Source organism: Sus scrofa, chromosome 1, assembly GCF_000003025.6.
Source record: "Sus scrofa isolate TJ Tabasco breed Duroc chromosome 1, Sscrofa11.1, whole genome shotgun sequence".
Taxonomy (NCBI): domain Eukaryota; kingdom Metazoa; phylum Chordata; class Mammalia; order Artiodactyla; family Suidae; genus Sus; species Sus scrofa.
This window is the reverse complement of record NC_010443.5, coordinates 106,507,303-107,084,018: the sequence shown is the minus strand read 5'-3', so window position 1 is coordinate 107,084,018 and position 576,716 is coordinate 106,507,303. Positions and strand designations below refer to the sequence as shown.

Below are 576,716 nucleotides of genomic sequence, written 5' to 3'. Positions count from 1 at the left end.
AGTTGACTATAGGTCTGTAGGTTTAATTATGGGCTTTCTATCCTGTTCCACTGATCTATATTTCTGTTTTTGTGCCAGTACCATACTGGTTTTTTTTTGTTTTTTTGTTTTTTTTGTTTTTTTTTTTTTTGCTATTTCTTGGGCCACTCCTGCGGCATATGGAGGTTCCCAGGCTAGGGGTCTAATGGGAGCCATAGTAGCCACCAGCCTATGCCAGAGCCACAGCAATGCAGGATCCGAGCCGCGTCTGCAACCTACACCACAGCTCACGGCAACGCCAGATCGTTAACCCACTGAGCAAGGGCAGGGACCGAACCCGCAACCTCATGGTTCCTAGTTGGATTCGTTAACCACTGCGCCACGACGGGAACTCCCCATACTGTTTTGATGACTGTAGCTTTGTACTGTAGTCTAAAGTCAGGGAGGCTGATTCCTCCAGCTACATTTTTCTTACTCAGGATGGCTTTGGCTATTCTGGGTCTTTTATGCTTCCAAACAAACTTGAAAATATTTTGTTCACGTTCTGTGAAAAATGTCCTTGGTAATTTGGTAGGGATTGCATTGAATCTGTAGATTGCCTTGGGTGGTATAGTCATTTTGACAATATTGATTGTTCCAATCCATCTTTCCATCTTGATTTCTTTTCATCAGCATCTTAGAGTTTTCAGAATATAGGTCTTTTGTCTCTTTAAGTAAGTTTATTCTTAGGTATTTTATTCTTTTTGATATGATGGTAAATGGGATGGTTTCCCTAATTTCTATTTCTGATCCTTCATTGTTAAAATCTGGAAATGCAGTCAATTTTCGCACCTTATTTTTTAAGGCTGCACCCGCAGCATATGGAAGTTCCCAGGCTAGGGGTCAAATTGAAACTGTAGCTGCTGGCCTATGCCACAGCCACAGCAAAGTGGGATCTGAACCTATACCAGAGCTCACCACAAGACCAGATCCTAAGCCATGGAGTGAGGCCAGGAAGTGAACCCACATCCTCGTGGATACTAGTCAGGTTCATTACTGCTGAACCACAACAGGAATTCCTCTGTGTATTAATTTTGTATCCTGCAGTGTTGGAAATTCATTGGTGGGTTCTGACAGTTTTTGGGTATCATCTTGAGGATTTTCTAGGTATAGTGTCACTTCATCTGCAAACAGTGATAGTTTTACTTCTTCCTTTCTAATTTGGATTCCTTTTATTTCTTTTTCTTCTCTGATTGCCATGGCTAGGACTTCCAAAACTATGTTGAATAGAAGTGACAAGAGTGGACATCCTTGTCTTGTTCCTGATCTTTGGGACAATTCTTTCAGCTTTTCACCATTGAGAATGATGTTAACTGTAGTTTTGTCATATATGGGCTTTATTATGTTGAGGTAGATTACCTTTGTGCACTCTTTCTGGAGGGTTTTTATCATAAATGGGTGTTGGATTTTGTCAAAAGCTGTTTCTGCATCTGTTGAGAGGATCATGTGGTTTTTATTCTTCAGTTTGCTAATGTGATGTATCACACTGATTGATTTGTGGCTATTGAAAAATCTCTGCATCCCTGAAATAAATCCTACTTGATCATGGTGTACAGTCCTTTTAATGTATTTCTGGATTCTTTGCTAGTATTTTTTTTTTTGTCTTTTTGCCTTTTCCAGGGCCACTCCTGCAGCATATGGAGGTTCCCAGGGTAGGGGTCCAGTAGGAGCTGCAGCTGCCAGCCTATGCCAGAGCCACAGCAACATGGGATCTGAGGCGTATCTGTGACCTACATCACAGCTCACAGCAACGCCGGATCGTTAACCCACTGAGCAAGACCAGGGATCGAACCCGCAACCTCATGGTTCCTAGTTGGATTCGTTAACCACTGCGCCACAACAGGAACTCCTCTTTGCTAGTATTTTGTTGAGGACTTTTGCATCTATGTTCATCAGTGATATTAGAATATAATTTTCTTTTTTTGTGGTATCTTTTTCTGGTTTTGGTATCAGGGTGATGGTGGCCTCATAGAATGAATTTGTGAGTGTTCTGTCCATTGCTGTAAGTGGGATGTTAAAGTCCCCCACTATTATTGTGTTATTGTTGATTTCTCCTTTTAAGGCTGTTAGCAGTTGCCTTATATATTGAGGTGCTCCTAAGTTGGGTGCATATATATGTACAGTTGTCATATATTCTTCTTGAATTTATTCTTAGATCATTATGTAATGTCATTCTTTGTCTCTTATAATATTCTTTTTTGTTGTTTTAGGGCCACATTCATGGAATATGGAGGTTCCCAGGCTAGGGGTCAAATCAGAGCCACAGCACATCAATGTGGGATCTGAGCTGCATCTTCAATCTACACCACAGCTCATACCAGTGACGGATTCTTAACCCACCAAATGAGACCAGGGATCAAACCCGTGTCCTCATGGATGCTAGTCAGGTTCATGAACCACTAAGCCACTATGGGAACTTCTCTTATAACATTCCTTATTTTAAGGTCTATTTTGTCTGATATGAGTATTGCTACTCCAGCTTTCTTTTGATTTCTCTTTACAAGGAATATTTTCTTCCATCCTCTCACTTAGTTTGTATGTGTCCCCAGGACTGAAGTGGGTGTCTTGTAGATAGCATATATATGGGTCTTGTTTTTGTATCCATTCAGCCACTCTGTCTTTTGGTTGGGGTATTTAGTCCATTTACACTGAAGGCAATTATTGATATGTGTGTTCTTATTGCCATTTTCTTAATTGTTTTGACTTTTTTTGTTGGTCTTTTTTCTTCCCTTCTCTTGTGGTTTGAAGACTATCCTTAGTATTGTACTAGGATTGCTTTTTCTCATTTGTGTGTGTATCTATTGTAGATATTTGGTTTGCAGTTACCATGAGGTTTTGACATAGGCACATCTCTCTCTCTCTCTGTTTCTCTCTCTCTCTCTCTCTCTCTCTCTCTCTCTCTCTCTATATATATATATATATATATATATATATATATATACATACACACACACATACAGTCATACACACAGTTGTTTTAAGTTGCCATTCTGTTAATTAAAAATGCATCTCCAGTATCCTGCATTTGTACCCCCTCCTCATGATTTCTGGTTTTGGTAGCATGCTTGTGTGTGGATGATTTCCTATTTTTACTGTATGTTTGTCTTTACTGGTGAGCCCTGTCATTTGTAATTTTCTTGTTTCTAGTTGTGACCTTTTCTTTTCCACCTAGAGAAGTTCCTGTAGTGTTTGCCATAAAACTGGTTTAGTGGTGCTGAATTCTCTTAGCTTTTGCTTATCTGTAAAAGCAAATTTCTCTTCAAATCTGAATGAGAGGCTTGCTGGGTAATCTTGGTTGGAGGTTTTTTCCTTTCATCACTGTAAGTGTGTCATGGCACTCCCTTCTGGTCTGCAGTTTCTGCTGAAAAATCACCTGATAACTTTATTGGGCTTCCCTTGTATATTCTTTCTTTTCACTAGCTGCTTTCACTATTTTCTCTATGTCTTTTATTTTGGTCAGTTTGATTAATATGTGTCTCGGGGTGTTCTTCCTTGGATTTATTTTATATGGTACTCATTGTGCTTCCTGGATTTGAGTGAGTGATTCCTCTAATTCCATGTTAGAGAATTTTTTTTGCTATTATTTCTTCAAATATTTTCTTCAGCCCTTTCTCTCTCTCTTCTCCTTCTGGCACCCTGTAATGTAGATGTTGGTGTATTTTATGTTGTCCCAGAGTTCTCTTAAACTGTCTTCATTTCTTTCCAATATTTTATCTCTTCACTGTTCTGTGTCAGTGATTTCCACCAGTCTGTCTTCCACTTCACTCATTCATTCTTCTGCTTCCTGTATTCTTCTTTTGATTCCTTTTAGCAAATTTTTTATTTCGATTAATTGTATTTTGCATATCTTCTTGCCTAATCTTTAAATCTTCTATTTCTTTGGTCAGTGTTTCTTGTAATTTATCAATCTTTATCTTCAGTTTATTTCCTGGATCTTGAGTCATCTTTACTATCATTAGTCTAAAGTATTTTTCATGGAGGTTCCTAATCTCTAGATCACTTAGCTGTTTTTCTTGTTCCTTCATTTGGGTCATAATTATCTGCCTTTTCATTTTGTATAGATTTTTGTGTGGTCTCCTTTTTTTAGGATACTGGGTTGTAGCCTCTCTTGTTTCTGGTGTCTGCCCATTGCAGGTAAAATCAGTACAGTGGCTTGCTGCAGGCTTCCTGCTGGGAGGGACTGGTGCCTGTCCACTGGTGCCTGTCCTTTGGTGGGTAGAGCTTTGTCTCTGGGTGTCTAGGAGGACTTTAGACAGCCTGTTGATGGGTGGGGCTGTATTCTCACCCTGTTTATTGCTTGGCCTAGGGTTTCTCAGCTCTAATGGGTGGGGCCTTATTTTTCCAGAAGGGCTACCTCCAGGGGAGTTCACACCATGATTATTCCTGAGACCTCTGCCTCTAATGTCCTTCCCCTACAGTGAGCCGCAGCCATCCTGTTTTCCCAGGAGATCCTCCAAGATCTGTGGGTAGGTCTGACACAGATTCTTAGGGTGTCTCTGCTTTGTCCTTGGAAGTGGTGCACATGAAAGACTTGTGCGCCCTCCAAGAGTAAAGTGTCTGTTTCCCCCAGCCCTGTGGGTCTCCTATACACAAGCCCTGCTGGCCTTCAACACCAAATGCTCTGGGGGCACCTCCAGACCCCAGGCATGGGAACCTGATGTGGGGCCCAGGACTCTCACTCCTATGGGAGAACCTCTGCAATAGTTATTTTCCAGTCTGTGGGTTGCCCATCCAGTGGGTATGGGATTGCTTATATCATGTACCATCTCAGTGGGGCTTCTTATTTGTCTTTTGTTGTAGGATATCTTTTTTGGTAGTTTCCTGTCTATTTTGTCGATGGTTGTTCAGCAGTTGGTTGTAATTTTGGTGTTTTCATGAGAGAAACTGAGCTGCAGTCCTTGTACTCTGCCATCTTAATCCTATCTCCACATGTGTCTTTTTTTTTTTTTAAGGCCACACCCATGGCATATGGAAGTTCCCAGGATAGGGATTGAATATGAGCTACAGCTGCTGGCCTACACCACAGCCACAGCAATGCAGGATCTAAGCCACATCTGCTGTGGCCTACACCACAGCTCATGGTAACGCCAGATCCTTAACCCACTGAGCAAGGCCAGGGATTGAATCTGCATCCTGGATCCTAGTTGGGTTTGTTAACCACTGAGCCACAATGGGAACTCCCACATGTGTCTTTTTGCATTACAGTTTTTTCCTTTTTAGACACATACCCAGGAGTGGACTACTGTATTTTTTTTTTCTTTATAGGGTCACACCTGCAGCATATGGAAGGAAGTACCCTGGCTAGGGGTCAAATCAGGGCTGCAGCTGGTGGCCTGTGCCACAGAAACTCCAGATCCAAGCTCCATCTGCAACCTATGCTGTAGCTTGTGGCAACACCAGATTCTTAACCCAATGAGGGAGGCCAGGGATTGAACCTGCAACCACACAGAAAACTATGTCGGCTTCTTAACCCGCTGAACCACAACAGGAACTCCAGATTACTATATCTTAGAGTAGTTCTATTTTAAATTGTTTTAAGGAACTGCCATACTGTTTTTCATAGTAGCTGTCCCAATTTACATTCATACCAAAGGTGTACTTGGGTTCCCGTTTGTCCACATCCTCTCCAACATTTGCTATTTGTAGACCTTTTTTGTTTGCTTGTTTCTTTGTCTTTTTTTTAGGGCGCCACCACAGTGTATGGAGGTTTCCAGGCTAGAGGTCAAGTTGGAGCTACAGCCATCAGCCTACGCCACAGCCACAGCCACATGGGATCTGAGCTGCATCTGCGACCTACACCACAGCTCACAGCAATGCTGGATCCTTAACCCACTGAGCGAGGCCAGGGATCAAAACTTCATCCTCATGGATACTAGTCGGGTTCATTAACCACTGAGCCACAATAGGAACTCCTATTTGCAGACTTTTTGATGAAAGCTATTATAACAGGTGTGAGGTGATATATCAGGAGGATTTGATTTGGACTTCTCTAATAATTTTTTGACCATTTTTTTTTCATCTGCCTATTAGTCATCTGAATGTCTATGGAAAAAAATCTCTCTTTAGATCTTCTGCCCATTTTTTGATTGGGCTGTTTATTTTTTCAATATCGAGTCATAGGAGTTGTTCATATATTTTGGAGATTAATTGTCCAAAATTAATGGACAGTCACATCATTTGCAAATATTTTCTCCCATTCTGTAGGCTGTCTTTTCATTTTATTGATTGTTTCCTTTGATATGCAAAAGCTTTTAAGTTTAATTAGGTCCCATTTATTTATTTTTGCTGTTATTTCTTTTTGCCTTGGGAGACTGATCTAAGAAAACATAGCTGTGATTTATGTCAAAGAGTGTTTCTCCCATGTTCTCTTCTAGGAGTTCTATGGTGTTATGTCTTACATTTAGTTCTTTATACTATTTTAAGTTTGTTTTTGTATATAGTGTGAGGGAGTGTTCTAACTTCAGTTGATTTACATGTAGCTGTGCAGCTTTTCCAACAGCACTTGTTGAAGAGACTGTCTTTTCTCCATTGTATATTCTTGGCTCCTTTGAGTAAATTAATTGACCATAGGCATGTGGCTTTATTTCTAGGCTTTCTATTGTTTCCATTGATCTATATGTCTGTTTTTGTGACAGTACCCTGCTGTTTTGATAATTGTAGCTTTGTAGTGTTGTCTAAAATCTGGAAGCATTATATATCCAGCTTTTTCCTCTTTCTTTAAGATTGCTTTAACTGTTCTGGGTCCTTTGTGTTTCCATGTACATTTTAGGATTATTTGTTCTAGTTCTGTGAAAAACATCATGAGTAATTTGATAAGGGGTCACATTAAATATGTAGATTGCTTTGGGGAGTATGGCCATTTTAACAATATTAATTCTTCCAGTCTAAGAGCATGGTATATCTTTCCATTTCTTTGAATCACATTCCATTTCCTTTATCAGTATTCTTTTTTTTTTTGCTATTTCTTGGGCTGCTCCTGCGGCATATGGAGATTCCCAGGCTAGGGGTCGAATCGGAACTGCAGCCACCGGCCTACGCCAGAGCCACAGCAATGCGGTATCCGAGCCGCATCTGCAACCCACTGGATCATTAACCCACTGAGCAAGGGCAGGGACTGAACCCGCAATCTCATGGTTCCTAGTTAGATTCGTTAACCACTGCACCACAACGGGAACTCCTTTATCAGTATTCTATACCCTTCAGCATATAGGTCATTTACCTTAGTTAACTTAATTCCTAGGGTTTTTTTTTCCTACATGATTTTTTTTGGCCTTGTCTGCAGCATATTGAATTTCTTGGGCCATGGATCAAGCCTGAGCCCCATCAGTAACAATGCCAAATCCTCAACCACTAAGCCACCAGGGCACTCGTTTTTACATGATTTTAAATGGAATTTCTTTGTTAGTGTAAAGAAATGCAACACATTTCTGTATATTAATTTTGTATTCTACCACATTGGTGAATTCATTTACTCATTCTAGTATTTTTTGTGTGGGGACTTGAAGGTTTTCTATATAAATTCATGTCATCTGCAAGTAGTCAGTTGTACCTCTTCCCTTCCAATTTGGAAATCCTTTATTTCTTTTGTTTGTCTAATTGCTATGGCTAGAGCTTCCAATACTATGTTGAATAGAAATAGTGAGAGTGGGCATCCTTGTCTTATTCCTGAATTTAGCAAGATGGCTTTTAGCTTTTCACCATTGAGTATTATGTTGGCTGTGGGTGTGTCATAAGTGGCCTTTATTATGTTGAGATATGTTCTCTCTTTACTCACTTTGGTGAGGGTTTTTATCATGAGTGGATGCTGAATTTGTCAAATGCTTTTTCTGCATATATTGAGATGATCATGTGGTTTTTGTCTTTTTGTTTTTTTCCTCTCACAAGTGTATTTAAAATATCAAAGGTCAAGCAGACACACACACAAACAAAGTTTTCCTTCTCTGGCTAATACATCATGTCAGACTATGTACAATTTTCTGGCTCATCTACCACTGTTAGTGTTTCTTTGCTGATAAATTTAGGACTGCACAGCACTGGTGTACACACATGCTCAATTGGGATTTCAGGGATACTGCCAATGCCTTCTATAGCTTTTCTCCTCCTCTTCAACATCTGAAGCTAAGACTTGATTCTTAAGGAGTCAAGACCTTTCTCTATAGTCTCAATTATACATAAAAGTAGTTTATGTGTGTGTAGGGGGAGGGTTGTTAGATATACAGTTATGTACTAATGGGTGAGACTTTTTGTTGAGCAGGTTATGACAGTGCCTGAGACCCTTGAGAACATGTACAAGAATGAATGTGAAACATCAGTCATCAGAAAGTGATGTTAAAATGCCCCTTAAGAGGAAACTAGGGAGAGTCAGAATATTTTCTCCAGATGCACAATATTCCCACTTTCCAGCCTTGAGACTATCTAATAGGATTCCTACTCCATGGCCCCCTGGACATGTGGCCCCTGAGTTTATTTCCCTTGGCTGTTGACTATTGCAAACTGTGTTTCAGGAGGCAGCGTCTATAGTTGGATATTATGCTTGATCAGGTCAAGCAGCTGAGCATTGTTTGTGTTCTGCCAGCAGGTGTCAAACACCCCTCTTCACAGGTATCCTCCCTCCATAAAATCTTTTTATGATGTGACTTTTCTTTTGTGGATGTGGTGTATCACACTGATTGATTTGCTTATATTGAGTCATCCTTGTGACTGTGGAATAATCCAACTTGATCATGGTGTATGATCCTTTCTATATATTGTTGGATTTGGTTTGCTAATATTTTGTTGAGGCTTTTTGTGTCTGTATTCATTAGCCTGTAATTTTCTTTCTTTCTTTCTTTCTTTCTTTCTTTCTTTCTTTCTTTCTTTCTTTCTTTCTTTCTTTCTTTCTTTCTTTCTTTCTTGTAATGTCTTTGGATTTGGTATCAGGGTAATGATGGCCTCATAGAATGACTTTGGGATTGTTCCTTCTTCTTTAATTTTTTGGAATAGTTTGAGAAGGATAAGTATAATTTCTTCTTTATATGTTAGGTAGAATTCACCTTTGAAGCCATGCAGTCTTCAGTTTCTTTGCAGGGAGTTTTTAAATTACAGATTCTATTTCACTTCTCATGATCAGTCTGTACAAATTATCTGTTTCTTCTTGACTCACTGTGGGCTGGCTATGTGTTTCTAGAAACTTGTCTACTTCTAGGCTGTCCACTTTGTGGGCATATAACTGTCCATAGTATTCTATTATGATTTTTTTTGTATTTATGTAGTCTTGGTTGTTATTTATCCTCTTTCATTTTTTTTTCCTTTTTCGCCCTTCTTTATAGTTTTATTGAAGTATAATTGATTTACAATGTTGTGATAATTTCTGCTGTACAACAAAGAGAATCAGTTATACATGTACACACATCCATTCTTTTTTCAGATTCTTTTCCCACATAGATTATCACAGAATATTTGGTAGAGTTCTCTGTGTTATACAGCAGGTCCCCATCGGCCAGTCATTCCATATATGACAATGTACATACAACAACCCTAAACCCCCAGTTGATCCCCCCTCTACCTGTGCCTTTGATAACCATAAGTTTGTTTTCAAAGTTTTTGAGTCTTTTCTATTCTGAAAATAAGTTCATTTGTATTCTTTTTTAAAAGAAGAGTCCACATATAAGTGATACCATATGATGTTTGTCTTTCACTAACTTCACTTAGTATAATAATCTCTAGTTGCATCCTTGTTGCTGAAAATGGCATTATTTTGTTCTTTTTGATGATTGAGTATTCTATTGTATTTATGTACCACATCTATATCCATTCCTCTGTCGATGGACATTCAGGTTGCTTCCATATCTTGACTGTAGTGAATAGTGCTGCTATAAACATAGGGGTGTGTGTATATTTTCGAATTATGGTTTTCTCCAGATAGTTTCCTAGGAGTGGGATTGCTGAATCTTATGGTAGTTCTATATTTAGTTTTTTGAGGAACCTCTGTACTGTTTTCTATAGCAGTTGTACTAATTTACATTCAGACCAATAGTGTAGGAGGGTTTCCTTATCTCCACACCCTATCCAGCATTTATTGTTTGTAGACTTTTTGATGATGGCCATTTTGGCTGGTGTTAGGTTGTACCTCACAATGGTTCTTACTTGCATTTCTCTAATAATTAGTGATGTTAAGCATCATTTCATGTGTTTTTTGGCCATCTCTCTATCTTCTTTGGAGAAATGTCTATTTAGATCTTCTGCCCATTTTGTTTTTGATTGGATAGTTTTTTTTTTATATTGAGCTGAATGAGTTGTATATTTTGGAGATTAATTACTTCTTAGTTGCTTCATGTGCAAGTATTTTCTCCCATTCTGTGGGTTGTCTTTTCACGTAGTTTATGGTTTCCTTTGTTGTGCAAAAACGTTTAGGTTTAACTAGGTCTCACTTTTTATTCTTCTTGCTATTTTCATAACTCTAGGAAGTGGATCTGAAAAGATACTCCTGCAGTTTATGTCAGAGAGTGTTCTGTCTATGCTTTCCTCTCAGAGTTTTAGAGCATCGAGTCTTAGATTTAGGTCTTTAGTCCACTTTGAGTTTATTTTTGTGTATGGTATTAGAGAGTATTCTAACTTCATTCTTTTCCATGTGGCTGTCCAGTTTTCCAAGCACCACTTACTGAAGAGACTTTCTTTTCTCCATTGTATATTCTTGCCTCCTTTTTTGTTACAGATTAGTTGACCATAGGTGCATGGATTTATTTCTGGGCTTTCTATCCTGTTCCATTGACCTGTATTTCTGTTTTTGTGCTAGTACCATACTGTTTTGATGAATGTAACTTCATAGTATAGCCTGAAGTCAGGGAGCCTGATTCCTCCATCTCTGCTTTACTTTCTCAGGGTGCTTTGGCTATTCAGAGTCTTTTGTGTTTCCATACAAATTTAAAAATTTTTTGTTGTAGTTTTCTGAAAAATGCCATTGGTAGTTTTTTGTTTGTTTGCTTTTTGCTTTTTTTTTTCTTACTTTTTAGGGATGCATGTGTGGCATATAGAAGTTCCCAGGCTAGGGGTCAAATTGGAGCTGCAGCTGCTGACCTATGCCACAACCACAGCAACTCAAGATCCAAGCTACATATACACCATAGCTCACAGCAACACCTGATTCTTAACCCATTGAGTGGGGCCAGGGATTGAACCTGAATCCTCTTGCACTGAGTCTGTAGATTGCCTTGGATAGTTTAGTCATGTGGACAGTATGGATTTTTCCACTCCAAGAGCATGTGTATCTTCCCACCTCTGTGTGTCATCTTTGATTTCCTTCATCCACTTCTTATAGTTTTCAAAGTACAGGTCTTTTGTCTCTTTACGTAGGTTTTTCTCTAGGTATTTTATTGTTTTTGATGCAATGGTAAATGGGATTTTCCCCCCTAATTTCTCTTTCCGATCTTTCATTGTTAATATATAGAAATGCAATCAATTTCTGTATATTAATTTTGTATTCTGCAACTTTACCAAATTCATTGATGAGCTCTAGTACTTTTCTGGTATCGTCTTTAGGATTTTCTATGAATAGTATCATGTAATCTGCAACCAGTGGTAGTTTTACTTGTTCTTTTCCAATTTGGATTCCTTTTATTTACTTTTTTTTCTTCTCTGATTGCCATGGCTAGGACTTCCAAAACTATGTTAAATAAAAGTGGTGAGAGTGAACATTCTTATCTTGTCCTTGATCTTAGTCAGAATTGTTTCAGCTTCTTACCAGTGAAATGAAGTTAGCTGTGGGTTTGTAATACTTGGCTTTTATTATGTTGAGGTAGCGTTCCCTCTATGCCCACTTTATGGAGGGTTTGTTTCTTTTTTTTTTTTTTTAATCAGAAATGGGTGTTGGATTTTGTCAAAAGCTTTTCCTTTATCTATTGACATGACCATATAGTTTTCAGTTTGTTAATTTGACTGGTGGATATTGAAAAATCCTTGCATCCCTGGGATAAATCCCATTTGATCATGGTGTATGATCATTTTAATGTGTTGTTGGGTTCAGTTTGCTAGTATTTTGTTGAGAATTTTTGCATCTATGTTCATCACTGATATTGGCCTGTAATTTTCTTTTGTGCGTGTGTGGCATGTGTGGTATCTTTCTCTGGTTTTGGTATCAAAGTGATGGTGACCTCATAGAATGAGTTTGGGAGCAGTTCCCGTCGTGGCGCAGTGATTAACGAACCTGACTAGGAACCATGAGGTTGCAGGTTCGATCCCTGGCCTTGCTCAGTGGGTTAACGATCTGGCGTTGCCATGAGCTGTGGTGTGGGTTGCAGACGCGGCTCGGATCCCGCGTTGCTAAGGCTCTGGCATAGGCCAGCGGCTACAGCTCCCATTTGACCCCTAGCCTGGGAACCTCCATATGCCGCGAGAGCGGCCCAAGAAAATGGCAAAAAGACAAAAAAAAAAAAAAAAAAAAAAAAAAAGAATGAGTTTGGGAGTGTTCCTCCCTCTAAATTTTTTTGCAATAGTTTCAGAAGGATAAATGCTAACTGTTCTCTAAATATTTTATAGAATTTTCCTGTGAATCCATCTGGTCCCCTACTTTTGTTTGTTGGAAGTTTTGAAATTACTTTTTCAATTTTAATACTTGTGACTGATGCGTTCATCTTTTCTTATCTTCCTGTTTCAGTTTTGGAAGATTGTAGTTTTGTAAGAATTTGTCTATTTCTTCTAGGTTGTTCATTTTATTGGCATACAGTTGCTTGTACTAGTCTCTTATAATCCTTTATATTTCTGATGTTCATTTTTACATCTCATTTTTCATTTCTTTTTTTCTTTTTTTCTTTTTTTTTTTTTTTTGCCTTTTCTTGAGCTGCTCCTGCAGCATATGGGTGGGTCCCAGGCTAGGGGTCTAATCAGAGCTGTAGACACCTGCCTATGCCAGAGCCACAGCAACGTGGGATCCGAGCCGCGTCTGCAACCCACACCACAGCTCACGGCAACGCCAGATCCTTAACCCACTGAGCAAGGCCAGGGATCGGACCCGCAACCTCATGGTTCCTAGTCGGATTTGTTAATCACTGCGCCATGACGGGAACTCCCCTCATTTTTCATTTCTAATTTTATTGATTTGAGCCCTTTACCTTTTTTTCTCGATGAGTTTGGCTAAGGGTTTATTAATTTTAAAATTTTCAAAGAACCAGCTTTTAGTTTCATTGATGTTTTCTATTGTTTTCTTCATTTTAGTTCATTTCTTTCCATTCTGATTTTTATGATTTTTTTCCTTCTACTAACTTTAGATTTTGTGTGTTCTTCTTTCTCTAGTTGCTTTAGGTGTAAACTTAGGTTGTTTATTTGAGATTTTTCTTGTTTCCTGAGGTAAGCTTGTATTGCTATAAACTTGCCCCTTAGAACTGCTTGGCTGTGTTCCATAGGTTTGGGATTGTTGTATCTTCATTGTCATTTGTCTCTAGGTATTTCTTGATTTTCTTTTTGATTTCTTCAGTGATCTATTAGTTGTTTAGTAGCATATTGTTTAGTCTTTACATATTTGTGTTTTTTGTGGTTTGTCATTGATTTCTAGTCTTATGTTGTGGTCAGAAAAGATGCTCGATATTTCAATTTTATTAAATTTACCAAGCCTCGGAGTTCCTGTCATGGCTCAGCACATGACTAGTATCCATGAGGATGTGGGTTTGATCCCTGGCCTCACTCAGTGGGTTAAGGACCTGGCATTTCCACGAGCTGTGGTGTAGGTTGCAGACGTGCTTCAGATATAGTGTTGCTGTGGCTGTGGTATAGGCTGGTGGCTACAGCTCTTATTTGACCCCAAGCCTGGGAACCTCCATATGCCACAGGTGCAGCCCTAAAACAAACAAACAAACAAACTTACCAAGCCTTGATTTGTGTCCCAGAATGTGATCTATCCTAGAGAATGTTCTGTGTGCACTTGAGAAAAATGTGTATTCTGCTGTTTTGGATGGAATGTTCTATTAATATCTATTAAGTCTATCTGATCTAAAGTGTCATTTAAGGCTTGCATTTCTTTGTTCATTTTTCTGTGTGGATGATCCATTCATTGATGTAATTGGGGTGTCAAAATTCCTCATTATTATTGTGTGATTGTTGATTTCCCCTTTTATGGCTGTTAGTACTTGTTTTATATACTGAGGTGCTGTTTGTTGGGTCCAAATATATTTACAATTGTTATATATTCTTGGATTGATCCTTTGATTATTATGTGATGTCCTTATTTGTCTCTTGTAACCATCTTTATTTTAAAGTCTATTTTGTCTGATATGATACTGCTATTCCTTCTTTCTTTTGATTTCTGTTTGCATAGAATATCTTCTTCCTTCCTATCTTTTCAATTTGTTTGTGTCCTTAGGACTGAAGTGGGTCTCTCTCTCTCTCTCTTTTTTACCTTTTTAGAAATGCAACCATGGCATATGGAAGTTCTCAGCCTAGAGGTTGAATATGAGCTGCAGCTGCCAGCCTATACCAGTCACAGCAACACCAGATCCAAGTTGCATCTGTGACCTATACCACAGCTCACAGCAACACCAGACCCTTAACCCACCGAGTAGGCCAGGGATTGAATCCATATCCTCACTGATACTGGTCAGGTTCATTACTGCTGAGCCACAACAGAAACTCCTGAAGTGGGTCTCTTATAGACAGCATGTATATGGATCCTGTTTTTGTATCCATTCAGCCAGTCTGTTTTATAGTTGGAGCATTTAGTCCATTTACCTCAAAGATAATATATGTTCTTACATTGATATATGTGTTCTTATCACCATTTTGTTAATTGTTTTGGATTTGTTTTTGTTGATCATTTTTATTCCCTTCTTCTTTTACAAAAGTTCTCTGATCTTGTGTTTTGATGACTATCTTTAGTGTTTTGTTTGGAATGCCTTTTTTATTTGTCTGTATATCTATTGTAGATTTTTGGTTTGCAGTCACCATGAGGTTTCGCTGTAGTAGTCTGTGTGTATGTGTGTATATATACACACACAAGATTGTTTTAAATGGCTGGTCTCTTAATTGCAAATGAATCTCCAGTATCCTGAATTTATACCCCTCTCTTCTCATGATTGCTGTGGTTTTTTTGGTTTTGTTTTGTTTTGTTTTTCATATTAGGGCCACAGCTGTGGCATATGGAGGTTCCCAGGCTAGGGGTCAAATTGGAGCTACAGCTGTCGGCCTACACCACAGCTACAGCAATGCAGGATCTGAGCCATGTCTGTGACCTACACCACAGCTCGTGGTGATGCCGGATCCTTAACCCACTAAGCAAGGCCAGGGATCAAACCTGTGTCCTCATGGATACTAGTCAGATTCATTTCTGCTGAGCCACAACTGGAACTCCTGATTGCTAGTTTTGATATCATATTTGCTTATGAGTGATTTCCTACTTTTACTATTTGTTCACCTTTACCAGTGAGCTTTCTCATTTGTAATGTTCTTATTTCTAGTTGTAGACTTTTCTTTGCCACCTAAAGAAGCTCCTTTAGTATTTTTTGTAAAGCTGGTTTAGTGGTGCTGAATTCTTTTAGATTTGCTTGTCTGCAGAGCTTTTGTTTTCTCCTTCAAATCTGAAGGGTCTTGCTGGGTAGAGTATTCTTGGTTGTGGCTTTTCCTTTCATCATTTTAAGTATGTCGTCTCACTCCCTTCTGGGCTGCAGTTTCTGTTGAAAAATCACCTGATAACCTTATTTGGCTTCTCTGGTATGTTATTTGTTGTTTTTCCCTAGCTCCTTTCAATATATTATCTTTGTCTTTAATTTTGGTCACTTTGATTAATACGTGTTTTGGAGTGATCCTCCTGTGTTTATTCTATGTGATATTCATCATGCTTCCTGGATTTGAGTGAGTGATTCCTTTTCCATGTTGGGGAAGTTTTCAGCTATTATCTCTTCAAATATTTCCTCCAGACTTTTCTCTCTCTCTCTCTCCTCCTCCTGGCACCCCTGTAGTGTGAATGTTGATGCATTTAAAGTTGTCTCAGAGAGTTCCCATTGTGGCACAGTGGTTAACGAATCCGACTAGGAACCATGAGGTTGTGGGTTCAATCCCTGGCCTTGCTCAGTGGGCTACGGATCCAGCGTTGCTGTGAGCTATGGTGTAGGTTGCAGATGCGGCTCGGATCCCACGTTGCTGTGGCTGTGGCATAGGCTGGCAGCTGTAGCTCCGATTAGACCCCTAGCCTGGGAACCTCCATATGCCATGGGAGCGGCCCTAGAAAAGGCAAAAAAATAAAATAAAGTTGTCTCAGATTTCTCTTAGACCTTTCTCATTTCTTTCTTTCTTTTTCTTTCTAGGGCCACCCCTGTGGCATATGGAAATTCCTAGGCTAGGGGTTGATCAGAGCTGCAGCTGCCAGCCTATGCCACAGCCACAGCAACTCAGAATCCGAGCTGTGTCTCTGACCTATACTACATCTCATGGGAATGCTGGATCCTTAACCCACTGATCGAGGCCAGCGATTGAACACATATCCTCATGGATACTAGTCAGGTTCTTAATCTGCTGAGCCACAACAGAAACTCCATGTCCTCATTTCTTTTCATTCTTTTTATTCTGTTCCATATCAGTGATTTCCACTGGTCTGTCTTCCACTTTGCTTATTTGTTCTTCTGCCTCCTGTATTTTACAATTGGTTCCTTCCAGTGAATTTTTTTTTCATCTTTTTTCCTTTTCTAGGGCTGCTCCTGTGGCACATGGAGGTTCCCAGGATAGGGGTCTATTTGGAGCTGTAGCCACTGGCCTACACCACAGCCACAGCAACTCCAGATCTGAGCCATGTCTGCAACCTACACCACAGCTCACAGCAATGCCAGATCCTTAACCCACTGAGCAAGGCCAGGAATTGAACCCACAACCTCATGGTTCCTAGTCGGATTCATTAACCACTGAGCAACCATGGGAACTCCTCCAGTGAATTTTTTAATATGAGTTATTGCATTGTTCATCTCTGCTTGTATAATCTTTAAGTCTTCCGTTTCCTTGTTTAAATGTTTCTTGTAATTTATTGATCTTTGCCTCCAGTGTTTTTTTGCTAAGATCTTGGATCATCCTCACTATCATTAGTCTGAAGTCTTTTTCATGCAGGTTGTTTATCTCCATTTCACTTAGCTGTTCTTCTGGGGTTTTGGTCATGTCCCTTCATCTCTCTCCTTTTTCTTTGCCTTTTCATTTTGCATAGCTTTTTTGTGGTCTCCTTTTTGCAGGGTGTAGGCTTGTAGCCTGTCTTGCTTCTGGGTGTCTGCCGTCTTGTGGGTAAAGTTGATAAAGGGGCTTGTCACAGGCTTCTTGATGTGAGGGACTTGTGACTGCCCACTGGCAGGTGGAGCTGAGTCTTCTCCTTCTGGTGTGCAGACCTCCAGGGGAGCTCAAGCTGATGATTATTCCCTGGGACTTCCACCTCAATATCCTTCCCCCAAAGCAAGCCACAGCTGACCCCTGCTTTCCCAGGAGACACTGTAAGACTCTCAGGTAGGTCTGATCCAGATTATTAGGTGGTCCCTGCTTTGCCCTGGCACCCAGTGCACATGAAACACTGTGTGCGCCCTCCAAGAGTGGAGTCTCTGTTTTCCCCAGTTCTGTGGAACTCCTGTGCTCAAGTTCCACCAGGCACAGGAGCATCAAGCATTCAATGCTACATGCTCCAGGGGCTTCCCTTCCCATTGCCAGACTCCTAGGTTGGGGAAATTGACCTGGGGTTGGAAACTCTCACCTCTCTGGGTGAGCCTCTGTGATATTGTTATCTTCAAGGGTCGCCCACCTGGCAGGTATGGGATTACTTATATCACAAAAGTCCCCCTCCTACTGTCTCAATGTGCCTTCCTCTTTGTCTTTGCATGTGGGAAATCTTTTTTGGTTACTTCCAGTCTATTTCATTGATGGTTGTTGAGCAGTTAGTTGTAATTTTGGTGCTTTTAAGAGAGGAGATGAACTTGAGTCCTTCTCTTCCACCATCTTGTCTGAAAATCCTATAATATACTGTTTGTGTCCTTTCCTTCTATATTGGTGCACACATCAATGCTGACATTCACAAAACTTCCTGGCCTCCATTGTGTCACTTGTCATACAAGTTGATTATCCACTTGAATGAGCCACAAGCATCCTTGGAATGAAGACTGAAGGACAGAGTGATTTGAGTTATTCATCTGGTTCAGATAACCTCCAAAAAAGTACTTCTCATTGGTTTTTACTTGAAGAGGACCATTAGTTTGGACTGCTAATGCTTCATCTTCATCGATAGTGAGAATAGCAAAGTTTCCTTGGCTAGGAAACAGACTTCATGCCACTGACCAGCATTGAACTCAGAACCTGTTTTTCTTCTTTTCCTTTGTGCTTAGTCTTAGTTTCACTTGCTTACAGGGAGCCCCAGGCAGAGGCCTCATACCCAGCACCTCAGACCAGAGTCCCTGGTGCAAAATTGCTATGCAGGCACCTCAGTGTGACAGGCCACGTGTGTCTTTCATTTCTTATTTTGTTTGTTTGGGTCCTCTCTCTCCTTGGTGAGCCTGCCTAGTAGTTTGTCAGTTTTGCTTATCTTTTCAAAAAACAGGCTCTGTTTGTTTGTTTGTTTTTGATATCTATTTTATTTATTCACTTTCTAATCTTTATTATTTCCTTCCTTCTGCAGGTTTTGGTTCTTGCTTGTTCTCTTTTTCTAATTCTTTTAGGTGTTGGGCTATTTATTTGAGATATTTCTTACTTATGGTGGAAGGACTGTATTACACTGAATGCCCATATTAGAACTGCTTTTGCTGCATCCCATAGATTTTTTAAGGTTGTATATTCATTTTTGTTTGTCTCAGTGTATTTTTTTTATTTCTTCTTTGATTTCATTGTTAACCCATTGGGTTGTTTTTTTTTTTTTCTTCAGTAGTATGCATTTTAGTCTCCACTTGTTTCTTTTCCTGTTTTTCTTTTTCTGGTTGACATCTAGTTTCATACTGCTGTAGTCAGAAAAGATACTTGAAGAAATTTATACCCTCTTAGGTTCATTGATGCTTGTTTTTGTGATCTACTATGTGGTTGATCCTAGAGGATACTCTATGTGTGCTTGAAAAGAATGCATACTCTGATTTTTTGGGGGATGTAGTGTCCTATAGATATCAATTAAGTCCAACTGGTCTATTGTGTAATTTAGGACCTATGTTACTTTATTGATTTCCTGTCTCGATAATCTGTCCATCGATAGCAGTGAAGTGTTAAATTCTCCTACTATTATTATATTCTTGTCAGTTTCTCCCTTTATGTTTGTTAGTATTTGGTTTATATATTTGGATGCTCATATATTGGGTCTGTGTATATTAACAAGTGTAATATCCTCTTTTTGTATTGATCCTTTTATCACTATATAAAGCCCTTCTTTGTTTTCTTTATAGACTTTAAAAAACCTGTTTTGTCTGATATGGGTATTGCTGACACTGCTTTCTTGCCATTTCTATTTGCATGAAATGACTTTTTCCATCCTCTCATTTTAAGTCTTTTTGTGTCTTTTACCCTGAAGTGAGTCTCCTGTAGACAGCATACTGCAGATTCTTGTTTTGTTATCCAGTCCATCACTGTATGTTTTTTGATTGGAGCATTTAGTCCACTAACAACATGCTACTAAAAAACCAATGGGTTGGAGTTCTCGTCATGGTACAGTGGTTAATGAATCCGATTAGGAACCATGAGGTTGCAGGTTTGATCCCTGGCCTTGCTCAGTGGGTTAAGGATCTGGTGTTGCCATGAGCTGTGGTGTAGGTTGCAGACATGGCTCAGATCCCGCATTGCTGTGGCTCTGGTGTAGACCAGCGGCTACAGCTCCGATTCAACCCCTAGCCTTGGAAACTCTATATGCCATGGGAGCAGCCCTAGGAAATAGAGATTCAAAAAACAATAGAAAAAATCAATAAAACCAAGAGCTGGTTCTTTGAAAAGGTAAATAAAATTGACAAAACTCTGGCCAGACTCACCAAGAAGAGGACAGAAAAAAATAAAATAAGAAATGAAAAAGGAGAAATCACAACAGATACTACAGAAATACAAAAAACCATATGAGAATACTATGAACAATTGTATGTCAACCAGTTTGACAACCTAGAAGAAATGGACAACTTTCTAGAGACTTACAGCCTGCCAAAACTGAATCAAGAAGAAATAGATCAACTGAACAGACCAATCACTAGAAATTAAATTGAATAACTAATAAAAAATACTCCCTACAAATAAAAGTCCAGGACCAGATGGTTTCACAAGTGAATTCTACCAAGCATACAAAGAGGAACTTATACACATCCTCCCTAAACTTTCCAAAAGGTTGAAGAAGAAGGAACACTCCCAAAGACATTCTACGATGCCACTATCACCCTAATTCCAAAACCAGACAAAGATACCACCAAAAAAGAAAACTATAGGCCAATATCTCTGATGAATATGGATGCAAAAATTCTCAACAAAGTTTTAGCCAACTGAATCCAACAACACATAAAAAAGATCATACACCACAATCAAGTGGGATTCATCTCAGGTGCACAAGGATGGTTCAATGTATGCAAATCAATCAATGTCATACACCACATTAACAAAAGACAAGTCAAAAAACACATGATCATCTCAATAGATGCAGAAAAAGCATTTGACAAAGTCCAACATCCATTCATGATCAAAACTTTTACCAAAGTGTGTATAGAGGGAACATACCTTAATACAATAAAGACCATTTATGACAAACCTATAGCAAATATAATACTCAATGGAGAAAAGCTGAAAGCCTTCCCACTAAAATCTGGAATAAGACAAGGATGCCCATTCTCACCACTTTTATTCAACATAGTATTGGAGGAAGTTCTAACCACTGCAATCAGACAAACAAAAGAAATAAAAGTATCCAAATTGGAAGAGAAGAGGTGAAATTGTCACTGTATGCAGATGACATAATACTACATATAAAAAACCCTAAGGACTCAACCCAAAAATTACTTGAACTGATTAATAAATGTAGCGAAGTAGCAGGATATAAGATTCACATTCAGAAATCAGTCACATTTCTGTATACTAACAATGAAATCATAGAAAAGGAATACAAAAATACAATACCTTTTAAAATCACACCCCAAAAATCAAATACCTGGGAATAAACCTGACCAAGGAGGTAAAAGACTTATATACTGAGAACTATAAAACATTAATCAAGGATATTAAAGAGTATGCAAAAAAAATAGAAAGATACTCCATGCTCCTGGGTTGGGAAAATTAATATTATAAAAATGACCATACTAAAGCGTTCTAGAGAGTCAGTGCAATCCCTATCAAATTACCCATGACATTTTGCACAGAACAGAACTAGAACAAACAATCCAAAAATTTATATGGAACCACAAAAGACCCAGAATTTCCAAAGCAATCCTGAGGGAAAACAAGCAGGAGGCATAACGCTCCCAGACTTCAGGCAATATTACAGAGCCACAGTAATCAAGACATTTAAAGTAATTATTAATGGGTATGTACTTATTGCCATTCTAGTCTTTGTTTTCCAGTTGTTTTTATAGTTTGTTCATTTCGTTTCTTTTTTTCTTTTTTCTTTTTCTTTTTTTTTTTTTTTTTGTCGTTTTAGGGCCACTCTTGCAGCATATAGAGGTTCCCAGGCTAGGGGTCCACGTGGAGCTACAGCTGCTGGCCTATACCACAGCCATGCAGGATCCAAGCCGTGTCTATGACCTACACCACAGCTCTCGGCAACACTGGATCCTTAACCCACTGAGCGATGCCAGGAATAGAACCTGCATCCTCATGGATACCAGATTTGTTTCTGCTGAGCCACGATGGGAACTCATGTTCATTTCTTTAAAAAAAAAATATATATGGAATTCCTATCATGGCACAGTGGTTAAAGAATCTGACTAGGAACCATGAGGTTGCAGGTTCGATCCCTGTCCTTGCTCAGTGGGTTAAGGATCCGGCATTGCTGTGAGCTGTGGTGTAGGTTGCAGATGCGGCTCGGATCCTGTGTTGCTGTGGCTCTGGTGTAGGCTGGTGGCTACATCTCCGATTGGACCCCTAGCCTGGGAAACTCTATATGCTGCAGGAGTGGCCCTAGAAAAGGCAAAAAGACAAAAATAAATAAATAAATAAAATAAAAATTATATAATTTTTTTTTGCTTTTTATTTTTTTAATGTATTTTTTTTCCACTGTACATACAGCATGGGGACAAAGTTACATTTACATGTATACATTTTTTCCCCATTGTTTGTTTGTTCTGTTGCAATATAAGTATCTAGACATAGTTCTCAATGCTACTCAGCAGGATCTCCTTGTAAATCCATTCCAAGTTGTATCTGATAAGCCCAAGCTCCCTATCCCTCCCACTCCCTCCCTCTCCCCCTGGGCAACCACAGGTCTCTTCTCCAAGTCCATGATTTTCTTTTCTGTGGAAATGTTCATTTGTGCTGTATATTAGATTCCAGTTATAAGTGATATCATATGGTATTTGTCTTTGTCTTTCTGACTTACTTCACTTAGTATGAGAATCTCTAGTTCCATCCATGTTGCTGTAAATGGCATTATGTCGTTCTTTTTTATGGCTGAGTAGTATTCCATTGTGTATATATACCACATTTTCCTAATTCAATCATCTGTTGATGGACATTTGAGTTGTTTCCATGTCTTGGCTATTGCGAATAGTGCTGCAATGAACATGCGGGTGCATGTGTCTTTTTCAAGGAAACTTTTGTCTGGATATATGCCCAAAAGTGGGATTGCGGGGTCATATGGAAGAGGTGTCCAAATAGGAAGAGAAGAGATAAAACTGTCACTGTATGCAGACGACATGATACTATACATAGAAAACCCTAAGGACTCAACCCAAAAACTACTTGAACTGATTAATAAATTCAGCAAAGTAGCAGGATGTAAGATTAACATTCAGAAATCAATTGCATATCTGTATACCAACAATGAAATATTAGAAAAGGAATACAAAAATACCTTTTAAAATTGCACCTCAAAAAATCAAATACCTCGGAATACACCTGACCAAGGAGGTAAAGGACTTATATGCCGAGAACTATAAAACTTTAATCAAAGAAATTCAAGAAGGTGTAAAGAAATGGAAAGATATTCCATGTTCCTGGATTGGAAAAATCAGTATTGTAAAAATGGCCATACTACCCAAAGCAATCTACAGATTCAATGCAATCCCTATCAAATTACCCATGACATTTTTCACAGAACTAGAACAAACAATCCAAACATTTATATGGAACCACAAAAGACCCAGAATTGCCAAAGCAATCCTGAGAAACAAAGACCAAGCAGGGGGCATAACTATCCCAGACTTTTAGCAATATTACAAAGCCACAGTCATCAAAACAGTGTGGTACTGGTATCGATACAGACAGACAGACCAATGGAACAGAATAGAGAACCCAGAAATAAACCCTGACACCTATGGTCAATTAATCTTTGACAGGGGAGGCAAGAACATAAAATGGGAGAAAGAAAGTCTATTTGGCAAGCATTTCTGGGAAACCTGGACAGCTGCATGCAAAGCAATGAATTTAGAACACACCCTCACACCATGCACAAAAATAAACTCAAAATGGCTGAAAGACTTAAATATAAGACAAGACACCATCAAACTCCTAGAAGAGAACATAGGCAAAACATTCTGACATCAACATCATGAATATTTTCTCATGTCAGTCTCCCAAATCATCAGAAATAAGAGCAAAAATAAACCAATGGGACCTAATCAAACTGAAAAGCTTTTGCACAGCAAAGGAAACCAAAAAGAAAACAAAAAGACAACTTACAGAATGGGAGAAAATAGTTTCAAACAATGCAATGGACAAGGGCTTAATCTCTAGAATGTATAAGCAACTCAACACAATTCAACAGCAAAAAAGCCAATCACCCAATGGAAAAATGGGCAAAAGACCTGAATAAACTGTTATCCAAGGAAGATATACAGATGGCCAAAAAGCACATGAAAAAATGCTCAGCATCACTGATTATAAGATAAATGCAAAGCAAAAGAACCATGAGATACCACCTCGCACCAGTCAGAATGGCCATCATTAATAAGTCCACAAATAACAAGTGCTGGAGGTGCTGTGGAGAAAAGGGAACCCTCCTGCACTGCTAGTGGGAATGTAAACTGGTACAGCCACTATGAAGAACAGTTTGGAGATACCTTAAAAGTCTATACATAAAAATATATGATTTATTTTTTTGTGGCTGCCCCCACAGATGAGGATATTCCTGGGCCAGGGATTGAAATCAAGCTACAGCTGTGGCAATGCTGGATCTTTGACCCACTGCACTGTGCTGAATATCAAACCTGCATCTGCACACTGACCTGAGCCACTGCAGTTTGGATTCTTAACCCACCACCCATGGTGAGAACGCCTATTTTTTTAACTTTTTAATTTTTATTTCATGTTGGAATATAATTGATTTACAATGTCGTTAGTGTCAGGTGTACAGCAAAGTGATTCAATTATATATATATTCTTATTCACTTTCTGTTCCCATATAGGTTATTACAGAATATTGAGTAGAGTTCTCTGTGCTATACAGTAGGTGCTTTTGATTATCTGTTTTATGTATAGTAGTATGTATATGTTAATCCCAACTTCCTAATGTATCCCCCTGACCCCTGCCTTTTCCCTTTGGTAATAATAAGTTTCTTTTCAAAGTCTATGACTCTGTTTCCTTCTGAAAATGTGTTCTTTTGTATCTATTACTTATTTATTTATCATCTTTTTAGGGCTGCACCCGCAGCATAGGTATGTTCTAGGCTAGGGGTTGAATTGGAGCTGTAGCCATCAGCCTACACCACAGCCACAGCAACACCAGATGCAAGCCACGTCTGCAACCTACACCACAGCTCACAGCAACACCAGATGCTTAACTCACTGAGCGGGGCCAGGGATCAAACCCCTGTCCTCATGGATACTAGTCAGGTTTGTTTACTGAGCCATAATCGTAATTGCTGTATCATTTTTTTTTTAGATTCCACATATAAGTAATATCATTTGGTATTTGTCTTTGTCTGACTTCACTCAGTATAATAATCCCTAAATTCATCCATGTTGCTGCAAAGGGCATTATTTTGTTCTTTTTTATGTCTGAGTAGTATTACATTGTACATATATACCACGTCTTCTTTATCCATTCCTCTGTCTATGTACATTTAGGTTGTTTCCATGTCTTGATTATTATGAATAGTGCTACAGTGAACACTGGGGTGTGTTTATCTTTTCAAGTTATGGTTTTCTCTTGATAGATTCCCAGGAGTGGGATTGCTGGATCATATGATAGTTCTAATTTAGTTTTTTGAGGACTCTCCATACTGTTTTCCATAGTGGTTGTATCAATTTACATTCTGACCAGCAGTGTAGAAGGGTTCCCTTATTCCACACCCTCTCCAGCATTTATTGTTTGTAGACTTTTTGATGATCACCATTCTGACTAGTATGATGTGATACCTCATTGTAGTTTTTTTTCAAGATTTTTATATTTTTCTATCATAGCTGATTTAGTGTTCTGTCAATTTCTGCTGTACAGCAAAGTGACCCTATTACACATATATGTACATTCTTTATCTCATTATCTTCCATCACGTTCCATCACAAGTGATTGGATATAGTGCCGTGTTCTTTACAGCAGGACCTCATTGCTTATCCACTCCAAATGCAATAGTTTGCATCTACTAACCTCAAACTCCCAGTCCATCCCACTCCCTATCCCCTCCCCCTTGGCAACCACAAGTCTGTTCTGTATGTCTATGAGTTTGTTTCTTTTGTGTAGATAGGTTCATTTGCGCCATAATTTAGATTCCACGTATAAGCGACATCATATGGTATTTGTCTTTCTCTTTCTGATTTACTTCACTTAATATGAGAATCTCTAGTTCCATCCATGTTGCTGCAAATGACATTATTTCGTTCTTTTTTATGGTTTAGTAGTATTCCACTGTGTATATGTACCATGTCTTGATCCATTCGTCAATGGACATTTAGGTGGTTTCCATGTTTTGGCTATCATAAATAGTGCTGCATTCACTATTCACAATAGTGAATGAATGTACAGGTGCATGTACATATGGGCATATGTATCTTTTTTAATGAAATTTTTGTATGGATAAATGCCCAAGTGTGGGATTGCTAGGTCATATGGTAGCTCTATATTTAGTTTTCTGAGGTACCTCCATACTGTTTTCCATAGTGGTTGTACCAATTTACATTCCCACCAACAATGAAAGAGGGTCCCCTTTTCTCCAAACCCTCTCCAACATTTGTTATTTGTTGACTTGTTCATGGTGGCCATTCTGACTGGTGTGAGGTGGTACCTCATTGTAGTTTTGATTTGCATTTCTCTAATAGTTAATGATGTTGAGCATTTTTTCATGTGCCTGTTGACCATCTGTATGTCTTCTTTGGAGAAATGTCTGTTCATGTCTCTGCCCATTTTTCAGTTGGGTTGTTGGGGTTTTTTTTGTTGTTGAGCCACGTAAGTTGTTTGTATATTTTAGAGATTAAGCCCTTGTCGGTTGCATCATTTGAAATTGTTTTCCCCCATTCCGTAGGTTGTCTTTTTGTTTTTTTGTTTGTTTGTTTGTTTTTACGGTTTCCTTGCTGTGCAAAAGCTTGTAAGTTTTGTTAGGTCCCATTGGTTTATTTTTGTTTTTATTTCTCTTGCCTTTAGAAATTCATTTTAGTTTTGATTTACATTTCTCAAATGATTAGTGACATTGCATATCTTTTCATATGTTTTTTGCCCATCTGTATGTCTTCTTTGGAGAAATGTCTGTTTAGATCTTCTGCCCATTTTTTAAAAAGTTTATTTTTAAATCTTTTATTTTTAAGGATTTTATTTTTTTAGAGCAGTTTTAGGTTCACAGTAAAATTGAGGGGAAGGTACAGAATTCCCATGTAACTCTTGCCTCCCCAGCTATCAAAAACCCTGCCGGATGGTTCATTTGTTGTTATTGATGAACCTGCATTGACACATCATAATCACCCAGGGTCTAAAGTTCAGGGTTCACTTGCAGTGTTCCACATTCTGTGAGTTTGAGATGTAAATGACACATATCGACCTTTATAGTATCATGTAGGAGATTTTCACTGCCCTATGAATCCTCCAGGCTCCATCTCTTTGTCCCTCCCAACCCCTGGCAACCACTGATCTTTTTACTGTCTCTATAGTTTTGACCTTTCCAGAATGTCACACAGTTAACATCATAGAGCATGTAATCTATTCAGACTGACTTCGTTCACATAGTAATATGCATTTAAGCTTCCTCCAAGTCTTTTCTTGACTTAATAGCTCTTCTTTTTAGCACTGAATGATAGTCCATTTTCTGGATAGACCACAGTTTATTTCTCCATTCATCTCCTTAGGAACATCTTACCTGCTTCCAAATTGTGTCAGTTATGGAAAAAGTTGCTAAAAACATCCCTGTGCAGGTTTTTGTGTGGACATAAAACTTTAACTTCTTTGTGTAAATACCGATAAGCATGATTGCTGGATTGTACAGTAAGAGTATGTTTTGTTTTCTAAGAACCCACCAAACTATCTTCTGAAGTGGCTGCACCATTTTGCACTCCCACGAGCCATGAATGAGAGTCTTGTTGTTCCACATCCTCAGCATTTGTTTTGTCAGTGTCTGGATTTTGGCCATTCTGATAGATGTGTAGAGAATGTAATTACTATTTTAATTTGTATTTCCCTAATGCCAGCTAATGTGGATTCCTATGCTGATTGGACATGGGCATATCTTCTTTCATAAGGTGTTCAGGTCTTTTTCCATTTATAAATCTCATTGTTGATTTTCAAGTGTTCTTTATATATTTTGAGTAACAATCCTTTATCTGATATGTGTTTTACAATTTTTTTCTTCCAGTATGTGGCTTGTTTTCTCATTCTTTTTTATTTTTATTGAAGTATTGTTGATTTACAATATTGTGTTAATTTCTGCTGTTCAGCAAAGTGATTCAGTTATGTATATATATATACTCTTTTTAAAATTACTCTTTTCCAGGAGTTCCCATTGTGGCAAAGTGGTAGCAAGCCTGACTATTACCCATGAGGACGTGGGTTCGATCTCTGGCCCTGTGTAGTGGGTTAAGGATCCAGCACTGCCATGGGCTGTGGTGTAGTTCACAGATGCAGCTCAGATCTGGTGTTGCTGTGGCTGTGGCATAGGCCGGCTGCTTTAGCTCCAGTTTGACTCCTAGCTTGGGAACTTCCATATGCCATGGATATGGACCTAAAAAAGTTAAAAATAAGTAAAAATAAATATTCTTCTCCAGTATGGTTTATCATAGAATATTGAATATAGTTCTCTCTGTTATATAGTAGGGTCTTTTTGATTATCTACTCCATACATTATTGCTTATATCTGATAACCCAACCTCCCGTTCATCCCTCCCCCAAACCCCTCCCTCTTGACAACCACTAGTTTGTTCTCTATGACTGTGAGTCTGTTTCTGTTTCATAGATAGGTTCATTTGCATAATATTTTTATTTTATTTATTTTCTTTGGCCATGCCCACAGCATGTGAAAGTTCCCAGCCCAGGGATTGAACCTATGCTGGAATAGTGGTCAGAGCTGCTACAGTGACAATGCCAGATCCTTCATCCACTGCACTATAAGGGAACTCTGTCTTTTTTTTTTTTTTTCCTTTTTTGGCCACACCCACTACGTATGGATGTTCCTGGGCCTGGGATCAAATCCGAGCTGCGTCTTTGACCTATGCCATAACTGTGGCAAGGTTAGATCCTTAACCCACTGAGCTGGGCTGAAGATCAAACTGGCAGTGCTACAGAGATGAACCAGATCATTAACCTACTGCACCACAGCAGGACATTTGTTACCATGTCTTGGCTATTGTGAATAGTGTTGCTTTGAACATAGGGGTATATGTATCCTCTTGAATTATAGTTTTGTCTGGATATATGCCCAAGAGTGGGATTGCTAGATCATATGTTAACTTTATCCATAGTTTTCTTAGGAACCTCCATACTGTTTTCCATAGCAGCTTTACCAACTTATATTCCACTGACAGTGTAGGAGGGTTCCCTTTTCCCCACATCCTTTCCAGCATTTGTTATTTGTCAACTTATTAGTGATGGCCAGTGTGAGGTGGTACCACATTTTAGTTTTGATTTGCATTTCCCTAATAATTGATGATGCTGAGCATTTTTTTTTTCAGCCACACCCATGGCATATGGAAGTTTCTGGGTCAGGGACTGAATCCAAGCTGGAGCTGAAACCTATGCTGCACCTGCAGCAAGACCATATCCTTAGCTCACTGCACCAGGCCAGGAATTGAACTTGTGCCTCCACAGACACAAGCCAGATCATTAACCCACTGCACCACAGTGGGAACTCTGATGTTGAGCATTTTTTCGTATGCCATGTATTTCTTCTTAGGAGAAATGTCTATTTAGGTACTGTGACCATTTTTCAGTTGGATTTACTTTTTGTCTTTTTCTAGGGCCACACCTGTGGCGTATGGAGGTTCCCAGGCAAGGGGTCTAATCGGAGCTGCTGGCCTATGCCACAGCCATAGCAATGCTGGATCCTTAACCCACTGAACGAGGCCAGGGATCAAACCTGCAACCTCATGGTTCCTAGTTGGATTCGTTGACCACTGAGCCATGATAGGAACTCCTCAATTGGATATTTTTAAAGTTGTTTCGAGTTGTATGAGTTATTTGTATATTTTCAAAATTAAGCCCTTTGTTGGCTGCTTTGTTTGCAAATATATACTTCCATTCTCTGGGTTGCCTTTTCATTTTGTTTATGGTTTCCAGTGATGTGCAAAAGCTTATAAACTTCATTAGGGCCCATTTGGATTTTTGTTTTTTGGGTTTTTTTTCGGCTGCTCCCATGGCATGTGGAAGTTCCCAGGCCAGAGACTGAACCTGTGCCACAGCAGCAACCCACGCCACAGCAGAGACAATGCTGCATCCTTAACTCATTAGGCCACCAGGAAATTCCTATTTTTGTTTTCATTTTCATGACACTAGGAAGTTGATTCAAAAAGGTATCACCTATGTAAAGAAGTATTTGGCCTATGTTTTCCTCTAAGAGTTTTATAGTATATGACTTTATGTTTAGGTCTTTGATCTATTTTGAGTTTATTTTTGTATATGGTGTCAGAGAATGTACTGATTTCATTCTTTTACATGCAGCTGTCTAGTTTTCCCAGGACACCTATTGAAGAGCCTGTCTTTTCTTCACTGTATTTTCTAGCCTCCTTTATCACAGATTAATTGACCATAGGTGGTGGGTTTATTTCTGGGTTTTCTATCCTGTCCACTGATCTGTATTTCTGTTTTTGGTTCAGACTATAGTGTTTTAATGACTGTCACTTTGTAGTATAGTCTGAAGTCAGGGAGCCTGATTTCCCCAGCTGCGTTTTTTGTTCTCAAGATTGCTACAAGTGACATTGATTTCTTCTTTTTTTTATGTATTCCATTTTACATATGTACCACATCTTTATCCATTCTTCTGTCCATGGATAGTTAGGTTGTTTCCATGTCTTGGCTGTTGTAAATAGTGCTGCAATTAATATTGGGGAGCAGGTACCTTTTTGAATTAATAGTTTTCTCCAGATGTATGCCCAGGAGTGAGATTGCTGGATCATATGGTAGTTCTATATTTAGTTTTTCAGGAATCCCCATACTGTTCTCCATAGTGGTTGCCCCAGTTTATATTTCTACCAGGCAGTGTAGGAGGATTGCCTTTTCTCCACACCCTTTCTAACATTTATTGTTTGTATATTTTTTGATGATGGCTGTTCTGACTGGTATGAAGTGATACCTCACTGTAGTTTTGATTTGCATTTTTCTAGTAATTACTAATGTTGAGCATCTTTTCATATACCTGTTGGCCATCTGTCTGTCTTCTTTGAATAAATGTTTATTTAGAGCTTCTGACTTTTTAAATTGGGTTCTTTGTTCCTTTGGATGTAAAGCTGTCTGAGATGTTTGCATATTTTGGAGATTAATTGCTTGTTGGTAGCTTCATTTGCAAAGATTTTCTCCCATTCCGTGGGTTGCTTTTTCATTGTTGTTTATGGTTTCCTTTGTTGTTGAAAACCTTGAAGTTTAATGAGGTCCCACTTGTTTATTTTATTTTTGCTTTTGCTTTTTAGGGCCACACCTACGGTATATGGAAGTTCCCAGGCTAGGGGTTGAATGAAGCTGCAGCTGCCAGCCTATGCCACAGCCACAGCAATGCCGGATCTGAGCCACATCTGCAACCTACACCACAGCTCATGAAAATGCCAGATACTTAACCCACTGAGTGAGGCCAGGATTAGAACATTCACCTTCATGGACACTAGTCAGGTTGGTTACCACTGAGCCACAATGGGAACTCCAAGGTCCCATTTGTTTATTTTTGTCTTTATTTTCACTACTCTAGGAGATGGATGAAAAAGATATCACTGCAGAGTTCCTGTTGCAGCTCAGTGGTAATGAATCCTACCAGTTTCTATGAGAATGTGGGTTCAGTCCCTGGCCTTGCTCAGTGGGTTAAGGATCTGGTGTTTCCATGAGCTATGGTGTAGCTTGCAGATGCAGCTTGGATCTGGTGTGGCTGTGGCCAGCAGCTGCAGCTCCAATTCAACCCCTAGCCCAGGAACTTCCATATGGCACCCTAAAAAACAGCAAAAAAAAAAAAAAAAAAAAGATAGGCTGTGATTTATGTCAAAGAACATTTTGCTTATGTTTTCTTCTAGTTTTATAGTATCCAGCCCTACATTTAGGTCTTTAACCCATTTTGAGTTTGTTTTTATGTATGATGTAAGAGAATGTTCTTATTTCATTCTTTTACATGTAGGTTCCAGTTTTCCCAGCACCACTTTTTGAAGAGACTATGTCTTCTTCATTGTATATTCTTGCTTCCTTTGTTGTAGATTAATTGAACATAGGAGCATGGATTCATTTCTATCCTGTTCCATTGGTACATAGTTCTGGGTTTTTTTGTGTCAATACCATACTGTTTTATATGACTATAGTTTTGCAGTATAGTCTGAAGTTAGGGAGCCTGATTCTTCCAGCTCTGTTTTTCTTTCTCAAGATTGTTTTGGGAAGTTCACATTGTGACTCAGTGGTAACAAACCTGAGGATGCGGGTTCGATCCTGGCCTCAGTGGGTTAAGGATCCAGCGTTGCCATGAGCTGTGGTATGGATTGCAGTTGAGGCTCAGATCTGGCATTGCTGTGGCTGTGGCATAGCATGGCAGCTATAGCTCCAATTCGACCCCTAGCCTGGGAACTTCCATATGCCATGGGTGTGGCCCTGAGAGCAAAAAAAAAAAAAGATTGTTTTGCTTTGTCTGATCAGGATCTTTTGTGTATCCATGCAAATTTCATTTATTTATTTTTTAAATCGTTTAATTTTTTAAGGGCCACACCCTCAGCAAGTGGAAGTTCCCAGGCTATAAGGGTCAAATCAGAGCTTCAGTTGTCAGCCTGTGCCACAGCCACAGCAATGTCTGTGTCCAAGCCACATCTGTGACCTACACCACAGCTCAGGGCAACATCGGATCCTTAACCCACTGAGCGGGGCCAGGGATCAACCCCACATCCTCATGGATACCAGTCAGATTCATTATTGCTGAGCCACAAGAGGAACTCCCCGTATAAACTTTAAATTTTTACGTTCTAGTTCTGTGAAAAATGCCATTGATAATTTGGTAGGTATTGCATTGAATCTGTAGATTGCCATGGGAAGTGTAGTCATATTGACAGTACTGATTCAGTCCAAGAGCATGGTATATATTTCCATCTCTTATGTATCATCTTTGAATTCTTTCATCAGCATCTTATAGTTTTCAGAGTACTGGTCTTTTGTCTCTTTAGGTAGGTTTTCTCCCTAGGTATTTTATTCTTTTTGATGCGATGGTAAATGGGATTGTTTCCCTAATTTATCTTTCTGATCTTTCATTGTTAGTATATAGAAATGGAATTGATTTCTGTATATTAATTTTGTATCCCGCAAATTTACCAGATTCATTGATGAGTTCTGGTAGTTTTCTGCTATTGTCTTCAGGATTTTCTGTGTATAGTATCATGTCACCTGCAATCAGTGGCATTTTTACTTCTTCCTTTCCAATTTGGATTCCTCTTATTTCTTTTTTCTTCTCTGATTGCCATGGCTAGGACTTGCAAAACTGTAATGAATAAAAGTGGTGAGAATGAAATAGTTATCATGATCCTGATCTTAGTGGAGATGCTTTCAGTCTTTTACCATTCAAAATGATGTTAGCTTGTCATATATAGCTTTTGCTATGTTAAGGTAGAGTTCCTTCTATGCTTACTTTCCGGAGAGTTTTTTTTTTTTTTTTTTAATCATAAATGACTGTTGAATTTTGTAAAAAGCTTTTTGTTCATCTATTGAGATGACCATGTGGTTTTTGTTTTTCAATTTGTTAATGTGGTGTATCACACTGATTGATTTGTGAATATTGAAGAGTCTTTGTATCACTGGCATAAATTTCACTTGACCATGGTTTATGATCCTTTTAATGTAGTATTTTATTCAACTTGTTAATGTTGAGGATTTTTGCACCTATGTTTATCAATGATATTGGTCTATAATTTTCTTTTTTGTGGTATCTTTTGCTGGTTTTCATATCAGAGTAATTGTGGCTTCATAGAATGAGCTTGGGAATGTCCCTTCCTCTGCAATTTCCTGGAATAGTTTCAGAAGGATAGGTGTTAACTCTTGTCTAAATGTTTGATAGAATTTGCCTATGAGGCCATTTAGTCATGCACTTTTTTTTATTCGAAGTTTTTTAAAATCATAATTTCTTTTTAGTGCCTATGATTGATCTACTCATATTTTCTATTCCTGTTTAGTCTTGGAAGGTTGTACCTTTGTAAGAATTTGTCCATTTCTTCTAGGTTATCCATTTTATTAGCAATAGCTTCTTTTAGTAGTCTCTTATAATTGTTTGTATTTCTGTGATGTCTGTTTCCTTTTTCATTTCTAATTTTAATTGATGTGAGCCCTCTCCTTTTTTTCCTTGATGAGTTTAGCTAAGGATTTATCAATTTTGTTTATATTTTCAAAGAACCACCTTTTGGGAGTTCCTTTGTGGTGCAGCCAGTTAAGGATCCGGCATTGTCACTTTGGTGTGGTTTCAGTTCCTGGCCTGAGAACTTCCATGCAGGAACGGGGGGGGGGGCGGGGGGGGGAGAACCAGGTTTTAGTTTTGGTGACATTTTCTATCATGTTTTTGGTTGGTGGTGGTGGTGGTTTTTTTTTTTTTTTTTTTTTTTTTTTTTTTTTTTTTTTTTGGTCTTTATAATTTCTTTCCTTCTACTAACTTTGGGTTTGGGGGTTTGTTTGTTTATTTGCTTGCTCTTTAAGGACCACATCTGTGGCATATGGAAGTTCCCAGACTAGGGGTCAAATCAGAGCTGTAGCTGCTGACCTATGCCACAGCCACAGCAATGCATGATCTGAGCCATGTCTGTGACCTATGTACCATAGCTCCTGGCAACACCAGATCATTAACCCACCGAGAGAGGCCAGAGATGGAACCCCCGTCCTCATGGATATTTGTAGGGTTTATTACTGCTGAGCCACAATGGGAACTCCTAACCCGGGTTTTATTTCCTCTGCTTTCTCTATTTGCTTTAGGCATAAAGTTAAGTTGTTTATTTGAGATTTTTCTTGTTTGCTGAAGAAAGATTTATTGATATAAACCTCCCTTTTAGAACTGCTTTTGCTGTTTCCCAGAGGTTTTGGATCATTGTGTTTTCATTATAATTTGTCTCTAGGTATTGTTTGTTTTCCTCAGTGATCCATTGGTTTTTTAGTAACATATTGTTTATAACCTCCATGTGTTTGTTTATGTGGGGGGATTTTTTTAACTGCTTTTTTTTTCCTTGTTGATTTCTAATTTCATAATATTGTGGTTGGAAAAGATGATTTATATTATTTCAGTTTTCTTAGATTTACTGGGGATTGCTTTGAGGCCTAGCATGTGATCTATTCTGGAGAATATTCTATTTGTGCTTGAGAAGAATGTGTATTCTGCTGCTTTCAGATGGAATGTTCTATAAATATCAATTAAGCCTATGACATCCAATGTGTCATTTTAAGCCTGTTTTTCCTTATTGATTTTCTTTCTGGATGATCTGTCCATTGATGTAATTGGTGTGTTAAAGTCCCCCACTATTAATGTGTTACTGTTGATTTCTCCTTTTATGGATGTTAACATTTGTATTAAATGTTGAGGTGCCTACAGTATTGCATGTATATATATTTATAGTTGTTATATCTTCTTTTTGGATTGATTCTTTGGTCATTATGTAGTGTCCCACTTTGTCTCTTATAACTCTGCCATCTTGTCTCCTTTCAGTATCAGATTCTTATAACACACTGAGGGATTTGCTGTCCCACTGTAACATTGTATCCTCTAGTGGTCTGTACATCTGAAAGTGGACAGATAGGACCTTGATGGGGTCACCAGATCCAAGGGAGTCTGAGAGCCTGCTACACTCCAAGTCCCCAAAGATTCAATCCTATTCTCTAAATGGCTTCCTAAAGATAACATTCTCTGTGGAGTAGGATATGGAGCTTTGACCAGCATTTTGCAAGAGGTGAGTGAAATCTCTCTTCCTGAAGCTGATCCTTCAGAGAATTCCTTTGCAAAGCCAAGACCCCTTTCTGTAGTGAGTATTTTTCACTCATTTTTTCCTTTCATCGCCTTTCATGAAATCAGGGTCATTTTAATATAGATTAGCTCTGTAAGACTACAAATAAAGTATAGGACACCCATTTAAATTTGAATTTCAGGGAGTTCCCATTGTACATCAGTGGTAACGAACCCAACTAGTATCCATAAGGATGCAGGTTCAATCCCTGGCCTTGCTCAGTGGGTTAAGAATCCAGTGTTGCTGTGACCTGTGCTGTAGGCCAGAAGCTGCACCTCCGATTGGACCCCTAGCCTGGGAACTTCCATATGCCGCACGTGTGTGCCCCCGCCCCCCCCCCAAAAAAAAACAAAAAAAAAATTGAATTTCAGATAGATAACAGATTATTTACTATAAATATGTCGTATGTAATGTATAATATTTGGGTCATGCTCACACTAATTATCTGAAATACAAATATAACTGGGCAACTATTTTTATTTTCTAAATCTGGTAATCTTATTTATTGGAACCTCACAGCAATCCACTGAGATAATTATTTCCATTTTAGAGATGAAAAAACTAAATTTTGTTGAAGTTTAGTGTCTTTTCAAAGGTCATACAGGAGTTGGCAGTTTTACGATTCACACATGGGAACTTTTTACTGGTTTGTTTTGGGTTTTTCAGTTTCATTTTCTTAGAATTTTCAACCTCCTAGATCACTGGTTTTTTATAAAAGGTTATAATGCAGGGAGTCCCCTTTGTGGCTTTGTGGCTCAGCAGGTTAAGAGACCAACTAGTATCCGTGAGGAATTGGATTTGATCCCTGGCCTTACTCAGTGGGTTAATGACCCAGTGTTGCCATGAGCTGCAGTGTAGATTGCAGATGTGACTCAGATCTGGTGTTACTATAGCTATAGGATTTTCCTATAGGATTTTGCTTCTTTTCTGCAGCTCCAATTTGACCCGTAGCCTGGGAACCTCCAAATTCCACAGTTTCAGCCCTAAGGGAAAAAAAAGATAGAACGCAGCAACAGCCAGATGGAAGAGATGCATAAGGCAAGGTATGGGGAAAGGGTGTGGATCTTCCATGCCCTCTCCAAGAGCCACTCTGTTCATTTCTTCTTCTTTTTGTTTTTCCTTATGTAGTTTGACGGTTTCCTTTTGTGGTATGTTTGAGTTCCTTTCTTTTGGTTTTTGTGAAACTACTTTATATTTGTGATTTGTAGTTACCATGGCGTTCAAATACATTGATCCATAACCAAATCTACTTTCTTTAAACTTATTGTCATTCAAGTTCAGATACATTCTAAAAGATCTACAATTTTTTTACTCTCCCTACCCATATTTTGTGAATTTGATATCCTGTTTCACATCTTCATGTTTATCCTTTTACTTTTTTTTCGTAGATAAAGTAACTTTTACAAACTTTATTTTTTTTAATCTATATACTGGCTTATTTAAGTGATCTTCAATCTTTATATATATTTGCCTTTACTATTTTGATTTTTCCTTTCCTATAGGATTTTACTTATTTTCTATTTGGAGAACACCCTTCAATATTTATTTTAAAGTAGGTTTAGTGTCACTGAATTCTTTTAGTTTTTGCTTGTCTGGGAAGTCCTTCCTCTTCCCTTCTATTCTAAATGATAGTCTTGCTGGGTAGAATATCCTAAGTTGCATGTTTTTCCCCTTCAGCACTTTGACCGTTTCATGCAATTCCCTTCTGGCCTGCAGAGTTTCTTCTGAGTCATCAGCTGATAGCCTTTTTGGAGGTGGACCCTTGTAACTGATTTTCTCTTGCTGCCTTTAGAATCTCTCCTTAACTTGTGCCATTTGAATTAAGATATCTTGATGTGAGGGTTTATCTTGTTCTGGAGCCTCTGTGCTTCCTGTACCTGGATTTCTAGGGGTGTGTGTGTGTGTCTTTTTAGGGCCACACCTATGGCATATAGAAGTTCCCAGGCTAGGGGTTGAATCAGATCTGCAGCTGCTGGCCTACACCACAGCCACAGCAACGTAGGATCTGAACCATGTCTGCAACCTACACCACAGCTGTCAGCAACACCAGATTCTTAATCCACTGAGCAAGGCAAGAGATCAAACCCGTGTCCTTGTGGATACTAGACCAGTTTGTTGCCACTGAGCCACAATGGAAAATCCTATCTATTGCCTTCATGAGGTTTGGAAAATTTTCAGCAATGATTGCTTCAAATGCATTTTTTGATCCCCTTCTCTCTCTGTTCTCCTCTGGAACTCCTATTATACATAGGTTGGCATGTTTTATGCTATCCCATAGATCTTGTATGTTTATATTTTTTTCATTTGTCTTTTCTGTCTGCTATTCTAAGTGGGTTAGTTCCATTATTCTATCTTCCAATCACTTATTCATTCTTCCACATCATTTAGCTGACTATTGATTGCTTCTGGGTTGGTTTTCATCTAACCAATTGAATTGTCTATTTTGGATTGGTTTATCTTTATAGTTTCTAGTTTCTTGTTACAGTGATCTGCCTTGCTACTGAATAATCCTTCTTAATTCAGTTAGCACTTTTATTACTACCTTTTTGAACTCTGTTTAGTAGACTGGTGAACTCTGTTTCATTATTTGTTCTTTCAGGGGATTTCTCTTGCTCTTTTAATTGGGAATAATTCCACTGCCTATTCATTTAATACTCTCTGTCTCTATGAGTTTAGGAGAAACAGTTATCTACTATGGTCTTGAGGGGGTGGGGTTTTTTTTGTTTTTTGGGTTTTTTTAGGGCTGCAAGTACAGAATATGGAAGTTTATAGACTAGGGGTCACATTGGAGCTACAGCTGCTGGCCTATGCCACAGCCATAGCAACATGGGATCCAAGCTGCATTTGTTACCTGCACCACAGTTTATGGCAATGCTGGATCCTTAACCCACTAAGTGGGTCCAGGGATCAAACCCACCTCCTCATGGATACTAGTCAGGTCTGTTTACACTGAGCCACGATGGGAACTCTGACAGGGTGATTTCATGCGGGAGTGTCCAGGTGTAGACTGCATGTATTCAGTGTTTTTAGTGTGAGGGTTTATTTTCTTATGAATGACAGCTTCATCTCTCCTCAGGATGTGCTGGCCATTAATAAGAGGTGTGGTTGGTGTTAAAGAATCTAAAGCCTCTGGAGGGTGTGAGGTGGGACTTCTCTGTTCTGTGGCTGTCACAGCCCTGTCAGGGGTGGAGTCTGCACCTTAGCTATTGAAATAGAAGCCCTGACTGTCAAGTTCAATCAATTTCTGTTGCTTTGGGCACATGCCCTGCTGCAAATGATGTGATTGCCAGAGCATGTGAGGCCCATGCCGTCATAAAGGACCTATGTGTTGCCTGTGTAGGCCTCCACAGTTCTGCTCAGAAGCAGCCTGAGGTCATGTCCCTTTCTCTGTTGTGTCAGTCTCAGATCTAGTGCAAGGGTATGGTATGCAGTAGGCTGGGGGTTGAGGTGTATGGCTGTGGGAATTGAGGTTGCTGTGCTGTCACCAGAGATCTGGGCTGTCTCTGCAGATTTCTCCCAGGATTTGTCTCCCAGATCTAGCACTGTGGAGTGAGTGGAGGTGGGGCATTCACCCCTTTGAAGTGAAAAGTGTGGCAAGGTGTCAGCCACCAGTGCAAGGCTCTCTCTGCCCTGATTGTTAGTGAGCCAACCTGGGCACACTCCTTGTGAGTGGAGTGTAGGCTTCTCCAGCCTTTCTGTCTGTCCCAGTGAAATTCCCAGCAGGCAAGGGGACTTGCCTTTTCCATGCAGGACTTCAGGACTGTGATGCCCAGATGGTAGCCAAACCCGCCTGCTCTGCAAAGTGATGGGTGCAAGTCCCAATAGAATGGCTTTTGTTTTCCTGTCCTACTCGGACAGGAAATTTTTCTTGCAGCTTTGGTTATGTAGGAGTTATTTTGCCAGTTGCCAACTAGTTTTCCATGAGAATTGTTCCACATTTAGGTATATTTTTGAGGTTTGCTGGGGGAGGTGAGTGCTACTTTCTCCTACTCTGCCATCTTTATTTCCTCCTTCTGTCTCTGAGGGGGGAGGAGGAGGGAGTGGCAGCGTGCAGTTGAGATAATTTTTGTTGGTGTTGAGCTATAGTTTATGTAAAAAATTATCTTTTAAGTGTACAATATAGTAATTCACAGTTTTAAAAAGTGAATCCTTGGAGTTCCCATCGTGGCGCAGTGGTTAACAAATGCAACGAGGAACCATGAGGTTGCAGGTTTGATCCCTGGCCTTGCTCAGTGGGTTAAGGATCTGGTGTTGCTGTGAGCTGTGGTGTAGGTTGCAGATGCAGCTCGGATCCCGAGTTGCTGTGTCTGTGGTGTAGGCCAGTGGCTACAGCTCTGATTAGACCCCTGGCCTGGGAACCTCCCTATGCCGCAGGAAGTGGCCCTAGAAAAGGCAAAAAGGCAAAAAGACCAAAAAAAAAAAAAAAAAAGGTGAATCCTTATTTTTATTATTATTATTTTGTCTTTTGTCTTTTTAGGGCTGCACCCGCGGCATAGGGAGGTTCCCAGGCTAGGAGTCTAATCGGAGCTGTAGCCGCCGGCCTACGTCGGCCAGAGCCACATCTGCAACCTACACCACAGGTCACAGCAATGCTGGATCCTTAACCTACTAAGCGAGGCTAGGAATCGAACCTGCAACCTCATGGTTCCTGGTCAGATTTGTTTCCTCTGAGCCGTGATGGGAACTCCAAAAGTGAATCTTTAATCAGTGTCTTATCCTCCATTGGAGTTCCCTTGTGACTCTGTGGGTTAGGGATCCAGTGTTTTCACTGCAGTGGCTCTGGTTACAGCCCTGGCCTGGGTTTGATCCATGGCGTGGGAACTTCCATATACTATGGGTACAGCCAAAAAAAAAAAAAAAAAGGTAAACTCCATCTATAGTTGTTATAAAATATTGACTATATTCCCTGTATTGTACAATACATCCTTGGAGCTTATTTATTTTATACGTAGTAGTTTATACCTATTAATTCCCTACCTTGGCCCTTCCCCTTCCTTTCCCCACTGGTAACCACTAATTTGTTCTCTATATCTGAGTCTCTTTTTTGTTATATTACTAGTTTGTTTTATTTTTTAGATCCCATAAGTGATATCATACAGTATTGGTCTTTTCCTAACTTATTTCATTTAGCATAATACCCTGCAAGTCCATCCATGCTGCTACAAATGGCAAAATTTCATTCTTTATGTACAGTGGAAATAGTATTCAGTTGTATACATATCAATACCACATCTTCTTTATCTGTTACTCTGTTGACACTTAGGTTGCTTCCATATCTTGGCTATTATAAATAATGCTGCTATAAACATTGGAGTGCATGTATCTTTTTGAATTAATGTTCTTGTTTTCTCAGGTATATACCCAGTAGCGAAATTTCTGGATCATATGGTAGTTCTATTTTTTAGGTTTTTGAGAAACCTCCATAGTGTTTTCCATAGTGGCTGCACTAATTTACCTTCCCACCAACAGTGAACTAAGGTTCCCTTTTCTCTACATCCTCACTAACATTTGTTATTTGTGTTTGTTTTGATGATAGCCATTCTAACAGCAGTGAGGTGATACCTCATTTTGGATTAATTTGCATTTCACTGATGATTAATTATTTTGATCATCTTTTCATGTGCCTGTTGGCCATCTGTATGTGTTTTTGAAACTGTCTCTTCAGGTCTTCTGCCCATTTTTCAATCAGATTGTTTTTTGATGTTGAATTGTATTCTGTATGTATATTTTGGATTTTAACCCCTTATTGGTCACATTGTTTGCAAATATTTTCTTCCATTCAGTAGATTATCTTTTCATTTTGTTGATTTCTATCACTGTACAAAAGCTTTTAAGTTTCATTAGATCACATTTGTGTTTTTTTGCTTTTATTTCCTTTGCTTTAGGGGACAAATCCAAAAAAAATATTGCTACTATTGATGTCAAAGAGTGTTCAGCCTATGTTTTCCTCTAGGAGTTTTATGGTTTTCTGTTTTATTTTAGGTTTTTAATCCATTTTGAATTTATTTTTGTATGTGGTGTTAGAGAATGTTCTAATTTCATTCCTTTACATGTAGATTCAAGTTTTACCAGCACCACTTATTGAAGAAACTGTCTTTTCTCCATTGAATTATCTCCCTTTTCATAGATTAATTGACCATAGCTGTGTGGGTTTAGCTGTGTGGGTTTGTTTTTGGGCTTTCTTCTGTCCCATTTATCTGTGTGTCTAGTACCATACTATTTTTATTACTGTATGTTTGTCGTAGTTTGAAGCCAGGGAGCATGATTCCTCCAGCTCTGCTGTCGTTGTTCTTCTTTTGTCTTTTTAGGGCTGCACCCGCAGCATATGGAAATTCCCAGGCTAGAGGTCAAATCAGAGCTGCAGCTGCCCACCTATGGCACAGCCACAGCAACACATATCTGAGCTGTATCTGTGACCTACACCTCAGCTCATGGCAAAGCCAGATCCTTAACCCACTGAGTGAGGCCAGGGATCAAACCCATATCCTCATGGATACTAGTCAGGTTCTTACCCTGATGAGCCACAATGGGAACTCCATTTGCTCTTCTTTCTCAAAATTATTTTAGCTATTTGGGGGTCTTTTGTTTTTCCATACAAATTTTAAAATTATTTGTTCTAGTTCTGTGAAAAATGCTCTTGGTATTTTGATAGGGATTGCATTGAACCTGTAGATTGCCTTGGATATTATGGTCTTTTTAACAATATTCTTCCAATCCATGAATATGGTCTATCTTTCCATCTGTTTGTGTCATCTTCAGTTTCTTTAATCAGTGTCTTATAGTTCTGAGTACAGGTCTTTTGTCTCTTTAGGTGGGTTTATTCATAGGTATTTTATCCTTTTTAATGTGATAATAAATGGGATTACTTTCTTTCTCTTTCTGATAGTTTTTTCTTAGTATATAGAAATACAACAGATTTCTGCATTTAATTTTGTATCCTGCAACTTTAGTGAATTCATTGATGAACTTTAGTAGTTACCTGATGGTGTGTTCAGGATTTTCTACATAGAGTATCATGTCATCTGCAAACAGTGACAGTTTTACTTCCTTTCCTATTTGGATTTCTTTTATTTTCTTTTTTAATGGCTGTGCCTGTAGCATATGGAAGTTCCTGGACCAAGGATTGAATCTGAGCTGCAGCTGTGACCTATGCCCCAGCTGCAGTAATGCTAGATCCTTTAACCCACTGCACCAGGTTGGGGATCAAACCCATGCCTCCACAGTGACCAAAGGCACTGTAGTTGCATTCTTAGCCTGCTGTGCCACAGTGGGAACTCCAGGATTCCTTTTATTTTCTTGTCTGATTGCTGTGGCTAGAACTTCCAATACTACGTTAAATAAAAGTGGTGAGAGGAATAGGCATCTTTGTCTCGTTTCTGATCTTAGAGGAAATGCTTTTAGCTTTTCACCATTGAGAACGATATTAGCTGTGGTCTTGTCATTATATGACCTTTATTAAGTTGAAGCATGTTTCCCTCAATGCCTTCTTTCTGGAGAGTTTTTATCATAAATGGATGTTGAATTTTGTCAAAAGCTTTTTCTGCATCCATTGAGATGATCATATGATTTTTATTCTTCAATTTGTTAGTGTAGTGTATCACATGTTGATTTGTGGATATTGAAAAATCCTTGCATGCCTGGGATAAATCCCACTTGAACAAGGTGTATGATCTTTTCAATGTATTACTGGATTTGGTTTGCTAATATTTTGTTGAGGATTTTTGCATTTGTGTTCATCAGTAATAATGGCCTGCAATTTTCATTTTTTTTTGTGTGTATGTGGTATCTTTAGTTTTGGTATCAGGGTGATGGTGGCCTCATAGAATGAGTTTGGAAGTATTCCTTCCTCTGCAATATTTCAGAATAGTTTGAGAATGATAGTATTAACCCTTCTCTCAATATTTGGTAGAATTCACCTTTGAAGCCATATGATCCTGGACTTGTATTTGTTGAGAGTTTTAAATTTTTCTGATGCAATTTCATTATGGGTAATTGGTCTATTCATATTTTCTGTTTATTCCTGGTTCAGTCTTGGGAAAGTGTATATTTCTAGGAATTTGTCCATTTCTTCTAGATTGTTCATTTTATTGGCATATAGGTGTTTGTCTCTTATGATCCTTTGTATTTTTGTGGTGCCAGTTGCAACTTCTTTTTTTCATTTCTAATTTTATTGATTTGGGCCCTCTCCTTTTTTCCTTAATGAGTCTGACTGAAGATTTATCATTTTTTTTTGGTCTCTATGTCATTTATTTCTGCTCTGATCTTTACAATTTCTTTCCTTTTACTAACTTTGGATTTTGTTTGTTATTCTTTTTCTAATTCCTTTAGGTGTGAGGTTAGGTTGTTTGAGATTTTACTTGTTTCCTGAGGTAAGCTTGTATAGTGATAAACTTCCCTCTTAGAACTGCTTTTGCTTTATCTCATCGATTTTTTTTTTTTTTTTTTTTTTTTTTTTTTGCTTTTTAGGGCCTCACCCTCACATATGGAAATTGCCAGGCTAGGGGTCAAATCCGAGCTGCAGCTGCCAGCCTACACCACAGCCACAGCAAGGCCAGATCTGAGCCATGTCTGCAACCTATGCTGCAGCTTGTGGCAACTCCAGATCCTTAACCCACTGAGTGAGTCTAGGGATCACTTATGGATACCAGTCGGGTTCTTTTTTTTTTTTGTCTTTTGTCTTTTGTTATTGTTGTTGCTATTTCTTGGACCGCTCCTGTGGCATATGGAGATTCCCAGGCTAGGGGTTGAATCGGAGCTGTAGCCACCGGCCTATGCCAGAGCCACAGCAACGCGGGATCCGAGCTGCGTCTGCAACCTACACCACAGCTCACGGCAACGCCAGATCGTTAACCCACTGAGCAAGGGCAGGGACCAAACCCGCAACCTCATGGTTCCTAGTCGGATTCGTTAACCACTGCGCCACGACGGGAACTCCACTAGTCGGGTTCTTAACTTGCCAAGGCACAACAGAAACCCCTAGCCCATTTACTTTTAAAGTGATTACTGGTGTGTATGTTCTTACCACCATTTTGTTATTTTTTGTGTTGTCTATAGGTCTTGAAAGATTTTTCCTTTCTTCTTTTGTTTTCTTATGACTTGATGACTATATCTATTCTTATGTTTGGATTCCTTGTTCTTTGTGTTGATTATATCTTGTGTGTGGTTACTATGAAGTTTTCACATAGCAATCAATATATGTGTGATTGTTTTAAGTTGCTGATCTCTTAATTTCAAATGCATTTTAACACCCCTGCATCTGTACTCTCCTCCTCTCATGTTTACTGTTTTTGATGTTTTAAATCTAATTGTTTTGTATATCCTTTACTTATTGTGGATGTAGATGATTTTGTGTCTGAAAGATTGGTTATGCTTCCTGACCCTAGAGAAGTGGCCTTCCATAGGAGCTGTCCTGTGCATCCCAGAAACACATCCACTTCTCATCACCTGAGCCCCATGCTGTAGAAGCTCTCCTGTGAGGGCTGCATAGGTCCATCTATTGTGGCAGATTATGTGGATGGTCTGGTAGGCTTGATTGGTCCCCAGTCCAGTTGGTTGCCAGGCCCTGCCTTGTGTGGGGGCTGTTGACCAGTGTTGTGGGACAGGGTCACAAGGTGGCTGACTGTAGAACCCTGGGTACCCCTTGGCTAGTGCTAGCTCACTGGTGGTTGAATTCAGGGTCCAGGACACTCTGGGGCTGTTGCCTGCCCACTGGTGGGCGAAGCCAGGTCCTAGAGCTAGTACCAGGCTGTTGGTGTGCGAAGCCAGGTCTTAGAGCTAGTACCAGGCTGTTGGCAGGCAGAGCCAGGTCCTGGAATCTGGTCACAAAACCCAGAGATCCCTGAGCTGGTTTCAGATTGCTGGTAGGTGGGGCCCATTTCTAACACAGCTGAGTCCCAGGTCCGAGGCATCCCAAATATGTTGGCCTGCAAGTGGGTGGGCCAGAGCCGAGCACGCCCCCTTGCAAGATCTGGCTTATTGGGTGGGGGGGGGTCCCATAGGCTGTGGAGCTGTGAATTTCTTGCTGCTGATGTCTTACCTCCTGGTAGGTGAGGCTGGTCTGGAGGGCAGGGCCATGGCCCAGAGGCTGGTACCTTCCCATGGATGGGTGGAGCTGGGCTCTGGGCCCTTTGGGGCAGGGCCATGTCCAGAGGTATCTGTAGGCACAGGAGGTATTAAGGCAGCCTGTCTTCTGGTAGGTGGGACTATGTCCCCACCCATTTAGTTGCTTAGTCTAAGGTGTCCCAGCATTAGCACCTGTAAGCTGGTGGGCCAGGGCTTTGGAGGGTCCTGGGTCTAATAAGCTGGAGGGAGGATTCCACAATGGCATTTGCCAGCACAAGTGTCCATGTGGCAGAAGATGCTCCCCAAAATGGCTGCTACCAATGTCTATGTCCTCAGGGTGAGCTGTAGTTGCCTTCTCGCTCTCTAGAAGACTAAAAGCACCAAGTAGGTCTGAACAACCACCTATCAAATTATTGCTCCTGCCCTGGGTGAGATTTTGTGTGCACCTTTTATGAGCGAGGTCTCTATTTCCCTGAGCCCTCTGGGACTCCCGAAAGTAACTCCCACTCTGCCCCAGCCTCTCAAAGTCAAGTGCTCTGGGGACTCGTCTTGCCAGGGCAGGACCCTTAGGCTGGGGAGGCCAACTTTGGGCTTGGATCCTTCTTTTGGAGAACCTCTGCAACTGCCATTTTTCCATTTGTCCCCCAGCTGGGGGTATGGGACTTGGCTGTATTGAGACTCTGCCCCACCTACCTGTCTTGTTGTGGTTCCTTCTTTATATCTTGTAGAAAATCTTTTCTGGTAGGTTCTGGTCTTTTCCACTGATGGATGTTCTGCAACACAGTTGTGATTTTGGTGTGCCTGTGAAAGTTTGCTTGGCTTTTTTTTTTTTTTTTTTTTTAACTGGCAAACTGGTTAATAAATACAGAAGGAAGAGTTCTCTGGTGGCCTAGTGGTTAAGGATCTGGCACTGTCACTGCTGTGACTCAGGTTGCTGCTGTGATGCAGGTTTGATCCCTGGCCCAGGAACTTCTGCATGCCACAGGTGTGGCCTAAAAAATGCAGAAGGTTGGAGTTCCTGTCGTGGCTCAGTGGTTAACGAATCCAACTAGGAACCATGAGGTTGCAGGTTCCATCCCTGGCCTTGCTCAGTGGGTTAAAGATCTGGCATTGCCGTGAGCGGTGGTGTAGGTTGCAGATGCAGCTCAGATCTGGCATGGCTGTGGCTGTGGTGTAGGCAGGCAACTATAGCTCCAATTTGACTCCTAGCCTGGGAACTTCCATATGCCATGGGTACATCCCTAAGAAAGACAAAAAAATAAATAAGCTTTAAGAGAGATTTTAATCAAATACAAAGTGTGAACTTTGGAAGTTGATTAGAACAAGTCACCCATAAAAAGACATTTATGAAATAATGAAATAGGAATATTGGCAGGATGTTAGATAATACAAAGGAATTACTGGTGAAATTTTTTAAGTGTGATAATGGCATTATTTTATCTCTCTCTCTTTTTTGGGGTGGGGGGCTTAACCTGTGGCATGTGGAAATTCCAGATCCAGGGATCAAACCCATGCCACAGCAGTTACAATGCCAGATCCTTAACCTGCTGCACCATAGGAGAACTCTATTTCTATATACACCTTCAACAGATAAAATATTTACAGATGATATAAGGTATCAGAAATTGCCTTAAAATAATTCAGTGATGTATGTCTGGAAAAAGTGAGGATGGGATAAGAGATGATAATTTTTTAAGCCAGGTGACGAGCATTATTTTCTCTACATATGTTGAAAATTTTTCACTGAAGGGAAAAAAGAAGGCATGAGAAGTACCTGGCACACAGCGGAAGCTCAATAAATGACAGTTCCTATAACCTAACAATGAGCAAACTGCACTTTAGAAAAATTACCTAACTTACCTAAAGTCGCACAGACTTGGCAAACACCACTCTGCTCTCAGAAAGCCCAATGTGTAGGTAGTTTGGTTGGCAGCTACAATAATCACAAAGCCACTCACTAAAGTTGAATTTTTATTCCAAAGACTGCAGTGGGTAGAAAGACAACAGCCAAAACTGAAAACAATTCGCTGAACTGAAATTAGAAGTCATTGATTTGCAGGAGAGCAAACACTGGGTGACTACCTTGGCACTCAGATAACGGTTATAAACAAGAAAGCATCAAAATAACCAGTGTCATTTTGATACACAATGTGGATGTGCAACATTAACAGCAAATAACAGAAAGGAAAGAAGGAAGGGAAAGGAAAGGAGAAAACCCCACAAAATCCCAAACCTCAAAGAAACAGTGGTGAAGACTTTTGGTAGCAAAATTTTCACAATTCTTAAAATGGGAGTTTTCAAAAGTACTTCTTTAAGTTCAAAGGCTAAAAAAACTGAAGAAGGAATAGTTACACTGGCTTAGAAGAGCTGCCGCCTGTCACGAAGATGACAATCAGTCCTAGTTCCAAACACAGTGATAACCGGTGAACCTGACCAACCAACCAGAGGCCGACTCTCAGGCGCTGACGTCACTGATTGTATGCACACATGGACCACCCATCACTAACAGCCCCAGCTATTGCTCCTCCTGACTGATGCCGAGGTTGCCCTTCTGCACCTCAAGTTCCTCAGCACTGACCATTGACGGGTCAATGGCCGCGTATTTGGTTCCGTGGAATTGCAGCAAATGTATCTGCAAAAATGCAGAATCATTAGGTTAAACATCCTGTCCTGTATAAATGTTTTCTACTTCTGTAATTACAAAGTACTAGGGGTAGGGGCAAAATAGGCGTAGAGGGTTAAAATGTACAAAAATTACAATGGAAAAAATAAGCTACAATGATCTATTGTACAACACAGGGAACAGAGCCAGTATTTTATAACAACTTTAAGTGGAATATATAACCTATAAAAATGTTGAATCACTATTGTACACCTGAAACTACAATAATATTGTAAACCAACTATACTTTGATAAAAGTACATATGTAAACACTAAACAATTATAGAAAAATGGGAAACTCAAGATAATTTTCAAAAACCACAATTTGGGATGTTTTTTCCTCACTTAAAATGCAAGCAGTTTTTCCAGGTAACTATAAACTTTTTTTTTTTAGGGCCACACCCGAGGCATATAGAAGTTCCCAGATGAGGGGTGGAAGTGGAGCTGTGGCCACTGGTCTACGCCACAGCCACAGCAATGCCAGATCCGAGCCACGTCTGTGACCTACACCACAGCTCATGGCAACACCGGATCCTTGACCCACTAAGCAAGGCCAGGGATTGAACCTGTGTCCTCATGGATACTAGTCCAGTTCATTATCACTGAGCAACATACAATGGGAACTCCTTCCAGGTGACTATGCACTCTTTATAAACATCTTAAATTGTGGAATGCCGCTTCACAAGTAGGTGTCTACCCTTCCCATCCTCTGCTGTTGTAACACGGGAATGACTGTCTTTGACATGCAAGTTTTTCTGTATTATGATCCTCTACCTAGGAGCCGTTGCCATAGTGAATGACTGGATCAAAGAACATGACTGTTTTAAAAAAAACAGGCTCTTGATACCTTTTTGCCAAATTGCAAAGCTATCATTTCTCACCACTGTTCTAATATCCATTTAGGTAGATATTAGAAGAGATGGTATTTGTTAGTTTATATGTGTGTTTTCAGGCATTAAAATTAGGCCAAGAAGTCACATCATGGCATTCAGACTGAGCCCATTTAAGTCTGGTGTCCTGCTCTGACTGAAATCATTGTGTCTGGGAGCCAAGATCCCGTCGTGCCAAATGGCTACTTGAGTGTGTGACTTCAGGCCTGTGGTTCTAAGAAAACGGATGGTGGGCAGAGAGTCACCCGCTGTCTCTAATATGCTTGAATTCTCCAGTAAATTATGAACATAGACCATCTTTATCAGTTAGTGCCTCACTGCTACAGAGAATTCTGTGTTTCTCACTCTTACTCCATAACCGAAAAAAAAAATCTTTTTTTATATTTCAGACTCTGGGTTCAAAGTGCTCTGGGTTCTAACCTAGGACGTACCTGTACATAGAGGTTCACCTCCGCACTTCTGCACAGGTATGGGAAATTGCCTCCTGTTTTAAGGTGAGCCCTCCGGGCATTAGGGTACAGTTTGTACATTTCTTCCTTAGCTTCAGTTGAAAGTGCACTCTGGTCAAACACCTTTTAAAAACATGAGGCCGAAACTGTCATTTCAGTATATTCTTTTCACATTAAGCGTTACCCCAAGCACTCCTTTCAGGCAACATCACTGAACCTCTCTGTCGCCTGGGCCGCCCCCTCTTGCTCCTCCCTGGCAACTCTAACCCCAACATAAAACATTAGCTGCAGTTTTTACTGCCAAATGTCTTTTGCATTGTTTTGGAGGAAAAATTCTACCATGAATTTCCTTTTTGCCCAAATATAGTTAACTAAATTAGCAGAGTATTAATAGCAAACAATCACTGAAAAATGCCAATTTCAAAAAGATCATGAAATCTCCAAAGAACATTGTAGTTTTATTAATTCAAAAACACTTATATAAGTAGTATATGCTTGATGAAAAAAAATTCAAAAAAAATTTCTTTTATGGCTGCACCCATTGCAAATGGAAGTTCCCAGGCCAAGAACTAAATACAGGCACTGCTGCAGCAATGCTAGATCCTTTAATCTACCACACTAGGCTGAGGATCAAACTCATGCCTCTGCAGAGACTCAAGCCACTGCAGTCGGATTCTTAACCCACTGTGCCACAGCAGGAACTCCTCAAAAAAATTTTTTTAAGAATATAAGAAAGTCCAGACGCTTTCTTGGTGGAGCCACTGTTAGAAACTTGGGGTATATGACTTAAGAATCTTTCAGTACAAAAACCATACAAATTTATGTTTATACATAACACAGAAAATTTTTCAAAGAAATTTAAAAGAAACAAACCTATGAAAATAAAAATAGGTGCAACACCACCTTACCAAAACCTGTAGACAGTTTTTAAGTGACCGTGTACCCAAGTGGTAAATGAAACTTTGAAAGGGCAGGCAAAGAGTTCCTGTCAGGGTGCAGTGCAAACAAATCCGACTAGGAACCATGAGGTTGTGGGTTCGATCCCTGGCCTTTCTCAGTGGGTTAAGGATTCAGCGTTGCCATGAGCTGTCACAGACTCGGCTCCGATCAGCACAGCGTTGCTGTGGCTTTGGCGTAGGCCAGGGGCTACAGCTCCAATTGGATTCCTAGCCTGGGAACCTCCATATGCTGCAAGTGCAGCCCTAAAAAGACAAAAAATTAAAAAATAAATAAAATAAAAATACATTACTTGCATTTAGGAATAAATCCATTATGAGACAAAAGAAATTAAAATAAAAAGTCAAAGCCCCAGTGAGATGCTACTATCAAAATAACAAGGGTTGGTCAGGACATGGAGAAATTGGGAGGCTTATGCATTGTTAGTGGGTGTAAAATGGGACACCCCCTGCAGAAGATAAGGCAGTTCCTTAAAAAGTTAAACACAGAATTATCAAATGATTCAGCAATTCCACTTCTAGGTATGTACTGCCCAAAAGAATTGAAAACAGGAACTCAACTGGGCATTTGTACACCAATGTTCAGCTAGCCAAAAGTTAAAAACAACTCAAATATCTATCAACCAATGAAAAGATAAACAAAATGTGGTATATACATACAATGGAACATTATTAAAGCATAAACAGTAATGTATACTTTAACATGGATGAACCTTAAAAACATTATGCTAAGTAAGTAAAACAAACTAGAAATATAAGTATAATTATATGACTCCATTTATATGAAGAACCTAGAATAGGCAAATTCTTACAGACAAAAAGGATAAAGGGCCCTAGGGATGGGCGTGGGATGGGAGGAAATGGAGAGTTACTGTTTAATGGGCACAGATTCAGTATGGAATAATGAAAAATCCTGGTGCTAGATAACAATGGTAGTGGCAGCACACTGTAAAACTGTAGTTAATGCCACTGAACTATACACTTAAAAGTAGTTTAAATGGTGAGTTCTGTCATGTATATTACACTACATTTTTTTTAACAATATAAGAAACAAGCTTTCTTTTGGCCGTGCCTGTGGCATGCAGAAATCCCCAGGCCAGAGATCAAACCTCGACACCACCGTAACAATGCCAGATCCTTAACCTGCTAAGACACCAGGAAACTCCAGAAGAGAGCGTCTGTGGAGATTCCCAGGCTAGGAGTCTAATTGGAGCTATACGTGCCAGCCTACACCACAGCCACAGCACTGCAGGATCCGAGCTGCACCTGTGACCTACACCACAGCTCATGGCAATGCTGGATCCTTAACCCACTGAGTGAGGCCAGGGATTGAACCTGTGTCCTCAGGGATGCTAGTCAAATTCGTTGACTACTGAGCCACGATAGTAACTCCTAGACTATGGAATTCTTGATTCTCTACCTCATAATGAACCTTCACTTGCTGCCCAGATGTATAGTAAGTAAAAAGCATTATCTATTGATGAGAATAGCAAAAACAAACCAAAATGGGTAAGGACTACCATGCTTGCTTAAATTTATTTTGATTTCAGTGGTATTATTCTTGCCAGGAAAAATATAGGCTAAGCAATAGAAGACTATTTTGGAATTGAGAAACCTGAGGTTTAAAAAAAAAAACATATCCAAGGCAGCATTTGAAGAGGCACACTGCATCTTGAATTGCATTTTTAAAAGGTTTAGCATCTATTTTACTTAAAAGGAAGCTTACATCCATAATGGTTACGGGGATGTCCCGAATTTTATGAGGTTCCACATAAGAATTTTGACAGTTCAGGGTAAGTCTTGAAGCCAGTTCACTCTGACCCAAACTTTCCAGCTGCAGAAAGAAACACAGGTAAATTTTCTTTTAATTAATTTTTAAATGAATTTCTTCACATTTACATTAAAGCCACAGATAATCTCTGTCCTTATAAATGTGTGGTGAGGCCAATAAGGTCACCACTGAGGAAACACAACGTCTATGAGACCATGAACTGGACCTTGCAAGTGGTGACATTTTTCTACCCTGGGCACCCAGCCTTCCATAGCCCTCAACGTGAGCTGCCTCTTCAACCAGGTTGGCAGCAAGCCCATTCTAACAGCTCAAAGAGGACAGATAAACATGTAAGTGACCTCAGAGCTGGAAGAGGCTTCAAAAACTGTCTATCCCAGTAGTTCCTAAATGCAACTCCAGACCTGCTACATCACACTCACCCGGGGGAGGCAGAAGAGGAGGGAGAGGATAAAAACCCAGACACCCAGATTCTCAGACCCTTTGGCCAGGGATTCCAGATCGGCGGTCTGGTCTGAGACCTTAGAATCTGTAAATTTTGAGGGGGGCGGGCGGTGCCTGCGGCATGTGCAAGTCTCCAGGCCAAAGATCAAACCTGAGCCACAGCAGTGACCTGAGCCCCACTGCACTACAACACTTGATCCTTAATCTGCTGTGTCACAAGGCAACTCCTAGAATCTGTTATTTTTAAAAGTTCCTCCAAGTGATTCTGATGAAGTACTTAGAAGCCTTGGTATCTGGATGCATTAAAGTTAATATGGAAGGTTGCCTAAGAAACACCTCTCATACACACTCGGAAAGACAGATATTTCTTCAGGAACCAAGCAGACATGAGAATTCCCAGTACAAGGTATCCCTACGCCAATGCCATGAGCCTTACCCTGTCCACCATGAAGTCAATGGCATCAGCCATCATAGGGTCCACTGGGCCAGATGAAAAATTTCCAAGAACTATTTTTTTGAGCATAAATGATGGCATCAGCCAAAAGCTGTAAAACAAACAAAACTGATCATTTAAACTTCTAACACTACACATAAATGGCAAATATTCAATGCTGGAACCCTGCATTAGCTAGGTACTTGGGATCTAGAGATAAAAGGACCTAATCTCCTTCAAAGAGCTAGTTGAAGCGTCTAGTTTTTAAATACACTTCCTTAAGATCCCAAAGAGTTACGATTTAATATGATTCAACTTTTGAGAATGTGGAATAATTATAAGCAGTATTTCTAAATGCCTTTACTGAGGAAGACATTCTGATGATCCCAAGATTTTTTTTTTTTTTTTTCTTTTTTAGGATTGCGCCCATGGCATGTGGAAGTTCACAGGCTAAGGGTCAAATGGGAGCTACAGCTGCCAGCCGACACCACAGCCACAGCAATGCAGGATCCAAGCCACATCTGCAGCCTGCCCCACAGCCACAGCAACGCAAGATCCCAGCCACGTCTGCAAGCTACACCACATCTCTCCACAACACTGGATCCCCAACCCACTGAGCAAGGCCAGATACTGAACCTGCATCCTTATGGATACTAGTCAGATTCGTTTCTGCTGCGACACAACAGGGACTCCCCAAGATTTTATTTTCTAACTGGTCCTATATCCAATGGTTAACCTACTTTTGGAAAACTGAACACTTAACATATCAACCTTAAGGTCTGTGTCACCTTTTGATGGTTGATATTTAAGACAGATTTCAAAAATAGCAAAATGAAAAGTTATTGTACCTCCTATTACTATCAATAGATTCAACTGAGCTAATTCAAGGCAATTCAATCTTTATGTATTTCTATATGTGTTAATATTTATTCTATTAATTACATTGAGAGCCATATTAGGATAAACATGAATTTCCCTGAACCTATGCTGAAAATGACTTATAAAAGTGCAGACCACTTTCTGATGCATTTTTTCAGTGAGCTTCCCTCACAAGGACCAGCTGGCCCTGTGGCCCTCTTTCAATAAACTTCAGTGAAGTTTTTACATTCTCTACCCACCCCCCACCCCCAGTTCTTATCTTCTAAAGGTGATGATGCCTTTAAATAGAGGTGTGCTCTGTGAGGGGTGCATCCTATTGGCTTTGCTGGCTCCTGCAGCCTCGGTGTGGCACACAGTAAGCAGACATTTGATAAAAAGTAGTTGATACACAGGAGCACAAACATACCAGGGCAATTCAAACAACATGAAAACTAATCAATGAGCTTTAGCACATCATCTGGACGTGAAGTATCTGTGGCTAAGGTATAAAAGCAACTGCCACACGAATGCTCAGTAAATGACTGAGAAAAGATCAGGAAAAGTTTTTAAAAAATCAAGAGGGCAACATACTAAGCAGATGTGAAAACGATGTTTACCTAGACCATTACATGAAAACCCATCTGATCACACAGGTTGGTTCAGTCTCCAGGCTGCTTTGTAGGGCAGAGCCTAGCCTTGCTAACAATGAAAGAAATGCACATGAAGTCGGCTTTAAGGTACCATTACTAACCTATCAAACTAATTAAAATGATAAAAATCAAGAAGGGAGGACTCAGAGGAAGCAGGTGTCCCGCAGAGCGTTCCATCATTTCCATCTCTCTAAAAAGTGAAAGTGGGAGTTCCCATCCTGGCGCAGTGGTTAACAAATCCGACTAGGAACCATGAGGTTGCCGGTTCCATCCCTGGCCTTGCTCAGTGGGTTAAGGATCCAGCGTTGCCATGAGCTGTGGTGTAGGTCATAGACGCAGCTCGGATCCTGCGTTGCTGTGGCTGTGGCATAGGCCGTTGGCCACAACTCCAACTAGACCCGTAGCCTGGGACCCTCCGTATGCCAAGGGAGCGGCTCTAGAAAAGACCAAAAAAAAAAAAAAGGTGAAAGTGTCAGGGCATGCAGAACATCTGCTGACTAAATGCTCCAGTCTCTCCATTTGGGGAACACACCTCAAGGAAATTACCCAGAAAGGGAAGGAGCAAAAGTAATTTGTATAAAGGTTTACATTAGAATGTGATCAAAAATTGGGAGAAGCCATATGGCTTAAAAAAAAAAACATCAGTCAACACACAGAACTGTGTACACAAAACACTTGGCGGAGCAAGAGGATAGTTATCAGTTACATATTATGCTCTGAAGAGAAACTTGTAAGGGTAGATACACCTATAGTAGACAAAGCCAGATAATGATTTAGAGGAATAGAAACAGCTGAATTTAGAGTTCTTTGCCTTCTTTTCTTCTGCAAAGATGACTGTTTTTATTTATAAAAAGCAGGACAGTTTTAGAAGACCCAAGTAAAAATGGCCCCTCCCTCACTAATGCATCAAAAAAACAAATGCCAACATTTTAAAAATTGCACTGAACAAAAATAATAAAAATGTTGGCTGAGTGTTTACATTCTCACCTGTTGGCAGTCCACGTTTGATTAAAGATAGAAGTGTCACTGAAGGCATTACAGAGGATGAGGGACTGGACTCTGGGAGATTTGTGAGTGTATTCAGCAAACTTCTGGGCCAAAAAGCCTCCCAGAGAAGCCCCAAAGAGATGAACCTAATAGGAAACAAACACAAGAAGGATCCTAAAAACAACGATCAATCCTGAAGTATCAAAAAAGTGCTTTAATCTTCACCAACCACAGAATACTATTGTCATTACCAGTCATTAGAAATGTCTATAGCAGGTAAAAATTTAGGAATATTGCATTTAAGTGCAATGTCTACACCCTGTCAAGAAAAAAATACAACTGTGCATATAGGAGTTCCCGTTGTGGCACAGCAGGTTAAAAACCCGACCAGTATCCATGAAGATGTGGGTTTGATCCCTGGCCTCACTCAGTGGGTTAAGGATCTGGCATTGCTGTGAGCTGAGGCACAGGTCACAGCTGAGGCTCAGATCCGGCATTGCTGTGGCTGTGGTGTAGGCTGGCAGCTACAGTTTGGATTCAGCCCCTAGCCTGGGAACTTCCGTGTGTCACTGGTGCAGCCCTAAAAAGAAAAAAAAAATTGAAAAAAAAGACTGTGCATATAAATTGTGCAAGTTAAAAATATTCACAGATCACATTAGAAAATGAAACCATTCTGTAATTTCTCCTTGAGAAAACTATGATTCATTATTTCCACTCCCAGGTACATACCCAAGAGAACTGAAAACATGTCTACACAAAAACTTGAACAAGAATGTTCATACCCACATTATTCATAATAACTAAACAATGGAAACAAACCAAATGATAAATGGATAAATATAATGTGTGATATCCATACAGTGGGATATTATTTGATAATAAAAAGGAATCAAGTATTGATACAATCTGCAGCATTGAAGAACCCTGAAAACATTATGCTAAGTGAAAAAAGCCAGCAACGAAAGCACATATTACATAATTCTATTTACATAAAATATCCAGAATATGAAAATCCATAGAGACAAAGTAGATTAGGTTGCCAGGGCTCAGGGAGTGACTGCTGAGTAAGTATGGAGTTTCTTTTTGGGGTGGAAAATGTTCTAAAATTGACTGTGGTGGAGTTCCCATTGTAGCACAGCAGAAACGAATCCAACTATTAACCATGAGGTTACAGGTTTGATCCCTGGCCTCGCTCAGTGGGTTAAGAATCTGGTGTTGCCGTGAGCTGTGGTGTAGGTTGCAGGCGTGGCTCAGATCCTGTGTTGCTGTGGCTGTGGTGTAGGCGGGCAGCTGTAGCTCTGATTTGACCCCTAGCCTGGGAACCTCCATGTGCCACGGGAGCGGCCCTAAAAAGCAAAAAAAATAAAATAGGAGTTCCCATCGTGGCGCAGCAGAAATGAATCTGACTAGGAACCATGAGGTTGTGGGTTCAATCTCTGGCCTTGCTCAGTGGGTTAAGGATCCAGCGTTGCCATGAGCTGTGGTGTAGGTTGCAGATGCGGCTCGGATCACACGTTGCTGTGGCCGTGGCATAGGCTGGTGGCAACAGCTTCAATTAGACCCCTAGCCTGGGAACCTCTATTTGCCGCAGGTGACGCCCTAAAAAGACCCCCAAAAAATAAATAAATAAAATAATATTGACTGTGGTGATGGTTGCACACATTAAAATGTCAAAAGCCAGTGAATTATACATTTTAAAAGGGTAAACTGTATGGTATGTGAACTATATCTCAAAAGAGCTGTTATTAAGAAATAAAAGAGGAATTCCTGCTATGGTGCAGTGGGATAAGGATACCATAGCACAGGTTTGATCCCCAGACCAGCTCAGTGTGTTAAAGGATCCTTGGCAGTGTAGGTCACAGATGTGGCTTGGATTCAATGCCTGGCCCAGGAACTTCCATACGCTGTGCATATGGCCAAAAAAAAAAGGAAAGAAAAGAAAAAAACTGGAGTTCCTGCTATGGTGCAACAGGATTGGCGTTGTCTCTGGAGTGCTGGGATACAGGTTCAATCCCTGGCCTGGCACAGTGGGTTAAGAATCCAGCATTACTGCTGCTCAGATCTGATCCCTGGCCAGGGAACTCCGTATGCTGCAGGCAGCAAAAAAAAAAAAAAAGTAATTAATTAAATAATTAATTAAATAAGACAACATTATACTTTACAATGTAAATGTTGCATTAAAACCACCTGTGGAGTTCCCGTCGTGGCGCAGTGGTTAACGAATCCAACTAGGAACCATGAGGTTGCGGGTTCGGTCCCTGCCCTTGCTCAGTGGGTTAACGATCTGGCGTTGCCGTGAGCTGTGGTGTAGGTTGCAGACGCGGCTCGGATATCGCGTTGCTGTGGCTCTGGCGTAGGCCAGTGGCTACAGCTCCGATTCGACCCCTAGCCTGGGAACCTCCATATGCCGCGGGAGCGGCCCAAAGAAATAGCAAAAAGACAAAAAAAAAAAAAAAAAAAAAAAAAAAAAAGACAAAAAAAACCCAGCTGTAATTCATTTCAAGGTACTCACTTTATCCAATTGTAAATGGTCTAAAAGTTTTCTGAATCCATCACAGAATTCAAGATGGTCCCAATAAACTGGATACTGCAACTGGAATAATAATTTTAAAATTTGTTTTAGAAATGGTCAAAGTAAAATGCAATTCATATATATATGAAAAATTTCATTAATAGCATTTTTTATCTCCTCAAGCTTTGCTCTTTATTCAAAATATATGAAAATTAGGTCTCATCTTCTAAACTTCAAAATTCACATTTTATCTAACAGAATAATTTAAAAAATAAAAAAGCATGCTCTAGTAAGTAAACAACAATTTCAATTCACATTTACTTCCTTTCCAAATAGCTGAGAGACTCTGAAAAAGTCCAAGGGTGAATAAAGCAGAACCCATTCAAGTGAAGAAATACTGTTTTCCTTTTAATCCAATTTCATTCTTTTTTTTATTAAACTATCGTTGATTTACAATGTGCCAATTTCTGCTGTACAGCGAAACAACACATATATATACACACAGGCGCGGGCACACACAGGCACACTCTCTCCCATTCCCTTTCTTATACTATCTTTCATCATGGTCTATCCCAAGACACTGGGTATAGTTTCCAGTGCTACACAATAGGACCTCATTGCTTAACCATTCTAAATATAACAGTTCATTGGGGTTAGATGTACTAACCCCAAAATCCCAGTCCATTCTATTCCCTCCCCCCTCACCCTTGGCAACCACAAGTCTGTTCTCTATGTCTGTGAGTCTGTTTCTGTTTTGTAGACAGGCTCATTTATGCCATATTCTAGATTCCACATATAAGTGATAGCATATGGTATTTGTCTTTCTCTTTCTGACTTAGTATGATTAGCTCTAGTTGCATCCAATTCATTCTGAACTGTGGCTCAGGAGAACTAGAAATAAAATCTGTTCTAAAGAGAGTTTCCTCTCTTTGTGGTAGCATTTTTTTTTTTTTAAAAGAAAGTACTCAGTAAAACTGTTCCTCCATTTTTGACTTCCTCATTCTATCTGTTTTCTTATAGTACTTTTATCTGTGACCAAAACTTTCAAGTGCTTGATCTTAAGTAGCCTATTAATGTTGATAATAATGCAGAAAAAAAAAGTCACTAATTCCTTTCTAGGGGACTCAAGCTTGTCACCTGAGTTCCCCTCTCTTTAATATATGTAAAACCCATCTGATAGGCTTGTTGTTTTAAGCACTTAGATTCATTTTGTCATTGACAAATCATTGGGATAGAGACTGCCATGTAAGTCAGGGGATAATCTCAGATATGATATGTTACTTTTACTATTAAAATTCTGATTACTACTAAAATTCCGAGTCCACTACCCTGAGGCAGGATGGAAAACAGACTCTCCCTAGCAGAAAATTTGAAAAGTGATTCAGACAATAGCCTAAAAGAAGGGGATAACATTTTTATGTCTGGGCCCTAGACAGGTGGCAAAACTGTAAACCACACACACACACACACACACACACACACACACACCTGAGTATGAGTAAGACTGGGACATCTGAACAAGTTCAGTGGATTATAGCAACATCAATGTCTTGGTTATGAAAAAATAAGCAACCCAGTAGAAAAATAGGCAGAAGGGAGTTCCCTGGTGACTTAGCAGTTAAAGATCTGGTATTGTCACTGCTATGGCACAGATCTGATCCCTGGCCTGGGAACTTCTGCATGCTGCAGGCACAGCCAAAAAGAAAAAAAGAAAAAAAAAAAAAGAAAAGAAAAAAGAAAAACAGGCAGAAGACCTAAATAGACATTTCTCCAAAGAAGACATATACATGGCCAACTGGTACATGTTAGGCTCAACATCGCTAATTATTAGAGAAATGGAAATCAAAACTACCACTTCATGCCTGTCAAAATGGCCACCATTAAAGAAATCTATGCTGGAGATTTATAACAACAAATGCTGAAGAGGGTGTGAAAAAAAGGGAGCCCTCCTACACTGTTGGGAATGTAAATGGGTACAACACTATGGAAAACAGTATGGAGGTTCCTCAGAAAACTCAATATGGAACTACCATATGACGCAGTAATCCCACTCCTGGGCATATATCTGAACAAAACTAATTCCAAAAGATACATGCACCCCTATGATTATAGCAGCACTATTCACAATAGCCAAGACATGGAAACAACCTAAATGTCCATGGATAGAGGAATGGATTAAGAAGATGTAGTACATTTATACAATGGAATACTACTCAGCCATAAAAAAGAGTGAAATAATGCCATTTGCAGCAACATGGATGCAACTAGAGATTATCATATTAAGTGAAATAAGTCAGAGAAAGACAAGCATCATATGACATTACTTGTATATGGTATATAAAAAATTATACAAATGAACTTATTTACAAAACAAAAACAGACTTCAAAAACAAATTTATGGTTACCAAAGGGGACAGGTCAGGGGTGGACGTGGATTGGGGGTTTGGGATTGGCATATGCACACTACTGTATATGGAATGGATATGGGGACCTGCTATATAGCACAGGGAACTCTACCCAATATTCTGTGATAACCCATATAAGAAAAGAATCTGACAAAAATGTATATGTGTGTATGTATAACTGAATCACTCCGTTGTATAACAGAAATTATCACAACATTGTAAGCCAACTATAATCCAATACAACTTTTAAAAAAACAATGATGGGGTTCCAGGGGTGGCTCACTGGTAATGAACCTGACTAGTATCCATGAGGATATGAGTTCAATCCCTGGCCTCGCTCAGTGGGTTGAGGATCCAGCGTTGCCTTGAGCTGTGGTATACGTCGCAGACTCGGCTCAGATCTGGTGTTGCTGTGCCTGTGGTATAGGCTGGCGGCTATAGCTCCGATTTGACCCCTAGCCTGGGAACTTCCATATGCTGCGGGTGTGGCCCTAAAAAAAAGAAAGAGAAGAATGAAGTAATGCCATTTTCAGCAACATGGATGGACCTAGAGATTATCATACTAAATGAAGTAAATCTGAAAGAGACAAGTACCATATGATATCACTTAAATGAGGAATCTAAAATATGACACAAATGAACTTATCTATGAAACAGAAAGAGACTCACAGATATAGAGAACAGACTTATGGTTACCAAGGGGGAGTGGGAGTGGGGGAAGGATGGATTGGGAATTTGGGATTAGCAGATGCAGACTATTATATAGAGAATGGATAATAACAAGGTCCTACTGTATAGCACAGGGAACTGTATTCAGTGTCCTATGATAAACCATAATCGAAAAGAATATATAATGGAATAATGAATGCATCATGGAATAACTTTGCTGTACAGCAGAAATGAATACACTCTAAATCAACTATACTTCAATAAAATAAATTTTAAAAATATACCTTGGTTGTGATACCCTGCTACAATTTTATAAAATGTTACTATTGGGAGAAACTGGGCAAAGTATAAAAGGGATATTTTTCTATTATTTCCTGCAAGAATCTATAAATATCTCATTAAAATTTGTTTATTTTTTTACTTTTAGACTATACCTGCAGGATATGGAAGCTCCCGGGCTAGGGGTTGAATCTGAGCTGTGGCTATGCCATAGCCACAGCAACACTGGGATCCATAACCTATTAAGCAAGTCCAGGGATCGAACCCACATATTCACAGACACTATGTCAGGTTCTTAACCCGCTGAGCCACAATCAGACTCCTCAAGAAAAATTTAAATGAATGATGGATCCACACAACTTAACTGCTATATACTGAAAAAATACCTAGTAAGTTTCAGAACACCGTGAGGTTGGGCATTCTGATCAAATCTTAAGGCCAGGAGTTCCCGTCTTGGCTCAGTGGTTAACAAATCTGACTAGGAATCATGAGGTTGTGGGTTCGATCCCTGGCCTCGATCAGTGGGTTAAGGATCCGGCGTTGCCGTGAGGTGTGGTGAAGGTCACAGACACGGCTCGGATACCATGTTGCTGTGCCTGTGGTGTAGGCTGGCAGCTACCGCTCTGATTCTACCCCTAGCCTGGGAACCTCCATATGCCATGGTTGCGGCCCTAGAAAAAACAAAAAACAAAACAAAACAAAAAAATCTTAAGGCCAAAGTAATTTTAAAGACATTGCTGGCCTTTTCTTTCTTTTTTTTTTTGGGGGGGGGGTCTTTTTAGGGCCACACTTGCAGCATATGTAGGTTCCCAGACTATGGGTCAAATTAGAGCTGCAGCTGCCAGCCTACGCCACATCTGAGCCATGTCTGCAGCTTACACCACAGCTCACAGCGCTGCTGGATCCTCAACTGACTGAACGAGGTCAGGAATTGAACCCGCATCTTCATGGATACTAGTCAGATTCATTTCCCCTGAGTCGAAATGGGAACTCCTGGCTTTTTCTTGATTTATTAGGTAGCTAATGAAATAGGGAAATCCCATTTCAAAAAGCCTGAGGGCGAGAAGAACTATTCAGCCAGAAGGCAAAGCTATACGACCTGCCAGTTTGGAGCAATAAACACACCATCAACTTTGGAAAATGCTCTAAAGTGAGAGAGATGCCTGTTCAGTTTCCCCCTTCTCCCTGATTGATCAACAGTGACCATGTGGGGAGTTCCTGTCGTGGCTCAGTGGTTAATGAATCCAACTAGGAACCATGAGGTTGCAGGTTTGGTCCCTGGCCTTGCTTGTTAAGGATCCTTGGGATCCTTGTTAAGGATCCGGTGTTGCCGTGAGCTGTGGTGTAGGCTGCAGACGCAGCTCGGATCCCAAGTTGCTGTGGCTCTGGCGTAGGCCGGCGGCTACAGCTCTGATTAGACCCTAGCCTGAGAAACTCCATGTGCCGTGGGTATCGCCCTAGAAAAGACAAAAAAAACAAAAAACAAAAAAACAGTGATCACGTGGACAGGTACTATTGCGACTTAGGCTGCCGAGGGCTGGGATGAGGGCAGTTACTACCCTGCTCTCCTGCAATGCTGTACACTGAGAGGGATTACCAAAAACCCAGAACGAGGGAGGATTGTGCTATAGGGATTCAAACACCTTACGAGGAACAATTCGAACAATTTGAGAATCTGAAGGAGTTCCCACTGTGGTGCAGTCGGAACAGCGGTGTCTTGGAAGTACTGGGTCCCAGGTTCGATCCCCGGCCCAGCACAGTGGGTTAAAGATCTGGTGTTGCCACAGCTGTGGCTTAGGTCACAACTGCGGCTCAGATCTGATCCCTGGCATGGAACTCCATATGCCATGGGAGGGCCAAAAAAAAAATCTGGAGAAATTTAGCCAGAGAAGAAAAGACCTGGGGAGAAGGTGGTAGGCAGCCAACAATAACTAGTTTTCTCAAGAAAGAGAAGGTGGGAGTTCCTGTCGAGCTTCAGTGGAAACAAATCTGACTAGCATCCATAAGGAAGTAGGTTCGATCCCTGGCCTCACTCAGTGGGTTAAGGATCTGGCATTGCCATGAGCTATGGTGTAGGTCATAGAGGTGGCTCAGATCTGGCATGACTGCGGCTGTGGCATAGGCTGGCAGCTGTAGCTTTGATTGGACCCCTAGCCTAGGAACTTCCATATGCCATGGGTGTGCCCTAAAAAAGACAAAAAGAAAAAAGAAAAAAAGGTCTTAACCAAATGTAAAGGATATGAGCTAATTAATGAATCTCACCTCAGCTGTCAAAGACATTAAACAAGCTTTCAGTCCCCTGGACCTTAACAGATCCCTGTGCTGCCCCCGAAGCAGTAGTGGAATAGAAGCGGGGTGAGGAGTTCCCGTCGTGGCGCAGTGGTTAACGAATCCGACTAGGAACCATGAGGTTGCGGGTTCGGTCCCTGCCCTTGCTCAGTGGGTTAACGATCCGGCGTTGCCGTGAGCTGTGGTGTAGGTTGCAGACGCGGCTCGGATCCCGCGTTGCTGTGGCTCTGGCGTAGGCCAGTGGCTACAGCTCCGATTGGACCCCTAGCCTGGGAACCTCCATATGCCGTGGGCGCGGCCCAAGAAATAGCAAAAAAGACAAAAAAAAAAAAAAAAAGAAGCGGGGTGAAAGTAGGATTAGAAATGGGTTCCCCTCCACCACCTACTGGCTGGGTGACCCTTGGGGATTACTAAAATGGTTTGGATCTCAGTTTCCTCACCTATAAACAAAGATAATGCTTCCCACTTGCCAGACTTAATCAGAAAATGCACATATGAGCTGGAGGTAGAGAAGGTTTCCAGTAGAGGTTTGTCCCCTCTGTGCCTCTGTTTTAGTCCCTCGCCACCTTCTTTCAAAAAACCGCTTTTCACATTTTTTGTTTGTTTGTTTCTTTAGGGCCGAACACGCAGCATATGGAGGCTAGGGGTCCAATCAGAGCTGTAGCCGGTGGCTCTGGTTGCTGATACCACAGCCACAGCCACAGCAATGTGGTATCTGAGCCGCATCTTTGACCTAGACCATAGCTCATGGCAACACCAAATCCTTAACCCACTGAGCGAGGCCAGGGATCGAAACCTGCGTCCTCATGGATACTAGTCGGGTTCGTTAACCACTGAGCCACGACAGGAACTCTTCCCTTTCATATTTTAAAAAAGGAAAACAATATCTTACCTCAATAAAAAACATGCCCATTACTATAGTTAATCAGAAACAAAAGCTCATGCACATACAAACACACACACACACACACACACAAAATGTGGACCTGAGTTTTAATCCTGAATCAGTAATACTTACAGCAATAACCCGGTAACCCCAGCCAGTCAAAGCCAAAATCTGCCGGAAAAATACATCTGCAGTCCCGCTGACGGGAGGGAGAAATATGAGAGGACACCTAATATTTCTGGGGCCTGCATCGTAGAGCGACCAGATCTTACTATCGTCATCATCCACAATAATCTGGAGGAAAAGTTATAAGAAAAAAATGAAAAACCTTTGGATTTGGTTTTATATAGATATTTTTAACACTATAATTTTGCTAACAATTTTAATACCACTGCCTTAGTTGTTACAAGCTAACACAAGGTTCACACCAGACTAGCACATATAATAAACGGCTTTGTTCTCCTTTTCCTTCTTCAGTGCTAACATAGTCCATGGAATTGCTTGATACTCTTCTTCCCAAGAGCTGCTTTTTCTATCAGTTTTGAGTTTTCCTTCCCAGCCATGATTATATGAAATTTATTTTGTTTACCATTAAACAGTAAACTTGGTACATGACATCTTATTTCTTCCCCATATCTCTGGCTGCATGTGTGTGTGTGCGCGCGCATGCACAAGCATGTAGGAGGAAGGCAATTTGCAGAGTCATTCTCCAGCGCTGGCCCAGAGGATTCCCTGAGATCATCAGGGTCAGCCTGTGAACAGGGGAGGCGAAAGGAAGATGAGACTCCGGGCTCCTGGGAGAAACTGGGTAGAGATGGTTCCATTCAGGAGATGCTTCAGAAGCTGACCTAGACCTTGCCTCTGAGGGGGCTGCTGGAGAGGAGGGACCAGGCAGGTGCAGGTGTCTGTCCCCAGGGAATGTTTCAAACCAGTCAGGTGCGGGGAGTGGGCTCAGGGAAAAACTGGTGTTTTGGGGAGAAGGAGGAAGGTTATTAGAAAGCTCCCTGATTTAGTGGTTCTTGACCCAACATGAGAAAAAAGATGAGCATTAAATGAGCTGAGACAAATCAGGTGTTCAGCACAAAGTTGGGCGGATACGAGTGTTGAAGAGTGTCAACAGTGTCAGCTCTTCGTAGTCATTGTAAGATAGTTTAATTTTTGCTCTCTTTGGCTGACTTTTTGCTGGTATTTAGAAGAGTACATTAACTGCCTGAACTCTGACCAATGCCAATCAATACTTATCCTACCTTTATATTAAAAAGTTCAAGGTTCTATTTTTCTGAGAGCTATGAGCTGGCGGTGCTGCGGGTCCCACAGTGTCACTTTGGGTGGCACATACTAACCAGGATCACTGGCATCACGAGGAGCAGACGAACAGGGAAGGGCAAAGTCCAGAGGGCCCTAACAAATACCTTCTGGACTTCCCCAAGTGGCAGTACATCTCATGATTATATTTTTGCCTTTTGTATATGCCACTCACATTTTTGCTCTTCATGTCTCTTTTTGCTATGAATGTGGTAAAAAATCTCAATGACCTTTGACAGTGCATAGAGTAAACTCCAATTTTATAGTAAGAAAATGTATATGAGATAAAGATATTCAGATCGCTGAAATTTTCTGGGAAATTATTTTCATAATCCAGTCAGGAAGAAAAGTAACAAAAATAGCATGTTTTTTTGTTTTTGTTTTTGTTTTTGTCTTCTTAGGGCTGCACCTGAAGCATATGGAAGCTCCCAGGCTAGGGGTAAAATCAGAGCTGTAGCCCTGGCCTACACCACAGCCATAGCAATGCTAGATCCAAGCCGCATCCGCGACCTACACCACAGTTCACGGCAACACCAGATCCTTAACCCAAAGATGAACTATCTGTGTGATAATTTAAAATCTAGCACAATAAAATTTCAAGCAAACTTTTCATGACTTGTGGACCAAATTGATGAAAGGAGAAAATCACATCAATGAAACTATTTCCTGTAACTAATTCTGAGAATATTTAGATGTATTGGAGTTGTGTTGGGTCCAGTAACTGGCTTACTGAGTGAGTCCATCAAGGGAACTCACGCAAGTTATGTGAGGGGATGGGACAAGACAAAGAGCAGTTCTTGTAGCACGGGCAGTCACTTCTGGGGTAGCAAGAAGAAACAGGGGCTCCCTTTGGTAAGCAGCCAAGAAGTTGTGTCTTTGAAGCCAGGTTAATTTGATTTTAAACCAAACTCTACCAGGCTGTGTGACCTTTAACACGTTAACCTCCACACACCTCAGTTTTTCCATCTGTAAAATGGGCACACCACTACCCACTTTGTTAAACTGTTGAAAGAATTAAGTTAGAGATACGTGGACTTTCTACAACAATGCCAGGTATATAGCAGGTATTCAGTTTATACTTGGAGACTGTATCTCAAATTTCTATATGAAGAGTAATTCTGTTATTACCTCAAACTTGCATGCTACTGCCACACCTATCTATCCTGAAGAAATATAACAGAGACAGAGATGATCTTCAGGTCACAGGACTCATACTTCTGCAAGGGGATCAGCAAAGAATTGACTCTGATACGACCTTTGTCTAGTGCAATCCCAAACATGTGGGGTTAATTTTGGAGTGAGTCAACAAACTTCAATATAATTGTTTAAGGTTTTTAGACATCCAGGCAAATACAGTCTCCAGGAAGAGTACGTATCATTGAAAACAGAGAATCTGTAACATGCCCCATTGGAAAGCTTAAATCTGAGGAACAGGAAACCGCTTTCCAGTAGACTCTAATTGCACTGACTGCACAATTGCTATTAGCTTTCTACTAAACTATACAGAGAAGTACACATATTCCTGCTTGCTTAAATATATAAAAGCAATTATAAAATAATGAGTATACTCATTCCTGCTTTTACTCTGAATAAGTCTCAAAAGCTGATTGTGCTTGACAGGCAAGAGGTGAACTTTATGCTCTGCAACCCAGAGTCATGATACTTGGCAATAACCTTTACTCTCAAACATTACAGGACAGGATGTCTAAATCACACACAAAAACAATACAAGATTTTGCAAATAAAAGGTGTAGTAAAACCATACATACCTTTTTAAGGGGGACTGTACTTCTAAACCAGTTATAATCAGGAGAGACTTTAATCTCTCCCATGATTAGCTGAAATGGAGGTTAATCCTGAAATAAAAGCATGTGATGTTTCATGTCAAGAATTCATGTTTACATCAGAACTAAATGTAGAGTCTGGTCTAGCTCTACCAACAATACTTTAAAGGGTGAAACCAAGGAAATGGGCTATTTTACCTTGTCAGTATACACTTGAACTACGGAAAACAATTTGGTGAAATCCTATAATCATAGAGCAGAAAGGGCCCTGAGAGAGAATTATTTCAACCCCCTTAGTTCCTCCAGAAGAGGAATCTGGCCTAAAAACTTTAAATGACTTACTCAAGATCCCATGGCTATTGCAAAACCAGGACCACATGCAGAGCAGTCTTTCTGACACCTGACTGCCTGTCCTAGTTAAAAGATTCCAAACTATAGTAGCATCACTTTTTTTTTTTTTTTTTTTTTTTTTTGCCACACTGGCAGCAACATGGAAGTTCCTAGGCCAGGGATGGAACCTGAGCCACAGTTGCAGCCTGCACCACAGCTGCCACAACGCCAAATCCTTAACCTACTATGCCACAAGGGAACGTCCAGCATTACCTATCCTTTGACAATACCTTAAGAATCCATGTTAATAAAGATGTTCCTGTCTGAAAGAATTCTAGAGAAGAGTCTACACTAGAAAAAGGAGTTAATGTAAGCCTGCTTCCTGATAAATTCATAAAATGCCCAAAATCTAACTCTAGCAGAGTATAACTTCAGAAACTCACATGTAGTTTTTAATGCAAAATATAGTAAAACTTGCTGTTCGTATGGATATTAAAAGTGATATAATGTCCTCTGAAAAATCGATCACAAGATACCAGAATAGACCTGAAGGCACAATAACTAGCAACAAAACATGTGCCTTTGGAAGAAAATGTGTAGTTTTCTGTTATGAGATTAGTGATTTCCAGCTTTTGTAGCTCTGTAACCTTGAAAAAGCCACTTACACTCTTTGGGCTTGTTTTCTCATCTATGACTGTTTCACCACTGTGTCTCCAAAGCAAAGGCGTTATCTATTGACTAAATAAATAGCTATATCCTAAGCTGGCTGAACCAGACAATCCTGGAGTCCCTTTAAACCAGGGTACCTATGAGCACTGGATTGGCTGAGCATCTTCAACTTAAAGGCTGCCCGTCTTTGCTCAGGCATCTGCGTCATCCTAACAGAAACCTGAAAATTATATAGTTCCTTGTTGCACATTCTTATGGCCAAATGAGGAACTTCCACCCATCAGTCTGGAAGGATTCACATGCTTATTTGCATCATGTCCTCCACCCCAAAGCATGCATGGGTTTCCCTTGAGTTTGAGACCCTAGGACTTAACTTTTGGGCTGATTCTGAACTGCCATTTCAGAGGGGCTTCTCTGGACTGATCAGGAGCAGGAGAGTCTAAAGCCAATTAATCTTCTTCCTGGGCCCTCCACATTTGCTCCTTCAGGAACCCAAGGTATTCAGCAGGCACAACTGTGACCTGTAAACTTAAGGTTTACTAACTGAACTCCAAGGAGATGGTAAATGTGTTCATCCAACATTAAACTTGGTTTCACCTTTACATTCTAATAAGGGTCTCTTTTCTCAAGGCCAGGATGGTACTTTTAGAAAAGTTTATTAAAATCTTAAGTGCCTCTAAAGCATCAAGAAAGTCATCAGCTAGTTTTATGCTGAAAAATCAGTGTGCAAAGATGTACTTCTTACTCATACTGAACTGAAGAAATCATTCTCTCCACATCCATTTCCTCTTAACAAATACTAACATGTTAAAAATCAAAGCCATCTGAATTACAGCCTTTCTCTAAGCTGGTCACTGATTTTAACTGAAAGCAGCTAGCACAAATAGTTAATTATGGAATATTTTCTACCTAGACAGACTTGAAATACTCCTATATCACCTAAATATTTCCTAATGAAGACATTTTCTAGTATTACATTACTATAAACAATTACTGTTGTATAGGAGGAAATATCAAAAACATATTTAGATTTAAAAAAAAAACCTACTCAATAGAGTTATAAAACAACTTAGCTAATTAAAGCCAGAAAGTTTGCTTCTAGGTTCACCAAACTTGGGATAAAATATTCATAGTTTAGAATCCATTGCAATGTACAAACCAAACCATCATACAAATACACACACTCCCATCATAATCAGGCACACACATTCACCGTCACTCATCCACTTCTTCCCGCAACAGTTAAGAAGAAAGATGTTCCTTACCACAGTCTCAGTATTATTCACAATCATCCAACATTATAACAATTTATAACTAATCTTGCTGGACGGAGAGATTCCAGCCAACTGTGACTAAATTTTTGTAGAGGCAAGTGATTTTAACACTTGTGCTGGTTTGGCAGGACATGAAAGGTAAGATAGATACCAAATGCTGCATCTGACCAACTGACGTTTAAGTGAAAAAAAAAAAAACTGCTGCAAAAGGAAAGCAGCTGTGAGTGGTATGAAAAGGCAGTTTGTTCTCCCAGCTCTCTTTCATCCACTACAGGGGAAGGAATACTTCTCCAAGTCATAAGGGGAACATTCTGCATATGGCAAAAAAAAAAAAAAAAAGTTAACTGAGATTTTGACCAAACTGGTCAGAATTAAAGAAAGAATGTGGACCACAAGCTCAACACTGATCTGATCTCTCACAATTCGACTCTTCACAAAAAAAAAAGCACCTGTTCATGCTGGTGGGAAAGGGACTGCAGGAATTTTGCCTTAATCTTGCCTAAGGAAACCCCTCCTCACGAGTGCTCTGGACACCTGGGCCTCTCTGCCCCTTGTGCTTGCTCAACAATAAAACTGTGTGCACCAAGAATTATGTGCACTTATGTCTCAAGGTTTCAACAGAACCAGCCAATTTACAGTCCACTTATCCTCAGGGTTTCAACAGAACCTGCCAATTCACAGTCAATGAAATCGCCTTTACAAATGTCTAAGTCATATAACCAGTTTAACTAGTCAGAGGTTTTCTGATCCTTTATCTCAACAATATGATCGACTTATGGACAATCTGTGATTATTATTAACACCATCAATAGCCAAATATTAGAACCTGAGACTCTCTAGGTGATGCCATTGGCTTTTTAATGTAGGCCTCCATACCTCAGCATACCAGTCCAGAACTATTCTTTTTTTAGGTTTCCTCAGGGGAAGATTTATCTCTCTTTTCTTCAAAAACTTATTTCATTACCTTCTAAACCTCATGGGAGTAAACGCTGATTACCTGACATTTCGACTGTGACACCTCATCTTGTATAGATGGCTTATATAAAAGCTTTTGGAAATTTGGCACACAGCTATTCGATTACCCCTCAGTCTCTTGAATCTTTGTGCCAACAGGAGCTGGAACATTGTAGGTGGAGACAAAGCAGCAGCATATGCAGAATTTATGACTCCCCAGTTAAAGGAGAAGAGGAAAAGTGAGACAGCCTAGCCCTGCTACTTTCCCCATGCCTCATTCACCAGCCTCACACCTGGACCCCACTCAGCAGTGACAAAGGCATTTATCACTTTCAGCCTGAGGTGCAATCTCCAAAACAACTAGTCTGCTTAGAGTTCTTAAAAGTTTACAGAAAAATATGTTCCTGGGCCGCAGCAGTGTAGCCCCAAGATAGGATTACAAGAATGTACCCAGGTCAAGCGTCCTCCACCTCACCCTAGGCGACTCATACACAGACCTCCACCTTCTCCCACTCCCACTATTGATAGCCACACAAAGGCGGGGTCACAGGCACACGGATCTCCTCCACGAACTCAGAATCGACCTCAGTCAAACACACACAGGGACATCCAATCACGTGCATGGTCACATGAACTGATACAGTCGGATCCACACAAACTCACGCCGACAGAGGCAGCCGCTCACAATACAAACCACTCTCACCTGCAGCCACAAACACATCAAACACTCACACCCTCCGCTTCTCAGGGCCCAGCCAAACCCTCACCTTCCGTGGCCGCCTCCAGTTCCCTTTCCCGCCTCCCCAAGGCGGCTTTTCCCTCCAGCACGGGTCCAGTCCAGGGAGGCTGCTGGGCCCGGGTCGGGGCCGGTGGGTGGAGCGCTCTGTACCCGCAAGCTCTGCAGACCTTGGGGGCGCGTTGGAAAGCCGGCCTCCGAGGGGCGGGGCGCGCGGCCAAGCAGGCCTGGGCCACCGCCCTCTCTCGCGAATCTTTCGCGCAGCTGGCCTGAGCCCCGCGCTTCCGGGTTTGGAGGGGCGGGGCCACGTCGCGAGGAAGGGGCGGAGCTGCGTGTCTCCGGCGGTCACCATGGCCACGGGCGGGTTGGACCGCAGGGCTGCACTCCGAGAGCTCTCCGTACATCCTGTCTGATGCGGTCTCCGCACTCGCTCAGGCTGTGGCGGCGGGCGCGGGTAAGAGGTCCGAGGAAATTCTGGGTCAGTTCTAGGTCACCTATGTGATGTGATCACCGAAGGAGAGGTTGTGGGAGTGGAAGAAAGGGGCACTTGACCCTCGGGACCTGCCTTTGCCTGCAGTTCACGCCCTCTTGGAGGAAACGGATGCTGGACGTTTTCTCTCCGCCGTATAAAGCTTTGAGGGAACCCCTTTGGGTTTCAGTCCTTGATGAACAGGGCTTTATATACCCTCTTTTCTTGGCAAGGTTTTTTTTCCTTTGCACAGCCACCGACGGCCTTCATAATCCTCCACTGTAACGTTCCCGCCTCCCTTCCCAGGCTTGTGCTGACGTTCTGGGGATTTCCGGGAACAGCTCCCACTGAACCTCCAACTCCCTCATCGTTTTCCCTTAAAGAAAATAAGAGAATATTAATATATTTGTAAACATTATTCTCAAGTAAGATGTTGCAGAGGTCACGACTCTCTTTTTCAATAGCATATTTTCAGCTGTGATAAGGTAGAATAACATGTTAAATCTCGTTTTAGGAAGTTTTTTAGTGATCCTGCCACAAAGTCTGTTGAAAATGCTTCTTCCTAATCTGTATTAGGGAAAACTTGTACTCTAATAAAAGCCTTTCCCTTTACCCAGGCAATTGTTTTGGGAATTAAGGTCAAGAGAGGATCCGAGTAAACTATCTTAAACTATGACCTCTGCCCTCCTGCTCAGGAGCTTTGGATTCCAGTCTAGAACCTGGACGAATCTCAAACGCATTTCTCAAGAACACAATATATCCATCACCCCCCAGCCAAAATCACCTTTCAGTAATAGAGAGATCTTTTATTATAAGCACCACATAGGAACTATACAGGGAATGTGTTTTCACGGAAGAATTTTAACCTCGGACTTTTTCCCAAAAACTTAGGTAATGAATGGGATAACTGGCAAATCACTGGTTGTATATAAAACCCATTATGGGTACCCATTACATTGTTTATCTTCTCCCACAGTGGTCTGGGAGCTGTAATTTTTTTTTTAATTAAAATTTTTCTTTTTAGGGCCAAGCCAGCAGTATATGGAAGTTCCTAGGTTAAGGATCAAACTGCAGCTGCAGCTGCAGGCCTACTCCACAACCATGGCAACACTGGATCTGAGCCCCTCCTGTGACCTATGCTGCAGCTTAGGGTTAAGCTGTGGATCCTTAGCACATGTGACCTATGCTGCAGCTTAGGGTCAAGCTGTGGATCCTTAACACAGTGAGCAAGGCCAGGGATCGAACCCACATCCTCATGGATGCTAGTCAGATTCTTAACCAGCCTAGCCACAACAAGAACTTCTGGGAAATTTAATTTAGAGCAAAGGGAACAGAGTGCTTTAACTAATGCCTTAGCTATTATAATCTGGCTAATAATAAATACTAAATGTGTACTGAATGAATTGATGTGCAAATAAAGAAATCAATCCACATGTATTCCTAAATCTGTACTCCTTAGATCCCATACTCCCAGACCTCGCTTGACTATCAGCCCTAATGAGACTTGAACTATGGATATGTGTAAATGGATTAGAAGTCCTTATTCTGTTAATTTGGTAATATTTTTTAACTTGACTCTTGATAATGGAAAACCATGCAGACTATTGCCTTTGGAATGGATAAGCAGTGAGATCCTGCTGTATAGCACAGGGGACTATATCTAGTCACTTATGATGGAGCATGATAATGTGAGAAAAAAGAATGTATACATGTATGTGTGACTAGGTCACCTTGCTGTACAGTAGAAAACTGACAGAACACTGTAAACTTACAGCTATAATGGAAAAAATAAAAATCATTTAAAATTTAAAAAAAGAAAACTATTTCACTATGTGGATACACTTTGTTATATGTATACTTTTATTAAAAGAGCAAACCCAAAATAATGAATGTTTTGTTTCCCTTAGAAAAGGAACCCATGGTCATGTTTGGTTCTTCACTTGTTCCGTAACGTTTGGCAAGCACCTCGTGCATTCCCTAATCTGAACAAGGAACAATTTTTTTTTTTTTTTTTTTGGTCTTTTTAGGGCCGCACCCATGGCACATGGAGGTTCCCAGACTAGGGATCTAATCAGAGCTGTAGCCTCTGGCCTACACCATAGCCACAGCAATGCGGTATCTGAGCCGCTTCTGCAACCTACACCACAGCTCATGGCAATGCCAGATCCTTAACCCACTGAGCAAGACCAGGGGTCAAACCTGTGTCCTCATGGATGCTAGTCGGGTTCATTAACTGCTGAGCCACAACGGGAACTCCTGAACAAGGAATATTTAATATCTGTGAATTCTAGCTGTTCAATAACCACAACTGCAGGGAGCCAACTTTTGACCCAGAGCAAGCAACGGTGCAGGCAGACCCAGTGGATATGGCTGGGAGGGTTTGCAGCTGTCATGGTTGGGGTATGCCAGCTAGTTCCCACAGCACCAATCCTAGTGTGAGAATCTCACAAACTGGAATGTTCCCAAAATACTCTGAACACGAAGCCAGAAGTAAACAGGTGGCCAGCTGGTTCCTAGAATTTCCCAAACCCAAGCTCTTTCCCTCAAATTGATCTTTTGACAAGATAATATTTTTTTTAAAACACATGCGCAAAATAATTCTAGATATATCTCTCATGCATGTACACAGACCAAACAGAGTAGTGGTTACCTCTGAGGAGAAACTGGGGATGGCTTTAGATTTTAGTATTTCATTTTATATAAGCATCTATCCATATGTTATCATGTGATTTAAAAAATCGCTTAGGAGTTCCTGCTGTGGCACAGTGGGTTAATGATCTGGCTTGTCTCTGTGGCATTGCCGATTGGACTCCTGGCCCGGCACTGTGGGGTAAGGATCCAGGGTGGCCACAGCTGTGGTGTAGGTCACAAATGTGGTTCGAATTCGATGCCTGGCTTGGGAACTTCCATATGCTACAGATGCGGCTGAAAAAGGGGGGAAAAATTACTTAAAGGCAACTATATTCTTTGCTTTAAATGCTGCTCTGAACCCTGCTCTAAATCCTTCAATAGCTCCCCATTGCCTTTAAGCTAAAGTCCAGGATGCATAGGCTAGAGCAGGTCTGGCTCTCCCAAAGAGCCCAGTATACCCTATTAGGTCTCAAACCTCTAGGTGTTTGTATACAATCTTCCTTCCACTCAGAGTGCCTCCCTACACTTGACTCAGCAGAATGAATTACCCCTATTTTGCCCCAGGAAATACATGTGAAAAAGTAAAAGAGGAGCAAAACAGTTTTTCCACACTAATAGCAATTCTTGGAATGCCATACTTCTAAGGCTTTCTAGAGTACAGTTGACTGCAGTGTTCTATATCAAATATGCTGAGGACCGAGATTGAAAATGAATGCTGTTTGTTCAGTGCCAGACCCAGGCTGTGTCATATACACACTGTACTAGATTGTAGGGATCAGACACCAAGTGGGAATTCTAAAACTGCCCAAGAAAGATACTGACATGACTATTCTATAGCTTTTACCTAAAGGTCCTATCAAACAAGTTATATACTGTTTTTTATAATTAACAATTTATTATCATCCAGGAGTCAAGAAACCTGAGTTTATCCTCGAGCAAGACATTTCTTCTTGCTGGGTGTGGTTTCCTTCTCTGTAAAATGAGTCCAAAGTTAGACTAAATGATCTCTAAGTTCTTTCCAAGTCTAAGATTTTAGATTATGAGAGCTATATTACAGAATCTTTACAATAGCCTTTCCTCAAAGCTGCTCTTCTCTGATAAACACCCCCTCCACTGTCACACCCTTCCAATCAGAAATTTAAAAAGCAGCCTGCACACAATTTTTTTTTTTTTTTGCTTTTGGAGGCATGTGGAGGTTCCCAGGCTGGGGTCGAATCAGCGCTGCAGCTGCCAGCCTACACCACAGCCACAGCAATGCCAGATCTGAGTTCATCTGCAACCTACACCACAGCTCACGACAATGAGGCCAGGGATCGAACTCGCAACCTCATGGTTTCTAGTCAGATTCGTTTCCACTGTGCCATGATGGGAACTCCCAAAATTGCTTCTTTATGCTTTGTTGTTTTTGTTCTGGTTTGGTTTTTGGCCATGCCTGTGGCATGTGGAAGTTGGAACCTGCACCACAGCATAACAACCCCGGATCCTTAACCACAGGGCCACCAGGGAACTCCAAAATTGCCTCTTTATGGAAACAATATTTTGACTTCTTGGGTAAGTTCATGTTTGATCATTACTAACTTTGTAAATCAAAAGTTCCTAAGAAAAGTCACCACATCTTTTGAATCATCTGCTAACTTAGAAGCCCATTAATGTTTCTTCCATAAATAACAATTTGATAATCTACCTTCTAGAAGAGTTGCAATAAAAAAAAAGAATTCTGGGAAGCAAGAGCTATACTATTGTACTAAATAAAGTATATACAAAATAAAGCAGCTTCTATCTGTAGGGTTTTAGAAAAATTTCTGAATTCTTAGAGGTAATAAAGTGTTTAAATAGTAACTAAAGTGGGAAAATCTTTTTGAAATTGTCTAGCCTAATGCCTGCATATAATGGACGCTCAATTAACATGTGCTCCTATTTCTTCATTTCTGAGCAGCAGAGCCTAATGCATAAATCCCTTGATCAAGGATGGAAACATTTGCCATAGAGGCAGGGTAGAAAAATGGTTAGGCCCATAGACTTGTGTCAGAGTATGAAACCTAGCTCCACCTCTTATTAGCTATCTAAGAGTCTGGAAATATGAGGATCAGTAACATTATCTGTCTCATCGGGTTATTGTAAAGATAAAATGAAATAGTTAAAATCAAGTCCTTAGAAACATGGCTAGCATTTAATAAACATTTGCTAATAATAATGGTATTGAGAACCTGCTGTGCTCTGGGCACTATGTTAGGTGCATTACATATATTATTTGTATTCCTCATGAGAATCCTTGCAAAGTAGGTACAATTTTCATTTCATAGATAAGGAAATAGATTCAGAGAGGGTGAGTATTCAGCTTAGGCTTAGGGCCAGTGGCAGGGTTCACGTTTGTTCAATCTAAGACTCTGCCTCTCAAAAATCATGTATCTTTATCTTCAAATTGTTTGATAATGTTAAGAAAAATGGTGAAAATAGGTTGTCCCACCTTTAATACAAAGTTTTTTTAAAAGCAATAAATAGCCTTTCAATAGTTTTTCTCAAGAGCTCCATATTATGCTCAGAAATATTTCTTTTGTCCTTCAAATCAAACCAAGAATAAAATCTTTTTTTTTTTTTTTAAACAAAATCTACTATAGCCTTCAGGTTCTAGTACTGTCATCAGCTAGCTGGTGCTGGACCCCCATGTCATCATTTCCAAGTTGAAATTTTGAGAGCTAAATCACAGAGACTTTCACACTTTAAAATTCTTTTCCTCCTGTTAGTCTAAAGGCATATCTGCAAATTGATGCTGCCATCCAGAGGAGAAAATATTGTTGCAGGCCCAAAGAAGGCCTTATAGCATCATTAAACTGTGGTAACCAACACAGCTACCATTTATTGTCTACTATGAGCCACATACTTGCCTGGGCATATTCTATATGTTTTTCTCTATTCTTCAAGGCAGGTATTACCCATGTGTTTAAACTGAGAAATCACAAATAAAATTTTTTAAAGTTTATCCTGGGTCACCCAACTAGCAACGAGTAACTGAATTCTGTTTTGAGTCTGACATTTTTTCAGCAATGACAAGAATCAAAATAGAAGCATCTTGCAAGAGGCAATGTGTTTGCAAATCCATCCTTTCAGCCAGAGCAGAGAATAGGCTGTGTTCCACCCTTGCAGGGAGGGCCCAGAACCAGGGCCAGCATGTGGCTCCCTGGATACCTCTTAAGCTAGTTGAAGCTGATACTGCTCTAGCACACAAATTGCTCCCTGAGTGACAGAATGCAAAGAACCTCCCCGCCCAAAAAAAGAGTTGCCAAAGAATTCTGATGCAAGCTCTGGAGTAGGGCCCAGGAATCTACATTTTAAACAAGTCTTCCAGGTGATTCTGGTTCAGATGAGAAACGCTGCTCATTCTGGGTTGTAGTCTCCAAAGGGATCCTGAAAGAATAGGCCGGTTAGTTTCCTGAGGCCTAACTGGGATGTGTATCATTTTTCAAAGAAGGGACTTGCGGGGAGCCGAGAAAATGCAGGGACTCAAAACAAGGACCTTGCTTAATGGCAAAAAAACCCCTGAAGGCAGGTTCCTAACCAAGGAAGGGAGCTCACCTGAACAGTACAAGCTGAAGGTGGGCTTCTGGTCAGGATAAAAGCCTGCCTGCATGGTACAAGCCGAGGGCAGGCCTCAGGTTACACATCTCTCATTTTGATGTCGATGGGGAAGAATTGGGACTTTCCTGGGAAAACAATTTCCATGTTTGCGCTGGAGAACATGGATTGTTTCTCGGGTGACCTAGTCTTTCCTGTTGTTTTACTTGTTATTCAGTTTTCCTCAGTCTTTCCTGATTATTTACTTATTATTCTTATTTTCCATTCTTATTTTCCTGTGGTGATTTGTGATTTAACAATAATATAATAAGAATTTCATCCTGAAGGACTTTCCCCTATTTTAATCCAACTTAGTTAAAACATAGTGTTTATCTATTAACTAGTTATATAGTAAACTTTAGAATTAGGATTTTAATGAGGTCCATAGAAGTTAGCCATATATTGTCCAAAAAACCTAGCTGTGAGATTTGTCTTTGATTTTAAAAGCTTTTTAGTGATAGCTAGTTTAATTAAGTTGGTTTATATTTACTTACACTGTCTCCCTGCCATAACGCTTTGAAGATAAGCACTAGTCTACAAACAAAGTTTGTAAATGCCAAATTCTTGTGTTTATGGCCTCTTTAAAGTACTCACTAAGTTTAGCTAAGATAGAGATCTTAAAACAGGCAGTAGCTGCTATACCATGTAATAGTTAACCAATATACTTTTAACACTGTAATGTAATCTGCAGTGAAAAACTGTCTATATAATCAACCACTGTTGCCAATAAAGTTTGAGCAGTCCAGCACCCTGAAAGAAGGGACAAAGAGGCTGTCTCCGATGCAAAAGCCGATGTCTGTCCATCTTCTTCGGGAAAGTGCACACTCCCTGGCCGCCGGAGCTGGCCTCTGGCAGCAGGGGCTGCCAACATCAAGATGGCATTTCTTTTTTTTTTTCTTTTTGGCTGTCCCGTGGCATACAGAGTTCCTGGGGCCAGGAATTAGATCCCAGCCTAGTTGCAACCTCCACCTCAGCTGAGGCAACAACGGATCCTTAACCCACTGTGCCAGATAGCTTTTTTTTTTTTTTTTTAGGGCTGCAGGTGGGGTACATGGACGTTCCCAGGCTAGGGATCAAATCGGAGCTACAGCTGCCAGGCTATGTCACAGACACAGCAATACCAGATCTGAGCTGCATCTGTGACCTATGCCATAGCTCATAGCAGTGCTGGATCCTCAACCCACTGAGCAGAGCCAGGGATCAAACCTGCATCCTCATGGATACTAGTCAGGTTCATTTCTGCTGAGCCACAACGGAACTCCCAAAGATGGCATTTCTAAACCTGGTGTTTTTCCTCTAGTTCCATGATGAGCTTGAGACTCCCTGGATGGGAAACTGCCCTCTATGAGATGGGCTTGCCTTCTTGCCTCAAGATGTCATAGGTATAAAAGGTGCTTCATATTGTCCTAAGTGTACCAACCATGCCAATCATGATGGCCAGCTTCCCTTTCCAGTTCACACAGCCTCACCTGCAGCCCCTCAGGTGAAATCACTGGACTTGGATGGCCAAGGACTAGAGGTGGTCTGGCAAAAAAGACTCCACCCAGCAAGGGCAACAGTAATCAGCTAACAACCAGATAGGCTCCACCCAGATTGCAGGGTGGCAGACCTGAGACAAGTTACCACCATGTCATGAGAGATGGGAACTTATAATCAGCAATCTGTGCCTTCAGTAAGGTTCCCCACTCCCCATGGCAGGGTCTGAGTGGGTACCTCTCACTGCAGAAATCACCACCATTGGAGTTCCCGTCGTGGCGCAGTGGTTAACGAATCCGACTAGGAACCATGAGGTTGCGGGTTCGATCCCTGGCCTTGCTCAGCGGGTTAATGATCCGGCGTTGCCGTGAGCTGTGGTGTAGGTCGCAGACGCGGCTCGGATCCAGCGTTGCTGTGGCTCTGGCGTAGGCCGGTGGCTACAGCTCCGATTTGACCCCTAGCCTGGGAACCTCCATATGCCGAAGGAGCGGCCCAAAAAATAGCAACAACAACAACAACAACAACAACAAAAGACAAAAAGACAAAAGACAAAAAAAAAAAAAAAAAGGAATCACCACCAATGCCCACCCATAAGCTCCCAGAGGACACCAATGCTCCTTCTCTCTGAATTCCCTAACAGGAGCTTAGTGCTAGAGGGGGGAATACATGCTCAAAACACATAAACCAAAAAACAACAACCCAAAGGCATTTTCACACAGCCACTGATTCTCACAACTATTGTTTTTCATTTTCAGCCCCATTTCATACATGAGGAAACTGAAGTTCAATGATGTTTAGTAACTTGTTAGAAATAAAGAACCAGTGGTGAAGCCAAAACTCTCCATAAAAATATAATACAGAGCTGATAACCTGAATTCTCACATCCACTGCAAGAACCTTTGACATCATTTCCCCCACCCCCATCAACTGCTGCCACAGTTCAGATCTTCGCGTTTCTAACCCGCCAACAGATCTTCTGCCCCAGGCTGTACGTCCAATCTACCTTCCATCCCACTGCCAAAATTAACTCACCCAAATGCAAATCTAGTCGTATCACTTCCTTGATTGTCTATTGCATACAAGACAAAGGTCCAAATTGTCATGGTGTTCAAAGCCCTTGGTGATCTGATCTTCCAGTCTCATCTCCATCACTCTATTCCATTTCTGTCAATTCTTCCAGTTTCTTTAAAACACTGCTCTTTCTGTTCAACATGCCATTTGCTTCTCTTCCATGATTCACTATTCACTTTCTCCCAGCCAGCTATACACACACACACACACAAAATATGTAATATATATATATAAGTGTATAACTAGCTCATATGTTGAAGAGAGTGCATGTCAAATTTATGGGTAAGGCAGCTCAGATTCAATCCCTGGCCTGGGACCTTCCACATGCCCCAGGTACAGCCACAAAAAATAAAATTAAAAAAAAAAGAAAGTATGATAATAAAAGGCAATCATGCTCCCACCACTCAGCTGCTTAAGAGCCACATGCCCAACACCCCCATACAAGTGTTCTGGTATGCCTCCGTCCCTCTGCACATGCTGAATGCTCTTCCAGGCCTTAGACTGCATAATAAACTCACTTGGAAGCTCAGATTCAGCTTTGGCTCCTCCGGGAAGCCTCCACCGATTCCCTTGAAGAAGACCTAATGCTTCCACTGTACCTCCATTATGGCATTTATAGTAGTATTACATTTGCCTACATATACCTCTCTGAATCTCCAGAAGTCAACATAAAAGCTGATTACACAGCAAGTGTTCAATAAATAGGGTATTCATACAACCTGGTTTGCCTGGGAGAGTTCTGTTTATGCTTGTCCAGGAGTAATTAATATAAGTTTTTCCTTTTACTCACAAACATGTCCTATTTTTTTGGCTGGCCCTGCAGCATACGCAAATTCCCAGGCTAGGGATCGAATCCGAGCCAGAGCCGTGACCTATACCACAGATGCAGCAACACTGGATTGTTAACCACCACATCAAGCTGGGGATGGAACCAGCACCTCCACCGAGACAAGCCGGGCTGTTAGCCCACTGCACCACAGCGGGAACGCCAAACGTGTCCTAATTTAGATGACAAATGAGGTTTCGGGTTCAATCCCTGGCTGCTCTCAGTGGGTTAAGGATCCGGTGTTGCTGTGAGCTGTGGTGTAGGTCGCAGACAAGGCACAAATCTGGCATTGCTGTGGCTGTGGCGTAGGCTGGAAGCTATAGCTCCAATTAGAACCCTAGCCTGGGAATATTCATATGCTACCGGTGCAGCCCTAAAAGCCAAAAAAAAAAACCCAAAAAAACAAACAAAAAAAGAATGCTAGCACATTCCTACTTTAAGAAAATCTAGGTGTAAAATGTGAATTTATTGTACAGATCAATGTAACAGAGATTATTACACATTATAAATGTTAACTAGTTCTAGAGAACTAGACAGTAGATAAATTTAAAGAGTTGACTTTAGGAGTTACCACTGTGGCTCAGTGGAAACGCATCTGACTAGCATCCATGAGGACGCAGGTTTCAATCCCTGGCCTTGCTCTGTGGGTTAAGGATCCAGCGTTGCCGTGAGCTGTGGTGTAGGTCACAGACATGGCTCAGATCTGGCATTACTGTGGCTGTGGTGTAGGCCAGCAGCTGTAGCTCCAACTCAACCCCTAACCTGGGAATCTCAATATGCCTCGAGTGTGGCACTAAAAAGAAAAAAAAAAAAAAAAAGAGTTGACTTTACTCCTTGTTGAAAATCAAAAATGTAGATTAAATACTGCTGAAATGACAACATAGTCAATGGGGACATATTATGTCAAAAATTTAATAGATGTACTTTTTGAAAGAACTTATCTTCAGTAATATATACATATACCACTTGTACCCACCCTTAGGGAAAGATACAATCTGCATGTTTGATATTATAAATAAAAATTTAATTTAAAACATCTTTTGTTATTCAAATAGAAGCTATTTTTAACTACGGTTAAACAAAAAGTGAAAAGTGAGGTAATTCATCTTGACAATAATCCTCCCTTCCAACAGTGTCATCTTCTTTGAAAGTCAATGTAATTCCTTGTAAATAAGGCTTTTAACAAATTACAAGTATGTAGTTGGTTCTTGTCCATCTTCTTCCTAACTACTTAATGTACTATTGCACTGCAATAATTTTTTTCTTCTGCCTCTTCTTCGGTGGAAGTCTGAGAGTCTGAAATCTGCACTGGCTTGGTTGAACTGGGGAATTTTTCTGGTACCAGTGGTGCAAATATCCATTGTAGAAATCAGTAGCTGTCAGTGTTTTCTTGAGCATTACTGATCGAACACCAATCCAGCCATCCTAAAGGGCAAAAGATAGTGAACAGGCAGTGCTGGCAAAACTGGTGGTAAATTTCAGTTTATAAAACTTTTATCATAGGATAAAAAAAAGCAAACCAACAAATCTTTACTAAATGCCTGGCTGCAAAGAGCACTAAGTGACATATATGATTCTTTGACTCTGAAAGTTTATTACCAAGGAGTGATAACAAATGTATACACTTATTTAAACCAAAGAGGAGCACAATGAAAAGGCATGTTATATCTCTGTGGTACTTTACAGTTTTCAGAATGTGTCCATGTATCTTCTGGTCATCAAAATATAACCCTTTAACAATTAGGCAGATCCAATATTATCCTCAGAGGAAACATATTTCAGAGGAGAAAACTGATGCCCAGAAAGCGTGAGTGATTTGTTTGAGGGGAACATAACTGGTGGATTCAAATTCGCATATTGAAACAACCCATTTCTTCTATGAGAGCAAACTGCAGATTTGCAATGTAGATGTATACAGACCCAGACATATGCACCCAATGCTCTTCCAGGATAAGGTAAAGAGTGATGAAGAGAGGCTGCTGTAGAAGTTGTATATTTACAGCCTGTGTAGATCAGATCAATCTATCACACATTTAAAGTACTCTTTCTTGGAGTTCCCATCGTGGCGCAGTGGTTAACGAATCCGACTAGGAACCATGAGGTTGCGGGTTCGGTCCCTGGCCTTGCTCAGTGGGTTAACGATCTGGCGTTGCCGTGAGCTGTGGTGTAGGTTGCAGATGTGGCTCAGATCCTGCGTTGCTGTGGCTCTGGCGTAGGCCCGTGGCTACAGCTCCGATTGGACCCCTAGCCTGGGAACCTCCATATGCCGCGGGAGCGGCCCAAGAAATGCCAAAAAGACAAAAAAAAATATAAATAAATAAAGTACTCTTTCTTAAGCATGAAACATCACACATTAATACCACATGAAGGGAAACTTTCAGGGAGTGGGAGGAACAGTGGAACACTTCTCAGGATAATGCCACTGTCTTATAAAACAATAATGGTTCCAAAGTCATTTTAAACTGTTAAGAAATCTCTCTAACCACTGTTGAACAGTAAGAGCAAGTAGGATACATGCACTGTTGAAGTTCAGCTAGATACGCTGATAGGACTATCTTTGTGATGGCCATAGTAAGAAGATGACTTGTTAATTATATTGTATTACTGAGAATATACAGGTTTCTGGGAGTTCCTGTTGTGGCTCAGTGGTTAACGAATCCAACTAGGAACCATGAGGTTGCGGGTTCGGTCTCTGGCCTTGCTCAGTGGGTTAACGATCTGGCGTTGCCGTGAGCTGTGGTGTAGGTGGCAGACACGGTTCAGATCCCGCGTTGCTGTGGCTCTGACGTAGGCCGGTGGCTACAGCTCCGATTAGACCCCTAGCCTGGGAACCTCCATATGCCGCGGAGTGGCCCAAAGAAATAGCAAAAAGACCAAAAAAAAGAATATACAGGTTTCTTTTAAGAAAGAACTAAACCTCATGGTTCCTAGTCGGATTCATTCCGCTGTGCCACGTCAGGAACTCCAAGATTCTACAATTTCTTGAGAAAATTAAACTCTCCATTGGCTCAATTGGATGGATAGGCACTTGAGTAAGGTCCCAATTAAAAATGACAAATGAGGAGTTCAGTGGTTAACGAACCCAACTAGCATCCATGAGGACTTGGGTTCGATCCCTGGCCTTGTCAGTGGGTTAAGGATCTGGCATTGCCATGAGCTGTAGTGTAGGTCGTAGACGCAGCTCAGATCCCAAGTTGCTGTGGCTCTGGCGTAGGCTGGAGGCTACGGCTCTGATTGGACCCCTAGCCTGGGAACCTCCATATGCAGCCAGTGTGGCTCAAAAAGCCAAAAAGCCAAAAAAAAAAAAAAAAAAAAAAAAAAAGAAAGAAAAAGACAAATGATACAAACTATAAATTCACTAAAAAAAGTGTGATAATTTGAAACTAAAAGAAAATGTACCTTACAACAAACCAGCAGTATTTGTGACTTTTTGTGGTATATTACTGATCCTGGAATAACAGCCTGCTCTGTTAATTTTGAATCTAAAAAATGAAGGGAAAAGGGGGGATAAGAGAGAGAATAAATAATTATGCAACTTCATGGTGCTTCTTAAAAATCAAAAAACATTCTGGAAGATAGTACTAATACCGGAGAAGACACATTCACTGATGTCCTGACCTTGCAATCTGAAACTTAGGACAGAGCCATGATGCTGTGTATATCTTGAACCCAAAGGGATCAATGCACACAAGAAGCCATGAGCTATGAGTCTTTTACCCGTTGTTCCAGAAATCAACCTAAAATGTTGAATCTAGAAGTGTTGACCCTTTGGGGGAAATGACTACTGGTGGAGAGATATACAAGAGGCTTAGGATCTAAGCTGAATCTTCCATCTATGACCAAGCAAGTCTCAATTCCTCAGGAACTCTGACACCCTCTGAACTATACCAGCTCCCTCTGTGGCTCACACTTCTCAGTCCACCAGGATGGGAGGGCACTGATAGGCCTCTAAAGGACAAGTGTCCTGAAATGCTACATCCCGGCCCAGGATTCTTACTAAGCTGCCCAGAGATTTTCATTATGATATTCACCAAAACAAAATCAACCAAGTCATTCTGCACTCCCTGAAAACCTTAACATAGGAAACCACAGAACTCCGTATGGGACAGTAACAACTGCTCTGCCTGCTTCCCTTGTTCTTATGATGATTAAAAGAGAAAATACACGTGAATGGACACTGCAAAGATAAGACTATAAATGAATGTAAAATACTACCATTCTTGAACTGAAACAAACTAAAAGAATCCTTATTTTTAGTAAATGGTAAACAGACACATTTTCAAATGGACCACAGTGAAAACATTTTCCACAAGAGCTATTCAAAATAAGTACCAGTGAGAAGTAAACTATTAACTTCCACCAAATCCAGAAGTTTAATGGTATTATTCATCCAGAGGGTCTGCAAAGGGATCTGCAAAAAAAATTAAACAAGGTATGATAAAGAAATAACCCTCAAACACTCAACCCCAAACTCTTTTCACTACCATTTCACGTTAATCTGGTCTGACTTCTCTCCCAGTTACAGAGGAATTGGGAACTCAATCTCTAAACCTTGTGGAATAGAATATAACATGACCCTCAGCCTCCAGGATTTATAAGATCTTAAAATTAAACACTATTTTTAAATCAACATTAATATCTTTATTAATATTTTTGGGGGCGTTCCCGCCGTGGCGCAGCGGTTAACGAATCCGACTAGGAACCATGAGGTTGCGGGTTCGGTCCCTGCCCTTGCTCAGTGGGTTAACGATCTGGTGTTGCCGTGAGCTGTGGTGTAGGTGGCAGACGCGGCTCGGATCCTGCATTGCTGTGGCTCTGGCGTAGGCCCGTGGCTACAGCTCCGATTGGACCCCTAGCCTGGGAACCTCCATATGCCGCGGGAGCGGCCCAAGAAATAGCAAAAAGACAAAAAAAAAAAAAAATTTTTTTGGTTAAAAATGTATGTTCACTATTTTAAAAAGATGCAAGCATTACAACAACTATGCTTTAAAAAATTAGAAAGTGAAACTATTCTGTATTCCCATCCCCAGGGGTACCCACTGCTAATATTTTGATATGTATATCCTTGTATTTTTTATACAAATATAATTATTGCCAAAAATCTAGGACATACTGTTTGACAAAGAACTTTTTACTTAACCATAAACCATGGACAAATTTTCATCAGTACATACTTACTCATTTCACTCTTTTTATCTGCTGCACAGTATTCCCTTCTGTGAAATGTACCATAATTTATGCAATCAATTACTTTATGATGGGTATTTCATATTATAAAATTATAAAAATTTTTTAAATGTGATAATAAATAGCTTGGTAGATATATCTTTGAGGACTTTCATTTTTTTTTTTTTTTTATGGCCGTATCTGTGTCATATGGAAGTTCCAGGGCCAGGGGTTGAATTAGAGCTGCAGTAGAGGCCTATGCCACAGCCACAGCAATACCAGATCTGAGGTGCATCTGCGACCTACACTGCAGCTTGTGGCAACACTGGATACTTAACCCACTGAGCAAGGCAGGGACTGAACCCACATCCTCCAGAGACGTCAGGTCCTTAACCCGCTGAGTCACAATGAGAACTCCCAAGGACTTTTATATTTCTGGAGAATAGTTGTTATTTTAAGTGCACTACCCAGATTAAAGAGCATCAACATCTTGGAGTTCCTTGGTAGCCTAGTGGTTAAGGACTCAGCATTGTCACTTCTGTGATTCAGGTTACGGCTGTGGCTTCAGTTCAGTCCCTGTCTCAAGAAATTCTGAGAACCAAAAGTGTAGCCAAAAAATCCCCAAAACAAAACAAAGAACATCAAAGTTTAACATCATTTTACTGTTAAACTGCCTTGATGAGAGAAAAAAAATGGCAATCTATTGCTATGTATTATTAGTCAGCCCAAGGAGCAGTCCATATATTATTTGCACATCTAAGTTATTTCTCAGACCTATTTATGTCCTTTGTCCATTAAAAAACAATAAAAACAGGAGTTTCTGCCATGGCACAGTGGGTTAAAAATCCAACTGCAGCAGGTGGGGTAGCTGCGGAGGTGTGGGTTTGATCTCTGGCCCGGCACAGTGGGTTAAAGGATTCAGCTCAGGGTGCAGCTGCAACTTGGATTCAATTCCTGGCCTGCAGCTTCCATGTGCTATGGGATAGCCAACAAAGAGAAAAAAAAAACAAAAAACAAACAAAAAAAAACAACTGAAGAGTTCACCTCATTAATTGGCAAGTGTCTTTTACATTTTTAGGAAATTAGCACTTTAACTACTGGATATATTATGAATATTTTTCCAGTTTGTTGACTTTTAATCTTGGGTACAGTAATTTTTTCCATGAAGAAGCTTTGTACTTTCATGGACTAATATTTATCAGTTTTTTTCCCTTATAACTTCACTGGTTCATGTCATGCTTTAAAAGGCCTACCCATCCTCTAAGATTATCAAATATTATAAAATTATTCAACTGTGCTTTTTCCTAGCTCTTTGCGGTTTCATTTTTTTTACATTTAAATCCATGATCCATGTAGAATTTATTTTGATTTTAAAAGGTGGGAACTCCGAGGGCTTCCTCTTTTAATAGCTAACCAGTTATCCCAACACTACTTACTGGATAATCCATCTCGCCCTTCCCGCCAATGAGAAATGCCTCCATTATCACACTTTGATATAGTCTAACATAAATTCACAGACACAAAGAAATAAGTTCTCTCAAACATCTAAAGCAAACTGATTTTCAGACTGTAGTTCAGTCCTCTGGTTCATGGATGAGTAAAGCAAGGCCCAGCGAAATGCAGCTGTTTCCCCAAGTTTAGACATAGCTAGTTAGTGGCAGAGCCAAGGACCAGAATCTATGTTTTCTCAGTCTCAGCTCTGCACTCTTTTTCATATATCCTCTAAAGAGGGCATTTAATTTTTAGAACAGTTAGATTGTTTCAAAGTTTTGAACATTAAATCAGAGCATTAAATAAATTTGAAGAAAAGTTCACAGGTGTTTGTAACTTTATATATGTCATATTTTGGTACAATATCCTCTTCTATAATTTGCTATTTCTTTCACCTTCTTCCAATAAAATGACTGGAAATGATTTTCATTTATGTTAAGTTTTTTCTTTCAAAGAACCCAAAATATTTTTGGAACATGTTTATGGACTGAAAAACATTTATATTTACTAAGAGCTATAAACATGAAAAGTATACAATCAGAATATACAGTTTTTTTTCTTTTTAGCCCATACCCATGGCATATGGAAGTTCCTGAGCCAAGGACTGAGCTGAGCTATAACTCACAGCTGCAGCAATGCCAGATCTTAGCCCACTGCACCAGACCAGGGATCAAAGTGGCGCTTCCACAGAGACAGGCCGGGTCATTAACCCACTGCGCCACAGCAGGAACTCCCTAGAATATACAGTTCTTATTCTTGAAGAGGTAAAGCTCCTCATCTTATCATCAAACCATTGCAGAAATGCAAGGGATAGTAAGAATATAGTCATTTCTGTGTTCATCAACATTACTGTCAAAATCACATGTTGGCATGGATTTAAAGTCAGAGTCTATCTCCTTTGATCTTGACAGTTGTGGAACTGGTCATTAAACTCATTCTAAAGGTAAAAAAGCAAAAGATCAGAGAAGGTAAGGGTCTTGCTCTTGATTAATAAATGGCAGTTCTAGGAATCAAATCTCACCTTCTGGAGTTCCCTGGTGGCCTAACAGTTAAGGATCCAGCACTGTAACTGCTGTGGCTTAGGTTCGATCCCAGGCCCAGGAACATGCACATGCCGTGGGGGCAGCCAAAAAATAAATGAATGAATGAATGAATAAAGATATAGAATTAAAAAAAAAATCTCACCTTCTGACTCCAAGATAAGCATGCTTTCTGCTATAGTACAAGAATTTCTCAGTGGACAGGAAAGGTGAATTGCAGAAGATAAGAGTTATCGTGTAGCAATGTTTCTCTGTGTTTAATTTTCTGGAGAAATGTCAAACTGTTTTCCAAAATAGTTGCACCAGAAGTTCTGACTAGTATCCACAAGGATGTGGGTTCAATCCCTGGCCTCGTTCAGTGGGTTAAAGATCCAGCATTGCCACAAGATGTAGCACAGGTCACAGATGCAGCTTGGATCTTGGTGTAGCCATGGCTGTGGCGTAGGTTGGAGACTGAAGCTCTGATTTGACCCCAGCCTGGGAACTTCCATGTGCTGCATGTGCAGCACCGCCCCCCCCCCACGCCCCCGCAAAATGGAGCTACATCATTTCACATTTCCACCAACAGTGAATGAGGGTTTCAAATTCTCCATATCCCTGTCAACACTTGCTAGTGTCATGTTTTTTAAATTGTAGCGATCCTAGTAAGTGTGAAGTGGTATCTCAGTATAGCTTTGACTTGCATTGCTCTAATGACTAATGAAACTGATTACCTTTTCATGTGCTTAGTAGCCATTTATATATTTCCTTAGGATAAATGTCTACTTTAATCCTTTGATGATTTTCTAATCATGTTACTTATCTTTCTGCTACAGTTGTCAGAGTTGTTTATATATTCTGGATACTAGACCCTCATTTCCAAATATATATATATTTTTGTCTTTTTGTCTTTTTTTTTTAGGGCCGCATCTGCAGCATATGGAGGTTCCCAGGCTAGGGGTCTAATATGAGCTACAGCTGCCGACCTACACCACAGCCACAGCAAAGACAGATCCAGGCCTCATCTACAACCTACACCACAGCTCATGGCAACACCGGATGCTTAACCCACTGAGCAAGGCCAGGGATTGAACCTGCAGCCTCATGGTTTCTAGTCAGATTCGTTTCCACTGCACCACAACAAGAACTCTCAAACATTTTTTTATTCTGCAGTTTATCTTTTCATTTTCTTGATAGTGTTCTTTGAAACGCAACAGTTTTTGACTTAAAAGTCCAATTTCTCTATTTTTAGTTTGTTGCTTAGGCTTTAGGCATTATATGTAAGAACCAATGCCTACTTCAAGTTCATGAAGATTTATCCCTATTTAAAAAAATTTTTTTAATGGCTGCACCCACAGCATACGGAAGTTCCCAGGCCAGGGACTGAATCCAAGCCACAGTTTTGACCTGAGCTGAGCTGTGGCAATGCCAGATTCTTTAACCCACTGCACTGAGTGGGGACTCCAATATATCCTTATATTTTCTTCCAAGAGTTTTCATAGTTTTAGTTCTTACATTTAGGTCTCTGATTTTTTTCTGATTGTGGACATATGGTTGTCCAAGCACCATGTAGTAAAAGGACTATTTTTTCCCCCATCAAATTAAATTGGCACTCTTATCAAAAATCAAGTGACCATAAAGGTAAAGGTGTATTTCTGCACTCTGAATTCTATCCCACTGAGTTATACTTTTTGTCATTATCATATTGTCTTGATTACTATATCTTTGTAGTAAGTTTTGAAATCAAGAACTATGAGCCCTCCAACTTGTGCTTCTTTTTCAAGATTTTGACTATTTCTGGACCTCATGGGATTCCATATGAATTTTAAGATAAGCTTGTCAATTTCTGCAAAGACATAAACTAGGTTTCTTTTTCTTTTTTTTTTTGCTTTTTAAGGCCATACCCCAAGCATATGGAAGTTCCCAGGCTAGGGGTCGAATTAAACTATGGCTGCTGTCTTATGCCACAGCCACAGCATCTTGGGATCCAAGCCACATCTGCAATCTACACCACAGCTCAACGGCAACATTAGATCCCCAACCCACTGAGTGAGGCCAGGGATCAAACCCGCAACTTCATGGATACTAGCTGGATTCGTTTCTGCTGCACCACAATGGGAACTTCTCAACTAGGTTTTTTTTATAGGAATTGTGCAGATCAATTTTGGGAATAGTGCCATCTTAATACTAAGTCTTCTAATCCATGAACGCAGAGGTCTTTCCATTTACTTAGCTTTCCTTTACTGTTTAGTAGCTCTTATAGTTTTTGGGGGGGGGGAATTCTTTATAATTTTCTCTATATAAGATTGTGTCACCTGCAGAGACAGAGACAGTTTTACATTGTTCCTTTTTCTTGCGTAATTCCCCTGGCTATAACCTCCAGTGCAGTGTTAAATAGACGTGGTGAAAGTGGACATCTTTGTCTTGTTTCTGATCTTAGAGGGAAAGCTTTTGCCATTAAATATGTTAGTATTGATTTTTTTTTATAGATGTTCTTAGTAGGTTGAGGAAGTCCCCCTCTGTTCTTAGTTTGTTGAACATTTTTATCATGAAAAGGTATTGGATATTTCAAATGCTTTTTCTGCATTTACTGAGATAATTATGTGGCTTTTATCCTTTATTCTATTAGTGTGGTGTATTACATGGATTGATTTTTTTATGTTGAACCAATTTGCATTCCTGGGCTACATCACACTTGGTCATGGTGTATAATCCTTTTCTATATGTTGTTTGATTCAGCTTGCTAATTCTGTTACAGATTTTTGCCTCTATATTAATAGGGGTTATTGATCTGTAGTTTTCTTTTCTTATAGAGTCTTTATCCGACTTAGCCTACTTGAGTTTTATTTTATTTATTTATTTATTTATTTTTTTGTCTTTTTTGCTATTTCTTTGGGCTGCTCCCGCGGCATATGGAGGTTCCCAGGCTAGGGGTCCAATCGGAGCTGCAGCCACCGGCCTATGCCAGAGCCACAGCAACGCGGGATCCAAGCCGCGTCTGCAACCTACACCACAGCTCACGGCAACGCCAGATCGTTAACCCACTGAGCAAGGCCAGGGACCAAACCCGCAACCTCATGGTTCCTAGTTGGATTCGTTAACCACTGCGCCACGATGGGAACTCCCTACTTGAGTTTTATAGTAGCTACAAACATTCCCTCTGCTTGGAATGCTCTTTTCCTGATTTTGGCATGACTTGCTTCTTTTTTCTTTCAGAGTTAAGCTTAAATGTCAGTTCAGAGAGGCCTTCTCCATCCAGATATCCAGTCTAAAATAACCTCCTGTTAGCCTATCAAAAATTTTCTGATTTTAATTTGAATGAAAGAGCTTATCATACTACCTGATATTTTTCTTATTTGGTTGCTTATTTGTTTCCATCTTCCCACAGCACTTCTATCTCTAGTACCTAGAACAACACCTGACATATAATAGGCTTTCAAAAAATATTTTAATGAGTGAATGAATAATAACAGATATAATTTAATGAGTACCAGCTCTGTATCAGATACCAAACTAGAGGCTTTATATACTTTATATCATTTTTGAATGAACTAATTTTAATTTTCTAATTTTCAACTGAACTAACCAAAGCCCAGAGGTTAAATAACTTCTCTAAAAGCTAGGAAGTAGTAGAGAGAAGATGGAATCCAGGTCATCTGGAGCTAAAGTCTGTATTCCTTTCCCTATGCAATTCTGTTGCAGTGAGAAAATTACAGCATTTGAAGTCAGGCAGAAAAAACCCGATTCACACTAACTAGCAATGCGGCCTTGAACAACATTCAATAACCACTCACTGAGTATCTACTTTAACCCTAACTCTAATACCAACCCTAGAGTTCCCGTCGCGGCTCAGAGGTTAGTGAACCTGACTAGCATCCATGAAGACTCGAGTTCAATCCCTGGCCTCGGTCAGTGGGTTAAGGATCTGGCATTGCCATGAGCTGTGGTGTAGGTTGCAGATGCGGCTCGGATCCGGCATTGCTGTGGCTGTGGTGCAGGCTGGCAGCTACAGTTCCAACTGAATCTCTAGCCTGCGAACCTCCATATGCTGCAGGTGTGGTCCTAAAAGACAAAAAAAAAAAAAAAAGAATACCAATCCTAACTTAAAATGGCATAATACCCACAACCTAATGTGACCCTCACTGAAGAACCTTGCGTGCTATGGATATTCAACGGCAGTTCTCTATTTTGTCCAACAAAAGTGGTCCATTAAAAACCCCACAGAGGAGTTCCCGTCGTGGCGCAGTGGTTAACGAATCCGACTAGGAACCATGAGGTTGCGGGTTCGGTCCCTGCCCTTGCTCAGTGGGTTAAGGATCCGGCATTGCCGTGAGCTGTGGTGTAGGCTGCAGACGCGGCTCGGATCCCGCGTTGCTGTGGCTCTGGCGTAGGCCAGTGGCTACAGCTCCGATTCGACTCCTAGCCTGGGAACCTCCATATGCCGCGGGAATGGCCCAAAGAAATAGCAAAAAGACAAAAAGACAAAAAAAAAAACAAAACAAAAACCCCACAGAGTTCAAACAACACAAGACATTATCACAATGAAGGGGAAAAAATCCAATAAATTTGTCAAAGAACTGAGAATTTAATTTGGATATTTTAACAAGTAGTTACAACTCCAGTTTGTATGCCATATGTATAAATCAAGGATTTAAGAATTCAATTGTAATAAATTGGCCAAAGGCAAAAAGATATACAGGAAAAAGCATTGGATTTGGAGTTAGATTTAGGTGCATTACTTCATAACTGGGCATCTAAAGTTAGTTAGTTATTTTCTTTTCTTTTTTTTTTTTTTTTTTTTTTTTTGGTCTTTTGTCTTTTTTTTGTTGTTGTTGTTGTTGTTGCTATTTCTTGGGCCGCTCCCGCGGCATATGGAGGTTCCCAGGCTAGGGGTTGAATTGGAGCTGTAGCCACTGGCCTACGCCAGAGCCACAGCAACGCGGGATCCGAGCCGCGTCTGCAACCTACACCACAGCTCACGGCAACGCCGGATCGTTAACCCACTGAGCAAGGGCAGGGACCGAACCCGCAACTTCATGGTTCCTAGTCGGATTCGTTAACCACTGCGCCACGACGGGAACTCCAGTTAGTTATTTTCATTCCTCTCATCTATCAGCTGCGATAATAAAACTTGCTTATGGGAAATAGCAAAATATATATTTGAAAATACTTTGTGAATTCAAAGACCCCTATAAAAACTTAAAGTTGAAAGAATATATTTTAAATGAATGTCAGATATACAAAAGAATTGAAAGCAGGAACTCAAACAGACATTTGCACATCCATATTCATAGCAGCATTATTCACAACAGCCAAAAGGTGGAAACAACCCAAACATCCATCCACAGACAAATGGATAAACAAAATGTGGTATATACATACAATGGAAAATTATTCAGCCTAAAAAAATAATGACATTCTGATACAGGATAGTACATGAATGTAACTTGAAAACATATGCCAAGGGAGACAAGCCAGGCACAAAAGGATAAACATTAGGTGATTCCACTTATATTAGGTACCTAGAACAAGCAAATTCAGGAGCCAAAAAGTAGAAGAGTCGTTACCAGGGACTTTTTGGAAGGGGGAATGGGAAACAGTTATTTAATGGATAAGGATTTTCAATCTGAATTGATGAATGTTTGGAGATAGACACTGGCAATAGTTGAACAACATCAATGTACTTAATGGCACTGAACTGTAGACTTAATAATGGTTAAAATGGTAAATTTTATGTTATACATATTTTACCATAATAAAAGAGTAGATATTTAAAAAAAAATAAATTTCAAGATTCTTAGGTTTTGTTTATGGGATTTATTTCTAAATAAAAATATTTCAAAAGTAAATCATACAAACATATACAACTAGGTAAAACTGCAATTTGACTTCAAACTTACTATATTTCCAATGGCACGATAAAGTCTGAATATTTGCTCTGAAGTTTGTTCCTCCCATTTGACACAGCTGGTAGCAGCAGAAATCTTAGGGGCTACAAGATAAAGCCAATAGCAGGAATGAATATCAGGTTCAATGACCATAAAATAACTACTGATAATGAATGATAGATACAAGAGAATTCATTATATTAATTTCTCAACTCTTATATGTTTTTAATTTTCCATAATACAAAGTAAAAATACATACATTAATAATAAATAAAAGTACTAGAAGAAAACAGGTGAATTTCTTTATAACACAGGAGTATAAAAAGTCCTTCAAAATCCAGAAGCAATTAAAGAATGACAAATGTGACTACATAAAAATAAACTCTTGAGGAGTTCCCTTCATGGCTCAGTGGTTAACAAACCCAACTGGCATCCATGAGGATGTGGGTTTGATCTCTGGCCTTGGTCAGTGGGTTAAGGATCCAGCATTGCCATGAGCTGTGGTGTAACTCACAGACGTGGTTCAGATCCCGAGTTGCTATCACTGTGGTATAGACCGGCAGCTGTAGCTCGTTTTAGACCCCTAGCCTAGGAACTTCCATATGCCGTGGCTATGGCCCTAAAAAGACAAAAAAAAAAAAAAAAAAAAAACCTCTTATAAGACAAAAAGAAATTCCATAAATTAAACCAAAAAACAAATGATAAATGAGGTATTTGCAATTCATACCACAGTAATTTATATCCATTTATATATATTCCATATGAGATACATCTATATTATAAATATAAGTATTTATATACAATTAGTATACACATACATAAAATATATTTATGAGGCTGAATCACTGCCCATTGTGCTGAGAAGGCACTTGAATATATATTTATATTATATTTAGGGGTACTGTATATCTATTATATAGATTTATTTCTATCTATTACACAAAGTATGCCTAAAAAACAGAAGAAAAAGATCAAAAACCAGATAGGAAAATGGGCAAAAGATATAATAAACTCTTCTCAACCTCACTCAAGGAGTAATGTAAATTAAAATTATTCCAAGACACAATTTCTTATCTATTACAGTAGGAGGTAACATATGCATAAAGTTACCCATAGTGGCATTATTCGAAACAGCATAAGATTACAACCAATCCAAATAGCCACCATAAGAGATCTATTGAATAAGTTATGATTTACTCACATAACTAGAACTATGCCACCATAAAAAGAAATAGGAAAATCTCTTAAAATTGATAGGAAATGATCACTGGGATATACATTAAACAAAAAAAAAAAAAAGGAAGATGCAGAAACCAGCTATAATGGAAAAAATAAAAATCATTATAAAATAAAAAAAGAAAGATGCAGAAGAGTGTATATTTCATGCCACATTTTGTGGAAGAAAAAAGGAAAATCAGTTTTAATATATGTGTTTTTGCTTATCTTGATAAAAGGAAACAACTGAAAGGCTAAATCACAAACTAGTAACTCTAGAGGGAGGGATACAGAATTGAAGGAGAGAGGGATGGGATGGAAGCAAGACTTCTCTGTGTACCTTTTCAAATAGTTTTAACCTTTGCATCATGTAAATGTTTTGCATATTCAAAAATAAGATTTAATTTTAAAGGGGAAAAAAGCAACCCTGAAAATTAAAAAAAAAAAAAACTGAAGTAAATAAACTTAACTGTATATCAAACTAGGTAACAAAACCACATGGAAAAAATAATTATCTCCAATAAGTTTTGCTTTTTTTTTCTTTTTAGGGCTGTGCCTGCGGCATGTAGAAGTTCCCAGGCTAGGGGTCAAATCATAACTGCAGATGCCGTGTCACAGCCACAGCAATGCCAGATCCAAGCCATGGCTGCAATCTAGACCACAGCTCACGGTAGCGCCAGATCCTTTAACCCACTGAGGCCAGGGATCAAACCTGCATCCTCATGGATACGAGTCAGGTTTTAACCCACTGAGCCACAATGGGAACGCCTCTAGTAAGTTTTGAACACAGTACTCTGACTATATACCCTTAGTAAGATATATTTTAAGGGAAAAAAAACTGCAGAAAAATCTTAACTCTTACTTAATGGTTATACTTTTTGTAGAATATTGATGTTGTGATTCTGAAATCATCTTTGCACTGCAAATAGAAAACAATAGTATTGATTTTAAAAAGACTTTCCATGTAAGAGAAAAATACCAGAAAAATATGAACTCAAACATTTTTTAAAAACATAACACCCAGGCTTGTCCACTGACATTTCATCGCCAGACACTTTGTTGTATCAGGTGGTTTATAAATGCCACCTGCCCCCAACTCGAATGAACAAGGGAGAGATGGCTGATTCCAACATGGGACAGAGGATTTACCGGGTAAGCCTGGGACATGCTGTAACAGAAAATAAGGAAGCACTCACACACTAGTTGGGGGTGGAGGCATGTCAAAAGGATGCATGAGCCAACTTTAAGAGGCTCCCACTGGCTAAATTTGGGACCACGTGGGCAGCACAAAGCATTATGAATGAAATTAACTATAAAACAAGGTAAGTAAAAATCCACAGGTCAAATGATAATAAATAAAACCCTCATTTGCCACCATAATTGAAGGTGATTATGGCACCAACTCCTTATTTTAAAAATTTATAATTGGAGGAGCAGGATCATGATGGCAGAGGAGTAAGATGTGGTGTTTACTTTCTCCCAGAAACACATCAAAAAAAAAAAAAAAAAAACCATCTACATGTAGAACAAGTCATACAAAACATCTACTAAACGCTGCCAGAAGAACTTAAACCTCCAAAAAGGGCAAGAAACCCTCCACATAACCGGGTAGAACAAAGGGGATAAAAAGAGAGAGAGGGTGAGAAGAGAATAGGGGGGAAAAAAAAAAAAAAGGAATCAGGACAGGACCAGCACTCCTGAGAGGAAGCTGTGAAAGAGGAAAGGAATCTGCACCCTGGGAGGCCACCTAACTGACAGGGAAATCAGCCAAGACAGAGAGGGAACGTCAAAGCCCCAGAGAAAGGCACAGCAGCTGGACTGAGGAGGGCAAAGCAGAGAGAGAGAGAGCCGCACAGACCGTCTGTACCACCATCCCAGAAACCACAGCCTGAGATACTTGGGAGGGGACTGGGCACTGAGACCCAGGCTCCAGAGGTCAGTTCTGGGGACAGGACTAGTGTTGGCTGTGTGAAGACAGCCTGAGGGTCTAGGGAGTGGTGCACCACAGGCTGGGGAGCAGAGTATCACAGCTGTGAGGAAGGAGCCCCAAGCCCACAAGAGAGGCAAAGCGCCATTGTTGGGAAGGGGGAGACAAGGAGGAGTGGGACTACCATAGGAATATCTTTCTCTGCACATGTGTGGGGCTCTTAGGCAGAAGGGTGCATCTTGCACAGGCTACGGAGGCAAACCACTGCAGCCATCTCAGACTCCAGAGTTGGGCATGGCCTGACACTACCAGGAATCCTGATCAGGCACCACCTGTGGCCCCAGAAACCTCAGGGGACACCACAGAGGAGGGCAGTGCAACCCAGCACCACCCCCTGTTGCTCTCACTCCCCTGCACACATCCTGCTGTTGCCACTGCCAAAGACTCTGGGCACCACCTACACATGCCTGAGGGTCACTTCCCAGCACCCTGAAACCAGGAGCAACCTGTGTCAACTCCCCACAAGTTCTTGCCACTGTCAAGGCACCAGCAGCCAGGAACTGACTACAGGCCCTGCCCATTGCCTCCATCTTCCAGGAAGCACATGCAGGCTGTATACCAGCACAACTACTATCAAGCGGATAACAGCCTGTATATACACCAAGCATTAAAACCAGAAGCAGCTTTCATGTAAAAAGAAAAAAAAAGTAAGCCCTCACAAACTACCTAGGGGTGCTCTCACACATAAACAGCCCTCTAAGACTAAAGTAGTTGTTTTCCCTAAACTCACAGAACAAGAAAAATATAAGCAAAATGAAAAAGCTCAGGAATCATTCCCAGGAAAATAGCCCTGAAGCAACAAACGATGAAACAGATCTCTACATTCTAACAGACACGGAGTTCAAAAAGTGAGAGTGAGAATTCTGAAGGAATTAAGAGTGGATATGAAGGCACTAAGAGCGAATCTGAACAGTAATGCAGATTACTTTAGAAAGGAACTAGAAAATATAAGGAGTTAAGAAAAATTAGGAAATTCACGTGCAGACTCAAGCTGAGTTAAAGGCACTGAAGAGCAAAATGAATAATGCAGAGGACTCAACAGAGACTTGGAAGATAGAATAATGCAAATCACCCAATCAGGAGAGCAGACAGAAAACCAAATGAAAAAACATGAAAGCAATATAAGTTATATATAGGATAACATATAGCAGGCTAATCTATGCATAATAGGGATTCCAGAAGGAGAAGAAAAAGAATAGGGGATTGAAAATATATTTGAAGAAATTATGGCTGAAAACTTTCCAAATCTAAAGGAAACAGATATTCAGATACAGGAAGCACAGAGGATCCCAAACAAGACGAACCCAAACAGGCACACACCAAGACATATTATAATAAACATGGCACAAGTTAAAGTGAGGATTCTAAAGGCAGTGAGAGAAAAACTAAGAGTTAATTATAAGGGAACCCTCATAAGACTATCAGCTGGTTTCTTTACAGAAACATTACAGGCCAGAAGAGAGTGTCATGATATATCCAAAGTTCTAAAAGGGAAAAATTCTCAACCTAGAATACTCTACCCAGCAAGAATATCATTTAAAATAGAAGGAGAAATAAAGAATTTCTCCAACAAACAAAAACCAAAAGAATACAGCAATACTAAACCTATTCTAAAAGAAATACTGGAAGGTCTCCTAGGAAAGAAGTAAGAAGATATAGGATAGAGGACATCGCAATTGGAAAGCAATCACTTAAATAAGCCAGTAGTGTACAGACCTAAAAGATAAAAAAAATCTATCTGTAAAAGTGACAATAAACACAAGGAACAGCAAAGGGATACACATGAAGATGTAAAAAAAGGAAATCACAATCATAAAATGTGAGGAAGGAAAGAAAAAAATCCTGTTTTTTTTTCTTCCAGAATATATTAGAGCCTATATGACTATCAGGCTAAAGCCCAAGCAGATATAGGAAGGGGTTAACGTACTTGAAAAACAGGGCAACCACAAATCAAAGCCAAACAATACATTCACCAAAAATAAAAAGAGGACACAGCATAAAATAAAAGGAAATCATCCAACCAAAACAGAAAGGAACAAAGGAAAAACAATCAACTGGAAAACAAGGTTTAAAATGGCAATAAATATACATTTATCAAAATTACCTTAAATGTAAACAGATTGAATGCTCCAATCAAAAGACACAAGAGGCACAATGGAGTAAAAAAAAAAAAAAAAAAAAAAACCCAAGAGCCTACATATACTGACTACAAGACACTCACCTTAGGGCAAAGGACACATATAAATTGAAAGTGAGGGGATGGAAAAAGGTTATTTCATGTGAATTGAAAGACACGAAAGACGGAGTTGCAATAGTCATATCAGACAAAATAGACATTAAAGCAAAGGCCATAAGAAAGTGAAAGAAGAACACTATTTAATGTTAAAGATCAATTTAAGAGGATATTACATTCATCAATATATATGCCCCTAATATAGGAGCATCCAAATACATATAACAAATACTAACAGACATAAAAGGAGAAACTGATGGGAAAACAATAATAGTAGGTGATTTTAACACTCCACTCACATCAATGGACAGATCCTCTAGAGAGAAAATCTTAATAAGACCACAGAGATCCTAAATGACACAATAAAACAGTGAGACTTAATTGATATTTTCAGGACATTATATCCAAAAAAACTAGAATATACATTCTTTTCAAGTGCACATGGAACATCCTCTAGAACTGACCACATACTGGGGCACAAAACTAGCCCCAACAAATTTAAGAGTATAGAAATTATTTCAAGCATCTTGTCTTTGACCACAATGGCATGAAACTAGCAATCAATCACAGGAAAAGAAATGAGAAAAAATGACTACATGGAGACAAAACAACATGCTACTAAAAAACCAATAGGTCAATGAGGAAATCAAAAGGGAAATTTAAAAATACCTCAAGATAAATGATAATGAAAACACAACCATTCAAAATCTATGGGATGCCACAAAAGCAGTTCTTAGAGGGAAGTTCAAAGCAATATAGGCCTTTCTCAAAAAACAAGAAAAAATCTCAAATCAACAACTTAACCTACCCCCTAAAAGAATTTTAAAAAAGAACAAACAAAATCTAAATTCAACAGAAGGAAATCATAAAGATCAGAGAGGAAATCAATAAAATAGAGATTCAAAAAACGATAGGAAAAAAATCAATAAAATCGAGAGCTGGTTCTTTGAAAGGGTAAACAAAATAGACAAACTTCTGGCTAGACTCACCAAGAAGAGGGAAGAAAGAACCCAAATTAACAAAACAAGAAATGGAACAGGAGAAATCTCAATGGACACTGCAGAAATACAAAAAACCATAAGTGAATAGTATGAACAATTACATGTCATCAACAAATTTGACAACCTGGTAGAAATGGACAACTTCCTAAGGACATATAGCCCACCAAAACTGAAGCAAGAAGAAATAAATAATTTGAATACATTATTAGAAGTGAAGTCAAATATTTAATTTCAAAACTCCCTACAAACAAAAGTCTAAGACCAGATGGCTTCACAGGCAAATTCTACCAAACATACAAAGAACTTATAACCATCTTTCTTAAACTTTTCCAAAAGGTTGAAGAAGGGACAATCCCAAAGACATTCTGTAAAGCTACCATCACCCCAGTACCGAAACCAAAGATACTAGCAAAAAAAAAAAAAAAAAAAAAAAAAAAAATCATAGGCCAATATCTTTGATAAATATAGATGCAAAAAATCTCAACAAAATTTTAGCCAACCAAATCCAACAACATATAAAAAAGACCATACACCACAACCAAGTGGGAATCACCCCAACTTCACAAGGATGGTTCAATATATGCAAATCAACCAACATCATACACATTAACAAAGGAAAAGTCAAAAACCACATGATCATCTCAACAGATAAAAAGAAAGCATTTGACAAAATCCATCACTCACTCATGATAAAAACTCTTTCCAAAGTGGATATAGAGGGAACATATCTTAACATAATAAAAGCCATTTATGACAAACCCACAGCCAATATAATACTTAACACAGAAAAGCTGAAAGCCTTCCCACTAAAATCCGGAACAAGATAAGGATGCCCACTCTCACTACTTTTATTCAACATAATATTGGCAGTCCTAACCAAAGCAATCAGACAAACAAGATAACAGGTATTCAAATTGGAAGGGAAGAGGCAAAATTGTCACCTATACAGATGACATGATACTATATATAAAAAATCCTAAGGACTCCACATAAAAACTGCTTGAACTGATCAAGGAATTCAGCAAAGTAGCAGGATACAAGACTATCATTCAGAAATTGGTTGCATTTCTGTATACTAACAATGGAATATTAGAAAAGGAATATAAAAATATAATACCTTTTAAAATTGCACCCCAGGAATTCCCCTTGTGGCTCACTGGAAATGAATCTGACTAGGATCCATGAGGACGCTGGTTCCATCTCTGGCCTTGCTCAGTGGGTTAAGGATCCAGTGTTGCTGTGAGCTGTGGTATAGGTCACAGATGCAGCTTGGATCTGGCATTGCTGTAGCTGTGGTGTAGTCCAGCGTTCTGATTCAACCCCTAGCCTGGGAACCTCCATATGCCAAGGGTGAGGTCCTAAAAAGACCAAAAAAAAAAAAGTTGCACCCGAAAAAATTAAATACCTAGGAATAAACCTGATCAAGGAGGTGAAAAACTTATATGCTCACAACTATAAAACATTAATCAAGAAAATTAAAGAGAATTCCAAGCTCCTAGATTGGAAGAATAATATCATTAAAATGGTCATACTGGAGTTCCTGTAGTGGCTCAGCAGAAACAAATCTGACTAGCATCCATGAAGATGCAGGTTTGATCCTGGGCTTTAATCAGTGTTAAGGATCCAGTGTTGCCATGAGCTGTGGTGTAGGTATCAGACATGGCTCAGATCCTGAGATGCTGTGGCTGTGGCGTAGGCTGGCTGTTACAGCTCCAATTCAACCCCTAGCCCAGGAACTTCCATGTGCTTCAGGTGTGGCCCTAAAAATAAAAAAAGAAAAAAAAAATGGCCATACTACCCAAAGCAATCTACAGATTTAATGCAATCCCTATCAAAAATGTTACCCATGACATTTTTCACAGAACTAAAACAAACAATCCAAAAATGTATATGGAACCATAAAAGACCCAGAATTGCCAAAGCAATCCTGAGAAACAAAAACCAAGCAGGAGGGATAACTCTCCCAGACTTCAGACTATATTACAAACCTATAGTGATCAAGACAGTGTGGTACTAGCACAAAAACTGACATACAGACCCAGGGAACAGAATAGAGAACCCAAAAATAAACCTAGACAACTTCGGTCAATTAATATTTGACAAAGGAGGAAAGAATATAAAATAGGGAAAAGACATTCTCTTCAGCAAGTGGTGCTGGTAAAACTGGACAGCTGCATGTAAATCAATGAAACTAGAACATACCCTCACACCATGCACAAAAATAAACTCAAAATGGCTTAAAGACATAAAACAAGACACCATAAAACTCCCAGAAGAGAACATAGGCAAAACACTCTCTGACTTCAACTGTACAAATGTTTTCTTAGGTCAGTCTCCCAAAGCAGTAGAAATGAAAACAAAAATAAACTAATGGGACCTAATCGAACTTACAAGCTTTTGCACAGGAAAGGAAAACATAAAAAAGACAACCTACAGAATGGGAGAAAATAGATGCAAATAATGAAACTGACAAGGGCACAATCTCCAAAATACATAAAAAACTCCCTACTCAACAGCAAAAAAACAATCCAATTGAGAAATGGACAGAAGACCTAAATAGACATTCTTCCAAAGAAGACACATGGATAGCCAAGAGGCACTGGGCTCAATATCACCATTATTAGAGAAATGCAAATCAAAACTATGAGGTACCACCTCACACCAGTCAGAAAGGCCATCATGAATAAGCCCACAAATAACAAATGCTGGAGAGTTTGGAGAAAACAGTATGAAGGTACCTCAGAAAACTAAATATAGAACTACAATATGATCCAGCAATCCCCCTCCTGGGCATATATCCATACAAAACTACAATTCAAAAAGATACATACACCCCTATGTTCATTGCAGCACTATACACAATAGCCAAGACATGGAAACAACTTCTTAATCCATGGATTAAGAAGATGTGGTACATATACACAATGGAAAACTACTCAGCCATAAAAAAGAACAAAATAATGCCATTTGCAGCAACATAAATGAAACTAGAGATTCTCATAGTGAAGTATGTCAGAAAGAGAAAGACAAACACCATGTGATATCACTTACATAACACTAAAATATGGCACAAATGAACTTATCTACAGAACAGAAACAAACTCATGGACATAGAGAACAGACTTGTGGTTGCCAAGGAGGAGGGGGGAGGGGGTGGGATGGACTGGGAATTTGGGGTTACTAGATGCAAATTATTGCATTTGGAGTGGATAAGCAATGAGGTTCTGCTGTTTAGCATAGGGAACTACGTCCATTCACTTGTGATGGAACATGATGGAAGAAAAAGAATGTATATATTTATGTATAACAGGGTTACTTTGCTGTACACCAGAAATTGACAGAACATTGTTAATCAGCTACAATAAAAATTTTTTTAAATAAATAAAAATTTGGAGTTCCCGTGTGGCTCAGTGGAAACGAATATGACTAGTATCCATGAGGACAAAGGTTTGATCCCTGGCCTTGTTCAGTCAGTTAAGGATCTGGCATTGCTGTGGTGCAGGCCAGCAGCTGCAGCTTTGATTCAATGCCTAGCCTGGGAACCAACATATGCTGTGGGTGTGGCCCTAAACAGACAATAAATAAATAAATAGATAGATAAAAATTTATAATTAGAGAAAGAATTATGTATTTATCCTGCCATTTTTGGATGAAGTAAAATTAGGATGAATTAATGAGGAAAAGCTCTTTTTTACAGAACAATGCCAACTCTTAAATGTAAAAGGAATTGGAAAATTGCTATTTTGATTTTCATTGAAATAATTCATTCAGGGAAAGAGCATCAATCCATGCTAAAACTGTCATGTGAAAAGCTGTTAGGGAACTGGATACATGCATGGTATGATCCCACAGATTACCTGCCATTTAGAAAGGGAGAAACACATCTTTACACTGGGAAGATCTGGTGGTCGACACCTCAACCAAGTGATCAAACTTAGCTTCACTAGCCTTGATGCAACCTAGTATGAAGGCTTACTGATGTGACACTCTGAGAGTGCAGGGGACAGAGGCGAGACTTCTCTGAGTACATTCTTTTAAATCGTTTTAACTTTTGAGTCATGTAAATAAATGTCCTACATATTCAAGATATAAAATTAGATCATAAATAAAAACAAACAGCAATCCTTTAGGTTAAAAACAGACTGAAACAAATAACACCGGAATACTCTATCACCTATGAAATACTCTTTCCACAAACTTTAAACCCAAATCAAATCAAGCCTTTAGAACTTTCAACTTACAGGAACTTTAAGGGCTAGAAAAATACATTAAACGACACTGAATGTAAATAGACAATTGGCCTGGTCTCTTCAAAAAGTTAATGACATGGAGGGAAAAAAAAATAGTAGAGGAATTACTCTAATGGGACTAAAGAGATATACAACTAATTATAACTGGATCCTAGTTTGAAAAAAAATATATACAGCTAAAAAAATGTTTTTTAGGAAAATTTAAATATGGACTGGCTATTCAATGCTATTAGGGAACTGTTCATTTTCCTGGGAGATGCATTCATCTTAGGGGCGAAAGGTCTGCTTCCAAATGGTTAAGCATAGATTAAAATATTTATACTAAATAAAGGCACACACATAGAGAGAGAGAAAATATGGCCAAACATTAATAATTGTTAACTCTGAGTTAAACAGGTATCCAGTGCTTTTTAACTTGCCTGTGTTTGGTACTTTTCAATATAAAGAGTAGAAAAAATGTTTTTAATCTTTCATGAGGCTACAGGTGAAGAGGAGAACACACCTTACCAACCATTCTTTGGAAAATGACAGGCAAGTGGACACCCACTCTTTAGTCAAAATTAAGGGAAACGTGCAAGTGAGGAAGTCAGAGTGTCCAGCTGCCATCAGGACAAACAAGACCCTAGGAAAGATGTCAGAGTCTCTGCTGTCCTCACTTACCATGTGTCACCCCTTCTGCTGGCTGCTGTCTTCCACTGTTCAAACTTTCAGGTAAATTCTTCAAAACTGAAATAAGCTTAAAAAAAAAAAAAAAAAAAAGAACAATGTCATCATCTATAATACAACTGATAGCAATAGCTACCTCCAAGGCTTGTTGGGAAGGTGAAAAAGAAGTCTATAAAAGTATCTAAACCAGTCCCAGCACACAAGCCAGTGCTCAATAAATGTCAGCCATTATTATAATAGCATTTCCAAGGTGCCTAGAATGGGAAGCATGATCTATGTATCTAGGGGGAAAAGTTTTCCTCTACAGAAAATTTAGTTCATACGAAAATCATTAATTTGGTCATTGCATTACTCAAATGCTACTGTATGCAGATTCAATGAAAAAGCCACAGGGCTCATTTATGACTAGCGGGTCAGCAGAATTCCAGTGCAGATGGATGCAAATGACTGGAACACAGGCACAAAAGTGAGAGGAAAGCTGAGATTCACTTAGGAAATGCTGTTGGTTCACTTCACAGGAGCCAAAGGTAAGTCTATGAGACTAAGGAGAGTGACAGTGGGAAGAACAGTCTAAAATCCTCACTGTGAAATGTAGTAGACCATATACAATCACGCATTTCATTTGAAAGCCTTTATTAAGTACCTATGTAAATTCTCAAAGACTAACATGAGATCACAAAAGCCAACCTAATTTTTAGGAAACTGGGGATAGAAATCACTTGTTAAAAAGCAGTTTAAAATTACACATAAAATTGTCCTTTTCATTATAACCATGTGGGAAAATGAGGAACAAGCAGGGGGATATTGGAGAACTGTACCATGTCGGCACCCAGTCTTGACAGCACTGCTTCCAATTCCTTCGAGGTGGTTTTTGGCGGCACAGGAATCACTTCCTGTTTGAGAATTGGGCCTACATCAAATCTACCAAAAAAAAAAAAAAATCAAAAGCAAAAAAATAACATGACTATTTCTTAATATCAATATGTTTGTCTACATGAGTATTTCATACCACAGGGATAGTAGCCATGAATGTGACCATTAGCCACGGGCCAGGAAGAAATATCTGTTTAAAGAAGGGAGAGCAAAATCTGCCTAGATTGAGATTTAAAGGTTTTTTTTTTTCCTAAAGGAAAAAGGTATAAAGTTACATCTCAGGGATTTAATTGCAGTTATAAATAATTCTACCATTAGCAATAAATAGTACCAAAAAAAAAAAATCTGTATTTATATAATGAAATCATAGAGCAAAGAATTTCTTTTCCAAGCAAGTACAATTACAGAATTTATAATCATTCCTTTCTGTATTTCCTTTTTCAAAAAAGACAAGAGTTTTGCCTGCCTCATTATCATTGGTGATTATGAGTAGGTGCAAGTGTATCTGCATTTCCACAGTCTTACATTTTACATCAAGCTCTGCCAAAACTAGCCATCAGCTTTTATTAGAAATACATTTTGTTTAAAATATTTAACCTTGTGGTCTGATAACTGTATTCTTAATCAATGAATAAAATGTTTATTATGAAAGGTTACACATAGTCTAGAAACAGAGTGATAGTCTACGGAATTTTCATATACATATTCAGATTTGAGAATTACCTAAGTTCTGTGACTCTTGTTTCATCTGTCCCTCCTCCTCCTTTTTTTTTTGAAGTAAATTAAAGCAAATCGCAGATATCAACTTGTTCTACTGAACCTGTGAACTTTTGTTTTCTATGGGGACGTTAGGTGATAACAGGCAGAGGCTTCATATAATCCTAGAACAATTTAAAATTATTGTTTCTTAGATTGTAGGTATGATTTGAAAACCTAAACATTTAGATTTCTCACTGAGGTGCCATGGGGTCAGTGGCATCTCTGCAGCACCAACACACTGGTTTGATCCCCGGTCTGGCACAGTGGGTTAAAGGATCCGGTGTAGGCTGCAACTGTGGCTCAGATCCGATCTCTCCCCCAGGCATTGCCATATGCCACAGGATAGCCAAAAAGGAAAAAGCCAACAGCCTTAAACATTTAAGACCATTACATAACACGATGTTATACAACATATTCTTACTTCAGGTTCCCAAAATTGTTTGACCATAGAAACCAAGGCCAGCAGAACTGAGATTCCTAACAACCAATATACAACAATCTAGCTCTCATTCATTCAATGTCATTTATAGAAACCCAGTTGTTAATAACATAATTTATTTCAATGAACAAGTGTAAAGAGACACTGTGTAAATACCAAAATCACATGTGGTTTATGTTAGAAACCAGAAGAAACAGAAAGAGAAAGTGCCCCAGAGTTAGAGAAATTAGTGAGCAGCACCCCTTCTGCTTCCCCCTAGGCAGATTGACAGCAAAATTCAAAATCACAAAAAGCCTCAAGAAAATATACTCTACCTTTTAGGTCTAATTTGCATAATCGTGACTCCAGTAATTGTGTCTCCGTGAAGCACAGTATGGATTATAGGGGCTGGACCACGCCATCTTGGGAGGCAACTGGGATGGACATTCAAAATGCCGCTGAGTTAGAAAAGGCAGAAATTAGTATGCAAGTGGGTTTTTATCATTCAGGTTATGCTATCTAAACTAATATGCTACTTTTCATTATTTAACTTTCCCAGAAATTTTGAAAATCAGTTAAATCTAGTCTTGTGCCATCTGAAGCAGAAGCCAGGGTTAAGTTCACTCTCTTAGTATAAGAGACCAATGAAACTCAATCAAAAACAGAGCAAGAACAACTATTCAGAATGGATTAACAATGAGATCCTGCTGTCTAGCACTGAGAACTATGTCTAGATACTTACAACGCAGCACAATAATGGGAGAAAAAATTATGTATACATATAAGTGTAACTGGGTCCCCATGCTGTACAGTGGGAAAAAAAATGTGTTGGGGGAAATAACAATATAAAATTTTTAAAAATTAGAAAAAAAAAACAACTATTCACTGTTCCAAAGATGTTCCACAAGAGCTCACGATGGGAGTTCCCGTCGTGGTTCAGTGGTTAACAAACCCAACTAGGAACCATGAGGTTGCGGGTTCGATCCCTGGCCTTGCTCAGTGGGTTAAGGATCTGGCGTTGCCGTGAGCTGTGGTGTAGGTTGCAGACACGGCTTGGATCCTGAGTTGCTGTGGCTCTGGCGTAGGCCGTCAGCTACAGCTCCGATTCAACCCCTAGCCTGGGAACCTCCATATGCCGCCAAAGTGGCCCTAGAAAAGGCAAAAAGACAAAAAAAAAAAAAAAAAGCTCACGATGTCTAGGAGTTTTTAAATAAAAAACTTATTTTTCACTATATGAAAAGAACCATTCAAATCCAATCGTGCATCTCATGGATGATGTGAATTATATTTACAGTTAATTACTTTCACTTCACTTAGTTTGCATACAGAATTGCTAAAAAAAGCATCTCAAAGCCCCATCAAATGGTTTATCCACTTCTGCTATTCAACCCAATATACCTTCCACCCATTAATGAGCCACTTAGGTAATTCACTAATCTGTCATTAGTTTAATGATGAGTATGCATCTGAGTGTGTCTTATATTCTAAATTCCACTGTTCAGCTCAGTCTCATTCATCTAACAAATATTTACTGGGCATAATCCATGTTCTGGTGCTAAGTGCTGGTGATACAAGCAATAGTGAACCAGACAGAAAAAAAAAAAAAAAAAAAGTGCCCTCATAGGCCAATATAAGGACTTGACTTTTTTTTTTTTAGGGCCGCACCCGAGGCATATGGAGGTTCCTAGGCTAGGGGTCTAACTGCAGCTACAGCTGCCAGCCTACACCACAGCCACAGCAATGCCAGATCCAAGCTGCATCTGTAACCTACACCAGAGCTTACAGCAATGCCGGATTCTTAACCCACTGAGAGAGGCCAGGGATTGAACCCGAAACCTCATGGTTCCTAGTTGGATTCATTTCCTCTGTGCCACAATGGGAACTCCAAGGACTTGACTTTTATTCCGAGTAAGATGGAAAACCACCAGAGAATTTTGAGCAGTGATATGGTCTGACTTATGCTTTAAAAGGATCACTTGGGTATTGGGTGGGAAAAGACTGGTAGGACCAAAGACAGAAGTGGAGACCATTTAGGTGACTACTGAAGTACAAGAGCCAAGAGTGGTGGCAGTGGAAGTGAGGAGAGACAGTCATCCTAGTCAGATTTCAAAGGCAGAGCCAGTAGGATTTTCTAATGCATTGGATGCGTGGTGTGAGACAAGGAATAGAGAAAAACACCAAGGCTTTGAGTCTGAGCAACTAGAAGGCCAGAGTTTCCATGTACTGAGATGAAGACTTTGGGAAGGAGCAGGTTTGGGATGAAAGTTCAGGAATGTAGTTTAGGACATCTTAAATGTAAGGTACCTATCAGACATCCAAGCAGAGCTGTGGAGGAGGCATGGATACCAAGGGCCTGGAGTTCAGGATTTAGCTGAACCAGAGGGACAAATTTGGGAGTTGTCAGCAGATTTAAATGAGGAATTTAAATGAGGGTGGGTGAGAGCCCAGAGACAGCAATAAAGAGCATCATATATTTTAACGACTCATAACGTTAATAACATTTTTTATTTTAAGAGAAAATACTAAAGAAAGAATTAGAGCTCAATTTATTGCACTTTAGATACCAGGTGCATTATAAAGACTGAGCTCTCTTCACTGTTATTTCCCCACAAATAAAACTTACTAGGGAAATTTAAGAATAAGAGCCTCACTCAAAAGTCGGCCAAATGAAGCCACCACTCCAACATCATATTCTCCAGATCCCACATCTGGCCACTCATACACTGGAAGCTGAGACTGGACAGCAAATTGCTTCACTGGCAGTCCTTTCGGTGATGGGGAGGGCACTGTGACCACCTCCAACTTTTCAATTAACTCCTCCTCCTTGTTTTCCCTAAATTGGAAAGAGCAAAAAAAAAAGTGACAGTGTTAAGACCAAAATGTAAAGCTAAACTACTCCACACATTTCTAAGGCATTTTTAAGATTAAATTCACAAAGCACTTAAGGGAAAATGATTAATACTAGTGCAACTGAGAGATGAGGTTTTACTTTTTATTTAATTTTAATTGTTTTAAAGAGCCACAAGTGGCTACTGGCTACTGTTACAGTTCTAGAAATTTCCTATTCATACTAAAACTTATACAGTACAGACATTTTACACAATTGGGATATAATATATACTGCTCCACATTTAACTTTTCTCAACACCATGTATACTATTATGTGAGTCTTTTTTTAAAAAATGGGTTAAATATACATTTGCTTGTATATCCATCAAACACTTCTAGAATAAGAAGCTGAAAACAGTGGGTATCTTTGAAGAGAGGAACTGGGAGACAGAGATGGAAGGGACTGACTTTTCATCGTATCCTTTGAATTTTTTACTATAATTACATGTTATTTGAATAGATACTTAAAATCTGTGTCTATATAGATACACACATGTCATGGACATCATCCTATGACACTACATGTAGCACCACCTCATTTTTTTACCTGCTGTATAGTATTCCAATGCCCAGAGCTGTTCAGTTATTTAGAAGGTATTGCATCATGTTGAGGAGTTATGAGAAAAGGAGTAGACAGGAGGGCCCAAAAGAGAAAGTGCAGGAGTACTGGCACTACCAAGTAAAGCATCAGGATACGTGCAGGGAGAGATGGAGGAAGCAATAAGGGGAATGCAGCACGTGGAGAGTGCGCTATGGAGGGTGTGCGGAGGAAACATGTGTGAAGACAGTGTTATAGAAGGTGTTACATGTGTGGAGGGAGAATACCAGCGGAATCATGAAAGAGTCATTATGAGGGTCTGCTGTGAAGTATCTGCAGGGAAGACTTGAATGGAGTTGTCAGAAATGAGTGTGAGGGTGCATCAGGAAAAAACAAGAGTGAGGAAATAAAAAATGTAGGATAGTTTCCTTAAGCGCAAAACGGCCTGGAAGGTGGTGGGACTGGACAGAGGGTGCCTGTAAAGGGGCCAGCACCAGCCAGGCGCTGCGGAGAGAGTAGGGAGTGTAGACCCGACAGGGCCAGCCTGGCACTCACAGGCTGACCCCGCGCACCTTCCGGGGACGCCAAGATCTGGGCCCACACTCCTCTCGCGCTGCGAGAGGGCCAGGATTTAATCTCTGGCCCTGACCAGGAGTCGAAACCCTCGAGGCCAGCCGGAGGGGCTCCAGAGCCATGTCCTCAGCAACCCGGACCTCCCAACCCCCGGCCCCGGTACCTGGCGGCGTGCAGCGCCCGCAGCGTTTCCCGGGCGAACTCGTCAGTGCCAAAGAAAAGCACCCGCCAGGGCGGCTTCTCGCGGACCCGGACGCCCCATCCGTCCTCCCCGCCAGGGGACCCACTTAGCCCGGCCAGCGCTGGCCACTGCGGGATCTTCCTTCGGCCTGCGCAGCCACCGACAGGCAGGGTCCCCCAGCAGCGCCGCATAAACACTCTCATCGCCTCTGCCTGCGGCCTACACTACGCAGGCGCATAGGAGTGCGAGGAGGGCACCCGGCGGGTGGGGCGGAGCCTGGGAGGAAACCCGATGGGCGAGGTCTTTCAGCTACTTGGGGCGGGGCCTGCCTGATCAGCGGCTTGGCTCATCTGTGTTTAACAGTTGATGTTTACCTGTTCAAGCGTCCCCGTGACTTCCGCTGCATTGGTTTGCACGATTTCACTAATCTCCCCCAAATAATTTTTATTCTTATGGCCGCTCCCCACGGCGCATGTAAGTTTCAGGGCCAGAGATTAAATCCTGGCCACACCTGCGACCTTTGCCGCAGCTGTAGCAATGCCCTTTAAACCCACTGCACCAGGCCGGAGATCAAACCCGCACCTCTGCAGCAACCCTAGCAGCTGCAGTCGGATTGATTCCTAACCCAAATTCACCTGTGTGTTGAATAAAAAAGAGGAAGGAGTCCCTGGTGGCTCACTGGGTTAAGGATGCTATGCATTGTCACTGCTGTGGTTCTGAGGGTTTGATCCCTGGCTCAGGAACTTCGGCATGCTGCAGGTGTGACAAACAAACAACCACCACAAACAAAACCAAAGAGGAGTGGGGGTGGGACTGCATTTCCGGTGATTTTATTTTGCTAATCTGATCATATATGAGAAGGGGAGCAGGATGGGATCCCAACCTTCTACCAAGTAAATTCTCTTCCAGTACTCTCTTTTAGGGTAAGTGGAATATGATTCTAATATTTTTTATTCTAATATCTTTAAAATTGTCTTTCTCCATATAATATGTCTTACAAATACAAGCCAAATAGTCATTTGGGTTATTATCTTAGAATCTGGCTGCTGTCTAAAGTGTGACTCTTGGAGTTCCCGTCTTGGCTCAGCAGAAATGAATCCGACTAGCATCCATGAGGACCCAGGTTCAATCCCTGGCCTCGCTCAGTGGTTTAAGGATCCAACATTGCCGGGAGCTGTGGTGTAGGTTGCAGATAAGGCTAGGATCTGGCGTTGCTGTGGCTGTGGCGTAGGCCGGCGGCTACATCTCTGATTTGACCCCTAGCCTGGGAACCTTTGTATGCCACAGGTGTGGTCCTAAAAAGACACACCCAAAAAGGGTGACTCTTCATGTTTGTGTTTATGTAATTCCTCTGCTTATGTTAGAAAGCCTGCATTATGCGCAATTTTCAGCAGCCCAAATTCTCTACAGGTAGCCCCGCCCAACAGAGCTGCCTTGAGCTGTTCATAGCGCCCTCTGCCAAACACAGCGCTGGCTCAGTGTGAGGGGCCAATACCAACCCCTTCCTCCAGGGAGCTGCCTTCTACCATTGACATATAATTTTCTAGCGGGTGGACTCTTTTTAGAAAACTACTTTTTAAAAAACTGAACATAGGGAGTTCCCATTGTGGCTCAGTGGTTAACGAATCCGACTAGGAACCATGAGGTTGCAGGTTCGATCCCTGCCCTTGCTCAGTGGGTTAAGGATCCGGTGTTGCCGTGAACTGTGGTGTAGGTTGCAGATATGGCTCGGATCCCACGTTGCTGTGGCTGTGGCAGAGGCGGGCGGCTATAGCTCTGATTAGACCCCTAGCCTGGGAACCTCCATATGCCGCGGGAGCAGCCCAAAGAAATGGCAAAAAGACAAAAGTAAATAACTGAACGTGGAAAAAAATCTGTTTAATAAATTAACTGAACATGGTATTATTGTACAGCTGACTTTTTCCCAGGATGCTAAAAAGGAGATTTTTCTGAATTTCTTGGTGGTAAATTTGGAATGGGGGGGGTAAGTCCATTTCCTAGCCCAAACAAATCCATGGCTGGAGCTACTATAAAGCACACAGAGAAGATGAGGCCATCAGCTCCTAATGGCAAGAAGTTTTAGGTAATAAGACATCCGTGAGTTCTCTGGTGGCCTAGTGGTTAAGGATTTGGTGCTGTCACTGCTGTGGATTGGGTTAGATCCCTGGCCCTAGATGCAGATCTAGGTTAAATACAGATGATCTGCATGCCCTCAGCAAGGCCAAAAAAAAAAAAAAAAAAAATTCAGAAAGCACATTCAAGGGAAGGGAACTGGGCTATAAAAGAATCCTGATAGTGCTAATTTGGCTGGTGCTCCAGTTTCCAGAAATTTCTCTCCCCTGATGAATGGAGTATGTGTGCATTTGAATCAATGAAATTACTCCAGGTTCTGAACACTTGGTGGTAACCATGATGACATTTCAGCTTTGAATGTTTTAAAACTGAAGTGATGAGACAAGCAAGTGGAGCCATTTGGTAGAAATCTAGAATGTGGGAGTGGCTTCCACGACTGAGTTAGGGGTGTGAGAGAGCTGATCCAGAAATGGGAGGAAGCAGGAAACATCTCTTCCTGTACCCCATGATCTCACTCTAAACCTGAGTAAGGAGACACCCCACAGATTAAGTCTGTGTGTGAGAGAGTAAGAGAGACAGATTAGCCTGTGGGCACTAAGAGTCAGAAGGAGCAGCCAGAGCCCTGCCTGGGAAGGATGGAGCTGGGGCACTAGAGGAAAATAGTCAGAGATCTGGTTAGTAAGGTGGCCAATGCCTGAGTCCACAAGAATTCCCGCGTGTGGCCTGGAAGACAATGCCACATGTGGCCAGGGGGAGGTTTGCTATACACAGGCATTGGGTCAGTGGCAGTGGCAGGAACTGAACCGAGGGACGCAGCCAGTGGTACCTTAGGGATGCGTTCCATATACTGCCATCTACTGCCTGTGGTTGCATCGGTTGCACCAGAAGTCCGCAAGAGGGCGCTGTGCGATGAGTCTTGCGGACAATTACACAAGCCCCAGAGTTTCTGACTCCTCCCACCCGGCTGTCCTTAGTGCCCTTTGTGGTCGCATTAGATAGAGATCACTTCCTAATTTGTCCAGCTGCTCAGTAAAGCAAGGTTGGGTCTTTAAGGCCACCCCTTGGGGAAAGACCGGGACATGCTGGCCATCCTATACCTGCCCTCAGCTCTTACAGATGACACACAAATGCTAAAGAAGCTGTTCAGTACTACAGACTCCCCCACCAGGAACCTGGGATGCTTTTCCGTCCCAAGGGAGAGCTTAAGAGGCAGCGTGAAGCCACAGGACGGGGTGTCCTTGAGGAGAGAGTCTGAGAGCTCACATGACAGTTGAAGGATGCCAGAGTCCCAGGAAGGGAAGCCAGATGTGCTACTATAGGAATGAGAAACAGCCTAGGGTTAAGAGAAAGGGATAAGAAACTTTCTCTTTAATGCAGATAGTCAATCTAGTAAACCAAGGGAAATAACAAAATAGGCTTAGAGATCAAATCATAAAATCCTTGGTTTCCCAACCTCTTCCCTCCAGGCAAGAGAGCTGTGGGATACTAACAAAGGGAAGAGTACAAGCATTTTATAAAGTAACTTGCCTAGCTCCACAGGGAAACTGGCAAGATTGTAAAGCCTCACATATTGAATTGAGCTCACAATTTGACTGGTCTAGAGTGGTCATCGTTAAGGTAAATTTAGAATAAGGGTCTCAAGAACTCTTGTTGGGAAAATAAGAAGAGAAATAAAGAAACAAGTGCTCAAAAAAGAACGATGGTATTGAGTTAATAGAAGGGGCCTGGTTGCTAAGACAATATAGGGAATGAAAGATATCCAAATAGATATTAGGATAGCACTAGAATCGTTCTGCATAAGCCTGTTCTTTTGTTTTTGTTTTGCTTTTTAGGGCCGCACCTATGACACATGAAGGTTTCCAGGCTAGGGCTCTAATCGGAACTACAGCTGCCAGCCTACACCACAGCCACAGCAAAGTCAGTTCTGAGCTGCATCGGCCACCTACACCACGGCTCACAGGAACGCCAGATCCTTAACCCACTGAGTGAGGCCCGGGATCGAACCCCAACCTCATGGTTACTAGTCAGATTCGTTTCCGTTGTGCCACAACAAGAACTCCTCTGTATAAGGCTTTTTAATCAATATATTAAAAGTTGGAGTTCCCGTCGTGGCACAGTGGTTAACGAATCTGACTAGGAACCATGAGGTAGGTTGCAGGTTCGATCTCTATATATATATATATATATATATACACACACACTATTTCACTTAATATTCTTAATTATAGTAAATACTTGGATAAGTATGTTTGTGTTAGATATGATTTAAAGCTATTGTGTATATCCCCAAAAGGCTCACACCCAGAGTAGATCAAGAATTCTCACAGATTAAAAAAGGCAAATAACCCAAAGGAAAAAAAGAGTTGGACACCTTGTAAAAAAGGATATTCAAAGAATCCATAAGCATATCAGTCATTAAGGAAATGCAAATTAAAACCACAGTGAGATATAAACAGGTGACTATCAGAATGGCTAAAACCACAAAGACAGATAATACCAAATGTTAGCATTGATGCAAAATAACTGGAATTCTCATCCTATTGGTGGGGGAGCCATTCTGGAAAATTGTTTGGCAGTATCTACTAAGGCTGAACATAAGCCTATCCTGTGACTTAGCAATTCCACTCCTTGTGGACACACATTCACCAAAAGACAAACTCACAAATGTTCACGGCAGTACTCTTCCTAACAGTCCCAAACTGGAAACAGCTTCAAAGCTGTCAGCAACAGAATGGGCAAATAATTTATGGACTAGTCACAAATGGAAAACCATGTAGCAGCTATTCCTGCATGCAACATGGAGAGCTATCACAACGCCTTGAGTGAAAGAAGCCAGATACAAAAGAGTATATTCCATATGCTTCCACTTACGTAAGTTCAAAACACACAAAACAAATTCATGGTTTTAGAACCAAGATAGTTGCTACCCTTGGAGGTGGTTTGGTGCTGATGACTGGAAGGAGCATGAGAGGGGTTTCTAGGGGTCTGCTCAGTTCCATTTCTCTATCTGGAGGCTGATTATGCAGGTGTGCTCAGTTTGTGAAAACATCAAGTACTACATTTATGATTTATAGATTCTGTGTGATATGAGGATCTAATTTGATCAAAATGTGGGTAAAATGCCAGTATACCATTTTAGCTCACATAGGCTTGGATTTATATTCTGATAAGCCTAATTAATTGGTTTTCTAAATTTCTCATGCTTGTCTATCCAGACTACGTAAGTAATCATTCTTTACACCAAAAATATAAAGCTATATAGACATAAACATGGGGTCTCAACTAAATTTAACTGTAATAACTAGTGTAATACATAAAATTCAGGCAATGTTGCAAACCACATGGAACCACAGAATTACTCTGCTTGCAATACCTGAGTAAAAGTTAGGGTGTGTATTTGATATCAGTAGTGAATAATTTATTATTTAGTGTCAGTTTAAACAGTAATTCTAAGATCACTAACTTTAAGAACTTAGGCACATTAATTAAGAAATGATTTTTGGCTAATGGACGCATTTTAAGAAATTAAAAGGAATAGACGGCAGCCAAGGGCAAGCCTCCCAGGGTTACAACCTCCATGTTCTCACCCAGGCATTAGCTCCCTAGAGGTAGGGCTGTTGGCCCCATTTAACAGAGCAGACACTAAACTCAGGAAAAATAATTTGCTCAAAGTCATATACTTGGTAAGTAAAGGAGCTGGGACATGACCCAGGCCTCTGTGTATTTAATCCAGTCATCTTCCTCCATGAAATGAACATATCCTTAACCTGCCTCACAAGGTTGCTGTAAAGATGAAACAGCATCTTTACTTTATATCCATATGGCCTTTAACTTTATATCCATATGGCCTTCCAGTGTGCTCTACACTATTCTCATGCTTTATATATATTATATAATATATATATTAAACTCATTCTAGTTCACTAAAACAGCATCCTGGGCCTTCCTCCACTGCTGTGGGGAATTGCTCTGGGCAGTGGTTGGCGGGTATGTGTACAATTTAGCCTTTAGCGCCTTTAAAATATGTCAACTTTTTTTTTTAATGGCCACACCCTCAGCATGTGGAAGTTCCCCAGGCCAGGGATGGAATCTGAGCCGAGCTGCAGCTACAGCAGTGCCGGATCCTTTAACCCACTGCACTGGGCCAGGGATTGAACCTACACCTCCAGTGACCTGAGCTGCTGCAGTTGGATTCTTAACCCACTATGCCACAGTGGAAACTCCTGTGTGAACTTTTGGACCAAGTCAAGTCTCGTAAGTCACGCAAAGGAAATAATTAAGGGTGTCTTTGAAAAAATTTAACCATAGGGTGATCACTGCAGTTTTTATAATGACAAAAAAAAATGGAAACACTAATGTTCAAATATAATGGGTTCATTAAATAAATGATAGCATATCAAGACAAACTGAACTGACATGGCTCAGTTTTAAATGGTGTGTGGCATACCCTTCTATGTTATCTGGCTCTGATTCTAAGGGAGTTATTTTACAACTCTGTAAAAGTACAACTGATAGCAACATGAAATATCTCTTGCTTAGGGACACGTAAGTCCTGCCCTGTCCTGTCCTGTTCAAGTGTCTTCCCTCCCCCACTGCAGAAGAGGCTGGGTTTGCCTCTGTTTGCAACATTCACGTCAATATTCTTGATCTACAAATGTCCGTTCTTTGGATTTTCTTTTGAACTGGTTATATCATCTTCCTGATTCTCTCACTGATTAATGAGTTAAATAAAATCTTTACCAAAGACAAAAAAAAAAAAGGAATAGAGACAGAAAAAAATACAAGTTCTTGAACACTGCACAAGTCACTAAAAGATCACAAAAGGCCAAATAAATGTATGATTCCATTTATATGAATGTCCAGAACAGGCAAGTCTACAGAGAAAGAAATTAAGGCAGGGGTAGTTGTTGGTAGATTTGAGGGGTGCCTCTAAAGGGTAACAGGGTTTCTTTTGGGGATTATAGAAATGCTCTGAAATTGGGAGGAGTTCCTGTCATGGCCCAGTGATAACAAATCCAGCTAGGAACCATGAGATTGTGGGTTTGACCCCTGGCCTCGCTCGGTGGGTTAAGGCTCCAGCATTGCCAATGAGCTGTGGTATAGGTCACAGACACGGTTTGGATCTAATGTTGCTGTGGCTCTGGCGTAGGCTGGCGGCTACAGCTCCAATTAGACCCCTAGCCTGGGAACCTCCATATGCTGTGGATGCGACCCTGAAAAAAAAAAAGAAATGCTCTGAAATTGGTTGCACTGATGGTCGCACAAATCTATGAACTTATTAAAAGCCAATTAAATGCACACTTTAAATGACTGAATTGTTTAGTGTATCAAATATATTTAATAAAGTTGTTAAATCATTTTTTTATGTACTCTTGTCTGTATGGAATTACTTTTTTTGTCATATTCAAATTACAAGAGTAAAATCAATGTAGTTTAGAGTTCCATCCACCACTCTGGATCTGCTTCTGTCTCTTCTTCCACAAGGTTGCTCATCAGACCCCAGCAGCCAAAATGGTGACGCAGCTAGAGACCAAGTATGCTTTTCAGGAAGGCTTGAACAGTGCAGGAGTCAAACTGCACTGTTTTGCTCCTGTGGTAGTCGATTTTCTCCTGTAGTAGTTTCTCTCCTGTAGTAGTTGATTTCTCAGCCATGTAGTATGGGCCTTGCAAAATGATCAAGCCTTTCTTCCATTCTCTTTCTGGAAAGAGAAAATCATAGGATTATTTCAATAGATGCAGAAAAAGCACCTGATAAAATTCAACACCATTTATGATAAAAAAAAACCTCTCAATAAAATAGGTATAGAGGGAACAAATTTCAACATAAGAAGAGCCATATATGACAAGCCCACAGCTAACATCATACTCAATGATAAAAAAGCTCAAAGCTTTTCCTCTAAGATCAGGAAGAAGACTAGGATGCTACTCTTGGCACTTTTATTAAACATAGATTTGGAAGTCCTAGTCAGAGCAAGAAGGTAAGAAAAAGAAACAAAAGGCATCCAAACCAGAAAGGAAGGAGTAAAACTGTCAATATTCTTAAGCCACTGCAACACAGTAAGAACTCCAGTCATATGATTTTCATTCTTCATTTTGTTACCGTGTCACAGTGATTTGTAGATGTTGAACCATCCTGGCATACCTGGGATATATCCCACTTCATCATGGTCTATGACTCTTTTATGGCTCTTTTAATAAATTGTTAAGTGATACAGAAAACTCTAAAGACTCCACCCCACCACTGTTAAAAAAAACAGTTAAGTTGCAGGATACAATATCAATACAATTGACCCCTGAACAACACAGGTGTGAACTTCATGAATCCACTTATATGTGACACTTTTTCAGTAAATATGGAGTTCCTATTGAAGTTCAGCAGTAATGAACCTGACTTGTATCCGTGAGGACAGGAGTTCGATCCCTGGCCTCAATCAGTGGGTTAAGGATCTGGTGTTGCCATGAGCTGTGGTACAGGTCACAGAGGCGGCTCGGATCTGGCATTGTGGCTGTGGTGTAAGCTGGCAGCTGTAGCTCTGATTCGACCCCTAGCCTGAGAACTCCCATATGCCCTAGGTGTGGACCAAAAATAAACAAAAATAAACACATACTACAGTACCACACAGTCTTGGCTGACTGAATCTGCAAGTGGGGAGGGCCAGCTATAAAGCCATACACAGATTTTTGACTATATGTGTGGAGTCAGTGCCTGAACCTCTACAGTGTTCAAGGATCGACTGTATTTTATATATATAGTTTTATATATATAGTTTATATATATAGTTTTGTTTCTATACACTAGTAACAAAATAGCAAAAAGAGAAATTAAGAACACAATCCCATTTACAAATGCATCACAAAGAATAAAATACCTAAGAATAAATTTAACCGAGGAGGTGAAAGACCTGTGTACTGAAAACTGTAAGATCTCAATATAAGAAACTTAAGACACAAATACATGCATAGCTATTCCATGCTCACATAATGGAAAAATTAATATTTTTAAAATGTCAATACTAGCAAAAGCAATGAACCGATCAATGCAATCCCTATCAAACTTCCAATAGCATTTTTTTTTTACAGAAACAGAATAAACAATCCCAAAATTTGTACAAACACAGAGAATATCTTGAATAGCCAAAGAATCTTGAGAAAGAACAAAGCTGGAAGCATCACATTCGCTAATTTCAAATAATATTACAAGCTATAATAATCAAAACAGTAAGGTAACTCATAAGACAGACACTAATCAATGGAACAGAAGATAGAGGCCAGAAATACACCCATGCACCTATGGTCAATTAATTTGCAACAAATGAGCCAAGTATACACAATGGGAAAAGACAGTTTCTTTGATAAATGATGTCACATGCAAAAGAATAAAATAAGACCACTATATTTTCTATATTTTTTTGTCTTTTGTCTTTTTAGGGCCACAACCATGCCATATGGAGGTTTCCAGGCTAGGGGTTTAATTGGAGCCATGGCCATCAGCCTATGCCAGAGCCATAGCAACACGGGATCCAAGCCACATCTGCGACCTACACTACAGCTCACAGCAGGCACCTACGTCCTCATGGATGCTAATCAGATTCGTTTCTGCTGAGCCACAACAGGAACTCCAAGACCACTATTTTACACCATACACAAACATTAACTCAAAATGAACCAAGTATTTGAACACAAGACCTGAAATAAAACTCCTAAAAGAAAACACACGTGGTAAGTTCCTTGGTATCAGTCTTGGCAATAATTTCTTGACACCAAAAGCAATGGCAATAAAAGCAGAAACAAACAAGTGGGGCTAAGACAAATTAAAAAGCTCCCATACAGCAAAGGACATCACTGAATGGAAGAAAATATCTGCAAATCATTTTTGATACAAATACCTAAAATGTATTAAGGAAGCATAAAGCTGAATAGCAAAAAAACAATTTAAAAAATATACATTTTTTTCAAAGAAGACATACAGAGGGCCAACAGCTACATGAAATGGTCCTCAACATCACTAATTATCAGGAAAACGTAAATCAAAGCCACAATGAGTTCACGTTTGTTAGAATGGCTATTATCAAAAAGACAACAGGAGTTCCCGTTGTGGCGCAGTGGTTAACGAATCCGACTAAGAACCATGAGGTTGTGGGTTCGGTCCCTGACCTTGCTCAGTGGGTTAGGGATCTGGCGTTGCCATGAGCTGTGGTGTAGGTTGCAGATGCAGCTTGGATCCCGTGTTGCTGTGGCTAGGGCATAGGCCGGTGGCTATAGCTCCAATTAGACCCCTAGCCTGGGAACCTCCACATGCCACGGGAGTGGCCCTAGGAAAGGCACAAAGACAAAAACAAAAACAAAACAAAAAACCAATTAAACAAATAAATTGGACATACATGTATGTCTAATTTCTTTCTTATATATAATATATACATATAATATTATTTCTCACATATATATATTTAGGGCTGCACCTGAGGCATATGGAAGTTCCCAGGCTAGGGACAGAATTTGGAGCTGCAGCTGCCAGCCTATGCCACAGCCACAGCCACAGCAATGCAGGTTCCAAGCCTTGTTTGTGACCTACACCACAGCTCAGGGCAACACTGGATCCTTAACCCACTGAGCAAGGCCAGGGATTGAACCCACATCCTCATGGATACTAGTCAAGTTCATTACCACTGAGCCACGATGGGAACTCCATAAATTTATTATTTTTGAAGGTGGTATTCTTGGAAAATACAGGAGAGTCAACTAAAAAACTATAATAGTAGGAATTTAACAAAATAGTGAGAACAAAATAAATGTAAAGAAAACTTTCATTTATACCAACAACAAACAAGATAAATTGAGGAGAAGGCAGTATAGCGGATCCTCGAACAAGGTAGGGGTTGGGGGTATGATCAACCCCACACAAACAGAGCTGAAAATCCAACATAACTTTATAGTTAGGTCTCTGTATCAGCAGTTCCACAGCCACAGATTCTACCAATCACTATATAGTACTGTAGTGTTTATTGAAAAAAAATCTATATATAAGTGGGCCCATGCTGTGCAAAACTGTGTTGGTCAAGGGTTAACCGTGTTTACAACTGCAACGAAAAAGAAAATACTTAGGAATGAACTTCACAATTAAGACCTACATAAACAAAACTTTAAAACTCTACTGAATTTGAAAGGAATAGTTAAGTAAAAGAAAGCATGTCATGTTCTTAGATAAGACCTAACACCATGAAGAGATGATCCCCCTATGATAATATATAAATGACATACGATCCCTATAAAAATTCCAACAGTTTTCTTCAATGGCCAGACTGACCCTAAAGTTCATGTGAAACTGGGGCACAAAATTAACATAAACACATTTAAAAATATACGAATTACTTCAAACATCTTTTCTGACAACCAATGACATGAAACTAGAAATCAACTGGAGGAAAAGAACTAAGAAAAAACTACTACATGAAGACTAAACAACAAGCTACTAAAAAAACCAACTGGTCAATGAGGAAATCAAAAAGGAAGTTTAAAAATAACTTGAGGCATTCCTGTTGTGGCGCAGTGGTTAACGAATCCGACTAAGAACCATGAGGTTGTGGGTTCGGTCCCTGACCTTGCTCAGTGGGTTAAGGATCCGGTGTTGCCATGAGCTGTGGTGTAGGTTGCAGACTCTGCAACCGCATTGCTGTGGCTCTGGCGTAGGCTGATGGCTACGGCTCCAATTAGACCCCTAGCCTGGGAACCTCCATATGCCACGGGAGCGGCCCAAGAAATGGCAAAAAGACAAAAAAAAAAAAAAAAGGAAATAGGACAAACAACAATGAAAGCACAACCATACAAACTATGGGATGCCACAAAAGCAGTTCTTAGAGGGAAGTTCATAGCAATACTGGCTTTCCTCAAAAAACAAGAAAAATCTCAAATCAAAAACCTAAGCTACCACATAAAACAACTATAAAAAGAACAAACAAAACCTAAAGTCAGCAAAAGGAAGGAAATCATAAAGGTCAGAGAGGAAATCAATAAAATAGAGATTTAAAAAAAAATAGAAAAAATTAAAACCAAGAGCTGGTTCTTTGAAAGAGTAAATAAAATTGACAAACCTTTCGCCAGACATTTCAAGAAGAGAGAACCCAAATAAACAAAGTAAGAAATGAAAAAGGAGAAATCTCAACAGATGCTGCAGAACTACAGAAAACCAGAGTTCCCGTAGTGGCTCAGTGGTTAATGAACCCGACTAGTACCCATGAAGACACAGGTTCGATCCCTGGCCTTGCTCAGTAGATTAAGGATCTGGTGCTGCCATGAGCTGTGGTGTAGGTTGCAGACATGGCTTGGATCTGGTGCTGCTGTGGCTGTGGCGTAGGCCGGCGGCTACAGCTCCAATTCGATGCCTAGCCTGGGAACCTCCATATACCACAGGTGCAGCCCTAAAAAGACAAAAGACAAAAAAAGAAAAAAGACATACAAAAAACTGTATTTAAGAGAATACTAGGAACAATTATATGTCAACAAATTTGAGAACCTCGAAGAAATGGACCACTTTCTAGGGACATGCAGCCCACCAAAACTGAACCAAGAAGAAATAAATAAATAGATCGATTACTAGAAATTAAATTGAATATGTAATTTTTTTTTTTGGTCTTTTTTTTTTGCTTTTCTAGGGCCTCTCCTGTGGCATATGGAGGCTCCCAGGCTAGGGGTCTAATCGGAGCTGTAGCCACTGGCCTATGCCACAGCCACAGCAACGCAGGATCCGAGCCGCGTCTGCAACCTACACCACAGCTCACGGCAACGCTGGATCTTTAACCCACTGAGCAAGGCCAGGGGTCCAACCCGCAACCTCATGGTTCCTAGTTGGATTTGTTAACCACTGCGCCACGATGCGAACTCCTTGAATATGTAATTTAAAAACTCCCTACACACAAAAGTCCAGGACCAGATGGCTTCACAAATTCTACCAAACATACAAAGAACTTATACTGATCCTTCTTAAACTTTTCCAAAAGACTGAAGCAGAAGAAACACTCCCAAAGATATTCTATGAAGCCGTCATCACCCTAATACGAAAACCAGACAAAGATAACTACCAAGAAAGAAAACAGTGGGGTCAATACCTTTGATGAATAGAGATGCAGAAATTCTCACAAAGCTTTAAGCCAACAGAATCCAACAACACATAAAAAAGATCATACAGCACGATCAAGTGGGATTCATCCCAAATTCACAAGGATGGTTCAACATGTACAAATCAATCAATATCATACACATTACAGAAAAGAAGTCAAAAACCACATGATCACCTCAATAGATGCAGAAAAAAACATTTGACAAAAGTCAACATCCATTCACAATAAAAACTCTCACCAAAGTAGGTAAAAAGGGAACACATCTCAACATCATAAAAGCCATTTATGATAAATCCAGAGCCAATATAACACTCAACGGAGAAAAGCTAAAAGCCTTTGCACTAAAATCTGAAACAAGACAAGGATGCCCACTCTCACCACTGTTATTCAACATAGTATTGAGGTTCTAGTTAAGAAGAAGGAAGAAGAATAAAGAGGAAGAAGAAGGAAGAAGAAGAAGAAGAAGAAGAAGGAAGAAGAAGAAAGAAGGAAGAAGAAGAAAGAAGGAAGAAGAAGAAAGAGGAAGAAGAAAGAGGAAGAAGAAGGAAGAAAGAAGAAGAAAGAAGGAAGAAAGAAGGAGGAAAGAAGAAGAAAGAAGGAAGAAGAAGGGTATCCAAATCAGAAGTTAAAATTGTCACTATATGCGGATGACCATGAAACTATATATAAAAAACCCTAAAGACTCCACACAAACTTGACCTGATAAATGAATTCAGCAAAGTAGCAGGATCCAAAATTAACATTCAGAAATTAGTTGCATTTCTGTATACTAACAATTAAAATATTGGAAAAGGAATATAAAAAGCAGTACCTTTTAAATTCACACACACACAAAATTAAATACCTAGAAATAAACCTGACCAAGGAGGTGAAAGACTTACACACTGGGAACTATAAAACATTAATAAAGGAAATTAAAGAGAATTCCAATAAATGGAAAACTATCCCATGCTCCTGGATTGGAAGAATATTACAATGGCCATACTACCCAAAACCATGTACAGATTTAATGCAATCCCTATCAAATTACCCATGACATTTTTCATAGAACTAGAACAAATCATGCCCAAATTTATATGGAACCATAAGAGACCCAGAATCGCCAAAGCAATTCTGAGGGGGGAAAAAACAGGAGGCATGTCTCTCCCAGACTTCAGACTATATTTAAAAGCTACAGTGTGGTACTGGTACAAAAACAGATATACGGGTCAATGGAACAGAATAGAGAGCCCGGAAATAAACCCATACACCTACAGTCAATTAATCTTTGACAAAGAAGGCAAGAATATAAAATGGGAAACAGTCTCTTTGGCAAGTGGTGCTAGGACAGCTGCACGTAAATCAATGAAACTAGAACACACCTTCACACCATGCACAAAAATAAACACAAAGTGGCTTAAAAGACTTAAACAAGACATGGCACCATAAAGCTGAAAAGAGCACAGGCATTTTATGACATAAAGCATATAAATGTTTTCTTAGGTCAGTCTCCCAAGGCAAAGGAAATAAAAACAAAAATAAAGAAATGGGACCTAATCAAACAAGCTTTTGAAAGGAAACCATAAAAAAACCCAAAAAGACAACCTATGGGATGGGGAAAAATAGTTGCAAATGATGCAACAGATCAGTCACAAGTACTGAAATTGAAACTATCATTAAAAATTTCCAACAAACAAAATTCCAGGACTGGATGGCTTCATAGGCAAATTCAATCAAACAGTGAGAGAAGAGCTAACACCTATCCTGCAACTCTTCCAAAAAACTGGAGAGAAAGGATCTAAAACTCATTCTGTGATACCACCACCCTGATACCAAAACCAGACCTCAAAAAAAGAAAATTACAGGCAAATACCACTGACAAACATAGATGCAAAATCTTCAACAAAATACTACCAAACCAAATTCAGCAATACAAGGCATAATCAAGTGGAATTTATCACAGGAATGCAAGGATTTTTAAAAATTCGCAAATCCATGTGATACGCCATATTAACAAATAGAAGAATAAAAACTTTATGATCAATCATATCAATAGGTGAAGAAAAAGCTTTTGACAAACTCCAACACCCATTTCTGATAAAAACCCACCAGAGGAGTTCCTGTTGTGGCTCAGTGGTTAACAAAGCCAACTAGGAACCATGAGGTTGCGGTTCGATACCTGGCCTTGCTCAGTGGGTTAAGGATCTGGCGTTGCCATTTGCTGTGGTGTAGGTCGCAGACACGGCTCGGATCCCATGTTGCTGTGGCTGGTGTAGGCCAGAAGCTACAGCTCCAATTATACCCCTAGCCTGGGAACCTACATATGCTGCAGGAGCGACTCAAGAAATGGCAAAAAGACAAACAAAAAAACACCAGAAAATGGGCATGAAGGGAAGCTTTATGAAGGCTACATATGACAAACCAACAGCTAACATCACTGTCAATGGTGAAAAGCTGAAAAAATTTGTGGTAAGATCAGGAACAAGACAATGATGTCCACTGTCAATTTTATTCAACATAGTTTTGGAAGTCCTAGCCATGGCAATCAGAGAAGAAAAAGAAATAAAAGGAATCCAAATTGGAAAGGAAGAGGTAAAGCTATCACTGTTTGCAGATGACATAATACTATACACATAAAGTCCAAAAGATGCTACCAAAAAACTGTTAGAGCTCATCAATTATTCCAGTAAAGATGCAGGATGCAAAATTAATACACAGAAATCTTTCGCATTCCTATACACAAACAGAGAAATATCAAAAAGAGAAATTAAGGAAACAATTCCATTTACTGTCACATCAAAAAGAAAAAAATACCTAGGAATAAACCTACCTAAGGAGGAAAGACTTGTACTCTGAAAACTTCAAGATACTGATGAGGGAAATAGAAGATGACACAAATGGAAAGATATACCATAATCTTGGATTGGAAGAATCAACATCATTAAAATGGCTATACTACCCAAGGCAATATACAGATTCAACACAATCTCTATCAAATTACCAATGGCATTTTTCAGAGAACTAGAACAAAAATTGTTTAAATTGCATAGAAACACAAAAGACCTTGAATGGCCAAAGCAATCCTTAGAAAGAAAAATGGAGCTGGAGGAATCAGGCTCCCTGACGTCAGACTATACTACAAAGCTACAGTCATCAAAACAGTATGGGGGTGCAGGGAGAGAACCAGAAATATACATCAATGGAACAGGAAAGAAAGCCCAGAAATAAACCCAGGCACCTATGGTCAACTAATCTATAACAAAGGAGACAAGAATATACAATGGAGAAAAGACAGTCTCTTCAGTAAGTGGTGCTGGGAAAACTGGACAGCTACATGTAAAAGAATGAAATTAAAACACTCTCTAACACCATACACAAAAATAAACTCATATGGATTAAAGACCTAAATGTAAGCCAATACTATAAAACTCTTAGAGGAAAACACAGATCTCCTAAAGCAATGAAAATAAAAACAAAAATAAACAAATGGGGCCTAATTAAACTTAAAAGTTTTCTTATACAGCAGAGAAAACCATAAACAAAATGAAAAGACAACCCAAGGAATGGGAGAAAATATTTGTAAATGAAATGACTGACAAGGGATTAATCTCCAACATATTTAAAAAAACTCATTTAGTTCAATAGCAAAAAAAACCCCAAACAACCCAATAAAAAAATAGGCAGATCTAACAGACATTTCCCCAAAGAAGACATATGAATGGCCAAAACCCACATGAAAAGATACTCAACATTGCTAATTATTAGAAAAATGCAATTCAAAACTACAGTGAGGTACTACCTTATACCAGCCAGAATGGCCATCATCAAAGAGTCTACAAACAATAAATGCTGGAGAGGGTGCAAAGAAAATGGAAACTTCTTGCACTGCTGGAATAATGTAAATTGGTACAACCACTATGGAGGTTCCTCAGAAAACTAAAAATAGAACGTATGATCCAGCAATGCCATTCCTGGGCATCTATCTGGAGAAAAACCATAATTTGATACATACCCCCCAATGTTCACTATAGCACTATTTACAATAGCCAAGACCTGGAAGCAACCTAAATGTCCATCAACGGAAGAATGGATAAAGAAGATGTAGTACATATATATAATAGAATACTATTCAGCCATAAAAAAAGAATGAAATAATGCCATTTGCAGCAACATGGATGCAACCAGAGATTATCATAATAAGTGAAGTAAGACAAAGTGAAAGACAAATACTGTATGATATCACTTACATGTGGAATCTAAAATATGATACAGGAGTTTCCGTCGTGGTGCAGTGGTTAACGAATCTGACTAGAAACCATGAGGTTGTGGGTTCAATCTCTGGCCTTGCTCAGTGGGTTAAGGATCAGTGTTGCCATAAGCCGAGGTGTAGGTTGCAGACGCGGCTCAGATCCTGTGTTGCTATGGCGTCGGCCAGCAGCTACAGCTTGGATTAGACCCCTAGCCTGGGAATTTCCATATGCCATGGGTGCGGCCCTAAAAAATAAAAAAAAACTAAGTATGGCACAAATGAACCTATCTACAAAGCAATAATGGACTCACAGACAGAGACAACAGACATACAATGGACTTATGCTTCCAAGGAGGGGAGAGGGTATGGGATAGACTGGTAGCTTGAGATTAGCAGGTGCAAACTATTACATTTAGAGTGGATACAATGTCCTATTATATAGCACATGGAACTATATCCATTTTCATGGGGTAGATCATGATGGAATGGAATATTAAAAAGGAATGTCTATTTATGTATTACTGAAACTTTGTTGTAGAGTAGAAACCAGCACAACGTTGTATATCAACCATAATTTTAAAAATAAAAATAAAAAAATTTTTTTAGTAGATCAACTTACAATCCATGAACAAGACTCCACTGAGAGGATCCTAGATGCTGGGAGAGACTGAGGCACCTGCTGCAACACAGAGACCAAGACTACCTCATTAGAAGGGTGAGAGGAACAGTAACCTGCTGACTGCTTTGCTTTTCACCAAAGCACTACCCTGAGGGGTCTCTATGACCCTACAGTCCCTTCTGTGGGAAAAAGAGAGCCCAGGGTGGACATTTAGTTCCTTGAGGACTGTGGGTTGTTTCTTGAGTTTCCACTTTAATCTTGCCCAACAGGTATTTGGGGGAATCTATGGGGCTTGTACTAATGGAAAGTGACTGTGATGGAGAAGGAGGAGGATTGCAATCAGCATTCAGATCCTAACTGATGAGTTCCTCCTGTAGCACCAAAACGACAGTCACAACCAGTGGCTTTGCTCATCTGCAGGGCCAGGACAGTGGTGTAGCCTGACCAGGGAATTCAGATCTGTATGGCTTGGGTCCTCAAAGAGCTTTATAGCCCCATGCAAGCTAACCTTCCCCACAGGGGCAGGGGTGCCGAGTCATAGCTAGCATGCTGACTGTAGCTCCCAGTCCATCCATACAAGAAAGACTGATCTGGTTCAACTGTGAGGCTGCTTGGAACTAGCCTGGACAGTGCTAAATCACAGCCCCACCCAGTGCTGCATACAGCCTTCAGCCCACTTGATCAGGGAACCTAACCACAGCACATAGGAAATAGGGTAGAGCATCCTATAGCTCTCCCTACAGGTATACTGGAACAGAGAACACAGCCTGTCTTTGCCCCATCTGCAGGGCAAAATGGTAGCCTCATCTGGCCAAGAATTCAGTGCAGTCTACTGGATTTGGGTTCCCAAACAAGTTGTGAAATCTCTGGAGCCTGTCCTGCTGCCAAAAAGGGGTTAATTCACAGTGCCATCTACTGCTGAGTACCCACGCCGATCATCTAGTAAGCCTGGCCAGAGAACCCAGGCAAATGTAGAGCCTATCCCATAGCCTTGCTTGGGTAGGGAACAAAACCATCACTCCTATCCAAGTATTCTCATCCAAGGGCATCTCCCCTTCCTCAACCCCGAAGCTCAGGCAGCAGCCTCACACAAAAATAAACCCTGATGGTAAACCCCATCTGTCTATTACCAACAAACACACCTAGAAACCCAAACGGAGCTGACTAGTGAAGAACTGTCTCAAGTGAAGTGAAAACTGTAAAATCAGGAAGAGGGAACAGTTAATTCAAGTGAGCAGATAATAACATGAGGAGTCAAGGACCACAAAAAATAAGGTAAACATGACATCAACAAAGAAAACTAATAAAATTATAATAACTGATCCTAAAGAAATGGAGATTTATGAGCTGTCAGAGAAAGATTTGAAAATAGTCCTCTTAAAGAAGCTTAGCGAACTACAAGAACACACAGACAACTAAATGAAATTAGGAAAACATTGCATGAACAAGAAGTTCAACAAGGAAACAGAAACCCTCAACAAACACAAACAAACCCTAGAGATGAAAAATACAGTGACTGAACTGAAGAATTCAATAGAGAGCTTCCAAAGTATGCAGAAGAGCATGCAGAAGAAAGAATCAATGTTCTAGAAAACAGGACATTTGAAAGTGTCCAGTCAGAGGACCAAAAGAAAAAAGAATTTTACAAACTGAAGAAAGCCTATGGAACAAATGAGAAACAATCAAAACAATAACTGTATGATGGGAATTCCAGAAGGAGAAGAGAAACAGAAAGCGTAAAAAAGTAAATTTAATGCAATAATGGCTGAAAAACTTACCAAAACTGAGGAGAGAAATGGACATCTAGATCCATGAAACCCAAAGGAACCAAAATATTCTGAACTGAACAAGGCTACACTGACGTATATTATAATTAAATCATCAAAGATCAAAGACAAAAAAGAAGCAAAGGAAAAGTTACATAAAAGGAAACCCTCATAAGACTGTAGGTGAATCGCTATACCTACAGTAAATAGAGATTTTTCAGGCCAGAAGAGAATGGAGTGATATATTCAAAATATCATAAGAAAAAAACAATCAACCAAGAATTATATATCTGACAAAGCTGTCCATTAGAAATGAAGGGGAATCAGGGAGTTCTGGTTGTGGCGCAGCAGAAACGAATCCAACTAGGAACCATGAGGTTTGGGTTTGATCTCTGGCCTCACTCAGTGGGTTAAGGATCTGGTGTAGTTGCAAGCTGCGGCACAGGTTGCAGATGTGGTTTGGATCTGGTGTTGCGATGGCTGTGGGCACAGGCCTGCAGCTGCAGCTCCAATTCAACCCCTAGCTTGGGAACTATCATATACCACAAGTATGGTGGGTGGGGAGGGAGAGAAAGAACAACAGGTATCATATGATATCATTTATATGTAGAACCTAAAATAGGATACAAATGAAATTATTTACAAAATAGAAAGAGACTTACAGACCAAGAAAACTTCAGTAATAAAGAGGAAAAGGAGGAGGGGAGGGATAAAGAATCTGATATTAACAGAAACTGCTATGTATAAATAAAAAAGTCCAATTGTATAGCACAGGGAACTCTACTCAATATTTTGCGGGTTTTTAAAAATTCATCTTATATATAATAGTTTGCCTCTGCTAATCCCAAACTCCCAAACTTCCTCTCCCCTACCACCCTACTTCTTCCCCTTGGCAACCACAAGTCTGTTCTCTGTATCTGTTAAGTCTGTTTTTGTTTCATAGATATGTAGAGTTGTGTCATACTTTAGGTTCCACATAAAATATCATATATTATTTGCCTTTCTCTTTCTTACTTCAAATATTATAACCCCTAGATCCACCCATGTTGCTGCAAACAGCAATATTTTCTTTTTAATGACTAAGTAGTATTCTACTGTATATAATACATCTATTTTATCCATTCATCCGTCCATGGACATTTAGGTTGTTCCCATGTCTTGGATTTCATAAACAGTGCTGCTATGAACACAGGGGAGCATGCATCTTTTCCAATGATAGTTTTTTCCAGGTAGATATACATGAATGGGATTGCTGGATCATATCATAACTCTCTTTCTACTTTTTTAAGGAACCTCTATACTGTTTCCCACCAACAATGTAAGACAACCTATTGTCCATCTTTTGGTCATCTTTGGAGAAACGTCTTTTTAGACCTGCCTATTTTTCAATTAGGTTGTTTTGTTATTGAATTGCATGAGCTGTTTGCATATTTTGGAAATTTAGGCCTTGTTGGTTGCATCATTTGCAAATATTTTCTCCCAGTCCATAGGTTGTCTTTTTGTTTTGTTTATGGTCTCCTTTGCTGTGCAAAAGTTTATAAGTTTGATTATAGCCCATTTGCTTACTTTTGCTTTTACTTAAATTGCTTTGGGAGACTGGCTTAAGAAAATACTAATATGATTTATGTCACAGAATATTTTGCCTATGTTCTCCTCTGAGTTTTATGGTATCTTATCTTACATTTAAGCCTTCAAGCCATTTTGAATATATTTTTATATGTGGTGTGATGTTTATGTAAACGTCACTGATGTACATGTGGCTATCCCACTTTTCCAACACCACTTACTGAAGAGACTATCTCTTTGCCACTGTTCATTTTTGCCTTCTTTGTCAAAGATTAAGTGTGAGAACACAACCACACAAAATCTGTGGGATGCAGCAAAAGCAGTTCTTAGAAGGAAGTTCATGACAATGCAGGCCTTCTTTAAGAAACAAAAAAAGTCTCAAGTAAGTAGCCTAACCCACCACCTACAAGAATTAGAAAAAGTACTAAAAGCAAAACCTAAAGTCAGCAGTAGGAAGGAGATAATAAAGATCAGAGAGGGGGTGGAGTGCCCGTCGTAGCTCAGTGGTTAACGAATCCAACTAGGAACCATGAGGTTGCGGGTTCGATCCCTGGCCTTGCTCAGTGGGTTAAGGATCCGGTGTTGCCATGAGCTGTGGTGTAGGCTGCAGACGCAGCTCAGAACCCACGTTGCTATGGCTCTGGTGTAGGCCGGTGGCTACAGCTCCCATTCAACCCCTAGCCTGGGAACCTCCATATGCCGTGGGAGCAGCCCAAGAAATGGCAAAAAGACCAAAAACAAAAAACAAAAAAAAAAAAAAAAAAATCACATCACCTTCGCAATAGATGCAGAAAATGCATTTGATAATTTCAATATCCATTCATGATAAAGCCCTTACAAAAGAGAGAATATATCACAATATAAAAGCTATTTATGACAACCCATGGCCAATATAATACCCAGTAGTAAAAAACCAAAAGTCTTCTTGCTAAAATCCAGAACATGACAAGGATGCCCACTCTGACCACTTCTCTTCAAAATAGTACTGGAAGTCCTTGCCACAGTAATTGGACAAGAAAAAGAAATAAAAATATATTCACATTGGTAGGAAAGAGGTAAAACTGCCTCTATATGCAGATGACATGCTACTATATCTAAACCCTGAAGACCCCACACAAAAACTATTAGAACTGATAAATGAATTCAGCAAGATAGCAGAATACAAGATTAACATACAGAAATCATTTGCATTTCTTTATACTAACAGCAAAATATCAGGAAGGGGATGTAAACAAACAGTCCCTTTTAAAATCAAACCAAAAAATTAAAAATAGGAGTCCTCTGGTGGTGCAGCAGATTAAGGATCTGACTACAGGGAGTTCCTGCTGTGATGCAACAGAAACAAATCTACTAGTATCCGTGAGGATGCCAGTTCCATCCCTGGCCTTGCTCAGTGGGTTGGGGATCCAACATTGTGTGAGCTGTGGTGCAGGTTGCAGATGTGGCTCAGATCCTATGTTGCTATGTCTGTGGTGCAGGGTGGCAGCTGCAGCTCCCATTCAACCCCTAGCCTGTGAACTTCCACATGCTGTGCATGCAGACCTAAAAAGCAAAAAAAACAAAAACAAAACAAAACAAAAGAATCAGACTATAGCAGCTCAGGTCACTGCAGAGATGCGGTTTCAATACCAGGCCCAGTGCAGTCAGTTAAAGGATCTAGGATTGCTACAGCTGTGGTATAGGGCACAGCTGCAGCTCAGAATCAATCCCTGGCCAAAAACTTCCATATGCTATAAGTGTGGCCATTATAAAAAACAAACAAAAAACATAAAAAGGTAGCATAAAACTCACTGGTAATGGTATAACTATACACACACAAACACACACATAGACATGCAAAACCAAAGTCAGATCCTATAATATAGTAATGGTGGTGCATACTTTACTTACAATTTTAGTTTCATAGTTAAAAAGCAAACATGGTAAAAATAACCATGAGTACAATAATCTGCTGTTGGTCACACAATATAAAAAATATGTCAACTGTAACATCAACAGCCTAAATTGTGAGGGAGAAGAAAAGTAAAACTTTAAAGTTTAGGAGTGCTATTGATGCTAAATTGTCATCAATAAGGGTGTTATGGTTTTAAGAGATTTTATGTAAAGGGTGTTATGGTTTTAAGAGATTTTATGTAAAGAGAGGACCCAATAACAAAATTATAAATGAAAAAGGAGACACTACAACTGATAACCCAGAAATAAAAAGAATCATTAAGAGTCTACTATGAAAATTTTATTTCGAAAAACTGTACAACCTAGAAATGGAAAAATTCTTAGAAATATACAACCTGCCAAGCCTGGATTTTCAAAAAGAGAGAGAAAGAAAGAAAAATCTGAACAGACCAATTACTAGAGATTGAATCAGTAATCAAAAATCTCCTGATGAAGAAAAGCTCAAGACCAGATAGTTTCACTGCTGAATTTTACCTAACATTTAAAGAAGGATTAATGCCAATCCTTCTCAGCCCTTTCCAAAAACTGTAAGAGGAGGAAGCAATCACAAACTCATTTTATGAGGCCAGCATTACCCTGATAACAAAATTTAAAAAGGACTATAAGAACGGAAAACTATAGGCCAATATTCCTGGCATATAGAGGTGTAAAATTTTTCAATTAACAAAACCTAAATTCAGCAGCACATTAAAAAGATCATTCACCATAATCAAGTGCGATTTACCACTGGTATCAAGAATAGTTCAACACATGCAAACCAATCACTAACATACATTAATTGAAAGAAAAAACTTGTATGACCATCTTGATAGATGCAGGAAAGGCATCTAACAATATTCAACATTGTTCATAATAAAAACTCTTAAAAGAAACAGATACTCCTCAACATAATAAAAACTATATATGACAAGCCTACAGATAACATCATACTCAATGGTGAAAGGTTAAAGGTTATCCTCTAAGATCAGGAATAAGACAAGGATGTCCACTCTCTCCACTCCTATTCAACTTATTGTTAAAAGTTCTAGCCAGAGCAATCAGGGAAGAAAAAAAAAATAAAAGGCATCAGAAATGGAAAGGAAGAAGTAAAATTTTCTCTATAGAAAATCCTAAAGACTCCACAGAAAAAGTTGTATCTAATTAATGAATTCAGTAAAGTTGTAGGATTCAAAATTAAACATTAAAAAATCAGTAGTAGCATTTCTATCTCTAAAAATAAGGAAAATTATTAAATATACAATAGCATCAAAAACAATAGAATATTTAGGATTAAATTTAACCAAGGAGGTGAACAAATCTCTACTTTGAAAACTATGAAACGCTGATGAAAGAAATCAAAGAAGACACTTTGTGTTTATGGATTGGAAGAATTAATATTGTAATTTTTTTTGTCTTTTTATGGGCACACCCACAGCATACTGAAGCTCCCAAGCTAGGGGTCTGTCAGGAGACAGGTTCTACAATCTTTTCTTAGCCTCTCTGTTTCTATTTTCTACACTAAAAACTCCACCTTGTCCTGCTTTACCTTTACCCTATATTCCTGCTTGAAAAACAGTCCAAGTGCTGGCAAATGACTTAAGCTTAAGAACAAAGGCCTGAAGGCATAAGTTATTCAGATGGTCAGCTGAATGGGGACATAATGTGTTGGTCTAGGCATGCCGGACCTGTGCAGACTGGCACACCATTTGCACAGCATGATATGTCCTGTTAAAATGAGAGAAAGAAGAACCTTATGGCCCCCAATGGTTTATAAGCAGTCGTTAGCAGACTGTGCATCAGCAAGGAGAATGAGGTGCAAACCTAGGCAAGGTCAGAATAAAAGCTAAACCATCTACCAGCTATGTGACTTTTAAAATAATAAAAGAACTTTTAAAAATAATAAAAAGAACCATATCCTGCACCTGTAACCCCCTCCTCACTTGATGAAATCCTAAAGAGCACAGTAAAAGCAGTGTGGTTTCTTGAGGTGCCACTCTTGGTCCCTGAGACCTTGAGTCCCCCCCAGTTCCCACTTTTAATCAAGATAAATGTCTCTGTGTCTTATTTCATGTTAACTTTTTCTTAAGTTCCATAGCACCTCTTCTTTAACCCTCACCTGCTGAACTGGTCTTGGCAGGAGTCAAATTGGAGCTGTAGCTACTGGCCTACGCCACAGCAATGCAGGATCTGAGCTGCATCTGTGACCTACACCACAGCTCACAGCAACGCTGGATCCTTGACCCACTGAGCAAGGCCAGGGATTGAACCTGCATCCTCATGGATCCTAGTCAGGTTTGTTACTGCTGAGACATGACGGGAGCTCCCTAATATTGTTAAAATGTCAATACTATCAAAAAACCATCTGTAGATTTGAGGAAATCCCTATCAAGATTCCAACAATATCTCTTATGGAAGTGAAAAAAAAAATCCTAAAATGTATATGCAAGCACAAAAGACTCTGAATAGCCAAGGTATTCCCAAGAAAAAAGGGCGAAGTGGGAAGTATCACACTTTCTGATGTTAAGCTATCCTTATAAAGCTATAGTAATCCAAACAGTATGGTGCTAGCAAAAAAACAGATAACATGCACCAATGGTACAAAATCAAAAGCCCTAGAAATAAGCCCAAGCATATGTAGTCAGATAATATCTGACAAGAAAGCCAGTAATACTCAATGGGAGAAAACACCACTTCCTCAATAAATGGTGCTGTAAAAATTGAGGTCCACATGGAAAAAGAATTAAATTATACTGCTATCTTACACCACTCGCAAAAATTAATTCAAAAAGGAAAGGGATCAAGATGGCAGAGAAGTAAGATGCGGTGCTCACCTTCTCCCATAAACACATAAAAAAAAAACCAAAAAACACACAACCATCTACATGTACAATGATTCACACTTAACATCTACTGAAGGATGGCAGAAGACCTCAGACCTCCAAAAAAGGGCAAGAAATCCTCCTCATAATTGGGTAGAACAAAAAGAATTTAAAAAAGAAAAAAGAGAAAAAAGGAATCAGGGTGGGACCAGCACTCCCAAAAGGGAGCTGTGAAAGAGGAAAGGAATCCTCACCCTAAAAGACCACCTAACTGTCAGGGAGATCAACCAGGACAGAGCAGGATCCTCAATACCTCGGAGAAAAGTGTAACAGACAATGAGAGGAAGGCAAAGCAGAGAGTGACCCTGGTACGACTGTCTGGGACATCACAGCCTAAGACACTTGGGTGGGGACTGGGCACTGAGACTTGATCTATAGAGGTCACTTCCAGGAAGAGGACTACGGTTGGCTGTGTGGAAACAGCCTGAAGGGAATAGGGAGCAGTGTGCCATGGGCTGGGGAGCAGTGCCCCATAGCTGAGAGAGGTAGGAGGAGGCCTGGGGCCACAGGAGAAGCAAGGTGCCACTGGTGGGGATGGAGTGAGGAGGAGGGGCAGGACCGACATAGGAACATCTTTCTCTGCACATGCACAGGGTCTTGGACAGCAGGGTGCCTTTTACATGGGCTATGGGGGTGGGGGCGGGTGCAAATGGCCACAGGAATCTCAGACTCCTTAAGTGGGTGCAGCCTGCCACCACTAAAGGTCTCATGAACAGGCACCAGCTATGGCCCCAGTCACCTGAGGGGTCACCACTGTAGAGGGTATTGCAACTGAGTGCCACCCACTGCCCTCACCCCCACCCCCCAGGAACGCATACCCCAGCTGCTGCCACTGCCAAAGGCTCTAGGAACAAGCTCCATCTCCCTGAGGGTCACTGCCACAATCCGGGGCCCTGAAACCAGGAGCAGCCTGCCACCCCCACCTCCCCATGGGTACTCGCCATTGCCAAGGGCCCAGCAACCAGGCACCTACAGATGCTGCCTATTGCCCCCACTTCCCTGGAAGCACATGCAGGCCATACAACTGCACACCCCTTATCAAGGAGATAAGAGCCTGCACAGACTAAGGAAAAAGACAGCAAGCATCCATGCCAAAAGTAGCCCTCATACCAAAAAAAAAGAAAGAAAAAGAAGAAAAAGAAAAAAAAAGCCCTTCAAGACTATAGTAAGTATTTTTTTCCCTAAACTCACAGAATAAGAAAAACATAAGCAAAAAAAAAAAAAAAAAAAAAAAAAAATGTAGGAGTTCCCGTCGTGGTGCAGTGGTTAACGAATCCGACTAGGAACCATGAGGTTGCGGGTTCAGTCCCTGCCCTTGCTCAGTGGGTTAACGATCCGGCGTTACCGTGAGCTGTGGTGTAGGTTGCAGACGCGGCTCGGATCCCGCGTTGCTGTGGCTCTGGTGTAGGCCGGTGGCTACAGCTCCGATTCGACCCATGGCCTGGGAACTTCCATATGCCGTGGGAGCAGCCCAAGAAATAGCAACAACAACAACAAAAAGACAAAAAGACAAAAAGACAAAAAGACAAAAAAAAAAAAAAAAAAAATAAGCAATCTGAAGAAATACAGGAACAATTCCTAGTTAAAAGAAGACAACTATCCTGAAGGAGCAAAAAGCAAAACAGACATTTGCAGTCTAGCAGCACAGAGCTCAAAAAAGAGGTAATGAAAATAGTGAAGGAATTAAAAATGTCTATCCACTTAGATGAGAAATCTAAAATAATCTATCTACAAATAAACCTATCTACAAAACAGAAACAGACTCATGAACATAGAGTACGGACTTGTGGCTGCCAAGGGGAAGGGGGGAAGAAGTAGGATGGATGGGGCGTTTGGGGTTGGTAGATGCAAAGTATTACATATGGATAAGCAATGAGGTCATACTGTACAGCACAGGGAACCATATCCAGTCTCTTGGGATAGACCATAAGATATGATAATATGAGAAAAAGAAAAAAATATATATACATATATATATATGACTAAGTTACTATGCTATTGGACAGAAATTGACTCAAGACTGTAAATCAACTATATCCTAATTAAAAAAGAAATTTAATTTAAAAAAGATATCAACAGTAATGCAGATTACTTTTTTTTTTTTTTTTTTTTTGCTATTTCTTGGGCCGCTCCTGCGGCATATGGAGGTTCCCAGGCTAGGGGTCGAATCGGAGCTGCAGCCACCGGCCTACGCCAGAGCCACAGCAACGCGGGATCCGAGCTGCGTCTGCAACCTACACCACAGCTCACGGCAACTCCAGATCGTTAACCCACTGAGCAAGGGCAGGGACTGAACCTGCAACCTTATGGTTCCTAGTCAGATTCATTAACCACTGCGCCACGACGGGAACTCCCAGATTACTTTAAAAAGGAACTAGCCACTATAAGGAAGAGGCAAGAAAAATTAGAAAGTTCATTTGAAGAGATGAAAGCTGAGTTAAAGGCACTGAATAGCAGAATGAATAATGCAGAGGAATGAAAAAGTGACTTGGAAGATGGAATAACGGAAATCACACTATCAGGACAGCAGACAGAAACCCAAATTAAAAAAAAATGAAAGTAATATAAAAAACCTACTTGTTAATATAAAGTGTGCCAATCTATGCATAATAGGGATTTCAGAAGGAGAAGAAAAAGAAAATGGGATTGAAAATATATTTGAAGAAATTATGGCTGAAAACTTTCCAAATCTAAAGAAGAAAACAGATACTCAGATACTGGAAGCACAGAGGGTTCCAAACAAGTTGAACCAAATAGACCTAACACAGACATACTATAATAAAAATGATAAAAGTTAAAGATAAGGAGAGGATTCTAAAGGCAGCAAGAGAAAAACAAAGAACTGATTATAAAGGAACCCCCACAAGGCTATCAGTTGATCTCTCTACAGTAACACTACAGACCAGAAGAGAGTGGCAAAGTAAGTTCAAAGCTCTAAAATGGAAAAATTTGCATACTAGAATACTCTATCCAGCAAGATTATCATCTAAAATTGGAGAAATAAAGAATTTCTCAGACAAATCTAAAGGAATAAAGCAATACTAAATCCATTCTAAAATAAATATTGAAAGGTCTCCTCTAAATAGGAAAGAAGCAAAAAGATATAGGATGGAGAAAATCATAATTGAAAAGTAATCACTTAAATAAGCCAGTATACAGATCAAAAAGAAAAAAAAAAACTATTTGTGAACGCAATGATAAACAGAAGGAATAGCAAAAGGATAAACAAGCAGATATGAAAAAGGACATCGAAATCATAAAATGTGGGAAAGGAGATTAAGAAAATCTAGACTTTTTTAAGAATGTGTTTGAGCCTAGATGACTATCAGTCTGAAGCAAGCAGCCACTTGAAAACAAAGCCTATAAAGAAAGATACAGAAGAACATTATTTAATGATAAAAGGATCAATTCAAGAGGAATTACACTCATTAATATATACAGAAGCACCCAAATACGTACAACAAATACTGACAGACATAAAAGGAGAAATTGATAGGAATACAATAATAGTAGGAGAATTTAATACCCCATTCACATCAATGAATAGATGCTCTAGAAAGAAAATCAAAAAGGCAACAGAGATCCTAAATGACACAATAAAACAGTGAGACTTAATTGATATTTTCAGGACATTACACCCAAAAAAACCCCAGAATATACATTCTTTTCAAGTGCACATGGAATATCCTCTGGGACTGACCACATACTGGGGCATAAAACTAACCTCAACCAATTTAAGAGTATAGAAATTATTTCAAGCATCTTCCCTGACCACAATGGCATGAAACTAGAAATCAACTACAGGGGAAGAAATGAGAAAAAACTGACTATAAGAAGACTAAGCAACATGCTACTAAAAAACCAACAGGTCAATGAGGAAATCAAAAAGGAAGTTAAAAAAATACCTTGAGACAAACAACAATGAAAACACAACCATACAAAATCTATGGGATGCCACAAAAGTAGTTCTTAGAGGGAAGTTCATAGCAATGAAAGCCTTTCTTAAAAAACAAGAAAAAAATCTCAAATCGAAAACCTAGCCTACCACCAAAAAGAATTAGAAAAAGAATGAACAAAACCCAAAGTCAGCAGAAGGAAGGAAATAATAAAGATCAGAGAGGAAATCAGTATAATAGATTAAAAAATAGAAAAAAATCAATAAACCAAGAGCTGGTTCTTTGAAAGGGTAAACGAATTAACAAATTTCTAACCAGACTCACCAAGGAGAGAGAGGAAAACTAAATGAACAAATTAAGAAATGAAAAAAGAAATCTCAACAGATACTGCAGAAATACAGAAAACCATATGACAATAGTAGGAACAATTATATGCCAACAAATTTGACAACCTGGAAGAACTGGACAACTTTCTACAGAAATACAACCCACCAAAACTGAACCAAGAAGAAACAGATAATCTGAACAGACTGATCACTAGAAATGAAATTCAATCAGCAATTTAAAAACTCCCTACAAACAGAAGTCCAGGACCAGATGGCTTCACAGGCAAATTCTACTAAATATACAAAGAACTTAACACCCATCCTTCTTAAACTTTTCCAAAAGACTGAAGAGGAAGGAACACTCCCAAAGACATTCTATGAAGCCATCATCACCCTAATGCCAAAACCAGACAAAGATACTACCAAAAAAGAAAACTATACGCCAATACCTTTTAATTTTTCTTCCTTTTTTAGGGCCTCACATGTGGCATACCAAAGGTCTCCGGCTAGGGTTCGAATCCAAGTTGCAGCTGCCAGCCTGCACCACAGCCACGGAAATGCAGGATCTGAGCCAAGTCTGTGACCTACACCATAGCTCACAGCAATGCTGGACACTTAACCCACTGAGCGGGGCCAGGGATCGAACCCACATTCTCACAGCTACTAGTTGGGTTCATCACCACTGAGCCACAATGGGAATTCCCTAGGCCAGTATCTTTGATGAATACAGATGCAAAAATTCTCAAGAAGGGAGCTCATGTTGTGGCTTGGCAGGTTACAAATCTGACTAGTATCCATGAGGATGTGGGTTTGATCCCTGGCACACAATGGAATACTACTCAGCCACAAAAAAAGAATGAAATAATGTCATCTGCAGCAACATGGATGCAACTAGAGTCTCTCATACTAAGTGAAGTAATTCATAAAAAGAACAAAATCATGCCATTTGCAGCAAAACATGAGTGGAACTAGAAATTTTCATACTAAGTCAGAAAGAGAAAGATAGATACCATATAATATCACTTATATGTGGAATCTAAAATATGGCACAGATGAACCTACCTACAGAACAGAAAAAGAACCACAACATGGACAGCAATGAGTCTAGCAGCAAGGGGGAGGGGAAAAGAGTGGGATGGACTGGGAATTCAGGCTAGTAAATGCAAACTGTTATAGTCAGAATGGATAGACAATGAGGTCCTGCTGCACAGTGAACTATGTTCAATCACTTGTGATAGAACATGATGAAAGATAATATGAAAGAGAATGTATATAGATGAGTGACTGGGTCACTTTGCCAGGCTAGGGGTCGAATCGGAGCTGTAGCCAGAGCCACAGCAACGAGGGATTCGAGCCTTGTCTGCAACCTACACCACAGCTCATGGCAACGCCAGATCGTTAACCCACTGAGCAAGGCCAGGGATCAAGCCAGCATCCTCATGGATCCTAGTCAGGTTTGTTAACCACTGAGCCACAACAGGAACTCCCTATACTTTAATTTTTAAAAAATTAACTCAGGGAGTTCCCGTCGTGGCGCAGTGGTTAACGAATCCGACTAGGAACCATGAGGTTGCGGGTTCGGTCCCTGCCCTTGCTCAGTGGGTTAATGATCCGGCGTTGCCGTGAGCTGTGGTGTAGGTTGCAGACGCGGCTCGGATCCCGCGTTGCTGTGGCTCTGGCGTAGGCCGGTGGCTACAGCTCCGATTCGACCCCTAGCCTGGGAACCTCCATATGCCGCAGGAGCGGCCCAAGAAATAGCAACAACAACAACAACAAAAAGACAAAAGACAAAAAAAAAAAAAAAAAAAAAAAAAAAAAAAAAAATTAACTCAGAATGGATCAAAGACTCAACTGCATGATCTGAAATCATAAAACTCCTACCAGAAAACACAGGAAAAAGCTCCTTGACATAAGTCTTGACAGTGATTTTTTTGAAATGACACCAAAACATCAAGCAACAAAATAAAAGATAAACAAGTGGGACTGCATCAAAGCAGAAAGCTTCTTCACAGAAAAAGAAAAAAGAAAATCCACAAAATGAAAACATAGCTTTTGGATTGGAAAAGAAGTATTTGCAATCTATCTGATAAGGCATTAATATTCAGAATACACAGGAAACTTGCATAACTCAATAGCACACACACACACAAAAACCCAATTAAAAACAGGCAAAAAACCAGAATAGGATTTGTCCAAAATATAGGAATGACCCGTAGGTACACGATGATGCTCAGCATCCTAAGCATTAGGGGAATCCAAACCAAAACCACAATGAGGTATCACCTCATGCCTATTAGGACAACCAGCATCAACAAGTCAAAAGATAATAGATGTTGCCAAGATATGAAGAAAAGGGAATCCTTGAGCACACTTGGTTAGATTACAAATTGTTTCAGCTACTGTGGAAAATAGTATGGAAGATTCCTCAAAACATTAAAAGGAGTTCCCATTGTGGCACAGTGGAAATGAATCCGACTAGTATCCACGAGGATGCTAGTATCTGACTAGTTCAATCCCTGACCTCTCTCAGTGGGTGGGGAATCCGGTGTTGCTGTGAGCTGTGGTGTAGTTCACAGACATGGCTCGGATTCAGCATTGCTATGGCTGTGGTGTAGGCTGGCAGCTGCAGCTCCAATTTGACCCCTAGCCTTGGAACCTCCATATGCCACAGGTGAGGCCCTAAAAAGCAAAAAAATAAAATAAAATAAAAAATGAAGTGAAATAAAAATAGAATTATCAGGAAGTTGCCTTGTGGTGCAGCGGGTTAAGGATCCGGTGTTGTCACAGCTGTGGCACAAGCTGCAAGTGCAGTTCAGTTTGATCTCTGGCCCAGGAACTTCCACATGCCTCAGATGGGGCAAAATAAATAAATAAATAAATAACTACCAATCCCACTTCAGGAAATAGATCCAAAGAAAACAAAAATGTGTGGAAGCGATATTTTCATCTCCATGTTCACAAGTGGGTTATTTACAGTAGGTAGCCAAGACAGGAAAACTACCTAGGTGTCCACCAAATGGACCAATGAAAAACGAAGTTGTGCTACATATACACAGTGCAGTATTATTCAGCCCCAAGAAAGGAGGAAATGCTGCCATCTGTGACAACATGAATGGCCTTTGAGGGTATTATGCTAAAGTGAAATAAGGCAGGCAGAGAAAGACACTGTCAGATGCTTTCACTCATATGTGGAACTTCAAAAAAAAAAAAAATCATGGAAAAAGAGATACTGTGGTTATCAGAGGTGGGCAGGGGAGAGGAATTGGATCAAGGAGGTCAAAAGGCACGAGCTTCCAGTTACAGGATAAAGAAGAACTAGGGATGCATGGTGACTATGGTTAACACTGCTGTGTAAGTTGAGAGCATAAATCCTAAGAATTCTCATCACAAGGGGAAAAATTATTTTTCACTTATGTTATATCCATATGACACTATGGACGTTATCTAAACTTACTGCAGTAATCAGTAAGTCAAATATATGTCATTATACTGTACACTTTAAACCTGCTGTACATCTGGAGTTCCCGCTGTGGCGAAGAGGGCTAAAATCCAACTGCAGCAGCTTGGGTTGCTGCTGAGGCATGGAGTGTGATCCCCAGCCCAGAGCAGTGGGATAAAGGATTAGGTGTTAGCCACAGCTGTGGCTCAAACTGGACCCCTGACTTGGTCAGGAACTTCCATGTGCCTTGGATTCGGGCATTTAAAAAAAAAAAAAAAAAAAAAAAACAGAAACAAAAATTTGCTGTACACAGTACTCTATGTCAATTACATCTCAAAATATTGGGGGAAGGAGATACACATACAGCAAAAGACCACATGAAAAGATGCTCAAATCATTAGTCACCAGAGAAATGCTTGAGGAAGCATTAAAAATGGGCATGAAAAAACTTTTTTGGGTGATGATTATGTTTAATATCTTGATTGTGGTGATGGTTTAATAGAGATATAACATATGTTAAAACATAGTGAATTGCACATTTTAAATACGTGCAATTTGTATATCTTTTATACCTCAAAAGAAGCTGTTTTAAAGCAAAAAGCAAGAAAGTGGGAAGACTTAAAAATGAATTATTTCTTCACTCTTTGAACATTTTTTAAAAGTTCTGAGCCATATGAATATATATTATCTACTTCAAGAATTAAGTAACAAAAATAGAAATAATATTTAAGCCAGAAAAAGGGTAGTATGTGTTGATATTCTTCCTGCTTGTAAGTTACAAATCCTCTCAAAGGACTTCCCTAGCCCACAAATTCATTAGATCAGCAATCCTTAGCTCTTTACTTTGCCCTCTTGGGTGACTGGGAATCCAATGACATGGTGGCTTTTTGTTCATGGTTATAGACTGAGAGCAGTGTTTTGTTAGGCCACTCACATACACACATGTTTTCTTTGACCTCAGAATCTAACATCTTAAGGTCATGATAAATAAGTGGGAACGCCAATGAAGTGTGAGAGAATGTTCCAGATTCAGAGACCAGTACAGATTTGCTTCTATGCTATCCTATCAATTTCAGCTAAGTAATTATTACCTCCGGAGTAAGATGCATAGGAAAAAAATAACTCATAGTTTTTAAATTATCAAAAATTTGGCCTCAGAACTGAATCAAATTATAATATAGCTGTTTACAATAAATATAAAAGGAAGAGAAATTCTAACATGAAGAGAAATCCAAACCTCCCGACCAAATACGGTGGTTAAAAAACCAGGGTGCTCCTGCCAAATTCAGGATATAGGTCACTCACTCCAGATAACCTATTTAGGATCTCCAGTTGGAAAGACTGTCAATGTTCCTTTGGCCCCTGATGCTGTTAAAAAAACAGTAGTCCTTCTCAAGGTATTGTCACAAGCCCAAGAATGTTTCTGTTTCTTCCCGCCAGGGGATTCAAGATATTAGATCTGGATTGTGAAGCCAAAGTGAGAGGGTTCCAGAGCCTACCATTTCTCATCATGAATCAATTCTCTCAAGTGTTAACAATCAACCTTTAGATTAGAGGTCAATTTGCCAAATGAGAATCATCTTGCAGGGTCATTACAAAATGGGTGCTGAGCCAAGCTTCATAATGAGTAAGCCAGCCTATGGAGTCCTATACAGGGTTTCTCGTTACCACCCACTTGGGAACTCTCACCTACCTTCAGATTCCTCATTTAAATTTTGTGTGACCAACATAAACGTGCATCATTAGTGAAGAGTTTAACAGAGGTGACACTAAGGACTCTTTCTAAAGGTATATTTATGGTTCAACTTTTTGGGAAACTTGCCTCAGGATTCCATCACTGCCAACATCTTGAGTAAATGTGAACCTAGAAGAGCTCTTTTCAATTTATTGGGTTTGTCCAAGACCAGACTGTTTCTTAGGATTTTGTGGCTTGGGGTGAAAATACTTTCATGATCTGCTCCAACAACAACAAAAACAAACAAAAACAAAATACACACACAACCATAAACCAAGAAATCCACTGGGCCTCTGAGATCCCCAGAGACCCCACAGGAGCCTCAACTCCTGCTAAACTAATACCATGATTGCTCTTCAAAATAACCTGGGGGAGTTCTCCCTCATTGCTTTCAGAGAACACAATCCCTTGTGTTCTGAAAGCTTCCCACTCCCCCCTCCATTTGACTCTACCTTCAACTTTCAAGACCATTTGACTCTACCTTCAACTTTCAAGACTATCTCAAATCCCACATTGTACCCAGGTCAATTCAAAGAAAGGAGTCCAGGCTGATACGAATTGTGCATTTAGAAAGCTTGAGAGCATACAGCCTGGTGAGCCTACGGGGGGGGGTTGGGGTGGATCCTAAGAGCAAAAGAAGTCAGGGAGGGTTGCCAGCTGGAGAATGAGAGTTTATGTTTCCAACTGTTCGCCCTGGCTGGAGTATAGAGATTAGACTGGAGAAATAAGGAGGACTGAGAAGACAGGAGGAAGGATACAACAGCTGAGCCCTGAACAACTCAGGGGTTAGGGCACAAATCCTCACGCAGCCGAAAATCAGATTATAACTTTATAACTGACCATCGGTGGAATCAACCAACTGCAGATCCTGTACTACTGCACTAGGTATTTACTGGGGAAAAACCCACCCATCAATTCAAATTTGTGTTGTTCAAGGGTCAGCTGTGGTTACATTGTACCAGAAGGTAAGGACAGGTGCTGAGCCTGGAAAGTTTGAGAGTTTTGAAGGAGGGCCATCAGAGCTCCTATTCAACAGCGTGAAGCAAGAGATGGGTCATTTCTTGAGAGAGTTGGGGCAGTGGAAAAGATCTGCAGAGTCTGAGATACTTTGAAAACTGGCCAGAATTCATTAGGAGTGGGGTATGGGTCCGTCCCACCAGCATCCCTCAGCAGTTTGAAGGCCTGAGATTTGATTTAAGCAGGATCATGGAACAAAAGAACAATGATTAACTAGCAATACTATTTACATCCTAATTCAGAAAGTTCACTAGATGCCAAGCACACACTAGGCATTTCTGTATCTCACATTAACCTCCAAAGGCAGCCTTTCCAGAATATTATCATCACTTTACAGTTGAAAAACCTGTGGCTCAGAGAGATTAAGGAACCCGAGCAGAGTCACTGAGGCAGAAAGAGCCCTGTGTCCTAGGATATCTGGCTTCAGTGCCCCATTAGTCACCCGCCTTCAAGAAAAATGAAGGACACTTTATAGTGTCCTTCATTTTAACTTTTCAGGAAGAGATTAAAGACAAAGCTAGCAGTTTACAAACACGAAAGAGCCTGGGGGCCGCCAAAATAAATTAACGAGCAAACCTAAATGCTTAAATTTAACTCTACAAGCAAAAAGTTACATTTCCAGTTTTCTAAGTTAATAGTGTCACTGTAATGATAATTCCCACTTTTTGTTTGCAGTGTCAAATCGATTTTAAACATTACTGAGATTTTCTCAAACATTACTGAGATTTTCTTCGATTGCTTGACCGCTTCGCTATCTAGGCAAACACTAAGCTTCCCCTCCCCACACCCCAGCCCCCGTTCCCGGCCCTGGGTTGGGGAAAAGTGTCCTAGAAACGCTTACAGTGATTTTTGCCTCTTCTCTCTTCGAAACGTCTTGAGGAGCAAATAACTTTAGTGCATAAAAAAGCGCTAAAGAAGCCTGCGCGCTTGCTCCAAGATAACGCACGGAAAGCTGTGCTCAAACAAGCCTGAGATCCAGCCTCCCTTACTCACAGGGGAGGTGCCGCGCAGAACCGGAAATGTTAAGACCACGTGTGGAAAGGCAAAAGTGCCTGGAGACAACATGGCAACACGGAAGTTGCGGGCCTTGGGCCCCAGCCAGCGGCCCGCTACGGTGGCCCGCGGGGGCCATAACAGGGTTAGGACCGTGATTCGCTTCTGGCTCCCGGTGGAGCGGAGGAGGCTTCTACCCAGAGACTAGAACAACCCTGATGGGCGGGGGCGAAATATCGAGGACCGCAAGAAGAGGGCGCCCCAGCTGGGCGGTCTGAGGAGGAGAGAAAAACAATACCATTCACTGCATGCATTCATTCACTATAAGCACCGACAAATTTCAATTTGTTCTTGGAAGTGACTGTTTCCACGATGCTGTAAGTAAAGTTCTGCTTCCGGAAGGAGGTTGGACTAAACTGTCTGCCCAACAGATAATTAGCAAACGCTTACTGAGTGCAAGCTGTGCTGAGTGCCCTGGAAGGATGCCAGCATGGCATCTTACCTACATTCTGGTAGTGACATGTACGGGCCAGGGACCAGACACAGGGGGCAGGGGCAAGTTCAGTACGGGCTGTGGGTAGATGAGGAGCAAACCACTCTAGGAAAGAGGTTGACTGCTTTGTTTTTATTACTGGGGGTAGAAACTGCAGGAGGCAGGCAGAGGGTCTTGTCTGCAGTTGCCCTGGAGCTGTCGTCCCTTCTCTCACTTCCATTTCATGTGGTCTTCACTGGTGTTAGGAGAGTTTGTCCTTCCTTTGGGCAAAGAACGGTAAAGATTGGAGTTCCCGTAGTGGCGCAGTGGTTAACGAATCCGACTAGGAATTCGTTGCGGGTTGCGGGTTCTGTCCCTGCCCTTGCTCAGTGGGTTAACGATCCGGTGTTGCCTTGAGCTGTGGTGTAGGTTGCAGACGCGGCTCGGATCCCGCGTTGCTGTGGCTCTGGCGTAGGGTGGCGGCTACAGCTCCGATTCAACCCCTAGCCTGGGAACCTCCATAAGCTGTGGGAGCGGCCCAGAGAAATAGCAAAAAGACAAAAAACAAAACAAAACAAAACCAAAAAAAAAAAAACAGTAAAGATTTCTGCCTTCTGGCTTCAGTGTGGGTCATAGACATTTCAAGTGCTTCACAGAAATGAAAATACCTGGAGAACTGTTTGAAACCAAAAAACACACAAAATAATCATAATAATATACATTCCACTGTGTGAGAGATTGCATCAAACATTGTCTGACACCTTGCAGTGTGTTTTAACTGCCTCCCAATAGGCTATTCAGCTCCTCTTTTAAGCCAGCTGCTTCTGAGTAACGGGGCTTTTATCGGTCACTACTGTCCTGATAAAGCTGTGTAACAAAATGTTCCAAAACTCAGAGGCAACACAACAATCATTTATTCTCACTGGTCTATCTAGGAGTCAGCTGATCTGGACCAAGTTCAGGTGGGTTTAGTTCCAAGATGTAGACTGGATCCAGGTCACACTTCTATCACCTTCCTTGGACCAGTAAACTCTTCTCCTGATAATGGCAGGGGCAAGAAAACACACTCAACTGTACAAGCACATTTTTAAAAAATTTTTTTCCTTTAAATTTTTAAAAAATTTTTAATTATTATTTTTATTTTTATATAAATGCAATAAATTCATTGAGTAATAAAATTAAAAAATAAAAAATAAATTTAAAAAATACAAGCACACTTTAAACCTTCGCTTTTGTCAGCTTAAAAACTATGGATGACTTACAAGTTGAAAGTTGTTTTACTGGGGACAAAATGAAGACTACAGCCCAGGAGGCAGCATTTCAGATAACTTTGAAATTCTGCTCCAAAGAAGTAGGAGGGAGTGTCAGTACACATGTGATTTTGGAGGGGAAGTACATGCAGCCACACACACACATTTTATATAAGTTAGCTGCTAGCCTTGTGGAGGTTACTGCTAGTTACCAGGAGCAGATGTCACCATGAAGTCTTTTCTAGATATGAGATGTAAGAATTGGGCTCATAAAATCCTCTCCTGAAAATATTTAACTGTCGAAGACCTGTTCTGCCAGTTCTCCCAGAGCACAGAATGCCTCACTCCTGATCTCCACCCTGGAGACTTTCAGGGGGTGTTGAGGGTTGGCAGCCTGCAGTGACTCATGATTCAGTCTGTGTCGAGGCAGGTGGCAAGTACCAATCTCCACTTCACACTTTCATCACATCTGCCCATCTCCCACAGTCAGAAAAAATCCACACAGCCAAGCCCAACATGATTTAAGCAGGGAAGTACATTTTTCCCACACAGGAAAAGGACACACATGTGATTATTTTAAGCAGTAATCTAACTTGACGCAAAGCCCATGGTTACACAGTGAACACCACAGACATTTCTTTCATTGAAAATGTGTTCCCTGATTATAGCAGATGTTATGTACTGTGGAGATGGGCACGGCATTCTGTAAGTCCACAGATGCTGGTGCTACAGGCAAAAGGGGCACATCCTTAGGTGGACAATGCCTCTACAATTGAGAGGCATATTGCTGCCTCCTCCAGGGAGCAAATGTAATCTGCCAGCTACCAGCTGGCCACCTGGTCCCCCCCAAAGATTAGTATCTTAATCTTTGGTCCTCAAAGTTGGCTTCTGCTGCTGTCAGCCTGGGTCTTCAGCGGTGGTAGTCAGCCAGCCAGATCAGCCTCAATGAAGGGCAGTCCATGCAGCTGAACCCACGCATAGCCACCATCCCATTGCTAAATGGTCTCTTGGACCAAGAAGCTCTGGGAGGTCTGGGGGGGCAAGGCCAACCTTCACGGTTTACAAACACCTCCTCCGTACCTAATGCCTTCTAATGGGCATTTACAGGAGCAAGACGTCTTCACATTCTGTGCCTGTCCAGAGGAGTCCACCCACATACTTCCCCTGCCCAGACTGCACCTAATCTCCAGTCTTATTCTCCTCCAAGTCCCTGACCAATGGGTCAACCTTTTAGCCAGTGTCCATCAGCCCCTCAGGTCATCTCTATTCATGGAGGAAGCAGAAAATCATCCATCCATCAATGTTGTAGCAACTGAGATTTCCCTTTGCCACTATCTTTTCAGAGCCACACCCAAGTGAGGCTGTAATAAAAGAGCTGCCCACATCTGGCTTATCCCAGGATATCATGCAGATGTCAGGAGCTGGACAAGGAGAATCCAAGTCTGTAAGTGTGGAGAGAGGAAGTGGCAGCAAAGCAGTGGAGGCAGGTGCTATGGGAATTCTTGTGTACCTTTCTCTAGTCGTCCAGACCTGCTCAGGCCCCATCCTATATACACATCTTCCTTTTCACCACAGAATGTTTCTCTGTACATGCAATTTTATGAATCAGGTAAAACTAAATTCACGAAGGGCAGTTCAGATGACAGTCTGTTCGTGCCCCCTGACAGGTCCTGTGAACTTCAGTTGAGGGTGCAGCCAGCCTGCCATGAGGGAGCTGGAGGAATAAGTACCCTGACCTCACTCCATCCCTCCAGGTGCCCCTCCTGGGCTGTATCTGACCAGAAGCCAGACAGCCCATCCATGTGTCCACGTATGTCAGCTTCTGGGAGCTCTGAACAGGATGAAGAGGCAATTTTTGTCTGGACAGGCTGTGGTATGCAGCTCCCAATAAGGCCGCCTCAAGCCCCACCTCCTGTATTCACCCTTGTATAGCCCTCTCCCATACTGCACCAGGGCTGGTCTGGGCCACCAGAAAAATATAGCAGAAATGATGAAATGTCATTCATTACTTAGGTTATTAAAAGGCATTACAGCTTAGGTTTTAGTTGCTATGGCAGGCAGCTTCCCAAGATGGCCCTGGAATCCTCGCCTCCTGGTTTATGCCCTGGTGTAAAACCCTTTCTGTGAGTAGAAGCTGAAGCAAGTGACTTGAATATAATGAACAGAATGTGGGGAAAGTGGTGGGATATGAAGGACCATGGCTTCCCTGTGGTTGGCAGCCCGATAGGGGGCCCAGCTGGCAGGAACCACAACCTTCTGCCAAGAGTCAAGAGTGAGCCTGATCCTCTCCCAGTCACGCCATCAGCTGACTGCAGCCCCTGCCTACAACCTGGTTCAGGAGAGACCCTGTGTCAGAAGAACCCCCAGCTTAGCCGCTCCCAAATTCCTGGCCCTTAGAAACCATGTGAGGCAATGCATTTGCTTTGCAGCAGTAGATAACTAATACGTGGGCAGACAGAAGCCATTCAGCAAAGAGGAAAAGAGGAAAATCTATGAAACAGGGTGAAATTCTCTTAAAGTATCGGGTTCATATTTTTGATAGACTCTGAAGTTATGTACAGAGTTTAGAGTTTCTTTAATTACAAAAATATGTTTCTTTGACAAACTGGTATTCCACTAAGTTGAGAATGATGATGTTAGCCGCCCTTGTTTAGTGGCTATGACTGCTGGACAGTGAATTTAATCATCTCTCACAAATAGGGAAATTTAAGCTCAGACAGGTTAACTTAATTATCCCAAGACCCACAATAAAAGGCAGAACCAGAATGGTTTGAAGCCCTAGTTCTTTCCACATTGTTATCATGGCCTCCCTAATAGTGATGTCTTGTAACTTTAAATAAAAATAAACTCTATAGTACAAGTGACAAATACAGAAGTAGATTCATTCATTGAAGTTAGAAAGTTAAAGCATCTTCATATTTCAAAGCAGGCAATGAATGGGAAATAGGACTTAGCTGTGACTCTTAGCCCTACCTCCATCTCAGCTCATTGCTGGCGCTCAATATATTTGATGATGACATTAATTCCACCAGCATTCTACTATCTGGGATCTGGAACGAAATCCTGAGTCTGGTTTCCAGGAGGGCTCTGCTGAGTCCACAGGGACAGAAGGTGGAGGGCGGACCTAGAAGATTCAGCAGGAAAGATGGAGAGAGGAAGGCCCGAGGGAGCACGACTGCACCGCCCATTCCCGGCCGTCAGGATCCAGTTAATCCGCTGCAGGGGGGGTTGTCCCTGGGAGCTTCTCGAGGTCGCGGACGCGGTGGGGAGCCGGGTGGGGGATGCGAAAAGGGGCGGGGCGCAGGATCCGGAAATAGCCTCTGCCCGGCCCAAAGATGGAGGCCGCGGCGTCGATCGCCCACATCCTGAAACCTCCTGTAACCAATGGAGCAGCGACCCTTCGGTGACTTACTGCGACGACTTCTGCACTACGTTACATGATGCAACATCCGAGTTGAGGAAGTCGCGGCGGCACGTTGCGGGTGGTAAGGCGGCTGCTTGTTGGAGGTGATGTCCTTGGACGTGACCAGGGCAACCGCGGGGATGGTGCTTGGTGAGTGAGCTCGGGGACCCCGGGGTGTGTAAGTGGCGCGGAGCTCCCTGCCTGTGGCAGGAACCTTGTTCTGGCTGAGTACAACTCATACTCTTAAAGTCTGGCGCAGAGTGGGCGCCCCGCCACCGTTTACGTGAATGACGGGAGAGGGAAGGGGCCTGGACCTGCTCTGAGTCCACTCTCGCGGGGCAGGCGGGTCCCTTCCCCCCATCTAGAGATCTGGGTTCCTCGTGCTGGGGTGGCGGCCGCTCCGGGCCCTGCGCCATTGGGAGAAATCCCTTAATTCAGCTGAGATTTAGGCACGGCGGGGCATGGCCAGACCACAGGGCAGCCCCCAAATATGTGACTCTTCCAAGAGATCATCAGGAAATGATTTTGGAATGCGAATTATCTTTCATATACACTTGTTTATATTGAGATTTTCTGGGAGACCATATGGTGCAGTAGAAGAAAGTAGAGATTGAGAGGACCTGAATTTGTTATGGCTCATTTAATTAGTTGGGAGGCCTTCTGCGATTTGTTTAACCTCAGAGCTTTGGTTTCCTTTAAAGACCAGAGAAAACTGGTATTTATTTAATATCTGTCTTCTAGCACTAGGATATCTGATTTATGTTTCATTCTCAGTACTTCAAGATGGGTATTGTTTTCCTCATCTTATAAGCCCAGAAAGGTTAATTGAATTCTCCAGGGTCACTGGCTTTTGAGGTACGACATCCAAGTTTCTGGTCTGGTCTGGCCAATTTTACAGCCCTTGCTTTGTTATTGAGGACTCCAATAGCAGTATCACAAATTAAAATGATCAAAGTTCATTTTGAAAAGCCGAATTAATAATCTCTTTTTACAAGATGGATGCCATTGAATAGGGGAATGGGAAAGTAATTATAATTTATTTTGGACCTTGATAATTTTTACCAATCAGATGCTTGTTTTCTTTATAAAGAATGAATAAAGTAGCTGCAGTGTGAGGGCACTGATAATTATTGGCCAAACGAGTGACTTATTCTCATTTTGTAAAACAGCAGAGCTTTATGTCTCGGACCGAGAGGGAAGTGATGCTACTGGTGATGGAACCAAGGAGAAACCTTTTAAAACAGGTCTTAAGGTAGAGTCTCTTTCTCATTAGGAAAAAGACTTTGCATTTATTAATGACTCATGTCAATTGTTATGTGACTTATCAGGAGTGTTATTTCATGCACTAGGTTTGGAAGAGAATTTTCAGAAAATGGCAAGTAAAGACTGGATACAGAAAATGAAGTTTTAGGGTATTAGATGAGCTAAGTCTAAGCTTGTGTCTTCTTCCTTACCATGAGGCACTGCATCTTGGAATTTTTCTCTACAATTAGTCAGATAGCTGTTTTTTAAATTCTTGTAGAACTAGAAGTCAGCTTCCCTCAGTCATACTGAGTTCGTGTCCACATTTCTTCCAAACTGACTCTAAGGATTCTCTCAGTGAATTTACCACTCAATTCCAGGTGTGATCCTGAGCCTTGAGACGACTCAAGACCAGATTTACATCTGTCTACCAAGAAAGGACCCATTTCTCAGAGCAGACACTCAGGAACTCATGAGTTATGAGCCTGAAACCAGGGTGCTAATTTATTAATGAACTATTATTTCTCAGGGCATAGAAGCCTCCAGTGAGTTTAGTATATTCTTCCTAAGGAGACTTACATGGAAAGCCAAAGATGTTTCAGATGGGTTCTTGGAGAGAGCGACTTGGGACATGAGTGGGTAACTGATTGCAACATTGTGGGCCCAGACGTTCCTCTGAAAGTAGTCATGGCCTTGCCTGTTGACTGGAATGGCTGCAGCTGCCACATGAGGAAGATGGTTAAAGCCTTCTCCCAGGACAGCACTAGGAAGACCACTGCCCTGACACCCTTTTTTTATTTTTTGGCTGTGCCCACAGCATGCAGAAGTTCCTAGGCCAGGGATCAAACCCATGCCATAGCAGGAAGCCACCAGGGAGCTCCCTGACACTCTTTTTACTGTGTGACCATGTCTGGCCAGTCCACCTCCTTGTGAACTGTTACACTGTTTGTTTAGGTTATTGTCGAGTGTTCCTGTCCTGGGACCATTCTCCCCTTGTTTAGCTCCTACTCTGTGGTTATGTTTTGGTGTGTCAAACCTGGGTCTTATTTTTAATTCTTAGAAATCTCTTTTTGGATTGTTGGGGTGATTCCTCTGGCTCCTCAGAACTGTTTAGATGGATGCTTGCCAAATGTCGCTGCTTGCAAAAGTGTGTCCTTCTGATTTGGAGAATTACAGTTAGGCACTTTGAATTTCAGTAATAACAAAGAAAGGGTCAGTACAGACTGGCAGGTGATAAATGAATTCTCAATGGTTTACAAACATCCTTACAAAGTCTAATTGTTAAAAAGAGAAGCAGAGGAGTTCCTCTCATGGCTAAACGGATCCCACTAGGAACCATGAGGTTGTGGGTTCAATCCCTGTCCTCACTCAGTGGATTAAGGATCTGGCGTTGCCATGAGCTGTAGTGTAGTTCGCAGATGCGGCTCAGATCTGGCGTTGCTGTGGCTGTGGTGTAGGCCTGCAGCTGTAGCTCCGTAACCTGGGAACCTCCATATGCTGTGGGTGTGGCCTAAAAAGACCAAAAAAAGAAGGAAAGAAAGAAAGAAATGACTTCCCTGGTTTCTCAGTGAGGATTAACCATCTGGATGTGCCGTTAACTCTCTCTTCTGTTGTTGTTAGTGTACCTCCCATTGGTCCCCACAGCCACCTAAAATCTTTTGCTCCTGGGAGTTTCCACTGTGGCTCAGTGGATTAAGGATCTAGCATTGTTGCAGCTGTGGCTTGGATTCAGTCCTTGGCCTAGGAACTTCCATATGCCTTGGGTGTGGCCAAAAAAAAAAAAAAAGTCTGTTGCTCCTAGTCTTCTAGTATGGGAAACTATATACTATGTAACCAAACTTACTAGAATTATTTGGGAAAGGACTGTTCTACTTTAAGCAAAATATTCCTAGTATGTTCAGCCATTCCTTCTACCAACATTGACCCTGGGCTGGTGGGGTCTTTATGCTTTCTTCTTGGCTCTTGATTATGTTCTAAATGATCGAAGTTATGTCATAATTCAAGTGATATTTTGATTTTGAACACTGCAATGTTAAAGAAATGTCCTTTTCCTCCCTCCCTCCCCAAGGCTTTGATGACAGCTGGAAAAGAACCTTTTCCTACCATTTACGTAGATTCACAAAAAGAAAATGAGGTAGGATGAACCCAAAACTCTATAGAATTATATTTTGTGATGAAATTTTCATAAGAAGACAGAGGTGTTGAAAACAATATTTATTTATCCCTCTAGAGGTGGGATGTTATTTCTAAATCACAGATGAAGAACATTAGAAAAATGTGGCACAGGGAACAGATGAAGAGTGAATCCCGGGAAAAGAAAGAGGTGAGTAGTGGGTTTGCTCTGTGAGCATTTTTCAGATTTGGACACCAGAAGCTGTGTTAACCATTTTAATAATTGCCTGATTATTAAAACTAGGCGGAAGACAATCTGCGAAGAGAGAAGAACCTGGAAGAAGCAAAGAAGATTACCATAAAAAATGATCCAAGTCTCCCAGAGCCAAAATGTGTAAGTGTGACATCTGTCATTTCAAATATTGTAGACTTGCCACTTGGGACTGTTCTTTCTGTGTCTGAAGGGTATGCTGCGTGCTGTGGGGAGGTGTTTTTTTTTTGCACTGTTTGTCTCTTCTTTCAGAAGGGAGAGAGGGAAATAATGTTTGAGGGTTATGAGGCTGGTTATTATGGGTCTTATTTTTAAATAAAACTTAGTAATTGTGTGTTGAACGAGTTCTATCCCAACTAAAAGCTAGCAGCCCTGGGATCCAGGCCTGGCCAGGCTGTGTGGTATCGGTCAAGTGATTTTACCTTGCCTTGGTATCAGTTTCTTCACCAGAAAAGGAAGAAATGGATAGCCATGATTTTCATGATTTCTCAAACAGAGAAAGTTTTTTTGTGAAAAATTTTTTTTTTTGAAAGTGGATTATATCTATATTCTTTCTAGAACAGAGCACTGGGCTGTGAATGGACACGGTTAGATTTCGATCAGTTCTTACTGCTGCTGGATTGTCCTATTTTTCTTGCTTCCTTAGTGGTGAAGCTGTTTTCTTGGCCACATCCACCAACCCCTCCCTCTCCTCACCTCTCTCTGTCACCCACCAGACAAAAGGCCAGCCTTGGAGTTTCCACCACTCAGAGGAGCTGGAGGGTCACTGAGGTCAGGGAAAGGGTTCTGCAAGTCCTCGCTAGTGTGAATTCTGTTATTCATTGATTCGATACAGAAAATCTGAAATTCTGGGTGGTTCTCATCGCCAGTTTTGTACCAAGAGAAAGAAGACTTGGATTTTTTTTTTTCAGCTCCTCTAGTCCAAGGAAATTTTTTGGCTCTGACCTGCCATGGAGCAACTGTCTGCAGTTTCACACCATTTGTGAATTTTTAACACTTTCCCGCCATCCATCTAACATTTGTGAAAAAGTTGACCTGTGATAAATGACATGCTGGATCAATTGTTATGTCTTTTAACTTGACAGGTGAAGATTTGTGCATTAGAAGGGTATCGAGGTCAAAGAGTGAAAGTATTTGGCTGGGTCCACAGGCTGCGTAGGCAAGGTAACTGAAGTAGCTGTCTTGTGTCTCTTTAATTTTCAATATCTCTGGTCTTATGTGAAGAACTTAAAAAAAAAATTTAGTTGGTTTTTTGTTTGGGAATGCTAGCTTTTCTTTGTTTTTTAAGTTGAAGTATAATTGATTTACAATGTTGTGTTAATTTCTGCTATATAGCAGAGTGATTCAATTATACGTATATACATTCTTTTTCATATTCTTCCCCATGTTGATTTATCACAGGATATTGAATATTGTTCCCTGTGTTGTACAGTAGGACCTTACTGTTTATCCAGTCTATATATAGTAGTTTGGGAATGCTAGCTGTTTAAAGGAAATAGTGATTTATATCCTAAATTTGTTCTTTTTAAAAAAAAATTTTTTTTAATTGATTTTTGGTTTTTTGGCTATACCCACAGGATGTGGAAGTTCCCAGGCCAGGGATCAAACCTGTGCCACAGCCACAACCTTAGCCACTGCGGTGACAACACCAGATCCTTAACCCACTGCGCCCCATAGGAACCCCCAGATTTGTTCTTATTTATTATGACTGTTAAAACTTTTTAAATTATTTATTTATTTATTTACTTGTCTTTTTGTCTTTTTAGGGCCGCACCAGCGGCATATGGAGGTTCCCAGGCTAGGGGTCAAATCAGCCATAGCTGCCTGCCTACGCCACAGCCACAGCAGTGCAGGATCCTTAACCCACTGAGCAAGGTCAGGGATCGAACCCACAGCCTCATGATTCCTAGTCAGGATTCATTTTTGGGTTAGGGTTAGGGTTTTTATTATTTTATTTTTATTATTTTATTATTTTATTTCATGTCTTTTATTATAAGTGGTTATCAAATCCTTTGTAAAAAGAAATGGGGCTTAAAAAACCAAAAGAGTGATTCTCTGCAGCAGTGTATATGCACTTCCTGCTGAATGTACTGTACTAGGCATTGCAGAGATCAGTGGTGAATAAGACTGAATCCCTCAGCTCACGTGCTTACTGTCTGGCTCTCCCATGATCATGTGGGTCAGGAGGCTCACACAGGGTTTGAAAATACAATGAAGTTAAAATGCTTTACAAATACTGAGTAGTGGAGTTCCCATTGTGGCTCAGTGGTAAGGAACCCAACTAGTATCCATAAGGACACAGGTTCAATCCCTAGCCTCGATCAGTGGGTTAAGGATCCAGCGTTGCCGTAAGCTGTGGTGTAGGTCACAGATGCAGCTCAGATCTTGCTGTGGCTTTCCGGCAGCTACAGCTCTGATTTGACCCCTGGCCTGGGAACTTCCATGTGCCATGGGTGTGGCCCTGAAAAGCAATTAAAAAAAAAAAAAAAAAGCCAAGTAGTGATATTATTCATGGATGCTTTAGAGGAACAAGGACATGTGGGAGGTTTGAACTTTCAACATTTAACCTTGGTGGTTTCTTTATCTAAATTATGAGAAGGTACTTTCAAGTGCCTTGTGAACAGTCTAGCTAAGTATCTCTTTCTCATTTTAGGAAAGAATTTAATGTTTCTTGTGTTGCGAGATGGTACAGGTTATCTTCAGTGCGTCTTGTCAGATGATCTGGTAAACATTTTCTCATATTTATGATAGATGAAAATTAGATTTTTTCAATAGGTTCTTTCATTGTTGGTTTGGGGAATTTTAGGATCTGTATACTTATTTTTACGTTATTGTGGAAAATTTCCAACATCTAAAAAATGGAACAGTAGGAAGAAACCTCGCATGCTCATCACTCAGCTTCAGTAACGTGTTAGTTGAGCAGCTGTAACTAAGTACCATAAACTGAACAACGGAAATTTCTTTTATTTATTTATTTATTTTTTATTTTCCCACTGTACAGCAAGGGGGTCAGGTTATCCTTACATGTATACATTACAATTATATTTTTTCCCCCACCCTTTCTTCTGTTGCAACATGAGTATCTAGACAAAGTTCTCAATGCTATTCAGCAGGATCTCCTTGTAAATCTATTCTAAGTTGTGTCTGATAAGCCCAAGCTCCCGATCCCTCCCACTCCCTCCCCCTCCCATCAGGCAGCCACAAGTCTCTTCTCCAAGTCCATGATTTTCTTTTCTGAGATGTTCATTTGTGCTGGATATTAGATTCCACTTATAAGTGATATCATATGGTATTTGTCTTTGTCTTTCTGGCTTATTTCACTCAGTATGAGATTCTCTAGTTCCATCCATGTTGCTGCAAATGGCATTATGTCATTCTTTTTGATGGCTGAGTAGTATTCCATTGTGTATATATACCACCTCTTCCGAATCCAATCATCTGTCGATGGACATTTGGGTTGTTTCCATGTCCTGGCTACTGTGAATAGTGCTGCAATGAACATGCAGGTGCACGTGTCTCTTTTAAGTAGAGTTTTGTCCGGATAGATGCCCAAGAGTGGGATTGCGGGGTCATATGGAAGTTCTATGTATAGATTTCTAAGGTATCTCCAAACTGTTCTCCATAGTGGCTGTACCAGTTTACATTCCCACCAACAGTGCAGGAGGGTTCCCTTGAACAACGGAAATTTCTTTCTCACCGTTCTAGTGGTTGGAAGTCCAGATCAGGTTGCTGGCACTGCTGAGTTCTGGTGAGGGCCCAGTTCCTTTGCGTCCTCATCCTCACATAGCAGAGCAGAGAGGCAAGGCAGGCTCTCTCCTGACTGTCTGTCCTGAGAGCATAATCCCATTCACGAGGGCTCCACCCTCTTGCCCTCGACTACCCACCTCCTAATACCATCACGTTGCAGGGAAGCATTTCAACATGTGAATTTGGAGGGCACTTGCACATACATTAAGTTCCTAACAAGGAACAACTAAGATAATTTCTGGTTTACTGCTCCCCCCTTTTACCTCCCAGACATCATATATCATACAATCATACTTACATATGCATATCCAAGAAGAAATATTTTTAATGTAACCACACCACCATTATCTCTCTCTCTCTCCCACACACACACACACACACACACACTCCAGAGTTAACACAACTTAAATACCCTGTCACATTTTCCCAATTGATTCATGCCTATTTACAGTTGGTTCCTTTGAATGAGGATCCAGACAAGATCTACATCTTGTGTGTCTAAAATCTTTCTTAGTTTATAGCAGTTTTCCCTTTTCATTTTCTTCCTCCCACCCACCTTGCCATTTATTGGAAAAAACATGGTCATTTTTCCTGTGAAACTTCTCACATTCTGGATTTGGCTGATTGTATCCTAAGGGTCAATTAATATGTTCCTCTAACTTCTCTGTTATAAACTGGAGGTTAGTTCTGGTTGGATTCATCGTCTTCTTTTTTTTTTTTTTTTTTTTTTTTGATACAACTACTTCATGAACAAAGCCATATTCTTCCAACTACATCGCATCACAAAGCACTCATAATTTCAGTTGTCTTTATGATTAGCGGTTCAGGTATTGACGGCCTGGTCACTCCTTTATAAAGTTCCCCAAAACATTTCTCCTAATGGTTTTTGTAAGCACTGATGATCATAGCCTATATGGACTCTGTGTGCTCTTTTAACAGTCTACATTTTAAAGAAAGAGAGAAACGAACTTTCCAGACACTTGTAAGAGATGTGGGCTAGTATTGTTTATGCATATGTATGTGTGTAAAGTATGTATTTACAATATATGTGTGTATCTATATATCGATAAATCTTTCTCCCACAAAAATAGCTGTTCTTTATTAATATTAAAAAATGGCCATCTTCTTGTTTTACTAGTTTTGGATAACTTGTTTTTAAATAATTCCCTTTGTGCTTTTCTGTATTTTAATGTAAATGGGAATAACTAAATTTGAACTTGATCTTTTTATAGTGTCAGTGTTACAATGGAGTAGTCTTGTCCACTGAGAGTAGTGTTGCAGTGTATGGCATGCTAAAACTCACCCCAAAGGGCAAGCAGGTGAGTGCCTTCAGTTCCTCCCTGGGTGAATAGGTTGTGTGCTTGTTTGTCTTCTACTGTCTTCATTGGTACTTTTGGCATTTGCTATGTAACTATAGAGATGTGATGCACATGCTAAATTTGGTAGGCTTATTCCTTTTCTGGCTAAATGTGTTTGCTGTACAGCTCATATGATGTAACAATCTCAGGGATTTTCAACACAAAGAGCTTCTGAATAATCTTCATGGCCTAGAATGATTTGCTTGTGTGCTAGGCAGAAATAAAAACTCTGCCCAAGTTTTTCAGGAAAGAACAGTAATCTAACTCTGAAACTTTTGAATAGAATTTGAAAGCCTCTTTAAAAAAATATGTATATATTTTTGTTGTTTGTTCCCCAGCCAACAGACATGTAACCTATCCCAGTTATAGTTACTTGATGGTAATTATAGTCCAAATTACAACTGTGGTTATATTTGTTTACTGAAGAAAGCAAACGTGACATATTAACCACCAGAGGGAGTCCATAGGGTCCTCCTAATACACTAGAAATATTGATAAAAGAGAATCTCCCAGAGATCATGTAAAGAACCTATATTAAGAGTGATTATCTGGAGTTCCCATCGTGGCTCAGTGGTTAACAAACCTGACTAGGATTCATGAGGATGCGGGCTCAATCCCTGGCCTCACTCAGTGGGTTAAGGATCAGGTGTTGCCATGAGCTGCAGCTTGAATCTGGCATTGCTGTGGCTGTAGTGAAGGCCGGCAGCTGTAGCTCTGATTGGACCCCTAGCCTGGGAACCTCCATATGCTGCAAGTGCAGCCCTAAAAAGAAAAAAAAAAAAAAATATGAATATCTGATTCAAGTTCACTGAATTTTCCTTGGAAGTAATTTGATTGCAAAATGGAATGGTTTTCATGATTGTTAACTTGCTGTCCAGTTTTTGGCACCAAGGTAACTATATATTCCAAACATGGCTTCTAAAATGCTTTCAATGGAATTACTAGGGAGAACTTGAATTTTTACTATATGTGTGTTCCAAAGAGAAAGAGCTTTTAGTATAAAAGGTTTGCATTTAAGGAGTTTTTCTATGTGGGTATTACTTTTAAATTATTGGGCAAAGGCTAGACACCTACCAGAGTTTAACAATAGTTAGTCATGGGATTATACTTTATTTTCTAGTTTGTGCTTTTCTATTTTTAAAAAATTGTGTTAACTTACTCTGAAGGAAATATTAAATATGTCAATATAAATTCAATCCTTAGATCTGTTTTTCGAAGAATAAGCTAATAATCATCAGGTTCTTAGAAAATTAGCTTACTAAAAACTTTGATATAAATAAAAGTCTTTAAAACTGCAAATTTTGTGTTTCCTCCCCCCCCCCCCTTTTAAAAATGTAGGCTCCAGGGGGCCATGAGCTGAGTTGTGACTTCTGGGAACTGATTGGATTGGCCCCTGCTGGAGGTGCTGATAACTTGATCAATGAGGAGTCTGATGTTGACGTCCAGCTCAACAACAGACACATGATGATCCGGGGAGAAAACATGTCCAAAATCCTAAAAGCACGTTCCGTGATCACCAGGTGCTTTAGAGAGCACTTCTTCGATAGGGGGTACTACGAAGTAAGTGTGCCTTCCTCATCTTTTGCAAATGATGCCTTGTGCAGGTTTTGAACAGTGGTGCTTTACTCACTCCTCCTCTCTATTTGAACAGGTCACTCCTCCAACATTAGTGCAAACACAGGTGGAAGGCGGGGCCACACTCTTCAAGCTGGATTATTTTGGAGAAGAGGCATACCTGACACAGTCCTCTCAGCTGTACCTGGAGACCTGCATTCCAGCTCTGGGAGATGTTTTTTGTATCGCACAGTCATACAGGGCAGAACAGTCCAGAACACGAAGGCATCTGGCTGAGTATGAAATAGTATTTTTGTTTTTGTTTTTAATTTTTTTGAAGAAAATATGTTTAGGGAGTTCCCCTTGTGCCTCAGCAGTAACGAATCTGACTAGTATCCACCAGGACACAGGTTTGATCCCTGGCCTCACTCAGTGGGTTAAGGATCTGGCATTGCCGTGGCTGTGGTGTAGGCTGGCCTGTGGCTCCGATGCGATCCCTAGCCTGGGAACTCTGAGCTAGTGCCTTGTTCCTCAGATACACTCACGTGGAAGCAGAGTGCCCTTTCCTGACCTTTGAGGAGCTCCTGAACCGATTGGAGGACTTGGTTTGTGATGTGGTAGAAAGAGTCATGAAATCGTCAGCAGCAGGCATAGTGCGAGAGCTCAACCCGGTAGGTCTGCTGTTTTATGAAAACGCAAAACTATGATACTGATTTGGAAGGCAGCAAAGTCTGTACTCTCATACCTTTGTTTTTTAGAGATATAATAGCTTGGTGAGCTTTTAAATAAGTGACTAATGTATATATATTTGTATATGTATTTCTTGAGGAGTTCCCATCATGGATCAGTGATTAATGAATCCATCTAGGAACCCTGAGGTTGCAGGTTCAATCCCTGGCCTCACTCAGTGGGTTAAGGATATGGCGTTGCCCTGAACTGTGGTGTAGGTTGCAGACGTGCCTCGGATCTGGCATTGCTGTGGCTGTGGTGTAGGCCAGCAGCTACAGCTCTGGTTAGGCCCCTAGCCTGGGAACCTCCATATGCTGCAGGTGCAGCCAGAAAATGACAAAAGATAAAAAATAAAATAAAAAATATGTATGTTTTTTGAGATATAATTGATATATAACATTGGTTTCAGGTGTGCAACATAATGATTTGATATATGTATATACTGGAAAATGTTCACCACACCAGAGTTGCAACTTTTTTTTCTTGTGACGCAACCTTTTCAGATCTACTCTTGGCAACTTCAGATTTACAATGCAGTATTATTAACTGTAGTCACCGTGCTGTGTACATTTCATCCCCAGGACGTGCCTGTTTTATAATTGGAAGTTGGTACCTTTTGACCCCCTTCACTCATTTCCGGGCTACTATTTTGAAGACTGCGACTGGATAGTAGTCATTGCCAATAATTTCATAATTTAATTTACATAGGAGAAACTTTGTATGTATTTTCCATTTTTAGGAATGTCCATATTGTTTTTTAGCCTGCAGTAATATTTTACAATAATGGCAAATAGTGTTTCTTAAAATGTTAATGGTTTCTTTATATTCACTGTATTTTTCCTTTCTCCTGTAGAACTTCAAGCCCCCCAAACGGCCTTTCAGACGGATGAACTATTCAGATGCTATTGTGTGGCTAAAAGAACACAATATAAAGAAAGAAGATGGAACTTTCTACGAATTTGGAGAGGTATTTCTTTCCAGTCATTGTTTCCATGCTGGTCTTGTGCTCAAGTGGATTGCTACTTCTAGTTAATTAACCAGTATTGCAGAAGGCATCGGCTTGTCATCAAATAAATGATAACCATGGAACCGTCTTGGGTTTGTCTTAGGATCCATGGCTTAATAGATGTAGAATATGCCTTAGAGCAGTGCCTTTTATTTACAATCTTCAGTAAATTTTAGCATCTCATCCTTCAGTAAATTTCACATCTCATCCTTTGTCTCTCCTCTTCCATGACCAATCCCTGGTCTTGACTTACAAGGTCTAATTGCAATTCTCTAGACTGGCTGGATGCTTCAGACAATTGTGAACTTTTTTTTTTTTTTTCTTTTTGTCTTTTTAGGGCCTCACCCACGGCATATGGCGGTTCCCCAGGCTAGGGGTCTGATCGAAGCTGTAGCCACCAGCCTACGCCAGAGCCACAGCAACGCCATATCCGAGCTGCATCTGTGACCTACACTACAGCTCATGGCAGCGCTGGATCCTTAACTCACTGATCGAGGCCAGGGATTGAACCTGTGTCCTCATGGATACTAGTCGGGGTTCGTTAACCACTGAGCCACAACGGGAACTCCATTTTTTGTTTGTTTGTTTGTTTTAGTTGTGAACTTTGAAATCACATGCCAAGCATTGGCATGTATATATATTTTGTTTTGTTTTTCTGGAGAAAAAGAAAATCCTTTTCTTTCAAAAAGTATTCCTTCCCCCAAAACAGTGAATTAAAACTCCTTCCTATGGAGATGACACAAAGAGGAAAATAGCCTTCCGTTAAAATGCAAAGCCAGGAAAGGCTTGGTGGGGAAGGTGGCAGGTGCCCCAGAGACATTGAGCTTGTCTGTCTTGCCAGCCACCACCCTTCCAGCATGTTTTGAGGTAAAGATTGCTAACATTACTTTCAGCCCCCTTCTCTGTGCATTTAATTTCTCCTTACATAGTATTTGCAAATCTGTTTTAGAGAAAAACTAGAATTTTGTTTTGTTTTTAGAAAGAATTTACAGAGAGGACAGACAGTGTACTAGGCCTATATAAATTTTGTTGTTTCATGAGTTCAGTTGAGGACATATAATTACCAAATTCGGTGCTGAAAACTTGAGAACTGTTGTTACTGAGTACTCAGCCAAGTAATGTGACTGAGTGGGAAAAACTCAAGCTTTGGAGTAAGAGGCCCTCCCAAGTGGAGGGAGTAGCTGAAGGCCAGTGACCACCCCACCCCCCACCCCTTCCCTATCTCTGCCCTGGAGGCACCTTGCAAAGCTGCAAGGACTTAATGAGCTCAGTGCCCAGCAGAGGCTGAGGCACAGAAAGCCCTCTGGGCTAGTCATTTACTGTATTGATGTCATCTCATACAGGAAGGCTGCTAGAGTAGTAAGAGGTCCTCAGATCTTTTGGAACATACAGTAAGGCCCCTTTCTCCCTGTTAAATCGTGTACAGGACTCTAGTATGTGAAGCAGTGACAAGCTGAGAGACAGAGCTCTCACTCACCTCCCGTTTCCTCTCTGAATCTCAGGAGGGCACAGGGCTCCAGGGACTAGAGCTTGAAACCACCTGTGCCAAGTGATTGCTAAATAAGCTCCCTCTTGTTTTCATATTAAACAAATCAGTGAGTCTTGTCCAGTTCTCTCAGTCAGTTTTTACTAGGACAGGAGTTTTCGGCTTTAACTTGAATTTCTGTGTGGTTTACTGAAGGATGTTTGAGAGGGAAGCAGAACTTGATTCATCGTCATCTAATTTCCATTGGCTAACTCCTCCAGGTGTGGTGACACTTAAAATTTGACATTGCTTATTTGTCTTAGGACTGTGACTTAACTACCATTGAAGGCATGCAGATTTATTATAATAGGAAAGAAGCAGAGATAACAGGAGAGTTTAAAGGCTGGTGTTATTAATAATATACTCTGTGTGTCGATCATTGATGCTGTGGAGCATTCACTGGTTATCTTATGCTTGTGGGACTGAGTGGACCACATTTGCTTCGACCTAGATAAAACTGGCCACTGAGGAGTTCCTTTGTGGCACAGCAGACTGGCACTGTCACTGCAACAGGTTCATTCCCTGGCGTGGGAACTTCCACATGCTACGGGTGCAGCAGGCCCCCCCCCCCAAAAAAAAGCTGGCCACTGCTGGGGGTGGGAGTGGGGGAAAAGGGACTGAGCAGAACCTAATCATGGCGGGGGAAACTTTGGTTTGCTTTGTGTGGGTCTTTATCCATTCCTCAGGCAGCATGGCACAGATACAGGAGGAGACGGTTCTGTTCACAGTTTACCTTAGAGAAACTGTCCCTTACATCATGTGGGTGTGTATTCTGGACTCCATGGCATGAGCAAGATGAAGGGCTGCCAGTGGGTCACAGAACTGCTTCAGTCGTTGCCTTTTGAGCTGCAAATGTTAATGAAGTCTCATTTAACCTCAGGATATCCCAGAAGCTCCTGAGAGACTCATGACGGATACCATTAATGAGCCGATCCTGCTGTGTCGGTTTCCCGTGGAGATCAAGTCTTTCTACATGCAGCGGTGTCCCGAGGATTCTCGCCTCACCGAATCTGTCCGTTTGTGACACAGTATTTGTGGTTTTGCTTTTGAATGGGGTGGGGACTGTCTTGGAATAAGATACAGCTCATGGCAAATATTGCATTATAGATCTGCAATATTTAAAGAAGTAGTTTTTGTCCTCTGAGTGGGTGTAACCTACCTTGTTAAATTATAGAATTGGAGTAATATTTGAATTTTGCATGATCACAGTACTCCGTTAGTTCTAAAATACGTGACTTTCATTTAAACTCTAGAGCAGTGCCATGACTGAGAGCCTGCTAGTAACTGCGTTTTATTTCCTCATTTTTAAAGGTTGACGTGTTGATGCCCAATGTTGGTGAGATTGTGGGAGGCTCAATGCGTATCTGGGATAATGAAGAATTACTGGCAGGTTATAAAAGAGAAGAAATTGACCCCACTCCCTATTACTGGTATACAGATCAGGTATATAAAAATTTTTTAAACACTACATTTTTTTCATTATAATAGTTCTGTATAAGTTGAAATTTTTAAAAAGGGTGGTACTTTGGCACTTGAATGAACTGTATTCAGTTTCTTGGTTATAATAATGTGTCATGAGTATTGCTGGTTTTGTCTGTGGCCATATGGTAACTTAATTTGGAAACCTAAGTAACTGCTGGCTTTGCTTGTTGCTACTGAGTTTTTAGAACTGTGTCATTAGATCCTACCAATAGCTGGCCTATATTTTATTTTCTTCTGATAAACGGAGACATTGGCTTAATTTATAAGTTTGAAATCTACTTTCCAGTGTGGCAAATCCCTGGTTTACCTTTCATACCAAATTATTTTTTCATATGTGGTCCTTGAAGGTATATAGCTTAAGGGTTGACTTTTTAACCATGTTAAGCTGACAGTAGGAAATTTTAAACTATTTTAGACAAGGTTTTTTGTTTGTTTGTTTGTTTTGCTTTTTAGGGCCACATCCATGGCATATGGAAGTTTGCAGGCTGGGGTTGAATCAGGAGCTGTAGCCGCCAGGCTGTGACACAGCCACAGCAATGCCAGATTAGAGCTGTGTCTGCAGCTTACACCACAGCTCACGGCAACGCCTGATCCTTAACCTACTAAGTGAGGTCAGGGTTGGAACCCACATCCTCATGGGTATCAGTCGGGTTTGTTTTTGCTGCGCCACAATGGGAACCCCTTTTTGGACAATGTTTTGAACTAAGCATTTATTCCTCTCTTTTTTTTTAACAGCGAAAATATGGCACCTGTCCACATGGAGGGTATGGCCTGGGCTTAGAACGATTCCTAACCTGGATTCTGGATAGGTATCACATCCGAGATGTATGCTTATACCCTCGATTTGTCCAGCGCTGCAAGCCGTAACCAGCTTCCCCTGAGACATTAAGAGAAGAACACAGTTGATGGAAGGAACAAACTGCCTCTTTAAACAAAAACAAAAAGCCAAAATCTTCCCCTTTTTATTCCACCGAGTTATATCCATTTCTGTTTTCCCTTTGTTTTTTATTCCTGCTACCACGAAAAGCAATCCAAATCATTGGAATATCAGGTGACGTTGATGTCCGTTTAAGAAAAAATACCCATAACAAAGTTTGGGGGAAATACGTGGCATGTAGCTCTGCCGTTATGAATACGTTTCAACATTTTATCCAGTTTTAGGTTATAATCTTTGTCATACATACCACATCTATAATTAAATAGTTTTCATTTACAGTCTGAGACATTCCAGTAACTTAATCTTTCTGCCCTTTTAAGTGTAACTGGAATTCTTTAACTCTATCGTTTTATTGTGTCAGTGAGTCAAAACAAACACTTTGGGGAAAAAATTGACTCTATGCTGTAAAAATCTGCTAGTATTAGGACAGACTATAAATCGTTAGTAAATCATGCTGGAATGAAATGAATACAGTCTTTCACATCAGTTGTTGTCTTTTCTAAATCTGATGGCCACTTATAATTCCAAGACACATGAATTGATTTGGAAGAATTTGTAAAAATATAATCGCCTTGAACAATTTGAGAGCAAATTTTTGGTTTTTGGTACTTCATCGAACAGCATTCTTCCTGGCATTAGTTTAGGCTAGAGAGGCAGAGTGATCCTCACTCTTCCCTGGTAGTTCCTAAGTAATTAAGAATAAATAAGTTCCAAAGTATTTGCAGCTGGAATCTTAATGTCAACTGTACATGGCTGTTTGAGTCACCCCATACAGTGTCTTTAGAGCTAATCTCTGCTACCTTTTTAACTCTCAGGCTTTTTGAATGGCTTCATTTCAGATTTGATTAATTTCTCCCCCAAAATGCATGTCATGTATTCTCAATAGGCTGATTCCCAACAATCAATAAATGAACACACATAAAAACTCTCTGCTGACTTAATTTTTTTAAAACGAACATCTCTGTCTCATGCCTTTTGCATTTTTTTATCTTTATTTTTCACAATTTGTATATGTGAAATTAGATATTACTGACTTTAATAGCTGTTACTAAAATACTTGGTAATGAAAAGAATGATTTTTTAAAATTAGATATGGGTCTTAGTTACATAATTTTTATAATCTTTTTGTGTTATTTTGGGAAAATTTGATTATGTCCTATTTTGCAGTTAGGTGGAATGGTCGATGGAAATGGGGCATGTGTAGTATATTCAGCCTATATCTAAGTTTAAAATACTTGTAAGAATAGGAATGAGCTCTAATTGGATTTACCTAGGCAATTCGTTTGATCAGAATTTAGGTGAAGAGGTTGAACTCAGCTTTAATTTTAATTTTATAGATGGATTGAGAGTTGTAAATACTGAGGGAGAGATGTGGGGTTAGGTGGGGAGAGTGGGACAGGGTTGTAGTGACATCACCCAAGAATCGGAGCAGCAACCCTCATGCATGTGGAGTTTCATTCCCCTCACTCTGATTGTCACTGTAGTCCTGGTGTCACAACCAGTCCCACGTCCCTGCCAGGGTCAAGCTCAGACACCCCAGTTCTGAGTTCCTGCTCTCATGGGACGCATCTCAGCTCTTTCCTGCCTGCAGCCTCTTCCTGATGTGTGGTTCTCACACCAGCAACCCCCTTTACCTTTGGTACTTGTGTGGCTGACCTCTCCACAGTTCTGGATAAGATGGGTACTAACGCTGCGATGGTTCAAATGACTTAACCTCCCCTCTAGAGTTGTCAGTGTCCTGCAGCCATTTCTGGCCACCCAGCTCCCCACCACCTGGCTGCCTCTAGCACTTTCTAAAAATTTCTTGTTTAGTATCTAGAGCAATACAACTCTATCAGAATCACCTTTCTGGAGTTCCCTGGTAGCCTAGAAGTTAAGGATTTGGGATTGTCTGTCTCATGCCTTTTGCTGTGGCTTGGGTCTGATCCCTGGCCTAGGAACTTCTGCATGCCATCGGTGCAGCCAAAAAGACAGAACAAAGCACACCCCCCCCCAAAAAAAAACCTTCCTGCACATCACTTGAGGACTATGAAAATACTGGTGCCTGGGCTTCATCCCAAACCAATAGAATTGGAGTTTCAGGGATGGGCCCAGGATGTATTCTAAAAGCCTGCTCAGGTGAGGCTGTGGCAGTTAGGTTGGCAGTCACTGAGTGGCTCCTTCCTACTTTTTTTTTTTTTTTTTTTTCTTTGCTTTTTAGGGCTCCACCCGCAGCACGTGGAGGTTCCAGGCTAGGGGTCGAATCAGAGCGACAGCTGCCGGCCTACCCCAGAGCCATAGCAATGCCAGATCTGAGTCATGTCTGTGACCTACGTCACAGCTCACGGCAACGCCAGATCCTTAACCCCCTGAGCAAGGCCAGGGATCAAACCCACAACCTCATGGTTCCTAGTCAGATTCATTAACCACTGTGCCACATCAGGAACTCCACAAAGATGCATTTCAAATGACAGAAAGAAGGATTAAACTCCAAAGCTTGAATTACTTTAAACTTAGAATCATTATTTCATTCAGTCCTTTTAAGGAAAAAAGAAAAGAAGTTATGTTGTACTGATCCGGTCATTCATAGTATTTGGTAATTGCTGGTCAATTAAATGATTCAGTTTCTTCTGCTGAAAAGTTTCCTTTTACCTCATGGATTGTCACTAATGTAATGATTACTTGAAGAACAGTATCTCTGAAAAGACATGGATATACTCTGAAGTTTAAGGATGCTGGTTTCTAGTATCAAAATTGTTTGTATTTAATACAGTTTAGCGCTCTGGCTCACAGAAATGTTGGTGTTCAGTGTAACTCTATGTCACTAAAAAAACCATGCTTATATCACTTTATTGATCCTTCTGTTTTAGACATTCTCTACTGCTCTTCTCTGGAAGATTTTGCTTCTTCCTTTCCCTGCCCCACCATTCATGTGTACCTTTCTCATCTCCCCATCTTTCCAGCTTAGTTAAAACATGATTTTGGCTCACCATGTTGTATATTACAATGGCTTTTCCTTTTTTTTTTTTTTTTAATTTTATTTTCCCACTGTACAGCAAGGGGATCAAGTTATCCTTACATGTATACATTACAATTATATTTTTTCCCCGACCCTTTCTTCTGTTGCAACATGAGTATCTAGACAAAGTTCTCAATGCTACTCAGCAGGATCTCCTTGTAAATCTATTCTAAGTTGTGTCTGATAAGCCCAAGCTCCCGATCCCTCCCACTCCCTCCCTCTCCCATCAGGCAGCCACAAGTCTCTTCTCCAAGTCCATGATTTTCTTTTCTGAGGAGATGTTCATTTGTGCTGGATATTAGATTCCACTTATAAGTGATATCATATGGTATTTGTCTTTGTCTTTCTGGCTCATTTCACTCAGGATGAGATTCTCTAGTTCCATCCATGTTGCTGCAAATGGCATTATGTCATTCTTTTTGATGGCTGAGTAGTATTCCATTGTGTATATATACCACATCGTCCGAATCCAATCATCTGTCGATGGACATTTGGGTTGTTTCCATGTCCTGGCTATTGTGAATAGTGCTGCAATGAACATGCGGGTGCACGTGCCTCTTTTAAGTAGAGCTTTGTCCGGATAGATGCCCAAGAGTGGGATTGCGGGGTCATATGGAAGTTCTATGTATAGATTTCTAAGGTATCTCCAAACTGTTCTCCATAGTGGCTGTACCAGTTTACATTCCCACCAGCAGTGCAGGAGGGTTCCCTTTTCTCCACAGCCCTTCCAGCACTTGTTATTTGTGGATTTATTAATGATGGCCATTCTGACTGGTGTGAGGTGGTATCTCATGGTAGTTTTGATTTGCATTTCTCTTATAATCAGCGATGTTGAGCATTTTTTCATGTGTTTGTTGGCCATCTGTATATCTTCCTTGGAGAAATGTCTATTCAGGTCTTTTGCCCATTTTTCCATTGATTGATTGGCTTTTTTGCTGTTGGGTTGTATAAGTTGCTTATATATTCTAGAGATTAAGCCCTTGTCGGTTGCATCATTTGAAACTATTTTCTCCCATTCTGAAAGTTGTCTTTTTGTTTTCTTTTTGGTTTCCTTTGCTGTGCAAAAGCTTTTCAGTTTGATTAGGTCCCATGGCTTTTCCTTTTTCTCACCAACTTTTCATTTTTCCCATAATTAATAGTCATCTTGGTTTTTTTTTTTGTTTTGTTTTGTTTTTTGTCTTTTTTCTATTTCTTGGGCTGCTCCCGAGGCATATGGAGGTTCCCAGGCTAGGGGTCAAATTGGAGCTGTAGCCACCGGCCTACGCCAGAGCCACAGCAACGAGGGATCCGAGCCACATCTGCAACCTACACCACAGCTCATTAACCCACTGAGCAAGGGCAGGGACCGAACCCGCAACCTCATGGTTCCTAGCTGGATTCCTTAACCACTGCGCCACGACGGGAATTCCATCTTGTTTTTTTCTTAATCATTAATTCAATCCCCAGTGATACTCGAGACACCTCGGGTGGTCCTTGGTTATATCTTACCTTAGAAGCTGCTCTCAGGCCCTGTGTACTTTAGTCTGAACCAGCCATACTCATCTTGAAATGGGTTGTCATCCTGGGATCTTACCCCATCAGTAGTTTCCTGAGAAAGGGTGCAAGGACCAGAAGGTAGTTCATTGAGAACTTGCCTATCCAAAAAATGTTCTTCATCTGTCATCACCCTTCAACATATAAAGTCTCCATATAAAATAATGGGTTAGAAAGCATTTTTTTCCCTCAGAATTTTGAAATCCTAGTTTCCAGTGTTATTCTTTTTAGCTTGCTGTTGAGAATTCCCAAGCATTCTCATACCTGGTCCTTTACATAAGACCTGTCTATTCTAGAAGTTGTACCTGTGTTCTGAAGTAACATGATGATATTTTTGGAGACGTTCATCCAGTGCGTTGGGCAATTGATAGGCTCTTTAAACTCAGAAAATCATGACCTTCACTTGTGAAAAAGGTTCTTGAATTGCTTGGTTTTTTGTTGTTGTTGTTGTTGTTGTTGTTGTTTTCTTTTTCTTTTTAGGGCCGCACCAGTGGCATATGGAGGTTCCTAGACAAGGGGCTGAATTGGAGCTATAGCCGCTGGCCTACACCACAGCCACAGCAACCTGGGATCCAAGCCACGACTGCAACCTACACCACAGCTCATGGCAACGCCGGATCCTTAACCCAATGAGGGAGGCCAGGGATCAAACCTGCATCTTCCTGGATACAAGTTGGGTTTGTTACCACTGAGCCATCATGGGAACTCCCTTAAATTGTTTTATTGAAAGTATTTCCTTTTTTGTTTGTCCCTTTCTTTTTACAACTGCTAGTAATCAGATAGTAGACCTCCTTTTATTTATTTACTTATTTATTTTTTGACAGTGCCCAATGGCATGTTGTAATTCCCAAGCCAGAGATCAAACCTGCACCATAGCAGTGACTCAAGCTGTTGCAATGACAACACCAGATCCTTAACCCACTGTGTCACAAGAGAACTCCTAGACCTCCTTTTAAATTTTATCTTTTTTGGGGGGGGGGGCTTGCTATTTTCTGAATAGTTTTCCTCAACTTTCGCCATCCCTGTTAGCATAGTAAATTTAAGGGAAAAAAATATTACTCTGAACTCAGAACGTTCCATCTTTTTTAGTCTTCTATCCAAGTTTTCTTCTTCCTGTATCATCCCAGTTTCTTCCGTGTTTTCTTCTGTTTGTTTGGGTCCGTCTTTTCTCTTAGAAGTTTTCCTCAGATGTCAGGTGATATTTGATTGCTGCCAAGAATTCCAAGTAGGAGATAAAATGCTTGAAGTGTGTGGGCAGGAAATGTGAGCCCTACTGTAAGGTGAGCCTCCTGAGCTGTTGAGTATGGGAGTCCCTGATGTCAGTCTCCTTAAGTCTTTCCTCTTGGGAAAGACTCCAGACTTTTCCCATCTCCTGTGGAGGGAAAGGGGTGAAGAGGGCTATGTGTCTACAACTTCAGTAACTCTAGTTCCCTGCGGAATCTGTCTCATTCTAGCATCTCTTTCATCCCACCCCCAGAGGTACCTGCTATTGCCAATCAGGAACCTACAAGGTATTCTCTCACATAAATCGGTTTTGTTTTGGTTTTGGCTGCACCTGTAGCACTTGGAAGTTCCTAGGCCAGGGAACAAACCCAGGCCAGAACAGCCACCTGAGCCTACAGTGAAAACACTGTATTCTTAATTTGCTGAACCACAAGGGAACTTGCTATCGTGTAAACCTCGGTGGTTCCTGTCCCTGGATGGCCATCTTTTTTTTTTTTATTGCCTGTCTTTTTAGGGCCCCACCTGTGGCATATGGAAGTTCGCAGGCTTAGGGTCAAATCAGAGCTATAGCTGTGGGCCTCTGCCACGACAACAGCAATGCCAGATCTGAGCTGCCTCTATAACCTGCCCCACAACTTATGGCAACACCTTAACCCAGGAAAACTGAATCTTAAGATGGCCGTCCAGGAGTTCCCTAGTTGGGTTTTTAACCCACTGAGACAAAGTGGGAACTCTTGAATGGTATACTTTAATCAAACTTTTAAGAAGACCCCCAAGTGCCTTTATCTGGGTTCAAGTCTCCAACTCCCATCCTTAACCTCACAGCTCTGGGTTTAAGACCCTCTCTCCTCCTTCCTCCCCAGTTCTGGTGCCCAGAGGTGTTCCTTTCATGCTGAGCTAAGAGATGGGAAACAATGCAAACTCCTGGATGGCCGTCTTAAGATTCAGTTTTCCTGGGAGTTCCTGTCATGGCTCAGTGGTAACGAACCTGACTAGTATCCATGAGGACACGGGTTTGATCCCTGGCCTTGCTCAGTGGATTAAGGATCCAGCGCTGCTGTGAACTGTGGTGTAGGTTGCAGTTGTGGCTGGGATCCTGCATTGGGGCTGTGGTCAGGCTGGCAGCTGTGGTTCTGATTTGACTCGTAGCCTGGCAACCTCCATATGCTGCAAGTGCGGCCCTAAAAAGAAGAAAAAAAAAAAAAAAGGAAAGAAAGAGAAAAGTCAGTTTTAAATTTCTATGTAGATGACCACTATAACTTCCTGCTGGATAGCTGTATTTGTTTGTCCTTCCTGCAACGTAAAGCATACTCAGGCAAAAACAAACAAGACTCTGAAAACAGCATCAGTGAAAAGGAACACTCATCTTTGTCTCAAACCGGCTGGCTGCCATGCTCACTAATGTTTCTTTTTTTGGCCTTACTGCTGCTGAAAATCTTTAGTTATCAAACTCTGATCTCCAGTGTTAGAGCAGGGTTAGATCAAGGTTACCTGCCTTTTACTGTCCGCTCTTTCTTCTTCAGTTTCCTTGGCCATATCCCTCAACACCTCTCCCATGAACTGCAGCCACTGTCTCCTATCAGCTCCTCTTACAAACTCTAGCCTGGCCCCTGCTTGCTCAATTATTCTCCTCAGATCACAGCCCCCCAAAGGCTACTCGCCTCTGTGACTGTCATGACCATCAGTGATCCTGTTTGCTGGCCAACAAAGGTCCAAGTCCTCAGCCTTCTCTCCCACCCTCAGGTATGAATGTTTCCCAGAGAACACCTGGCCTTGGTTATTGTGTGTTCTTCTGCTTCCAGTGTGTTCCCCTATCTTCACTACCTAACAAGCCTCCTTTGCTTGTAAAATACCACCTTGATGAAAAAGCATTTCTGTGTCTTCTCGGCCTGAAATCATCCTTCACTTTATCAGGGAAACTCCTGCTTACCTCTTCCTCCCTGACTATAAACAGGTAACTTTACTGGATAAATAGAATAATTCCCTACACACACCCATCCCTTAGCTCAGCATGAAAGGAACACCTCTGGGCACCAGAACTGGGGAGGAAGGAGGAGAGAGGGTCTTAAACCCAGAGCTGTGAGGTTAAGGATGGGAGTTGGAGACTTGAACCCAGATAAAGGCACTTGGGGGTCTTCTTAAAAGTTTGATTAAAGTATACCATTCAAGAGTTCCCACTGTGTCTCAGTGGGTTACAAACCCAACTAGTATCGCCGGCCTCACTCAGTGAGTTAAGGAACCAGTGTTGCCAAGAGATGTGGTGTAGGTCACAGATGTAGCTCAGATCCCACGTTGCTGTGGCTGTGGTGTAGGCCGGCGGCTGCAGCTCCAACTCAACCCCTAGCCTGGGAACGTCCATACACCTCGGATGTGGCCCTAAAAAGCAAAAAAAAAAAAAAAAAAGGTATACCACTCAAAAAGGGCCATATGTTATAAGTGTACAAGACCACACATTTTCATCTAATGAACACATCCTGTACCCAGCTTCTAGAATGCCCACCCCATGCCCAGAAAGGAAGGTGAACCAAGGGCTAGATCCCCTCCCTGCAGGAAGTGGGGCCTTGGGGGGCTGGCCTTTGTGAGAAATCTCCAGCCATGGGGCCCAGAGAAAGACAAGGAAGTCTGCCATCTGGACAGGGAATGAGAACTTGCTGGAAAAAGGCAACTGCCTTGGTTTGTTTGTACCTGCAAGGAGCAGGACTACTAAGCTGAGAAAGGAATACAAACCCCATGTAAGACAATCAGGACCCTGGAATCCTGGCACAAGCAGACCGGAAAGGCTCTGCAGAGACCCTCCCACCACCCTGGGGGCAGGACCCCTCTGGGAAAAAACACTTTCCCAGTATGACCTCACATAGAAAAAAATTAGAACCCTTAGGAGAAAGTGAACACATTTAGTCATGTGATATGTGTTCTAATACTGGCGCAAGAGCTCCACTTTTCTCTCCACCTCAGGCAAAGTGAACCTTTTGAACCCTAAGTATGGATCACTCCTTTAGAGGCTGATCGCTTGATAAGATGAAGTCTTTCATCGCCTACAAAGTCTTACATCAATCTGCCGAAACTCCTTCCCACTCCACCCTGCACACTCTGATCAAGAAAAACAGTTTTTTATTTTCACTGCTCATCCAGGCCTGTTCTAGGGTGAACTGTTCCCTCCACCCCCCAAAACTCTATATTGACATCCTTACTGCTGGGACTTGAAAATGGGACCTTAGTGAACAATAGATTCTTTGCACATGTAACCATGTTTAGATGAGGTCAAGAGGGGGGACTTCATCATCCAATGTAACTGGGGTCCTTCTCGAAGGGAAGATACTGTTATATGAAAGGGGGGCCAAGTAGACGGTCATGTGATCACAGAGGCAGCGATTAGAGAGATGCAGCTGCCAGGCAAGGAAGGCCAAAGCTAGGAAGAGATGGGGAAGGATTCTCCCCCACAGATTTCAGAGGGAGCACCACCCTGTTTTCACCTTGACTTGGCTCTCTAGCTTCCGAACTGGAGGACAATACATTTCTGTTCTTTTTTTTTTTTTTTTGGTCTTTTTGCCTTTTCTAGGGCCGATCCCGCAGCATATGGAGGTTCTCAGGCTAGGGGTCTAATTGGAGTTGTAGCCACCGGCCTAAGCCAGAGCCACAGCAACATGGGATCCGAGCCGCGTCTGCGACCTATACCACAGCTCATGGCAACGCCGGATCCTTAACCCACTGAGCAAGGGCAGGGATCGAACCCAAAACCTCATGGTTCCCAGTTGGATTCGTTAACCACTGAGCCATGACTGGAACTCCTACATTTCTGTTCTTTTAAGCCACCTGCTCTGTGGTCTTTCAACACAGCAGCCCTGGGAAATGAATAACAAGCCTCCAAGGTGTGGCAGCACTTGCTTCTCCCTCTGCATGCAAAGCTCTTCCACAGAGAGCCTCTCTCACAGCCCACCACCTGCTCACCCGCCACCTTGGCAGAGAGGCCGTGTCCCACTCACCACAGACACTCACAGTTCCTGCTTCTCTCCGTTCCTTTGCCTCTTTTATTTTTCTGCATGGCTCCGAGTCATACCTGACATGTTATGTATGTGATCTCTCTTTTGTTTATTGTCTGCCTTGCCTTCTAGAATGTAAGTTCCATGAAAGCTTAGATAGTCTCCAATTCACTGCTGTAATGCCCAGCACCCACCACGTGCTCACCATAGGTAGGCTCTTCATACACATTTTTCTTTGGTCTTATATCATTATTATTTTAATTTTGTGGATCTTTTAAGTACGTATAAAAAGGATTAACATTTTCTCTGGACACTTTTTGAAATCAAACACATTAATATATCCACCACTGCCCAGTTTTTACAATCATAAGTCCATGTATAACATTGTTGTGATGTCAACCATGTATCAATATAATTGCAATAAAAAGGACAGCCCTTCCCAAACCCCTATTTCTTTCTTCCTTTCTTCCTTCCTCCCATTCCCCCCTTCCCCTTCTCTCCTTCACTTTTCTTTTCTAGGGCCGAATACACAGCACATGCAAGTTCCCAGGCTGGGGGTCAAATTGGAGCTGCAGCTGCTGGCCTACACCACAGCCACAGCAGCGCCAGATCCGAGCTGCACCTGTGACTTATGCCACAGAGTATGGCAACGTTGGATCCTTAACCCACTGAGCGAGGCCAGGGATCAAACCCGCATCCTCGCAGATACTATGTCCAGTTCTTAACCTGCTGAGCCACGATGGGAACTCTGCAAAGCCCTATTTCTTTTCAACAATTATCTCCAGGCATAGTTGTTTCATAAATGAATGAAGTACTGGAGAGCATGCCTTGCGTTTTACTTTTTTATCCTTCACATTGCCTGATACAATGCTTTACTCATGCTAGACTCAGCAAATATGTTCAGATGAATAAGTGCATGATTGAAGCTGGACTTGAGGTTCTGCGTGGTTAAGAGGGGCAGTCAACATGCACATTGCATTGTCTGGATTTGGTGCCCTCTTGGCTGTAAAACAATTACAGTGAACATTGATCAGATTTCCCTGAGTAATCAGAGCTCACTGTTGTCTGCCACAGGCAGCCACTGCTGCTCTTTCACTGAACACTCCCATCCCCCTTGCCCTGTTGTTTTTCTGATTAAGGAGACAGAATTGAGGAATTTAAATTTAGTTTGCGTAGCTCAGAGGTGCCAATCATGGCAAATAATGAATTAGAGGATCTTTCCCTCTCCCTCTTTCCTGAAGCATTGAGCTGAAACCAACAAATTCATTTTCTTGAGAACCAAAGGCCGAACTCCGAGTGCTGTGTGTGACAAGAGTGCTTTCTTCACTAATTAAGCCACCCGGGGTCAGACAAACCCTCGCCTGTGTGGTGCGGGTACCACTTATCTGAACTGGCCTAGAGACTGTGCCTTCAGATTAAGGGAAGTGGTGATAGTTTTGATACAAATATTTAAGCCAGAAAAAAACACATTTATATACACACTTATGTGTATGTGTATATATATATATATATACACCATCATATATGTATATATATATAAATAAATTAAAATGTTAAATTTAAATTAAATTTCATAATTTAAATTTTTATAAATTTCTTTAGCCTTGAAGGGCTTTCTGGATTTCTTATTAAACCCATATTTAGAACTCACAATTTCTGGTTTAAGGACTATGTTTTCTGATCAGTTCTTCTTTTTTCTTTTTTTTTGCTTTTTAGGGACACACATGTGACATATGGAAGTTTCCAGGCTAGGCATCTCCAAAGGGTTTTGAAAAGGGCTCCTATAAATCACATTATAGCTGCTTCCACTTCAAAAGAACATAAAATGTACTCATTGAAAAGCTGTTATATATGATGTTTGTAAGAAATAAGTCTTAGATTAGAAATAACAAATGTCATGAAACTCTCTTTGGGGAAAAAGCATAAAGTTCTGTTTACATTTGTAACCTGAGTCTTCATATGTACATCAAGAGTGTAGTTTTGAATGAGTTTTTAAAAAGTCAGTAAAAATAAAAATACAGGTGTGAGGAAAATGTATGGCATGGTGCTAATTCATTTTTTAATTTTATTATATTGATATACTTAATAAAGCATGTTTTGCTAGTTCCCTTCTTTCTTTCTGGCCAGCTACAAATTTAACCTGTTTCAGTGCTGATTATGTGGGCTTTGCACCTTTCTGCCTTGTCACTAATCATCAGCATTTCCCTGGGAGGGGCCAGAAGACTCCTGTTATCTCCACTTAGCAGGAGGGGCATAGCACCCGGGATGGAGAGATAACATTTCCAGAGGCTCCCAGAGGTAGCTGAGGAGAGCCCACATAGCTCAACCATTACAAACTCTTGGCCTTTTCTAGTTCTCTTGCCTTGTCCACTTTTTCCAGCAGAACATTTCAAAATGTAGAGTCTGTTTGTGTAGTTTATTTAAAAGCAGTGGGTTTCAGGAGTTCTCATTGTGGCTCAGTGGGTAAAAATCCAACTAGTACCCATGAGGTTGCGGGTTCAGGTTCGATCCCTGGCCTCACTCAATGGGTTAAGGATTACGTTGCCACAAACTACTGTGTAGGTCACAGATGCAGCTTGGATCTGGCATTGTTGTGGCTATGGCATGGGCCAGCAGCTGCAGCTCTGATTCAACCCCTAGCCTGGGAACTTCCATATGCCACAGGTGTGGCCCTAAAAAGAAAAAAAAAGCAATGGGTTTAGGCTTTAGGTAGAGGAATATATTATCTATGAAGATCACCTCTCTTTTTTATTTATTTTTTGGCCATGCCCATGGCATGAGGAAATTCCCTGAACCAGGACTCGAACCCATGCCACAGCTCTAGGCTACCAGAGAACTCCTGAAGATCACCTCCTTAAAGGGCAAATTAAACTAATATAATTTTCATTCTGAGTTGATTTGAAGATCATGTAGATAATATGAAAGGTAATTCATTTAATTTGACATATTTACACTGAGCTTATAACCAAGGAGGACTAACTTTAATAATAAATAAACTAATTTAATCAAGAGAATACAGAAAACTTTTCCAACCCAATCTAGACTCCATCTTCCTGGAATGTTCCACATGGCATGCCCCCTACTTCCTCAGGTCTTTCACAAATGGCAGTGAGGACTTCTCTGACCTCTTTATTTCAAATTGCATTAGCCTCCTCTCTCTCATCTCTGTTACATCGCTTCTTTCTTTCTAACGCTCATCATCACCCTAAATAGTACATATTGTGATTATTTTCTGACTCTCCCCTAATCCCCATGTAAGCCCCTCCTCTGTTCTATTCATTGCTGTTTTCCAAGTGCACATGATAGATGCTCAATGCTTGTTCAGTGAATGAAAGAATGATGCCTGACACCTTTCTGTTCCAAAGGTTGGTCTTGTACTCTGAGACGCACTGAATTTATGGGTCAGGTGGGCGGGATGTAGGGGTGCAGGTGTAGGGATGTAGGAAAGGCTAAAAATGAAGGGGGTGGGGGCTGTCCCGTGGGCGGTTTGGGGTCAGGTGACTACCTTGTCAAGGTGCGCAGACATCATACTGATAAACTTCACCACACTAGCCTTCCAAGAAGTTGATTTGCTGGGCTGGCCTTCACTTTTCTTAACACGATCACGTTAGCTGTATAATGTTGGCTTTCTGGTCACAGCTGTCAAAATCTGCTGCAGAAAAATTGGATAATTATTCGTGAGTGTCTTATATGAAAGAATTCCTTTTCTCATTCTGAAAACAAAGCAAAAGAGTCAGCACAGTTGTTCTGTACCTAGGCAACGAAAGTGGAGAATTGAGGCAAAAGCATTCTCATTCTATGCGATAGTAACGGTAATGTCAAGAAAGTTCTTTGCTGAGTTGTGGTTGCAGTTCCTGCCTTGGTCAGGTGGCTATGTGCAACCAGGGAGACACAGAGTGAAGCTGGGCGCCAACGCAAGTATTTTTGGTGGAAGAGATGGAAAGGGCGGATAGTACAGTCCTGAGCCGTTTCTTACCCTGAAGACTGCCTTACGGCAGGGCAGGCCCCGGTGAGGGGCGTGCCTCCTCCTGGCCCCGCCCTCGATCCCCGCCCCGGTTCGGCAGCGAATGAGCGGGCGCGCAGCCTGGGCGCAGGGAGTGGCGGCGCATGATAAGGCAGCGTGGGTGGCTGGTGCTGCGCTCTGCGACTGGTCGTTGTCGGAGCCCGTGCCTGGCTGTGCTGCTGCGGGAGGAACCCAGGCCCCGGGCCGAGGCTGCCCCGGGAATGCTTTCAGTCGGCACAAACATGGCTGCGGCCCTGCGATCTGGGGGCGTCCTGCTCCGCGATCTGCGTAAGTGGGGTTGTCGCGGCCGCCGCCTAGGCTGGGGACCCGGTGACGGCGGGGACAGCAGGCAGCTAGCTGCAGGCCCCCGGGCCTGGGAACTTCCAGGAACGACGGCGGCTGCACAGGAAGCTGGGTTGTGGGGCAAGGGGCGGAGAAGGGATCCGGAAAGGGACCCTCCCGTGGGGCTTACTTGACGGCCCTCGGAGGCCGTGGGGAGGGGTCCTGGAGTCCTATTGGTCAGCTGGGTGGCCATGAGGAGTGGCTGAATTTCTCAGAGCCTTAGTTCTTTTCTGTAAAATAAGAATAATGATAGTCACAGAGTTGTGAGGATTACGGGAGGCAGAGTGCGTTAAGGGCCAGGCACAGAAATGGTAACGATGGCAACGTCACCATCATCATCACCGTAGACATCTACCCTGAGGTTCCCTCCCTGGTGGTGGAAGTCACACTGGGTCCACTGCTCCTCTCCCTAGCCCCTGGCGTCACGCAGTGCTCACTTTTGCAGCAGGACCCACTGCGGGGCAGCTGGGCTTAGTGTTTTATACAGGTATTTGGAGAAAAAGCCCCAGTGACAATCCTGCACATATCTGATACAGACGTGAACGTACTTTGCTGACAGAACTCTAGTTCAGACACTCCTGGCTGGGATACTAGCCCTGCAGCACTTCAGCAAGGGATTCAGTGTAGCTTGAACTTTGTTAAACGTAAAAGGAGAAGGTAATACCTCATAAGCTTGCCATGGAGATTAGCTGAATACAGATAACGCCTATAGCACCGTGACAGGCACACAGTAGATATATAGATACCCTCAAAGTGTTCAGTTATTGTTATGTAAAAGGCTGCCACCTGCTAAGATGCTAAATTAGTACCTTTGAATGGTTACTGGACACAGATCTGACTTATTTTTATAAACTCCCTAAATCATCCATTTGGCACCTTCTGAGAAGGCATCCATTCTAAACCTCCATATCTTATTACAGGTGCCTTTGTTAGGAAAATAATAAGGTCCTAGTGTACAATGAGGATCCAGTTGCTAAGGGTAGTGGGAGACAAAAGACATTGTCTTTTAAGAAGAGGAAGCACAGTGCCAGTAATGGAGCTGAAAGAGGTATCCAATTAGTCTTTTCTTTCATCCATCCTTCCTGTAGCAAAGTCTGGACAGGCTTTAGAGTTGAGGTTGTAGAACAATACGAGAAACTTTAAAGGATTTGTTGTCCGGGTTATAAGTAACTAAGCGAAAGGATTAGTTAACCATAGTGGAAGTAGATTTAGAGTTCAACTGAATTATGGACTCTGATTTTAAGATGTAGTTATAGTACTGAAATTATCTTGTTTTATATGAAGGAATTAACTTCTAATTAATTTCTAGACTGTGGAGTTCCTGTCGTGGCGCAGTGGTTAACGAATCCGACTAGGAACCATGAGGTTGTGGGTTCGGTCCCTGCCCTTGCTCAGTGGGTTAACAGTCCGGCGTTGCCGTGAGCTGTGGTGTAGGTTGAAGACGCGGCTCGGATCCCGCGTTGCTGTGGCTCTGGCGTAGGCCGTGGCTACAGCTCTGATTCGACCCCTAGCCTGGGAACCTCCATATGCCGTGAGAGCGGCCCAAGAAATGGCAAAAAGACAAATAAATAAATAAATAAATAAATAAATAAATAAATAATTTCTAGAAAAAATTGAGTAGTATTTCTTGAATTCTTGCAGTAGAAAAGCAAAATTTTGCACTCACTTTGTATTTTTGCATATTAGAAAATTATAAGAAGCTCCCCAGTATAAATGTATATAGTCCTTATTTTTGAGTATTCTTACTTCTTGCTTAACCACATACATTGTGCCATTGTACTTTTAGAAAGTTGGTAGAGTAATCAATTTTTGTTTCTTTGTGCCTTTTTCTTTCCAAATTTTCTACATTAGGCACATATGTCTTTTGTAATTAGAAAAAATAAATCTAGAATAATAAAAAAGAAAATCAGTGTTTAAATTAATGACAGAATATTTTGGCTCCATAACAGCAAAATAACAATTCTTTTCTTAAAGCCTCCTCTCCCCAAGTGTTTATTAATAGTTATAATATAGGATCTTATTTCTGTTCATTTTCTTATTTCATTTTTTTGCTTTTTAGAGCCGCATTCACAGCACATGGAAGTTCCCAGGCTAGGGTCGAATCAGAGCTATAGCTGCCAGCCTACGCCACAGCCATAGCAACGAGGGATCTGAGCTGTGTCTGCGACCTACACCACAGGTCATGGCAACGCCAGATCCTTAACCCACTGAGTGAGGCCAGGAATCGAACCTGAAACCTCATGGATCCTAGTCAGATTTGGTAACCACTGAGCCACAAAAGGAACTCCTATTTCTGTTAATTTTTAAAATGGCGCACATTTTTGTTAGGATCTTTTGAAATAGTCGTCTCCTACATAATAGAAAAAGGCTCTATTAGGTACTTGTATACCTTGTTTTCTACTCTCTGTTGTACCACCCCCAAGCATCCAAAATATTAAATAATTTGGTTTTGGAGAACCAGTTATTCCCATGAACTTCTTAAGTCACGGGTATATTTTTGACTGATTCACCTATTGGGTTTCTCCAGGAATTAATGAAGTTTTGTTTTCTTAGGTTATCTTCTATTCATCTGCGTATCTCTCAGTTTTATAGCTTTTATTGTTTGTAGGCCTTCCAAAGGTAGACCAGTTGTCTGTGTCAAAAGTAGGGTTAGAATGACCTGGTCTTAGATCGTAAGTGGGCAAGTCCTTATTTTTGAGTATTCTTACTTCTTGCTTAACCATATACATTGTGCCAGGCAGTGTTCTTTGGGCTGGACATAGATTTTTTTTTTTTTTTTTTTTGTCTTTTTGCTATTTCTTGGGCCGCTCCCATGGCATATGTAGGTTCCCAGGCTAGGGGTCTAATCAGAGCTGTAGCTGCCTGCTTACGCCACAGCCACAGCAACTCAGGATCCGAGCCGCGTCTGCTACCTATGCCAGAGCTCATGGCAATGCTGGATCCTTAACCCACTGAGCAAGGGCAGGGATCGAACCCGAAACCTCATGGTTCCTAGTCGGATTCGTTAACCACTGTGCCATGACGGGAACTCCTTTTTTTTTTTTTTTTTAAATTTCCTAATCTTTACAACAGCTCTGCACCTTTGGCCTTATCACTGTTTAACACACGAGAAAAGTGAGGCTTGGAATAACTCGGTGAGTGGCCTAAGAACTGTCACATGCTTATTTGGTCCTATCTGGAATTTCTGCTCAGTTCTCCTTGGCTCTAGAACACATACTGTCTATACCAGACATTGCTGCCTATGTGTTTGAATTTCTCTTTAGCTGTGATCTGGGTATATTCAGAAGTCTCAGTTGTTTCTTTGAATTGTTTTTTAACTCCTTTAGCTAGATTAATACTGATCATTTGGTAGGAGATACTCTTTCTCTAGAGTCTTCAGATCAGGGAGAGGAGTGGTCTAGAAAAGCCTTTGAGAGGTGGTTGTGTTAACCCTATGTCCTGAGCATAAAGGACCCATTATTAACAGCATTACCCTCCTTTGAGAATTTTTTTAACCTCAGAGAAGAGAACCTTGTAAGTAGAGGGTATAGCAATAGTTCAGAAGCTTGAAAAGCTACAAGCTCCCAAGTTATACTAGGAAATACTAATGTACTAGTTGGAGACTCTAGTCTCATTCTTTTTTTTTTTTTTTTTTTTTTTTTAATTTTTTTTTTTTTTTTTTGTTGTTGTTGTTGTTATTTCTTGGGCCGCTCCGAGGCATATGGAGGTTCCCAGGCTAGGGGTTGAATCGGAGCTGTAGCCACCGGCCTACACCAGAGCCACAGCAACGCGGGATCCGAGCCGCGTCTGCAACCTACACCACAGCTCACGGCAACGCCGGATCGTTAACCCACTGAGCAAGGGCAGGGACCGAACCCGCAACCTCATGGTTCCTAGTCGGATTCGTTAACCACTGCGCCATGACGGGAACTCCCTTTTTTTTTTTTTTTTTGTCTTGTTAGGGCTATACCCGCAGCATATGGAAGTTCCTGGGCTAGGGGTCCAATCGGAGCTATAGCTGCCAGCCTATACCACAGCCACAGCAACTAGGGATATGAGTGGCATCTGTGACCTACACCACAGCTCATGGCAACTGGGTCTTCTCAGGTGGATCCTTAACCCGCTGAGCAAAGCCAGGGAGCAAACCCGAGTCCTCATGGGTACTAGTCAGGTTCATTACCACTGAGCCATGACGGGAACTCCTTTAGTCTCATTCTTATTGCCCCTCCTCCACCCCCTTTTAAGGTTTGCAAGACAAAGTCTTATTATATCACCAGCAGTCAAATTATTTAATGCCAAAGTTCTATTCTGATCCCCCATGGAATCTGATATAATCTCATCGATGTAAAGAATTGCAGACACTGCAGCATGATCTGATGGAGAACCTGGCTACATCACATCATGCAGTTCAGAATTGAACTCGTCTAAAACAAGGAGATGTGGGTTGGTTTGAAACTTCATTTGAGTGGAATTGAACTTCTTTATGTCAATCTTTGCTCTTCCGCTTTGAGTTAATAAGGATTATTTTTTGTTTTTGTTTTTGGTCTTTTTTTTTTTTTTTTTTTTTTTTTTTTTTTTGCTATTTCTTGGGCCGCTCCTGCGGCATATGGAGGTTCCCAGGCTAGGGGTCGAATTGGAGCTGTAGCCGACGGCCTACGCCAGAGCCACAGCAACGCAGGATCCGAGCCGCGTCTGCAACCTACACCACAGCTCACGGCAACGCCGGACTGTTAACCCACTGAGCAAGGGCAGGGACCGAACCCGCAACCTCATGGTTCCTAGTCGGATTCGTTAACCACTGCGCCACGACGGGAACTCCTAATAAGGATTATTTAGCTCAAGCTCACGTAATTGGCTCTGTTGGGAATGTGCACAATCTGGATAGTTGGAAATCTAAGTGGCCTGGAAATATCCGCCTATATTTATGCCACTTGATAAAAAAAAAAATAATCAAAGCAATAGTCCCTATGCTCTAGACGCTTAAAAAGGAAAATGATACCGGCACTAATTACATGTGGTAGGCCCTGTGTAGAGTGAGTGCTTATCTCCTGTAATCTTTACAAGGAGGCAGATAGCAGGTTTCACCATTTTACATCTGGGGAAACTAAGGCTCAGAAAAATTGTAACCCAGCCACAGTCTCATTACTAGTAAGTGGCAGAACTGGATTCAGAGTCAGATCAGCTTGTCCACAGCCCGAGTCCCTCACCAGAACACCTTTGACTCACAGATAGGAGGAGGGTAGATGGAGACTGTTCTTAAACTGGTTTCGGACCTGCTGGTTTGAGAATGGGAAACGGAGGTCATGTATATACTGTGAGTATTGTAGGAACTTCTGTCCCACACTGTTGTCTTCTCTGTGGCTTCAGTTCCCTTTTATTCTGTGTTAAGGATGAGTACTCTTCATGCTACGCCTGGGTGTGGCCCACAGACTCCTCAGCTCACATAGGCTCTAAGAACACAGCCAACTCTCGTGGGGCCCAGGACAAGAGGGCAAACGGAGATCTGCGTAGAGCAAGCTAACAGGCTGTGAGATATGTTCTCTTCTCCTATGCTGATAAATAGACCTTTCTAGTGGCCTGGAAGGGTGAACTCTTGAACTCTTCATAGTTCCTCCAGGAACACTGCGGCCCTGAGAAAGTCACCTCAGGCCAGCAAACTTCCCTGCTTCTCTTCCTACTCCTGGCCTGCTCTGCATCAAGAGTCTGGTACATACTCCAGTGTGTATGCCCAAGTTCTCTTCTTACCCCATGAATAGCCACCCAATGACAATCCTTCAGGTCAAAATTGCTTATACTATGGTACAATCTGCCCTCAGGAGGATGGATCCAGGAAAGAGGCCTACTCAGACCTTGGAAGTGGGTGTGAGGCTTCTGGGCCAGGGATTTCTGGGGTTTTGGGTACTGGGAGCCTGAAGAGTCATGGACTCTGGGGGTCCATGAATCTTTGGCTGTGCAGATGGCCTATCCTGAGGGGCAGGGTGCAGTAGGAAGAGGGCCAGAATTGGTCTTCTAAAGAAGAGTCTCTCCTTGTCAGGGTCCAAGGGCAGTGCTGGCGTTCTCAGCATTGGTGCCTTATTGGAGAAGGTTTGTAGGCAGACAGAAGATCTGTGCAACTGCTGCAAATTCACTGGCCTACTTTCCACTCCTGAAATCAGTGGCCTTAACCTTTTCTACAGCCTCTTCCCCTTTCATATGAATGCGATGCTGCCATCAGTAACTTTCATAATACACAATGATTCTCATGAGGAACTGTGTCAAAATCAGCGGCCAGAGCAGGGAGAGGAGGTGTCTGTGGCTTCTAAAAAGGGTCCAGGCAGGTGCTGATAAGCCATCCTAGGGGACACTACCCCATCCCCTCAGAGTGGTCTTAAGAGCCTTCACCCACCTGCAGAGAAATGCTGGGGAAATCACCTCTGCGATAGCATCTCTTTAAATTTTAAATCCAGGAATTATGCGCTGAGGACCTCTTCAAAAGAAATTACTTTCCAGCTAGATTTCATGCTCCCACTTTAATTTTGTCACAGTGGTGTATGGCGGCTCAAGGGCCTGTCAGCCATGGAGGTGCCAGTTGGGTATGGCCGCCGCCGCCGCAGAAGCAGTCCAGCATGCCAGAAGCCCCAAACCTCAAGTTCAAACAGGGAACAGGTATGAGTCTAATTTTAGGTACTAATAAGGTTTTCTCCTTCTTGACGCAAATACCAGTGGATACCAGCTACCTAGGAGGAGAGGTTCTGGGAAAACCCAGTATGTAAGGAATGGTATGTTATTTTCTTGGCTTCCTTTCAATAGCTGTTAAACCACAGATTTCACTCCCGATTAAAGCTGTAATTTTCTTTTTGGCTACGCCCAAAGCATGCGGAAGTTCCGGGCCAGGGATCAAACCTGCACCACAGAAGTGACCTGAGCCACAGCAGTGACAATATTGGATCCTTAACTGCTAGGCCACCAAGGAACTCCCTTTAATTTTTTTTTTTTTTTTTTTTTTGCTTTTTAGGGCCGCACCCGCAGCATATAGTGGTTCCCAGGCTAGGGGTCAAATCGGACCTATAGTTGCCAGTCTACACCACAGCCACAGCAACACAGGATCTGAGCCGTGTCTGCGACCCATACCACAGTTCACGGCAACGCCAGATCCTTAACCCACTGAGCGAGGCCAGGGATTGAACCTGCGTCCTCATGGTTCCTAGTTGCATTCATTTCCCCTGTGCCATGATGGGAACTCCTTTTATTTTTATTTTATTATTTTTTAAATTAAAAAAAATTTTTTTTAAGAAATTAATTTTTTGACACTTTTTTTTCCCCCTTTTGGCTGCACCCATGGCATTCAGAAATTCCCGAGCCAGGGATAAAACCTGAGCCACAGCAGTGACCCAAGCCACTGCAGTGACAACACTGGATCCTTAACCCATGGAGCCACAAGAGAGCTCCGAATTTTGACACATTAAAAAAATTTATTTTTTTTCTTTTTATACCACACCTGCAGTATATTGGAAGTTCCCAGGCCAAGGGTCGAGTCTGAGCTGCAGCTGCAGCCTACACAACAGTTAGAGCAACACTGGATCCAAGCCACATCTGTGACCTATGCCATAGCTTGTGGCAATGCTGGATGCTTAACACACTGAGTGAGACCAGGGATTAAACCTGTATCCTCACAGTAAGTTTTTAACCTACTGAGTCACAATGGGAGCTCCACATTTAAATTTTTTTTTTTTTTTTGTCTTTTTTTGCTATTTCTTGGGCCGCTCCCGCAGCATATGGATGTTCCCAGGCTAGGGGTCGAATCGGAGCTGTAGCCACTAGCCTACACCAGAGCCACAGCAACTCGGGATCCGAGCCACGTCTGCGACCTACACCGCAGCTCATGGCAACGCCAGATCCTTAATCCACTGAGCAAGGGCAGGGACCAAACCCGCAACCTCATGGTTCCTAGTTGGATTCGTGAACCATTGCGCCACGACGGGAACTCCCACATTTAAAAATTTTTGATGAAAATTTTTTTTCTGGCTTTCTTGAGGTCTGATAAATAAAAATCCCACAGGGCTATTATTAAAGGACACAGAATTGGGTACAAACAGTCTGTAAATTATGTGGGAATTTAGTTCTGGAATATGTCATATAATACAAATTATGTGTATGCTAGAAATGTGTTTATAAACCTAACATAATTATACTTATGAAATACATGTCCTATGCAGGAAAAAGGGTAACGAATCTACCAAGAATTTCTGTGGTAAACTGTTAACCCAGTGAACATAATTGTAAATGACATAATATGATTTATAGTTTATTGAAGAAAGAAAGAACATTCCCTGCCTCACCTCTGCTATTTGCAGGTGGACCTCAGTAGGTATGGCGTTGCTGCTAGGTGTCCTCTTTAATATCAGAAGCTATAGCTGTTCTCAAGTCTTCCTCTGGTACAGAGGCAACAGAAGACTCTAAAGGGCCTTTTTAGATGAGCACACAGACAGGAGTAGCCCACTGTAACACTGGGCAGAGTGAAAGAAAGAGAATGGCTGTGAACCATTAATGCCTTGACCTTTCTGGTAGACCCGATGTTCTCTGAGAATTACAGCGCCATGAAAATAGGCGTATTTTGTATTTGCTACTTTTCATTGTGTAATCCTGGGAGTGATGATTGAGGACTTAGCAAACAGGTTTGTTGAGTGTAGGGCCCTAGGGTGGGATCCCAAATCATCTCCTTTCGACTCTCGGGCCTCCTAAAAGATGACCCGTGGGAGGAAGACAGGAGGAACAGATGCTGTCTACGTTCTGGGGCGTGCCCAGCAGGATGCCATTTCTCTGTGCTCCCCACAGCCCCTCTCTTCTCACCTCAGCCACAGTACAGAGTGCTTTAAGTACTTAGGGTTTAGAGTATTTGGTGTAACCTGAAGAACTGCTTGGATGTGGAACCCTGGAGAAAAATGATTTCATTACTATGTTATCCTAGTGGCTAAAGTCAATAATATAAATAGCCTTAAGATTAAATTACTAGCATAAGCAATGAGATCCTGTTATATAACACAGGGAACTCTATCTAGACACTTGTGATGGAACATGATGGAGGATAATGTGAGAAAAAGACTGTATATATATATGTGTGTGTGTGTGTGTGTGTGTGTGTGTGTATATGACTGGGACACTTTGCTGTGCAGCAGAAATTGACAGAACATTGTAAATCAACTATAATAAACACTTAAAAAATTAAATTATTAAGATTGAATTAAAATGTAAAAAGCTCCCCAAATTCTAGTAACTTTATATCATATTTATACAAAAGAAATTGGTTCATTTTAGAAAATATAAACAAGAAAAAAAATGAAAATCTCACCACCGAGTATTTAATATTTACTCAGTATTTGTTTACCATAATGTGACAATACTGTGTATATTATTTTCATAACTTCTTTTTATTTAATACTATGTCTACTGCATAAACATAGAAGGTCTATGTTTTTACTAGCCTGAGTATTTCATTAAATCATAATTTCTTTATCCAGTCTCATGCTATGGGATAAGTCAGTTATTTCTAGTTTTTAAATATTAGAGGTGATGAAGTGGTGAGTGTGTCTGTGAGTCATTCTGATGCCAGACTTGATGAAGGCATTGTGCTGCTCAGTGCTCAGACTAGATTAGACCAGACAATGCTTACAACAAATTTGTCTACCAAGGGCTGGACAGTACAGTTTCAGGCTTTGTGGGCCATTCGGTCTCTTTTGCTGCTATTCACCTTTTCCATCTTAGTGTGAGAGCAGCCGTAGGTGATATGTAAACAGACAAGTGGAACTCAGTTCCAATAAAACTTTATTTACAAAAACAGCCCAAAGTGTGTGTGTGCGCATGCAAATTTGGCCCATGGGCTGGAGTTTGCCAAACCCCGTTCTACAGGCAGCATCGATCCTCTGGCCAATTACCTCTTGGAGGTTTAATGAAGAGCTGGAATTTGTTTCTTATCTTGATGCTGATATATATAGTAGAATAGAATCATTTTATTAATTTATGAGCTCAAGTTTCAGTTATGGACAATTCATAGTTCAAAGGAAGAACCTCATATTTTGAGAGTCTAAGACTATAAATGACAAAATGTTGTAACCTTTTCGAATGAGTTTTCAGTATGTTTGCTTTTATGCTCAGACAAAGGGAACTTGACCGTTCAGACCTTGGTCTCAGATGTGCTCTGTCTGGAGGGGAGATGAGACAGCGACCCTTGACTAAAGCTTTGCACTTCACAGTAGAGAATAGAGGGGTGTTGGCCTAGGGCTTACTAATGCACCATTCATCATGCACCACACAGTTTTGAATTAAGTGCACATGTATTTAGGTATTTTCAAATTGTGTGTGTCTCTCTCTCATGTGTGAGATCAACATGGTTTGCAAAATGTGGGTTTGCAGGGTAGAGTCATGTCCCATTTAAAGGGACTCTTGTTATGAGCTCAGGTGTTATAGATGAAAAGCAGCTCTAAATCCCGTTTGCACATTGATACCCTCTATGGCTTAGGTAAGTCTCTTAGCGTGGGGTTTCTTAATCAGTAATCTGTTAACTGGCAGCAATCCATGGAAAAATGCACTTAATTTATTGTGAGTCACAGCTTTTGAGGATGAAAGGCTAAATCCTGGGAGAACACTGGTGGCCTCGTAGAAAGATTAAGGAATATTACAATTTCACAACATAATGAACCTGGAATTCTCAGGTATCAAAACAAGAAAACTAAATACCAGTTTATTAATTCATTACTGGACTTCAGGCCAGAGGGGTTGGAAAGGTTATGGAAAAATAATTTCAAAGTAGTTACTTGGTTTAGTGAAAGGATGATTAAATTTCTTCCTTTAACAGTGGTTCTGATGGGGGAGGGGGAGGGGGGGTTCCATTCTTGTCCCCTGAGACATATTTGGCAATTCCCAGTGATATTTTGGTTGTCACAGCTGGGGTTGGGTGTGTGCCATTGCCATCTAGTAAGTGGAGGCCAGGGTTGCTGATAAACCTCCTACAATGCACAAGACAGGCCCATAACAAAGGATCGTCCGCCCCAGTGTCAGCAGTGCAGAGCTTGAGAAACACTGGTCTAAGACAGTGATGTGAAAAGTGAACTCTGTTAATCTTTTTTTTTTCTTCTTTTTTTTTTTTTTTGAGAGATTGTGCAAAACTACTGTATTTACAAGAATGGCATACAAGTGAATTCAACAGTTGATGCACAGGCACACTTCATTCACATCTTCAACAACAAAAGGTCTTCTAACGCTACAGAACTGAGTCAGAATGCTCACTTCGACAGCAGCTGTTAAGTATGAAAATCACCCAAGTTACACCAAAATGGGCAAATATGGCCCAAGTAAAACTCTATTGTTAAAGCTGAAACAGATTTAAGGCCATTCAAGTTCAAGCACAGGGTACAAATCTTTTGGAGCCCCATCTATTTGTGTTTGAAATAGGTCACCTTCTTCTAACTTGTGGTCTTAAACGTGTTTTACAAAATTCAAAAGGAAACCACAGAAGAAATCAATACAATAGAGGTTACATTAAATAAGAGTAACATATAAAGCTATATACTTCAGATGAATTAAAGGAAGCCAAAACATTAAAACTATAAAACTTGCTTGTTACTTGTTGGAACAGCCTTACACTAGAAGTTACATAATATATGCAATTATTTTCAAGTAGATTACTTTATGTTGCTCTTAACCTGTTCTTCTCATCAGTGTACCATTAAACTAATCAAAACTCTACACGTGTATATTCCTTTCAGTAGTTGCACACACTACTGCTACCTGCAAAGCCATCACTCTTAAATGATTTAGTGAATGAGGGGAAATAAAAAGCTGAGAAGTAACATATTAAGGGAAAATCATGGGATTAGAAGATTCATGCAGTTCAGCTCTTTTAATCAGCCAGCTAGCTTGCTAGCAACAAGAGATGGATGGTTTCCCTTGAGGAAGGGCCTCTGGAGTGGGAATGTGGTCACCAGTGACCTCTGTCTTATCCGGGGCTGTGGGAGGAAGTTGCTTGTTCTTCATTTTTGCTTTAGCCGTGCTATAATCCCAAAAATCAAAATATTTTTGCCTGTTCCTGTCATGGCGCAGGGGAAGTGAATACAGCTAGTATCTATGAGAATGCGAGTTTGTTCCCTGGCCTTGAGGATCCAGCATTGCCATGAGCTGTGGTGTAGGTCACAGACACGGCTCGGATCCCAGGCTAGGGGTCAAATTGGAGCTGTAGCCACCGGCCTACACCACAGCTCACAGCAACGCCAGATCCTTAACCCAAGGAGCAAGGCCAGGGGTCGTACCTGCATCCTCATGGATGCTAGTCAGATTCCTTAACTGCTGAGTGATGACAGGAACTCCCCTGTAATGGTGTTTTAAATAAACCTCTGCCTGCTTATTTCTCAGCTGCTTTATCAAGAGTGAATGGAAAGCATATCCATACAAGGGAATATTATTCAGCCATATAAAGGAAAAAAGTACTGATTCAAAGTACAACCTGGGTGAACTTAGCATAAATGAAAATTTTATGCTAAGTAAAAGAAACCAGACACAAAAGGCCACACATTCTGATTCTTTTTTCTATGAATAGGCAGATCCAGAAGGTAGATTCGTGGTTGCCAGGGGTGAGGGGGAGGGAGAAGAGAGATTGGCTCTAATGAGCATAAGGGTTTTTGGGGTGATGAAAATGTTTAGGAATTAGATAGTTGTAATGGTTGCCTAACTTGTGTGTATTAAAAACCACTGAGTCGTACAGTTTAAAATGGCAAATTTTATGATATGTAAATTATATCTAAATGTTTACAAATGCAAAAAAAATAAAATAAATGGAAGAAACACTCCTTGTCCTTAACTTGCCCCAGCTGCAGTCTCTTTCACTGCTGTCACATGGCCAGCTCTTCAGGAATACATAAGCCCCTAGTTCGCCCTGGTTTTGTCTCAGGTTTTGACCTCATGGTTCTCTCTAGAGTCCTTGTCTTCTGGTGGCTCCCAGAAGCACAAGGGTAATACCCAGTCCTGCCCTGGCTCCATCTTGCCCCCTGGCCGGTTCAGGAACAGAGGCTCTGGGTGTTAGAGGTTTACATTTTTGATTAGGCCTTTTGTTTTTAAATTTTCCCAGAAGCTGCTTGACTTTCTTTTTTTTTTGTCTTTTCTAGAGCCGCACCTGCAGCATATGGAGGTTCCCAAGCTAGGGGTCTAATCGGAGCTGTAGCTGCCAGCCTACACCACAGCCCCACGGCAACACAGGATCCTTAACTCACTGAGCAAGGCCAGGATCGAACCTGCAACCTCATGGTTCCTAGTTGGATTTCTTAACAATTGAGCCACGATGGGAACTCCTCTTTTTGTTTCTTTATTGTTCATTCAATGCTTGATTCTTTAGCCTGGGACTAATTTGAATAATTTAGAACAATGTTTTTCAGGAATTACCTAAACCCTGGATTTTAGCCGAAGGGTGGAGAGGTGAGTGTAAAGTGAGAACTGTCCTTTATCACAGCAGTAGACCCTGAGAAGGAGTGAAGGCAGGCTCTGGAGGAGGAAGCAGAATAGCAAAAAATAATTCAAGTCAGTAATAATTTAATAATTAGCTAAAGACAAGGGAGTAAATAAGACAGTGAGAGCTGGGCTGCGTTTTCCTGTGGAGGTTTAGGAGAATTATAGGGAAACCCACGGCTTCTCTATGTGGACTAGAACTTACTGTTTGTGCCAGCTCAGGCTAATGACTAAGTACATTTATCCACTTGGGTCCCAAAATAACCTTTTGAAGTAGTTGGTGGACTCTTTATTTTACAGATGAGGAAACCAAAACTTGGAGAGATTCAGGTAACCTATGTATTCATGAGGCAGTCACATGAACAGGTGCTTTCAGCTTCAGGACAATTTTAGATTTATACCTTGATTCTCAGTCCCCAAAGAATGGGGGTCTTTGTTCAGGGCTGACAGTTTAATAAGAATTACATTTGGAGTTCAGGGAAGTCTAGTGCCAGAGATGGAGCTTGGAGGTAAAGGTCTGATTCTTCGACTGTGCGGAGCTAGAGACCTTGTGTGTTTTCAAATCGATGGCCATGTGATGGCAGTGAAAAGATGTGTAAGTTTTTAAACTTTGCACCAGACAGATTAGATAAGAGTTTGCTAGTTGAACCAAGATCTACCCCAGAGGAAAATGAAAAGTGTTAATGAATCAACCGTTACCTCTTGTTTTATGTAGGAAGCCGAAAACTGGAATATTAATGCTCAACATGGGAGGCCCCGAAACCGTCGGAGAAGTTCAAGACTTCCTTCGGAGGCTCTTCTTGGACCAAGATCTCATGTCACTTCCTATTCAAAAGTAAGATGCATGTAAATGCTGGTACTGCCTTGTAACCTGTGCAGTGCATTTTGCCTTACATGTATCTCAGTTCTATAGTTTCAAAAAAATGAAGGTTTTAGTTCATATCTGGTAGGGCATTATTCTTTTCTATTAGATATGAGAAGGCCATGATATCAGAGGAATTGTGGGGAAGAGAAAAAGAAGTCAGTGGGGATTCCCATTGGGCCCCTTCCTCCCCACAGCTCTGGAAGCTGCAGCGGATTTGTACTTGGCCCTCGGGGAAGCAATGAGTATTATTCATTCGTGCTGTGATATGGACTCTTGCTGTCCTTCTCTTCCTTTCATTCTTCCCTCCCTCCCTCCTCCTTTCTATTTACTTATTTATGTATCTATGTATTTATTTATTTTTGTCTTTTTTTTGGTCTTTTTTTAGGGCTGCACCTGCAGGATATGGAGGTTCTCAGGTTAGGGGTCCAATCGGAGCTGTTGCTGCTGGCCTACACCACAGCCACAGCAATGCCAGATCCGAGCCTCGTCTGCAACCTACACCACAGCTCACAGCAACACCGGATCTTTAACCCACTGAGCGAGGCCAGGGATCAAACCTGAAACCTCATGGTTCCTAGTCGGATTTGTTTCCACTGCGCCACGACAGGAACTGCTATTTATTTATTTTTGTCTTTTTGGGGGCCACACCCACGGCATATGGAAGTGCCCAATCTAGGGGTCTAATCAGAGCTGTAGCCACCAGCCTACACCACAGCTCACTGCAACTCGAGATCCTTAACCCACTGAGTGAGCCAGGGATGGAACTGCATCCTCATGGATACTAGTTGGGTTCCTTAACCACTGAGCCACGATGGGAACTCCCTCCTTTCTGTTTAAAATAGGTTTTTTTAAATAAAATTTATACAGGTACATGATAAAAAAATGCAAATATTTAAAAAGTGTTTATAGTAAAAAAACAGGTTTCCCTTTCTCTTTGGACTCCTGCCTCCACTCCCTGGAAGTCAGCACTGTTACATCTGGAAATAGTGTATGTATGGGTGAACTTCCATACACTTATATACAGCTCCTCCTTTTTACTTTTCTTTTTCGTCTTTATTTATTTATTTATTTTGTGTCTGTGCCTGTGGCATGTGGGATTTCTCTGGCCAGAGATCAAACCCTAGCCACTGGATCCTTAACTGCTAGACCATCAGGGAACTCTCTAGCCAACCCATTTTTACACAGATGTGAATGTACTTACATTATTTGGGTCTTTGCTTTTTTTTTTTTTTTTTTTTTTTTTTTTAAGCTTAACAATATTTTGGAGATTATGCCATAAAAGGTAATACTCTGGCTCATTCTTTTTTTTTTCAGAATTGTACCAAATTGCATTGTATGGTCATGCCTTAATTTATTGAACTAGTGCCCACCGATGGACATGTAGATTGTTTACAGCATTGCAGTGAATGTTCTTGCACATATCTTTGCTCATGTGGGCAAGTGTATTACAAGATTAATACGCATTTACTTAAAAGGACTGCATGCGTCCTAATGTCTTATATGTCCTACTTCGTATTAGATACAGGATCAAGAGGTGTTAGATAGGAGTTAGCACACAGCCAGGGGCTCTGCATGGGTTTTGGGGGTCCTGAATCTTCAGGGCCTGCTGCTAGAACAACTTGTGGGGCAGAGGTTGCTGCTTCTTAGAGACTGTCTGGTTTTCTCTCTCTAATCTGGACCAAAAGAGCAGGCTGGTGTCAATGACTTTGACCTTCTGTTTTTAAAGCTTGATCTTATATAGGCTCTTCTTAAGATTTTGCTTATCTTCTTTTTTTACTGAGTAGAAAATGTTTCTGAGGTTGCTTAACTGGAATAAAATCTACTTACTGCAATTCCCATCATGGCTCAGCAGTAACGAACCCTACTAATATCCATAAGGACGTGGGTTTGATCCCTGGCCTCAATCAGTTGGTTAAAGGATCCGGTGTTGCTGTGAGCTGTGGTGTAGGCCGGCAGCCAAAGCTCTGACTTGACCCCTAGCCTAGGAACTTCCGTATGCCACGGGTGCAGCCCTAAAAAGCAACAAACAAACAAAAATCCACTTACCTACCTATGTGTTCAATGATTTAGTAAGCTGGGGCCATTCATCGCCAAACGCCGTACCCCCAAAATTCAGGAGCAGTACCGCAGAATTGGAGGCGGGTCCCCCATCAGGATGTGGACTCGAAAGCAAGCGGAGGGCATGGTGAAGCTGCTGGATGAGTTGTCCCCGCACACAGGTATGATGTTTCTCTGCTGACATCCCACTGGGTTTGTCCTTTTGAAGTGGTTATGAAATTCACAACACCACTGGATACCAAATACATTCCTGGGTACCAGCAGCTCTCCATCTGCGGGGGTTCCTCTGTGATGCCCAGCCACTGTGCTCAGTTCCTGTGGTGTTATCCTTTGTCCTAGGCTGCACAGCCTTTTCTGTGATTTCCTTACGTTACAAATTTTAAAAACTTAATTTTTGGCAGATTAGTCTCAAAAGGAAGTTGCCTGTGTGTGTTAAATTGAGCTGGATTATACGGAAAATGTGGCATACCATGGAAAAAGATGTGTATGTCATTGTCCTGGGAGGACGCCTTTGGGTAATGGGTGGAGCCTGGTCTGACTGCTGTTTCTTTCTGTGTGGATGCTGTTTGGCTCAGCACTTAGAGCAGGATTAGCTAGATGTCATCATAGCCATGAGGCTCTAAGCAACTTCCAGCAACTGCTTTCAGCCCTTGGCAATACCATCATCAAGAGGCATTTAAGGGCCTCATCAGGCATGGCACTAAACAGAGCATCGCACACATCTGGTGATGGTTCTCTGAGAACCTCTAACACAAATTATAATGTGCACAATGAAGTATTAACTACATGAAGGAACTCTAAGTGCCATATTTGATTGCATTGAAGACACCATTGATTGTAGGAAGTTCCATGGTTTTTATGTATCATGAAGACGCAAAAGCTCTGCCAGTTAATTTTAAGACAGAGTCTGTTGTGGACCGGCATAAGGTGGTAAAACAAACAAAAAAAATGTGCATCTTAGGACATATGAAACACATTAATTGAGGACAGGTTGGGGTTCAGGATCAGGACAGGAGTGTGACACAGTGGGGACCCTCAAGGAGAGCAGCCCCACAAGGCAGGACCAAAGCGTTTCATTGAGCATCAGCTCTAGTGACTCTGAGGGCCTCCTGTTTGCGTGGCACACGGAACTAAGGGCTCCAGCCCTTGGCAGATCCTCTCACTTGGAAAATTGTTCCATTTGTGCTTTTGAATGTTAGGTTTGCTCCCTGCCTTCACTCATGGCTGCAGGGCATTTCTTATGGTTCAGCCACACAGGACACAATGTATCTTTAAAAATAGTGGGCAAGGGAAACTTGGCTGACCTCCGCTCATACCTGGTGTGTGGGACAGGATAAAAATTCAGGAAATGTGAGCTTTTATTATTCATTGCTGGAATAGGGTTCGTGATCTGATACAAATTAAAAAGCATTAATACACTTCACACCTTCGTCTCAAATGTACAGATCAGGCATTTGAACTATCACATGTGCTAAATGAATGGACTGGAGAATAATGAAATTTTACTGTTTAAAAATCTAATTTTCCCATTTGTACCTTTTTCTTCCCTCTCCATTCTCACAAAGTGTGTTCCACTGGGCAGTGGCTCTGGGAGGAGACGAGGCTGGGCCAGAGAGTCCTGTGTGTGGGGCTCACACTGTCCAGGGGTGGTGCCCACCAGATGTGCTGCTGGTTGATAGCCAGGGAACCCCTTCCTCTCCCCGTGCTGCTGCAGGGGTAGCCAGGAACCTTTGTGAACGCTTGTTAGCTCCTCAGGGTAGACTAAGTTGGAAATAGTGCATTGTTCACTTTTTCTAAAATATGCTTTTGCAGGCCATCTGAAGTTGGACAGTTCAGAAAGCATTATCTCTTCATTCCAGAGTATTTTACTCTCTCTCACTTCCAAGAGTGATCACCGCCCTGCCTTTATCTGTGAGGGCAGCATCTGCACCTCTCTGAGTCTGTAGCATTTGAGGAACTCCCAGATCCCAGGCATTTAGGCTGCAACTTTCAACTACTGGGCAGCTATGAAAACAAGAGAAGCTGGTTGACTGTTTCAATCTGACCATTGTCATGTCTCCAAATAGATGAGAAAGCAAATTCCACTTCAGCCTCAGCTCAGAGCACCAAGAGCTCCTTAAAGATGGACTTGATGATATCATGGTAGTTGGCAGGATTATCACGAACTGTGTGTGTGATCTTTGAACAGTTCAATCAGTCATTTGGAGTTTGTTTACAGGGCCAGGCCCTCTGGTGTGTTTTAACTGTAATTCACCATATTTTATGCAAGAGACTGGAAAATTGGTAGCTTGGAAGGGAAAGACAGCTGAAAATGATTTCATCTGTGTCCCTTCCTTCCTCTTTTTGTGGTCCCCAACTGAAGAGCATCGAACCAGACTGTCCTTGCCATGCGCAGACTTGCTTCTCTCCCTGCCAGCATTCTGCTTCTCTTCTTGGCAACGTGCTCCATTGATTCAGTCCCCAGGGTCAGGTTATCTACAGATATATAAAGCACTCACATGTATACATACAACATATAAACTAATGATACATAGACATATATAGAGATGCACACAATAATTGTATTATCTTTTCCTTCACTTTTTTTTTTTTTTTTTTTTTTTTTTTTTTTTTTTTTTTTTTTTTTTTTTGTCATTTTGCCATTTCTTGGGCCGCTCCCGCGGCATATGGAGGTTCCCAGGCTAGGGGTCCAATCGGAGCTGTAGCCACCGGCCTACGCCAGAGCCACAGCAACGCGGGATCCGAGCCGCGTCTGCAACCTACACCACAGCTCACGGCAACGCCGGATCGTCAACCCACTGAGCAAGGGCAGGGACCGAACCCGCAACCTCATGGTTCGTAGTCGGATTCGTTAACCACTGCGCCACGACGGGAACTCCTCTTTTCCTTCACTTTAACCTTAATGTTTCTTGTGGCAGTTTTATTTCATGTTCTTAATTGCAGCCCCTGCTAATGCCTGGACAAGTAGCATCATCTTGGGTTTATGATTACTAAGTGTTTATAACAGTGTATTTTCAACTTCGTCCCTGAGTATAAATTGGGTATAATTATATGGAAAGATAAGGAAACAAGACTGGGTAACTTTAGGAAACTTTCTGTTTTACGATTTTATTTTATTTGTCCTTTTAGGGCTGCACCTGTGGCTTATGGAGGTTCCAAGGCTAGGGCTCCAATCAGAGCTGTAGCCGCCAGCCTCCGCCACAGCCCCAGCGATGCCAGATTCAAGTCTTGTCTGTGCCCTACACCACAGCTCACAGCAACGCTGGATCCTTAACCCCCTTCGCGAGGCCAGGGATCAAGCCTGCTTCTTCTTGGATACTAGTTTCCAACCACTGAGCCATGACGGGAACTCCCTGTTTTATTATTTTATAAATGCCTAAGAAGTTGTGTGGTTGTGGATGCATTTAAAATAGAGGAGGATAAAGAGGAAGTAAGAGAAGGAACTGGTGAAATGATGGGAGAAGGAACACAAAGACGTGCCCTACCTTGGGCCATTTAGGTGTCAGAACAATGATTTTAAAATCCACTGAGTGCCATCAGTTTAAGTGTTTGTTGTTGTTTTTTCATCTAAGTGAAGAGAATCATTTCAGTCATTTGTTATCAGTGAATTCTTATTGAGTATCCCAGAGCTTTTATATAAACTAGGTGGCCTGGGGTCTGAGGGAACAAGAGGAGGGGTCTTGGGTGCTGGAAGAGGAGGGGGAAGCGTGGAAGGAGCACAGGCTTTAGGATGGGGAGACCCATGTTATAATCTCATCTGGAACATCTGCTAGGTGTGACTTTGGGCAGGTTCATTAACCTTTCAGAGTCTGTTTCCTTATCTGAAAAATGGAATTTAAATGAGAATAAAACCTCCCAATGTCTACTGTGGTACCTGGTACCTAAAATGAGGTTATACTTTATGAATAAATGCTAGTTCTTTCCTCCCTTCTCTGGAGTATCTCTCATCTCAGCCAAGAGCAGAGAGAAAGGCACAGAAGTTTGAGGGTTATTTTCAAAATTAACTAATTTCTTTTTGGCTGTGATGTACAGCAGCTTGATGTGGGATCTCAATTCCCAGAGCAGGGATTGAACCCTGGCTGCAGCAGTGAAAGCACCATGTCCTAACCACAAGACCACCAGGAAACTCGCAAAAGTTTAAGTTTTAAAAACCATGTGCTAAGTAAAGGTGTTTGTATGTGTGTGTGTTGGGGGCAGTGTGCCGGGGGAGGTTGGTCACAGAAAATAGTGATTAAAAATCCGTATACTGGCAGAAGACTGGTTAAGATCCAAGGCACATTCTAAACTTGCCCACATTATCAGCATCCTAGGAAATTAGGTTAACTGTTCTTTGTTCTGGGCACTGCATTATGTTTGGAGTCTATATAAAGATGAATACTCTCTCCTTCTACACATGCTTCCTAATAGCCCCTCACAAATACTATATTGGATTCCGGTATGTCCACCCTTTAACGGAAGAAGCGATTCAAGAGATGGAGAGGGATGGGCTTGAAAGGGCGATTGCTTTCACACAGTATCCACAGTACAGCTGTGTGACCACAGGTAAGGCTTCTCTCCGACGGCAGGGGGTGGTGGGGTGGGTGGGGGTGGATATGGGTCCGGCAAGAATAACCAAGGAACCTCGGTATGGAGGAAAGCATAAATCATTTTTGATTTGAATGGCACATCCAGCCTGTCTTTGAAACAGAAGAGTTCAGTTCAGTCCATTTGAAATCTCATGGTTTACCTGGCCCTTGAGTTATTGGCCAGTCAGCTGAGAATCACAAATGGTGGGTGAAAAGCGGTGCCTTCTAGCGTTAGTGCTTCAGTGCAGCTGTATAATGGATCAGTGATCAACCTTCAGCCACTTTCTACGTTTGTGTAATAAACCTTATTTTTATGGCTACCCTGTTATTCTTACTAACGTACCACAGGTGATTGCTATTTCCATTGGCCAGGCAGAGGTGCACATATGACACTGGAAGTGTTGGTATGAACTCTGGTTCTGCTTCAGTTATGGATTGGTTCCCAGTTAAACCAAAGCCCAGTTTGGGGTTTCCTTTGCACACCTCTCTCAGTAGTCTAGATTTTGGAAAATATTACTAGGTGTTGTTTCCTATATATTTAACTGAAGCTAGTGAATAATCTGTTTTGCCAATCTCTGTACCATTTGGTAAGTCTTCCACTGTCACCCACAAATACATTTGTTTGCAATCTTTTTCAAGGATTGCGGTCAGGACATTTTTATTCACCAATTGCTTTTGGACATTAGTACCTTTTTTTTTTTTTTTTTTTTTTTTTTTTTTTTTTTTTTTTTTAGTCTTTTTGCCATTTCTTGGCCCGTTCCCACGGCATATGGAGGTTCCCAGGCGAGGGGTTGAATCGGAGCTGTAGCCACCGGCCTATGCCAGAGCCACAGCAACGCAGAATCCAAGCCGCGTCTGCAACCTACACCACAGCTCATGGCAACTCTGGATCCTCAACCCACTGAGCAAGGCCAGGGACTGAACCCGCAACCTCATGATTCCTAGTTGGATTTGTTAACCACTGCTCCATGACGGGAACTCCTAGTACATATTATTTTTATGACTATAAGGAGAAAACCAAAGGCTACTGGAAGAAATCTTGTAAGCCTGGTGTGTGCCTTAAATATTTGTTCAGAGCACCTGTGAAAATGCCCGAGTTCTCAGACACCCTCAAGAGTTCAAATTGTGATTTCTTTTGGAAATGTGCCTCTCCCACTTTAAAATATCTGATAATGTGTTATTGAAGAATAAAAACAGATTTTATAAATTTCTAAGTTATAGCTTTGCCCAGCTTTAAAAAAATATACCTCAACATGTAAATGTCTGCTCTCAGGATCAAACTTCTTAATCAAAATTAAGAAGATGGTTATTTATATGACAAAGGATTGACTAGGGTATCCTTTCATAGCTGACTCTACTGATGTGTTTAAAACACCAATGTCTGTGCAGTTTTTCTCTAGTACATCTGGTTGGAGGGCAGGTACATTTTCACTTCAGAGACGTGAAAGCCTTTGGGAGGCAAGCTCATTCTTTGAGGCCTCTAGAGTGTCACTTATCTGTTGTTTACTTAGACACATTGTGGCAGAGACAGTATACTCTATGTATCAATCACTTTTTTTTTTTTTTTTTTTTTTTTTTTTTTTTGCTTTTTAGGGCTACACCTGCAGCATGTGGAAGTTCCCAGGCTAGGGGTTGAATCACAGCTGCAGTTGCCAGCCTACACCACAGCCACAGCAACACCACATCTGAGCCTTGTCTGCAACCTACGCTACAGCTTATGGCAACGCCAGATCCTTAAGCCATTGAGTGAAGCCAGAGATCCAACCCACATCCTCATGGATACCAGTTGGGTTACTGCTGAGTAGGATGGGAACTCCCACTTTTTTTTAAAAAATCAGGCAGTTTTTTAGTTATATTTTCCCCTTAATTGCCACTTACAGTAGTTTGTTGAATATTTCTGAGTGATCCAGGAGACCTGCTGTGGCTTCCTGAAGTTCATTTGTATATCTGAAAATGATATTTGCCTGTAAAATAAGGTTTGCAAAGTGACGGTGGTGGCAACTCCTTTGCAATTTCTGGAGAGATGAATTTTGAACCTGGAATGGACTCAATTTGGATTTATCTGATTCATTGTATTCTACTCAGCAAGACGGAACTCAATTTAGTTTTTTGAAAATTGAGTCTTAGCCTGAGAGTACATTTGATTTAAATATGGCTTTGTCTTGGTTAGCATTTTAAGTTGGAGACCTAGCTGATTAATGGTGCTCATATTAGAGAAAGCAGTGTTGTTGGGAAGCATGGCAGTGTTTTGGAGCATCTGCTCTCTGCGAAGACTGAAGAAAGGGCCCCGTGTTAGGGTTAGAGTCATAGGGTTAAGATTTGGCTCTGGTGCCAGCTCCTTTAGGCTGGCGAGGTGGGAGAGGGATGCACTAGGTTGACACCATCTGCTTTCCTTTAATCTTTAAATTTTCATGATTTCCATCGCTTGCTTAGAAATACAATACAGTTTTGTTAGATCACCTGCAAGGATTTGGTATCCATTTAACTTATTCCAGGGAATGATGATAATTTTATAAAGCAGGTAAAAATAGAGAATGCTCATAGAAACCTTGCTAAGTTGCTCTTCCTATCAACAAGCCATTAAAAATGATGGTTATAAAGCTTTTATTGTAATGTGGAAAATATTCATCTCACAACATTAATAAAAATGATGCCCTAAATACTCAGGATGCACAATTGCGCATATACCAAAATTACAACTGTGTAAAACAAAACAGTTGTAAAGAAAAATAATTGGAAAGCGCTACATTAGGATGAAACAATGACTGTATTAGTATCCTGGGGTCCTGGCTAATGTCTTTTTTCCTTTCTTTCCCACTCCCTTCATTTTCTGTAAATGGGGTTGATTACCTTCCTAATGGGAAGCAAAATTTAGCATGCTTTCAGTTGTAAGAATTGGTCCTTGCAAATAACCACTGCTTCTATTTCATAACTGCTGCCATTGTGCTTCTCTAGAGAAGTGGCCTTGATAATCCTTGAAGGCCGTTGGAATTGATTGCTTTTTTAGTGATCTTCATTTGCAAGGTAGTTAAATCTATATGCCTTTTCGGGTATTGAAATGATTGTAATTAAACTGATTCAGTATAGAAGCAGTTACCTACTTTGAACTTGTAATTACTGCCTTTACTAGTCAGTTTTTTATTTTCACCGTAATCCTCATGCATGTACTAAGTGGTCCTTGTATATTTCAGGCAGCAGCTTGAATGCCATTTACAGATACTATAATGAAGTGGGAAAGAAGCCCACAATGAAGTGGAGCACGATTGACAGGTGGCCCACACACCCCCTCCTCATTCAGGTAAGTCAGCTACTGCCTGCTGTCCCTGTCACCCCGGCTTCTGCAGTGGGTCAGGGTCTTAGCCCTGCCTGGTTAGCGGGCATGTTTCTGAGCTTTACTGTTCTCTTACTTACATTGTGTGCTGGGGATTAAAAAAAGATATTAGTCTTGATTTAATATGACAAGAGACAATAATTTAAAGATTAAAGGTTAAACTCTTTTCTTTGGATTAATAGCATTAGTTACAGACCATAGCAGAATTATGTTTTGAGCTTTGGGTTTCACAATGACCCAAAGAACTGTTAAAGATTATGCAAGGGAAAAAAAATTATGCAAGGTGTTTCATCTAATCTCTGTTCATAGATTGAATAACTGAAAAATAGATCCTCTGTTTTCTAAATCCTTTAAAATATCAAAAGGTAATAAAACTACATGTTCTCAGACATAGAATAAATTTAACATTTCAATTGAGAAAAATTTCATATATTAAAAGAAATTTCCAGAGTTCCCACTGTGGTGCAGTGGGCTAACAAGGTGACTGCAGTGGCTTGGGACTCTGCTTGGGTGCATGTTCCATCCCCCGGTACAGTGGGTTAAAGGATCACACCTTGCCCACAGCTGTGGCTTGGATTCGATCTCTAGCCTGGGAGCTTCCACATACTGTGGGTGTGGCCATTAAAAAAATCCAAATTTCCACTACATAGTTTATATTTACAATATTTATAGTAATAGATGCTTGATTTTATGAGAATCCATTAAAACTACAATTCTAAAGCTTTAAATTGGTGGTGTTATATATTTTTTTACCCTTTGAATATGGGAGTGCTATTTCTTATTGTCCTCAATCATACAACTATTATTTGATTCTGTTTGTGGAAGTTTCTCCCTTTGAGTTAGTTTAGGTAAGGGAAATAATCAGTGATTTAGATCGCATCCAGTTTATAATCCATTACTTGGGCATTCTCTGTCAAATTTTGAAGCCTGGAGCACTTAAAATAAATAACCACTAAGTGGCGCTAGACATCGTTAAAAGCTGGGCAGCTTGCCCCTGAGTAGACCGTGTTTTTCCTTAGGCACGTAGGTGTTGTCTAGGGTTAACGCTTCGGTTGAAATCCAGTTTTAAGTAAAAAGTGAGACGTGAAAGGAAGGAGCACCCCTCAGGGCTGGGTGTAGCTTTAGCGGGTTTCCCCCACTGGTCTGCTCCTTGCTGGGTCCAGGCCTAGCCTGGCCTGCCTGCTCTGCTCTGGGGGCCTGCGATTGGAAAGGAGGTCAGCACTGACATGTGGCAGCAGAGAACGGAGGGATCTGCACAGCATCTGCCTGCCCTGATCGAGTGAGTAATTAGATTTGCATTAAAATTCAGCCCTTTGAAAGGGGGGGAAGCAGAAAGATGGAAAGGTCTCTTAACTGAGGAAGTCTCCCTTCATAAAATGAAAGGGAATTTTAGAGGCATTTATCTGCCCTCCTGGATGTGTGATTGAAGGCTCTGAGAGCCGCCTGCCTCTTTCATTCTGCAGAGGGACTGCGCACAGAAAAGACCGCAGATGGATTTTAGATGGTTCAAGGAGCACTTCTGCTCACCCACGGCTCCTCGGTTTTGACGTTGGCTTAGAGTCTGTTGTAAGCCGTGACAAATTGTGTTTCTTCTTATAGTTTTGCAAGATGAGAAAAGGAAAAAATACTACTGAAATTTGGGGACAACAAAAATTTCTAGTTAGATTTTATTAATATTATGTAGATTACATGAAAAGAAGATTTGATGTCTAGCAGAAATGGAAAAAAACCCAAAGTAAATTCAAACTGTAGTTAAAAACTAAAACTAAAAGGCACGATTTTAATCTACATTTCTACTTATCATCGGTAGCAATTACTCAAAACAGTCCTTTTACTGCTGTTATCTAGCTGTTGGACTATTTGGAGTAAATGCATGTTCTAGGCTCCTATGTAAACTTTGTAGTGGCCTCCTTATCTAAGCTTTTGTCTCCAGATAATCTTTTCTGAGCATCCTTAGTCTCCAAACACTGCAGAGACCACCAGAAAATGTTTTTGTTTGTATTTAGTCCAGTCATATTGACTGTATAGGTAAATTATACATTTTTAAAAGGGAGCTAACTCTCTAGGCACTGTCTCATGCCTTAAAGTGTTAATTTATCAAATTTTGAAGGTTCTGGAAAGGTAAATAATATCTCAATATTCAATAGGGAATAATTTGCTCATCCTATAATATCAACCACTGAATATATCAAAATACCAACAAATACAAATTTACATGGTTCTGGTAAATTTGTCTCTTATAATGTTTTTAAAACCTTTTTACTTGGAAATAATTTTAAGCATGCAGAAAAGTTGTAAGACTAAGAATAGTATATAAAGAACTCTTGTCTCTTTATTTAGATCCACATATTATTAACATTTATCCCAGTTGCTTTATCATCTGCATGCTCTCTGTAAGGGTATGCATGTGTATGTGTGTCTATGTATACATAATTTTTTCCTGAACTTTTTGAGAGATATATATACTCACACACACACATACACACATAAAACCACCCTTTACACCTAAACAGTAGGGGTATTCTTTTCCATAATGATGATACAATATTCAACTTCAGCACATCTAACATTCATATTCCAGTTTTGTCCATTGACCCATTAATGTCCTCTGTAGCATTTGCTTTATAACTTAAATGACAGAATGATTAAAGAGTGAGATGAAAGAAAGCCTCTTCAGATCTGGTATTTCAGCACCTATTGATGCGACTTGGAAAGTGCCAACTAGACAAAGGGAATTAACTGAGGAGCCAGGACCTGCGTTCTAGCCCAGGTGCTACAGATGTGACTGAAGGGCCCCCCAGTTGGCCTCCTCCTCCTCCCCCTCCCCCCCACCCCCGGAATTGAATGAGAATTGTACAACCTCTCATCTGTTGTTATGAAGGTTGTTAGGAAGTCCAACTCACTGAAGAAAAGAAAAGGTTGTAAAAATAGAATGGTATTTTCTTATTCTCCTATTTCTGTCTAATGTATTTTAATGCGAGACGCCTGAAAGCCAAACTAAGGGAGATTTAGAAAGACCCTGTAAGCTGTTTTCCTGCTAACGGAGCAAGTGAGAGGCCTTAAAACAACTTCTCCTTCCCATCTGTGTTTCCTTTCCATCTGGAAGTGTGCCCTGTGCCTCCCGAGGGGCAGCAGATCCAGAGCGTTCATTTTCAGTGAGCCATTAGCGAGCTTTAGAAGTTTCCCATCAAATTCCCTAGGCCCCTGAAACTGTTATGAGCCATTTTGATGATGAACCAAAGCAAGAGAGACTGTATAGTTTGCAGTTTTTTTTTGTTTTTTTTTTGTTTTTTTTTTTTTTTTTACAGAGACAGTTCTGGTGTTTGAAAGCCTCTCTTGAGATTTTTGGTGTTGCTCTCATTTCTAAACTATTTTCTCTTCCTTCCCACTTCCTCTTTATCGCCCTTTCTTGGTGTTTCTGCAGTGCTTCACAGACCACATTCTCAAAGAACTGGAACATTTTCCACCGGAGAAGAGACGCGAGGTGGTCATCCTCTTTTCCGCACACTCACTGCCAATGTCTGTAAGTAAGAACATTTTGTTGGATGACCCAGTGGTAGAGGATTTTGAAATGTGCAACATGGACCCAGCTTCCATTCAGCCTAAGCCTAGTGCAAGGAGGAATTCTTAATTTCTCAAACTGAACTTGGTGCTAATTTAACTAGACTCATTTCTTGAAACCTAATAACAATTCAGACGATAATATTGTGTATAGACGTTGTCTTAATAAATCCCTTTAAAATGATAACCTGAAGATATGTTCCTATATGAGAATTTTAATAAGTGGGCCAGTTAAAAGAAGACTGCTTTTGCCTCTCCTGTTGGAGGAGCTTCGCCTCATGTTTCAGGGTGTTGGAATGTGCACCTCCATATTCAGACTCTCAGCCCCATTCCTTTGTCCTGAAGACTTGACAGGGGCTGTCTGAATATCAGCAAGTGATTAGTTTTTAATTTGCCAAGATTTGGGACCACATTTTGGCAGGCGAATATAGAGTGTATCCAGTTATGATCGGCTTGCTCCATAGTTTCTCACATTACACTGGGTAGTCATTAAAATATGGCCTCTGGGAGTTCCTGGTGGCTCAGCAGGTTAAGGATCTGGCATTGTCACGACTGTGGCTCTGGTTACAGCTGTGGTGTGGCTTTGGCCCAGAAACTTCCATGTCCTCTGGGTGTGGCCATTAAAACAAAAACAAAAATAAAAACTGCATCTGTGCCATAGCTGGTGCAATTTTGGAGACAAGGATGATGGAGCTGGTGCGCCATATGATACAAAGAAGTGCTTGGGATAAGCGGCCAGTTTCATCCGCTCAGAACTGTCATTGTATCCTAAAAACATTGCCTTCAAAGCTGGAGAGGTGGAGAATTACATTTTCTTAGGGGTTCTTAAGATTTTGATTCCAAGGTTGATAGAGTAAACCCAAATTTTGGGGCCCGCTCTTCTGCTTGGTCTGTGCTGCCACCTGGTGGTCGTCAGGGGCGAGCCCCTTGCAGCTTTTCCTTTCCATCTCACCTAAGCCACAGCTGATTCAGCGGCAGGTAGCTCTGGAGAGAAATTTCTCTCTTCTGAAAGCCTGCCTCTCTTGTATTTTAACAGGTCCATATTCTCTTTTCTGGGACCACGCCAGTCCTCTTCACAGGTCCATCCTCTTGCTCCGCCCTCATCCTTTTTCTAACCATCCTGTGTGTGATGAGGCTGAGGCTCAAGTGCCGGAAAGGAAGCTCTTGAGCGGGAAAGGAGGAAACATTTTTGTATGTGAACGATTCCGCATGCTGCTTTCTCTTCTCCTGTCCCCTCGGGGACCAAGCACGCTGCTCTTAGGGGTTTTCTGCTGCCCAGGGTCCTGGTGGTACTGAGGAACACCAGGAAGTCGGGAGGATAAGGACGGGGTAGGGAACATAGTGCGATTTTTGAGCAAGAAAACTTCTTGAGTGCTCTTTTCCCCTGCATTTGCTTCTAATGACTTTTCCCCTTTAATGACTTCTTTTAAAAAATGTTATTTTAGGAGTTCCTGTCGTGGCACAGTGGTTAACGAATCCGACTAGGAACTGTGAGGTTGTGGGTTTGATCCCTGGCCTTGCTAAGTGGGTTGAGGATCCGGCGTTGCCGTGAGCTGTGGTGTAGGTTGCAGACATGGCTCGGATCCCACGTTGCTGTGGCTCTGGCGTAGGCTGACAGCTACAGCTCCAATTCGACCCCTAGCCTGGGAACCTCCGTATGCCGCAGGAGCAGCCCAAAGAAATAGCAAAAAAAAAAAGACATAAAATCACTTTAGACTTACAGAAAATTTGCAAAAATAATACAGAGTTCCCTTAGCTTCTCCTAATGTTGATATCTCACATGACCAGAGTCCAGTGATTGAAACCCAGAGCCGGACAGTGGGGCAATGCTTTTGCCCAAAGATGTCGCCTGGAGTTCACCGCTTATCCTTCCGTGGCCCCTTTTATGCTCTGGATCCAATCCAGGATCTTCTGTGGCACTTGTCACATCTCCTCAGGTTCATCCACTCTGTGACAGTTCCTCATACCTTCTTTATCTTTTGTGACCTTGACATTTCTGAAGAGTGATTTTGTAGAATGTTAGTTATTTTGTAGCACATGCCTCCATTTGGAATTTTCTCATGATTAGACTGAGGTTGTGTATCATGGAGGAAGAATACCCCCCTGGGATGCTCAGTGTGTCATATCGGGGCCACGTGGTGGCAGCAGGTCCTACTACTCATGATGTGAGCCCTGATCTTTAGTCTAAGGTGGTGGCTGCCAGATTTATCCATTATAAAGCTACTGTTTTTCTCTTTGTAAGTAAAAATATCTTAGGTGAGCTACTTTGGGACTGTGCAACTATCTTGTTCCTCAAACTCTTGCCCATGAATTTTAGCCTCCATCTGCGGATATCTCTGTGTTGCTCTAATTGTGACTTTATAGTCCCCTCATCCCTTCCATATTTCTGTTCCTAATAGCTTAACTAACTTGTAGTAATTTCATAGCATAGCTCATCATTTCATTTCAACAATGCTTATTGGACACCTATATTCCAAGCACTGTTCTATCCTTTCTCACAAAATATGGGAGTGAACAAAATAGACAAAAATCTTTGCCTCCACAGAATGTAGGGCTGGAGGGACTGATAATTAACATAATCCATAAGAAAATGGCATCAGATATTAGGAGGTAGTAAGTATTATGGGAAGAAATAAAGCAGGATAAGGGGGTTAGGGAGTTAGTACACTACTAAATATTAAAGCAGTAAAAGTAGAATATCTGTTGAACACTTTCAAAGGGAGTAAGCTGTCCTGACTATGAATAGCATCTCTCATATACCAGCTGTGTAAAAAGCATGGTGTGCAGTCCACTGAGTCTGCAAAGAAAGAACTAGGAGGCACAGATCATACTCTCAAGGAGCCTGGACCCACGTGCTGCTCTCTCTTATCCCATGAGTATTTACCCTTCTGACTCAGTGGTCCCCATAGACTCAGGAGTTGTATACACAGCCTGTACAACACTCTTTCAAATCCATTTCTAAAGTCAGCCCCTCAGGGGACTACCAAGAGTGAAGTCTCATCCCGTGTTGCCTCTTCCTTCCCAGCTTTTCTGTGTCATTTGCCCTGTTTCAGGTGGGGGATCAAAGAAACCCATCCTCCATTGACAGGCGTTGTCAATCTCCCATGAACAGCATGGAAGTAGAATTTGACATATTCCTAAGTACCTTAGAGATGATTGAGTACAGTGTTGTCCTTTGGGCATGAACTTGATCCAGGGAAGTTCTGCATTGAACTCCAATGGCGTGGTCATTAGTGCAGAAGACAAGGGGTCAGCTCCAGTTCAGGGCTCATGCCATCTCACCACACAGCCCAAGGCCTTCAGTCTTGGTGACTGGACACCCATGTCTCTGCTACAGGTGGTCAACAGAGGGGACCCCTATCCTCAGGAGGTGGGTGCCACTGTCCAGAGAGTCATGGATAAGCTGGGTTACTCCAACCCTTACCGACTGGTTTGGCAGTCCAAGGTAGGTGGCTTTCTCATGCCTGTCAGCAGTCAGCAATGTTGAGGATGTCAATTTTAGGACTGAGTTATAAGACAATGAGATTTGGCCCTTTCATGTAGCCAGAATGTTTTGTGACCTGACTGCTCGCATGAGCACAAAGAACTCTGCAAGCAGATAAGATGGAAGGGAAATCAAGTGACTAGTTGAATTCCATTGATTCCGTTGAAACAATAGGTTATTTTTAGTTGTAGTCACAGAAATTGTTTTTAGGTTTTTCCACCTTGTAGGAGGATTCCAGCTTCATACTGGAAATATCAAAACCCATTAGAGCAAGTGTAAAACATTGCCCTTGCTCTTACAGGGAGGGGTGTGCGTGCCCGGGGCGGTGGGCTGTGCTGTGCCATAGGCACAGGGAGATGGGGTCTCTGTCTGCATGCATCCTGCTTTCTCATAGGTTGGTCCGATGCCCTGGCTGGGTCCTCAGACAAGAGAGGCCATCAAAGGGCTCTGTGAGAGGGGGAGGAAGAATATCCTCTTGGTTCCGATCGCGTTTACCAGTGACCACATTGAAACGCTGTATGAGCTGGACATCGAGTACTCTCAAGTTCTAGGCAGTGAGGTGAGTGTAGTCATTAATCCCATTGTGATTTGTCTGAAAAGGAAACTCGCTCCATAATGATCTGATTGTGTCATTCAAAAATATTGTGTGGAATATATGTTTGCATATACTGTGGCCTCACTATTCTGAATAATACTTCATCTGAGTAATGATCTGAACACATCAGCTTAATTCAGTGTTAGTGGGAAAGCACTTTGGTGCCTCTGTGAAACCAGGGGGCTCAGGGATCACTGCAGCCAGCATTGTTTTGTTTAGTTTGAGCTACTGTACTCCTTGAAAGTGTTAAAAACTGCAAGGAAAAATAATTGTCCTTCTCACCAGTTTGGAAGAAGAGAATTTTATTGTTCTAGAACTCTTTTTTTCACCAAATGGTGCCCATCACTCAGGCGGTTACATTGCTTCTGGTTGGGTTTTGAGGCACATAGGAGCCATTGCCATTTAAGAGGAGCGCATGAGATGAACACGGGAGCTGTGTGTTGGTCATTTTCTCCATCTCTTTCATGGCCTCTCTTAATTAGTGGTTTGCTACTGTGTTGTGATCAATCTGATTATTGAAATAGCAAATACCATCCCGAGAGTCTTATAATGTTAAGATGGATGTAATTGTCACTCAGAGTGGAGAAAAACTATTGTTGACCCATCTTATGGCTTCTGAGGGCTAGCCTGAAACCTGAGTCCACTTCATAGCTTGGTTTCCATGGGAACTGTGGAAGCCTTGGGTGCCAGGAGCCCTTCTCACTCATCTTTGACCAGAACTCCTGGTCCTGGTCATCTGATTTGTGATGGATGGGGGCCTGGCCTCGAAGACACCTCACCCTCTCCAGAACCTGGTGGAAGGGGCAGGGCAGGGGGGGAGCATGGGGAGGGGGAGAGCTTTAGCAGCACCAAACCCTACCTAGGTGTTTTGTATATAGTGCTAGTCATCAGTCACATTGATGAAGGTAGAAGGTACCTAAGTTACTTGTCAGTACTTCGGATAAGGAATTTATGGGCAAGTTGTAATGGCTAAAATGAGATTGTAGGGTTGTCTGTGGATTTCACTTAATAATACCTTCTGTATCCCAGCATGACCTTCTGTAATGGAGACCTTGCTAAAAAGACTGAAGTGCAAGTAGAGTTCATACCAGTGTATTTGGAAAACAAATTTTTATTTGTATTGCATGATAGTTGACATTCGTTCATATTACTAAACTGAGGTCATTCCATAGTAATCAAATGGATTATTAGTGACTAATACATTAGTCTCTATAGAGGTCAGAGAAAGCCTTCTAGCCACAATTAATTTCGTTATTTTGATGGGAGACTATACTGTGTTTAAAACTACTATCTCTAAAAGGTAGTTTGAGATTTTTTGCCCAAAATAGAAATTATCACTTTTTGATTATAAAATAATAATGAAATAATAAAGAGGAGTTCTGTTGTGGCTCAGTAGGTTAAGGATCTGGTGTTGTCACAGCTGTGGCTTGTGTTCAGTCCGTGACCCGGGAACTTCTGCATGCCACAGGTGCAGCCAAAAAATAATAATAAAGACCTCAATTCAGAAAAGTATGACATAGAAGAATTCACTCAGAATCTTACCCCTGTGAGATATGTTAGTATTCTGATAAAAATAAGACCCTCTTTCCCTCTGAGTGTGTGTATCTTAATGAAAATGGTATGCTTCTACCCATTTAGTAAAAACAGTATTTTATTCAAACTGTTTTATAATTTTTTCTAAAAATATATTATGGATCCAAATATAACTAGATCTATATAATTATTTGTGACAAACCTTTGATTGGTATACATTTAAGATGTTTCTAATTTTTTGCTTTCATAAACTGCTTTGTAATAAACGTCACTTACTTTTTTATTTTCCCAATTTTTGTCTTAGGAAAAATTCCTAGAAATGCAGTATAAATGTCGCTGCATGTTTTATTGGCTTGTCCTACAGGAATATATCCTTTAACTCTCCCATTGACAGTGTTGGAGAATACTGGCCAGCACTTGTGATTCTGCTGTTATTTCTACCTGAAGTTTTAGAATACCGTCTCCTTTTAGGTTGAGAACCATGTGTTTGCTGAATCTCACCATTTTCCCCTTTCCAGTCTTCTGACATTAGTGCTACTTAAAAGATAAAGCGACTGAAAAGCCTTCAGAGTTTCAGAGCGGGAAAGTGACCTGAGTAAATGATAATTTAGATATTTCTCACTTAGGGGCATAATTAGCTGGAATTAACTGGATATCTTTGGAGAGGGGGGCAGGGACGGTTGTGGAACAATTTTGTTTAATTTAGATTTTTCTATGTACGAATATATCTAGAAAACCAGCTCTGCATTGGATCCAATCTAGGTTCAGTATACATTAATTTACCTCTTTGGGCACTTGGAATCAAAACATGTATAAAAATTTGCGTAATTAAAGCAACATTCTGCTTAGGTAGATGCTGTAAAAGTATGCATCTGAAGGGTAGAATAAAAAAAGAATGGTAAGCAGATTTCAATTAGTTGAGTATTCTATCAGATACAACCTCAAAAATGGCTTGGAAACAAAGCACCATGGGAAGGTAATGGGATGGGGAAGAAATAGAAATTGAAGAGCAGTTTTATGATAAAGAGGTGAAAATCAACATCTATGCCCAGTCCCAGGGCCAGTTTTCATTTCTGAGAGCAGTCTGGGAATGCTTTGGTAGGAAGGCTTGAGTTGTGTGTGCATCTCTGTGCATGTCTATTTGTTTTTTGTAGCAGTCAGTTTCTTAAAAGAAAAAAAAAAAGGAAAAATAAGACGTGTGTTTTTCCTCCCTTTTCTCATTTGATTCAGTGTGGAGCTGAAAACATCAGAAGAGCAGAGTCTCTTAACGGAAACCCGCTGTTCTCCAAGGTATCTCTCGTGTTACAACCATTTTAGTAGAACATGTCGGAGAGCAGTCCTCTGAGAAACTCTTACAGAATATTGGTTTTCTCACATATTGGAACATTTCGAGTTCCAATTAATTACAAAAATAAAAGCGAAGTCCTTATCCTCTTGCTTTTTTTTTTTTTTTTTTCCTTGAGAGAGCCCCCGTTTTCTCATTTCTATACCTCTAACCGTGGCTGCTATAGAGTCTGCCTTTCAGAGACAAGGGTCAGTAGGTGGGGTAGGAAGGTTTCATTTCCTAAAACCTGATTTGAAACTTTTCTCTGAGCAGAGAATCCTTAGGGAAGGAAAAGATTGTAGAATTTGGTTCAGAGGGTTCCTAAGTCGAAGGAAAATACTCCCCATTGTAGTGCTTGTGTGGGCCGAGGGCGGGGCGGGTTTGGAACTGCGGGGTCCAGCTTCTAACCGGTCTCTGCTCCTCTGTCCGCCCCGCAGGCCTTGGCGGACCTGGTGCACTCTCACATCCAGTCCAATGAGCGGTGCTCCACGCAGCTGACTCTGAGCTGTCCCCTCTGCGTGAACCCCGTCTGCAGGGAGACCAAATCCTTCTTCACCAGCCAGCAGCTGTGACCCGCCAGAGCACCGCCGGGGTCAGATACGTCCCCGGTGGAGGAGGACGCGTTTAGCCATCAAGGGAGGAAGTTACATTAGTGTACGGCCTTTGCCGCAGTTGTCTGATTTCTTGAGGAGAGGACTCAGAAATCCTTATTGAGGGCTTTCTATTTTTATAGGCCAATACAATATGCATTTATACTCCCACGTTCTGGGTAAAGTTATTTGTTTGCGGTGTCCATGAGGCTATTTTTAAAAGGAGTTTGAAAAAATTTATTTTATGAGGCACGCATGTATTTTCATGTTTTGGTTTTATTACGCCCAAAACACCCTGCAGGGATATGGAGAGCCCCCACCTCTGTGGCTGTCAGTGTGAATGAGATCTATTTACAGTCTCACACGTATTTTTTTGAAGTGAACATAGTTGGGTAAATGAACTATAATTTGAAAAAAGAAAGGATACCTAATCTTTCCCTCAGCCTGTGGTTACAGATTGCTGGTCAGGTGATGTGGTTCCTAAGGTGGCTGCTTTGCCAGTGATGTCACTGTTCATTTTGGTCCTTTCGTGTGAACCTCAGTTTCCTTACCATCAGATGGAATCAAGTGTAGATTCCAAAAGCGCTCTGAGATTCCACAGACCCTCAGGGCGGATTACTCGGCAACCTGCGTTTGTCACCGGCTGGCCTCCCCGCTTAGTGGGACTGGGCGGTGCCACAGGAGGGGTCTTCCCCTCCCCATCTTCCCGCCTGCAAGGATGACGAAGCTGAAAACGCTGACAAAGGGCTTCGTGTTCAAAGCCCGTTTGTCCCAGGACTTTAAGGACCTTGAGCATCTTCTTTGTCTTGGTTGAATATCCCCTTCTGCGTATTCGTTTGAAGAATTATTTTTTAAAGTCAACTCTGTTTTGTAACGTCAAATTATTTCTTAATTTTAATTTTTATTATAAAATTTATATAACCATGCTATAGGAAATTTGGAAATAAAGGAAAATAACCACTCTAATGCAACAACTATTAATCATATTATTGTATTTCATATCCGTCTTTTCCTGTAGATGTGTTAAATGCCATTGTAACTTTGTGAGTGAAAAGTTGTTCTAAGAATGTAGAAATCATATAAGATCAGACTTGCATCTTCTACACCTGGATTAAATGGAGTTAAAAATCTCTGATGGATCCATAATGAATTTATAATGATTACTTTCTCTTTCCTTTAAGCCTTACAACTTTGTTCTTCAGAGTGTTTCTCTGATTTTTTTTTAAACCCAGTTCATATGAGTTCCTGTTGTGGCTAACTAGTATCTATGAGGATGTGGGTTCGATCCCTGGCCTTGCTCAGTGAGTTAAGGATCCGGCATCGCTGCCCAGGGCATATGTTGTTCTAAGAAGTGTTACCTCTGACTGTAATTAACCATAGATGGGTAAGTACCTGTGGTAGCATTCTGGAGGTTGAAATCAACAGTTGCTATTTTTAGAGCTAATGGTCTTTGAGAATTGTTATCTTACTTGTCAACTTTAAAATACAAACATTTGCCCTGGTAATAAGCAACGCACTGCTGGCAGTTTCTATAAGCTAGGGGTTACATACAGGCTTGGCTTTAAGTGATGAATCAACTTCTACAGCAGACTTGCAGGAGGTCTGACTGTGAGGCAGTTGAGCTTGCTAGGGTTGTTATAAAGCTCAGATCCCTGTATATTTAGCACAGAAGGAGGGAACTGCAGAATGTGCATTCTGGAACTACTTTTATTTTTATTTTTTGTCTTTGTGTCTTTTCCAGGGCTGCACCTGCGGCATATGGAGGTTCCCAGGCTAGGGGTCTGATCAGAGCTACAGCTGCCAGCCTACACCACAGCCACAGCAATGCAGGATCTGAGCCATGTCTGTGACCTACACCACAGCTCACGGCAACTCCAGATCCTTAACCAACTGAGCGAGGCCAGGGATTGAACCCGAAACATCATGGTTACTAGTCAGATTTGTTAACCACTGAGCCACGGCGGGAACTTGGAACTACCTTTTAAAATTAAAAGAAATTTATCCACTCAAAGAAAATTTGCTTTATATCAGGAGAAATGAAATTCATTGTTAAAATTTAAAAACCCATTATTTTATTTTGTATTTCTTTTTTTGACCAGGCCTGCAGCATGTAGAAGTTCTGGGGCCAGGGATCAAACCCATGCCCAGCAGTGACAATGCTGGATCCTGAACCCACTGAGCTACCAGGGAACTCCCTAAAAGCCCTTACGTGTACATCTGTGGCTTGTTGATGCTGATTGGTAAAAACCCATGACTTTTCTTGGCAGTACTGCAGAGTACACATCCTTGTGCAAGGAATCCCATAAATAGAATGTAACATTTCTCTAGGGTTCTGTCAAATTTTTCTTTATGGCTGAAATTATTGAGAAAATGATGGTTATGTAGGTATGACGAGAAAGTGAGTTTTCTGCATCAAGTGTCTCAAACTAAGTCTGTCAGAAGGTGCAATGTATTAACAGTTGTAAATTTACGTGATGTCATTTTACGCCTTCAGCTGATCTTAAAAATAGACTTTTCTTGGAGTTCCTATTGTGGCTCAGCAGGTTAAGAACCTGACATAGTGTCCATGAGGATGTGGGTTTGATCCCTGGCCTCACTCAGTGGGATAAGGGTCCGGTGTTGCCATGAGCTGTGGTGTAGGTCACAGACACGGCTCGGATTGGGCGTTGCTCTGGCTGTGGTGTAGACCAGCATCTGCAGCTCTGATTCGACCCCTAGCCTGGGATCTTCCATAAGCCGTTGGTGCTGCCTTAAAAGGAGAAGAAAAAAAAAATAGATTTTTCTTTCTTGATTTCTCTCAGGGGGCAAAATACAGTGATTGATTTGGTGGGTTGAGTCTGACTAGTCACTGCATTTTTTTTCCCCTCAGCTAATCTGATAAATTGGGTATTTAATTCGATAAGCCCCCCTCCCCCACTTAAGGTATGCAGGGGAGATCATTTGGTCCACCCAATACCATTGTATTTTTCCCACATAGGCTATTACACTATGAGGGTAAGTGTGCACCACTGATTTGGAGCAGCAATAAGACCTCTCTCCATCCCACAGTGGAGGAAACCCCATGGGTCTGTGGCCCTAGGAACTCTGCTGTGTTCACTCCTCCATTGTGGGGTTGAGGGCGGATGGGGTAAGGAGACAGCTTGTGTAGCTAGAGCTGGGGGGCAGAATTAAAAGCTGGTGGCCCTAAGAAAGAATTGACACCGGTGTGCACATGTGTTTGTCCTGGTGTAAGCCTGGAGCCCTTGACTGCATCCTTGGCTGCATCACTAAGCTCTTTACCCGAGCTGCAGAACCCTTTCTATCAGGATCCTGAAGATGGCCCAGGAACATGCTTCCCAACATTGGGTAGAAATGGGAAATTCATTGAGGTGTTACAAGCTGGAAAAAAAATTCTGAGTTGACCCTAAAACAAGTGTCCTTAGATAAGATCATTCAAGTTTCTTGGTCTTAATATGGGACTCCTCAGAGGAAGAAAACTATCATTTTTCATTATTTCTAAAATTTAAAAAATTAAAAACATTTCATCTAGATCATGTCCCAGACTTTGTGTATATCATTCCTAGCAGTTTTGTTCTAATTGCCTAATAATTAAGATTCCTTTGTAAGGAAGCCCCTTCAGTAACCTCTCCCAGTCCAGGCGGCTTTCTGTCACACTCAGATTCCTTTTTATAGAAGCTAGAACTAGCATCATAAGATTTCGGGGTACATACATTCAGTGGATTAAATCTGAATATCAGATTGCTCAAGAAACCTGAGTTCTGCTTAAATCATTGCTGGTTGAAATATTTAATCATATCATAATTATATTGAAGTTTTATGTGCTTACTTTCTAACATTCTTGATTAATTTAAACGGTGGCACCTGAAAACTTTCTTTTTTGTGTGTTGGATTTCTTCCACCTGGACAGCTGTTAGCTGACCTTTGCCTTAAAAGGCATGCTTCTTTTTGCAAGGCACTTATTTTGGAAAGTATAAAGTGGGCCGATCTGTACGGCACTGAGCTGAATAGTGGGTACTGGTGGGCACTCAAGAGAAATAAGCTGATTCTGTCCGTATTTGCTGAATGGCACTAATATGATGAGCAACAGCAGTGGGTGCCCTTTAGTGGAACCGCAGCTCCCAGTGTGAGAGGAGGCTGAGAAGGGCTGTGGGCCATGGGTGCCCTCCAGAGAACACATCTGTGATCAAGGCTCCCAGGAGAGGAAGAGAAGCTTTTGCTTTTGCTGCGGGAGTCTCATTAAGCCCTTCTACAGGGAAAAGGAAGTGGAAAACAAATGCAGCCGTGATAATCAGTTTCTTACAATATACTCCAATAGTACCGGCTTTGTTGTTTTTAGCTGAAATCATTAGCTTCCATTTTTAGCATAACAGCTACTGGCTAAATTAGTCTGCAGTAAGCCATTAGGAGGGATGTTGGAATTAAAAACATTTTTGGAAAAAAGCCCGGTTGGAACTTTTATCAAAAGCCCTTGGGCAGGAATCGCTGGGTCCTGTTCCAGGCTATTTGACAGCTGTCACTCTGATGTCCAGGTGCCCTCTCAGTACATGCTCCTGAAATGAAGATACACAGGCTGGCTTTTCTTCTTCCCCTCTCCCCAGTGGGATGAAGCTTTACTTTCCTCTCATGTTAAGAAACAAGAGGTTTTTACCCCAAGAATTCATGAGGTATTCTCTATAATTTTAAACATTTTATTGAAGTATAGTTGATTTACACAGTGTTGTGTTAATTTTTGCCAAGGTAGTCTATATTTTTGCTTTTTCCTTATAAAAAAAATTGTAGGAGTTCCTATTGGGGCTCAGCTGGTTAAGTTCACGATATTGCCTCTGTGAGGGATACAGATTCAATTCCTGGCCTCTCTCAGTGGGTTGAGGATCCCATGTTGCCGTGAGCTGCAGTGGAGGTCACAGATATGGCTTGGATCTGGTGTTGCTGTGGCTGTGGCATAGGCTGGCCGGCAGCTGCAGCTCCAATTTGACCCCTAGCCTGGGAACTTCCATATGCTGCAGGTGCAGCCATTAAAAAGAAATTTATATTTGGGAGGGGATTAATTGCACAGGCATACAAGCAGGGATTTCCTGGCCAATTGTTAAAATTTCAGGTTGTTACACATAACAATCATTAAAAATGTTATACCTTGTGATTAAAATAAAAACAAAAGTAGTGCATATTCAAAAATCATTTCGCAATTATTTTACTGCATTTTATCTTATTTATTCTAGAGGTTATTTATATCCATGATGCCTGTGTGGTGAAAATACTATATAATGATGAGCTATTATACCCTGTTTTCCAGCTTTGTTCAGTAACATTGTTTTGGTAGCTTGAAATTGGCTATAGTAGGGCCATTTATACTGGAAATCAGCAAACACTAGCCTGACTATATTGTTGATTACCTTGATTAAGGAAGTGATGGGGAAAATGGTTAAAGTTGTCATGTCTGCAGCCATTCTACTGTGACTAGTGCGAAAGCTCAAGGAAATATCTTCCCATTATGTGGAAACTGTTGTCTGGTTTATCCCAGTGAAGTTTTGACATACATTGAGGTTATTTCACATTTGTATTACCCATTACTGTAAATAAAAACATCAGCATCCATGTCAGAACTACATAGGTTGACTACAGATACAAGAACTTGGTAAAAAAATCAACGAAAGCTTTCTTTGAGAATCAGTTGACTATGAGGAATTTACAGTATTGTGTATTTTATTATGACTTACAAGTTGTATATCTCTATCTTTTATGCTGGTAAAATTTACAATAAGCACACACACCTATACAGAGACTGTCTTTTCAGAGAGCTGGTTGGTGGCCATTTACCAAAACACTGTTGCCTAAAAGGGAACAACTTTCTGGGAGGATGGAGATGGTCTCTGTGGACGGCACACTCGTGTTGTTCTTAGAGAAAGAGAGGCAGTTTGCTCTGTAGGTCACTGTCTCTACAGTGGAGGCTACCCCACAGGGACTAGGTATTTTAATCTTTTTGTCTCCAACAAAATCCCATGGGCTCTTTACTAACAGGGGCCCTGAAACAGGAAAGTGTCTCTCTCTGGATCAGTAGCCGCTGGTGGGCTGGGTGGAGGAGGCTTTCCAGAGGCAAAGGCCTGGAGACTGGGGCTTTGTTCCACTCTGAGTCTCACTCAGCCCCAGGGAATTGTCTGGAGCTCGGACCTCGGGCTGTAGTGGATTCAGGGTGGGCAGTGGCTCTGAGGGCTGCCCTTGTTTCACGGGGGCCTTTCTGTGCATCCCTTCCCCCACCCCACGAGGACCATGTCAGTGGAGAGGACCAGGCAAGTGCTGGTTCTCTGAGCCCAAGGCTGCCCTTTCCCCACAGTGCCAGCGTCACACCCATAGGGCCTCTTGTTTCATGCATCCCATTTTCCTGAAGCAAAGTGATCTTTTCTCGGGGCTGGGCTTTCATTTGTGTCTCTTTCTTTCTTTTCTTTCTTCCTTTTTTTCTTTTTCAGGGCCGCACCCTCGGCATATGGAGGTTCCTGGGCAAGGGGTCGAATCAGAGCTGTTGCTTCTGGCCTGTGCCACAGCCACAGCAGCACCAGATCTGAGCCTCATCTGCAACCTACACTACAGCTCACAGCAATGCTGGATCCTTAACCCACTGAATGAGGCCAGGGATAGAACCTGCATCCTCACGGATACTAGTCAGATTCATTTCTGCTGATCCAGGACGGGAACTCCTCATTTGTGTTTCTTATGTTGAGTCTGTGACACAAAAGAAAAAAAGACTATCAAATGGTGAATTCCAACCTCTTCTATGCCTCAGAACTAGATCAAGATAGAATCAGTTGCTCTGGCAGTCACTTCACCCTCCTGCCTGTCTGGGATGCTCTCTTTTGCCAACCCAGTCCTGTGTTATCCTTTGCTGCAATCCCTCCATCCCCAGGAGGTGGGGACGTCTTCAGGGTTTTATGCCTGATCTGTTCTACCTCCCTACCCAAGCAAGTATCCAGCTGAGCCGTGGCAATGCTCCCTGACAGAGAAGGTCAGCCCAGCCCTGCCTTCGTGGGGACCAACTGTCCCTTTGGGAGCATGCTCAGATGTGTGATGGCAGCTGTGCAACACGAGGTAGCATTTGGAGGGAATGTGGCAGCTCGGCATAGCCACTTTGCAAAGAAATTTAAATGGATTCCCCCAGACTAAGGATGCGCCTCACCGAATGCTTCTGCCTGTTATCTCTGTCTGCATCAGCACCATCTGGACCAAATTATTTCCTGATCAAGTTTCACTCCCAAGTGCAGAAAGAGCAGAGTCCGTTCATGAAGTGCCAGTGGAGGTGGCCCGTGGACTGGGAGCTAGAGCAGAGGCCAGCAAGCCGTCACACTTGCGGGCCCCTCAGGGAGTCTCAGGGCCAAGGCCATGGAGCTGTCCCAGACATGGCATCTAAGTGGTGAGGAGGACGCTCTCCTTGTTTCCGCCATCATTTGGGACCATCACATTTAGAAATTTAAAAAGGACACGACACTAGAGGGCCTTTCTTTATAGGAAACAAATTTAAGTGGCTGCAAAGAGGGTGGAGAGTCAGCAAACTGGCAAGTTTGTAAATATTGAAATAGTTTTCAAAATAATGTCACATCATTTCAAAACAACATTTACATCTTGCAGTAGTCTCTGTAGGCATAATCTTGTTTAAAGCAAGTCTGGATAGTTGACCTTCATTTCAATATATGGATTTCTATCTCTGAGACTATCCAGTGATGTGCTAGAAACTGTATTAATAGTTTATTAACTGGCTCTCTGGGGGTGGGGGAGGCCCTGTATATTGCCCATTTCCATGGTGTAAATACTCCCCACCTCAGTCAATTCCCAAGCTACCTTTGTAATATCACTGATGGTCGAGTTGGGCAGAGATGCCAATAATTGGCTTTTGAGCCAGCATGAGCCAGTTCCATCACACTCCTGATTCTGTTCCTCGTCTTAGACTTTGCTTACCATGTATTCTGGAATGTTCCCCCACCATATACACCCTACCTATTCTGAGCAGACCAGAATTCTGGAGAATCCAAGCACTCATGGAGGAAAAAGCCAAACCAGGAATGAGGCAGGTTACTTTGAGAGCCTTCGGATGCAGCCGTGGATGGGGAGGGCTTGGGGCAGCAGGTCTGTGGACCACAGCCTGGGCAGCCCTTCTCCAGGGAGATCTGTGTGCTGCCTGCCAAGGGGCTTAGGGAGGCTCTGGCTTCTTTGTATCATTCTCTCTCATTTCTTTGTATGTTTGAAAATCCCCAGAATTTCTTGAATACCCGCTCTGCCCACCCAAAAAGGCTTCTGTGAGAGTCAGCTGAGACAATATGTGTAAAACCACGTGGTCAACTCGGAAGGGGTCTGTGTGTGTAGTGGGCTATTATTTAACTAACTTCTATGAATATTTGAACATACTAATTGAGTCATCATTTTAAAAGTTATTTCCTATTATAAGAAATTCAAAAGTAAGATAAATAAAATGAAGGGAACTTAAGAATCACCCATAATCTTTGATGAATCTCATCTCATGTATTTTATGCACATATATCACACACATTAAATTTGTAAAAGTGTAATGTTCCTGCTCTTCTATACTCTGTGTTGCTTATTGAATACTACCTCGTGGACCTATTTTATCTGTCATTACATATTCTTTTCTGGTGTAGTTTTAAATGGGTAAACACAATTATGATGTATGGCTATATTCTAATTTGTTTACCACCTCTTTATAATTGGAAATGTTTGTTTTTTGCTTATATTTGATAAACATCTTTATAGACCAAAATCTTTGGATATCCTCAATCATTGCCTTTGGAAAAATTCCTAGAATTTTCTGGATCAAAGGGTATTTTTGCAGATTTTTTTAAAGATTAAATGAGATCACATGGATAACGTATTTAGTAAGGTGCAATGTGTGTGTTGAAGGCCCAGTAAATGGTAGCTGTTATTGACTTGAGTTATTCACTTGGTTAGCAGGCAATTGCTGTCTCGTTCTTAGTGTGACTTTATTCTGGGAGATGGAATTTTACTGCCTTTTTTTTTTTTTTTTTTTTTTTTTCCCACAGAGAGAGTGTGATGGCAAAACGGATGTTATCCTCCAGGTTCAGAGCCCTGACAGAGCCTCCGGGAATCAGGGATCAATTCTCTGGTCCAGGCTTTTATGTTCTTTGCAGCTTTTACTCTTGGTCACTTGCCCTGAGAAGGTCACAGGCAGAGGGAGAAGAAACAGGCTATAAAGCTGTCAATCCTTATTCATCTGTAACTTGGCAGAGAGTTTGAATGTTCAGAGAAAGTTTTCAGGTTAAAACAACTTGGGGGATTATATGTGGATTTCACTTGCCCTTTATGGGTCTGCAGGTACCCACGCGGCTGCCCCCCTCCCCCGCCCCCGTCCCTGCATGGCTCTGAGCGGGCTCACACAGGGCAGAACCGTCCATCAAAGCCAGGCAGGCCTCCAGCTCAGGTAACCACAGCACTTACACAATTGTCCCTTTAAGAAAGGTCAGCAGGGAATGTGTTCCTTCCTGTTTCTATGTGTCTAAAGGTTTTCATGTCCACACTGACCCACTGTGGACCTGGGCCAAGGCCAAGTTGCCCATCAATATTTGAAAGTAGTGGTGTTATAAAATTTATGGAAGACGCACGAAAGACAATTCCCTGAAGTGACTGGCCCGCTGAGAGGGGATATTGGCTGAAAGGAGATTTCCCACTTTGAAACAGCACGAGATCAAGTGCCCAGCTGGGGAGACCCTTTATACGCATGGGCTCTGAGACTGGGGGAGAAGGAAATCTGACCTGGTTTCAGATCCCACCTACAACTGTTAATTTATTTGGTTATCTATTAACAGTCTCCTGGCAGCTTACTTTTATGTTTAAAATTAAGTGCTTGATTGATTATTTTCTAGAACAGTGATGGGATGTTGTTCTATACTTAAGCCAACCCATTAGTGGGCTCTCTCATTACTGATCTCTTTCATTCCTTTCTTGGTTCATTGTGTGTGTGTGTGTGTGTGTGTGTGTGTGCGCGCACACGCTTGTGTGTGCACTTGAAGGTTGGGAAGAGTTGGAGGATGGAAGAAAGGAGTCTTTGTTCTGAAAGTGGAGGAAAGCTGGGCTTGTACATATTCCTCAAGCTACTCACCCACAAGGATTTTCCACAGTCCGAGGAGAGGCTGGTTAATCCTCAGCATAATTCACAGGTAGATGTGGAGTCCCAGAAATATTTTTATTAGGATGATTTCATTTTATCAAGAATCTTAGCCTAAGTTTTTATTTTTATTTCTTTTCTTTTTTCTTTTCTTTTTTCTGGCTGTGCCTGAGGCATGCAGAAGTTCCAGGGCCAGGGATCAAACCCGTGCCACAGCGGTGACAATGCCAGATCCTTAACCTGCTGTGCCACCAGGGAACTCCAAACTTTTATTTTTAAAAAACTGTACTCTCCTTTTATCTGCTTTGGAGGCATCTTCAACTATTTCTCTCTTTTTAAGATTTGCTTCTGATGACTGGGAGTCTATTATTTTTTAAATGGGGTTTATTAAATATTAAATAAGTACTAAAAATATTTGTAAGGCAGACCCTCCTGACTCTTGTGCCCAGGCAGTCTTCTTGGTATTTTGGCTTCTTCCTGCTCCCTCAGCCCTGGGGGTGGCCAGGTGGGGCCTACAGTGGCCAGGCCTCCCAGGATGTTCATCTGTGGCTGCCTGAACAGTGCTGTTCCTGTTCCTTGAAGCAGCACATGCAAAGCAGTATCTGGCCTGCACTCTACCTGAGAAAGTTAGGAAATGCTGGAAAATAAAGTGTTGATTCCAATACACATCTGTATCCACAGTACCTAGTGGGAGAAGTAAACTTTGCTGTTACTTTTCTAGGGTGCCCTCAATTGGGTAGATGTTCCTTCTGATTTATAGGTAAGAATAGGTCCAGGTAAGGATGATTCAAACCATCAGCCCTTCCTGCTGGTTTGTCTGTTGCAGACCCATCTTAAAAGGAAATCCAGAGCCCTTCAGCTCATAACCCGAGTGTTCATCCTGACTAAACAAGCAATCTGTGCCATGGACCATACTTTCTTTGTTTTTGGCTGTGCCCATGGCATGTGGAAGTTCCCAGGCTAGGGATTGAACCCACGCCAAAGCAGTGACAACACCAAGTCTTTAAAGTCTATGCCACAAGGGAACTTTTGGACCATACTTTTTAAAAAAAATTATTTACTATTATTATTATTATTTTTAATAGGCAAGAAATAGATTTATTAGGATAGGAGGCTTGTGAGAGATGCAAGTGGGCAGGCACAGAAGCTCCGCCCTGAGGATCCAGTGGGCTAGTTTTATCATCCAAGGGGCGTGGGGGTTGGAAAAACCCTCCTCTTCCTTTCTGGGAGTAGTAGCTCCTCCTTAGTATCCACTAAGGTGTGTATTCAAATCAGCAGAAGGGCAGTCCTCAAACCCTTGTCCCCTTGCTCTTGGTCTGAATCTGAATGCAGGCCTCATACCATCCCCCACCCAACGACCTGAGGCAATTCTCGAACCTCCACTAGTCAGGCCAGCCTGCCTCATGATGATGGCTTTCTTGCGCAATTTATTAATTTACAGTGATCTCCCAATGTCCCCTAAGTTTCCCTCTTTAAATATGGTCCTTATTGAGGCTTGGCTAGGGAAGGAGTAAAACACCTGGCTAACTGTCCCTTTGCTGTTGGGAGGGCTGTAAGCCCTGGTTAACATAATTTCCCAGCCACCTTAAGAGATGAAACAGCATGTGATGAGTCTCTAAAAGAAAGACAATAAACAGCAAAAGAGTCAATAAGAGAGGTTACAATCATGATCTTGGGGGCCGAAATCATTCTTAGCAGAATTTCCCCTTCCATATCAGTGCCCCATATGTAGTCTCCATATCGCATCTAAGGCTGTCTTTTGAACAAAACCTTAAGATCTTCAACAGGTTCACAACAACAGATGGGTTCGTTTTGTTTAATAGAATTATACGTTTAATCCTTGAGATGTGGATCCAAGAAGGATGCCCCTCTATGTTCACTGCAGTGGGAGTTGCTAATATCACTTTGTAAGGACCCTTCCACCTTGCTTCTAATTGATCATCTGGAGACCCTTCTTTCCAGCTTTGATTAAGACCCAATCTCCGGGATCGATGCTGACAGTATTTTGCTGGGTCTCTTTACTGTCTGGCAGTATTCTGTTCCCATAGTCTATTAGAGCCAGTTGTACTTGCCCTAAATTTATGGCATAATATCTAAGCACGTTTGTTTCTTCATCTAACACAAAGTCATTTGTTAAGAAGGGTCTTCTATACATTAGTTCATAGGGACTGAGTCTTAGTTTTTCTTTGGGGGCTGCCCTTATTCTCATTAGAACAATTGGTAGTATTTGGACCTAGTTTTCCCGAGTTTCTTGACACAATTTTGCTGTATTTTATTTTAAAGTATCATTCATTTTTTTCCATTTTCCTTGAGGATTGGGGTCCCCATGCTAAATGAAGGGAATACTTTATCACCAAGGTTTTAGCTACTTGTTGGGTAATCTTAAAGGTATAGATTGAGGTAATCCGAAATGTGGGATTATCTCCTTAAGCAAGTTCTTTGTTACCTCCAAGTCCTGTCCCGTCCATGTGGGAAAAGCCTCTACCCATCCAGTAAACGTTATCTACCATTACTAATAAATACTTGTATCCCCTGGACTTGGGCATCTGAGTAAAATCAATTTGCCAGTCCTCTCCTGGATAGTTTCCTTGATGTTGAATGGGTTTGACTAATGGGGGACAGGGTGGTGCTGTCCTAGGTTTATTTCGTAAACACGTGTCACATGATCTGGTAACCTGGGCCACTACTGTCTTCATTCCTTTACCCACAAATAATCTCCGTAATAAATTCCAAAGGGCTTCACGTCCTTAGTGGGTGGTTTCATGTAAAGCCTAATTACTTTCCATTGCCAGGTTTGTGGAATCATAATCCTTTCATCTGACATGCACCATCCCCTTTTGACTTATTAACCCCCTACTTCTAGACCAGTCTTCTTCCTCCTTAGTATAGTAAGGTTGTGGCATTTCTTCTATCAAGGCTGGGAGGACCATACTTTAAATAAGAGGCATGTTCCTAAAAACTTCTAAGGAAATGGTTTTGCAAGTCTAATTACATATAATGTGTATTTGGGAGGGAAAGGGGTCTAAAAGAAACCACTGATGAGGTCAAGAATCTTTCTTGCACACACTCACACCTTGGCTAATTTGTATCTGGGTTTAGGACTCAGGCTAGAACATACGTGGGGTCAGTTGCCAAGTCTTACTGAGAAAGAGACTAGGATCCATTAGTCAAAAAACAGATGGAACAATGGTCCATCATTGGAAGCTCTGTTAAGGCCAAAGAGCATGAGGTTGGCAGGTTGGGGTCTGGGCTGGGGGTGCCGTTCATTTACCAGGTGGGATTTCAGCTCTCACCCCTCCCACAAGAATGCAGGTTTCAGTTTAACAGAACCTGCTGCTTTGGCCTTAAGACTAAGTAACTGCTCTGGCTTCATGAGAAGGACTGTGTTGCAGCACGCAGATATGGTCAGCACCCTTTGGATCCACACCTAAAAAGGCACACAACTCTTCCGAGAGGAAATCCTTATTCCATCTTGTCTTAGTTTGCAAGGGCTGCTGTAACGTAGTATCTCAAACTGGGTGGCTTAAACACCCTGGAAATTTATTGTGCCCCATTTTGGAGAGCAAGTCCAAAATCAAGGTGTTGGCAGGGCTCTGTTCCCTCCACAGGCTCTAGGGGGAGCCCTTCCTTGCCTTGTCCAGCTTCTGATGGCGCCGGTGTTCCTTGGCTTGTGGCCACATCACCTCAGTCTCTGCCTTCATCTTCCCAGGGCTTCGCCTCTGTCTGCATCTATGACAAGGACATGTGTTGTTCAGCCCACCAGGATGATCCTGGGTGATCCCACCTTGAGATCCTTAACACATCTGCAGAGACTCTTTTTCTCAAATAGGTCCCATCCCAGGGGCTGGGGGTTAGACCATGCCCATATGTTTTAAGGAGGATCCTAATCAACTCCCTGCACCCCTCCCTTCTTGACTTTCCCAGAAACCAGTCCCACACATGCCTCAGGACCTGCCACACTCACATCTTCTCATGAGTAGGCATTGTATGGTCAGAGCATAGAAATGGGGTCTCACAATAAGGTCCTACTGAACAGCACAGGGAAACATATCCAATCTCCTGGGATAGACCATGATAGAAAGAATATAAAAAAAGTATATATGTGTGTGACTGAGTCATTTTGCTGTAGAGCAGAAATTGGCACAACATTATAAATCAACCACACTTCAATTTTTTTTTTTTTTGTCTTTTTGCTATTTCTTGGGCCGCTCCCGTGGCATATGGAGGTTCCCAGGCTAGGGGTCGAATTGGAGCTGTAGCTGCCAGTCTACGCTAGAGCCAGAGCAATGCAGGATCTGAGCCGTGTCTGCGACCTACACCACAGCTCATGGCAACGCCGGATCGTTAACCCACTGAGCAAGGGCAGGGATCGAACCCGCAACCTCATGGTTCCTAGTCGGATTTGTTAACCACTGCACCACGACAGGAACTCCCCACACTTCAATTTAAAAAAAAAAAAAGATGTGAAGGAAAAAAAAGAAGAAATGGGGTCTCAGGGCAGAGGTGCGTGGTTGCAAATACAGGCCTGGAATCCAACAGGACCTGGAACCAGCTCTGGCTCCCCATGTTCCAGACATGAGACCTGAGAAACCAAACCTCTCAGGATGCTGGTTCCGCATCTCCAGGATGAGAGTAAGAGCTACCAGCAGTTCTTGTAAAGATGAACCAAAAAAGCAAATGCTCTGGGCAAGAGTGATCCCTTACCATGGGAGCCACTATTACAGGCTGGGAATGGATAGACCTGGGCTTACATCCTGAGTCGTCCCAACCAGCCATGTGACCTCTGGTGGGTCCCGCCTTCTCTGAGTGTCTAAGCAACAGGTAAAGAGGTGGTGCTCTGACAAAGTGATGCCCAGCTTTTCCAGCCACAGTGACCTTGAAGCCTCAGCCCTACAGAAAGCACCCAGGAGCACTCCAAAGCTCTGGCAACTCTCAGTTTTGACAAGCTTGAGTAAAGTTCCTATATACTCTTAGACTGGACTTCCGAAAGAGCATGGAGAATTTTGCAGCCCATTTAAAAATAACGTTTGCTCCTCAGCTGTCCTTTGGAAAATGGTTTCAGTGGGTTGTATTTCACTTTTCCTGAGAAAGGAACAGGTTGTGGGACACCTGAGTTAAAGAATAGGGATAGAGAATCAACTATTTAGTCCATCCTCCTGTGTTGAGATAAGATTGTCCAGGAACCAAGGAATTAAGACAGGTTGGAGGTTATCCTGGCTCCTGGGCCAAGCCTATGCTGAGCAGACCTCTAGGAAGGCACAAGTGTGATTTGCATTTACAGATGAAGAAATCCAAGCTCAGGAGTTCCCATCGTGGCTCAGTGGTTAATGAATCTGACTAGGAACCATGAGGTTGCGGGTTTGATCCCTGGATTTGCTCAGTGGATTAAGGATCCAGGGTTGCTGTGGCTGTGGAATGGGCCAGCAGCTACACTTCCGATTAGACACCTAGCCTGGGAACCTCCACATGCCGCAGGTTCGGCCCCGGAAAAGACAAAACAAACAAACAAATAAACAAGAAAAAACCGAAAAAGAAATCCAAGCTCAGAGAGGTGAGGTGACCTTGCCAAGGTCACGCAGACCTGGTCTTCCAAACCCAAGAGCAGAATTCTTTCTTCGTAGGGCTCTTATTTCATCTGAAACTGCTTTGGGGTCCCACTGTTCAGGACACATGTTTATTCAACATAGTTGTGCTCCTGTTCAGATGTAGTTAAAAACATGGTTACGCCTCCCAGAGAAATGACAATGTGAGGCAAAGTTAAAAGGAAAGGAGGGAGCTGGATGAGCTAGAGCAGAGAGAAAAGTCTTCCAATTGGAGGGTCTGCGATGAGGATCTGGATGATTCTATATAATGTTTCACTTTCACTATAGAAAAGGAGGGACACACAGTTTATTTGCAAACCAAATCATCATTTAAAAGGTAAGTCATATTTTAGTTTCTTCTCTCCATGGTCTGGTCTCTGAACAGAACTTTGGCTCATACAAGGTTATTGGGCAAAGTTCTCAAGAGCTGTTTCCCAGAGCTAGCGTCTTGGCTGGCTAAGCTAGACACACACACACGTGGGTGTTTATTTTTTAAGGAAATCAAATCTCTATAGTAATGAACAATGGGAGCACCTCCTGTTGGCTCTGTAACTATTTGAATCATATGTCTCATCAATTCAGAAATTGAGAATTCCCGTCATGGTGCAGTGGAAATGAATCCAACTGGGAACCATAAGGTTGCAGGTTAGAGCCCTGGTCTCACTCAGTGGGTTAAGGATCCAGGGTTGCCATGAGCTATGTAGTTCGCAGATGCGGCTCAGATCTAGCGTTGCTGTGGCTCTGGTGTAGGCTGGCGGCTACAGCTCCAATTAGACCCCTAGCCTGGGACTTCCACATACCGTGTGTGTGGCTCTAAAAAGACAAAAAAAATTTCAGAAATTGGTCTGACCTTTGCCCACGGGCAGGTATGTCAGGTATTAAGGGCTGTTGAGGGACAATCTGTGTAGTGTGGGAGGTGACATCTGTTCTGCAGAATGTGACCTGCTTTGTGGGGCCAACATTTCACCTACCTGACAAGTCCTCATCTTTCTTATTGTTTGTCTGAGCCACTGCCTCTCAGCCTATCCTGAGGGTGGTTCTGGCAGCCAAGGAGAAGGCCCTTGGCCTGTAATGGGCCTCACACATCTGTCCATGGCAGGCTTTGCCACTGGGCAGATCTTGCAAAAAGAAATATTTGATTTTCAAATGGTGGAAGGGTATTGAGCAGCATGAGCTCGCGCTTGCTTCTGTGTGGGAGGAAACCAATTTATAAATCACATCTTGCAAATCCTTCCATTCAGAACCAGCTGTAAACTCGTTTCTTGGCTCTTCTCAAGCTTTGATTTATGTGGTGGGAGCATGGGTTTTGTGTCCCTTCTTTTGGCTCGAAGTTTGGATTTAGCCGGCTGCTCCATAAAAATGTTTGGTGATTTGCATGCTATGGGCTGATTGAGTTGCATTCCTCATATGACCATTTTTAGATGGATTGTCTCTGTGGACCTCTGTCCTTTTGTCTTCTGGGGTTCAGAGGTCATATCAAAAGCCTCCCTGCCTGCTGCCTGATGTGACCTTTGAACTCCAAAGGGCACAAGAGCACGAGGCCATAAAATCAGGCACAGATACTAAAGGTGTCATTCTGATTGTCCCCTGAGGACAGGAGTTCAGGGCTGAACCACATGATTCTGGGTGGAGGAAGTACTGAGAGAGCAAAAAAGCAGGGAACACCGCACATCTGAATCTGGATCCACAGCTAGGAAGGAAGTGAAAGAGCCTTGGGGGATGGACAATACCCAAACTGCTAAAAATGTCAGCCACATCTTTCTCAGCCTTTTCTGGAAGGACAGCCCAAGACAGCACAGCATGCCAAATTGGCAGCCTGCTGGGTGTAAGATGTTACTTTTAATTTTTTTTTTTTTTTTTTTTTTTTTTTTTTTGCTTTTTAGGGCCTTACTCACAGCATATGGCAGTTCCTAGGCTAGGGGTTGAATCAGAGCTGTAGCTGCCAGCCTACACCATTGCAATGCTAGATCTGAACTGCGTCTGCAACCTACACCACAGTTCGTGGCAATGCCAGATCCCAGACCCACTGAGCAGGGATCGAACTCATATCTTCATGGATACTATTCGGATTTGTTTCCTCTGCACCACAATGGGAACTCCACTTTTTAAATTTTAAATTTTTTTTTAGATGTGCCAGTGGCATGAGGAAGGTCCCAGGCCAGGGATCACAACAATGACAATGCTGAGTCCTTAGCCACTAGACCACCAGGGAACTCCAAGATTTATTTTTTAATTGCTTCACCTTAGTCAGGCTCACTTCACTGTGGTCGCCTGCCTTGACCAGCATGAAGGCAGCAGGAAGTTATTGGGAGAGGGTCTGCATTATGGCCTTGGTGAACTTTTAGGAAGGACCACAAAGAGAGGCTGAAATTTGAAGCAGCAGCCAGCATGGCTTGGATGAAAGAGTTCTATATTACCTGCTGTTTTGTATTTTGTATTTTTTTTAAAGGGGGAAGAAGCACTGGCTCAGCATCAAACCTCCCGAGTCTGTCATTAGAAAGGGGAAAAATCTATTTGGAATAATGATAAAGGTCTCCTTGTGGCTAGCTAGCATTTCAGGGCAAACCAAAACAAACAAGCAAGGGAAACGCAGTGGAGCCCTGCAGGGCCCAGGTTGAAAGTGAGAGCTCAGTCTCCTTGACACCAAATAAATTATCTAGAATATTCTAAAACCATAAATAGGCTTCTACTGCTTTATGCAGAGGTTTCCAAGATCTTTCAAAAATGCATGTGAGGAGCATTTACTGTCCACAGTGGCATGGGAAATGTTCCACAGCAGTAGAAAGGAGCAGGGCAGAACCAGGCTCAAAACCCACAGCGGCAAATAAGCTGTGCCCTGGTGGCAAAAAGCCCGGAAATGGGATCAGAAGTGGCAGGAGCAGGGTGGGGGACGTCCTTGGGAAGAGGTCTGGGTTGCACAGAGTGGGACATTGAGCCCCATGACAAAGGTGACCAGAGACATCCATCCCCAGGTGTGGTTCTTATGCCTGAACCAAGTGAAGAGAAGGGATGGATTGTTTTTGCTTTTGTTTTTCTGGGTGTGCCCACAGTGTGTGGTAGTTCCTGGGCCAGGGATGGAAACTGAGCCATTGCAGTGACAACACCAGATCCTTAACTCACTGCGCCACCAGGGAACTCTGGGAAGGGATGTTTTTGAAGGAGCAGAGATATGTGGAAAGCTGAGCTCTCCCTTCAAGGGCACAGAAAGGAATACTCCTGGCCTAAAATTCTGACGGGGACTATGCGTTTGAAGGCCTTAGAGGGCCAGGCTGATACTTGCGAATTTTATGCTAAGTTCTTGTGAGTCAGCTTCAGCTAAGAAATGAGGGGTCTGGGAAGACTTGGGAGGGGAGAATGGGGGGCCTGGGTGCAGCCAGAGGGCACAAGAAGAGCCTGAGGGAAGATGGCTCTTATTAGAATAGTGAGTTTTTTTCAAGCTTGGGAGGGATTTGCAAATGTGGAGACAGAGTGCAGGAAGTACATTTTCCCTGGAGGGACCGGGGTTTGTACTTACTTACTCAAGGCCCTGGTCACTTAGGAATTAGCTCCTGGGAAGAGCTGAGCTGCTGAGAAAAACTCTTATCTGTCTCTACCTCTTGGAGCAGCTATTTGAAAGGTGGGGCCCGGCTGGTTCTACTGTGAACTCACTGTTTAGTGTTTGACGCACCAGTGTCTTCAAAAGGTGGCGTCCACCCAGGGGTGAGACCTGGTCTCCTCTCTTCTCTGATCTGACATCTGCTCTCTGAGAGGTCATAGGGCTCCACCTGGGTCCTTGTGCTTTCTTTCATTTGGACCAGTGGCAGTTTAAGCCCCTAGACTTCCCTGGTTGTCTGATAGAGAAGGAAACCACCTGGTGGAGGAAGGTGCTAAGTCCCAAGGCTGTAGGAGAGAAATGGAGGGAGAATGATTCAGACTGAGGAGAGCTGCTGGAGCAGGTGGGGGGCTGGGCACGTTTTTCACTGTAGGGTGGGGAAGATGCATCTTCAAGCACCCACACAGCAGGTTACCTTGACCCGCGGGTCTGTGATGTGCCCCCTGCCTTCTCCATTCTTTAAAACCCACCTTTCCTCAAAAGACCTGGTTGGATCCCCTCACCTCCAGGAAGTCTTCCTGGACCAGTCAGCCCAGAGTGATCTTTCATTTTTGATCACGTGAAGTACTGTTCATTCAGCATGCATTATGCTTGGTTTCCTACTATCAATTAAATAGGACTGCCCATGGACATATGTATTTCTGTGTATATTTATCTGCATCTAAATCCTTTCTGCAGCTTAATTAAAGGCTCCTCCAGAGCAGGACATCCATCTTTCCTCTCATTCATCCCCCTCTCTAAAAATATTCCTTGGTTAATTGATTTATTGACCTCTTGGATGCAGACACATCTTCCTTTGGTGGACATTCGTTGTGTTAGAAGCTTATCAGGGGGAAGATGATTACAGATTCGCCCCCAATTGCCTGACTGCAAAGCTCCAGGAGTCAGAAGACATGTACAATGTCCACGCAAGTGACAGCACAGTCCCATGTCACTTCCACATAGTGGTGCTCTAGGAGAGCCTAGGGCATGAGAGAGTTCCGTTGTGGTAGGTGTATAGGGTGAATCAGGCTGGAAACAAGGGCTCTGATACCTGGACACCCCCTCAGAGATTCTGATGAAAGGGGTCTGAGTTGCAACCCTGGGGTAAGTGTTTCCTACCAGCTCCCTAGATGGCTCTAACATGCAGTCAGGCTTGGGATCGCTGGTTAGAATGGTGAAGTAAGACTGTCTTCTGGCACCTGTTTGTACCCACACAAGTCTGCAGTCTCTGAATCTCAATTCCAAGTAGTGGGAGCAGACATTTGATTGGCTGAGCTTGGGATCAGAGGTTCATTTTGGTCCCAGTAGCCATGACGGGGTGGTGGTGGTGAAATCATGACTCACCAACCTGGCCATTGCTGCTTCTTTAATTTTGGAGTTTATTTCCCAAGAGTGAAAGATTGTGAGCTGGGCAGACATCCCAGTAGATGATCTGTGCAAGTTCCTGTGCTAGTATGGTATCAAACTCTCCTGCAGTTGTTTTGAGGTCTGTAAGCTTTTCAAAGGCAGAGACTGTCATTTTGGGAAACCTCATGTGCTGATCTTTCTTTTTTTTTTTTAATTTTTTATATTGTATGATGCTTTGACATCTTGGGGACTTGCAGACCAGGAGAAACTGCCCCTCCCTGGGTTAGCTAATTCCTAGAGCTAGGGAACAACTGTCTGCAAGCATGCCTTTGATATGCAAACCAACCAATCCCAAGTCCATATACCCCATCTGCTTCCTTTCATCAGGCTCCAGCAGGCAGTCGAGGACATTATCTTCCTGCCCTAAATTACCCCAGGGCTGGGTACCTGGCAACTGGGGACCCACCGGGGACCACCTCGATAGCCCAGAGCTTGAGGAAGTTCTTTGGTCTAGCCTTCAGACTAATCGTAAGCCTGCTCAGCTGTCTACCTTGCCTCATCCATTCCTTCCCATGAAGACCAAAGACACTTGCCCTTGTTTTCCCCTCATTCCTTCTGCCCACTGACTGACCCTGTGTTCCCCTGTGTGGCCCTGCATAGCATGGCATGGTGTGGTGTGGTGGGTATCCCCATCTTGGGAATTTTAAGTAACAACCTATCTTTTCCTTTTACATTTGTATTCGCCCCATATAACAACCATGCAGAGCATCTTATGTCACACTTTTAGTATCCCAGAAAGTTCCTTTGTACCTCTTCAAAGTCAATACCTGCCTACCCAGAGGTAATCCCTATTCTGACTTCTGTAAGTTTTAGATGTCATTGAACCTCATATAGGTAGAACTCTTTTGCATCTGGCTTCCTATACATCATCATGATATCTCTAAGATTAATCCATGTTGTTGTGTGTATTCATAGCTTGTTCTTTTTTATTTCTGAGTAGTATTCCGTTGTATCAAGATGGAATCTATAGGACTGGCTGAGGGGTATCAGAAACTGTCTTTTCAGGGGAGCCATCTCCCGATCTTTTGGCCTCCCTGAACCTGAATTAAAACAAAAATCCTTAGTATATTAAAAACCAAAGCCAAAAACCAAAAAACCAGCACCTGGCACAAGACCTGTCAGAAGGGGAATGACTAATATTTACTGAATTGAATGAATTGGGTTGGATGGATATATAGATGAATGAACAGATCTTTGAGAATTCAGTGGGGGCATGGGTGTGATATCCTATGCCTGATGTGGCCTGGATGATGGATGCCTACACCTCTTCTCCTGGGCTCTTTACTCTGTTATAAGAAGAACTGTAGGTAATCACAGTGGAAAACAGAATTGCGGGACAGGTGACTCCTTGAAAAATAGCAATCAGATTGAAGACCCAGAAGAAAAGGTGAGTTCATTGTCCGTGATCTTGTAGGAGCCCTTCTCTGTGTTTGTAAATAGAAATGACGAATGAGCATATTCTGACATTTATGTCACTGTGCTAGCCTTTCTGTCCCCTTCTGCTCACATTCTCTCTCTCCAGGATAAAAGGCAGTTAGCACCAAAGAACTGTTTTCCTTCTGGTCAAATCTGGGGAACCTGACAGACTTGATCCTGGTTCATTAGAGCTCCCGATGAGTTATGGGAAGTGGAGGGCAATCGTGACTGGAGCACGGTTAATGAACCCAGGACTTCCAGTGATGGATGGATGGATGGAAATGAACATTAATCTACTCTCACTCTTTCCGATGATGTCATTTTTAACCAGCCCTGAACATCACCCAGTAACCAACCTGGAGCCAGAGCACTGATAATGGGGGGTGGAGTCACCAAGGAGAAATGGGAACCAGATTTTAGGATCCTGAGAGTCAGTCCTGCTACAAGTTCATTTAAATGCCCCATTTAGCTCATGAATTAAAATAAGACAGGGCTAAAACTTTAATCAATCCAGTTCAGCCACCACACTCAGGCATAGGCAGAGAATAAAATGAAGGTCACAGGAGAAGTCCAGGAGAGAGAATTTGACAGTCTGTGCAGATGAATGGGATTATGCCAAATGGCCTTTGAGATGAAAAGGAGGCCCAGGCCGGCAGTTCATTTAGAACAGGAGTGGCAATCTGTCAATAGCTGGTGCTGGATTCCTGATCCCTGTTTTTCTAGCACATGCAGGGTGTGTGTGTGTGTGTGTGTGTGTGTGTGTGTGTGTGTGTGTGTGTGTTTCTCCTGCCCAAGTGGAAAAATAGGTAAGAAACTGCTACAGAAATCCCAAACAAAAAAAATTCTTCTTCCATCATGTTCACCTAATTAGAGATTTGTTTACAATAGTTAGCAACTAATTTCCATGGAAAGTTAATTCATATTTTGATGTTTATGGTATTTCTTCATATAACCTGATTGTTTTAGTCTGAATTCCTGAGCTCAAGGAAGGGGTGGGGATTTTGAAAGCAGTGCCTGTGCCTTTTTTTTTGTTTTGTTTTGTTTTGTTTCTTTTTAGGGCTGCTCTTACAGCATATGGAAGTTCCTGGGCTAGGAGTCATATTGGAACTACAGCTGCCAGACTAACCGCAGCCACAGCAACACCAGATCTAAGCCACATCTATGACTTATGCTGCAGCTTGTGGCAATGCCAGAATCCTTAACCCACTGAATGAGGCCAGGAATTGAACCCGCATCCCCATGGATACTAGTTGAGTTCTTGACCTGCTGAACCACAATGGGAATTCAGCAGTGCCTGTGCTTGATGGGCGAGGACCATGGCATTGTGAATAGCAGGGGACAAGGGGACTCCAGGGCCCAAAGACCAGTTTCCCCTTTGGATTTGGCTTACATCTTGTAGGCACCCCTCCACAAGGTACAGTGGAAACTAACTCTCTCATGTGTCTATGAGAGGCCAGGGCTGGGGAGAGGACAGTGGGAGGCCAAAGTGTGCTATGGAGACCTTGGGGACCTTGGCCACATCTGATGTGATTACAGCCCAGTCATTCCCCCCCTTGTGATGTTCCATGCTCAACACCTTGGCCCTTGATGTCCTAGAACTCAGAACAACACTGGGAAAGGAGGAGGGAGGCCGTGTCTGAGTAGGGCTGCCTCCATCCTGTCTGCCCAGAGAGCCCAACCGCACCTCTCCTCCCCTCAACCTCTCTGATTTCCTCTTTTCACCATCTCCCCCGCAACCCCACCCCTGTCTCTCTCTGCTCTGGCCACACTGGCCTCCTTACAGATCTGTCCATGCCCAGACACGCTGCTGTCTCAGGGCCTTTGCACTTCCTGATCTCACATCCTAGAACGATCTGTGCCCAGATATACTCCTGGTTCTCTTCCCACATTGCCATTTAAATGTTACAGAGAGGGCTTCCCTGATACCTCGTTTAAAATAACACCACCATCCATCATGCTCAGTTCCTGTTTTCTATGGTTTGCAGAGCCCTCATCACCAACATATATATCTACATATATACCTACTATTGCTGTTTCTTTGTCTCCTTCCCCCGTTAGGATGTCAGCCCCATGAGAGCAAGGACACCGTCTGTTTGTATGCACAGTGCTTGGTGCCTTCCTGAATGAATGGGCAAATCTGCAAAACCCCCACCCTCGCCCTCACTCTGCTTGTACAGGTGTGGAGCGCAGGGGACTGGGCTTCAACCTGCCCCTCAGGCCTTCTGTCACCGACCTCTGCCTTGGGGACCCGCCTTCTAAGCCCTCTCTTATTGGGCTCCCTCAGCCCAGAGAAACTTTATCTAGCCTGGGGCAGAGCTGTCTGGCTCTGACTGATCACGTATTCTTCCAAATCTATTATTTATGCCTCAACCGTATGCCCTGAGTCCTTCAGGCCTGAGGCTTCTTAGGCTCAAAAGCCAGGCTTTGAAACACATAAAGCTTTCTTCCCCCCTAAAAACTCTCGTCTCTGCTGTGAGTTTCCAAAAGCCTATTTTGTAACGCAGAAGCAAAAGCTTGATTCCTTTAACTGCATTTTGCAATGTCATCACTTTCCTAATGCAGGACTGGTGAATGTCCCTGTGGCCACCTCTATCAGAGGGCAGGCCAAAGGGTAAGGAATAAGGCAGGTAGTTGAGCAAATATTATCTGCCACATACTCTATAGTGGAGGAACGCCTACTAAGTGTTGCAATGAGCTCAGTAAAATCTCTTTAAAGCACTTTCTAATGGGTGCCTAGGAATTAACAAACATAACTTAAAATAGTAAAACCCAGTGTTGCTGGGGACATAGGGAAACACAATGCATTGCTGACACTGCACTCCTTTGTGCCAGGATTTCTAGAGAGCAGTCTGGCGATAGTAACGAACAAGAGCTGTGAAATAGTTAAACTCTGGTAATGCATTGATATTGCCCCTGGTCATCCCATCTGGGGAATATACTCAGTGAGTAGAAGCCAAAAGATACAAATGAAAAAGCATAGTTTGTTCCAGGATGGCCATGGCATTATTTACCAACAATGAAAACAATCCAGGAAAGCAGATGATGCTCTGTTAAGATAATGGGATAGTAGCTATGTCTTCAGGGTAGGATAGTTGCTCTAACAAAGAGTACCAAGCCTTGATGGCTTATCACAGAAGTTTATTTCTTGCCCACATCACAATCCTACTTGGGTTGGTTGAGGGAAGGAGTTTCTCTACTCCATAAAATCACTCAGAGACTCAGGTTCTTACCATTTAGTGGCTCCACCATTTCCTCTCTGCATCTCATAGATGGATGAAGGGATGAGGGTAACAGAGGATAGAAGGGGAGATTTCATGGACCACATCTGGAGGTTTTACTTCTATGCACATTCTAGTGGCCATAATTCAGTTATCCGGCTACCCCCTAATTGCAAGGAAGGCTGGGAAATATATCACTACATGCCCAGAGTGGAAGAGCAACACGGTTTGGTGAACACAGCAATGACTGCCACTCATTAAAATGATGTGCATGTTGACTATGCTGACACATGGGAATTTAAATAATATTAAACAGGAAAAGCAGAACACAGAAGCACCATTTAGGACTAATTACTAATAAGTATATAATTGCAACTATGTATAGTCACCAACTCAGAAGTGATTTTAGAGCTTTTTAGCTGTTTGGGGTCTTTTTATCTCCTGCAACATGAAAAACATGATATGGTAGAAAGAACGGGGGCGGGGGAGGGGATGTAGAATCATGTGACCGGACGTTGAATTCCACTATGCTGTTTACCTTTTAGAGACTTTTTCATGAAAATCACAGATGCTTTTCTCATTTTTTTTTCTGTCTAGAAAATAAATGCCACTCATTGTAGAAAATTAGAGATACACTTTTAAAAGTTTGTAATCAGGAGTTCCCCTTGTGGCTCAGTGGTTAAGGAACCTGACTAGTATCCATGAGGATTCGGGTTCGATCCCCGCCCTTGCTCAATGAATTAAGGATCCAGCATTGCTGTGGTGTAGGCTGGCGGTTACAGCTCCAGTTCTACCCCCAGCCTGAGAACCTCCATATTCTGGTGGGTGTGGCCCTAAAAAGGCAAAAAAAAAAAAAAATAAGTTTGTATGATTTTTCAACTCACTGGTAACCACTGCAGACATGGCTTTCCAGTCTTTTTTTCTAGGCTTCTTTATATATTTGAGATCTTACACTATAGCCCATTTTCCAGCCAGCCTTTTTTCACTTAATGCTATCTCATAAATATTTTCCCTTGCCACTAAAATGATTTTAAAACGTTAATGTCTTTACAATATTCCATTCTATAGATGTGCTGTAATTTAGACAATTCTCCTATTGGGGGATATTATTTCCATATTTTACTGGTATAAATCACTTTTTAAGGATTTTTTTTTCTTTTTTTTGGGGGGTGGGGTTGCTGCACCCTGTGGCATATGGAAGTTCCTAGGCTAGGGGTTGAATTGGAGCTACAGCTGCCAGCTTACACCACAGCCGCAGCAATGCCAGATCCGAGCCGCATCTGTGACCTGCACCACAGCTCAGGGCAACACTGGATCCTTAAACCACTGAGCAAGGCCAGGGATCGAACCCACATCCTCATGGATCCTAGTCAGGTTCGTTAACTGCTGAGCCACAAAGGGAACTCCAGGTATTTATTTTATACACATCTCCACCCACATTTCTGATCACTTTTTAGGAGCGAGTCTTTCCTTAAAGAGGAATTACTAGGTCAGAGAACATAATTATTTTCAAGGTTCTTGATATACATTGTCAAACTGCCTTTCAGAAAGGTCATTTAATTTATATTCCTCTCACCTCATCTCTGTAGTGTCTGCTACTACCAATCTTTCCATATTTTACTAATTTGATAAGCAAAAAGCTGTATCTGGTGACTTCGTGTTTCAGTTATTTGATTGCTTTTTATGGCTGAACAGCTTTTCTTGTGTGTATTCGGCAGACATATGTATTTTCTCTTTTGTAGATTGTTCATAACCTTTACCCGTTTTTCTAGTTCTTTTTCTTATTGATTTGTATGGATGTCTCATATACTAAGAATATTAACCTTTTGCCTGTCATGTATATCACTCATATTTTTCCAGTTTATTGTTTGCTTTGCTCTTTTTAGACTAGACATTGAAAATCTTTGTGTGGTATATAATCTCTCAGTCTTGTTCTTTGTGATTCCCCACATTGTTTTATGATTCAAGAATTCTTCCAGTTCAGGGATCAGATAAGTATTTACCTACATCTTCTCTCTTTTTTTTTTTTTTAATAATGGAAGGTAATATAATTTTAACACATCTGCCATTCATTTTATGATGTGAAATGAGGATGTAGATGTTTCCACCAAGAAAACCAATTTTTCTAAAATCACATTTGAATAATTCATTCCTTTTTTTCACTGACTTATTAGCCATGAGGCGCTTATCAAAGTGCAGATCTTAGAATCTGTAAAGTGGAAATAATCATCTGTTACTCAGCACGCAGAGTTGTCATGATAATAGAATGGCATAAACCTATGCGGAATGGTTTCTCAAAGTCTGAAATAGTCTATAAATGCTTTGACAACAATAGGCAAGTTCAGAATACCAACGAAGATGATCTGAAATCAAGTTAAGGTCTGCTCCATTGGGGAGCGACCTGGAGTTCTTCCTCCAAAGGAATGTAGGGACCATCGGGGAGAAGCAGCAACCAGCCAGAGACTGATGAGGAGTGTGAGTGCTGGTCAGAGTTGCTTGTCTGATCCTAGAAAGCTAGTTCTCTCAAACAGAAACTTCAGCCAGAGACTGATGAGGAGTGTGAGCGCTGGTCAAAGTTGCTTGTCTGATCCTAGAAAGCTAGTTCCCTCAAACAGAAACTTAGGGGTGGGAATAGCTCTGAGAGGGGAAGGTTGGGGGTAGGAGGAATGGGGCATCAGAGAAACAGCTGGACATTTTTGTGGTGTTTTATTTCATTGTGCTAACTATTAGATGAAAGTGGTTTTCCAAAAATTACATGCTCCATGTGTTTAATCTGCTGTGGGCAGGTGCACTGCTGGTAAACTCGATCTGTGATTTTTCTGGAACTTTCGTCTCACTGGGTTTTGACAGCGCCCCATGAATGGAAAAAGGCTTTCACTCCTACTTTCCTATGGCTTTGGCTATGGCCATCCCATCCTGCAAATCCCAGGGTTCTAGTGTTCACAGCTGTCCCACATTCCCAGCTTTTCTTATTTGATTTCAAAATAAGACAAAATCATATTGTTCGGTATTCAGAAATCTGTGAGTCTAAACAGGGGAATATTAATCGTCCCCCCCCCCAGTGGAGGACAATAGTGAAAGATCTAACATCCACTGCACATGGCCTTGGGTAATTTTTTTTTCTGTCATCTTTAAGGATGATGCACAATGTGTGAATACGACCCACAACTGAGGCCTAATTATGATTCTCCAGTGAGTGCGCTGCATTTTGGAGGAAGTCTTAAACGAGCACTTAAGCAGTAATGTCTCTGAGTACACTGCTGTGGATCTGGAGGAGAGCTTTGACTCCTGCACCAGGAGCAGACGACTCCCACGCTGCTCCCACAAGCACTTTTATCACCAAGTTATTAGACCATTATGGCCTACGATTGTCTTTTACCGCCTCTGATTTTTTTTCTCTTGTCAGACATGAGGAAAGTGATGTGTAATGTGATCCAAAATGCTCTTGTTTGTTTTAATCTACTGTTTTAATACATTATGGCTTCCTGCCATTACCCTCCTCTGGCAGGGCCCTAGGGCCCCTTGGAGACAGTGGGAACCTGCCATGTGCCAGGCACTTTGGGGCTTTGGTGCAGTGTGAGCATACATGCTCCTGCTGGGTGGGACACGGAGGGCACCGGGAAGGGAGGTGGCCCACCCCGGGTGACTGGGTGAGTGGAAATGTCCCAAGAACTCTCAGGCAAGCTTTGAATTCCAGTAGGTGCCTGCACAGATTTGGGGTCCATAGCCTTCCTGGATTGAAGTCAAAGTTGCTGTCCCCAAACCCAGCTTGGCAGTGTTACGCAAAGACGCATGTCTCCAGGAAGAGCTTCACGGTGAGACGTTCATGGTTTAGGGGGTGTAGCAAGTGACAATGACACGTAAGCATGAGGACCTCTGGTCTTGGCTCTGTCACTAACTGGGCAAGTCCCTTTCTCTCTAAGGGCCACTGGGGCCCTCATTGCTAAAAGGGCTAATGACCAAGAGACTAAATGACCAAGGGCCCTGTCAGAATTCCCAGCCCTTTCCTGTAGACACCCCCTGCTCTTTCCCCAGGCTCTCCAGTGCTCAGTGAGTATCTTCCATACAGGCTGTGGTTCCTCTTCCATCTCATGAGAAGCCATTGGCTTGAGAAGCCCAGGGACCCAGGGAAGGCCCGGACCAGAGCTATCTGTGCTTCCTTTGCTTTTGCGGTGATTGTCAAGGTCATTCTGGAAAGTTCTCTAGGAGAGATGGCAGAGCCTGGTCCATTCTGCCTGCCAAGCTGGAGGCTGGCTGGGAGGTAGGTCAGCTCTGGTGGCCTTTAGCCACAGATCCATCAGGCCCTTAAAATGAGACAGGTGCCTTAAACCTGCTACTGAATCAACAAAATCTGAGTGCATGGGTCAACCAGTACATTGGCTCTTTTCCTCCTTCTTTGGCCCTGTGAGAAATGCAGAAAGAGTGTTAGGAACCATCGCCAGAACTGAGGGCAGCAACAAAGAGGCTAGAATCCATGTCTCTTCACTCTGAGGCCGGGGTTTTCCCCTACACTGCAGATGACAAAGCACAGACAACTCATATCCCTCGATTCCACCTAAGCACTCTGTAAGGGGACAGAGGGAGGGGAAAGGGTTGGCAGTGTCTCCAAGTACCCCTTAAAAATGTGTCCACTTACGGGAGAGGTCAGGGGATTCACTGGGAGTTTGGGGTTAGTAGCTGCAAACTATTACATTTAGGATAGATCAACAACAAGGTCTTACTCTAGCATAGGGAACTATATCCAATCTCCTGGGATAGACCATGATGGAAGACAATATAAGAAAGGAAATGTATATACATGTATGATTGGATCATGTTGTTGTACAGCAGAAATTAGCACAACATTGTAAATCAACCATACTTTAATAAAAAAGAAAAAGAAAAAAAAATAAAACAAAACAAAATGTGTCCACTTATCTTTGAAAAAGAATATTGGGTTCTACTGAAAATTTCATATGCTTTGGGCGTGGCCAAAGGCAAAGAAAGAAAGAAAACAAGCAGCACACAGGAGAAGATTAACATAAGGAAAACCCAACATAAAAAGGGTACCTCAGGAACAGAGAGAATTTTTAAAAATCTTACTAAAATCCTCAGAGAAATTCAAGCTTGTATACCCATAAAACAGGAATAGGCTGGTATAAAAAAATCGCCAGAAAACCAAAAAGAATCAATGGAAATTAAAATTATGACTGCTAACATAAAAATGTAATAAAATGGCTGAAGATGAATTTGATGAAATCTCAGAGCACAGAGTAAAATGATGAAAAGAGGAAAAATAGGAGAATTAAGAAACAAAAATCATCAGTCCAAAGGATATATCAGTCAAGTTATAAGGGGTCCAGAAAGAAGGAACATAAGGGGGAGAAAATGACAACATAAATTGTAGTACCATTTGTCTAACAAGAAAAACAAATTTTAAAATTCAAAAGGCCCATCAATTTTTGAGCAGGAAAGCAAAAAAAAAAAAAAAAAAAAAAAAAAACTCATATCTTTAGGTGAAGCAATACACCACAGAAATAAAGATTATAGGCCTAAACTGTCTAGTAGAGTAGCCAGCTGTCACATGTGGCTATTGAGCCATTGAAATGTAGCCAGTCCAAATTGAGATGTGCTGCAAGGGTAAAATATATACTGGATTTCAAAGATTTAGTATGAGAAAAATATGAATTATCTAAAAAAAAAAAAACAACTTGTAAAATACTACATGTTCAAATTCTAATTTGGATATACTGGATTAAATAAAAAATATTCTACAAAATTAATTTTACGTGTTTCTTTTTACTTTTTAAAGTGGCTGCTAGAGAAATTTTTTTGGCTTTGCCTGCTTCCATATGGAAGTTCCCGGGGCCAGGGATCAAACCAGCTGCAATGACAATGCTGGGTCCTTAATCTATTGGGCCTAAGACCTCTTCTATAAACACTGTGGGACAGAAATAATGGTCTTTAAATTTCTGAGACGATAAGAAGATATTAAATCTAGAATTTAATATCCAGTCAAATTTATCAATTAAGTATGAAGGTAAAATACTTTTCCAATCTTGCTGGATTCAGGATGAATTTAGAATCTACTAAGCAATCTTCCTTAAAAAAAAAAAATTTTGAGCATGTTCTCTATCAAGAGTAAGAAGAGAAGAAGTTCCCTGGTGGCCTAGCAGTTAGGGATCTGGTGTTGTCACTGCTGTGGTGCAAGCTGTGGCATGGGTTTAATCGCTGGTCCAGGAACTTCCGCATACTGTGGCTGTGGCCAAAAGAAAAAAAAAGTATAGGAGCGAGAAAAGCAGCTCATGGTCTAAGAGACAGTGGTGGAATTCAAGAACAGAAAGGAATCTTAGGAAGACACCTCTGCAATAGCTGGAAAAACACAGTTCAAATTTAAAACACCAAGTCAAAAACTCTAAGAGGAATTTCTCCAAGAATAGAAAGAGGCAAAACAATTAAGAAGCTGGAGGGAGTTCCTGTTGTGGTATAGCGGAAATGAATCCAACTAGTATCCATGGCCTTGCTAAATGGGTCGGGGATCTGGTGTTGCCCTGAGCTGTGGTGCAGGCTGTCAGCTGCAGCTCCAATTTGACCCCTAGCCCGTGAACTTAGATATGCTGTGGGTGTGGCTCTAAAAAGCAAAAAAAGAAAAAGAAGCCGGGAGCTCTTAGCCCAGTGGGGAAGAAGACAATTTTTTTCTCTCACTGGGAAAAAAGCAGCCCAGTTAGAAATGATGAGAAAACAATTAAAAAAATTAGAGAAGAAAGTTTTGGTTCAAATACAAAACCAGCAAAACTGTGGCCTGAGTACTTGATGGAACATATGTGTCCTTTTGACCTTAACCCTTAGGATATTCCCCTATGAAAGATTCAATGACAAATGGTATTTCATTTTCCATGGATCTAATCACTCTACTGCTGCAGTGGTAGTTGCATAATCACATTTACATAATTATAATTAGAGGGTTACTAGTTTCAATTTTTATAATCAAAAGAGAATACCTAGGAATTCCCTAATGGCCAAGTGGGTTAAGGATCCAGCGTTGTCACTGCTGTGGTACAGGTTTGACTCCTGGCCTGGGAATTTTTGCATGCCGCAGACACAGCCAACACCTCCCCCCTCCCCCCAAAAAAGAAGACCTAATTTTAATTTTCGAATAGAATGTGCATGTAATAAGTGTCTGTAAAGCTGATGGTTCAGCTGGCAGAATTCAAGTTGAGAGCAGGAGAAAGGAAGGGTGAGGGCAGGAGTGTGGATTCCCTCATTTTTCTTTGGGATGAGACGAGAGACATCTTGGAAAGAAGATAGAACAAAAATAGAGGATCGTGAACATCGTTTAAAAGTATAAAAGCAACTAATAGAAAAACTGCACATGCTAACATAACCAGCAAAACTCAGAAGAGAGATGAGTGACGATGTTTCGAGCTAAATTCCTTTTCTAGGAGTTCCTGTCATGGTTCAGTGGTTAACAAATCCGACAAGGAACCATGAGATTGTGAGTTTGATCCCTAGCCTCGCTCAGAGGTTTGAGGATCTGGCCTTGCTGTGAGCTGAGGTGTAGGCCGGTGGCTATACCTCCGGTTCGAGCCCTAGCCTGGGAACATCCATATGCTGTGGGTGCAGCCCTAAAAAGACAAAAAAAAAAAAAAAATTCCTTTTCCATCAGAGAAAGGGAATTACTTGATGTTTTCTACAGCTGATAAGAAATCGAGGTCTTAAGCATATTGTTTAGAATGATGGTGATAATTTATAAGAATTAAAAACAAAAGGTTAAAGAAGGTTTCCTCTGAAGTGTGTGACTGTTGGGGGAGGTGATACGGAGTTTGTGCTGTTTGAATTTTGAAACTGCATGTTTTTGAAAAGATACTTATAATTGGTGTTAATAGGTATAAAGAAAGCCCTAATTAAAGAGGAGTTCTTCCCTGCTGGTGACATTTGCTAGCTTGGGTCTTCAGCTAATGATGCATCATCTACTTGTCCTTTGGGGGTCCCTACTCTGCGGCTGAGTTTCTGTTCTTTGTGTTGACACTCCATCATTCTAAATCAACATGTGCACTTAACAGTGTGCTATTTAAGCCTTAATAAATATTGTATCAACATTTGCAGGAGACAGTATGAAGAGACAGGGGCTCGTGAGACAGGGATTTTTCTTATCGGGGCCATTGTGTGTATATTTGTCAAAGAGATGCACATGAAAAGGAAACAAGTTTTCACTCAGACTTTGGAAAACTGGATAGAGAAATTTACAGTGTCCTTATACATTTCCTCGGGAATGGGAGAAAAGCCAAGGGCTTTTGAGACTCAGGGCTCATCCTCCTGGTCCCAAGTAAATCTGCCTTAATTTGTCTCTTCCCTTTTATTTGCAGCCCCTGCATGTTCTTGGTTGCATGGCCACCCCGAAGCCAAGGCATCTGGGCGCTTCTCAGAGCCTTCCCAGGGGGAAGTGAAGTCTCTGCACTTTCACTCTCTGTGGCTCAGGGCCCCTCTCCCCCACAGAGCACTGCCCACCTCCTCACCCTTCGCCCTGCGTGTATCAGTTCTGTTCTCTGCTGAGGAAATGGCTGCTGACGCTTGACTAGTTCCTGACCTCATTTCTCTTGATTTTTTGGGTGGCTGCTAGCTCCACTTCCTCCCAACCCTGCCCAGGTCTGACCCTTCCTATTTTCTTTATTTCCTACTTGCCTCTAAGTCTCCACCCGCCCCCATGACAAGACAGGTAAGAGGACGAGAAGAGACTGATGTTGCAAAAATAAGATTCAGCCCTGCTTCCATGCAGCTCACAGGGCAGCGAGAAGGAGTTGTCAGGCTCGTAGGAACACAGGGTACAAGGAAGTATTCAGACCCCTAATCCAGACATAGGTCTTAAAGAAGTAAATAGGAGTTCATCATCCAACCCCACTCTCCCCCCCCCCAAACAAAAGCAAAAGGTATTTCAGAGAAAGGAAAGAGAGGGAATGGGCAAAAGAATAAATGGAGCCTTTCAGGTACCTGTGACAGGCACTCTAAGATCAGCCTCTAGGGTGGAGGCTGAATGGTAGGTAATGCCACCAAACCAGGTTCACTTTGCCCAACGGACAGCAAAGCCAAAATGCTGAGGCACCACCGAGGTTGGCAGCAAAGACAGGGTTTATATGCAAGGTAGCCAAGCAAAGAGACAGACGAAAGACAGAAGAACAAGCCCCCAGTCTGCATCCCCAAGACAAGGGGGAAGGGGGCTGGGGTTATTTATAGGATAATGGATAAAGACTCAGGGCGGGGTGGTGTGAGGCGTGGGGGCTGTGGGGGAAAGGTGATTTGGGAAGAGGTATGATAATCATCATCAGGTGCAGGTGTAGCTAAGCTACAGTCCTCTGCATGTTCGAAAGATCACCGAGCAGACCCTGGCGCAGGCCCAGCTGAAGGATTTCGGGGGTCCTATCCAATCTCAACCAGCTGAGCTCCAACTAGACACTGGAACACAAGTCTTATTGCTAAGGTTAGGTGCAGCTTGGAAGATATGTGTCTTCAGACGAGCTCGATTAGGGAAGGCAGGTGAAATGGATTTGACTAATTACCCATGGTTTCAGTAACAGGTGAGGCTGGAGGCGTGGGCAGATTTCCGATTGAGAAAAGCCTTGAAAAACACGCTAAGTATTTTGGACTTTACCCCTGGAAGATTGGAACCACTGAAATTGTGTAAGCAAGGAAGGGACAAAATCAGATTCATGATTTAGAAAAAGTGATCTGTTTGCAATGGGAACAGTGAATTGGAAGGAGGCTGTCCTGGAGGCAAGATTGGTCAAGACCAATCACTTAACTTTCCCCTCATTAACTCTTTTTTAAAAATTAAAATAAAATTTATAATGTGCTAATTTCTGCTGTACAGCAGAGAGCCAATCATACATATATACATATATACATTCTTTTTCTCATATCATCCCCCAAAATGTTCTATCAAGACACTTTTTTGTTTGTTTTTTTGTTTTTTGCTTTTTAGAGCCATACCAGCAGCATATGGAGGTTCCCAGGCTGGGGGTCAAATTGGAGCTGTTGCTGCCATCCTACTTCACAGCCACAGCAATGCCAGATCTGAGCTGCGACCTACACCACAGCTCATGGCAACATCAGATCCTTAACCCATTGAGTGAAGCCAGGGATCGAATCTGTGTCCTTGTGGATCCTAGTCAGATTCATTTCCACTGAACCACTATGGGAATTCCAATCAAGACGTTTTTAAAAGATCCAATAATGAAATGGTGTGAGGCCTTGAACCCAGGCAGTGAGACAGAGAAAGGGGGCATATCTGAGAGAGTTGGAACAAATGGAATTTTCACCAACTAGGGAAAGAAGAAAATGGGTCCTAAGTTGAGTCCCAGTTTCCAGATTGGGCCATGGAGTGGCATGGTGCCATTCTCTAGGATGGAAAACACAATTAGGGCTGATGTTGGAGGAACAACAAAGAGGTGAGTTTTAAGTAGGTTTTCTGAGTTTCAGATATCTATGGAATATCTAATACACCATTAGATAGGTTTATATGAGGCACAGGAGAAAGATTTGGGCTGTCAATAAAGTTTTGAGAGTCATCAGCCAGTGATATCAGCCAGGAAGACTTTATTTTTGTATTTTTTGTATTTTTAGGGCCGCACCCGCAGCATATGGAAGTTCCCAGGCTAGGGGTCAAATCAGAGCTGCAGCTGCTGGTCTACACCACAGCCACAGCAATGTGGTATCCACTGAGGAAGGCCAGGGATAGAACCCACATCCTCATGGATACTAGTCAGGTTTATTACTGCTGAGCAATGATGGGAACTCCCCCCCCCCCTTTTTAAGACTCTTTAAAGAACACTAGGGAATTTAAATGGTTGGTCTGAGGAAGGTGAGCCCAGGGAAGAGATCAAGCAGAAGTGGTCAGGGATGTAGGATGGCCTGGAGAAGGACCATGAATGTTTCAAAAAGGAGGGCTTGGTTAACAGTGCCAGATGCCACATAAAGGAGTAGGATGAGAATTGAAAGGGTCCATTGGGTTTACCAAGCAGGAAGTCTTTAAATTTCTTGGCTGGGCATTTTTTTTCAGAAGGGGAGTCCAGATGGACATCAGATTGCAATGGGTTAAGAAGTGAATGAGCCTTGAGGCAAGAGTGGTTGTAAACTCTTGTTTCCAATGTCTTGATAATGTAGAGATGGAGAGGAAGAGGGTGATAGAGGGAGATACAGAATGGATAGTTCGGTTTTAAAAGTTTTGTTTATTTCTTAGGAAAGGAGAGTGGAGGCAGACATGCAGAAGACAAGGCAGAAGACAGGGCCAAGGTGATAGAGGCAGGACTTAGAGAAGAAAGAAGGGGTATCCAGATCTCAAGGGGATGGTTTAGGCTTAGACAGATTAGGCAGTTCTTTCCTGAGATGAAATCGTGGAAGAATGGAGGCAAACACAGATAAGTTTAGAGGTTGCAAATTTGTTGAGAGAGTTCTTAGAGAGTATGGGTAAAACTGAGAGTAGGGGGTCAGTGGGGAAGTACAGGAGACTTGAGAAGAATGAAAACCACCTGTAAAGCCTGGGCCATGGTGCAGAAGGGGATTACTAATATTGAAAGCCCCACATCCGTGGTGGCACCAAATGCACTGCTCTGTGATTTTTTCTTGGGCCCAAGGACCCAAGTAGGAGTAGAGGCAGCAGAGAGTGGGGTGAGTTCCAGGATGGAGTGTTTCATGATATGTGGAATGGAAGCCAGCAGAGGCAGAGGGGTTTCAGAGCTTGGAGAGAGTATTGCTAGAGAGTAAGTTCAGTGTTCTAGACTGGATAGGAAAGGAAATTAAGACGGCAGGAGGCTGCTAGATGGAGAGAAGAGAACAGGTTGGGAAAACCTCCTTTGAGAATAGTGTTTGTGATTATTGTTTAAACTCATTCTCTAGTCAAATCTGCTGAAGAAGGTGGCTAATCAAAGAGGAAGCTGTCAGATTAAAAACAACAACAAAAAACAAGCTCTAATGTTGAAGTAGAGAAGCTGGTTTTCTTTTGTGATTATTAAAGTAGCACTGGAGTGAGTCCTTCAAAACGCCAAACACAGGAGTTCCTGCTGTGGCTCAGCAGTAATGAACCTGACTAGTGTCCATGAGGATGCAGGTTCGATCCCTGGCCTTGCTCAGTAGGTTAAGGCTCCAGCATTGCCATGAGCTGTGGTGTAGGTCATAGACACAGCTCAGATCCCAAGTTGCTGTGGCTGTGGTGTACACCGGCAGCTACATCTCCTATTCAACCCTAGCCTGGGAACCTCTTATGTCTCAGGTGTGGCCCTAAAAAGACACACACACACACACCAAAAACACCCTCCAAACATGTGTGAACCACGGCACCAGCATAGGTATGGGAGTCTTTTTTTTTTTTTTTTTTTTTTTTTTGCCTTTTGTTGTTGTTGTTGTTGTTGCTATTTCTTGGGCCGCTCCCGCGGCATATGGAGGTTCCCAGGCTAGGGGTTGAATAGGAGCTGTAGCCACCGGCCTACGCCAGAGCCACAGCAACGCAGGATCCGAGCCGCGTCTGCAACCTACACCACAGCTCACGGCAACGCCGGATCGTTAACCCACTGAGCAAGGGCAGGGACCGAACCCGCAACCTCATGGTTCCTAGTCGGATTCGTTAACCTCTGCGCCACGACGGGAACTCCCAGTATGGGAGTTTTGACCCTCACACTGATCACTTTGTGTGTGTATGTGTGCTATTATGATTTATAATAAAAAATATGTATGTGTCTCTGTCCCAATTCTGGCACAGAGCTCCTAAATCCTTTGGAATTTCCTAAGTGAAGACAGCTTAAAGTTGTCTCTTATGTTAATAAGGTGACTTTTGAAATGCTCCTGAGTGGGAGTTAGTTGCCAGGAGAGCCAACCAAGTGATTAGAGGGTTGGAACATTCATTCCTACCCCAAGACCTCCTGGGAAGGGAGAGGGCTGGAGATTGAGTTCAGTCACCAGTGGTCAGTGGTTTAAGCAATCATGCCTAAGTAATGAAGCCCCCATAAAATCACAAAAGGAGAGTGTTTTGGAGAGCCTTCTGGTTGGTGAACATGGGCGATTCTTAGAGCAAGGGAGCTCCGTTCCCTTTCCCCGTACCTTGCCATGTGCATCTTTTCTGTCTGGCTCTTCCTGAGTCCAGTAAGTACAATGTTTCTCTGAATTCTGTGAGCCCCTCTGGCACATTAATCAAACCCAAGGAGGAGGGGGGTCTTCAGAATGTGAAATTGACAACTAGTTGATCAGAATAGGTGGTAACTGACTCGGAAGGGGGGCATTTTTGTAGGACTGAACCCTTGCCTTGGGAGTCTGGTGCTATCACTAAGTAAATAGTGTCAGAACTGTGTTAATTGTAGGACATCCAGCTGGTCCTGAGAATTGCTTACTTCTTGGATGTGTGGGGAACCACCCTCCACAACACTGGAATTTGGGTGTAGAACCCCATTTGCATGTCTTAGAGTGCTTGTTTAAAAACATTCGCATTACTTTTTTCTTTTTCTTTTTTCTTTTTTTTGTCTTTTTGCCATTTTTTGGGCCACTCCCACAGCATATGGAGGTTCCCAGGCTAGGGGTCTAATCGGAGCTGTAGCTGCTGGCCTACACCAGAGCCACAGCAACGAGAGATCTGAGCCGTGTATGCAACCTACACCACAGCTCACAGCAATGCTGGATCGTTAACCCACTGAGCAAGGGCAGGGATGGAACCCGCAACCTCATGGTTCCTGGTTGGATTTGTTAACCACTGCGCCATGACGGGAACTCCCTCACATTACTTTCTAATGTTATTTAAGCATATTAAGTATGCACCTTAACCTCTAATTGGGTTATGAGCTCCTGAAGAAAAGTGGATAATTTAAAACTTTTTGTGTGGTTTTGTTGGCTAACGTAGATGCCGGGCCCTGAAGAGAGTGCTCATGATTATTTGTGAAAGGAATAAGAAGACATACCTGAGAATAAAAACGCAGTAAATGCTGGGCTGTCTGGACTTTTACCTGAACAGGGATGCGCTGAGAGTGGGTGTTTTTGATCCTCACTATTGCAGATTATTGAACATGATCATTGAAATTCAGCTGTGGTGCCAGCACATTCAAAAGAGGTCTGATCAATATGCAAAGTTTATACTGCCTCCAATGACTTCAACTAAGTAAAAATAAGCCTAGAGGGGGAAAATAAACTTTTTTTTCCTAAAACTTCACACAGGGAGAAAGCAGAGAGTTTCCCAAGTGTCTGAGAAATAACTGGTATTTCCAAAATGAAGTTTGATTAGGAATGTTGAGAAGCTGAAGGTGGTTGTGAAAAATAATGAGGCAAATGGGAAGCACGGGTTGCCTTCATCAGGCTCAGAGGGAGTGATAGAAATGCAAATCTAAAGCCCATGCCAGATCCCCTGGCTGGACAGAAACTCCTAGAGGCAGAATCAATTTTACTGTTAGATGACGACTGCATTATCTATAGGTTGAAAGCACAGAGGTAGCTCACCTGCAAAGGTCTCAGGAAATGACAGGTCCGTGGATTAAAAAATCATGGCTGTTGCCAACCCACCCTCCCTGGCTTTTTCTTTACATCTGCCTGGTTCTGGATACAGTTTTGCAAGCACAGGCACTAATGAGCTTATGATTATATCCTGACTTAGGAGTGGGCAAGGTGAAGAGATGTAGGGCTGGTGGAGAGCAGGCCAGGGTGGGGAGCTCAGCATGTGGGGAGGGCAGGGGCATGTCTGGAGAGGGCCTGAAACCACAAGAGAAAGGGCATCAAAGGTAAATGCCATCTGCTTCAGAATTTTGCTGAGGGCCTGCTCCACATACACACTGCGCGCATGTGTGTATTATTGATCTGATGATTGCTTTTTTTTTTTTTCTTCCTATCTGTGTTGAGGATTAAAGTGTATTTGGGGAAAGTTGTACCAAATTGCTGAGATTGGAACTTTTGGGGGAACTCTGGGACTGTCATATCGGGAGATGAATAGGCAGGTAACTTCTCACAAACATAGGGCTACTCCTTCAAGCTTGGCCGAGCTTAGAAGGGCCCAAAGGCGGGAGGAAAGCAGATCTGTGGCTCTGGGTCACTGCAGGCAAGCTCTCAGCCCTCTGTCTAGAATTGCACTGAGCTGGAGATTCGGAAAAGATGGGAAACTGGCGGGGGGGGGACCAGGAAAGGGACCCCACTCCCCTCAGCCCACATGTGGGCTGCACGCAGTGATTTCCTTCCAGAGGGTATGGCATGGAGAAGAGGACAAAAAATCACTTGACAGTGAACAAAACTGACAGACACTCTCCTCAGCCAGGTGACCAAGGTCAACATTCACAGTGGGAGTCACATTGACAGTATGAACCCTTGATTTGACGTGATGAGAACAGCACTTTACCTCTGCGGGCTTCCTCCCCCAAACCCGTAACCTTGGTCTAATCAGGAGAAAAACATCAGATGAATCTCAATAGAGGGATCATTTACAAAATACCTGACTAGTGCCCCTCAAAACTGTCAAGGTCAGATCCAGGAATTCCACCTCTGGGTATTTATCTGAAGAAAACAAAAACATTAATTTGAGAAGATATCCGCACCCCATGTTCATCATAGCATTATTTACAACAGCCAAGCTATGGAAACAACCTAAATGTCCCTTGATGAATGAATGAATAAAGAAAATGTGGAATTCTCTTGTGGTGCAGCAGGTTAAGGATCTGGTGTCATCACTGTGGCACAGTTCTTGGCGTGAGTTCCATCCCTGGCCTAGGAATTTCCACATACTGTAGGCATGACCAAAAATAAAATAAAATAAAATAATGGGCTTTTAACAATGAGTTTCATTTCTCCTGATATGAAACAAATTTTCTTTGAGTGCATAAATTTTTTGTGATTAAAAAAACTAATAAAGAAAACATGGTAGAATATTATAATATTGATAGTTATTAGGGAGGTCCCCAGTAGTTCAGTGATCAGGTCTTGGCACTTTCACCATTGTGGCCTGGATTCAATCCCTGGTCTGGGAACTGAGATGCCACATCAAGCCCACTATATACCTTGACCGAAAAAATTTATTAACATTATAACGGAGGAGTTCCCCTTGTGGCTCAGCGGAAATGAATCTGACTAGTATCCATGAGGATGTGGGTTTGATCCCTGGCCTTGCTCAGTGGGTTAATGATCTGGCATTGCTGTGAGCTGTGCTATAGGTTGCAGACTTGGCTTGGATCCTGCATTGCTATGGCTCTGGTGTAGGCCAGCAGCTACAGCTCTGATTGGACCCCAAGCCTGGGAACCTCTATATGCCGTCACTGCTGGTGTAGCCCTAAAAAGATTAAAAAGACAATATTGTAATGAAATATTATTCAACCATGAAGAAGGAAAACTTGCCATTTACCACAATATTGATGGCATTATGCTAAATGAAATAAGTCAGAGAAAGACAAATACGATATGATCTCACTTATATGTTGAATCTAAAATAAAAGTAAATAAACAAGATGAGCTCATAGATACAGAGAGCTAATTGGTGATTACGAGAGGCAGGGGTAGGTGGGGTGGGCCAAATGGTGAAAGGGGTTAAAAAGTACAAACTTTCCCTTATAAAATAAATGTCGTGGGGGTGTAATGCACAGCATGGTGACTACAGTTAATAAATCTGTATTGCATATTTGAAAGTTACTAAGAGTAAATCTTCAAAGTTCTTATCATAAGAAAAATAATTTTGTAACTATGGTGTTAGATGTTAAGTAGACTTACAGTGGTGATCATTCTGCAATATATGCAAATATCAAATCATACTGTATACCTGAAACAAATACAATGTTATATGTCAATTATACCTCAATTTCTTTTTCTTTTTTTTAGGACCACACCCGCGGCCAATGGAGCTTCCAAGGCTAGGGGTCCAATTGGAGCTATAGCTGCCAGCCTACGCCACAGCCACACCAATGTGGGATCTGAGCCATGTCTGCAGTCTACACCACAGCTCATGGCAATGCCAGATCCTTAACTCACTGAGCAATGCCAGGGATTGAACCTGCCTCCTCATGGATGCTGGTCAGATTTGTTAATCACTGAGCCATGGCAGGAACTCCAAATTATACCTCAATTTAAAAAAATGGGGAGTTCCTGTCATGGTGCAGTGGTTAACGAATCTGACTAGAAACCATGAGGTTGCAGGTTCAATCCCTGGCCTTGCTCAGTGGGTTAAGGATCCGGTGTTGCCATGAACTGTGGTGTAGGTTGCAGATGCAGCTCAGATCCTGCTTTGCTGTGGCTCTGGTGTAGGCTGGCAGCTACAGCTCCAATTAGACCCCTAGCCTGGGAACCTCCATATGCTGCAGGAGCAGCCCTAAAAAAGACTAAAATAAAATAAAATAGAATAAAAGGGAAAAAACCTGTCAAGTTCATCAAAAGTAAGGAAAGTCTAACTGCTTAGTCTAGAGGGTCTTCAGGAGACATGACCAAATGTAATGTGGAATCCTGAAGCACAAAAAGGATATTAGGTAAAAACTGAGGAAACCTGAATAAAATATGGACTTTAATAATGTGTGTTATTGATTCACTAAATGTAAAGAATGTACTACATTAATGTAAGATGTTAATAGTAGCAGAAACTGGTTACTGGGTATACAGGAATTCTCAGTATTCACAAATTTTCTGTAAATCTACAACTATGCTAAAAAATAAACTTAAAAAAATTAACGTCCCTGTGAAAAGAAGCAATATGACTGATGTCCTTGTAAAAAGGGGCATTTTGGACTCACTCCCATCCCCATATGCAGAACAAGCCAAGGAATGCAAAACGTTGCCAGCAAACCCCCAGAAGCTTGGGACCAAACATGCCCTGGTGCCTTCGGAGGGAGCCTGGCTCTGCCAACATCTTTGCATTTCTGGCCTCCAGAAGAGTGACATAATAAATGTTATTTTAAAATGTCAAGTTTGCCCTACTTTGTTATGCAACAATAGGATATTCATTTGCACCCCCCCACACACACCCTGAGTCCTTCTCTAGATGACCAGTCATAGTCCAACAGGAAATTGGGGGAAGGAGCAGAGCTGACGGGCCTGCACTGCTGATAACTGGGAGCATGAGTGTGTAAGAAAGTGGCCTACCTCCTTTGACGATTTTGTCTAGGGTATCATAATTCGCTCTCACACCGCTCCTTTTAGGTCTATTCATCGTAGTCTTTTTTTTTTTTTGTCTTTTTGCTATTTCTTTGGGCCGCTCCCACGGCATATGGAGGTTCCCAGGCTAGAGGTCGAATCGGAGCTGTAGCCACTGGCCTTCGCCAGAGCCACAGCAACGCAGGATCTGAGCCGCGTCTGCAACCTACACCACAGCTCACGGCAACGCCGGATCGTTAACCCACTGAGCAAGGGCAGGGACCGAACCCGCAACCTCATGGTTCCTAGTCGGATTTGTTAACCACTGCGCCACGACGGGAACTCCCTATTCATCGTAGTCTTAACCGTCATGATCATGTATTACCTTAAAAAAATTTTTGGAAAGGTACCATTTTGAAAGAAGTGCTCAGCAACTATTTCCCAGCTTTCTCTGGACCATCAGCCTGCACTCTGCACACAGTGTTCATACTCTGTCCCCATCCCCCGCACAGGCTAGTCTTCAGCACAGCTCTGCCTCCCAGATGCAGGCCAGTCACATCTTTGATATTTAAAGAGAATAGAGCCTCTTAGTGTTCTATTTCTGATCTTCAAGAGTCCTATCCAGCTGTTTTGGGGCACAGGGTAGAAACCGAGTCTTACCATGGAATACCTCAGTCTCTTGCTATTTAAATAATCTGTTTTGGGAAACAGCTGAGTCTTTTAGATTTCTTCTCCTTTTCTTCCTCCTCCCCCAAATGAGTGTCTGGCATTTTTATAGAAGGGGACAGGGGCATGGAGGAACCCCGTAAGTAGATGTCTTAGGGTAGGTTCCTCGGAAGGCAGACTTAGACCCCAAGATCCACATGCAGGTTTAGTGGAAAGTACCTTGGGAGCGACCCCTGTGACAGGGGAGGAAAGCAGGACTAAACCAAGGGACACACTGGCTGGCAGTTTGGGGGGTGAGTTCCACTTGGGGGGATTATATTAGGAAGCCCCTTTGATAGGGATGGAGGAGGATAGTTACACAGGTAGTTGTAGAAGTCCCAGGAGGGGACCATAGATAGAGAGGGAAACCTAGGGAACTTTGGGACACCCTGTAAGTTAATAATTACTCAAGAAAGCCATCAGAAAGTCATGGAATGAAGCAAGTCTTGCTTAACTAAAAAACCACAAATAAAAGCACGAGATATGGCTCAGGCATTATGTGAAAGAAAATGAGGCCTGCATTCAAGTTCAGCAAGATAATGATCCTTGGGACCCAAGACAGAAATTCAAGGGAAAGATGACATTCCAAAGTAGGAGAACCTCATTATATGGAAACCTGAGGTGATTCATCATATTTTTGCATAGGTTACCACCCTTCTGCTGATTTGAATAAGTACAGTGACAGTCCTAGTTTGATCTCATAGGGTCAAATGCCCTCTTACCCTATATGAAGGAGGAGCTAATAATGACGTAAGCCTGATGTCTACCTGAAGAATAAGGAAGGAGGCGGTCTTTTCCCCCTCCCCACTTTCCTTGGATTATAAAATCGTAGCCCACCTAATCCTCAGGGCGGAGCCCCTGCCTGCCCACTTGCATCCCTCATGGTGTCCTATCTTGAAAAATCTATTTCTTGCCTATCACTTTGCTTCTTGCTGAATTCCTACTGTGCTGAGACACAAAGAACCTGAGCCTCAGTAATTCCAGACACCAGGCAACTGATTCTAATTCTAAAAAAACCCTGTGGATTTAAGTTCCCATCTGGTTTGAGTCTCAGGTGTGTTGTTTTCACCTTTGGACACAAATCCAATCCATGTTCTCCAATTCAGCTCTACCAATAGACTTAAAAAATTTAATGTTTGATTTTTGTGTCTTATTTCTTAATTAGTTCTGAACTCGAGGAGAAAACAGGAGAGTTATTTATTGGTTTCCTGAAAATCCAGCCAGAGTGCTGAAGGTGAAGGTAAAAATGACAATAATGATGATGATGATTATATTGAGGACCACATAAAGGGCAAATTAGGTTACTAAAAATAATTCTGTTAGATGTATTTGTACCCACTGGTTTGTACCAATACCAACAACTTTTTCTTTGTGGTTTTAATTCTGCAGCTCTAAGTATCCTTTAAAAATTAATTTTTGAGGGCACTTTAAGTACCCACAGCCAGGAATGAAATCTTACCTTCTTCTGGGTCTGGGAAGTCCCAAATCATTGCTTGTCAGCTCTGTGGGGTTCCATGCATATGTCCTGGAACTCAGAGCTGTGAGGAAATTCTGAGCCATAACCTACAGCATCATGGCTGCGGTCACATCCTGTGGAGACACTGGAAGGACATTTGAACTTTACCCACTTCTGCTGCTTAGCGATCAGGACTTCCTGTTGAAAGGACCTAGGAGTAGGAGCTCCAAGCTGTGACTGTACCAGTCTACATCCTGCCATTAACCCAAGGAAATGCTACACAAATAAGAGATTAGCCTTAGGAGTCAGGCTGCCTCGGTGTGTGACCTGTAGCAAGCTACCTGAACTCTTAACACCTGTTCAATCATCTGCAACGTGGAGATAATTATAGTACTTGCCTCATAAGGTGGTTGGGAGAACAAGATGAGATAAACCATGTAAAGTGTTTAGGACAATGTCTAGCACATAGTAAATATCCATCCCTGTAAGCTGCTATTATTAGATGAGTATGATTAACACAACACTGTAAATCAACTATACTTAAAAAAAATTAGATGTGTATGAAACTCTGCACACTTAATTATTCCATGAAAATAATGATACCTGCACTATTATTGGTTGCAAGAAAAAAATGAGATGAATAAATAAAGGACTAGAAAAGTATTTTAATAATGCCAGTGTAGGAGTTCCCACCTGGCCCAGTGGATGCGGCATTAAAGGATGCGGCATTGCTGCAACTTTGGCACAGATTCAATCCCTGGCATGAGAACTTCCATATGCCATAGGCAGGGTCATAAAAAATGCCAGCATAAAGTATCATTATTTATATTGAAATTAACAGATGCTCTCCAATATTTTCTAACATAGGATGTGGATAAAACCTGACCTGTGGTTGTAACTACTGTAACTTAGTATAACAGGTCTAAGCATAGATAGTGTGGTGTAATGTATGTGTTGGTTTGTTCAAACTTCAATCTGGGGGCAGTAAGTTGTCCTTATCAAGGACATGCAGCTCTGGTGGTCCCAGAACATTGTTTCTGAAGGGTGTCCCTCCAGGGCAGCCACCACTCACGGCAGTGCTTCAACCGTCCACCTTTCCATCAAGGCTAAGCTCTGCTAATTAGCACATTGGATGCCAGCAGTGGCATTTTAAAGGTGAAAATAGTAGCCTATCATTTTGCATGAGCAATGTGACAATGGGACTTTGGTGACAGGTAAGATTAAAGGCATTAAGATAGGTGGGTTGGAGAACCTCTCCTGCCCTCCCATGCCTGCACAGAATGTAAGGATGCAGTGAAACATTTTGTCTGAACCCTTGGGGAATGCAAGGGAGGCCTGATCCCTGAAGGATCCTATGATCCATCTTTGGTTTAGGAGGTTGCCTGTTGTCTGATGGGCAAGGTCTTACAAAAGCCTGCCTCTGGAATATTGCTGGCTCTCTCTGGAGTGTGGTTGGAACTCCCAACAGAACAGAGCACTCAGGCTTTGTTGTGCTTATGCAGCAGGAATTCTGCATAGTGTTGTGCCTGATTTGCTAAATAGAATTTGTGAAACAAACATCTGTGACAGTTTTGGCCTTGGAATCAGTTTCTTTAAAAATCTGGCAGGGAGTTTTGGGGAAAATAGGTAACCCAAATCTCAAAAGCTGATCTCAAACCTTCAGATGGCTACCATTAGCTACCGGAAAGAACCTAAATGTTGTGCATGATCAAACTGGCTTAGTCAGTCCTTGACAATTTGTATAAATAGTGTTTTCAAGGCCGAACAGGTAAGTATATTCTTCTACTAGTTAAACTTCTATTGTCAAGGCTAATTGTTAAGTAAAGACATGCCTTGGTATTCACGGGTACACATTGCCACAAGGGCCATGATATGGTCTCTCCTTTCATTTGCGGAATCCATGTTTAATAGGGAATTTCATGTGTTTTCAGAAAGGCTTTGAAATTGATAGTTCTGGGCTCAAATCCTGGCTCTGATACTTTGTAATTTAGACCAAGTTACCCACCCTCTCTGAGCCTCAGACTTCTTTTCATAAAATGGTAGCTATCTTTAATAGCTTACATCCATATATAGCACATGACTGATACAATAATTTTGTGACCTAAGCAGAACAGTAACACATTGTTACATTCTTAATCTCTACTTAAGCAAACACACACATTCAGAGAATGTAAGTGACTTGCACATCTTAGCAGGATATTAGAATCTCTAGGAGAGCTTTAAAAAATAGATATGGTAGTAGATTGAAAACATGGCTATAGCCTTTCACTGCTCCTTTGGCAATACAATCAGGCTGTGCTTCCCATCTCTTTCCACTCCTTTCTCTATGGATCTGGGCTGGAGCCGTTGTTATGCTTTTCTTCGATCAGTAGGATACAGCAAAGTAATTATACCAGTTCCATGCTTAGGCCTCAAGGGTAGTCCAAACAAAGGCCATCCTAGATCAGCCTGTCCCCAGCCATGAGTGCTGTGAAGCATGAGTGATCCTAACTGAGACCAGAACAACCCAGCTGAGACCAGTCCAAACTGACAACCAACAGAACAGGGAGCTATAATATGGTTGTTTCTATGTTTTAGTCACTCTGTTTTAGAGTGGTTTGTTATATGGCAAAATCTGATACATAGATACTTGGGGTTTATCTCTGCTGAATCTGATTAGTCTGGGATGGACCTAAGTATCTGTATATTTTCGAAGCTTTCTGGGTAATTCTACTGTATATTCAGAATAGAAAACCACTAGCCTAGATAAAGGCACTTAGTGCTTTATGGACTCTGGGTCGTAAGTATGTTTTCACTTAGACCAAAACTTTACCTAATGGAACTCCTTTGAAGCTCAGGGATATTTAAGGTTTTTTTTTTTTTTTTGACACCTTCTATAGTGTTTAATTACATAGCTGAACAAAACTGAATAAAACTGTCACTAAAAATGAAATAGAAGTTTAGATAATTAAATAATAGATTCTTTTTCAAAGTAATCTTTAAGAAACAATCATTTAGTTTTCATTATAATGTTTTCTTAGTAATGTGAATTTCTATTTTTGAGCATTACTAGTGATTAAAAATTATTATTTGAGGGAGTTCCCATTGTGGCACAGTAAAAAAGTATCCGACTAGTATCCATGAGGACACAGGTTCAATACCTTGTCTCGCTCAGTAGGTTAAGAATCTGACATTGCCATGAGCTGCGGTGTAAGTCACAGGCCAGGCTAGGATCTCATGTTGCTGTGGCTGTGGCGTAGTCTGGCAGCTGTAACTCTGATTTGACCCCTAGCTTGAGAACTTCCGTGTACTGAAGGTGCAGCTCTAAAAAAAGAAAAAAGTTATTATTTGGAAAAAAATACTGACCTAGCACTAGTGACATTTTCTTTCCTTTTCTTTTCTTTCTTTTCTTTTTTTTTTTTTTTGTCTTTTTGCCTTTTCTAGGGCCGCTCCCAAGGCGTATGGATGTTCCCAGGCTAGGGGTCAAATTGGAGCTGTAGCCACTGGCCTACGCCAGAGCCACAGCAACGCGGGATCTGAGCCATGTCTGCGACCTACACCACTGCTCACAGAAATGCTGGATCCTCATTTTCTTATATAAATATAAATATAAATATAAATTCAATTTAAATGAGACTTTAGCATTACATAATACCCAAATTTTGCATATATTTAGTTCTTTTTACAAGTTGAGAGCATTTTTCAAACTGAGATATAATTGACATATAACTATATAATAATTTTTGTACAAAGTAATTATTTTGGTAAAATATCACAACAAGTCTAATTAACATCCATCATCCACATATTTACAATTTAAAAATTCCCTTTTCTTATGATAATAATGCTCAATATTTACTTTCTGAACAACTTTCAAATATAAGATACAATATTATTAACTATAGTCATCATTGTACACCAGGCAGAATTTATTTATTTATTTATTACTCAATGAATTTATCACACCTGTAGTTATACAATGAAAGGTTTTTTTTTAATATTTAAGTTTAAAATGACAAAAATAACTCTTTAACTCTCTAAGTTACAGAAACCTAATAAGCTAAGATATGACCTATACTATAAATATCTTCAAAATTTTTTGACAAAAGATAAGGGACTTTGTAATAAACCATCCTAATTCTAATGCAGAGTGTTTAAATGACTTGCTCAAAGCCATATCACTAATTTGTGGCAGAGTGTAGATTCCGTATGGGGGCTTTGGCTCCAGTTTGTTTTTCTAGATTCTTCTATGGTGACAATAATGTGATCCTCTTTTTAAAAGCACTTATGACTTCATATGGACTCTATATAAGGATAAGGTTAGGACAGTTTATCTCTAAAGTTTTAAGAGATTAGGGTTAAGAATAAGGCAGTCTTTTTTTTTTTTTTTTTTTTTTTTGCTTTTTAGAGGCGCATCAGCGATCTACACCACAGCTCACGGCAACACCAGATCCCTAACCCACTGAGCAAGGCCAGGGATCAAACCTGAGTCCTCATGGATACTAGTCTGGTTCGTTAACCCCTGAGCCACCGCAAGAACTCCTAGACTAAGGCAGTGTTTACAGGGGCATAACTAACCTTCTGTGACTAATAGCATGGACAACAGATTTGATGATTATAAAATGTGCCTTGCATCCTTTCAGAGGTAAGAAGTTGCGGTGTTAGTAAGCAGAGCAACTCTACTATTCTTTATGAAACCACAGTGGGATGCCATAAGGAGAAGGATGATGAATCCTTTCTATGAAAAGAGAAAGAAACCAACTGAGACATGGTTAATGAATGAAAGCAGTTTATTTGACATTAATTGCAGAATTTACAGCACTACCATTTAATGATAGGAATAAAAATAGAAAGAATCCAGTGTAAGCAATATTGCAGACAAAACATCAGGGTGGGAAATGAGCAAAATTGAAAAGGCAGTTAACATTCAAAGAAATCTTCCAAAGGACTGGGAGCTTATCAAGGGTGAGCAGTCCCCTGATAATTTTGTGTAATCCTCATCCTCACCAGGATTTCAGGGCAGACTGTGAACACATACCCTGTTGACCATCCCTGGGAAATCTTTCAGCACAGTCTGACTTAACATGTCTGAGATAGGGCAAAGTCTGGGTTAGAATATGCTTTGGAAATATAGCTAAGGGTGAAAAGAAAATAAGAATGTGGATTACTAGTGTGGGCATTTTCTTTCTCAAAATAGAAGGGAGTGCAAATTTAGGAGTGTGTTTTCCTTATTTTTAAGTATGAGAGGTGATGTCAAGGAGACTGACTAAAGATAAAAGTTTTAAAGTTTTCCCCTATGATTTTCTTGGAGATAATATCTGTAAAAGCAAGGAAACAGAACAAGAAGAATGTATGTAGCTCTTTGTGATCACCTGTCATCTTGGAATCTAGATAGAGACCTATGCAAGGTACCTGAATTTCTAATAAAGGGCTGAGTGTCTGGAAAAGTTGACCTAGAAGCCACTTGGTAGAGTATAGGCTCTGACAGGGAGGGTTAACCATGGTATAGCCATTTTCCCATGGCTTAATGGGTCTTTTCTTTCCATCTTAAAACTTTAAATAGAACTGGGGCAAATTCTTCTCTCTTTCCCTCTTCTTTCTTCCATCATTTTATAGTTGGCTTTAAAACCATAAAGCAACCAAGAGGTTGGACAAAAGGATTCAAGCCCACAGGCCAGCATGTGAAATTAAAAGGTGTTTTTTAATACCTGAAATGAACACCTGTGAAGTGAGGGCCAAAAGTGAGAAAACAGCCTAAACTATCTCAATCCTGAGAACAAAAAATAATGAAAGAGAAGATACGGGAATTTGTTCTCACTCACTTTGGTGGGAGGATATTCTTCTAGTAAAAATTCATTGACCAATAAAGAACATGCAGCACCTGTACCAATCAACATTAATTGGGGTAGAAATATAAGAATAGGAAGGATCAAAGAAACTGGCCAGGCTCTTTCTCTGCTGTCCAGTAAAACATTTTCTTGGAGAAAAGCAAAGGATGAAGAGGAGAACTAATTGAAATGTTGGTCAGTCCCTAATCATCTTTGTCCATGACATTCTTTGGCATCTGAGATCAGGGGAAAAGGGACTGAACTGGTCTAGGATTGAGGGGGGAAAAAAAGCAAGAGTTGGTGGTGACTGGAGATATGGATTAAAGAGAAACCAGCACCAAGAGTATACCTGTATCATCTAAGTCCCTGCCTGCCAAATTCAGTTGTTATCATTTTGTCAACATGAAGGTTGTCCTCTTATTTTCAGAATTCCAATTTGCCAGATGTCTTTCATGGTAAGAAGATTGCTGGCCCCATTTAGACTTGTGTAACACAAAAGGACATAGTAAAGAAAGGAAATAATATTTGGCTTCAAGGAAGTATCTGTTAATGTTATGACTAGATTGAACAGCTAGATGGTCTTCGAAGACTTAACCTTGCTTCCCAGGCAAGTTTACCATAATTAGAACCCCCCCCCCCAAAAAAAAAAACCAAAAACAAAACCAAAAAAATTTCCTAGATAGTAACCCAACTCTTAAGCTAGGTGCCACACTGGGTTAAAGCAAGGGAGATGGGAGGAAACCCACCAGTTGAACAGCTTTTTGAAGAGACTTTCAAGCAGAGGTAAAGTAGGCATTGCTGGGCCATTGTCTTGTTTGGCTTAATAGCTGTGGTTCAGCCTGTCCTGTAAGGAAGACACTGTGCATGGCCCTCTCAGAGAGGCACAAGGGTCTCCTTTTCTCTCTGTTTTCCAGATCAAAGAACTGGGAATAGCCAAAATATAAACCAGAAAAAAAACAAAAAACAAAAAAAACAGAAAAATCCATTCATACATTCGTTTTCCAAATAATTGTCTGCAAAAGTTACAGACTAGCTAAACTGGGATGCAGAGGAAGAGGAATAAGGGTGATTCTGGTTTGAAACAGCCCCACCAGATAGATCATGGGAACCTGGAGCCTCTGCAGCAGTCAAGGCAATGGCCCAGGTAAAGCAAGCAGATAGGCCACGACAACCTTGGCCAGTGGAGCCCAGCTTGAGGACAGGAGAGTGCCTGGTGGGCAGGCAACAGAAGATTGAGGATTGCTGTTTTCTCTTCCTCACCTTTCCTGTCAGAATGGCCTCTGCCTTCATGCTGACATGTGTTTAAGGCCCAAGGATGTCAGAGAAGTGTTGGGGGCAAGAGGAAGTGAGGTCAGAAAGTTTGGACCCAGCTCTCTTCAAAGCTGATAGTTATGGAGATCTCTTCCTAGAGCCCAAATTTTCTAGCCCATGAGCTTTCATTTCCCAGGCCAGGCCCACATTCTCACATGAGAAAAGAAGTGAAATCCAGGCCCAGCTGAGGTAATTCCATAGTTCTGTGTCTCCAAGGAAAAGGACATCCACTGGCACAAAGCATTGAGTAAAAACCCTTTAATAACAAAATAACATTCACGATGTAGCTACTTCAGTTGTCTGGAAAACTCAGCTTACACTTGATTCAACATATCACTTTCCACAAAATTAAAAAAAAAAGAAGGACATAAAATGGCATAACAAAATATACCTCGAGTTTCGTAAGACAAGTCTTCTTGGCAAATCCTACTGAGCCAGACCCATGCATCTCTCGTAATAAAAAGCTTTGGGCACACTCGTGTCTCAGACACTCCTCTGTTTACTTTGGATCGAAAATACATTTGAACTTTGTAGATTCTACAGTATCAGCATTAAGAGGAAGAGTGTACGGATTTGTGAGTGTGAGGAGAACTTGACTGAATCAAACATCGATTTGGTTTATTGCGGAAGAACATGTAAAGCTTTCTGGAAGATTAAACACTATTACAATCATTAACTGTCTTACAAAACTTAGAATTCTTATATCCATTCCCATCTTTGGCAGATTAGTAAAGGGAGAAATAAAAAAAAGACTATATATTACAAAGCTTTCATTATCACAATCTATAAGGCCAAATAAAAATGTTTCTTTGTATTATTAATGAAAGCCCATTCCCAATATATCCTCATTGACAGGTGATAGGAATGCTTTACTCATGGTGATATCCAATATTGTGCATAGCAGACTGCTGGTTTCCCATCGCTGTTTCCCAAGCTGCACTCCTATGCAAAATAAAGTATGTGTGGCAGTTGATTTGGCTTTATGTCAAGCAAATTGATTTGGGGAATAGGTATGAAACTTGAGAATGGGTCTCAGAACCCAAATATAGAAAGAACGAGTTTGCCCAATCTACTGCACGTGAGGCCTCAGATAATTAGGGCGTTTAAACAAAGATGGTTTTCCTAAACTGGGTTTCAAAACTTCTTATACCCCCTTTAGGACAGATGTAACATTGTTGGGCAGGAAAGAGGAAGTTAGAATCATCTCTCTAGGGAAGAAAAACCATGGTATAGTTACACAGGTGACGCTGTGGGAATGGCCATCTATTTTTGCCCAAATCACCGGAATGGTTTGTGGAGTTTTCCAGGAGAATGGACAGAAAAGTCAGAGAATAATTACTGATATTGATGCTGTTTGAGTGTCTACCTGACAACAAAATACTTTTGTATCCTTCCCAGAAACCAAGCACAATCAAGGTGGCCATTCCCAAGCAATGATCTAGGAGAGGCGAGAACCAGATGAATTTACATCTCCATACACATGGCCAGGTAGGTCTCAGGTCATGAACATAAAGCCAAACTGACTCTTTTTAGTGGAAATTAAAAATGCAGCATTGTTTTTCAATGCTTGTTTCCAAACCCCTCTCGAATGGAGTGATACAACTTGAGTTGGCAAATTCAAACTTGGAATGACCCTTCTCATAAAATTTGACTCATCTTGAAATCCCAACAGAGGTCAAAGTATTTTCGAGGTGAGACATCTCCCAGTAAAACCAATATTACCACTGTCTGAGGCTGAACTGTGCACATTTTCACAGTTTAATGTATACACAACTGTTCACAACCGCTAACGAACAATCGGCGCTCATGCATAAATAAAGTCCATTGAACCAAAGGGGAAGATCTAGTTCAAAATGAAAAATGTTGCTATTAAGACCACAATGCATCACACTGCTAAATTTTTAGCCTCATGCATAAAATTATAGCACTGATTGGCAGTTGCTAATTATAATACTACACTGTTAACACAGAACAATTGTTCAGACCAAGTAGCACAAATGTAGAAAATAATAATTTTTTCTCAACAGAGCAAATGAACACAGATTGTTTCTTCAGCAAAATATGAAACTGTAAACTTTGGGCTCATTCTGCAACTTTCCCCAATCCAGAATAAATAAAATCCAAAGGGGGAAAAAAAAGAACATACATTTTTTTAAGCGCACCTTTTCATCTATTACAAAAGCACAACCTAAAACGTATAAAGCTTTTTTTTTCTTTTTTCTTTTTTTAAATCACAGTTACCAAAAGAAACAGTGAATAATTTATTACATACGCTATAATAACATTACTCTAAACACTATTATCTATGAGGTATATCTGAGAAAATTCGGTAAGGAATTGCGCGGTCTGCATTGCCAACATGCCCAGGTTCATATTAAAGCTTTGGAACCATGAAGAACTAGAAAAGGGAGAACAGGGGAGGCAGAAGGAGACAGAGAGAAAGGACCTTTGGTATTAGTACAAACCTTGTTCTTTGCAGGGTTGCATTGCAAAGCACCACAGTACAATAAGCCCACCAATTTACTGTATGGAGGCCCAGTGGAAGCTGAGGTATTCACAGGAAGGATTAAAAAAAGCACAGAGAGGTCCAGACTGGCTAAATCGTTGCTTTGGTTCAAGCAAGGCACTCGTCCCGTGGTTACATCACACTTTGCAAGTGAAGCATGAGGCTGAGGGGGGGATTACTGAGGAGGGGTCTGCCAATCGGGGATGTTTTCTGTGTTCAGGCTGCCATTGGTCTCTCTAGGTTCCCTCTTCTAGGTGCGTGATGGTCGGAAGGCTGGGGAGGGTGGTGTTTGCTTACAAAGAAGCGCTCTGCTGCTCAGTGACCAGATCTTCTTTGTTGTGTCTCCCAGGTATGTGGAGAATTCTGCTTCCAATAGTAATTTGGGAAGAAAACCAAATCTGTTTGGAAGGTGGGCCTTACACATGTGCTTGGCATGAGGAGTCGGGGGAAGATGGAACTCTGAGCTTGTTTGGACGGAGAGAACTCTCACATGTGTCAGTATAGTGCTTGGAAACTAGAGAAAGGGGATACGTGAGTGTTTCTTAAGGCCTGTCAACCTATCTTCTGAATTCCTCTGCTAACTACACCCTGTGGATGCATGGACTGGATGAGCTGCCTGGTCTCTTCCCTTCTTAGCTTCTTTGTCTAAATGGTCCTTTAAAAGCTCAAAGAGAACTGCAGTGCATGAAACGCAAAATACTAGACTCAATAAAGAACTATACAGGCTAGAGGCTGATCTTTGCGTATGTCTGGAACCCATTTGGTCAAAAGCTGAGAATGACTCATTGGCTAACAGGCAAATCACTCTGATGAATGAATCTTAATAGTGATTTAATCATTTAACGGAATAAAAATAAATTTAAGACTAATTTTGTAAGTAAGAAGGGAAGAGAGAAGCAACTCAAAATATCCATTTCTTAAACTGGCTTATCCCTCTGAAATTTTGGAGTCATCTTTTGTTTACAATGAATAATTTCTCATTATCCAATGATAAAAGGCTTAAACTTCTCTCATACAGTGTTGTCCTAGAAATGATCTATCAATGTGTAAAAGTCAAGAGAAGGAAAAAGCTGAACAGCTTAAATGTCACGTGTGTAAAGGGTGATCAAATTCTCTCTCTCTGACAAATACTGACCTAAGATACTCAGAATAATTCAATCCAACAGACCAAGAATGAACTTTCTCTTCTCACTGAGTTAGAAGATTATATAGATACCACTTTGGAAAGGGGAGGTTCAACAGTGATCACACTGGATCAATGTGTACTTCCAGGGTGAAAACCCTTCCATGACCTCTAGTAAGTCAAGGCTGGCCACTTTTACATGCAACTCAACCTATGTGACTTTATGTTGAGATTCTAACTAGACAGACACCAAAATGCCTGTGAATATTTATATAGAGTGAAAATACATGACAAGCCCACGGTCCTCCTCACTGCTAAAGGATTGCCACCTTCCTCTTTGCCAACACACGGCCCACCACCTGCAGAGGCAGCATTGAGCAAAGGGCACAGCAATGGAGCAGGAGGCAGGAGGCATGTCTGGGCTTCGCCCCTGGATAGTTATTTACCTTCGATAACTACTTCACTCCTCCAGGGCTCAGGGCTGGATAAAAGAGTCCTAAGGCCCCTTCTGGCTGTACTCTTTAATGAGTAGAATTTCTATGGCCCAATCACTGGAAAACTTGACTGTGATAGCTCCAAAGTGGGGACAGAGGTCGTGGCTGGGACTGAAGGCCACTTTCAACGAGTTTCTTCACCAATTTGGAATTGGAATTTAAGGAATTACAGCAGCATCTGAACTCATGTCCTGAATATGTAGAGGGGACAGTGAACAAATGAGAGAAACACAGAAAATATCCCTTTCCAAATTAGCAGCCACCGTCGCATAGATAACTATTTCTTTGGGGTATCTGAGCTGTGGCTGTACATACCATATATCAGAGATAATAGTTAAAATTAAAAAAGAGCACAAGCAAAATGCAGACCGCACAGAGAAAGAAATCTTTGGTATCTTTGGTGTCATCAACACGATTAAAATTACAAATGGAAAAAGTCAGTGAGGTAGCCTTCTTTGGTTCTCACTAGAAATAGAAAGTTTTTCCTTTTTTTTTTTCTTTTTTCTGCTTTTTTTTTTTTCCTTTTTTGTTTTGTTGTTTTACACACACAGAGTTCATTCTTGGAAGCAGCTAGTGTAAGGGTTTCTCTTTTTGCTGTTCTGATTTTTTAAAATTTATTTTTCCAGTTTCTGTATAGAAGCCCCGAAATCCAAGCTGGTGGAGCAGGGTCTCTCGGCTTATGTTTTCTGAATGCACAGGTTCAGGTTGAATAGTCATTGCTTGTCCACAAACTTTGCTCTGTTGTCCTGACAGCAAACAAACTGCAATGCTGTTGTTTTAAATAAAAAATATAAACTATATAGTGCATCTTTTGCAGATGCTGAATAAGTTAAATAAATAAGTTACAATATGAAGGCTCTGAGGCCCAATAATTAAAAGATGAAGTTCGCCTGGTACCAAGTGGGGCTGCGAACTTAAATTAAATAATTTAATAACTGTTATTTAAACTATTTTCAAAGTTAATTCAAGAAGGAAAAATACCTTTTTTTTTTTTTTTTTTTTTTGTAACCTGTATTTCTTCCCTGTCTGTAACAGAATTTCACTGCTTTATAAAGCAAACTAACTTTCAAGGGAATTCTAAAAGGGATTTTGCATCTCTGATGCACCAATGGTTTAGATTTTGATAAATAACCACAAAGAACAAAATCAAAGTAAAGAAAGATGATTAAATAATTACCAAAATCCTATACATTTATGTGCTAAGAGCTAATTTAAATAAGTTAATTACATTAATTGTACTTAGCTTGTTGGGTCATAACCCAAAGAAATAAAAGAAAAAAAAGTTTCTTTTGACTGTCTTCATTTTTTGATGGACAAAATGTATAGCCTCTTTCGATAGCCTAAATAAAAATAAAGTAGGAAATTATAACCTCTAAACTGTCTCATGTTCATAAAGACCATTTTAATTGACAAGCATGAAAAAAAAAAATCACCATTTCCCCCCTCTAGCTGGTGTAACCACAAGACCACTTCACTATCGTCTCAACCCTGGAAACCAGAGCCCACTTTTTCCTTATTAGTTTGCACTTTATTTTGCTATTTTTTCCTTCTTTTTCCTCTCTCTCTCTCTCTCTTTTTTTTTTTTTTTTTTTTTTTTTTTTGGTGTGTGTCCTTTTTCAGGTCTTTGGATTTAGCTTTAGTTATGAGAGATCCAGAATAAAGCTATTCAACCGAAGTCATCAAGCACATGTGTCATTCTTGCAAAGATGATTAAATAATATCCAAGTTTTCTTGAAAGTTGAGTTTATCTTGGATGTGCCCAAAAGAAAGTAATTCCAAGTGCACAGAAGGAAGATGCTGGGATACTTTTTTTTCTTTCCTGCACTTTAGTTTTCCATGTTACAATAAATAATAAAAACAATGGACATTGCAGAAGTACCACATACATGTTAAATGATCATTTAAAATGTGTTTATTGTAACAGAGGACATTATGGGTGGATGGATGGATGCAGGTGCCTGTGCACGTGTCTGCAATTTACACACTCATAGGCAATGTGTGTTGCTGTAGGGACATACATGAGAAGATATGTTCGAAAGATGTATCTAAACCTGTATACATCCAAGCTGACAGACTCTATAAGGTTTAGGCAAACTTACCTACCAGAGTTTATGCTGTGGGAAATGCCTGCTGCTAATGGAACAGAGTGGAAGACTTCTAGGGAATGAACAGACAGACCTGTGGCAATATCTTTTTCCCCCTATACACCTGTGCCCCACTAAAAAAGAATTAGCTGGTTAATTCCAGGCAACCAAACTAAAAAACCTGTAAGGAAAGCTTAGGCTTTAGCCCTAATCTGCCTCAGTCTCAACAGAGCCTTTTTGGTAACAGAACAATGACCATTTCTGGTCCCCATGGGCTTTATGCACTAGCCTGGCAGTCTCAACTGTTAGATCTGTATCTACTTATGTAAGGCCCTATGTTATTTTAATAATTATTTTTATATTTTATAACCCATTCTGAGACTTTCTAAAACAAATACAGTCTGCCTTTCCCCTGCCTTTGGAAAGAAACAAATCATAGGTAGAAAATAGGCATTAGAACATCCATATTTAAAGTCAATGTCATTAACTTAGGAGATTTATACAGCAATCTGGGTGCACCTTCTTCCTTTAGAGAAGGTTTCTTGGCCTTATTCGAAAGCTAGAATTTCCTGCTGTTTTAGAGGTGACTTGCTCTTAGCTAAACATACAAAATTATTAATCTCTCCAGTTTTACAGGTAAACATCAGAATGTTGTAGGGATACCAGCTCTACCCCTTCTCTGTCTGCCATCTTCCACTCTCTCTTCCTAACAAGTCTGAATCCCAAGGCATCAGCCACAACAACAAAAAATCAACTCTGATCTGTTAGGAACCATGACAGTTATTGTCACAGTATGTGTGTCTGGGCTTTGGGGTCAACCTTGATCACACGTATCTGTCTCTTTTTCTCTGATTTTTGTTTTTTGTTTTTTCCATATACTCCATTATTCTTCAACAACATTGGAACCGAGCCTGTTATTTTTCTCTTTTTTAAAATCTCTACTATACAACCTCCTGATTTCAGAGTTCACCACAAAGGTATACTGTCATGACACTTTAGTAACGATAGTCAAATAGACACTTGTGTAATTCCACCAGCATTTTCAACAGTGGGAAACTGTCCCCTCTGCACCTGGGTGGTAGTGATAATTTTTTAAAAAATCTGTTCAACTTTAACTTATTGGCACGGATAGGTGGGCACCTAGCATAGATAAAGTAAAATGGTCAATCATCTAAAAGGTATTTGATTGGCTTTGAAATATGTTGTTTGACTGAGAAAAATTGTGTGTGTGTGTACCAAATTGATCTTCCTAATTTTGGTTTTACTTTAGCTAGAAATAAAAATCAGCTTGAACTTCCAAAGCCCACGATTGCCAAGAGCCTGCAGGAAAAGAGACTGCAGAGGCAATGCTTTGATTTCTCCAAAGTGTCACACTGGTTCCTTCATGCCTCATTCTCACCTGTACAACCTACATGCTATTTCACATTTTGGAAAAGCCTTTAAATATTGTGGATGAGTTTTTATTGTTGTTGCTGTTTTCTTTTAGAAAAGAAATATATTGGCTCTTTCTTTAATAAAAATTTCCTGGAATGAAAGATTATAACCACAGTACCAGAATCACTTTGAAAACAAAAGTAAAGCAAATCTATTTCCCTAAAGAAATAAAAGTACTTTCCACTCAATAACCTTTGGATTTCTGTTGCCTCGAGAATGTGAATTTTGGTTCAGAACTGTCCCTTCTCACTGCCCTTTTCATTACTGATGGCTGAGACACACTGGGAATTTTTCTTGGATTGAGGAAATGGATTGTAAACTATAACCAACTCCAAAGAGAAATTTTTTTCCTGAAATTATTAACTTAAAATAGGTTTTTAAATGCTTGAGGACACTTACTTGGTCAAATTCCATTACCTTCCAGTTTTTAGGGGTTTTTTCTTTCATTATTTTTTTTTCAGTCATGCCTGCAGCATGTGGAAGTTCCTGGACCAGGGATGGAACCTGCACCACAGCAGTGACCAGAGCCATAGCAGTGACAATGCTGGATCCTTAACCTGCTAAGCCACAAGGGAAATCCTTCTTTTAGATTTTTAACAAATTGAATTCTGTAGGGGTTAACTTTTTGCTACATAAATATATAGATACATGCAGGTATTTATATATGTATGTATATATATTTTTTAGAAGCAAGCACTTCTCTCTGTATGGCATTACCTGGTATGAGACATTCATCAAAAGTCCTTGGAAGGAAGTTCTTGCCGTTTTTACATTTGACACCTTCCTCTGGTCACCAGGAACACTGAGAGAGTATGTGTCTATACCTGATTTGACCAGGGTTGAAGTCTCAGGCCACAGAGGCAGCCTCTTTTGGCTCAGACATCTTCAGAGGATGCCAGAGACCCAAATGCTGAGATTAGCATGCCAAAGAATCACTAACCACACCAAGCAGGTTTGGTTCCTCAATCCAATCTCGAGAAGAACAACCATTTCCACTGGCCACGAGTCACAAGCATTCATTTAGAAATACCCAAGGTGAAATTCATTTTTACCAACCCATAGGAATGTTCCCATGCTGAAATATGCTCTTTTCTTGGTCATTTGACAAAGGAGACATGGAGTATGAACAAGAGACAAAAAGACACAGGGCAAAGTCAAAGGAACATCCCCAGGTAGGAAGAATTATAAAAGCCATGGAAAGTCTCTGTCATGGCTCCATGGCTGCTGCCCTTGCAAAGGGAGACAGACATGCATGGTGGGAGCAAGGAGGTGGCACAATGGACAATGGGGCTCCCAAGGGCAGAACTCCATGATTCTCCCCAAACCCTGCTTTGTGTTTTCTCTCCAGGACTGAGACCCCACTCCACCCCCCAACACCACTGCCTCACCCCAGTGCCAGCTGTGGTTGCACACAGGCTTGTCTAAACGAATTGGTAATTACCACCCTGAGGAAACCTGATCAACCCACTGCAGCAGGAGTTGGACTTCCCATATGAGAAGTCTCTTTGGTGGATCTACTCACTGAGGGGGATCTGGAACACCCTGATGGGACACGCAGGCAAGTTCCTGGAGAACAGATTTCTGGGCTGGTCTCATCTCTGTAACTGGTGGGAATGGACCACCAAGCTTTCCCAGCACTTACAGAAGACGAGCACCCCACTGGCCACGGCCCAGGTCTGTTTGATGGACCTCACTCACCACCTTGATCATGGTTGAGGCATAGAACAGAGATGACTCAAAACACAAATAAAACTCACTTCTACCATGGATTCCTTCATCAACAGGTTGAATAGTGAAACGCTTGAACTGGACTTTCAACCTTTCCCAGGAATTCTTGCAGAAATCCAAATACTCCAAATCATCCACAGCAGCAAATGTGCTCTGGGATGGTAGGAGAAATGAGCAAAATTCTGAATTGAATACTTAAGAAATGAAGCACTTGATAAAAACAAGACATGAATTTGGACAGCAATAATTTGGGGTTATTACCAATGTCAAGTTGAATCTATATATGTATTCATATATTATATATATATCTTTCTTTAGAAATGCAACTTTACAGCTGATTTTTAAAAAGCTAATAGAAAAGTAGAAACTGACAATTATTTTTACATGTTTCCCCCCACCCCCAAATGAAGCCCTGTTAGGATGTAGCAATAACATGAAGACGAGGCTCGTCATTTCCTCTATAAATTCTTTGGTTCTGTGGCTCGGGAGAGGATGTGTCACCAAGACCCCTACCCCTGACCCCTACTCCCCTCTCCTCCCCTGATGATGAGACTCTGAACATAGAAGGAACCAAGACTAAGGGTTAAGCAAAAGAACATTCAAGTGACAACGGTATTCCCCACCCTCTGCAGAGCAGAGAGAAGTGTTCAGTATCCCAACATCCTAAACTTAGAGTCCATGGAACCTCTTGAGAGATTCCATGTTGGGTAGAAAGCCGTAAAACAAAGTTAAAGGGAAACAATAAAATCAAATAAATGACCCTTTCCTTTTGTTGCTCAGAAACAAAATTGATTACCTTTACACAGATCAATGGCGCTATTAGTATTTAAGCCAGGCAAGAGGAGATAATGAACTGAAACAAAAGGTGTGAGAAATCCTCATCTTTGGTATTGTAGCTGTTGAGGTTTCTGTTGCTCTGTTCCGTGTTCTTTTGAAAAACTGCATAGGCACAAATTAAAGACAATCTTCAACTTTAAGATTACCGTGTGAGTTGTCAAGTGAAGCAGCAGCCACGGACGCTTTTCCTTATTTCTATTCCTGTCTCAACCCTTTCTTTAAAATCTGCTTCCAAAAAATGTCCCAAGAGGTCTGTTTGAACACAGTGTGTCTCGCTGTTTTTCTGTTTCTTTTTTTTTTTTTTCTGGCGTGCTTCCTTCTTGTTGGTGGTGATTTTCATTGATTTACGTCTTTATTTCTTTATTCATTTTAATGGGACAGTTTTGTTTGTTGCAGAAGTAGGTGCAGAAAAAGTTTCTTTGGTTTCGATTAAGTAATTCATAAAAAAAAGTCAGTCTCAAGTGTCTGTAAAGAATCACTGCAGCGTTTGTCTTGCTTTGAACACCCCCGTGGTGCCCACCTGGGGCCATTCACTGGTAAGTATGCACATGGTGACCTTTGCAATCTCCCAGGGTTCTGTGGGCGCTCTCCTGCTTGTTGTGGGAAGGTGACAGCCAGGAACCAGAAAGCCACTCACTGGGTGGCTTGGCTAATGTCCTTGGTGTAGCCGGTCCGCTCGGCCTGATGGTGAGCCAAATGCAAGAGCTGAATGCCATTTGGAGTTGCAGAGGTTTTCTGACTTCTAAAAGTAATCACAGTATTTTTTAGGCTAGAAAATGGCAAGTAATAAATGTCTTTGGTTTGCAGTATTCTGCTTCTTTGGTGTGCTGTGTTTTCCCCAGATTTATTCAGCTGTTATGTGAGGATGATTCAACAATGGAAGAGATTCCAGACTAGATGACGCTTATGAGGAACACGTGTGGTGGTTTGAATGATTTCTTTTTTCCTTGCTAGGAAACACTGAAAACGTCCCTAACCAATGGGATGGATGAGGGGACAACCCAAATCTGAAAGAGTGAGAATGTATTATGTGGTGATCATAATGGACAACAGGAAGAACCAGGTGATGGATGGATAACCAAGAAGGATACGTTAATGATCTAAAAAAATCTAGATCTTTTAAAATGCTGCATTTGCTCCACGTACCGTAACAGTTAAACTGGCCTCCTGAGTGTGCATCTGCATTATGTACAAACAGAATTTGTAGCAAACTGCAAAATGTGCTTGAAGCCATAATTCCCAATGATTCTCTAATGACTTCACAATTGGCGTCTTGAAAATCCAGATGCGGCGAATTTAGAACCTTCCTTAATTCTCTGTTTATCTTCGTTGTGCTTGATATTTTGAGCTCAAGTGAACTGATTTTTTTTTTTTCCTTTGATGGATCCAAGACCACATGAGGTTTCCAGGAGGTAAGGAAAAGGAAAACATAAACTGGATCAATGTAAAGTTTTCTAAACCATTCAATGAAAAAGATGCCTGAGTTGGAAAAACAGGTCCTCGGATTTTTTTTTTTTTTTTAACTTCCTTATTTAAAACTTGTGCTCAGTAATTGTCATTCTGATGGTTTTTATGTCATGGCTGTGAACGTTAGTGTACTATGGTAGGATGAGGCTAAGCACTTAGAAAGCAAACGAGGTCATTCTTGTTGCTAGATTCTTCTCTTACTATAGCATCTTGGGAGCTCAAACTCAGAGTCCCTACACAGGCCAAAGTCCCACTATTACTCAAGGAAACTCTGACTGCAAGAGGCTGAGAGGACCCAAAGTCGGACTGTTGACATTCTAAGCAATCCTGAGCTTGGCTGACACCACATTGAAACTGACTTGCTCCAGGAAGGCCCCAATGGGGTTTCCGGGGTGCTTAGCACGCTCGCTCAGAGGACAATGTCCGGTTCGAAGAGATTAATGTTCAGCTTGCACTTGGACTCCATAGCCATTAAAAACAAATAAACAAAAAGAACACCTGGCCTATGATTACAGCTAGAATAGAAGTTTCAAGAGAATTGTGCTTTCAAATCACCAGTGAAGGGCCCCAGCTAAGAATCCGGTGTCTTTTTCCTTTGCCTTTTCTTTTGGTATCTGTGGTCCTCATTTGGAGGCGACTTGTGCCCAACTGAGAGTCCTTCCATCACGCTTTGGTACAAGTGCTGGAGGTGGACGAGGAGCCCCCTGTGCTCAGATCGTCCTGCCACTTCTCCAGGCTGCGGCGCCGGGCGTTCATGAAGAAGTTGCTGACGGTTGTGAGCTCCAGGCCCAGCTGCTGGGAAATGGTGATCTGCATCTCTTTGGACGGGCGTTTGTTCTCCTTGAAAATGGCGAAGAGCGTTCGGCGTTGGAGGTCAGTGAACACCAGGCGGGATTTCTTCTGAGAATTGTTCCTGTCTTTGTTTGGTTCTTGTTCTTTGCGTTTGCACGCTTGAAGGGAAAGAGAAGAAGGACAGAGTCAGTGGGAGCATGAGAACTGGCACCAGAGAAGGTGATCCATTGAGAACATTGACCAAGTCGTAGAGGGGATGTAAACTGTTAAACGCTATCGTGCAAATTGCCCAGCTGTCAATAACCAGCCTCCCCACGTTCATCTCTCATGATGGAAGGCATCGCCTGGTGGGGGAAGGGAGAAAAGAGAAAGCAGCTCTGTCTCACACAGTCTAGTGCTGAACCAGTGCTGTTGCTTTCTTTCACCTGCTACCCACCCCCACCCCCACCCCCACCTGCCTCAAACACTTCATCTGGGAAATCAGGTGCTGTGAAAGAACGATGACTTCCCCAGGGGGGAAGCCTGGTTAGGCAGTTCCTCTTTCAGAGTCACCCGCTAGAATTGTTTACAGCTGAGCTGAAATTACTTTCTGGAGTCAAAACTTGAAAGCACATAATCTTTCGAAATCAAAGCTTCCACTCACAGAACTGAAAAAAATGGTTAAAAGAATGAAATTAGAAGTGACAGAGGGATGGTGTCATCCCAACTCAAATCCTCTTCTTTCAGACTTTTGAAAAACAAAAAAATTAAATCAAACAGGGAGGGAAAAGACTATGAAAACAATTGGCTTAACTAGTTCTAACTTGGTTGGTCTGAAATGAAGCCACTACAAGGAGATCAGGACTGAGGGTGGCAGAAGAACCCAGATTTACCAAGACAGAGTCCTCAGGCCCTGGACATGTCAAGTGGTAGATGCAGAGTCCCTGACGCAGTACTACACCTGGGGTCACACGCAGCCAGGACATTAACGTATGGGCCCCTACCTCTGCCGACCCTACAAGTCGCTAGAAGGCAGGGATCAGGTCTGTGTGATACTTCTGACTGGCTCTTTTGGAGCCACGGACATAAGTGAATGTTTGGGATGCTGACAACAAGTGGTATCTTGACTCCTTCAGGAATTTGTATACTTTGTAGACAGATTGGGTCTCAGCAAAGTGACTTGGAAGGGTTATACAACACAGTGCATACAAATTTAAACAGGAGAACAGGTGTTAAAAGTCACTGAACAGAAACCTCAGCTCATCCAGGGGTGTTGCACAGCCTCAACAAACTAACCCAGGAAAGGCGAGGCAGAAGCAGAGGCCCAGCTTTGGGCATCCTTTCCCGAGTCAAATTCTGTTGGACATTCGGACCCCAGGGTGAGAATCTCTTGTACTGACCTTCCTCTAAGGCTAGCAGTCTGGGAGCCTTCTCATCTTCCCAAAGCCCTGGTTTGTGAACTTTGCTTCTGAGCTTTGGGCCTGGCCATTTTCGACTTCGCACTCTGCAGGGAGCATCGGGTGTGGTGGGGCCACTACAGTTTGAGAATCAGGGGAACATCCTTCAAACTGACAGGTCTTAGGATTTAACCTGAGGACCAACACTCACAGAAAAGCTATTCTGGGAGCTGAACTTCCCCCTACCCAAATGGCCATCCTCCCTGAAGATTGCTATCTGCCATAAAGGAATCACACCTGAAATAACTGGGAAAGCACAATACTTTCAAAGGACTAGAGCAGGAGATCCCTCAAAAAGGAAAACTGTTGGACTAAATAGGCTTTGCTAAACTCTTCCTGATTTTTCCTTCTCTCATTTTATTTTTTTTTAATTTTTATTTGTCTTTTTGCCTTTTTCTAGGGCTTCTCCTGCGGCATATGGAGGTTCCCAGGCTAGGGGTCTAATCGGAGCTGTAGCTGCTGGCCTACACCAGAGCCACAGCAACATGGGATCCGAGCCGTGTCTGCAACCTACACCACAGCTCACAGCAACGCCGAATCCTTAACCCACTGAGAGAGAACAGGGATTGAACCCGTAACTTCATGGTTCCTAGTCAGATTGGTTAGCCACTGAGCCATGACGGGAACTCCTTCCTTCTCTCACTTTAAAAAATAAAAGTAATTTATTACCTTTGAAAATGAAACACACAAAACACACACACACACCTATAAAAACAATCCGTTTTCATCCTAAACCCCATTTCTCTTGGGAGATCTGGACTTTCTCAGTTAAGGGACACTTCCTGTGCAATGGGAACCCAGACAGAAAGGGCTGAGATGGCTTATAGTTACCCTCCGACAGGAATTTCCCAGGTAAGATTTCTTCCAAAGCTTGTCTGGAGACTTCCCCTCTGTAGTGCAACCTTCTACAACAGTCCTTCTAAGCTTCAAAGTGCACAGGAATCATCTGGAGAACTTGTTTCATTCAAATGCAGACTCTGAGGCAGTCAGCCTGGGCAGGGCCCTAGAATCTCCATTTATAATGAGCTCCCAGCTGCTGCTGCTACTGCTGGTCCTTATGGTTCAATTAGCAAGCAACCACCTGGTTTCTCAAATCTCAGAGGAGTACCTGGAGGGAATGGAATGCTCTGGAACCAGACATGCCTGGATTCTAATCTGGGCTCCTTCAACTTCAGGATTTGGGACCTCAGCAAATGACTTAACCTCTCAGTCCCCATCTTCCTCATCTGCATAATGAAATAAAGGTGCTCACCTGTGTACAGGCTTACGTGTGTGAATGCTCCCTTCCCACCTTCCCTCTGGCTGGATTACCTCAGAAATCCTGAGGTAGATAAACAGGCAGAAGCATTCTCATTTAAAAATGAAATAAGTAGAAACCTGAGGGTGTAAGTGATTGACTTGAGGTCACATTTCAAGTTGGCTGCAGACCTTGGGCAAGAATCCAGCCCTTGGCTCTCTCTATCCTTCTCCTCTGCAGAAACGGCACCCACGACCATTGGTGCCTTAGAGGGAATCTATCTGTTGGGCAGCCTCTGGGGCTCTACCCTTGGAAACTCTGACTTTCACTTTGTGGGTCAGGGTTCTGGAATCTGTGCTTTTACAAACCTCCAAGGGTGCTTCTGAGACACAAGAGCTTCTCCATGCAGCTACTTCAGATGCCTGGACTGTGGTTCCCTCTCCCCACCTCCCAGGACACCAGTGCCACGCCTTCATCTGGAGGCTTCTGAATAAACAGGGGTGTGTGGAAATCTCCTGATAACAAGATCTGGGCAAATATCTTCTACCAAGATTGGCTGAGATCCTCTGTCAATTCATACTCTTTGGATTAATATTCAGCCCTAAGTTTTCATACTGATATTGATTATTCTTCAGATGCTTTATTTCTGCTTTTAAAAGAGTGTTTAGACAATACTGATACAGGTCCACGTTGGCCTGTTGGAGTATTTTTATCACTATATATTACATATAGTAATATATAGTATGCTATATATATATATAATAGTATACATATCATACACACACACACACACACACATCTAATTTATGAGACAAATGTTAATGGTTTAATGTTCAGCCACCTGAAGAAAAAGAACAGATCTACAGACCCTGTGGATTCCCAACAGCTTTCCAAAGCCACCAGATTCCACTCCAACAAAATCAAAGCTGTGTACAGCCTGTGGTCTGTCAATGTACCTCAAGCCCAAAAGCCCAAAATAACAAAGCAGCACGTATATAACCTGCCAAGAGTCCTAACAACTGGCAGTGACAACGCCATGATCCTTACACACAAAAGCAGCTGGTCAGGAGCTGAAGGAACGAAAAAACAAGAGGGCAAAGGCCTGCTCTGAAAGTCTAAGAAAGGAGTTCCCATTGTGCCTCGGCGGTAACGAATCCAACTAGTATCCATCATGAGGACTCGGGTTCAATCTCTGGCCTCGCTCAGTGGGTTAAAGATCCGGCGTTGCCATGAGCTGTGGTGTAGGTCACAGACACAGCTCGGATCCTGCGTTGCTGTGGCTGTGGTGTAGGCTGGCAGCTGTAGCTCTGATTGGCCCCTAGCCTGGGAACTTTCATATGCCTCCAGTTTGGCCCTAAAAAAGAGAGAGAGAGGGAAAAAAAAAAAGGAAAGTCTTTAAAAAAAGTAAGACAGAGCAAGTGATCTGCGCTGCTATGAAAGTGGGAACCTCTGAATCTCTTAGACAAGGTGTGAAGCCCGGTATTCCCAGAGGCACAGTCAGAGTGGAAATGGTTTTGGTGTTAAAACATTACACGATAGCGGCAAACACTCATTTCAAAACAGCAAGGGAAATGCCCGTTAGCTCCCTACAGCCCAGGAACACATGTTAGAAACCTAGCAGGTAGTGTTCATAGCGGTGTGGGTGGAGTAAGCCTCGGCTGAGACCTTGCCACTCAAAGTAAATTCTGGCCCTGGAGGGTGCGAGGTTAGTCTAGGCTCCTTGGGCCCTGGGAGCTGCCTCTTCTGCTCCCTCTTCTAGGATGGGAGCAGGGAGGGGATGCCATGGGGGGTTGTGTGGCCTGATGGGAGGTGCGGATAAGAATGTGGAAAGCCCTAGCCATTCTTGACCTTTTTTCCTCTCATGGGAAAGTGGCCCCTGTGTGAGCTGTGCAGCTTTGAGAGCATTTCTATTTCAAAGACTGGGAGAAATCTTTGTCTACCTACAATGAGGCTACCTACTGAGGCTCTGGTGCCTCTCCCCCTTTTGGGGGGCAGAAACAATATCAACTCAGAGGGAGAACACTGGCTGTCTCCTGTGGACCAGGAGAGGTGTACACACCTGGAACTGGCAGGTGTACACAGAGGTGACAACCACTGCCCAAGACAAGCAGGGTCTTAGGTGGACACATTTTTCAAACCATTGGGTTCCCAGGATGAAATAATAATAAGGGCAGCTCAGGTTCAAAGCATCAGCCCACCCCAAGATCTTGAGATGCCAGCTCATCTTTTCCCTGGTGGCCTTTGTGATTTTTCTCTCTCAGAGGGTCAGAAATAGGACAAAGAAAGAGCATCTCCAAGGACGTGCCACTTCCCTGGGGCTGAACTTTCTAAACCTGAAAGGAGAGAAGCACTTCTCTCTACCACTGGTCTTCCCTCCCTGCTCCCCCCATGGTCAGGGTGCTCCTGGGTGTCCTCAGGAGCCCAGCTGTCCTCGGGTGCCTGGGAGGACACGCCACAGCTCTGTCCAGTGCCGGTGCACAGGCACTACAAAGCCATGCAGTCGGGCAGGTGGCAGGCTCAAGAGCCAGAAGTCCTTCCCATCAGGAGGGCAGTGAGACAGGGTGAGGAACCGTACCAGAGACTCGAGAAAAATATTAAGGAGGCCACGAAAAGCGATGCATCATGCTGGGCTTTCCTTTCACGAACGGCCCACAGCCTGGGTGGGCCCTGGTGCCGACCACAAAGATCAGTGATTGTGTGGTTTCTCTGACAGAAAAGGCCCATCTTTACCCATGACTAATTTTCCTCTTTGAGATAAAGGTCTTTGGTATTTGCAAGCTAGGGGGTAGGGAACTGTGGGAAGCATGGGGGAGGGGAAGGCAGGCAGGGGAAAGGCAGGGTGGTGGTGGGGGGCAGGCAGAGCGCCACCCCTGTCCCCTGTCTGCTACCTGCATTTCCCCTTGGTCTTCCCTGGGAGGGTCTGTGTCTGGACACGGGTAGAGTGGCCTCAGCTGTGTCTGCAGGGCATGGGGGGACAGTTACAAGTTGGGACTACACTTGAACCAATGCCCCTTTCCACAGGTACAGTGGCTTCAGCTCTTTAAGAAACCTTCTCATCTTCTTCCTCCCATAACTCGCTCCTCAACTCTGAGTCACAAAACGCCAAGGCTCCTGTCAGCATCTGGGGCTGCTGGTTTTCACACGTGGGTAGCAGGAGGCCACGTGGGTGAGCCTAAGCTGCACCCACATCTGGGCCCCCATCGGCACTTTCTTTCTACCACAACTTTGACAGGAATGCAGGGCAGAGGTGTGGAGTCCTTTTTTTTTTGGCTGTGCCCTGGGTATGTGGAAGTATTCAGGCCAGGGATGCAACCTGCATGACAGCAGCAACCCAAACCACAGCAGTGAAAACGCCAGATCATTAACGCACTGAGCCACCAGGGAACTCCGTGGATCCCCATTTTATCATCAGTGAAGGATCACGGACTTGTTTAGGGTGACATGACTAGTGCTGGGGCTGAGAAGCAGGCCTGGAAACCCCCTCCCAGCCTCCCTCATCCTGAGGAGTCGAGAAGTAAGAGGCACCCAACACTGGGTCCAACTTTGGCCTCCCTGCTCTAGAGCTGAAGCTCCCTCGCTGCTGGGATTCTGCCCCATGGACTCAGGCCCCTGCTGAGCAACCTTGACTGTATAGGCCTGAAGTGCTCTCACCTGCTTTGGGGGAATCCGACCCCATCTCATGATTTGCTGCAGAATTTATGAGCACTGGAGGGTTCTTCTGGTTCCTGCACAGCTGCCTCAATTAACAAGAAGGGAAAATATCTCCTGGAAACGAATTACAGGCCTAAGACTTGAAAGAAAAGACTCTGTAGTTTTATTTTTCTTGAGGCAACTAGAGGGGGAAGAGCAAAATAGGCAGGGCAGTTCCCATCCAAGCTAAGGTCAAACCCAGCTCTGGCTGTCACCAGCCGTGTGACCTGGGTGTGATCCCCGTGCTGCCTTCCTCTCCCTTGAGGAAACCAAACAGAAGCTGATGCCTGGGGCCCTTCCATCCTCTGACGATCTGCCTTCTACTGGACCATCCTCTCCCTCTGCCCCGAACCAGTTGACTTATTTTCCCAAATGAAAGGCAAATGCTGTTTTTCTCAGTGACATTTCCTCGATGGTCAGAAGAACTGTGGAGGTTGTCAGTGGCTAGCAGTTGAAGCTGCTATTGTGACTCCATCTGCCTCTCAGTCCCATATGGAGCTGGCGCCTCTCTGGGACATAACTTACCCATGAGCCTAATGGGAAATGGAACCGGGGCTTCTCTTCCCTTCCAGACGGGATGCTTCAGGGTTTGGGAGTAGGGTCTTTAACTGCCGGGACCACCTGGCAGGGGTCGTGAATTATCTGTTGGTGAAAATGGTCTGAGCAGGTGCTGAGTGCGAGTTGGCAGCAGGGCATGTGTGGTACGATCTGGTCTCCTGGGTCTGGAAGCATCCGCCTCCTTTGGTTTGTCTTCTCATCTCCGACCTTTCAGATTTGATTTTTAAACTTCCATCTCTCCCATTTCCTCTCCACTTGTTGCCTCTTTCTCATGACCTTTCTGACCTGTCCCAGTCCTCCAGGCATCTGGCAGTTCCACTTTGCCCCCTCCGCTCCCCATCCTCGTCCTTCCCCTCCAGCTCCCATGACACACCTCCCCTACAGCCCAGCACCATCTCCCAGGTCGACCAGTTAGCCCCAGAGTCCTGCGAAAATGGGCTTTTCCTTACGGCCCTCCTCCCCGGAAACCACAAGTATGTGGGCCAAAAAGAGGTCCTTGCAGAGACCTGTGGGAGGGTGAGGGGGATCCTGGCTCTACCAGTACAACCTGATGTCTGAAAATGCTTGAGGCGGGGCAATGGGGAGCCAAGCCTGAAGATGTATCCGGAAGGAGCACGAGTCTCTGGTGCAGGAAGAGAAGGGTTTTTCTTGGTATGGTTTCTGAGACTACTCTCTCCCCCAGGCTGGCTGCCCTGCCCCCAGGCTCCCCTCCTGTGCTGACTGATGCTGAAGGCCGCCTGCCTTGGCTTAATCAGGTCAGCTGAAGGCTTAACTCCTGCCAGACCGACCTGCCCCTCTTCCCCTTGGGAAGAGAGCCATTTAAATACTCCTCTGTGGCCACTCTGCTCCTCAATACAAATGAGAGCCAGAGAGCAAGCGTGTAGAGCAGGGAGCAGAGGGTACTGAGGCTTACAGGAAGCAGGTGTCCCCAGGAAGCAAGGCAGCTCCACAGAGGCGACCTGAGACAGACTGATTGCTGCAACACTGGCCCCAGTTCTTCCCCTCCCACCTTCCCAACCCCCAGCAATGCCACTCTGCAGCCTCTCCCAGCATGAAGTGGAGTCTGGGTGCCTTTCTGGATCTGGGCTGGTCTGGGGGTTTGCCTTGACCAACTGAATGTGGCAGAAGGGGTAGCTCAGGCCTCAAGAAGCTGTGTGCTTTGTTCATTCTCTCGGAGCTCTGCCTGGCCACCAGAGGCCAAGCCCAGGCCAGCCTGGGTAACCCACCCCGGCCATCTTGGTGCTGACTGCAGTGAAGTCAGTCTGCAGCTGAGACCCCTGCAGTGAAGCCTGGATCAGCAGAACTGCCCAGCGGACCCACAGACTCCTAGGCAAAAATGAACGATGATGGCTTTATGCCATGGGTTTTGCAGTTCTGTGTCAGGCGGCATTCCTGTGGCGATAGAGAGCTGATAAAGAAGCAAAGGACAACCACTGCCTTCCTGCCCAGGTGGTGAGTCAGATGGAGGGTAAGAGTCTCAGCTTGAAGTCAAGACCTGGTTTCAAATTCCAAGTTGGCCACTTATCATTCGTATGATCCTAAGCCTCAATTTCCTGATCTGTCAAATGAGAATATGAATGCAAACCCTTCTGGACATCAAGGAGCTAGCTGTAAGGCTCAGTGCATAGCAGGCTCTCAGTAAATGTAAGCATTTACATTTCTATATGAAGTATTTCATACATACATACATTTGTAATACTATGAAGTATTACATTACATAGATTTCTCTATGAAGTATTCTTCATAGAGAAAGAAGAAAGAAAGAAGAAGGAGGCGCAAGAAGGTGAGGTTAAGAATTCATAGCCTGAAATATCTGCCAAGGTTTACTCAGTAGTACATGAGCAGTCCAGAGGGCTTACGGCAAACAAAAGGTTAAAGATTTTTGTTTTCCTTGTGAAGTTGTCTCAGAGCCAACTGCCAGCCTCAGAGCAAAGGTAAGGCTGTGATGCGTTTTTACATGCGTGTCAGAGATCCTAATAGGTTTGGACCACTGGTGTTTCCTAACATCACTAATTTATGTCCAAATACATTCTACATATGATGGGTATTGTTAGCCCCTAATAAATAATGCAGATGTGCTCTATTCTCCCTGCATTCAGTAAATACTTTCCCTGAATAGTCCAATGTGATCTTGCCAGGGCACTGGGCGGGAGCAGGGAAGGAAATCATCGGGGTGTGCATTTGTCAGTGCCATCACCTAACCTCCAAGTAAATGGGCTTGAAAATGATGTCTAAGGAGAATTATCCCACTCTTTCAGCTGGAGAGCCTGAAGTGGCCCTCTTCCAAGGGCTTGTGCAAACGGGGAGAGTGACCCTCTCCAGCAAGAAGGGCACACACAGGGGCTGGAGTCGGATGGAAAGATCAACTGAGGCAATCAACTGGGCTGTGTGGGAAAAAATCAATCACAAAAGTAAGTTCTTATTTTACCTCCTGTCTTGATCCAAGAAACCTGGGGGTTTTGAGGTAAGAGGGGAAATCAACTCCCTTTATTTCCCTGGTTTGAAGAGATGGCCCTTTGTTACTGCCAAGATGACAAGCCCATGGGAGAAGCGAAGGTGTCTGGAGGGCCCCCTTCCTCCAGAACTAATTTGCATATCCAAGAGCTTTTAAAATAATAATTGCGTCCCTTGCATTTAAATAGGGGAGCAAGAATAGAAGAGTTACAAACTCTGATAATATGTATCTAATGTTCAGGAAGCCATCAACACTGATAAGTCTTACAATGCATGCTTTTTGGGCCAGCAAAGGGATAACTACTGGCATATTGCTGCAGGGACACTGAGAGGAAGGGTCCGACACACAAGACTTGGGCACAGGCTCTAAGCATTGGCCACTAAGGGCCAGAGGGTGGCAGGGGCACTGATCACCCATATGGGAGGCAGGAGAGCTTGATGAAGGAGGGGGAGCTGCAAGGGACAAGACCTTTTCATCATTTGATTATCTTTTGCTTTCTAAAATTTGGAAACTTTGCAGTTACATTTTCTTCTTTCTTTTTACGGCTGCATTTGTGACATATGGAGGTTCCCAGGCTAGGGGTCAAATCAGAGCTGTAGCTGCCGGCCTACACCACAGCCACAGCAATGCTGGATCCAAGACACATCTGCAGCCTACACCACAGCTCATGGCAATGTTGGATCCTTAACCCACTGAGAGAGGCCAGTGATCGAGCCTGCATCCTCATGGACATTATGTTGGGTTTGTAACCCATTGAGCTACAAGAGGAACTCCTGGAAACTTTGCAGTTAGATGCTTTGCAGTTTTTTTCTGCTTCTCTGTGATTCCAGACATTACTGAGTGCCAGCTTAGTCCAGATGACCCTGGATCCAGAAGGGTGAACTTAACCCCTGAGAGCTAAGCTTCCCTCTAGTTTCTCCAAATGTCTCTGGCCTGAGTCAGGAAACTTAATGGCTATGTCTCCAGTTTGGGAGCTGGCTTGCATCACAGATCAGATGCCAATCCACTCAGGCAGCAGAGCCAGTGACATCCAGACCCACATCCATTTAGGCCAAGAGCGGAGAGAGGGAGGTCACATTGAGCAAATGGACTTGGAGTCTGTCTCAGTTGCTGGGTTTTATCCCTCCTTTCACTTCCTTCTAACTGTGAGTGCAAAGATCTGGTGAGAAAAACCTCTAAACCACTTGGCAAATTATCCTGGACAGCCAAGGCACTCTGGGCTGAACAACCAAGATGCCAGGGAGATAGCTGCTACCCGGCTTAGTAGAGCAAATATTACGGATGGAACATGCTGGAGTAGGAGGGAAAGAGGAGAGAGAGGAAAGAGGGAGGAGAGATTAAAAAAGAGAGCAGGGGACCATGCATGCATGAGCTATACCCTTCGTCCTGGAGACTCTGGAAGAGTCACATTCAAAGTTCAGAGAAGCTGGCAGTCCCAGGGAGCTTGGTGTTGCTCAGGATGCTCAAGCCCCACCTCAGACGTCATCTTGACCTGGGACACATTCCTGTCCATCGGGGTATCCCTGTGGTACCCTCTTCCTCCCATTTGGAAAATGTGGGTTATAAGCGATAACTCTCAGCGCTTCCTCTGCACCCCATCCCTGCCTTCATTTGGGTGCTGGGAGGGTTATAAGCAGGTTGGTCATGACAAATGTGACAGCAACTCTCCCAGGTCTATTTAGTGTCACATGAAAGGCAGCCAGACAGCCACCATGCCCAGTTCCTGAGCCTCAAACACATTCTCTGAAGAAGACAAACTTTATTTCCTATCCCTACTTTCTCCTTCCATACAAAGTCACCAAAAGGGACTCTGGAAATGGGTCCTTGAATGTCTGACAACTTGTTTTTGAAGAGGCAGGGCCTGACAAAGGCCCAGTGTGGCCTGAGGGCTAATCCCCAGAGGAGGGCACTGCCCCACTCCTCCAGCAATCTCTCCTTCTCTGCTTCCCCTTCCTAGAAACTCTGAGAGTAGAAGTGGAGCCCAAGAAACAGGCTTCTAGCAGCAGATATTCCAGGCAAGCTGGTAAAACCACTGAGACCTAGAACGGCAGGACTTTAGAGCCCATTTGGTCTTATCCTTTATTTTAGCTATAAGAAGTCTGGGGTTCTTAGAGGTGTCATGACTTGCTCAGCACTGACCACAGAGAGTCAGTGACCGAGCCCTGAGGACCTAGATTCCAGTGGATGCAGAGGAACTCATATCAATTCTAGTCCGTGGGGCTTTTATCTCCCCCTTGGCTAGTAGAATAAATCTTTAGAGGGCACTCAGCCATTAGAATCCCAGTTTCTGGTCATCTATTCTGCCTGTGAAGAAGTCTGACAAAGAAAGCTCCTTAGTTCTGCTGCATAGCTGTATTCCTGCAAGCTATTCAGGAAGCTGTGAGTTGCTAAAACAAATATTTAATTCTGGATAGTACTATCTTGCTTAAAATGGTTCAGAGAACCCAGTATAGCCTCTCCTAATTTCCCACTAAAATCATCTCAAGGACCTAGAATAAAAGATAAAACTCACCAAACTGAACACTAGGACTGCAGTCAACCTGCATGGGGGCATTTCTGAGGAATTTTCACCTAGACACAAGGCTAACAGAACAGGGTTGAAAAATAACATCTGGATAGAAAAAAAAAAAAAAAACACCTGAGTCCTCCAACTGTTTAGAAATTCAAATTAAGCAGCCAGTCACTCAGCTTGACAGGTGATGCCTTTAGAAACAACTGGAGTTGGAGTTCCTGCTGTGGTGCAACTGGATCGGCAGCATCTTGGGGGGCACTACGACACAGGTTTGATCCCCAGTCCAGCACAGTGGGTTAAGGATCCAGCATCACTGCAGCTGCAGCTTAGGTAGCAAGTGTGGCTCAAATCTGATCCTTGGCCTGGGAACTCCATGTGCCGCAGGGTGGGGGAGGAAGGAAGGAAGGGAGGGAAGGGAAGGAAAGGAGGGAAGGGAAGGGAGGGAGGGAGGAAAGGAGGAAGGAAGAAACAGTCAGAGTGATGTCAGCTCTCTTCTACCTATGAATTGAGAACTGCAATTGTCAGAAAACAATTGGGCAAAAATTTGAGGGTGGGGTGGGTAGACGAAGGACACCAGTGGTAGTAGATCATATCCTGGGAGGGGTAGTTTCCAAAGAGTGCCCTAGGTGAGCGTAAAGACAAGAGAAGGCTTTAGTGTGTGTTATATTGGGGATTGATGCACTACACTATTTAACTAGCTTGTCAGCAACCTAGGAGTGGATGCAGGAGATGAATCCATGTCAGTCCAGCAGAGCCAGATTATAAGAAAGTTAATTAGATGGTAGGAACTGGGTTAGATACTTCAATTGGCAATTTAGCGTAGGTCTACAAGGGTAGGTGGACCAATATCCAGAAAGGAGGTCATGAGGAAAACACAAACCCTTCCTACTAACCACATCAGGCCTGACTGGGTCTTTTTCATTTGAGAATGAATAAGTAGGACAAAAGGAAAGAGGAAAAATACCGGAAAACAGAAAAACAGACCACTATCTGAAATCAGAGAAAATCTATCTGAAAATACATTGTAGAAACTTAAAGAACATTTTAGAGAATCACTTGCTATCTCAAGATGTTGCAAAAAAGAGATGGCTTCTATGAAACAGGAACAGAAACTGATTAAGAAGAAAACAAGACAGAACTCTACAAGTAGTAATATGGAATAAAATAACAGTAAGAAATCAGATGAGAAAGATTAAAAAAACTTGCAGAAAAATTAGAAAAACATAGCATGGAGCAAAATTAAGAACAAAATTGATACAACAGTTGTAATGTTAGAATGTATGCTGTTCAGGTGGTATTTCCTCCAGGGAAGCATTCTTAGTTATCTAGTGACTCAAAAAGTATACCTCTATACTCTTTATGAAAAGAAAACTGAAGATGTCATCCAGCTTCCTTGGAATATCATCAAAATAATAAGCTCAAGAATGTGATATTTTCCTAAAAAAAGACTGGCCAACAGCCCTGTGTGCCTGTGAATACTCCTAAAATCATCCCAAATATCCAAAGGAGTAGCATTACATTAACAAACAGCATCTCTTTGGAAAGGCTATACCTATGAACCTGCAGGAAGGTAGAAGGGTCAGTGAGTCCTTTTGCAACAGGATCTCAATGATGTTTAAAAAAGAAATAATTCCATTATTAATGGTTTTCATCATTATTTAAACAGCATCATCTGAAAAAAGGAAATTTCTCTGGAAGAGTATCTCCCTCTTGCAGAATTTAACACCAGATTCTTAAGTCCAGTTAAAGATGATTACATATATATCAACTGATGAAAAATAAAACAATTACGCCTAAAAAAAAACCTAGAAAGAATATTTCAAAGTGTTAAGTTTCAGGTGAGGTCTGAAAGCACTACTATCATTCAGTAGCCAATGCAATAAAATATAAAAAAAAATGAGAAGTAGAAATTTAGAAAAGAATGAAGCTAATTGATAAAATCACAAAAACCAACATAAGCTACGTACTCATAATTCGATAGGCACTTTTGAAGTTGTACTAACTCCTTTAATTTTTACAATCAACCCATGAGGTGGTTTACAGTTAATGATCCTGAGTCACAGAGGATTAAGGAAAGTACTTAAGGTTCCAGAGAAAGTAATGGAATTGGGATTCAAATCTGTGTCATCAGATTCCAGAATCCTTGTACCCAACAGATACCCTATACAGCTTCTCTAGGCAGAAATAGAACCCTTATAATAAGTTAAAATGATTTTTTTAACCTAGAGAACCCAAGAGACTCAATATTCAAATTATTAAAACTAATGAGAAAGTTCTGTAAGATGGTCAGTTATAAGATGAACGCACAAACATCAATATTGATCATATATCCATAGACAATCCAAGATAATACATAAACTATCAGAATTAATATAAGAATTTAGCAAGGTTCCTAGACTCAATATACATAGAAAAAAAATCAACTGTATTTCTACATAACACAAAATACCATTTATAATAGGATTAAATATCAAGTACAAAGAAATAAATCTAACAATAGGTATGCAAGTCTTTGACACAGAAAACTATAAACTTTTTTAGAGAAATTAAAGAGTACGAAATAAATGGATTGGAAGACTCAATACTGTAAAGAGTTTAATTCTCTCCATATTGATCTAGAGAACCAACCAAGTCTTTAATAAAAATCCTAGAAGATTTCTCTCCTTCCCTCCCTTTCTTCTTTCCTTTCAGTTTTTGGAATTTGACCAACTGATTCTAAAATCTATATGAGAATGAAAAAAAAAATCAAAGAATAGTCAAGCTGTTCTTGATGAAAAAGAACAGATGGGAGGACTTCCTGTATCAACTAAGATGCTAATGGTAAGGTACTGGGGCAAGGATATACAACAAGACCTGTGTAACAGAACAGAAAGCCTACAGACAGATCTATACACATTGGACATGGGATTTAATGAAAAGACTGGCACTGCAGAACATGAAAATATTCCTTCTAAAAATGGAGCTAGGGTAGCTAGGTAGGCATTGGGGCAGGGCTTAATTCTTGACCCCCTACTTCATGTCATACACACAAATTAGTTCTATATGGATCACAGACCTTAGTGTAAACAGAAAAACAGCGAAGCTTTTTGAAAATAATATAGGGTAATATCTTTATAATCTCAAGGAAGATTTTTAAAAGAAGACTCAAAAAACACTAACTCAAAGGAAAAGATTGATATCTTAGAGCACATTAAAATTAAGAACTTCTATATATTGGAGTTCCTGTTGTGGCTCAGTGAGTTATGAAACTGACTAGTATCCATGAGGATGTGGGTTTGATCCCTGGACTTGCTCAGTGGGTTAAGGACCCCACATTGCTGTGGCTGTGGTGTAGGCTGGTAGCTGCAGCTCCCATTGGACCCCTAGCCTGGGAACCTCCATATACCTTAGGTGTGGCCTTAAAAAAAAAAAAAAAGGAACTTCTGTATATCAAGGCACACAAATAAGGAAGGGGTGGGGGAGGGAGTGAAATATCAGGGATATTTGCAGCACATATGATTGATAAAAGGTCTGAATCCAGAATATATAAAATCTCTTGGGAATCAAGAAAAAGTCAGACATCCCAGCAGGAAAACAGGCAAAGAATTGAATGAGCACTTCACAGAAGGACAAATCCAAACTCTCAACAATTATATTAAAAGACACTCAAAGTTACTAGTAATCCAGGAATTATAAACTTAAAACAACATTTTACACGGCACACTCTCTTGGCCGTCACTATTGTAGTGTATACCAGCCTTACTTCCAACTGCCAGAAACTTCATCTCTTTGTCTAAGGGCCTTCTCTGGATGCCCCACCCTGCTATGTTTGTTATATCGGGCAGGCTAGAAGGGCTGGGGAATTAATGCCCCTATCCAGAAGCTTACCCCAATCAGTGATCGTCTCCCAACCAGTGAATGATGAGAAATGCCAGATAAATACTCCAACATTCTCATTTTCTAGGTGGAGAACTTTGAGGCACACTTTTCATGTACACTCTCAGAGATACTGGGAGGATTAAGCTCCAGTTGCCCACAGTGGGAAAGCAACTCTAATTATATTATAAACTTATTATAAAGCGACTCTTATTTGTGTTTCTTCCCTTCTGTCTTCTTCAATCCCACTAGTGCTTTCTGTGATCACCTTTCATGTAAACTACCTGCACTTGAATCTTTGTTTCAAAGTCTACTTCTGGGGGATCCCAACCTAAGAAAATACTACAGAAACAGATACATGTTCAAGAATTTTCAGAGCATCTGTGTTTGTAATAAAATTGGAAACAACCCAAGTGCCCCAACAGGAGAAATGGATAGGTTATGGCATATTACTTCAATGGAATACTACATAGCTATGAAAAAGAAAAAACTACTGCCTCTATGTGCAGCAACATGTAACAACATAAAGAAAATGTGGAAGAACGAAAGTGCAAGAAAGGCTAAAAAACTGTAGAAACAAAAAAAAATGAAGAGAGAAAATATGCCCTACCAGATCTCAAGACCTATCATGAAGAAAAAAAAAGTTTTAATGGTATAATGTTGAAATGGTAAGTAAAAGCTCAATAAAACAGAGTGAAGTTCAGAAACAGACCCAAGTATATAAGTGAATTTAATATATAATAAAGTGGGATTTCCCATCATGGCACAGTGGAAACGAATCCAACTAGGAACCATGAGGTTGCGGGTTCGATCTCTGGCCTCACTCAGTGGGTTAAGGATTCGGTGTTGCTGTGAGCTGTGGTGTAGGCCGGCGGCCACAGCTCCGATTGGACCCCTAGCCTGGGAACCTCCATATGCTGTGAGTGCAGCCCTAAAAAAAAGATAAAAGACCAAAAAAAAATATATATATATATATATATAAAATAAAGTACTGTATTTCTAACTTTAAAAAAGGGATGAATTTTTCAGAAACTAATGTTGGAATAAGTGACTATCCACTTAAGAAAAATAAACCTCATGTGACTTAAAAAAATAAATTCTTGACAAATGAAAAACTAGATTGAACGTAACATCACATTTAATGGTGAGAAACCTGAAGCTTTCCTACTAAGATCAGGTACAAGGCAAGCATGTCCCCTTTCACCACTACTTTTCAGCATCATATTGGAAGTCCTTGCTAACGCAATAAGGCAAGAAAAAGAAAAGGGATATAGATTGAGAAGGAAGACATAAAACTTTGTTCTCAGATGACATTATCACCTATATTGGAAATCCAAAAGATCTGACAAAAACACCCACAAAACCTCATGGAACTAAAAAGTGATTATAGCAAGGTTGCAGGATACTCATTAATATACAAAAGTATATGCTTTCCTAAATACCAACAACAAATAAGTATAACTGGAGATTAGGAATACAATACCACTTACATTAGCACCCAAAAAATGAAATACTTAGGTATAAATGTAACAAAATATATGCAAGATCTATATGAGGAAAGTTACAAAACTCTGATGAATAAAATCAAAGAAAAAATAAATAATTGGAGAGATATTCCACGCCCATGGATAAGAAGATTCAGTACTGTCAAGCTTTCAATTCATCTTGGAGTTCCTGTCATGGCACAGTGGAAACGAATCCAACTAGGAACCATGAGGTTGTGGATTCCATTCCTGGCCTTGCTCAGTGGGTTAAGGATTCGGCATTGCCGTGAGCTATGGCGTAGGTCACAGACGTGGCTTGGATCTGGCGTTGTTCTGGCTCTGGCATAGGCTGGCAGCTATAGCTCCAACTAGACCCCTAGCCTGGGAACCTCCATATGCTGTGGGTGCGGCCCTCAAAAGACAAAAAGACAAAAAAATTAAAAAGATTTCAATTCATCTCAACTTGATCTATAGATTCAATGCAATCCTAATCAATATGCCAACAAATTATTTTATGGATATTGACAATCTGATTCTAAAGTTTGTATGGAGAGACATAAGACCAAGAATAGTCAATACAATGTCAAAGGAGAAGAACAAAGTTGGAGGACTGACATTACACTTTCAAGACCGACCATAAAGCTAAAATAATCAAGACTGGTGAAAGAATAGACAAATAGATCAGTGGAACAGAATAGAGCCCATAAATAGATGTCCATAAATACAGTCAATCAATTTTTGACAAGGACGTAAAGGCAATAAAATGGAGCAAAGACATTCTCTTCAACAAATGTGCTGGAACAACTGGATTTCCATATGCAAAAAAAAAAAAAAAGGAAATCTAGACACAGACCTTCCACTCTCCTCAAAAATTAACTCAAAATGGAATCTAGACATAAATTTAAAATGCAAAACTATTTAACTACTAGAAGATAATATAGGAGAAAACCAAAATGACCTTGGGTACAGTGATACCTTTTTAGATACAACACCAAAGACATGATGTATGAAAGAAATAAATGATAAGCTGGACTTCATTAAAATTAAAAATTTCTCCTCTGTGAAAGACAATACCAAGAGACAAAGAAGAAAATCCATAGACTGGGAGACAATATCTGCAAAAGACCTATCTGATAAAGGACTGTTATCCAAAATGAGCAATGAACTCTTAAAACTCAACAATAGGAAAACAACCTGGAGGGAGTAGGACAGACTGGGAGTGTGTGGTTAGTAGATGCAAACTATTACCTTTAGAATAGGATGGCCAATGAGGTCTTACAGCACAGGGAACTATATCCAGTCTCTTGAGAGAGACCACAATGGAAGGTAATATAGAAAGGGACTCTCTCTACATATGACTGGGTCACTTTTACTGTACAGCAGAAGTTGACACAACATTGTGAATCAGCTATAATTTTTATTTTATTTAATTAATTAATTAATTAATTTATTTTTTGGTCTTTTTGCCATTTCTTGGGCCGCTCCCGCGGCATATGGAGGTTCCCAGGCTAGGGGTCGAATCGGAGCTGTTGCTGCCAGCCTACACCAGAGCCACAGCAATGTGGGATCCGAGCTGCGTCTGAGACCTACACCACAGCTCATGGCAATGCTGGATCGTTAACCCACTGAGCAAAGGCAGGGATTGAACCGCAATCTCATGGTTCCTAGTGGGATTCGTTAACCACTGCGCCACGACGGGAACTCCGATATAATTTTTAAACAAGTAAAAAAAAAAAAAAAACCAACAAGGACCTACTGTACAGCACAGGGAACAGCACAAGTTATAAGTATCGTAACTTATAATGGAAAAGAAGGTGAAAAAGAATCTCTTTCTCCCTCTCTCCCCCATCTCCCCTCCCATATATAATCACTTTGCTGTATACCTGCAACATTGCAAATCAACTATATTTCAATAAGTAAAATTAAAAATGAGAAAGCAACACAATTAAAAAGTGAGCCAAAGACCTTAGCAGGCACTTCACAAAAAAGATATACAGATGGTGAATAAGCATATGAAAAGATGCTATATATCCTATGTCATCAGGGAACTATGCAGATTAAAACATTAATCTGATACTACTACATGCCCATTGGAATGACCGAAACTCTAATGTCAGCCCAGATCACTGACAGCGTCAAATGCTAATGAAGATGTGGAACAACAAGAACTCTCATACATTGTTCATGGTATGAATGCAAAATGGTGCAGCTACTTTGGAAGACAGTTTGGCAGTTTCAAACAAAATTAAACATATTCTTACCATTCAATCCGGAAATTATGCTTCTTGGTATTTACCCATAGGAATTGAATAGTTATGTCTACACAAAAAGTTACACACGGATATTTAGGGCAGCTTTATTCATAACTGCCCAAACCTAGAAACAACCAAGATGTCCTTCTGCAGGTGAATGGATAAACAAACTGTGGTACATCCAGACAACAGGATATTTATCATTCAGCACTAGAAAGAAATGAACCGTCAAGCCATGAAAAGACAGGGAGGAACCTTATGGGTATATTATTAAGTGAAAGAAGCCAATCTGAAAAGGCTACATACTGTTTGATTCCAACTATAGGACATGCTGGAAAAGGCAAAACTATGGAGATGGTACAAAGGTTGCCCTGCGGAAGTTGCGGGAGGAGATAAATAGGTGGAGCACAGAGATTCTTCAGAACAGTGAAAATACTCTGTAGGAGACCGTAATGGTGAATACATGCCACCATACACTTGTCGAAACCCAGAGAAGGTACAGTACCAGGAGTGAACACAGGTAAACTATGGACTTTGGGTGATTATGATGTGTCAGTGGAGGGTCATCCTTGGTAAAAAAATGTACCATTCTGGTGAGTAATGTTGATAATGGGAAGGCCATGTATGTGTGGGGGCAGGAGGTATATGGGAAGCCTCTGTACCTCCCTCTTAATTATGTTGTACCTAAAATAGCTCTGTAAAAAATGAAATCTTAAAAAAAAGAAAATCTAAAAATGCTTAAAAATAACCCAAGAAGCAAAATACATAAAGCAAAACAAAAAGATAAATCTGACTGAAAGTTAAACTTTGTTAAATTTCAAAAAAGCGTGGGAGAAAATGTTTGCAGTATGTAAAACAAAGAATTACTAGCATCTGAAAGAAAGAAAGGAAGGAAGGACGGAGGAGGGAGGAAGGAAGGAAAAAGAAAAATCAGTGGGGGGAAGGGGCAAAAGATATGAATAGGACATTCTCAGAATAGGAAACATATATATGACTGGCAGGTACATGAATATATTCAGGCCCACCAGAAATCATGAAAATATAAATTAACCACAAAATGCTACTTTAACATCTATTATGCAAAAAGTAAATATGTGTGCGTGAGTATATATGTCTACACACATATACATATATATAAACTGTTGGCTAAGTGTGGGGAAATAGGTGCCTCCCCACACTGCTGATGGGGAGCCAGTTTGGAGAACAGTTTGGAAATATCTATCAAAATTAAAGCATGTGCTTCTTCACGACCCAGCAGCCTACATCTCAGTGTCTAGAGGCACATACAACGGTGTTCACTCACACTGCTTAGAAAATAAGGCAAACAGCAAAATGGGAGAAACTAATCGCCCATCCACACAGGAATGGTGAAAGCATAATGAAAATGCTCATGCTATAGGATTCCATGCAGCTAACTTGGGTAGGGGGAACCTCAATTTCCTGTAGAAACTGGTAGTCATAGTATTGAATGAAAGAAGCAAGCTTCAGAAGATGCATGCTGAGTGACTCAACTCCTTATTTCTTCTTCTTCCTAGGGCTGTGCTTTCGGCATGTGGAAGTTCCCAGGCTAGGTGCTGAATTGGAACTGCAGCTGCCAGCCTACGCCTCAGCCACAGCAATGCCAGATCCGAGCAGCATCTGCAATCTGCACCACAACTCATGGCAATGCTGGATCCTTAACCCACTGAGCAAGACCAGGGATTGAAACTGCATCCTCATGGTTACTAGTGGGGTTTGTTACTGCTGAGCCTCAACAGGAACTCCCTGACTCAACTTGTGTTAAGGCAAAATAATGCACAAACCTATGAGACAGAATTCATTTCTCTGAGTATATATGTAGGTAAATAACGGCATTGGAAATGCCTGGGTTGGCCAACGCCATCATAGCCATGAGAGTGTTAGTGCTGGGAAGTAATGGAGGAGACTGGAATCACAGAAGGTGGGCAAAAGGGACTTTACCTCGATCATTAACATTCTGAATTTTTTACAAGGAGAAGGTTTTAATGCATTACTTAAGTAATTAAAAGATAATTTTAATAAAAGCAAAATATGAATGTGGTTCTCTTTGAGTGGCTGAACTTTTTCTCTATTTTCCTATATTTAAAAAATTTAAAAAATTGGGAGTTCCTATTGCGGCTCAGTGGAAACAAACCCTGCTAGTATCCATGAGGATGCAGGTTCAATCCCTGGTCTCACTCAGTGGGTTAAGGATCCGGCGTTGCTGTGAGCTGTGGTGTAGTTTACGGATGTGCCTCAGATCCTGCATTGCTGTGGCTGTGGCGGTGTGGGCCAGTAGCTATAGCTCTGATTCAACATCTAGCCTGGGAACTTCCATATGCCACACATGCGCCCCATAAAGAAAAAAAAATTAAGCAAGCGTTATAACATAAATGACAAATAATCTTTTTTTTAAAAAAAAAACCTGGTAAAATAAACATTAACTAAAATTACTATTTTAACCATTTTAAGTATGCAGTTCAGTAGCGTTGACTATATTCACATTGTTGTGCAACCAATCTCTAGAACTTTCATCTTGTAAAATGGGAAAATGTATATCCACCAAACAATTCCCATTCCCCCTCACCCCCAAACCCCTGGCAACCACCAATAATTCTGTTTCTATGAATCTGACGACTCTATTCCCCATATACATGGAATCATACAGTATTTGTCTTTTTGTGACTGGCTTATTTCACTTAGCATAATGTCCTCAAGATTCATTCATGTTGTGGCATGTGCTAGAACTTCTCTCCTTCATAAGGCTGAATAATATCCTGTTCTATGCATATATCACACTTTATGTACTTATCCATCGATGAATGCTTGGGTTGCTTCCACCTCTTGGCTTTTGCGAATAACATTGCTACGAACATGGGGTACAAATATCTCTTTGAGACCTTGCTTTCAATCCTTTGGGATATATACCCAGAAGTAGGAATGCTGGGTCATATGGTAATTCTATTTTTAATTTATCGAGAGATTGCATATTCTTTTCATATCAGCTGCACCATTTTATATTTCCATCAATAGTGTACAATGTTTCCAATTTCCCCACATCTAACACTTCTTATTTTCTGTTTTTGTTTTTTCTCCCCCCTTTTCCTTCTTTTTACGGCCGCACCTGCATCATATGGAAGTTCCCAGGCTAGGGTTTGAATCAGAGCTGAAGCTGGCGGTCTACACCGCAGCCACAGCAACACCAAATTTGAGCCACACCTGTGACAAATGTTGCAGTGGCAATGCCAGATCCTTAACCCCCTGAGAAAGGTCAGGGATCAAACCTGCATCCTCATGGACACGATGTCAGGTTCTTAACATGCTGAGCCACAACAGGAACTCTGTTTTTCTGGGATTTTTTGATAGCTGCCATCCCAAAGGGTGTGAAGACAAATAAACTTTTAATAAAAAGAGCTGGCAGGCAGAGGCCTGAGGGAGAACCCGACTTCCAGAGGCTAGCCAGTGCCCAGCCACACATCTGCTAAAACCCAAGAAAATGTGTTTTCCTTATTCCTTCCCACGTACAGGTTCTCAGGGTGGACTTCTCTTAGCATTATCCTGTCCTTACCTCAGGTTCCAGAAGAGGCTAAAGTGATGCTTGCCTCCCACTGGGAACTCTGCCCTCTCTGCTGCCCTGGACCCTCTCCAGAGGACTAGTCCTCAGCACAGGCTTCCCTCTCTCCCCGCATCCAGAGGGCAGGGGCGAGGGTGCAGCTGTAACCAGACCCCTATCAGAGCCGCCGGAGATGCGCCTGTGGATCAGAACTAATGGCATTAGGCGATCACTCGGGGAATAGAGCTGCAATTACCCCATGGATGCTTTCTCCGAGATGACCACATGCAGAACACCAAGAGGGGAGAGAGTAATGAATCACCAAGTGAATTAACTGGAAGCCACTCTAATTAGTGTTATAATTTTTCATGAAAACACTAATGAATATGAAATAATGTGGCCATGAAACCACTAGGACAATTAATGCTTTGGAGTAATTTGGGGTCAGGAAAGGATTCTAGAGACTGTTTAAATAGATTTGTGTGTGGAGAATTTAGAGGCCCACGGCTTCAAAATCTTATATTAGTAGATAAGTTGCTATTTCAGGAAAAGCAGCAGCAGAGTGTCTGTGGGTTTTCTTCCTTTCTTTCCTTGCTAAGGCTCCTGGCTTTGGGAACGATGATGCTGTGAACCAAAACAGGAGCCCTTCGGGGAGTTGGATGAGAATGAAATGAACGCACAGTGAGTGGATCTGGGGAATGTGAGGAAGAGGCAGGGTCCAGGCATATTGAAGCCAGAAAAGAGGAAACAGTACTGAGCACTTTTAGCCTCCTGATGACCTAGATGTCTGAGAAAAGAGTGCTCAGAAATGAGTCTCAAACCTTCAATTGTGATGGAGCCATGAAATGAACTGTTGGCTGAACTGCAATTTTTATATGTAGAATTGTACAATTTGATCTAGAGTTTGTGCTCAACACATACCAACACTTACAAAATGGATCTTGTCCCAGCATGAGTCAGTAAAGATTCTGTCAGAACCTACTGCATGCCCAGCACACTCCTGTGTTCTAAGCATGAGCTTAGCAAAATGCTCATAATTGTTAAGAGAGTTTTAAAAGGACAAGGGGGGTGGTGAGGGGAGAAGAGTGGCAGGAGTAAAACAGTGCTGCTATATATTTAACCTGTTTGCAAGGAGAGTACCCAAAGACCAATGTAGTGTCAGGCCACCTCTTTCATCATAAATTCCATCAGTGAAAATGACATCAATTATACTGAAGAATAGCCGTGTCCATGTGAAATAGGGGGTTATCCTGGGTATAAAGGAAATAAAAGGTAAAAGTGCCAAGTGCAGGGCTAAATAGTGTGGTATCTCATTTGATCTGCATACCAACTAGACGATGTTGGGTCCAACCTTATCCTCATTCTATAGAGAAGGCAACTGAGACTCTCTGTAGTTAATGACTTGTGTGAGTTCACACAGCTAGTAAGTGGTAGCTGGGAACCAAACCCGATCTGTCTAACCCCAAAACTCATGTTCTCAATGACAATGCCAAGCAATACTCTTGATACGTAAAAACTATGGAAGAGTCGGTGGTAACTCAGGACAAACTGGGGTTATGTACATAAAAGTTACAAAGGCAATGTTAATCAATTAATAATAATAGAAATGATAGCAACTAAATTAGCAAACATTCACTGTGGACCCGTTGTTCTAAGCATCTACATGCATTAGCTCATTTAAGGCTCACAATTACCTTATAATATACTTGCTCTTATTTGAGGCACAGAGATTGCTACAGGCTGAAAGTTTGTGTCCCCCCAAAGTCATATGTTGAAACTCTAACTTCCAAAGATGATGGGAGAGTAGGTGGGGCTTTGGAAGGTATTTCAGTCATGACAGTGGAATCCTTATGAATAGGATTAGTGCCCTTATAAAAGAGGCTCCAAAGAGCTCCCTAACCCTTTCCACCAGGTGAGGATACTGAGAAGTCTGCAACCTGGAAAAGAGCCCTCACCTGACCATGCTGGCACGCCGATATTGGTCTTCCAGCCTCCAGAACCAACTGTGAGCATCACATTTCTGTTGTTTAGAAGCTACCCGTCTGTGGCGTTTTGTTATAATAGACTAAGACAGAGATAAACAAGATAAACTTTGAAGACCTTGAAGATTCTAATGAATTCTGAAATGTTTAAAGGCTAATTAACAATGCAACAAAAAGTTCTTCTTTGGAACTTTTTTTTTTAAATATTAAAGCAGAGCTTATGGAATGTCAATTTTCCAATAACAGCTCTACTACCATAGGTTCCATGGCCATGGAATTGAATGGGATGGCCATCTCAAGGACAACCCAGATAAAAGATGAGGGTCTGTTCTTCCTGTTTCAGAGGCAGGGTGGGTGGCGCTGAGATAAGGCCTTTCTCCTGGGTTTTGCTTCCAAATATACAAAACACACAGTTTCCACTGGGGCTGAATCCTCAGACCACTCACCCTATTTGCTTTCAAACTGGATCTGGAATCCTAACCCCCTCTGCTATGCAAATAAGATTTCTGTTTGCCCTAAAGGAAGCAAGCGGCCTTGAGCTGGACTGTGAATTTGTAAATAGGAGTCCCAGGACTCCAGCTAATCCGTGAAAGAAGTTACAGATTCTTTTCACAAAGCTCAGAATTCAAATAAATCAGCCTGCCAAACCTCAGGCACAGAAACACAGGGACATTTTGGAATTACAGGGTGAACGAGTTCAGTAACTAGGGACAGCTTGTCATGAATAACAGGAGACTACATTTGCCTACTAAGGGCATCATTTCTTCACATCCCTGGGAAGCATAAGCACCGGGTATTGATTCACAGGATGCCATTTCATATGTACGCAGAACAAACCCAGCTAAACAAAGTTATCTGCCTGATGGAACTCAAAAATATTTCTCAATTTAATTTTAAACAGACCTCTACGTGAAGGAAATTTAATTAGGTAAGTAATATAGAACACAATGAAATGTCCATCAAAATTGCTTCCAAAGGTTTAAAATGTTTTCCTTTTCAGACAATGTAGTTAGAGCTGCTGAGATATCTATGTTAGTACAATGCCTTGAAAAGTGGGCCTGGGAAATCAATGTGATCACCTCTCTGAATTAAGTATGCGCAAATGAGAGCAACTGAGATCCATATAAATCAGCTCAAGTAGCCCTCTGTGTACCAGACCATTAGGGGACAGGCAGGAGAAGGAAGATGCAAATAAACACATTATCAGAGGCATACTCACTAATGGAAGGCATCTCTTAACACCCACATTAAGAACCAAGACAAAACCCCTCAAGTATTTTTAACACTGCTTATGATGAAAAAAAATAATATAAGCGTGCCAAATGCAGAACCTAAGGTTAAAAACAAACAAACACCCTCAACAAACCTTAGACATTGTTAGAGTCACAAATGCGTAAGTCTCTTGATCTTTTTAATAGCACCTACAAATAGCTTCTCTATTCACCGGAAAAATGAATAAAATGCTCGCATTGTTTGCATTTTGTCGGGGCACAGAATAACAGAGATCTGGATTGGATGGCTTAACTTTCGCAGGCAACTGATTTGGACTTCTGTTCCTCAGATGTTTGATAATTGTTTCAGTGGGAAAAAAATAGAAAAGTTTAAAAATGAAATCTTATTTTAAAATACATGTACAGGAGTTCCCATCATGGCTCAGTGGAAACGAATTTGACTAGTATCCATGAGGACACAGGTTGGATCCCTAGCTTCGCTCAGTGGGTTAAGGATCCAGTGTTGCCGTGAGCTGTGGTGTAGGTCGCAGACGTGGCTCGGATCCCGCATTGCTGTGGCTGTGGTGTAGGCCTGTGGCTACAGCTCTGATTAGACCCCTAGCCTGGGAACCTCCATATGCCATGGGTGTGGCCCTAAAAAGATCAAAAAAATAAAATAAAATAAAATAAAATAAAAATAAAAAAAACCATATAGAGCTACATGTGGTCATCTGGTGAGGCTGGAAGGCACCTTCTGTTAGGACACCAGAGCTCTGAGACCCTGGGGATCACCTGCATTTACTGAGTGCCTACTGTGTGTCAGGCACCATGCCAGCACTAGAGGGAACGTGACGGAGAGTACTTTCGAGTCCCTGCCTGCTACCATCTAGACGGGTCCACAGGTCATCCCAGTACAAAGAAACATGGCTTCTAACAAGCTGGGCATGGTTTGTTAACTTACTTAAAGTATAAAATAATAAGGGATTTTGAAATATTTCCACATTTTTTTTCTATTTGTTGACAAATTTGTTGTCCTTATCCCATCCCCACCATAGGAATGACTCTTGGTTTCCGCAAGAATGGAAGTGAGCTAAAACATGTGGTAGGAGGTAGATGGCAAAAAGAACAACAACAACAACAAAAAAAACCGAGAACTCAAAAAGCTCCAATTCACCCTCTCCTATACCCAGGCTTCTTGCCATGGAACCTGGTAGTGCCTCCCGCTCTGTCCCCAGGCTCAGCTATGTGGTTTGCTTTTACCAATGAGATGTTACAGAGTATGTTATTGCTTGTGTGTCCCCCTTTTCCATCACAATGAGGACATAACCAGCCACCCCAGTGGTCCCAGAAGAGGATGGGAAACATGGAGCAGAGCTACCCATAGACATATGATCAAGGCAGTCAGACCACAGGTGCATGTGCAACCCGAGCTGGGACCAGCCTAGATCAGCTGAATTCTGAGATATGCGACCAAAAAGTGTTTTTTGCTGAACATCCTAAGTTTTAGAGTGGTTTATTACTTAGCATTCTATGGCAATAGATAACTGATACATAGCACATAATAAAGTTCAATAAAATCTGTACTTAATTTCCTTTCTCTCCTCCCCCCCAACATCCAAGGCCATCTTGTCCCTCAGGTCATCACTCTAGGCAAGGGATTCTGTGGAGAAGTCCTAAAGACAGTTCATCGGCCTGTCACCTGACATTTACTTTATACAGATCATCTCTTGTATCATTCTCCAAGATGGACATATTCCCACTTTATAAAGGAGAAAACTGAGATGCAGAGAGGTTAAATGAGAGCTAGTAAGTAGCGGGGTTATAATTAATGCCTGAGCCTGTCTGACTCCAAAGCCAAAGGTCATTTGTTCTGCTCTGGTACCCTGCTGCTACTTGTGTAAGATCAGGTGGGGAGAAAGGAAGGCTTGGTGTCTCCAGTCCCTTCCCAACAGCCTAGGAGAGGTGGACCTGGGTGATACCGTTCCCAGGACCTGTCACAGATGCCCTCTCTCCTTAACCTGCCATCCTGCCTTCTTCTCTGATAGGGATGCTCATACCCTAGGGACCTCCCAAGCTCTCTGGAGGCAGAACAGGGGCTCCTGAGTCCATGTGGCTTATGGGAGAAAAACCCATCTATTCTATTGTAGATTTTCCTCTCTTCCCCCTCCAGTTCAATCACCTACCTACTCCCCACTCTGCCATTTTGTTGTTGTTGTTGTTGTTTGTTTTTTCATTTTAGGGCTGCACCCATGGCATATGGAAGTTCCCAGGCTAGGGGCTGAATCAGAACTGTACCTGCTGGTCTATACCACAGCCACAGCAATGTGGTATCTGAGTCACAACTCTGACCTATACCACAGCTCACGGCAAGGGTGGATCCTTACCCACTGGCCAAGGATCAAACCCTCATGGGTACTAGCTGGGTTCTTAACCCGCTGAACCACAACGGGAACTCCAACTCTGCCATTTTAACTGACTTTCCAGAGTCTGTCTATGGAAGCCCGAATCTAAGGCTCTACCTGCAGAATGAGTCAGGGAGATGAACTCAGTAGTTCTGATTCCTCCAGGTCTCAACTAGTTCCTCTGGAGGATGGCAGAGGAGGAAGACGAGGGACCAGGAAGAAGGGAAAAAAGGAATGGGGCAGTCTTTGGTGCCAGTCATGTCCAGGTCATGGTACCCCAGCTGGAGAAGAAGATGACCTCTGACTAGGGTCTAAGGCTCTTCAGAGGGGCCTCAGAGCTGCCTCTTACTCTGCCCAACCCTGTAAGTCCCTGCCTCTGTGTCAAATGGAAACTTAGTTTGGCTATGCAAGGCACACAAAGGGTAGTCACTTAGGTCAACTGCTTACCAAGCATACCCAATTATCACGCAGCACAGCAATGTAGTCAATTAAAGACATTAAAAAAAAAAGGTCTGGAATGTTTTAATTTTAACGCTGTTCATATATGCATGGTCTTCATAGTTTGTTACTCCTGTAATATGAATGTCAAAACATAACTGTAAAAAAAAATCTCCATGCAGTTTATAATTTTCACATAAGACATATAGCAAATTATCTTAGTTTAGTTCCTCACTAAAGTTGAGATAATAGGAAAAACCTCTTTTGACTCAATCCTATATGGATATTGTAAAGATGAGAGGATTTATCCACTCAAATCTTAAAATTCCAGTAAAATCAAAGGTGAAAAAAGCTAGTTAATTTACTTCCATGCATTAATTACTTAGTTCAGTACTGTGTAGGCAGAACTGTGTATATCACTGAAAATTTTTCTTTTTTCTTTTTTTTTTGTCTTTTTGTATTTTTGGGGCTGAACCCATGGCATATAGAGGTTCCCAGGCTAGGGGTCTAATCAGAGCTGTAGCTGCCGGCCTACATCACAGCTACAGCAACACCATATCTGAGCCCTGTCTGCGACCTACACCACAGCTCACAGCAACGTCAGATCCTTAACCCACTGAGTGAGACCAGGGATTGAACCCAAAACCTCATGGTTCCTAGTTGGATTCGTTTCTGCTGCGCCATGAGGGGAACTCCTATCTCTGAGAAATTTTCAACTACAGGGTTTCAAATATATCAAATAACTTTAGGTTCTCATTTGCCAAGAGATAAGGAAATGAGAAAGAAAAAGGATAAACTTAAAAAAATGTTTACCTCTTTTTTCTTTACAGGTAAATTTAAGTCAATAACAATCTAAGGATTTGCATACATCAAGTAATTGCTATTTAAATGCAAATTTGGTTTACTAATGATTATAATGACTCAAAAGGAGAAGACAGTTTCTCGGATTTGCTGATGTGTTTGCAGGCTCTAATAGTCTAGAATAGGCAACATTTTCAGCTTTGTGTGGAAGTAGAACAACCTTTGTTATTTACAAAGCCATTGTGAGCATTGTTTTCTCCATATTAAGCTAATGTGTCATTTCAGATTAACACAGGAATCCATTTTTGGCTGTGTAAGCAGGTATTTCTGTCAATGATCAAAAGAATACCCCTTTTAAAAGATCAGAGGCTAGAAAAGAATGCCAGATATGAGAAAACATACACACCCCCCCCCCGCCCCATGCCTCGAGTGACTGAAATTAGGACTATCCATAAAGACAGGAAGGAATGCATCAAATGATTCAGTTGAAAAAAAAATGAATACCATGGATTCAGCCATGGACCAGCAGCTGTGGGAGACACAAGAATATGGCATCTCCCCTCCAGAGCTAGAGGGAAGGGATACAGAAGACACCTAGAGAGTGATGTAAGACCCCAGCTTAAGAAGCTGTTATGTCATCTGGAACAGATGACTGCAACCAGAGTTGAGGAAAGGGAGAAAAAAAGGATGGGCTAGAGTTTGCTGGGAACACTCAGAGATGGAGGACCTGAGGTGGCCAGGAAGGATAGTGAGGATCTGGAGAGGAACAGGTAAGACAGTTCGGGTAGGAGGAAGAGAGTGTACAGAGACATGGACTTAGCGAAGAGGGCAATGTATGAGCAGAACAGCAAGGAAAATGACCTGATTCAAGCAGGTTACCTTGGCAGACTAGAGTCAACTGGTAAAATGGGTCCCTACTCTAGTGTTTATCCATATCATTTCACATCCCTCGTGTCATTGGTGATAATTGGAAACTTTAGATAGGATTTAACCCCACTTCAACATTCCCTCTGAAATTCCTACATACTTGGAGTATCTTAGCTTAGGAGGAAAATGACATTAATGAGAACTTGGTATCATGAAACACGAAATATTGTTCCCAAATGATGCACCAACACTGACAATTCTTCTTCAAATACCATTTACTAACTTGGGGAGAGTAAAATGAGCAGAAGCAGTGTCATATAAAAGTATTCATTAATTTATTCACAGATATATTGGCTGTCTATCATATGCTATACCCAATCTTTGCTTTCATAAAATTTACAATGTGGGGTGCGGGGGAACACTGACAAGTAAGTAAGTGATGCCTATTTGTATTCTATGTGAAATGGGAGGGATAGTCCAAGGAGATCCCAATTTAGGAGACCAGAGAAAACTTCCTAGAGACAAAGACCTCTAAGCCAAGATACGAAATTGAGCTTAAGAGAGCTTAGTGAGAAAAAAAGTGTTCTACGCTAAAGGAATGGCCTGGTGGAAGTACAGCATGTCTGGAGCACAAAGCCAATGAGCTGAATGATGGGAGATGAAGCCGGAGGTGAGCAGGGGTTAGTCCACTCTGTTCAGGGATCTGGACCTTCACAAATGGTCAAAGGGAGCTAACAAAGAGTTTTAAACAATGGTGTACTGTGGTCAGATTTGGGTTCCAGAAAAACCACGCTGTCTCAAGGTTGGAAATGGATGAGAAAAGGCAAGACAAGAGAGGCTGATCAATCAGGAAACTGGTGCTGCCCCCAATGAGGGCGGCAAAGGAAAGGATGGAGATAGATATTTAGGGGGTATAATCCACATGGCTAGGATGGTTGACACATGGGGTTAAAAAGGGAAAGGAGAGAGTCTGAGGTGACTTCCTGGTGTCTGGCTTGAGATTATTACAAGGAGATTATTGAAAGAGAGAGAATAAAAGAGGAGACTCATGTTTAGTGGTGGTGATGGTGATGAGGGAGAGAAGATAAGAAAAATGAGTTCACTTTGAGATAGGCCGAATTTGAGGACATCCAGACAAAGATGATCAGATGCACAAAGAAATAGGGACCTGGAACTCAGAAGAGATATCAGGGCTGTCCTCAGCATAGAGAGATCACAACCTAATGGATGCAGTCTTCCAAGGGGAGTATTTGAGTGACTAAATAAAATAGCTTAGGCCTGAATGCTGAGCTAGATGGACAGAGTAAAAGGAGCCCAGAAAGGAGACTGAGAAGGAATACCCAGAATGCCAAAGAGGAAAATAAGAGAGTACACTATTTCAGAAGTCAGAGGAAGAAAGGGAGAGGAGAGGGTGGTGAGCAGCGTGTGGCATGCCACAGAGAGGCCAACTTAGGATAAGACCTGAGAGGCATTTATTGGATTTGGTGACAAATCCTCAACAGTGGCTTTGTTAAGAGCAGGTTTAGTAAACGGGAGTGGCTGGAACCAGACAGCAAAGGGCTGGGACTGAGGGGAAGGTAAGACACAGACACTGAGTTATAGAAACTCTTTCTAGGTGTAAAGGGAAGAAAGAGCTAGAGCTAAAGCAGGTGTTGGGAGAGCATTAAAAAAAAAAAATAGGAGAGTTTGGAGCACAAAAATTCAAATGGGAAAAAGCTAATGAAGAAAAGAGTTTTTTTGGGTTTGGGTTTTTTGTTTTGTTTTTTCTTTTTCGGCTGCCCTGTGGTACGTGGAGGTCTGGGGCCAGGGATCTGATTTCAGCCGCAGGTGCAATCTATACTGCAGCTACAGCAACACTGGATCCATTTTACTCACTGTGCTGGGCCAAGGATCGAAGCTGTGTCCTGGTGCTACAGTTTAAGCACAGAAAAGGATGGGTGTACTGAGAAGGCAGGAGAGGCAGGGACCCAGAATAAAGTCAAGTAATTGGTTTTCAACAGGAAGAATGTCTCTTCCTTTTCAAATGAAAAAAAAAAAAAAAAAAAAAAGAATTCACTCTCATGCCTTGAACATGAACTGAGGTAGACTATGGAATACAACAGGAAGCTTCTGAACCCAAGACTTTAAAAAAAGCTTTTAGATTTGGAAATCTGTTGTTCTGTTTCAGGAAAGCAAAAAGTTTTCTCTCTCTCTCTATATATATGTATATATATACACACACACATACATATGTATATATACATATGTATGTATTTGGAGTCAAAGAAGATTACAGGAGAGGTCCTGTTTACATTGTAGTCTTGTCAAAAATATCTTTCAAAAACCACACAGAGCTCACTAGAAAGGAAATGCATTTAGTTACATAAGCTCCTGGAGAGTGGACTGACTTATTTTAATAAGATGCAGTGATGCATATAAAACAGACTTAAAAAAAAAAAAGGCTTTGCTTACTGTCAAATCCATGTTTTACTGGAAAAGGTTTTTGATAATGTAACCCAGCAACTAGTTACATTGAATTTGAATATCATATGACTTGAAGAAACTGTTTTAATCGGTGTTTATCAAATGGATACAAAACCAATTCTAAGGTCTGATTCAAACAATATTCCTGTTCACTTATAGGACAAACATTTAGGTACTTGGACACAGAACATGATTTTTTTTTCAATACTGAAAAATGTCTGGGGCTGGATTTTCTTCCCTTCATCCAAGAGCCACTTGGAATTTAAAGATGCATTGTCACAGGGAGAAAATTTCATTCATTATACTCTTGACTTTCTTTTAAAGTGGATACACTTGTTCCTATGCTCCACCTCCCTGAGAACCACTCTGACAATAAATTAGGCTTGAGATGAAGTTCTCTCACATAAAGCAAAGGTTTTACATTTTAATTAGCTTTGGAAAGTCAAGGGCCATTTTACTAGAAACCTAAAGAGATGGGAATTGTGCCCAATCACAGACCCAAAAGGACCTACATGCCTCCTTTCTCGGGAATAAAAACACGAATAAAGCAGAGCAACTGGCTAAAAATGTCCAGAATAAGGGGTTAGCACCTAATGTCAGCTTTTACCCTGGCCAGGGACATATAACTCCATTGCGTGGTCTCAAGGAAGTGACTCAATCCTTGACCCACAGAAGCAGTGGAGAGGTTCCTCTTAAATAGAATCCTACCAAGGAAAACTCTCAAGAAATCAAACCTACTTTCTAGATTTATTGGAGGTAGTGATGTTCCATTGTTGGCTCTCCTGGCAACATGATGGCTGATATAATGTGAGAATCTGTTAAAGAAAAGCTCATTTTCAAAAATCACGACTAGGTATATGGTGGGGAAAAAAAATCCATTTTTGTATCTCTGTGTGCAGGGCACCCAGACCATAAACCTTGAAAGTAAATCCTAAATGTGAAGTACTGTTGAGAGCTGCAATCAGTGCCTTCAGAAGTCAGGAACATGGAGAAAAACAGTTCAACCCTCCCCCCACCCCCAGTAATGTTTTTTTCTCTTCAAAAGGAAAGGGTCCTTTAGCATCTTTTGTCCTCTTACTGCCACAACCTCCTCTTGCTTTATTATTGCTGATAATCACACACAGATAATCAAAGCCATGGACTGCTAAAGGAAAATCTGAGGCTCTGTTCTGTTTGGGGCTCTGAGATCTAGAGAGCTGGAGCTACTGATTAGGGTCTTGCACACATTTAATCTGGTAGAGGACCCATCTCCCTTTTTTGGGTTGAGATGCAAACTCGCTCAGACTGCAGCTTGGGCGAGCAGGCTCTTGAGCTGTTCCATGGCGCTGTTCGTGGTGCTGAAGCCTGCACTGGGGCGGGAAGGCAGCAACCCACCCACAGGTGCGCTGGGCTGCCAGGGGCTCCGGAAACAGCTGCCGCCCACAGGGCTACAGTCAGCTCCACAGTTTGGCTCTGAGTGGCTTACTTCTCTGCAACTGCAAAACAGCTAGTTCACTTTTTCTCTTCCCTGGGGTTTCACAGAGCCTACCTCTGGCTCCCTGATTTGGCGTCTCTCCTGATGTCCTCCCTGCCCATACTAATTTTTTCACCTTCTCTCCTTTGTACAAAATTTTGTCTTTGCAGGGCACCTTACTGTCGGTACAGCCCTCACTGGCACCATCAACTGAGCCATTTCTCTTACACGCATGTCTGTTCCTCTTCTCTCCCACAGATATTTCTTGCTTTCTCTGCCCCTCCTCTCCCCACTTTCTAACTAAGCAGGAAACTATACAATGTACAGGGTGGGTGAGTCACCTTATCCATCACAGCAAAACTGCTGATTTCTCCTCGGCAACAAATGAAAAGAGGCAGAAATTTCAAGGAAAAAAAGAGTGGTGGTCAGGAGGGTGGAGAATGGAGACACAAATACTAAGAACAAAGTGAAGGAAGGTGCTTGGGCCTTGGGGGTGCAAGGCTTACTGCAATTAGAAGACTCCCAGCAGGTGGCAGTCTAGCTCAAGGTGTTCTTGGTAGAAGCCTCGACTGTGCTTCTGGCTCCACCTCAAGGCTTCTTTCTGCTGAACAACCCCCTCAGCCCTGTTTGGAGATCTGTCTTCCTCTTGATCCAAGCACTTATCCAGATTTTATTCCTGCTAAAAAGCAACGTCTGCACAATTCTGTTTACTGTAATACACAATGATGGAGGGAACAGAAATAGAAAAGAGAGGGTCAGTGGGAGGAATTTTTTTCATGTTGTGATTGATGGTGCTCAGATCAAAACTGTGTAATCATCAATAACATGATTCAGCAATTGGGAAATGTAAACAAGTTGTGCAAATGCTTGCTTTGGTCAAAGCCCCGGGCCCCTGGGGATCGGGCCAAGCTCAGGGAGGGTGATGCCAGCAGGATGCCTCTTCCCTACTACTCCGGCAAAGCTGGCTGCGCCTACAGCCCGACTGGTGTGACCTTTGGCTTTTGCAACACGCATGCGGTTGGGCTGGGGTTAATGGCACTTTGCAAGGAGCTCCAATTGAGTAAACAAAAAATGCCTTGCCCTGGTTCTAATGGAGCACATTATTCTGAGGCCTAAGCCTTCATCCAGGCCCCTGCAGCTGCTCTGCAGGTCAGTGCTACCAATAAAGCAATTAGCCAATGAGAAAACTCTTCTTCCCTGAGGGGGACTCAGGGGTTTTGTTGCAGTTGCTGCGCTTTGCTTTGGGTTTTTAAACAAGCAATCCAAGGTGATGTGAGCCTCTTACATCACGCTCCAGGATGAGGACAGTGAAACTGTGTGTTTGTTGAGTGTGATATTTTAAGGGACTGGTCCCTTGTTCAACACAGCCTGGAGAGCTCACTGGTTCCTGTTCAATTAACCTGAACCATAGCTGAACTCTGCCCTTTGAACTCACTCAGTAGATAAATACATTAGCTCACCTAAGGAATCATTAATATTTTTCAATCACATAAAACAAACATGAATGTCTGAACACAACCCAAGAGATAGCCAATTAGGAATAGTGCATGGAACATGTTGAAAAAAATCACAAATGGATTTTATTTACAGAACAAAAGGGGTCAAGGAAGAAATAAAACGATCATGCCAACAGTCCTGGAAACAAAGAGGACTTTCATTTTCATATCTGCAAACATGAGGGATACTGGGCAATATTTAATAACTCCCGTTCCATCTACATTGCTTTATTAAAAAAAAAAAAAGTATCTTACTCCTGGTCTAGTTTCTACACACTTCCAACTCTAAGACCCTTCTCTTTTAAAGTGACTTCAGTGTCCATGCTCATATACAGAGCCCCCAAATTTGCTTTTCTGGGGACAATCTAATTCCCAATTTGCTACAAATGGACCAAAATAACTTTGTGGTGATATTACCGCTTTTAAGTGAACCAGTTTAAATGAATCAAGCTAGTGGCTTGATTGAAATAATTTTACAGTAGAAAATGATGTGTCTCTGATGTTGCTATTCTAGCATATAAACAGATTTTGTTTCGGGGAGAGAGAGAGGGAGGGATAAGTGGGGGGAAGAGATGCTAAATGCATCTATTTTGTCTTTATCCCTGCATGTCATCTTAGAAGAATGAGAAAAACATCCCCAACCGAGTCATTACACATTTCAGTTTGATTCAATTTCACTTTCCACAATTCTGCCTCCTGACTCCTCTCTTTCAACCCCCTTTTCATTTTTGTTTGGTTTGGAGTGTGGGCTTAATGCCCAGCTATCCTAGATGAGAACACTTAAAGGAATATCACAAGCACGAAGGGTAAATCTATTGAACAAGGGTCTTTAACTATGTGGTTTCCTTAAAGGGAAAGGTTGGATCAATAGGATCAATATGAAAGGTTTCCCTGGCCCTGCATAAAAGGGTAAGGGCTTCTCTTTTCACTGGTTTAACTTTACTCTCTGACAAATGCAAATCAATGGATCTGTGTTTACAACAGATTCCCTAACAGACCCAACTTGGGTAAAGCCCAGAGCCTTGCCCTGCGGGTGGGGAGACCAAGCTTGCTCTAGAGAAATGCTCTACAGCAGAACTTCGTGCTCAAGGCCCTGGGGGTGGAGTAGGCTTTCTGTCCACTGGGATCCTGCTGCTGCTGCCTGTGGTCTTTCCAAAAAGGATAGAAAAAAACGGAGCACCAAATAGGTCTCCCCAAAGATGTCTCAACCCAAAATAAATATAAAGCCCAGATTCCTATGATCTGGTGAGCCAGTTAACCTTGTCTCCTACAACACAGATTTGGGAGGGTGACTACACAGAGGAAGCTGGAATAGGATACCCACAGTTGGAGCAGCCCAATATTTGAGCTCTAGAAGGCTCCCTCTGCCCTTTCTTAGGTGGTAACTGGCTCTCTTAGTTATTTATAAGGCAAACCACTGAAACATGGCTTCTTTTCCCCTTAATTTTACCTTTCCCTTTAAAAATGTGATGCTTTCCAGAGAATACATGATTTCAAGTCAATACCAGTTACAGAGAAATTATTTTTCTTCCTGCAGGAGAAAGTATATGTATATTTGATTACATGAGCCAAAGTCCAATGCTGATTAAATTACGTTGGAGGTGTGCTTCCAACCCAAACAAAGTCTGCTTTCTACAGAAGAGTAATGGATCTTCAAATGGAGAGAGAGGCGCCAAGGTGGAATGCAGTGCCTCCCTTCCCTCTGGGACAATTTGTGGGGGACAGTTTTTCGTAATAAATGCCCACAGCTTCTAGGAAACCTGCTCCCCCAGTGAGACTATCCCTGTCTGTACAGCCCACAGTCTTCCTCCACGCCTTGCCCATCTGCACCTTGTCATCAGATGGGCTGAGTTACCCAATCAACCTTACTAGCTCCCCTAGCCCTGCCTCTACAGAAACCTGTGTGCATTCCTCAGTCTTTGCCTGGAGTGAGACCTGGAATCAAAGTCTTTCCCAAAGGCACTGAAGTGCATTAGAGGGGTGGGCTGGATGATGAGGGTTGCTGATGGGCCCACCTCGAGTAGACTTTGTCCTTGACAGCATAAGTGACCCTGTGGGCTTCCTCATAATGGTCTCCCCCACCAAGAAGAGTGTTCCCTGGGAGGAAGCAACTTTTCTTGGGTCAGAAAAAACAAGGATCTCTGAGAGCGTTGGGGATGAGGGCAATCCAGCGTCTGTAGGTGAAGTTTAAGGCCCAGGCTTCCTCAATATTCACCCTTTCCCCCAGGGCCCTTTATCCAGACAATTATTTCTATTTATTCCCTCCTCATTTCCCATCCTTTGGCAAGAACCCAGAAATGAAATCTCTCTGCTTCTCCTCTGAGGTTTTCATTCCTCCAGGGGCACCCGGACATGATACCACTTTTTCTCAAGACAGTTGCTGCCAGCAGCAGCCACCAGATAGTGTGGTGGGGTGCAGTACTTCCTTCCTGAGAACTCAAATCCTTCCCTCTGAGCTTCTGTTAGAAACAGGGTTTAAAGGCCAGAGGACTGAGAGGTGACCCCAAAGTGAAGCTAGGGGTTGAAGACATCAGGAGAGGCGGTCTCTTTTTCCTTCAGGGTTCAGGCCTGGAGCTCCAGAAGGTAAATCCAGCCTGAGGCCCCCATTACCTCTGGGCAGACCTGGGTCTCTGGAGAGAAGTGGGGCCATTCTGCTGCTAGAGACACAGAGAATCTGGGGGGCTCAGTTCCCCCTGCCCTACCCTCACCATTCCTCAGGAACCCAGCCCTGTCTGGGGTTCTAAAGTGGGGTTGGGGGAGAGTCTAAGATCCACTCTTCCAAAGCCCACTCATCTCTCCCAGAAACTAAGGTCCCTTTAGCTGGGGAGGGGCCAGCTGTCTTCCACAATAGAAGGAAACCCCCACTCTCTTTGGTTTCTGTATCTGATCACCTGACCTAGTTTTCTGCAGGTCTTCAGGAGGGGGTAGGACTTGTTCTGACTAGGAATCAAGGAGCTGTATCAAAGCTCTTTTCTTCAAGGAAATCCTCTGGTGGGGAGATGACTTTGATCTCTGGGGAGGACAGAAAGGAAGAACCGCTTACTCTTTGCCACATCTCAAAGCAGAACATGAGATATTTTTTTTTCCTCTCTCTCTCTCTCTCTCCTTTTTCTTATTCCATTCTTAGAGAAAGAAAGACAACACTCCTTTCCTTCCGAGTTGAAAACTTCTCTTGAAGGAAAAGCTATGTTTTCTCAAATTGGAGAATTTACAATTTCAAAATACCCAAACAATATGGTTTTCAACTCATCCACATGATCCACCATCCCAGCTCATTCATTCTTTCATTCATTCACCTTAGTGTTCCTTCTGGAAAAATAAGCCATTTGGCAAAAAGAATGGTTGGCTGGCGGGGTGTACTGTCTCCCCTGCCAGTAGAAAGGAAGAGCTTTGAAATTCTTTCTTTCCCAATCAATGCAGGTGTCTCAGAAAAGCTCTCCACCTGGGCCAGGCATGAGTCCCACTTCTCCAGCTGGTGGGAAGGGGAAGTGGAGGTGGCTTCCTCCAGTCTGGTTTTCTTATATTCCTGCCCCATCCAGGGTGAAAAACTAGATTCTTCCCTGGTTGACCCAATTAGCCCAGAGCAGAGCAGACCATCCTGAGGGAATGAATCCCAGGTCATTGTTACTGGGGCCTCATTTAATTGTCCAACTAATGCATCAGTATAAAAAGTCTGCGAATGGGAACATTTAACAGGAATGGTCTTTTTTAAATCAAAACAATTAATGTAGGGGATCCTCAGACCAGAAAGCTGCGAGGTTAGTAGGCAGCTTTAGGGACATCGTTTCTAAAGTTCAGCTTGGTCGTTCCCGCATATTGAGAGGGACCAAGTTTCCTAGATGGTTTCTATGGAGGAAAGAAATTGCACCGAGCCCTGCTGGACCAGATGCGGGCCGCGCGGGGTGGAGGAAAACGGCAGGACCCGAGGACTTGGGCGCCGTGCCGTGAGACGCCTTCCAAATACTAACCCCCTGGAGAGCCGTTGACTCGTGGCTGGGAGCGCAGAAAGCGGCACGTGGGGACTGGGGGCGAGGGCAGGCAGCCCCGCAAAGGAAGAAATCCTCGGGTAGGAAGCGGCGGGCGGGGGCCTAGCGCGGGCCGAGCAGCGGTCAGACCCGAGAACCGGCCTGGATCTGGGGAAGCGGTGCGGAGAGAGCGCCGGGGAGCCGGGCCGCTGGCGAGCGCTCTGCTGGGAAGAGGGCGCCGTCGGGCTTACTGGAAACGCGCCGGATCAGGTTCCAGATCAATGAAATCTGGGTCCACACGTTTACGTTATTGTTGCCAGCATTAATGCTCTTTTAATCTTCTAAACATTATCAGCATCGATCTCCCTCCATATACACATTTGTTTGAGAAAGTGACATAACCACACGGTGGAAAACCTGGAATAAAAATAAATGCGCAGCCTCTTGCATCCAGGGCGCCAGGCGGCCTGTGCCACTTCTTGTGCGCGGGTTCACTAGCCTGCCTCGTGTCCTACCGGCTCGCCCCCGCTCCAGCCCACCCTATGCGAATTAGGAAGGTGTTCTCTAGACACGGGGACTTGATCAAGCAAGGAAGGAAGCGAGCTTTTCAATTATTAATCCAACCAGCCAGCAGGAGAAAACCTCATGTATTCCCTACCAAAATGTCTGCATTCGGCCTCTGCGGCTTGGGTCCCGAACTAAACCGCTGTGAGAAATGGGATGAGCCTGGTCGGGGAGCTGCCAGACCCAAGGGAAGGGTGGGGGTGGGGGTGTCTCTGTGGACGAGGTCCCCACCCTGACCCTAGGCTTAATGCTGCTTGAGGACGTCCCAGCACCAAAGAGAGAGTCGCAAAGACACAAGCGGTGCCCCTGGCAGACGTCACGGCTTGCTGCCATGGCCACGCTCTGCTGCTGTGGGCATCAGGGAGCCCAGGCAACGCTTCTCCAGGTTGGTTTAGGGCCCTGTGCTATCTGAACAGAGTTGGCTCCAGGTTGGCCAGTTGGAGCTGCTGCCTAGAGGGAGCCAGACATCCGTTCTCTCTCTGCGGCAAAGTACTGAAGGCAGGCTTGGGACCGGCCGCCGCGGGAGTCCGGATCATAGGAGGCGCAAATCTCCAAAAGGTGTTTTGCCAGGGGGCTCTGCCTTGTCTTCCGGGCGTTGGAGGAGACCACTCCCACCACCAGGGCCTCAATCTTCCTCTGAGAGCCGTCCATCCATTTTCTTGCGCGGGGTTCTCTGAGGTCCGTCCTGCTTCTCGTTAGTGCTTGGTTCACAGGCCTTTTGGGCTCAAAGCCAGAGAGGGTTTGTACTTGAACTCGCTGCTTGCCAGGTCAATAAAAACTTGCCCTGGGGGAGCCAGCCCTGGGGACCAGAGAAGAGGCCCAATCCTGCAAGGTTGCAGTTTCTGCCTCCGCCACACTTTATGAACGAAGTCATGCATTTGGAAACAATTTCTCTGAAATCTAATGTTGAGGCAATCTGAGTTTCCCAGACATCTTCTCTCTTCCCCTTTGAAATGCTACCCCAGGCTGGGGATACACAGAGGCAGTGGGCAAGGAGAGCTGTGGGACATGGCTGGGAGAGGAGAGGAAGGACCATTTCTGTCCTGATGAGGTGTACCTCACCTAACAGTGAGGTTGTGGGTGCTGGCCCAAATCAGACATCTTAATTCTACAGTCCCTTAAACCCCTGCCTGCTTGGGCCTCTGGCAAAACCTGAGAAATAGAAAGGGAACTAAAAAGGAAATATAGATAGATAGATAGGGAGTGTCCTGATCTTGGTGAGATGGGGGACCTGGAGCAAGGTTCAGGCCTGGGAGTCAGGCGCAGCCTCCCTCTGGAGTAACTGGGCTTGTTGATGTGGTGTGGGCCCTCAGCAGCCTCCCAGCGCCATTCCAATCAATACTCCTGGAGGAGAAGGCCTCAGCTTTTCTTTTCCATCTGCTCCTGTCCCCTCACACTCCTGAGCACATAATACCTACTCACCAGTCCCAGCTTCTGTGTCAGCGTCTGAAGAGCCTGATCTACTGACTCCAAACTGAAAAGCCTCCTATGTAATAACCACTCAACACACTTGTAGTTGCTGATAAAATGGCCAGATAAAAAGGCTAAAGCTCTTCTGCCTTTTCAGTTCAGGGGTAATAAAACAGACACATATTTGAATGCTTGAGAAAAGTGGGGTCCTTGGCAGGAAATTCCCACTCGCTGAAGGAGGCTTTGGGTGTCCCGCTGAGGAGGCTTTCCAGGCTCCTACTCGGATAACTCTGATGCCTAAAGCCAGTTCCTGAGGAGTGGCCCCAATGGCGGGTGGTGGGGGGATACCACAACCTCCCTCATCCCGGAACAGCTTAAGGTTGTTGTCAGAATGCTTGAAACCTGCCAACAGGCAACATATTACTTTCCACATCACTTTCAGAGGTAGGTAAGCAGAAGGCACATGTTTTTAAAAAGCTCTGTCCTTTGCAGGATAGGCGTGAGGGGGCGGCAGCACTCTGAAAAGGCTTGGAGTGGAATAGCTGTCATCTTGCCATTAGCTGAACCCCTGGCTCTCCTTCCCCAAGACCAGCTGCCAAGTTTCTACAGGCTGCCTGTGCCCAGATAGCCACCTCTTGCTAAGACTCACCCAAGAGGGACTGAGGGCATTTTGATGGGCCTAAGACAAAGGGGCACTACACTGTTGGCAACTGTCAGTAAGCTTCCAGTTTGTTACTCTCTGTTCAAGCTTTCCTAGAAACTAAGAGCAATCAGAGAAAATTGCAGGAGTGGATGAAGAGTAAGCTAAATTAGAAGAAAGGTAAAGTAGGTTTCTAAATCTACGCAAAACTATTCGGAGTCCAGCGATTTGGGGACGCTCTTTGGGAGGAAAACTAATTTTCTTTGGCTTTTCAGATGAACACTGCGGGGAGATTACTAACTGGAGGTGGGACCCCTCCAACAGGAGGCTAAGGCGGAGGCCTTCAGAGTGGAAACGCCCCTTCCCCAAGCCTGGGCGAACAAGATGCCTGTCACATTCCCCAGCCCTGTCCGGCGTCGGCAGAGTGCACCCCCATAAGCCGCGCTCGGCGGTGTGAGGAAAGACCGAGGAGCCAGAGAGGAAGCCTGAGTTCTCAGCCCCGGAAGCGCGCTGTGTGCAGCCAGTTCAGATCCACGGGCGACCCACTACTCGCGCCTACGTAAATCACTGCCACCACGAATTGTCCCCCAGATAACCTAGCGTTCCGGAGAGGCAGCCTCAGTCCAAAAGAAGCTGCCCATCTCGGCGGCCTGTAGTCGGGTACCATGTGTCCTTCCCAGTGGGGTACCTGGACACTTTACCCCTCTCGGTTCGCTGCAGGGTCCTGGGCAGCGCCATTGCCACCGGCACCGCTCTGGGTCTGTGCGCACAAAAGCGCGCAACTGTGTGCCAGTCGCAGCCGCGGCTGCGTCTTTCTTTCTGGCTCCCGCCACCCACACAGGAGGTTTCTGCGCTCCTAGAACAATAGAGGGCTGTACCTCGCGGCTCCGCCGCTAGAGGAGGCACAAAGAGCTAAGCTCGCTCCAGAACAATGTAACCCAGCGCGTCGACCCGTCCCCTCTCGCCGGTCGCCAGCCCTCCCCGCAGCGGAGCTAGGCGCACAATCAGCGTCCGCTTAATGCAAAGGCGGAGCCTGTAGCCCATAGCCAAGATGCCTTTAACTAACCTGCATTTTAATTTCTCAGCACCTCTTCCCTCTAGCTTGGGCCTCTCCTGGAGGCCAGCCAAACCTCGGTAAATCCCGGCAAACGCTGGGAGAAGGACCGGCAGGACACTCTCCACTCGTAGTTTCTCCTCTCCGGTCCTCCAAAGAGGTGAATGTAGCAGTCCCAATCTTCATCCTTGTACCCTCTCACTGTGGGCAGTGACACGAGAGCTGGCTCAAGCCCTTTCTTTCGATCATAAAGTCCCTGCGCCAATGTCAAGGCCAGAGGTGGGCTCGGGAAGTGCTGTTGTATTCTGGCCACCCGTTATCCTCTGGGCAAGGCTGTGACTCCTGTCAGTGACCAAATAAGTTTGCCTGATAGGTAGGTAGGAGGAGAGCAAAGAGACCTTTTTCCCTTCTGAAGAGTGAAGTCCCTGCCCTCCTCCCGTCCAACTGCCTCCATATAGGGATACTAGGCAGCTTGGAAAACTGAAATGTATTGTATAAGCAGGAGTTCAAGTGCACGAGGTTTCAATAAAGGCAATCCCCGGTCTCTGTGAGTCTCAGAAAGAGAGGGCTCCTAGCAGACAGCGCACACACGCTTCCCACAACTAGGTAAGGTCGGAAAGGGAGGGCAGAGTTGGCATACTGAGCAGAGTGTGAATGAAAAGAGGCTGAAGGTCGGGCAAGGAAGCTGGGGAGACAAGGAGGTAAGAAGGAAGAGAAGTATGGAAAAAGAAGAAAGAGAAACGGAGGATAGAAAGAAGAGAAGAGAAAGAAAAAACGGAAGAAGAACTATAGTAGAGAAGAAATAGGAAGTGTGGAAGGGTAGAGGAGTGGCTAGGCGCCCTCAGCCGGAGCCACAGGCACCCGGGAACCCTCATTCAGCAGCCCGGCTCCGGGCAATCCTCTGGGCTTACCTGCCAGGCGTAAGGCGGACATGCGCTGGAACTCGGGCTCCTGCAGCCACTTCCACATCCTGCGGAAGGTCTCCCTGCCAGATTTGAGTTTACTCCACGGTTTTGGGTTCCGGAGCAGGTCGGAGAGAGTCCCCTGAGACCGGCACAACACCCTCTGCGCGAAGATCGCCTGTGGGATGCTGTAGCGCTTCAGCTCCGCGGTGATGCGCTGGGCCACCTCTTTGGTGTTGATTTCCTCCAGCTGGCCTGACGTGGCCACCTGCGATCCTGAAGAGGATGAGGGTGGCCTCTCGCGGCTGGGCGCCAGCACCGGCCCGTGGGACTGAGCGTGGCCCGGGTGGTGCAGCCCGTTGAGGTGCGACATCATGGCTGCGGGCGGGGTGCCCAGGCCGCGGGACAGGTGTTGCTCACCGCGGGTAAGCATGGCAGTGTGGTGCGCCTCGAAGTTGGGGCTGAGCATTTTGTCGTGGCCCGGGGGCCCGTAGTTGGGCAGGCTCTGCTGCGCGTTGTGGAGGCCGCCCAGCCCGTTGCCCAGCGGTGTGGCGGTCAGCGGGGACAGGCTCTGGCTCATGCCGGGCATCTCCTTGTAGGGGCTGTAGAGGTTGTTCATGGCCGGGAGCCCGCGCTCGTCGCGCATGAGGGTGAAGCTGCCGCTGACGTTGCCCGACAGGCGCTGGTGGTGGTGGTGGTGGTGGTGGTGTGGGTGGTGGTGTGGGTGCGGGTGGTGGAACTTGTCCGACACGGTGGAGATGGGAGGCAGCGGCTGGAGCGGCGTCAGCGTGGTGTAGGTGTTGCTCATGCCCATGCCGGGCGGGGACGAGTCGCAGGACATGCTCATGGCGTGATGGAGCGGGATGGAGAGCTCGGGCCGGTAGTCGCCGCCGTCCAGTATCGAGGCCATGCTAGTGACCATGGCCGAGCGCGACGCCGCCGCTGCTGCCGCTGCCGCCGTGCCCAGTTCTTGGTGTGCCGTTGGCGGCGGCGGCGGCGGCGGGCCCCGCAGCGAGCCAGCGGCGCCGCGGCCCGCGTGGTGGGGGCTGGGGCTGGCCAGCAGTTCTTGATCATGGCCCGGGCCCCGCCGCCGCCCCCGCCGCCCCCGCCGCCGCCCCCGCCGCTGCCGCCGCCGGCCGGCCCGTGCAAAGTGCCCAGACTTTCCATTGTCAGCTCCGGGTTCATGGCGCAGCCTTCTAGGTCTTTGGTGAGGCATCGATAGGCGGTGTAGGCAGCCTTCATTCAGTCCATCGGGGCCCGGGGGCGGCGGGGGCGGCGGGGGCGGCCGGCGGGCTGGCAAAGCGCGCGTGGCGGAGCTCGGCCGCGGGAGCGAGGGAGGGTGCAGGAGTGCGTGAGTGTGTGGAGGGGGAGCGTGCGTGAGGGTGTGCGCCCCGGGCTGAGGGCGGGCGGGCGCGCCCGGGGTGGGGGTGGGGTGGGGGCGGACGGGGCGTGCGTGCAGGAGAGGGGAGGGGGCGGGGAAGGAGGGAGGGATCACCGGGCCCCGCCGCTCGGGCCGGCGCGCTGCCTGGCCATGTCCGAGCCCGCTCTGGCGCCGACGTCTTCTGTTTGGGTGAGCGGGAGCTGTCCAGAAGGGCTCTGCCGCTCGCCGGGGCAGCCAACCTACCCTCCCGGACCCGGGGCGGGGCAGTGTCCGATGGGCGCCGCGAGCAGCCACTCCGCGGGTGCGGCTGCCCTGGAGGGCGGGTCTCCTACGCTGAATTGCCAATAGCTGAGGAGGAGGCGGGGCCACACGTTTCATGTTTGGCTGACGGCTCTGTGCCTTTTTTTTTTCCCCCTCTTTTGCCATAGGAATCAAACGTCAAGGAGAGAGAGGGAGGGGGAGAGGGGGTAATGGGGAGAGGGAGGCGAGAGTGTGAGTGAGGGCGAGAAATTACGTTAAAGATGGTACTGTGTGTGTCTTCAGATCTGCAGCAATCTGGGCTAAAGGGCTTTTGCTTCAGTTCCCTTCGCTTCACCCCACAGCTTTTCTCGAAGCGAGTCTTAAAAGACTCCAGCTACGTGCTGGTGTAAAAACAAACCCACGTCTCCAAACAAGCCGCTTCCCAAGCGTCTCTAACTGGGAGCCGGTACTTTAGCCTTTTAAAATTCAGGCGCAAATGTATTCTAGTTCAGGGTAAATTCCCGAGACTGAGGAGTGCATAATCTACAAGGCGAAGGGAACTCCAGCGCCCTAGCCGCCTGCGAGCTGCGGCCAGCAGACGCAAGCCCACCCTCGGCTCGGGCCGCCGTAATGCATGCAAAGTTAACACAATAACATCATTTAATTACCTAGCGAGCCCATAAATCTCTCAGTTATGAGCCTTCAGAAGGGCACTGCTAGATTGCAAAACAAAACTAGAACTCCAGGAGCTGAGGTTTCAAGGTGACCAAAGGCTTGCCGCGCGAGCGAGTTGGAAAGAAGTATGTGCGAGTGAGGAGTGGGGGCAGTGTACCGCAGGGTTGTTGCCGTTGCCTGTAGTGAGCAAACTTCTCCTTGGGGCAGGGAGTATGTAAACCACCCAGGACCTTACCCATTACATGCGGATCTTTCCACACACACACACACACACACACACACACACACACACACACACTCACAATCTTCTCTAGAATCCCGGGAGAGGAACGCCCGGGATTTCGGCACTGGGTAGATGACTTAGAGGTGATATCTGCATATTCAAACTCTGCTTCTTAAAAGACCAGAGCTCTGGCGAGTTCTTAGAACGCTCGCAAGCCGAGGCTTTGAAAAGTGCGCCTTCGTCTACCCGGGATTTCCGTTGTTTGGTAACCCTCGGTCAGCGAGTGGCGCTGAGTATGGACATTTGTGCGGCCGGGGTTGGGGTGGTTGACGACAGAGAGCGGCTCGGTTTCGAAAGCCTTAAAAGTAACAGATTCTTCCAAAGCAGGTTGAGCTCGGTCTGCCTCCGAAGATTCAAGCTGGCTGAGGTTGCGCAGATGTTGCCTTTGTTTAAAGAGACAGTAATTAAGGACAGGGTGGACATAAGTTTGAGAAGCGTGACCTATTTTCTTTTGATCAGCTGTCAAAAGAAGAGCAGGGGGTATCCTTAAGACAGACCCCTCCAACCACTTCCAGCTGCTAGAGAAAACTTGATAAGAAAACAGGGACACAGTCTGGAATACCGCATAAGCCTTCCTGGCGCTAGAGAAAGGTTTAATTCATTTGTAAAACAGTTCTTAGTCTAGGTGACCTTTTACGCCTGCCCTCCCCTCTCTTCTAGTTGCCGAGCAAAAAATTCCACCCCCCTCCCACATCATCCTGTCACATGAATATACTATTTATAGATCAATAGTGACACTATTTATAGATCAACTTCATTGAGCTCTGGCCAATATCTTGCCAATTCTTCTTTCAAAAAGCTTCTCTCTGTGATTTCGAAGCCTGGGTAAGAAGGTGGACCATCCCCTGCTTTACCGGACATACTTTTCTAGCTATTCATGTTTTTAATGTCACTGCACTAGACAGGTAAAATCACCCAGTTTTCTGTTACTCTGACTTTCCTATTTCTCTGACTCTCTGCTACTATCTCTCTTCCTACTCTCTACTTTATACATGGTGGCTGGACATTTGGGAAACAGTTGTTTGAAATACACATGGAGTTGAACAAAAGTTCACAAAAGTGCAATCTCCTGTTGGTCCAGGAGTGCTCAGAGACTAGAATAGGGCAGGAGAAGAGCAAGGCAGGGGAGGAATCTGTTTGATGTGCCCAGTGCTGAAGGCAGACCCCTCTGCCAGGCTTCAGTCTCAAAGAGTGGCCAGTGACCACAGGGTGAGACGCTGAATAGTCACTGCCTCCGTTCAGAAACCTAAGCATATAAATTTCCATTTAAATAATTTTTGAAAATGATAAACTCATTTACCAGGGTAACAAGATAAATCTGCTCCTGGATATTGGATCTCAGAGTGCCTGGGAGCAGTCACGTGCTGGGGAGTTGAAAGGTGAGTTGCATATTCTCTCTGCCTCCCTCCCTTCTCCCTCCTCCCTCCCCCCTTCCCTCGATCAATATTGGCGATCTCGGGGAAATCATGAAATCGTATTGGCTTCTTTGTGTATAATTTCATTGGGCTAGATTAAAGCAGATTTTTCATGTTGTTTTTCTAATAGTGGTTTGAGGCTTTATATTTCAATCCCAAACCCATTTAACATAAAAATTAATGTGCTTGTTTAGTGAGCATCCTAATTTTTATTGAATTGGGCTTTCATGTCCTCCCCCCATTCTTTCTAAACAGAAAAAAATATTTAGTATCTACTTGAAGATAAGTTTAAGCATATCAGTATAAATAAGATTTCAAAATATATTTTGAAATATCTGATTTTTTTCTCGATAGTTCCTTGAGAAAATGAAAAGCAAGAGTTGCTAACTTCTCCTTCTTTAGCACACATGCTCTAGCCTTCAGAAGTTCTGCCTCAGAATTTCTTCTTTTAAGTTACTCTTCTGTTCTCCTCAACCATATAGAAATGTGGCAGCAGGAGTGCTAGTTCATGACTATTAGAATATGTACAAACAGTTGCACCAGCCATTATATCAGGAGCAGGATATCCATTTCTTAGAATACCCCATCTACAGGGCTGATTTTCTTCAAGATCAAACACTTAAATGGGTCAAAAGAAGCCTGTAAAATAAAATGCAGCTTTGACAACAAATGTAAGCTGTTGTACTGTAAAAGGAAAAAAAAATTCCAAATTAGAGTTAGCAAATGCAGAAAAAGACTGGAAAATTTTACTATTGGAGTTTTTCACATGTGTTTTTCACATTAAGGTGTGTGGTTTTTTTTTTTTTTTTTTTTTGGCTCTGTGAGGGAGTGTCCTGAACATTCAATTAAAAGAGAGACCTATAAATTATTCACACACAAAAAATAAACAGACCACAAGTAAACCCAATCTGGATAAGGGGCCCAACAGCTCTGTTTTAACAAAACAACAGTAACCACAGCTCAAACCCTGGGGGGGGGGAGTGCTGCTTATTTTCACCCAAATGTTCAAAATCCTGAAGAAGGTTTTGTGTTGGATGGAACACATTTGTGCTACATCTAGGTTTATAGAGCAATACAAAAAGACATAATGGTGGGTTGATTTGGACTATTTTATTTTTGTCCTTCCCCAAACCATCTGGCGTGTGAGTGTAGGGGTATTGATCAGGATCTGTGAGCTGCAGACCCCATGCCAATCCATAGCGTTTCTGGCAATCAGCGTCGCCCATGAATTGCAGCTGTCTGTGTAGCTCCGGAACAGAAATCTTCAAAAAAGTGCCCCCCCCATCAAACACATCATCCGTTCAGGGGTAAGTCAATATCATTTCTTTGTCATTCCATGAGCGGGGATTACGCTGGAGAAAGTTTTTGTTGTCTGTTGTAGCTGCTGCTGCGCCAGCCTTTTTTTTTTTTTTTTTTTTTTTTTTTTTTTTTTTTAAGGAAAGAGAGCAATTTTCTAGCCTTTGAATTGGTAATGGTTTCCCAGAAAGGCCTCAAGCGTTCGTAGAGATCGGACAACAAACACTGATTCAATATTGTGGGGGAATTTTAAGAGGAGGGGGAAATTCTTATGTTGCTAAACACCAACAATAATAGTGATAATAGAGGGTTCTTTTTAATGACGGAGAATTTTCTCCCCTTTTCTCCGAGTCCCTGGTGATGAAGACACCGCCAGTCTGTGATTACACTTGCAGATGGACGGTGGGTGCTGGTGGCAGGAGTCTCCGGAATTGTGGCTCTGTTTGATATCTCCATTAGCCGCAGTTTTCTTCTGCCTGAAAGGTGTGCCTGTGGTTGAGCGCAGGGAGAAGAACTAAAACAGAAGCCTAGCCCCACTAACTCCCTTCGGCCTTTTAGCTCAGAAATTCATTGACACTTCTCAGATTCCAGGTGAATCTAGTGAAGTTTTTAAAAAAGTTTTCTAGATGGTGAGGACTTTTTTTTTTTTGTCCGCTCTGGCTCTGCGTGGAAGTTGTTAAAATCGAAAACGCCTAGTTAGGAGAGCTGGCAGGGGACTGCCCTGAACTTTTAGGTGTACAAAGGACATTTTGCGCCGGGGTTGGGGCAGAGTTGGAGCTTGTTAGCGTTCTTCCCACCCTCAGCCAGCCTCTTAGGAAGAGAAAAACGTAGCCACCAGAACCCTCCCGGCCGCGGGGTTGGGGGCGTTCTTTGAGAACCCCAAGACCGGTGCCTGGATTCGAAGGAGGGGAGTAAGGCTGCGGCGTGAACGCAGCGACGTGGCGGAGCCTGGGCCAGACCCATCCAGCCTCAGTGGTTCGGGCGCGGGGAGTGGGTGGGCTTGGGGGAAGGGAGCGGTGGAGGAGACCCCCACCTCATAGGGCGTTGGCAATTGCAGGTGCCAAAGGGCGGCGACTCTGCAGAAGCAGTGGTGGCCAGAACCTGAGCTACGAGCAGCAAAGCTTCTGGCGCGTTCAACTGCCTAATTTTAACGAAAGTCTGGGACGAGGTCGACCGACTTTGATCGCCGCCGTCCACTCCCCACAGTTTTGTGTCCTCTGGGACACACACGCACACGTTTCTTTCTCCTTCCCTCCCCTCTCGGGGTTCCCCAGCCCCCCTCGCGGGAGGAGTTTGTGTGGGTGCCCCGGCCTCTGATCCGGACCCGAGGTGAACGTCGCTGAAACTGGGTGCCGGGACTGCGGCTCCTGTCAGGGTACTTTCCTTTCTCCGAATTCGGCCCCCCACTTCCTGTTCTGTTACCGAGACTGCTACCTTAGCGGAAGATGGTGAGAGAAATAGTTTGACTCTTGAGGAGAATGAAACTCAGAAAAGTGAAGGGGAATTGGAGGAATCTGTTTAGAGCAAAAGGATTTTTTTTTTTTTTTTTTTTTTTTTGGTGGGAGTACAGGGTTACTGGGAGGGTACGGGGGAGCTGGGAGAGCGGCGAGAGTGGCTCTCCCAATTACACATCTTCCCCCCCCCCAAAAGAATATTGAGCTTTAATCAAGCAACTTGTTAGCCTGAGAACGACGACGAATTTTCTCCTTACCGGCCTTCAGTTCCTGTCCCATGATTTCTCTCCCCTCCAAAGCCCTGAAGCCTTGGTTTTAAGGATCAGCAGTCCCATTTTCTTTTTACAGTGGGTTTCCAAAAGTACTTAAAGTTTTCCTCTCCTCCAATTGTCACCCCACAAAAGAAAAACTGGCGTGAGGTCCTTTTGTTCAGGTCAACTTGGGCGTGAAATCTTTTTGTTGTCCTTCAAAAAGGAAGGCAAAAGTTGCAGTTGATTTTTAAAAGGACAAATTTAACTCTGAAAATGGAGCTGTTTTCAAGTTGCTCTGAGACACTGAGCACGGGCGTCGCTTTTTATTTATTACCTTCTTAAAACAGTCATTTATTTGCTCTGGACGTAACTACTTTTGATTGAGGATTCAATATTGTTTACTCATTAAATACCTAGCACTTCCCCTTTGTATGAAAATGGAGTTTAAAAATCTTTTTGCGTAATTTCAATCGTCTAGCTATCATTGAATTAAAAAATACAGAATATTAAAAAAAAAGATGAAGAGTTGGCCAGACTTTAAACTTGAGAAATATTACTTCCGATTTCAGAAGATAACATTTCTATTGGAAAACTAAGAAAACCAACCGAGGGGTTTAAAATATTTATGCGAATCAGACCATTTCTTTTTTTTTTAAATCACATGATACGTATTTTTCGATTCATCGAAAATCAGCTTCCAAAGACGTTAATAGCCAAGTGACTCTGAGCTGCTCTTTCAAGGTGATAGGAACAGATGTATAACAGAAAGCACGCTCGGGTTATTTTAGGAACCTTTTATCTTTGGAAAATTGCTTCGATGCCAATTTCGAGAAATTTTGTTTTGCTTCCAAATGTGTAAGAAAAAGCGACTCTGGCCGACCTCAGAATTCTGGGGCGGCCGTGGTCATTCGAGGAGCAGGGCAGGGTCCCCGCGGGCCACTAGATCCAGCGCCGGGCCTGGCCTGGCCGGGCACAGGTGGTTTGGCTGCTTCTAAGGATGCTGGACTCCGAGGATGTCCTGCGGCCGGGGTTGAGGAGCGATGCCGGCGGCGCGCCTGACTCGGGGGAGACCTGTTGGCCTCGAGGAAGCTGGGCTAGCGCGGACCCGCCCGTGCGGCGGAGCCTGGCGTCGAGCCCCGGGCGCGGGGTAGCTGCGCGGGAGGCGGTGAGAGGCTCCCTTGGCGGCCCGCGCCCTCAAGCTGCCCCGGGCCTGCTCTCTAGGCCCGGAGAAGCCCGGCGACCCCGGGGCCCGCGCACAGCCGCTTCCTAAGGAGGGGGCTGCGCGGCCCCGCGGCTCCGGAGGCGGAGGGAGCCGGCCAGGATTGATGTCTAAATCAATGCCGTTTCTAGGCTCTTCTCTCTGCTCCTCTCCATCTTCCTCAAAGGCAGATCGCCTCCTGAGGGTGAATTTCTTCTCCCTTCGCAAAGTCAGCAAGGGGAGAGTGTCCGCAAGAAACCGAAACCGAAGCCCCACACGAGGCCCCCAAGAGGCGGGGGGGAATCTGGAATAAACAACAACGCAGAGGAAAACTGCGAACCTGGGGGCCTGGCCTCGGCGGAGTCTGCTTGTCCCTCCTCGTCCTCATTTTCCCTCCAGGCTGCCTCCCCTAGTTCCCTGCACCCGAGCTTCTGCTTCCCTCGTACACCCCGAATGGCGCCCCGGCCTTGGACGCCCTCCCCGCCATGGCACCCGGCGAGGCCGGTCCCCTGTCCGCCCTCCTAGCTCCCAATAGGGTTCCCAGTTTGACGGAAGGGGACACCCCTAGTCTCCTACGCCAAACCTGGCCCTGCTCCGGCCGGCCTGGCTGCTTCTGATTTAATTATTCACTGATAAATTAGACAGCTGCAATTGTCGTGAAAAATCAGCGGCCACTATTGATTCCCGGAACGAGTAGGGGGTGGGGAGGCCGTGGGGCGCGGGGGAAGGGCAGGGAGTCGGCTCTGGCCCCCGGGTGCCCTCGATCCGGCGGCCTCTCCCGGCCCCGGACCCCTGCCAAGCACGCGAGTCGGTCGGGTCTCCAAGAGCTCAGGCTCCCCTCCTCTCGCTAGGCCCGTAGGGGTCCGGTGCGCGTGGGGCCGCCAGACCTGGTCCCCCTTCTCGGGCCTGCACTGGCCTCCTGCGGAGGAGAACTGAGGACAAAGGGCAGGACCTGGGAGGGGGCGCTACACCAGGGCCCTTGGGGGATGGCCCGGGGTAAGTCCCCAAGCCCCTGGGGGACTCCTCCAGGCCCAGAGCGGCTCCCCGGCCCACGCAGGCATCCTGGAGGCGGAAGGGCGCACTGGGGACGTTTCCGGTTCCCGCATGCCGGGGCCGGGGGCTTAGTGCTGCCGCTTCCCGGCTCCAGGCCCCGCCCGGCTAGAATCCCAGTCTCGCAGGGCCGCGCCGTACTCCGTGCTGCGCCGCGCGACGGCTGGCCGGGCCCCGGGATGCCGGCTCCCGGGACAGGCAGGGCGAGCCACCTTCGGTGGACAATGGTGAGTTCCCGTCGCCGCTGCCGCCAGAGCAACAAGTCCTAGAGGCGTCGAGGCAGGAGCACCCCAAGGGCAGGCGGTAGTTGCCATTTCCCTCCTCTTTGTCCCAAACCTAGTCAGAATGTGTGTCCTGAGGAGCAGTGTCTGTGTGCCTTCAGAACAAGGAGCTGCCACTATGGCATGGAGAATATATGCTAAAGAAACCTTTATGGTTCTGACACAAATATGTAGAGCCTTGATGTGTTACGATAATGTCCCCCCCACCCCCGCCGCCCCGTATCAGGGAAGTGCTGGCAGCCAGAGACCTACACATTTTATGTTGACTTCTTTGGACATCTTCAAGACATGTGGCTTTCCATTACAATTTGAAATTATTTTTCATGCGACATTTTATAGGAATCACAAATCATATAGGAAAATTGTAGGCTATGTAGAGCAAAAGTGTTATAAACGGTGTAAGGCTCCTTCTTCCCAATGCTTCATTTTTCTCTTTTATTCTAAACCTAAACTCTTTTAAGTATTTGCTGTCTTCCTTTGTTGGAGGAATGTGTTCTTCAGACTTCCTCCTGGAAAGAGTTGAGCGCTGGCTCCCTGGAGATCCGATATTAAGTCAGAAAGGGATCTCTCACTACATTGCCTGCTTCATAATCCATGGGCTGAGTATAGGTCACTGAACACAAAATGGCCTTACCTCTCTTGCTTACTGAGATGGTTTAATGGATTTTGTAATGGTTTTCCAACTATCAGACTGGACCTGGTTTGAGGGCATTGTGTTCACATAAGCCAAATGCAGTATACTATGTCAAATTCTATACCTTATCAACATAAATTGTTGACAAAGTAATGGAATTTTCTTAGGACAGTTTTGAAACATGTTTAAATGTGTGGAAAGTCTTTAAAATTTTCCGTGTAGTTGATCCTGGGCTTGGTGAAATTTCTGAAAATCCTTTAAATAATATTCTAAATATATCTGCTACAAAACTCTGATATTTGCTCTGGTTGCGGTTTTTAGTATGTCTCCCCCAACCTTGACAGCCCCCCCCCCAATTTTAAGTAGGAGATTTTGCACAGGGAAGGAGTGAATTACGGTGAATTTCAGCCATCAGTTAAATAGAGATGAAGTGAGTGGAAACATTTTAAGGACTTACAAACTAACTAAAATTACCTAGATTCATATTATTAAAGCAATTCTTTTTGTATTTGGAAGGATGTAGTTTTTGCCTTTGCAGATGCTGTTCCCTCAATGATGAACCCTTTCCATCCTCAGTGCATTAGGTGAATGCTAGCTCATATCTGAAGTTTCAGTTGCCTTTTTTATACTTCCCTTTTGAAATTATTTGCATATTTGGAAATTTGGACTTCCTTTGGAAAATTTTTAACTTCCCTTTATTCTCATACTTCAGTTTTTCTCTCCAGCTCTTACTCTCAACTTCTCTTTTGAGAGTTATGACTTAATCATATTACTCATCACACTTAAGTGATACCACTCCAGTGGTGACTAATACTGTGACATATCATGACATGCTTTGGGAAATGACGTGGAACCCTAATTTAGTTAATTTTTTTTTACTTCACTCTTGGATCAAGTAAAAAGTATTTGTTAAATATTGTAATTTAAATATTGGAACTTCAATGGGGTACAATACTCAGAATTGTGAGAGTTCTTGGAAACTGTAAAGTGTTATACAGAAAATTAGGATGATAGCCAATTGGTTCAGTAATTTATTTGTTCATTTAAAAAATATTAATCAAATACTGTGTACCTATTGGATAATGGTTTGGTTGCAAGCAAGAGAAGCTGCTTTAAACTAAAGTAGAAAAGAACTTCCAAAGAAGAAACCAGGTATAGTTCACAGAAGCAGTAAGAATGCAGGAGATTTAAGCTTGGAATGCAAGCAGTAACTGAGGGAGGGTAGGAGCAGGGACAGTAGCAGAGTCAGGGCCATGCCAGGCAGTAGACTGGCTAGGAAGCCTCTGTTCCTGCTGCCAAAAGTAACTTCTAAGCTTATCTCTGTGTTTTCATTTTGACTCTGGGGGGCATCCTCTCCAGGATCCTAGCTCCCAGAGAGTGAGAGGCAGGCACTACATTCCACCAATACTGCACATTTTAGGGAGGCATTTCAAAATAGGAAGTGGATTTGAATAGTGGGTAGCAGGAAAACCAGACAAACAAAAAACCAAACACACACACACGGAAAACAGACAAAAGCGCCCAGAAATATGTTGCCATCTAGGTGCTGGAGATAGCACAAAGAATAAGTTAGATGTGTTCCTTGCTTTTATGAATCTTATATTTTAGTGAAGTGATGGCGATCACTGTTTTGTGTGTGTGTGTGTGTGTGTGTGTGTGTGTGTGTGTGTGAATGAGGAAAAGAAAACACCAAAGAATTATTCAGACCCAGTCTTAAAGTAAGGAGCTCAAGTTTCCCCCTATTTTTCTCTTGTTCTCTTTGGGATATAGTTGGATATTGGACAGAGAAAGTTAGAAATTACCAAGTAAGGAGGTGCTGTGTTAGTCCACCACCCTCAATCTTAAGGTCAAGAATGTGGTGGAAACAAGCTCTGGATCTGGAGGCAGGAAGAAGAGCCCTATTTGCCAGTCCCAATCCTATTATCCTATGTGACTCTGAGTTCCCTCCTCCTGTAGATGCTCTCCAAGGGCTTTCCTATACTTCAAGTCTAATTTAATTTGGAAGCCCATTTTTATCAATGGGGTTATTACAAAGACTGGGTTAATTTTCTGAGTTTTTTTTTTTTTTTTTGTAGATATCATAAATCAGAATCCAAGTAGTTATGGGGCTTGTAGTCTTTTTTTGGGGGGGGGAACCCGGGAGGGGCTTGTAGTCTTAAAAAGCTATTTCTTTTTTTTTTTAAATTGAAGTATAGTTGATTCACAATATTGTGTTAGTTTCAGGTGTACAGCAAAGTGATTTGGTTGTGTGTGTGTATATATATGTATATATATATATTCTGAAGGAGATTTTAAGTTTTATGTGAAAAAATTACTTGACAGCGCTCAATCCTTGTTTAAACCTTGTTTTTTTCAAACTGGAACCATAGCAGTATTTACTATATCATCAAAGTGTCCTGACTGGAGAGATGTGGGAAGAGTTTCAAGGGTCATGTTTAATGTTAGGTTTGTTACACAATATAAGCAAACAGCAGCAACCCTAGATATTTTGTATTCTTGGTATTCTGAGAAAAAATTGGGTGTCAATCGAAATAAAACACATTATACAAGGGTTGCTTGCTTTGTAAATGAAACCTCTGTAAGGACCCATTTTAAAAGCGAATAATCCCTTGGAAAACCAATTAATCATTAAATAAATAAATAAATAAATAAATAAACATTGATTTCTGTTTGTTGGGATTGCTTATAGTAGTGAGTGGTTAGGGTGGAGTGGATGAAGTGAAGCAAGCAGTGAAAGAAGTTACATCTATAGGAGTTCATTTATCCATAATGGGGTAAGATTTTTTTTCTTAGTTTATTCTTCCCTTCTCTATGATACTTCAGATCCTACCATCCTTTAATATTGAGTTTGTAAACTTTCTGAGTGATGGCCACATTGGGAAATGGAGTTTATATTGCAACCCTAGTACATATATATATATATACACACACACACACATATTTCAGGAAGGAAAGATATGTATGTATGTATGTATTTATATGGCCACACCCCTTGCATATGGAAGTCCCCCATCAGAGACTGAATCCCAGCTTCAGTTGGGACTTATGCCTCCACAACTGCAGCAATACTAGATACTTTAACCCACTGCACTGGCTGGGGATTGAACCTGTGCCTTCACAGTGACTGGAGCTACTACAGTCAGATTCTTAACTCACTGCTCCACAGTGGGAACTCCAGAAAAGGTATCTTTTAAAATACCCTTTTGTAGTCAGACTTGTATTTGAGATTGATTACTAAAGTATAAAGCCTTTTCTGATGATTTTGATCTGTGTTATTTTTTTCTCTGCCTAGCATTTGTTTTTCTTCCTGCTCATTCAGTACATGCCATCTAAAGCTTGGTATTGTTGTTTATTTATGAGGTTATTGGCTATAGTTAGCACTTGAGGATGTGTTCTTGGAGGGAAGTTTCTAGTGGTAGACCATAGGGCTTTTGATCCTATCTTGTTCAATATTTTTTATTAAAGTCTTTCTGAAGGATAAAAGGGCTGCTCATCAAATTTGTAGGTGACACAGAGCTGGTGGTCATAGCTCATATGTTGAAAGACAAACTCAAGATTCAAAATAAAATATGAATATTGGAATGAAAATCAACGTGATGTAATTGAACAAAAACTGAAAATAGAAGTTAAGGGAATTTCCTAGATTGCCACAATGCATGTGCAAAGATGGGGATAATTACTAGAAATGCAAAATGATACAATAGTATTATGTTGCATAAAAAAAGCTAATGTAGGAGTTCCCATTGTGGTGCACCGGAAGTGAATCCGACTAGTATCCGTGAGGATGGGGGTTTGATTCCTGGCCTTGCTTAGTGTCAGGGATCCGGCATTGCCAGTGAGTTGTGGTGCAGGTTACAGACGCGGCTCAGATCCCACATTTCTGTGGTTGTGGTGTAGGCTGGCAGCTGTAGCTCCGATTTGTCCCCTAACCTGGAAACTTCCATACACCACAGGTGTGGCCCTAAAAAGAAGAAGAAGAAGAAAAAAAAGCTAATGTAATCTTAGGCACACTAATAGAAATGTGGTTCCCTGTATTCTGGGCTAGAGGTTTATCTAGCTCTAGCTACCTCATTTTAATATAGATATTGATAAGCTAGAGATTAGTATAGGATCTCAGGGTGTGAGAGAAGAACAACCTATGCTGTATGGGGGAGAGTTAGAGCAAATGTTTAGGCTGGAGAAGAGGCAAATGGTGTGGTCCATGCTTGCCACTTCAAATATTTGCCTAGCTGTCATGTGGTAAAGAGGGCAGAGTAGTTTTTCCCGATCCCCAGGGCAGAGTTAGGACCAAAGGGTAAAAGCGACAGAAGAGCTGACTTTGATGGTAATAATTAAAGTTGTTCAAGGGTACAGCATCTTGCCACATGAAAAGTGAATTCTTTGTCCATAGGAGGATTCTGCAAAGGCTGAGTGACTATCTGGTCAGGAAGCTATTAGTAGGGATCAGCTGAGTCAGGCAGCAGGTTGAAATAGATGATCTTTCGGGTTGAATTCCAGAATTTGAATTATTTAAAAATATTGTGATTTTATATAGATGATTTTAAGAGGTAGATTAATATTAATACTCAAACTTATAGGAGCCTTAAGTATAGACGATAGAGCATTTTCTGTCTCAAAGCTCTATAAAACCAATCCCTTATTTATGAAAAATATAGCGACTTTGAGAAGGGAGGATTTCCCATAGTGTCTGTACCATTTTGCTTTCCCACTAGCAACGTATGAATGATTGGATTTCTTTGCATCTTCGCTAGCTTAAGCATTGTCAATATTTGTGTAGTAATGTCTCGTTATAATTTATTTAAATTTTATTTTTTGTTTATAATTTTATTTTTAATTTATTTTTAAAAATTTTATTGGAATATAGATGACTCACAAAGTTGTGTTAATCTCAGGTGTACAGCAAAGTAAATCACTTATACATTTATCCATTCCTTTTCAGGTTCTTTCCCCAAATAGCTACCACACATACTGAGTAAATTTCCCTGTGCTATACAGTAGGTCTCCCTTACCCTTCTATTCTGTATATATCAATCCTAACCCTGTAATTTATGCCCCCCCTTTGGTAAACATAAATTTGGTTTCAAAATATTTGAGTCTATTTCTGTTTTGTAAGTTTTATTGTATCATTTCTGTTAGATTCCACGTGTTAGTGATCTCACATGATATTTGTCTTTGTCTGACTTAGCATGATAATCTCTAGGTACATCCATGTTGTGAATGGCATTATCTCATGCTTTTTTATGACTGAGTAATATTCCATCACACCCTCCCCACCACCCACACACCCACACTCACACCATGTCTTCTTTATACAGTCCTCTGTTGATGAACATTTTGATTGCTTCCATGTCTTGGCTTATTATAGATAGTGCTGCAGTGGACATTGGGACACATGTATCTTTTTGAATTATGGTTTTCTCCAGATATGTGCTCAGAAGCGGGATTGCTGGACCATATGGTAGTTCTATATTTAGTTTTTTAAGGAACCTTCATACTGTTCTCCATAATGTTCTCCAGCTTATGTTCCCACCAACAGTGTAGGAGGGTTCCCTTTCACACCCTTTCCAGCATTTTTTATTTGTAGACTTTTTTTTTTGGTCTTTTTTGTCTTTTCTAGGGCCACACCCATGGCATATGGAAGTTCCCAGGCTGGGGGTCCAATTTGGAGCTGTAGCCATTGGCCTACAGGAGAGCCACAGAAACTGGGGATCCGAGCCACATCTGCAACCTACACCACAGCTCACGGCAATGCCAGAACCTTAACCCACTGAGCAAGGCCAGGGATGAATCTGTGTCTTCATGGATGCCATGATGGGAATTCCTAGAGTTTTTGATGATGGTGGTTATGACTGGTGTGGGGTGATACCTCAATGTAGTTTTGATTTGCATTTCTCTAATTAGTGATGTTGAGCATCTTTTCATGTGCTTAAGACCATCTCTTTATCTTTCTTTGGAGAAATGTCTGTTTAGATCTTCTGACCATTTTTTAAATTGAGTTGCTTATTTTTTTATATAAAGCTGTATGAAATGTTGGTAAATTTTGGAGATTAATCCCTTGTTGGTTGCTTCATTTGCAAACATTTTTTCTCAGTCTATGGATCATCTTTTAATTTTGTTAATGGTTTCCTTTGTTGTGTAAAGACTTTTAAGTTTAATAAGGTCCTATTTATTTATTTTTGTTTTTATTTTCATTATAGCAGGAGGTGGACCAAAAAAGATGTAGGACACATATTGTCAAAGAGTGTTCTGCCTATGTTTTTCTCTAGGAATTTTATAGTGCCTGGCCAAACATTTAGGTCTTTAATCCATTTTGAGTTTATTTTTGTGTATGGTGTTAAAGAGTGTTCTAATTTCATTCATTTACGTGTAGCTGTCAAGTTTTCCCAGCACCACTTACTGAAGAGACTGTCTTTTCTCCATTGTACATTCTTGCCTCCTTTGTCGTAGATTAGTTGACCACATGTGTGTGGGTTTATTTCTGGGCTCTCTATCCTGTTATACTGATCTGTTTGTCTGTTTTTGTGCCAGTTTCATACTGTTTTGCTGACCTGACTGTAGCTTTGAAGTATAGTCTGAAATCAGGGAGCCTGATCCCTCTAGCTCTGTTTTTCTTTTTCAAGATTGCTTTAGCTATCCGGGGTCTTCTGTGTTTCCATGCAAATTTTGTTTTGTTTTGTTTTGGTTCTGTGAAAAATGCCATTGGTAATTTAATAGGGATTGCAGTGAATCTGTTGATTGCCTTGGGTAGCATAATCATTTTGATGATATTAATTCTTCCAGTTTAAGAACATAGTATATTTTTCTGTTTGTGTCATCTCTGATATCCTTCATCAGCTCTTATAGTTTTCAGAGTTCAGGTCTTTTGCCTCCTTAGGTCAATTTATTCTTAGGTATTTTATTCTTTTTGATATGATGGTAAATGAGATTGTTTCCTTAATTTCTCTTTCTGATCTTTTGTTGTTAGTGTATTAGAATGCAAAAAATTTCTGTGTATTAATTTTTTATCCTGCTACTTTACTAAATTCATTTATAAGCCCTAGTGGTTTTCTGGTAGTTTCTTTAGGGTCTTCTGTGTATATTATTATGCCATCTGCAAACGTGTATTATATCATCAAAATTTATGTAGTAATGTCTTATTATAGTTTTAATTTGCATTTCTTTAGTGGCTAATGATGTAGAAGATCTTTTCATGTGCTCATTTGCTATCTGTATATATACATTTCAATGATTTCAATGAAATGTGTGTTCACATCCTTTGCCCATTTTCTTCTTCTTCTTTTTTTTTTTGATAGGCAAGAAATAGGTTTATTAAGATAGGATGCTTCTGAGAAATGCAAGAGGGCAGGCAAGGAGGCTCTGCCCTTTGCCCATTTTCTGTTTGGACTATTTGTCTTTTACTATTGAGTATTGAGTTCTTTTTTTTTTTTTTTTTTTTTTGTCTTTTTTGCTATTTCTTGGGCCGCTCCCGCGGCATATGGAGGTTCCCAGGCTAGGGGTCAAATTGGAGCTGTAGCCACCGGCCTATGCCAGAGCCACAGCAACGCGGGATCCGAGCCGCGTCTGCAACCTACACCACAGCTCACGGCAACGCCGGATCGTTAACCCACTGAGCAAGGGCAGGGACCGAACCCGCAACCTCATGGTTCCTAGTCGGATTCGTTAACCACTGCGCCACGACAGGAACTCCTGAGTTCTTTTTTATTCTATTCTAGATAGTAGTCCTTTGTCAGATAGGTGGCTTGCAAATATTTTCTCCCAGTCTAGAGTTTGCTTTTTCACTCTCTTAAATAGGACCTTTCGCAGAACAGATAGTATTTTTGATGAAGTCCATTTTATGAATTTTTCTTTTTGTAGACCATGCTTTTGATTTCAAGGCAAAGTTTGCTTTGCCTAGCCCTAGATCTATTTTCCCACATACTTCTTTTTTCTAAAGTTTTGTGTTTTTACATTTAACATTGAAATCCAAGGTCCATTTTGCATTATTTTTTGCAAAAGTGTGAAGTTTAGAACAAAGTTCTTTTTATTTTTATTTTATTTTATTTACTTTGCACTTGTGTCATTTGGAAGTTTCTAGGCCAGGGATTGAATCTGAGCTGTAGCTGTGACCTGTGCCACAGCTGCAGCAGTGCTGGATCCTTAACCCACTGTGCCAGGCTGTGGATCAAACCCATGCCTCAGCAGCGACCTGAGCCATTGCAGAGACAGCAACGGATCCTTAACCCACTTCTATTTAAATGTAAATTTTTTTTTTTTTTTTTTTGCCTGTGGATATCCAGTTGCATCAACTTCATTCATTGAAAAGCTATTTTCCTTCATTGAATTATGCCTGCACCTTTGTAAAAAATTAGTTGGACATAAATATGTGGGTCTACTTCTGAGTTCTTTGTTCTATTCCACTGAGCTATGTGTCTGTCTCTCCAGTGATATCACATAGTCTTTTTTTTTTTTTTTTTTTTGCTTTTTAGGGCCACATCTGCAGCATATGGCGGTTCCCAGGTTAGAGGTCTATTCAGACCTACAACTGCCAGCCTAACCACAGCCACAGCAATGCCAGATCCAAGCCGCAGTCTGAACCTACACCACAGCTTGCAACACCGGATCCTTAACCCACTGAGCAAGGCCAGGGATTGAACCCATACCTCATGGTTCCTACTTGGATTCATTTCTGCTGAGCCACGACAGGAACTCCTCACATAGTTTTGATTATTGTAGCTTTACAAGTCTGGAAATCAGATTAGTTCCTTTATTTTTCTTTTAAAGTATTTTGGCTCCTTTTCTTTTTCATATACATTTTAAGATAATTTTATCTCTATGTACAAAAAAAAACTTACTGGGTTTTTGATAGGAATTGTGTTAAATTTGTATATACATTTGGGAATAATCGACATTTTTACTATGTTGAGCTTTCCAGTCCATGAACATGGTATGTTACTCAATTTATTTTCATCTTCTTTATTTCACCCTGATGTGTGGTTTTCAGCATACAAATCCTATACACATTTTGTTGTATTTTCCTCAAGAGTTTCATTTGTGTATCATTTAATTCATATTGTATTTAAAATTTTGGTATCCATGTGTTTATTGCTATATATAGAAATTTAATTAATTTTTATATGTTGTCTTGTCTTTGGCAACCTTGCTGAACTCATTTATTGGTTTTTGATTTTTTTGGTGAAGTTCTTGGGATTTTCTATGCAGGCATTCCTTGTCATTGTCATTTTCAAATAAGAATAGTTTTATGTATTCCTTTATTATCTGTGTAAATTTTATTTCCCTTCTTGTATTATGGCACTGGGTAGAAGATTTCTAGTACTGTGTTGAGTAAGAGTGGTAATAAGAGTGGACATCCTTGCCTTGTTGCTGATCATTAGGGGAATACATTCAGTCATTCACCATTTAGTATAATGTTAGTCATAGATGCTTTTTATAAAGTTGTATAATGTTAGTCATAGATGCTTTTTATAAAGTTGAGGAACTTTGCCTAATTTTATGAATTTTATCATGAATGGGTATTGACTTTGTAAATAATTTTTATGTGTTGATATGATCATGTAATTTTTTTCTTTTGCTTGTGAATGTGGTGGGTTACATTGATTGATTTCCTAATACTGAACTTGCCTTGCATCCCCAGAATAAACACCATTTGGTCATTGTGATGATTAGTTTTATTTATAAAATTGTCTGGGCTAAGGGGTGACCAGATAGCTCATAGAACACTATTTCTGAGTGTTCAACATCTAAACATTTAAAAATCAACACAGAAAATGTTTGACTGAAAAGTGACTATCGACGTGGTATGGTCTCATGGATTGATTGATGGTTTCTGAACTTTTTGCTCAACAATTACTCTTTTCTTGGCTTGCCATGGCATCTGAAATTTCCATCTCTTTTTACTTCCTTAGTTTCAGCCAGTGAAGACCTTGTAAATAAAAGTGATGTCACACTAAAAAGGCACATATCATCCACAACGGAGACTTCAGCCCTAGTGCTTCGATGATCGATGGTTATATTTTTCCAGTGTGCAGTGGCACCTGAGCGAACAGAGACCACCAAGGGTGTTTCCAGGTACTTCACAAAAGCTGGGGTCAGGTGTGGCTGCTGGGATTTATGGGAATGGGTGCCCCAACTTAGTGAATCATACAGGTCCTTCAGTGTGATATCAATGTAGATCATTAATGTGAAGAAACAGCATTTTATAATGGGGATGATTTTTTAAATTCTGCAGTATATTTCCTCTGTGAAATGGAGACTGGTCATTCAAACACTGAATACCACTTTAGGTAATTCTTATAGAACTGTTACAGTATTTCCAGAATAGCCAGTGGTTGCTCATGCCTTGGGTTCAGTCCTATGGCAGGAACTGATGCTGAACAAAATTCGTGGTCTGGCCTCTGAGGGTTCATTTACCTGGGGTGGGGGGATTCCAAGTTTCACAAAGAGGGATGGTTTCTAGAAATTGATGTGTATTGAGAAGGCATAGATAGGAAGTAAGATTGGAGGTGACTCTAGGAAGGAAAGCTGGGGGTACTAACATAGGAAAGAGAAGAAGATGAGGGGTAAGGACAGAAGTTAGCCTTACTTACAGCAAGGCGTTACAGAGTTTAGGGCTGTTTAAAGGTGAGATTAAGGGGAATTATTGGATTGATGGAGTTGGATTGATCATCCTGATCTGGCTTTTGTAGGAGTGTTTTTTGAATTTTGATCTATGTGTTTCCTTATACTATATGCCAACATTGAAGTGGTTCAGTGACCCATGGATCCAAATTCATGGAATCCCTTTAAGGAGACAGATAGATGGATTTCTAACGTTGTAGCTATTTGGCTACATTCAGGTCCCACTTAAGAATATTACCCGGATTTAAGATAATCCTCAAAGGATTTGGGTTCCATTAAAAATTTTGAGCACAGGATAGATGTAATCCTTGATTCCCCATTTAATAAAATATAAAGGTAAATGGGTGCACATACACACATACACCAGCACCCTGAAGTAACAGATGATTACAAATAACTTGATTGGAATACATTCAGATAAATAGAAATACATTTGAAATCTTTGGAGAAATGTAGTTCCCCCCTCTCATTTTTAATGCTGATGCAAAAAAAAAAAAACAAAAAAACCCCAAACCAAAAAACTCTCTTTGACAGAATATTATAGAAGCATTTATACTTGCTGATATTTGTAGGGTGCCAAGGCCTGGTATTATTGGTCCGTATCTTGAAAGTCAGGGAAAAGGTTTTAAGCATCTACCAAGTGGCACACACTGCCCTTATTGCTCTGAAGTTAAATGAAATGGAAGAGAAGGAGCCTGTTCTTAAGAAGACAAGGCCAAGCCTCTGAAAAAATATAAAAAATTACATATTAAATCTATTGTGTTGTAATAATAATTGCTGACATTTTTGTACCATGTTACAGTTTCAAAGTAATTTTGCAAGCTTCTTTTCATTTGATACTAGCTAGATATGGAGTGTTTACTGTGTGCCAGATACCATAAAATATTATCTCATTTAGTCTTTCTAAGAATCCTCATTCTAAGAAATAGGTGTGTACTATTATCTTTACAGATATGATCCTTGTGGCAGTTCTGATAGTAGTCCCAACAGGCTTTTAAAATAGTTTAGGAAGTTCCTGTCATAACGAATCCAACTAGGAAACCACAAGGTTTTGTTTTCGATCCCTGGCCTTGCTCAGTGGGTTAAGGATCCGGTGTTGCTGTGAGCTGTGGTGTAGGTTGCAGATGCGGCTCAGATCCTGCATTATTGTGACTGTGGCTCAGGCTGGCAGCAACAGCTCTGATTCAGCTCCTAGCCTGGAAACCTCCATATGTTGTGGGGGCAGCCCTAAAAAGACAAAAGACCAAAAAAAAAAAAAAAAAGTTTAAGAGATGGGCTCATGGAGGTTAAATGACGTAGGGTTATTTGACCATAATGACTTAGTTTTCTTAACTGTTTCTCATAGTCTAGTCTGCAGTAATACCAGCATGTAAACTTTCTGACTCCAAATGTCCTTAGTGTACTGTCTTTACACCAACAGTTTGTTTATATCTTTATATTTAAGCCCAACATTTTATGTTGGTAGAAGCAGGATACTATGCAGAAGACCTGTACTTCTATGGCAGTGGGACCCCAGATGATTTCTGCAGGGAGCTCTGGAGCCAGGCTGGCCCTTCAGCATTGTCCTATATTGAGACATGGGCACCAGACCTTTGATTCCCTTCATAAGTCAGTCATTGGCCATAGGTCATCCCCTTGGAGGAGCCATCATCCTGGATGAGGCAGATCCCTGCAGCTGAGGACAGTTTCTGGTGAGGAATGCAGCTGTGAGTTACAGCACCCAGTCTTCTGAGCAGCTGGGGTATGAGTGTGTTTGTCCTGAAGAGGAGGTGTGGGTAGAGCATCTTAGTGTGCTTGTGCCATGCAGGTCCACTTGCTTTTTATAATACATTTATCCTATCTGGGAACCTTTTTTTTTTTTTTAAAATCAGAATTTGGCTGGTCTTGTTTCCTGGAAACTCACAAATAAGGTTTAGTAGGAAATACTATACCTCTTGCAGCTATAGTTGATCTCAAGGCTGAGCTGATACTTGTAATGATCCTTTTTTACCTTTCATTCTAGACTTCTCTCAACTCTGGCTAACCCCTCTGCTGAGCAAGGTGACTCACCTCCCAGAGGGTTCTGAACCCCTGCTTACCGTGCCCTTCTTAGGCTATGGCTGCTGTTCTTACCCATTTACCATTAAATGGGGCCGTCAAGACTTCTTGGTGTCAGGATAAATGTATACCACCTGATTGCCGGACACGTTCTTCTCTATTTCCACTGTTCCACTTACCCTTGCCTGTGTGGTTGATTCCTTTGCTTGCTTACTGGTCTCTTGGCCTGAGGATCCCAAAGTAATTGGGTGGCAGGTGTAGCTTAAAGTTCAGAGGGACTACTACTGTGTCCCCAGGTAAGAGTTTCCCTCCTTTGAGAATTAGGAGCTAGACCCACAGAACCTCTTGGTTCCTGGGCCCCTGTATTCAAAGTAATGGGGACACAGAACCACATACTGGTCATTTAGAGCACGTCTGGAGTCCTGGAGCATCTTGTGTCCTCCTCAGAACAGCATCTCCAATACGGCCCCTCAGCCAGGTCACTAAGACATTCCACTGCTCTTTCAGGACAGAGACCATTCACTAGAACAGTTTGTGATAGGAGCAGCGATTCCCATGATCATGTGCCCCCTGCCACAACACCTCTGCTCTACGTGGGTCCCTTGGTTGAGATAATGTTTTGTAGAATCCCATGCTGGTGGATCAAACACTCTTGTAGGTCTTTAGATAGTGATACTGTCCGGGCCTTTGGACAGGAATGGTAAATGTGCCTGGAGTGGGTGTCTCTTCTAGCCAAGAGGGGTCACAGCCTTCCCTAGGGTAGAAGAGGTCCAGTGCAGAGGTAGACTTGCCCCTGAATGGCTGGCTGATTTCTTTGAGGGATGGTGCCGTATGTTGGATATTGGTGATAATTTGTGCTGGCTCTTGGTAGGCAGGAGCCTGTGCTGTTGATTTCATGCTTAGGTTGCAGCCCATCCAGTCATGGCTGCTAGATTTATTTATGCGTTGTCCCAGCACTGGGGTGGCTGATGACAAAGGTGTGTCAGTTCACTTTGTCCACCTGGTTGTTTCATGTCTGCCCTCTGTGAGAGTTAACCTGTAATACAAAGGTCTTCATCTTTCACGCCCTCTCCCATAGGTCATCCATATGCCTCTTCCCAAACCTCTTTCTCCCTGAGCTTCCAAATTTTCTCCTGCCAGGCCCCTGACTAACCACCTAGGTCCATGAGCTAATGTATATTCTAGCCTTTGATCACTTGTCTCTGCACAAAGTGGAAAACCTGTGTATCCCTTGAAGCTCTTCTCTCTTGGGAGATTACTGTCTTCTGGGCCACCCTGGGGTGGGCTGTCATATGGCATCAGCATTGCCTTTTCTCTTCCACAGCACTAGGTCCTGAGAGACTCCCTCATGCAGCTGTGGGAGAGGTGCTATTGCAATAGTCCTGGAGGACGTTTGGGTCTGTGTCACTTGCTCACACAGCCCACATGTGCTCTCTGAACCCACTCATACCTGATTCTTGGTGGACCAATTCCATCTTTTAACAAGTCCCTTTCTTTCTTCCTTCCTTCCTCCCTCCCTTTCACTCTTTCCCTATCCCTCTCCCTCCCTACTCCTGTTCTTTTTTGTCTCAAAATGATATGATGGTACCACGCCATCTGGAAAAGTTCAAAGACCTCATAAATTCCGTATTTCCTGCGTTAAGCTTAAGTAATGGCTTATAAGAATAAATGTTGGTACCAGTTGCTTATAATTCAGCTGTATTTAGGAAATTTTGCCATGCACTAGAAAGAGAATTTCAGAGAAATTGAAAATACTTCTGGTGTCCAAACAGGTAGGGCTGTTTTTGAAGGAGGCAACTTTTTTTTTAAATGTAATTTTGTACTTGAGTGTTTTCATAGTAAAAATTGGAAAGTACTTGGTTTTTGTGTTCAGAAGACTTGAATTAAAACCTTAGTGCCAGTGCCTTCCACAAGTGTGACCTCAGGAAAATTATTTAACCTGTCTGAGGCTCAATTACTAATTGTAATTAGTAGTACATATTTCATAGGGTTAGGATTAAATGAGATATTCTTTTTTTTTTTTTTGTCTTTTTGCCTTTTCTAGGGCCGCTCCCATGGCATGTGGAGGGTCCCAGGCTAGGGGTCAAATTGGAGCTGTAGCTGCTGGCCTATCCCAGAGCCACAGCAACGCGGAATCTGAGCCACATCTGCAACCTACACCACAGCTCACGGCAACGCCGGATCGTTAACCCACTGAGAAGGGCAGGGACCGAACCCACAACCTCATGGTTCCTAGTCGGATTCGCTAACCACTGCGCCACGACAGGAACTCCCAGATATTCTTTTTAAAGTGTTTAGAATCATGCCTGGCTTATAGGAAATACCCTTTAAATGCTGAATAAATGATGGGAGAAATGATTGTTATTTTGAGCTGATATGTGTAGGTACTCACTGCATACCTGTTGTGGAGGAAAGGTCAGGGGGAAGAAGAAAGAGGATTAAGATGAGCTGGAGTTGCCTTGAATGTCAGAGTCTCTGCAAGCTGAGAGGCAGCAGGTACTGAGAATGTTTTGGATCTTGGAGCCATCTAGAACCACCACCCTGAATTCACTGAGGAATTGTAGGTAGACCTGGAGGCTTGTGCAGTGAGGGTGAGAAGGATGAGAAAGACCATTTAAGGGGTGATCTTCTGACACATTTATATTCCTTGAAACTCCTCTTTTCCCAAATTCTATCTTGCATTTGAGGTCCCACCATCTAGACTTTGTCAACATGATGTTCCATCGTCTCCTCAGCCTGCTCCCTGGTTTGCTCAAGCTCTTTTCCTCTTCACTCCCCCCCTTTTCTGCACCTTTTCTGATATGTTTCCTCTATTTGGATTGTCTTCCTTTCTTTTGTGCTCATCAGAGTCCTTCTTATTCCATCTTCTTCATTCAGCCTTCTGGGATGAATCCAGTTCATGTGAACCCTTCTCCTTCTTACTTTGTACCAAATAGTCAGGCGACCAGTTAGCACAGGATGGGTCTCTGCTTACCTTATTTATGTATTTCTCATTTCTCCGTGTAGAGTTTCTGGAGAACGGCCATCACACTGCTCAAAAAAAAAAAAAAAAAAAGTACTGGCTCAACACATATTTATTGGATAATTATCATTTGTCTATTTAGATTAACAGGGAAGCCCTGAGTAGAGGATATGATTCATTTTCAGAGTGTCTTTGGAGACACATGTTACTTCCCTGAGCCTCAGTTTCATAAATTGAGAGTGTTGGGTATGAACACCAAGGTCCTTTTCAGTAAGAAAAGCACATGATTCTGTGAAATACGAAGCAATAACTCATATGATGTCAGATATTTGCATGGCTGGCTTCTTGTCATTCATGTCACCTAGTTATTCTAACATATGACCCCAGCTTTTAATTTTAGATAATGATAAGGCAAGGAGGAATTGCCTTCCTCAGTCCTTCTCCACATCGTTGCTTCTTTCTTTCCTCCTTGTTTGTTTATTGTCTGTCTCTCCTCACTAAAATGTGTGCTGCAGGAGGTCAGAGCCGTCTTATTCACAACTGTATGCCCAGCATCTAGTAAGTGCACAGTAGGTGCTCTGTAAATATTTATTCAGCGAATGAATGAGGTCCATAAACTGGATCAATCCAATTATATTTGGACTGTTAGTAGCCAGACTCCTTACCACTAGAAGAGTTCATTCCATATTTCATCTAGAAGTACACTTAAGTTGTCTGAGTAAATGGGCTTCCTTGTTGCCTGAAAGTCCCAAGGCAAGAAGTCCCACAGCACTTTTAGCACCTAGGCAAAGTGTCTGACATGTTGTTCCTTTTGACTTTGTGTTAGTGCAGTGGCTTCTTAAAGCCCCAGCTTTAGGAACTATATGTGTTGGCAGCTCTAGCCCTATGAAGCGGATTTGTTTCAGTTTGTGAGTTCTTTGGACCAGTCTTCTCTTCCTTTCAAACCAAGTCTGGAACCACCAATTAGTGAACCCTGTTGATACCTTTCCGTCTCCTACTTGTTGTCTCATACACTGTCTGGTTTACATGGTCTCCTACTAGATTGTCAGCTCATTTGTGGTTTGCTCCATCTACAGTGCTTCATTATTTTCCAAGAAAAATAGTGTTCGCCATTGAACATGGTTGTAGATCTTGCTCTGCTGAGATTCTTGAGCTAAAGCAACTCCATAGATGAATGCTTGCTTGAGGCGCAGGGCTAGAAGAATTGAATTCCTCTCTGAAATTGAGTGTTTGGGGTAGGGTGGTTGTCTGTAAGAGCTAGAACATCTAGGGTAGAAACAAGGGTCAGTCTTAGTCGAATTTAGAACAAAAGCAAGGAGATGTGGGAAGAATGATGAATATTGCGTTGTGCACAATTTTCTCATTTAATCCCCTGGCAAAACAAAGGAGAAAACCAGTGCTCCTTGATTTAAATGACTGCCAGTGAACACATGGAGCTAGTGACTCAGCACAGACCTTACTGACATCAAAGGCCATGATTTTTTCACTGTATTGTGCAGTGCCCACAACTACACTGCTACACTGGGGCATCTTCCCTGAGTGAATGAATGAATAGTGACCAGGCTTGTTTTCATTGCTTTGTGAGTTCCATTTTGATGCCTCCTTTTCCACTCTACTCTGGAAATGTTTGGCTGCTTAGCTCTCCTCCTTGACTTTGGTGCTCAAGGTGGTCTGTCATTCTCATAACACTCTGGGCCATTTTCACCTTGCATCCTCAGCTCCCCACCTGTCTATACCTTCTGGTCTTGTTCCTCTTCTCTTTAGGACCTTTTCTAGGAAGTTGGAAAAGTAATGTGTGCCTCAATGTTTATGGTGCTCAGTATGTGCTTACCTTCTGGAAGAATTGCTTTTACGTGAAGCTATATCTCTGGTCACAGTTGTTTCAGGGACAGTCGCAGTTAGGTAGAGGAGCTAGACTTTGGGTGGGAGAGAATTCGAATGTCTTTCAGATCATCCTATACCATCCTGCTGCTTATTCTACTTCTGCTGAATGAAGTAGAATTGAGAGGGAAGCTGAAGTGCAAGGAGAGTGTATGTTTAGGGGATGGAACAGGGGACGTAGAGTATTCCATCTGTGAAGGAGCCATCAGCTGGCAGACCGAGACTTTTAAGTTTCCACTGCTGAAGAATGAGAAAAAATTCTCTTCTCCCAACATATTCCCTTAAAGAATTTATTGAAGAGAAAGGGAATTTTGTTTTCCTAGCCCTTTAAGACAATGTGGCTCTGTATATAACAATCTATACTGTTATAAGGACCTATCCATCATTAACAGGGAAGTTTAGGTGCAGTTTTTTTTTTTTTTTTTTTTTTTTTTGTCTTTTGTCTTTTTGCCTGTTGTTGTTGTTGCTGTTGTTGCTATTTCTTGGGCCGCTCCCGCAGCATATGGAGGTTCCCAGGCTAGGGGTTGAATCGGAGCTGTAGCCACCGGCCTACGCCAGAGCCACAGCAACGCGGGATCCGAGCCGCATCTGCGACCTACACCACAGCTCACGGCAATGCCGGATCGTTAACCCACTGAGCAAGGGCAGGGACCGAACCCGCAACCTCATGGTTCCTAGTCGGATTCGTTAACCACTTCGCCACGACGGGAACTCCTAGGTGCAGTTTTGACCTCTAACTTAAAGGTTCCAAAACCACTGCACCAATGGTGCTCACTTTGCCCTACTGTCCAGCCCCCTAGGAGTATCTATTTACTGAAGACCAGCCCCAGGAGCTGAAAAGTGTAGAATCTGGCCATTGCTGTTTTCCCCGGGGACAAGACTCTCTCTAATAGTTTCTGGCATCATCTTGAAAATCTCCCAGGCAGCCCATTCAATTGCTTTCAGGCTTTCCCTGCCTTTTTTTTTTTTTCTTTTTGTCTTTTTAGGGCCGTATCCGAGGCAAATGGAGGTTCCCAGGCTAGGGGTTGAATAGGAGCTGTAGCCGCTGGCCTACACCACAGCCACAGCCACAGCCACAGCAACTCAGGATCTGAGCTTCATCTGCCACCTACACCACAGCTCAAGGCAATGCTGGATCCTTAACCTACTGAGCGAGGCCAGGGATTGGACCTGCATCCTCATGGATGCTAGTCGGGTTCATTAACTGCTGAGCCATGGCAGAAACACCAGGCTCTTCTTGCTTTTGACTTACACCCCTTAGTCTGTGTTTGGCCCTGGGAAGGAGAACGGGCTCAGTCCTCTGCCTCTGCGAAGCACAGCTCTCCTTACTCAGCCTGCACTTCAGAAGAAAAACCCAAAAGGCAGTACCAAAACAGTAGCTTCTAGATGATGGTCCTTTGACCCACATCCCCAAACACATAAATGTGGGTGACATAAACAAATGTGGATCATAGTTTTTCTGTTGCCTCTGGGACAGAGTCTCTGCCTCTGAGCCTCTGCATCTTCATTTGAAGTTTCTGGCTCTATGTTCAGTGACTCTAAGCACTATGGAAATAATCCCTGCTGTGTGTGTGTGTGTGTGTGTGTGTGTGTGTGTGTGTGTTGAGGGGTAGTGTGGGGGAAGTGTTAGGAAGGAAGAGTGCCAGACATCTAGATGATTCTATAACTGACGAAGTTTCCTTTCTGAAGTTTTTGCAAAGTCCTCGTGTAAAGTCATTGCACATACCATAGCTATGGTCACTAAATTTCATTAATCATTGAAGATAGAGTCCAACTTTCAAATGTTCTCTCGCTGGACACAGCATCATTTATATGTTTAATTGGTATTTATTGAATGTTCACTGAATGGACAGTCCTATTACTGGTTCTGCATGGAATGAATTATCTAAGCCACCTGTGAGTTTGAGGTTAACTAAGAGAGAAAGTCAGCGATATCAGTAAAATCATAATAATTTTAGGTCATTCAGTGAGTGCCTACTCATTAGACAGATACTGTATAATCCACATAAACCCCAATTCAGCATTCCTCACTGTAACATCCTTGCAAAGTGGATATTATCAGAGGCTCTAAGACCAGTTTGTGCCAGACTTGGGACTGGAGTCCAGCCTTTTCTGACACATAGCCTTGGTTCTCTCCATGAAGCCACAGCACGTCCCCAAACGAACAGGAGCAGAAACTGGTCACAAGGCAGCAATAGCACTTCTTGTGCTGAAAACACTGAGTTCAGCCTCACTGAGCTTGCACACGTCTCATAGAATAAGTTTAGTCTAAGCAGATATCCTGGAAGAGGGGTCTCCTTGGCTAAATCATACAAGGAAATGAGAATTCAAATTCACAGGGAAATCAGCTTGGGCTTGTCTTGGCTTTGGTTTGCTTAGGGATCAAATGCACCTGATTAATGGAAAAGCTACCCTCGTTCCTCTCCTCTCCCTTTTTCCTTTAGTTAGGAGAAGTCTGACTTAAAGGAGGTGGGAGGGGGTCCTCTGCTTCCGGGTCTTTCTTTTTCCTGCACTGAGGCAGGAAAACCCATTTCTCTTCCATCTTCTTCCTCCCTCTCCTCTCAGACTGGAGTTCCCATCCTGCACTTTGTGGTTTTCACTTAACGAATGTTAATGAGATGGCATTGTAATCACCGGATTTTATAAATATCTCATCCACAAATTGGACCACAAAACCCAAATGAGCCAGCTGAGCATCTGTATTCCATGAGCCTGTGTTTTCCCTACAGTCTTAACCAAAGGACGTAAAATGTGTTCTTGCTTTGAAGCTGTTCAGGCCCATGGGTGTTAGATGCCGAGGACAACTGCTGTTTGCCTGGCCCTAACTCAAGTGGCTTGTTGGGTATGAGCCTTGCACACAGTCCTGGGTGATGTAAGGGATTTAGGCTTGATCAATTATACCCTTTTCAAGTTAACGCTAGAAAAATGAGAAATTGATTTTTTTTTGACGAAACAATATTTTAGAAATTCAGGATATAAAAATGGGATTTGACCTCTCTTATTAAGTCAGCTATCATCATGATGATTACAGTCTACAATTATGCCATATTTTGTATGTCACGGCCTGATGCCATCAGTTTGTCAGATTTGTTCCTGGAGAGGGTAGAGCCATGATAAAGCATCCAGCTGTGACTGCTTTGTGGTGTGAGGGAGAGAACCTGGAAGGATCCATCTTGTTCAGCAAATCTGCTGGAATGACCATCCTCAGACATGGGCTTCAGAATCTCCCAGTCCTGCCTAATCTCTCTGCAAAGATCTAATAAGCTTTAAAAGCTGTATCGAATGCTTTTTTGGGTGTTTCAGGTTTTTACCTGGTATTTCTTATTTTTACACCAAATGCTCCTATTACTATGCCCAAATCATTACCAGTCAATGAGCAAAGAGATAACTTATATTGTAGACATTCTCTTGACTTTCTAATAGGCTAACAGCATTTTGAAGGCAGGGCTAGGCTTTACTCATTTTTGTATCCTCAGCACCTAGCACAAAGCTTGGCCCATGGAAGGGATTCCTGCTCATTGAATATTTGTAAGTAATAGTCTAGCCTTGGAACTATCTGAAGACTAATTCCCAGGCTTCTCCACTATAGTAACATGAAAGAAATCCCAATTATTAAAAATTTGCCAGTAAAAAATGTTGCTTGCTTTGAGTAAGTGACTATTTGCAAGGTGATTAGTTAATCCAAACATTTGAATGATCTGGAAACAAAAGATAAATATAATGGAAGGATAACTTGAAAGATTTTGTTAAAAACAACTTCCACCATACCTTTCCATCTGTGGGAACCTGAATGACTATAACTTTGACTTTCTTAACTATTCTTTCCCAAATACTGGGCCTTTTTTACAATAACATTTATTTAATCACTGATTTAAAGTGTTGTTATAATCATATACTGAGTTCTTGGATCTGCTCTCAGAATTTCTGTTCTAGAACAGAATATGTTGATTTTTCTGTCTATTCATTCACTAATAATACATGTTTAATTATGGTAATTTCTATGTTTTAATATCAGCCAAAGCTAGTCATTCATCCCTAATTGTCTTTAAATAATTTTTTGTTATTTTTTTGCATAGCTATGCTTTAGGCTGAACTTAATAGTCATTTTGTCAAGTTTGGTTGATTTTCCTTGCTCTCTGCCTTCTATTCCCCAAATCTAGTTGGAACTCTTATTGCAACTGTGTTAAATTTATATACTAATTTGTGTGAAAATTGACTGATTTATGATGTTGTATCTCTCAATTTGTGTATCTCCCTCTACAGAGGCAACAATCCAGAATATAGCAGGGAAACAACCAGACTAAGAGTTAAGGCAGGTGAGGTCTAGTGTCTGCCCAATTGTAACTCTGTGCCCATTTATGCCACAGCTTTCTCATTCCAGCTGCGGAAAAACATGAATACCTTTACATATCTGAGGTTTTATTACTTATAAGGGTTTTAATGGTATATTATACATTGTTTGATAAAATTTAGGTATGCTTCCCTCAATTCTAGGATTTTGTGTCAATAAAAAATGAGATTATAGTTCAACACATAGAGGGCTTTTAGTTCTGATTAAGGAGTAGGAATTTATAAGAGATCACTGCTTCTACTTCAGAAAGGTAACTGAGCAAGATAAGCTATAAAATCATAACTGTAAAAACTCATCAGACACAAGTCTCCAACCAGAAACTATTAGAAGTAATAAATGAATTCAGTGAAATTGCAGGATACAAGATTATTATACAGAAATCTGTTCCTTTTCTATATACTAATAATGAAAGAGAAAGCAAGAAAATAACTCCGTTTAAAATCACATTAAAAAATACTTAATAAATTTAACTAAGGAGATGAAAGATCTATACTCTGAAAACTATAAAACACTGATGAAGAAAATTGAAGATTATACAGAGAAATGGAAAGATATCCCATGTTCATGGATTGGAAGAATATTGTTAAAATATTGTTGGAGTTCCTGCTGCGGTGCAGTGAGATCAGCAGTGTCTTGGGAGCACTAGAATGCAGGTTCGATCCCAGGCCTGACACAGTGGATTAAGGATCTGGCATTGCTGCAGCTGCAGCTTAGGTCATGTCTGTGGCTCAGATCTACTCAGTGACCCTGGAACTCCATATGCCTTTGGGAGGCCAAAAAAATAAAATAGGAAAAAGTAATTAAAAAATATTCCTATCACCCAAAGCAATCTACAGATTTAATGCAATCCCTATCAAAATTCCCATGACATTTTTCATGTAACTAGAAAAAATAATCCTAAAATTTATTTGGAACCACAAAAGACTTCAAACAGCCAAAGAAATCTTGAGAAAAAAGAACAAAGCTTGGTGATATCATGCACCCTGAGCCAAAGCAGTGCCAACACCAGATACTTAATCAACCGTGCCACCAGGGAACTCCAGGCAGAACATTCTTTGACATTAATTCATAGTAATATTTTTTGGATCAGTCTCCTTAGGAAAAGGAAACAAAAGCAAAAACCAACAAATGGGAGTAATTAAACTTAAAAGCTTTACACAGCAAAGAAACCATTGACAAAACAAAAAGACAGCCTACTGAATGGGAGAAAATATTGGCAAATGTTAGGGGTTAATATCCAAAATATACAAACAGCTTATATAATCAATATCAAAAAACCAAACAACCCAATTAAAAAATAGACAGAAAGCCTGAATAGATGTTTTTATGAAGAAGATACACAGATGGCCAACAGGCACATGAAAAGATGCTCAACATTGCTAATCATCAGGGATATACAAATCAGAACCACAGTGAAATATCACCTCACACCCATCAGAATGTCTATCATCAAAAAGTCTATGATAGCAAATGTTAGTGAGGATATGGAAAAAGGGGAATCCTATGAACACTGTTGGTGGGAACGTAAAATGGTAAACTGGAACACATAAACTGTGATTATGGAAAATAACATGAAGTTTCCTCAAAAAGCTAAAACTAGAACTATCATATGATCCAACAATTCTAATCCTGGGTGTATATCTGAAGAAAATGAAAACGCTAATTTGAAAAGATATATCCCCCTAATGTTCATAACAGCTGTTTATCTACAATAGCCAAGTTATGGAAGCAACTTAAGTGTCCACCAACAGAGGAATGGATAAAGAAGTGATATAACACACACACACACATATATATCATATATATATATATATACATATATATATATATATGATGGAATATTACTTATCCATAAAAAATAATGAAATTTTGCTATTTGCAACAACATGGATGGACCTGGAGAGTATTATAAAGTGGAACAAGTCAGATAGAGAAAGACAAATAGTGTATGTTATCACTTACATGAGGAATCTAAAAAATGAAACAGACAGATGAATATAAACAAAACAGAAACAGGCTCCCATATATAGAGAACAAACTAGTGGTTACTGGTGGGGAAAGGGAAGGAGGAAGGGACATGATAGGAATAGGGGATTAAGAGGCACAAACGACTATATATAAAATAAATAAGTTACAAAAATATATTGTACAGCACAGGAAATATAGCCAATATTTGACAATAACTTTAAATGGAGTGTAATCTATAAAAATATTGAATTACTGTGTTGTACAACTGAAACTAATATTGTAATCAATTATACATCAATAGAAAAAACAAACTCATTAGACACAAGAGCAACCCAAATGTCCATAGACTGACAAAATGTGATATTCACATACAATGAAATATTATTCAGCCTTAAAAAAGAAGGAAATTCTGATACATGTTGATGTAGGCTGCAACTTGGATGTACTTTGAGGACATTATGCCAAGTGAAACAGGCTAGTTACAAGAGGATATATATGAATAATTCTTCTTATATGAATTATCTAGAGTAGTCAGACTCATAGAGTCAGAAAGTAGAATGGTGATTTTCAGGGGCTAGGGTGAAGGAGAATGGGAAGTTGTTTAATGGAAATGGAGTTTCATTTTGGGAAGATGAAAAAGTTCTGGAGATGGATGATGGTGATAGTTGCACCACCATACGAATGTACTTAATGCCACCAGAAAGAAACTTAAAGGAAATACAGTTCAGAAGTAATAATCTGTTTCTAGGAGGGAAGAGCAGGGCAGTGGGAGGGAGATAAGCACACTAGAGGCAGGGATAAGAAGCCAGCTTAGCTTCAGATAACTTAAAAAAATTAAGTGTTTTATTGATCTACAATTGATACACAGTGCATTTCAAATACTTGAAGGGTAAAATTTGGTATGTTTTGACATTATTATATACCATGAAACTTTCACCACAATCAAAATAATGAACACAATTTCTCCAGAAGTTTCTTTGTGTCGCTTTCCTTCTCAACCCTCTCCCTTCACTCTACTTCTATCCCAAGGCAACCAGTGATCTGATTTAATGTAACTATGAGATTAGTTTGTATTTTCAAAAATTTTGTAAAAATGGGACTAAGCAGTTGGACTCTTTTAGATTTAATTTTAATTATTTTGAGGTTTACTTATATTGTTAAGTGTGTCAGTAGTCCATTTCTTTTTATTGCGGGGTAGTATCACACTGGCTACACCATGGTTTTTTTTATCCATTCTTTTTTATCCATTTTTTATGTCATTGGCTGGCGGACATTTTAATTGTTTCCAGTATTTGCCTGCCACAAGTAGAACTCTATGAGTATTTGTGCACAAGTCTTTGTATGGACATATGCTTTCTTTCTTGGGTAAATGCTAAGGAGTGAAATGGCTGAATTGTAGAGCAAGTATGTGTTTGACTTTCTCAGAAATTGCCAAACCATCTCCCAATGTAGTTGTACCACTTTACAGTCCCACCAGCAGTGTATAGGGTACCACTTTCTCTATGTCTTCATCAACGCTTGGTATAGTCAGCCTTCTTAATTTTAGCCATTTAATACATGAGTATGTAGTGGCATTTTATTGTGTTTTAATTTTCATTTCTCTAATGACTAATGATGTTGAGCAATCTTTCAAGTGCTTATTTGCCATCTGTATGTCTTCTTTGTTGAGGTGTGTATTCAAATCTTTTACCCTCAATGAACTTTTAGTGGCCATATGTGGGTTGGTGTGACTAATTAGTATCTTAAGGAGCCGCTGCCACAGATCAGGTCTGCATCCACACATAAGTGCTTTATAATGGCTTCACTGAGTACATGCAGGTAGCACTCTGTATTGGTTTCCTAGGGCTACCATAACAGAGTGCCACCGAGTTGCTTAAACAACAGAATAGAAAACAGAGAGGATCGTAGAGCAGTGCAATAACAGAAGGAAAGAAGAGAGAGAATGGGACAGATGAAATATGTGAAGAAATAATGGCCAAGAATTTTCCAAAATTGATAAAAACATTAATGCACAGATCCAAGAATCATCAAGAATTCCAAGTCAAATCATCCCTAGGTACATGTTAATCAAGCTGTTGGAAAACAAAGATAAAATAATCTTAAAAGTACTCAGAGAAAAAAGAATATATTACATACAGGCGAAAAACAATGGGAAAATAGACTACTTGTCAGAAATAGTGGATTGCAGAAAACAATGAAAGAATAACCTTACAGAGATGAAAGATAAAACACAAGCTATACAACTAGAGTATTTTTTCTAGTGACAGTATTCTCCAAAAATGAGGTAAAGACGTTTTAGACTGACCAAAGCTGAGAGATCTACACTACAAGAAATGCTAAAGGAAGTTCTTCAGGCTAAAGGGAAAGGATAACAAATGGAATCCTGGATCTTCAAGATTGAAGAGCACCAGAAGAGATAATTATCTGGATAAATGTAAAATGCTTTTTAAAAGTTATAATAAACTATATGCCAATAAAATTTATTAAACAAATTATTAGCTAGGTAGACACAACTCTGTGTGTGTGTATGTGTGTATATTTACATTTCTTTAAAAGAATACAGACTGCTTAAAGCATAAACAAGGATAACAAGCTATTCTGGGGGTATAACAAGTCGAAGTAAAATACATGAGAATTAGCGCACAAGGGTTAGGAGAGATAAAAACTGTATTATGCTGTTTTAAGTTTCTTACAATGTTAGTAGGGTCTTTGAAATTAGACTGTATAGTATGTATCTTTGAAGTTAGAGATACATACTATAATTTCTGGGGTGACAACTAAAAAGACAGTACCGAGGAGTATATCTAAAAAGACAATAGGGGGAGTTCCTGTCGTGGCTCAGTGGTTAACGAATACAACTAGGAACCATGAGGTTGCAGGTTCAATTGCTGGCCTCGCTCAGTGGGTTAAGGATCTGGCATTGCCGTGAGCTGTGGTGTAGGTCGCAGACACGGCTAGCATCCCCCGAGTTGCTGTGGCTGTGGTGTAGGCTGGCAGCTACAGCTCCGATTAGACCCCTAGCCTGGGAACCTCCATATGCCACAGATGCGGCCCTAGAAAAGACAAAAAGACAAAATAAAATAAAATAAAATAAAATAAAAAGACAGTAGGGGATATAAAATATATTACTAAATATTCTTGATTAACATGAAACCCAGATAGGAGGAACAGAAACAAAGAATGGAAGAGACAGAGAACAAATACCAAGGTGAAAGTATTAAATAGATGCATATATGATTACATTAAATGTAAATTATCTGAACACCTTACATAAAAGGTGATGGTTATCAGATTGGATAAAACACACACACACTCATACACACAGTCTGTTTACTATTTACATGGAACACAATTTATTATTTTTAAAGACTTTTAAATGATTTTTATTTTTTCCATTATATTTGGTTTACAGTATTCTGTCCATTTCTACTGTACAGCATAGTGACCCCATTACACGTATATATACATTTTTTTCTCACCATTATCCTCCGTATGTTCCATCATAAGTGAATAGATGTAGATCCCTGTGCTATACAGCAGGATCTTATTGCTTATCTACTCCAAATGCAATATTTTGCATCTATTAACCCCAGACTCCCAGTCCATCCCACTTCCTCCCCCTCCTCCTTGGCAACCACTAGTCTGTTCTCCAAGTCCGTGAGATGAAACACACTTTAAATATAAAGACACAAATGGATCAAAAGTAGAAGGGTGGGAAAACATATACCATTCACATTCTAAGCATGAGAAAGTCAGTGTGACGTAATACCAGGAAAGTGACTTCAAGGCAAGAGTCTTAAGGAAGTATTGAGCATTTCTTTAGCATTTCTTATAGGGCAGATCTGCTCAAGATTAGTCCTCTCAACTTTGACTGTCTGAAAATGTCTTTACCTTAATTTCTGGAGAATATTGTCACTAAGTAAAGGATTCTAATTGTACAGTTTTTGTTTTATCTTTCAGTTCTATAAAGTTACTCTCACGGTTTTCTATAATCCACTACTTCTAACAAGAAGTCTATTTTACTATTTTCTCTTTCTATATATATGTGTAATATATATATGAAGAAGGATATATTATAATAATGAAGGGGTCAGTTCAAATATTAAGAAAATTTAATATTCCTAAGTCTGCACATATCTGAAAAGAGAACGTCAATATTATGACACAAAATTGGTCTTTCTAAAAGGAGAAATAGACAAAACTACAATTATAATTTGTGATTTTGTGCCCTCTCAGAAACTGACAAAAAAAAGAAACCAAAAAAAAAAAATCAGTAACTCTGAGCTTCCTGGATCCGTGGTTTGCATCATAAATTTTGGAAAGTTCTTGGTCCTTATTACTTCTAACATTTCTTCTTCATTTTGTTTCTTCTCCTGGTTCTAATTATGTACATGTTGTACCTTTTGATGTTGTCCCACAGTTCTTGGATTTTTTTTTTTTTTGTCTTTGTATTTCAGTTTGGGAAGTTTCTATTGACCTATCTTCAAGCTCACTGATTCTTTCCTTGGCTGTGACCAGTCTATTGATGAATCCATCAAAGCATTCTTCATTTCTGTTACAGTGTTTTGATTTCTAGCATTTCCTTTTGATTCTTAGAGTTTCCATCTCTACCTATCACCCATTTGTTCCTGCATATTGTCTTCTTTACCATTACAGTCCTTAACATAATCATAGTTATTGAAAACTTCCTGTCTGATACTTCAACATCTGTGTCACATCTGAATCCGGTTCTGATAATTGTTTATTTGGACTTTGGTTCTTCTTTCACTTTGGTTTCCTTGTAATTTTTTCTTGAAATCCAGACATATTGTTTTGGATACTAGGAACTGAGGTAACTAGGCCTTTAGTGTGAAGAGTAATGTTGACTAAGACTTAGGCTGTGATAATTGACTGAAAGGTGATAAGTGGAAATTTCAAGGTTAGTTGAATTTTCTTTCGATCGAAATATTTTATATGTTGTTTTGGGTATCAGAATCGTGGAACTGCACACTTAATATTTGTGTACTTTATTGTGTTTATATTTCAATAGGAAAAAAGTGGAAATCCAGCCTGTAGGTGTGGAAAAACATATCCACGAAACAGAATTCCCATTGTTTTAAGAACCCAACATAGTGTCCTTGAGGATGTGAGTTTGATCCCTGGCTTTGCTCCGTGGGTTAGGGATCTGGTGTTGCTAAAAGCTGTGGCATAGGTTGCAGATACAGCTCAGATCCGGTATTGCTGTTGTTGTGGTGTAGGCCAGCAGCTGCAGCTCCAATTTGATGTCTAGCCTGGGAGCTTCCAAATGCCGCAGTGTGGCCATAAAAGAAAAAAAGAAAAACACAGTGGTGTTAGCAAAGTGTCTGTAATCATAAAGATACTGATAAAAATGGAGATACTGGCACAAGCCTAGGTGAATAATGTGGGAGAGGGAGGTTCGTGCCAACAAGTCATTTTGTGAGCTTATGTCAGTCACTTCACTTGCCTGGGTTTTAGTTTCCTCCTCTATGAAAAGAAGTGGCTAGGACAGGTAATCAGTAAGTAGGATGATCTTATGTACTGTTCACACCATGGTATTCTTTTTTTTTTTTTGTCTTTTTGCCATTTTTTGGACCATTCTCGTGGCATATGGAGGTTCCCAGGCTAGGGGTCTAATCGGAGCTGTAGCCACCTGCCTACGCCAGAGCCACAGCAATGTGGGATTGGAGCCGCATCTGCAACCTACACCACAGCTCACGGCAATGCTGGATCCATCCTTAACCCACTGAGTGAGGCCAGGGATCGAACCTGCAACCTCATGGTTCCTAGTCGGATTTGTTAACCACTGAGCCACAACGGGAACTCCACACCATGGTGTTCTTTAGAGGGAGGGGAATCTCTCTTACTAATGAAGCCAGGAGAAAATTCATAGACTGCTCCTATCCTGGGCAAATGGGGATGAATAACTGTCCTATCAGTAAGGGTCTCTAAAATGTCAAAGACCATGCAAGGTGACAGCCTTGGTATCAGCAGCAATCTGGATCTAGGTGTCGGGTTTTTGTGTGATCTCATGATGTATCTGGGTCTGTCAGCACAGCTGCATGCAGGTCAGTGAGAGGAGTTTCTATTTAGAAAGGTCTCCAAGTCTTCCAGTCAGTGGGCTGTTGCCTTCCATGCCTGCAGAATAATAAAGACTTTCTAGTAGAAAGACATTGACATTTCTAGGTTAAAAACTATTGTTGAAATGAAGCTAATTCTCAGTGGGATGAAAAATGGATCCTGCCCTCTCTTGCTCTAATAATATGAAAATAATGGGTCTCCTTTACAACAGTCACCCTTTCTTTTTGATCTTTGGAGGCAACTGATTAACCTGTATTTATGAAACTCATAGAGATTGTAAGCTATTAGGGTCACTTTTGTGCTGCCAAAGTTTTTTTTGTTTTTGTTTTTTTTTTGTCTTTTGTCTTTTTGGTTGTTGTTGTTGTTGTTATTGTTGCTATTTCTTGGGCCGCTCCCGCGGCATATGGAGGTTCCCAGGCTAGGGGTTGAATTGGAGCTGTAGCCACCGGCCTACGCCAGAGCCACAGCAACGCAGGATCCGAGCCGCGTCTGCAACCTACACCACAGCTCACGGCAACGCCGGATCGTTAACCCACTGAGCAAGGGCAGGGATCGAACCCGCAACCTCATGGTTCCTAGTCGGATTTGTTAACCACTGCGCCACGACGGGAACTCCTTGTGCTGCCAAAGTTTTGAAGGGACTGGCAAGAAAGTTCTAAGAGACTAGGATTCTGGCCATTCTGAAAAATAATGTCATGTTGGTGGAATTCAATTTACTAGAATCCATTCCTAGAGAGAATTCAATGGGGACCATGTATTTGTATATAAGAGTGATAGAGAGTAGCAGATATCCTGAAGGTGACTGGGAAATGCTACCCAAGGTTAGCAAGCCTCCTTAAGGTCTTGGGAAGGGTGTGGAATTCTGGTTCCAGGTCTGTGCTGGGAAGATCAGATCCCTTGGTGGTTAAGTGCATTATCTTCCTCAGTATGACCTTTGGAGGTTAGTAACCACTTGAGAAGATAGTAGAGAGGTAATGAGATAATGTCTTAAAATCCATCAGTGTTCTCTCTGGTACATTGGTCTATAAATCCCAGTACTGCAAACCTAAGATTCTCGGATTCTTCACGGCACCTCTGTAGTTCTTAACCTTTTCTGTGCTGTTGGATCTCTTTGGCAGTATAGTGAAGCCTGTAGGCCATGTTTAATAATTTAAAAAAATGCAATTGGTGTTTGTGCAGTGGGGCAGGGGTTAAGAATCCAACTGCAGCTGCTCGGGTCACAGGTTTGATCCCTAGCCAGGAGCATTGGGTTAAAGGATCCTGTATTGTTGCAGCTGCCGCATAGGCCACAGCTGATGACTTGGATTCAATCCCTGGCTTGGGAACTTCCATATGCCACAGGTATGGCCATTAAAAAAAATGCAATAATTATATTGTATATTATTATCAAAATAGTAAAAATAAAAATTTTGATATAGTAATATATTTTTCTTTAATGAATTAAATGAGATGTAGTGGCAGCTTTAATACCTATTTATTTCAAAGTAATGATTAACATGATATTTTAAGATATTTACTGCAATTTAATACATGAAAATATCTGGATTTCTATTGGTCACATAATCACATATTTGCTGATTATTGCTAATACCACTGTGATTTGTTGCTTATTTTCTTTCTTTCTTTCTTTTTTTTTTTGTCTTTTTGTCTTTTTGTCTTTATAGGGCCGCACCCGAGGCATATGGAGGTTCCCAGGCTAGAGGTCTAATCATAGCTGTAGCCTCCAGCCTACGCCACAGCCACAGCAACACCTGATCTGAGGCGTGTCTGAGACCTGCACCACAGCACACGGCAATTCCAGATCCTTAACCCACTGAGTGAGGCCAGGGATCGAACCTGCAACCTCATGGTTCCTACTTGGATCTGTTTCCACTGTGCCACGACGGGAACTCCTGTTGCCTATTTTCATAGTTGAAAGCAATTTGTTAATTTCATAGAGGTTAGTCAAAATAAAGATGTAATTTATTTTTCATCCAGATTCATGGACCTCTTAAGTTCTATTTAGGGAGAACTCCTATTTCCTAGAACCTAGAACTTTTCAGTGCTAAAATCAGGATGCTCCCATGCACACCAGGCAGTTGGTCACTTAGTGGACCCCAGTTTAGGCTCTGGGAACTCCACAGTAAAATGCAAATTTCCTTCTCAAAGGTAAGATATTATCCCACTATTACATTTTCGTCTATCAGGAGGAATTAGAATGAACTTCAATGACCAGACTTACCAAGTGATGTAGTTCCTTTAAATATACTTTGCTTTAATTTTTAAAAAAACTTAAAAATTTAAAAATTTTTTATTAAAGTGTAGTTGACTTACAATGCTGTACCTATTTCTGCTGTCAGCAAAGTGACCCAGTTGTACATATATATATATATATATATATATTCCTTTTCTTATTTTATCTTCCATCATGGTCTATCCCAAGAGACTGGACATAGTTCCCTGTGCTATACAGTAGGACCTCATTGCTTATCCATTCTAAATGTAATAGTTTGCATCTACTAACCCCAAGCTAAAAAACCTTTTTGTTTTTATTTTTCAGTAGACCCCATTGTGTTTTTACTGTTTCTGTTGGAATGCTGAAAAGTTAATCACTAATTAAAGCATAAAAATGATTGCTTCAAATCTAAGCAGTTGCCGTTTGGTTAGAGTTGTCTGGAAGCCAAGGGGTGGGAACAGAAAAGCCACATAGGCCACTGTAGCCCAGGGTGGAGGAGGTAGATGCCAACAGGGATGCAGGAAGGTGAAGATGCACTTTGTTTCTGATGTCCTTGTCCTTTTCTCAACACAGTCACGCCCAAGGGCCAAGAGTAAAGAGTCATGCGACTTAGATTTTAGTCTTGCATCTATCATTTACCAGCTGTGTGACTTAGCTGTCAGTCCACTCCTCTGAGCCTCTGAAGTTCCTTCCAGTGTTAATATCCTCTGATTGTCAATCTAATAAGCCATTCATCTGGAGCATATCACCCCTTGACGTCCTGTTTCTGGATGGAGGGAAGGAAGCATGCTGGGGTTGCTTTGACCAAGACATTTTCCTTCTCACTCCTCACTTTGAGCCAGATCTCAAAATGCCATTAGTCATGGTTCATGGAGCTTCTGGTTTCTGCTCTGCAGGTCCCCAACAAGGAACACTGTAGAGTATTAATGGGGCATCCCTGGCTTCCAGTGGAGTGAGTTATTTGGGACACCTCTCAGTGGAGATTGATATTCCTGTGTATGGCTATTAAAGTGTGTGGTCCTATTGGTTTTTCCTGTTTAGCTTCTATTGTTTGGGTGAACAGTTTAGCTGATGGTTGAAGACGCTTTACTTCGGGGTCCTAGTGCCTCACTCATCACAATGGTCACTTATGGGGAGGGCTGAGCCATAGGCCAGGCCTCAGTATCCCTGGAGGACATTTTAGATTGTGTTCAGAATGGAATCATGGGGTTTTCTGGGTGGGAAGGAAAAGAAATAAAATGAACATTTTTTTCCTCATCACAGAAATAAGTGTTCAATGGAAAAGATTTAGAAAATTATAGAAAGGCACCAATATTTCACCATTCAGGGACAGCCATTGTTAATGAGGGAAATGCCATAATCAAATATCTGATGGGATTTCTGAGTATATCTATTTATGAAAACTGTCTCTACTATCATGAGAACTACATGCTGAAATTAAGTAGTATATGCTGACTCCCCAGAGCTATTTACTTTAGAAGAAAAGCATTAATAACCACAAAAGAATATTCTTGCTGGATAGGACAGGCCGACCACAGAATAGTAAATTTTCTGACGTGAGGCCGTTGTGTGCCAAGACCATGCACTGAGCTGCACCGTCTTCCTGTCTCTGAAACCAAATGAGCCATTTCCGCTGATTGAAATAATACAGCCAAGGAGTTGGGACCAGCTGCTGCAGGGGCTTTACAGACACAACTCTAAGAAGAGCCACAGGGAAGTCTGAGCAGTTGTACAATTAACAAGCATTTACCAAGGGCCTCCTATGAAGGAGTCAGAGTAAAGGTCATGAGGAGATATAGGATGTGGTCCTTGTTCTCATGGAGCTTACATTAGTTGGGTTACAAGGTGCAAAGCACAAAATACAAAGCAGAAAGAGCTAAAGGTCAAAGAAGCAGCAAGCAGTAAGTAAGGAATGCTGTCAGTGGTTGGCAGTTTAGGACATCATAGGAGGGAGACTAGATCCCATGTCAGGACAAGGAAGTGGAAGTGGGGAATGCATGCCTACCTGCAGGAGGTAGGCTCTGTAGCTGAATCCCGAGAGGTTAAATGGGAACAATTTCTACATGCCCACCACCTTTTGGTGGCACCTGGTTTTGAAAGTTTAAAGTCTAAGATATTGCATTAATCGAGGTTACATTTTGGTAATACATTAACCCCCAAATCTTGGTGGTATAACAGCTTGTCTTGGCTCAGTTGGACACCACTGTGAGAGAAAAAATCATGGACAGGTTGCTGAAGATGCCATTTTTCTATGAGGCTATTGGGAATCTGCCCTGCCTAGTTTCCTGCCTCTCTTTTCATGGCCACTTTCTCCCTCTCAGAGGGGCCAAGTCTATTTTTCTTTTTTTCATTTTATTTAATTCCTGGAGCATCTTCTGTGTGTCCCCAAACTAGAGTCATAGGAGGCCAGACTCTTAGTTCCAGCTCCTGGGGTTATTGTGATAATTCTGTACTTACATGGGCTGTCTTGGGGGTACCATGGGCTTGCTGAGTCATGTCCCAAGGGCCTGTGGCTTTGGGGAGCATAATCACAAGCCTGAGATTATTATGGTTTGTGCATCTCAAGGGCAATACCTGGTTGCAAAACAAGGTGAAATCTGGATTGGCATTACTGCCTCCAGCCCAGGGGCAGATGAAGACACCAAGCTGGGAACTGAGGGGAAGGGGGACTCTGGGGAGTTCATATGTGAGGAAAGTCAGTGTACAGAGAAGGAAAGGAAATGAGGAACTTTTCTAAAGCTGAATGCTGGGACCATTTAAAGGAGCCGCCGGACAGGGGAACAATCTAGGCATTCAGCAAAAGAAAAAAAAAAATCATAGAGAATTACAAAATTCTCTGGACCCTTGTCCCTGGTTCATAGTGCATGGTTTTCTTCTGTAGATAGTATCCAGATCAACCCAGCCCTCCTCCTTTTATTTTTTATTTTAAAATTAAATTAAATTTTTTTTCTTTTTTTTTTTTTTTTTGCTTTTTAGGGCCACACATGTGGCATATGGAGGTTCCCAGCTAGGGGTCTAATCGGAGCTACAGCTGCTGGCCTACACCACAGCCACAGCAATGCCAGATCTGAGCCACATTGGTTACCTACACCACAGCTCATGGCAACGCCAGATCCTTAACCCACTGAGCGAGGCTAGGGATTGAACTTGCAACCTCATGGTTGCTAGTCAGGTTCATTACTGCTGAGCCTCTGTGGGAACTCCCAGCCCTCCCTCCTCCTTGTATACCAAAGATTCACTGAACTTACCTCTTCCATCATCTGTTCTCTCTGCTCTAGTGTTTGCTGGATTCATTACATGGTGAATCCTATCTCTTAGTTAGGGCTGGATCCAAAGAGTGAGAATAGACAAGTTGTGTAGTGTTCCCTGGCACGAGAGGATCACTTCTTGGTCTAGAACATCTATGTGGGGGTAGGGGGATGTCTTCCATCTGGGAATCCTCAGCTAGTAACAAGAAAGACCATTTAGGTCATTTAAGCTTCTACATTCCATGTAATTTTGTCTCCTAAGAATGAAGGCTTCACATAGTCATTCTGGTCTTGACATACTTTAATGCAGAAAACTTTCTTGCATGTCTTCCATTTGAAGGATGTAATGCTTCTAAACTGGACGAAACAAATGTTTGTGGCCATTTCAGTTTCTGATTTTCTATTTGACTCTGAAATTTCTCTTTTTAAAGTCATTCAATCACCCTCCTTTACTTTCTTCTACACTTTGTTAAAGATAGTTTCTGTGTTCCATTTCTCAGAAAAATATCTTCAACAAAATTTCCACCTTAGTTCCCAAAAGGTTTTGTTTGCTGATTAGGTCACAAAGGTTTCTGGAAGCTAAATCAGATGTATTAGCGTTTGTGACTAAAGTTGTTTAGATCTATATCTATATATCTGTGATATCTGCTGCAAGATGAGAAAGAGTTTTAAATTGGTCTTTAAGTGTCGAACAACTGTGTCCCCTGAAACATTTTAGACATTTCTTCTGAACTTATCACTTTGTGTCATAGGTTGATCAACTTTCATATTTTCTTCATATGTTTTTTTTTTCTCTCAATGTGATGTGGGTACCCCAGACAACTCATTCATCCAAGACAAATATCTCTGGCAAGGACCATCTCCTTGGTGTGGGAAATGAGTTCCTGTATACTAGGAATGTATTTTACAATTTGTCGATGTTGGTGGTGATGATTTGTTTCTGAATCCACTGTTGGAAGCACATGCATTTACTGCTCCAGAGAACTTTTTTTTTTTTTTTTTTTTTTTTGCTGTACCCGAGGCATATGGAAGTCCTGGGCCGGGGATCGAATCTGAGCCACAGCTGGGACAATGCCTGACCCTTAACCCACTGTACCAGACTAGGGATCAAACCTGTGCTGAGACAATGCTGTATCCTTAACCTGCTGTGTTACAATGGGAACTCCCGATACCAGAAAACTTTATAAAATATAATTTGAGGGCATAACTTTAACCAACCAATGAAGCTTTTGCAATATGGATTTGTTAACTTTGAAGGGTTGTAATGGAACCTGGAGCACATAGAGTCTGTGCATCGATGAATCGTGTTCTAGTTCTCTATGGCTCTTCTCTATGGGTCCTTGAGGTACTTAGTGGATAGGGTAATATTGAAAACAGATGTGGTGGGTTGAACTGTGGCCCCCAAGGGGTATGTCCACCTGAAATGTAACCTTATTTGTAGTAAGGGTCATTGCAGATGTTGAGATGAGATCATCCTCGATTAGGGAAGACTCTAAATTTCTTATAGGGCAAGTCCTTATAAGAAAAGAGAAGGGAAAAACCACTGAAAATCATAATACCTACCAATGCAATGGAAAGATCTAACCTTAGAAATTATTCTGTATTTTAAGTTGTCTTGATACAGAAAGGTGTTTTCTACAAGCTTTTTAAATAGTATTGGAAAAATTCAACTTACTTTGTAGTAGAAAATTTTAATTTTACATGTATAATTGAGAAAGAACATAATAAGTTAAAGTCACTTTAACCAAAGTTCTTGGTCAAAATGCTACATAATGAAATTAAAATTATGTTATTAAAGGGATGGTCCCATCAAAAGACTCGTGAAACTTTTTATAAGGCACAGTTAAAAACACACACCTGCAGAGATAACCTCCTAACAGGTTTATTTGCAAAAAGATGAAAACCCAAGATGATAATATTAAAAAAATTAGATGATTTTCTGTAAAATTCAGATTTACTTTGATATGCCTTTATCAATTATAATTTTGTTTAAAAAAAAGAAAAGAGAAGGGGATGGAGATTCCCTGATAGCTCATTGGGTTAAGGATCTGGTGTGGTCACTGCTGTGGCTCTGGTCACTGCTGAGGTATGGGTTCAATCCCTGGCCTTGGAACTTCCACATGCTATGGGCACAGCCAAAAAAAAAAAAAATACACACACACACACACACACACACACACACACACACACACACACACATATATTAGGAAAAGGAAAAGAGAAGGGGAAACATACAGACTCAGAGAAGGCTGTGTGAGGATGGAGGCAGATTGGAGTTATGTTGGTAAGCCACCAGAAGCAAGGAGCAAGAATTCAAACAATTCTCAATGAGAACTTCCAGGAAGAATCAACCTTGCTGATACTTTGAATTCAGACTTCTGGCTTCCAGAACTATGATAAAATAAATTTTTGTTGCTTTAAGCCACCAAGTTTGTTGTAGTTTATTATGGCAGGCCTAGGAAACTAATACAATAAATGTTGTCATATGAAGTATTTTACATACAGGAAGGAGCATGTTATTTAAAGGACGATTTAGCAAACTATAACCTGCAGGCCAAATCTGGCTGCTGCTTGTTTTTGCAAATAAAGTTTTATTGGAACACAGTTGCAATCATTCATTTATGTATCATCTGTAGCTGCTTTTGTGTTACAACAGCAGAGTTAAGTAGTTGTAACAGAGACTATAAGACCAACAGTGGTGAATATATATATATATATATAGTGTGTGTATGTGTGTGTGTGTGTGTGTGTGTGTGCAAATACAGATTTACTTAAGAGAGGGAGAATGATAGGGAGTAAGGAATTCTCTACTTATTTCATTGGCCACCCATAATATACCTGCTTTGAAAATCTATATGTTCAAATTTTGAATTTGCTTAGAATCACATCTCTCCTGTAGAAGTGAAGATATTGATTTTACAAAGTTCAACAAAACAATTGATCTATAGGCTTTGTGTAGCCTCAAGGTAGATTGTTTACTTCAACCTCCTCATTTTGACTTCTTGGACTTAGTGTGGATTGGAAGTATTATTAGGTTGGTAGGATTAAGTAAGCAATAAACACTCTTTCAGAATAAGGAAAAGAGGTATCTATCATTGTATTGAAGGTCCGTCTCTCCCAGACAGTCCTGGGTGCTTCTTATTTGATTAGCAATGAGGCTGTGATTGGATGGGTTTTTTCCTTTGTCTCTTTTTCTTTTTATGGCTGCACCTTTGGCATATAGAAGTTCCCAGGCCAGGGGTTGAATTGGAGCTTCAGCCATGGCAACACCGATCCAAGCTGCATCTGTGACCTGTACTGCAGCTTGAGGCAACACCAGATCCTCAGCTCACTGAGCGAGGCCAGTGATCAAACCCACACAGTGTCCGCCTCATGGACACTGTGTCAGGTTCTTAACCTGCTGAGCCACAGTGGGAACTCTGGGTTTTCTCTCTTGAGGAGAAGTTCTTGCAGCTCCTAAACAAGAAATATAGTAACAGAATTAAGCAGCACACAACACAAGTTTATTTCTGTGCTGTAGCATAGTATATAAATAGGCATTATTTCTCTGTTGAGGACTCATCCACCTTGATGAGGCATGCTTTCTTCCTCAACTTTTTGCCTTTTAAAATTTTCTACTGAAATAAAGGTTTAGAAGTTTGGTTATTGAACTTCTGCTTAAACATTTCTGACTGGCATTGAAGAAGACTTCTTTTACAAAAATTTGTCATACCTCTTGAAAATCCATATCACAGGATTTATACAAGGAAACAATCATGGATGTTCAGACATTCAATTACAAAAATGTTCACTGAAGCACTGTTTACATAATGAAAAATGGCAAAGAACCCAAGCCTAAATTTTAAACAACAATGGAGAATTGGTTAAATAAGTTTTAGTGCTTCTATTCTGCGATCTTATCAGAGAATATTTAATGACATGAAGAACTGTTCTCGATATATTTTTAAATGGAGGGAAAAGGAAAAAACACAACAGTGTGCATGGTTTAGAATGAACACACAGAAAAATGGGTGAAATTTTTAGTTTTTTTAATTATTCTTTTACTTATCTCTTTTTTCTAATACTTTGTCAAAGAATATTTTTATAATAACATTAAAAAGTTAAAGCTAAAATGAGCAGATTGTCCTTTCAAATATTTTCATTTAGATTGGAGAATTCTTAATTGATATAAAAATAACTTTGTCATTTGCCTGCCAGAAAAATATAGAAAATACTTAAATTGTGGCTCACTAGGAAAATACCTTTAGATATGTCACTTGCCCTCCAGAGCCTCTGTTTCTTCATCTGGAAACCAGAACATAGATTTCACTGAATCTCTAAGTTCCTGGTCACCTATGACATTCTGCGTGGTTTGAGATAGTATTCAGAGCAGCCTATTTGTCAAGCTGACTTATCCATAGCACTCAAAATGAGGGACACCTCAGTTGTTGAAGTTGGTATGGGCCATCTTGGGCCTTTGGACCCTGTGGAAGGCCCACGGGAGAAGGAGCCCAACTCTCGCTTAAACCAGGGCAGAAAGCCTACCTCCTTACTATCAGGGGCCTCGGGTCAAGTTGGCCCTTTGAGGAGTGGGTTTTTTTAAATCTTTGCCTTGATCAAGCAGTGGCAATGCATTTTCTTAGGGAAAAAAGTCTACTTTAAAAACGTAATTTATCTTAATTGGCCCCAGGCAAAGAGAGCCTGCAGTAAACTTGGTGTTGCTTTCATGTTTTGCCCAAGTTTGTGAAGAGTTTGTTTTATTTTAGAACAACTTACTACTTCTCTGTGAGAGGTGGGGATGGGTTGGCAGGCTGGGAGATGGAAATACCAGTTTGTCAAGTAGTTTTCAGAAAAGATAAGAGTGTTACATCTGGTCTCTAAAATTTTTCTTGTCTTCACTGGAAGTCAATGGGCCCATCATTTACTCTGTTTCTCTCCATCTGCCACCTGTATCCCAAACATTCCCTGTAGCTGCACGGGATAAAAGCTGTTCCCCTGTAATGTGTTGAACTGTTTTCCCAAGATGACTTTTAAGTTCCTTCAGGATAGGCATTGTGATTTTGTTCATTTTGAATCCTGTTCATATTCTGCACGGTGTATATATAGTGATCAATAATGACCTCTGATTTGAGTTAAAGAGTTCTGCAGCAAGCCCTCCCAGATGCAACCCTGTTAACTGAAGGTGTGTGTGTATGTGTGTGTGTGTGTGTGTGTGTGTGTGTGTGTGTGTGTGTGTGTGTTGGGGGTCCTTTCTAATCATACTGTTTTTTTTTTTTTTTTTTTACCTTACACAATTTTCCTTTTGCTTGAAATTAAAATCAGCCAAACACAAGAACAGGCTGTGCTTTGGAGCATGAATATGTAGAGACATTCTTAATGTTGGAGCATGGATATTGAGAAAAACAATTCTAGGACTGTCTATTCAGTTAGTCCACAAATACTTATTCATGATCCTATCTGAGGCAGCAGAGTCAGAGCAGAGTGAGGACTTTGGTGTCTGTGCTATAGGCACAAAGATGGGAAGGGCAAAAAAAAACAGTAGAAGTGATACACAGACTCTGGTGTGTCCTTCCATCCATCCATCCATTTGTCCAACAAATATCAATTAATAGCCTATTAAGTTTCTCACACTCTTATAGGCATTGGGGCATAGTGTGATTAAAACAGGCAAAATTACCTGCTTTACAGAAGTTAGAATTTATAATATAGTGAGAGAGAGAGAAAAAAAGCAATGAGCAAATAAATAAATACTATCATTTCAAGTGAGGAAAGAGAATAATATGAAAAAAACACAGGGTAAGGTGATGGAGGGTGATGGCAGGCGCTAATGAGGAGGTGGTTGGAGAATGATTGGAATAGTGTGAAGATGCAAAGGAAAGAGCCCTGGACCCAGAGTCAGGTTCTCATTTTAACTCTTCCAATAATAGTGCATCAGAAACCAAGTCCTTAAGCATCTTTCTCACCTGATTACTAATGAGATAAAATGGTGTATGTGACTGTAACATTCAAGAGTAATGAATTAATAATGTTATTAATAATGTTAAGACCCATTGCATGATTTGCATTTAAAGGACCTAGGAAAAAGTTGTACATTATGCACGATTAGCATTTGTTGCTAGCTCATAGCTGTAGACAGCCAAGCTCCATCTTTCTAGAGTCCTACAAATCTCCAAAGGGAATCCCTCAAAACACAGGGAATAAAGAAAAGGAGGATGCATTTAATCTCTTCATTGGATACAGTGTGTTAGTGTTGTGTGTGTGTGTGTGTGTGTGTGTGTGTCTGTGTGTGAAGGTCTTCTGAATGGAACAGAGACAACCAGCAGTGTTTTCTAATGCATGATAAAACAGTTTATTTAAAAACAACGCATTCAGTACTGTGTTTGGCACAGGAGGCAATGAGGCAGGCACATTCATACTTAACAGGGATATTTGGGGAGCTGTCGAAGCAAATCATTGCATTTTCTTCACAAACTACAGTCACAATATACACACGATTATCTCTACAAAAGAAAAAGATGGTCGTCCTTGTTCACCAAGAAGGCAGGGATTATGCACATGTTCCTCAGTCCAGCATGCTGGCTTCCTTCAGGCCTCCATGGCCTTATCAGTCTGGCAGCTTGTTTCTAAGAGCTGCTGAGGCTGCCTCTCGCAAGAGATGTGAGTCTGAGTCCTAAGGGTTGAAGCATCTTACAAAGAGCAAGAGGTCTTCTCATCTGTCTGGAGAGGAGTAGGACCTTCAGTGTGAGTCTCTCCGCATGAAATGGCATTTCTGAAATGAGTGCATCCGCTGTGTGGGGGAGGGCTCCATAGTTATACCAGCATAAGAAGTGTTTATTTTCCCTGACACATGCTTCTTACTCATTTCTTTAATAACTTACATTCACTGTTCTCCTACTCTTTGATCTTTTGGTTCATCGTTATTCTACAAAGAACTTGGTTCCTCATCTTACACTGATATAACATTCTTTAACATGATGCTAAAATGAAATGGTGAAACCAAGTAGGTTAAATGAGAGAAGATAATCACACACATTCTTTTGTCTTAATTTCTGATTTAAGTGGATTGTCAACTTACCATCTAAAGAATGGAGGCCACGTGGTGTGGTGTAGAAGAATCAGTGGTTGGGAGACTCAGACCTCTAGCTCCATTTAACTAGCTGGGCAGTTATGTCACTTCCTACTTTGTGAACCTCAATTTTCTCATCTTCATATTGAGAATATTCACCTAGAATCTAGATCCGAGATAATATCTTGAGTTGTGAAGTTCTGCTATGAACTTGGTGACTGTCCTATGTGAGTAAATGATGCTGCATTGTGATACTTCAGTGTTTTTGCTCAGAGTCTTGGGAGAACTCCAGTGCTAATTGCTGATGCTTGGTGTTTGAATCTCATTCCATCAATAAACCTCTCCCAGGGCTCTTGGCTGTAAGGCTGCTTTTCTGCCTAGTAAGGGCTTAGTTCTGGATCTTGAAATGTGGTTAAAGAGCATTTCTGTCATTATTCTAAGTCTTAAAAAATGGTCTAGATTCTAGATTTCAGAGGGAAACCTCCCCTTCCTTTTTGCAAATACTTATGATTTTATTTCAGCTACACATGTTGACCAAACCTCATTCCCATTATCTACCAATTTTTCTTCCCTACTTCCCTAGATAAATAAAGGTGTGGGGCTGGTTCCTTAATGCTGGTTTTGCTGTTAATATGTTTGTAATAAAATGGAGCCTACTGTTAAATTCCTCCTGTTTGCAGCTATGGACTTACCTCTTTGGTGTCCAGAAAAGCCAGAGGATGAAGGCCTACTTTGTGCCCAGGCTATAAGCAAGTTGTTCTGAATACAGAAAAAAAAACATTTTAACATATACCTAACTCATTTAAAATAAATTATAGTGTATTAATTATAGATAAATAGGCTCCTTTTGAGAACTATTAATAAGAACAGAAAACAGAGGTGTACCCTGGACTTTTGAGCATTAGCGGGAAAATATCCAAGTTGAGTTTCAAACATTTACAGTCTAGAAATGTTTTACAGAACCTGTAGAATATTTTACTATAGCAAGGAAAGTAGATTTGGTTCTTTATGATTTAATTTTGATTTTTTATAGGCAGAATAAAAACTTATGACCACTTATTGTGTGTGAGGAATTTAGTACATTTTTTTTCCAGCATTGCCTTCTGGAGGTTTTCATTAACTCACCTAAGAATGACTTTCATCAGAAAACCTTTAATTTTCAAACAAAGCTTGTTCTGTGGCTCACTAGTGTATCTGATTTATAAACTCTCAGGGAATAGGGCTTTCACTTACAGCCAGTGGTGAGGAAGAAGGAAAGCTGTGCTCAATGGCCAGGGACTGCAGTGGCCAAATGTTTGCTGGTAGATTTTTTTTCAGGGTCTAGCCTTACACTAGCTTAGCTAAGGGCAAGGCATCACATAATGTCTTCCTTTACAGTTTTCCTGGTTGTATTCTTATTTAGAGGTGTTTCTAGCCCATTACAAATTTTCTGAGTGCAAATAAAGTCCAACAGAGTGTATATCCAAGTCCTGGGCATGATGCTTAGCTGAGTGTCCTCCCTGGTGAACCATGGAGCGTCTCCAGGTGTGATGGGTCCAGGTAAGCTTATTGGAGGTCTTGTTCTTTCCTCTGCTTCTCCACAGGCACTGATTTCTGGATGTTTGTGAATTTGTGCTGTGTTGGAAGGTTGAGGAGTAACTGGACAGAGAAAATCAGACAACTGGGGAAATAGCCGATGGAATATATAGGTTATGAGAAAAGATCAGCCAAACATGGTTTAACCTTGTGTTAAAGAATGTTTACCAGGAAGGTCACCTTTAGAAATTAGACAAGCCACGGCCAGTGATTTTCTAAGGTAATGAGGAGTTTGTTCAGAGGTTCCTAGAAGTCACATGGCTAGGAGATATTTTGAACTCTTTAGGGTCCTTAGTCTCAAAGACCCAAAAATATACTAAAAATCTTTAGAACTGATCAAAGTGGAAATTCCTTTTTGTGGTAGAGGGCACTTGAGAGACCCTTTAAAGCCATTGTCAGCTCCTCCTATTTGGTACTCACTGACTTAGGAATTGTCCAGGCAGTGCTGTGCTGGAGTCAGGTCATGGTGGCTCATGAAAAGATATTGTGACGTTTTTAACTGGTTGACAACAAGTTCATAGTTTGAACTTAACTTCGATGAGAGTATTTACACCATGGAAATTGGCAAGTCCTAGAAATCAGGACTCCACCATTCTTCAGAGCCAATTGTTAAACATTTAGCAGTGCACCAAAGAGCTAAAGCTGTTTCTTAATCCCACAAAAGGGAATTCAAAGGATATCTTTAGTATCTCTGATGATTAAAGTCTCTGCATGTGCACAGCTAAGGAAAGGAGCCTGGCCAAAAATTTATTAGGGTAGTGGCACCTTATTCAACAGAGGCTGGTAAAAGGCAACCAATGCCAACTGACTATCTCTCTTATACTTAGTTGGTCTTAGAATTTTAGCTCCTTGATTTTTCTTTTTTGAATGATTTCATTTTAACCCCCAGAACTTTGCACTTTGGGCATTACCTTGAAGTTGAGAAATCAGACCCATTTAAGAATACTTTAGGCTCTGGGAATGATGTCCAACTAGAATCTGAGTGAATTAACTTCCCTGTTTCTCAGTTTATCTGTTTATAAAGATGAGTGACCTGAGATCTGTCTCCTAGTTTGAAATGTAAAGAGCTGGCCTTGGGGTAAAGTATGTTAAAACCATGGTCTCCACTCTGACTGTCTTCAGGCTTGCATCCTTTCTGACTAAATTGACCAGTTACTATTCACTTACAAATTCGTGACTGGTCAATTTAGCCAAAATAGTTGAATGGCTAAATCACTAAGACTGTGTCTATATGACCATGTATCATGATAACTTCAGGGAATAGATCTGATATTAACTGCATGAGGAGGGATAAACATTCAGCTGCTTTGGTCAACATGCTATATATATATAGCAACTTTACTATATATTTCTGGTTCCCAAATCATGGCCACATCAGGATCACCTGGGAATATTTGTGAGCTGGACTTATTCTAGGACATTCTTAGTCAAAGGTCTGGGGTAGAGAGCAGGAATTATATTTTAAAGAGCTCCTCATGTCCTACAGCTTTGTTTGGTGGTGGATTGGCAGCGTAATCCAGGGCCTCACCCTCTAAGCCCACGTAATCTCAAATCATAGCCAATTAGTCCACGCAAGCTCTTCACCTTGACTCCATTGTAATCAACAACAAGGGAATGAGCTTCACTGAGGATAAAACATCTATTCAAATACATATATCTTCAATAATAAGTCATCACAATAAAAAGAAATTTTAAGAAATACTGCATAATACAATAATGACATTCTAAAATGTTTCCTACCTCAAATGTTATATCGATGTGGCAAAGCAGTCAAAGTGTGAGAGAGACATATTTAGTTATTTTGGTCCTTGATATCGACTCACCTGTGGCCTTGATTAATTGGGCCACAGAGCCCAGACAGGTCCATCAGGTGGCCCAGGGGCTCTAAGTTCCCAGCACCTATGATCTTATATCTGGGCTCTTCAGCCACATATACACAGCTCCAACTCTCTTTATAAGCGAAAGCTTAGTTCCACACATTCAGGGAGAAGTAGAGGCTAAACAGAAACTTTTGGGTGGCACAGTCAAATAACTGGGGGGAGGGGAAGGATTTAAGGACCCAGAATTATCAGAAAATCGCTAAGTCTGTCACTTTGCACATGAAGACCCAGCTCAAATTATTCATTATTATTTGCACATCTTCTTAGCATATCGAACTGAATGCAATAATGTGAAGTATGCTGTTGAAATTACAATATAGAAGGCATTGACAAATGTATTTTTACTTCAAGAGGCCTCAACTGAAAGGTATACATATGGAAAAGTACATAACCATTCTCAGCATTTACCTTTTAAACTATGCATACCTATTACTAAAATCAGGTTTTATTAAGATGAATAGATTATTAGATGGTATTCCAGCTGTCAACTGGGAACTGTCAGTAATTGAATTGTGATTTACAAGATTTATCAGAATCATGATTTACTAAGAGTATTTCCTCTCATTTGGAGGAGAGGATGTAGGTTATTACCAATGGACTGTTGTATACCTAGGCAAGCATCTCCTTTTCTGTTTTGCATCGAGAAATAATTTTTTTTTTTTTTGGTGCGGGAAGAATCTTTTTTCCTCTTTTATAGCTTTTCTGTACCTTCTGGGCCCCAGACCAAATCGCTTTTCCTTTGAGCCCATCTTTATTTGATGCTGTTAAGACTAAATGAGGAGTCCGAATTTCTCCATTTATTACCTGTGCAATCTTGGGAAAATCACTTAGCCTCTGTTTCCCCACTTCTCATCTGAAAAGTCAAGAATTAGGACTAGCTACCATTGGCCTCAAATTAACACCTCTTTGCTGTCTGAAGTGTCTAATAATTAGTACTTTGCCCTAAGTCAGAAGAAATGCTCTTCCATTCGTCAGTTTCCTCACCAAATTAGATTCCTCCTGGCACCCACATTTATGGATAACCGGAGGCCTGGGCACAAGGAGGCTGAGAGGGAGCCTCTCCCTTTGCATGTCCTGGCTGGTAGCCGCATGGTCAGGTGCCTGACATCAAAGTTATACACAGACAGATGGCACAGTGGTCACAATCAGCTCTGCTAGGCACACACTACTAAACACATAGCACTTGTACAATGGTCAAAGACACTGAAGACACAGAAGCAAAGGCAGAGGAGAATAGATGTTTAATCATCAAACCTGGGTGTGGGAGAGATTCGTGCCACACTTGAACCCCATTTCCCCTGGATCTGCATGTCTGCATGTGACATTCAGACAAACTGATACAGACTGAGAGACTCGCATTAAGCAGGTTGCTAAATGTTTGTGGGGTTTTTTTCTTTGAAACTGTATTGGTCATTTGTATTGGTGTCATGTGTAGACAGACTTGGGGGCTTTAAGTTGACTCTAATAGCTGAGGGTGGACTTCGCCATGAGTATCTGAAAAGAGTAGCAGTTCTGACAAAGGATGCACTTAACCTCGAACCAGGAAAGCAAGAGCAATGCAAAAGCCAGAGGTTTGTATCTGTAGATACAATCCATTGCTCTTGACCACACAGGCCTGGAAGTTCTGGCTACTTACACCACTGCCTTTCTAATCTGGACTCACGGGACCCACCAACTCTTTTGGCTGTGACAGTGGTTGTGTAGGCGTAATCTTTGAAACAATCTTTAAAAATGAAAAGAGTTTTTGTATGATCAGCTAGAGGCTGTTTTTCTCTCTGCTGGAACGGTAGGTCAAGGGCATAACTAACGGTAAAAATAATACTAAAAACTGCCATGTATTGAGTCAGTTGACTGCATGTTGAAAACTGGGATAGATCCTTTACCCACACATTGAACTAATTTTTCAATAAGAGGGTATAGGCTGTATACACGGAATTTATAAATTATGAGAATTTTGGTGAGCCACCATGGGAGGACTTGGGATTTTCTTTGGAGATTTTAAAGGAGAAGGAATGGTGGTCTTTTTGGATCAGCCCCAGGAAGCCCTGCCTGGAGACAGGGGATGAGGCTGATCTCTGAACCCTTCTAGTTCTGGGGGACAAGTCTGTTTCCTCAACATTTTGAGGTTTTATGAAAGGGACAGATGAAATGATGTTGGGAGATGACAAAGTCTTCTCACTCTAGGTCAAGATGGAACTCAGAGTGAAGCAAGATTTAAAAATCTCCCTGAATTAAAAAAAAAAATCCCCAAACTTGGCATTTAGATTTATTTATTTATTTATGTCTTTTTAGCAACACAGGATCTCCGAGCCTCCTCTGCTACCTATACCACGTACTACTCTCCTCTTTAATGTGGCAGGAACAAGCATGGTGTGGTTTTGGTGCCCATCAAATTATACCACTGGATTTTAAAATGTTTTTAATATCTCCCCTTCTCACTATTTCAAGTATTGAGCTGTTTTAGTATCTCCCATTTTAAACATCTCTTCCCATTTCTCCCCATCTATTTGGACGATTGCCACATATACAACATTGTTAAGATGTGTCACGGTCAAGAACACGTTTGAATCTCTGTGATTTTTCTTTCACTGGTTAGTATCTGGAGCTATGTAAGCAGCTCTGATTAGCATTCTGGAAAAAATTAGAATAAATAGCTCCCCTTTAGGAGCAGGCAGAACATGAGCATAAGGACTGCGTCTTGTTGTATTTGGTTTGATTTTAGGCAGGATGATACCTTCCCACGGAGGGGCAGTGAGCTGATTACTGAACTACAGCAATTATTTTAAACAGTATTTGTAACATTACAAGCAATCTAGATGAGATTTCTGGAAAAGAACAAGCTACCCCCACCCAAATGTATTATAAATGTGCTTGACTGGCATTTGGAAAGGAAAGAAACTCTTATTAAAATTTAACATCAACTTGGCCAGACTTTGGGCTAAACTGGAAGAACAAAGTGCTGTTCAGTGAAAAGCTGGGGATGGGAGTCATGTGATTTCTACTCCTAAGGCTGAAATAATGAAAAAGAGAATGGCCACCAATTCCTCTGTAGCGGGCCTACACATCTTCAATTCCAAGGGTTTATTTAGTCCCAATTTTGTCACTATACAGTGACTCTTCCTTTTGAAATGCTTAATTAAAGATCTGATTTCAATAAGAAGAGTGGATAAAGAACCAGTGTCTAAACTTGTCTTGAAGTTCTGGAGCAGTGCTGATGGCACAGTGATATGCACAGTGACCTCGCCTCAGCGCTTTTCACAAGGAGGCCCATCCTGGCCAACCTCAGAGCTTCTGCTCTGCTTCAACCCTACTGGTTCAGAGGCCCTGATCATGGTCACAACACTTTAGGGGATATGGGATCTGTAACAACTTCCAAGTATTTTTCATTTTCCTCTATATGTTCCAGGCTCTTAGGCTGACTCCTTGCCTCTATATTCTGAGAGAATTCCCAGCCCAGTGCTTGGGTTAGAATTGTGGGAGGCACTCAACCCAGGCTGGAATATCCTTGCAGATGTGGCAACAGAATAATCTGCCACAATAGCACTTACGTCAACAGATGTGGTGCCACCCCTGACATGGGCTTTCTCTGTGATAGTGAAAGATGCGCTCATTATAGGCCACTCACCGCAGAGGGACCACTCTGCTGGGGAACGGCTGCATGGACTGGTGAGAACTCCTTAAGAGGCATTTCTTATCCAAGTCATCATAAGGGAATCAATCATGATGGGCTCAGTCTGTCATGAATCAACAAAGTTAGCCAGAGCCTTGAACATATCAAGGGCAGATGCAAGATATACAAGCAAAGGTATTTCAGTATGATTCCCAGCAAATATCAAACTTCACGGTGGTGGGGCCAGGGGAATGAATGGTAAGGAGAGAGAGAGAGAGAGAGAGAGAGAGATATGATATATGCAAACCAGTTTTTTATATTTTCACTTTGAAGAGTCTGATCCCACCCAGGCAAAACTGAAACCCTGCCCAAACTGGCCAGAGGCCTCGGATTACGAGGACTGTGTCTGAGTAAAGCTGCAGAAACTACAGCTCTAATCCTCATGAAAAAATGGGAGGCAGTTTATTATTAAAATACAAACATGAAAATACTTTAGACCATTTCATTATCAGCATAGTTCCAAATGCAACGTTCCCTTTATCAGTCAAGTTTAAAATCGTGTGGCTTCAAAGCGTCTGTCCTGCTGAGACCCTTCAAAGAGCAGTGCAAAAAAGGGAGAAAAGACACCTTTCCTTTTAAATGGCAGACAGTCCTTATAAGAAATTCTCTAGGGTTCTATTCTGACTATTCAGTGTGACTTGGGGCACTTTTAAATCAGCCATTTGGCACTTTCTGTTCGGAGTTTTTAGGCACAGCGAGACACAGTCAGCTTGGTGAGCCCTTCCCCGTGCATTCGGTATAGCAGCTGAAACTCAGCAGGCAGCTGGTGGGACTCCTGCCACTTGGTGGTAAATTTGGTTCCTTTTTTGTCATAGTAATGGTATGGAAGATCTTCCCTTGTGTTGGGATCAAATCCAAAAGGCCAAAATCCATACAAGTGGATCTCTTCACATATTGCTGATGCAAGGGTGTACATAAGAATACCTGTGCTCAGCCGTTTGGGTGACAAATGTTTGTTTTTCCAGTACCTGTGGAACAATAAGTACAGGTGGATTCAGAGGCCAGTACTGAGGGTTTCAACCAGAGGGGTCAATATGACTGGTTTGGGAAGTGAATTTAACCAAGTAACCTAAATAGTACTTGCTTTGAGTCTGTCTTTTAGACCACAGAACACCTTGGGGTAGGGCCAGCTACATAATTTGTGAGATCCAGTGCAAAGTGAGTGTGGGCCCTTATTTCAAAAATTATTGGGAATTTCAAGAGGGCAGGCAGAGTAGCTATTAATAACAGACGGCTCCCGTGCTACTCTAGAGGCAGCACATGTCTGAAGCCGTCCCTTCCTTTGGGTTGTCCTGTGAGTGGTGTCTCTGACTCAGTGGTGATGCCACAAAAGCCAACCAAAGGGACGACTAGGCTCCCACACAGAAGGCAATGGGAGTGGGGAGGAGGTTGTTTAATCTCAGGGGTCCTCCTCTGTTAGCTCCTCACCCAAACCTGGGGACTAAATCTTTCTTCTTGTGTTGGGAAAGATTGTGGGGACTTATTTTTTTCTACCTTCTTATAAAAAATCATAATCCCTGTTTCTTATCTTCTACCCAGGGGCTCTGAGCCCTTCTCGGGTGTGCCAGGACCTAAGAAAAGTATTTACACACTTTTTGAATTTTGTTTAATTATTTATTTATTTATTTTTAATTTTTTTGCTTTTTAGGGTCACACCCACGGCATATGGAGGTTCCCAGGCTGGGGATCAAATCAGAGCTATAGCTGCCAGCTTACGCCACAGCCACAGCAACCTGGGATCCGAGCCACATCTGTGACCTACATCATAGCTTATGCTCACAGCAATGCCGAGTCTCTTTAGTCCACTGAGCAAGGGCAGGGATTGAACCTGCATCTTCATGGATCCTAGTTGGGTTCATTAACTGCTGAACCATGAAGGGAACTCCAACTTCCTGAATTAAAAAAAAATTCTAGGAGTTCCCGTCGTGGCGCAGTGGTTAACAAATCCAACTAGGAACCATGAGGTTGCAGGTTTGGTCCCTGGCCTTGCTCAGTGGGTTAAGGATCCGCTGTTGCCATGAGCTGTGGTGTAGGTTGCAGACGCAGCTCAAATCCCATGTTGCTGTGGTGTAGGCCGGCGGCTACAGCTCCGATTTGACCCCTAGCCTAGGAACCTCCATATGCTGCGGGAGCGGCCCAAGAAAAGGCAAAAAGGCAAAAAGACAAAAAAAAAAAAAAAAATCTAAATATGGTTGTTCTTCCTTCCATATTTAGAGAGTAATTTGAAGCCTTCCTACCTATGCTGCCAAAGAGTTGAGCATGCCGTGGAGTGTATGTATGTGAGTTTATGATGGCTGTACAGGCATATTCAAACTGTTCATGAATCAAGTTTCCATGGACTGCACTTCTTTCAAGTTTTCATTGAACCAATGCATTCGGTTCTAGCCTGAGTGGATGTCATGGCTGATTCTGTGGCCTGCTGAAAGGTTGAGGGCAGTGTGGGCCACACAGGCCGCTTCCTGAAGTTTCTAATATGTCTCCTTCTTCACTACCTGAGGCTTCAAGGGACATTCTCCTTTCTAGTTGAAATCTAAAAGTTCAGTCTAGGTTTTAACTTTTTTTTTTCTTTTTAGGGCAGTTCCTGCAGCATATGGAAGTTCCCAGGCTAGGGGTCAAATTGGAGCTACAGCTGCTGGCATACGCCACAGCCACAGCAACACAGGATCCGAGCTGCATCTGCGACCTACACTACAGCTCACAGCAACGCCAGCAACGCCGGATCCTTAACCCAGTGATTGAGGCCAGGGATTGAACCTGCATCCTCATGGATACTAGTCGGAATCATTTTCACTGTGCCACAATGGGAACGCCCTAGGTTTTTAATATTCTTACCTAAGGAGTTAGAATGACTTCTGACAATTCTTTTGGTACAGCTGAACTTAAATGGAGCAAGGAGGGAGCAAAATGATGAGGTCAAAAGACCACAGGGCAGGTTGGCAGGAGGCCTGGCTTCTAATTCTGGCTCTTCCCATTTTGGGCAGTGATGTTGGGTAGATGACTCATTCTTTGTACCTGAACTGACTTGTCTTTAAACTTAGGAGTTGGGTTACATGACTTCTTAAAAAAGTAACCATACATCCCAGGAAACTGGAAGTGTCCCAGTTTTTGTCTGTTATCTTTGTTATAATTCTTTAAAAATTGTTTTTCTATTAAAGTATAGTTGATTTAAATCTTTTGTTATAATTCTTAATAATGCCCTTTTTCTTTCAAAGTGGAAGTTCCAGTTTGGACTGAATTCTGACATCACCCTACCTATTAGATACATACCAGTTGATCACATGATGATTCCTCCCTCTATGAGAGATCAACTACACAAATCTTAAATTTGGAAGACTTTAGAGAACTACCAGTAGTGAATAATCTACTATGGGAAAAAAATATTTAGAATCTTTGTTTACCAGAGCTCCCAGAATCCACTCTAACTTGCAGATTATCTGGACAGTACGTTAAGGCACTGGGGCTTCTCACATAGGGGAGATTAGAGTTGAGGCAGTTTCCTCAGATTATTTAAAGAAAAAAAATTCTGCAATTAATCTTGTTTTTATAAAATGTCCTGCATTATTGTCTCTCAATTCTGACTGCTTCTTAGAATCATCTGGGGAATTATTAAGACATACTGAGTATCTGAGCCTCTCCCTCCCCACCAGACAAATTACACTAGAATCACTTGAAGTAGAGCCCAGACAAGAGTATTTTTTAAATCTCTCCAAATGATTCTAAAATAGAGCCAGAGTTAAGACTCATCAGATTAAAGGAGAATATTGCATTTCTGGTTACTCCATCTTTTTGATTACAAGGGACAACAATGAGTTGATAAAATACTTTCGACATGTTTTGGCACTCAAATCCAAAATTATAAAAGTAGACTGTACAATTTTGATTTATCTAGGTGGTTTTCTAATCTTGGACATCTAAAAACCACCCAAATATCAAATAAAAAGGAACATTTAAAGTCAGTTGCCGCTTTTTTTTTTTTAAATCTTGATTTGTCTACTTTAGTCATTGGCATTATTGGGACATAGCTGTCCATTAAATGAAAATTATTGATTTGTGGTGATTTCCATGACTGCTTGTTAGGCATACCACCAAGGAAGGGGGCAGGAAATAGAGAGGGGAGGCTGATGAAACACCAGTCCCTCCATGTGGTTACCAGCTGGGATAGAAGATTGAACATGTTACCCAGAATGAGTCATTCATTCATTACAAAATATAAGAGTTTGCCCTAAAGTACTAAGCTAACCACAACAACTAACTAATCAGATAGCTCCCACCCCCAAGAGATTACAGTATTGATTTGCCATCTGGTAGGGTATGAGTTAAAGGCAATAAAATATACACACCTGTTGACATGTTGCATTATATTTCCAGGCCAAGCCAATTGGACCTTTAACTGACCTCTGTGTTCAACAAAAAAGTCAACTAATGTCCTGGTAACAGTTGCTGAGGTATGGAAGAAAAATGCAGGGATCCAAAGAATGGCCCCATCGAGCTTTTTTAAACTGAGAAAAAAGTTGTTACGGTCCTGAATGGTCAAAAGATTGTTGTAATATTTTTCCAGGATGCTGGGGTTGAAGGTGGTAAGGTTGGTTTTCCTTCCAACATCTCTTTGGAAAGCTTCCGTAGGGGCGAAATTGCAACGGAAAACAAAATCTGATTTATCTATTTGTTGTCCACACCGGCTCCCTGTCAGGATCCCACTATTTCCAACCACAGCACAAATATTATAATGCTTATTCACAATGGGTGACACGTCTGGAAGCAGTGATCGGAAATTATTGCTAATAGAGAAAACATATTTATGGCTGGAATAATCATAGTGCATCAGTTGTCCAATCCGAACACTATTCTTGGTCAAAGAAAAATTTTTTATTACATCGACATGCTGAAGAATTTCTTGCCTAAAATAAAAAGAAATTCATTAAATGTATCCCATTCAAAAGAATTGGTTTTCCATCTTATGTCTTATGCTGCCATTTCATTCAGACAAGAATCATAGGCACACTGAATCCAAGAAAGATTATACATTCATAATAACTGTGGTCTTTGAAGGGAGAACTGCTTCAGAATTTACAGACATGTGCTAATCTCTCTGTCAAATTTTGGGTGTAATCCTTTGAGGACTGCAAATGTAGCGACTTACAGTTTCAGCTACCAGATTTTTGGTTTTCTGCTCTACCTGCAAAGCGTATTTGATCAAGGGGGAGGCATAGGCCAAACTGTGTCAGAAAATACAGCAAGACAATTTACACAGGCCCCAAAGAGCTCACATTAATGCATAAACATTGGTAACTTGGAGTTTGTAACTAGAGATTACTTGTTTGCTATTGGACTGCAGTGTTCGAGGAGTATCAAATATCAACAGTGTCCAAATAAGAGCCAAATAGATATGAGTCAGTATAATACTATCTATTATTAAAATATGAAAATGGTCATAGCGGTGGGAGTAGTTGAATATTTAATAGAAATGAGATGATAATCTCATTAATGTCCTTTGAATAATGAAACAGGAATATTTTTCTACTTTATTATATAGAAACACAAATCAAGTTAGAGAAACCTAATCCTTAGGAAAAGAAGCTATTGCAAATCCTGAAAAATGTGTTTATAGTCTAAGAATTCAGAAGATCAACAAGGCAAGGGTGATACTTAGCACTAATTCTGCCTGCTTTCATGCTGAGCTTTGAGTGAAATTAAGCATCTCCTCTTAGTCTTGGCTATTTAAAATATTTAAGAGAGACCGGTTACTCTTCTACTAGGTTCTCCAGCTCTAAGAAATAACATTGACTCTCCTGTGTCTTTTGTCTAAAAAATAACAGGAATGAAACAAAATGCTTTGCCTATCATTACTTTACTTGGAATTTTATTTTTTTTAATTATTTCATTTATCAAAATTAAGAGCAACATAAACTGAAAACTTTAATCCAAAAGTTACTAATATCATTCTTTACAAACTGTTATAAAGATATAGTAAGTTCAAAATGACACTGGGAAAGTTAATTAAAGATCACTTAATAACTGGATTGAAAGGAGGAAAGTTTTGAGAAATTGTTCTAACTGGTTATTTGGAACATATGGTCTAGTGTCAGAAGGATTTTTTTTTTTTTTTTTTTTTTTTTGCTTTTTAGGCAGCACCTGCGGCATATGGAAGTTCCCAGGCTAGGGGCTGAATCCTAGCTGCAGCTGCCAGCCTACACCACAGCCACAGCAATGCCAGATCTGAGCTGCATCTGCTACCTACACCACAGCTCATGGCAATGCCAGATCCTTAACCCACTGAGTGAGGCCAGGGATCGAATCCATGTCCTCATGGATACCAGTCAGGTTCAAAACTGCTGAGCCACAATGGGAACTCCCATAATAATATTTTTATTGAGTCAGAAATATGTTTTGGGAAAAGGTATAATGTATTGTACCAATGAAAGTTTTCTGGATTGTATATAAAATTAATATTGGATTAAAACCATAAAAGTTAAAAAAAACCTTCAGAGTTTTAGAATTACCCAATTATTGTCATGGACTAATTTCTAAACAGTGTTTTAAAGTTTTTAACATAATCATATGTATGTCAGCTTTTCAAGTAAACATTTTCATGACACCATGAATATCTGCTGAATTTAATTCCATCATTAGATTAAAGTAGAAGAGTGCAGTAACTAGAAATTCTGTGACCAAAACACACCCTAAATAGAGTGGTAAAATAAGTATTTGTAAAATAAGTATTCATAGCCCTAATGAATACACTAGATGGCTCACATTCCATTTAGCAGCATAATAATCCCACTGAAAAGGAAGGGGTAGTGACTTATCTGGGATTGCTAAGAGTAGACCAGAATCATTGGGGAGAATAAGTATATTTGAAAAAATTTCAACCTTCTTCCCTCACCTCAAAACACAGAGGAAAAAAATCCCAGCACACATACACACAAATTCCTTCACGTATAAATGAGGCTGCTACAAGACAACTAAGAATAATGTTCGGTAGCTTTTACAATATGTTAAAAGCTACTAAAGTTCAATGAGAACAGTTTAAAAAAACAAAACCATACTTAAATACCTGTATATATTTGGGCTGAGATTTTCACTAGTAATTTGTTAGGGAAGAAGTGTAGTGTTTTCTGTGTTTCAATGAGACAATACTTTTTTATTTTTTTTTCAAGTTTTTCCAGTGGGGGAATAAAAATGCATTGGGTGTTCTTTTTGTAATTAATCTTTAAAAAAAATTTAAATGGCTTTGGCAGTATTAGTCATACATGTTAACTGTAAATCATGGTGCTCAATTAAGCCTAAGTTAGGGAGGATACTGGAAATATATTTTTTTCTTCCATTCAAATTGGTCTTCTTGATGTTTTCTTTTTATGAGAGGGCACTACATAAATGTAAAAGGGTTACTAACTAGACTTTGTGCAGTTAGTCCAAGAAGTCAGTGCAAATACACCTCAGGTTGGGGGCGGGTGTGTGTGTGTGTAGGTTTTTGTTTTGTATTACTTCGTTTTTTGAGCTCCAGAATTCAAAACATCTTGGATCTTTTTCCCCCTATCCTACCTTTGATGTAAAAACGCTGTCCGATTAAATGTCCACTTAGGTCTGTCTTGGAGTTCGTGAGTCAGAGAATGCGGAAAGGGCACAAATGACGGATCTAGAAACTTCAGCGCAAATTGTGACCTGGAGAGGAGCATGAGTACACAGACAAACGTGCTGGCCTCAGCTAGGGGAAGTCAAGGTAGCCATTAAAGTCCAGCCGGTTGGGAGCGGGCGGTGATGGGGGACAGTTGTCACGCGCGCACCGGCTACATCCCGCCCCAGAACCCTTTCTCTTTTGCCCCACCTTCTGCTCCCCACCCACGCCCGGGAGGAAGAAGGAAAACTGGGGAAATCCGTCTCTATTGTCCATCCCTCCGGGTGCGGGAGAAACCATAAAATGGCCGTCTCACGGAGAGCAGGGGCGGGAGCCGCGCGCTCCGCTAGAAGGTGATGAGCAGAGAGGAGCGGGGAGTCAGCACCGCGGACAGCGGCCGCACCACCCCCTTGCCAGACCCGCGCCGCCCCCGCGGTCCCCGCGGATTGATTTTTGGAGAAAGGGCAGAGGAAACTGGAGACCCAGAGGAAGGAGGGGGGTGGCTTCTTCCTTAACCTCTTCCTTCCCGAGCCTGTCTGATTTCACTCTCTGTCCTCTGACTGGGGACCTCCCGGAAACCGCTGGCCAACTCCACTCCTTGCCCCGGTGGAGCTTTTCTAGGTTTCACACCTCGGGCCTGGCTTGGACCACAGGATGTAGTTTGTAGTTGCCCCTCAGAGGCTCTGCTGGGAGAACTCCTAGGGGGTCACAGTAGGGGCAGAGGCTCTTCACGCGCCTCACTTTGCCTGGAGCCTTTTCAGTCCAGCCTCGCGCCCTGCTTGGACCTGGAGCGAGGATCGGCGGCTCTTAGGAGGCTCGCTTCCCGCAGAGGGCGGGGGAACTGCAGAAATCCCGGAAAGTGGGGGGGGGGGGGGCGGTGATGGCAGCGGCGGGGGGGAAAGGATGGATGTAGAATACCCCAGGGGCTTCAGGAGAATAGACCCGCGCATCATTTGATGGGGTAGGGGGTGGGGGAGAGAAAAGGAGGAGAGCGCAAGAGGAGTCCGGCGCCTGCGCCATTAAATCGCCCGGGACAGCCCAGAGCCCAGCCGCGGAGTCTGCGGACAGGGCGCAGGTTAGGCACTCACCTCCCGCGTGTCCATCTCTCCATACTCCCTCGCAAATACACGCAAGGCCTCTCCCTCCACCATCGTTCTCCTTAAACCCTCCCCCAATTTTCGAAATGGGGGAAGGGATGCCGAAGAATACGAGAATGCAATCAACACTATTAGGACAACGGCTTTTAGGAGCTTAGGGGGCCGGGGGTGGGGAGTCAGAGATAGGAACGCAAGGACCACGCAGTTATCTTGCCCAAAGTGTCTCGGAGAAGCCAAAACACCAACCCCCGCCCTCGACCTCTCGCCCCCATAAACCAGATACCTGAGGGCGCTCAGAGGCCCGCACTCACCGGAATCCTGCGTGGAACATGTACATTCGGGGCGCCCCCGGGTTGGCGTACTTGGGAGTGGTGAAGATGTTCTCCTTTTTCAGGGACACGTAGCTGATGAGCGATAAAATCAGCAGGGCGACGCTGAGCATGACCAGCCCCAGCACGCTGGCAACCCGGGCCATTTTGCAATTTCTCATCCCGGGCTGGGTTGGGATCAAGAAAAGCGGGGAAATCGGTCCATTGAGCGGCCAGCAGCTCGCTGGCGTATCAGTGTATGTGAGTGTGTGTGTGTTCGCGTGCGCGTGTCAGCGTGTGTGCCGAGGGAGGGGGACCGGGCAAGGGAGCCGCGGAGGGCCAGAGGATAGAGGCAAGCAGGAGCCCCAGAGAGAAGCCAGGCCCCCAAGGCAGGGGCGAGCCGGGGCCAGGAGGCTGAGCAGGAAGATGGAGGGTCTGGGCGCGGCGGCGTGGCGATGGAGCGGCGCACGGTGCGTCTCTGGCCGCCGGCTCAAGCTCCCCCGCGCGTTTCCAGCGAGGCTGCCATCTCCTCTGCCGCCTGCAAGATAAATGTGATTGGAATAATGTTACAGTTCGATCTAAGCGCAGGATTTAATTAATGAACTCTAATCTCCCAAATAACCGTGGGAGGGGCGGGAGAGGGAGGGATGAAGGGGAGGTGGCAGAGGGAGGGGAATTGAGGCTGGAAGGCTGCAGCCCACGTCAGCGGCCTTCCCCGTTGAGAGTGTGGCCGAGGGGGTGGCTGTGGCGAGACAGACACCCAAACTTAGTTTAATGGGCAATTCATTACTTCATAAATATGTAGTGGAATATAGAGATAAATAACTGGATTTGCTGTCCTGGAGGATACCACCAGCTGGGTGCTTTTGCATGCAGGGAGAGTGGTTTTAGGGGTAGACATTTAAAAACATCTCTCCTCAGCACTGAGCACAGCCCTGAACCCCACAGATCAGCACCCGCCCCAGCACCCCAGCAGGGAAGCCCTAAATAATGGCTGCACCTTGTGAGCACTAAAACCTCTTTGGAACTTTCCAGAATCTCCCCTATCCACTTTCTGCCCCTAAAAGATGGGTAATACTTAGCAGTGTTGTGAAGTAAGCTGTGAATGTGGAGGGCCTGGCTCCTCCTGCCTTGTCCTTCTTCCAGTGTCAGACTTCCAGCACACCTCAGGCCAGGGTCACAGCATGGGCGCGGGTGCCCCAGAGTTGACCTGGGCCTGGAGCAGTTCACCCTGATTTAACTTCCCATTGCCCACTTTTATGACTCATCCTTGTGTCCAGGCCTTCAGGATGGGTCAGTCAACTTAGCCCTGAAGCTTAGCTTAGCCCAGAAGCTGGGGCGTTATAAACCTCTGTCCACTATAAATGCCTAGAACTCTCTTTTGGAGAAGCCCAAGTACTAGGTAAGAGAGGCTGCCTCTAAAGGTGGAAGGAAAGCACACCACCTAACACCTTGTGTTGCTTGACCTTCAATTTGTTTTAGCATATTCACATATTACCTGTTTTAATATCCATTGGAAATAAAAGTTAATTCATTTTTCAGTCATGCTGCTGAATGCTCAGAAGGCAACCCACATGTTTCTTTAGCTCTGTCCTTTGCAGTTAGCTTGTGGCTTCTTCCCCTTAGCTTTATTCTTGGCCTGGTCCTCCCAAAACTGGTCAATAAGCACCAAAGAAGGAGGCTGAAGGTGAGAAACTGGCCTTCAAGAGCCTTTTCCAGTAAAGCAAATTGATATTTTCCAAGGTGGCTATGATTTCTTTTTCTCTTGAACTTCTGGTTTTATGGGCTTTGGTGGACCTGATGTTATGGTCTGTCTGTGGGCCATGAATTCCTCAAAGTGGTGACCTCCTGGGCTGTTAACTCTTGCAGAACTAGGGCCATGTTTTCTGCCCTGTTTCCACATACTACCTGCATCACTGTCTATGGAGAGGCATGCTTAATAAATGTTTGAGGACTAAAGCGCCTAAAGAGCACCCTGTGAAACATATTTCTGGTTGTGGATAGCAGTGCACAGAATGCAACTGCCTGTTTCTAATGGAAAGGTAATTTTGCACCTACTGAAGAATTTTGCACTAACCAGAATCTAAAAATGTGGGTCAAGAGGACATGAATAATTTTTTATCCATGGGAGTCTTGACTATGTAAAAACTTTAGAGAAGGCCTACATGGTGAATACTTGAACTATATTTTTTGAATAAATCTTTTTTTTTAAAGAAGGTCATATGAATACAGTGTAAGATGCCAAAAGGAGTTAAGATCTTATGAGAGCTGTCTAAGAATTATATATGTTGGAAAAACTTTTCTTGAACAAGAAGTGGGGGGAATACACCATAGAGGCCAGAGTACTGATTACATGCCAGGCTCTGAAACCAGCAGGACAGCACTTCAAAGGCTGACTCTGTGACCTTGGGTAAGTTGTCAGCATCTCTGGGCTTTAGGCTCCTTATCACCAGAACCAAAATAAAAACCTCCCAGGATTTGGGGGAAGATTAAACAAGACATGTAAAGACCTTGGCACCACTCCTGGCCTGTATTAAGCAGTTAATAAATATGAGCTAAACAGCTTGGGCAATTTTTAGTGTCTTTCTCTGACCCAATAAATATCCTGCTACAGAAGGCATAGAGAAGGATGTACTTCAGGAGGCATTTTCCTACAGAAAATGGCAAAGATGAAGAAACTCTTTGGTTCTCTTTATAAAATAGCACTGCAGGCTTTCCTAGGACATATGATATGGACTCATTCTGCCTGTATTTAAAAATTGATATATTACCTATGCCTAGCACACCTCTGTGAACTTTCTAAATAAAATCTTACTAGGATGATTCCCATTTTGCATGTGGATCACTGAAGGTCATGTGATGTAAAGGACCCAAATTAGCCAGAGGATAAACAGGCACACAGGAATCCTGTGCCAGGCCTGAAGGTGACAATGATTGTTCAATAATTACCAGAGGGAAAAATCTTGGATATACTGCTTCAAAGAGCAGCTGCAGCTACTAGATATGGTATTTTTCAGGCCTGGGATTATAGCTCCTTAGTAAATTTAAAAAAAGGATATTTTTACAAAACATCACTTTCAGCTTTCATTGGAAATCAGACCTCTACAGGAGTATAGGAGGGTGAATACAAGAAATACAGAAGTGAAAGACTCCTTTGACTTAATGTTTTCTAGGGAAGTTGTTATTTTGGACACACATATTTCCCTCGCCCACTTTTTGTTTGCAAAAGTATCTACCTTTTGCAGACATGGCTCTGTTGCCCTGTGTTGTAGTTCCTTACCAATCCGTACCTACCAAGAATAATTTATGTGCCCCATTTAGATGGTTGGATGAGAAGGCTGGGAGGGATGGTGTCTTTTGTTAGATATGGCATCGTTCATTTATTTACTTCTGTTTTTTTTTCATCAATCAATTAAATTAAGTGATTGGTTATCAGACATCCTGATGGACAGGCACAGGGGTTATAAAATCTTCCCCTGCTTTTTAATTTTTTTTTATTTTTAGGCCTGCACCCGTGGCATATGGAAGTTCCCAGGCTAGGGGTTGGGTCAGAACTGTAGCTGCTGGCCTACACCACAGCCACAGCAATGCCAGATCTTTAACCCACGAGCGAGTCCAGGGATTGAATCCACATCCTCATGGATCCTAGTCAGGTTCCTTGACCACTGAGCCATGAAGGGAACTCCTATAAAATCATTCTTGACCTCCTAATGCTTATGGTCTTGTCGGGGGAGAGATGCTTTTTATACATTATCTGTAATCTTTGCCTTGACCTGGTGAGGAAGGCATAATTCTCCTCACTTTATAGCTGAAGAAACTAATGTCAAGGATTTGCTCAAGGTGCAGTCTCTTTGACTTTAAAGCCCACCCTTTCCACTGCTGCTGCATACTGCTTGTGAGCAGGTCCAGAGACGGAGAGCTGGAAATGCGTGCAGGCCTGGAAAGTTTGAAGGCATTGTCCTTTGACAGTGAGAACCAGTTAATACTACCACCATTGATGATGATCATGATATCATCTCACTTTTATTGCACACCTGCTATGTATTGGATATTATACTAGGCATCTTACATAACTAGTTTCATTCAATCTCTGTTCAGTCCCTCTGATGATACAATGACTACTGCCATTTCAAGAATGAGAAACTGAGGCTCAGAGAGATTAAGAAACTTGCCAAAGTCACACAGCTAGTGGCTTCAACAGCTTTTACGGTATTCCAGAGCCAAGAGGAAGAAGGTTTTAAATCTGCTCTCTTGGTTATTGTGTCTCATGGTTAGAGGAAGAGAATGCATACTACCTCTTTTATTTATTATATTTTATTTTTTGTCTTTTTAGGGCCACACTTGTGGCATATGGAAGTTTCCAAATCGGAGCTGCAGCTGCCAGCCTACACCACAGCCACTGGCCTACACCGCAGCCACAGCAACACAGGATCCGAGCTGCATCTGTGACCTACACCACAGCTCATGGCATTGCTGCTTAACCCACTGATTCAGGCCAGGGATTTAATCTGCATCCCCATGGATACTAGTTGGATTCGTTATAGCTGAGCCACGATGGGAACTCCCATGCTAGTTCTTTTAAAAGCCATTTAGTCACAAGGGTGGAGGGAGGTTGGCAATAAAGAAAAGACTAGAGTGATAGATACATTTAAAAAGCAGTGGCCTGCTCTGGGGCTGGGAGAAGGCTGGGTAGGGCTGAAGCTGAGTGTGTGTGTCGGGGAGGTGGGGGTGGTGGTGGAGGATGGAGAGGGTGCCCAGCCCTCCTATGGAGACAGTCAGGAGACAGCATCTTATTCTCACTGTATCCTTTAGTGTCAGCCCAGCACCCAACACAGCTGATGCTCAGTGTGGGAAGAAAGCAAGGAGCTTCTCTGCTCTATGGCATACCTGAGGTCCAGGTTCGGGAGAAGGTCGGTCTCCAGTACTGACAATGGAGAAAGATTGTTCACCTTGATAGGGGTGGGTGCATTGGCTCACGTATTGAAGAGATGTTTAATTAAATACAAATGGAAAGCACAGGAGGGATGCACCTCCCTCCTGCCCTTATCTCCCTAGAGATGCCACTGTTGGCATCCAGAGGTGCTCTGTGCCTTCACAGGCATTGGAGTATGTATTCATTTTTTTTTAAACATAAATGCTGAGACCGGTTTGAAGTATTTATACAAGGTTCTTATCTGTATCTTGATAAAAGACATTTTGCATAAAATTTTAACATTTCTGATTGCAGTGATTGCATTTTCTAGAAGCTGAGGAATTACTCATTTTGCACCTACAGACTTAAAGCTCAGTGAAGCATCTCTAGGTGAAAGGAATACAAGAACTTCAAATAGCCTTTTCTTCAATGAATAAATAAAATATATTTGGAAAGCTGTCTTAAGGCTTTTTGCGGCCCAGTCCTTAGGAAATGATTTGGAAGGAGCTATTGTGTTCAATCGTGTTAATCTCTTGGGTCCTTGTATAGAATTTTGACTTTTCACATGTTTTCAGCTATTACTTTTTCTTGAAGCTAAGGTATTATACTTGGAGAAGCATGAAAAATAATCTTACAGTTAAGTATTAAGCTATTCTTCTGTCTATTGTGTCTCTTTATTGCATTGACTGTGGGTACAGGAAATCACCTGTGGTGAGAACAGCCACAATACCATTGCCTAGGTACCATCAGGGAAGGTGTTTTAAAAGAAATCTAATTTTAGCCTTCATCTTGAGTTTTGGGGCAGTTTTTGTCCCTTGTGCTTCTGAAACTGTAATTATCAACAACATATCTTTGAGAGCAGGGGAAAAAAAGCACTTTTGTTTGTATAACAAAAACAGTAAAATTTCCATGTAATTTTTAAAAACGCACTACCGCTTGCTGATTTATTGATGAGTAGGGCTTCCACAGAGGAAGTATCCCCTTTTCTTTCTGGACCCCTCTCCTGATTATAAGCACGTGCCTCTGGGTATTGTGTTCACAGAGAACACAGGAAGAGGTCTCTGGGTCTCCCTGTACTGGAGAACGCAGCCCTGGTAGGGCAGTGGGAACTGAGCTACACTCTGTTGATACTATGGACCTGCCTGTTGTAGTGTCATGTTTGCGACCATGCTCTATGATGGTATTTTTATTCCTTTCCCTAGATATGGGGAAAAGGGACTAAGGGGGATTAAATAACTTTGCCAAGTTCCCAGCACCTTTATTCAAAATGGGATTTTAGGAGTTCCCATTGTGGCTCAGTGCTAATGAACTTGACTAGTACACAGATTCGATCCCAGACCCTGCTCAGTGGGTTGAGGATCCAGTGTTGCCATGAGCTGTGGTGTAGGTCGCAGATGAGACTTGGCTCTAGCGTTGCTGTGGCTGTGGTGTAGGCCGGCAGCTGTAGCTCCAATTCTACTCCTAGCCTGGGAACTTCCATATGCTGCTGGTGCGGGCCCTAAAATAAAATTCAAAAAAAAAATGAAAATGAGATTTTAATATCGGACTGAATACCTGCATAGTACCTCTTTTTACCAAACTTGTTGCTTCTATGCCAGAAGCTTAGGGTCTATACGCTGGGGCATGAAAGATGCTTCCTGAAAGGGCGGATGTTTCACACTAAAAAAGGAGCCAAGGTTGTAGTGTCCATTTTGGTTTCTGTATTCCTTTCTCCTCATGGTCACTTTTTTATAAGGATGTTTGAACACGAGGAAAGTGGCTTCTCAATGGATGAGATGGCTGATGTAAACTTGGGAAGAATCCTTTATATCTTTGTTTCAAAATTCTATTTTGCTCTGTCGTTTTACACTTTTATGTGCAAAGGGCTCTAAGTCCTGTTGGAGGTGGTCTAAGATGAGGAAGTGTCTGGCTTTGGGTATCTGTACTTGTGTTTTGAGGAGGGCAATTTTGGTGTAAGCCTCTTTGCAGGTAGAAGAGGTTCAGTGGAGAATATCAGAGGAATTGCAGGCAGATAAAGAATGTAATTCGCACCTTCTCCCTGACAGCAACCCGAGTAGAAGGAGCCTGGGCAGGTTCAGAGGCGAGAGCAGGTAACCGATCTTCCCAGCACATCACTGATGCTGACACCAGTTATCTGACTCCTGGCTTCATTCCTATGTAGGAGTTTTATTCTTGCTCTGAGTTCAAGCCACTCATTAGAAAAAACCTCAACCATTATGTATATTATTTCCTTGACAAAGAATTGTGTTTCTTTGTATTTTTCCTGAAGGAAACATCAAACAAAAGTGAGTAGTGAGCATGCTGTAACACTATTTTGTCACATCTTTGACCATCTATGATTACAGAAAGCCTCCTGATTGGACTTCAGTCTCTGTAAATAGGTACCACTTCTCACCTGGCAGCAGGTGCTACTTCAAGGGCAATCAGAGTGTGGAAGACTGAGAATATTGGTTCATTTCTTGGAGACCCGGCATGACCTATAATATATATGTAGGCATATCTAGGTTCCTGAAGTAGACCCCGGTTTGGTTGCTGAATTCTACTGCTGGTTTTGGCTTAGATCTTGGACAGTCTTTCCCCATCTGCCAGGGGAGTTAGGCTCTTCTAACCGTGCAGCTTTGTCTGTGCTCTCAGACATCTCCCATCCTGTCCTCTGCTTTCCCCATTCTCTGTGACATTTAGGATTGACAGCTAAAAGCGGGGGGTGAGCCCCGTAATATTAAACTTACTTTTAATCTTTACAGCAGCATCCTTCAACTCTTTAGTTTTATGTTGGATGGCTATGTATTTAGCAGTTTTAGGTAGGATTTGCAAGACTGTGGAAACTACATCTATTACAGATCTGGTGCAACGCTGGCTGTGAAAAAGTGAGGTTGCAGACAGCATTAGACCTTTGGATAGTGACTGTGAGCACTTATCAAAGGATGCTCTCTTTGTGAGCTCAGTGCGGAAGGGGATGCTGCTTCCACATAGGTCTTTGCAGTTGATAATCACTATCTTTAGGGCCATCTTTGGGGAAAAAGACTGACAACCACATAAATCTTACATTTTTATAGTACTTCAGTCTTTTTTCAAAGTACTCTCACATCTATTATCCCATCTTGACCTCCCAAGGAAACTGAGTTGGGAACAGCAAGTATTTCTATCCTGATTTCATAGATAAGACACAAAGAGGTTAAATCACACAGCAAGGCAGAAGGAGACGAAGGCTAAGCATCCATGTCTGATGTTAAGACTGCTAGTCTCTCTCTACCAAAGGAAAAAAAAAAACCCTCTCCTTTTTATTCTCTCCAATTTAGCCTCTACTGTTGAAATCTACTTATTTAAAGCAGAGTTTCTCAACTCTACCTGCACATTTAAATCTCCTGAACAACTTAAAAGTAAAACAGATGCCCAGGCCCCATCCCAAACTGATCACATTAGGATCTTAGAGGTAGCTCCCAGGCATCTGTAAATTTTAAAGCCCCTCAGGTGATGCACAGTGAGGATCAAAAACCATTACTAGAAGTTGACCAGTGGCAACCCTCCTGTCAAACCCAGTGGCCTATCCTTCACTACTAGCCTGGAGCTATCCAATGTTAATTTCCTCTTTAAACCCACTCCTCCTTTGGCTTCCATAAGTGACACTCTCTCAGTTCCCTATTTTTCTCTGATAGCGGCCTCCCAGTCTTATTTCTTCCTCACCATCTTTATTTTGTCTTCCCAACTTGCATGATTTCAACCTGCCTCTTTCTCTGCATGGTCACACAGGGTACGGGGAATACTGTGGGGCTTTGTGCCAAGGGTCTTTTTCAAGGGCTTAGATATTAGAAAGCAAGCCAAGCAAGAGGAGAGGCTTTATTCTTTTTTCTTTCTTTCTTTCTTTTTTTTTTTTTTGTCTTTTTAGGGCTGCACCAGTGACATATGGAAGTTCCCAGGCTAGGGGTCAAAATGGAGCTATAGCTGCTGGCCTACACCACAGCCATAGCAATGCAGGATCCGAGCCTCATCTGTGAACTTACACCACAGCTCACAACAAAGCCAGATCCTTAACCTAGTGAGCGAGCCGGGGATCAAACCCCCGTCCTCATGGATACTAGTTGGGTTTGTTACCACTGAGCCACAGCAGAACTCTCAGAGGCTTTATTCTGATGACTGCTATAGCTCTAGAACCTAGGACAGACATAGGCTTAATAATCAGATGAATGATCACATCTTGAGTGAGTCTCGTATCTGTGTATATGTCCTGATCTGCAATTGAATCTTATCCCTCTAATGCTGTGTCTTGGATATGCTACCATCTTAAATCTACCTTCTTCAAAACAGAGCATTTCATCTTTTTCCTTTCTACTAACTAGTCTTTTCAAGTGGTTTCCCAACCATCTCACTGCTTCCAATAGCCTCATCCTTTTCATCCTGTAAATCAGCTTTGAATCTTCTTTCTCCTTACCCTGGCTTTCTTCATGATCTTCCCATTTGGCTGACACTGCCCTGCCCATGGCTCTGGTAGGAAGCAGTGCTGGGCTATGCTCTGGGCGCTGACTGAACCAGAAGTTGCCCATATGGTGACCAGGGAGAAAGGCTCTTAATTCCCTTGGGACTTGGAGGGAGAACATGGAGAACATTGGAAGAGACTGAGGAACTACTAGAATGACAGGGAGCCAAATTACTTGGAAACTGAATGGCTTTCTAGGTTCAGTTCTGTGTCCTGTGATTCCTTTATAGACATTCAGTTTTCTTACATTTTGCTGGCCTGATATTCTGTTTTGGCAACACTCATGCACAATCAATTATGTCAGTGTTAGTACTAGTATTTTTTCCTTTGAAAGTAGTTTTTTGTTCTGTTTTTTGGGGTTTTTTTTCAATTTGCCTCCTTCTTTCTTTTCATACTACCTAACCAAGGACCTATGTATCTCCTACCTGAACCAGGTAATATTTTCTGGCAGGTGTACTTGAACTCATCTTATTTGTTATTCCTTCTGCCTAGACTTCCTAGTTCTCGTTTAAACAGGTGGGAACTCGTGTTTGCCCCATTGGAAAGCTTTTTCACGATTAAGCAGGAGGAATAGTCCAGCGGCTAAGTATAAGGATGAGTCTGGAATCAGCCTGCTGGGCTCGAATCCAGGGTTAACTAAATTGTTGGCCTGGGAAAAGTTGTTTCACTTCTCCATGCCTCACTTTCCTCACCTTCAAAAGGAAAGAGTAGTACCTATGTCAGAGAACTATTGAAGGGATTAAATGAGTTAATTATGTAACACACTGGGCATGTAGTAAATGTCAAGATATCCTGGCTCGTTATTGACACCTCCTCTGAGAAAGCATCCTGTTCCTGCTCATTCCCCACTCTCCACCAAAAAGTTAGAATCAGGCACTTCTCTGCTCTCATCAGTGATTGAGTTTCCATTATTTTATAAGATAGCAAGCTTTTGCACCCTGAATTTTACAGCGGAATTACACTGAAATTTGGCTAACTTTGTACCTTCTACCAAATACCTCAGAACAGTGTGAGAGTCTTGGCTGGTGCTAGTAAACCGGCGCTGTTGGCAAATTCCCCAACCCCCATCCCCTGGTCCAAGACAGTTCTTGATGAGTTTAATCCCACTATGGTAATTCCATTTTCTTGCCACATTTGACTTTGCTCTGGCCAGTGAGACACGAAAGGAGGTCTGTGGGAGGAGTTACCTCTCTTTTTAAGTGAGACTTGAAGAAGAGCAGACACTCTTCTTCCCTTGGATATTGTCATGTTTGTTGTGAGGTTGAAAAGTTGGCAGCTACTTTGTGACCATGAGGGGAGGTAGCTGAAGAAATCTAACACAGAGGATGATCAGGTAGAAAGGCCGAGGGAACTGGCTCCTTGAGAATATTGCAGACGACTGGCCTTACTACTCCCCCTTACCAGGCCCTCTAGCTATGTGAGAAAACGACTCCTCCTTATTGTTTAAACCAGTTGAGTCTGGGTTTAATTTGGCCAAAGCCATCTTAACGGACATGGTGCTAGGCCGCATTGTTGAAACCTGAATAGTTCAAGGTAATGTGGGTCAACGTGGCAGAGCTAGGGTGATCTCCTAAGCATTTGGACTCTGGGTTCAGAACCTCCCGCCATCTCAGCCACCCCAGCCACTCTGCTCTTGTCCCCACAAGGATGGCTCCTCTCCATCTTCATTGTTAACCCACTCTTGTGCCTGGCAGTTCACTGCAGAGGATCCATGCCCAGAACCCTCTGAGTATGCACACCAGGCAGTTATCCGTGATTTCATATTTGTGCCACGTGCAGCATCACACTAAAGCCTCGGGGCACTGGGGGCCCAGGAACCACACCAGGTCCTGATGAAGTTCCAAGGCAGGGACTGTAATTACCAGGGATCTATGTGACCTGAATGGTCTCTCCTTTCAGAAAGCAGGACACAGTGTTCTGTTGCCAAGCCTGCTGCCAGCAAGGGCTGCCTTCCAGGAATGGCTCCTCTCCAGGGTGTGTGCAGGGAGACATCCTCTGTGAGTGTGGGCCCATTGGTTTGAGATGCAGGAGCTGTTTTCCAAGGGGTTCATCCTGAGAACTGTAAAGTACAGACAACATGGGGCTTCACTCAAGCCTGTCTGTTAGAAATAGTGGCATTTCTTGATGATGAAGAGAACTAAGAACACTGTAAACCAGCTCTAATGGAAAAAAATAAAAATCATTATGAAAAAAGAAAAAAAAAGATGAAGAGAACTTAGGAAGAGTGACCTAGTAATACAAAGGGCAAACTGATATTTATTGTGTTTATTATGTCAGGCACTGTTCTGAGCATTTTAAACTGAATTTTTACAACTTTCTGCCAGAGCTGCAGGTATTATTCTGACCATCCATCTACATTTCCTGGGGCTTTTCATTCTGCTCCACTCAGGTGGATGCCTGTCACACCTTCTTCTCTCTCCCTAAGCCTCTGCACCTCCTTTCTCATTCTCATTCTTGCCCAGTAACTTCAAGGAGGAAATGGGAACCAGGACAGAACTTCTGCACCGGCGCATTTCCTACCCCTGATGGCCTGGGTCGACCTGATACCATCTACTCTCCCTCCCTACCCTCCCTCCTGTAACCATAACTGTAACCGTTGGGGAGCTGCAGCCTTGGTTCTCACGCTGGACCCTCCCTGACCTTGCCTACTCAGGAGCATGGTGGGTTTAGCAGCGCTCCTCTTGTGCATCATCAAAATGATGCTCCCTGCTGCTTTCCTCCCAACAGCCTGCCAACATACTTTAATTTCTCCTCTCTTAAAAATTGTTTTCTCTCGACTCCATTTACTCTTCCAGTTGCCACCCCAATTTTCTCTCCCCCTCTTTTACACTGAAACTTCTTAAAGAGAGCTGTCTATTCTTTTAAAAAACTTTACTAAGGGATAATTGACAAATATAATTGTATATTTTAAAGTATACAACGTAGTGATGTGACATACATACACATTTAGAGGGATTCCCAAGATCGAGATACTTAATACACTCATCATCTCACATGGTGAACATAGTTAACTCCTTGCTCCCCTTCTTTTGTTTTTGTGGTGAGAATGCTTCCAAGCGACCCTCAGTGACTTTCAAGTATACAGTACCTTACAGTTAACAAGGCGGTGTTTTCAGTCCTCCTCAGAACCTACTCCAGTTGGGCTTCTTGCCTTTGCCCTTCCACTGGTCCCTCCCTTGCCAAGTTCACCGGTAATTTCTCTGTTGCTCAATCGAATGGTCCCTGTTTTTTCTTTTGTCTTTTTAGGGCCACACTTTCGGCATATGGAAGTTCCCAGGCTAGGTCCTATCAGAGCTGCTGCTGCCATCCTACACCACAGCCATAGCAACATGGGATCCAGGGTCCGATCTGCATCTGTGACCTACGCCACAGCTCATGGCAACGCCTGATCCTTAACCCACTAAGTGAGGCTAGGGATCAAAGCTGCACCCCCATGGATACTAATCAGGTTCTTAATCCACCGAACCATGACAGGAACTCCATTGAGTGGTTCATCTTTAGTCCTATGCTTACTGGGCCATTAGCATTATTTGACAGGTGATCACTCCCTTCTGGAAACATTTTTGTCTCTGGATTCTGGGACTTCATGCTCCTGTGAGTTTTCCTCCCCCGTCACTGATTTTTCCTTCTCATTTCTTTGCTGGATTCTCTTCGTTGTCCTAACCTCTCAACCTCAGGGAGCCCGGGGACTCAGAACTCAGATTACTATTTTCTATCTACCCTCTTTCCCTGGATGAACTCAACTAGTCTTATGACCTTAAATACCTACATGAGCAGACAGTTTTCAAATTTACATTTCCAGCCTGCACCTCCTTCTGTATTCCTGGCCTATTTCTCCTCCATAACACTCAGCACTATCTATATATTTAACTTATTCTTTGTTTATTTTCCCACAGTCAAATGTAAACTCTAGGAGGGCAGGGATAGTTTTTCAGGACTTTTGTATTATGAAACATTTCAGGTATATAATAAATTCCTTGTATCCATCATTCAGCTACAATAATCACCAACTCCTGCTGAATTCTGTATCATGTACAGCATTCCTCTGGATCCACTGGATTAATTTGAGGCAGATTATAGCCATTATACCATTTAATCCATAACCACCTCCATATGTATCTCTAAGATATGAGGACACAAAATATAACCATAGCAATTCCACAGTATTATCAAATATCCAGTCAGGGTTCAAATTTCTCTAGTACTCTCAAATGATTTTTTAAATTGTAGTAAAAATATACATAGCACAAAACTGACCATTTAAATAAGTTTAAGGGTACAGATCAGTGGCATTAAGTACATTTACATTGTGCAACCCCTACCACCATCCATCCCCAGAACTTTTGCATCATCCCCAACTAAAACTTTGCATCCATTAAACACATAGATTTTTTTTAGTAGTGTTTGCTTTTTCCATCAAAACATGTAAGATCCTGGTAACAAGGTGTTCCAGGCTCATAGTTTTTATCTCCCTCTTTATCCCCCCACTTTGTAATTATTGTTAAAGAAACTGGGTAGTTTGCTTTGGATCTTACTGATCGTATTTCCATGATATCATTTAACATGTTCCTCTGTCCCCTGTATTTCTTGCAAACTGGTAGTTAGATCCAGAGGCTTCTTCAGATTCAGGTTTGGCTTTTGTTATTTGCCAGGAGTACTTCATAGGTGGTACTGTGTCAGGAATCACAAGGTGTCTGATCATCTCTTTTCGTGGTGTGAGAAGCCATTGATGGTCATGCCCAGATTTATTGACTCACTAGGGTTTGTAAAATGATGATATTTTATTATTTCTTCTCCATTTACTATCCAAAACCTTCCTGGAGAGTGAAACATCCCCTCATCAACGATTGGGTTACCTTGAGATACAGCTCAGTTAGGAAAGTTGAGTTAAATGTGTTATATATATATATATATATATATATATATTTGTTTGTTTGTTTTTCAGAATAATACACTTAGCATCCTCATAATGTGGTCATGTAAAAATATCTATGAGTATGAAATCACAAATTTTTACAAATATGATACATTTCAGTCCATGGCTGTTGTTAGTCTTATTGCTCTTCCTCAGCCAGTGGGAGTCCCTTCAATTTGGGTCCCAAAAATCTTTTGACAGGACTTTGGACAGCTGCCTTGTTTTCTAGGGTGACAAGGTGTTCCAGGCTCATCCTGTACATATTCTGCTCTAGACCTGGGGTCTTTATTTGTTTTGTTCACTGCTGTGTCCTCAGCATTTTTGTATATGCCAGAATAGTGTATGGTGCATAGTAGATGCAAAATACCTATTGAATGAATGCATACATCCCCATTTCTATCTTTTCCTTTCTTTTCTTTCTTTTTTTTAGGGCTGCACTTGCAGCATATGGAAGTTCCCAGGCTAGGGGTCGAATTGGAGCTGCAGCTTCTGACCTACACCACAGCTGCAGCAACACCATATCCAAGCCACATCTGTGACCTACACCATAGCTTGTGGCAATGCCAGATCCTTAACTCACTGAATGAGGCCAGGGATCAAACCTGCATCCTCATGGATACTAGCTGGATTCTTAACCCGCTGAGGCACAACAGGAACTCCCATTTCCATTTCTTCGATAAGGAGGCAGGCTGAGATAGTAGGGACTTGTTCACAGGCATGCAGCTAGCATGTGGGAGAGCGGGATTTGGACTGAGGGAATCTGCTTTCTGATTTTGTGCTCTTAACTGCAACAAAAATGGCCAATCACTGGGCCTTAAGATGGGCCAGGATGAAAATTCAAATTGGTCAGAGAGGATACCTGAAGGGATCCCCCAGCGCTGTTATCCACAGAGACTCATACTTACTTTGCACCAAAGTAGACGCTGACATGTGTGACTTCCTGTACACTTTGCAGCAACCCTGAGAGCTATAGTATCTGAATTTAACAGATCAGGTAGCTGTGGTTTGGAGGGTGGTGGGGCTTTCTCTGGGTCATGGCCAGGTGGTGGTAGAGCCAGCACTGGAGACCAGGCCTGATTCGAAGTCAAGGCATGTTCTTCCCATGGTTTCCTGTTTCCAGCAGATTTGGGGACAAGATACTCCATAGGGCAGCCCTTCCAGCATATTGTGTTAACTATTTGGAGACACTTAGCCCCTCTGCTCAGGGCCCTGTCCCACAGGTTAATGCCCTGCTCATCCTTTGGAGGCTAGCTCAGACCCACAATCTCTCAGCTCTTCTGTCCTGGCCCCGTGCTCCATGACTCTCCTACCCCCCCACTGGCTGCCTCAAGTCTGAGCTCTGGGTGGCAGAGGGCAGTGGCGATGGAGTGCTCTGGAGAGCAGGATCCACACCCAGCCCACCCAGTGCCAGGCACACAGCCATCACTGAGGCACTGAGAACCGCTGCAGAATGTGTAGGCTGACCCTTCAAGTTGAGGGTAAGGGTTAATTCTCGCATCTCTTCTTCCCACTTGCAGGCACATTCATCCAGGTAACAAAGACTTCACATCTGAAGTTAATGGCTGAACATGGCATCTCAAACAAAGTTTAAGGAACAAATGAGTAACAGACAACAAGGTTGCTTAGAACCATGGTACCCAGCCTGGGTTGCATTTGATGATTGGCTGGAGTAGAGAAAAAGATTAGACCATTTATTTGTATTTAATATTTAACTCATCCTTCAAAAATGCTTATTTTTTATATATACTTTATAATGTAGGAATATATAGGTACAGTTGTTTATAATTTAGAAATGTTATTTTATTTTATTTTTTGTTTTTTTATGATTTCTATTTTTCCATTGTAATTGATTTACAGTATTCTGTCAATTTCTACTGTATAGCAAAATGACCCAGTCATACATATATATATTCTTTTTCTTCCATCATGTTCTATCACAAGTGAATGGATATAGTTCCTTGTGCTATACAGCAGGATCTCATTGCTTATCCACTCCAAATGCAATATTTTGCATCTATTAACCCCAGACTCCCTGTCCATCCCACTCCATCCCTCTCCCCCTCAGCAACCACAAGTTTGTTCTCCAAGTCCATGAGTTTCTTTTCTGTGGAAAGGTTCATTTGTGCCGAATATTAGGTTCCAGATATAAATAATATCATATATTGTTTGGCTTTCTCTGACTTACTTCACTTAGTATGAGAGTCTCTATCTAGTTACATCCATGTTGCTGCAAATGGCATTATTTTGTTCTTTTTTATGGCTGAGTAGTATTCCATTGCATACATATACCACATCTTAATCCATTCATCTATTGATGGACATTTAGGTTGTTTCCATGTCTTGGATATTGTGAATAGTGCTGCAATGAACATATTGGTGCATGTATCTTTTTCAATGAAAACTTTGTCTGGATATATGCCCAAGAATGGGATTGCTGGGTCATATGATGGTTCTATATTTAGTTTTCTGAGGTACCTTCATACTGTTTTCCATAGTGGTTGTACCAGTTTACATTCCCACCAACAGTGTAGGAGGGTTGCCTTTTCTCCACACCCTCTCCAGCATTTGTTATTTGTTGACTTGTTAATGATGGCCATTCTGACCCGTGTGGGGTGGTACCTCATAGTCATTTTGATTTGCATTTCTCTAATAATCAGTAATGTTGAGCATTTTTTCATGTGCTTGTGGCCATCTGTATATTTTCTTTGGAGAAATGTCTATTCAGGTCTTTTGCCCATTTTTTCAATTGGATTGTTGGTTTTTTTGCTGTTGAATTGTATAAGTTGTTTATATATTTTAGATCTTAAGCCCTTGTCAGTTGTATCACTTGGAACTATTTTCTCCCATTCAACAGGCTGTCTTTTTTTTTTTTTATGGTTTCCTTTGATGTGCAAAAGCTTGTCAGTTTGATTAGGTCCCATTGGTTTATTTTGCTTTTATTTCTGTTGCCTTAGGAGACTGACCTAAGAAAACATTTGTACGGTTGATGTCAGAGGATGTTTTGCCTATGTTCTCGTCTAGGAGTTTGATGGTATTTTGTCTTACATTTAAGTCTTTAAGCCATTTTGAGTTTATTTTTGTGCATGGTGTGAGGGTATGTTCCAGTTTCATTGATATACATGCGACTGTGCCGTTTTCCTAGCACTTGCTGAAAAGACTGTCTTTTTTCCTATTTTGTATTCTTGCCTTCTTTGTCAAAGATTAATTGACCATAGGTGTCTGGGTTTATTTCTGGGTTCTCTATTCTGTGCCATTGATCTTTATGTCTGTTTTGGTACCAGTACCACACTGTCTTGATTACTGTGTCTTTGTAATATTGCCAAAAGTCTGAGAAAGTTATGCCTCCTGTTTGGTTTTTGTTCCTCAGGATTGCTTTGGCAATTCTGGGTCTTTTATGGTTCCATATAAATTTTTGGATTGTTTGTTGTAGGTCTGTGAAAAATGTCATGAGGGAGTTCCTGTCGCTATGCAGTCGTTAACGAATCTGACTAGGAACCATGAGGTTGCGGGTTCAGTCCCTGGCCTTGCTCAGTGGGTTAAGGATCTGGTGTTGCTGCAAGCTGTGGTATAGGTTGCAGACATAGCTCAAATCCCAAGCTGCTGTGGCTTTGGTGTAGGCCAGCAGCTACAGCTCTGATTAGATCCCCTAGCCTGGGAATCTCCATATGCCATGGGTGCGGCCCCAGAAAAGAAAAAAAAAAAAGTCGTGGGTAGTTTGATAGGGATTGCATGAATCTGTAGATTGCTTTGGGTGGTATGGCCATTTTTATGATTTTTTTTTTCAACTCAGGAGATGGAATATCTTTCCATTTCTTTGAATCCTCTTTAATTTCCTTGATTAATGTTTTACAATTCTCAGCATGTAAGTCTTTCACCTCCTTGGTCAGGTTTATTCCTAGGTATTTAATTTTTGGGGTGCAATTTTAAAAGGTATTGTATTTTTATATTCCTTTTCTAATATTTCATTGTTTGTATACAAAAATGCAACCAATTTCTGAATGTTAATCTTGTATCCTTCTACCTTGCTGAATTCGTTGATAAGTTCGAGTAGTTTTTGTGTGGAGTCTTCAGGGTTTTCTATATATAGTATCATGTCATCTGCATACAGTGACAATTTTACCTCTTCTCTTCCACTTTGGATATCTTTAATTTCTTTTGTTTGTCTGATTGCTGTGCTTTATTTAGAAATTTTAAAATACATATATGTTAAAACTGCACCTAAAATTTTTACTTACAGAGATAAATGATAAAAAAAACTTTGGACAGCATTGATTTTAAGAAATTCTCTGCTGGAACCATCAGGAAAATTCCAGGCTTCCACTACTGGAGAAGAGGGGGAAAGATGCAATTATTCTGAGGCACCAAAGATTTGAGCAAATGTTTTTGCAAAATCTGGCAGAAGTTCCTTTATTCCAAGGACCCAAGTAGCTGGATTTGTTTCTCTCTGGAGCAAGGGGTCAGCTCTTGGCTGGATGAGGACCATTGTTTAGTGGGAGGTGCCAGCCCTTCCCCACTGGAGCTGAACACCTTGGTGCCCCTGGAAAGACAGGCTGTACAGGTGTTGAGGCTGGTTGCCTGCACACATGGTCCCTTCCACCACACCTTTTCCAGCTACATCCCAGTTTGTAAGTTGTTCTTTTGTTGCTTTGTTCTTTTGTTGCTTTGCTCAACACTCTCTCCCACCCTACCCCATTTTTCACTTCTCCAGCTGTCCTAGGTATTCTCTGGACAGATTTATCTAGATACAAAGGTTGGAGGGAAGAAGCTGGCTAGGGTGCCCTGATCCAACACTGCCCCCAGGCACTGAATTTTGAACGGTTAGAAATACACCCCCTCCTCACAGGTGCTGGGAAATGGGGCTCTGTGGGTCTAAGGACAGCAATAGGAAGTCCTCTAAAACTAAAGGAGGTGTTTGGGTTGAAGAGACTACCCAGGCTGTGTCCCTAAGAGATGGCCAAGTGTAAATGTAAAAGTGACAACTGGGGACCAGAAGCAGGTGCAGAGAGCAAGCACAGAAGGTGGATGGGAGGAGGAGTCCTGAGGGACCCCCTGGTTTGCTAATGGTGCTGTATGTACCCTCCATAGGAGGTGTCACATGTGCTGGGGATACTTAAAGCACAAGATGACTGCATCTTCCTGGGTACCAATTTTACTTGAAGAATGGGGGAAAGATTTTCACACTGATATAAATATAGAAAGAGTATGAAATAAAATACAGAAAGCTCATGCATTTTAAAGGTGAAAATAGATTTTTTTCCTGCAGCTCTTTTTATGCCTCTTTCCAGACCCCAGAGGACCTGCCTTCCCCATCATCTGCTTGTGGGAAGCACTCCATCCGAACATACATCTGTGAGTCTTGTGGTGTGAAGGGCCAGATGCAGACAGAGGCCACCTTCAGCCCCAGGAGGTGGGCTTGAGTGGAGCCTCCCCGGCCTCCCACACCACAGCTGGGGCCAGGAGTAGAGCCTGGGCATCACCGTCGGTCTTCGCTGGGGAAATCCGATCCCACCCAGGTGTGTGGTTTCATCCTCTCCTCTCTGCAAGCAGCTCTTGCTTCTCAGTGTCACTTGCCCAGGGAAATGGAACTGGAGGAAGTTTCCACTGTATCAGAGCCAGGCCTTTTCTGGGGGAGGGGAGAGTTATTTTGGATGGGGTCAGGGCTGCTTGTTGGGCTATAGAATCGCTCAAGGTCAGAGCGGTGGGGTACCTGATAAGTCCTCTGCCTGATGCCATTGTCATATGGGAGCTTCCTGCAGCCCTGAGAGGCAGTTAGCTGGTTAGTGCCAGAGGTGGATTCACAATAACGTCTTTTTATTTTGTTAATTAAAATTTTTAGACAAAGTTTTCAGTGAACAAAAGCTGTTACTCTCTATAGACACAATATTGTAGGGTAGGTTTCTAGAATTTATTCATCTTGCATAACTGAAATTTTATACTCATGGATTAGCAGTTCCCCATTTCTCTTTCCTTCCAGCTTCTGGCAACCAACATTTTAGTCTTTGTTTCTATGAGTTTGCTTATGTCTGGTACCTCATATAAGCAGAATCATGAAGTATTTTCCCTTCTGTAACTGGCTTTTTTCACTTATCGTAATGTCCTCAAGATTCATCCATGTTGTCAATTATAGGATTTCCTTCTTTTTAAAGGCTGAATAGTATTCCATTGTATGCACATAACACATTGTCTTTATCTGTTCATTTGCTGCTGGACATTTAGGTTGTTTATAAGTATTGGTTATTGTGAATAGTGCTGTTGTGGATATTAGAGTGCTAATATCTCTTTGAGATCCTAACTTCTGTGCTTTTGGATGTATACCAGAAGCGGGATTGCTGGATCATATGGTAGTTCTATTCTTAATTTTGGGGAAAACTCCATACTGTTTTCCATAGTGGATGCATAGTTTTACGCTCCCATCCACACTGTACAAGGGTTTTAATTTCTCTGTATCCTTAACAGCACTTTTTGCCTTTTTCTTTTTTTTATTAATAGCCATCCTAACAGATGTGAGTGATCTTTATCTTGTGGTTTTGATTTGCATTTGTATGTTTTTTTTTTTTTTTGTCTTTTTGCCTTTTCTGGGGCCCCTCCCATGGCATATGGAGGTTCCCAGTCTAGGGGTCTAATCGGAGCTGTAGCTGCCAGCCTATGCCACAGCCATAGCAACACGGGATCCAAGCCGCATCTGCGACCTACACCACAGCTTGCGGTAACGCCAGACCCTTAACCCACTGAGTGAGGCCAGGGATTGAACCTGCAACCTCATGGTTTCTAGTTGGCGTTGTTAACCACTGAGCCACGATCGGAACTCCCATTAGCCCACTTTTTAATCAATTATTAGTTTTTTCTATTAAGTTATAGGAGTTCTTTATATATTTTGGAAATTAACCTTTATCAGGTATATGGATTGCAGATATGTTCTCCTGTTCTGTAGGTTGCCTTTCCACTCTGTTGATTGTTTCCTTTGCTGTGCAAAAGCTTTTCAGTTAGATATAATCCCACTTGTCTATTTTTTTTTTTTGTGATCTCTGCTTTTGGTATCATATCCGTGAATTTATTGTTAAGATTAATGTCATTCATTTCTCCAAAGAAGATATACAGATGGCCAACAAACACATGAAAAAATGCTCAACATCGCTGGTTATAAGAGAAATGCAAATCAAAACTACCATGAGATACCACCTCACACCAGTCAGAATGGCCATCATTAATAAATCCACAAATAACAAGTGCTGGAGGGGCTGTGGAGAAAAGGGAACCCTCCTGCACTGTTGGAGGGAATGTAAACTGGTACAGCCACTATGGAGAACAGTTTGGAGATACCTTAGAAATCTATACATAGAACTTCCGTATGACCCCGCAATCCCACTCTTGGGCATCTATCTGGACAAAACTCTACTTAAAAGAGACACATGCACCCGCATGTTCATAGCAGCACTATTCACAATAGCCAAGACATGGGAACAACCCAAATGTCCATCGACAGATGATTGGATTCGGAAGAGGTAGTATATATACACAATGGAATACTACTCAGCCATCAAAAAGAATGACATAATGCCATTTGCAGCAACATGGATCGAACTAGAGAATCTCATCCTGAGTGAAATGAGCCAGAAAGACAAAGACAAATACCATATGATATCACTTATAACTGAAATCTAATATCCAGCACAAATGAACATCTCCTCAGAAAAGAAAATCATGGACTTGGAGAAGAGACTTGTGGCTGCCTGATGGGAGGGGGAGGGAGTGGGAGGGATCAGGAGCTTGGGCTTATCAGACACAACTTAGAATAGATTTACAAGGAGATCCTGCTGAATAGCATTGAGAACTTTGTCTAGATATTCATGTTGCAACAGAAGAAAGGCTGGGGGGAAAATGTAATTGCAATGTATACATGTAAGGATAACCTGACCCCCTTGCTGTACAGTGGGGAAAAAAAAAAAAAAGATTAATGTCATTAATGTCTCCTATATTTTCTTCTAGGAGTTTTGTAGTTTCATATCTTACATTTAAGTCTTAAGTCCATTTTGAGTTGATTTTTGTATATAGTATAAGATAAAGGTCCAGTTTCATTATTTTCCATATGAATAACCAGATTTCACAAAACCATTTGTTGAAGAGACTTTCTTTTCCCATTGTGTATTCTTGGCATGGTTACTAAAGTAACATCTTGGCCTCTCAATCCAGGGCTGTTTGCACTCCTCCAGTGCCTTTCATTTGAGATGAACTAAAAGGTCCATCTGCTCCAACAATGCCACAATGATTAGAATTTCCTAGAATAGTCTTTTTTTAGAGATTTATCCTAACAAAATAGTGACTTACAGAAAAATATATTCACAAGGATCTTTATAACAACATTTTGGAAAATAGTAAAATTCAAAGACAAATCAAAAGGCAGATTGGTTTTATCCATTTGGTAGCAACCATCCAATGTAATAATGTATATCATTAAAAATATTCTTAGGAAGGGTATGCACTGGCTTAGGGCCTCAGTGATGGTTCCAGGGTCAGTTGAAACAGTGGTGTGATCTTCTGGATGCTGGACTGTGGGTGGTTTCTACTTCCTTTATAATTTTCTGTGGTTTTTAAGTTTTATGCAATGGACATTCATTATATTACTTTTGTATTATTTTACCTTTGAAAATAAAAGTGAAATGTCTTTTTGACAGACTGTAGATACTAGTTAAAGAAAGGTGCCAATGTGTTCTATAATTCCTGAGTTCTTTGGGTAGCTTACCTCTTACCGCTAGATGGATTTTTCTTTTTGCTGAATAACACTCCTTGGTGGTTCATGTTGAGAGGAGGTGTGGGTGGTAAAAAAAAAAATTTTTTTTTTGTTCATTTTTGTATACTTAAAGTGTGTTTATTTTTCCCTTACTCTTTTTTTTTTTTTTTTTTTTTTTTTTGTCTTTGCTATTTCTTGGGCCGCTCCCGCGGCATATGGAGGTTCCCAGGCTAGGGGTCAAATCGGAGCTGTAGCCACCGGCCTACGCCAGAGCCACAGCAACACGGGATCCGAGCTCTGCAACCTACACCACAGCTCACGGCAACGCCGGATCGTTAACCCACTGAGCAAGGGCAGGGACCGAACCCGCAACCTCATGGTTCCTAGTCGAATTCGTTAACCACTGCGCCACGACGGGAACTCCCTCCCTTAACTCTTTAATGATTATTTAGCAGAGTATATAGTTTTAAATTACATTTTCCTTCAACATTTTGAAGATACTATCCTCTTGTCCTATAGCAGCCATTATTGCTGCTGAAAAAGATGGAGGTCAGTTTAGTGAGCATATTTTTTGTAGGTGTTCTCTCTCTCTCCATCTCTCTCTGATTGCTTTTATGATTTTTGTTTTTAATATTCTTCAGTTTCACCATGCTATGTCTCAGTGGAGGTTTCTCTTTGTTTACTCTGCTTGGTGTGTGGCATATCCTTTCAATCTGAGGCTTCATAATCTGTCATCCATTCCTAGCATTTCCTCTTTGGATATTGCCTTGCCATCAGTTCCTCGGTTCTCTTCTTCTAGAAGTCTGACCACTTGCGTGTTTGAGTGTTTCAGTCTATTCTCTGTTTCCCATTTAAGACTTTTTTTTTCCTTTTGGCTTTTTAGGACCACACATGAGGCATATGGAGGTTCCCAGGCTAGGGGTTGAATTGGAGCTGTAGCTGCCAGCCTACGTCACAGACGCAGCCACGGAGGATCCAAGCCACATCTGCGGCCTATACTACAGCTCACGACAATGCCAGATCCTTAACCCATTGAACAAGTCCAGGGATTGAACTTGCGTCCTCGTGGATGCTACTCAGATTGGTTAACCACTGAGCCATAATGGGAACGCCTAAAGCATTTTTAAATTGAGGTAGAGTTTTTATACAGAGAAATGCATAGACATTAAGTATACAGTTTTGATAAATGTATGTACCTATAACCACAACCCCAATTAAGATTTAGAACATATCCATCACCAAGAACATTCCCTATGCCTCTGTCAAGAAATTCTCACCTCATAGACCAGTGTTATGTTTTTTCCCACCATATGTTAGTGTTTCTATTCTTCAAATTCTTATAAATGGAATCATGCAGAATATACTTTTTTGTGTGCAGTCTCTTTCACTCAAAATATTTTTTAAATTCAATCATGTTGTATGTCCCAGTAGCTCATTGCCTTTATTTTGTCAGAGTGATATTTTATTATGGAAAAATGCAAGAATTTGTTTATTTTCCTGCATCATCTGGGGGGAATGAGGTCCATTCTATTGATTGCTTTTTTCCCTTGAATATTAATCATATAGACTCAGAAAGTCATTGAACTCAGAGCCATATCGCTTCTGCCTCTGATTTCCTCACTCTCTACCACCTGTTGGTACCTAATTTTCTTCTCTTACCCAGCTGTTCAGTGTCTCCACTGATTTCCTTTGTCACCTAGTAGGGAAGAACTCTGATTGCATCATTCACTCACATAACACATTGGGGACTGTGGTAGATAGAATAACGCCTCCCTCAAAATGTCCATGTCCTAGTCCCCAGAACCTGGGAGTCTGTTACCTTACATGGCAGAGATAACTTTGTAGATAGGATTCCTTTAAGGTTTTGAAATGGGAGGATTCGCCTGTGTTGCTGGGATGGGTCCAGTGGAATCACAAGGGTCCTCATGAGATGGGGGCTAGCTGGTCAAGGGCAGGGAAGGAGATGTGCTAAAGGAAGCAGAGTCAGAGGAGGTGATGTGATGATGGCAGCAGAGAGACAGAGACAGAGATTGGAAGATGCCCTGCTGGGGCTTTCACAGTGGAGGAAGGGGTCATGAGCCAAGGAATGCAGGCAGCCCCTGGAAGTTAAAAAAAGCCAGGAATGGATTCTTTCCTAGAGCCTCCAGAGAGAGGGCAGCCTTGCTGACCCATTTTAGACTTCGGACCTCCAGAAATATGAGAATAAGTTTGTGTTGTTTTAAGCCATAAGTTTTTGGGGATTTGTTATATAATAATAAGAAACTAGTAGAGGGACGGACTGAAGGTTTGACCTCCCTAGAAATGTTTGAAATCTACAATAGGCCCAAAGGAGCAGGGGATAACTTAATTTAAATGAATGACTCTGTAATGATGGGTTTCAGCCATGCAACATACCTCACCTACCTGCTTCTGGAAAGATCTTTGCCTCTTATAATGTCTGCTCCTCCTTCATCAATGCCATTGCTTTGGAATATGGTCTTATTTCTCTAATAAGGCTCCTTCTACACTGCTGTAGAGCTGGGACAGTTCCTAGCACTGGGGCAGGTTTTAATTTATTGGCCTCAAGACAGACGCAGTGAAGGGAACAGGCTGTGAAAACATGAGAGCTTCTCAACCTAGAGGCAGGAGGCCTTGTGGGGCCCTGGACCCCTCAGAGAAGATGCAGGATTGGTGGAAGGAGGCGCCCAGGTCCGAGGCTTGGCCCAGCGAGGTCTCACCCTATGGCCCTGCAGGCCTAGTGAGATCACGTAACTCCTCTAACAAACCGAACAGAGGAACAAGGTGCAGTAAGAAACAAAGGTGATTTTGCTTCCAATTCTTCAGAGATAGCAATATGTCAGCGGCCCCCAGAGAGGCTGAAAGTAAATGAATCAGTGCTAGAAAGTGAAGGATACCATCCGCACTGAATGGTGAAAAGGACTCTGAACAGTATCTTCATTGATTTTTTCTGTAATTGACACAGCATCTTGGTTTGCCTTCAGGCTTCAGAAGGAGAAAATGGGGAGCCTGTGTACACAGCTTCCTTGGGTTGGAATTTAATAAAAAAATTCCCCTGAATGAGCTTCCTTCCCTTCATCGTTTCTCTTTCTCTTTGTGTTGCCTCTCCACTCTTTCCTTCTTTCTGCTTTCTTCCTTCATTTCTTCTTCCTTTCCCACTCCTTCCTTGCAAGTCAGCCCCTCCCTGCAACCCCCCCTCCCCATTTCCTTCTGTACAAGTAAGAGTTTAGACAATAGATGCCACAGTATGGGTACCCTATTTCTGCTGAATGTGACATCCAGGACCTTAGGAGAAAAAAATAACACATTCCATCTTGTATTGGCTTTAATCTTATCAGGTCAGAAGCTCTTTTAATTTATTTTTTATTTTAGGGCTGCACCAGCGGCATCTGGAAGCTCCCAGGCTAAGGGTCAAATTGGAGCTGCAGCTGCCAGCCATAACAACTTAGGATCCAAGCCGCATCTGTGACCTGCACCACAGCTCACAGCAATGCCGGATCCTTAACCCACTGAGGCCAGGGGTTGAACCCTTGTCCTCATGGATACTGGTCGGTTTCGTTTCTGCTGAGCCACAACAGGAACTACCTCAGTATTTTTTTTTTTTTTTTTGGTGGGAAAGTCTCTCTCATCATTGCCATATCTGAGCAATTGGAGTGGGAAGCAGGAGAAGACCTGGGCTCCCTTCAGGGGCTCCCGTGGGCCCATCTCATAGGAGGTGGAAGGATCACCTTCTCGCCTGCTGGGGCAGCCTCACTCCCCAGTCCAGGCCTCAGCCTCCTCCATCTGGTTCCTGGCCATGTTGCTGGTTATGGATTTCACAAATGGGAAAAGCAGAGGTCAGCCAGATAATTTTCAGGAGAGCTTCTCCTAATGATTCCCTCTGTAGGGCAAGTCTGGCTCCTAAGCCAGAGGGAAGAGCTGTCAGCAGATTGCTCAGCAGCCTCTGGGAAGGGCCAGAGAAGTAGGATCTGGTGCTGGGGATGGCAGATCATCCCATAATCTCTCTGTGTAGCAGAGCTGCTGGCCTAAGTGTGCTTGGAGGAATGGAGAGCGTTTTAGACGTTCTATCATAAAGATAGTCCTGCAGGCCCAAAGCTCATCTTGGTGAAGAAGAGTTTCTAAAATTATTTAACAAAAAGTAAAGTGAACCTCAGAGTTTGTGGTTGTTTGTTTTTAAGAGCTGACCTCAAATTGGCCTTGGTGGACCACATGCAACAAATCTTTATAAAGTTCCTGCTCAGTGTCAGGTACTGTGCTTTATATGGTGAATATGAGTCAGCAACAAATCAGATGGAACACCCTATTTTCCAAGAAAATGTAAAACTACCTGTATGCCAGCTGCTGGGGGGTGGGGTGGGGTGGGGTGGGCACAGGAGGGTTAATGGGAGGCTGACCTGGTCAGGGAGGTCAGGAAGCAGTTCCCCGAGGAAGCGGTGACTTGGTGCTGGGAACTAAAATCTGTAGGAAGAGTAGGAGTTAATGAGGGGAGGCTGGCGAGTGGGAGAATGTCCAAGATGTAAAGAGAGGCATGGATGAGGCCATGTGGCGTGGTGGCTTCAAAATGAAAAGAAGCCCTGAATGGTTGGCCATTGCCAAGGGGGAGAAAGGTAAAACGTGGACTTGGAGAGTTGGACCAGGGTGAAGATTTTGGTCTTTATCTCAAAAGCATTTGGAGGGTTTGTTAGCGGCTTTAATGTGTGTGTGTGAGAGAGAGAGATGGAGACAGAGACAGAGATAGAGAGACACAAGAGATACAGAGAGACAGCGACGAGACAGAGAGGGTATCAGAAGTCAGTGGCATTGGCTGGGGCTAGGGTGGAGGTGGAGAGAAGTGGATAGAGACTGTGGATATTTTAAAGAGAAAATTGGCTGTATTTGGTGATGAGCCGAATGAGAAAGGTGAGTGAGGGGAAAGAATTAATGACTCCCGGGTTTCTGGACTGAGCAACCGTGTGGACAAAGGGCGATGTCATTTGATGATGCAGAGACCTCTGGTGAAGGACCAGTTTTGGGGAAGGGCATGAATTTGGCCTTAATCATGTTGGGTTGGAGGTGCCCTTGAAAAATCTAAATGGAAATGTCAGATTAATGTCCCCATGTCCTTCCTGGTTCTTCCTGGCACTGACTGAGAGCTACTGCCATACACAGTTTCATCTGACACTGCCCCCTACCCCATTATATGCATGTGGGCAGAGAAAGTATTGTTCTCGCCTTTAGATAAGAAAACTGAGGCTCAGAAAGGGTAAGTTGCTTGACTGAGGTCGCACAGCCAGAAATGTGTAGAATTGGGGCCAGTTTCATTTTTTTTTTCTTTTTGCTTTTTTAGGGCAGTACCCATGGCATATGGAGGTTCCCAGGCTAGAGGTCCAGTCGGAGCTATAGCTGCCAGCCTACACAACAGCCACAGCAACATCGGATCTGAGCCTCGTCTGCAACCCACACCACAGCTCACGGCAACACCGGATCCTTAACTTACTGATCAAGGCCAAGGATCAAACTGGTAACCTCATGGTTCCCAGTCAGATTCGTCTCCACTGAACCATGATGGGAACTCCCCAGTTTAATTCTTTTGACTCCATTGTGGGCCCCTTCTCATCTTAACGCACTGCTTTCTAGTGATGCCAGATGAGTAATGATGAGCTTCCTGGTGCTGTGGCAGACTGCCGGGAAAAGATATTTTGGCAAATGCGGGCTTCTGCCTGGGTGGTCCCAAAGTCTGTCTACAAGTGAGGCTGATGCCACAGGACATTCTAAGTGCTAGTGGCAGCAACTGATAGTGTCACACTGCTGCCATAGAATGTTTAGTGTGTGGTCAAATCACATTCAAGATTCAAAATTCAACTAAGAGGACTAACGTTTGCTGTTGCCTCTTTGCTCCTCCCCAGCAGCTCTGTGATATGGGGAGGTGGGTCTCTTGATCCCCATCTTATGGACAGGTAAACTGAGGGACCTTAATGCAAGTTACACGTCCAAGGTGGCTCAGCTGGAAAGTAGTCAAGCTGGGACTGAAACTCAGGTCGGTCTGACCATAACTCCATGCTCCTTCAGTGAAGCCCCACTGATTCCTTACGGGCCAAGTTGAACCAGATGACCATGAAGGGACCTTCATATGCTCCCATTTAATGATTTGAATCATGAAAAGATTGTTAGGGAAAAAATAACACCAAACATGGTTCTAAGGTGAACGGGTTGTTGCTTTATGTCATTTTTCCTTGAATACCAAGGGTCACCTCTGTGGTTGTATGGAATACTAATGCCTGTTTTCCCCTGATCATATAAAAAAAATCAGGCTCCAAATAAAGCAATAAAACAATTCTTATGGAGCTGTCTTAACAAGGAGAAACTAGTCTATTCTGCTTCTTTTTCCTTTCTAGCAGCCCACTTTGAGCTTGAGGGGAGTAGGTGGGGGAGAAAGGATTTACTAGGGAAGATTTAGCAGCAGCGTAAGGACCAGAAGCAGGACAGGTATCAAGCACCCCCTTGGGGTGGGGAAAAATTTCCCTGGCCCCTTATACCTTTCTCTTGGGACTTCCTCTTCCCTTTCCTCCACGATGTGGTCAGTGCCTTGCATCAAGGACTTGCTGCCCCAACCACACATTACAGTTGCGAGGGGGACTTTAAAATACATGTAGATACTGGGCAGCATCCCAGACCAATTGATTCAGAGCCTTTGGCACTGGGATGGGTGATTCTAATGTGTCCCCAGGGCTAAGAACCACTGCTCGAATGTTTGTGCCCCCAAAACTTTCTTGGTATTTTGGAGGAGAGCTAATTCAGGAGGTGGGCATAGGAAGAGGAGCAGTGAAGGTGACTGAGGCTGAGTTCCAGAGCTGCGGGTGTGTCTGACGTGTGACTGATGGCAGGGGAGGATGTGCCAAGGTGGGGGGTGGTCAGGGCTGTTTCAGGAGAGAGAGGGAGAGAGTGGGGGAGACTGGGGAGCGGGGAGAGCTGGTCCGGTTCTGAGGAGCCCAACTGGAGTCATCTTAAGGGGTGATGGGGGGATGAGAACCTGCCTGAAGTGAGGAGGAATCGGGAGCTGAAAGAAAAATAAAGCAGCACTAGGAAGGTTATGCTTCTCTTTCAAGGAAGTTGGTAGCAGAAGAAAAGAATTCTTGAAGCAGTAGCAGGTTGTGGCCCAGGTGACAGCAATCTTTTTATTAAAGTGGAGAACTTGAGCATGTTTATGTGTCAAGGTCAGCACCCAGCAGTAGTGAGGAGGTTTGGAAAAGGTGAAAGTGATGGACAAAGATTCTTCCCAGGCTGGGATCTGATTTATTTTGTTAATCTTGTTACTTCTCTGTGCCTCAGTTATCATATCTCTAAAAACAGGATAATAATAATAATAGCTGCTTCAAAAGGCTGTGGAGGGCAGTGTGCCTGGCACATAGTAAGCATGATGTGATATGTCCTTGCCATCATCTGTCCTCCTGCCCTCCTCCATCACATTCTTTGTTTGCACTCTCTCTGTCCCAGGGCACATCCACCTGGGCTCATCATGGCATGGGGAAGTGGTACTGCAGCCCCCTCCCATCCTGGATGGGATGGGTGGTCTGCATGTGCTGCAGAGCAGAAGAGGACAGTTTAGCTCTCCTGCCTCTAACTCTGGCATTTGGATTATTTCCTTTATAGTCTTTAATAGCCATGCTAATTTTGTCACAAAAATATATACTTGGTCCTTGCAGCATATGGTGCGATGACAAAACTCTCAGTGTAGCAGAGTGATGGAAAAGGCTCATCGCCAGGACTTTTCATTTAAAAGGTGTTTTAGATGTGGGTAACAGCACCCCAGCCCTCAACTGGCTGTCAGTTCCCATGTCCATCCCTGCGTGGGGCTGTGGGGAGAGCTCAGGGCTGGACACCAGACCACCTGGGTTCCAGCCCTTAACCTAGCAGCAAGCAGCTGTGTGACCTCAGGCTGGTGGCTTCACATCTCTGGGTCCACGTGACTTCCTATGAGGGCACTGAACCTCAGTTTCAGTGGTGGATGCCCAATTCTTGACCTTCTTGGCTGCTGTTGCTGCTGCCATCCCTCCCAGAGGTCAGGGGGCCTCACATCTCTCCACTGAGACTGCTCAGCAAGGCCAGTGGTGGCCACGAGAGGAAGCCATGAGGAAAGGCAGGGCGGGATTTTAGGGGATCACAGAAGGCCTGGCTACATCCCCAGTGGGCACCTTCTCCTCAGGGAAATCTATTTGTACTTGATTCCTTTTGTTTCAAAGGTGAGGTCTGCGGAACGGGGCATCCTAGTTCAAGTCCTTCCCATCTCAGCAGGAGTCTATGTCAGGTGCTTTCCTGAGAGCACCAGAGCCTTGAGGGAAAGGTCTGGCAAGTGGAAAGCTGGTCACAGAGAGGGGAGAAGGGGGAAAATGACTTGCTTGTGGTTTGCTGGAGGAGGAGTGTCATGTCTGTCAGCTGTGCCGTGACTGTAGCTGTCTTTTATTATGTTCTGGGTTGTGCAGCCCAGTGGCTCAGAGCTGGGCAGATGGGGTTCGCCGTTCCAGAACAACTTATGAGCTGAAGGATCTTGTACCATTTCTTAAAATACTGCTCTGCACCTTGGGTTCTGCATCTGCAGCCTTCCTCACAGTGACAACAACAAATATCTGGGGGGCACTCACCATGGACTGGGGTCTGTTCTGCACCCATTCAGTCCTTGCAGCCCCGCCGTGTTTCAGCTTGGTTATTATCCTCAATTTACAGACCAGGAAACTGACTCATTCAGAGAGGCCACGTGACTTGGGGCAAGTCAAACTGTGGCTCAAGGTCAGGCTGGGCTGCAAACCCAGGCAGGCTGGCTCTGACCTGAGCTCTGAGCTCTTGTGCATGCCACCCACCTAAAGTCCTGGCACTGATCTCATGCTGTCCTCCTCCTCCACTCACTTTCCCACCACATTGGTCATTCACCAACTCCACACTCCTCTCATTCCTTGAAGACTTTGCCAGGAGGCTGGCCATTATGCTTGCCTGTCTTGCTGCCTTAATTCCTGGTAGATGATCCTTTCTGCCTTAGCCTACCTGTTCCTTGACCTCCCCAGCTTCCAGTCCATCTCACTCTCCACCCTGCCGTCCTCCCGAGTTGTCCCCTTGACTCTCAGTAACTATCACCCGTCCCTCAGTTCCACTTACCTTATTCTGTAACCCTAAGTCACATCAGTTCACATCACACCCTTTGTTCCCCGAATCTAATAGGTAGCCCTCACTCAGGCCCTGCAGCTGACTGGGGCTCCCACCTCCCACCTCTCACTGTTCCCCATCTCCCCCCACCTCCCTCTCTCCTCACCCATTGTCAGTTTCATGGCCCATTGTTATGTTTACATTCGTACATACATGCTCCCCTGGTTAGCTTCTCTTTCAAAATTCTAACCCTGGTGAAATCCAGCCGTCCCCTTGCCCTGCAGCTATGTCCATGCAGCTGAACAGGTTGGGAGAAACATACACAGCCTCTGGCCTTGAACCCACAACCGCGAACTTCCAGTGGACAATTCCACTGCATCTCTTGTGTCCACTCACACTTTCACATTTGACTAATTTCTACTTCCTCTCTCCTCGAAGCTTCCCCATGGTAGTACCAGTTGATGAACTTGGCTTGCTATTGCATTGAGAGGATGGAAGCCATCAGGAGAGAGTTGGCACACACTGCCACCATCAAACCCATGTGCCCACCTCATCTGTGTCCAGTGTGAAAAATCAGATACAGAATGGAGACCAGACTTGAAACCCCCTTAGCAGACAAAACCATTTCAGCCACATACGCAAAACTAAATCTAGCTTATGACTTTTTTTTTGTCTTTTTCTAGGGCCTCACCTGTGGCGTATGGAGGTTCCCAGGCTAGGGGTCCAATCGGAGCTGTGGCTGCCAGCCTACACCATAGCCACAGCAACATGGGATCTGAGCCACATCTGTCACCTAAACCACAGCTCACAGCAATGCTGGATCCTTAACCCACTGAGCAAGGCCAGGGATCGAACCCTCGACCTCATGGTTTCTAGTTGGCTTCATTAACCACTGAGCCACGATGGGAACTCCTAGCTTATGAACACAAGCAAAACTTAACTTAGGTTATTTATTTAAATTCTTCTGATCATCATAAAAAAAAAAAAAACTTGGTTGTTTCCCTGAAATGGTGTGAGATACTCATTTCTAAACAATTGCCTGCTTTCCCCAAACCCAGATTGTAATAACTCATCCTTGTAAAGGTTAAACCAACTTCCTCATTTTCACTTTATAAGCCATACCGTAAAGAAACTTGCCATCTTCCTAAAATGGTATGAGATAATCATTTTAACCAATCCCCTGCTGCCTGGAAAATCCCATTGTAATAACCAATTACTGTAAAGGTTAAACAGCTTTCTCATTTCTCATTTCTCATCACGTGCTAAGCCACCCTGTGATGTCACGCCTCTGAGTTTCACATCAGTTTTGAATTTGACGGCTACTAATGCACGATCTATTCTTAAATGCACAATAAACTCCTACTGAATATGGTTTTCTTGAACTGGTGGATTTAATTTTGCTATTTTCGTTTTTTGACAAATTCTGACATCAGAAATGGGAGCCAAAAAAGATCACCAGTGACCCAGGGGCCAGTGAGCTATGAGGGGCTGGTTCCCACAGAGCCTGTCGAGGTCACTTGCCAACCTAAAGTTGGAGGGCAGGTCTCTCTTGGATCTGAGCTTTGCTCCCTTTTCGTTTTAAAAGATCTGACTTTACTGTGCATAGCTATGTTTTGTTTGTTGAAACTTCTTGGTAAGTCATCCTTTTCTTTTTCTTTTTTTCTTTTTTTTCGTTTTACGGCTGCACCTTTCCAGTGTGTTGTATTCTCTCAAGGGTTTAATATACCTTTTGGCAGCCACTCGTGAACCAAGTGGTATCCCTCAGCATTAGACAACTGGAAGAACTCAACAATAACCATACAAATGATGATAATAACAGTGAGACAGGACTCTCTGTCCAGATGATTCAACTAGTAGAAACAGTGACTATGATTTTCTTCAGCTTGGCTATATGAGAAGTGGTAACTTGAGAGTAATGCTTTGCTAGTTGCTCATACTCTCAGCCTGCTGAGAGAATGACCAGAAGGGGGGAATTATTAAATTAAATACAAAATGATGGAGTTCCCATCGTGGCTCAGCAGTAATGAACCCAACTAGTATCCATGAAGACATGGGTTCAATCCCTGGCCTTGTTCAGTGTGTTAAGGATCCAGTGTTGCCGTGAGCTGTGGTGTAGGTCACAGATCCTGTGTTGCTGTGGCTGTAGCATAGGCTTGCAGCTACAGCTCTGATTTGACCTCTAGCCTGGGAACTTTCATATGCCACAAAATGTGGCCCTAAAAGGACAAAAAAAAAAAAAAAAAAAAAAAAAGAGAGAGAGAGAATAGACTTGAAAATTTCCTGAGCATGGAAAAACCATGTAAGCCACCTAAGCAAAACTAAGTCAAGTTTATTTAGTGAACTAGGTGTAACATAACTCAGGTTATTTTCTGTAAATGTCCCTGATGATCATAAGAGAAACTTGAGTCATCCTCCTGAAGTGGTATAAGATACTTTTAACCAATCCCCTGCCATCTTGAAACCTCTATTGTAATGACCAATTATTCCAAAGCTTAAACTACTTCCTCACTTCATAAGCCACCTGCAGCATAGTGCCCCTGAGTTTCATATCAGTTTTGAATTTGAAAGCTCCCAGTTGGCAAACTCTTCTTATATGCAAAATAAGCTCTAACTCAATACTAATCTTTTCATCTGGTGCTTTAAATTTTGCTGTTTCTGGGTTTTTGACAACAGGAACTTCTGCTTGCCCTCTTTTTGATGTGGACGAGCAACCTCTGCTCCTTTTGGTCCTAAATCTCAGCTTTTGCACTGCATTCCATCATCTCTCTTCTATTCAAGAACATAGTTCCTGAAATTATCCTTCTCTCTCCTGCATTATTAAAATTTTCCCTCTTTACTGGGTCACCCATCATCATGTAAGCATGCTATAATTTCTCACATTCTTACTAAAACACAGGACTCTTATCCATTGCCTCATCTTTCTACTCTCCTTCATGGTAAAAACTCTGAAAGTTTGTCTCTACTTGCTGTATTCAATAGCTTTCCTCCATTCTCTGTTGAATCTACTATAATATGACTTTTGCCTCCAACAATCCAAAGATATTTCTCTCATCATGTTTTCTGATGACTTCCATGTTGCTGAGACCATTGAGCAATTCTCAGTTCTTATTTTATTTGCCATAGAACTAAAGTCGTATCTCCTTTACTTAGGGTATCCTTCTCTCCTATGTGGCATGTTTTCTTCATTTGAGTCTTTGGCGCTTCATTCTTCTGGCTTCCTTCTTACTTTGCGGACTACACTTTCTTAGAATCCTTTGCTGGTCTCATCATTCCTCCAACCCCCAAATGTTGGCATGCCCCAAGGCTCAGTCCTTGGACCTCTTGTCTTTTCTTTTTTTTTTTTTTTTTTTTTTTTTTCTTTTCCCACTGTACAGCAAGGGGGTCAGGTCATCCTTAGATGTATACATTGCAGTTACAGTTTTTTCCCCCACCCCCTCTTGTCTTTTCTATCTTCTCTCTGCCTCAATCATCTTATTTGGGGTCCTCGCTTTAAATATCTTCCATATGCTGATGTCTCATAAATTTCTATTTCTAGCCCACTTCTCATCCCTAAGATCCAGACTCATATTTTCAATAGCCATCTCTATACCTCTCTTTTCATCTTCAGAACTGAACTCCTGATCTTCACCTCCAAACTTGCTCTTCCTTTATGTTTCTTCATCTCAGCTTCCACATGGAAATTGCATCTTCCAAGGGTCCAGATCAAAGCTTTTGGATTCAGTTATGATTCTTTCTCTCATGTTGCACATCTAATTCATCAGCAAATCCTATTGGTTCTATCTTAACAGTCTATCCAGGATTCAAAATGTAGATGCCTAAAACCACATGAAGATTCCTGGCCTCTCTGTTTTTCTCCTACTACTCTATTCTGCATCTCAGTCAGAGTAATCCTTTCAAAATGCAAGTTAGACTATCTGACTTCTCACTCAAAAATCTTCTAATAGATTTCCACCTACCTTCAAGGCCCTATGTAATTTGTACTTTCAACTGCCTGTTACATCTCTGTTTGTAATTCCCCTCTCGTTTTTTTTCTCTATAGCCGTATAGCTTCCTTGATGTTCTCTAATCATACCAAGAATGCTCCTACCTCAGTATTGCTATTTCTTATACCTGAAATTCTCTTTCCACAAATATCCACATGGTTTGCTCCTTCCTTCCTTCTTTTCTTCCCTGCTACCCTAATTATGATTGCTAGCCTACTTTATTTTCTCCATAGTGCCTATAATCATTTGACATTCTATATATTTTACTTATTTGTCTTATTATCTGTCTCCCCAACCAGGATGTAAGCTCCAAGAAAGAAGAAATTCTTGAAGTTTTGTGTGGGTGTATGGGTATATGTGTGCATGTGTAAGTGTCTGTGGGTGTGTTGATCTCAAGCACCTAGAACAATGCCTCGCACCTAGTAGTTGGCTCAACAATGATCTTTTTTTTTTTTTTTTTTTTGTCTTTTCTAGGGCCTCACCCTTGGCATATGGAGGCTCCCAGGCTAGGGGTCGAATTGGAGCTACAGCTGCCAGACTATGCCAGAGCCACAGCAACGCCAGATCCAAGCTGCATTGGTGACCTACACCACAGCTCATGGCAACACCAGATCCTTAACACACTGAGCAAGGCCAGGGATCGAACCCACAACCTAATAGTTCCTAGTTGGATTCATTAACCACTGAGCCATGACGGGAACTCCTGGTCTATTTAATGAATGGAGAATCAAGACAGATTCTTCTACCATTGACAAGTTGTTAGATTAAGTAATATAGAGCTTGTCACATATTAATGCTTAATAAATAGTAGCAATTATTATTAATCTCCATTTCATCAGGATGAAAAGAAGCAACTATGATGGTGATCATATCCTATATTGACTGTAACTTTACATTTTTGAGGAGTTTGGTTAAAAGTTACTTGTGTGATCAGGGCCATAGGCTATATTTTTAGATATAACCTATAGCCCTTGAGGATAGATTATGAAGAATGGCAAGAACTAAGCCATATTATAAAGGTTAAGAAAACCTTGAGAAAAGAGATTCATGGGGGGAAAGTAAGTTGCCCAATTTTACATAGTAAGTGAGTGTGGTGTGGTGGAATTAGAAACAAAGTTTGTCTGAAGCCAAATTGTGTTCACCGACGTCATGCCCCTCTCCAAAGATTTAGAGACATGGATTTAAATGCCAGGGAAGGAGAGTAGGGAAAGTTTTGGTTAGCTCATGGGGTCTTTTTTTATAGACTATATAATTTGTCTTCTGAAACTTTGAAGCATAATAGGCATGTAGTCTAATGACATTGAAGGTGATCTCATATACCAATATGAGAACTCATATACCAATGTGAGAACTAAATGCCTTTTCATGGGTATTTCTAGTGCTAAGACTATGGTTCTGTCCTTTTGGTCATGAGAATAGGTTGATAAGATAAGAAAGAATTTAGACAATCAATCTATTGGCTGTGCAGACTCAGTGTACTCTGATGTGCTTGCTGTATGAGTCAGTTACTAATGGAATTCATTTGGTTGTTTCTTTTGTGGAAACTTGATGAGTCTTCTGAGTGGTCCTTCCAGACAAAAGGAGAAATTTGAGGCAAGCAGAACTCTTGATTGTCCTTGGTGTCCTACAGGAGCCAGTCCACAGTTGTCTGGAGACTGGCCCTCATGAGAGAAAGAGGCCTGGATCAGAGGCACAGCTAGATAAGTATCCCTTTTCCAGGTTACCTGGATGGCCCTGGGGAATCCCAAGGTACACAATGGAGGTGGTTCAGGGCAGCTAATTTATGTACCCCAGAAGAGAGAGGATGTATAGATGAACAAATGAAACCCCAACCAAGAGCAGAAGCCAGCTCATAGGCCAGGCAGTCAGGAGAGTTCCCGTTCTGGGACCTATTCATGGTAATCCCAATTGGAATTCTGAAAAAGACCAGGAAAAAAAGCTGGTCTGTATAGAACTTGTGTCCCTCCTTGACAGTTGTGAGGCCAGAAGCCCTATCCAATTCATCTAGTGTGATGCCCAGCATACAGTGGGTGCTCAGGAAACCTATAAAAATGAATAAATTATTCAGAACTGTGTCTTTGCCAGAGAACTAGAGAAAGTGAGAGATTGGAATGCTCATTTACAAGGCGGTATTGGGATGCAGAGGGATTGTCTCTTTGAAGCTGGTTTGGGGTAAGGGTAGTTACATATCTGAAGGTATTTTTTTTAAAAGCCTATTTAGCCAGAGCCTGTTTGTGTGCTGGGGTGTGAAACTCTATGAATGTATTATCAGCAGGGCCTTAGATGGGTTGTGTGATTTGCTTTGGTTAGAAACAGGCTCCTTCTTCACACAATCCCTGGGGGCAGAGAGACCAGCCAGACCACCTGCTACTCTAGTGATCCACACACATACATCCCCAATTAATGCAGGCAATGTTTTGGTCTTTAAAGGAACAGTCTCAGCTTTCTCTAAAGGTGCAGTGTCCAAAATGGTAGCCTCTAGCTATTCGTGGCTGTTAGCATTGGAAACGTGGCTAGTCCCAGTTGAGATGTGCCTTGAGTGTAAAATAGCCAACAGGTATTTAAGGCTTGTGATGCTATAGTAAGGCCAGTAATATTACAAACGAAAGAGTGTAAAATCCCTCATTAGTAATTTTAATATTGTGTAGACAATGAAATGATAATATTTTGGATATATTGCATGAAGTAAAATTTTAAAATTATAATAATCATTATCCTTTGAAATGTGGCTTCATCAAAAAACTTTAGATATGTGCTCACATTATATTTCTGTCATCTTTAGAAGATACTTTATCAGGGAGCCCATTCCTAGAATGCTTGTTTTTCATTTAGGTCTTAAAGATATTATAAACTCTAAATAGGGGAGAGGAAAATGGGATCCTACATGGGAAAAATGCAAAGACCTGATACCACAAGGTGTATTTAGCAAAAGAGAGTAGACCAGTTGGCTACAAACCTACCCCTAGCGTTCCCTGTATTTGGTCTTGTTCTCTGAGGACTCAGGTGTCAGTTTCACCATCATTTCAATGTCCTGGGAAAGAAAGCACGATGATGACAGCTAACATTATCGAGCTGAGAACTTACTGTGACTGTTCTGGCTGTGTTCTATTGCTGAGAACTTGCTGTGCGCCTTGGGCTGCACTAATGACTTTATCTGACTTCTGCATTAATGAAGTAGGCACCTGACTACCCCTATTTTACAAATGAGCAGAGTAAACAGATGGTATGCAGAAGGATGAAGACAGTGAAAATTACGGTGAGGGACCAAGAGTAGTTGCAGGTGCTGCCCAGTTCCTGGCTTGACCAGTAGGTAAATGCTGGAGCCTCGCCAGGTGGGGGATGGAAGGAGGGACCGGTTTCCTTGGTGTCCTCCCAGCAGACGCCTGGCAGAATGCTGTGTGTAGCATGTGCTTATTAAACATTTGTCCATTCACCACCTGAGCCTTCTCCCTTCCCCCTCACTTTAATTGTGCTCTTTCTTGTTCCTGTCATCTCTTCCCAGGAAAGCGTCTCCGTTTTTCTTGCCGTGTGGTGAACAAAGGATGGTCGTTAGAGTCAGATGGACTCAGGTTTGGAGCCAAGTCCTGCTATGTACTGGCTGAGTAAGTGGGAGGAATATCCCAGTTACAGCTTCCTCCTTTGTGAGATGGGTGGAAGTAACACCCACCTCCCAGGCTGTAATGGGGACTTAATGTCATGTTGAACATAATGAAACTACAGGCATACAGAAGGTGCTAGAAAGTATTAGCTAATGTCATTATTTGTCCTTTCCTTGAGGAAACCTCTGGCTCTTTATTTTCCTGATCGGAGTGGCTATGTGAGGGGGTGAGACCAATGGCCTGGGGGCCTAGGGATTAGAAAGGAGTGACTTCTGTGCTCAGGTCCACTGGGATGTCCACCTCAGGGCAATTCACTTCTTCTTCCACCTGTAAACTCCTTGAGCAAGACCGAAAGAGAGCCAGTCTCTTGGTCTCAAAAGAGAATTTTTTCTTATGCAATTCTTTCTATAAATATTTTGAGGGCTTTTTCTCTTTTAAATATCTATGTGTAATTAGTGATAATTAGCGGTCTGGGTGGCTGCCTTTTGGAAACTGACCTGCTTTGCATGTGCACATAGCAAAGAGAGGGCAGAAGCCATGTCAGCAACATGGTTTCAAATGTGACTTTCCCCTGGCCCTTCATTGTCAGGGTCCTTTGACCAGCCATTGACCCTGGCACTGGGGAGCTGACTGAGGTTACTTTCTTCCATTGGGGGGAATGGGGATATTGGGGGCCAAACCTAGCCTAGGGCTATCAAACCTAGACTTCCTTGGTTGCTGCACTCACGTGCAAGATGGCTTTGGGCAAATGTGTTTTCCTCTCTGGATCCTGTCTAACAAGGGGGTTCCGTCTTAGGATCTCAGCTCCCAAGCCCCTTAGGGGGAACTCCAGAAGGCAAAGCCATGTACTTCCTGTCTATAGCTGGGTCCCTTGTGCCTCACATTGTGTCTAGCATGTAGTAAGCACTCAATACATGCTTGTTGAATAAATGATACTCAGCAGTCTCAGCTGAGACCATCAATAGATGCTGTGGATCCTAGAATATTTCTTGGGAGAGATGAGTAATAAGGGGATTTAACAGGCATGAAAGTTGCTTTGGGCAAGCTGAGTGGTTCTTACCATTTTTCATCTTTCTTTTCCCTATGCGATATTCATACTCTGCCTGAATCTACACACTGCATAATATAATAAAAGGAGAGATAATAGTAAAACTGGTGAATTCAGTCAAAAACTCCTGAGTATACTGAAAACAATAAATAGGCTGTCTGTGTTTAGTTTACTTTTTTGTTTGGTATATAAAAAATACTACCCTACTTGGATTCAAGAGAAGGAGCCAGAAAATGCTTAGTAAATTGTGTCAGTTTGTATTTATGGAGCATCTCATGCAAACGCTGAGTTGCCATGGGCTGTGATTATTTGGTTGACAGACTTGCGAGAGAGATTTCCTCTCAACGTGTGTGCCCCCTGAAGGTGGGCAAGAGTAGCTGAAGGGACCCGTAGACTTTACCTGTGAGGTCCATTAACTCTCATCCCTTAACCAAGCCAATGCCTACAGACCCTGCTCAAGGCCATTTGGTGGACAGCAGGCCCATGGAATCCTCTTTAAGAGGAAAGGGGGCACACTGGAATGTTTGGTCCAGGAAATTGCTCAGTGTACTCAGCTCCTGATGAGTCATAGTCATTAGTAACCTAGGATTGAAGGTACAAGGTATCCAGAGCGCAATAAAGGGGACCCTGAAGTTCTGAGCACTCTTATGTTCAGCTCTCTTCAAGCAGGTTGGGTATTGGGACCCAGGCAGGCATGACTCAGCAACGGGGGGCAGATGAAACAAGGCTTTGGCTTGAGGAAGGACCATAGGAGGGGCCCTGAAGCCCATAGATTTCTCTGTGGCTCTCCCTCCCACCCTCCTTTCTGCTTCCTCGATCCTCTGAATCTCTACACACACACACACACACACACACACACACACACACACACACACACACACCAGCCACTCGGAAGTCTTGCCAGACCAGAGCAGAGAGACACACACAAAGATGCACAAAGAAATGACACAAGCAGAAGGGGCATCATCGTAATTGGGTGATTTTCATCCTAACCCCTGTCTGATTTTACTTGCTATTTATGGTCATTGTCACATTTAATCCTTTCTATTTTCTAAACTGCTTCTCTCTGAGAGTCCAGGAGGGATTGCTTCTCCCCAGCCTCCTTTCCAGCTCCCAGGTGAGCTCTGGGCAGTGCTAGGACAGGGGCCAGCATAGGATGTCGGCATGGGATGTGGGTGCTGCTGGCTGCCGGTGCTCTGCGCTCCTGGCAGGCACTGTCATTCTGCCTGAGGCTGCTCAAAAGCTGGAGCAGTGGGGCTGCAAGAGCGATGACTCTCTAGAGCCCAGGCTGCTGCTGCAGAAAACTTAGTCCAGTCCTCTTTTGTTCTGAGTGAAAATGAGTCCCTGCCTTGGGCATTGGATGGACGCTGTAGTTCTGAAGTGTCTGAATCTGCCCCTGAGAGAAGCAGAGTAGCTCTGTGGAGCTAGGACTGGGCTTTGAGCCCAGGACTGGCTTCGGGAACTTTGAGCCAGGCCTGTCGCCTCACTTGCCTCATCATTAAGGGAAAAGGATGGTCTAGATTGTGCCACAGTCCCGAGAGACACTCCATGAAAATAGGGCTCAGGACCAATGCAGTGGACAGCACAGCCCATTCTAGCGGTAGCCAACACTTATACTGGGCTTGGTTTTGGTATTAAAACGTATTAACTCATTCAGTCCTTGTGAAGCAGGTGCTATTGTTATTCCTATCTTACAGATGAGTTACAGAGAGGTTAAGGGATGTGCCCAAGGTCACACAGCCAGTAAGGGACAAAGCTGGGGTTCTTGCCTCCGGATTCCTGCTCCTCACCATTGTGACCCTCCACGCATATCGCAATTGTGAGACAGGGCTCTGAGAAGTTTCGTAGCAACAAACCAGTTTAACTTTGACCCAGCAATTCCCAAACTGATTTGACCAAAGAACTCTCAGGAAGCATCAGCATGATGGCTGAAAGCACAGAGTCAAGAGTCAAATGTGACTGGGTTTACATCTTTCTCTTCTACTTATAACTATTGTGACTTTGGGCAGTGCTCCACATCTCAAAACATGGTAAAATCTATGATAATGATAGGGTGCTGGGAGGATTAAAGGAACCAATGCATGCAAAACTCTGCAGAGTGCTCAGCTTATTGTATGTGTGTCAGCTTTTATGATAGATAAATAGATGATAGATAGATAGATAGATAGACAGACAGACAGACAGACAGAAGATAGAAATTTTCCTGAGTTTCACATGCTGCTGTTATGGGTCAGCCTCTGACCTTTGTCCTCTTTGGCTAACTTTCCATTAACATTTTGTGTTCCCCTTTCAGAGAGCTATTGCTGAAAATTGGCTGACCCACCAGATATATATCATAGGTCTCATCCCCTTTCCATCTCTGAGGGGTGGTGAACTGACATTAGGCCAGTGGGACGTGGGAGAAGTGATGGGGCCTGGACTGTGTAAACTTCCATGGGATCCTTGCCCACCTTTTCCTGGGTTGCTGGGTGGGTGATGGAGCCCTGACTAGCCCTGAAAGGCATGTATTAGAGACAATGGAACCCTGAGAGCCTGGGGCCCTGAATGACTGTATGGAAAAGAGTCCCACCCCCACTCCTGCTGCCCAATGGCTTTAATGTGAGCAAGAAGTAAACTCCCACTGTGTTAAGGCACTAAGTCCAAGTGTTTTGTTACTGTAAGCCAGTGCCCCTAATACATATTCATATTCCCTCAATCAGTGACATTCCCCAACCTTGACTCTAACTCAAATTTACCTCTATTTCAAGTCCTCCTGACCTCCCTGATCTCAGTGTGCCCTGTCCCCTGCATTTCAGTACCTTGTGTTGTCACACTCAGGTGGTTCCCACTTTGTTACACATGGGCTCGTAGTGCTAATTGACAGAGACCTTGTTTGGTACTCATTCTGCATTTCCCAAAATGCCTAGCGTCAAGCCCAGCAAACAGTAGGCACTCAATCAATACTTGTTGATCGATTTGAGAGAGGCTGGAATGATCCATATCAAACTCCAAGCATCATCTGGGAGCTCACTGATTAAATAAATGAATCTTGCAGCCTTTCTTTAATGCCGCCAACCCAGCCTTTGCTGCAGGGAGTCTCCTGTCTGAGCCTCTAGCCTGCAGAGCCCTCCTTGTCGGCCGGTTCCTGGCTGACTTCCCAGGACCCAAGGCGCTCCGGGCCTTTCTCAGATGGCCAGGACATCCATCAATGACCCATCGACTGAAGGTTATTCTTTGTTCTCTCTGATCCTTCCTGCTTAAAAAAAAAAAAAAAAAAAAAAAAAAAATCCAACCCACGGTGGACCCCTTTCTCTAGGGCTCTTGTTTCTCTTTCTCTACCTATCCGGGGAAGAATGGGCTAGAGGTAGCTTCCAATTGCTGTACCTGTACTTTTATATATCTATATATCTATCTGGTCTATATATACTTATGTTCTAAAGTTTTGTGGAAGTGTCATGACGGGGCTGTGGAAGCTCAGACCCAGGACTAGGGGCTTGAACATTGGTTAGAAGCATACTTCAAAGTGGGCGTTCCTGCTCTAATACTATAGCTGCTGACAGGTTAGTGAGAATTCAGCCACCCCAGGTGGTTGAACCATGGTGATCAAAAATGTTTTAGCATCACTACACTTAGTATCATTCATATACTGTATTTTTTCATTACTTTCTGTAGAGCAAGAAATATTTGTGTAATGAAAAATGAGAGAATATGGATAAGCAAACCAGCTTTTTTTCATGTCACTTGAATTTCTGTGAATCAAAGATAGTTCACTCTGCATATTTTAGTATACATCTTTTCCAGACTTAGCGACACCAAAATATGTATTTCTAATATATGTACTCTACAATACTGTTTTATAAGTTGGCTTTTACATAACATTTTTCTATCTTAAATTTAACAGTACCATTTTAAATAACTTCATATTGTTGCATCTTTTAGAAGTGCACCATAGTCCAGAAAACTATCGTTATCTTTGTTGGATATTTGAGTATTTTCTGTTTGTTTTGTTTTGCTATTATAAATTCTTTGATAGACATTCTTATAAGTTTGCAAGCTTGGGATAAGTTTTCCTTAGGATATACTCATAGATGTGGAATTACTCGGTCAAAGAGAATGTAGAGTTTAAAGGTGTTTTATACCTGTAGCCAGAAAGGTCACACCAATTTACCTTCCCACCCATTCTAGCTAGTTTGAAGTTTATTCAGTCAAATAGGTTTGTATTATGTGGATACAAATGGGAGACGTGGGATGGGGAGAAAGAATTTAAACAGCTAATGTATTTTTCAAACTGTTTATCTTAATTCAGTCTGCTCTGGTTGAATTCTGCTACTCTTTAGAACAGACTTGTGGGTTTAGATCCAGTTTTTGTCTGATGCATGCCCATTTGCATGAGGGTAAAGGAGATGGGCTGATTATCAGCATATGCAATGGACACAAGCCCTGGGATCTGGAAAGCCCTGTGTTGTGTGTGGGTGGAGGAGGTGTCTGTGTTCCTCCTGTGGTTCGGAGCCTTTGAGTCAAGGGCTGGTTGTTTCAATAGGGAAAAAAAAAAAAAAAAAAAGAAAGAATTCTCTTTTTAAGATGCTCAAGGGACAGAAAAAGCAAGGTGAAGTGTGGGCTGTTTTATCTTGCCAGGAGAATGTTGGAGCAGGAAAGAGCTACATTTGGGAACTGGCTTTTTAGAGTGTGCAGATGTATTAAAATTTTTCTACTTGGGGGTTCCTGTCATGGCACAGCGGAAACAAATCCGACTAGGAACCATGAGGTTTTGGGTTTGATCCCTGGCCTCTCTCAGTGGGTTAAGGATCTGGTGTTGCCGTGAGCTGTGCTGTAGGTTGCAGATGCGGCTCAGATCTGGCATTGCTATGGCTGTGGCGTAGGCTGGCACTACAGCTCCGATTTGACCCCTAGCCTGGGAACCTCCACATGCCACGGGTATAGCCCTAAAAAAAACAAAAATTTCTTTTTTCTACTTAATGTGTCAAAAAAATCTCTTTTCAAAGTAAAAAATAGAAACAGGTCATATCTCCCCCTCCCTCCTCCCTGCCACGCTCCCTTCTCTTGTCTGCCTTGGACTCCCAGGCTGCCAAGCTGCGGTTGGATGGTGAGAAGGCTGGTCAGCATCGTGGGTGAGCACAGATGCTTTGTAGCAGGGAGCACCTCTGCCTGTGGACAAGACCCTTCACACTGCCCAAGCTCATTTGTCCTGATCAGCTTGGCCCCCAAGAAAGGGAAGGAGTTGGCTTATTAATGAATCCGTGAGTGGGATCAATTCTGGAAGTAGGGTGCCAGCTGTCATTCGGGGAGCAGAAGCAGAAGTAGCTTCTGGTTCAACCTTGTCCTGGGAGGTCCAGTCAGCTGTCCAGATTATGGGTGTGTGCTTCTCCAAAAATAGGTTTGAGACAGTGTCACACAAGGGGAAGAGAACTGGAGTGGAGCCAGGAGTCCAGTGTGGTGACTTTACCCAGGTTAGTCAACTACTCTGAATCTCAGAGTCTTAGCATGTCAAATGGTGATGACAGGGTTCTTGGTGAAGATCAAGTGGGCTAATCCTTCTCCGCCCACTGACTCTGTGATAAAAATAGCCCTTGAATTTCCAGTAGAAGTTGTCTCACCCATCCTTCCCTCTTTGGTACACTTCTAGCACACTGTTAATGTAGATCTTACCACACTGAGTGATGACAGCTTCCCTAGTTTGTACTCTTTGCCTGACTATTATGTCGACTAGGGGAATGCTAGTGGCCGCCAGGAATAAAACTTGAGTTTTAGAGGCTTAGCACTATAGAAGTTTGTTTATCAATTACTGGATGGATGAGCACTGTCTTGTAGGAATTCATCAAATCCAGGTTCCTTCTGTCTTGTGGCTGTTAGCCCCTAGATCCTTGGAGTCATATACACATCCATCCAGAAAATGTGGGATGGATGTATGGAGAATGCACGCTTGCTATTTAACTATCTTGGCTTCCAAGTGACTCATGTTACTTCTTCTTACATTTCATTGGAGAGAACCGGCACCTGGTTCCACCCAAGGGCAAAGGCAGCTGGGAACTCCAGTTCTTGGCTGGGCAGCTGTACCAGAGACGACCCTATTCAATGAAAGGGCAAGTCTTAGTCTTTGGTGGATGGTTAACTGTCTCTTCCACATCCGAGATCCCTGTTGGGACAGGATGTTGTCCTCCCCTTATGTCTTAGTACCCTGCATTGTTCCTGACACAGATGTCCAGTCCAGTCACCTGCATCATCTATGTACTTAATTTTTATAAATTTATCTACAGAGAGAAAGAGAGGGAGAAAACCATCAAAATCACGTCTGTGATTTTATTGACCAACCCCAAGCAATGGGTGGACAATTAGAAAGGGGTCTTCCAATTACAGACTCTGGGTCATACCCTGCCCGCTGCCTCTTTTTATAAATGAAGCTTTATGGGAACATAGTTATGCTCATTCATTTCCTTATTGTCTATGACTGCTTTCCTGACAGTGGCAGAGTTGGGTGGGTACTTGTGACAGAGACGGAAAAGCCTAAAATATTTGCTATCCAGTCCTCTTCAGAAGAAGTTTCCTGACTCCTGCCCCTGAGACTATAAGATGGTAGACCTCAATCTGCCCTTCTCGTTAGTTTTTGTTCCCTTGAGCCCTCAGAGAGCAAGCATCTCCTTGTGCCAAATGTGACTATCCATCTGATGGATACATGTTTTTAATAGTGTCCAAATGCCAACCAACCTCTTGGTGAATGCACAGACCTCTAGTATGGTACTTTATAGGTTATTTAAGGAGTTTTTAGGGTTAATGTTTATCTTACACACTTTCTTAGAGCTTACTGCTGCTGCTTCTTCTTCTTCTTTTTTTTTTTTTGGCCTTGCCTATAGTATGTGTAAGATCCCAGGGATCAAACCCATGCCACAGCAGTGACCCAAGCCACTGGATCCTTAACCTGCTGTGCCACAAGAGAGCTGCAGAGCTTCCTGCTTCTTATTAAATGTAACACTACTGTAAGAGATGTTAAGTGTATGCATAAGTGAATACCACAACTGTTTGGAAAGTTAAGTGGATCCTACAAATCACAGCATTACAGTTCCTTTCATTTCTTACTTATTGTATTTCAGGAAACAGAGAGAACCCCTCTCTGAATCCAAGGAGAAAAACCTCTCAACCCCAAGATGTTCATTAGGAGTTTATATCCTGCTGGGTTTGCAACTGATTGTCTCTCTCTTCTTGGTTAGTTCATTGTCATAAACAAAAAAGAATAGCTTAAAAAAAAAAAAAGAATAGCTTTGAAAAAAAAAAAATGGGAACATTATAGATACCCTGTCCTGCAAATAGTGACAAGGAATTTGACATCTAAATACTTGCCATAGTGACAATCTGGACACTTTGGCACCTTATTGGCCTCCTTCCCTCTCTTTGCTCAATTTTCTGCACTCCCACTGATGCTTCCTAGGATCAACTCCCAAATAAACCACTTGCACTCAAATTCCTGTCTCAGAGCCTGCTTCTGGGAAAACCAAACTAAGACAGTTTCTTCTTTTTAAAATTTATATCATTGCTCAAACTGACCATGGACTCTTGGAGGTAGAGAAGGAAAAGAAAGAAAAATTTGAAAAAAATTCCAGTTTCAGACTTTCCCAATTTTGAAGCTTTGCATGGAGAGAAACCAAAGAAGTATTCAGGGAGAAAAAGACTAAAAGACTATAAAATCAGACATCCTCAAGTTTGAGAACACTTATGGAGCACAGTTGTGTTAACAGTATAATTTGGAGAATTTCAAAATTATTCTTTCAATTAGAAAAATCACATTTCCCCTAATAGTAGAAATAGTTACTCAACAAGATTTTAAAAATTACCACAAATAATCCTGACATAAATCCAAGACTGAGAATTACTGCTCTATACATTTAAGCCCATGACATTAAAATGACATCATAGTAGCTAGTGTTTACTGTTGGTTTCTCTGAGCCAGGCAGCATGCCAAGTCCTTTGCCGATGCTGTCTCATCTATTTCTGACAGCAACTGCTGGGCAGGATTTTTTGTTATCTGCATTTTATAGATGGTAGGCCAATATCAAGAGAAGTTAAGGAATTTGCCTGAGATTGCACAGTCCTTGCTTTGTGTCTGAAATTCAGGCTGAAATTTAGCCTCATGTCTTCCTCAAGTACCATGTGTTCATGTACTTTCTTTTTCTTAGTCAATTTGCTAAAGATTGGTCTCCTCGATATACCAGTCTTATTATTATATTGATTAACTTATAATTTCATTTTTTTCCTTTTACGCATCTTTTCTTCTACTTACTTTGGATTATTTGTTGTTTTGTTGCTATTTCTTCCTGATTTGAAAGTTGAGTTCATTTATCTTAAATCTATATTTTATATTAATAAACTTGTTTATTACTCTTCATTGACTTCTGTGTACCACTTTGGCCACATTCCATAAATTTGGTCAGGTAGTGCTTTTGTTGTTGAGTTATAGTTTGTAATTCGCTTGTATTTCCTCTCTAGCTTGGGAGTTACTTAAAAACATGTTTTAACATTTTAAAGTGTCAGAAGTCCAGAAGTAGCAAAATTAAAACCACTAGATCAGTAAAATTGTATTTTTAAGAGTTTATTGTACATATAAGAATAGCTCCTGAACTGGGAGCTTTCAATTTCAAGACTGACATGAAACTCAGAAGCATAACTTTATAGGATGGCTTATAAAGTATAAGTGAGGAAGCAGCTTAACTTTTACAATGATTAGTTATTACAATAGGAGTTTCTAGATGCAGGAAATTGATTAAAAGTGATTATCTTGTGCCATTTTTTTGAAAGTGACTTAAATTTCTGTTATGCTCATCAGAGAGATTTACAAGAAATAATGTAAGTTAAATTTCACTTATTTAATAAAAAATAAGCTAGATTTAATTTTACTTACATGGTTTAAATTGCCTTGTTTGTGTGAAGGTTTTGTTTGTTTGTTGTTTGTTTTTGTCTTTTCAGGGGTGCACCTGTGGCATGTGGAAGTTCCCAGGCTAGGGGTGGAATTGGAGCTGTAGCCTTCAGCCTACACCACAGCCACAACGACGCTGGAACCTTAACCTACTGAGCGAGGCCAGGGACCAAACCTGCCCACATCCTCATGGCTGCTAGTCGGGTTTATTACCACTGAGTCACAATGGGAACTCCCTGCTTAAAGGATTTTTAAGGCTAGTCTCCATCTTATTTTATTTTAACACAAGTATTGATATTTTTTGTAGTTCACTTTTTGTTGTTGATTTCTAATGTCTTGCATTGTGGTCTGTGAAAATACTCTACATAATGACAGTTTTTCCTTTTCAGTCTGTAACAGAAAAAGAGAGATTCCAGATTTTCATCTGAGAGATTCCAGAATTTTCATCTGGATGGATGGGAAAGCCATGCCTCCATAGATTTTACCTAAAATTGAGGAACATAAATTAGCCATGTTAAAGAGTGGAGGGGGTGGCTGAGGGAGATTATGGGAAGACTAAACCTTTCTCCCTGCCCTCAAACCTGCCAGTGACGTAGATTTAATTGTCTCTGTATCTCCTTCCTACCTATTGTATTATCCAGCTTGGTGACTTGATTAAAGTATGTCTTTAACATATGTTGAATTGAATAGTTACACCCATCATAAAATAATTAGCCTTATATATTAATAGAAGAAGTATCAGCAGTGAGAGCAAGAAGAAACTGGAGTTCAAGGTGACCAGGTGTGTCATCAGGTGCATGAAGGAGGAACTGAGACCAGACCAGGGCCCTGCAGGATGATTAAGGTGAGGCAAAATGGAGGAGAAGGGAAAGTGTTTCTAAGGCAGGAAGACGTACCATCAACCTGTAGGCAGTGAGAGCAAACGAATCATGTTCATTTGCATGAAGGTGGAGAGATAACAAGGAGAGGTTTTTTTGTTTGTTTGTTTGTTTGTTTGTTTTTTGTTTCTAACAGGTAGTTTGCAGCAAAGAATGCTTTAGCATAATGGGAACCCTAGGTGACTAAGAGGATAGGGCTGGCATGTTTAGGGATTTAAAATTTAGAACAAGGACTTTAGTTTCATGTGGAAAGTGGAAGTCAATGTTGGAAAGGCCCGGTGAGTGTTTTAAGGAGACGAACCCATCAGTGATGGGCAAGATGAGTTAGTAAGGAGAGAATGGAGTGGTAATGAAGAGGATAGTGTGAGCTGGGAAATGTTTTGAAGGAAGAATCAACAGGAGTTGGGAAATAATTGAATGAGTAGTCTGAGAATAGAGAAGAGTCAAAGAAAATACTTTGGTATCCAGCATGGTAGGCTGTGAGATGGTAATGACATTCAAGACACAGGAAAGTAAATTTGAAAGGAAGACTATGAATTTGTCTTTAAATATGTTGAGGTTGAGAACATCCAGAAGGAAAGGTTTGAAAGTCATCAGACTGTAAAAGAAAGAAATGGTAGAAAAGCTGCAGAGAAAGCTGCAAAAACCAGGGGGAAGGAATTTCAAGGAAGTGTGTTTGGAGGGGGAGGCGTTGTCAAAAGTGTCAAATGCTGTAGAGAAATGAGGGCAGGTGGTAAGATGAAGCACTTGAGATTTGACGTTAAAGAATAGAGTTTTAGGCAATGTTACTGACAATCAAGTTGCAAAATTATGGAAGAATAGGCAGCAAAGCAGGGGAGGCAATGGACCTAAGGTAATATCACCTTGTCTAATCACCTAGTTCCTGTCACATCTCCAATAGCTTTAGACAAAGATCTTAGGAATGGGATGTCCTTGGGGGAATGAGTAGCTGGAAGAGGTGAGGAGATAAGCCTGAAAAAGTGCCATAGAAACCAAGAATGAGTGCTAGGACTTTGAGACAGGTCACAGGGAACATGGCAGAGAACAGAGGGCTGTAGGCCATTGCACAGTTGGGCTAAGAGGAGAAATGTAGCCACTGAAAGCTTCCAGATTGGTAGAAAATGGGTCATCAGGAGGAAAAATGATGAAAGGACAACATTGGGGCCAGTGTGGAGGGCATGGACTCGGCAGGCTGGGTGCCCAGTAGCAGCTGGTGGACTCAGGGACCACCTCATCTTTGGAGAAATGGGGTGAGAAGGTGAGGTAGCCCTTCCCGCCATGGCAGCAAGAGGTGTGGTGATTTGGGGGTTCTGTGGTGGTCAGAAGTCACCACTCACACCTTGATGCTTTGCACTTGGGAAGGTTTCTCTCTTGGAAGGCCCCATTGGCTCATTAAGATTGGGGCAAGAAAGTTAGATTTTTTTTCTTTCAGGTCACTCTTAGCACGGGTGTTAGGCTTTATGAGCTGCACCTCCATCTGAGGGGAAATCTCTCAGGATTCAATATTTATAGTTCAGGAAACCTAGGGTGCTTCCCAGAGGGACTAAGTGGAGGTAATGTTAAGTCCTCGCTGCAAGGGGTCTGAAGGGAGATGGTCAGGTTTTTAAGACAGGGAGGCCTTTGCTCCTCCTACTGAGTTGCTGGGGTGACCCAGGCCTGTCTGTCACACACATGCACTCACGTTGCAGGCATAAGCATGCTGGCTTGTGGTAGGGAGGACCTGGTTCTAGATTCAGCTTGCTGCACTTGGCTGAGTCATTTACGCTCTCTGGGCCGTGGTTTCCTCACCTGTAAAAGGGTGGGCATGGCAGCAATATGGAAAAGTAACCTGTTGAGCTTTTTATCAAGATAAAGGTCTCTGTGTCACCAACGGCAAGGAGAATGAAGCAGCAGTCTGCCTTGTGGGAAGGCTCTGTCCTGCCTTGGAAGACTTGGAGTCTAGGCCCAATTCTGCCCTTGTCAATGACAAGTGGCAATCCCCTCCCTCAAGCCTGTCTGTCTGACTTAGAATAGGGGGTACAAACTATTGTTTAAAAATGCACAGGACTACTTCGGGTCATTTTGTAAGAGACAAAAAGCACACGGCTTAGAAGCCTGGTGGAACTTAGCTCTCAGATTCCACAGGGCAAAGGCTGTATAAACACTAGGAATCCTTGCATCGGGGGACTGGGGCCTATGGAAGGAGACCCCTGTGCTTCACAGGACAAAGGATTTGAACATCATTATGTGACTGGTTGGCCAGTCATGATAGCTGCGGGGCATGTCAGTGTCAAAGGAAGAGCTTTGGATTTTACTTTTTTATCTGGAGAATTTTCCTGCCAGAAAAGCCATACATTGATGGCTACATAATAGCTTGTGCATGTATACATGTGTAGAGGGAGTGGGGGAAGGAGTGTACATTTTTAAAGAGGATGCTCTCTACAATCACATATCTTGAACTTTTTCCATTTCTATGATGGAATCATTCCAACACCAGGAAAGACATCTTCCCAGATTCTGTGTCCCTGTCATCTATCACCCCTTGTTCTTTCCTCCCCTTCATGAACTCCTTGAAAGCCTCAATCACATTTGCTATCTCCGGTTCTTTATCTGACACTCAAACCTCACCCACTCCCAGCTTCCACCCCCATCACACCACAGAAATGTTTCTCACTAAGGTCTCTGTGCAGCTAAGTTTAAAAGACATCTTTCCTTCTCTTAACTCCTCAGCAGGATCGAACACAGTTGACCTGTATTGGATCACACTTTCGCCAATGCAGTAGGCTATGGTATTCTTTCTCTTTGTCTTAGCCATTCTCCTTGTCCCTTTGGGGGCTCTCTAGTCACTAAATGATACTGTTCAAGAACTACCCCCGCCTCTCATTCCTGCCTCACATTATGCTCCCTCCCTAGGCAATTTCATTTATGTCCTTGGCTTTCATAATCCTTTAAATGCCAACTGATACCCAAATTTGAATCACAGCATGATCCAGCATGCCCACCTCAGGGTCAGAATGGCTTTCCATTTCTGTGCCAGTGCCCCATGAAGGCCATGAAACAAACAATTCTATATAAAATCAAATTATCTCTCTTTTCTATTTAAGCTAGCAGAATGGAGTTGGTACTTTTCATCAAGATAATGCAACCTTTAATGTTAGGGAAAAGCTTAGCCTCACTCTGAAGAAGACTACAATGCCATTGGAAAGATCCAGTATGTGTATGTGAAACAATGCATCCCAAGGCAAGCTGTGAAGAATTTACAGAAGAGATGAGGCCATGAGCAATATTATGGCAAAAATAACTAAATACACTAAATGAGGTGCTGGAGTCCTTCCCTTTGCACAAAGACCCCTATTACTCAGAAAGAGAACCCAGCATTCGATAATATTCTATCAGGAATCATACCATCACCAGCTCTCATCAAAATAACACACGAACAGCTCATCTAAAAGCTATTTAGCAGAATCACTCAATATTACATGCGAGGTTTGAAGATACCCACTTTGAAATTCCTCCTTTTAATCACGGACTGAAAGCAACGAGATGTAGGAAAAATTATTCTTGCCTCAAATTAATTAGGAGCCTCTCTGTTGAAAGCTTTTTCAATGAAAGAAAAGGAAAAATAATTAATACTGCAGAAAAGATGATGTTGGAAGAGGGCTATGTATGAATGCAGTGATGATTTAAACCACTTGATGCTTGCAAAGGGCCCAAGGGTTTCTTCTGGGATGCTGGGCATGGACCAATCAGGAGAAGGATTCCTTCTACCTCTGAGCTAGTGGCTCTGAGAGCCTGTTAGAAGTGGGAGAAACGATGTTGTAGCCATAGATTCGAAATTGTCCAAATTGTCCAAAGGTTGATGCTGGCAAAGAAGCCTGGCTGAAGGCAAACCTGAAGCAGTGGAGGCTTCTCGAAGCTGTTCCTTCCCTGCTTTGACCCCCACTATATTCTGGTCTCAGAGCTCTCTCATTAACCCCTGGGACCCTGGTCCTATTGTGGAATCATTATACCTGGCTGAACCCCCACACCTTCCGTCAACCTTCTTCCTCCGTCGCAATGCATTTGTCCAAGGCTCCATCTCCTCACTCCCTAGTTGTCTGTGTTCTGTTACCTTAAATTGGTTTTTACTTGAACAGTGGCCTCCAACAGGTAACAATGTAGCCCAAAGGAGTGGCCTACAGGGAGAAATTTTAGACCACCTGACAAGTAGATCCCCTGTAACCACAGCACATCCAGAGTTGGGGGAAGAGTGTTGACCTTGAAGTAGAGCAGTCTTGATTCCAGGTGGGAAGTCCTACCGCATCCTTCTGGGAGCACTCAGCCTTGTTGCTTAACCTCTGTGTGCCTCAGTCACTTCATTTGTGAAGGACAGACGGTGGTATCTACTACTCAGGGTTGAAGAAGATAGTGGGGAGTTCCCATCATGACTCAGAGGTTAATGAACCCGACTAGCATCCAGGAGGATGCGGGTTCAATCCCTGACCTCGCTTAGTGGGTTAAGGATCTGGTGTTGCCATGAGCTGTGGTGTGGGTTGAAGACATGACTTGGATCCCGTGATGCTGTGGCTGTGGTGTAGGCCAGCGGCTACAGCTCCGAATGAATCCCTAGCCCGGGGACCTCCATATGTTGAGGGTGCGGCCCTAAAAGACAGACAAAAAGACAAAAAATAAAAAATAAATGAAGAAGATAGCGCTAGTGGGCTCAGCCAGTGCCAGGAACAAGGTTGATGCTTTTTAGCCTAAGTTGTAATTGTATAGACCACTGACCTTGCCTATGGAAGTGCCATTTTTTATAAAAATTCTCCTGATCTGGTTGATGGAAGAGTAATGATGGGGGAATGATGGTTCTGCACCAGCCAGGTGCCTGCAAGCCCATGCAGCAGTTGGGTGTTCATGCTGGCTGCCAGGGCAAAGAGAGTCCCAGTTCCATGTTCCAATGGAAGAGCCCTCACTGATCCAGGAGTTAGGATGACTGGGTTCTAGTTGGTTCCGCCTCAAACTGGCTGTCTGGTCTAGGGTAAGTTACATTTTCCTCTGAGAATGAAATGAGCAATGAAACGTGAAAGCCTTTGGAAAGTGTGAAGTGCTCTGTAAGTGTTGGCTGTGAAGAACAATGTTTCCAGTTTGGCCACACAGAGTCTTGAGGGAGGTCAAACCATGTTCAGATGCACTCAAGTTCACAGCCTAGGAAGTAGAGGAGAGGGTAGACTGCAAGGATTGTCCATAGAGAGATGGGGACTTTTATTTTCAGGAGATTTTGCAGAGATTATTTCTCAGACCTGAATTAGGTACACATTCTCTTCTTCCTATAGACATTTCAGTTCCCATAAGGAAGTTCCATGCAGTTGCTTCCCTTGGATCAGGAAGAGGAAGAGGAAGCACTTATGAATAGCTTAGAAAGGATACCCTTGCCCAAATGCCAAGGTATAATTTTAAAATTTGAGATGTAATTGACACACAACATTATGTTGGTTTCAGATGTACAACCTACTCATTCAATATTCTATATGTTGAGATATAATCACCAAAGTAAGTCTAGGTAACGTACATCACCATACATAGTTATAGTTTTTTTTTTTTCCCTTGTGATAAGGAATTTTAAATTCTATTCTCTTAGCAACTTGCAAATATGTAATACAGTATAATTAACTACAGTTGCCATGCTGCATATTAATCCCTGTGGCTTATTTGTAACTGAAAGCTTGTACCTTTTGATTCCCTTCACTCATTTCTGACCCTTTCTAAAGTGGGGGTCATGGGTTTTAAAATGATGCCTCTCAGTCAGCCTTGGAAGAAGAACCCAACCACTGTGGGTTTTCTGGCCTAAAAGTCTTATTCTCAGACATGGATATTAGCAGGAATTCCAGAACGAGAGGAAAACCCTGCTTCACATTAGGTCACCAAGTTTCTTTGCCACCAAGTATTGGGATAGCATATTTGGTAAGTAGGGAGTCTTATGATGTCATTCACACTTACTTAACCAGAGGCCCACAGGGGTGTATTGTAATTGTGTCACACAATGGCCTGGCTCAACACCAGCAAAACCACCAAGATGAGCATAGACTGAAGTATTGAAATATTTTCCTGCTTAGCCATTTCTGTCCCATTTGATTAATATTTGGTGGACGCCAGCACTAAGTCGGTGATTACAATCCATTGGGGGAAAAAATGCAAATAACCAGAATGCTGGGCAGGATGGGAGATGTGCTAAAGCTGGGTGAGAACGTCAGTGCTGTGGAAGTGCAGAGGAAGAAGCCAGGAATTCAGACAGGGCAATCAGGAATGGTTTTGGGAAGAGGAGGCATTTGAACTGGCCTTGAAGATGAGTCCAGTGTGACAGGTAGAGCAGGTGGGACATGTTTAAAGGTGTATGTGGATGAGAAAACCTGGTCCAGACTGATGATGTAATAGGGGCCCAGTCAGCAGTGACAGGATGGGTGGGATGGAGGAGGAAAGGGGATTGGAGAGACAGCAGAAGGCAGGGCTTGGGCAGGAGTCTTGAGACAAAGAAGCTCCCTCCAAGAGGGACCTTGTCTGTTTGTTCATCTCTGGGTTTTTGGTTTTTGTTTGTTTGTTTGTTTGTTTGTTTGTCTTTTTAGGGCCACACCCATGGCATATGGAGTTTCCCAGGCTAGGGGTCCAATCGGAGCTGTAGCCGCTGGCTAAGACCTAGCCACACCTGGCACATAGTGGATGTTCAATAAAAATGTATTAAATATAAAAATGACGAGGTGAAGAGTTCTGAGCACATTTTCATGCTTTAAGATAGTGGCTGTGGAGAGTTCCCGTCATGGCACAACAGAAATGAATCCAGCTAATCCATGAGGATGTGGATTCGATCCCTGGCCTCATTCAGTGGGTCAGGGATCCAGCATTGCTGTGAGCTGTGGTGTAGGTAGTAGATGTGGCTTGAATTCCGAGTTTCTGTGGCTGTGGTGTAGGCCGGCGGCTGTAGCTCCAACTCCACCCCTGGCCTGGGAACTTCCATATGCCATGGGTGCGGCCCTAAAAAGAAAAAAAAAAAAAAAAAAAAGAAAGGCAGTGGCTGTGTTGGTGCAAAGGGATGAAAGAATCATGGTGAGGTCTCCAGGGTGGTGGACGTTTGTTATTAATTACCTCCGTCCCAGCTGGCCACAGGGCTCCTCCTCCTTGGGCAGAACCTGTTTCTTGTTAGCCAGTGGCCCAGTGATTAGTCTACAGTGGGGGATATGCCTCAGTCGAAGCCAGTGAGAACCTTCCCTGGAACTTTTCTTGCCAGAACTGTCAGCACCTGTCCGTTTCCACTGGGATTGCTAAACCAGGGGCCCGGGAGTGTAGGGCTGCCAGCAACTGTCTTGCCTAGCATGGCAGGGGACTGCAGTCAGGCAGCAGGACACAGAGCTGAGAGACGGAAAAATTGAACCTTGACAAGCCCGGATCCTGAGTCTGGATCCAGTTGTGCCTGAAGTCTCCACAAGGCTACATTTTTCAAGTCAGTAAGTCCCCTTTTAGCTTAATTCACTTGGAGGTGGAGCTTTGTCCCCTGTAACCATGGGGGTCCTAAGGAGGACAATCTACTCAGGGATGATTTCCACAGTCTTGACAATGGCTCCAGTTTGACAGCAAGACTAGATAGACTGAAATCTACTGCAGAGGCACTTTACTGGATGTTTAACCAAGGGGCTCTGTCTTAACCAAAAGTCAGAGTAAACCCAGTGGTGTTTTCATTCACATGCTGTGTATGTTTTATCTTTGCCCCATAAATCTACACAGTGCCAGGGACCCGGTAGATGTGGTGATGAGATGGGAAGTATGATCTTCTGGGGGTTGTTATTCCTGCAATTCCTTTGTTTACTTTTTACTTGTCCCCATTCCTGTTCTCCATCTTCACCCCGAGGAGGCAGAACCTTCTGGGTTGGAGGAGGGGAGAAACTGATGGGAAAGAAGACAGGGTGTTAGGTTCAGAGTAGGGAAATCACCCTTCCTTCATCTTGAACTCCCTTTTAAATGTGGGAACCTGAGGGTGGAAAGGACCCATGTGAGTCCCTTCTAGGACGAAGCCCAGGGACTCGGCAAAGCTGAGACAAGTCCCCAGCAATCAGGGTGGGGTAGCGGTAGAATGGAACTGATGGTGGGATAAAGCGTGTGCAGGCAGGAGAGGGCCAGAGCCATCCCTAGGTTTCCTGTGGGAGGGTGAGAGTGGGCTGGTCTGTCCGGGGCTTTCTTGTGGCCAGAACCAGCAAGGATGAGCAGAGCATCCATGACTTGGCTACAGAGAAGCAGAAGATGGAGATGGATCAAGGCTGGGAGGAAGTGGTTCCCACCCCTACCGGGCAGCATCGACCTTGCACAGCCCCGTTACAGCCCCCTCCCCTGGAGCTTCGCTGCAGAAGACGCCAGGGAGGGCGGGGAACCCCGAATGTGACATATTTAGGCCTGAAGTGGTAGAGACATCACTGACCTTGAGAATTTTCCTGAAATTAATAAGACTTGCCTTTCTGGTCATCTGGTAGAAATGAGTTATGGAGAAATCCTGTTAGAGGAAGAACCCCTGAGTTTATGATTTAGGAAATTTGTACCTGTTACATACACTTTTCGGTACTAATCTTCAGTAAAGATTAAGCTTTGGTAAAGGTCAAATCTTTAGTAAAGGGCATATAGGGTTGACGAGTGGCAAGCTCACCAACAAGGACCCCCTTCTCTGCCTATGCACCGTGGCCAGCCCTGCATGTTTGGCCATCTTTGCTGTGCAGGCTTCTGTCTAGTGAGCTGCCATCCTTTTCTGGTGAGGGAGTAACCAGCTTGCTTGCCAGAGCCCACAGCCGCTTATTATAGGAACCAGACATTTCTGAGGAACCCTTAAACCTTTGCTAGCTCTAGCTCTGATTTCAAAGGATAGGTTTGCCCAGGATTGATTCATTTGTAAAATGAAAACATTCAAGACCTTTCAAGCAGTGGTGCTCAAATTTCAGTGAGCATCCGAGTGACTTGGTGGGGATGGGGGCATGGTGTTTGATGAAATGCAGATCCCCAGGCCTGGCGCCGGATTTAGATTTTGATGTAAGTGATTTTTGGTATGCGTTTTGAGAAACAGTCTTAAAGAGTATCATATACCCTTTGGATTTCCTTTAAGGCACTCAGAATGGACAACTAACTCATTCAAATCCTCTCCTGTGGATCAATTCTAAAGGCAAACCAAAGTTGTTAAGTGTATGGTGGGGGGATCATGTGAAAGGTAGTTTCTCTAGAAAGTTGACAGCAACTAGGAGGAAGACGTGCCTGGAATAGACATGACATCTTAATCATCGGTATGGAGGAGCTGTGATGCCAGACTATAGAAAGCTTAAATAAAACTGTAGCTCTTTTTCTTTTATTAAAGAAAGAAAGCCCAGGAGTACAATAGCAGAACAAGAACTAATTCGGGAAGCTTGCTGGTATGATATTGTCAATCACACCAGTGATGTGGATAAAAGCTTTTAGCACATGAATAATTTCAGTGAAAGGGCTTTATCGCTTTTTATTTGCTGGGCATTTACAGGAGAATAAACATTCTGGTATATATTATATATGGAGTGAAAGTCAGCAGCAAATGAAAGCAAAGACCCGGGACCCAGTTACCAGAACAGACTCTGGTTGCTTAGCAACCAGGCAACTGGAGAATTTTCTCTCCCTTTCTTTCTTTTGTTTTTAGATTGCAGTAACCTTTGATCAATTTTGGCTCCACAACAAAAGCCTTGGATATTTTGAGCGAAGGGTACCTGCTAATTTGTAGTAGAGGGACATAGACCATGACACCACTTTCTCTTTCCAATTTCATGTTAAACAGCAAAACAGTCTAACATTCCTTTTAAAAGTCTTTAGTGCCAGTGGGCTGGGTCCCTGATGAATCAGAAGTTACATGATAATTGCTTCCAATTACTCTCAAAGATGTGGCTGTCTGTCATTTCACTTGATTCTTCTGCTCCCTGGTCAGCTTTGGAAGCCTAGTTCTTGGTTCTAAATCCAGTTCCCAAGAAGGAGCATCTGAATGCCCAAGTTGTAAATCCTTGGGAGACTTCAAATGGCCATTCCTTTCAAAACCGTCATGGAATTAGGGAATACTGTACTGGAAAGGGCTTTATGAACCGTCCCTCTGGTCCTTTCCTTTTTTGTAGGCTCTTTCTACTCAGTCTCACCAGGCAACTTGCCAGTGTCCACAGGCCCAGCTACTATCCACGAAAATTCCCGATTCTTCTCCCCTTCTGGGAGCTTTAAAGCCCTGAAGAGCAAAGAAGGTACAGGTAATGGTCTGATGCAATTGTCCGCCCAACACAGAAGGGGAATATGTGCCAGTTTGCATACAGCATGTCAATACAGCTATTCCATGGAATAGCACAGTTTCTGGCCTCCAAGAATCAAATCTCACAAAAGTCTGCTGTCAGTTTGGATTCTAGAGGCCGAGTGTATTTCAGTGAAATTAACTTTTCTGAATCTGTCATCAGTCTAGGACTGCTCATAGGCCAATAGCACTATCTCCCTAGTAGGAAAGAGATATGGAGGAGGTAGAGGGGGAGGAGCAGAAGTTAGGGCAGGTGGGGGCCTGCATTTTGAGCTCTGTGGCTCTTCCTCTTCAAGGTCTTCTTTTGGCTCCAGATGATGGAGACCATGTGAGCAGGGCAGTTATTTTCCTCCTTAAAAAGGAAGGTAAAGAGTAGCTTTGCAGCTGTAGGTGCTCTTGGTCTTGGATCAGCTATGGAGTATGCTTTACCTTCACCTAGTTTTCTGCTCTGAAGCCCCCCCATCCGTGTTTGTCACCAGTCACTTTACAGCAGCTCCTTGTCCTTGGCTGAAAAGAGGATGAGCAGTGCTCATCTGCCCTGCAGATCCTCAGAGTCTGAGCTTGTTCTTGTTAGGCCGGGGTCCACAGCACCTGTCACTTTTCTCCTTGTCCTCAATTACTGCCACCTGAGCAACTGCCTGGGCGGGGAAGCACTTTGAACTTAAACTGTCTTTGTGTCTGCGCCTTGAGCCCAGCCTAATTGCGATTCTCCACCTGCTTCTGCATTCCAGGAAACCTCTGGGAGCCCTCAGGTAGCTCATTTAGAACCCAGAAAATCCCAGAGAGGCCAGCCCCAAAGGCAGAGTCCTGGGGAAGAAGAATCTGCTGTTCCTTTCTCTGTGGCTTGCCGCTGACTCCCTAACGAGCTGATTCCTGTTTCTGTGAGCAGATTAACATGGGTGACACTGCATTTTGATTATCACCACTTCCTAAAAGAGGATTTAGGATCATGAGGCTACGGTTGCTAAAACACCCCCCGCCCCCACCTCCTCTAGCTGCAAAAGGAGCCAAACACCAGAAATAAATAGGTCAGTGGAACAGTCAGGCTGTTGAAAGGCTCACAGACTCAGAGCAGTCACAGAGGGACCTGGTTTTGAGTGGTTGAGTTAAACATTTTATAGCCAGGACCATTTCATTCTAAGGCCTGAACATTTATATGTGAACCTAACCCAGTTGCCAACAAGAACTCCTCCTAATGCACTCTTCATGCCTGGCTTGATGCTAGAGCTCGTCAATTCAGTGTGAGGACAATTTAATTTAGTAAATAGTATCAACCAAATTGGTAATTCTGTGGTGCAGGGGCAAATCAGGAGCCTGGCTGACTCAATTCTTGGCTTTCCCCCAAGTTGAGTTAGAATCATGTAGAGGTCACCCGTTAGCCTTTGGATCTTTATCCTCAGTTATTAATGGTACACTTGGGCACAGGAAGTCAGAGAATTGGCATAATGGAGGAAGGGGGCAACTTAGAAAATGACAGCAGAGATATACATTGTCTGGGGTTCAGAGACCTAGAAATCTCTATTGAAAAGTGAGGTGGGTATGTCATCCGGAATATATATTCTTTGTCATTTTTGCTCCATCAGCTGTTGGAAATAACATTTTCTTAAGGAACTTTCATGGGATTAACCCTTTGGGTGGAGTAGGCCAGTCTTTAATGCAGGTGTTACCTTTGGGTTTTAACCATTTATACAAACTTTCAGTTTGGGAAATGGACATCTGATTAAGATATGACTCAAAAGCTTGGCTTGATTGATTACAATTCACATCAAGAAAAGTGAATAGGTGCCACGGAAACTTCCACAAAGCAACTCAATAATTGAAAGGAGAATTTGGAGACCCAGCACAGGGGGCCTGCAGAGGAAATTCCTAGATTCATTCCATAGAGCCCAAAACTTTGGGTCTTGGCACACACCATGCCATGGGAGGAAGAGGCCTTTCAGGAGGGTGCTGGACAACCCAAGGGGGTTTGTGAAGAGTGGCTTGCCAGCCCCGCTGGGTATGAACCAGACACTGCTATCATTTAGTTTGTCTATCAACCATAAAGAACTAGGGAAACAAAACTGCTTATGGGATGTCTTTTCCACATCCAAATCCTCTGACCTGAAGGGGAAAAAATGTAAGGAGGAATTAGGGCTTTTTCTGGTCCCCAAATTTCTGGTTTCAGATATTTCCTGAAAGGTGGGAGGAGAGTTGTCCCCAGGTCTCAGAGGACATTTACAGAGAACAGGTGGATCTCCCCAGAGCAGGGGTAGGCAGGGCACTTGTCACAGGAGAATGACACCAGCCAGGTCCTCAGGCCACCTGTGAAGACTTTGACCAGATCATCATGGAGCTGTGTTCTACCCGCCGGCCTCCAGCAACTCCTTCCTCTCATTTTCCTGCATTTCCCCAAAAGACGGTGGTCTCATGTATTTGCAACTGGACATTCCAGCCTTATCAGAGAGCTGGTCAAATGTTTGTCTTTTATGGACCTAACATTTACTTATGGCGCAAGGCTAACCATAGCACAACCGTCTCTCAGTTAATGCAATTGCTATTCCTTTATGAAGCTCCTAATTTCATCCTAGACTCTGGAATCAGCCTGCCTGAGGCTGAATCCTCCATCAGCTACTAACTGTAGGTGAGTTAACCTCTTTGTGCCTCAGTTTCTCTGTCTGTTAAATGGGAAGTCTTAGAATTTACCTCACAGGGCTTATCTCAAATGATACAATACAGGTGAAGGACTTGGAATAGAGCCTGGAATATGGTAAATGGTCAATAAATGTGCCTTAATATTACATGACCTGATACCGATGGACACTGAGAGTGTGTTCCTATATTAACTGGGGAAGGAATAGAGAATTACTTGACTTCTTTTAACACAACTCCACTGATCCTCCTCACAGCCCTAGTTATTCTCCTTGGTTATAAAATAGTTCCATTACCTCTTTTAGGACCTGGTGATGCATTGAAAGGGCCCACAGTGCGAAGACCACTTCTTGTAAAGCCTAGCAGTGGGGAATAGAACGCAATCATTCGGGAGTCAATTAAAGTAATCTTTGAGACCCCCTTACAAGCCAGCTTGGCATCACCGTGATGTGATGCTCAACTAGCCTGGGGGCTGGAGTGGACTCTGTGGTGCTCTGTTTTGACTCCTGCATCCTGAATCCTCCATCCCCCCAAATGGGAGTGTTTCTGCTAGAAGTCACTTTGGATATTGGGAACACTTTAATCCCCAGAGGGATAAATCACAGGACTAGGGAGGGTTGTGGAGAGGGAATGGAAACAACTGGGGAATTCAACTGGGGAATTAATTCTCACAAATTAATTTCTGAGACAGCTGAAGTTTCACCATTGAATGCACATTGTTTCAATCCTTGATTTTTCAAAATCATCCCGAGCCTTTTAAGTCTTCTTTGGGCTTTGAAAAGTCCAGTCTTGCAGCCAGAATCAAATGTTTACTGAGGATCATGTTGGACTTAAGGTGCTCTGTTTTCAGTGCCAGTGCTCACCCTGCTGTCCTGCAGATCCAGATGTGGTGACTTCTCTGAGTTTCGGACCTGCAATCTGTAACGCTGAGATAACAATAGGGCCTGCCTCACATAGTTTAAATGTAAAGTGCTTAGTGCAGTGCCTGGCACGAGGTGGTTACTATGCCAGTGTTTGCCACTGTAACTATTAAACATTCTTTTTCCAGGGGAATAGCCTCTTAACCAAAGATTCAAGTTAGGTGGGTTCTGGTTAACTGAGATTCCTCTATAGGTAGGCAAGTCTTAAAACACAAGTCTCCGTTTCTAACAAAGGGAGGTAACGATAGAGCATGACGCAGTAGGATTCGGAAGTACAGGTGTATTTGGGTGAGAGGCTTCTTTCCAGGAGAGTGTTGTGTCTATGCAGACATCCCTTAAATACCAGACCTTATTTTATCCCCCCAGGCTTGGGTGGCAGGGCAGGTGATGCCACAACTCGGGAATTGTCTCTTTCCCTTTGCTGGGTTTGTGTAAAGAGGCAGTTCTTTTGCCAAAAGATCACGTCCCTCAAAACTGTTTCACTATCTGCAGCTACCTCCAAATTGGCCAAAGGCTGGGAGCCTGTTGGAAGACAGAGTTTAGCCCAACAGGAGAAGACGGCAACTCTATGAAAGTCGGTGGCTAGGGCCAAGCCAGAAACAGCTCCATGTTATACAGTGTCCAGGGCCCGTATGGCTGCCTTCCAGGCTCAGTAATTGCTATTAAGGAGGCTCAAAAAGGTGAGCAATCAATGCCTGCTTATTTATGATACCCTTGTCCTTGCCATTCTTATTATTATTGCTGTGCCTAATGTATTCTGGTCTGCTCATAATTATTCCAGATGTCATCCTTTATATATTTAATTGTTAAGAAATAAAATTTTAATTAAAAATTGGAACTTTTAAATAGGGACCTAATATAGAGCAAACTCTCATGGGAAATAAGATCAAGACATTCATGGATTTTTCAACCTGAGCATGGATGGCAGTGAATTACAGAGACTCTCTTTCCTGCAGTTCAGTGTCTTCTGCCTTATGGAAAAGAAGGTCAAAGTAGATTGGCATCCTGATGGGAACCAGAGTTTTGTGATTAAATATGCTATCAAAGGCTGTGTTTTCTAGTGCTGTGAAGCCAGGGAATTTAAAAACAAGTGTTAGAGCATGTAAACAACTCTCTATCAATTGAGGAGATCCAAGCTATTGGTCAGTGCTATTGAACATTTTCATTGTTTCATTGTTCCATCTCTCTACAAAGAAGTAAAGAAATCTATGTAGGAAACAAAATCTTAACTAATTAGTAAGGCCTGGCCTTCCGCCCCCCATAAACTCATTTATCAGATATGTTCCTATTTTAGCCAGTTATTTTAAAAAGCAAATACTCTTTATCAGACATGTCTCTATTTTAACCAATTACTTTATTGCATTTTTATTACAAGTGCAAAGGTTAGGCAGAGTTGATGCCTGCCGTCTACATAGCCCTTAGTCACAGCAAACACTGCTGGTCAAGGAACTTTGGAACCAGGCTTCTTATTGTCCAAACTGTCATTAGTGCCTAAGTAATTATTATAAATGTCTTTTATATGTCAACCATTATGTTGAAAGTCTTCCCAAGTTCAAGCACAGGGGTGGGGTTGGGGGGCAGAAATCACCTCCACCTTGGATTCCTCTGATAATCTTGAAAGATTATTTTTTTCCAACACTAAATGGATATGTATAAAGTGGTCTTTTGTGAAGTAAACCTTATGGCACTACCAGGTCATAAATAGAGATTGATAGAGGCTCAAGTATTAATTATGCATTGTGTTAACTTGAGCTAAAAGTATCCATTTGAATTTTAAAGTTTATTGAGCTATTTGTCTAGTTTAACCAGTCTTTTGCTCATTCCAAAACCACTTACACAATGGATTTCACAGTCTCAGACAGGAATGGAAAGAGGGGACACAGGGAAAATAAATGGACATAGATATTTTAAGGGTTTCGAGTGCTCCCAATGTTAATTCAGAGAATTCTTGCCCTGAGTTCTAATCTCCCTCTGGTTTTGTCCCAACTTTGTAGAATAGGCTGAGCCCTGTGGACCACTGAATAGACCATCTTGAGTTACTTTGGGTCAGAATGATGGAGTTCTGGTGGGTTTTACCATGGCTAGTTCTGTGGTACTGGGTTAGTCACAGCACTCTTTTTTTTTTTTTTTTTTCCTTTCTTTTTCTTTTTTTCTTTTTAGGGCCTCACCTATAGCATATGGAAGTTCCCAGGCTAGGGCTTGAATCAGAACTATAGAGCCAGCCTGAGCCACAGCCACAGCAATGCAGGATCCTCAACCCACTAAACAAGGCCAGGAATCAAACCTGCATCCTCATGGGTACTAGTCGGGTTCCTTACCACTGAGCCACAATGGCAACTCCTATTACATACAGCACTTCTTCTTTTTTTTTTTTTTGTCTTTTTGCCATTTCTTGGGCCGCTCCCGCAGCATATGGGAGGTCCCCAGGCTAGGGGTCGAATTGGAGCTGTAGCTGCCAAACCTACGCCAGGGCCACAGCAACGCGGGATCCGAGCCGCATCTGCAACCTACACCACAGCTCAAGGCAACACTGGATCGTTAACCCACTGAGCAAGGGCAGGGATGGAACCCGCAACCCTATGGTTCCTAGTCGGATTCGTTAACCACTGCGCCACGACAGGAACTCCCCATACAGCACTTCTTGAAGCCTTATTTTTCTCATGTGTATTTCAGAGGATCTTACTGGATGAGTCTTACTCCAAGTGTAGCACATTAGCTACAGTGCTTGTTGAAAATGAGGCTTCTCGCCGATGATGGCTGGGGTAGGGCCTGAGAATCTGCATATTTAACAGCCTCAGGCGCTGTTCATGTGCTCAACCTGAGGAGCCCTGGCTAGCTGAGCCCTAAGGCTCCTTGTGTGCTTGCAGTCCGATGCTGGCGGGGCCAGGTGAGGGTGGCTAACACAGGTGCTGGTACAGTGGTTGGGGCTGGCCTTGGCTGGTAGCAGGTTGCTTGATGAGGAGTTAGTATCAGGAGACAGGGGGACGGTCTTCTGGCCTGTGGTCGGGGTGGGGGGGGTGAGAACTCAAAGTTCTGGTGGCTTCCACTTTCTCTTCCCTGAAACTCACCACCTTCTCCTACTGGGTGAGTCTGGGTGAGGCCTCGGGCAACTGTCTCCACATTTTGTTTGGCTCCTTATAGACCAAGAGGGTTTAACGATCAGGTATCCTCTCCTGAGACATCGTTCCCAGAGCCCCAGTGCAGCCTTTCAAAAAATCCACAGTACCACAGTTTCCATTTTTTCAGTCAGCTTAGATGTCCCGTTGTCTAATCTTGGTTTGGCTCCTTCTAGATATTTCTGGTGAAAACTTGCCTCCTGTAGAACTTAAATGGGCTCCTGTGTACACACATTCATCTGTTCAGTTCTGAGAGCTCATTGTCAAGCCTGAAAGCAGATCTCGACATTGCTGAGTTTCTGTCCTTCCCAGATCTGTTCTCCCAACCTCTTCTAATCCCCGCCAAACCCAAGCAGTCAGCCCGAGAACTAGGGATTTTCAAATTCTGACCTTCTTCAAAGGCTCAGAGACATTCCCAAGTGTCACTTTGGAGGCCTCAATCCATAGAGTAAGCAGTGAAAGAATCATTTCCCCTTGGAATTAGCCATAAAACGGAGGGGGTCTTGTTTTGGGAGGGAATTTATTGCTAACCATGTAATTATGGCAGAATGTGTATTAGGTTTTTTGTTTTTTTTTTTTTTTTTGCTTTTGCTTTTTAAGGCTGCATCTGAGGCACATGGAAGTTTCCAGGCTAGGGGTCTAATCAGAGCTACAGCTGCCGGCCTACGCCATAGCCACGGCAACACGGATCTGAAGCCGTGTCTGCAACCTACACCATAGCTTACAGCAACACCAGATTCTTAACCCACTGAGCGAAGCCAGGGATCCAGCCAGCAACCTCCTGGTTTATAGTTGAATTCATTTCCACTAACTCCAAAGAATGGTTATTAGTAATAAACTTCTCAGAGTGTGTTTTAGGACTTAGAGTTGAAAGAAATAGTAACGACATCTCCATTTCCTCCTTCCTGTCACAGTAGCACTGACTGGCCTGGGAGGGGGGTCTCGTCCACTCTCAGCAGGTCCAATGCAATCCTGCCCCGGGTGTGTTCCCTTAGCCTCAGCCTCTGGGAGCCAGGTGTCTGCTTCTGCAGGCTGAATTTGGCTGTAAATTATGTTTTGTTTTCTGTCAGCTGCCTGACAGCTAAAATCATATTTGCTGTCAGAGGTGACAGAGGCCACAATGGTGATGTATTAAAGTGCTGCAGAGTCTATGGGGGTAGCAGTGGGGGAGGGGGGCAGCGGCGGGAGCTGGCTGGACAGGTTCCTCTGGCCCCTCTGTTCTTCCCTGCTTCCTGCAGTGTGTGGCTGGTGCATGAGGGCACCACCAAAGAGATACAGTCTCATCTGAGTCATCAAGAACATGGCCAGCTTCCCTACGGATCTCTCAACAGGCTTGAGACATTGGTGAAACCCTTCCTCTTAATTGCACTGTCTGACAAAATGCAAAATCCATCACCATAATTACTTCCAAGCCCTAGATTCCAAAGTATTTTGGCTGTATTCAAATGGATATTTAAACTCAGATAACAAGCTTAATTTTCCCCAAATGACTGATAGTGTTTGGTCATTGTCCCAAGCCCACCCCACCCCTCCACCCTATGAGAATGCCTGCCTTTTTCATTGCTAGAGGCCAGAACAATGTGATAAGCCCAGCTTAATGGCTTCACTACTCATCAGATGGAACCAGCATTCTCTTTCTAGTCTAGCCCAGCCCCTTCTAAGCTGATCTCTGGCTGCTTCTCCTCCATGTCTGTCTAGACCCATCCCCTCTCCTTTTTCTGGATGCCTACTGGAGTCACCTTACAAGTTGGAATCCAGCCTTCTTCTAAAGCATTACTGTTGGAAACCCCTCACCCTAGGGGGCAGCTCTCACTTTCTCAGCCCCCACTGAGGACCAGCCCTGGTGTAGAAAACTGCACCCCCAGCCACAGACGCCCAGGGCACAAGAGGTCCAATGGGAGAACCAGAGTTGGCACTGAGGCCAGGCCCCCTTCCAAAGCCACCTCTCTTCCTCTGCTCCAAAGGTCACAAGGGATGAGTCCAAAGGTCTTTATTTTGAACAACAGGCACCTTCGGTCCCGGGTTGGCTTCACAGGTGTGTAGCCATATGGTCACCCAAGGCCCCATGCCCAGAAATGCCTTGTGCTTGGGGGTTGATGATCTGTGGTTGCCAAGTCTTGAGATTTTTTACTTATTTTGTTTTTGAATTTGTGTTTTGTAAGCGAAGTCCGATGGGGCAATGACATATGTGCTGCCTCTGGGGCCTCCCTGCACCCCCAGAAAGGTTGTCAACTGCCTGTTTCCCAGAACCTGGCACCCCAGGCCCTGCGTAGCACCCCCTTCCTCTCCGTCACTGCCTGGATGTTGCCAGTGGAGGCCCAGGTGCCCCTGCTGCCCTCAGGCAGGGCCTGAGTATGGATGCAGGGAGGGTGGAGGTCAGGTGTGTACCTTTGAGCAGCTTGGGTTGGTGGTGGCCACCCCGCCCTGGGCTGGCAGGGCCTCTCATTCACCCCCAGTCCAGGTCCTTAGCACATCCCAGGGCAGCAGTTGCCAACCTCGGGAGGTTGCCGATTTGTGGAGAGTTGGGAAACCAGCCTGTGGGGTGGACAAGATAGCCTTCCTTGCCCCTGGTAAGGGTGCTGCATTTTTCTCCTGCATTAGCCTAGCTGGTGATGTGGCTGGCTCTGCTGAGGCCCCCAGGTATATAGAAGCAGCACTGTTAGGAATAGAACATAGTGGTGATGGGGGGCCGTGGGGTGAGGGCTCCTGGGGGGAGGGGCCCCAATGCCTTGGCCTCACCCAGCTGAACTCTTTTGGAAATGTAATAGGTCCTGGGTTTCGTATTTGGAAAAAAGATATAAGGCCATGGAAAAAGAGTGTCTCCCTACAAACCTCACAAACCAGAGAAGCAAAGCAATTGCAGTTACCAGATGGGAAAGGAATAGGTATTAGGTTTCAATTTCAAGACACAGAATTGTGTCCTTTTGATTTTTTGGTTTCTGCACAACAACCCAAGGAGGTCAGCGTGTGTCAGCCTCTGGACCTGCAAAAAGTGATCATAATATTCACAAACGTGCTTGTCTGCTGTCCCAGTCAGGGTCAGATCAGACCCTGATGTTCTCATGTGGCGTCTTGACTGGTGTCTTGGAGTGTCACAAACTCCAGAGTGTCAGGGCTGGAAGGAAACTTATCCATCCATACCCTTGTTTTCAGGAACTGAAGTCCAGGAAGACGTGCTTTTCTTCCTCACATACTTAGGAGGAAGACCCGAGGTCTCACAGCTCCTAGTCCTGTCTCTTTACCTGAATTAAAGGGGCCATTGTAGTGAGAACTGGCACTGAGTAGTCAACATGCCCTTGGGACAGAGCGAATCCCTGCATTCAGACCTAAGCTCATTTGATTTTCACAAAACCCCTCTGAGGTAGATTTTTCCAGGGAGGCTCACCAAAAGGGTATTTAACTTGGGCAAATCCAGCTGTGTATTAGTTTCCTAGGAGCTGCCATAACTGCCATACTGCAAGCGGGCAGCTTAAACAACAAACATTTAGTGTCTCACAGTTCTGGAGGCTGGAAGTTGGAAATCCAGGGAGGTGTTGGCAGGATCGGTTTCTCTTGAGAGTTGTGAAGGAGAATCTGGTCCAGGGCTCTCCCTTAACATCTGGTGGTCTCAGGCATTCCTTGGCTTGTAGACGGCCCTCTTCTCCTTGTGTCTTCATGTCACCTTCCCTGTGTATGTGTCTTTGTGTCTAAATCTCTCCTTTCTATAAGGGCACCAGTCATATTGGGTTAGGGTCCATTTAATGACCTCATTTTAACTGAGTGCCCCATAAAGATCCTGTCTCCCTGTGAGGCCATGTTCTGAGTTGTGGGTGTGGGGGGTTTGGGACTTCAACATTCTTTTGGAGGGACAGGATTTAACCCATAACACATTGGAGAGACAGAGAGAGAGAAAGAGAAGGAGAGAGAGAAGGAGAGAGAAAGAGAGGGAAGGGGAGAGAGAGAAAGCGTGGGGGAGGGAAAGAGAGAGAGAAGGGGAGAGAAAGGGAGGGAAGAAGAAAGAGAGGTTGAGGGCAATTCCACCATGTCTCCACTGCCACACAGATGGCCGTGTGGCAGAGTGAGACAGGAGACACCAAACCCTTTTCTCCCCAGGTTCAGTTCCTCAGTACCTTCCAAAGTGTGAGCATCTCACTGGCAAGAATGGAGTTGTCATATTTTGGGAGAGTTGTGTTTCACGTGACAGACCAGCTGCAGACCCTCTTGATGACCTGAGGAAAGCCTGACCTGTGTTGTGAGCCATGCTATTTTATCTCCAGTGTGGAGAAAGGACACTCTGTTGCTGGACTGTGGACAATGTAAGGGGTTTTCAAGGGATGGTCTGACCAATATCGAGTCCTTCCTTAGGCAGCAATCTTAGAATTCAACCCCAATAAAACTCAAACACTGCTGCCTTGTCTCCAGTGCAAAAATGGTGTCCAGAAACTCAGAGGGATTAAATAAGGTCCTTCCTCAGGATCAGGCAGCCAGTACATGGCAGAGCTTGAGTTTATAGCCATTGTGTCCAGGCCTGACTGGCCCCAAAGTCCATGCCTTATCATCCAGAGTTTGCCACTTGCCCAAGGGAGTGACTGCATGTCCCCTCCTACCCTGGATTCGAGGACCCAGCTCCTGGGCTTGAGGCTGGGGCGAGATTTGGAAGACTCTGTTTTCCCTTAGAAGAAAGAATGTTCGTTCTTTATTCAGACTTGCTTTTTTTCCCAGAGATCACTGGGTGTCAGCGGCCCCACCTGGAATGAACCCTGCCTTCCTTCTCTTTTGAGATTTTTTTTTCCTTGCTTTTTTGGGGCCGCACCCGTGGTATATGGAGGTTCCCAGGCTAGGGGTCAAATTGGAGCTCTAGCTGCTGGCCTATACCACAGCCACAAGCAACGCAGGATTGGAGCCATGTCTGTGACCTATACCAGAGCTCATGGCAACGCTGGGTCCTTAACCCACTGAGCGGGGCCAGGGACAAATTCACGTCCTCATGGATATTAGTCGGGCTCTTTACCTCTGAGCCACAACAGGAACTCCCTCTCTCTGGGGATTTAAGAGTAGGCAGAGACAGTACCTTTGTAATGGGCTCTAGGGAACAATGTTTTCTCCAGAGATCAGTTCCATGACTAAGTTCCCACAAAACCCAACATTACTAATCTTACTCAACATTACTAATCCTACCCAACATTACTAATCTTACTCAACATTACTAATCTTACTCAACATTACTAATCTTACTCAACATTACTAATCTTACGGGTCAAGGAGAAGAAGCTGCTGACCAAGAACTCAGCTTGAAGTGAAGGCAGAGGGAGGAGAGGTGGGAGAGAAGGCGTAACAAAATCCAGATCAAACCCAGATCAGCTATCAGGAATGAAGCCATGAGACAGAAGGTTGCAAATTTTGGGACCTATGGAATGGAAAGTGTTTAGATGTTGATTTCAAGTACACGTTTATTTTCCTGATCTCTCTGTAGGGTTTTCCTAAGAAATCAATGAGATAAAAATGTTAAACCAGAGGTTCTGTTGTGGAGTGGAGATGAATCGGACTAGAATCCATGAGGATGAGGGTTCGATCCCTGGTCTCGCTCAGTGAGTTGGGGATCTGGCGTTGCCATGAGCTGTGGTGCAGGTCATAGATACGGCTCTGATCCCATGTTGCTCTGGCTGTGGTACAGGCCGGCAGCTGCAGGTCCGATTAGACCCCTAGCCTGGGAACTTTCATATACAGTGGGTGCAGACCTAAGGAAAAAAAAGTTAATCCAATCCAGTCCTTGGTTTGCTCTTGCTTCTTTCCACTGTTCAGGTTCACAAAAGGTGAGAGTTAGTAGGTGTGTGCACCCTAGCAGTGCCTCCAAATTCAGTCGTATGACAAGGCAACTCCTCATCTGCAGAGAGCAGCCTTTGCCAGGCTCCTCACACACTGACACTTGGAAGGCCCTGCGGGGGCCTGATGCCTGCCCTGTGGCTTGCTGGACTTCTCACCTACAGCCCTAAACACATACCCAACTCTGTACTCACTGTCCACATTATCTGATAGCCTCTTAAGTTCCACAGAGCAAAGGCTGTAGGTACACAGGAGGCTCAACAAATGTCCATGGAATAAATGAGTGTCCATGTTACAGATGATGAAAGGGGGTCACCAAGATAGTCAGTAACTTTCCCATGGTCTTACAGCAGAACCAGAGCCAGTGCTGGGTGCCTGCTGGTTCAGTTGCCTTTATTCTTCCCCATCCTGCTTCTGTGACCAAGGCCCTCTCTCCCTGCTGCATGGCCCCAGGGACGGCCACACTGAGTGCACATGCTCTTCCTTCCCTTGTTTGGCTCCAAATCTGCATCCAGGGTAAATTGCTTTAAAACCCACTTCCCTGACAGCAAAATGGCAGCCAGCACCCCAAGAAGTGTTAGAAGGAGAGTGGAGAGGAGGCTGGGAGGGTGCAGGCAAGGATTTGGTGCCTTGAGTGTTTTCTTGACTGTGCTGATGGTGGCCTCTGTGAAGCAATCATCAGAACTGGTGTTTGCTCAGGCTTTGAACTGAAGAGGATCCCAGACAGTGGCTAATGGAGCCCCCCAGGCCAGGGTGTCCCACGAGGCTGGGATCCTTCCAGTACCAATCTAGCAATGACCAATCCCTGTTCTAGGGGAAAAGTGCTGGCCACGTGGAAGCAGTGTTTTAAACTCAGACAATGCATGAAACATGCAGGAAATGGAGACTTGGTGCCCTTGGGAGTCATTAGCAAAGGCTTCCTCTTGGAAAGTGAAGGGGTAATGTGTCCCTCAGGCTGGGTAAACGGGCAGCTCAATTCCCTGCTGGGGGTGATGACAGCAGTGACAACAATGGCAGCCTGTCCTCATAGAAGGGGACTCAGGCTGCAAACACAATGCCTTGAGGACTGTCCCCAGAGGGCATAGGAACCAGGTCCCTCGGAGAATCCTGGGAATAGGGTGTCAAGTGGTATGTGTCTGTGGCATCACAATTGGCATCCAGGATCCCCAGGTGAAGACAAAAGTTCTGAGCAATTCAGGGACCAGGATATCCCAATGACCCATTAAGAGATGGCCAATGACTTGACCACCCCCTGACTCTTACCCCAGAGCCCACTCCCCGCAATTTCCCCTCCTCAGTCAATACCAAGAAACAACTAAGCAGCTAAAGTGAGAGAAGGAAGAAGAGCTGGTAGGAATTTGGAGTTTATTGGTCCAGTGGAGATGCAGTGATTTGCTCCTCTCCATAGTGGGTAGGAAAGGGGTGCCCCCAGACTCCAGGAGTAGGGACTTTGAGAGGGTCCCTCATGGAGATTGGGCATGTTTGAACGAGGGGAGCCTGACACCTCATCTCCTGACTGCTCATCCCATGCAGCAGACCCGCTGCTCCGACCCTGTCTGATTGAGGAGGGGTGAAGGGACCCCGAGAAAGATGGCAGCTGGGCAGAGAGCCGGCGGCAACACAGCTTCCTGAACACCTGTGGTTTGGTGAGGCAACAGTGTATGGTTGCCTGAGGGCCAAGCAGATACGGTGGGAGGGAGCTAGATTTGAGCTATTCACACAGCCAAGAGGCAGGAGCTGCCTGGGGTTAGTCCTTCTCTCACCCTAAAACCCCCTCAGTGACTCCCACAAGTGCCCAACAAGGGGCCTGTCACCAGGGCGGATGAGTGGTACGTCGGCGTTGGTGAAGAGAGACCTCTCTGCCCTCATGCATCAGAGGAGGTGGGGCCCAGAAGGTCAAGGAGGAGAAAGAAGGGAATGGGCAGACCAGGAGGCTGAAGTGGGAGAGAAAGGAAGAAAGGATGACACATCCTTGTCTCAGAACAAAATACTGGGGCAGGGTGGGTGTGAGTGTCACATTGGATGAGATCAAAGTTTGACCTGGATTAAATTGGAGTGGATGGGTCTTTTTAATTAATTGAAAGTAATTGGGAAGCTACCCTGAGGCTGCACCTGTGAAGAAGTGATGGTGTGAAGGGGGGCGGTGAGACAGGACTGGGCAGAGGGAGTGATGGAGCTGTGGGGCAGTTTATCCCAAGTTGTGGATTGAATTGTGTCTCACCCCAAATTTATATGTTCAAGTCCCAACTCCCAGCATCTCAGAGTGGGACTTTATTTGGAAATAGAGTTGTTGCTGATGTAATTAGTTAAGATGATGTCATCCTGGAGTAGGATGGGCCTCTAATCCAGTATGAGTGGTGTCCTTCTAGAAAGAGCACCATGTGAAGATAGGAGTTACGATGCCACGAGCCAGGAAGCTACCAGAAACTGGGAGAGATACCTGGAGCAGATCTTCCTCTATCACCTCAAGAGGGAGTCTGGCCTTTCTGGCATCCTGACTTCTGACTTCTGGCCCCAGATCTGTGAGACAATGCATTCCTATTGTCCTAAGCTGCACGGTTTGTATCACGGTTATGGCAGCCCTAGGAAACCAATAGAGCTGATGCCATGGCCCTTGGGGTTGTCCCAGCTGGTCCTGGGGGTCGTGCCTTTGAACCTCCTCATCGACCACTCAATGGGTCTGGGCTGCCCGTGCCCACCCCCCATTCTCCACTCCCCCCCCCACCCCCGGCCTCCAAGGGGCATAAACTGGGGTGAGGCAGATCCCTTCACTCAAGGGTGATTCCTGCAGAGGTGCTCAACTCTTGAGTTACCAGCAGCCAGCACTCCTGCCAGAGCCAGGACCAGGGTGAGAGAAGTGAGGCACCTTGGCCCAGGATGTAAAATGTCAGGGGGTGCCAAACCTCCGCAGCCAAGATAAATAATATTTTAACATCAAGTTATTTGGAATTCCTATCGTGGCTCAGTGGTTAATGAATCCAGCTAGGAACCATGAGGTTGCGGGTTTGATCCTTGGCCTTGCTCAGTGGGTTAAGGATCCGGCGTTGCCATGAGCTGTGGTATAGGTTGCAGATGCAGCTCAGATCCCACGTTGCTGTGGCTGTGGCATAGGCCAGTGGCTGTGGTGTGGGCTGGCAGCTGCAGGTACCATTGGACCCCTTGCCTGGGAACCTCCATATGCTGTGGGAGCGGCCCTAGAAAAGGCAAAAAAAAAAAAAAAGATTATTAAAAAATTACAATGAACACAACCATGCGCAATGAACAAACATCTCTCAAAATTTTTAATTAAAATTTTAAATCAGTGGTATTGATTTGTCCTCTTGCCGTGGACTGCAGAATGACTGGGCATGGCACTGCTCCTTGCAGCTAGAGAAAGGAGAGCATGGTCCTGGAGGCGACATCTGGATGGCATACCACACTACGGCCACTGTACCCAGGAAGAAGGAAAGCCAGGTTTAGGACCTGGGTAGTCAGACTCCATAGCCTGGGTGCTTAACCACTGCCCTCTACTGCTTGGAGGCATCCTAGAGGAAGTATATAGAAAGAAAGGAATGATGGAAGCCGTAAAGTTACAAAGTCTGTGGTGTGGCAAAATCACATCTCCTCATTGTTCTGTGAAGTGCCAACAGGGCCACGAACAGCTGGATTGTAGTGTTCTGGGCCCCACGTCTATGAGCACGTGGCCCCTTCTGGACTCAGAAGAGATCGGAGTCCACCTTAGCTGCTGAATAACTGTGTGACTGACTATACGGTCCAATCAAGGTCATGATGTGCAAGGACAAGGACGTTTGCTCGTCCTCTCCTGCCATCAATCCAGCCTTTTGAGAGATGGAGGGGGCTCCCGCCTAGCATGTTCTCTGCTGCTTTAATGACAAATCCGGTAGGTTTTATGTCCCGTGTGCTGCTTCTCTGAACTCACAGCAGATAGGCTGCAGGCTCAGAGGGATGGCTGGATGGTGTCTGTACATTGACCTCTACCCTTCATCCCAAAGACTGTCTCCCCAAGGCCACCTGAGTAATTCACTCCTCTCCTCCCCCGCCCCTGACAGAGCCTAAACCCGGAGACAACCTTCCTTTGCCCAACTGTTATAAATTCCCATCCTAGCAGATCTCAGGCTGATTGTTTGGGCTCTGCTGTCTGTCTGCAAATGAGACTCCTCGCACATGATGGACGGCTCCACGTTTGGGACCTACACTTGCCCTAAAAGGAAGCAGCCTTGCTGTTTAACAGTATTGTTTTGGAGCCAACTTCTTTGGATGGCGTTTTCCTTTGGTTGATCATTTCTGATCGATAAAAATTGTCCGTGGGAACCACTAGCTTCCCCCTCATGTTGAATGGTGTATCTTGGCTTTGAGTTCCCAGAGACCCTTGCCTCCTGAATAAACATCACGTCAAAGGTTATCCTCTGTTCTTCCCGTTGAGCCTAAATTTAGCAAAATTAAGATATGGATTTTCCTTTATTCTCTGTGATCACAAATGTAATGTCAGATTTTTTTCTCCCAGAGAGCTTTTTCATCCCACCTCTCCTCGGTGTCAGGATTGTCAGAACCATAACTTATTCATATTTTTGACCTCTGGGGAGGACAATATCCAAAGGGTCAGGGAGTGTTATTGGATGTCAGGATGAAAATTCACTGCTCTGAGCCATTTACAGCGTTACATTTAATCAGGCCCTTGCGAATGAGGCTGACACGGTGGCTGCTGTATTTAAAGAGTGAGTCCTTCCTTATTAGCAGTTAGGCCATATTTGTGCATTTCCCAAAGTTCTCGGTGTGGGGAACTCTCAGAGCCTACTGGGTTTTCTCCATAAGGAAGTAGAGGTCTATGATATCTGCCCTGTGCTGGAGTCACCCTCCTCGCCTGCCCGGAGCTGCTGTGAGGCCAGCCAGGAGGGCTGGGGGGCCACGGAGCATGCCGCTGTGAGCCCGGCCATCTCATTCCTGTAGTTCCTCTTCTGGCTGCTTAACCCTCGCAGGGCTCACAGTGCAGCTCTTTACCTAGAATGTCAAGGCCTGGGCAACCCTGGAAGCTTAATGATTTTCTGAGAACTGTGTGGAGAGGCCTAGAGGGCTGGAGGAACAATTAATCAATGCTAACTAATAACAATAGTTATTCTCTGATTCACGGATGGAATAAATCCCTCATTCCTAACCTGCAGTAGATACAACCCAGACATGCTTGGCAGAGCCCAAAGGCTCATTAGAATTCTTGCCAGTCAGCATCTTCTGTGTTTTCCAGAGAGTTCTATTTTCCCAGTCACTTCGAATGGCTTGGAAAAAGCTTTTATAAAGCCTACTGTCTTTCAACTGGCTTGTCTCCATTGCTCTGAGGCAGCTGGTGGGTAAGGTTCTGACTGGGTCAACTCTGGCTGCAGGTGAGAGAGGCAAGCTCAGGGCTTCAGGACGAGGCAGACCTGTGTTTATGAACTGGACCCACCATTTTTCTGCTCCATAACCTTCACCATGTCACTTAACTGCTCTGAATCTCAGTTTTTCTCATTTGCAAAATGAGAGCAATAATTGTTCCTATCCAAAGGGCCCTGGAGAAGATTATGTGAGATGCTGAATATGAATTGAGGTGAACATTTTCTCTTCCTCGGAGCTGGTACAGAGAAATCCTCTGATGTGGAAAGAATCCCCTGATTGACTCACTTGGAGTCGAGCCCCCAGAGCCTGGATATTGACAGTCACATTTCAGAGAAACTGTTCTGCCGAGTAGAGGGAGAGGAATTGGGAGCCAGGGTGAGGGTGGGACAAGGAAGAGCCAATAAAATAGGAAATGGTGTGTGGAATGCCCTTCCAAGTGACCCTCCCCCCCTGCTTTTTCTGGGAAACATTCTAGAGATATTGGTGAAGTTGGATCCCTAGAAAATGCTGGTGAAGAGGTAGTAAGTAGCCTTGGGTCCAGGTGGCCCAGGGCCCAGTGTGGACAATGAGGGGCAGAGGGAAATAGGGGTCGAGGGGCAGGGAAATTTCACCTCCAATTCGAGGGGCAGGGTTCCCCCCTCAGCAGACAAGCTTCACTCGGTGTCTGGCTTCTGGTAAAATGCACAGTAAGTGATGGTTGCTTTGGTAAATGTTAGTGTTTTGCTGTGAGCCCAGAGGAGCTGGCATGTCAGTCCATTCCTGAGGTGAAGCAGGGCTGGAGAAGCAGAGTCTCCTGCTATCTCATTCCAGGTCGGAGGGCTGTGAAGAGAACTACAAAGCTGGACCACTGAGACAGGACTCCAAATATTCATTTTATCCCATCTTATTAACCATTGGTAGGCTTTTTGTGTCTTATAGGTATCAGTATAAATCATTTGCATTCTGAATTTCTTTTTTGAATTCAAATGCACCTGCTCAAGCTTCTGGAAGCTCAAGAAGGGAAACACCACACTCCTTTGTTGCTCTCCTTCTAGAGAGCATAGCCAGGGTTTCTCCCATTGCCAGTCCCCTTGTCTCTGCATGTCTGAACCCCTCCAAACCTGCCAGGTTCATCTTGGATGCCATTTCACCATAAATATTTCCCTGACCCTACAGCCAGTGGGTGCCTCTCACCTTGGCATGCCTACTGCAGCTGGAGTTTCCAGCTCTTGTGGCACTTGCCACTGTGTACAGTGCCCGGTGGATACATAATGGGCCTGCGACATTCACAAAGGATGCAGATCACAACTTCCACTCATCACTATGGGTAATGTTTCCATAGAACTTGGATTTTCTATCCAAGAACCATCTTTACTTTCTTTTCACTTTCCTTATCTGTTCAAGCACTTACTTTCTTATGGGAGCCGTCTTGTTTTTACAAAGCATCACCGTTTTTACCCCTCCACTCGAACGACTGCATTGACTGGTGCTGTTCGATAGAACTTTCTGCAGTGATGGAAATCTATATCTGTGCTGTCCAATAGGGTAGCGACCTATGTTATCGAGCACTTGAAATGTGGCTAGTGCAACTGAAGAACTGAATTTATCATTTTATTTCATTTTAATTTATTTAATACTACATTTAAATGGCCACATCAAACACGGGGCTGGTTGTTACCATTTGGGACAGTGCAGTCATAGGCACGGGCAAAAGGGAATCACACAGTATGTTGGTGGCTGGGCTCCCTCGGTGGCTGAGGAACCCGCTACTGCCCTTGTGTCCTTGAAGAGTGCATGATTCCAATACATGCAGAATTTCAGCTTGCCTCTCAAGGAAGAGATAGCAGGAGTTAAAAATCTTGGCATGACAAAGGTGAGCCACTTTCTTGCTTTTTTCTTTGCCATCACGACTTCAGGTAAGCACATTAAATTTTTTCTGTAGGAGTTCCCATTATGGCTCAGTGGTAATGAACCCAACTAGGATCTAAGAGGATGCAGGTTTGATCCCTGGCCCCACTCACTGGGTTAAGGATCTGGCATTGCTGTGGCTGTGGTATAGGCCAGCAGCTGCAACTCTGATTTGACCCCTAGCCTGGGACCTTCCATATGCCACAGGTGTGGCCCTAAAAAGCAGCAAAAAAAAAAAAAAAAAAATTTATTTTTCCGTAGCCTGCACAATGCCTTTCAAAAAGTATGTGTCTAATAAATATTAAGAGGGGAAAATGAATGGGGATGTTATGCTTTTGAAAGACCAGCAGCCACTGTGATTCTCTTTTAGAAACAGATACAGTGATGTGTGGGGCGAGGATATTGGGAGATTGAAAAGAATCATTCAATAAATATTGATTGAAGGCACCTTTAATACACAGTGATTATAGTGGAAGAGGGGACATGAAGGCTATTTCTGTTTTCCTGTACAGCCCAAGAGTCTGGATGCTTCCTTTAGGGAACTTTGACGAGCTTATTGGTGTGGTCTGGAGTTATGGCTTGAATTGTGTTCCCCCAAAATTGAAGTCCTAAGCGCAGTACCTCAGAATGTGACCTATTTAGGAGCATAGTCATTGTGGATGTAATTAGTTGAGGTAATGAGGTACCTCAGTGAGAACTGGAGTTGAGTGAACCCTTAATCCAACAGGGCTGGTGTCCTGGTAAGACGAGGGAAAATTGGACACAGAGGCAGAGACATACAGGGAAGGCCATGGATTGACGGCCACCACCAGGAGCAGGGAAGAGGCCAGGAAGGATTCTCCCCAGTCTCGAAGGAGGCATGGCACTGCTGGCACTTTGATTTTGAACTTCCAGCTTCCATAGCTGTGAAAGAATAAAGTTCTGTTATTTCCACCCACCCAGTTTGTGGTGCTTTGTTACAGCAGCTCTATGATGCTAGGAAAGCCAGCTTATGCTGATGGCATGGTGACACTGATACTCACAGGGACTTTACTGGCTGGGCAGCGAGGATTCACTGGGCTGCACTATGGCTGGGGGTGGGGGTGGGGCACTGAGGAGGTGCAGGAAAGGTTCTGTCCCTGCAGCCACCAGCCCCTGAAGGAAGCATCAGCAGGGGCTTGCCCATGTTCTGTCACCAGTGGGGCAGAGAGGCAGAGCTTAGACCCGAATTGTACTTCCTAACCCCCTTCTAGGTGCTCAGGGCTTTTGGGGGGTTGATCGTTCAAAGTGCCATGGGCGCACTGGTCATATCTACTCCACTTACTGCTATAGACCCAATGCCTGGTGCTCAGTCGAGGTTTACTGAATGAGTAGTACATTTATAAATGAAGATCCTGTGCTCATCAATGAGTTAGTGAGTGGCACCCAGGTCTGTCCCTCTCATGGTACTGATGCTCACTTTGGGGACAGGGGAGGGTATCAGGGATGATATGCCACAGAGTGCTGTCAATCTGGATTGCCATCAGCAGAGGGGGAGCAGTAGCGAAGGACCAGGGGCCTCGCTATTGACCCCCAGCTCCACGGCCTTCATTTTCCATCTGCTTGGAGTCAGAGAGTGGATGGCAGAGAAAGGGGAGGCCAGTCCGGGCTGGGTTCAGAAGTGGGTGGCGAGGCAAAGTTGCCTCAGGGAAAGGGTGGAATGTGGTGAGATGTGGCTTCCCTGGATTGATGCAGCCTGGACAACGTCTGAGTATCCCGATGTGCTGAAAATGACCAACCAGATGCAATTATCAGCCCCATGACTGAGATCAATCATAACGCAGACAAATAGCAAGAATAGTCTTTCTTTACGAGAGGGTCCTTCCGCCCTCCCTCTCTTCTTCCCTTCTTTTGAGGGCAAACCAGACGGAACATCTTTGTGTTTCCATCCTGTGGCCCAGCACTCACTTGGAAATACATTTCGATCAGATTCGAGCGGGTTCACCTCATTAGGTTTTTCTGTTCATCCTTGTCAAGATTTCCCACTTGGCCACTGTGGCATTATTTCCTTAGTTGGCCATCTCAGGGGAGAGGAGGCCTCTGCTGAGAAAGGAAGGGTTTAACAAAGAGTTGCTGCCTCTGCAGCCCCCACGGAAAGAGCACGCTCTATGTAACAGGGAGGGCAAGTTGCAAACCCTGTTGGGCCACCCCTCTCATCCTTCCCCACACTCCCTTCTCCTGGGCACCAGCCTCTTTGGGGGAGGGAGGCGGCTGGCCTTCTTGGTTTGAACCTGACCTGGAAACAGCTCCTGCCAGCTTGGCGAGCTCTGAATAGAACCGCTGGCTCCCTCTTCTTCCAAAGGAAAATTTACAGCTCCAATTTTTACAATTTACATCTTTCATTTAATATTCCAGCCTTCTTTCCCCAAGGCTTCCGGCACAGCTCATGTCAGAAGGGACTACTTATTTCCCCAACCCTTTTTGCATTATTAGTTTCATTTATTATTTTTATGTTTTCTATTGGGTCCATGTACATATCATTTCTCTGAGATCCCCGGAGCAACTGACAGTGAGCTAAGAGCCGTCATCTCTCAGGCGGGGACGCCAAGATGCTGTCATGAGTTCTCCAGGGAAAATGTTTCTGGCTTGTGCATTTCAAATTAGCCCCAATTAACCCCTCATCAGCCGGCCCCAAAATGTCCATGCAGATGTTGTCAGACCTGCTCCCCATTCCTGATGGCTCCGGACAGTGGAGAGCTTCAGGGAACATGTGATGTTTTCATTTCTCAGAAAGCTAAAAAATGCCTTTCTCTCACATCCATTTATCTTTTGGAGATACTCAAAGTCAGAGAAGACAGGAGTTTAAAAAAGCATCATTTATTTTGAGAGTAGAAAGGCAAATGAATTTTACTTTGCCTTTGAAAATCGTGGTATTAAATAAAACAAAACAGCCACAGAGCAGCCCTGTGTCTTAGGAGACCCAGTGGGCCACTGCAAAGGAGCCTCTTGCAAGGCTGTGCTTGGTGGCAGTGGTCTTTCCTAGGTGCCCACTGTCACTTTCTGAACCATCAGAAACCTTTGATGAAGTCACCTTCTTGACTGGTATTTAGCAGGCATCTTTTGAGTTATCATGAGTGCAAATGAATTCTCATGCAGTTTCTGAGGAGCATTTCTTAGAAGAAATACTCTTGAGTGTCCCTTAGGAGTATTTCTGTTTGTGGGCAAGAAAATTGTTGAGAGCACATGTTCTGGCAACTCAGGGCAGAAAATTGCTTCTTTGGGGCATAGAAAGACCCAGAAGAGTCACAGTGATTGTGTGCGGATTGGAAGCTCTTTTCTAGGAAGACCTCTGTCCCCTCACATCATCTACAGCGATGCCATAGCCTGACCTCCTATGGGGGGATATGGCTAATGTTCGCTGATCTGGTCATTCCATTTCTCCCTGTTACTTTGTAAGGCGTGACAAGGTGTCAGCCAAGAGGGATACAGAAGCATAGTGGGCCTGAGGGGATCAACCCCTCCTGAGTTGGGGCAGTTTTGTTTCAGGTGCCTTTGGGTCCCGTCATCAGCTCCCCTGCTAACCTGGGCAGCTCCTAAGTCCTCCCCTGAGAAGGCTCATCATGTTTGGTTGTCAAGCACTTGAGAAGCTCAAGGTTAAATGGAAGGCCCTTATTCATTTGGACCAAGCTATTCACATATTCACCTATCCCTGGACTCAGCCCCATGTACCACATGACTTAAAAAGCTGCTTCTGATTTCCACTTACCCAGGGAGATTTTGAAAAGCTTAATGTGAACAAATGCAGTTACATGAACATCAAGTTGAAGGGGAAGTTCACGTTTTCGTGTTTATGTACTCAAAGCACTTCTTCACCACTTCTACTCATTTATACCTCCTTAGCCCATCAAAAATGACTCATTTTCTGTGTCACACCGGATCCTTTTAACAAAATGCTCTTTGAAGTTAAGATACTTGAAAAAATAAAACTTTGCCAAGAATGAGGACTAATCTTAGAAAAGCTGACTAAATTTGGCTCAGATGCGTTGATATAGAAGAACTGATTCAAACTGTGCCGACATATCATGTGACGTGTTTATTTCTTAGACATAATAGTAAATTAAGAACAATAAAAAAGAGAGAGGTGTGGTTTTTAAAATATGTATCTTTTTGCAAAGCACCATGTGTTGCTCCTTGGGAATGGACTTCTATCTGTGTTGAGGCTTGGTGACATGTTTTGATGGCCGTTGTTCTACCCGCAAATGAATAGTAAGTCTCTGGAGCGGTACTTGCAATCCGTAATACTATTACCACTCGGTCTGCTGTGGGGTCCCTCAGTCATTTTTTCAATTAAAAAAGGCCTGATGCTCTATTAACCTTTTGTCTGCTGCCCCATTCTTCATGCTGCCATTGCCCCGAGATGACGAGCCATGTATTAAAAAAGGCATATATTATCGTAAGCTACCTCCACGTTCTCTGTCATTAGAAAGATGAAGTATCAGTTTTTCATTAAAAAATATGAGACTGTTTGTCAGACAACTGCAGGGCCTGCCTGCAATCTCTTTGTTACAGGACATGAGAGGTGACTCCCACACTCAAAGTCCCGTGGGCAGGAAGCTCTACTGAGCTGCTCCCTATGGAAGATGGGCCAGCAAGGGGTTTTGTCCTCAGGAAGTAAAGCTGTGGCCTATTGACAGTTTTTTCCAGTTTTTTAGCTGATCTTAGGTGAAACGCTGGCCTTGTTCTACCAGATGCCTGAGCAGTAAATAAAACTGCACACTTTGCATCAGCTATAGCTGTACAGAAAACCGGGGGGGTTTCTAAGACCCCGTCCTGCCTTCTCGTGAGGGAGGCAGAGAGCATCTCAAGGAAGCACAAAGTCTAGGCCCCACATTCTGCGCTGTGACTCTCTCTTTTTCTTTTTTTTCTTTTCCTCCTCCTCCCCCTTCTCCCAGCCATTTAGGATCAGTGTCTTGGCTTCAAGTTTCCAGAACACTCAAGGAATTGGCTTTCTCTTCCCATCCCACACTTTGGGGGAAAGGTACCATTGGGTCTTTGGAAATACATCTTGGCTACATCGACTTGGGTGTGGGAATAGGTTTGATCATGACTGGTGTTAAAATCTCTGTGGGGTCACACCTACTGGATTTCCATGCAACCCTCTGCTTGTCCGTCCAGACAACCATGCTTCTCTGTGTCTCCCCTGCTTTCCCCACCTCAGACTCTCAGGCCCTCCTAATCCCTCAACACCTCAGGCAGAACTGACTCCTGGGAAAGGAGCTGGCTTCTCATTCAATTTGGCAAGCACTCACGGGCCATGTTGAATGGCACCATGACGAATTTATGATTTCTGACCTCCCTTGTGAAAACGGAGAAGCACTTCTTTCATCCATCTCTAACTGAACACCTTTCCTGGGCTACCTGTGAGCTCTTCCAAGCCCCGCTCTTCCTCCTCATCAAAGGGACATCGTCATCTTCCAGCTTCTGTGTGCCAGATATTGAGGGAGGCAGGTTTGTGTAGCGGTTCGTATAGGTGCCACACTGCTCGAGTTCACATTCTAACTCTGCTAAGTGCTAGCTCTCTGCACTCAGAAAAGTGACTTGACCTCTCTGAGATCATTTTCTCACCTGTTAAATTGGGCTATAACAGGGCATGTCTCATGGGGTTACTGTGAAGATTTAATGAGGTTACCAAGAAGTCTGTGCCTGGCACAAGGTTTTGTGCTCAATGAACTCTAGCTGCTATTATTTTCAGCTACTCACCATCACATACTTACCTCTGTAACCCTTATGAGAATCCTTTAAAGTAGGCATTTTATCCAGTTTTCAGTGATGAGGAAACTAAGGCTCAAGAGGGTAAATGACTTCCCCCAACTTTCCCAGTGGGTAAACTGTGGAGCTGGTAATCACAGCCAAGTCTGTGGCTTTTCCAGTGTATCTTTTCCCCACTGTAACCTGAGGTCCTCAGTGCTGGAAACTCTCATCTTCTGCCTGGACTCTCAGCAGATGTTACTTACTAAAAATAAATGAATAAATACCCAAATAACATGTACTTTAAAATAGAAGCCCCCACCCACACCCCCACCCAAGGCCTGCAGTTCGCTTCCTCAATGCCTCTCCATTCTACCTCCAAACTCTTCATAGCTCACCCTCAGTCATCTCTCTACTCCATTCCAAGGCTACCGTGCTTATCCATCCCCTTCATCTTCCTTCAGAACTTGGCTCCGAGAATTTTCGCTGTACTCTTGCTCTCGTATCTTCCATACCTCCCTCTCCATCACCTCGGTCTGTTGGCCTTTTTCCTTTTAACAACAGTCCCGATCAACAGCAACACATTTTAACTTTCATGCATTGGTGGGCTGCAGATAACTCCTACCAGCTCACAAGAGATGATTAAATTGTCAGGAATTTTGCAAGACAGTTGACATAATGTTGGTAGCTTGAAATCAGCCGTGAGTATTTATATTACAGAGATAAGCGAATGCTACAAAGCAGGGCTTTATGTTTTGTGTCTTGAGAATTGATTGTTAAAAGTTTACCAGCTATCAGTGTTCCCCACTACCACGTACTCAACTACCAGCATATCTCCCCTTCTCTTTATTTTTAAAAATGTATTTATTTTCTTAAATATAGTTGATTTACAAGGTGCCAATTTCTGCTGTACAGCAAAGTGACTCAGTTATATGTAAATATATATTCTTTTTAAAATTCATTTTTATTTTTTTAAATATATATATTCTTTTTAAAAATATTCTCTCCTTTAAAACCAAGGTTCCTGAGTGTCTTATACCTCTCTACCACTCTTTCCTACCACTCCATTATGTCAAATATGACCCACATACTCTTTTTTTTTTTTTTTTTTTGTCTTTTGTCTTTTTGCCATTTCTTGAGCCACTCCCGTGGCATATGGAGGCTCCCAGGCTAGGGGTCGAATCGGAGCTGTAGCTGCTGGCCTACACCAGAGCCACAGCAACGTGGGATCGGAGCTGAGTCTGCAACCTACACCACAGCTCACGGCAACACCAGATCCTTAACCCACTGAGCAAGGCCAGGGATCGAACCTGCAACCTCATTGTTCCTAGTAGGATTCGTTAACCACTGAGCCATGATGGGAACTCCATGACCTACGCACTCTTAAATCTTGTAGCTGATGCTTTAGGTACAACACACCACATCTCCTCAGCCCACTAGATTTTAGTGCACCTGTGCTGAACAACTCCATGCAGACCTAAGAATGCTCTGGGTGTCTCTTTACTTTCCTGCCTCAGAACTTTTTCGGAAGCTGTGAAAGGTCAAGCTTGGGTGTAGGAAGTATGAGAAAGTTAAGCCTTTCTGGGTCCAGCCCTCAACAGATGGGGGATGTAGTAAGCGGATGCTTGCTCCAGCTTCCCGTCTGTGGAGGGATAGTTCTGAAGTGGTTACTACCTTCATATAGCCTCCGAGAACTTCTGGTGAGACCGAGCTCTAGTTTCCCATTGAGATAAGCAACTCAGTAACACACGCTTTATTGACTTTTCTTCCTTCCCCATCCCTCTCTTCCCTCTCCTTTACTCTGCTTCATGGCATCACCTCCCAGGTAAACCACCTGTACCCAGTCTTGTCTTAGGTTCTCCTTTGGGGGAAACCCAAAGTAGAATATCCATGCATGGTGGAAGTTTCAGGGCAAGACTCATTTCATATCTCCAGATCCATAGTACCTATAGATGTGCATGGTCTCAAGATCAACATGACCCAACCTAGCCCATCATATTGACTTCTGCTCCTGTCCCTACATTGATTTCTGCCTCTGACACTCTCTACACTCTGGGCCTCTCGGTATTGGCATGATCTACTCAAGTTCTCAAGCCAGAAATCCCAGAGCATATTTTTCTCTTTTATTTCATCTACTACATCAGATTACTCACCAAGTCTTGTAACTTTGAAATGACTCTTCAATTTGTCCCCTGGGTGGAGGAGAAATTGGTGGAAAATCCTCACTTCACCAGAGGCTCTTTCTCCTCCAGCAAAGAAATTACGCAAGCCTCCTCCTGGCTTCTGAAAACAAAAGTGGCATGAAGGTTTTGCAGGTGCAGGATGCTCTCGGAATAGAAGGATGAGTATGTTTTATCTACAAGTAGGTGTGCTGTAGCTGAGGACTATACTGTTTCTTCCTTCACAAGAAGTGGCTGTTGGTTCAACCATGAAATCACAGGAATTGCGGCTTACCTTGAGAAGCTTTGTTTTTGAAATGCCAATCAATTGAAGAAATAATTATAAGTTAAATAACCAATATTGCCTATTGGACCAGTCTCTCCTCCTCAAACTTCCATAATCTGGACCCTTCTTACGAGCTCTGGTGTCCTGGCACATGTTTAGGTAGAAGCAGTAAATGGATGCATGCTTCTGATGCCCCCAAAGCTCTCCTGCCAGGCACTGCTCTGTTTTGGGAACTGCTAGACAAGAAGTATTTCCTCTTCAGATATCACCATTGAAGTATAGCAACCCCTTCCCCAAAGACTGCAATTTTCTAGACCAACAGTTGACCCCAGATTCCTCCTGAGACAATAAAATTTCCCAAGAATATGGAGTTGAGACTCAGAGGGGCTGGCTCATTTAGTTGCCAGCACTGGCCCTGATGTAGCACTGTTAGCCAGGGCAGGTTATCTTGATTACGGAGGCCATGTTGGGGCCGCCATTTTGAGGCAGTCGTCAGTGATTGCCATCGGAGTGACGTTGAAAGGCGTCAGGAAAGCCAGGCTACAGAAAAAAGCAGAAGAAAGATGCAGAGAGAAACATAAGTGAGCACTCAAGAGAATCCAGAGAGAGGCGCATTCTAGTTTTATGACATAAACAATGCGTGGGAGAACATCCTTGCACATTCACATCTTTCCACATCTCTGATTACTTCTTTATGATAGTTCTACAAATAGAGTTTCTGAGTCAAAGAATATTTACATTTTAAGAATTTTGATATAGGAGTTCCCTTGTGGTGCAGCTGATTAAGGATCTGGTGTTATTACGGCAGTGGCTTGGGTTGCTGCTGTGGTGTGGCTTCGAACCCTGGCCCAGAACTTTCATATGCCACAGGTGTGGCCAAAAAAAAAAGGATTTTTATATATATATGCCAAATGATCCCTGAAAAAGTTTTTTTTTAATCAATTTTTTTATCCCTGTTTATAGTCTCTCTCTGATTATTATGCTCTGATACTCCCTAGATATTATCCTATAAAGAAAAGTTTGGAACAGTTTGAATAACATAAACATACATTTCATAGGAAAGGAGATAAATGGTTGTTTAATAGAAGGAATGATGCCTTGACTCACTTATAATAGAAGAAATGCAAGTTGAAAGTATCCTGAGATACCACATTTTACTCATCCATTTAGTAAGTTCCAGAAGTTTGCCATCATACCCTGTTGGCAAGGCTGTGGAGAATAAGGCACACTCATGTATTGGGGAGGGGGGGCGGTAAATTGATAAAAACCCTTATAGAAGGCAACTGGCAACATTTTCTGAATTAAAAATGCATATATCCTTGACCACAGTAATTTCACTTCTTGGAATTCATTCTACAGATACCCTAGCATATTTGGGAAATGATGTATGTTCAAGGTTATTCATTGCAGCGTTATTTGCAAGAGTAAAAGACCAAAACCATCTAAATAAATTATTGTCCATCTATATAATAAAAAACTATGTTATGCTAAATAGAGATGTTCTTAATATACCCATACTAAAAGTTGTCTAGAGTATATTGCTAAGAGGGAGAAGCTAGGTGTGAAACTTTATGTATAATATGTTATAGTTTATTTAAAAGGGCAGAAAGTGAATAATAATGCATACTGGTATTTGCTTGTATATTTGTATATAAACTTTGGGAAGGTACACAGAAATTCATAGAAGTCATTGCCTGCTTGGGGCGTGGTGAACCCTGGCAGATGGGAGTCAGAGGTGAGAGGAAGACTACTCATTGTTTTCACTGTATTCTTTACTTTTTGATTTGGGGGCCATATAAATATACTTTCTTTTTTAAGGTGATTTTTATTTTTTGCATTATAATGGTTTACAGTGTTTTGTCAAATTTCTACTGTGTAGCAAAGTGACCCAGTCACACATACATAATATAAATTATTTTTTGTCACATTATCATGCTCCAACATAAGTGACTAGCTATAGTTCCCTGTGATATACAGCAGGAGCTCATTACTTATCCACTCCAAATGCAATAGTTTGTATCTATTAACCTCAGACTCCCAGTGCATCCCACTCCTCCCCCCTCCCCCTTGGGAACCACGAGTCTGTTCTCCAAGTCCATGCACTTCTTTTCTGTGGAAAGGTTCATTTGTGCCATATATTAAATTCCAGATATAAGGGATATCATATGGTGTTTGTCTTTCTCTTTCTGACTTACTTCACTCAGGATTAGAGTCTCTAGTTCCATCCATGTTGCTGCAAATGGCATTATTTTGTTCTTTTTATGGTTGAGTAGTATTTCATTGTGTTTATATACAACATCTTCATAATCTATTCATCTGTTGATGGACATTTAGATTGTTTCCACGTCTTGGCTATCGTGAATAGTGCTGCAATGAATATTCTTCCTTCCTTCCTTTTCTTTCTTTGTTTCTTCCTCTTTCTTTCTTTTTTCCTTCCTTCCTTCCCCTTCCCTTTTCCTTCCTTCCTTTCTTCCTTCCTTCCTTCCTTCTCTCTTTCTCTCTTTCTTTCAGCTGCATTTACAGCATGTAGAAGTTCCTGGGCTTGGGATTGAACCTGAGGCACCACAGTGACCCAAGCCATAGCAGGGACAATGCCAGATCCTTAATCCTCTAGGCCAACAGGGAGTGCCTGTACTTCATTTTTTAACAAAATATAAAATGAAAAACTGCAAAATCCACTCACTTTTAGAATTTCCAATTTTGATGTGCTTTTAAATATTTTGTAAATTTGAACTTTTTTTTTCATAAATCTATTGGCCATTTGCATTTATTTGGGAATTATATCATTGGTATCCTTTGAGGATTTTTTTAAAAATTAAAGTTTCTTTTCTTATCAATTAGAAGTGCATCCTACAGCTTAAGAATACTGGCTTCTTTCTCTCACATTTGTTTCATGTTTTCCCCAGTTGTGTATTATTTAAACTTTAACAGTATTTGATTTCCTATATTTGAGTTTGCAATTTTTATAGAGTTGAGTCTATCTGTTCTTTTATTTGCAAACCTTCCTTTGCAAATATAATTAGAAATGTTTTTCCTCTCAGATGAGATATTCACCTATATTGTCTCCTAGTTCTTTTAGGATTATTTTCATGTTTTAGGATTATTCTCATGTAAATCCTTGATTCTTTTGGAATTTATTTTTATGTACCATACAAAGCCAGAATAAAGCTTTTCTTTTTAGCACATTGCTAGCAAGTTGTCCCCAAGCTAGTTGTTGATTAAGTTATCCTATGCCCACAGCTGGAAACATTGCCTTTATCTTAAGGTAAATTATTTTTACTCATGGGCTTGTTTCTTGGGCTTTCTATCTTGTTCCTCCACTGACCCACCTAGACCTGTACAGGACCCACCCGGCACTTGTTAAGAAACAACCATGTTCACGGAGTTCCTGTCGTGGTGCAGTGGTTAACGAATCCGACTAGGAACCATGAGGTTGCAGGCTTGATCCCTGGCCTTGCTCAGTGGGTTAACGATCTGGCGTTGCTGTGAGCTGTGGTGTAGGTTGCAGACATGGCTTGGATCCTGCATTGCTGTGGCTCTGGCGTAGGCCAGTGGCTGCGGCTCTGATTCGACCCCTAGCCTGGGAACCTCTATATGCCCCGGGAGCGGCCCAAGAAATAGCGAAAAAACAAAAAAAAGAAAAAAAAAAAGAAACAACCATGTTCAGAGTTCCCTGGTAGCTCAGTGGGTTAAGGCCCTTGGCCTGGAAACTTCCACATGCTGCTCTGTGCTTCCACATTGCATTTGCTAGACCCTGGGCAGGACCTGAGCTCTCCTCCCTGAATCCTGTGGTGCCTTATCATATGCTCTGTTGGGGATGGGTGGACTTGCTCTCCAACTCCCACATCTGAAGGGCATTTTATCTCTATCCGCCAATACATGAGCTCTTCAAATAGAAGTCTATATCTTCTATTTTTCACACTTTCCCTATGTGCCTACCATCTAGCAAAAGCACACAATTTTGGTTTCAGTTATAGAACAATGGAGAATCCACTAAATTTCTGTTTGGCTACTTAATAGCATTTTTGTGCTACCTTGGAAAAGAAACTTAGGCACTCTGACCCTCAGAATCTTTGCCATCAAAATGAAGAGAATAATCCTTATCTCATAAAGTTAGTGTGAAGATAAAAATAAGTAATACTCTTAAACATTCCTGGCAGAGGCCCTGGTATAGGAGGGCCTCAGCAAAGGTTCATTTATTCATTCATTTAAGGTTCTTGTTCATCAAATATAAATGAATATTTTGATTGATTCATTCTGTCTCCATCATCACAAGCTTGACTGTGCTGAATTAACTTTTTCCATAATGGCTTCTTAGGCAAGGGACTAGCAAGCCAGCTGATGGGTTCCAGATGGCTTAAAGCCAGATAAGATCCCAGACCATTTCCAGTTGGGATTTTGACCACTTTGGGGTGTTTATAGAAGAATAGGGGTGAGGGGCACTGAGCTTGGTAGGGAAGCAGGGGGCTCTGATATGTGTATGTGCGTATATATGTATGCATGTATTGTGTGTATATATGTATATACATATATGTGTGTATATGCATTTACATATATTTAATGCATTCAGTTTTTTTGTTTGTTTCCAACATTGCCAGAGAGTACACATTCTGGAAATCTAGCGAGAGAGAGAGAGAGAGAGAGAGAGAGAGAGACACGGAAAGAGAGAGAGAGAGTTTCAGGTGCCCTCAGGTAAGCGGTCTGCTTGGCATTCCCTTTCCCCTCCCCCTCTTTCCTCCTACCTTTCATTTTCTCCTTCCCACACCTGTGCTCCCTCCAGAGGACTCAGAGCAGCTATCGTGTCTCATGGGAGCTCCCAGAGCTTCTAAACTGAGCTGTCTGTCAAACTTCCCTTCTCTGGAGAGCGGGTGGAATCTGTCAGGTCAGGGAAGAGGGTGGGGAAGTGGAAGGAGGCGTGGGGCTCAGACGTGAAATGTGCACACAGCCCTGGGAGGACAGAGAACAGGACACGGCCCTTCTGACCTCCTGCACAGCTGGTCTCTCCCTCCTCCAGGCTCTGCGCACTCCTGGGTTCACCTCTGTAATAGTGTGTCTGTGAGGCTGTTTTCTCACTAGGTAGTGAGCTCCTCAAGACTGGCTATTGATTTCTTTTCAACCCTTGATCCTAGCCCGGGGCTTGGAATATAGTAGACACTCAGTAAACACCTGCTGATGGATGAGTGAGTGAACAGATATGAGGTGTGCTCTGTGAGTCAGTAGAGAGTTCTAAATCAGATGTGATCGTGTCACTTACCCTCTGGTGAGTGTCACTCACCCACAGATGAGGGTACACTATGCTCCCTAAATCAATCCAATGACCTATTCCTGAGCGTCAGGGAAGTGGCTTTGGTTTCCTTATCCTCTCTGGGAAACCAACCTGAAATGTGGTTCCTGGCCTCTATGGAGATGAAGAACATGTGGGTTCTTCATGCCAACTGCACTGCCTCCCCCCCACAACCCAGGATGAAGAATCTCCCTTGCAGTTTGCAGGAGTTTTAAAGGAGGGGCTTTTAGAAAATCAAGGAGGGCCAAATCCTACATCTACCACCTAAGTATCTCTGGGCAATGACTTCACTGCTCTTATCAGCACCTTTTAAGTGGGAAGTAGAACCAGCTCAAAGGGCTGGGGTCAGGATTCAGTAAAACAGCACCCGGGAAGTGGTGAGCACAGAGCCAAGTCTACAGCAGGTGCTCTGTACATGTGTGAGCAGTATTACTAAGCTACATCACAGTGTGAGTGAATGGCCTAGGTCAGAGTAGATGAAAGTGGGAGGGAGGAGGGAGAGGAAGAAAGAGAGGGAGAGGGAGAGGAGGAGGGGAGAGAGAGAAGGAGGGGGGACTAAGACAGGCTGATGGGCTTTACCTCCCTGGTTCCCTAAAACACACTGTGTGACCAGCGAGGCTCCTGGCAGTGGGAAGGAGGGTGAATTGAGGTACGGGGCTCTTTTCCAGGCCTGTCATCACAGCCCACGAGAGTTCTCAACTAGGTTACTGAGGGAGACTGTTTTCTGCTCTCTTCTGTTTTTTGGGTCTGAACACAGTTCTCAGGATGGAATGGTTTCTCTACCGATCACTTGGATCAATGATTGAACACCTACTGTCTGCCAGGGGATGCAAAGATGAAGTAGTTCCCACTCACCCCCCTCCCCAGGAGCTCCCAGCTTACTTGTGGAAACAAGGCAAAAACTCAGAAATAGTTAAATCTTAACCCAAGAGTTGAATCACCAGGTGGGGTGGACTGGTGAGAGAGCAGCCCGGGACACAGAGGCTGAGCTGGAGTGTGGGCCCCCACAAGGGGGTGTTCTGGGGGGCGCTGTGGGGGAAATGAAGCTGTTTTCTGAGGCCGTGAGGGGACCAGTCTGAAAGGAAAGAGGAGGAAGGCCTAGACCGGCGGTGCTTGAGTGCTGAACCTGGTGCTTGGAATGTATTTGGAACCACGGGTAGCTTTTGAGCAAGGAAGTGAGTCCACGAACGTGACGTTTCCAGAGCTTCTGCTGAAGACTTTCCTGAGCATTCACACCTGCGCGGTGAATGTGAGACTCACACTCGGGGGAAGCTGGGTGTCCCCACCTAGACGCTCTTCCTGCACCTCCAAGACCGTGAGGGCCTGATTGCTGCTCTCTCAACCTTCATCCCGTTTTCTCGGACCTCTTCTCTCCACTCTTTTGTGCCTAAAAGGAATCATGGTCTCATTTGTTCTTTGTGGAGTGTGAGTGACTTGCAGAGTACGGTGCACAAGTGACTTGCCCGGTTTACAGGCTAAGTTATCAGCAGGTCCAGGGTGCTCCTGGACTCACATCCACATTTCCTGAGCCCATGTCCAGGGTACCGACTCCTATGACACAGCTGCTCGGGGGGCCGTGCCCAGTCCCAAGGGTTGGATGCAAAAAGCTGGCGTGAGCTGAAGTCTCTGCCTTGAAGGGCATTTTATGTCATCATAATAGAAGCCATTTTCCCCAAATTTGTCTTCAAAATAGCTGACAGGGATTTAGGAAATAACTCAAGTAAGAAATGGTAGTCAAGGGAATTCCCACTGTGGCTCAGTGGGTTAAGAACCCAACTAGTATCCATGAGGATGTAGGTTCAATCCCTGGCCTCACTCAGTAGGCTAAGGATCCAGCACTGGTTGCTGTGAGCTGTGGTGTAGGTCACAGATGTGGCTTGGATCTGATGTTGCAGGGGCCATTTTGTAGGCCGGTGGCTGCAGCGCTGATTTGACCCCTAGCCTGGGAACCTCCATATGCCATGGGTGCAGCCCTAGAAAGGCCAAAAAAAAAAAAAAAAAAAAAAGAAAGAAAGAAAGAAAAGAAAAATAAATGGCAGTCAAGGCACCCCAGAGAAATTTGCTTCAACCCCTCCCCAACCCCATAAGCTGAGGTCTGGCCATGAACCTCAGTGTAGGACTGATGACCAGGTGCAGGAGCCAAGCAGACGATGGTCCTTGGACCCCCAGAGGGAGCAGCCTGTCCAGTGAGCCTGATGGCAGAGACCAGGGTTTATTGCTGGAAGCAAATGGTTGCCATGGATACAACTGGCTGGGTAGCCTCAGGGCCCCCCTGAATTGACCCAGGAAAAAAAAGCCCATTTCAACCCCTGTGTGGCCCTTTTCGAGCCAGGCCTGGAGACCATCCAAGAAGCTAAATAAGGAGGAAAGCGAGGCTACAACAACCCAATTTGGCAATTAGCCTGCATCGGGCCAGGCAAGATGGATTTTCAACTTCAAGGAAATTGGCAAGAAGAGCAGAGGGAACCCTTACATTTTTCTTTTCCCATTCTGGATCTCTTTCCAGTGAGTAGAAAAATCTATTTTGCAAAATATATGGGCCCAGATAGAACCCAAACCTAAGAGTTTTTGCCATTTGATGTATCATCCCCTTTATTTAAAATGATGAAAGAGAGAAAATGTTTTTCAAAGTGACATCATTTATCTTATGATAATCAATGAAACCCTCATAAACTAATGTATTAAAGAAAACATTTAAGTTCAAACCAAGCAAAGATGCGAGAGGTCTTTGAAGGAATCCCAAGGCTCTGAGGGGCGGCTCAGTGGTCTGCTTGGTTCCCCTTTCTTAGGTCTGTTGCGTTGGGTGTTTAATTTTCTAGACCCTCTTCCCTGCCAGCCGGGGTGGCCGATCACTAATAAACCACAGGTCTGGTTGCTTCTAGCTCTTCCCCTGCTCACACTGTCATAAATACAAGACCCACTTGACACCCTCTGCTTGGGACTGACCTTGATTATTGCCTAGTGACCAGGGGCCAGGACATCTCTGCCAACCTCTCTGGGCTCCCTGCCTTCCGGGGAAGCCGGCCAAGCAGGTTTGATTTCCCTGGAAATCCTTGGCCACTAGAACATGGGGCCTCAGGCAAAAAGCAGTTTCATCCTTTGCCTGCCTTGCTGTTTAAGGCCCATGTTGTTTATTCATGTCCTGTGATTCCCCTGGCAGAGAGGAGGTGTTGGGAACAAGCCTCTGCCTCCCTCCCCCACCTGCGCCCACCAGCCTGCAGGGGAGGCAGCAGGCACAGAGCCTGTCAGGAATCGCTTCTGGGTACTTTTCCATTTTCAACAGTTTCTGACCCAGTTTGGCATGCAAATGCCCCAAGTGCAATGAAAAGCCGCAGTGCCTGTAGGTTTGTCTTCTCCTTAGAGCTAACTGCCTTGTAGTCAGGAATAATAAGGCGTTAAGCAGGGTTTAGCTTTATGTAGAAACAGAGGGGTTGTTACCTTTCTGACTGTGATCTGAGGGCACTGGAAAGCTTCCTGTCACCAAATACTTTACTTATCAAAACCTCTCAGCATCTAAAACTTCACCATGGTGTTTTATGCATAAGGTTATTGCTTGCTTTAAAGTTATCTATCTGTCTATCTGTCTGTCTATCTATCTACTGAAGTCTCTGTTCTTGAGAATTTCTAGGCATCTTGTAAGATGCAAGACTTCTTAAGGACAACACATTGAGTCTGTAGATCCTACGGGTGAATGAGTGGGCAGAAGCTTTTCCCTCTGAGGTCTGGGGCAGTAGAACTTCTTTAATCTCTTCCCTGGACCCTGAGGATAGTAAACGCTTCTGGGACACAGTGGTCGCTTCTGTTAGCTGCTGTTATAATAATGCTCTAACAACATTTCAGGCACCATAGTTAACCCTTTTCATGCACTAACTCATTTAGCTCAGTAGTGTATAAGTTGTATGAAAGTAGGAATTTGTCAGTACTAGAACATAGCCCCTAGGACACAGTAAGAGCGCAAATTTATGTTGAATGAATGAACGATTCTACTCAGCAATCTTGTATTGTTACCATAAATATCTTCATTTTAGAGAGAAGCCAGTTGTCCTTTAGGAAGATTAAGTAATGTTTCCAAAATCTCCCAGCGTGTTTGTTGGGATTTGCTGAGATTTGCGACCCCAAATCAGTGCTGTAACTACTAGTCCTCAGAGTGACTGAATGGTAGAGAACTTGTGGAGGATCTCTGGGGAGGTGGGGGGGGTGAGACTAAAGTGGCCGTCATTTCTCCATCTCACCAAGTCCACACCAAGGGAATCAGAACGTTGCGCTAGTCCCATGTCATTCCTCTTGCATGTTCCTTTTGCTTCAAGTTGACTTTATGGATCAGAAGTAGATCAACCTGATGATAGAGTCAAGATTGAAGTTCTAGCCCCAAATGCTTGTCACGTGATGACCTACAGACTGACATACTATGGCCATCCCAACCCTAAAGGTGATGACACAACTACCAGCAGAAACCAATGGAACTTCCAGGGAAATGTTTTCTTCTGTCTTGAAGGAGCCAGTCTTCTTTAAGAGAAGACATGTGCTACATCTCTGGGGGGAAAACATGGTTCCTTGATCCATAAAACAGCATATCATCCTCCATACTTAAAATTACACTTGCCAATGTGGGAAGAAGGACAGTGGGAGGAAACTCCCCAAAACTCTCCACAGTGAAACCCTTCAGGACTGTTTATTTATTCACTAGTTTGTCAGCAGGTACTGGTTCTTATCTTAAACTACATAAATACCTCCCTCGTAGCTCCTATTATAATGAGCATACAGTGGAGGATTGAGACCCATATATGAATATAGGAACTAATTTAATTTTTAAAATGCCTTGAGGGTCCTCAAAATAAATGTTGCAAAAAAAAAAAATAAGACCTCTAAAAATCTGTATCTTATTCTCTTATTCTTTGTCTCTCTGGGCTTATACAAGGACTAGCACATAGTAGGTGCACAAGTAAATTTTGCTGAAGAAAATGGATGAATTCTTTGGTTTAATGTTGACCCCAAGCACTCCTGTTCTTATGGCACTGATGGTGGAGATGGTGGTGAGGTTAGGATGCATAGTAGAACCCTTTGCTAGAAAAGGAAGCTGGATTAATCCAAACTCTTACTTTTATCCTACCCCTAAAGGCATGACTTGCCTCATTCCATTGGAATGCGCTCAGCTTCTTCTTAGTCCAGCTGGCTTTTACCCTGTATGAGTATCTCCCAATATTGTCAGATCCTTCAACTTTTTTTTTTTTTTGTCTTTTTGCCATTTCTTGGGCTGCTCCCGCAGCATATGGAGGTTCCCAGGCTAGGGGTCGAATCGGAGCTGTAGGCGCTGGCCTACACCAGAGCCATAGCAACGCAGGATCCAAGCCACATCTGCAACCTACAGCACAGCTCACAGCAATGCCGGATCCTTAACCCACTGAGCAAGGCCAGGGATCGAACCCGCAACCTCATGGTTCCTAGTCAGATTCATTAACCACTGAGCCATGACGGGAACTCCAGATCCTTCAACTTTTTAAAGAGAAATTTAACATCTGTGTTTGTATGTGAAACATATCCATTTTTATATGTTCACAGCTGCAGCAGGCACTGTAATTGTCCCTAAAAAAATATTTTTTCTTGCTCTTACAGAGTGAGACAGTTTTTAGGTGAGAAACACAACCACTGAGAATAAAGACTATATCTCCCAGCCTCCTCTGCAGCTAAGGATTGCCACGTGACTAAAACGTGGCCAAGAGAATGAAGTGGAAACAGTGAGTATACATGGCCAAGCCTTGCCCTTAAAGGGCAGGGTGTGCCCTTGCCTTCCCCTCCCCAGCATTCCTACTGGCAGGATACAGACATACTGGTGACCATTTGGACTTATGTGGACAAACTATAAACCCTGGGAATGACATATCAATAAGACAGCAGAATTCTGGGGCCCTGGATCCATCTAGATTTGATGTGATGTAGAAATAACATTTCCATCTTATTTGGGGTGTGTTAATTTGGGGTGGCCTTGTAACTAGTTAATATAGTAACTCATTCCATTGTTTAAAATGCTCTGCAGGTCAGAAAAGCAGGTTTGTTTTAAGACACATGTCACTGTGTTTAAGACACATGCACTGTGTCGCACTGATTACCCTCCCCTCTGCGACAATTCTGTGAACTGATGGTTTGAAGAGAAGTCTCGGTATCCACTCTTGGGAACTAATGTTTTCCAGGCAAAACCTGGAAGAGAGGTTAGGAAGTTGGTCTCTCTCTGACCCTGCTGCCCGCCCCACAGAATGATGTGATTCATGTGGCCAGTAGCTGAAGGAATTGGTTGAGAGCCACATATATGGGCTCCTCTAAATCAACCCAGATGTTTGGGGTGTGATTTCTTCTAGTTCTTCTCCTTCCCCTTTCCTTTCTTCTCCTTCTTCCCTTCCTCCTCCTCCTTTTCCTCCTTCTCTTTCTCTTCCTTCTTATCAAGAGTCCATGGAAGGGCCTGTATCTCTGAGAAGCTGGCTGTGGGATGGTGGGGAGATTGGGAGTGGGGAGACCCTGGGAGCAGGTGGTTTTTTCCTTCTCCTCCGGGCCAGGAGTTTTCTCCGTAGGAGGATCATGAAGAATCTCCTACTCTAGAAAACAAGTATCTTGAGACAGTTTCTCATCTGTAAAGGGAGGATTGGGTTTACATGTCCCTCTGCTGAGCATGACAGTAACAAGGATGGACAAGGATGGGGTCTGTTTGGGAACTCAGGGTGACGGTGGGGACACAGTAGGAGCAGACTGTGTGGAGTTCAGTCGCCTGGTGCTGATATGTTTGGGTCAGACAGGCACAGCAGAGGCACATCTGGGGCAGAGACTTTAGAGAACAGGAAGTGAGGCTCTGAAGGTCCCTGAGCAGGACCTACTAGTGTACAGACTCTGCCCAGAAAGCATCTGGGGAGGACTGTGCTCACAGGTAGAGGAAGCGCTCTGATCTTGGTCATCTCCAGCTGGTGGTCGGGCCATCATTCCTTCATTCACTCCCAACTTACTGAGTAGCCTCTGTGCTCCAGGGACCATGCTAGGCACTGAGGTTAGAATGATGACATGCTTGGATCATGTCACCGAGAGGTGGCAAGCATAAAAGAAAGGCCAAGAGAATCACAGAGAAGCCTGCTCTGACCTTGCTGCTGCAGAAGCAATTCCTGCAGTTCTGAACCTTCCAATTTCATTTATTTGAACCCGCTGATGTTAGTATAGGCCCTGTTTTCAAGGAGTCTTATGTGGACAAATGACATATGAGTGGATAAAGATATCAAAGAACAATGTTTAGGGTGGGCAGGGGACACAGAACAAGGGCGCTGTGCTGGACATTTCCAGAACTACTTTCTGTCCTTGTTCCCCTGCTCTGGTCCTGGGAGGTGGACCTGGGAAGTCTGCATTCAAGGGCTTCCTTGTCCTCTGGCTTCTGGCTGGGCTGAGCCAACAAAAGTCTCTGCCAGGAGATCAAAGGCTGAGATGAGAGCCAAGTCGATATCGGGGTATTTACTTCCTCCACCCCGACTTCCTCCGTGAATGGGCCACCCTGGGGAGTGGGTGAGTCCTCTGAACAAAGGCAACAGCTTTCATGGGCAGCCCTCTCTCATAGCTACACTTGCCATTTTTTCCAAGTTCTAGACCTGTTTCCTCCTCTAGACCTAGGGATGGAACCTCTCTCTGCTGTTTTAGCCCCTCAGCTGCTGTCCCTTAACCCTCTCCATCCTTTGTAAGAGTCCCTACATCAAACTTTCCCCCAGGTACCCTGATCGAATGTGCCATCTACTTCCTCTGGGCCTGACCATGCTGGTCCCTGAAGCACACTCAGCCGCATCATGGCGCTGGGCAGATCTCTGAAATCGCACTGGTGCATATGAAATAGATGCTCTTACATTACTATCATCCTTGGTCCTCATAAGAATCTGGTGATAAAAGCAGAAGGGAAACTGAGGACTAGAAGATGACAGGTTGCAGAAGCTCACGCAGCTAGTGAGCGTCGGGGCTGGCAGCTTCGACCCGGAATGGCAGCCCCTGCACCAGAAGGAGGGTGGCTTTCCTCTGTCTCAGAGCCCTCTCTGCTGCAGGGACCCGGCCGCACCGCCTCCCTGAGCTTCCATTGTACGTGGTGCACCCTCGACTCCCCCCACTGCTCTGCAGAATGGGAAACGCTGTCCCCAGCCAGCACCAGCCCTTTGTTCCACACTAACGAAGCATGTTCTATCGGGAGCTGGGGGTTCCACTTCGATTTTCAGGATCTACAAATAACCCTCTACAGCACATTGTTTGCTCGAAATTACCCAGAGTTCAGCTCTTCCGCGCTCATTCTGCGCTGCGGAAAGAAGCCACAGCAACAATCAATGCGTTTTCCATGGCCTCTGACTGTCCACTAGCTCTTATTTTGCAGGCTTTATTTTGCTTATGCAGTCCCAGCTGTGATTATCAATACGTGCATTCAAAGCGCTTCTGGCTCTGATTGTAGCAATAGTAATAAGATTTTTTTTGCGGGGGTAGGGGGTGTCGATCTACCAGTCTCTGCAAGGCTACAATTTCTGGACTGAGGGAGGGTAAATGAGGGAGCAGAAAGCAGGAAAAGAGGAAGGGAGAGAAAGCGGAGAGAGCTAGCGGTGAGGGGAGCTTCAGGAGGAGGGAGGAGAGAAAGGAAGGGAAGGCAGAGGAGACTCAGTACCAGCAAGGCAGTGCCCCTCTCCATTGCAACCCACCTTGAGTCCTAACACATCCGTGTTTGAGCTTAGGCTCTCAGCATTCACAGACCAAACCCCTCTATCCAGTTGTTCCTTGTCACCCCTTCAATCCTTTAAATACAAGTGGATAAAACCAGCAGGATAAATTAACTTGTTCAAGCAATTACCACGGCTTTATGATAATGCAGTACAAGGGGCTTACTCATTGGGTCTGGAGGAGAGAAAATGAACTTCTGAATCCATCACATTGCCTTTAAAAGTCTTAGAGCAAAAAAGGAAATATTTTCCTGGTCAAGTGGGGTTAGGGGTGAGGATGGTGCAACCAACTGATTTGCAGTTCCCAAGCTAGTCAGAAATTTCATGTCTAATCTTCAGTTAAACCCAGGTTTCTTTAGCAAATATCTTCCCATTGAAATTATGCAAATGTTCTTATTCATCTCTCTTATAACTCACTTAACTGCTTAGATTTAGGATTCTCTTGGATATTCAAAACTGGTCAATAGTTTGTCTAGGACACTACGTGAGCCTAAAAATGTCTTACGGTGTGTGAGTGAGTGCTGTGTATATGTGCGTGAATATTGCTGGGAGCAGTTATGTGAGTTAGACATGGCCATCAGAAACATGCAGAATTCAATCAGTTATTATATTAATATCCATACAAGTTGCATAGCCCAAACAGAGAGGAAGAATAAAAAATAAATCAGAATGGAATGGAGTGGCAAATAGATTATTGAACCCAGTAGAATATGTGGTTACCTGAGGAGAGGTTATAGATACTGCGTGACTTAAAAATTAGCTAAAATCGTAACCCGGGGAAACGAGGGCCACATGACCACTCTGTTCTTGGAGTTTTGAAGACCAGGAGTGGTGACTGCAAACATGGCTTTAGTCTGGATGCTGGAGTTGCAGATAAGAATCTGGTCAAATTCTGGTTAACACTCTTGATCATTTAAGAAAACTCAGTTGTAGAGACGGTGGGGCGGGGGGAGAAAAGGAGAAGCCTGGGAAAGTAACCTTCAGATTTGTTTAGGACAAAATTGTTTTCCTAGAGTGCAAACATGTTTTAACATTGAAGTCTTTAAAATTAAAAATATGAACATCTAAGCGTTCTCTTGTGGTGCAGCAGTTAAAGATCTGGCATTGTCAGGGTGGTGGCTTGGGTCGCTGCTGTGGTGGGAATTTAATCCCTGGCCCCAGAACTTTCACATTACCACATGCCATGGGCATGCCCCCCACCTCTACCAAATGTGAACATTAAAAAAAATCAAATTTATAACACTGATATTTTCATATTAGGGAATTTTTGGCATATTTGGTATCTTAATTTGGTAATATTGAAGAGAATTTGTCTTCTGTAGAAACAGTTCAGTTTTGTAATCTTGGAACTGAATGATTCATGAGGCTGGTGATCTTAAATGGAAATTTTGTAAAAATTAACCTGTAGGCTTAAAACATTTAGGAGAACTTAGGGGTTACCATACTCATAAGTTTAATTTATTAGATTTATAAGAATGTAAGTAGCTGGGAGGTTTTTGTTTATTAAATCAGTCAAATGAGGTGCTTAAAAAGGAAAGAGGACATAGTAAATTTATAACTGTGGTTTAAAATGTTTAAAGGAATTTAATTAACCAAGTTTATAAATGGAAGCCACCATGAATCAAAGTCTCCCTTAAAGTGGTTTTTAAAATGTGTTAGACTTACACATAAAATAATGAGATTTATAATCTAAATGTAAAGCCTAAGTTAGAGGCAGGTTTTTAAATTTGGCTCTTTAAAAAGAAACAGTGGAACATAGTAATTGAGAGCTTGGTTGCTAGAGCCAAGCTGCCAGGGTCTAAAACCAGCACTACCATTGAATTGCTGTGTGATCCAGGGCAAATGAAATCACCTGACTGTGCCTCAGTATCGTCACCTGTAAAATGGGCAAGCTGACACTAATGGCACAATATTAATAGAGCATTAAATAAAATAGATGTAAGCTCTTAAACCAGTCCCCGCTGTATAATAAGAATTCATTAAATGTTAGGATTCATTATTAATAAATTGAAAATCTTCTTTCTGAGTAACTTTTCTGCATACAAAAATCCACCTATGAGAGCATCAGAAACCTTACACAGTGTCCATATGAGGTGCTTCTGACACAGTCCAAAGGAGTCCTTAGAAAAGTGAAAATATTCAGTCAGTTAAGCCTTTCCTCCCTCTTAGTTCTAGGTACTTGGCACTAAGTTGGTTAACTTGCCTGGGCTGGCCAGATATCAGAGGCGTTGATTCAGGTGGCACCATCTCCAGGTGCGCCTCCAACCCCTGCCTCTGTTTCAAGCGCATCCGTGAGCCTCAGGCACTTCCAATATGAGAACCTCTGCCAGAATCAGAACATTGTGTTAACACTTCATTAGGGCACAGCCATGTCTGGTATCTAATGATTTAAGAGTTGTGTCGTGACCCAAAGGCATGTAGATTTGAGATCCCTTTCTTTTCTTGCATTAAAAAATTATCATATTATGAGGAGTTCCCATTGTGGCGCAGTGGTTAACGAATCCGACTAGGAACCATGAGGTTGCAGGCTCGATCCCTGCCCTTGCTCAGTGGGTTAACGATCCGGCGTTGCCGTGAGCTGTGGTGTAGGTTGCAGATGCGGCTCAGATCCCGAGTTGCTGTGGCTCTGGCGTAAGCTGGCAGCTACAGCTCCGATTCGACCCCTAGCCTGGGAACCTCCATGTGCCGCGGGAGGGGGCCAAGAAATGGCAAAAAAAAAAAAAAAAAAAAAGGATAAAAAATTGTCGTATTATGAACATTTCCAAATATACTAAAATATTAAAGATGATAAGAGGTTTTGCCTTTTGTAAATGGCAGACAAAAAAATCCAGACTAACCCTCTTACTTAGAGAAGCTGGGCATAACTTGAAACATACCAGTTTGGAGGCACTGGAGGGCTAAGAGAACACTGAAGAATTGTGATGCCAAAGCAGAAGGAAGTCTAGAGAGCTGAGCCTGACACCAAAGTACCTGCTTATTTCAAGAAAGAGGGGCCATGAAGCTGAGTAGAGTATATATGGCAGGGAGATGAAAATCTGGGGGCCTAGCAAGGAAGGGAGATCCTTAAACCCCACCCCATGTTAGAGCTAGGACCCAAAGGGCTAAACCACAGAAGTGAGGCACGACAAATATATACCATTCCTTATAAGGATTGGACACTTAAAGAGGATAAATGAGATGGAGAAACTTGTTACTAGATATTAAGATGTATAAAGCTAGGATAATTAAGACAGTGTGGAATTGGCAGAAAGATAGACAAAGATAGGCCAAGCAACAGGATAGGAAGTTTAGAAACAAACACACATATGCTGACAATGCAACTTTCACAAATACAGACCAGGGGAAAGGATTTTCTAAAAAAAAATATCAAATGCAGGAAACCTTGATGCTAATCAAAACAAACAAACAAACACCCCCCAAAACAAACAAACAAAAAAACCCCCATTCCAGATGGATAATGGACCTAAAGAATACTTCCAGAAGATAATGTAGAAAAACAACTTCATGAATTTACGGTAGGCAGAGATTCCTTAAACAGGATACACAGAGTACTAGACCATAAAACAGAAGATTAATACATTGGAGTACATTAAAATTTAGAAATTCTGCTCATCAAAAGACGGCTTTAATATACAGCAGAAATTGGCTCTAACATTGTAAATCAACTATACATTAATAAAAAATTTTTTTAAAAGACAGCTTTAAGAGTGGCAAAGCAAGCCACTGTTGAAATACATGCAACACTTATAAATGACAAAGGGCTTATACCTAGAAAATGTATAGATATTCTCACTAAATAATAAGAAAATGGCAGATAGTAAAATGGACCAGATACTTGAACAGATACTTCACAAAAGATCATTCTAAATGCTCAATAAACATATAAAAATGGGCTCAAACTCAATAGCCAAGAGGGAATTGCAAAATAAAACCATAACGTAATATACTGTGTACCAACCAGGAAGGCGAAAGTTAAAGACTGATCATACCAAGCATTGAAGAGGATGTGGAACAATGAGACACTCATAGACTGCTGGTTCCACAGCAGGAACCGCTGAAAATATGGACAACCTCTTACCTAACTACAATGCCACTGCTGAACCTAACAAAATGACAGTAATTACTTGTGTAATTTAATATTTGTGACCATTTTAAGGGATTGGTGTGATTTTTTTTTAAAGAAAATCACCATAGTTCCCATGTATATTTGAGAAACATTTATACTCAGGAGAAGAAATATAAGTGGCCATTAAATCTATGGCCATTTCTTCTTTACTAGTTGTCAAAGGAATGTAAATTAAAGTAGCAGTGGGGGTGTCGTTTGCCACCTTCAGATTTGAAGATAGCAAAAAGTGTGGGGAAAAAAAGAATGGTATTTAGTGAGAGCTGCATTGCTAGTGAGATTTATACATAGGAACTTTCCTGGAGAACTTTCTGACAATCCATAACAAAGCCTTGGGAAGGTGTGTATCTTGTAATTCCACTTCTAAAAGTGTAACCTGAGGAAAAGACCAAACTGTGGAAAGATGGGTGAGGGTGAGCATTAAACCATTGTTAAACAGGGTAAGTTCCAAATATTTGGATTTTAAAAATCTAGATATCCCGATTATTGTATTGAGTATTGAGTGTATTAAGTATATTGAATGTATTGAGTATATTTTTATTATCATGGAGCTGGTTACAATATAATTAAATGAAAAGGATTATAATACAACTTGTTATAATTCATTTTTGTCACATATATCTGTGTGTGTGTGCATGTGATGTGGTTGTGTGTTTAAATTTTAAAGATACTCCAAAACGCATATGGTATTTTCTGCTTGATGGTCAGAATAAAAGTGATTCCAATTCTTTTTCTCTTTGCTTGTGTGTATGTCATATTGTTCTATAATTATGTTTTTCATAATAAAAATATTTTCATGAAAACCCCTTGCAGATATATAAGTCAGTAACAATAACTAACATTTTCTTAGCACTTACAGCATGCCAGGCACTACAACTATGAAGCTATTGGATCTTATAACAAACTTATGAAGTAAATACTGTTATTGTTCCCATTTTACAAATGGGAAAACAGGACAGCTTTGTGGTAGACATGTAAGGTTCTCAAGTATTTGCTCCTCCTCCCTGCCTTATTGAAGCCTGGTTTGGCTGTGTGATTTGCTTGTGCGAGTAAATATGATAGGAGTGATGTAAACCATTTTGGACTAGAATCTTTGAGTTATTACGTGATTCTGCCATCTCCCTTTCCATTTTGCTGCAAGGGTAGCATGTCACGGACAGAGGTATGTTCCTTAGCTTAGGTACCAGTGGCAAGAGCTGGGATAGTGAATGAGAAGTAAAACTTTTTCGTTTGCTTGTTTATGCTCCTGAGACTGGGGATTGTTTGTTACTGTAGCATAACTTAGTCTAGGTTGACTGACACAAAAGAGGTCAAGTAAGTTGCCAGTCACCCAACTAGTAAGTATATAAAGTGGAATTCAAACCTAGTCAGCCTTGGACCAAAATCTATCCTATTTATTTAGTCTACTAAATAAATATTTAGTTGTACTTATTGTTCTTATGGTTTGGGGGACCCTTGCTATATAATCCTATAGCTTCCGGGTTCACTTTATTAAATTTATCTTTAGTATTTTTACCCAAAGCAGCATGTAGAAGCAATCTCAACCACAGAGTATCTCTCCATTCTTGAACTTCAAATTTTGGCAGTGGACTAGAACTTCCAAATAGCTACTGAATTTTAGAAGACTCCCCATGAACTCTGAGACCTAACATATAATCGTCTCTCTTGGTTTTTGTGTGTGTGTGTGGTTTTTTTTTGTTTGTTTGTTTGTTTGGGTTTTTTTTTTTTCTCCATTAGTTTCGAGAGTCTGTGCATTTGCTTAGACTCTGTACAAGTTTAAAATTACTTAGAAAACTGGAAACTCTTTGCATGAGATGGGCATGGAGAAGATGGTAAAGAAGAGTGGTAATTAAAGACTTGGGCAGGAAGAAAGAGGAAGAAATTTTTAGCTTTGGGATTAGATGTAAAATTATTCAGGATACTAACCCAGCTCAGTGGAGGCACCTAATGCAACTTTTTAGAACAAACCCTTCTAATTGCTGAATTCAACCAGAGTCCACCAAGGAGATAAACACTAAAATACGTGAATGAACAAAAAACAAGAGAGACAGTTAGATGACCTCCCCAAACTCCACTTTCTTTACCAGCGTGTCACTCTGGTTCCATCTTGGCCTCAGATAATCCTGTCTCCTCCATCTCTGCTCTTAAAAAATCACCATGAATTTTTTAAATAATATAGTTCACCAACAAATTTATTTTTACAGTAACCGTCTTCAAATGTGAAAGACAACTCTACTTAAAATTACAGTGTTATAATGTTAGCAGAGACCTTGGGTATCATCTTAATCAAATACCCCCATTTTAGAGATTATTAAACTGAGGTCTGGAAATCACTGGTGACTTGCCCTGGGTCAAATTTGAGCGACTTAATCATAGACCCCAGATGAGACCTCAGGCCTTGTATTCCAGGGTTCCTCTCCATCTACCATATTGCTTTGCTGGTTCAAGTATACAATGAACAGGGTTTTTAGGGGATGAGTAAAATATTCTGCCTCTAGAAAGAGGAGCTAGTGACACAATAATGTGCATGTACTAAATGCCACTGAATTGTCCACTTTAAAATGGTTAATTTTATATCATGTGAATTTTACCTCAATAAAAAAAATCTTAAAAGAAAAAGAATACAATGAGAATGGATTATGTCAGAGCCCACTATTAATTGTACAGGAATAAATCCCCTTGAACAGTGTTAACCCCCCAAGGCCAGTGTTATTAATTCAGTCCCCCGATATCATGGTGGTCTGCTGTACAGAGCTGGGTAAATAAGGCTCTCTGTGTTGTCTTTCATCTCTCTTCAGTTTTAAGACCAGCACTGTTGTTTCCAGGGTACAGTAATGTCGGGGAATTATATTTAAGCCATCCTTAACTCCTCCAGCCCACATTGATCTTTCTCTTCTCTGAAACTCCAGCACTTACAGCCTGAACCAGATGATTTAGAACTTAATTATGTTCTCTCTTGTGCGTTCTTTAATTGTTTGATGTAGGATAATCTTGTCTTGCAATAAGACTCTAAGAACTTTGAAGTCAGAGATTCTGTCTTATATGTATTTAGTAATGCACTCATGCATGCATTCATGTAGGCATTTAATAAACACTTTCACCACCAATTATGTGCCAGGTGTTGGGGACACAAAGAGTATGACACATCAACTGATAACAAGGAATTCAGGTTCTGTGTATACCCTTAGGGCCTGGGGTGGTGGCACAGGGCACATGAGCACAGCAGCATTTGGGCTTACAGGTGAGAGACTTCTTTGCTCCGAATTGGAACGAGGGCCCCCATTCCCCCTTGGTCTCTTATCCCAGGGAATGACCACACAGCTCTCAGGCAGGGCAGCAGATGTCCTTTCTACTCACCTTCCCATGTCCCTCTTTGTCTCCATCCCCACTGATGCTCCCTGGTGCATCTCTGGCCTGGGCTTTGCAGGTGCCTTCAACCTGATCTCCCTGCTTCCAGTTCCTCCCTCTCTGCTCATGTCCTCCCCTCACTGCAGTCAGAAAGATCTGTCTCAAATGCAGATCTGAGCCCTTCACTTCCCACTGGGGCTTCTCAGGGCCCTTAGGAGAGATGAAGCCCAAAGCCCTAGCCAATGGGCTAAGCCCTTTGTGATTTGTACCTTCATTTCTCCAGTCTTATCGCTTCCCATTTCCCCCATCATCTTCTGTCCAGGCTCTAGCTGAACTTTTTACAGGTCCTCATGCTATGCCCAGTGGTCCCCAGTCCTTTGTGCATGCCTTCCTTCCTCCTGGGGCCCTCTCCTTCCCTCCCCAGCCCCTCCCCATTGTCTTCAAATTCCAGCTCATCCTCCAAGTTTTAGCTGAGATGTCACTTCTTTCCCACGGATCTCCCTTCCTGACCTCCCTCAAGAGCTCAGGCCTCTGACTGCAGCCTCTGCTTCTCTTGCTGATGTCTTTATCCCATTGTCCTAGAATGTTATGTTACCCTATCTGCATCCCCTTTCATCCTCCAGACTATTTATTCTGTGAGAGTAGAAACTAATTCAGCTTGTTGATTACTATCATCCTAGGACCTTGCACCTGATAGATGCCCAGTAAATACTTGTTAATATAATTGAATTGGATGTACTATAGATATGAACAAAAACCACACTTGGATGGCTACTCATCCCTGAAAAATAGGAACCATCTCCTTTCCAGACAAATGAATTGCAGAGACCAGTTCCATTAGTTTCTTAACTCTCATCCAAAAGAACTGTCTGTAGCATGGTGGGACACTTGGCTGTAAATGTGAGAACCTGAAGCCAACCTGAGGCCCAGGGTGAAAAAGGAGCCCATGAAGACAGTGGAAGGACTGAGAGCCTGAGCCCAGGAAAGGATGGTCTCAGGCAGCAGGAGAGCTGTGTGCATATATTTAAAGCGTAACCTACAAAGACAGTTCAATGTGGAGTTTCCTGGGCACCATCATTCCCCCACAATGAGCTGGCACCATTCTGGAGTTTTGTAGCCACTGGCTGCCAGCACTGTCAAGCCTACTTTGCCACTCTGGGGACAAGGAGTGGAGTTCAACCACAGCAGTGCCCAGCGCACATCAGGACCCTCCAGGTAGGCTGCACACAGGTGACCAGCTATAGGGTGTGGTTCCATCCAGAAGGCCCAGGTCTCCAAAAATGTCCTCTCATGTCTAAAACCCCACACCACCCACCTTAGTTAGGGCTCCCTCCCTTTAGCTCAAGGCTTGGATTGCAGTGATGATGCTGATTGACCTTTGGATGGACACCTGGTGGAGAGCGAGTGAGAGATCCAAGATGGGGCTCCAGGATAGTGTGGTGGAAAACCACGGAAAGACACTGGGGCTTCAGCCAGGAGGAGTGAGGAGATACCCAGGCTGGGGGAGCAGCAGACTCTAAGAAGCAAAGCCAAAGCCCTCTCCTTTCCTGTCTGTGAGGTCCGGTCCTGATCATTTTGGGATGCTACTCAACCAGGAGACACCGTGGGCTCTTCCTCTGAGTAGCCCTGGGTGGTGACCAAGAGCTGCTTCTGTGGGAATGTAAATTGGCACAGCCACTGTGGAAAACAATATGGAGATTCCTTAAAAAAACAAAAATTAAGCTGCCATATGATCCAGCAATCCCACTCCTGACATCTATCTGGAGAAAACTCTAATTTGAAAAGACACATGCACCCCAATGTTCATAGCAGCACTATTTGCAATAGCCAAAACATGAAAGTGTTCATTGACAGATGAATGAATAAAGAAGATGTGGTACACATGTACAGGGGAATATTACTCAACCCTGAAAAAGAATGAAATAATGCCATTTGTAGCAACATGGATGGACTTAGAGATCAACATACTAAGTGAAGTAAAACAGAGTGAAAAAGACAAATACTATATGATATCACTTATGTGTGGAATCTAAAATATGACACAAATGAATGTATCTACAAAACAGAAATAGATTCAGACATGTAGAACAGACTTGTGATTTCCAAGGGTCAGGGGAGCAGAGGAGCAATGGATTGGGAATTGGGGATTAACAGATACAATCTACTATATACAGAATGGATAAACAACAAGGTCCTACTGTATAGCACAGGGAACTATATTCATTATCCTGTGATAAATCAAGATTGGGAAGAATATGAAAAAGAATGTATATATATATGTGTGTGTGTGTGTGTGTGTGTGTGTGCACGCCTGGGTCACTTTGCTGTACGGAAGAAATTAATACATTGTAAGTCAACTATACTTCGGAAAATAAATTTTAAATAAAGGGGGCGTTCCCCTCATGGCTCAGTGGAAATGAACCTAATATCCATGAGGTTGTGGGTTCGATCCTTGACCTTGCTCAGGGGGTTAAGGATCTGGCATTGCCGTGAGCTGTGATGTAGTTTGCAGATGCAGTGCAGATCTGGCGTTGCTGTGGCTGCAGTGCAGGCCAGCAGCTACAGCTCTGATTGACCCCTAAGTGATATCTGGTCCAAGTTCCTTCCTACCCTTAGTTAAATCCTGGAAGATGCCTCAGACTTGCTCTCAGGTTTAGTGTATTATGGGATGCCAATGCCAAGCTGGAGGATTTTCCCACCAGGGTAATAGCGTGATAACATTTCTGCACTGACAACACCTGAGACAGACCCAGAGTCCTGGCCCCCCCGGAACAGTAGGGAACCCGGAGCAAAAGAAAAAGAAGGCAACAGGGCTCGCTCTCCACTGGGAAAAGGTTGGTTTTCTTCATGATGAGAAGCTGCACTTTGCCTATTACGGAGGAGGGGCTGAAAAACATTCCCTCAGTGCCAGTTGGGTCTTGCTCAGAGAAAGATGAGTCACTGTGCATTTATTTCTACGTGGGCTGGAGGGAGGGTGCTGAGCTGAGTCTTAGCCTCCGTCATAGCTTCCAGAGAGAGAGCATACAAATAATACCAGCCTAATCCCCTTAATCACCTAATGGGTATTTTAAGTCCAGCTTGTTAATGCCTGTTCTTTCCTATTCCAAATTACTTCCCACCTCCTTTTCCTCTGTTTTGGGGCTCCGGAGTCAGGGCTTTCTCACCCAGGGAATGTGAGCTGGGAGTGTGGCAGATTTACTTAGGGACGTCCCCTCAGAAGTGAGTTAAGCAGCAGCGTGGCGGGGCTTTTCCTGCCACTTCTCCACCTCCCTGACTATTAAATTGATCAGAGGGGAGATCAATGGGTCCGACTGAAATTTTATTTATCTTCCTTCCTCCGTGGGGTGTCTCTGCTGCATCCTCCCAGCTGTAAATGGAATTCAGGAACGGGCTCCAGGGGGCAGTGGGTGTGAGAGAAGGCACGCTCAGCAGGAGCTGATGTGGGGGGGTGTTGGCTTTGTCAGCGTTCTACTGAATGATATCACGACGTGTAATTTTACATCAAGGCGTGTCAGAAATCAATAGGCCCCATGGGGTGTTGGCAGGTGGGAAATGGGCAAACTGGGGGGAAATGAGAGCTTGACTGGGCTTAGCCAGTCGCCAGGGCTTTTTGCTCTAAATCCCCCTTATCAGAGCCGCACAACGCAGGAAGAAATGTTCATCTGTTTAAAGTCTGGCATCCCCCATTAAACAGTGAGCTATGTGAGGGCTGAGATTGAATGAATGAATGAATGAATGAATTTGAAAGTAATGGGGAGAGACTGCGGGCCATGACGACCCAGCTCATTTGATGCCATAAAGCAGCTGTGGGGGAGGGGAGATTGGATGAAGGTCATCAAACCATACAAGCTTCTACTTTTACCATAAATAGGTATTAAAGATGTAATATACAACATGATAAATGCAGTTAGCACTGCTGAAAGTTATATATCACTGTTGTTCAGAGAGTAAATCCTAAGAGTTCTCACTACCAGGAAAAAATTTTTTCTTCTGTTTCTTTTATTTTGTATCTCTATGAGGTGATAAATGTTCACTAAACTGATGATGATCATTTCACAATGCATGACATCAAACCATTTTGCTGTACCCCTTACACTTTTACAGGCTGTTTGTCAATTACATCTCACTAAAACAGAAGAAAAAATTTTAAATTAAAAAAAAAAATGACTTAGGGAGTTCCTGTTGTGGCTCATTGGGTTAAGAATCCAACTTGTATGCATGGGGATGTGGGTTTGATTCCTGGCTTCGCTTATTGGGTTAATGTTGCTGCAAGCTGTGGTGTAGGCTGTAGATACGATTCTGATCTGATAATGCTGTGGCTGTGGCATAGGCCAGTAGCTGTAGCTCTGATACAGCTCCTAGCCCAGGAAGTTCCATATGCCACAGGTGCGGCCTTAAAGAGACAAAGAAAAAATGATTTACATGGGTTGAGAATTCAACAGGATGAAAACATGGCCTTTTAAATGTACTCATATAACTACTGAAATGCTTATCATAAAGAATGAAGTCATATCTGTACAAAAAAAGAGACCATTAAATCCATCAATAACTTAGTCTGTCTTAGGGTAATTTGTCTATGCATTGGAAATGTGGATTAATTGCCTTTGTGCCCAAACTGAATGAAATGACTCTATATTTTGATCTTATATAGATATTGCTTCTGGCTTAATTAACATGGATAGATCCTGGGTAGAACTGTCCATTCTCAGAAACAAACTCCTGAGCTCAGTCATTTGGAGAAAAACCCTTGGAGAGAATTCAGTTCTTCTTGGGAGTAGTTTGGCTCCAGCAGAGTTCTGGGAATGCAAAGTGGGGAGTTTTAAGGATTTGATGCTGTTGCAGGTTAGGTCGTGCCCCACACAAGTCTAACAGCTGCCCCCTGTACAACCCACCAGGACGCAACCATTGTACAGGTGGGCATAGGTCTCCAGCCCCAGCTCTCTTCTGGCTTCCACAGATTCGCTAGACTACCTGCTCCTTCTGAGTGGGCCACCTGCTGACCAGAGGCTTGGAGATTGGGCTGTCTGCCATGAGTTTATTTTCTGGAGCATGCACCTCCCTTCTTCATGATTGTTCAGCTTCTTTGTACAGGGTGTTTTGACAGATTAGTGACTCTCCTCCTTTTTGGCTAGATTCTTACTCAGGAAAATATTAAAGCTGCCACAGAGCCACTGAATAAGCAAGAGCTCTTGTTGATCCTTCCCAGCCAGTCTTGCATTCTAGTCTCATGCCCCTGGCCCTTACCTCTGCCAGGGATGAGCAGGGGCAAGACTCCTGTACAAGGGGTAAGAAATCACCAGGATGAACCCCACAGCTGTGACCAGCTGTAGAGCCTGAACCCACATCATTCTGAGGTTTATCCCTCCACCCAGGGTGGACTTTTGGGCCTCTAGCAAGGCTCTGTCATACCTGCCAGGGACCAGCTCAGCTGCTTGCATTGCAAAGTGACAGTCCCCTGGCAAGGAATGGGCACAAGTTTAGGAGGAAGGGGATCAGAGGAAGGAGGCTTGCCAAGAAGACCATGTCCATGAGGGGCCCTGGGAAAGAAGGCAGCAGGCATTGCAAGGAGGAATAGAAGAGTGGCCCCAAGAATGCCTTCATCCTTCAGAAAAGGGACAGTGCATGCCTGGGCATGGCTACTCAAGCCCCAGACAGTAACCCAGAAACTGACTCTCCCTGGATCAGTAGGAGGACTTCCAAGTTCAAGGGCTTGTCCATTGCACAGACAACTGAGCAGCTCCTGCTGCTGGCATGCATCAGGGGACTGTTTCAAGCTCACCCAGGATAACACAGACACACCTCGTAAACGCCATGGGTTGCATCCCTCTCCTGCTCTGCTCAAGTTCCCCCTTTGCCTCTTTGCCCTGAGATTTATTATTCTACAGCGATGGGGTTGAATTGCATTTGAAATCAATTAGCACAGGTACTCAAAGATGGATGCTTAGGCTCTGAAGAAAGGTGATGAAAACATACCATTTAAATAGAAATCAATTTTCCTTTCATGTATTTCTTCCTTGCTGCTGCCCCAAAATTAATAGTTTTTAGATATTTGCGTGTAAAGGGGAGACTTCTTTCACATAAACCATTGCCACCTCCTCCTGCCTCCTTGCACTTGCACTGTAAGGCATAAGCCCCCCCTTGTAATGTTACTGGCTCGCTGTCTCCACGGAGATACTTTATGCTTCGGTCATTTGAATAAGCGCAGCAGCTCAGAGAGCTGGGTCAGCACAGGGGGTGGGGGTGGGGGGAATGCCTTTGGGCTTCTAGTGTTTTGTCAACAGCAATTATGGTGCAGGAGGCAGCCATTCCGTTCCCACAGTATCAGATGTCAGGGCAGCAGACAATAAAGTCCCTGAGACCCACCCAGCCCATTCTCTGTCTGGGTCTTGATCAGAAATCCTAGGTGAAACAGTTAGACTCTGGATGAAGAAGAGATGCTGGTAAAGAGATGGAGAGGAAGTGTCACTCTGGGGAATCAGAACCTTTTCAAACGCTGCAAAAAGAGAAAGAGGAAGAAGGGGCCCTGCAGGCAAATAAGAGGTGAGTCAGCTCAGGAAGTGTTTGTCCAACTTCTCCCCTCCCTGGGAGCTGGACACTTACTATATTCCCAGCACTCTGCTAAGGATTTTGAATATCCTGTTGCTCTTGAACTTCTCCCCAAGCAGCCAAGGAAGGGGCTACTATGATGCCCATTTTACAGATGAGGAAACCGAGGCACAGAGATATGAAGTAACTTTGCTTGAGGTTGTGATGGTTGATTTTATGTGTCCACTTGACTGAGCCATGGGGTGCCCAGATATTTGACAAAATATCATTCTAGGGGTGTGCGTGTTGGGGGAGGGTGTTTCAGGATGAGAGAAATATCTGAGTTCATAGACTGAATAAAGCAGATGGCCCTCCCCAATGTCACTGGGTCTGATCTGTTGTGTCGGAGGCCTGAATCAAACAGAATTTGCTCTCTGCTTGTGTTTAAGCTGAGGCCTTCTGCCTTAGAACCCAGACTGGAACCTGCACCAGCAATTCTCCTGGTTCCCAATTCTTGGGACCTCCGTAATCATGTGCGCCAAGCCTTTATAATAATCCCATTTCCTTTTTCACTCTGGCATCCTTGAATCTCAGGCCACATTCGTGTATTATCTAAGCTTTTTAGGATCTTACCCTTTCCATTTGTCTTTGTTATTTTTCAAATTGAACTTTGGGTTTTAATTGTAGATTCCAGTGTGGTTGTGAGAAATACTACAGAGGGATGCTATATGCCCTTTGCCCTGTCTCCCCTGGTGGTGACATCCCACAAAACTAAAGCACAATAGCACAACCGACATTGATGACCCTTCCATTTTTCAAAAGAAAAAATGTGAATTGAACCTTGGTGAAAGGGTATGAAAACTAAGACCTGCAGCTATGAACGGTAGACACATTCACACTCGGCCTCCTGTTACATGGTTTCCCTAGATCCAATGGTTAAATTTTCTACTTTATGTGTTCTCTATGACCTCATCTTATTGGGGGGGGGTGGTAAATAAATAAACGAAGGTAACGTGGCTATTGTTAGCAACTTGAGATGGGCTGTGTGGATGGCTAGGCTTTCTAGACCCTGACTTCAAGGTGGTCTCATGCCTTGCATAAGGCTCAAAGGGGCAGGGTCTCAAGTCCTGGACTTTAGGAGAAAATACGGGACTATTAGGGCAGGCGCCATGCCTTATTAGGGGAGCATCTGGACCCCTGGATGTGGGCGGTAGGTCTTCCTGAAAGTGTTAACAGCAGTGTCTCTCCTGGTGATCACCCTCCGAGACCAGAGATACAGCTCATTTTGACCCCAGCTCTTTGCATTTAGTCATGGATAGCTGTGGCCTGGCCAAGGAGGAGTGGCTACCCTACTGGTGCCCTCCCATGTCTGGGCTCTGCCATGTCCGACCAACAGTTCCTCAGTCAGGTCCCCCCAGGGTTGAGGAGGTGGGATGGACCACATCATCTTCCTTTGTTGTCTTAGAGTCCAGAGAGGGAGGAATCCACTGCGAGGCAGGGCGCGTCATTCACATTCTTCACTGAGCTTCGGTCCATATTTAATCCTTTTAAAAAGTGGAAGCAATGGGGTCCTACTGTACAGCACAGGGAACTATGTCCAATCTCTTGGATTAGAACATGATGGAAGATAGTATTAAAAGAATACATATATGTATGTGTATATATATATATATATATATATATATATATATATATATATAAAACCAGATCACTTTGCTGTACAACAGAAATTGAAGGAAAATTGTAAATCAACCATACTTTAATAAAAAATTTTAAAAATACAAAGTGGAAGGAGAATATAAATTCTGGTTTCCTTTAGATGTTTTAGAAATCTTTTTTATGCTAGAACTTTAAAATGTACTCATTCAGCTGTGCTTTCAGGAACATGTATTTCTCTCCTGCCAGCCCTTTCCAAAGCATACTGAGTGGAGAATTTCTGTCATTCCACTGCAGAATGTAATTATTGTTCAGACCCATTTCAGATACATCTGGCACTCATTTTCTCTCTTTATTCTGCCTCATTAAAATGTGTCATTAAATGAAGGGGTTGGCACAAGTGGAAAGAAAAACATCCTGGTACCCAAAAGCAGCCTCTCTTCCTTAAAAATATGTCAGGAGCCCTCAGGAGTGTCTAGGGAGGCACTGGCTGGGATGCTGGGCCTCTGAAATCAGACTTCGGGGGAACTTAAAGCTTTATCCCCTACAGAGGGTGAAGACTTGAGTTAACTCATCAGGTTCATCCTGATCTTAACTTCTGGTGAAACTGACCAGTGTCTCTGGACCCAGAAGAACACTGAGACCCCTATATTTTCCAAGGCTAAAGCAATCCTAGGACTCAGCAGCATAATATAGACTCCCTGCTAAAGTGCCCTTTTTCCCTTGCTGTGGAGAAATAATCTAAAATCTAAGATCAAAGCTCATACTATATGGCTAAATTATGGGTTACTCTGCTGTACAGTGGAAATTGACAGAACATTATAAATCAACTATAATTTAAAAAATTAATTTAAAAAAGACTGATAATAGCAAGCTCTGGCAACAATACAGAGCATATGGATCACTCATACATTAATGGTGGGAATACAAAATAGTACAGCTACTTTGGAAAAGTGTGGCAATTTCTTATAACAGTAAGTATATACTTACCATGCAGCCATGTAAACAATTTTAGCCTTAGGTATTTGCCAAAGAGAAATGAAAATATATGTTCACACATAGATTTGTATAGTTGACCCCCCCCACCCCCCACCTGAAACAACATGGGTTTGAATTGCCTGGGTTCACTTATACGTGGCTTTTTTTTTTTTTTCAATGAATCAGTACTACAGTACTGCAGGATCTTAGGCTGATTGAATCTGCAGATCGGATCTGGAGGGCTGATTATAAAGTTATACTCAGAGTTTTGACTGTGCAGACCCCACATTATTCAAAAGTCAACTGTACATGAAAGTTAATAGCAGTGTTACTTATAACAGCTAAAAACTGGGAACAACTCAAATGTTCATTAACAGATGTGTATGTATACAAATTACGGTATGTCCATTCGATGGAATCCTCTTCAGCATTAGAGGAGAACCTATTGATACATACTGACGGATGAAATTTCAAAACATTATGCTGAATGCAAGAAGCCAAACACAAAAGGCTATGTGTTTACATTTATTAAACTCTGAGAAAAACCAAACCTGATCTATAGTGACAGAAAGTGGATCAGTGGTTACTTGGGGCTAGAGTCAGGGGAGCAGCAATTGACTGAGAGGGGACATAGAGGAGCTTTTAGGAGTAATGGAAACATCCCCATCTTGATTATGATGGTGCCTGCATGGGTACATACATGTGAAAACTCATCAAAGTATACACTCAAATTAGTTGCAATTACTGTGTATAAGTTATACTGTGGAGCAACAGGATTGGCAAGAACTTCATAGACTATTTTTTAAAAATAAACTAGCATCGTGGGATCGCTGGGATGCAGGCTTCATCTCTGGCTTGACACAGTGGGTTAAAGGATCTGGTGCTGCCGCATCTGCGTCTTAGGTCTCAAGTGCAGCTCAGCTCTGATTTCTGGCCCAGGAACTCCATATGCCATGGGGCAGCCAAAAAAGAAAAAAAAATAGAGTCTATGCCTCATGGTCTTGGGACCTGAATTACAGAGTCTCAGATGGAAAGAGGGTATCACAGTTCTCTTAATCCCCACCTCTCATTTAACAGCAGGACAAGAGAGGGTGGCACGTGTCCATCCTTATTCGGTTTCCTGACTCACTGTACAGTCTTCTTTCCAGTATATGCTTTGGATTCTCAGTCAGGAAGTAAAAACAAGATGCCCTAATATGTCAGCATGTTCTAGAAGTGGGGGGCTTGGCCCCATGAATCCTGGCATGGAGTCTTGTGGGCAGGCCTCTCCACCTATCTGGAGAAGCCTTCTCCCCCACTTCTCTCTTCCCACTGTCCAAATCTTCCATATCCTCAAGACTTACCTCATAGGTAAAGCCTCCTGGGATCACCCCAATAACTGCTTTCTCTTCCTAAACCCCTCAGTTGTGCACAAGTGACAAACAATTGCATCAAAATATCTTAAATTGCTGTTTAATTCTTTCATTACTATTTTAACTTTTATGTTGTATCTTGTTTCCCCAACTTCACTACCAGTTTCTGCACAGCCCGGACAGTGTATTATTCCCTACACCATTGAACATTTCTTGAATAAATGAACCATTAGTTGAGGACATCCTCTGTACCCAGTGATTCTGAACACTGAGGAAGACCCAGGAGAACAGGAGAGAAGAGAGGTCTAGTCCTTGTCCCCAGGGAACTCAGGTACCAATAATCTAGAAGCCAGATCTCAAAGGAGGTGGTAATATTAAAACCACTGGTGTGGTTCTCAACCTTGGCTATAGGAATCCCCCCAGGATGTCCTAAATAATATAGATGCCTGGGTCCTACTGTCACTATCCTGATATGATGGTCTGGATGGGGGAGGGAGTATAGGAATTCAGGGCTTTTTACATTTCCCCAGACCATTTCAATAGGTAGCTGAGGGGCAGAACCACCGAGGAAGAAGGTAAAATCTGGCCTTCTAAACTCCACTCGTTAGCAAAAATGAGACTGGGTCCCAGGAGCCTTCTGTGGCGGGAAGGTGGGCTACCAGAAGGGGAGTCAATTTTGCCTCCCCAAGTCCCAAAGAAGCTTCATGATGTCCTCCTGCAACCTTTGCCCCACTAGCTGCTCTAGTAGGATTCCCAAGAGAAGACAGAGAACTCCAGAATGATCATTCAAAGCTTTGGCAGGCATCAGCAGATTTGAATCAGACAAGAACTCATTGCTCTGTGTGGCAAAGGAGGAAAGCAGCTGATACTAAAAGCCTTGGGAAGCTGCTCCTTTAAGAGAAGTATGATACTTGGTGCTTGTTTTCTGAGTTAAACGTGCCTTTCTGCCCTAACATCCTGGGGGAGATTGTTCTAGGTGATTCAAACACTGTCTCTTCCACCTTAGTACAGCGTTAATCATTTAGCTCTTATGGAAGGGCCTAGAAACCCAGCCAGAGTGGGATTCATCACACAATACTACAAAAGGAAGCACAAATAGGCAGAAGCCTCTCCCAGGAGGTAATGTACAGCATGGTGACTATAGTTAATAATACTGTATGATATATTTGAAAGATGTTAAGAGAGTAGATCTTAAAAGTTTTCATCACAAGAAAAAAAAATCTAACTCAGGAGTTTGTTTTGTAGCTCAGAGGTTAAGAACCCAGCAGTGTCCGTCAGGATGCCTGTTCGATTTCTGGGTTTCCTTACTGGGTTAAGGATCTGATGTTGCTGCAAACTGTGGGTGTAAGTTGCAGCTGTGGCTCAGAGCCAGTGTTGCCCTGGCTATGGCATAGGCCTCAGCCACAGCTCCGATTGGACCCCTAGCCTGGGAAATTATGGCAGATGCGTCCATTTAAAAAAAATTGTGGCGTTCCCATCATGACTCTGTAGTTAATGAACCCAACTAGTATCCATGAAGAGACCTCATTCAATGGGTTGGGGATCCAGCGTTGCTGTAGGCTGTGGTGTAGGTTGCAGATGCAGCTTGGATCCCACATTGCTGTGGCCGTGGTGTGGGCTGCAGCTCCTACTGGACCCCCTAGCCTGGGAACCTCCATGTGCCACAGGTGCAGCCCTAAAAAGACAAAAGATAAAAAAAAATTGTAACTCTGGGTGGTGACGGATATTAATGAAACTTATTGTGGTGATCATTTTGCAGTATACACATTTATCAAATGATTATGTTATATACCTAAAACTAATAAATGTTATAGGTCAATTGCATCTCAATTTAAAAAGAAAAACAAGAAAAGAAAAAGAGAGAAAATGAAGGGAAGAAACTATCTTCCACAGCAAGAGTTCTCAAAGTGTGGTCTCAATCATGGAGGAACTTGTTAGAAATACAAAATCTCAGGCATCCCCACCAACCCTTGTGAATCTGAATTGTCCAGCCCCCTAAAGCTCTTCAGGTGATTCCCATGCAGCTAAAGTTGAAAAAGCATTGTTGATGGCATTCTCATGGTGTCTCTTAACATGGTCCTCTCTTCTGTATAGTTAATATAACTCATAATTAGATTGAAAGGTTAGAGCACAGTCAGAGCTAATTTTTTTTTTTTTTTTTTTGCAAGACTACTTCATAGGTAGAATTAACTCTCTGCTTTGGATCGAATTTGTATTCCTATCTTAGCTCTCAATGCAGTGCTTTGAAAATAGATGGGTCGATAGTCTCAGATCACAGAGCAAATTTCTTGCCCGACATCATTCTAGCCATTTTTCAGTACAATTTCTACATACTTCCTTAATTGTTCCACTTTAAAACTAAATTTTCAACTGAAGCAAACATGAGTCAACAACTTGGGAAAGGATTCACAGCTACTTGCTTGGGCCCTATCAATAAGAGCCATTGGTTACTTTCATGAGGTGATTTATGATGGAACTTGGGAAAAAATTATACCTAAAAACCCTATTGGTCCACCATACTGCTGGAAACTCCACCAGCTGAGATTCTTTCCTTTGGGTTTAAGTCATCTGCTCTCCAGTTTAATTAGATTTAAAATGTGTCAAGAGATTTATCCATTTTCAGTGACTAGCCTCCCACTGGCTATATGAGTTTGCTAGAGCAGTCATAAAAAAGTTCCACCAACTCAATGGCTTAGCACAAAGTTGTTCTTTCTAGTTCTGGAGTCTAGATATCTGAAATCAAGATGTCAGCGACCTGGCAGGTCTTCCAGCTCTGGTGGCCCCAGGTGCTCCTTAGCTTATGGCAGCATCAGTCCAATCTCTGCATCACTCCATTGTCACCTGGCCTTCTTCTGTTGTCTCTTTGTGTCCTCTTCTCTTCCAATAAGGAAACCAGATTCAGGGCCTACCCTAGATTTAGAAAGATGCTATCTTAAGGCCCTTGACTAATTATATCTACAAAGAATCTGTATCACATTCTGAATTTCTGGGTGAGCATGAATTTTGAGGGAAGGACACACTTTTTTTTTTCTTTTTTTTCAGCCCTAAGGAAGGACACTCTTTGACCCCCTACTTTGGCAATATATTTTTGACCAGGTTGTTGTTGGAAGTGGGTGGGGGAAGTTGAGGAGAGCTCTGAGGCACAGTTAACTGTCCAGCTAAAGCCCCACATAGGAAGCTGGCTTCATGCTAGGGTCCCAGTGAACTGGGAGGACCCACAGAGGAAGGAACCCCAGAAGGCCTGAAATGACTCACAGTGACAGCCACCTGCTCGGATGCCCATGGCAAGGCATATCATCTTTCTCATCTCACTAATCCTAAGTAGGATATGCTTTTGCACCAACTCTACCTGTTACCGTGTTCAGATGCTTTCTGACCAGCTGCATCAACGAGTCCTTTAATCTTGTTCTTAATTTAACAGTAGCTAGGGGTGCTCATTGTTTACCATCTTAAAATCATGTCTACCAAAAACTTCTCCTTCTCTTTTTTTTTTCTCTGCTTCCTTCATAATCAACCATGGAGGATAATGGAAAGCAAAATGCCTATTGTTTGACAATGCACAGTTCTTTCTTCTCTTCAGTCTGAGCAGCTGTAGCTTCATAATTATCCGGAAGTTAACTTCCTAGATTGGTCAAGAATTTCAAATATGGAGGACTTCAGCCTCAGCTTCTGTGGCCTTAGTTTCCTTTCTTCTAATACCTTTCTTAGCTTGTTCCATTTGTCACATTAGTGGAGCACCTATTGTATGCAGGTTTCCATGGAGACACCGAGGTGAGCCCAGCAAGTACCAGTCTACAAGGGTCTCACAACCTAGAGAGTGGACCAGGGACACAGCAATATACTGACAACTCAGACATGTGCATAAGAGAGGGGGATGATATCTGAGATTTGGAAAGAAACCTGCCCTACCCCCTTTTCCTTGATGTATATGGACTATAACATACCTCTCTGATCCCAGGGTCCCTCTACTCTGGACGCAGAGGTGGAATGGAGGGGGCAGGGATCCTTTTTCACCTCCTCATCTCCCTGAGAGAAGGATTGAAGCATTGATGATAATAGCTAACATCTAGTAAATGCTTACTACACACAAGCTTTTGTTTTCAGTGTGTTAAGTGTGTGACCCCTGTAATTCTCAACCCACCTCCATTTTCCAGGCAAGGAGACTGAGGCACAAAGAGATAAATGGCTTGGTCAAGCCCCAAGGTCACACAGCTAGAAAGTGTACCCAGACACCATATTTGCTCAGACATCAGCACTCTGGCTGTTTGCTGTAGTGCCAACTGACTCTACTTGGCCCTCTAAAAGCCCTTGAGAGAGAGGTGAACCCAACCCCTCTTAAATAAAGGCAAGCTTAGCTGAGGGCCAGAGTGAGGCCTCCCAAAACAGACAAGGAGGCTCCGAAGGCTTTCCACTCAGACCTCTTAGAGAGGACAGCGCCAGGAGCTGAGTTTGGGCCATGTGTAGACAAGGAGGCAATTCCTGTTCCCCAGCTTACCCAGCTGTCTTTGTAAAATACCAATAGGTGGTCCAGGCTGGTCAAGAAGAGAAAAGAGGGTTGAGGACAAGGCCTGCGGTAGGCCCAGTTTGAAGATGGAGTTGGAGAAAGCTGCATGGGAAAGGAAGAAAGATACAAGGAAGGCAGAGCCCTGGCCTGGAGGCCCAGGGAGGGCAGGGATTCAGGAAGGATGGTGTGATCAGAGGTTGTAGAGAGGCAAAGAGGGCCAGGAAGATAAGACCGAGAAATGGGCCTGGGCCCTGTGTATTAGGGCACTTGGAAACTTCAGGAAGGCTGACTGGTTAAAGCATCGTGGGTGAGTCTGACCATGGTGGGGGCAAGTGACAGATAATGAGTGGGGATGGAGAAAGTCCTAAGGAGCAGCTTTTTGGAAGACAAAGAATAAAAGGGGGGAAGAGGCTCAGGGTTAATGAATCTGACTAGGAACCATGAGGTTGCAGGTTCAATCCCTGACCTTTCTCAGTGGGTTGAGGATCCGGCATTGCCATGAGCTGTGGTGTAGGTCACAGATGTGGCTCAGATCTGGCGTTGCTGTGGCTCTGGCATAGGCTGGCAGCTACAGCTCCAGTTAGACCCCTAGCCTGGGAACCTCCCTATGCCATGGGTGCAGCCCTAAAAAGATGAAAAAAGACAAAAAAAAAAAAAAAAAAAAAAGGAGAAAGAGAGTGATCTTGGGACTTGGTGGAGGGGCTACTTAGTCTAAGAAGGGATCTACGAATGTTTTATGTGGATGCCTTGTGGGCTAAATGGTGGAGCACAGGCTTGGAGGCAACAGGGAACAGGAAATGTCTGCAGTACCCACCAACAGGGCGATGCAGCAAGGCACAGCCATGTGTTGGTATAGTTTGCAGCTCTGAAAAGTCACATTTTAGGAAGATATTTAACAACATAAAAACTATTTAACAACATGAAAAATTTCCCCATAAAATAATGTAGGGAAAGAAGGATAAAAAATGAGGTTAGGCTTGTGTGCATTCTAAGAAATATATTCATATTTCAATTTTAAAAAAACCCTATGTTATGATTCCAATTTCCTTGAAAACATGTGCATCTTTGCACTGGCAGGAAATACACCAGAATAGATGTGGCTTTTTAAAGTTATTTTCTGTATGTTCCAAATTTGCTAAGACAAACATGTGTTACTTTTTCGAGGCCTAAAAGGAGTACAGATGGCTGGTGGCCTTGACTAAATTATTGGTATTATTGTGCCTTTGATTCTGTCATCTTTCTGTCTGGGAACTGGGAGGAAATAGCTTCCTCTGAGGTAAGGTCCATGAAGCAATGACGTGCTGAGTATCCACTGGGTCCCCTCCTCTGGGCGAGGTCATGGTGTGGGGAGAGATGGGCGATGTGTCGTGGGCTTTAGAATCTAGTTGGAGAGAAGGAGAAGCAGCCAAGGTGGTGGAGGAAGAGCCTCAGCCATAAGAAAGAAGGGACTCCTGCCATTTGTGACAACATGGCTGGACCTCTAAAACTTCATGCTAAATGAGATTAAGTCAGAGAGAAAGACAAGAAAGTAGGAGCCCACTTATCTATGCAATCTAAAAACACTGAACTCATGGAATTCCTGCCCTGGTGAAGTGTGTTAAGAATCTGACTACAGTGGCTCAGGTAACTGAGGAGGTGCAGGTTTGGTCCCAAGCCCAGTGCGGTGGTTAAAGGATCTGGTGTTGCTGCAGCTGCAGTCCAGATTCACTGAGTCCCTGGCCTGGGAACTTCCACATGCCAGGGGTGCAGCCATAAAAATTAATTAATTAATTAAAAAGTAAAAACACAAACTCAGGAAAATGGGAGACTGGTGGTTACCAGGGGCTGGAGAGAGGGGGAATAGAAGAGTTGTTGATTAAAGAACAAACTTGCAACTTGTACATGCTGAGTAAGTTATATGTCAAATATATTTCAATAAAAACCCAAACAATCAAAAAACAAAACCCCTGAGCTATAGTAAGGTGGCTTTTGACCTTTCAGAAAAGGGGTCTGTGTATGAGGGCTGGAGTTGATGGGCAAGTGGGACTTGCTCTAGACTGTGGAGAGTGAAAAAATTGCAATGAAATGTCTGTCACTTTGGGCCGGAGTCATTGATCATGGGCTTGAAGGTGGGGGGAGCCAGAGGTGTGCCAGACTGGAAGGGAAAGAGAATGCCGTTCAGCTAGAAATGGGGGTATTCCTGGGGTCCTGGTGCCTGCTGGAGCAGTCACTATGGAATCTCCCAGCTTGGGGGTTCACATGAGGCAATGCCCTGGTAGAGGCTTGGAAGCACCCCTGGCTTCTGTCCCTCCCTCCACTCTGCTCTCTGTTAACTCTGAAGAAAGGATAGTGCCAGTGAGATGACATGAGGAGAAGGGGAACAGAGCTTGAATGTCATTAAAGCTGGGTGAAGGGGAAGGGAAAGGAAGTGGGGAGGGGTATCTGCCATCAGACATCCTTCAGTTCTGTCTACAGGGACGGGGGCAGGAGATGCCACATGCCATTTGTAGCCATGTAGACTGTGCAGGGGATTTGGTGTCTACAATCACCTCCTCCTTTGGTCCCTGAATTATGTGTTTCCTGCCACAGAAGTGACTTTTCTTCCTTGCCCTTCTCTCTACACCCTCCCTGTAGGGGGAACATGGAATGCCCACCACTCTAGGCTGCTGTTGGGGAAACTCTGGAAGAAAAGCCATGCCCTGGACTCTATTAGTATCTCTGCCAAGAGTTAATGGAGGAGGCAGGTCTTTGGGCCATGTTCTTTGGATCAAAAAGGCAATGGTGTCACTCCATCTGGCATCCACTGAGTGCCTGCTCTGAGCCAGGGACTGCTCTCTGTGCTGGAAATAAAACAATGAGCACAGGGACAAATCTGCCTTCCTTGATGGAGATTATATTTCCAGTAGGGAGAGAAATAAGTAAATAAATAATCTAAAATGTACAACACATCAGCCATTGACATCCATTGCTGTATTGTTTTGGGGAGAACATCTAAGCAGGGGAAGTTGGCTCTTCAGCTCTGGAACTTTCCTCACTGGTGGCCTCAGTGTTGCTATGATGATATTTTGTAGACACGGCTAGCATATATGTAAGATGGCTAGCAATCAGTTGACTTTAAGGAAAGGAGCTTATTGTTGATAATTTTTGGTGGGCCTGACCTAATCAGTTGAAGGTTTTAAGAGCAAAAACTGAGATTTCTTGGAGAAGAAGAAATTCTGCCTTAAGACTACAGCATCAACTCCAGCCTAAATTGCCACCCTTTCCAGCCTGCCTTACAAATTTTAGCCCTGCCAGCCCAGGCTCCACAATTTCATGAACTAGTTCCTTGAAATAAATCTATCAGACACCTACCTACCTACGTACCTACCTCCTATTGGTTCTGTTTTCTGAAGAACTCTGAGTGATACCATTAGCCCAAACTACATGGAAGCCACCTGGCAAAAGAGTTTGAGAAATGTCTACTTGTGATTCTATGGAAAGTAGGGAAATACAATTAGCATAGTCTCTTACCTGGAGTGACATTCAGAATTCTTCTGTTTGATATTTTCCTGGAATACTCCTTTCCTTTGCAGTTCCCAAGTATTTGCACAGCAACAGTAGTAAGCATTTCTTGAGCACCTGCTATACACCAAGCCCTGTACTTGACATATATTATCTTGTCTAATATACTATTGTTATTGAGTATCCAGTGAGGCAGATACTATTGTTATCTCTACTGTACAGATAAAGAAACTAATTGATGAAGGCACTGAACATTTAGATCACATGCCCTGTGGCACACAGCCAGTTAGTGGTGGAGCTTGGACAGTATCCCAGCCTTTCAAACGTAGGAGTGTAGTTAAGTGATGATCATCTAGGAAGCCCACAGTCCTGGGTTTGAGTCCAGGGTCTTCTATTTACTGTGTTTGTAATGTTGAGCCAATCCAGGAACCTTAATCAGATTTTATTTACTCATCTGTAAAACGGGGCCATCAGCAGCATTGAAAGGACTGGGTGAATTCATGTCTGTCCAAGTGCTCTACCCCAGAGTGTACCACAAACCCAAGCATCCTCACTCACCTTTCCATCCTTTTCTCTCCCACTGAAAGGAGTTACTGTACATCTCTCTCTTTTCACCTTACACTGCTCTGATTTTCATTTTCTTTCACTCAATTTATTTCAACTGATTTTTCCCTGCTTGACACCCAAATATACTGTTGAGTGGTATCTTGGACATGTCACCATCAGCCAGTCCAAGGGTTGGAAGAAAACAATGAATGATTTTCATGATTTTCTGTGTCTAATGCCAGTGTGGTTAAAAAAAAAAAAAAAAAAGCGCACTGGGAGTTTCCTAAAGCAGTAATATGGCATTTTCCAGAGGCACTGAATTTACTTCCAACATATTCTTACTGGCTCCTTTCATTGAAAAAAGGATTTGTCTCTACCTCCTCCTAGCCCTGGAAACCTGTGTTCACAGTTAGCTGCTTTCTTGCGCTTAGTGCATGGGTCATGCAATAAAACATGGCCTTTTGGTTTCTTTTCTCCAAGTATTGATCACTGTTCTGAATTTTCCATTCCAGCTTTGTCCTGCTATGATTTATTTGTAAAACAGGAGGCAGGTCATTCCTTCTCAAGCTTCCCTTCCTTTCTTTTGTTGTTTTTCATTTTCGCCTACCTACTAAGAAGAGAAAAATAGTCATTGAATCCTAGAATATTAGAAAAATAATCCAGGCCTGTATTTCTCAACATGGACAATACATATCTCTAGGGGCTATGTGGCCATGTATCAGGGGGTAGTTTTTAAAATACAAGTTAAGCATGGAACAGCTTTCTGGAAGATATCCTTCATCCAAAGATTTAGCAGAGAATATTTTTATATTAAAACAAACTTAAGGGGAATTCCCATCATGGCACAGCAGAAACGAATCTGGCTAGGAACCATGAGGTTGCAGGTTCAATCCCTGGCCTTGTTAAGTGGGTTAAGGATCTGGTGTTGCCATGAGCTGTGGGTGTAGGTCACAGACATGGCTCGGATCTGGCATTGCTGTGGCTCTGCAGATTAGACCCCTAGGCTGGGAACTTCCAAATGCCACTAGTGCAGCCCTAAAAGGACAAAAGACAAACAAAACAAAACAAAACTTAAATGTATTATGGAGTTGATTGCAAAATCTGCATACATTTTTAGGTTAAAAACTAAAACCCTGAACTCAAGGACTTCGAGTCGAGTCAGGGCATGTTGAGGCATACCTCCAGCTTCCAGGATGCTGGGAACTGACATATTACTCCAGGTGGAGATGGAGGGCTTCTTCTATGGAGAAACTGAAAAGCCCAGAGTGAAGACCATCTTTAATAATATTTGGGGACCTACCCAATCTGTTATTTTTACTGCACTTTCAAAGATGAATGAACAGCCCAGATCACTGGAGCTTTGGATGTGGTGGGCTCTATCTCTGCCTTCTGCTCTCTGGAATGTGGCAAGTCAAAATCTGCATTTCCCAGACTCCCTTGCAGCTAGGATGTGAGAAGAGATTTGATTACCATTAAGGAGCACTTGGACAGTTTGGGAAGATAAAAGAAGGTAGAGGCCATCTTCCTGTTGCTTTGGGCTATTGTTCTGCTAGTGAGCAGCCTACAGGAGTTTCCAACAGCAGCACCCGCACCCCCCAGGACATGTCTCTGGCTTTGTTGGAAGTGAGTGAGTGATGAGGCTCTCATAAGTTGAGGCAGCTTCTTGTTGCTTACACTGCATTTCTGGCAAAGTGTTCTTGAATTTAATTTTTACATGGAAGCCTCCTGGCTCCCTGTCTCTCTGAATGTGGCATAGTCATAGCTTGTGGCAATTAGTTCCCTGAAGTTGCTGGAAGCTCAGCACAGAATCCTATAGCCCAGTCCTCTGGCACTCCTACTGATTTTGAAAGAACTCAACTCCTTATTTTTTTGTTTTGTTTTGTTTTGTTTTGTTTTGCTTTTTAGGACCACATCCATGGTATATGGAGGTTCCTCAGGTAGGGGTCTAATTGGAGCTACAGCTGCCAGCCTATGCAAAATGAGGAAACAGAAGAATATGTTCCAAATGAGAAACAAGACAAAAGCTCAGAAAAAAGAACCAAATGAAGTAGAGATAAGCAATCTACCCAATAAAGAGTTAAGGCAGTGATCATTAAAATGCTCAATTAATTCAGGAGAAGAAAGGATGAACACTGTGAGAAGTTTAACAAAGAGTTAGAAATATAAAAAAGAACCAAACAAAGCTGAAGAATATAATAACAGGAATAAATAATAGACTAGAAGGAATCAACAGTATGATACAGAGAAATAGACCAGTGAGCTGGAAGACTGAGCAATGGAAATCACCCACACTGAACAGAAAAAGAAAAAAGGAATTTTTAAAAATTAGGACAGTTTAAGAAACCTGTGATACAACAACAAGTATACTAACATTCAGATTATAGGGGTCCCAGAAGGAAAGGAGAAAGAAAGTGACAGAGTGTTTATTTAAAGAAATAATAGCTGAAACTTCCCTAACCTAGGAAAGGAATCAGACATCTAGGTGCAAGAATCACAGAAAGTCCCAAACAAGATGGACCCAAAGAGGTTCAGACCAAGACACTGTGTAATTTAAATGGCAAAAGTTAAAGTTAAAGAGAAAATCTTAAAAACAGCAAGAGAAAAACAACTAGTTACATACAAAGGAACTCCTATAAGACTGTGTACTAACTTTTTAGCAGAAACTTTGCAGGCCAAAAGAGGGTGGCATGATATATTTAAAGTGATGAAAGGAGAAAACCTGCAACCAAGAACACACTACTTAGCAAGTCTATTATTCAGATTTAAAGAAGAAATAGACAAGCAAAATCTCAAAGAATTCAGCACCACTAATCCAGCTTTATAAGAAATGTAAAGAGACCTTTCTAAGTGAAAAGGAAAGGCCACAGATAGAAAAATGAAAATCACAAAAGGGAAAATCCCATTGGTAAAGGCAAACATACTGTAAAGATAATAAATCAACCACTTATAAAGCTAGTAGGAAGGTTAAAAGACAAGAGTAGTAAAATCATCTATATCCACAAAAAAGCAGTTAAGGGATATGCAAAACAAAAAGAAGTAAAATATGATGTCAAAAACATTAAACACGGTGGGGGAGAAATAAAAATGTACAGTCGTTAGAATGTGTTAGAACTTAAGAGGTCATCAGAACTTAAGAAAACAAAGGCTATAACAAGAGACAAAGAAGGACATTACATAATTATAAAGGGATCAATTCAAAAAGAAGATATAACAATTGTAAATAAAAATGCACCTAACATAAGAACACCTGAATTCATAAAGCAAGTATTAACAAACATAGAGAGAGAAACTGATAGTAACACAATAATAATAGGGACTTAACACTCCATTTACATCAATGGATAAGATTGCCCAGACAGAAAATCAATAAAGAAACACTGGCTTTAAATAACACATTAGGCCAGATAGAATTAATAGATATGTATAGAACATTTCATCTAAAAGCAGCAGAATACACATTCTTTTCAAATGCACATGGAATGTTCTCCAGGATAGATCATGTAAGGCCACAAAACAAGTCTCAATGAATTTAATAAGTTTGAAATCATATAAAGCATTTTTGCCAACCACAATGGTATGAGACTAGATATCAACTATGAGAAAAATGACTGCAAACACCACAAACAAATGGAGGCTAAACAATAATGCCACTAAACAATCAATGTGTTACTGAGGAAATCAAAGAGGAAATTTAAAAATACCCAGAGGTGAATGAAAATGGAAACACAACAATCCAAAACCTATGGGACACAGCAAAAGCAGTTCTAAGAGGGAAGTTTGTAGTGATAAAAGCCTACCTCAGGAAACAAGAAAAAGCCCCAACAAAGTATTAGTAAACAAAATCCAACAATACAATAAAAGGATCGTATACCATGATCAAGTGGAATTTATTCCAGAGATTCAAGGACAGCTCAATATCCACAAATTCAATCCATATGATATGCCACATTAACAAATTGAAGAATAAAAACATATTATCATCTCAATAGATGCAGAAAAAAACTTTTGACAAAATTCAACATCCATTGTGATTAAAAATTCTCAACAAAGTGGGTATATAGAGAGCATATCTCAACATAATAAAGACAATATATGGGAGTTCCCATTGTGGCTCAGCAGAAACAAATCAGACTAGGAACCATGAGGTTGCAGGTTCGATCCCTGGCCTCACTCAGTAGGTTAAGGATCTGGCATTGCTGTGGAGCTGTGGTGTAGGTCACAAACGCGGCTCAGATCTGGCATTGCTGTGGCTCTAGCGTAGGCCATCAGCAACAGCTCTGATTAGACCCCTAGCCTGGGAACTCCGTATACCATGGGTGCAGCCCTAAAAGGACAAAAAACAAAAAACAAACAAACAAAAAAGAGATAATATATGACAAACCTATACTATAGCCAACATCATACTCAACAGTGAAAGCTGAAAGCATTTCCTCTAAGATCAGAAACAAGAGAAGCGTGCCTGCTCTTTCACTTTTTTCAGCATAGTATTGGAAATCCCAGTCACAACAATCAGACATACACACAAAAACTGAAAGGAATTCAAAATAGAAAGGAAAAAGTAAAACAGTCACTGTTTGCAGATGATATACTATATGTAGAAAATTCTGAAATGGGCACCAAAAAAAAAAAAACTATTAGAAATAATAAATGAATTCAGTAAAGTTGGAGGATACAAAAATCAATATACAGAAATCTGTTGCACTTCTATACACTAACAGTGAACTATTAGAAAGGGAAATTAAGAAAACAATCCAATTAGCAATTGCACCAAAAAGAATAAGATACCTAGGAATTAATCCAGCTAAAGAGGTAAAAAGACTTGTACTCTGAAAACTATAAGACATTGATGAAAGAAATTGAGGATAACACAAACAAGAGGACAGAAATACAATGCTCATGGAATGGAATAATTATATTGTTAAGATGGCCAATTCTATCAAAGAAATCTACATATTCAATGCAGTCTCTGTCAAAATACCAATGGTGTTTTTCGCAGAACTAGAACTAATAAATCTAAAATTTGTATGGAAATACGAAAACCCTAAATAGCTAAAACAATCTTGAGAAAGAACAAAGCTGGAGGTATCACACTCCCTGATTCCAAACTATGATACAAAGCCACATTAATCAAAACAGTATAGTATTGGAGTTCCCATCGTGGCTTAATGGTTAACAAATCCGACTAGGAACCATGAGGTTGTGTGTTCAATCCCTGGCCTTGCTCAGTGGGTTAAGGATCTGGCGTTGCCATGAGCTGTGGTGTCGTTTGTAGACGTGGCTCGGATCCTACATTGCTCTGGCTCTGGTGTAGGCTGGTGGCTACAGCTCCAATTAGACCCCTAGCCTGGGAACCTCCATATGCCGCAGGAGCGGCCCTAGAAAAGGCAAAAAGACAAAAAAAAAAAAAAACAAAAAAAAACTAGTATAGTATTGGCACAAAAAGAGACACATCAATCAATGGAACAGACTAAAGGGCCCAGAAATAAACCCATACTTACATAGTCAATCTATAAAAGGAACAAGAATATACAATGGGGGAAAGACAGCCTCTTCAATAAATGGTGTTGTGAAAGTAGATGGCTACATGCAAAATAATCAAAACCCTAATAAGATATCACCTCACACCAATCAGAATGGTTACCATCAACAAAAGAGGTAACAAGTGTTGATGAGAGTGCACAGAAAGGGGAACCCTCCTGCACTGTTGGTGGGATTGTAATTTGGTACAGCCACCATAGAAAACAGTATGGAGTTTCCTCAAAAAATTTAAAATAGAATTGCCATATGATCAAGCAATTTTACTCCTTCTCCCAAACAAAAGCACTTGAAAAGATATAGGCATTCTGATGTTTATTGCAGCATAATTTACAATAGCCAAGATGTGGAAGCAAACTAAGTGTCCATCAAGAGATAAACAGATAAAGACTTGTGTATTTGTATGTGTGTGTGTGTGTGTGTACATATGGAGAAGATTAAGAGTGTGTGTGTGTGTGTGTGTGTATATATATATAGAGAGAGAAGATTAAGAGGTACAAACCTTCAGCTATATAATAAATAAGCTATGGGAGGTACATACAGTATAAGGAATATAGTCAATAATATTATAATTTTGTACCAGGACTGATGGTTACTAGACTTATTGCAGTGATCATTTAATAATGTATGCAAGAGTAAAATGTAGTACACCTGAAACTAACATAGTATTGTGTGCCAATTATATTTCAATTTTAACGTTAAAAAAAGGGAGATTATTGACTCCAAGATACACCCAAAAAAGGAAACGTAATAATAGCACACTACTCTGCTTGACAGTAAGCAATCATATAACAATGTACACTTTGAATGTTGAGTTAACCAAAAGTTGTGATGTCACTATGTCAGAAGGGGGACACAGTGAGTGGAAAGGGGGGAGCGAATGAGAGCCTCCTTGTCGTATTCCTAAATAAAAATCAGTAGACAATACAAAAATCACTCACATCAAGACATGTAGCATCAGCATATCATTTGAAGATGAATAACTGAAAACAGCCAAAGACTTTTAAAAAATGGCTGCCCAGCGAGCAGGACTTTGGGAATGAGAAGGCTCAGGGTTGGGAGCCTGTTGTTTTTTTGATATGTTTATCTTAAGCACTCTTTAAAGTATATGCTTGTCTTATTTTTAAAAGTAAACTTTTTAAAATAAAATCTTCCATTTTATTTATTTATTTATTTGTTTGTTTATTTATTTATTTATTTTTAACCCAGAAGGGAGAGGGGAGAATAATGATTTATGCCTCACTTATCACTCCTAGGCTCTTGATACAGTTGTCACACCTGATGGGCTTCTCTTTAGTTTAACTTCTTTAGCCATTTCCCCGTTTTCTCGGGTATTTCCCTAACCAGTTAATGATTTCAACCATTTTTTCTGCACTCACTCCATCTTCCCCTCACCCTTCCAGAGCAATGGGGCTGAAAATCACACAAGGTTGTCTGTGGGGCACTGAAGAACGTTTGCTTTCTGACTAGATGGTATTCACCTTATGCCATTTATTGAAGCCATACAGCTTCTCCTGCCATCTGGGGGTCAATTGAAAACTAGATTTAGGTCCCATTTAGCCCTAACTTGACCTACAATCTTGACAAAGACCAACCATGTGTTCAGTTTCATTGCTGAATTTTTGTCTTCTCCGCCCCCATTGCAGAAGGCCGTTTTCTGTACCTTGTTCAGCTTTTCAACTTGGTCCAATTTGTTATCACCCATGGATAGTTTGCATTGATAAAATTCTGTCGTCTAGACTACAGACAGAGATGGGAATCTGAAAAGCATCTAATCTATTTTGAACTGACTATCTGAATTCTGAAAAAAGTGGCAACCATTGGGAGCAGGAAAGATTCTGCTTTGTTAGGGTCAATATGGTATAAATATAAACTGGGTTCTGGCATCTTGAATGGATGGAGTAGCAATTAGCCAAGTATTTGTTGCTTGTCTATTTGCAGTGGAGGAGGTAGACTGGGGTTAAACTCCCCAGTGCCAGTCTCCTAAGGTGGCAGCTCCTATGCCTGAGAATCCATCCATTCATTTATTCAACAAACAGTTATTAAGTGCCACAGTGCACAAACCCAGGAGGCACAAAACAAATGCTTGTCAAATAAAATTGTATGACAATGAACTTCAACTCACTGAGGCAACAGAGCGGAGAGGCCATGGCAGAAACTGGCTTCCCCGCCATCTTGTGTGAGAGCTCTGGGGTTCTTGACCCTTGGCCTGAACCATAGCAAGCGGGCTTGTCACTGAGCCTGTCACGTGGGGCAGAAGCAAATGCTTTGCTGAGGTCTCAGGTCGATTACATCTATTGCTTCCACCTTATCTACATGGCCTGTCACTCTATCATAGAAGGAAATTAAATTGGTCCGACTTGATTTACTCTTTACACGGTTGTGTCCATAAGCTCCCCAGGCCTTGCCCCCTTCTGGCTGACTGCACATTGATTGCTTGATGATTTGTTCTAGCATCTTCCCTGGAAACCAGGTTAAGCTTATCAGGCTGTAAGAAATGTGGTCATCTTTTTTCTGCTTCCTAAAAGATGGGCATCGTGTTTGTTCATTGTGAACCTCCTGAGGTAACGCCCCTTTGCTGGGAAATGCTCAGAATAATTGCTGGGCCCTCCCCAGTGGTGCCTGCCATTTTCCACGTCCATTCAATTGAGTGTGTGAGTCCTTGTAGGCTTAGTTTCTGACAGTTTTTTGCAAAGGATGCTCCACTGTATTTCAGGTCCACAGGCCCCAGCCATGTCACACGGGGTGGGGACTCCATGCTTGGAAAACAAACCCAGGGGTAAAGGCCAAGGGAGGCTCGAAAAAGAAACCTGCTGTACTCATCAGCCACAGTGGGGCTAAAAGATCAGAAATCTTGATAATTATTGGGAACTGTTTCCACATGAGACAAAATGTCTGATTGTGGTTGCTTTCTGAATGTAACCCACAGACCTTCCGTCAAAATAGAACGTCTTTGCTAAAGACAGGAGTAAAAATACACATTAAAGCCTCTGCTATTTTGAGTCCTCCTGTTACCTGCTTGCCCTCTTTGCCCCTCGGGAATGATGTTTGCCTGGGTTTTTCTTTTGTGTAATGTAAATGAAGAAAGATTCTGGTGAAATCTCATGAAAGCCTGTCTAACCTTCCTGCTCTTGTGCCTCCATGGTCAGGCCACTTCTTTGTCTCTCAGCCATTTGCTTTTTTCCTCCTCTTCTCTCCCTACTCTGGCTGCTCCCACCTGCCCCCTTTAGGTCCGTGAACACAGCATCATTTTGCTACATTTCCCATCCGTTGTAAGTGCCAGTGTTTTTTCTCAGTCCCCTGAGCTGATCATTTATTTATTTATTTATTTTGCTTTTGAGGGCTGCACCTGCAGCATATGGAAGTTCCCAGGCTAGGGGTTGAATCAGAGCTGCAACTGCCAGCCTACACCACAGCCATAGCCACAGCAATGTGGGATCTGAACCATGTCTGCAACCTATCCCACAGCTCCTGGCAGTGCTGGATCCATAACCCTCTGAGCAAGGCCAGGGATCAAACCCGCATCCTCATGGACACTAGTCCATTCGTTTCTGCTGTGCCACAATGGGAACTCCCCTGAGCTGATAATTTAAAGGGCATTGTTTCCTCCCATATTTCTTTAACTACTTGATCCTTTTCCGCCATGAGATAGTAAGAAACCCCTAACGAAATCCTCCAGGTTTAGAAATCTGCTTTTGAAACCCTCTCTCTGGGTCTCTCCGTTTTTCTTCATTAATAACTCCTACTTAGGATCGTAGCCTTGTACCCAGTCCCAAATCCCTAGTTCTCTTCTTCCAAAGAAATGAATCAAGATGAAGTGAATTGCTGCTAATGTACCATTAGAATCTAGCAATTCTTGTCCTGATTTATTCTGCAGGCAGTTTAGTGTAGAAGAGGTTTTCTGCTCTATCAGACACACTCTCACTCCTCACCCAAGATGCCAATGAGCATTTCTTTGTGAATATCATTTCCCAGAGCAACCTCTGGATTTGTAGATTGTGTAATTCGCACTCGGTAGAGGAAATGATTTCACTCTCTTCCCATGAAGAAACCAAGAAACTCCTACCACAGCCTAAAATCTCCTTCCAGCTTTATTTTCTTTCCAATATTCTCCTTTCCATACCTCCTCCCCACAATACGATTTTTCCCCAAATGTCCTTCAAATTCTCCTTCTTCAATTTCTTCCTGCAGATCCTGTGCAGGTAAAACCACTTGTGAAATCTGGGGCATGTTAAAAGCCTTGTTTGTCTGCCACTGCCTGGACCCCTGTCCTGTCCCACTGCCTAGTCTCTCTCAATTAGTGCCATCCTCTTGGGAAACACCTGGTCTCCAGAAGGCTCTGGGCTGTATCTAACTCCGTAAGCTACGATCATGCCCCAGCACATCAACTTGATATCATGTACCAGGACTCTGAAGAATTGGGAAATGGGACAAGTCACTTCGATGACTCAAGAAGGAGACTGTCATCTGCTATGTCAAATGGGGAGGTGAGATCAGAATGAGGATGGTACCAAGGGCTCATTCAGTGGTCCTTGAGGCTCTGAAAAGGAGACAGAAAGATGAGAAATCAAGAGGAGAGGGGCATGGACACGTTCCACAAGTACCATTTGGCTGGAGGACAACACTGAGTTTCTCCATAAAAAATATAAAAGCCAGATGGGGAAGACCCATGGAGTGATTTGAGCCAAGCCATGCCAACATAGAGCAAATGGTACACGTCTTCTTGGAATGCCTTAAGTTTAAATTATTGAAGTGAAGGGATGCCTGGTCCTTCACTGGGAAGACAGAGCATCTTTCCAGGAGGTACCAATATTGGAACATGGATTCTTCCACTTAGGCAAAATTCTCCTATGCTTGTTTCCAGTTAGTAATGACTCCTTGTTTCCAGTTAGTAATGACTCCTTCCTTGAGTGCTGGGATTTTTGGTGATGCACCTCAATTTTAGTAGTTTGCAAAGGGAAATTAAGGTAAAAGCAATTGCTCTTCTCCTTCCTTCCTCTTACCCCTGGTTAAGTCAGTGCCGTGAGGCTGGCTCATGGGCTTTCAACTTAGGCTGCACATATAATCACTGGGGGAGCTTTTCCAATGCCCACCCAGGCCTGTTAAATCAGAACTTCCAAGGGAGCACCCCATGCAACAAGACTGCTTGGGTGACTGCAACACGCAACCAAGTTTGAGATCCTCTGTGTCTGCTGGCTTATATTCAAGCAACACAACTTGGTGCAGCCAAGACGCCTTTGGGGTCTTTTTCTTTCCCTCACTATCTCTGTCACTTCATTCCAGTGGTTGTCAAGCTGTCTGTGTTCATGCTACACTTTTGAACCCTGAGATTTTTGGCAGCACACTTGTAATGATTCAAAGACTCAAAGTTGCACTGACCAGCTGGCACATAATAGAGCACAGTTGGCACCAGATTATTTCAGTGTCTCTGTAAATGGCTGTAAGTGCCCTTGAGTGAGTCACCATTTCCCACTGGGTTGCAAAGCCTCAGCCTGGCCTGTGTCCTCTTAGACACTCTCAAGGCAAAATTCTTACTTTCCCTAGTGAGCACGCCTTCTTTCTCTGGCATTGGCCTGGCATTATATTATGCCTGTAATCCATTTCTCTCAACAGATTCTACCCAGTTCTATGCCAGAGTGTTGGAGACACTCAGGCTCCATCTGAAAGACACCGAGGTAGTGTTAGTTGGTGGCACAAGAAATATGTCATAAATGTTGATTGAAATCAAGCATACTCCTAGGGAGACATTCAAAAAGGAAGCTGCAAGAGAGCAGTTGAGATCGCCAGTCCTAATAGCTGCAAACAAGATCTCCCCCGTCTCTGGCCTGGTTCCCCCTTTTAGGCAAGGTAGGCACTTACCTCCCCAGCCCCTGCTTCCTGCAGGCTCTAGACTCCCTCTACCGGGAGCTGGTCCCAGCCCAGGAGGAACCTTGAAGTAAGTTCTCTATGTAACTGGGAAACTGCCCCTCTCCAGGGCTGTCCTTGTCACTGATGACACCTCTCTGGTCTCCTGCCTTTGGGCCTGATTTTTGATTCCTGGCCTCACCTCACCCCTGTTTGCCTGGTTACTCTTCCCATTTGCACACTCCCACCCTGACCATGAGCCCTCAGATTCCAGCTCCTCCTATCCTGCGCCTGGGTCCTGCCTACTTCCCTTGGCTCCACCTTGATTCTCCTGGCCAGGCTGATTGGCATGGCTTCTGATTGCTCGCCACCACCTTGAGCCTGTAGTCAGTCCCGGAATGCTGCTTTTCTCCACCATCTGTCCAGCAAGTTTGCCATGTTTGTCCTGACCTGGAATCCATGTGCTACCTTCACTTCTGATGGGCTCCTCTGCTTCCTTCTCTTGGGCCTTGCTTCCTCTTTATTGTCAACCTTTACACTTCCCAGTTCTGTTTGGCCCAGAATGTGATGGGGACCCAGATCCCCAGAGGCAGGGTTGGAAGAGACCTTCTGTCCTCTCTATCTTGTGACCCATTGCCAAGGGCTGCAATCCCATGTCCAGGCAAGGTTGTGCTCAGGAACCCGAGACAGAAAGCAAATCTTCTCTGAGCACTCCGGGTCGCTACTTCTGCCCTCACAGTCCAGGGTTGCTTCCTCCTCAGGATTCTCTAGGCCCAGAACAAACCAAGGGGTTGACTAAAGAGAGCCAGGAGTTCAGGCTCAAGGAAGGGCACAGGTCCCAGTGGCTGTGTTCTTTCCTCCTGATGTGTCCAAGAAGTCCCAACTTGGAGACCCGGAGACTGAAGGGAGCCAGCCAATCCTCCTGAGATCAGCACCTGGTCATGAGTCCACACTGTTGACAAAGAGGCAACCATTTATCCTCTCTAGGGCTCCTTCAGAATCCCCAAAGCAAAGAGAACAAAAATATGTTCCCTGGGATGTGACAGGAACTCATGAAGAAAGTTAGCTCCCTGAAAGGATCCTTGGTTCCTTCATTCACAGATCTCTTGGTGCTTTGTTAGAGTATTTTGGCCAAAACAGCTTGGCTTTTGAAGAGGGAAGGGGAAGAGCTTCTCTGTGTCCTCTGGGAGAGCGCTCTCCACTTAGCTTCCACCACCTCCTCTGCAGATGAAATAATCCCAGATTCTGTGGAAAAGGTGAATGAGGCCAAGCCCCAAATCATGGAATGTTGGCATAAGAAAGGAGTTTCTGGACCATCTTGGAACAAGACAGTACACTGGAAGACCAACTCCAGCCAACTGGTAGTGTCTGCCTGGAGAGGCAGGTTAAGGGTTGTGAGGTTGCCATGTGGACTGGTTACAAAGAATTCAGTGATTAATTATCAATGTCTGCCATAGATGCAAGAATAGAATTATGTGCTGTATGTTTACTCACTCGGATCTGGTTCAACAATTTCATTTCCAGAGAGATGAGGTGACTTGCCTGAAGTCACAAAACTAGTTAGTGGAACCAGGAATTGAACTGAAATTGCTGACTTCTGGTCCATTGCCTTTGGGCGGCACTTTCCATGGTGTGCCATGAAGTTAAATGCCCATATTTACAATAGACACTTCTCATGTGAACTGGGCCTTCCTACAAAGCTCCATTATCTCAGTAGCTCTGGGTTCTCTGTGGGGACATTCTCAGCAAAGCCTGTCATCTTATTGTCTCTCTCCCTTTCTTCCTGTTTTTCTGCTACTCAACCGATGATTTTATTTTATTTCATTAAGAACATTTAAGTTTTACTCTCTTAGCAAATTTTAATTATATAATACAGTATTTTCAATTATAGTCACCATGTTGTTATTCATTAGATCCTCAGACTTTATTCATCTTATAAATGACAGTTTTTACCCTTTGACCAACCTTTTCTCAACCCCCAGAACCTGGCAGCCAGTTTTCTATTTCTTTAAGTTCAACTTTTTTTGGTGGGGGGGATTCCACATTCCACATATAAGTGTTACGACGCAGTATTGTCTTTCTCTGTTTGGTATTTCTCTCTCTCTCTCTCTCTCTCTCTCTCTCTTTTTTTTTTTTGTCTTTTTAGGGCTGCACGCATGGCACATGGAGGTTCCCAGGCTAGGGGTCCAATCAGAGCTGAAGCCACTGTCCTACACCACAGCCACAACAATGCCAGATCCAAGCCGCATCTGTGACCTACACCACAGCTCACAGCAATGCCAGATCCTTAACCCATTCAAGTGAGGCCAGAGATTGAACCTGTCTCCTCACAGAGGCTAGTCAGATTCATTTCTGCTGAGCCACAGTGGGAACTCCTGTTTGATATTTGCCTTATTTCACTGAGCAGGGTGAAATTAAGATTCATCTGTGTTGCTGCAAATGGTAGGATTTCCTTATTTCCATAGCTGGATAATATTTCATTGTGTATATATCACATCTTCTTTATCCATTCATCCACTGATGACACTTAGGGTGTTTCCATGTCTTGGCTATTGTAAATAATGCTTCAATAAAACATGGGGGTGCAGATATGTCTTTGAGATACTGATATAGTTTCCTTTGGCTGTATACCCAGAAGTGGGATTGCTGGATCATATGGTAGTTCTATTTTTTTTTTATTATTATTTTCCCACTGTACAGCAAGGGGGTCAGGTCATCCTTAGATGTATACATTGCAGTTACAGTTTTTTCCCCCACCCTTTCTTCTGTTGCGACATGAGTATCTAGACATAGTTCTCAATGCTATTCAGCAGGATCTCCTTATAAATCTATTCTAAGCTGTGTCTGATAAGCCCAAGCTCCCGATCCCTCCCACTCCCTCCCCCTCCCATCAGGCAACCACAAGTCTCTTCTCCAAGTCCATGATTTTCTTTTCTGAGGAGATGTTCATTTGTGCTGGATATTAGATTCCAGGTATAAGTGATATCATATGGTATTTGTCTTTGTCTTTCTGGCTCATTTCACTCAGGATGAGATTCTCTAGTTCCATCCATGTTGCTGCAAATGGCATTATGTCATCCTTTTTTATGGCTGAGTAGTATTCCATTGTGTATATATACCACCTCTTCCGAATCCAATCATCTGTCGATGGACATTTGGATTGTTTCCATGTCCTGGCTATTGTGAATAGTGCTGCAATGAACATGCGGGTGCATGTGTCTCTTTTAAGTAGAGCTTTGTCCGGATAGATGCCCAAGAGTGGGATTGCAGGGTCATATGGAAGGTCTATGTATAGATTTCTAAGGTATCTCCAAACTGTTCTCCATAGTGGCTGTACCAGTTTACATTCCCACCAACAGTGCAGGAGGGTTCCCTTTTCTCCACAGCCCCTCCAGCACTTGTTATTTGTGAATTTATTAATGATGGCCATTCTGACTGGTGTGAGGTGGTCTCTCATGGTAGTTTTGATTTGCATTTCTCTTATAATCAGCGATGTTGAGCATTTTTTCATGTGTTTGTTGGCCATCTGTATATCTTCCTTGGAGAAATGTCTATTCAGGTCTTTTGCCCATTTTTCCATTGATTGATTGGTTTTTTTGCTGTTGGGTTGTATAAGTTGCTTGTATATTCTAGAGATTAAGCCCTTGTCAGTTGCATCATTTGAAACTATTTTCTCCCATTCTGTAAGTTGTCTTTTTGTTTTCTTTTTGGTTTCCTTTGCTGTGCAAAAGCTTTTCAGTTTGATGAGGTCCCATGGGTTTATTTTTGCTCTAATTTCTATTGCTTTGGGAGACTGACCTGAGAAAATATTCATGATGTTGATGTCAGAGAGTGTTTTGCCTATGTTTTCTTCTAGGAGTTTGATGGTGTCCTGTCGTATATTTAAGTCTTTCAGCCATTTGGAGTTTATTTTTGTGCATGGTGTGAGGGTGTGTTCTAGTTTCATTGCTTTGCATGCAGCTGTCCAGGTTTCCCAGCAATGCTTGCTGAATAGACTTTCCTTTTCCCATTTTATGTTCTTGCCTCCCTTGTCAAAGATTAATTGACCATAGGTGTCAGGGTTTATTTCCGGATTCTCTATTCTGTTCCATTGGTCTGTCTGTCTGTTTTGATACCAGTACCACACTGTTTTGATGACTGTGGCTTTGTAGTATTTCTTGAAGTCTGGGAGAGTTATGCCTCCTGCTTGGTTTTTGTTTCTCAGGATTGCTTTGGCGATTCTGGGTCTTTTGTGGTTCCATATAAATGTTTGGATTGTTTGTTCTAGTTCTGTGAACAATGTCATGGGTAATTTGATAGGGATTGCATTGAATCTGTAGATTGCTTTGGGTAGGATGGCCATTTTCACAATATTGATTTTTCCAATCCAGGAACATGGAATATCTTTCCATTTCTTTACATCTTCTTTGATTTCTTTGATTAATATTTTATAGTTCTCGGCATATAGGTCCTTTACCTCTTTGGTCAGGTGTAATCCGAGGTATTTGATTTTCTGAGGTACAATTTTAAAAGGTATCATTTTTTTGTATTCCTTTTCTAATGTTTCATTGCTGGTATACAGAAATGCAACTGACTTCTGAATGTTAATCTTATATCCTGCCACTTTGCTGAATTTATTAATCAGTTCAAGGAGTTTTGGGGTTGAGTCCTTAGGGTTTTCTAGGTATAGTATCATATCATCTGCATACAGTGACAGTTTGATCTCTTCTCTTCCTATATGGATGCCTTTTATTTCTTTTGTTTGTCTAATTGCTGTGGCTAAGACTTCCAAAACTATGTTGAAGAGCAGTGGTGAGAGTGGGCATCCCTGTCTTGTTCCAGATTTGAGTGAGAAGGCTTTCAGTTTTTCCCCATTGAGTATTATATTTGCTGTGGGTGGTAGTTCTATTTTTAATTTTTTGAGGAAGCTCCATACTGCTTTGGGTAGTGGCTGTGTGACTTTACATTCCCTTCCAAAAATGCACAGGAGTTCTCTTTTCTCCATATCCTCAACAAGCCTTGTCATCTCTTGTGGTTTTGATGAGAGCCATTCTTTTTTTTTTTTTTTTTTTTCCTGTCTTTTGCCTTTCCTAGGGCCACTCCCGTGGCATATGCAGTTCCCAGGCTAGGGGTCTAATCGGAGCTATAGCCACCGGCCTACACCAGAGCCACAGCAACACGGAATCCGAGCCACATCTGCGAACTACGCCACAGCACACGGCAACGCCGGATCATTAACCCACTGAGCAAGGCCAGGGATCGAACCTGCGATCTCATCGTTCCTAGTCAGATTCATTAACCATTGCGCCACGACGGGAACTCCTGATGAGAGCCATTCTAACAGGCGAGAGGTGATATCTCATTGTGGTTTTGATTTGTGTCCCCTGATGGTCAGTGATGTAGAGTACCTTTTAATGTACCTGTTCACCATTGAAAAAATGTCTGCGGTCTCCTGCCCAGGTTCATTTTTACTTTTATTTTTTAAATTTGCTTGTTTTTATTTTATTTTTAAAATTTTTTGGCCATGCCCGTGGCTTTGGAAGTTCCTGAGCCATCGATCGAACCCATGCCACAGCAGTGACCAAGCTGCTGCAATGACAAGATTGAATCCTTAACCCACTGTACCACAAGAGAACTCCTGCCCATTTAAAAATCAAATTGTTTTGTTTTTTGCTATTGAGTTGTATGAGGTTTTACATACAGTCAGCCCTTCATACCTGCATTACATCAGTTTTATATGGTGTAAACATTGAGTACTATGTTTATAATCCATGGTTGGTTGATTCCACAGATGCAGAACCTACAGTTATGGAGAGCTGATCATGAGACTTGAACATCTGTAGGTTTTGGTATCTGCAGTGGATCCTTGAAACTTTCCCTTGCAGATACCAAGAAATGACTATTTTTTAAATATTAGCCCCTTGTCAGATATATGATTTGCAAATATTTTCTCCCATCTGTAGGTTGCCTTTTCACTTTGTTTTTAGTTTCCTTTGCTATGGAAAGGGTTTAGTTTGTCATAGTCCCACTTGTTTATTTTTGCTTTTGGAGTTAAATTTAAAAAAAAGGCAGGAGTTCCCTTTGTGGCTCGGTGGTAACGAACTCAACTAGGATCCATGAGGATGTGGGTTTCATCCCTGGCCTCTCTCAGTGAGTTAAGGATCCAGCATTGCCATGAGATGTGCTATAGGTCACAGATTCGGCTCAGATCCCAAGTTGCTATGGCTGTGGTGTAGGCCAACAGCTGTAGCTTCTATTCGACCCCCTGGGAACTTCCATATGCTGTTGGTGCGGCCCTGAAAAAAAAAAAAAAGCAAAAAAAGCCAATGCCAAGACTGATGTCTGGAAGTTTAGCCTCTATGTTTTCTCTAGGAGTTTTATTGTTTCAGACCTAAAATTTAACTTTTTAATCCATTTTGTGTTGATCTTTGTGTATGATATAAAATAAGCCTCCAATTTTATTATTTTGCATGTCACTGTCCAGTTTTCCCAATACAATTTATTAAAGAGACTTCCTTTACCCACTGTATATTCTTGGGTCCTTTGTCATAAATTGATTGATCATTAATGCATAGGTTTCTTTCCAGGCTCTGTATTCTCTTCCGCTTATCTATGTTTCTGTGTATCCTATCTCTGGGTATGGTTTATGTCAATACTATACTGTTTTGATTACTATAACTTTATAATATAATTTGAAATCAGGAAGTGTGCTGCCTCCAGCTTTGTTCTTCTTTCTCAAGATTGCTTTGACTATTTAGGGTCTTCTGTGATTTCATACAAATTTTAGAATTGTTTTTCCAAGATTTATTATATGGAATTGGCTCATATAATCACAGAGGCTAAGATGTCCCATGATCAACCGTCTACAAGCTGGAGACATTGGAGATCAGATGATATAGTTTAAGTCCAAATCTGAAGATCTAAGAACCAGAAGAGCCAATGATGTCATTTCCAGTCCAAGTTCATGTGCTGGAAAAAGACTCATTTCCAACTGGAAAATAGTCAGGCAGAGAGAGGGAGTTCTCCCTTACCCTGCCTTTTATTCTGCTCAGGCCTGCAAAGGATTGGATGGGAACCACCCACACCAGGGAAGGCAATCTGCCTTATTCAGTCTGTGAATTCAAATGTTAATCTCATCCAGAGATGCCCTCACAGACACACTCAGCATAATGCTTAACCAAATACCTGGGCACCTCATGGCCCAGTCATGTTAACACATAAAATTAGTCATCAAAGACCATTTGATGGAATGTATGATGAAATAAATCCAACCATTGAAAATGACGTAGAACAATGTTTATTGACACATGATATATTCCTGAGTTAACAGAGTATGTTCCCAAAGAGTCATTGTTGTCTGATACATTTTTAAACTACACAATGTGTAGAAAAAAGTCATGAAAGAGTACGTAACTAGTTAAAATCTTCATGATAAAATTGCCTATGAAATGTGGCATACCTGCATTTTCTGTTTTTTTCTACCCAAAACACAAATTACTGCCAGGTAATTGCCAAGATGGCCCCCAAAGATCCCTACCTCCTGGTTCATGTCCTTGAACCATCCTTTCCTTTTGCAGGAGGTCTGGATTCAGTGATTTGCTTCTAGAGAATAGAATACATAGAGCTGATGGGATGTCATTTCCAAAATCAGGGTATAAAAAGACAGGTTTCCGTCTTGGGCACTCCCCCTTGCTTTGAGGGAAGCCAGCTGCCCTGTTAGGAGTTGCCTTATGGAGAGGTTCCCATGGCCAGCAACTGTGGGGGCCTCTGGCCAGTAACCCACAAGGAACTGAATTTCATCAAGAACCACATCAGGGAGCCTAGAATTGGGTCCTCTCCAGGTTGGGCCTTCAGATGAGACCATGGCCCCATTGAAGCCTTGGTGGCAGTCTTATGATCTCTTAAGCCCAAAGCACACAGCTCAGCTGTGCCAGGACACCTGACTGACAAAAACTGGGAGAAAAATAACTTATTTTTTAGCTGTTTAGCTTTGTGTTAATTTGTTGCACAGCAATAGGAAGTGAAACACTTAGGTCATGACATTTCATTTACTTATTTTTATTTTTGGTCTTTTTAAGTTCACACCCAAGGCATATGCAAGTTCCCAAGCTAGGGGTTGAATCGGAGTTGCAGCTGCCAGCCACAGCCACAGCCATGCCAGATTCAAGCCGCATCTGAAACTTATGCCACAGCTCATGGCAACGCCGGATCCTTTAATCCATTGAGCGAGGCCAGGGATTGAACCCTCGTCCTCATGGATACTAATCAGGTTCATTACTGCTGAGCCACAATGGGAACTCCTGGAATGAGTTCTTCATCTTTACTCCTTGCATTTATCCTTCCACTTTTTTTCTCCCCCTCACTTCAGATATAGACGCTCAAATATGAAGTTCTCTATTGCTGGAGAAAATAAATGAAGCAAAAATGCAGCAGCCCCGAGGAGGACCAGGACAAGGTATTCCAATGAGCCAGTAAGACATAGTGTCAGATCTAGGGAGCCCCTCACTCCTTCCTCCATCCTCTTCAACTCGTACAAAAAATTGGAATAAGTTAAAAAAAAAACAAAAAAAAAACCTGCAGTCAAACCACTACACCCTACATGAAGTCTCTCCTGAAAGTTCCAAATCTGAAGAAATAATTGCTTGGAGCCTGGCCTCTGGGTAAAATTTAGTTCTGCCTAAGAAAGAGGGACCAAGATGAGCTTCTCAAAGCCCTCCACTCTGTAATTTTTCTGTACTTCGGGGCTCTTGCCAACCAGGCATGATGTGAAATTGGAGTGACTCTGAGCCCAAACCCATTAAATGCACCGGAAAGGTACTTCTGTAGTCACTAACGGAATTAGCACTCGGAGGACAGAGATCAGATGAATACCTCGGCTTCCATTCCGTAATCCTAGGAAAGTGATCTGATCAGGAGCCCAGTTAAATGAGACAGAAAGTGCAGAGCCCTTTAAGTCCTCTGGATATCCAGAACCAGTCTATTTTCTCCTCTAGTGTGGCTCATTGCAGAAGCCAAAGACAATCCCACAACAAACCAAAAATGGTATATTTTGAGGGTGATTCAACACTAAATGTTGGCCAGGACAGAGATGTAAGTGGCCCAGGCAGTCATGGGATACTGAACCTCACAGAAAACTGATGCCATTTGGGACCCACTTTTGTTTAGTTTCCCCTTACGCTCTGATGCTAAGCTTCAATGACGCTGCTGAAGTTGGTTGGTCCATTTCTGACTCTTCCTGTGATGATGGTTCTTCATCTCTTGGCAAGGTCATTATCTTCCTGTGAGTTCACAACAGAAGTAACAGAACAACAATAATAACAACAACTGGGTGATAAATATATTTTTAAAGCATATTTATAACCTCTTAAATTTTAAATGAAATTAAATTTTAAATTAATTTTAAATTGGTAAATCCATGTGAAGAGAAGAGGAGATTGAAGCATAAAATATTAAGTCATCTCCAAGGACTTAGTTTTAAGTGGCAGGCCAGGGATTCAAGCACAGTCTGTGTGTCCATGAGCCTATGTTCCTTCTAGGGGATGCTGAACTACACTGCTTGTGGGTACTGTCCCTAACCTGCAGCCTCCTGATGGATGTGTGGTCACTTGATGTCCTGCACCAATGTCATCTTTCTTGGAAATCCCCTTGAGCTATGAGAGAGATGAATGGTCAAAGTCAGTGGTTCCCAACCTGGCTCAACGAGGAATCTGCAGGAATGCGAAGGCTCACCCCACCTTCAAGATTTTCAGGCTCAGGGGCCAGGTTTGGGGCCATAAATTGGAATTTTGTTGACCAGGGCTCTGGTTGGTACCGACACAATCAAATCACAGATTAACATGCTACAACCACATTAACATGTTGAGTGATCTTTAAATTCCCTTCCAGAACTAAGTCTCCAAGGCAGGCGAGGCATTAGGATAGCTGCCTGGTCACGTGCCTCTCTCCTCACCCAACACTGTCCTGGGCTGCTCTTCCCCATCCTGACCCTCTTTGACTCCCTCCTGATCCAGACTAGGAACACACTGCAATAAACACACTGGCCCAATGGCAGGCTCCCACCCCACTTCCCTGCTCTGCCTGAGCTCTCAGTAACTCTTTTCTCTGTCTTTTAGTTCCTTCTCCCTGTCATCTAATCCTTCCAAGCCTGTATTTTTTAATAGGTAATACATACCTACAGTACACATCTCCAGAGTTACAGAAGGGCATATTGATAAATATTTCCTTCCTTCCCTATAATCCAGACACCCAGGTCTTATGCCCAGAGGGACCACCAGTCAGGTTTTACAAAAAGAAATACAAATGGTAGCTTGCTATACACAGCGTTTTGCTGGGCTTATTTTGCGGAAATTATGCCTTGAAGATTATTCCAGACCCATGCATAGAGAGTTCTGCAGCTTAATTCCTTGTCATGCATATTGTCGACTTAAAAATATATGCACAACCTGAAAGTTGAGGGTAAGTTCTATTTGGGGCAAAATGAGGACTATAGCCTGGGAGACAGCCTTTCAGATAGCTCTGACAAACTGCTCTAAAGAGGTTGGGGGAAGGTCAGTATATATGTGATTTTGGTGTAGGGGAGGGACATGCCACCAAGCACACATTTTACAGAAGGTTGCTGCTAGTCATGAGGAACAGATGTCACCATGAAGGATTTTAGTGCTTTTCTAGACACAAGGACATGCAAGAATTGGGCTCATAAAATCTTCTCCTGAAAATATCTAACTATCTGAACACCTGTTTTGCCAGTTTTCCCAGAGCACAGAGCACATCACTGCTGATTTCCACCCTAAGCTCCTTTCGGGGAGGGGGGATGCTATTGAGGATTGGCACCTTCAGTGGCTCATGATTCAATCTGTGTAGAGGCAGATAGCAAGTGCCAATCTCCAGTTCACAGGACTTCCCCATGGTCACAAATTCAGTCATAGTTTGGGGAGACTTTTCATGACCATTTCACTCCATGGTGCTAGGAATGCACATTCCCAGGTGGGGTGAAGATTTCATTGATAGACCACTCAGTGGGCATTTACTGGACTAGGGCTTGTTAACAGTAACCAAAATTTTCTACCACACATCTTGCTTGTCTGTTACAGTCCAGGAAAATATTCCCTCTTGTTTCATCTTCCCATATCTAGAGTTATACTATTACAATCATTGATCTGGTAAAAACTATGTTTGATCAACTGCTTCAAATCACTTAGTCATCATTGCTTTTTTTTGGAGGCTCAGTCACACATTTGTTAATACAAGACACAATAATCTTGTAAAACAGGCAAAATACAAACAATATAGCTAATAATATTAATTGAGTTTTAAGTAACTATTTAAGCCAAGAGCTTCCTAGCCAAACAAGTTTTTGAAGTTGTGTGAAGAGAGCCACTTAAGACAGCATAGAGACCTCAGAATTCAGTAGACTAGTAGCCTGGTTACTATAATTTAAAGTCTGCTGAGTGAAATGTGTTAAGGCTTCAGTATGGCTGATTACACTCTCCAATCCTATTGAAAGTAGAAGATAGTTGCTAAATGGTCATACCTGTGGAACATAGATCTCGTGACCCATCAGGCTCATATCAGTGGTAGATTGGCTGTGGTCATCTTTAAATTGTTATATGTATAACCTTGGGTCCAAGGGAGTCCTAGAGTACATCTTCCTATCCATCCTGGTGGAAGCCAAGGCCATAAATTATTACTACAAATCCACTGAGTTCTATTAGGTGTGACCCAGTGACTCTCCAGTAGTCTGACCATACCAGCCTGTCTGTCCCATACCAGCCACTATCTCTAAGGGTAATAAAATATAGGCATTATTCATAAGGTACCCAGCATGATTTCCTAGTGTCACTAGGCTGATGGTCCTTAGGATGATTTAATTGTTCCCAACATAGAGGAACCTTTAAACTTAAAAGACTGTGGCCTGATGTTTACCACATAGGTCCATCCCACAACTGTGAGAGGTTCCCTTCTAATAAATAGGGAATTTTTGACAGAGACTTAGTTCACTGTCCTGACTGAGTTTGAGTGACTCTAAAAGAAAATTCATATTTATAGTCAGGGTCAGAATAGGTATTATTAATTGATCAGGTGAGAAAATCCTACCTAGTAATAAAAATAAATTTCCTAAGGGCTATCCAATAAGAGCCTTGGAGGGGAGAAATCCACCAAGGTGGATACAGGTAACTAATCACAAACCCAACAATTGGATTGATTTTTAAAATTAGCATAGGATCATGCTCATGATAGAAAAACATTTGATTCATATGCAAAAGTCCAAGAAGTCAAGAAACCCCTGTAATTCATCATACAAGTCAGGTCCAGCATCTTAGGACAGCTGTCTACTTCTCATGTCATCATCTTCTCATCCTGGTGTAGTTTCTCCTCCATGTGAGCATTGTTTTGAGATGGTTTTAAAGTCAGCAGTCCTCTATATAGACCAGTCTGGTGCAGGGGCCCTTTTTAAAGTGGGAAATATGAATCCCAAGTATCAATTCTCTTGAGTTTTGCTGCACATGAGCTAGTTAAGGGTACCTGGTGAGGGCCTTTCCATCTGGCTTGTAAATAGTCCTTTAAATTTTGTCTTTTCCAGTATGTATAATCCCTTGGTTGCAGGCCCTGGGGCATCTGATCCTCATCCAAAAATAGATTAGTGAGATAAGCTTTAGAAACGGGATTAGAATATCATTTTAGAAGCTCATTTAAACTCTTGCAACAACATAGTATAATAGCAAACTATCTGGGAAATGAGTCTTAGTGAACACAGACCTCAATTAATAGAATTATATGAACAGATTAACAGGTGTCCATTGAAATATCTCTTTCTCTCTAAAAATACTCTCATTTGGGGAGTTTCTGTCATGGCTCAGTGGTAATGAACCTGACTAGTATCCATGAGGACGTGGGTTCGATACCTGGCCCTTTTCAGTGGGTTAAGGATCCTGTGTTGCCATGAGCCATGGTGTAGGTCACAGACACGGCTCGGATCCCACGTGGCTATGGCTGTGGCATAAGCTGGCAGCTGTAGCTTTGATTTGACACCCAGTCTGGGAACTTCAATATGCCATAGGCCATAAAAAGACAAAAATTTTTTAAATAAAAAATAAAATTAAATTACTCTCATATATACATATATATTTTAGCCATATATATATATATTATAGCCAAACTAGGAGTTCTGTTGTGGCTCAGCAGAAATGAATCTGACTAGTATCCATGAGGACACAGATTCAATCCCTGGTTGCTCAGTGGGTTAAGGATCCAGCATTGCCATGAGCTGAGCTGAGCTGTAGGGTATGTCACAGATGTGGCTTGGATCTGGCCTTGCTGTGGCTGTGGCATAGTCCAGTGGCTATAGCTCTGATTCGATCCCTAGCCTGGAAACCTCCATATGCCACAGGTGTGGCCCTAAAAACACACACAAAAATATATGTGTATAGCCAAAATAAAACTAATTTATTTGCAAATTAAGTCTGGACACAACAAAATTGGCCTGATGATTTATATAAATAAAACATCACATAGTCTTTTCTGAAAAATTGCCTTTGCTAGAAATTTTATAAGGAATCTCAAATTGAGCTTTAAAGGCCTCTCATGCCAAGGGCATGTCAGAGATTTTGCCTTATAGATTTAGCTGAATTCATCCCTTTTCAAAGTCCCCAAAATACCTTGAGATTACCACATGCCAGCTTTGAGGTGGCCTTCCTAATTTATCTGATAAAGCTGTGGAGAAGTTAAGATCTTATTTCCAGGAGTTTCCAAAGAGTTTCCAATCTCTGAAGGGATCTGGTAGAGAGAAGAGAGAAACATTTCAATTCTGCTTACAAAGGTATAATTTACCAAGTTACTATAAGTCATGATTAGCTTGAGGGGAAGAGTTTCTTTATCCCTGGAAAACACAGATGATAAGCCAGTACTATTTCAGATAGAATCCGTAAAAATTATAATCATATTTACCAGTTCACTCAGTCCAATGTAACTAATCCTTTGTTAACAGTATATGAAGCCATCAGATTTCCCATTACCATTCTGTAATTTCTTAGCCAGCTCAACATTATGGTCTGAAAGTCAGAAACTTTTACTCTTCAGAAAATCCTTTCTATAGGTCTTCTTGAAGAGGAAGCATTTTTGCAGAGGCACCAGAGTAAAACCGTTAACTGTCTATAACGTCAAAAGACTTAAGAAGGCATCTTTAAAATCCAATTACAATGAGGTTGACAAAGAAACTTGGTTACTGCTGTGACATATAAAACTTTAAGATAATAACTAGAACTATATCATAATACCGGGACATATATCCAAATTTCAAAAACAATATGGTTTCTAGAATGTCTATATTAATAACATTCATTCATACTGTATAATCCGAGAAGGCTTATCACTCCTTTGATAATGCGCCATAGTTTGTTTTAGCCATTCTCTAGTGATGAACATTTAGGTTCTTTCCAGCCTCTGGCTATTACTAACAATGCCACAGTGAAGATTCTTTTATGTCTGCCATTTTCCTTATGTATGAGAATATCTGTAGAATAAAATTCAGGGGGGTGGAAGTGTATATCAAAGGGTGTATTATTCTTCGTAACTGCAGTTTCCCATCTTCTCAGAGGCACCCTAGGTAACAGAACCCAGCCTTCTGATCATTTATGTCCTAAGTCTCTAACCTGGGTTCCTGATTTCCTGGGTCTGGCGACTCCAGGGGCATTTCAGTGGGTCTGGGCAGCCAGTGTGCTCACCCTCAACTGCCCAGTGTTCTCCCTGCCAGGCCCCCGCCTCAGCCTTGGAGACTCAGCCTTCCACAGCCCAGAAGGCTATGAACTTTCCCCTCCCTCTATGGGCTTGTTCCCTGGACCCTGGGATGATGGCCTCTGTCTAGTTGTAAGTTCCACGCATCCTTTCCAGTGCTAACTAACCTTCTCAATAGTTATCTCTGTGCATCCAGGTTCCCTTTTGTCTACTTCAACCAACTCTTCATCTCTTTTAGCTGAGCAGCCACACTGAAACCGAAGACCTACAAGTCCCATGAACTGGACCATCTCTAGATAAAACCGCAAGGTAGGTGACGTTTATCTTGGGCCCTTTCTGTACATTTTCTCTGGGTCCCTCTCTGCCCTCAAGAGGCTCTCTGGCTGCTCAGAGTTTCCTCTGGGCCTCTTGCCCGGATTCGCTGACTGTATTTAACAGTGCTGTGTGCAGATTCCTCTTTCCATCCTTATTTCAGAATGGGTGTCTCTTGTCTCTCATCCCCTAAGGGTCCTATTGGATAAACTCTTCCTCAGTGGTAGATATGTCATCAATGTTATAATCCACCTAGGGGTGTTTTCATCTTGGTTTGGGGCTTCCCGAAATAATCTTTGCTGAATGATTGGCACTTCAGGGGTAGAAGAAGGTCAAGGAAGATTTGAGGAGAGGAGGGGTGGCTGAGAGAGGTAGTGTGGTCCATGGTGTGGCAGAAGGAACACACCTAAAAACTGGTGTTCTGGGTCACCATCTCTGACTGTGTGATGCCTTTTACTTTGCGGAACCCAAGTTTCCTTGTGTTACATTTTTCTTCATGTTGTTGAGGTCAACTACGATCATTGATATGGAAGTACTTGTTAAGGTAGAAGGTGCTGTGACTCTTCCGCTAGCACCCCCAAGCCCCGAGTGTGGAGCTGCCAAGAATGCTGCCCCCTTGCAAGGTAGCCACATGTCAAGAAAGGAAGACAAAATTGTTCTATGCTTTCATTCTCTAGAAAGTACTGACAGCAACAGATTAAGCAATGAAACCCTTGTGAAAAATCTTTCCATCATCAGGGTCAGCTCTAATGTTTTCATCTTGCCTCAAACATTAACTTAAATTTCTTAGATTTGTGCAGTAACAGATTATTCCTTCTTATAGGTAGATCATCTCCTTAAATTTGTTCTGGTGGATGCTAGATATTTAAGTGTCCTTTTTTCCATCGGCTCAGTTCTCTCTAATTTTGAGAAGACATTTCCTGGGTCTGGTATTCACACTGTGTCTTTCTGTTTATTCAATTTGCAGTGGAATCCCAGCTGTCACAGGAGGTCTCAGAACAGCCTAGATGAGAGCTGACAGCTTCCCCTCTCAACGCCGCCTTGGGATTCCCAGAGCACTCCTGCCACAGCTTCTGACCTGAACTGTACAAACCCAGGTGACTTGGATTCGGATGCTTTCTTTGTTTCTCTGTATTGTTCTCCTGCTTTTGTTCTGATTTGTACATGTCCATTACTACCGGTCTAGGTCAGTGCATCCCTGATGACCTCCTCAGGGGAAGCAGGGATTAGAGGAACAAGCATTTGGTCCCCTGCCTAGAGTCACATGAAATGAAAAGAGGAATAAATGCTCCTTTTTACAAAAGCTTCAGGGACATCTTTGGTTTCTCTTTTCCCCAGGCCAACTCAAAAGAAAATCAAATTCTCAATCCCAAAAGCTCATCCCTCTTTGCAACGTTCTCCATGGTAAGCCTATGACAAAAGTTTTGGGGAAACTAGAATCCTGAGAAGTTAAAGGATGTTTTTTCAAGGCCAAATGCTTAGTAAGTAGCCTGACTAGAATCTAGGAGCCATCAGTGGAAGGATGGGATCCCATTAGCCCTGAAACCAAGTAAAACCTGGGGCCAGTGTACATGGCAAGAGAAGACTTTGCTTGTTTGGAGAAAACTATATCTGGAAAATTATTCTCTATCAAAGTACATAGAGAGTTCTCTAGCTTCATATTTTGTTTATGGCAGTGTCCTAATTTATTGTTATTATTGGAGGAATTGCTATTAATATCAAAATCACCATAGTGTTATACCCAGCTATAATTTGCTAATGTGTAAACATGTAGGAGTGAATAGTTAACAAATAGTTAACAAATTATTTCTGTGTATACATGTATGCATATATATATATGTATATGGAATATTTATTCATAGGCTGTTTGCTCACATAAGTTGTTAATACTCTTTTATTCATTCATCCATGATGTTGTTTTAGTTCTTTTTTTTTTTTTTTGCTTTTTAAGGCCACACCCGAGGCATATGGAAGTTCCCAGGCTAGGGGTCCAATTGGAGCTACAGCTGCCAGCCTATGCCACAGCCACAGCAACGCAGGATCTGAGCTGCATCTGCAACCTACACCACAGCTCACAGCAAGGCCAGATCCTTAGCCCAGTGAGCAAGGCCAGGGATGGAACCCACAACCTCATGGTTCCTCAGATTCGTTTTTGCTGCTCCACCACGAGAACTCCTTAGTTCTTTTAAATGAATTCATTTGTTCTTTTATCATCTCTGATTAAGAATTTGTCCCAGTTTTGTATGTATATTCTTTTAACCAATTGCTTCAATATCAAAATGTAGTGCTTCTTTAAAATTAAACATATACATACACTATATACAATTTTATGTATATGTAATTTTAGCATTTGGTTTTTGGTCTTCCATATTTATTCAGTTACCTGTCTTCTCCATCCCTCTAAAACAAGAGTATCACCACTTTTTCCAGTGAGGAGTAGGGGTCATATTGTATTTTCTGCATCAGTGCACAATTATTTCCAACACAGTGTTCTAGCTTTTGGGGAGGCAAGGGAGGAATTGAATTCCCACTTGGGCATGTCAAGTTGGAGATGTCTGTTAGACATCAAGAGGAGGAGATGTCATGCATATATCCTTAAGAAATACTCTGCTTTTCGAAGTCTCTCTTTTAGGAGTTCCCATCGTGGCACAGCGGAAACAAATCCGACTAGGAACGATGAGGTCTTGGGTTCAGTCCCTGGACTTGCTCAGTGGGTTAAGGATCCGGCGTTGCCGTGAGCTGTGGTGTAGGTCGCAGACGTGGTTGCAGCTCAGATTAGACCCCTAGCCTGGGAACCTCCATATGCTGTGGGTGCGGCCCTCAAAAGTTAAAAAAAAAAAAAAAAAAAAAGGTCCTCTTTTATGTGGGACCAGAATTAAACATAGGGTTCTTCCAGATAACGGCTGACCAATAAGAGGGCTGCTTGTTTATTGTATGATCCTTAGAGGCTGTAGCAGATGTTACTGGAGTTTGTATCCCTTGAGTCTTACCAGTTTGGTGCATGCCAGTCTGACTTCTAACTGCTGGGCTTTCTCTGGCTGCCAGAACCCATTGGGACTGTGCCCAGTCAGAAGTGCCAAGGAATACTACTTAGCCATAAAAAAGAATGACATAATGCCATTTGCAGCAACATGGATGGAACTAGAGAATCTCATACTGAGTGAAATGAGCCAGAAAGACAAAGACAAATACCATGATATCACTTATAACTGGAATCTAATATCCAGCACAAATGAACATCTCCTCAGAAAAGAAAATCATGGACTTGGAGAAAAGACTTCAGGCTGCCTGCTGGGAGGGGGAGGGAGTGGGAGAGATCGGGATCTTGGGCTTATCAGACACAACTTAGAATAGATTTACAAGGAGATCCTGCTGAGTAGCATTGAGAACTTTGTCTAGATACTCATATTGCAACAGAACAAAGGGTGGGGAAAAAATGTAATTGTAATGTATACATGTAAGGATAACCTGACCCCCTTGCTGTACAGTGGGAAAAAAAAAAAAAAAAAGAAGTGCCAAGGAATGAACCCTCCCCATGGGAGCCTTCGATAAAGGGCAGATGGGTGTTGGAGTATAATTACCATGGCTCTCACACCCCTCAGCCAGGGTGACCCTGAGAGGCACTGTCTCCACCCTTCTCAGAGGGTGCCAGCAGCATCCAACTCCTATGACTCATATAGTTACTGGCTTGCTGCTCACTCTTTTTTGGCTCCTTCCCTGTCCCACTTCCTCCACCCTCTATGGGAGGAGGTGTCATGGGGTCACCTCCCCAATTAATTACGTGGACTAGAACCCTTATCTTGGGTTCTGCTTCTGGGGGGATCCAGACGAAGACAGAACCTACTACTGCATCAGCCGTCTTAGCAGTCACATGAGTCTGCTGCTTCATCCTGATTTTACGGTCCAAGAAATCTCCAACCTCTTATTCATGTCAACTGCTGCCAAGTCATACTTACCTAATGCTGTGCCTTTCCCATTGATTTTCTTAACCTAAACTCAGACTTTGTGTTGTTTCCTGTTATACTCTTGGTTTATTTCCATATACCAACCTAACAGAATAACTTTGAATATTGATTCGTTCTTTTGCTGTGTTAACTATCCCTCCCAGACATGAGTCATATTTGTAAATCTGATAAGCGTGTCTTTTGTGCTTTCATTGACTTCTTTTAGAAAAATGTTAAACAAGGTAGGGCCAGGAACAGAATTCTAAACCAAGTTCCTCCTTGTGTTCACTAATCAAAATCATTTCAGTAAGAATCCTTGTTGATAGTGATTCAAACTATATAGATTTAACCTAGAATTTACAAATTTGCCCATAAGAATATTGAGCAAGATCAGCTGAGTTGCTTTGCCAGAATCAAGATGATCCACAATTATGTCATCCTTGTGATACAGAAGCCTAGAACCCTCTCAGAAGGGAAACAGTGTTAGTTTGAGTTGTTATGCACAAGTCCATGTTAATTACTGAGAATCTCTGGATTCAGTTCAAAAAAGCCCCTGAGCTTCCTTTTAATAATCTATTTTGGAGGGGGAGGGAGTGAGATGGACTGGGAATTTGGGGTTAATAGATGCAAACTATTGCCTTTGGAATGGATAAGCAATGAGATCCTGCTGTATAGCACTGAGAACTATACATATATCTACACTTATGATGGAGCATGACAATGTGAGAAAAAATAATGTATACATGTATGTGTAACTGGGTTACCATGCTGTATAGTAGAAAATTGACAGAACACAGTAAACCAGCTATAACAGAAAAAATAAAAACCATTATTAAAAAATAACAGATTAAATTATGCAGGAATTGTAAAAGTAAATAAATAAATAATAAAATAGAATACAAAATAATAATCTGTTTTGGAATATTACCAGGATTCAAGTTCAAGATTTCTAGCATCTACCCTTTCTTATCTGTTGTCTTATCCTCCTTCCTTAATTTTTTAGCAACAGAAAGTAGTGCTAAGGTCACACTTGTATGTTCTTTTAGGAGCCTGGTATGCATTCTATCGGGCAACATCACCCCACATTGAGGGGTCACACACTCCCTTATGTCCTTCACTGTCTCCCTAGTGCTGTGTGTTCCCATCACTAGGAAGCCTGGTTCTTGCCAGAGAACCCAAATAAGCCCCATGGCTCCATAATCCCCCATCAGCCTTCTCAAACCTAGACCCCTCCCTTTCCCATTTATCTTCTTACACCAAACACATGGTTTAGAGCCTTTGAGATTCTCTTTAGCCCTTTGGGGACCCAAAGTCCTCCAAACTCAGTCTCCCCACCCCCACCCCACAGTGCATCAGCCCACTCTCACCTGACTCCCCAAACTCACACTCTGAGCAGCACCAGGGGTTTTGCTTTTTGTTTTATTTTATTATGCCTCTCACTTCCTTTTCATTTTCACCACAATCCTTCCCATTCAATAATTCAATTCATTTTCCCCCTCTCCTATTCCCCATGAGAAATACTTCCTTTCATAATCTTTTACCTTGGGATCAAACCAATTTTTCTTCTGAAACACTTGAGGTGAGGTGGGCATCTCCTCTTGGCTTTGATCTTACCCACCCGCCACCAGCTTTCTTCTTGAGGGTTCTTCAATTGTGCTAGAATTGTGAGACATTTTCAGGCCACTTCTGTAGTCTGTAGTCACCCTATAAGGGCAAGGATGAGCCTGTATTCATGTCTATGCCACCGCAGTGCTTGGTTCACCCAGCCTGATGTGCACAGAATGTTTGTGGGATGAAATGGCATAACTAGAGGCCTTCCTCCTTGCATCCAGGATGAGGGTTACTTATGTGAATCTTGTCTAGCACTGGTTGGGGGAAGGGATGCTACTGGCCACTGGGGAGCGAGATTTTGATTCCCTGGCACATATTCCCTCACTTCCTAGCAGCCCAGTCTGCCTTCTCAGGAACCCTGGGGAATCAAGCTGGCAAAGGCATCACCATCAGACGGCTTTCTGCTGAACGGCTCAGGAAGAGGAAGCCAGCTTGCAATCTTCAAGTATCCACAGCCCAGGGAGCTGCTGCACTGCGAGGCTGTAACAGACACCTGCCTCAGGCAGGCCAGTGGGGTGGAGCCCTCTGAGGAAGAGGGGGGAAGGGGAGGGGCAAGAGGACTTGGGAGGAGGAAGAGAAAGGAAGGAAAAAGGCAGAGAGGGAAGGAGAAGCCAGTCAAGACCCCTGACTGCCCCTGAATCCTTTTGCAGACCCATTATCAAAATTGATTTTAATAAATGAAAGATTTACCTGGGTCGAACATTGTTTTTAACTGGCGGCAATTAATTAATTAACCATCACTAGCCTGGACAGCATAATGGGATGATATTTTGATGCTAACACATTATTGAAAAGGACAAGCCATGTTTTGTTTTGTTTTTTTTCCCAAGTAATCAATTAATCAGCCCCAAATGAAGATTCAGACCACTGCCTATGCTCACAGGCACTTTAATAGCTTCCTTTACCAGGACCCCAAATACCCTCTTTAAGACTCTGTGCCCCGGGAAGCAGTTTGAGGTAAGTCAATGTTAACTCAGTATTTAAAAATTACAATAGTTTACTTTAAGAAATCTCTAAAACATCTTCTTCATAATTAATAAATGAAAAATGTTCCTGCAGCTAATCAATAAAGTTGTTAGAGAGAATTGATCGGATGGGGAACTCTTTTTGTGGGTACAATTTTTCACCTATTCAGAACAAAAGACTCCCTGGAGCACGATCAACGTGATAGACACTTAAGAGTCTGACCCAAAAGAAAAAAAAAAAACACAGAAAGACGATTAATTAAAATCTCCAGGAGTGACATTTGCTTCCATCTTGTGGGCGAAGAGCCGGGTCAGGTGTGCAGGTGGCTACTGTGAAGCTTCAGGAAGGTTGGAGAGGCAGAGGTGCCTGGGGACGACCATCACCCTGAGGCTGTGCCCTGGACATGCTGGAGTCCCAGCCTCCTTGGAGAATAAAAACAGAGCTGGTCCATGGAGGTCTGTGTTCATTCAAGTTGGTCAAGGAGCATGGTAGCCGTAATCTCACAGGTGGGTGCATAACATGCATGCAAATATGCTGGAATGGAACAGCATCTCTTCTTTTTTTTTTTTTGTATTTTTTGATTGTTTTTTTAGTGCCGAACCCATATGGAGGTTCCCAGGCTAGGGGACGAATTGGAGCTAGAGCTGCCAGCCTATGCCACAGCTACAGCAACACAGGATCCTTAACCCACTGAGTGAGGCCAGGGGTCAAGCCCGTGTCCTCATGGAGACTAGTCGTGTTTGTTAACCACTGAGCCACGACGGGGACTCCCCTGGAACAGCATCTTGCAAATTCTTTTAATGCATAAGATATTCAGCATGTTTGGCAATGGCCTTGAGTGCCCTACTGGATCTCAGACTTGACAGTGCCCCAGAATTAACTGTACAGTTTATGAGGCCTATGCATACCCACTGAATCAGAACCTGTAAGACCTCGGCCTGGGAATCTGTGTTTTTCGAAAAACGTGTCCCAGTGATTTGACCCTGGTTCACATCAGGCTGACATGATCACTGATTTTGTCCATTTACTTATCTCCAGGTATAGGTTCAGGCTGAGTGATAAGTGAAGTGTCCCCTCCTCTTTGTCTTTTGTTGGACAAGTCATAACACAAAATATTTACTGAGTGCTCACTGTGGGCCAGGCGTTGTATTCAGCACCTAAAGGGCATTGGTCATTTACTCTTCACAGCAAGCCCAGGAGATGGGTGAAGTGATTATGACCATTTTACAGAGGAGTCATCTGAGACCTAGAAGGGGGGTGTCATTGGCTAAAGACGACATGCCTAATAAGAAGCCCTCAGGTAGGTTTTGAAGCCAGGTTTGTCTGATTTGAGGACATTGCTCTAACCATGAGGACACCCTGCCCCAAATGAATATTGGGCAGCTGGGACGGCACAGAGCAGAGCTGGGCCTGGTAGCTCTGAACACACAGGATTGAATGAGAGAATTCAGATCCATGAAGCTTTACCTCATGTAATTAAGTAGAGTAATGTAATATTTTGTCCCTCTTTCTAGAATGTGGACTACCAGTCTTCTTCAAGCTGAGAAAGGGTGAAGGTTGTTGAGAAGGCAGAGCAGAAGGACAGCTATAATTTGCCCAAAGGATTTTTGTCCAGAAAGCTTACTCTTTTATTAGAGTAACCAGAATCTAATTAGCTGATAACTTTACAGTATTCTTGGACAACTGGGGCACGTATTTAAAATGCAGGTACTCCAACCCAAACCAGAACTACTGTCATAGGCACTTTGCATTTTTAACAAGCTCCCCATGTCATTCTGATATCTTGTTAAGTGTGACAGCCAGTGATGCAGCACCTCCACCTTAGCCCCATCTCCCATCCCCAATGAGATGCTGGTGGGTGATATCTTAGGGATGTACACAGGGGGTATTCAGGTTGTTTATTGTGGTATAACAAACCACCCAAAATGTAGTGACTTAAAATCACTCAGTGCTAAAAACAAACCTTTATTTAGCCCACCAATCTGTGGGGTAAGCCCATCTCTGCTCCGTGTGGCATCAACTGGGGCTAAAGTATTTACTTCCAGGATGACTTATTCCCAGGGCTGGAAAGTTGGTACTGGTGTGGGCTGGGAGTTCACGTGGGACTAACAGCCAGGGATCTTGGTTCCTCTCCACACGGACCTCTCCACAGGCTGCTTGGCCTTCCCTACAGCATGGTGGCTGGATTCCAAGAAGCCAAGTTCCAAGAGGAAGAAGGTACAAGCTGCCGGTTTCTTAGAGTCCTGTGCTGGGAAACTGGTTCAGCATCACTTACTTCTGCAGTCATTCTGTTAGTCAGTCGACCATGGGGCCCAGATTCAAGGAGAAGGAACAGAGACATTCTCTCAATGACAGGAATGTCAAAGAATCTGGGGACATGTTTTAAAACCACTACCATCCAGATGTCTGGCATGAACCCACCTTTGCAATTAATTAGTTTTGTCATGGTAGAGGATCCCTTTTCTTTTCCAGTCTTGAGCAAGGCAAATAGGTGTGTGTACTGCTGTCCAAGGACCTCTGATGCTATGTCTACACCTCACAAACAGGAGAAGTAGAGAACATGGGGGCAGGAAACTCCTCTGTAATGTTTGCCTTAGTTCTTCAGTGGTTAATATTGTATTGAGATTCCTGCACACACACCTGAAATCCATGTCCTTGTGGGGCTTATTTAGCTTGGCTGCAGTTTTAGGTCAATTTCAGAAATCCTCCCCGAGTTCCCGAGAAGGCTGCAGAGGTTAACTCAAGCATTGGGATACACACCTCGTTACATGGCCATTCCCTCCCTCAGGTCTGCCCAGCATGAGGACACAATCATGCAACAGCTCGCTCAGAATCTAAAGGTCATTCTTCAGAAGAATGCAGATAAAAAGAATATCTGCTTCGGTGTTGCTTTAGTGTCTTCGGAGATCTGCTCAAAAGAGCATCAAATATCCCCCAAGTTAGGGAAGAGCCAGCGAGAAGAGAAGAGGGGGAGTTGGCCAGTCCATCTTACTTCCTCATTCCGGCAATGAAAGATGCTGTTACTTCCCCCTGACAATGTTAAAGGGATCAGGGGGATCAGTGAGGTCCCTCCATCATAGCGATACCTGGGACACACAATGGGGGACTCGTACCAAGACCTCAGGTAGGTGTGCAAAGTGAGGGGTGAAAATGAAGCACCTTCCAAACCACCCAGAACAAATAGAGCAGCAGAGATGTGGTTCCAAAACTCACATGGCTGATTTGACACATAACCATGAGAAAGATCATCATTTTCCATACGGATGACTACCAGGCACATGAAATAATGCTCAGCATCTCTAGTTATTAGAGAAATGCAGATCAAGACTACAATGAGGTACCACCTCACACCAGTCAGAATGGCCATCATTAATAAGTCCACAAATAATAAATGCTGGAGAGGGTGTGGAAAAAAGAGAACCCTCCCACACTGTGGGTCGGAATGTAAATTGGTGCAACCATTATGGAGAACGGTATGGAGGTACCTTGGAAGATTAAATATAGAGCTACCATATGTTCCAGCAATCCCACTCACGGTCATCTACCTAGACAATATTACAGTTCAAAAAGATATACGCAACCGCATGTTCATTGCAATACTGTTCACAATAGCCAAGACGTGGAAACTACCTAAATGTCCATTGACAGCTGAATGAATTAAGAAGATGTGGTACTTATACACAACAGAATACTACTCAGACATAAAAATTAATGAAATAATGTCATTTGCAGCAGTGTGGATGCAGCTAGAGATTGTCATATTAAGTGAAGTCAGTCAGAAAGAGAAAGACAAATACCATATATCACTTATATGTGGAGTTGAAAATATGGCACAGATGAACCTATCTACAGAAAAGGAACAGACTCTCAGACATGGAAAACAGATTTGTGGTTGCCAAGGAGGAGGGGGAGGGAGTGGGATAGACTGGGAGTTTGGGGTTAGTAGATGCAAACTATTACATTTAGAAAGGAAGGGCAGTGAGATCCTACTGAATAGCACAAGGAACTGTATCCAATCTCTTGGGAGAGAACATGATGGGGGATGATATGAGAAAAAGGATGTGTATATCTTTATGACTGGGTAACTCTGCTGTACAGAAGAAATTGCCCACCATTGTAAATCAACTATATTTTAGGTTAAAAAAAGATCATTGTGTTCATGTTTTCCAATGGGTGTTTGCAGGGCACCCCTCTCAGAGAAAGGTGATTAGGGGAGAGAGAAAGGGCAAGCACTGAAGACATGTTGACCTTGCTTATTAAGTAAATTCTAGGTTCTGGAGCACTGGAGGAATCATGAAACAAGTGTAAGTCAGACAGACATCTCAGAAAGGGAATGTTGACCAAAACAGGTGGGTTTTTAATATTCCTCTTCACTTCTCATTTGAATATATGATTGTGTCCTTTACAAGCTCATCTGTCTTTTCATAATAGATGCATTCCAAAGAATTCTAAGAAGAGATATCTTTATAAGTAAGTTTCATTTCACATGTGCAGTGAAAAGTGCTTATTTAAAGGGCCTTTGAGATAAATTATGTTTCTAATGATCTGGATTGTCAATGTACATTATCTTCTTCCTCCATGATTTTATCTGTAAAAAAAAAAATCAGGATAATCTTTGACATTATTTTCAGTCCTAATACTTCATGATCCTAGGAACTTGTGAAAACTTTTTAGAATCTCAAATTCAATAAACCAAAGAGGCCCTATTCCTGGGTTTGAGAATGTCCTGTTCATACTGTGGTCATACCTGGTCTTTTTAAGCACAGAACTACAAACATTTCTAACAATAAGAAAAGAAGGTTAGGGGTTCCTAAACATTGGAGGGGACTCTATTGCAATTTCGTTGAAAGCTAGGGATTGTATTTATCAGATCTCTTTCAGTTTAGTTTCAGATGGCCACTACCCAATTTATCCTGGATTAAACAAAAAAAACAGTGGGACTGCGTGTGGTTACAGAAAAGTTTAAGAGATGAATCTTCAAGAACAGGCTAATCTGGGGTCTCCCAAGAGATCATCAGCCATCATCTCTCTCTGTTGGCTGTGTTGTCCTTTGTGTTGATTTTGTTTTCAGCAGGCTTCTCTACACTGTGGCAAAGAGGGCCACCAGCAAAAGCAGCCTTGTGCATCAGTGTGGCAACTTGAGTGGAAAGGATTCCACAGAAAATCTCAGGACATGACTTGAGTCACATGTCCAATCCTGAAAAATTGCTTGGGTGACTGGTTGTGCCTGGGGCATGGGACTGGGGATGGGGTCAACCCCATTCTGAACCCCTTTGAGTAAATAAGCTGGAAGGAAACTGGGGTGCTGTTACAAAACAAAGGAAAAGGAATATTGGGCAGGCAAAAAATAAACTCGTTGCCCAGTAAAAATGCACATACCTTGTATTTGTTTCCTAGCACTGCTGTAGCAAATTGTCATGAACTTAGTGGCTTAAAACAATAGAAATTTATTCAGTTCTGGTGCCCAGAGATCTGAAATCCAGGGGCCAGCAGAGTTATGCTCCCTCCAAAGACTCTGGGGTTGGGTCCTTCTTGCCTCTTTCAGCTCCGGTGGCCCCAATGTTCCTCGATTGTGGCGGTATCACTCCACTTCCTGCCTCCCCAACCCTCCTGTGCCTTTCTTCCCTGTGTATCTCTGCATGTCTTCTCCCCTTCTTTGCAGGACACTAGTCACTGGATTTAGGGCCCACCCTAAGTCCAGGAAGGTTTTATCTTGAGATCCTTAACTAATGACATCTACAAAAACACTATTTCTAAATTAAGATCTCATTCTGAGGTTCTGGGTAGACATGAATTGAGGGAGTGGGAGAATGCTACTGAAACCACTACGTGTCTCATAAACACACACACGTAAAATCTGCCATCCATTGTCAGCAGGCTCATGGATTCACTCAGTTCCATTAGCAGGTCATCAAAAAGGAATATGAACCAAAGATTAAGATGCCTAGATTAGAGTTTCTCAACCTCAGCTTATCAACATTTGGGGCTGGAATAAGTCTTTGTCTTGAGGGTTGTCTTATCCATTGTAAGATGCTACTTGCATCCTTGGCCTCTCTTCACTAGATGCCAGTAGCACCCTTCCCAGAAATGACAATCGGAATATCTTCTGACATTGCCAAATATCCCCTGGGGGCCAAAACTGTCCCCAGTGGAAAACCATTGACCTCAAATATATCAGGATGGACAGTGCCATTCTAGTGATCCAGCAATCCTGGGTACATGTGCCAGTGACATCACATAGAGTAACAGATGCAAGAATGTTCAACACAGCATTTTCTGTGGCAGCTGGTAATGGGCATACACTGCAGGTGCCCATCAATGCAGGGAATTGAGAAGGCAAGTGTGGTTTAAAGAAGCCTTGTATCCCACATGCTCCTTTATCCTCAGACACGACAGTGTCTCCACCATTAACTGTGTCACTGGGCCAAGATTTCAAAATGCCTCAAAGCTTCAGTGTGGTGTTTTGACATATAAGTTCTGTGGCCAGCTTTGCTCAGCCTTTCGCTCAAGGCTCACACCCTTCTATTGTTCACAAGTTCCTTTTTAGGGAAGAGACTGTTCAATCCATCTTTGCCTCCAGAGCTTGCTTGATGCTTTGCACTCAAACACCATCCAGTACACACTACATTTGTTAAATATGTAATAGTATTACCTGGAATTTATTTGTTAACTCTACATAAGATGTATGGAGATTGCTTGAGATAAAAATAAATGTTTGATTCTTAAGAAAATAATCTATTTTTAGAAAGTAAATAGAGTTTAACTTGGTTGTCCTGCATAAATAGGAAATCAGATTATTCTTTGATCTTACTTTTCCTTTTTAAAATTTAATTCATGGAGAGATGACCAATTGTGGATGACCCCAAAGCTTAATAACGTATCTGTTAGTGTTCTGGGGGAAAAAAGCCAAAGAATTAAATTAAGTATTAACGGGGTTTGAATTGATTTGAGGAACTAAAACAAATAGCTATCCTACCTTGTTGTGATCTAGTTCTTTGTAATTTTACTGCTAAGATTGACTTCAAACTTGGAAATAAAGAGAACTCTTTTCTTGCACCTTGGGAATCCACTTGCCTAGGGTTACGTGATGGTGCCAGATACTCAGTTAGATGTAAATTATAATTAACACAAGAGCCAAAGTAGTAAGCAAAGTTGGACCATATAATTACTCATTTAATCATTTATTCATCTGTTCACCCATTTGGTGAGCATCACGGTGCCCCTACTGGGTCAGACACTGCTCTAAGTCCTTAGAGATTTAGAGACACACTAGAAACATTCCCCATCCTCAAGAAACTGCCAGGATGATAAGGAGAGGCAGGCATGTAAAAAGACTGGGCAGCACCCTCTCACTGGGGCCGTGGTAAGTTGTGTATGGAGAACGGTGGAGACACCAGGCGGGCAGGTCTATTGAGGCAGGGGCAGGAAAGTTCTCGTAGAGAAGATGACCTTACATTGGCACCGCAGGGCTTGAAGAACATCAGGAGATGCCCAGTGAGAAGGTGGACCCTGAGATTTGGAGAGTAGAAGAAAATTCTATCCTGGAGATCCCGACCTGAAGGTCATTAGCTTTGAGGTGGTTGTGTGAAGCTGAGATGCTAAGACCCTGAAGATGGCCCCATAAGTCACCTCAGAAAATGAAGGTGGGATTCTTTTGTGGCAAAGCTGGTTAAGGATCTGGCATTGTCATTGCAGCAACTTGGGTTGCTGCTGTGGTGTAGGTTCGATCCCTGGCCTAAGAACTTTCACATGCCAGCCCCAAAAAAAGAAGGAGGAGGAGGGGGAGGATAGGGTAGGGAGGAGGAGGACAAAAAGAGCTGGTCTGAGCCTTAGCCGGTGGAGAAGACCAGGGCAGGACCTTTGGAACTGAGGGCCAGTTTCTGAGGCCAAGACACCAGAGGAAGCTTACCTTCATTGTCTACGAACATAGGCTCTGGACTCAGACAGATCTGTGTTCTCATACCAGCTGTGTGGCCTTGAACAGATTGCTTAAACTCTGTTTGGCTCAGTTTCCGTAACCACAGAAAAGGAGCATTAATAGTACATACCTCAAAGCTGTTGGAAAAAATAATGACATAATATTTATAAAACAATGCCTGGCACATAGCAAATGATCGTTGAACACTAGCTATTGCTATCATTTTTATTATTAAAATGGATGTGAAGGAGTAGGGGGAAACTTTAACCCTTTAACTACTACATTGTAACAAAAGCTTTTATTTATTCAAGAATTACTTATTGAGGGCCTGTGAAACACCAGGCATGGTTTTTGGTGCTAGTAGGCCTGAAGAGCTTCGACAGAGGTTAAGAAGTCAAGGAAGTGGAATTCCCATTGTGGCTCAGAGTGTTACAAACCCGACTGTTATCCATGAGGATGTGGGTTCTATCCCTGACCTCACTCGGTGGGTTAAGGATTCAGATTGCCACCAGTTACAGCGCAGTTCACAGGTGCAGCTCAAATCCGGGGTTCCTGTGGCTGTGGTATAGACCGACAGCTGCAGCTTAGATTTGATCCCTAGCCTGAGAACTTCCATATGTTACAGGTGAGCCCCACCACCACCAAAAAAAAAAAAAAAAAAAAGGAAAACAAGTAAAGGAATTTATGAACTTAGGGAAGAAAATGTGTCTTTGTTTTCACTGAAGTAACTGAACTTTAACAAACCACAGTATTAGCATGACCTCTGGTTTGGCACCAAAAGAAATAAATATTTTCATATCACACTACAGAGTGATATGATCCATTTAGGTCTCTGATTCATTTTGAGTTAATTTTTGTGGCAGGCATAAAGTCTGTGTCTAGATTAATTTTATTTTTTCCATGTGAATGTCCAGTTGATCCAGCACCATTTGTTGAAGTCACTGTCTTTGTTTAATTGTATTGCCCTTGCTGCTTTGTCAAAGATCAGTTGACTATATTTATAGGGTCTACTGTGTTTTCTTTTTAACTTTTTATTACAGAAATTCTCAAACATACACAAAAAAAGAGTAGTGAAATAAATTCCCTTGTAACTGTCACTTAACATCAACAATTGTCTGGTTTAATTAGTTTTGTTTTATCTTTATTCTTTCCCCTGTCACCCAACCCTGTGCAGGAAATTTCTGATGGAACACCTACAGCTTGAGAGCAAAAACCCAAATAACCTGAACGAAACATAGGCAAAGGACCTGACCAGACATTTCTCCAAAGAAGATGTACAAATAGTTTAATGAAAAGGTCCTTATCACTGATCCTCAAGGAAATACAAATCACAACAACAATGAAATCCTCTCACACCTGTTCAAATAACTCTCATGAAAAAGACAAGAGAAAACCAGTGTTGGCGAGGATGTGGAGAGAAGGGAAACTTCTTGCACTGTTGGTGAGAATGTAAATTCATGCAGCCACTGTGAAAACAGCATAGAAGTTCTTCTAAGAAATAAAAATAGAACTACTATATAATCCAACAATCCTACTTCTGAAATCAGTATCTTGAAGGGTTACCTGCATTCTCCATGTTCATTGCAGCATTACTAGAGCAGCCAAGCTCTGTAGACAACCTTAGTGTTTGGCAGTGGATGAATGGATAAAGAAAAGGTGATGTATCTATACAATGGAATATTGCTTGACCCTAAAAAGATGGAAATTCTGCCATTTGCAACAATATGGATGAACCTGGAGTATGTTACACTAACTAAAATAAGCAGACATAGAAAAACAAATACTGTATTATCTCACTTATAGGTGGAAACTGAAAAAGTCAAACTCACAGACGCAAAGACTAGAATGGTGGGCTGGGGGATGGGAAGATTTGGGTCAAAGGTCACAAACTTCCAGTTGTAAGATGAATAAGTTCTGGGGATCTAATGTGTAGCATGATGATTATAGTTAATAATATTGCATTATAAGTTGCTAAAAAGGTAGATTTGCGGTGTTCTAACCACACACATGTACACATACACACACACAGTAATGATATGAGGTAATCCACGTATTAATTAACTTGAGAGTGGTAATCATTTCACAATGCATGCAGGTATTAAATCATCACATTGTACACCTTTAAAAAATCATGTTGTGCAACCTAAATATATATGATTTTTATTTGTAATTCATATCTCCATAAAGCTGGAAAAATTCCAGACATTGTATCCTTTCATCTGTGAACACCTAAGTGTATATTTCTAATCTAGAAAAACTTTTGAAACAAAACCACAATACCATGATTACACCTAACAAGAGTCTTTGATCAAATTTTCCCACTTGTCTCAAAAATGTGGTTTTACAGTTGGTTTGTTCAAAGCAAGATCCAAACCAGGTCCGCATATTGAATTTAATTGATATGTCTGTTAAGTCTCTTTCACTCTCATAAAAAAGCAACCCAAAAACCACATTTGTGGTCAGGAAGGCCCGGCTCCAGCCCCCTACAGCAGCGTGACCAAGCCCTCCTGTGCCCTTGGCACCACCCGCCAGCCACGTGGCTTGCTACATTCGCTTGCTGATGGTCCTAAGTGGGAAAAACTGCTTTCATGGGGGGGATGGGAATGATGGGCATCTGCCTGACATCTGACTTGTCTGTTTTGTCTGCACAGCACCTAACACTATGTAGCAAGTGATCAATCCCACTGGACAATGCTGTTCAATCAGAACTCTTCTGACAGTGGTTTTTTGGGAAAAAGAAGGGCTGTTCTTTTTTTTTTTTTTTTTTTTTTTGTCTTTTTATGGCCGCACCCAAGGCGTATGGAGGTTCCCAGGCTAGGGGTAGAATCAAAACTAAACTGCCAGTCTCTGTCACAGCCACAGCAACGCCAGATCCAAGCCATGGCTGAAACCTACACCACAGCTCACGGCAACACCAGATCCTTAACTCACAGAGCAAGGCCAGGGATGGAACCTGCAACCTCATGTATGCCAGTCAGATTTGTTTCTGCTGAGCCACGACAGGAGATCCAAAGAAATGCTGCTCTTAATAGCAGGAATCTGCAAGGATTTCAAACAGCAAAAGAGCAAAGTGTAAGTCTAATAAACTCATGTCAAATTTCCACATGCTGAGCATGGTTCTAAGCACTTTGTATGTACTAACTCATCTAACCCTCACAACGACCTGATAGATGTGGGTACCATATCCTGATTCACAGGAGGGGAAATTGAGGTATGGAGTGGTGAAGTGACTTGCCCAAGGTCACACAGCTGGAAGGTGTGGACAAAGGGAACCCAGGGAATCTGGCTTTTAACCTTCACACTGTCTGCTTGGGACCCCAGAATACAAGCTGTAGGGTTTAGTTGTGGGCAGAGGACCTGATTCTGTACACGTGAGGGGACCTCAGGAGAGGGGCCGGGATCTGACCTTGTGAATGTTTAATTTTGCCATTTGGATGGGCAGGACCATAAACCACACACGGGTGCTAGGGGGCATGGGTGGCCTTGGGCTGAGGTTGAAAGGGTTGGGGTGATGGGGCAGAAAAGCCAAGGGAGACCCCACATTTGGGAGGGGAAGCCCATTCTCACCTTGCCTGGGCCAGACCTTTCTGCTGAGAGCTGAAATACTCCAGAAGCCCAACCTCACTGTTACCAGTTTTTAAAAGACTGTGAACTCCAGAGCTCGAAAACCAGAGATGAGGAATGTACTGCAAACAGGGTTTCTTGGAGGGGAAAACGCAAGGTCATGCTTGCCATTAGCTTCCATCTCTGCCCCACCCAGAGCGCCGCGGCAGGAAGTGGTGGTCAGGAAGGCACCCTGTGGCCTCCAAGAGTCAAGGCTGGGCCTCCGAGGGAGCCTGCCTCCTGTCAGTGGTGGGCCCAACGAACTGGCTTAATAAATGTTTTCACTTTGGCATTTGGAGGAGGGCAGACCCAGGCCAGGCCCCAGGAGCGCTCCGAAGTGCCGTGAGCCCGCTGACACTTCCCTGCCCTTTCCAAGGTGTTCTCCTGACAGCTGCTACCTGGGGGCCGCCGGGCTGAAGGAACTACCGTGCAAGGTGGTGACCTTCTAAATCCGGATCAGTTAATGAACCTGGCCGGCCCCGGGAGCCCCGGGAGCCCCGGAGGCTGCACCCTCTGTGGTGGCTTCTGCCAAATTCCTCTTGTTGTTTTTGATTCCTTTCTTCTTCCTCCCCCTTTCCCATTACGCCTGACATTTCTAAGGCCAAGTTTTGTTACAAGCAATTAGCCTGTGTCAGGGATCTGGGGAGAAGAGCTCTGAGCCAAGACACAAGCTGGGGTACAAAGCGCATACATACTGCCTGGAAGCTGGCTGCCAAGAGATCCTGCACAGCTGAGACAGCTGTCCCTGCACTGATAGTGGAGCAGGAGGCTCCCAGGGAAGGGAGGGGATTCCAGGGTGCAGCCCCCCTCCCTGTGCAGCCCAAACAGGGGTCTGCCATGCTCTGTTCTGGAGCCCTCTTCCTCATTCTAGCCTAGAAACTCATTCTCCCAACCTGAGCTTCCCAGACCCTGGAAGTGCTCAAAGGCCAGAGGTCATGACCTATTTTCAATTGCTGAAAAGAAAAAAGGACATCAGGCATGCATATTCACAATAAGCTGTATGGACATATATATAATATATGCATATATACAGACATATATATATGGACACAATATATAAGCTGTATAGGTATATATATATATAAATATATATACAGAGAGAGAGAGCTTATAGGCATATATATACAGCTAATAGACATACACACACACATACACAAACACATTTGTCATTATTTTTTCAAAATTTCCTCGAATGATTTGTCCACTCAGCAAGGTTGTCTAGACACACAGTTATCAATTTTGTGTGCTGACTGACAAAAACTAGGAACATGACATTTCTTTTTTTTTTTTTTTTTTTTTGGTCTTTTTGCCATTTCTAGGGCTGCTCCCGTGGCATATGGAGGTTCCCAGGCTAGGGGTCGAATCAGGGCTGTAGCCACCGGCCTACGCCAGAGCCACAGCAACGGGGGATCCGAGCCACGTCTGCAACCTACACCACAGCTCACGGCAACGCTGGATCGTTAACCCACTGAGCAAGGCCAGGGACCGAACCCGAAACCTCATGGTTCCTAGTCGGATTTGTTAACCACTGCGCCACGACGGGAACTCCGGAACATAACATTTCTGAATCAATGAATTTCATGGAGGAGTCAATGCCCTTCACGTGCAGGGTGCTCACGGGAAGACATCAGGAGGAGAGGTGCTGAGACACTGACCATTCAACATGGACTTCCCCACCTCAGCCTCAGGGCTTCCTGGCCCCACTGGGTGCCCCTGCCCCAGGCCTCCACCCTCAGACCTCCCAGAGGATGTCCAGCCATTCAAACCCAACCACTGGGGTCTTGGGTTTAAAACTCAGCCATTTGGACAAATGAACCTATCTATAGAACAGAAGCAGACTCACGGACATGGAGAACAGACTCGTGGTGGCCAAGGGGAAAGGGGAGGGAGTGGAATGGACTGGGAGTCTGGGGTTAGTAGATGCAAACTATTACTTTTAGAATAGATGGGCAATGGGGTCTTGCTGTATAGTCCAGGGAACTCTGTCCAATCTCTTGGGATAGAACATGTTGGGGGATAATGTGAGAAAAAGAATGTATATATGTGTATGACTGGATCACTTTGCTGTACAGCAGAAAGTGGCACAACACTGTAAATCAACTATGCTTTAATTTTAAAAAAGGAAAAAAACACTCAGCTATTCAAACCCAAGCACTGGTTTCAATGACTTCATCCCTTCAGTATCCAGATACAATGAACCGATTTAAAAAAATCTACATGCACTCCTGAGGGATAATCTGACCTAACCCTTCTAGATCACACAGGAGGATTTCGGAAGTGACATTCTCGCTGTAGTTTCCATGTTTGTTGTGGAGCCGCAGGTGAGCATCTCAGGAAGATGAGGGAACTGAGGCTTGGAGAGGCCATGCACATGGCCTAAGGTCACATGGGGTTTTGCAGATGCCATGACTGAGCTTGGGTCTCGAGCCCACGTACAAAACTCTTCCCACTTTGAGAAAGGCAGTGGCTCCCTGCCATTTGCATTCAATCCATGTTTCATCTACAATCTATGAAGGGAATATAAAATGAGAGGCTGCAATAGCAACAAGATCCAGACACCCAGAAATAATCAATTTTAGTCCTAAAGCAAATAGTGCTCTCCTAAAATCCCTTGCAGCCATGCTCCTAACTCTACTAGACCACAGGAGGCTGCCTGCCTTTCAAGGGCAAGGGCAAGGGCAAGGGCAAGGGAGGAACAAAGACGAAGAGACAAGGAAGAGAAAAACCTAGGTGGAAGCTGAAGGTGAGGAGAGTTGCACCAACTTCTTCCTCGGTGGGAGCTCTTTCTCCCCAGTTAGATGAGGTAGAGGGGCTGGGAGCCAACGGATCTGTCCTCCTGGGGGAAGGCTGTGAATGGCCTGATTGTAGAGAGTATTGGTTAATGGACCTCCAACCCTTCCAAGTAGCCTGGACCACCTTGGCTGATGGCACTCCTGACGCCACTCAGAGGCCTTTCTTTTGGTTGTGCTAAAATAACACCGCTTTCTGGACTCTGGACCCCTCTTACTGACACCAGATCAATGGCAACCATTTGCACCCTGAATAGGCATTTTCCAGACCACACAATGATGCTCTAGCCCAAAAGGTTTGCTTTGAAAGATGGGGAAAATCTCTCTTCCATGCTGTCCAAAACAGAACAGCTGTGACCATTCAGCCTCCCTTTCCCCACTCTTAACACCTATTCCAACTTTTCAGGTCAATAAATTGACATGAAAGTTTTGACCACCAGGACAAAAATAATATATTAGTGGAAGAAGCAAGAAACATGCAATCAATCACATTGTAAGAAATAATGCAATCAGTCTCATGAGTGAGAAGGCCCCTCTTGA

At 42.5% G+C, this 576,716-nt stretch overlaps 6 protein-coding genes and 2 long non-coding RNA genes across 23 annotated transcripts; 3 read left to right on the top strand and 5 right to left on the bottom strand.

Annotated features, from left to right (window-relative positions):
• Positions 47,666 to 72,288, bottom strand: SPG21 (spastic paraplegia 21 (autosomal recessive, Mast syndrome)). 2 transcript variants are annotated; one of them, NM_001244929.1, is given in 9 exon segments: positions 47,670 to 48,343; positions 49,695 to 49,835; positions 52,395 to 52,502; positions 53,338 to 53,446; positions 55,830 to 55,975; positions 58,342 to 58,422; positions 65,002 to 65,163; positions 67,944 to 68,030; positions 71,953 to 72,195. In NM_001244929.1, coding segments are annotated over 8 exon segments (927 nt in total). In that variant the 5' UTR covers positions 68,007 to 68,030; positions 71,953 to 72,195; the 3' UTR covers positions 47,670 to 48,226.
• On the bottom strand, positions 82,456 to 113,399 carry MTFMT (mitochondrial methionyl-tRNA formyltransferase). 3 transcript variants are annotated; one of them, NM_001244826.1, is given in 9 exon segments: positions 83,092 to 83,431; positions 85,406 to 85,488; positions 86,339 to 86,417; positions 95,583 to 95,674; positions 106,917 to 106,992; positions 107,741 to 107,843; positions 109,308 to 109,430; positions 111,596 to 111,805; positions 113,136 to 113,381. In NM_001244826.1, coding segments are annotated over 9 exon segments (1,173 nt in total). In that variant the 5' UTR covers positions 113,357 to 113,381; the 3' UTR covers positions 83,092 to 83,245.
• Positions 150,914 to 172,752, top strand: NARS (asparaginyl-tRNA synthetase). Of its 3 annotated transcripts, XM_021093704.1 has the most exons (17): positions 150,920 to 151,113; positions 153,802 to 153,902; positions 155,491 to 156,011; positions 157,031 to 157,113; positions 159,172 to 159,237; positions 159,334 to 159,426; positions 159,520 to 159,609; positions 160,572 to 160,650; positions 162,140 to 162,210; positions 164,466 to 164,552; positions 165,930 to 166,151; positions 166,243 to 166,442; positions 166,681 to 166,816; positions 167,728 to 167,841; positions 170,286 to 170,417; positions 170,717 to 170,848; positions 171,623 to 172,752. In XM_021093704.1, the coding sequence occupies exons 3-17, from the start codon at positions 155,969 to 155,971 to the stop codon at positions 171,752 to 171,754; spliced, it is 1,680 nt and encodes a 559-aa protein (XP_020949363.1). In that variant the 5' UTR covers positions 150,920 to 151,113; positions 153,802 to 153,902; positions 155,491 to 155,968; the 3' UTR covers positions 171,755 to 172,752. The 3 variants fall into 3 exon arrangements, with proteins under 3 accessions (XP_003121503.3, XP_020949363.1, XP_005659544.1); XM_003121455.6 differs by having other exon boundaries at positions 150,914 to 151,113; positions 153,802 to 156,011; XM_005659487.3 differs by lacking the exons at positions 150,920 to 151,113; positions 153,802 to 153,902 and having other exon boundaries at positions 155,824 to 156,011; positions 157,034 to 157,113.
• On the bottom strand, positions 177,071 to 185,529 carry LOC110260892. The gene is made up of 3 exons (XR_002344451.1): positions 185,313 to 185,529; positions 185,065 to 185,211; positions 177,071 to 177,727 (listed from the first exon to the last, which is right to left on the bottom strand). It is a non-coding gene; the product is annotated as an uncharacterized LOC110260892 (long non-coding RNA).
• FECH (ferrochelatase) lies at positions 185,612 to 222,391 on the top strand. 2 transcript variants are annotated; one of them, NM_001170523.1, is given in 11 exon segments: positions 185,784 to 185,850; positions 192,408 to 192,528; positions 200,069 to 200,188; positions 202,289 to 202,437; positions 206,684 to 206,818; positions 210,033 to 210,139; positions 213,597 to 213,695; positions 217,071 to 217,178; positions 217,612 to 217,776; positions 220,576 to 220,635; positions 221,107 to 221,241. In NM_001170523.1, coding segments are annotated over 11 exon segments (1,266 nt in total).
• On the bottom strand, positions 271,535 to 332,673 carry ONECUT2 (one cut homeobox 2). Its single transcript, XM_021093679.1, is given in 3 exon segments — positions 271,535 to 286,520; positions 331,049 to 332,125; positions 332,128 to 332,673. Coding segments are annotated over 3 exon segments (1,518 nt in total). The 5' UTR covers positions 332,282 to 332,673; the 3' UTR covers positions 271,535 to 286,233.
• Positions 333,780 to 572,519, top strand: LOC102164252. Of its 9 annotated transcripts, none has more exons than XR_002344441.1 (10): positions 333,780 to 334,997; positions 336,186 to 336,340; positions 351,100 to 351,262; positions 418,280 to 418,667; positions 419,328 to 419,555; positions 548,672 to 548,758; positions 555,272 to 555,342; positions 556,313 to 556,442; positions 561,233 to 562,372; positions 563,055 to 565,240. It is a non-coding gene; the product is annotated as an uncharacterized LOC102164252 (long non-coding RNA). The 9 variants fall into 9 exon arrangements; XR_001306135.2 differs by lacking the exons at positions 333,780 to 334,997; positions 336,186 to 336,340 and adding exons at positions 340,017 to 340,509; positions 570,959 to 572,519 and having other exon boundaries at positions 563,055 to 563,166; XR_002344438.1 differs by lacking the exons at positions 333,780 to 334,997; positions 336,186 to 336,340 and adding an exon at positions 340,017 to 340,509 and having other exon boundaries at positions 561,233 to 561,857; positions 562,170 to 562,372.
• On the bottom strand, positions 382,854 to 400,483 carry ST8SIA3 (ST8 alpha-N-acetyl-neuraminide alpha-2,8-sialyltransferase 3). 2 transcript variants are annotated; one of them, XM_021093623.1, is made up of 4 exons: positions 399,745 to 400,483; positions 398,264 to 398,383; positions 395,062 to 395,619; positions 382,854 to 391,689 (listed from the first exon to the last, which is right to left on the bottom strand). In XM_021093623.1, the coding sequence occupies exons 1-4, from the start codon at positions 399,921 to 399,923 to the stop codon at positions 391,407 to 391,409; spliced, it is 1,140 nt and encodes a 379-aa protein (XP_020949282.1). In that variant the 5' UTR covers positions 399,924 to 400,483; the 3' UTR covers positions 382,854 to 391,406. The 2 variants fall into 2 exon arrangements, with proteins under 2 accessions (XP_020949282.1, XP_020949291.1); XM_021093632.1 differs by lacking the exon at positions 399,745 to 400,483 and adding an exon at positions 399,425 to 399,725.

What these genes read in the sequence shown, in the direction of transcription:
- NARS (XM_003121455.6), top strand. Translation starts at nt 155,969, where the DNA reads ATGTCCTTGGACGTGACCAGGGCAACCGCGGGGATGGTGCTTG. An exon ending in TCACCCCAAAGGGCAAGCAG is followed by an intron (nt 164,553 to 165,929) that starts GTGAGTGCCTTC and finishes TTAAAAATGTAG; the next exon opens with GCTCCAGGGGGCCATGAGCT. An exon ending in TAGTGCGAGAGCTCAACCCG is followed by an intron (nt 166,817 to 167,727) that starts GTAGGTCTGCTG and finishes TTTCTCCTGTAG; the next exon opens with AACTTCAAGCCCCCCAAACG.
- SPG21 (XM_021072177.1), bottom strand. Translation starts at nt 72,273, where the DNA reads ATGGTGACCGCCGGAGACACGCAGCTCCGCCCCTTCCTCGCGACGTGG. An exon ending in ACCATTTACAATTGGATAAA is followed by an intron (nt 55,976 to 58,341) that starts GTGAGTACCTTG and finishes GTTTCCTATTAG; the next exon opens with GTTCATCTCTTTGGGGCTTC. An exon ending in TCCCCGTAACCATTATGGAT is followed by an intron (nt 49,836 to 52,394) that starts GTAAGCTTCCTT and finishes TGTTTTTAAAAG; the next exon opens with GTGTTTGACCAGAGTGCACT.
- MTFMT (XM_013992885.2), bottom strand. Translation starts at nt 113,356, where the DNA reads ATGAGAGTGTTTATGCGGCGCTGCTGGGGGACCCTGCCTGTCGGTGGC. An exon ending in AGCAGAAGGGGTGACACATG is followed by an intron (nt 95,675 to 106,916) that starts GTAAGTGAGGAC and finishes TTTATCTTGTAG; the next exon opens with CCCCTAAGATTTCTGCTGCT. An exon ending in ATCGTGCCATTGGAAATATA is followed by an intron (nt 83,432 to 95,582) that starts GTAAGTTTGAAG and finishes TTTGCCCTTTAG; the next exon opens with GATGGCTGGATTGGTGTTCG.
- FECH (XM_021065988.1), top strand. Translation starts at nt 185,627, where the DNA reads ATGAGCGGGCGCGCAGCCTGGGCGCAGGGAGTGGCGGCGCATGATAAG. An exon ending in CACACTCACTGCCAATGTCT is followed by an intron (nt 213,696 to 217,070) that starts GTAAGTAAGAAC and finishes TCTCTGCTACAG; the next exon opens with GTGGTCAACAGAGGGGACCC. An exon ending in GAAACCCGCTGTTCTCCAAG is followed by an intron (nt 220,636 to 221,106) that starts GTATCTCTCGTG and finishes TCCGCCCCGCAG; the next exon opens with GCCTTGGCGGACCTGGTGCA.
- ST8SIA3 (XM_021093623.1), bottom strand. Translation starts at nt 399,923, where the DNA reads ATGAGAAATTGCAAAATGGCCCGGGTTGCCAGCGTGCTGGGGCTGGTC. An exon ending in ATGTTCCACGCAGGATTCCG is followed by an intron (nt 398,384 to 399,744) that starts GTGAGTGCGGGC and finishes GCTCCTCTCCAG; the next exon opens with GTCACAATTTGCGCTGAAGT. An exon ending in ATAATGCAACATGTCAACAG is followed by an intron (nt 391,690 to 395,061) that starts GTGTGTATATTT and finishes ATTGTTCCACAG; the next exon opens with GTACTGGAAAAACAAACATT.